At 40.2% G+C, this 500247-nt stretch overlaps 14 protein-coding genes, 5 long non-coding RNA genes and 1 other non-coding gene across 55 annotated transcripts; 8 read left to right on the top strand and 12 right to left on the bottom strand.

Annotated features, from left to right (window-relative positions):
- Positions 1-14687: 14687 nt before the first annotated feature.
- Positions 14688-15926, top strand: LOC134201348 (uncharacterized). The gene is made up of 2 exons (XR_009976596.1): positions 14688-14920; positions 15137-15926. It is a non-coding gene; the product is annotated as an uncharacterized LOC134201348 (long non-coding RNA).
- A 4169-nt stretch (positions 15927-20095) lies between these two features.
- LOC733083 (eIF2B-beta protein) lies at positions 20096-29812 on the bottom strand. Its single transcript, NM_001044187.1, is given in 10 exon segments — positions 20096-20204; positions 21271-21357; positions 22309-22409; positions 23236-23334; positions 23994-24089; positions 25615-25791; positions 27211-27336; positions 27946-28078; positions 29035-29118; positions 29707-29812. Coding segments are annotated over 10 exon segments (1062 nt in total). The 5' UTR covers positions 29793-29812; the 3' UTR covers positions 20096-20131.
- A 2647-nt stretch (positions 29813-32459) lies between these two features.
- LOC105841476 (uncharacterized) lies at positions 32460-38638 on the bottom strand. Of its 3 annotated transcripts, none has more exons than XM_021347288.3 (5): positions 38060-38638; positions 37750-37827; positions 36625-36798; positions 34421-34882; positions 32460-32954 (listed from the first exon to the last, which is right to left on the bottom strand). In XM_021347288.3, the coding sequence occupies exons 1-5, from the start codon at positions 38145-38147 to the stop codon at positions 32506-32508; spliced, it is 1251 nt and encodes a 416-aa protein (XP_021202963.1). In that variant the 5' UTR covers positions 38148-38638; the 3' UTR covers positions 32460-32505. The 3 variants fall into 3 exon arrangements, with proteins under 3 accessions (XP_021202963.1, XP_037875634.1, XP_062531935.1); XM_038019706.2 differs by having other exon boundaries at positions 36631-36798; positions 38060-38544; XM_062675951.1 differs by lacking the exon at positions 36625-36798 and having other exon boundaries at positions 38060-38544.
- Positions 36179-37621, top strand: LOC134201350 (uncharacterized). The gene is made up of 2 exons (XR_009976598.1): positions 36179-36532; positions 37109-37621. It is a non-coding gene; the product is annotated as an uncharacterized LOC134201350 (long non-coding RNA).
- Positions 38639-38718: 80 nt separating the features above from the next.
- On the top strand, positions 38719-133080 carry LOC101740132 (leucine-rich repeat serine/threonine-protein kinase 1). 7 transcript variants are annotated; one of them, XM_038019705.2, is made up of 58 exons: positions 38719-39050; positions 44344-44437; positions 47209-47400; positions 50006-50171; positions 67057-67216; positions 68074-68239; positions 68831-68946; positions 70366-70522; positions 72550-72648; positions 73062-73229; positions 74357-74462; positions 75278-75441; positions 76172-76332; positions 76706-76852; positions 77824-77977; positions 79335-79508; positions 80755-80862; positions 81705-81799; positions 82156-82338; positions 83273-83363; positions 84437-84601; positions 85517-85621; positions 86501-86642; positions 89659-89861; positions 90451-90525; positions 91631-91776; positions 92321-92428; positions 92765-92834; positions 94153-94269; positions 94589-94667; positions 95117-95241; positions 96228-96315; positions 97675-97797; positions 98457-98638; positions 99446-99575; positions 100041-100213; positions 100628-100815; positions 101189-101318; positions 101858-101957; positions 102779-102894; positions 103403-103508; positions 104755-104921; positions 106137-106340; positions 111586-111753; positions 112680-112820; positions 116106-116208; positions 116925-117034; positions 117439-117561; positions 119944-120124; positions 121682-121798; positions 121940-122030; positions 122932-123060; positions 123630-123740; positions 124599-124768; positions 126514-126647; positions 128156-128275; positions 129143-129253; positions 129941-133080. In XM_038019705.2, the coding sequence occupies exons 4-58, from the start codon at positions 50057-50059 to the stop codon at positions 130013-130015; spliced, it is 7290 nt and encodes a 2429-aa protein (XP_037875633.1). In that variant the 5' UTR covers positions 38719-39050; positions 44344-44437; positions 47209-47400; positions 50006-50056; the 3' UTR covers positions 130016-133080. The 7 variants fall into 7 exon arrangements, with proteins under 7 accessions (XP_037875633.1, XP_037875630.1, XP_037875629.1 ...); XM_038019702.2 differs by lacking the exon at positions 44344-44437 and having other exon boundaries at positions 38909-39050; positions 124617-124768; XM_038019701.2 differs by lacking the exon at positions 44344-44437 and having other exon boundaries at positions 38909-39050.
- On the bottom strand, positions 52407-53175 carry LOC134201347 (uncharacterized). Its single transcript, XR_009976595.1, has 2 exons — positions 52951-53175; positions 52407-52849 (listed from the first exon to the last, which is right to left on the bottom strand). It is a non-coding gene; the product is annotated as an uncharacterized LOC134201347 (long non-coding RNA).
- A 391-nt stretch (positions 133081-133471) lies between the features above and the next one.
- LOC101735458 (cytoplasmic dynein 2 intermediate chain 2) lies at positions 133472-139244 on the bottom strand. The gene is made up of 3 exons (XM_004925052.5): positions 137091-139244; positions 136288-136466; positions 133472-134052 (listed from the first exon to the last, which is right to left on the bottom strand). Exons 1-3 carry the CDS (start codon positions 138294-138296, stop codon positions 133956-133958), a joined length of 1482 nt encoding a protein of 493 aa, XP_004925109.1. The 5' UTR covers positions 138297-139244; the 3' UTR covers positions 133472-133955.
- An 86-nt stretch (positions 139245-139330) lies between these two features.
- Positions 139331-147582, top strand: LOC101735596 (myoneurin). The gene is made up of 10 exons (XM_004925053.5): positions 139331-139982; positions 140154-140321; positions 140762-140927; positions 141429-141700; positions 142801-142893; positions 143626-143730; positions 144586-144708; positions 145815-145937; positions 146670-146779; positions 147441-147582. The coding sequence occupies exons 1-10, from the start codon at positions 139863-139865 to the stop codon at positions 147535-147537; spliced, it is 1377 nt and encodes a 458-aa protein (XP_004925110.1). The 5' UTR covers positions 139331-139862; the 3' UTR covers positions 147538-147582.
- Positions 147583-150625: 3043 nt separating this feature from the next.
- LOC101740272 (UDP-glucose 6-dehydrogenase) lies at positions 150626-175608 on the top strand. Its single transcript, XM_004925086.5, has 3 exons — positions 150626-151795; positions 158475-158749; positions 170606-175608. Exons 1-2 carry the CDS (start codon positions 150626-150628, stop codon positions 158742-158744), a joined length of 1440 nt encoding a protein of 479 aa, XP_004925143.1. The 3' UTR covers positions 158745-158749; positions 170606-175608.
- Positions 175609-176252: 644 nt separating this feature from the next.
- LOC101740403 (WD repeat-containing protein 74) lies at positions 176253-185468 on the bottom strand. The gene is made up of 8 exons (XM_038020046.2): positions 185295-185468; positions 184817-184971; positions 183168-183387; positions 181640-181820; positions 179479-179568; positions 178212-178404; positions 177029-177177; positions 176253-176457 (listed from the first exon to the last, which is right to left on the bottom strand). Exons 1-8 carry the CDS (start codon positions 185356-185358, stop codon positions 176283-176285), a joined length of 1227 nt encoding a protein of 408 aa, XP_037875974.1. The 5' UTR covers positions 185359-185468; the 3' UTR covers positions 176253-176282.
- An 8308-nt stretch (positions 185469-193776) lies between these two features.
- LOC101735736 (uncharacterized) lies at positions 193777-196998 on the bottom strand. The gene is made up of 5 exons (XM_004925054.3): positions 196749-196998; positions 196583-196671; positions 195646-195770; positions 194530-194606; positions 193777-193926 (listed from the first exon to the last, which is right to left on the bottom strand). The coding sequence occupies exons 1-5, from the start codon at positions 196813-196815 to the stop codon at positions 193796-193798; spliced, it is 489 nt and encodes a 162-aa protein (XP_004925111.1). The 5' UTR covers positions 196816-196998; the 3' UTR covers positions 193777-193795.
- Positions 196999-197953: 955 nt separating this feature from the next.
- LOC101740539 (segment polarity protein dishevelled) lies at positions 197954-212074 on the top strand. Its single transcript, XM_004925088.5, has 8 exons — positions 197954-198926; positions 201004-201175; positions 202211-202411; positions 202966-203111; positions 205054-205199; positions 206100-206198; positions 207600-207785; positions 208327-212074. The coding sequence occupies exons 1-7, from the start codon at positions 198045-198047 to the stop codon at positions 207781-207783; spliced, it is 1830 nt and encodes a 609-aa protein (XP_004925145.3). The 5' UTR covers positions 197954-198044; the 3' UTR covers positions 207784-207785; positions 208327-212074.
- Positions 212075-215279: 3205 nt separating this feature from the next.
- On the bottom strand, positions 215280-220888 carry LOC119630492 (uncharacterized). Of its 2 annotated transcripts, XR_009976591.1 has the most exons (3): positions 220658-220863; positions 216498-218927; positions 215280-216370 (listed from the first exon to the last, which is right to left on the bottom strand). It is a non-coding gene; the product is annotated as an uncharacterized LOC119630492 (long non-coding RNA). The 2 variants fall into 2 exon arrangements; XR_009976590.1 differs by having other exon boundaries at positions 215280-218927; positions 220658-220888.
- Positions 220889-227141: 6253 nt separating this feature from the next.
- Positions 227142-249467, bottom strand: LOC101735962 (U4/U6 small nuclear ribonucleoprotein Prp3). Its single transcript, XM_004925056.4, has 14 exons — positions 248105-249467; positions 246924-247239; positions 240131-240320; positions 239029-239112; positions 237754-237875; positions 236583-236774; positions 236033-236160; positions 233736-233923; positions 233177-233324; positions 232374-232527; positions 231034-231089; positions 229632-229781; positions 228509-228641; positions 227142-227290 (listed from the first exon to the last, which is right to left on the bottom strand). The coding sequence occupies exons 1-14, from the start codon at positions 248230-248232 to the stop codon at positions 227177-227179; spliced, it is 2103 nt and encodes a 700-aa protein (XP_004925113.1). The 5' UTR covers positions 248233-249467; the 3' UTR covers positions 227142-227176.
- Positions 241024-246495, bottom strand: LOC134201345 (uncharacterized). Its single transcript, XR_009976593.1, has 2 exons — positions 246284-246495; positions 241024-241080 (listed from the first exon to the last, which is right to left on the bottom strand). It is a non-coding gene; the product is annotated as an uncharacterized LOC134201345 (long non-coding RNA).
- On the top strand, positions 249136-263290 carry LOC101736177 (U4/U6 small nuclear ribonucleoprotein Prp4). 2 transcript variants are annotated; one of them, XM_004925058.4, is made up of 14 exons: positions 249136-249632; positions 250891-251000; positions 252003-252097; positions 252766-252924; positions 254609-254714; positions 255212-255282; positions 256006-256135; positions 256714-256832; positions 257459-257589; positions 258926-259010; positions 259765-259906; positions 261257-261326; positions 261739-261860; positions 263179-263290. In XM_004925058.4, the coding sequence occupies exons 1-14, from the start codon at positions 249467-249469 to the stop codon at positions 263269-263271; spliced, it is 1599 nt and encodes a 532-aa protein (XP_004925115.2). In that variant the 5' UTR covers positions 249136-249466; the 3' UTR covers positions 263272-263290. The 2 variants fall into 2 exon arrangements, with proteins under 2 accessions (XP_004925115.2, XP_062531934.1); XM_062675950.1 differs by lacking the exons at positions 261257-261326; positions 261739-261860; positions 263179-263290 and adding an exon at positions 259995-260059 and having other exon boundaries at positions 249171-249632; positions 259765-259941.
- Positions 253980-277863, bottom strand: LOC101740675 (uncharacterized). Of its 4 annotated transcripts, XR_009976589.1 has the most exons (10): positions 277702-277862; positions 275139-275269; positions 273480-273544; positions 272184-272315; positions 271245-271330; positions 270642-270724; positions 269833-269925; positions 268581-268647; positions 254978-257603; positions 253980-254242 (listed from the first exon to the last, which is right to left on the bottom strand). XR_009976589.1 is itself a non-coding variant. In XM_021347290.3 (9 exons), the coding sequence occupies exons 1-9, from the start codon at positions 277739-277741 to the stop codon at positions 257599-257601; spliced, it is 702 nt and encodes a 233-aa protein (XP_021202965.1). In that variant the 5' UTR covers positions 277742-277862; the 3' UTR covers positions 253980-257598. The 4 variants fall into 4 exon arrangements, 3 of the variants coding, with proteins under 3 accessions (XP_021202965.1, XP_062531936.1, XP_012544977.1); XM_021347290.3 differs by having other exon boundaries at positions 253980-257603; XM_062675952.1 differs by lacking the exons at positions 253980-254242; positions 254978-257603 and adding an exon at positions 264557-267112 and having other exon boundaries at positions 270642-270721; positions 277702-277863.
- A 2413-nt stretch (positions 277864-280276) lies between these two features.
- Positions 280277-370077, bottom strand: LOC101740817 (protein hu-li tai shao). Of its 21 annotated transcripts, none has more exons than XM_038019923.2 (22): positions 369753-370041; positions 339265-339327; positions 314933-315057; positions 313411-313584; positions 311648-311780; positions 310842-311012; positions 310043-310431; positions 309318-309455; positions 307421-307515; positions 307011-307131; positions 303423-303446; positions 301274-301381; positions 300139-300270; positions 298724-298886; positions 297955-298050; positions 296983-297054; positions 296268-296321; positions 294942-295046; positions 293675-293827; positions 285710-285777; positions 285310-285452; positions 280277-284641 (listed from the first exon to the last, which is right to left on the bottom strand). In XM_038019923.2, exons 3-21 carry the CDS (start codon positions 315032-315034, stop codon positions 285312-285314), a joined length of 2439 nt encoding a protein of 812 aa, XP_037875851.1. In that variant the 5' UTR covers positions 315035-315057; positions 339265-339327; positions 369753-370041; the 3' UTR covers positions 280277-284641; positions 285310-285311. The 21 variants fall into 21 exon arrangements, with proteins under 21 accessions (XP_037875851.1, XP_062531916.1, XP_062531920.1 ...); XM_062675932.1 differs by having other exon boundaries at positions 285310-285462; positions 285711-285777; XM_062675936.1 differs by having other exon boundaries at positions 294942-294995.
- A 1618-nt stretch (positions 370078-371695) lies between these two features.
- On the top strand, positions 371696-377974 carry LOC101736315 (uncharacterized). Its single transcript, XR_009976592.1, has 2 exons — positions 371696-371802; positions 373335-377974. It is a non-coding gene; the product is annotated as an uncharacterized LOC101736315 (transcript).
- Positions 377975-385201: 7227 nt separating this feature from the next.
- On the bottom strand, positions 385202-487674 carry LOC101740963 (AT-rich interactive domain-containing protein 5B). 3 transcript variants are annotated; one of them, XM_012689535.4, is made up of 15 exons: positions 469893-469983; positions 469290-469504; positions 451129-451270; positions 449334-449443; positions 399483-399687; positions 398127-398302; positions 394013-394192; positions 392812-392974; positions 391987-392107; positions 391341-391663; positions 390293-390387; positions 389669-389753; positions 389249-389361; positions 387621-387731; positions 385202-386854 (listed from the first exon to the last, which is right to left on the bottom strand). In XM_012689535.4, the coding sequence occupies exons 2-15, from the start codon at positions 469308-469310 to the stop codon at positions 386279-386281; spliced, it is 2421 nt and encodes an 806-aa protein (XP_012544989.1). In that variant the 5' UTR covers positions 469311-469504; positions 469893-469983; the 3' UTR covers positions 385202-386278. The 3 variants fall into 3 exon arrangements, with proteins under 3 accessions (XP_012544989.1, XP_021202969.1, XP_012544988.1); XM_021347294.3 differs by lacking the exons at positions 469290-469504; positions 469893-469983 and adding an exon at positions 487532-487674; XM_012689534.4 differs by having other exon boundaries at positions 469290-469983.
- Positions 487675-500247: the final 12573 nt, after the last annotated feature.

Here is a 500247-nt window from a genome sequence, read left to right as displayed (position 1 = left end):
AGGTGGGCTGTGAGCTCTTCCACCCATCTAAGCAATAAAAAAAAACCCCCCACCAAAAGTAAATCATCACATAATTAATCCACTATACAGGATTTTTTAACTTCTTAAATGAACGATCTCACCTAGTGCTAGGAAATAGCTACCCGAATATCGCCATCCAACTTGAGTTCTAAGCCTCAATTGTATAATTAAACCGATGTAGCCTAAACGGGAACGCATCACTGTTTTGCAGCAGGGTACCGTGCCCACCTGAGGGGTAGTAGTTCCAATTTAGCCAGCAAGATTGTGGACCCGCACAAAAATCGCAAGGCCAAGCAACTTGTAGGCCTTTGAATTGCCAAAATACGCCTCAAGGTAAGGCCACTTTAGCGCTGACGACCTCAATCGGATGTCGTAAGTCGGTGAGCGATAACGCCGCGTGCACATTACGGCGATAAAGCGTGTCCACATCCCCTGCACTCGGGACTTATCGCCGCCCGTGTTCGAAATACGACAGTCTTCACCGACGCCTAAAAGTTACTCACATTCTAACCAAAAAAAAATATTATTATTAATTTGACTGTATTGTTTTATACGTGTGTTTGCTCTTTTTATTGCTTAGATGGATGGACAACGTCACGGCCCACCTGATGTTAAGTGACACCGTGCCGCCACCTACCTTGAAATACGAGTTCTAAGGTCTCAATATAGTACAACGGCTGTCCCGCCCTTCAAACCCAAACGCATTACTGCTTCACGGCATAAACGTTACTTAGGACGTTGTTTTTTGGAGCGATTTCAAGGATTCTTGAGTATTTAAAATCATCTTAAGATCTAACCGATAATTTTTCAGTTATCCTTAATATTGCATGTTTAATTAACTTGGACTACATCGATGACTTTCTTATTACATTGTGTTTTTCACCCGACGTTAAGGGTTACTATCGCTCGTGGACCCCAGCAATACCGGGGGCAGAACCAAGCTGCTGCCTGCTATTGGGTGCTCTCCGTTGACCCAGGAAAGCGATTATCTGTCGCAACATCCTGCCCTTACTCAAGTGAATCGGTGGAAACTTTCTCGACGCTCAGCTAACCATAGGGGGTGGGATTCCAGGCCGAAATCTTAGCGAAAACCGGCCCGAATAAACGTATGGATGGGATTCCAGGCCGAAATCTTAGCGAAAACCGGCCCGAATTAACGCAAAGGTACACAATCTCTATCTATACAGTGGAACAGGTTACGGGCGGCGCTGTCGGGTCAATTTTCGGCGAGCCGCGAGTCCAGCCCGACGCGTAACGCAACTTTCACCGACTTTCTTCGTTACACCGCCTACTGGCGTGCTCGGATTACTTTTCAGCGGACTTTGCGAATTCGACAGAAATGCGAACGGCCTGACGGGTAAGACGCGTGCAAGGTGGAGGAATAACCATCTATCTATATAGATAAAAATGAATTGCTGTTCGTTAGTCTCGCTAAAACTCGAGAACGGCTGGACCGATTTGGCTAATTTTGGTCTTGATTTATTTGTGGAAGTCCAGTAACTGGAGTAGTGACTGAAGACGAAATTGTTCTCTCTCAAATCTCAGCATATCTGAATCTCTGAAATCTCATTTATCCTATTCCAACACTCCTTAACCGATTTTTTATTTATTACATAGATGGTTACCGTAGCCCATCTACAACGTAAATGTCGCCACCCACCTTGAGATATAAGTTCTTAGATCTCAGTATAGTTACAACGACTGCCCCACCCTTCAAATCGAAAAGCAATTCTGCTTCACGGCAGAAACAGACAGGGCCGTGGTTCCTACCCGCGCGGACTCACAAGAGGCCCTACCACCAGTAATACGCAAATTATAATTTTGCGGCTTTCATATTTATTACACGACGTTATTCCTTCACCGTGGAAGCCAATCGTGAACATTTGTCGAGTACGTATTTCATTAGAAAAATTGGTACCCGCCTGCGGGATTCGAACACCGTTACATCGCTACATACGAATGCACCGGACGTCTTATCCTTTAGGCCACGACGAATCATTAGCAATGGACAGCCCTTTCAAAGACTGCAACCCCTCACGAATCCACTATAGGGCCCTATGTGCAGTGTTTGCATCGCTGATGAACACGGACGAATGCGTTTGAGGTCAGATAGCGTGACGCAACAGCGTGACGTCACCGCCGCTCGATCCTTTGTTCACTTTGACTGCGCCATATCACGTATCAGCTCAGCACGATGATGGGCATTGTTATCTTCCGACGCGGGTTCGGTACGTACCTACCAGTTCGACTCCGCGACTAACGAATGGGGAGTTTTCTGGTGTAATGCAGAGTCGTCCAGACCACGGGCCGTTTTTAATACGCTTTTATTAGCTTCAGACGTATGTATGTATGTATGTAACGGAATCTTTGAACATGATTTTGACCCCCTTCAAAACGTCGGATTAACTCGAAATTTGGTATACTTATTAAGTACCGATGACAATTCATTATAAATTGAAAAATGGAAAATAAATAATAGTTTTAAAAAAATCTAAAAAAATACGCTTTTATAGAAAATCCAACTAAAAGTAGAAAATAAATTTTAATAAATTTGAATTAAAAATAGTGTAAGAAAAAATGGTTTTATAATAAAAAAAAGCGTGGCGTGCATAGTATCAGTATATAGTTATAAAATATTATATGAACAGATATGAGTAGGAGGGTTATTTTGATAATATCCTGAGAGGCACCCCACGCTTTTTTTATTATTTGGCGGGTAGTCATCATACAACGCAAGATAAATGATAGATGCCTGAATCTCGCTTACGACATTTTCAAGACAAGCTTGAAGTCTGGAAGATCTTCCACCGAGCGGGTGATATTGCTCGGTAGACCGACGGTCCGAATGTTGTTGTTCGGAACTTGTATATATGAGAGCTTATCTTGAAAATGTCGTAAGCGAGATTCAGGCATCTGTCAATAAAAAATATCTTGTGTTATGTGATGGCTACAGTCACAATAATAAATTCATTTTCTCTTACAGTATTTTTAATTAAAATTTATTTTCTATTTTTTAGTTGGATTTTCTATAAAAGCGTATTTTGTTAGTTTTTTTAAACTATTATTTTTTTGGTCCAATCCCTGGTCGCCTAGACCAGTCGCCGGGGAAACCCCTCAGCTACGGCTCGACCACGAAATTGTTAAGTTCAGGCACGGAATATTTACTGGTGGTAGGACGTCTTGGGAGTCCACACGGGTAGGTACCACAGCCCTGCCTATTTCTGCCGTGAAGCAGTAATGCGCATCGGTTCGAAGGGTGGGGCAGCCGTTGTAACTATACTGAGACTTTAGAACCCATATCTCAAGGTGGGCGGCGGCATTTACCTTGTAGATATCTGTGGGCTCCGTTAACCAGTTAACACCAGGTGGGCTGTGAGCCCGTCTACCTATCTGAGCAATAAGAAGAACAATAGGTAACGTGATATATTTGATAGTTGCCATTGACCGCTAAAACTTGACGATTGGACCTTGCACCACGTCATTGCTCCGTCATTAGCCACCTTCAGATGACCGTACATGACATTGGTTTTTGTTTTGGGTCGATGCTTCAACGAAGACCTCCAAGTGTGAGGTCAATTGTTTCATAGAACGTTTCTTTAACCCTCAGCCCACTGAGTTTCTCGCCGGATCTTCTCAGTGGGTCGTGTTTCCGATACGGCGGTAGATTCAGCGAAGCACCGCTCTTGCTAGGGCTACCGAGCCCCGTGACTCGCTTGGTGAATCTAGACCCCTCGAGGTCACTAGAATACGTAGGAAAAAAAAAGTGCCGCCCTTCAAACGCGGCAGAAATCGGCAGAACTGCGGCGCTTTCCCTTTCAGGCTCCACCAGTCCCACAATTCAGTCCATTGCTATACTACCAAGGAACATTACGTAAATAACCTCATTCGCGTAGTTAACAATAAGAGCCTTATCTAAATGCAATAAGGTTGATAATCCCCACGAATTTTTTTTTTATAAAATTTTGTTCATATAACCAACTCTATACATCCGATATGGACTTGTCATTGTAGCAATCATGGAATAGAAGATATCTGACTACAAATGGTATCGCGCTAATAACATTTTTAAGAAAACCCTAGTTCAGAGGAATATAAACCCTCTGTACTAAGACATAAAGTCCATCAGAACTGAATTGTCATTGTTCATTATAGCCCAGAATAAGAGATATTTGTGTTTTTTCTATAGTATAGTTAATTGAATGTAAGATTTCCTGGTATATGTCAAATCGTAACTTTATTTGATAACATTTCAAACCTTATTGCGTTTCTCCTAAAAACTAAAATCCAATTACTATACATAAGACCTTCTATTTCTGAACAAAAAGACAACAAGTTAACTTCATTGCGAAAGGGAAATTAATGTGAACTTTATTTCTATTGTAATTAAAGTCAAATCATGACCGTTTTGTAGTTACGTCATTACGTTATGCAAATATTCAGATATCAAATTCAATTTTTCAACTCAATGAAAATAGGTAGGTACGTACGAAATAAATAAAAACTGGGCTGCATCGACTACGTTCCCATTGCCTGTCCCGATGGCCAAAGAGAACCTTAAAAAAGTGTTTACTCAAATAAAATAATCCTCACATAAAAATGCATCCAAGACCTTTCGTTCGTGAGTTCAAATTACTTTAAAAACATTATTCTTGAAGACGAATACAAAGGCATCAGGTGTCATACAAAAAACGACTTTAATGCCCTTCGAATAATGGCGAAAACCAAAATAGTTGTACATAAGACGTTTATGAATTGAAGAGAATAACGCAAAACTGGTCGGGTTTGTATCGTTCGAAATTTAATTTTTTCTTTTTTCCCAATACTGAATTCTTTTGTTTTTTTTTCATTATTTATTTTATCATAGCATGTTTACTATATAGGCTGGCGTACACTATCGGACTGTGTTGAAAAAAAAATCTGTAGTTTAAAAAGTCGCAATTTTACAAAAAAAAACTGCCAATTCATTTTGTTATTTTGACCTTCGTAAGCCCGAGTAAAAATTGCCATTTTAATGTCGGGAGTAAAAAATACTGCACAATCGTTTTGTCTTCCTTAATTGAGCCTTCAAAAGCCCAGAGATTACAATGTAAAATATATTTCCTTCTTCGAAAAAGATTTGAGTAGAGTAATCCGCGGTACGCAGCTGTTTAGTTGTGCCTTTTGGCATCGCTGATGTCCATAAGCCCAAACACAAACAAGTAAGTCGTATGCAAGTCTGCCTAGCCTACAGAAGCAATACCATTCTTCCAACTATATTATTTTTATTTATTGCTTAGGTGGGCGGACGAGCTCACAGCCCACCTGGTGTTAAGTGGTTACTGGAGCCCATAGACATTTACAACGTAAATGCGCCACCCACCTTGAGATATGTTTTAAGGGTCTTAGTATAGTTACAACGGCTGCCCCAACCTTCAAACCGAAACGCATTACTGCTTCACGGCAGAAATAGGCAGGGTGATGGTACCTATCCGCGCGGACTCACAAGAGGTCCTACCACCAGTAATTACGCTAATTATAATTTTGCGGGTTTGATTTTTATTACACGATGTTATTCCTTCACCGTGGAAGTCAATCGTGAACATTTGTTGAGTACGTATTTTATTAGAAAAATTGGTGACCCGCCTGAGATTCGAACACCGGTGCATCGCTCAACACGAATGCACCGGACGTCTTATCGCTTAGGCCACGACGACTTCAATTTCACAATGATTTTTTGGGTAAAATTCGTAGCAACAAAAAAGTCGCAAATAAAAATCGCAACACAAATCTACAGTGTGTAGTCGGCCTTAGCAGTTAGCGCAGAGCTCCGACGACCACGTGCGATCCAACACGTGTCAACAGTACAACACGAGTTTCTTGAAAACAACTAACAATAAACGGCGCTTTTCCTTTTTTGAAACTATGTATTTTAAAAAAATCACTCACGTTTTTCAGTCGTTGAGCGATTTTGAGCTTCAATTCTAGAGCATGAAAGGCGTTATTTCAATGAACTTAAGCTTCGATGAGTGATTTCAAATCAGAGTTTAAACCTCCACCCATGTCGAAGGATGGGATAGTAGTTTCCTTTGCACATACCCGATATTATAGACCGAATGGTAAACAGTCGGCGTCGCCCTAAACACGTCATTACGGATCCTCCCGATCCATTAACGATGCTTTTAGGTACCACAAGCACCGGTCACTAAATTATCCCACAGACACAGCCCACTGAGTTTCTCGTCGGATCTTCTCAGTGGGTCGCGTTTCCGATCCGGTGGTAGATTCTGCGAAGCACTGCTCTTGCTAGGACCAGTGTTAGCAACACTGACAACACTCAAGACTATCAGCATAGGTATGAAAAAAAAAACCCATGTAATGGATACAATAATATAAAAATAGCTCTTAAAACCTAACAACAGACAGGGGCGTTCCATTTATAATCCAAAAAAAATTAACTTATATCTTTACTAGATTTCTTACTGGTGGTAGGACTGTTTGTGAGCCCGCCGGATAGGTACCACCACCCCGCCTATTTCTGCCGTGAAGCAATAATGCGTTTCGGTTTGAAAGGCGGGGCAGCCGTTGTAACTTGAAACCTTAGAACTTATATCTCAAGGTGGGTGGCGCATTTACGTTGCACATGTCTATGGGCTCCAGTAACCACTTAAAACCAAGTGGGCTGTGAGCTCGTCCACCCACCTAAGCAATAAAAAAAAAGATTAGTAGGTAGCTACATAGAAATTGGCTAAAAAATTACGTCTGCCGTGGTCCGTGCACGAAACCGACCTCGCTGCATCGCGGCACACAAACCGTGACACTGTTCCGCTCAGCCGGCGGACCTTTGTTTCAATTTCGCAACGTTACTTTACTACTAGGCCCGCTAGCGATTATTGTGATCATTGCAGTTAAAAAATACAGTTACAAAATTCAACCAGGGACAATGGAAAAACCCACAAAAAGAGAAGGAAACTGTAATCTATAATAATACGAAAAATAATAAAAAATCACACATTTTCTTAATTTGAATTTGGAATTATCCTCTTTAATATTTAAACTTTTAACGATACCTAAACCAGCCAGATAAAAATAGTATATAGCCAAAGAGATTTTATTACAAGTTCATACATACTATAATATTGTATACAAGTTCCGAACAACAACATTTGGACCGTCGCTCTACCGAGCAATTTCACCTTTCAAGGCTTCCTTTTGTCGTTAAACCCCCTAAACAGGCAAAAACGAAAAAAGCATATCAAGGCGCCTCTATAACTTACTATTAAGATAATTACTGGTTTTACTGGTGATTACTGGTGGTAGGACCTCTTGTGAGTCCGCGCGGGTGGGTACCACCGCCCTGCCTATTTCTGCCATGAAACAGTAATGCGTTTCGGTTCGAAGGGTGGGGCAGCCGTTGTAACTATACTGAGATCTTAGAATTTATACTCCTCAAGGTGGGTGGCGCATTTACGTTGTAAATGTCTATGGGCTCCAGTAACCACTTAACACCGGGTGGGCTGAGAGCTCGTCCAACCATCTAAGCAATAAAATAAAAATTGAGGTACTCCTCAATGTACCTCAAATGGCATTACGTAGCCTACGGGCGATCGTTCAACGCCCGTTATAAGATTGCGTAAATGTTTTGTTACCAAGCCAAGAGACAATGGTTAGGAGAGCTCGGGTAGGCAGCCGAGGGACCTTGGAACACTGACACAGATTCTAGTGAACTGGAGGCTTTGTGGTTTCCAACGAGTTACACAAGCCACAACGGTTCGGTTTTTTTTTATTGCTTAGATGGGTGGACGAGCTCACAAACTACCTGGTGTCCCATAGACATCTACAGTGTAGATGCGCAAACCACCTTGATAAGGCCTCAAGTATAGTTACAACGGCTACCCGCCCATCAAACCGAAACGCATTGCTGCTTCACGGCCGAAATAGGCAGGGTACTTAGCCGGGCGGACTCACAAGAGGTCCTACCACCAGTAAATCAAACTTACAAAACCGGCCTAAAAATTATAAGCCCAAAGTCATTTCTTTGTAGTTTGGTCAAAAAAGCACGCAAGCGTCTGGCCTTAGACGCTTCGACTGTAACGCTGTACCCAGGTGTGCTCTAACAAAAAAATGCACCCATCCGGAAGCCGAGTGGGGTGATTCGAACAAAAAAAAACCTACATTCGGTTCGCAAGTTAACACAAAATATTTAGTGATCCCGCAGTAGTCGAAATTCGACTATAATTAATTGAAGTTTTATTTGTAACCATTATTATTGTTCTATTGTCAAACAGACTTCTTTAATATAATCACAGATTTCGCCAAAACTACATTATAGATAAATACTATTAAGGACAAACAATATTAATTTAATCTCAATTTGACCACAGACTTTCAACAATAACAAAAGTTTGACATTATATGTGTGTGTACTTATTTATATGTGTTGTGTCAAATACATGGTAGTGTGTGTAATGTTTTCTTTATTGATTTCATGAATTTTTGATGCATAATTAAAAAAAAATATTAACATACTGCACTCCTTCTCTATATTCTCTATAAGTGTGAGAAATTTCATACTCCTCCGTCCGTGCAATTTTTATAAAAAGGGGTACAAAGTTTTTGCTTCACGCATTAATATATAGATTATGATTCTATTTTCTATAATCACAAATTTCGTCAAATTAACAAAAGCAAACAATATTTTAATTTAATCTCAATTTGACCAAAGACGTCAAGAACAAAAGTTTGACAATAAATAAATAGCATACATGCGTGTGTGCGTCAAATACATGGTATGTGGTGTGTGTAATATTTTCTTTATTGATTTAAAGATTTTTTGATGCAGAATTAAAAAAAAATATTGCAGTGTGCACTTGTTGTCTATATTCTCTTTAAGTGTGGAAAATTTCATACTCCTCAGTCCGCACAATTTTCGTAAAAAGGGATACACAAAGTTTTTGCTTCACGTATTAATATATAGATAAAGGGCCAGATAACACGCACGACAAGAACGATACGATGCGGTTACCCCGCAGGTATGTGACCCGTCTCAAACTTAGGGGGGGTCGATGAACTCGCCCTAAAATAAGAGTCCGGACGTCGGATGTGTAGAGCGCCACGTGACAAAGATACGCGTGGCAGACAGAGGAACTAGAAATTGCCGACGCGTTTTCAAAGAGACTGGAGAGCCAACAATGTCCTCTTGTGAGTCCGCACGGGTAGGTACCACCGCCCCGCCTATTTCTGCCGTGAAGCAGTAAAGCCTGGTATTCCTCTTGTCTATGACCGACTGATCACTTACCGTTACTAGCACCGTATGCTAGTGTAACTTTGAAGGCTATAGAAATAAAATATTTACAAAAAGATCTACAAATGTATAGAATTGTTTATTTAAAAATAAATAATTTTTTGGACATTAATAGAATCCTGTTTATCGCCCTTTTAGGCAGTTTAGCGCACAGCCCAGCCGACGGTGAGTGGTCACAGTCGTTCATAGACATCGGCAATGCCGGGGGCAAGATCGCTGCCGTAGGTAGGCAAGATTACCGGTGGTAGGACTTCTTGTGAGTCCGCACTGGTAGGTACCACCGCCTCGCCTATTTCTCCCGTGAAGCAGTAATGCGTTTCGGCTTGAAGGGCAGGGCAGCCGTTGTAAATATACTTGAGACCTTAGAACTGATATCTCAAGGGCGCATTTACGTTGTTATTTTATTGCTTAGATGGGTGGACGAGCTCACAGCCCACCCGTTGTTAAGTGGTTACTGGAGCCCATGGACATCTACAACGTAAATACCGCCACACACCTTGAGATACAAGTTGTAAGATCTTACAACGGCTGCCCCACCCTTCAAACCGAAACGCATTACTACTTCACAGCAGAACGTGACGGGGTGGTGGTACCTACTCGTGCGTACTCACAAGAGGTCCTACCACCTCTTGTAGATCTTGTTGTAAATATTATATTTCTACAGCCTTCAAAGTTACACTAGCATACGGTGCTAGTGACGGTAAGTGATCAGTCGGTCATAGACAAGAGGAATTCCAGGAGCCGCATACCTTTCTTTTTTTTCCTACCTAAGCTGAGAGCCTTGAGAGGCTATTTCAGCGTAACCTTAACTAGCAGGTGAGCTCACGGGCTCAAACCTGACGACGTTGCTAACGCTGACCCTAGCAAGAGCCGAGCTTCGCTGAATCTACCACCGGATCGGAAACGCGATCCACTGAGAAGATCCGGCGAAAAACTCAGTGGACTGTGTCTGTGGGTTAATTTACTCGTCGAGCCCTTCGTCGCAAGCGACGGGTTCGACGAGAACGATGACCGGTGTTTGAGGTACCTAAAAGCACCGTTAGTGGATCGGGAAGATCCGAAATGACGTGTTTTGGGCGACGTCGACTGCTTTCCATTCTGTCCGCAGGAACGGGAATGGCCGCATACCTTTGAGAGTAAGCTCTTCAAATCTGAAGAACAATTCGTGGGGCTCAAGAATCATTATCTAGGCGGACTAGTTCACAACCCACCTGGCGTTAATCGGCTAACACCGCTGTCACCGACGAATTTGATACTTAATTGGGCCTGTACTTATCACATATAAATTATCCCAAGGGCAAATCTATATTGTTTAGCGGATATGTTTCTTATACGCGATCTACATCAATTTGTGAAGTCATTAAGGTATGTAATTTATACATTACCTTCAGCGGGGTAAGGGGCATACTGGGTCAAGTGGTAATTATGCTCTGTACCGTAGGGGCTCAGTGACTAGAACGATTTATCTAGTTACTAATTGTATCGATTGCTTTCAAATTAATAAGAGCGTTACTGAGATTATCTTTTTTTTTATTGCTTAGATTGGGGGACGAGCTCACAGCCCACCTGGTGTTAAGTGGTTACTGGAGCCCATATACACCTACAACGGAAATGCGCCACCCACCTTGAGGAGTATAAGTTCTAAGGTCTCAGTATAGTTAACAGCGGCTGCCCCACCCTTCAAGCCGAAACGCATTACTGCTTCACGGCAGAAATAAGCGGGGTGGTGGTACCTACCCGTGCGGACTCATAAGAGGTCCTACCACAAGTAATTACGCAAATTATCAAGTCAATCGTGATCATTTGTTGAGTACGTATTTTATTAGAAAAACTGGTACCCGCCTACGGGATTCGAACACCCGTGCATCGCTAGATACGAATGCACCGGACGTCTTATCCTTTAGGCCACGACGACTTCATTATCTGCCTTTTAAATATAACCAAATATGTTAGCCTCAACGAACAGATTATGATCGTATTAGGAATATAATCAATAAAGATACACCAGTTACTCTCATAATAATCAACATAAGAATTATAGTTGAAATTAATGACTATGGGAAGTTCACAAAGGATTAAAAATGCCTCTGTTAAGGGTCTGTGTGGAGGCAGATGAGACTGTGCATCTGCTTATCCTGAATGACTAGACTTGTAAGTGATCGCTTTGATTTCTTGAAACAGCTAGGATGGTGCTTATAAGATTCATCTCCACAGATAACAGGTGCATTCAGCAGAATCAATTCATGAGGAAATGCCTGTCCATCATTTGGTATCGAATACAAAATTATTCCTTCATTGAATCATCCATCAACATTTCATTAGTATATTTATATTATTACTAGCCATCCGAGCCTGTTTCTTTGGGCATTTAAGATTAACATTATTATTTATTGTCATTATTATTAGGGAGTCCAACACTCATATAAATATTAGCCTATCCATTAAATACATGTATTTTTTACTTTTTATTTTATTGTTTAGATGGGTGGACGAGCTCACAGCCCACATGGTTTTAAGTGGTACCGGAGCCCATAGACATCTACAACGTAAATGCGCCATGGATGGATACCAAGTTTCAAGTCAATCGGATGCATGGTTCAGTAGTTATAACAGAACATCCATAAAAACCCACTGTAGATTTATATATTAGTATAGATATATGAAAATACCAGCTTGTGATATTTGAAAACCGCATTTCTTGATACTTGAGTATGTCAATCGTCTTATCTTTTAGGCCACACGATGACTTCAAAAGCACTCATCACAATATTCATATTTTAACTTAACTTAATATTCCTTCCTACTTGCCTAGAATAGATAAGTTTAAAATGTAAACAATGATAATATATCATTGGTACAAGTGTTTCCTGTTATGTTCTATGCATACATGTATCTTTGTATTTCATTTGTCTGATTTAATTTATTACATATAATTGCATTTTAACTATGGCATAGTTTGTTAGGTGTAGGTTTTTCAACAAATGGACCAGAGTTGCCAGATGCTGCTACAAGTGGATGCAAAATCAATATAATCTCATCATATTTGTGCATATTATCTTATATTTCACTAGAAGCCTGCTCTGGTTCAGCTCGGGTCCTTAACAAAAATTTCAACAATATTTGATGTTGTTTAATTTTTTTTTAAATAAAAGAACACTTACTTATTGGGGCATAACTATAAATTAATAATGTGTTCTACAAAGTCTTAGTACATTATTTTATTTTATCATCAATACTTTTCGCAGGGCACGCGATGTAAAGAATATTTTAGGTAATTTTTTTACACCTTGGGTTACATTATTGGAGTTTTAATAAAGATCCCTATTTTTTTTTTCAAAAAAGACTCCTAGGAGCCTATGTCACTCGGAAATAGTGTAGCTTCCAAACAGTGAAAGAATTTTTCAAATCGGTTCAGTAGTTTCGGAGCCTATTCAATACAAACAAACAAAAAAAATCTTTCCTCTTTATAATATTAATATATATAATATAGATTTAAAAAGAATTTGAATCAAGACTGTCTACAATACATTACTTAAGTCTTGCAAGCCACACAAATGAAACATCGGCTACATTTTTTTTATTGTTTAGGTGGATGGACGAGCTCACGCCCACTTCATGTTAAGTGGTCACCGGAACCCATAGACGCCGTAAGACATCTATAACGTAAATGCCGCCACCTACCTTGAGATGTGAGTTCTAAGGTCTCAGTTTTTACAGTTCAACAGTTGCCCCACCCTTCAAACCGCATTACTGCTTCACAGCAGAAATAGGTAGGGTGGTGGTACCTACTAGTGCGGACTCACAATTTTAATAATATATAATTTTATTATTATACTAATATTTTGCATTCTCAATGAATTTGGGTCTTTAGAGTCGTACATTGCCCAAAACATATCTCTTCGGAGCCCCTGGATCTGCTCTTGATGCTTTTAGACTCTTCAAGCACCCATCCGTGTCCTAGTACAACAAAAAGTTCGACGAGCAACCTAACCCATAGACATAACCCATTGAGTTACTCACTAGACATTCTCAGAAGGTCCAGATTCCAATTAGATTAGATCAGATTGAGCTTGTGAGCACCTTTAATGGCCTGTGCCTAGTTGGAATAGCACTTTATGCTACCAAAAATTCAGTAAAGAAAAACAAAAAAACTTAGCAAGCCATAATTTTTTTGTCCTAATTATCTTGGAGCTATTAAGACAAAGTAATGGAATGTTAAATATGATGATAAATGATGTGTATTGGTATGATGGTATTGGTAGATGATATTGCCATTGGTTCTTAATTTTTTTTCTCTGTTATCCTAAGATATATGCTTATAGTGCTTATAGTCTAAACTATAAGCTGATAATAATATAGTCTAAACTATAAGCATATTTGATAATAATATAGTCTAAGCTATACTTAAGCATATTTTATAAAATGATGCAAAAGGCATTCAGTCAGAGCCAATCCTCAAATGCCATAGTCTCTACAGATAAAGGTACTTATTACGCATGCAACTTCAGTTAATTGGTCGTATTGAATATGGTAAAAAAATATTTATTGAAGATTTCAGTTACACCAACAGTCAAGATAGTATATTATTATGTGTTTTGAATTGTTGTGATACCAAACATTACTGTTAATTATGGCTAGAAGGTTCTCTAAATTTACCATAAGCTATTTTAGTATCTGTATAGTTTTTTTTTGTTTTTTTTATAAAGCTTCTCTGTATCTGCATTTACTCAAGTTTTGTAGGGCTTTCTAGGAAGATTTAATTTCATACACATTCATTAACTGGGTGACGTGAACTGAGCTGGCTTCACTGGCAGCCCTAAAATTGATGAATTTCATAATATTAGTCTAGTACCACCAATAAATAAAAAAATATTAACAAAAAAAATGCGCCTTCTAGAATCATGTCATGTTAATCTTAAGTGGTCATGTACATAATATTACTCAGCCCTAATACCTCAAAATGCAAACCATAGTGTATTATAAGATAATAACTGTAAAACTGCTTCAAGTTTAAAGAAATACTGGGCAATTACTAGAATTACAAATTTTTTTGAAACCACCCATAAAAACTAATGAGTAAAATTCAAATTGCAACACTACAGCTTCAAAGTCACGTGGGTTAAATTTTTTCATCTGTGCTTCACTTCAGCAGATGGAAAAAAAATTAACTTGGGACATTTTGAAATCTTATCCTATCTAATAACTCATTCATGAAAATAGGTACCTGTAACTCTGCTCGTAGTCCCAGTAGTCCTTGTAGCGCGGGTGCCAGCGTTGGCCCCCACGCGAATAAGGTCTGCGTGATCCACCTTGACTCATCTTAAACAAGGCATAGTACGCAGCACTATCGATCCAAGCTTATTCAGTGCTGCAATTTCACTTAACACCACCAACACCTTCAAAAACAAGCACTAAAGTACTTAACGAAGACACTAATGTGGTATAAACACGTTCCAAGGCTGGAGGACCCCGATGGAGCCCTACGCTGCCTGTGTTTTGGAAAGCACTGGTATGTAGTGAAGTTCGTACGAATGCACGGGCAAGCGCGACAACGTCACAATGTCAGGAGGCGCGACCTCTGTAGTGTTTGTGTGAACCAAGTTTAAATTTGGCCGCCAAGTTAGTTTTTTTTAGAACATGAATAATTTAATTATGTGTGGTACTAGGTAAAAATAGTTGATGAGTTTGCTTGCTTTATAATATCGTGTTAATTTTGCTATTATTATTTTAGTTAAAAAGGAAACCTTCACTTGTCAGAGAATAAAAATATTGATTTTTTATTTTATTATAGAAAAACTTTTTTTGCTGAAACTTTGTTTTGTTGAAAATTAACAGGTTGGTCCGTGAACAAAGAAGCAGAAAGCAACAGAGAACAACGGGAGGGCGTGTTATCGCGCACTTAAAATGGTTCGTCACCGCTCACATAATTAATGTGAATCAGACTTGGTAATCTCGTGTCGTCATGCACTATCGAACTGAGCTACGTTTAACTATTCAGCATCAAACACATTTCATTGTCCTTCCGCAACACCGAAATAGTCTTTGAAACGGGAAAAAAACGAACGAAAACTAAGTGAAAATACAAGATAACGTAACACAAAACGCTCTGTACGTGCGACCGATACGTACATAAGCCTCGCGTAAGTCATAATCATAAAAAGTTTACACAACTCGTCCCGATCGTACAATGCAGCGCTTTACTCGCTTTATCATTCTCAAGCAAATCTAATCGTTTATCAGGTCAACAATGTTGAAGCACTACAGCGCTTTAGGCGTTCAATGCCAAACCCATTGTTATTATAGTACAGCCAACATGACGGCGTAATTGCAACCTGAAGTTAGTCACAAACGTAAACATGCCTTCCCGTCCGAACACGCACGTTAGACAGAGATAACGTTAGAGTTTGTTTGGTTATTTCCGTGAAAATTGTGTTTCCTTTTTTATTTATTATAATTTTTGTCAAACTATGGCGTTTGTGCTGGTATGCGTCGACAAAATTCGTGATGACACAACCTGCTAGTCCTACTTTCACTGTTATTCGTTTAATTTTGCAACGCATGTTTCGTTTTTCGACTAAAATAAGCGAGTGTCGCAAATGCGGAAGGGAATAAATAACGCCTTATCTTTTATTGTATTACTGAGAAGTGAGAACGCGTGGGAATAACATAACGTTGCGGTAATTATATTTTCATGGTTATCGGAACCATTTAAAAATTCATTAGGCATAGTAACAGAAACAATAATTACGCAGACTTTATGATTTTAATCTGAGTGAACACAGAAAATTGTTTTTACGTGTTCACACATCCCGGAGATTTTAAATTCGTTTTTAAGTCCAACATTGGGATGAAAAACTGCGAAGCAGTGATGCAACTGGTCTTAGGTGTAAGACAGCTTCAAAGTAGTCTATGGCATTTAAATTGTGATATTTGTAGGGTCAAATAACCATTTAACACCAGTCAGGACTGTTAGGAAAACTTACTATATATTTAGACTAATATTATAAAGCTGAAGAGTTTGTTTGTTTGTTTGTTTGAACGCGCTAATCTCAGGAACTACTGGTCCGATTTGAAAAATTCTTTCAGTGTTAGCTAGCCCATTTATTGAGGAAGGCTATAATAGGCTATATAACATCACGGTGAGATCAATACAAGTGGAGCACCAATAAAGAATGTTTCAAAATAGAAGTTTACTTTAAATAGCTCCTTAGCATTCTATAATTCAAAAATATTTTCACTTTCTACGTAAAAGAAGTGGGAGGTAAAATTTAGCGTTATACCTAACAAAGTAACTATTCCACGCAGACGGAGTCGCGGGCAAAAGCTAGTTAGATATATTACAATAAATAAATAAAATCATTTATTGCTTTTGACACAGATTTAGATCATTACAAGTACATAGGTAAATGACAGAAAAAAAATGCAAAATGATTTGGCTCAGCTAAGGCTGTTCAAAGTTGAGGCATCGAACTGCGCTGATTTTCAATCATTCTCGTTTCTCTTTGGGTTATTGGGGAATTAATACGTCATGGTTAATGACAGACTCTCCGCCCCCAAGGGCGGGACTGTCATTTACTATAGGAGGGCCCTGCACGTTGTCCCTCTCGATACTCCCTCGCTCTTGCATATCGAGGCGTCAGTGTGCCGTATCGCGCTGACGGGACACCAGCCGATCGTCATCGCATCCGTCTACCTCCCCCCTGACAAACCCCTCCTGAGCAGTGACCTCGAGACACTGCTCGGTGTGGGTGACGCAGTCATTCTGGCAGGCGATCTAAATTGCCACCACACTAGGTGGAACTGCCATCGCACGAATGTGAACGGTAGGCGTCTCGACGCGTTCATAGACGACCTCACATTCGAAATATTCAGCCCCCCGACCCCCACGTGTTATCCGTACAACGCCGCGCGTCGTCCGCACAATAGATCTGGCACTGCTCAGGAACGTAACTCTACGCTTGCACTCCATCGAGGCACTGTCAGAACTCGACTCAGACCACCGACCTGTCGTCATGCAGCTCGGTCGCCCACTCAACCAGGAAACAGTTACGAGGACCATGGTGGATTGGAAGAAGCTGGGCACGTGCTTAGCTGATGCCGCTCCACCAATCCTCCCCTGCGGCCCGGATTCAACTCCATCCCCCGAGGACACAGTCGAATCCATAAATATCCTTACCGAACACGTCTCGACCGCGATCATGAGGTCTTCGAAACAAGTCGTGTGGAGGACTGCTTCCACCGCATCAGACTTTCCCTCGAGCTTAGAGATCTCTTAAGAGTCAGGCACGTGGCAATCCGGGCCTACCATCGATATTCCACGGATTCAAACCGGATTCGGATGCGTCGTCTACAGCGGGAGGTGAAATCCCGCCTAAGCGACGCCCGAAATGAGAATTGGGATAGTTACTTAGAAGAACTCGCGCCCACTCACCAAGCGTACTGGCGACTAGCTAGGACCCTCAAGTCCGAAACTATCGTCACTATGCCGCCTCTAGTACGCCCCCTCAGGCCAACCACCGGCTTACGATGACGATGACAAGGCAGGGCTGCTGGCCAATGCGTTGCAAGAGCAGTGCATCGGCCAGCACTCAATACGCGGACCCCGAACACACCGAGTTAGTCGACGGGGAGGTCGAGCGCAGAGCTTTCCTGCCGCCCTCGGACGCGTTACCCCCCATTACCACTTCCGAGGTTAAGGAGGCGATTGCTAAACTGCAACCACGGAAAGCTCCCGGCTCCGACGGCATCCGCAATCGCGCGCTAAAAATGTTACCAGCCCAACTGATAACAATGTTGGCCACCATCTTAAATGCTGCTATGACGAACTGCATCTTTCTGCAGCTTAGGTAGGAAATAAACATGTGTGCAATTCACACGTGGTAGAAGTGAAACCTTCCAAAATTAAAATACAATTATCCTAAACGTCTTAAAATTTTGTCATTAGTAAATAATTGTAAGGTAGCGCCCTCTGTGAATTGATATTTTAATTTCACGTATAATCCTAAATTAAAATTCACTACAAGAGCTTTCATACACACATTAGTATTAAAAAAATCTCACAGATGGCGCTGTATTAAATAGTATGTATATTTCTGTCTCATTCTTTTGTATTTGTGTCTCTTACCTTTCGTTTTTTCCGTTGCATCCGGTTTGAAATCACAACGATTTTTCACTTCAAAAAAAGTGGAATTAATGGCTGGATACGTGGGTGCAGGCTTAAAACGCAGCATAAACTATTAAAATACATATATAAAAACATAAACAATTAAAATAAGAAACAAGAACAAAGTATCAAAAGATGGAATCGAATACAAAACTTAAGCAGACGTAAAGCATTGGGAATTATTCATCATATTTTATTCAGATATAAGCCGCGCCAATAAAGAAACGAATCGAAAATGGCATCTGTGTACCTGCACTGACAGATGGTAGGGTCAACAGATAAAAAGAAGGTTAAAAAGAAAAAGTTGTTTATTGTAAAAAAATATAAAAAAACAAATGAGAATGTACTTTACTTTATGCCCTGGCAGAGGAGGAGATGTCTCATCTGGGATGCAACTTGCGTAGACACTTTTGCTGCCAGTCACCTAAGGCGCACAACTCGAAGGTGAAAAAACTCAAACTCAACAACAAAATCAGAACTGATATTTTTTTTGCATACAGAAGATCTATGTTCCTTACCGGTGTGCTCAGGTGGCTATCCTGCAAAATCGCGATTCAATGATTTAGACCAGTGCTTCCCAAACTTTTTGTGCCATGCCCCAAGTTTTTTTTTTTATTTTTATTCTTTTTTTATTGCCTTTGTAGGCAGACGAGCTTACGGCCCACCTGATGGTAAGTGGGTACCGTCGCCCATGGACTTCAGCAATGCCAGGAGCAGAGCCAAGCCGCTGCCTACTGCTTAATACTCTCCACAAGCCACGTGGCCCTGAGGCCTTTTCAGTTTCACAAGGACAGGTGGGCGAGCAAGGGCTCAGGTAAAAGGGGCGGGATTTGCTAACAGCTACCCGAGTGCCTCCAAGGGAGACCTAACAACTCAAGAGCAGCTGCTTCGCGAATGAATCTACTACCGGATCGAAAACGCGACCCACTGAGAAGATCCGGCGAGAAACTCAGTGGGCTGTGTATATGGGTTAGTTTACTCGCCGAGCCCTTCGTCGCAAGCGACGGGTTCGACGAGAACGGTGACCGGTGCTTGAGGTACCTAAAAGCACCGTTAGTGGATCGGACGGATCCGTAATGACGTGTATAGGGCGACGTCGACTGTTTACCATTATGTCCGCAGGATCGGGAATGTAGTTACCGGCGGCCACGATGAGAGGATTCTCATGTCGTGCCGCTTTCTCGAAGTGGGTTGAGTTAGTCAAAGCACCAATACATTGAGCGTCTTACACATTAGACCACGGACGACTTTACTCTATACCAATTCCAATCTAAAAAAATCAACCCATCTTTATTAATCTATCTATCTATCTCTATATATAAAAATGAATTGCTGTTAGTTAGTCTCGCTAAAACTCGAGAAAGGCTGGACCGATTTGACTAATTTTGGTCTTGAATTATTTGTCGAAGTCCAGAGAAGGTTTAAAAGGTAGATAAATATGAAAATGCTCGGAATTAAATAAAAATAACAATTTTGTTTTTCTTTTGACGTGTCCCCCGTCGGACGGATTCCTTTTGTTTGTTTTAAGTTTATTTCATACAAAAAGTTTAGTTTAGTTTTTTATTTATCGCTAAAGGCACTACGAAGTCTGCCGGGTCAGCTAGTCGTAAATAAAACACCTCATAATAAAATATAATTATAAATTTATTTATTTACACACCCTACAATCAAATTTGATAATCTTTAGGATCGTATATCTCTGACAGTAATCTGTAGATGTAGGACGGGCAGCTTCCTCCCCTAGAATAAAAATAATAAAACATTGTCAGTACGAGTAGCGCCATCTGTCGTTAAACAGCGAAAACTGATATCGAAAGAATTGGAACATCTCTAGAATGCTCTAGAACATTGTGGACACAGTCGAAACATTAAGACAATTTTATTTGAAGCCACGAACTGATGGCCTCGAGAAAGCGAAGAGGGGCATTATAATAGTGAAGCAGTAATGCGTTTCGGTTTGAAGGGTGGGGTAGCCGTTGTAACTATACTGCAACGGTCGAGGAACCGGGGTAAATTACCTCGAATAGGGTAAAATGAAATTTTGGGGGGTAAAAATGAAACTTTTGTGAGTAAAAAGTATATATTGAAGTGAAACTTCTTTAGAATCGTTGTGATTTCAAACTCCATGAAACGAAATGAAACGAAACGAAAAAATAAGTTTTTTTTTGCAAAATCATCACGGGGGCTATAATATGAAAGATGCTAAAAAGAAGCGATTTCGTTCTTCGCCATAGGGCAATATCAACTTACACAAAAATATTTTGGGGTAATAATTATTAAAAAAGTTCCCCGACCGCTGCTATATTGAGACCTTAGAACTTATATTTCAAGGTGGGTAGCGCATCTACATTGTAGATGTCTATGGGCTCCAGTAACCATTTAACTGTGGGCTGTGAGCTCGTCCACCCATCTTTTAAGCATTGCCTTTTTCTGGAGACGAATCCATCCGGTGGAGGGTGGAGGCGGTTGTTCACGGATATGAGCTAAACAGAGGCTCATATGAGCACCTGCTGAGTGCTGTGGACTCCTCAAGCCTCATTTGAAGAAAGACATTTGAGGAGATACTGTATAGGACAGTTCCTTACACGGCCATTTGGTGCTGTATACGGTCCTTGATGGTGATTTTGTAACCACGAAATAGGTATCTGACAGCATACGCCAGGGGACGCGCGTGGACTCCCAACTAACGTATTCAAGGGGATAGGAGCCCATGGGCATCACATGAGAAGTCTCAACTGCTACGTTGAGTCATATAGGGTTGTGGCACATCTGAACCTTGACGATGACAATAACAGCTGTCACTTACTGATTAGTTATGAATAGCGTGATGTGGTCTGGCGGAACGAAGTCGAACTTCGGAGCGAGGACCTGCAGGGAGTCTGAGCCGCAATCGCTGTTACAAAAAAAAAAAATTGCTTACGTGTGACGTCATTTGTGGTTAAACCAAAGTATGTAGCTGACGATTATTATTATTACATCGCTTAGTTCAAGCGTCAGTGGCGCTATGGGTCACCGCCCAGCCACACCGACTGGCCCGTGGTATACAATTAGCTTCAGACGTATGTATGTTAGTATGTAACGGAATCTTTGAACATGATTTTGACCCCCTTCAAAACGTCGGATTAACTCCAAATTTGGTATACTTATTAAGGATCGATGACAATTCAATATTTAAAAAAAAGATTGAAAAAATTTAAATTCAACTAAAAAATGAAAAATAAATAATAGGTTAAAAAAACTACCAAAATACGCTTTTATAGAAAATCCAACTAAAATATGGAAAATAAATTTTAATAAATTTGAATTAAAAAGAGTGTAAGAAAAAATGATTTTATTGTAAAGACCACATGTAATTTTCCTCCACGGTGTTCGATCATTGATGTCACGGACCACATTGTATGGACTACCTCCAACCGCTTCCTTGACCAGATCTGACCATCTGATCTGTCGACCCACGGCGCGACCCTAAACCAAGAGCTCCTCTAATTCACGTCTGGGCTTATATGGGTGGACGAGCTCACAGCCCACCTGGTGTTAAGTGGTTACTGGAGCCCATAGACATCTACAACGTAAACGCGTCGCCCACCTTGAGATTTAAGTTCTAAGGTCTCAGTATAGTTACAACGGCTGCCCCGCCCTTCAAACCGAAACGCATTACTGCTTCACGGCAGAAATAGACGGGGTGGTGGCACCTATCCGTGCGGACTCACAAGAGGTCCTACCACTAGTAAAACACCAGTAAACCTCTTAAAAAAAGCAAGCCTGTTCTCTTCTATGCTCTGTGGCCGCGTAGAGCACAGAAGCGTACGGACACGGCTGTTTTTTTTTTTTTTTTCGAACTTACGCGTACTCCATGGTCTGTAGCGGCGACGACAGGGAACCGAAGCTCTGGGGGTCGTAGAGATGATGGGGCAGCATCCGGTACAGAGGCGCCAATGCCACTACCTGCACAGAGACGGACCAGACTTTTTTGGTCACTGCGGCGCGAATATTAAAAGGTACACAAGTATTTACATCCATGTATGTACACAGGTTTATGTAACACTAGCGACCCGCCCTCGCTTCGCTTCGGAAACATTAAATTTTATTATTGATAGCTGCGTCTCGCGATGTTACCCACGGTTATTGTCGTACCGCGGGTGACGCCGCGGGGCGAAGCTAGTCTCAAAAATGTAGCTCAAGTTACTCCTCATATCATCAGCTACCTATCAGTGAAAGTCCCGTCAAAATCGGTCCAGCCGTTCCAGAGATTAGCCGGAACAAACAGACAGACAGACAGACAAAAATTGTAAAAAATATTATTTTGGTGTATGTACCGTATACATATTCACATGCATGTAGCAAAAAGCGGTTATTTCAATATTACAAACAGACACTCCAATTTTATTTATATGTATAGATTATTTTTTAACTACGCTTGAAAGTTTACAAAAAAATACAGGATTTTTAACTTTTTTACTTTCAAAAAGTTTTTTTAAAGATTAATTTAGATCTATGGATGGAAATTTACTTCTACACCAAAAAAAGGGCTTAACACAAATTAAAAAAAATATTTTAAAAAAAACCTACCTCTGGATTTCGGCTTGACAATATTTTTTGGGAACACCCTGTATATGAATGTATTGCGTGAAAGACGATATGTGTAAGAGGGGAGTGAGCGAAGAAATGGTATATGATAGAGGAGTGTGGAAGGAGAAGACATGTTACGCCGACTCCAGGTAACTAGGAGAAGGGTAGGAGAATGATGGTGATGATGATGATGATGATTTACCGGTATTTTGTAGTATTTAGCGGCGAGGGTGACGGAATGGAGGCCCGCGTCCCCAAGGACCGCGCCGCCCCCCATCGCAGCCTGCACCTCGACCACCACCTGATCCCCGACACACGGAGACATGATTGAGACTGGTGGACTGGTGGTAGGACCTCTTGTGAGTCCGCACGAGTAGGTACCACCGCCCCGCCTATTTCTGCCGTTTGCCGTTGCAGCAGTAATGCGTTTCGGTTTGAAGGGTGGGGCAGCCGTTGTCACTATACTGAGACCTTAGAACTTACATCTCAAGGTTGTAAATGTCTATGGGCTCAAGTAACCACTTGACACCAGGTGGGCTCTGAGTTCGTCCACCCATCTAAGCAATTAAAAAAAAAAGATATCGATTTATAAAATATTTCACAGTTTTCAGTATATTTTAATAGTTTTTATTTAAAACTATTTAATATTCACAGGTCATCGTGGTCTGTGGACAACATGAGGTCGTAGTTTCAAATGAATAACGTCGTGAAGCAGGTTTCAATAGAAATAGCAAGCGGGAAAAACATGTTTTTTCTCCTAACCAGCAAAGAAGTTGCACTTCTTCTACGTTACAAGCCATTTCATCATCGTCACTTTATATTACAGGCTGCACTAACATCACTTCTACCAGAAAACACCAGAAATTCGTCAATTCATAAGAGATTAGCTTCAGAAGTGAAACTTCTTTCGACGTATTTATTACCACGTTCATAATTTAAACAGATTTCAAAGTGACACACCTTGTTGACCCTGGACATCACCGCGAACACACACGAACTATTGATGACCGTGACCGAAACACCAGAATTACTCAGCCTCCGCGCCATGGCGTGACTCTGCAGGCAAAACTTTATTTAATTAAAATAAATATTCATTTGTTCTCGGTCCACCTGATGATAAAGTTGACGGAGCCCATAGACGTCACCCACTTTGACATATGTAGTCTAAGTCTCCGCTGTGTTACCACTCCCAGTACTACCAGCACTCCCACTCTCCAAACAGGAAAGCGTGACCGCGTTAAAAGGCGGCAAACAATTTGAGAGAGAGGGGGTAGGTAGAAACGGGAAAGTAGGTCTGCTCCCAACACCTTGCAGATCATCAAGTCCTACATACCCCGCGCGCCCCCTAGGTGCGGGGACCTCGTAGAGGGATCGGCCCCCGGCCCGAAAAAAAAAAACGTAGAAACGGGAAAGAGAGTAGAGGGAAGGGTGAGGGGGGGGGGTAGAAGGGGGGGGGGTATAAACGCTATAGAGGGTAGAGGGATGGGGAGAAGGTGAGGTAGAGGGAGGGAGGGAACCAAAACATAGTTATCATTGAAAAAGAGTCAACAAATAGGTGCGAAATCTCAAATTGATCGGTCATTTTGAATCCGTCAAAATATTCTGTTACAAACAAATATACACATTATTATTATTTTTTCTGAAGGAAGGATTACTGGTGGCTTTTCCAGTTTCACTAGGACAGGTGAGCGAGCAAGGGCTCAGCCAGGAGAGGCGGGATTTGCTAACAGCTGCCCGAGCGCCTTCAAAGAAGACCTAACAACTGAAGAGTAGCTGCTTCGCTAATGAATCTACTACCGGATCGGAATCGCTGAGAAGTTCCACCTTATCCCACTAGGTGGGGTCGGCACAGCTAATTTTTCTCTTCCATTCTCTTCTATCAGCCGTCATCTCAACACTCACTCCTCTCTCTCTCTCTCTCTCTCTCTCTCTCATATCGTCATTCACACACTCTATCCACGTCTTCTTCGGTCGACCTCTTCCCCCCTACCTTGCACTACCATTTCAATACATCTCCTAGTCACATGCATCTTCTCTCTACGCATCACATGTCCATAACTAAGTAGTTTAGGATACGGTTTCCGGACTCCCTACTGCTAGTGTTAGAGCTAAAGTCGCCTAATGCAAGAGTCTGATCTGATGGACCCGTAAGGACGTGTACATACAAACTAACACAAGCGTGTTAAGCCGTCGAATGGTAAGCCGTCAACGTCGCCCAAAGCACGTTATTACGGATCCTCCTGGTCCATTAACGGTGCTTTATGCACCACAAGCACCGGTCACCGTCCTCGTCGAATCCGTCGCTTGCGACGAAGGGCTCGACGAGCGAATTAACCCTCAGACACAGCCCACCGAGTTTCTCGCCGGATCTTCTCAGTGGGTCGCGTTTCCGATCCGGTGGTAGATTCTGCGAAGCACCGCTCTTGCTAGGGTCAGTGCTAGCAACACTCCGGTTTGAGCCCCGTGAGCTCACCTGCAAACGTTAGGGCGAAGCTGAAATAGCCTCTCAAGGCTATGAGCATAGGTAGGAAGAAGAAAAAAAGAGGTGTTAAGCCGATATATACACGAGAATCATCATCACCTCGCCGACGTCAGTCCCTTCCGCGACGACGACCTTGCAGTTCCTATTCTGGGTCGGCCTCAGGAACCGCTCGACCAGAGCGCTGGCCCCGAACGTGAGTAGCACCTCGTCCGCCCGCACGTGCTCGCGGGCCTGACTCGTTATGGACGACCTCATTGTCTCCAGCTCGGTTCGGAGCTGCCGACGGTAACACGGTTTATCTATATATTAATACGTGAAGCAAAAACTTTGTGTATCCCTTTTTACGAAAATTGCGCGGACGGAGGAGTATGAAATTTCCCACACTTATAGAGAATATAGAGAAGAAGTGCACAATGCTATTATTTTTTTAAATTATGGCTTAAAATACTTTAAATCAATAAAGAAAACATTACACACACTACCATGTATTTGACGCACACTCACACATACTCTTTATTTATTGTAAAACTTTTGTTATTGCTTAAACTCTGTAGTCAAACGGAGAAAAGGTTAGTATTGTTTATCTTTAATATTACGAGTATTTGTCTATGTATAGTGTAGTCTTGGCGAAATCTGTAACAATAGGACCATAATAATGTTGAAACTTATAATTTTAATTAATTATAGTCGAATTTCGACTACCGCGAGGACCACTAGTAATAGTAAATACATTACAACGATACACCCCTTTTTTTAAATTTTATTGCTTCGATGGTTGGACGAGCTCACGGCCCACCTGGTGTTAAGTGGTTACTGGATCCCATAGACATCTACAACGTAAATGCCATCACCTAACTTGAGTTAGAGTTCTAAGGTCTCAGTATAGTTACAACAGCTGCCTCGCCCTTCAAACCGAATTACTGCTTCACGACAGAAATAGGCAGGGTGGAGGTACCTACCCGCGTGGACTCAGAAGACGTCCTACCACCAGTAATTACGCAAATTGTAATTTTGCGGGTTTGATTTTTACTACACGATGGTCTTCCTTCACTGCGGAAGTCAATCGTGAACTTTTTTTTTTTTTTTTTATTGCTTAGATGTGTGGACGAGCTCACAGCCCACCTGGTGTTAAGTGGTTACTGGAGCCCATAGACATCTACAACGTAAATGCGCCACCCACCTTGAGATATAAGTTCTAAGGGTCTCAGTATAGTTACAACGGCTGCCCTACCCTTCAAACCGAAACGCATTACTGCTTCACGGTAGAAATAGGCAGGGTGGTGGTACCTATCCGCGCGGACTCTCAAGAGGTCCTACCACCAGTACCATTTGTCAAGTACGCATTTCATTAGAAAATTTGGTACCCGCCTGCGGGATCCGATCACCGTACCCAAAATACCGTTAGTGGATCGGGAGGATCCGAAATGACGAGTAGTCTATAGTTAGACCATTAGAGTAGGTACCACGACCCCACCAGTATCTGCTGCGAAGTCGTAATGGTTTTTGAAGGGTGAGGCCGTTGTCCTTAAAACTCATCTTAAAAATGGCGGTACAGACATGATGTCTATTAGCTAAGGTAACTATTCAACACCGGGCAATTATAAAGGAAAAGTTAGCACATAACTAACCGTAATGAGAATTAGGATCAATGCTCCTGACACAAGTCTATACCTTATATCAGTACAATCACCTCACCTCTGCGATGTGATCTCTTATAGGTTCCCTCAAGTCCTGATCCGTTGAAGGCACGATGCTGTGCCGGGCCGGAGTCGCCAGAACCAGACCTTGGAGACTCTCTCCTACACCCTCACCACTCTGGAACTATCCAATCAGGGATTGCTTACTATGACTCTTGTTGTCCACAAGATAAGATATACCGGGGAGAACTGGTGACATCCAATTTTTTTTATTTTATTTATTGCCCTTGTAGGCAGACGAGCATATGGCCCACCTGATGGTGAGTGGTTATCGTCGCCCATGGACTTCAGTAATGCCAGGGGCAGAGCCAAGCCGCTGCCTACCGCAATTGAATTGACTATTAAAGTAACAACATGAAGTTACATAAATTTGGACACAAAGTTGACGTGACAAAATGATTACCATAGTTTCCGGAAGATGTCTAAAATTTAGACAGTAAAATGTCTATAGCAGAGGTGGGCAAATATTTTGATAGTCGGGCCACATTGCAGATGAAAATTTGACCTCGGGCCAAACAGTTTTTTTTTTCTAATTTTAAGTATGGTAGTTGCTAAGGATGTCAATTAATTAATTGTAAAACCAACATTTTTGAATCAAAATACTTAGTTATCAAGTCATTTGAATAAAAAAATTGAAAAGAAAATTTAAGTTAGACAAAAACTAATATTTGTGTTTCAATAATTGTCATTTTTGTGGGCGCAACAAAGATTATGAAGCGTTTAATATGGATACCTGGTCTACGGAAGCTCTGTTTTCATCCCTGATGGCTCTTAAAACTCTCCTAATCATGTTGATCGCTACCAGCTCCAGTGGTAAACTTGAGCTGATACGACGAGCGGCCGCACGGAGGACTCCACAAAGTTCCCTTGAGGAAACACAAAATACCATGACTACTTCAAAATAAATTTGGCCACGTTAGTCGTAGCCTAAAGGATAAGACGTCTGGTGCATTCGTATCGAGCGTTGCAACGGTGTTCGAATCCCGCGGGCGGGTACCAATTTTTCTAATGAAATACGTACTTAACAAATGTTCGCGATTGACTTCCACGGTGAAGGAATAACATAGTGTAATAAAAATCAAACCCGCAAAATTATAATTTGCGTAATCACTGTTGGTAGGACCTCTTGGGGGTCCGCACGGGTAGGTACCACCACCCCGCCTATTTCCGCCGTGAAGCAGTAATGCGTTTCGGTTCGAAGGGTGGGGTAGCCGTTGTGACTATACTGAGATCTTAGAACTTATATCTCGAGGTGGGTGGCGCATTTACGTTGTAGATGTCTATGGGCTCTATGTACGTATTGCCCTGAATATTTCTGAATAGCCACTGCAAATGACACATCAAACACATTCAACTTTATATCATGAAATTAATTGTCCCGAATCAGTATTAAACAGTTCTGTCTAATCATAAGTCTAACATTGAGTGTGGATTAGATGAGGGTACCCTGGATCACATTTTCTTCAACGGCCTCAATATTGTATCCCCTCTTTGTGATATCCTTCCAAATGACATTCCCCGGCCTATTAATATTAATTGTTTATTAACTTTAGTCTATTCATAAACATGTAAATATTCTGTGTAAATTTTTTTCTGCGAATAATATTTATCTCTAAAGTAGTTAGTCTAACATATATTTGTTTGTGCTGCTCTTAAAACCACAGATTCACGTATGGAAAAACTGACCAAAATTTATTTGTATTTAGATTTAGTATTTTTTTTTCCTCTCTAAGCATTCTCTATTTTTGTAAATACTTTGACTTCGGCAAAATCAATCGCGAAGGCGTTGGAGCCAAATTCTTTATAAAAAAGTCTAACATACCGTGCTGTTGCATTAGACTCGCTGATAATCTTCTCCACTAGTGTTAGCGTCGCCTCCGCTATCTGCTCTGAGCCAGATAATTTACTGAAACGTAAAATTACTTTTAAATTTAAATTAGAACATTCTGATGGTGTCGCTGGTGCAGTGAATTTGATTTCTTGTAGACTATAGGTATTTAGAATTCTGAGTCTGTGCGGTTCTTGTTTCTTATATCGATCTGGCACTCGTAATGTTTTTTTGTTTTTGCCTTTGTAGACAGACGAGCATAGGGCCCACCTGATGGTAAGTGGTCACCGTCGCTCATGGACGTCAGCAATGCCAGGGGCAGAGCCAAGCCGCTGCTTACCGTAAGGTGAGATAAAAGATCTCTATGTCACCTAAGCCAGGCAAATGACATGCGGAACATATCATATATAACTCCTAGTTTGATAGTTTAATAACTTCTATGCATGTTTGCACAATACTTCCCATTACCATTGACTATGTCATTTTTTAAAAAGGTGCTGAATTACCCATTCATAGTATATTTTTATTGTTAACAGTAGACAGCCACAGCTTTCATGTGCTCTGTACTTATACAACCAACTGTATTTACTTAACAAGAAAGTAAATATTTGAGAAAAATTACACTTTAAAAGAATTGAGAAATGATAAACTTTCACTTATGCTCACTTGTTTCTTATGTCCGCTACGAATTTGCCGACTGTTTCGATGTGTTTCTCGCTTAATTCAATATCTAAAGATTCTAGAGGTGCCATTATGTTTTATTGTAATGTAAATAAAGGCAATGTTGTGAAAATAATAATAACATAACCTAAAAAACAATTGTATGCCAACCAAAACGTCAATTTTGATCTTCATGTTTCGTTTTTCAAACACAAGACAGGCGATGGAATTATGCTATAAAGCCGGCCACTGACATGCGCGCAAATATTCGTACATTGTACGAATGTTTGCGCACATGTGAAGGGCCGTCAAACATTCATTCGCAAACCTAGCGGCTGTGCAAATAGGTTCGCATACTCAATTTGCGAACCCGTTTGCGCTTCCTCCTACATTTGTTTACGAATCTCTCACGAATTTCTCCTCCTTTTTAATTCGTCAATAGAACATTGAAGAGAAAAAGAGTTTTGAATTCTTTCCCAGACATCATTAACAGCCATGCTGTTTTTATGGGATTTCTTTTGATGAAGATACGCTATACAGTAGACGTCACGAACTATGAAAATGGCGACACGTCCGTCACCTTCGCAATCATCGGCGCAACTGGGCAAACAAATGTGTGGGAGACTACGCGAAGGTTCGTGGTTCGCGCGCTTTGATGTCTGTTAAAAAACCGACACAGCTTGGAAAACCACGAATGCAGCGAAAACATTGCATAATCATTTGCAAATGTCGTCCCACACTTGCGGGTTTGCGTATTCGTGCGCATGTGAGTGACCGGTATAAGACATGATCTGTTTCTTAAATATGTATTCTTATACACTGTATTATTTAAAAGTCAAAAGCACGTTTGTTTAATTATGAAAATAAAAATTAAGTGGAATTAAATTTAGTTAATTTATCTGAAATTGATTTTGGGTTAATGTTGAATTATGTAAATGAAATGAAATAAAGTTTTAGTGCGCCTACATAATAGAAAGAATTGACAGAAACTTCAATGAATGTATTTTGTGCTATTTTTCATACTTAAAGTCTTTCGCAGATGTTTAATGGCGAGTAAATCCTTTATTTGAAACATAGTTTTGTTTTATTTTTCAGTAAAATCTAAAATTATAACTCAACATGATCGGGTAAATTTTAAGTTGTTTTTTCATGCTTTAGGAGTATTTAAAAATTAACGATTCAAAAAAGATTTACTGTGCAATCTCGTCATGAGCTGGTTCATTTTGGAGTACATCCAGCGGGCGGTAAAAGAGTATTAAGCCTTGACAAGAAAATGTGGAGGCAGATATAAGGAGGACCATCTCGTATAGGGGAGAAGTTGGAAAAGTGTCCTACTTGTAAACAGCAAGTTTGAACATCTTGGACTTACCGAAATAGCCCTTTTTTTCCCCTACCTATCATGATAGCCTTGAGAGGCTATTACAGCTTCACCCTAACGTGTGAGCTCATGGAGCTCAAACCGGAGTGTTGCTAACACTGACCCTAGAAAGAGCAGTGCTTCGCAGACTCTGCCACCGGATCGGAAACGCAGCCCACTGAGAAGATCCGGCGAGAAACTCAGAGGGCTGTGTCTATGGGCTAATTCGCTCGTCGAGCCTTTCGTCGGGTTCGACGAGAACGGTGACCGGTGCTTGTGGTACCTAAAAGCACCGTTAATGGATCGGGAGGATCCGTAACGACGTGCTTAAGGCGACGTCTTACGATGACTGTTTACCATTCAGTCTACAGGATCGGGTATGTAGTTTCCAGCGGCCACGACAAGAGGGTTCTCATGTCGTGCCGCCTTCTCGAAATGGCATAATGATGCCGACTGTAGATACTTACTGACAGAGTCGAGCTCCAAGTCATCGTGGAGATCCACGTTCCTCAGGATCCATGGTGCTCCGACGGCTATCCTGCAGAATCGGGATTGAATAACCTGAAGGGGCTTCAAGTTGGTGCGGGCCGCGTAAGCGAACACTACGCTTGCATACGTCATGACGGGACGTATGCAAGTTTTGTAGAGTGTCTAATAGCGCTAGTGTAGGAACTGGAAATGATATGATTACAGCAGTTTTAGACAGAATTAAGTGTGTTAGATTAAAAAAAAAATTATATATTCCTTGAGCTGTGTAGTTAAAAAATGTGCAGTATTCAAACTCAACTATTTATTTTTATGAATTTTATTACGTAGGAAGTGTTTCTTCCCTTCTTAATTTAATATCCTACTGTAATAGTTTATGGCGCTGTTTTTAAGATCTCTCCATTTGCAACTATTTCGCCACTTTAATTGGATCTCTTTCAGCAGACACTTTTTAATAAGCTTAGTGTCGTACCCCTCACTTTTTTTTCTATTGCTTAGTCGGGTGGACGAGCTCACGGCCTACCTGGTGTTATGCGGTTACCGGAGCCCATAGATACCTACAACGTAAATGCCGCCACCTACCTTGAGATATAAATTCTAAGGTCTTAGCAAAGTTACAATGGCTGCCCCATTCTTCAAGCCGAGACGCATTACTGCTTCACGGCAGAAATAGGCAGGGTGGTGGTGCCTACCCGTGCGGACTCACAAGACGTCTATCCTCCATATAAGAAAATAAATGAGAATTATGACATCAGTCTATTAATTATCACGTATTTCTCTTTGTCTTCGATTTCATCATGCCCGATCACTGAGGCGATTTTGACAAAGTCTGAAATCTTAATAGTTTGAGCCCTGAAATATAATTTACACATCTCACTGCCGAATACAATCAGGAAATAAGATAAAACGCAAAATATTTATGTAACAAATTTAATCAGATGCGATTTAGAAAAACCAATATTTTAACAATCACAAAAATGATTAACGCACGAACATAACCTAAATATTTTAGGTTTGCCTACGAAGAAACGATCGCTTAATAAACTCCAATAGTTTTCCTCGTTGACTTGTACAGCGGCGTTTTTGTGCTTCTTCACCGGAATCACGGGGTTGCTTAACTGGAAAATGAAACTTTCCCGTCGCTTCCTGTGATTAGGAGTGGATGTTTGCATGATCCTATCAAAATCAGTTATCCGGGCACCAATATCTGATATGTTTAGCTCCTCGCTGATTTCATGTTCAAATTCACGATACGGGCCGCTCTCGTCACTTGCGCTACTGTAGTCGTAAGAGTGGCTGGGTGGTTTACTTTCAAATTCATGTGCCGATATAATCTGTGCCGACCTCATAATCTCTATTCCATCATTGGAATTAATCTCCGGGCTTACTGGACTGTCGTTGTCGGGTGAATCTGAAATTAAATTAAGTTTATTTTTTGAAGTGAAAACTTCTTTAGAATCGTTGTGATTTCAAACCGGATGCAACGGAAAAAACGACAGGTAAGAGACACAAATACAAAAATGTGTAGGATGAAGCCAGCAAAGAATGAGACAGAAATATACATACTATTTAATACAGCGCCATCTGTGAGATTTTTTAATACGAACGTGTGTATGAAAGCTCTTGTAGTGAATTTTAATTTAGGATTATACGTGAAATTGAAATATCAATTCACAGAGGGCGCTACCTTACAATTATTTACTAATGACAAAATTTTACATATACTTAAGACGTTTAGGATAATTGTATTTTAATTTTGGAAGGTTTCACTTCTACCACGTGTGAATTGCACACATTGTTTTTTTTATTTTTTTTATTGCTTAGATGTGTGGACGAGCTCGCGGACCATTTGATGTTAAGTGGTTAGCAGAGCTCAAGGACATCTACAACGTAAATGCCACCACTCACCTTGAGATATGAGCTCTAAAGTCTCAGTATAGTTAGAACAGCTGCCCCACCCTTCAAACTGAAACGCATTACTGCTTCACAGCTGAAATAGGCCGGGTAAGGATTTGGAACGTTTGCCTGTGTTTGCTCCTAGGGGCGCTGTTCCAACTGCATACAAATTTGAGTTAACTTTTACGCTGTCGAGAACGTTTAAAAACACGCACCAAGCACACGGAAGATATAATTTTTAAGTGTAACATTGAATCGGGGCGAGAATCTTGACGAAAAAAAATAATGGTGCGCTTGTAACTTGGTACACGTGAAAGAAGTGAAACTTCCTTTGCGATGTGTAGTATTGTGGTTTTCTTAATTCTTCATTCTTAAATCATACTTATCTTGTAATAGGGAATGCTGTGTAAAAGAGAAATGGCTTAGCTCGCTTTGTCCTGTCCCTCTCTCCACGGTCGAGTGGTTCGCGAGACGCTCTGTATATTCTCTCACTCTCGCTCTTCCTAAATTGTATCTTTTCTCTCTAGCCGTTACGAATCTGTCGCGAGTTAGATTTTACTCTCAACGCGCCTAAAGAAGTTTGAAATAAAAAAACAAAATGTGTGCAATTCACACTTGGTAAAAGTGAAACCTTCCAAAATTAAAATACAATTATCCTAAACGTCTTAAGTATATGTAAAATTTTGTCATTAGTAAATAATTGTAAGGTAGCGCCCTCTGTGAATTGATATTTTAATTTCACGTATAATCCTAAATTAAAATTCACTACAAGAGCTTTCATACACACGTTAGTATTAAAAAAATCTCACAGATGGCGCTGTATTAAATAGTATGTATATTTCTGTCTCATTCTTTGCTGGCTTCATCCTACACATTTTTGTATTTGTGTCTCTTACCTGTCGTTTTTTCCGTTGCATCCGGTTTGAAATCACAACGATTCTAAAGAAGTTTTCACTTCAAAAACAAAAAAAAATAACATACCCATATATTCTTCCACGCTAACTTTCTCATTTCTGACGTGACTGCTTAGAGTGTTCTCAGGGCTCAATTTCACAGTCTCCGAAATGCTATCCGGTTCCCTGTGTATTTCCGCTTCTATCGTTATTCTTCTGAAACATCCCGAATTACTCTTCGAAGACTTTCCACTGTCACCGGCATCTAGATTGTCTTTTAAAATGACAACGTCACTGTCGCTCGTGATTAATCTGTCATGTCCGCTTCGACTAGTTCCATCACTTGAATTACTTCCATTAATGATTGCACAGTTGTTATTCTCTATAATTGTATCAAAATCGTCATTAGTTTGATTGTCAAGTTCAATGGTTGATTTCGTTTGGTTCTCGGTCTCTTCACCGTTATTGGAAGTACTGCCGGAGCCTTGAGTGCTCACAGCGTCGGTAGAATACTCCGATGAAGCTCTACTTGGGCTTATATTCTTAGAATCTGAAAGTATAGTTGGAAAAAATGTGATAATTTTAAATGAGATATAAAATTCGTATGGCTGTTACGTGTAAACTATGGAGGGTAGAAGGAGAACCGTCTCATATAGGAGAAGCTTGAAAAGTATCCCACTTTCAGCACTAAATAACAGCTCAAAAATCCTCCAGAATGGCGCTAGCATAGGCACAGGGTCTGATATGAATTGAGCAGTTGTTAGCTGATTGAAGTATGCTGAGTTAGGAAATTTAATATATTTAATTACTAGATTAGTTAGTGACAGTGTAATATACGAGACCTCACGTGTTTACGTAGTCCAAGCTAATTTCGTCAATATAAACTAAAATTATTGCTGTGGTAAAACGTGGAGACGTCGATTGCATTTTCTTATCAGCTTTAAATAAATTACTTTTTGTGATTTTGTAGTGCTTACAGTTCTTTCGTCCTTTTTTATTTCTCTATCTTATTCTAATAACTTTCAGTGCTTTTTTTAAAGTTTATCCGGTTGCTACGGTAGCGCCACGCTCATTTAGCAGATTTTAACGTACACTTTTTACACACAGAGGCGGTTCTCCTTACCTCTACCCTCTATAGTGTAAACCCATTTTTTACGTGTCAGATAATATGTACTTATATGTAGGGTATAATATCTCAGTCGCCATCACTATGGAAGGTAGAGGTAAGGTGAATTGTCTTTTAAGGGAGACAAGTTGAAAGCGTTGGGTCGTGAGGAGCAAATTCCAACACAAAACCCTGCTAAATCAGCGCAGCGTAGCCAGTGTTGCGATATAAATGTAGCAATTGTAAACGGAGCGAAGTATACTTATACACTTTGAAACAATAACTTTTGGCGCCATCTTTGAAAATATGACACCATTGGCTACGAAGGCGCCGCCATGATTAATCGTTTTTCGATAGACGTTTTCTTAATACGCGGAATGTGTCCCTAATTCTGTCTTCTATAGTAATTATTTCAATGGCGTATCAAGATTTTAATGAAATGTAAATAAACCCACAATGAATTTCCATACTTTTTGACGTATCGCCTCCGTAAATAGTATGTAGTATCTAGTACATTCTTATGAAGCCAACGCGGCTTCTTTAATTATCTATACTTTTAAAATCATGTAGTATGTAAGCCACAGAAAACTTCTCCTTCATAGCGACATGTTCCCATTTTGTAATTAGACTGGTAGCGTTATTTTCTTTTCTTTATTGCTTATATGGGTGGACAAGCTTACAGGCCACCTGGTGTTAAGTGGTTACTGGAGCCCATATACATCTATAATTTAAATGCGCCACCACACTTGAAATATAAGTTCTAAGGTCTCAGTATAGTTACAACGGCTGCCCCACCCTTCAAACCGAAACATATTACTGCTTCACGGCAGAAATAGGCGGGGTGGTGGTACCTACCCGTGCGGACTCACAAGAGGTCCTACCACCAGTGATTACGCAAATTATAATTTTGCGGGTTTGATTTTTATTACACGATGTTATTCCTTCACCATAGAAGTCAATCGTGATCATTTGTTAAGTACGTATTTCAACAGAAAAATTGGTACCCGCCTGCAGGATTCGAACACCGGTGCATCGCTACATACGAATGCACCAGACGTCTCATCCTTTAGGCCACGACGACTTCACAGCGTTAAGGTAAATAGCAATAACATGCATAGTAAATTTATTTAAATAATGATTGCTTCCGTGTTAATTTGAGTATTATAATATTAACGATCAAAACTTGCCATCACCGCTATCCACAGAGCTTTCGTTGCGTCCCTCAACGAACAGTTTTCTGTACAGCTTTTTCATTTTAATCTCGAGCTCCTTATAATACTCTTCAGTCTCATCGTGATAGTTGGGTACTCTCTCAATTATCAACGGAGGCAGGGGACTGTACGGGCGCGAGTCTTTTACCTCTATGGAGAAAAATATATATATTTGGAATATTTTGTTTACTTTTCCACTATGGAGGATAGATGTATAATATAATCTTGTATAGGGGACGAGCTGATAAAGTTTCCATTATAGGAAGGTAGATTCAGTGGGAAATGGTAATGACATGAAGCAATTTTAAACAGAGTGAAGAGTGCAGAGTTGAAGTAAAGTTTAGTACATAGTTTTGGCGCTGTTTTTGAAAAAAATTCCACTTGCTACCATGGCGCCATCTTAATTGGCTCACTTTCAGCGGCCATTTTTGATACAATGATATGATTTTTTTTTATTCAGGACTATTACTGTTGGCGTAGAGGCTTTTCCAGTATCAACAGGATAGGTGGGCGAGCAAAGGCTCAGCCAAGAGGTGTGGGATTTGCTAACAGCTGCCCGAGCGCCTCCGAAGGACCCCTAACAACTCAAAAGCAACTGCTTCGCTAATGAATCTACTACAGGATCGGAATCGCGACAAACTGAGAAGATCCGGCGAGGAACTTAGCGGGCTAATGCATGGGTTAGGTTGCACGTCGAACTATTTGTCGAGTTCGACGAGTACGGCTACCAGGGTCCTTAGGCTGGCTCTTAGAGTTAGAGCTGAAGGCGTCTAATGCAATAATTATTGGATCTGATGGATCTGGACGTGTCTAGGGCACGATGAGATGGTATTCCTTACTTCTACCCTCCATATTTTCCATGTAGAATTTTTCCTCATAAAAAAATAAGTTTGAAATGTCCTAAGTGTAGAAAAATGTCCTAAGCGTAGAAAAAAAGATTTATTTTTGACTTTAAATAAAATTTCTAAAAACATAAATGAGTTTTAGTCGTAAGCATATTAAGGTTTACCTTCTTATGATTCGTCACTCCGGGAGAAATATAAAAATATTATTTGACATCGTCCGAAGCGCTTCATTAATGCTAAGAGTCGTTCGACTTACCATCCACTGGATTCCACAGTCCCAAGTCTGATGAATCATCAGACACTGATTCTTCAGCTTCTTGAACTGGTGACAGAACTAAATACAAAAAAACTTTTCTAAGTCGACTGACTTAAGACAATGCAAGACAAGTACAATACAGGTCCAGCAAAGCTCAGTGATACTTTGATAAGTAAAACTTTTGATTCATGCCTGAGAATGAGTAGTGGAATTTACGCTGTTCTATAGTTGAATTAAGTATTTATTATTTGATGAGCTGTGAGTTTCTCTGGTCGTCTTAAGTAGAATAAATATATAAGTTTGAACTTACGTGGGACATCTTCAAAGAGACTCCGAATCAAATAATCCTTTTTTCTTTCCCAGCTTTCGTTAAATTGTATGCGTCTTTGAGGCCACATTTTATGAAACCCATTTAGGCAAACAATCTTCCATGCATTTATGTAACAATGTAGGTAGATTGAATAAATTTAGGAAAAAACAAAAACTAATTTAATATCAATAATATCATGCAACACTTATTTAATTATTTTTTTTAAATATGCAGGTTTAGTTAATTTTTGATAATTAAAATAATTAAATCATTTCAGTTCAGATTGACCCTTATCTCCTCATGCGCAAAACGTTAGATTATTTCATAGTAACGCCATCTATTGACAAAGTTGAAAGCTAAAGCTTACTGCGCTTTGTTGTTGAATTAATTTACTTCACGTATAACTCACTAAACTGAAAGTTTTCTCAGTTTTAAATAAAGCTTTTAAATTGTAAATTGATTAGATTGTATTCTTCTACCCACTCATTTAAAGCTTTCCTTCGTTAAGAACGGTTAGCTGGTAGAAAACTCAATTGTTGAGTTAAGCTCGCCATTTTTATATCTTATCGCAATTACTGTAGTATTAACTGTGTGTACAATAAAGAATAAAGAAATAAAAGTTTAAAGTTTTGACAATCAATGACAATGTCAGTTGACACAGCTGTTTTCAATCAGCTGTCAATATTTTCCGCACAATAAATCAATAAACGGGATTTGAAAGATCCAACTTTTAATTGCAACTCCTCATCTCATAAAATTGTTATTAATTTAGTGAACACAAAAAAACAGTAAAAATACAATACCGTGTTGGATTCCTAGTATTTCTCGCATGGTAACTTTTAACAATGGGAGTAATGTAGGTTCTAATCGTAACGCTTGACCGCCCGCTTAGGCCGGAAATGTATGTTTTACTTTAGTTTTTGCCTTGCATTTTAATATAATGGATCTCTCTCCGGACGAGGAGAACTTTCAAGGTCGTCTGCTGCACCAAGTAAGTCGGATTTGGGTTGAAAAACGCTTAGGATGGCGATTTTAGTTGATGGAATGCACTGTTTAATCATGAGTAGGTGCTGTCGCATAAGCGGTTTTGTTGTTTTGTTATTTCTTCAATACATAACTCACAGTTGACTCATGCTATAAATGAGTTAAAATGTATTAAATTTATTTTCACCTTTTTCATAATTAATTTATACTATCGCTATTGTGTTAATGTTCTTCTGCGCTATTTTGTTAATTTCAGTTATGAATTTTTTAATAAATTATTGTTTCTTTTTATTCTGATTTATTGGTATGCTTCTAGATAATATGAAATTTAATATTGATTATGTTAGTAATTCAAATTAGCTTGGAAATTGTTTTCTAATATGACACTAAAGGTAAGCATTGACCAACATCTTGGCTATGCTGTTGGACATTGGTGACCCCTCACAACTGAGGTCTCAGCTTCAACAAAATGATTTAATTACAAAACTACACTCTCTTCTCTATTACTATTTCTATATATATTTTTTTGTGAAAATTCATTTCAGTAAACATGATAAGTAAATATGATAATAAAAAATGCCAATAATAAAAGAAAAAAACAATTATTCTAAAAGCTGTGTAAAAATAAATGAATAAAAATATACAATTCAATCTGTAATTAGTCAAGCGATGACAGTTTTTTTAAATCCTACATTAATGAGAGAGGCTTAACAAACATATGGCATGAGGTATATATGACATTATGAGGTGACCAGAGCGCTAGGACCTCACTGAATTTTATAAAACCAATTCTTCAAGCTGGAACACAAAATACCTTTGAAAAATAGGCAGCGTTTCATCAAAGCTGAGACTTATTTGTACTAACAATATAAATGTTTGATTTCATAATAATGCCTTTATAAAAGTCACTGTGCGTAAATCACACCCTAGCATTGCTTTTGTCTGCATTAAATTTGAATAAGAAATCTGAAATTTTCTAAGAACATTTTAATCCAAACACGGTATCCCTGTGGTCACCATGCACCCTGTATGTAAATATTTCAGGAAACTTATATAATTTCTTCTAATATATAGTATACTAGGTGTGTGCAGCTAGTAATTAAGTTTGCATGCGTTTTTGTCTATTGTAGTGCTGCTTTTGTTTACAATTTCGATATGAACAAACACAACGAACAAAAATGACAAATTTGGGTTAGTGGAATTTTGCTTTAATAGCCACAAAATCTGTGTCGAAACAATTTTTGTGTTATAATTTAATTGTTAGGAAAATTGTTCTGCCATTGCATTAAAGGTATATATTAATAAAGGTGTATTTTATCATTTATAAATCAATCATTTATTGTAGAATATAAAAAACAGTGATGAGAGGATTGTATGACTTAAAAAAACCTAATAAAGGTTAGGTTGCATCGTCCTGTTCATTTCTGTCACAAAATCACTCAGTTGTGGTTTGAAGGATGTCATAGCCATAATACAACACAACAAAAAGGATATGTTGAATAAGGATATCAGGAAACACCGAGGGTTATGACATATTCTTCTATAAACGAGGATTGTGGAGAGTACTTTACAGTAGGCAGCAGCTTGACTCTGCCCCTGGCATTGCTGAAGTTCATGGGCGACCATCAGGTGGGCCCTATGCACTTTTTTTTCTAATGAAATACGTACTCAACAAATGTTCACGATTAACTTCCACGGTGAAGGAATAACATCGTGTAGTAAAAATCAAACCCGCAAAATTATAATTTGCGTTATCACTGGTGGTAGGACCTCTTGGGAGTCCGCACGGGTAGGTAGCACCACCCTGCCTATTTCCGTCGTGAAGCAGTAATGCGTTTCGGTTCGAAGGATGGGGTAGCCGTTGTAACTATACTGAGATCTTACGGCCTGGCCACGGGGATCGGCGGTGCGAACAGCGAAGCGGTGGGCGAGGCGACCATTCGCGCAGCACCGTTTGCAGGCCACGGGTACTCACGTTCGCCGCCGCGACTAGTAAGGAAGTCCGACAGCGAAATGTCTATATCGAAATTATCTCGATATTGCTTACAAATTAATAGTTTTTTGGTTCAGGACCTATTATTTGGAAAAGATTGTGAAGTACTTGATTTGAATAAGAATCGGAGTATACCTATAGATGGAGAATTCCACAAGAAGTACGAGAAATACTTTGGGTGGCTAGACTTCCAAATAGCTGGTCTAGCTAGTATTTCAGCTATTTTATTTTTTTATTGCTTAGATGGGTGGACGAGCTCACAGCCCACCTTGTGTTAAGTGGTTACTGGAGCCCATAGACATCCACAACGTAAATGCGCCACCCACCTTGAGATATAAGTTCTAAGGTCTCAAGTATAGTTATAATGGCTGCCTCACCCTTCAAACCGAAACGCATTACTACTTCACGGCAGAAATAGGCAGGGTGGTAGTACCCACCCGTGTAGACTCACAAGAGGTCCTACCACCAGTAATTACGCAAATTATTATTTTGAAGATTTCATTTTTATCACACGATGTTATTCCTTCACCGTTGAAATCAATCGTGAACATTTATTTTCTTGAGTACGTATTTCATTACAAAAATTGGTACCCGCCTGATATTCGAACACCGGTGCATCGCTCAACACGATTGCACCGGACGTCCGTTAGGCCACGACGACTTTAAAAATATAAAATAAAAAATAAATAAAAAATATAAAAATTTCGGCGTTAATTTTTCGCGGCGAAAACAACTAAACTCATTTAATCACTGCACTATTCGCCGCGACTACCGCTCGACTCCGTGGCTCGCGCCGTCCGTATTCATGCATTTGTTTTGCTCGCCCGCCGCATCGCGCGATTCGCTCGGTACATTTCGCCGGTCGCTTCGCCGGTCGCCGGTGCGCGTGGCTTGTTAGGTACATTTCTATGCGCTTGTTTTAGTCGCTAGACGCTTCGCCGTTCGCACCGCGCGAATATTCGCATCGGCGAATGTCCCGTGGCCAGGCTGTTAGAACTTATATCTCGAGGTGGGTGGCGCATTTACGTTGTAGATGTCTATGGGCTCCAGTAACCACTTAACACCAGGTGGGCTGTGAGCTCGTCCATCCATCTAAGCAATAAAAAAAAAAATAAAAAAATGCACGTCTGCCTCCAAAGGCAATAAAAAAAAAAATACAACACAAATTAGACTCTAATACAGTGTTTCAATGTGGATAGCAGCACTCACATTGTGTTGTCTGCAATGGTTAAAACATCTAACATGAATATTCTATAACCTTTTCCCTAAGTCAGGGCTCGCTGCAAAGCGTTTTGCAGCAAAAAAAAGCTCAGTACTCAAAGTGCGTACTTAAATCATTCTAGTGCTTTTCAGCCGTCGACTATAGTCACTGATAGTGAAATGGTTAATAATATGTAATAATACTAAATAAGTAAACAATATGGAAAAAAGTTTTTTCATATTTTATACACTAGGTAATTAAATATATTGTCGACTTCGTGTTTCTTGACCTTTTTTGTGCGTTCAGACTTTTCAAATGAGAAAAGCTTTTGCTGGTTAATTCGTTGGTCTGTGGCTATATTTTGATTATTAATATGCTAACGTTGCATTTATAAAAAATGATAATGCCACCTTTTGATACGCAACATATCGTATTAAAATTGACATCAAAATTCCTTTAAACGCGTATGATACTCATAATGACAAATTATTTTTTGTGTCGCATTTTCCCTGTTCCGTAATAAAACTTTAAAAATGTGTGAAATTTCGTCTATAGAATGACTCATTTGTGGCGGACAGAAAAAAAATACAAAAATGGTGGGAAACCGATTTAATTTTTATTATAATCTGTATTTTTTTTTGTAATTATGACAACCGACTTTTTGCTACGCCTTTGATGCCAATGTCGTATTTAACATTAAAAAATCAAATGTTAAATAAATAGTGCCTAATTATTTTATTTATTTATTACATTTACTTCAGATTCTGCATCATAATATTCACTTGTATGAAAAATTATCTTATACCTTTAAACGAGCAATTCTTGTTTAAATATATACATAATCTGAATCTCGGAAACGGCTCCAATGTTTTTCATAAAATTTAGTATACAGGGGGTTTCCGGGGCGATAAATCGATCTAACTACGATTTCTTTTCAGAAAATGTTGTTTTATTCGTGTTTTCAATAATCAACTCTTCCCGACATCTATTGGCGAATAATAATACTATTTTTCTTAATTGAGGGCAACTAACCGCTTTAAACAAGATGGCGTTATCAAAAAAAAAACCGTCATCATCTAGTGAAAATTAAATCAGACAAAGTCGTCGTTGCCTAAAAGATTAGACGCCCGGTGTATTCGCTTCGAGCGATGTAAGAGTGCCGGTGTTCGAATCCTGCAGGCGGGTACAATTTTTTCTAATTAAATATGTACATGCTCAACACATATTTACGAATATTTACCACGGTGAAAGAGTAACACTATGTACCTAACAAAAATGAAACCTGCAAAAGTTTTAATTTGCGTAAATTGAGGCATCTTTTGAGTCCGCACGGGTAGATAGGTAGATAGTTTGATTTCTATGAGTTCTGGAAACCATTTAGAACTAGACGGGCCGTGAGCTCGGCTTTCCATCTAAGGAACAAAACAAAAAATGATGAAATTTAATGAGACCAGATTAAGTCTCAAATAAAGTCTCTCTGAAATGGTGGTTAATGATTATGAGGTTTTTTCAGTCGATTTATTCGAAGGATCCAAGAAGCTATACATTTAGACCCGAAGGAACACTAAATTAACAAAATAAAACAATTCGCACAACTTAGCTCCTTTTATACTGGTGGTAGGACCTCTTGTGAGTCCGCACGAGTGGGTAACACCACCCTGACCTATTTCAGCCGTAAAGCAGTAATGCGTTTCGGTTGAAGGGCGAGGCAGCCGTTGTAACTGTACTGAGACCTTTAGAACTTACATCTCAAGGTGGGTGGCGGCATTTACGTTGTAGATGTCTATGGGCTCCGGTAACCACTTAACATTTGGTGAGCCGTGAGCTCGTTCACCAATCTAAGCAATAACAAAAAAAAAGATTAAAACTGGCTATTGCTCAAGAAGCCATCCGAGTCTCAGATCAGTAGTCTATCGAGACAAGCAGCGGGGTAAGGTCACAAGTCTCTCAGCATCTTCTCTACCCCCCGGGGACACTGAAGTGGAGACAGCTCTCTCACCCTCTGCCAGATTTGGCCTCGGCTAATAGCACCCCATAGCTTACCATGGATGGATGTTGTAAATGCTTCTTAAGATAATTATACCCTCATATTGCGATCGTCAACAGACATTGACCAGACTCGAAAAGCTCGCGCTGGTGGATACCACCATTCTACATGCTCCTGCAAGGCCGTCAGACTCGAAGATGCTGACCGCGAAACGTAAATGTCTAGAAACTTGCTTTAGAAAATATGAGGGTAGTTAGCACTGTATTCAAATGTCGACAAGTAAAACCTGAGTCTTCTGCTACCACGGAAGCTGTAAAGCAGGGGTCGGCAACGCGGCGCCAGATTTTTAATGCGCCCTCGCTGGACTAATGTAAATGTATGACAGCCAGAGCGATTTACTTACTCTTGTCAACCGGCGATATACAGCAAGTAGTCAGTTGAGTTTAGGATTGTGCATAGATTAGCAGTTTGCTAACCTTGAGCGTGTCTAATAACACGCACGTATTTTTTGTTAGTGTGTGATCGTATTTCGAATAGACCACGCGTAGACCGTGCATTTAAAACTACTACTACACATTTAGATAATTGTTTAAGGACCGGGAACTCTAAATATATCCCCAATTATAAGAAATTAGCTGGAAATATGGACACCCAAGGTTCACGCTGAATTATACGTATCATTATGTATGACATCAACAAAATAAAGTTATAAAAAATCTGTTTTTTTTTTAAAGCCTATTTATACCTGTTGATTATCTGTAAAATATGCGCCCTCGGTGATTTTCAAATTTAGTATTGCGCCCTTATGGACAAACAGGTTGCCGACCCCTGCTGTAAAGTATCAGGAATGCGAGCTTAAGCCGCAAAATTCGTTAAATTATGTCTTATTAGATGACCCATTGACACACTTTTTGTAAATAATGATGTGTTCTGCAAAGTCGTAGTATATTATTTTATTCTATTATCAATAGCATTCGCAGCGCACGCGATTTAAGGAATATTTTAAGTATTTTTTTTACCCATTGGGTTACATTATTGGAGTTTTAGTAAGGATCTCTAATTTCTTTAAAAATATAATATAAGTTATGTCATCCGGGAATAGTGTAGCTTCCAAACAGTGAAAGAATTTTTCAAATCGGTTCAGTAGTTTCGGAGCCTATTCAATACAAACAAACAAACAAATCTTTCCTCTTTATAATACAGGGTGGCCCATAAGTCCTTTGAAAAGTAAAATTTGAATAAAACGAACAGGGCGCGCGTGAGCGGTGCAGGGGAAGCGGGGGGAGTAACTTCGGTTTCTGGGAATTTAGTCGCGATGGAGCGTTTTACCGGAGCGGACCGTGCGTTTTGTGTGCGCGAGTTTTATAAAAACGACAATTCGGCAACCGTTGCGCGGCGTAAATTTCGAGAACACAAAGGTTTACACAACTTTGACGACACTCCAACTCTTCAAACGATTAAGAACTGGGTTGCTAAGTTCGAGGAGACCGGTTCGACGTTAGATAAACCGCGTTTGGGTCGCCCAAGGACGTCACGTAGGGAACAAAACATAGACACAGTGACACAGTCTATTCGCGAAAATCCGACACAGTCAACTCGTAAGCGCGCCAGAGCATTAAACGTATCCAGGACATCGTTACAACGGATTTTGAAGAAAGATTTACATATGCACCCTTACAAAATTCAGTTGGGTTCAAGAATTAAAGGAAACTGACGGTATTCAAAGACAAAATTATGCGAATGAAATGTTGAATCGGTTTACTTCCTTCAATAACATAATGTTCTCTGACGAGGCTCATTTCCATCTTAACGGGCATGTTAGGAAACAAAATTGCCGCTATTGGAGCCCCATCAATCCAAAACTTAAGCATCAGAAGCCCTTACATAGTCCGAACGTGACTGTTTGGGCCGCTATGTCAGCCCATGGTATCCTAGGGCCTTACTTCTTTGAGGATGGCAGAGGGCGCGCAGTTACTGTTACGTCGGAGCGATATGTGGCTATGATCGAAGAGTTTTTCATACCAGAATTGCAAAACTTTTCAGGCTTTAATGCCAGGACGTGGTTTCAACAGGATGGGGCCACTTCTCACACCTCTAACACTGCTATGCCCGTTATCCGTCAACTTTTTCCTGGCAAAGTTATCTCTAAGAGAGGAGACATTTCCTGGCCTCCACGTAGTCCAGATCTGACCCCGATGGATTTTTTTTTGTGGGGCTACCTTAAGGCTAAAGTATACGACACAAACCCGCGGTCAATTGAGGCCCTAAAAGAAAACATCCGCAGAGAAATGACAAGCATTTCAGCAGTGACGTGCCGCGCAGTCATCGACAATTTTAGACGTCGTTTGCAAGAGTGCCGTGATCGCAACGGATTACATTTAGGAGATGTTATTTTCAAAAAATAATTCCCGTTTTTTAAGCTTTTTATGTAAATAAAAATTTAATTCATAATGTAAATAGTTTTATTTTAATAAATTTTTTTCATATCAAAGGACTTATGGGCCACCCTGTATTAGTATTTTAGGAAATTTTTTTACACCCTAAGTTACATTATTGGATTTTTAGTAAAGATCCCTAATGTTTTTTAAAAAAGAATATAGCCTATGTCACTCAGGGATAGTGTAGCTTCCAAACAGTGAAAGAATATTTCAAATCGGTTCAGTAGTTTCGGAGCCTATTCAATACAAACAAAGGTGTGTTGACAGTACGTAGTTACTGGTAGTAGGACCTCTTGTGAGTCCGCACGGGTAGGTTCCACCACCCTGCCTATTCCTGCCGTGAAGCAGTAATGCGTTTCGGTTTGAAGGGTGGGGCAGCCGTTGTAACTATACTGAGACCTTAGAACTTATATCTCAAGGTGGATGGCGCATTTTTGTTGTAGATGTTTATGGGTGCCAGTAACCATTTAACACCAGGTGGGCTGTGAGCTCTTCCACAAATCTAAGCTATAAAAAATAATGCTATAAATGAAATCTATTTCACAGGCCGCTCTGTGGGACAACTTGGAACTGTTGCAAGAGCTGATAGTCAATGGGGCTGAAGTTGACGCACGCGACACACACGGCCGTAGCGCCTTGCACGCGGCCGCGCTCGCCGAGCGAAGCGCCTGTCTGTCCGCGCTTTGTAGTGCTGGAGCTTATGTAGACGCTAGATGGGACTCGTCAGCCGGCGGGAAGGTAGGCCATACAAATACTGAACGGTTTCAAGCATCATTCTCAGCACTCAGCCTATACCAGTCCACTGCTAGACATAGGCCTCTACAATTGCACGCCACTAAGCACGATCCTCGGCTTCTCTCATCCAGCTTATTTTATTTTATTTTTATTGCTTAGATGGTGGACGAGCTCGCAGCCCACCTGGTGTTAAGTAATTACTGGAGCCCATAGACATCTACGACGTAAATGCGCCACCCACCTTGAGATATAAAGTTCCAAGGTCTCAAGTATAGTTACAACGGCTGCCCCGCCCTTCAAACCGAAACGTATTACTGCTTTATGGCAGAAACAAGACGGGCTCCAGTAACCATTTAACACCAGGTGGGCTGTGAGCTCACCCACCCATCTAAGCAATAAATAAAAACTAAAAAAAGAAACAGGTTTATGGAGGGTACTTAACGGTAAGCAGCGACTTGGCTCTGCCCATGGTATTGCTGAAGTTCATGGGCGACAGTAACCGCTTACCATCAGGTGAGCCGTGTGCCCATCTGCCTACAAAGGCATTTAAAAAAAATTACACCCTATTAAGCACGATCCTTAGCTTCTCTCATACAGCTTCTGCCGGCCTTGCATAGAGCGCCATTCCACCGATCATGAAGACATCTTGCAATACAAATTCGCGGTTTTCGCTCTAGAACACGTTTACCACAACGGTTATCGGTTCTCCGGCTAATATGGCCAGCCCATTGCCACTTCAGTGTGCTTGAAGTCTTGTGAGTCCGCGCGGGTAGGTACCACCGCCCCGCCTATTTCTGCCGTGAAGCAGTAAAGTGTTCGGTTTGATGGATGGGGAGGTCGTACTGTAAAACCCAAGTTTAGTGACGGAATTTACGTTGTAGATGCCTATAGACTCTGTTTGCCGCTTAACAATAAGTCGACAGTCAGCTCGTACACTTGTTTTAGCAATAAAAAAGTCGTTTAATATTATTTTTAGTCTAAATTTTGATCACCGGTGAACTCTCTAATCACCAGTTTTGGTTGTTTGTAAATTTGCATGTTGCTCTAGCGATTGGAATATGACATTTTGCGTCAAAAGCTCACGTGTATACGCCAGGTATTCATTGTAAAGCTGTGTGCTTAGTGCGAATTTTTTAACGGTCTCGATAGCGTAAAAGTTAGCTCATATTTTTATGGAATGGGATCGTTTGCTTGCGTTTGCCGCCAGGGGCGCTGTTCCAACTGCATACAGAATTGGGTTAACTTTTACGCTATCGAGAACGTTAAAAAACTCGCACTAAGCACACGGATGAAAGTTAGGAGAAATATGAGCAAGTGTGTTGCTTCGCGTGTGGTCCCATTTATATTGTAACAAAATCTGCTCACTAGTTCAATCAAATCAAACCCGCAAAATTATAATTTGCGTAATTACTGGTGGTAGGACCTCTTGTGAGTCCGCACGGGTAGGTACCACCGCCCCGCCTATTTCTGCCGTGAAGCAGTAATGCGTTTCGGTTTGAAGGGTGGGGCAGCCGTTGTGACAATACTGAGACCTTAGAACTATATCTCAAGGTGTGTGGCGCATTTACGTTGTAGATGTCTATGGGCTTCAGTAACCACTTAAGACCAGGTGGGCTGTGAGCTCGTCCAAACATCTAAGCATTAAAAAAAAAGTTTTTTTAGTTATCCATAATAATGCATACTCAATTGACTCTGACCACATTGATGATATTCTATTTTTAACCGACATAAAAAAGGAGGAGGTTCTCAATTCGACTGTATGTTTTTTTTTATGTCTGTTACCTCATAACATTTGGCTGGGTGAATGATTTTGATGATTCTTTTTTTATAAAATAATTTAGTCCAGTTCTGATAATGGTATCCATCAGAAAACCTTAAAAGTCTTAAATTTGCATTAAGTACGTGCGCGACAATTAGATGAATAACTCAATAACTCAATATCACGCCAACCGATTTCGATGATTATTGTTTTTAGTGTAAATTAATTTGCTTTGGAATATCTTTTTTTTCTATTTGAAGTTCGTTTTTGTTAAAGCATGTCTATTTACAATTATAAATTTTGACGAAGTAGTTTTTTTGCTTCTTTTTTTTATTATAACTTTGTTTTGTTAAGTCCTTTTTTTTTTAAACACGAATAGTATCCGATCGTAATGTTTCGATGGGAGAGCGTTACGTTAGCTCACGATGCAGAAGTCTTCTGGAATCGATAGCTGCTCTACAACCACACCACACTATGCCACGCCACACCCTGCCACCACACACCACGCCATATCACACCACGCCACGCCACACCAGACCACGCCATGCCAAATCACGCCACGCCACACCACGCCATGCCACGCCATACCACACAACTCCACACTATATCACTACATAGTATAAACAAAGTCGCTTTCTCTGTCCCTATATCCCTATGTATGCTTAAATCTTTAAAACTACGCAACGGATTTTGACGCGGTTTTTTTTAATAGATAGAGTGATTGAAGAGGAAGGTTTATATGTATAATAACATCCATCAAATAGTGGAGAAATCAATAATAATTTACAGTTTCCGAAGCGAAGCGAGGGCGGGTCGCTAGTTATTCTATAAAACAATGTGTACTCCCAGACAGCTCTCCACATAGCGGCAGAGCGGGGGCACGTGGAGAACATCAGGGCGATGTTGAAGGCCGGCGCTTCGCTGCACATTACAGACAGTGGCGGCGACACCGCCCTCTCGCTGGCCGAGAAGAACAACCACAGGCACGCCGCCAGAGCCCTCAGGGAGGCAAGAGGTTAGTTGACCGACTTAGAGACCAAAACTACCGCGTGCATCTATACTAATATGTATATAAATCTACAGTGGTTTTTACGGATGTTCCGTTATAACTACTGAACCGTGCATCCGATTGACTTGAAACTTGGCATCCATGTAGAAAATACATGTACTTAATGGATAGGCTAATATATTATATATATGAGTGTTGGACTCCCTACACCAGTTGAGGGGGCAAAAAAAAACTGAAAAAAGTATAAATACTATTGGTGGGACCTCTTGTGAGTCCGCGCGGCTAGGTACCACCGTCCTACGCATTTCTGCCGTGAAGCAGTAATGCGTTTCGGTTCGAAGGGTGGGGCAACCGTTGTAACTATACTGAGACCTTAGAACTCATTTTTCAAGGTGGGTAGCACATTTGTGTTGCAGATGTCTATGGGCTCCATTAACCACTTAACATCCGGTGAGCCGTGAGCTCGTTCATCAATCTAAGCAATAAAAAAAAAATTAAAACTGGCTATCGCTCAAGAAGCCATCCTAGTCTCAGATAAGACGGTAGTCTATTGAGACTAGAGATCTATAAAATATGTTTCAAGGTGCTTTTTCTTTTTTTTTCTTACCTAAGCTGATGATCTAGAGAGACCATATCAGCGTCACTGCGCTAGTAGGTGAGCTCACGGGGCTCAAACCCGACGATGTTGCTAACACGAACCCTAGCAAGAGCCATGCTTCGCAGAATCTACCACCGGATCGGAAATGCGACCCACTGAGGCGCGGCGGCATTTACTTTGTAGATGTCTATGGACTTCAGTAACCATTTAACGCCAGGTGGGCTGTGAGCTCGTTCACCCTTCTAAGCAATAAAAAAAGGCTTGTGGACGAAGCCACATGTGCTGGAGTGATCAAGTGAAGATCCTTACCCCATCCCGACTTAACAAATGCGTGAGCCAAGCCTTAGTTCGCGAATGACGGAGAAGATCTGTCAAGGCTTTAATAAACAAGGGTTCCACGTGGTCACGACTGCTCCGCCAAAAGTAACCGGCTATGATGATGATACGGATGCATTAGCTCCCGGTCTGTCTAATGTTAAATGATTGTCTCAAGCAAGGCACGTTATTTATGACTAGCTGACCCGGCAGACTTCGTTGTGCCTCAATCGATAAATAAAAGACCTAAACATTTGTGTAAAATAAACTTAAAGCAAACAAAAGGAATCGCCGACGGGGGACACATCAAAGGAAAAACAAAATTGTTATTTTTATTTAATACCGAGCATTTTCATATTTATCTACCTTTTAAACCTTCTATTTACACCCACAAATAATTCAAGACCAAAATTAGCCAAATCGTTCCAGCCGTTCTCGAGTTTTAGCGAGACTAACGAACAGCAATTCATTTTTATAAATATAACACACAGACAAACTTGTTTTATATGTATTAAAAAAAATCGCATCAAAATCCGTTGCGTAGTTTTAAAGATTTAAGCATACATAGGGATATAGGGACAGAGAAAGCGACTTTGTTTTTTATTATGTAGTGAAGTATAGATACGACACTAATAAAACATAATAAAAAAAAAACGTAAACTAGATTTACTGGTTGCGATAGCTATGTCAAAGTTACAATTTTTAAAGCTTATTGCCAGAATTTTTACGCCACCAGTCTGTGGACCACATATACGCGGAGGGCTTACAATGCCCTACGTGTTCAATATAATAATGCGTTTAGGATTGTGTTGTCACTGTCGCGCTTTTGTGGTCCGATCCGGTAGTGGATTCATTCGCGAAGCAATTGCTCTTGAGTTGTTGGGTGCATTAGACGCCTTCAGCTCTAACACTAGGAGCAGGCTTAGGGACCCCGGTAACCGTACTCGTCGAACTCGACAAAGAGGTCGACGTGCAACCTAACCTAAACATCAGCCCGCTGAGTTTCTCGCCGGATCTTCTCAGCGGGTCCGATCCAGTAGTAGATTCATTCGCGAAGCAGCTACTCTTGAGTTGTTAGGTCTCCCTTAGAGGCGCTCCTGCTGCGCTGAGCCCTTGCTCGCCCACCTGGCCTGGTGAAGCCGGAAAGGCCTCTGGGCCATCAGTAATCTTTCATTCATAAAAAAATATGTGTGTTGTAGTGGGACACCGGATAGGAACGAAATTCCTTATCATAAAAATATTAATTTTAAGTTATGTTTGAGGTATAAAGAAAATAATTATTCGTGTATACATTTTTTATGATTTTTTTATTGATAAAAAAAAACTACTTTACAAAGTTATCAACTTTATTTTATTCACAATGATTTGTTCAAAAATATATAATAATAATTTACAAAGAAACAGCTATTTATATGAATAATAATAATAACCGTCATCACGTAGACTTTACAGAAAACACTGTATAGTCATCATACTAAGACTATACATAAATAATAAAAATCTTACGTTACGGACGTTTTTTCCCGGTTCGGGTACCCCTCCGCATCGTCCCATAAGGAACTTCTTTCCAAAAATTCGTTCCAAAAAAGAAGCTTTTGTAGTGCATCCACAATGTTTGCGACATCTCGCACAGATTACTTTTTTGCTATAAAGCGGAAGAGAAGTGCATCGTTATTGCGTCGAGTGTGTGACAGTGGTAACAGTCTTCTGGACATCATATCGAGCAAGATCGAGGGACGGCTAATTAATATCCTTTGCAGCAGGAAAAATCCTTTGGAAGGAAAAAATTGTAATGATAAATAATGTATGTCTGATAGTTATGTGTTAGATTTTTATGTTACTAACATAGATTTATAAGTAATTCTTACTAACAAAATGTTATGGTTTTTTTTTTTTGTAAAAAGGAACTGAAAAAAACGTATAAATAAAGAATAAATAAATATCAACAGCAAAAAATATGTTAGGATTCTTCTGTCTTCGTTTTTTTGTATTAAAAAGAAAACTAGTTTATGCTCCGATATCTAGAACCGGTGAATAAATTCTATGTATAAACGTCGGCAAAATTAAATCCTGTTTTCACGGTCACCCCGAAAAGGCAGACTTAAGTGATTATAGATCAGGAGCCAGGCACGGTTTTGTTAACGAATACGCTTGACAATATATTTTTTCCGACCTATGCTGATTGATAGCCTTGAGGGGATATTACAGCTTTTTTTTATTGCATTGATGGGTGGACGAGCTCACTACCCACCTGGTGTTGAGTGGTTACCATAGACTTTCTTTAAAGTCGAGTCCTCGCATCATTTTATTTTTAACCATTTCTTTTAGGTCTCTTTCATTGATGTGACCTAATTTCTTGTGCCATTTCATAAGTTCGCTTTTATCACTAGGCGCGAAGCTTGCTGTCTCTTCCGGTTTATCAAATTCAAGATAGTATAATCAATTTTTTCTGTTAGATTTTAATACAGTTTTCCCGATCTATAACGTAAATGCCGCCACCCACCTTGAGATATAATGACATTTTTTAATGTTCTGATGACTGCCGTCTATTTTTCTATAAGAACATTAAATCGACTTTAAAATTTCGTTTACTCAAACCGAAATATCCATTTCTATCATTGTTTTCATCATTCAGCAAGATAATTGCGTTAAGAAAGATTTGATTCCTGTATTTTATAGTTTATATTTTATTTTATAGCATCACAAAGCTGAGCCGCGCCCTTTTTATCCCCACTGTGTCAGTTTAATATATTGTAGTATTGTTTAGAATTAGAATTTTTATGTTATGTTAATTGAAAAGATATTTGTATTGTGGAGTAAATAAATGTAATTATTATTATTATTGTGGGTTATGGATATTTTTTTTTCTCAGATAATGCTGGTAAATGTGAACCTAGCACGCCAAGTGAATTGGTTCATTGTGTAGTGTTGTAGGGGTTTGAGTAGTGGATGTAAGGAATCGTCGCACTATGGAACAGGTGTCGATTATTACAGATTTTTGTAAAGCGATGTATGAATATTTATTAAGATCAAGTTCTGAGAGCGATGTGTGTAATGATTTTGGAATGAGTCCGGTTGATGAAATTATTATGGGTATAATTTTAACGGTGTGTTGGTGCCACATTTGACGTATTTCATCTGCTAGTGGTATATATTTTTGTATTTTCTCAGTGTATTTATTATTACTAGAGGTCCTGCAGTAGTCGAAATTCGACTATAATTAATTGGAATTGTAAGTTTGTACACTATTATGATTGTATTTTATACTTCTATAATCACAAATTTCGCCAAGGCTACTCTATAAAAAAATATTAATAAAGACAAACAATATTTAATCTATTCTCAACTTGACAACAGAAGTCAAGAACAAAAGTTTGACAATAAATAGTATGCATGCATGTGTGCGACAAATACATGGAATGTAGTGTGTGTAATGTTTTCTGTATTGATTTAATGTATCTTTTATGCATTATTTTAAAAAACTATTATCATTGTGCACTTCTTCTCTATATTCTCTATAATTGTGGAAAATTTCAAACTCCTCCGTCTGCGCAATTTTCGTAAAAAGGGATACAAAGTTTTTGCTTCACGTATTAATATATAGATTATTAAGAACGCTTCCCACACGCCTTCTATAATCGTACATCAATTTCAATAATTCTAAGTCAGGGACTCTTTAATTAACAATTGCTAGTTCTTAGCCTAATCTATCATGTCGTCACATGTTGCGCGCGTCCGTACATGACCGCAAACATGGTCCCGCCGAGGTTTTACTACAAGCGGGTAGCGGACGAAGTATTTATTTACTAAAAAGCACGCGGAGTGTGTGCTGGAGTCAGGTTATATGTCCGCGCCGAACCCGTCGCTTGTGACGAAGGACTCGACGAGTAAATTAACCCATAGACACAGCCCACTGAGTTTCTCGCCGGATCTTCTCAGTGGGTCGGGCTTCCGATCCGGTGGTAGGTTCTACGAAGCACGACTCTTGCTAGGGCCAGTGTTAGCAACACTCCGGTTAGAGCCCCGTGAGCTCACCTACATGTCAAGGAGAAGCTGAAATAGTCTCTCAAGGCTATCAGCATAGGTAGGAAAAAAATTATAATTTGCGAGTCGATGCTGGTACCACTATTATTTCGACATATAGATGCTTAATGTAATGATTTGGAATCTATGGCTCGAGGTGTATCACGGCATTTTTTATTTATTGCTTAGATGCGTGGACGAGCTCACGGCCACGGCTGGCATTGCTGAAGTCCATGGGCGACGGTAACCACTCACCATCATGCCCGTCTGCCTACAAGGGCAATAAAAAAAAAAAAAACTTGTGTAAAGCGGTTACCGGAGCCCATAGACAACTACAACGTAAATTCCACCACCCACCTTGCGATATGGCTCTAAGGTCTCAGTTTTTATGCATAATAAAAAACATTTTGCGCTCCTTCACTATACTCTCTATAAGTGTGGGAAATATACTCATCCGTCCGCGTTTTGGCGTAAAAAGCGGTATAAAGTTTTTGTTTCACGTAGTTCTGTCCAAGCTAAGCCCGCTACAACTAGATGGCACGCTTTCGCTTCGTCGCCCGCCCGTAGTCAAACCGAAGGTTTACCAACACGATAACCTCACAAGTCAGTTTGCATCGTGTCGCGACGTTAAGAGAACGTCTCTTATTAAAATCGAATTTAATTACACACAAAACGTAAAATCGGTGTGCGCGTTTTTACGTATTTAAATAAATCTAAATTGTAAATTACAGCAATTCGAAGTTCATTCAGTAATACTCGTAAATTTATGAAAATATTTAATAATCTATTTGATGTGTGTTAATTTAGTTACAAGTTTTATTTACTTTTTAAAAATAACATAACCCTATTCGCTCTCTTGCTGAGTCCCTCTGAGATTCTATTGTCTCCATTGTTTTAGAGGGAGGGAATTTGGAATTGTAAGTTCCTACATCTCCCGTTGTTTTGTGATTGAGTTCGTTTGCGGGATCCAAGGTAAATTATCTTGCCTTCATGCTAACTGAAGCTCATCATAAGGTATTTTCCTTTGATTATTTTGTGAATCCTGTCTCTACAGTTGCATTTGGAGTTGTGGAAATGCAGGGAGGCATATTTACCCGAAAATAATCTACATCTTCTATACTAATATATAAATCTACAGTGATTTTTACGGATGTTCCGTTATAACTACTGAAACATGCATCCGATTGACTTGAAACTTGGTATCCATGTAGAAAATACATGTACTTTATGGATAGGCTAATATTTGTATGAGTGTTGGACTCCCTACACCAGTTGCGGGGGCGTTAATGATGAGAATCTTTGTGGGGGTGAGAAATAATAATGTTAATTTTAAATGCCCAACGAAGCGGACGGGTACAGCTAGTAACAGTATAAGCCTCTCAAATTGATCTCCAGTGCGGCTGGTCCATTGCCATTTGAACCCAAGTGACTCAGTGTTTGACACTGGTGGTAGAACCTCTAGTGAGTTACTGGCGGTAGGACCTCTAATTCAAATTCAAATTCAAAATCATCTATTTCAACTTAGATGAACACATTTGTTGAATGTCAAAATATAAATAACAATGTTAACTCTACCACCGGTTCAAAAAAAGCCACAGTCCTGAGAAGAACCGGCGAAACAAACTCAGCGGCCCTGTTTTTTTGTTTTTTCTCAAGTTTTTTCTCTTGTGAGTTTGCGCGGGTGAGTACCACCGCCCTGCCTATTTCTGCCGTGAAGCAGTAATGCGTTTCGGTTTGAAGGGTGGGGTAGTCGTTGCAACTATACTGAGATCCTAGAACTTAATTCTAAAGGTGGGTGGCGCATTTACGTTGTAGACGTCTATGGGCTCCAGTAACCACTTAAAACCAGGTGGGCTGTGAGCTCGTTCACCCAAGCAATAAAAAAAATTCAAAATTTCAAGGCCCAAGTTGGTATTCGTTTAGCGATGCCCATGGACCCTTATACGTCGGTTGTCCCAACTAAACAGGTTGAGAAGAAAAAGAATTTGACAATCGTTAAAGTTGCCAATATGTTAATTGACATCTAAATAACTAGTTTTTTGGCGTGTACCAATTTTAAATTATTGCGAATTATAAATGCTAATCAATGATTGGCGTCATTGATTGAAATTAAAGATCCAGTTTGATTTTGTGCATTAAAATTATTATTTCGTTATTGACATTTTGAAAAGTAAACATGTATTTATTGAAATATATATATTAATACGTGAAGCAAAAACTTTCTATCCCTTTTTACGAATATTGCGCGGACGGAGGAGCATGAAACTTCCCACACTTATACAGAATATAGAGAAGGAGTGCAGATTATCATAATTTTTTTAAATTATGCATGAAAATACATTAAATCAATAAAATAACATTACACACACTACCATCTGTTTGACACACACACGCACACACACTCTTTTGTTTATTGCTTAAAGTCTGTGGTCAAATTGAGAATAGATTAATATTGTTTGTCTTTAATATTATTTGTCTAGAGTCAGGGGTCGGCAACCTGTTTGTCCTTAAGGGCGCAATACTAAATTTAAACATCACTGAGGCCGCATATTTTACAGATAATCAACAGTATCAATAGGCATTAAAAAAAAACCAGATTTTTTATAACTTTATTTGGTTGGTGTCATACATAATGATACATATAATTCAGTGTGAAACTTGGGTGTCCATATTTTCAGCTAATTTCTTATAATTGGGTATATATTTAGAGTTTCCGGTTCTTAAACAATAATCTAAATGTGTAGTAATCTATATATTAATACGTGAAGCAAAACCTTTGTATCCCTTTTTACGAAAATTGCGCGGACGGAGGAGTATGAAATGTCCCACGCTTATAGAGAATATAGAGAAGAAGTGCACAATGCTGATATTTTTTTTTAAATTATGCCTTAAAAACACATATAACCAATAAAGAAAACATTACACACACTACCATGTATTTGACACGCACACATAGACTCTTTGTTATTGTCAAACTTTTGTTATTGCTTAATGATTGCTTAGGTAATGCTTGTCTTCGACAATAGAACCACAGTAATGTATTCAAACTTATAATTTCAATTAATTATAGTCGAATTTCGACTACTAGGCGACGGCTAGCAAAAAAAAAATGATCATTTGCACTCGAGAGGTGAGTATCGCTTACCATAAGATTTAATTACAAAACAACAACAAAAAAAAAACGATAAGAACAGAGATATCAAAAACATAAACAAGATGACAAACATCACATGAAGCAACATAAATAGCTATTATTACACATCGCATCGAATTTCTTCGCGCCAAACAAAGCGGTAAGCAAAAATCATCTCTCGAGTGCATAGGTGTAATCTTAAGGCTTCGTCAAACAGAACGCGTACTTAGCGCCGCGTACTTAACGTCGCGCTCTTCAAATTGACTAGATGAGTCTAACGCTCCTTGACGCAACGCATTCGCCAAATCATAGTGCCTTTCCATAGCAGTGTGAGAATTTAAAAGTATTAAGAAATCGAGTGATTCAGATGTGGCATTGTATAAGCATGGGTATTTTCTAACTATTTATATAATTTTTTAGGGCATTATCTAGTATTTTAATACACATTCACTCGGACGCTAAAATAAAATTTGTAAAAAATTACAACGCCTGACGTCAAAGCGTCCTAACGCCGCGACAGAGCGCTGGTATTTTTTTTGGCGGTATGTTACCATAGTAGGCGTCATAGCGCGGCGTTAGTTTAGCGCTCTGACGCGCGCTAATTACGCGTTCTGTTTGACGAAGGCTTTAATCACATAAGGAAAAGAAAAATTGATTGACAGGAAATTTGTTTTTTAATACGCTTTTATTAGCTTCAGACGTATGTATGTTTGTAACGGAATCTTTGAACATGATTTTGACCCCCTTCAAAACGCGGATTAACTCGACATTTGGTATACTTATTGAGGACCGATGACAAATGAATATTTAATTTTTTTTATTGAAAACATTGAAATTCAACTAAAAAATGAAAAATAAATAATAGTTTAAAAAAACTAACAAAATACATAGTTAAAAATACATAGTGTAAGAAAAAATGATTTTATTGTAAAAAAAGCACGGGGTGCATGATATCAGTAGTTATAAATATTTTATGAACAGATATTAGTAGAAGGGTTATTTTTCGATAATATCCTGAAAACCACCCCACGCTTTTTACGATAAAATAATTTTTTCTTACACTATTTTTAATTCAAATTTATTAAAATTTATTTTCTATTTTTAGTTGGATTTTCTTTTTCATTTGAATTGACCCTTTGATGGGAACACGCAGAGCGAAGTTCTGTGAATTAATATCGAAGTGAAACTTCTTTAGGCGCGTTGAGAGTAAAAATTAACTCGATCAATAGATTCGTTATGGCTAGAGAGAAAAGATACAATATAGTATTTATGATGACGCTTGCAGCTAAAAGTAAGTATTGTACTTTTTGACGAAGCATTTTGCTGATAACTAACTCTGTTTCTATAATCTGACGAAGCGTGTTGCGGATAATAACATGTACTTTTAGGTTAGGAATATTGTGTTCTTTTTTTTTATAATAAACTAGCGACCCGCCCTCGCTTCGCTTCGGAAACATTAAAACACACATGAAACCAAAAAAAAAAAAAAAAAATTAAAAAAGTAGCCTAAGTTCATCAGGGACAATGTCGGCTTCTAATGGAAAAAGAATTTTGTAAATCGGTCCAGTAGTTTCGGAGCCTATTCGAAACAAACAAACAAACAAATCTTTCCTCTTTATAATATTAGTAAGTATAGATAAATTTAGTATTTCATTATGTTACACTAATGATTTAGTAGGAGCTAGAGTGAGAGAATAGACAGAGCGTCTCGCGAACCACTCGACCGTGAGAGAGAGACAGAGAGAGAGAGAGAGCGAGAGACCACTTTACTGCACACCAAAACTTTACATTCAAAAACAGTCAAAAAGCAGATACGTTAGTACTGTTACGCGCTGGGGTTCGGGATAAATAAAATTCCACCAAAGTACAACTTAAAAACTGTATTCAACACTTAGAAAACTTCACAAACACTTTAAAATTATCAATTCGCTTCTACCGCTTCGCTTCAGGTGATCCGTTCGCTGTTTCCGTTATCTGACAATAATAGACAGCGTTGTACGTCTCGGGCGTTCTAGGTGTTACTAGATTCTTCGATATTCGTTCGACTATTCGGCGATAGATGGCGTTGCTCTACCGGCGTAACAGTACAATGGGCGGTCTTTAGGCGGACCGTGGAGATAGGGAAGGGATAAAGCGAGCTAGGTCGTTATTATTTTTTCTCCTGCCGACGTCGAAAGTTCGGTTTTCCTCCCGTAGTACAGGGAAGAAAGTCTAACTTTTCCTCCCTGGGTACTGACAAGTGCGCATGCGCGTTAGTGTCTACGTCTGCTCTCACGCACCTAAAGCTCTCCGCCATTGTTGTGCTCGGGTAATTTGCAATATTATGTTTAGTGTAAAAGTGAAATAAACAAAAGGCAATAAAATTTAATAGTGAAGTATTAAACAAAGATGAGTTCATCAGACAGTTCTTATTCAATTAGTAGTAGTTTATTTAAAAATTAAAAAACAGTTAAATTGTTTTCTTTATGAGTGGGGGGGTTCCGCCCCCCACCCCAAGCCCAGCCAGGGCTTCGCCCCTGGACCTCGGCTCGTTACTCCACGGGTGCTAAGTTTTTTACAATGTCGAACTTTCGGCCTGGTAGGAGAAAAAATGGTACTGGTGGAAGGACCTCTTGTGAGTCCGCACGGGTAGGTACCACCGCCCCGCCTATTTCTGCCGTGAAGCAGTAATGCGTTTCGGTTTGAAGGGTGGGGCAGCCGTTGTAACTATACTGAGACCATAGAACTTATATCTCAAGGTGGGTGGCGCATTTACATTGTAAATGTCTATGGGCTCCAGTAACCACTTAATATCAGGTGGGCTGTGAGCTCGCCCACACATCTTAGCAATAAAATAATAAAATAAAAAAAATAGTATTAAAATAATAAAATAAAAAAAATAGTATGTGCACCGCGGAAAAAAAAGTAGGGCATCTCATCCCGCGTGTTTGCCAATTGGAAATTTTACACGCGTGAGGAAATGTCCAACTTTTCTCCCTTTGTGCACAATGTACTATTGTTAATTAAGTGCTCCTACAGGTTTGAATGTGTAATAACGGTGGCTAACTAAGACCTTCACCGCGGACGAAGAAAACTAAGTGCCACTTGCTGTGGGAGAGCGGAGTCTCCTAGTACACAAACGCTTGCACGCTTAAAAGGAGACTCCAATCATTGTATTGTTTTGACTCGCTTTTGAAAATAAAGAATTTTGGTATTTTGTATCTGTAAGAGAGAGAGAGAATACACTTTATTGCACACCAACATAATTTACATTAAAAAAAAAAAACAGTCCAAAAGCACATATGTACAATAGGCGGTCTTATCGCTAAAAGCGATCTCTTCCAGACAACCGTTTAATTTACAGAAATTCTGTAAAATATAAAAATATAGCAGGTATGTTGCGGTGTAAGCAGATAAGTAGTGGGCATTTAGGCCAAATTCTACAATTAAAAAAAAGTTACTGTGGGAATCGATCAGTGTGCTCAGTGCGAGTTTTTTAACTTTCTCGATAGCGTAAAAGTTAACTCAAATTTGTATGGGAGTTGGAACAGCGCCCCTAGCGGCAAATGACGAAACGTGAGCGACACCACGATTATACTCAGACAGTAATTAATTGGAGTATCTGTCCAGTCAAAGATCAAACTAATTGATGCCATTAAAAGTCATAATGAAAAGTCAATTAGACAAAGTAGTTGCGGTGAAATACAAGGTCTACCGTTATTTAATTGTGTGTACAAGCTCGCAGCCCGCCTGGTGTTAAGTGGTAACCGGAGCTGGACGTCTACAACGTAAATGCGCCACCCGCCTTGAGATACAAGTTCTAAGATCTCAGTATAGTTACAACGGCTGCCCCGCCCTTCAAACCGAAACGCATTACTGCTTCATGGCAGAAATAGGTAGGGTGGTGGTACCACAAGAGGTCTTACTACCAGTAATTACGAAAATTATAATTTTGCGGGTTTGATTTTTATTACACGAAGTTATTCCTTCACCGTGGAAGTCAATAGTGAACTATTGTTAAGTACGTATTTTATTAGGAAAATTTGCGGGATTCGAACACCGGTGCATCGCTACATACGTATGCACCGGACGTCTTATCCTTTAGGCCGCGACGACTTCATGAATGACTCAATTTTTACAATACAACGGCTGCCCCACCCTTCAAACCGAAACGCATTACTGCTTCACGGCAGAAATAGGCAGGGTGGTGGTACCCATCCGCGCGAACTCACAAGAGATCCTACCATCAATACTATATGTTTGTGCTTGAAATAAAAACATAATCATTTTGCATTTCTTTTTATTACATTACTGCTTTTATTTTGCACGCAATGCATGACAATTAGATATGGTTTAGGGTCAACGGCCTCGAGCGAACTACGACCGCCATGTAAGAGTTCCACAATCTCTGCTCACGCTGATTCGGGCTGCTGACCTCGGACACATAACCCAAATCGAATTACGCTCCTAATTCTATTACCCAAGAACGCAGATTGAACGCCCACTAAAATCGTATGCGACTTATAAGGCTTCTGATTTTAAGTGAGTTAACCTTCATTTCTGCGTCACTTCCTACACGCAAAGCGGGCAGATAAGCCTTTTTTTTATTCCTTTATTGATGCACAAAACAAATTACAACCATAGAAATTATAACTTTAAATATTTAATACTAGCTTTTGCCCGCGACTTCGTCCGCGTGGAATAGTTCACAAATAATGCTTTATTTTAGAACAAATCTGGTTAGCATAAAAAACGTTATAGTGAGCCAAACTTAACATATATTATAGACATATGCTGTCGCGGACTTTTTTTTAGATCTTTTAAAGGGTTTGTCATACATTATTGTCATAAATTCTATCATACATTATTTTACCGAAACATTAACCGTTTCTGCAGCGCACGCAGCGGAAGCTCTCAAAAGGAAAAAATAATCCCGATTTTGAAACATTCTTTATGGGTGCTCGTATTGGTCTTAGCGTGATATTATGCCTATAGCCTTCCTCAATAAATGGGCTATCTAACACTGAAAGAATTTTTCAAATCGGACCAGTAGTTCCTGAGATTAGCGCGTTCAAACAAATAAACTCTTCAGCTTTATAATATTACTTAGTCTGGCCATAAATACTGTTACAAAGGAGAACAAAAAAAAATCTATGGCAAATAACATTTATTACTTTTACAGTATGTTAGTTTGATACATAAATATAAAACAATTTAAAGTATAAAAAGCTTATTCGGAGTGGTCTCCATTGGCTGCAATACAGTCCTTTAAACGTTGAGGCCAGTTATCAATAGAAGCACGCACTCTTTCCATGGGAAAATTTTTCACTGCCAATCGTACGGATCGTTTTAGGGACTCCAAATTATCATGGCGTTTAGTGCAAGCCGTACTCTCTAAAACTGACCATAAATCATAATCCAGCGGATTAAGATCGGGACTAGACGACGGCCAGTCTTTTTTCTGTCACAAACAGAGGAGGTCTCATTGCACCTAATAATAGCCCGGTACACAAACATTTTACTAATACCAAGCGTATGGAGAGCTTTAAAAATTGCATTTGGCTCCATACCTACTTTGTGTAATGCAATCACAGCGATTCGGTTCTCTTTATCACCCCACTCCATTTTAATATCGCAAAATATTGTACAATGTATTGGCGCCAAAATGAGAAAACTCAATGAGCAATCATATAAAAATGACAGATTCCAAATTCAAATGTAATATTTTGTTTATTTTTAATTGTAACAGTATTTATGGCCAGACTAAGTATATAAGTAGGAGTATAGATAACAATCTGGATTACAATTCAAAACAGGTGCATACAGAAACATTCTAACAACTGAACAAATGCCTAAATACCTTGTGTGTGTGTATACATGTATATACATACACACACACAACCGCACGTACACACACTCACACACATATGTAAGTTACTATCTAATTAAATTTAATCTTATATATCATTAACTGGACAATATTAATTATTTAAGAATATGTTGAACTAATTTACTGGTTTTACTGGTGGTAGGACCTCTTGTGAGTCCGCGTGGGTAGGTACCACCACCCCGCCTATTTCTGCCGTGAAACAGTAATGCGTTTCGGTTTTAACGGTGGGGCAGCCGTTGTAACTATACTGAGACCTTAGAACTTATATCTCAAGGTGGGTGACGCATTTACGTCGTAGATGTCTATGGGCTCCTGTAACCACTTAATAACCAGGTGAGCTGTGAGCTCGTCCAACCATCTAAGCAATAAAAAAAATAAAAAACTTCTCTCGGGCCACTGAGTTGTTTACATGACGTCACTCTTACAGCTGGAGCGATAAAACAAAACGCAATTAGTACCCGATGGCTTGTTGGACGATAAAGGTTATCCGCCAAAATTGACGTCAGCAGTGAAAGTGCACTAGACTGACTTGCAAAATCACATTTCGGCTATGTTCCGATACGCACTGCGAGTAGTGTGTGCTCAGTGAGAGTTTCTTAACGTTTGCAGCGAAGGGGCGCTGTTCTAACTTTATACAAATTTGAGTTAACTTTTACGCTATCGGGAACGTTAAAAAAAACACGTGTGGCACTCGGGGACTGCCGCGGTAAAACTATTGCATAGCATTTTTTATCAACTTATGCAATTATAATTAAACAACAATAATAATTTAATATTAAAACAATAATAAAATAAGACCACGCTGTTTTTATAACCATTAACAAAAGCAAAACATTAACTGTCTCTTTCACACTCATAAGCTAAACCGCGAGAGAGAGAGATGGGCAGACTTTTCATGATGCGCATGCAGTGCTACGTCACGCCGCGCGCTTATTCACAAACACTATACAAGCGCAACGTGTGAATGTGTTGAATGCGAGTTACATATTAGGCGGAGCGGGGGTGTTAGGTTTTATTTTTGTTACGAAATTTCTTGATTCGCAAGGTGGGTGGCGGCATTATTGTTCCTTTGTCTCGTCTTGCCTGGGTCGGGTGTGTGCACCACGTGAATGCCCCATGCCACCTCATCTCGCAAGGTGGGTGGCGGAATTATTGTTCCGTTGTCTCGTCTTGCCTGAGTCGGGTGTGTGCACCACATAAATGCCCCAAGCCACCTCATCTCGCAACGTGGGTGGCGGCATTATTGTTCCGTTGTCTTGTCTTGCCTGGGTTGGGTGTCTGCACCACGTAAATGCCCCAAGCCACCTCATCTCGCAAGGCGGGTGGCGACATAATTGTCATTGTATTATTTCGAAGTCATCCGAGCTGATAGCGAGATTAAACCTTTAAAGTATTATCGATGTCATCATGACACCGGAAAACCTAATAATATATTTAATACGTTATTTTCCATTAAATTTTTTTTTGTGAAGTTAAAAAAAAACAGCTCGTCAATTGTCAATTGTTAACAAAAACAAAAGAAATTAATTTATTAAAATCAGTTAAAAGACAATTGTGAAAATTGTATTAGACTGTATTGTTTTTGAAGCATTTGCTTTTTACATAAAAGTGTCGAGTGAATAAAAACAAAACATAATATCGGAAACGGAACGAGATGCGTCGCTTCCGGTCGGCCGCCATTGAGGCACGTTCGCGGGCTCAGCAACGTCCAGTCTTACCGCAGCTGCAGGAGGAAGCGGACGCCGCTTACGACGCGACACAGTATTTTATTGACGACGTCGCGGATCCTTGGAGACAGGAGGGTGTGTGTGTTTTATGTAACCCTTCAAATTCCGTAGTGCCGTCACTACGATATGCTTATTACTGGTGGTAGGACCTCTTGTGAGTCCGCGCGGGTAGGTACCACCGCCCTGCCTATTACTACCGTGAAGCAGTAATCCGTTTCGGCTTGAAGGGTACGGCAGCCGTTGTAACTATACTTGAGATTTTAGAACTTATATCTCAAGGTGGGTGGCACTGATTTGAGCTTACAGACTCATTACGCTCTCATACAGTTTTATTGTTTCTCAAATTACGTAGTTACTTAGTTTCTTTTGAAACTTATGTTGTTAATGTTATAAGCTGCTGGTACCTATGTACATACCCTATCTAGAGGATCACACGATAAACATTCGCAGTCTCCCAAAACACGTCGCTTCATATCCTCCCGATCCACTATCGGAATACCAGCGGTCACCGTTCTCGTCAAAGGCGACGAAGGGTTCGTCGTAAAAATTAACCCACAGACACAACTTACTGTGTTTCTCGTCGAATCTTCTCAGTCGGTCTAGTTTTATTGTTGCTTAGATGTGTGGACGAGCTCACAGCCCACCTGGTGTTAAGTGGTCACTGGAGCTCATAGACATCTACAACGTAAATGCGCCACCAACCCTTGAGATATGAGTTCTAAGGTCTCAGTATAGTTACAGCGGCTGCCCTACCATTCAAACCGAAACGCATTACTGCTTCACGGCAGAAATAGGCGGTGTGGTGGTACCTACCCGCGCGGACTCACAAGAGGTTCTACCACCAGTAATTACGCAAATTATAAATTTTGCGGGTTTCATTTTTATTACACGATGCTATTCCTTCACCGTGGAAGTCAATCGTGAACATTTGTTAAGTACATATTTCATTTGAAACATTGGTACCCGCCTGCGGGATTCGAACACTGGTTCATCGCTAGATACGAATTTACCGGACGTCTTATCCTTTAGACCACGACGATTACAAAAGATTCAGTGAAGCACTACCCTTGCTAGGGTTAGTGTTGGTAAATTCACCAGGCTGAGTCCCGTGAGCTCGGCTACACGTCCGTTGAACCTAGTATAATAACCCCTCGAGATTATTAGTGTAGGTAGGCCAAAAAAGAATAATGACGGATGCAAAACTCACCTTGTACTCTTTCGCGCAGATGCTCAAGACCGTGAAAGATTGTCGCAGCACACGCAACTCCGCGACCTGGTATCCAGGGGTGAGAGTCAGCAGCTCAAGGCCAAGCTGGCGACACTTGGCAACGACGCAGGCCTCATAGTGAATCTGACTCCGGGCGGAGCCAATACTCTATTATATGTGTAAGTTTTTTTTGTTGCTTAGATGGGTTAACGAGCTCACAGTCCAACTGGTGTTAAGTCTTTACTGGAGCCCATAGACATCTACAACGTAAATGCGCCACCCACCTTGAGATATTAGTTCTAAGGTCTCAAGTATAGTTACAACGGCTCACTCTTCAAACCGAAACGCATTACTGCTTCACGGCAGAAATAGGCAGGGTGGTGGGACCTACCCGCGTGGACTCACAAGAGGTCCTACCACCAGTAATAAAGTTTGAGGGAGTTGGACTAACGCTGCTGTCAATCCGTACTAATTGTTGGTGGTAGAATATCTTGTCAACGCATAGGGGTAGGTACCGCCAACCTTTTTTTTTTCTGGGCCTAGGGCCGATCCTCCTACAAGGTCCTGTACCTAGGGGGCGCGTGGGGTATATGGGACTGGACGATCCGCAGATCTAGGGTGTGCACCGCGGGCCTCAGGATGGTATTTTGGTCCCTACCTCCTAAACGACCCCGAACCCGGGCTTGTTAAGGGGCTTACCGTGTCTCTTTTTGGGGGTGCCTCTTTTTGTTTTGCGAACCTTTTTTTGTCTACCTATCTGCCAGTAGTCTCGACGGGCTATCCTGGCCTCATGGTGTCTGGTGGGTGGAACTAGACCCTACCTACTAGTGGGATATTAGAGCGAAGTTAAAAACTATTGTATCGCCATCTGTCCTTGACGCGTCTGCAAATTGTCTAGTTAATCAGATGTCTTCAAGTCTGTAAAGATGACGTTCAAAGATTTCGTTAAATATGACCATACACACTGAGCTAATAAAAGCGTGTTGATAAATTTGAGGCCTTTCAATACCGATTGTCTCCTTGTCTACATATCCAGTGCTGCAGAAGCCGGACTGACCACAGCGGTGGCGGCACTCCTGGACGCCGGCGCTGACGGCAGAGCCCACCCCGTCACGAAATACAGTCCCCTCTACATCGCTTGCTACCACGGTCGCTTGGACATCGTCAAGTTGCTACTCTCTTATTTCCCTGAGGCTGTCCAGGTTAGTTCTGGCTTCATCGATAGTGACCAGAAGCTTGATGGTATAAGGGAGTTGAAGATTTTGCGATTTGAATAATAAAGTCATGTTTCAACGTGTCTCATATCTGTGACTTTTATATTGAACATCAGAACAGTGATCTCCATCCATCTTGCTAAGTGAAAATACTTTTAAAATGATTTTTACTCTGTGATTATTACTTCATCTTGCAATATATTTTTTTATTGCTTAAATGGGTGGACGAGCTCAAAGTCCATCTGGTGTTAAGTGGTTACCGGAGCCCATAGATATTTAAAACGTAAATGCGCCACCCACCTTGAGAAATGAGTTTTAAGGTCTCAAGTATAGTTACAACGGCTGTCCCACCCTTCAAACCGAAACGCATTACTGCTTCACGGCAGAAATAGGCGGGGTGGTGGTACCTACCCGTGCGGACTCACAAGAGGTCCTACCACCAGTAAATCCTGCACCCCTCTATATTCTCTATAAGTGTGGGAAATTTCATAATCCTCCGTCCGCTTAATTTTCGTAAAAAGGGTTACAAAGTTTTTGCTTCCCGTATTTAGTATATAGATAAACATTATTGTTGGACAGCAAGAGACAGTAGAGAAATGGTTGCCGCTCCACGCCGCGTGCATCGGCGGTCACGCGTCTATCGTCACGCTGCTGCTGGAGTATCCTTACCCGGCTTCAGTACTCAACACTTACATGTAAGTACAGCGCAGGGTTTTTAGTGAGCTCGGGCGATTTCTCTGATTTAGTACTATTGATTGACGTCCGGTGCGTTCGTATGTAGCGATGCACCGGTGTTCGAATCCCGCTGGCGGGTACCGATTTTTCTAATGAAATACACGTACTTAATAAATGTTCACGATTGACTTCCACGGTGAAGGAATAACATCATGTAATCAAAATCAAACCCGGACCCCGGTGGTAGGACCTCTTGTGAGTCCGTATCACCATGTACCATGTGTATCATCACTCCTCCTATTTCTGCCGTGAAGGAGTAATGCGTTTCGGTTTGAAGGGTGTGGGGCAGCCGTTGTAATTATACTGAGACCTTCGAACTTATATCTCAAGGTGGGTGGCGCATTTATGTTGCAAATGTCTATGGGCTCCAAAGCACCAGGTGCGCTGTGAGCTCGTCCACACATCTAAGCAATAAAAAAATAAAAAACTGGCTCCTTTTTTGATAGCCTTGAGAGGCTATATCAGCTTTGCCCTAACGTGTAGGTGAGCTCACGGGGCTCAAACCGGAGTGTTGCTAACACTGGCCCTAGCAAGAGCAGCGCTTCGCAGAATCTACCACCGGATCGGAAACGCGAACCCCTGAGAAGATCCGGCGAGAAACTCAGTGGGCTGTGTCTGTGGGTAATTCACTGGCTCCGGTAGGTGCACCAGAACCTGGTGGCAGTGGTGGGCTGTGAGCTCGTCCACAGATCTATGCAATAAAAAATTAACTATTTGTAAAGTGCCCGTCGATAAATATTGCACCTCATCCATTGGAAAGAGACAGTCGGCTAATTTCGGCTTCTTAAAGCGCTATCTCTCTCGCACACTACTCACGTGACGTTTGTCAGTCGTTCTTCAAGTATGGTAAATGAAGGTTTTGTGTTTGTAACAAGATTACGTTTTTTTTAAATATTTTTATTGAATAAATGGTGTTACCCCGTACTAATCTGATGTTAAGTGGTTACCGGAGCCTATAGGCACTAAAACGTAAATGCCGCCTCCCACCTTGAGATATAAGTTCTAAGGTCTCAGTATAGTTACAACGGCTGCCCCACCCTTCAAAACGAAACGCATTACTGTTTCACGGCAGAAATAAGCAGCGTTGTGGTACCTACACGCGTGGACTCAGAAGAGGTCCTACAACCAGTAATTACCCGCAGAATTACCAGCTTTTAGTTCTCTTCCCAAGTGGAATGACTCTAGCGATTGATACCTTAGGCGAATGATCCTTACTGACCAATCGGAATCAAGGATTGTTCCTTTTAAGATAATTTCTTGACAAGAACTGTCAATGCAGGTATTTTATTTGTTCTTAGTGTATGTCAGTGGTCTGCTCATTACAATATAGTTTTATTTATCACAAGAGGTCCTACCACCGGTAATACCGTTTCTCGCAGAGACCCGAGTGGACGTTGGGAGTATCAAGCCGCGTTCGATATTAACGCCACTGATGCACGCGGTCAGAGCGCCCTGTATGTGGCCAGTACCTTGGGCAACATGCCCGTGTTGGCTGCATTGCTGGACCACATGGTCCCCTGCCGGCCCATTGACAAGGTAACAAGATAAGTATATGTCGGCGTTACGCCAGGATTTTCACATATGAGGCCTATAAAATCAAAGGCAGCTAAATCCAAGTCTGTCAAATATTCAGGTAAACTACAAAGATCGGCCCTAAACACGTCATTACGGATCCTCCCGATCTATCGAAGTACCGCTCTTGCTAGGGCCAGTGTTAGCAACACTCCCGGTTTGAGAAGCTGAAATAACTTTGTTCGGATAGCTACGATATTCTTTATTTTAAAGTAGAATTATGAGAATATTACTAATAATCGGAATTTTAAATGATAAAACTTCGTTTATTAGTACTTAGTACAGAGTAAAAATGAAATTTTTGAACTGAATTTGTTAGAGATTTAGCTGCATTTGTTATAACATGAAAACTAAAGCGTGTCCAACTAACTAAACAAGATAGCGCCATTGTTCATCCATTTTACGACATTAAGGCGTTTAGGTGCCTTTGATTTTATAGGCCTCACATAAGGTCTTTTACAATGAAAATACAATACAATACTATAAAACTTTAACATACTTGTTTATTACGAAAAGCTACGCCTTAGCTCTTACACAATTAGCCATTTTGTGTTGGTTGTAGCAACTACAACTTCTTTTTTATACAAACAAATATTCACAAAATATGGCTTAATATTCGCAATATATGTTTTAGTGATTTTTACATGACTCTGACATTAATTTATTTTACATAAATTACTTTTAACTAATATAAACTAACATTGTTATTAACCAGCCTAATAATTAACAGATGGCGCCAACAACATCATTGCATAACAATTACAATATCTAATTCAATTATTACTGTTAATTATTATATAAATTATTATTAATATTTATGCTTTATTCATATTTAATTGTTTATACAGTCATTGGTGTTTTTAAACAATATTATAAACATTAATAATATTCTGAAAATCTTCAGATAAAAACAGTTTCTGCTAATTATTAAAAATGGTAGAATAAGTTTCATCTTGCTAACCAAGGGCGGATCCAACTTTGGTGCCAGGAGGGGGTCACATAGTCATGGTCAAGTCAAGAACTTATAATTTAATTTTGATAACAATAGATACAAGTTAAAAATAGGTATTTTATTAATGTACGTAAATACTGCACTTAAAAATATTTATTCTTTATTGTACACTTGAAAAACTTAACACATAATAACTTGTACATAAACACGTACATATTGTCATCTTCTCTTGAAGACATCCAGAGAAGCACTATCACGCCCGGAATGAGGCAGATTATTTAATTCCATAACCGTGGTCCTAAAATCATTATGTTCAATATGTGGTCCACCTAGGTCCTGGAACCAGCTCAGGGGGGGGTCATGACCCCCATGACCCACCCCCTGGATCCGCCCTTGTTGCTAACAATAAATAAACAATAACATAGAATAAACTAAACTATATAATTATTATGATGTTAATTATTGCCAATAATGGCGTTTGCGCCCATATATACCACATTCAGCGGTCCTGATTCGGGACTCCCAAGTCAGGAGGAGTCTTCTTCTTCTTCGTCTGGTCGTGAACACCTCCTCGCAACAAGAGTTCATTCTGGACCATTCCACGCCACTTGCTCCTATCTTTGGAGGGGTGAAGATTGATAAATATTCATTTAAACATAATCAAGCACTAGCATTATTCACGATGCAGTCTGGTATCTTGAGATTTTTTGGGACTAGTGTCGTGGGGTGGGGATCCCATTTGTGACTCCCTCCCTCCCCATACCATAAATCCCATATGAAAGCGCCATCTTATTTAAATGAAAACAAAAATAAAAAGAATAATCTGAAGAGATATAAGACAAAGGGAAGATCTTCCACCGAGCTGGTGATATTGCTCGGTAGACCGACGGTCCAGATGTTGTTGTTCGGAACTTGTATATATGCGCTTTATCTTGAAAATGTCGTAAGCGAGATTCGGGCATCTTTCAATTATCTTGCGTTGTATGATGGCTACCCGCCACAAATCCTTGTAATAATAATTGTGAGGCATCTTCCACAGAGCGAGGAGTCGGAACCTCCTCCTGCCTCCAGTCCACATCGAGGCGGCATTTCTCTAGGGATCCACGCCATCGTCAGCAGACTCACCGGTGGAAACCAAGTGAGTATCTGTATAGTATAACCAATAAACGCTTACTTAGTTATAAGACATATCCTTTCCGCTTTGCTAGCCGGATTTTTGATATATCTTTGATTGAAATCAAACTTCACATAATCACACGCTAAGACAATCTAAAGATTTCTTGTCAAAATCTATACGGACCATAGACACACAAACGTCCATTTTCTATTTAGAGATTTCTCTGTCTACATATGATTGACCCACGACCCCTCTGGTGAGTGGTATGACATCAACGATGTCATAGTCTAGTCGCGGTCTATCTTTCATGCAAGTGGACCCCATCAACATTCGGAGTGTGGCACGGCTCAGTGTCAATCGCTCCATGGCAGATATTCCATTTGTAGTAGTTTCTCCATGTGTGATTGACAACCCTGATGGTTCATGGTACCCAGGACACTCCATCCGAGAGCAGCAGACGCGTTAGGCCGGTGTCCCTGTCGGCAACCCCGGGCTGTGACGGCAGCGTGGTGGCGGCGGTCCGCGCTGGCCACGTGCGCGCTCTGCAGCGACTCCTCGTCGCCGGAGCATCTGCAGATGTACAGGCCTCACCGCCAGCTGACGTGAGTGATAAACATCATCATCATAGTCGGTTACTCTTGGCAGGGCAGTCGTGGTCATGTGGAATTCTGGCTTATTAAAGCCTTGACAGATGTTCTCCATAGTTTGCGAACCGAGGCCCGGCGCACACACACGCGTTAAATGAGGTTTCAGTAAGGTCTTTCACCTGATCAGTCCAGCGCATGAAGATTCGTCCACGAGATCTTACCGTTGACCCTACCCTGAACAACAAGTTTCTCGATAGACTCTGCTGGCCGTCGCGATACGTGTCCAAAATATCGAAGAATCCTGGATTGCACTGTCGACGACAACCTTTGAGAGATATTTAGTTCTTTTAGGATCGAGGCGTTGGTGCGATGCTCAGTCCAAGATATACGGAGCGTCCTTCTCCAGCACCACATTTCTAATGCATCGATCCTTCTTCTTTCTCTTTCGTGACAAACATACCCGCAAATAAAACTTGACATTTTCCCCCTACCTATCCGCCGGTAGCTTAAAAGGCTATCCCAGCTACTCAGAGACCGGTAGGTGAGCTCACAAGCTCAACCTAAGAGAATTTGCTAACACTAGCAAGAGCAGTGCTTCGCTGAATCTACCACCGCATCGGAATCGCGACCCACTGAGAAGATCCGGCGAGAAACTCAGTGGGGCTAAACTTGACAGTAAGCAGAATGGTGGTTACTATACGACTTATTGTTAGTAAATGCGACACAAATCCAGAGGCCATTGATGTCCAATCACTGAATCCTTTAGTTCCTTAATATGAACATGGTAAGGCGGGGTGGTGCTACTCTAGACCAAACCACGGCAGCTGGTTTTATTTATTTATTCCTTAGATGGGTGGACGAGCTGACAATCCTCCTGGTGTTAAGTGGTTACTGGAGCCCATAGACTTCTACAACGTAAATGTCTACCTTGAAATATAAGGTCTCAGTATAGATAGTTACAACGGCTGCCCCGTCCTTCAAACCGAAACGCATTACTGCTTCACGCAGAAATAGGCGGGTTGGTGGCACCTACCCGCGCGGACTCGCAAGAGTTCCTACCAATGAATGGAGGGTTCCACGGTGTCCCTCAAACGAGGCTTTGGATCTTTGGCGGTTGGTAAAACATAATCTGGTTGATGCAGCTGGACGCGGACGGTGTCCGGGACAGCCGCAGGTCCCGGAGCGCCTCCGCTTCTCTTGCCCGGGACGGATCCCCCTCGCCGTGCCGCAACAACTACCCAGCCGAGCGTGAGTTTGGTTACTTTTCCATACAGAGTACTTTCGTCGGTTCTCGAGAGTTTGTTCTACTATAATTAAAACTGTATTTTTATATTATATTATTTTTTTTATTTTTTATTGCTTGGATGGGTAGACGAAGCTCACAGCCCACCTGGTGTTAAGTGGTTACTGGAGCCCATGGACACCTACCATCTATCATCATAGACTCAAGGGGCCATCCATAAATTACGTCACACGAATTTTAGGACTTTTGAACCCCTCCCCCCGTCCTTGTCACAGGTTGTCACATTTTTATAACCGCACCGAGACGGTTGACGTTTCAGAGCCTTCGATTCGCCTCGAAGGCTCCGTCGGCTGGGCGTCCTTGGGATGAGCCACGGCGTCTGGTTGTAGTGTTGACCGCGATAACCTCCCTACCTTATCCGGGTTCTGGCCTCGGAGGGGATCGGACGTCAGGTGTAAGAGTACAGGGGAGTCTTTTACGGGGTGGGCCCTAAAATCCTTGGGCCCGCGGTCTGCTTACAAAACCATGCATCGTTGAGACAAAAAAAGGGTGGTGGTAATTACTGGTGGCAGGGCCTTTTGTAAGCCCGTATACGGGCAAGTAGCCCGCAGCAGGCATACCTTCAGGTCTGGATGAGAGTGATGGTCTGGAGGTCAAGGATGAAAGAACCGCTGTATAATATAATTGTTACATAGACCTCATGTCTGAAAGTCAGAGGCGAAGTTCATGCTATATTGAAGCTCATTCATAAACCGTAAGTTGTTAGGTAGCCCAGCCTTATCTTTTTAACATTTTACTTGTTTACTCACGATGGGCACAGGAGACGGTCCATGGACAGCACTAGCGCTTGCAGCTCGCGCTTCTAATATACAAATAGCGGAGATGCTGATCGCACACGGCGCTACGGACCCCCACTGCCGCGCAATCCGGGAGTGCAGCAGGAATGGTCTGGTCGATCTGCTTGCCAAACTCCTGGCCACCAAGGTCAGTTCACTTACACCTTAACTGCGTAACGAGGTAATTACAGCTACAGTCGGAGTTTTGTTTTATCTTATACCTTTAAACGAGCAATTCTTGTATATATATATATAATCTGGATCTCGGAAACGGCTCCAACGATTTTTATAAAATTTACTTTATAGGGGCTTTCGGGGGCGATAAATCGATCTAGCTACGAATTATTTTCAGAAAATTGTGTTTTATTCGTGTTTTCAATAATCAACTTTATCGATAATCAACTTTATGACTCTTCTTCGACATCTATTGGTGAATCATAATACTATTAAGCTATTTCGCAAGATGGCGTTGTTAAGCCACCCGAAGCCAATGAGTGTTTGGTTTAAGGTTAGACCAAGAAAATGAATTGTTTATTTATATTATTTGTCATAAAAAAATACCGAGCAAAGCTCGGTCATCGTCTAGTCTATACTAATATATTATAAAGAGGAAAGGTTTGTTTGTTTGTTTGTATTGAATAGGCTTCGAAACTATTGAACCGATTTGAAATTCTTTCACTGTTTGAAAGCTACACTATTCTCAAGTATAGTTAAGCAATAAATAAATAAATCCTTTATCTTAGATGTCGTTCATTGATTGATGACTTAAGTACTTATATCATTAGAACGATGTGTATCAGTAGAACGGACTATATGATCTTTAGACCATTTAGAACGTTCCAGAAAGGTCCATCCGTATAAACTGTACAAAACTCCAGGCGTACGCGGACCCGGACAACAAGCTCAACAAGTCCGTCATCGCCGAAGCGGTCTTCAAAAACAAGGGCACTGACGCAGCGCTGACGTACAGCGCGACCTGCCCCACCACGCCCGTGGCCGTCTGCTGGCGGGAGCTCAAGTGTCAGCTGGCGAGGATACGGTCCGTGGACATCACACGCACGTTCCCATTAGTTTGGCCCGTATGCCCTACAGATATCTCGAGAAGTATACCCGAAAATACTTTTGTAAAGACCGCCAAGTCGTTCGCGGTCGCGGAAACTGTAAAGTATTCTATATGCCCGTAATCATAAGCGAGATTAAACCGTAAAATCTATTTTAATTACGCATCCAACCCCGTGACGGAACTATCGGGCATAAGCTTCCAACTTGAAAACGTAAGATTAAATTCAGTTATTCATAAAACCGCGAGATAAAACCGTGAAAAGCGCGCGTCAACTTCAAAGTGATTTAGATAATATCATTTTAAGAAATTCCCGTGATTGATATGTGCCCGTGCGCCGTCTCCCCTACAGCATGAGCTGGTTGCGCAGCGCGGCCCTACGCGTGAACCCTCGCCTGGCGTCAGACCGCGCGGCACTGCTCGCCATCACCAGGGTAGAGCTCACCAATAACGAGCTAAGAACCCTGCCGCCGGAACTCTTCTCCCTGCTCAGTCTAAGGTGAGGACCGGACTGGCCACAGCTGGATTTTAGGAGCTGACAAGTCCATCCCTCTTTTCAGACCGTTAATGGGTGTGACAGCATATGCTTTTTCATTTATTTATTATATACTAGCTGATCCGGCAGACTTCGTAGTGCCTCAATCGATAAATAAAAGACCTAAACTTTTGTACAAAATAAACATAAAACAAACAAAATGAATCGGTCTGACGGACACATCAAAGGAAAAGCAAAATTGTTATTTTTATTAATTCCGAGCATCTTCATATTTATCTACCTTTTAAACCTTCTCTGGATTTCCTCAAATAATTCAAGACCAAAATTAGCCAAATCGGTCCAGCCGTTCTCGAGTTTTAGCGAGACTAACGAACAGCAATTCATTTTTTTATATATAGATAGATATATTGCCCTATGGGCAGACGAGCATACGACCCACCCGATGGTGAGTGGTTACCGTCGCCCATGGACTTCAGCAATGCCAGGGTCAGAGCCGAGCCGCTGCCTACCGCTTAATACCCTCCACAAGCCTCGTTTGAAGAAGAACATATCCTAGCGCTCGGGAATCACCGAAATACTTGAAGTTTTTCAGTCGTCTTCATGTTTCACACGCCCAAATAACGTGAGCTGAATGTGGATACCTCGGTAAGAGCCTATCAATGAACAGTGTGAGTGAAGAAGACAGTGGCGGAAGTTTAAAACAACTAATTCGACTATAATTAATTGAAATTATAGGTTTGTACACTATTATTGTTCTATTGTCCAAAGACTATTAATATACTTCTACAATCACAAATTTCGCCAAAACTAGACTATTGATAAATAATATTAAACAATATTACACAACATAGTTACAAAACACACAAACGATATTAATCTATTCTCAATTCGACCACAGACCTTAAATAATAACAAGAGGTCGTTGTCTCATAGACACTTGAGGGGGGAAATTTGCAAACAGGCATTGTCCTCAGATACCTCAACGTAGCTCAGAATAAGCTGGAGCGTCTGCCTACGTCCGAGGATCCACTAGAAGACGAAATGGACTCCAGCGGGAGACGGCTCAAACGTAAACGGCACAGACCAGAACTGTACACCGCCCCGGCACTCCAGGAGTTGTATCTGCAGGTAGGATTGTGACTAGAGAAGATCTAGGTCTTCCTTTTTTTATTGCTTAGGTGGGTGGACGAGCTCACAGCCCACCTGGTCTTAAGTGGTTACTGGAGCCATACATCTACAACGTAACTGCGACACCCACCTTGAGATATAAGTTCTAAGGTCTTAAGTATAGTTACAACGGCTGCCCCACCCTTCAAACCGAAACGCATTACTGCTTCACGGCAGAAATAGGAGGGGTGGTGGTACCTACCCGTAATAAGTAATTACGCAAATTATAATTTTGCGGGTTGGATTTTTATGACACGATGCTATTTAATCACCGTGGAAGTCAATCGTGAACATTTGTTGAGTACGTATTTCATTAGAAAAATTGGTACTCGCTTGAGATTCGAACACCGGTGCATCGCTCAACACGAATGCATCGGACATCTTATCCTTTGGTCACGACGACTTTCTATTCTCCCTCTGCTTCTGTTTAGGCGCCGGAGTCCGACATAACTTGGTCTGTTGCGATCGGGTATCGGATTACCCAACGTTAAAAATAAAGAGGTAAGAAGATTATCGCGTTGGTTAACAGATCACGACTCTAGCCGCCAAGCAGTAACGCGATCTGCTTTTCGGGGTGGGATGGTTATAGTTGAGTCCGACTTGTCTCAAGGCGGATGAGGGCATCGATGTTGTGTTGCCCATGGGCTAAAGTCAGGTGCGATAAATAGACGAGGTGTATTTCAGCCTGAACGTATCTTGATTTAAGACATTCGGTATCTGAGTCTGGATGTTTGTCGCAAGATGACTGAGCTTAATACTCTCCACAAGCCTTGTTTGAAGAAGGACATGTCATAGCGCTCGGGAAACACCGTGGAGGGGAGCTTATCCCATAACCGGATGGTACGTGGCAAAAAAGACCTCTGGAAACGCACTGTGGATGACTGCAGTGGCTCCAGGTAGTATGGATGAACTCTACTCCAGTGGCGGGCGGTGTGATGGTAAAAACTGGATGCCGGTATCATCTCGAACAATTCCTCAGAGCACTCCCCATGGAACATACGGTACAAAATACAGAGGGAACCGAAGTCCCTCCGCAGACATGGGGGACTTAGTGGCCAATGATGGTAAGGACCACGACCGAAGATGGTAATTGCCTGGCAACAAATGGATCATGTCAATCGGTGACGGGCAAGAATTGGATGAGGAGAATCGAAGACCGGACTCAGTGGTGTGGACCGGGAGAGGTCATGTCCGACAGTGGACGACTGTGGGCTGATGATGATGATGGGTCGAATGAAGGAAAAGAATCCATGATGACTGGGGTCAGTAGCAGATTAGGTAGTATTAGAGTTAACCCCTAAAGTTTTAACCCTCACAGGATAACAGACTGGAAGACCTTCCACCGGGCCTGTTCAAGCTGCCGGCTCTGATGACCCTCGACGTGTCTAACAACAAGCTGCGGGCGCTGCCCACAGAGATGTGGGACGCGCCGTCGCTTCGGGACATCAACGCCGCCTTGAACCACTTGAGGGATTTACCCACGGGACGTGAGGTCAGTCATATTATAATAAATATAAAATAAAAATAAAAAGCCTTTTATTTCTTGCATTTAAAAAAAGTTACATTACAAAAATTATAAAAAAATTGTTGATAATACATTAATAATAATAGATATTAATTATGATAGAATTCTTAATAAATTGTGTATAATATTAGTCGGATCAACATAAAATATATAAAAAAGGTTATATTAATTTAGCATGCAGGCATGCAAGAACCCCTCTTATGTGAGGGTGAAGGCCTCCTCCAGACTTTTCCATTTCTTTATTTTGTGAGACTTAACTTGTTAACTTTTGTGAGAAATCTAGTGCATCTATAACTTTAGTCTTTTCCCGTGTGACATTATGTGGGATTTTTTCTATTTTTCTCACATTCGTAATGCTTCTCTCCATACTTCGTTGACAAGACCTGATTTTGTTCTTTACGCGTAGCGTGTATTTCCACGTTTGGCAGCCGTAGGTAATAGAGGGGAGCAGGCACGTGTCCATTAGTTTCTTTTTTAAGTTAATAGGCATCGTTCCCTTTAGTATGTCTTTTCTTTTAGATATGTGAGCCTAATACTGATTGCTTAAGGTCACTCATGGACATCAGCATGGGCACAGTAGAACCCCTACCTTTTTTTATTGCTTGGTTGGGTGGACGAGCTCACAGCCCACCTGGTGTTAAGTGATTATTGGAGCCCATAGACCTCTATAACGTAAATGCGCCACCCACCTTGAGATATAAGCTCTAAGGTCTCAGTATAGTTACAACGGCTGCCCTCACCCTTCAAACCGAAACATATTACTTACTGCTTTACGGCTGAAATAGGCAGGGTGGTGGTACCTACCCGTGCGGACTCACAAGGGATCCTACCACCAGTAAAAAACCTACTTACCTACCGCTGAGTACTCTATGTGAACTATTATATATATAGGGTTGGTCCAGCATTTCCGCTACTAAAGCCAAATCTGTTCTGCCTACGTTTTAAGTGATAAATTGAAGTGGCAGTGGGTAAGCCACGTAACGCGAAGATCGGGCGGCTGTGAACAGGCTGTGATGATGATGATGATGGAAGACAATGCTTCTAGATCTGCTTATGAGAAATTGAGCGGGCAATTGCGGATCGACGTCTCCGCCTCTTCGTATTCTGAATTGGAAATCAATTAGTTGATCCCATGAGGAGCAGAGAAAGAGACGGGACTCCAAAACGGAAATTAGGTTTCATTGAGATTGGCAAGTCAATGTCCTGTCAACAGAACCAGTCAGAGTCGCCTGGTCTGCCACCGACCTCGCCCCTGGAGTCTCCGCTGACAAGCGCCTCGCCTTCCAACTCGACATCGCCATTCAACTTTACCAGCTCATCGGTGAGTTGTTAATACGCTTTTATTAGCTTCAGACGTATGTATGTATGTATGTATGTAACGGAATCTTTGAACATGATTTTGACCCCCTTCAAAACGTCGGATTAACCCGAAATTTGGTATACTTATTGAGGACCGATGACAATACAATATAAAAAAAAAAATTGAAAAAATGTAAATGAAAAATAAATAATAGTTTAAAAAAAACTAACAAAATACGCTTTTATAGAAAAACCAACTAAAAAAGAAAAAATGAGTTTTTTGTTAAAAAAAAGCGTGGGGTGCATGGTATCAGTAGTTATAAATATTTTATGAACAGATATGAGTAGAAGGGTTATTTTCATAATATCCTGAAAACACCCCACGCTTTTTTTTACAATAAAATCTATTTTTCTTACACTAATCTTTAATTCAAATTTATTAAAAATCATTTTCTTTTTTGTAATTGGTTTTTCTATAAAAGCGTATTTTGTTAGTTTTTTTAAACTATTATTAATTTTTTTCTAAGACCGGGGTTGTGTAATGGAAATTAGATCTTCTGCCTCATCCTTCAAGGTTCATCACTACATAGTACCTATATAAAACAAAGTCTCTTTCTCTGTCCCTATGTATGCTTAAATCTTTATAACCACGCAACGGATTTTTATGCGGTTTTTTTTAATAGATAGAGTGATTAAAGTGGAAGGTTTATATGTATAATAACATCCATTAAATAGTGGAGAAATCAATAATAAATTACAGTTTACGAAGCGAAGCGAGGGCGGGTAGCTAGTATAGCCTAAACGCTGTCAGCTGACCTCTTAAGACAGGTAAACTCAAGTCGTTTCCATGACTGTATCTTCCAGTACTTGTCCCGAAGTCCATCTAGTCCATCGATCGACAGGAGTGACTCTGAGGACGAAGGTATCCCGATCATTGGAAACAGGAGTGGAAATGCTGTGTAAGTATCTCAGATATTTAATTTATTATTTGTTGTAACTATACTTGAGACCTTAGAACTTATACCTCAAGGTGGGTGGCGCATTTACGTCGTAGATGTCTATGGGCTCCAGTAACCACTTAACATCTGGTGGGCTGTGAGCTCGTCCACCCATCTAAGCAATAAGCCCCCTCTCCCTGTCTTTCCCTCCCTCTCTCTCTTTCCCTCCCTCTCTCTCTTTCCCTCCCTACCTCTCTATTTCCCTCCCTCCCTCTCTCTCTTTCCCTCTCTCTCTCTTTCCCTCACTCTCCCTCTCTCTAATAGACATCATGACGACTAAGGTATGAAGCGTATGTTTACTGTAAGACTGTACTTAGTTGCACGGAGGCGCGTCGAGTGCACGCGTGGCGGGGCGCTGTGCAGGCGGGCGTGACGTCACTTGAGGGTAGCCCCCTCGCCGCTCTCAACCTGTCGCACAACCAGTTCACCTGCCTCCCCCCCGCGCTGGCCTGCAGGGCTCACAACCTTAAGCGACTGAACATGTCCTACAACTCTCTCAGGTGAGTCCGAGACTATATGTTGTGTTTGGAAATGCTCAGGTTTACTTCCGTGTTAATAATTAATTTTAAATGATAATAATTAAAAATTGCGTTTGAGAAGTTACACTTCTTATTTATGGATATTAATGAAAAGTAATAGTTAAAAAAACAAAAAATCACGCTTTATATCAAATTCAACTAAAAAATAGAAAATAAATTTTAATAAATTTAAATTGAAAATAGTGTAAATAATATATATTTTATTTAAAAAAAAAAAGCGTGTGTTGCTTTTTAACATATTATTGAAATAATAATTCTTCTACTGTCTGTCAGACAGAAATCTGTCAGAAAAATATTTATAACTAATACCACCATGCACCCCACGCTTTTTTTACAATAAAATATATATTTTTTTACACTATTTTCAATTTAAGTGTATTAAAATTTATTTTCTATTTTTTAGTTGAATCTTATATAAAGCGTGATTTTTAGTTTTTTTAACTATTATTTATATTTAATTTTTAGTTGAATTTCAATTTTTTTAATATATTTTTTCAAAATTTTTAATAATTTTTTTTAATATTGAATTTTTATCGGTCCTCGATAAATCTACAAAGTTTGAATGAAATCTGGCCGTTTAAAGTGGGTCAATATCGCGTCTAAAGGAGTCAGTTACATACATACATACAAGTGAAGCTGATATAAAGCTTGTAAAATAGCGGACAGTGTGCTTAGTGCGAGCTTTTTAACGTTCCCGTTTTTTTATTTTTTTTTATTGCTTAGTTGTGTGGACGAGCTCACGGCCCACTTGAAGGCGAGTGGTTACCGTCGCCCATGGACATCAGCAATGCCCTGGGCAGAGCCAAACCGCCGCCTACCGTTAATGACCGTTACAAAACATGATTTATAATTAAACGTGTTCCGTTTTTGGACTAAATTAAATTATCGTTTTCAGATCGATGTCCTACGTGACCTCGTACCCAACCAGTTTGAGGCAGCTCGATCTCAGTCACAACAAGATCACTTGCTGGCCCAGCTTGCCTCAGGTCAGTGTCGAGACACAGTAACTAAACCTGTCTTTTGTTTTACTTAGATGGGTGGACGAGCTCACAGCCCACCTGGTGTTAAATGGTTACTGGAGCCCATAGACATCTACAAGGTAAATGCGCCACCCACCTTGAGGTATAAGTTCTAAGGTTCTCAAGTATAGTTACAACAGCTGCCCCACCCTTCAAACCGAAACGCATTACTGCTTCACGGCAGAAATAGGAGGGGTGGTGGTACCTACCCGCGCAGACTCACAAGAGGTCCTACCAGTGCTTGCTAACACTAGCCCCAGTGCATCGCAGAATCTACCACCGGATCGGAATCACGACCCACTGAGAAGATCCGGCGAGAAACTCAGTGGGCTGTGTCTATGGGTATACCTCAAGCCCGATCTACCGCAAAATAGCAATGCAGATTTTAATAATGATAAGATAGGGCAACTGCTATACAGACAACGGTGGCTATGATTATCTAAAAATGGCGTGCACGCTATTTGTCTGTGCACTCCAGTGAACATTTAGAATAGCCACAGCCAAGCTTAGCGTAATATCCTTTTAAGAAGTCCTTAATTCTTTGTGAATAATATCTCATCCCTAGTTGCCAACTTTGGGTCTTTTCATATACCCAAGCGATTCTAATTTGTGTTCCATTGTGCAGTTGCTTTTAATACTACAAAAAGGGTGCGTGTACTTATGTAAGCGCGTAAGAAGTTATACTTTATTTTTATTAAATTTATTTCTTTTTTTTTAATATTAAATAATTAATCATAAATATTTAACGTTAATAATTTAATAATATTTAGTATGAATTATATTAAATAATAAATTTGTGATTTATATTACTAAAAAATTAATGCTAATAACACTTTTTTTTACGAGTGTACATGCGCGAAAGTTCACCTGCGGCTATATTCAGACTCGCCAAGTTACGTCGGTTATATTGTAATGAGCGATTTAGTGGGCAACTTCATTCTGTTAATTTTGTGTCACGGTGCGCGCGCATCGTAAAATTTCACTCTCATAAATTTTTCATAACGCGCCTAAAGAAGTATAACTTCAATAAATTAAAACAGGTGGAGAACTTCGGTACGTCAGATGACGATCCCCTGGCGTGTTACTGTAAGACCCCCCAGGGCGGGCGGTCCCGGCCTCGTTCCGGGGGGTCGGTCAGATCGCAGCTACTGAACGCGGCCTGCCTCGCCAGGAGGCATCTTAGGCTCGAAGGGCTGCGGACTTTGGTGAGTTTGCTTAAGAATATCGATTTGCTACGTGTTCAGCAAATAAGGTCAGTTTCAACCGATCCAACCGGTGGCCCTGAAGACTTTGGATGCGACTGAGCCGGTGCCTAAATCCTGCATTCTGGTACCGCTTTTTTCCCATTTTCCATTTTCTCCCGAGACGACGTTCTAAGGGATATTCCCGGGGGTGAAATCCCGTCCTATTATGAGGACGGGTATCGGCGAAGGCGAATTTTTGGCGCGCGCTATGCGGTAACGTGGATTTAGTGAAGTCGCAGTGGTGGAGCTCGATGGGGTTTACTCAATAATCTTTTTTGAAGGTGGGCCTTGTGTGACTGACGCTGCGCAGCGCTTTGCACCTCTTTTTCAAGGCGCAGTCTCTCGGCAAGAATAGGAAGAAGATAGGATCTCGGTCTTCTTCTTCTCCCTCTTCTTCTCTGGAGGCGCCGGAGTCCGACATAACGCAGTCTCTTATCCCTCTCGACCGGGTATCCGTAAACAGATTCTGGGGAATCTGTTTACATTACAGGATTAAAAAAAAGGCGGGTACCGATTTGCCTAATGAAATACATACTTAACAATGTTCACAGTCAAGGAATAATATCGTGTAATATAAACCAAACACGCAAAAAATATAATTCGCGTAATTATTGTCGTTAGGACGTGATGTGAGTCCGCGTGGGCAGCTACCACCGCCCTGCCTATTTCTGCCGTGAAGCACTAATGCGTTTCGGTCTGAAGGGTAGGTCAGCCGTTGTACTGTAAAATGAGACTTGGAACTCATGTTTCAATTTCTGTGACGGACTTTACGTTGTTGATATCTATGTGTTCCGGTGACCACTTAAAACCAGGAGGGCCCTGAGCCCGTCAACCGTGACCAGAACATCACAGAAGTAATGAATCCCCTCGTTCCAGATATTAGCCAACAACCAGCTGAACCGGATCCAGTTGACGACCGATGGTGACGGCTGCACAGCCAATGCTCCAGACGACTCCAACACGGACGACACCGACGACTGGGTGAGAACACTTGTTAACCCTCGCTCACCAGAGAGTGGCTTTTACTATTACTATTCTTATCTATAGTGTCATCGGCGGATCATATCATCGCAGAACACGTCACGGACCAATCCAAGCTGATGCCTGTTAGGGACTTTTCAAGCCTCGTCTGGTGGAAATGTGGTTTTTTTTTATTGCTTAGATGGGTGGACGAGGTCACGGCTCACCCGGTATTAAATAGTTAACGGAGCCCATAGACACCTATAACGTAAATGCCGCCACCTACCTTGAGACATGAGTTGTAAAGTCTCCTTTTTAACAGTACAACGGCTGCCCCGCCCTTCAAACCGAAACGCATTACTGCTTCACGGCAGAAATAGACAGGGTGGTGGTACCTACCCGCGCGGACTCACAAGAGGTCCTACCACCAATAACTTGGTTGTTCAAGTGTGGTCCTAGTAGATATCGGACTGTTAGCGTGCGGCAAAGATGATGCTCTACAAAGCTGGAATTGGCAAATTGTCTCTTAACAAAAAGGCGGTTTGCGCACTGGTTTCTGGGTAACAACAAAAAGACGATCTTTCAGCGAACTGGTAACGTTGCTCAGTATGCTGACAGTGACAATATCGTTGCCAAACTTGCCTTGAAAAGTTGTGAAAATGTCGGTAAAGCTACACAGATTTTTGTTAAAAAAAACCTTTTATCTATTCGTCACGACTATAACTTAATAATCAGTGAGGCTCCTCCAATTACACGTAATTGCTGCGCGAATTTGACCTCATGATGCCCAAACTGAGGCTTTAGCTCCTTGATAACCATATAATGTACTGTCTGGAGGCATTATGATCCACGACCCATGACTAATATGGCCAATGCATCATTCTATTATCTGTTTTCCAGAACACAACCTCAAGCCTCAAGGGTCGTCTGCTGTTCCCTCTCCTCTCAATGCTGGACGTCTCCTGTAACATGCTGAAGAGTGTTCCACCGGCCATACACGAGCTTACGAATCTCTCAGTTTTGAATATAAGCGGAAATAAAGGTACGAAAGTTTTGTTATTTCAATCAATACTTACCCTACATCACTCAAGGTCGTTGACTTTAGTTATTGTTACGCGCTGGGGTTCGGAATAAATAAAAATTCTACCGAAGTACAAATTGATACTGTATTAACTCTTAGAACACTTAACGAACACTTTAAAATTCTCAATTCACTTCTTCTGCTTCGCTTCAGGTGATCCGTTCGCTGTTTCGCTTCGAGTAGTTCCGATTACTGTCTGACTGCGTGCCATCACTTTTATAGTCGATACGACATCCCTAGAATTATCGATAACATTCCTCACAAGTCGAGTATTTTCGGTATGCGTTTCCGCCATTTTCAATAGATGGCGTTGTTCTTCTCGAGCGCTCTCGGCTGTACTAGTTGCCGTAGTCTAAATGCCGCCTCCCACCTTGAGATATGAGTTCTAAGGTTTCAGTATAGTTACAACGGCTGCTCCACCCTTCGAACCGAAACGCGTTACTGCTTCACGGCAGCAATAGGCAGCGTGGTGGTACCTACCCGTGCGGACTCACAAGAGGTCCTACCACCAGTCATTACCAGCAGAATTACCAGCTTTTAGTTCTCTTCCCAAGTGGAATGACTCTAGCGATTGATACCTTAGGCGAATTATCCTTACTGACAAATCGGAATCAAGGATTGTTTTTTCTAAGATAATTTCTTGACAAGAACTGTCAATGCAGGTATTTTATTTGTTCTTAGTGTCTGTCATTGGTCTGCTCTTTACAATATAGTTTTATTTATAAATGTAGCAGTTTACCAAGAGAAGCAGTAACTAGATATGACAGTGACTATTCAAAATATAATAAGCCAATTACACTTTTGATCACGGCCGCTATAGACGCGCTTAAATACAGGAAAGCCCCTGGTCCAGATCGTGTTACATCAAAAATAATAAAAGCCATGGGTCCTAAAGCCGTAAAGGTCCTACACAGAATTTGCGATAACATCTGGCGAACTGGAAGATGGCCTTCAGACTGGACTAAGTCGATCATATTACCTCTTCACAAAAAGGGATCCACTTCTAAGTGCGATAATTATAGAACCCTTGCACTGATATCACATGCCAGCAAAGTGATGTTACATATCATCAATAACAGGATTCGATACTATCTGAACTGGCAAATACCACAGGAGCAGGCGGGCTTTGTGAAGGGCAAAGGAACCCGTGAGCAAATTCTAAACATTCGCCAATTGATCGAAAAGGCCTACGAGTTCAACACACCCACCATCTTTTGCTTTATCGACTACAGTAAAGCCTTTGACTGTGTTGTGTGGTCGGACCTATGGAAGGTACTTAGTGAACTGGGAGTACCTCTACACCTCGTTGCCCTCATCCGCTCTCTATACCTGGACAATAAAGGAATGGTAAAGGTCGAGAACTGCACATCAGAGCTTTTTGGTCTCGGTAAAGGGGTAAGACAGGGATGTATCCTGTCCCCTATTCTCTTTAACGCCTATGGAGAGTACATAATCAGGCGGGCATGTGAGGGTTGGGAAGGCGGAGTCACAATAGGTGGCACTAAAATAACCAACCTCCGCTACGCAGATGACACTACACTTCTTGCTGCAAGTGAAACCGAGATGGTGAACCTCCTTGCTCGAATTGAGAACATCAGTTTGCTGTTGGGTCTAAAAGTCAATCACAGCAAAACCAAAGTGATGATTGTGGATCGAACCAACAGCCTTGAACTAACGGGAACGCTGAACCTTGACGTCGTGAGCGACTTCGTCTACCTAGGGTCTAACATTAATAACACGGGATCATGCGAAAAAGAGATAAGGAGACGTATAGGGATGGCCAAAAATGCAATGTCCCAGCTGCATAAGATATGGAGAGACCGTAACATCACGCGAAAAACTAAAACCAAATTGGTGAGTTCGCTAGTTTTCTCCATATTCAGTTATGGCGTGGAGACCTGGACAATGAAGAAGGCCGACAGAGACCGAATAGACGCTTTTGAAATGTGGTGCTGGAGAAAAATGCTACAGATTCCATGGACCGCCTTTCGCACCAACGTGTCTATTCTGAGAGAGCTTCATATCAAAGCCAGACTTTCCACTATATGCCTTCGTAGGGTGCTGGAATTCTTCGGACATATTGCTCGTAAAGAGGGTCATAATCTTGAACAGCTGATGGTGACAGGAAAGGTAGATGGCAAACGTCCCAGAGGACGCAGTCCTACGAGATGGTCGGACCAAATACGATCTTCTCTGGACATCAACTTCCACAATGCCTTCCACAAAGCTAAGGATCGTAGAAGATGGGGGGAAATCGTACGGAAGAAACTGATGCAGCGGGAGAGTCACGACCCTCAGTAATGAGGAAAACGACGCGAGGAGGAGGAGGAGACACTTTTGATCACAAATAGTTTTCTATATTAATATGCGGGAAATAAGTGCGTCGATACTAAATAATCTTAAATACCCCCATAGCGCGTAGTCTGCCTTCCAAGGCAATGAAATAATAGAAGCAATAGGTCTAGGAATTAGGTCTCAAACCAGAATTTTCCGGTTTACGACCAGAGTCGTTAACATCAGATGTGTGCTCAGTACGAGTTTTTTAACGTTCTCGATAGCGTAAAAGTTAACTCAATTTTTTAGTCGCAACAGCGCCCCTAACGGCAAACTACCGTCAGGTGAGCCGTGTGGCCATCTGCCTACAAAGGCATTTAAAAATAAATTGCACGCCACTAAGCACGATTCTTAGTTTCTCTCATCCAGCTTCTGTCAGTCTTGCATAGAGCGTCATTCCACCGATCATGAAGGCATCTTGCACTACTAATTCGCGGTCTTCACTCTAGAACACGTTTACCACAACGGTTATCACTTCTCCGGCTAATATGGCCAGCCCATTGCCACCTCAGTCTGCTTAGTAGGCAAACGTTCCAACTCCATACAAATTTGAGTTAACTCTTACGTTATCGAGAACGTTAAAAAACTCGCCCTAACTACACCGGTCTCTCCTGGCTTACAATCCCACATCTCGTCGGACCAGGCATAACAGAGCTGCCGCCCCAAATGGGTCTGCTGTCCCGTCTCTGGAACCTCAACACGGTGGGCTGCTCCCTCGGCGAGCCCTTGCTGTCGATGCTGAGGGGCGGCAACTACAAGAGCATGGACATCGTCGGCTACCTGAAGTCGGTGCTGCAGGAGGCCAGGCCGTACAGCTCCATGAAGCTGATGCTGGTCGGGTTACAGGTCGGTCCTTTTAAATAACTCCACTTCGATAAAGCGGCACGACATGAGAACCCTCTCATCGTGGCCGCCGGTAACTACATTCCCGATCCTACGGAAAGAATGGAAAGCAGTCGACGTCACCCCAAACACGTCATTTCGGATCCTCCCGATCCACTAACGGTGCTTTTAGGTACCTCAAGCACCGGTCATCGTTCTCGTCGAACCCGTCGCTTGCGACGAAGGGCTCGACGAGTAAAAACCCACAGACAGCCCACTGAGCTTCTCGCCGGATCTTCTCAGTGGATCGCGTTTCCGATCCGGTGGTAGATTCTGCGAAGCACGGCTCTTGCTAGGGTCCGTGTTAGCAACGTCATCAGATTTTAGCCCCGTGAGCCCACCTACTAGTTAAGGCTACGCTGATATAGCCTCTCAAGGCTCTCAGCTTAGGTAGGATAAAAAAGAAAAGAGGGATCGTTTTTATAGTTTCGCGCTGGCTCTCGGTCGGGGCTTGCCTGGACTCGGTAACAGTATTTATATTGTTGTGATTTTGAGGATTATGTAGATGTTACTTCTTCCAATAAAGAATTCTTTCACAACTCAATATTCGCAGGGAATTGGCAAAACCAGTCTATTGGAGTGCTTGAGGCAGGAGTCTGGTCTACAGCATCGGAGGAAACCAGCTGAGGTACGGTCTAGGATAACCATAAATCGGATCAGAAGCATAACTTCGGTTATCCATCTTTTTTTTATTGCTTAAAAGGGTGCACGAGCTCACAGAACACCTGGTGTTAAGTGGTTACTGGTATCCATAGACATCTAAAACGCAGATGCGCCACCCACCATGAGATATAAGTTTTAAGGTCACAAATATAGTTACAACGGCAGCCCCGCCCTTCAAACCGAAACGCATTACTGCTTCACGGCAGAAATAGGCAGGGTGGTGGTACCTACCCGTGCGGACTCACAAGAGGTCCTACCACCTGTAAGATTCCAGATTGTATTGAAATGTTTTGCTTGAAGATTTTATTTTCGTTCAAGCCGTCTCGACTTATTTATTATTGTTACGCGCTGGGGTTCAGGATAAATAAAAATTCTGCCGAAGTGCAAATTACAACTCTAATTAACTTAAAACATTTTACGAACTTCACTTCTTCCGTCTCGCTTCAGGTGATCCGTTGGCTGTTTCGCTTCGATTAGTTCCGATTACTGACTGACTGCGTGCCATCCCTGCAACGCTTTTATAGTCGATACGACATCCCTAGAATTATCGAGAACATTTCTCACAAGTCGAGTATTTTCGATATGCGTTTCCGCCATTCGACAATAGATGGCGTTGTACTTCTCGAGCGTTTTTGTCGTTACTATTTCTTTTGGTATTCGTTTCTACTATTCGACGATAGATGGTGTTGTTCTTACCGGCGTAACAATATGCTGTAATTTTTAGATCCCATAGGTTTATTTAATGGTTTAGAATAGCAGCCCCAATCTCTTCTAGTAGACGTGGTAAGCGACTAAGGGATAAACTGGAGAATTGACAGCAGCTCTCTGATTGCTTTACCAGTATACTGCTAATTTACTGATGGTAGGACACATAATGAGGCTGGGTTGGATACGTACCACCACCCTGCATAGTTCAACTGCGGAACAATCCGACATTCCTATTTGAAGGGTGGGGACTGTTGTTATATGACTTACATTTTAACCTCACGTCTCAAGGCGCTCCGGCTCTGTCACTTGAGGTCTTCCACTCATGCCATACAGAAAACTAAGAGTCCATGTCTGTCACCCAGCACTGGGCTAAGCGTATGGGGAACAAGTCGAGCCGTGGGAACGTGTCAACCGTTGGCGTGGACATCGGCACTTGGGTGTATGAAAAACATCGGTCCACCAGAGGACCCATCACATTTAGGACCTGGGACTTTGGGGGGCAGCAGGAGTGAGTACTTTTAACTGCTTTTACGTTTGAAACTTGTGTTTATTATTATTATTATCGTATAAAAAACATCGGTTTTTTTATTGCTTAGATAGGGGACGAGCTCACAGCCCACCTGGTGTTAAGTGTATACTGGAGCCAATAGAGATCTACAACGTAAATGCGCCATCCACCTTGAGATATAAGTTGTAAGGTCTCAGTATAGTTACAACGGCTGCCCCACCCTTCAAACCGAAACGCATTACTGCTTCACGGCAGAAATAGGCAGGGCGGTGGTACTTACCCGTGCGGACTCACAAGAGGTCCTACCACCAGTAATTATGCAAATTATAATTTTGCGGGTTTCATTTTTATTACACGATTGTTATTCCTTCACCGTGGAAGTGAATCGTGAACATTTGTTGAATACGTATTTCATTAGAAAAATTGGTACCCGCCTGCGGGATTCGAACACCGGTGCATCGCTACATACGAATGCACCGGACGTCTTATCCTTTAGGCCACGACGACTTAAAAGACTTATTCCAAGATCCCCCGTTTCTTGAAGGTACTACGCAACGCATCAGTATTTTCTGTCGCGTCGCTCCCTTTACCTGGTCGTGTGGAAGGTGACGGAAGGGAAAAGAGGCCTGGCTGGCGCATTGAACTGGCTGCGGTAAGTTTTCATTCACCATTCCTCTCAATTCAATGTGACTTATTGTTTTAGGGAATAAAAAATCTGGTCACCAGCTACGGAGTAAGTTGACGCGTGAGGTTAAAGTCTCAATTACATTGGACCACGATTGTCTCACGTTTTGAGCCGTAATGTGTGATTGCTAACTGACATAGATATGTGTAGTCAACATAATTGCCTCCGGTTATGACCTTACAACGCGTTTAGTGTTTAAGGGTTTATCGGAGTTCATGGACATCATAACTTAATTCCCGTCTTTTACCTTGAGATATGAGGTCGAGGTCACAATAATGTACACGAGGTCGCGTTTAATTTCAGATCTATACAAGCCCGCGCCCCTGGTTCGCCTGTTATAATGGTCGCAACGCACTACGATCAAGTTGCCAACGTAAGTCAAAGTGTTTGTTTGTCCCTATATATATGTAATATACAGGCACGTGGTTGAACACTTTACATGTTCGAGGACATGAAACGTTTATCACTACATAGTATAAAACAAAGTCGCTTTCTCTGTCCCTATATCTGTCTGTCCCTATCTATGTTTAAATCTTTAAAACTACGCAACGGATTTTGATGCGGTTTTTTTTAATAGATAGACTAATTGAAGAGCAAGGTTTATAACAACATCCATTAAATAGTGGAGAAATCAATAATAAATTAGTTTCCGAAGCGAAGCGAGGGCGGGTCGCTAGCAAAAATATAAAATGAAAAAAATAATACAAATGAACTACACATAAAAAACTTTCATTAAATTAATTTGTAGAATATAAGTTTCATCTTACTTATAGTAAATAAATAACAACATAGAATAAACTAAACTATAAATCATGTTACCTACAAGTAAAAATATCCAACTCAGTTGACGACCTTGCCATTGAGCTGCTTATCTATAACTAGTTTATGTGTATTATCTATTAGATGCAAGCAATAAGACAATACATAACCACGACCATTCCGCCAAGAGTGTACGTCTGAGAAGAATAATGTATATAATTCGGGTTCGAATCCCGCCAAGGGAAGATATTTGTATGATAAATATAAATGTCTTTTCCAGGGTTATGGATGTATATTAAATATATGTATGTGTATAATAAAAATCTTACATTTATATCCGTTATCTGGTACCTGGAACACAAGTTCTTTATCACGGGACCAGTTAACGTGGCGTAATTGTTAGTAAATATTTATTTATTTATTTAATTAAACGTATATGAATATTGTTACGCACCGGGGTTCAGGATAAATAAAAATCCGACCGAAGTATAAATTAAAATTGTATTAGCACTTAGAACACTCACAGAACACTTTAAAATTCTCAATTCGCTTCTTCCGCTTCGCTTCAGATGATCCGTTCGCTGTTTCGCTTCGAATAGAACAGCGTACTAACTGACTTCGTACCATTTCTGCAACACGACATCCTTAGATTTATCGAGTACATTCTGGGCAAGTAGAGTATGTTCGATGTGTGTTTCTGCTGTCTGACAATAGATGGCGTTGTCTCGATTATACTCGTACCTTCGACATTCGTTCGGCTATTCGGCGATAGATGGCGTTACTCTCGCCAACGTAACAATATGTTTAGCAGTATCTGGTACACGTACGTAACACAGGGAATCCTAGCGTTTTAGAGTCAGATGACCGTGCGTGATTTTATTCCCAGCTATTACTTATAAGGGGTAATAAGCAATTACGATTTTACGGTACAGAGTAACTTGCCGGAAAGCGAGAGTCCAGAGGTCTTGCAGCGTCTCATTAGATCCTCGATCATGGGGGCGCCTGATGCCGACAAACTTGGTCTGCCTCGGGTCATGGATTCTGTCGAGGTAAGCATCGAGCCAGTCTTTTCGTCTTTTTTTATTGCTTAAGTAGGTGGACGAGCTCATAGGACACCTGGTTTTGTGGTTAACGGAGCCCATAGACACCTACAAAGTAAATGCCGGCCCCACCTTGAGATATGAGTTCTTAGGTCTCATTATAGTTACAACGTGCTCCGCCCTTCATACCGCATTACTGCTTCACGGCAGAAGTAGGCAGGGCGGTGGTGTCTACCCGCGCGGACTCAAGACGTCCTACCACCAGTAACTGACAGTCTACTCTGATAGTCTTTTTAATATCCACGTCACATGCCCTGTGCTCTTACAGATATCTTGCAGCACACGACACAACATAAGGCTGCTGGCTGACATCATTTACTCCGTGGCGTTTAGCGTGAAGCCTCCTGGTGAGTAACGGATTCGAGACAAGAACAACTCTGACCTCAGAGTCCTTGAGTCAGGGTTGCTAATGTAAGGGTTTATTGGTATTTCGGTAGACACCGGCTTGGCTATGCCTCTGGCATTATTAAAGTCCATGGGCGAAGGTAGCCACCATCAGGTCGACCGTACAAGGGCATAAAAAGAGTCTTTTCTGGAAATTCATCATTGATGGTATGTCATGATATGGTAACAATCATAGAACACATTTGACAGATGTCTGAATTACGACAATTTCAACGAAGAAACTATTATCGTGGCTTGGCTCTGCCCTGGCATTGCTGAAGTCCATGGGCGACCACTTACCACCAGATGGACCATATGATCGTCAGCCTACAAGGGCAATAAATAAAAATATAGCTCCCTGCCACGCTATCTTCTAAACTAGGTAACTTGTAAGTTCTCTTCCGTCTCCTAGGCAGCAAGGAACCACTTCTAGAGCAGAAGATTCCAGCAACGTACCTGGCCTTAGAGGAGTGTGTGACGTCACTGGCTGCTGAGCTTCGGGAGCCGGTGCTGAGCCATGACGAGTACCGGAGACTGGTGAGGGCGTGGTCAGATAAGCGAGTCCAGGGTATCCGGTCTGTGAAGCTACAGCTTCAACAACAACGTGATTCGTGAAACGTGATTATTACTGGTGGTAGGACGTAGGAGTCCGCGCGGGAAGGTACCACCCCGCCTATTTCTGCCGTGAAGCAGTAATGCGTTTCGGTTTGAAGCGCGGGGCAGCCGTTGTAACTATACCTGAGACCTTAGAACTTGTATATCAAGGTGGGTGGCGCATTTACGCTGTGGATGTCTATGGGCTCCAGTAACCACTTAACACCAGGTGAGCTGTGAGCTCCTTGCGTCGATAATACTCAGTGCTGAGGGTCGTGGCCTCATGAGGCTTTCTTGGGAAAATATGCATGGTGGGTTCCCGCGTCCTTCCATGGTGATGCTCTTGGAAGAGATTTAGTTCTTCGAGACCTTTGAAGCCTTATTAGGGACACTTGAAAATGCGTACAGTACCCGACAATAATTGCTGCACATCGGATAATACCTTTTTTTTTTTACATACGACTTGTAGATTCCAGACTGTTAGCGTTTCGTGCGACAGAGATGACGCTCTATGAAGCCGAAATTAGCCGGCTGTCTCTTTCCAAAGGTCGATATGCGATATTTATCGTCGGGTACAGTAAATGCGTGCTCGACAAACTTTAAATATTTAGGTTATATTTGGTGTCACCACTCGACTTATTAATACCGCGAACCGAAATTAATACCACATTATGCTGTAGGGACTTCATCTTTATCTCTGAAAACGGCTATCTTTTGGACCCATTTACTGCAAAAAACTTTTATAGACCAGTACTAATTTAGATTATAAATTAACGTACCCTGATATCTCAGTGGGTCACCGCGCTTACTTTGTCAAACTAGTTAAATTTGAAGATCGTGACCATGAAAGCTTAGGACAATCCTGGCGGATTGACGCCTTAGAAGTCGGCTACCATCATCGTTAAGCGATACCCGGCGATCGTTCCCAGGTGACCCAATACATGCAGCAGAAGAACCACAGAATGTTCCGGGACGCGGCCGAGCTGCATCAGGCCACCATGTTCCTTCATGAAAACGGTGAGTTTGCGAGTTCGGTAGGCAGCGTTTAGGCTTGGCTCTGTCCCTGACATTGCTGACGTCCTTGGGCGACAGTAATCACTCACCACCAGGTGGACTCGTCTGCCTACAAGGGCAATAAAAAAAAAGATGTGTGGTGTCGTGGGACACCAGATAGGTTCCTTATTATAAAAATATTAATTTTAAGTTCTATTCGAGGTATAAAGAAAATAACTATTCGGGTATACATTTTTTATTATGATTTTTTTATTGATAAAAATAAAAATAAAAAAGATATTCCAAAACAAATTAATATACACTAAAAACAATAATCATCGAAATCGGTTGGCGTGATATTGAGTTATTGAATTATTTGTCTATTTGTCGCGCACGTACTTAATGCAAATTTAAGACTTATATGGTTTTCTCATGGATACCATTATCAGAACTGGACCAAATTGAAATGAGACTACACAGAAAGCGTCAGCTTTCTAATAAAAAAAAATCATCAAAATCGATTCAACTAGTCAAAAGTTTTGAGGTAACAAACATGAAACCTTACGTTACGGACGTTTTTTCCCGGTTAGGGTACCCCTCCGCATCGTCCGATAAGGAACTTCGTCCCAGAAAGAATTGGAAATGTCAGCTGATCGTCCGTGTTGGGCCTAAAAGAACACCCCCCATTCTGGGGCCCGAGCGTATTTAAAGGCGACCAAGTGATTCGCAGGATGGGTACCAGGGATCTTTGAGGATTTGGCCAAACAGACTGCGGTCACCATTCTGCATTTATTTGTGATAGCGATCGTTATGAGGCCGCAAGGATAGCTACCACCATCCTGCCTACTTATGCCGCAAACAATCACCTGCTCAAGTTTGAAGGATGCGGGACAAATGGGATCGGCACAGTGACTACAGGCCTGTACTAATTTAAAATCTCGCGGACTTAACCAGGGGAAACATTGTTTGTGTATGTGTAATGTGTCTATAATGCAATTCGAACACGTAGTTCTTGAGATTAGCTCGTTCAAACGCTGATTTTTTTTCTTATTTGCTTGGTTGGGTGGACGAGCTCACAGCCCACCTGGTGTTAAGTGGTTACTGGAACCCATAGACATCTACAACGTAAATGCCGCCACTTGTTCTTGGGTCTCAGTTTTTATAGTACGACTGCCCCGCCCTTCAAACTGAAACGTATTACTGCTCCTCACGACAGGAATAAGCAGGGTGTGTGGTGTAATCTCAAGGTGGGTGGCGTATTTACGTTGTAGATGTCTATGGGCTCCAGTAACAACTTAACACCAGGTGGGCTGTGAGCTCGTCCACATACCTAAGAAAAAAAAAAATGCACAGATATTTCAGTAACTGTTCCCCCTCAACCAGGAGTACTCCTGCATTACGACGACGCCAGCCTCAAGCAGCTGTACTTCCTCAAGCCGCAGTGGCTCTGCGACGTGCTCTCACACGTCGTCACTATAAGGGAGATTAACCCTTTTGCGAATAACGGTAAGACATATTTTCATTTGCTGCAGACTGTCCCGGTATTGATTGGTGGTATTGGTGACCACGACCTTTTTATCAAGAGCGTTACCGACTAAGAAGAGGTCCTGGTATGAAGTGGTTACCGCAACACATATTCATCACAGTGCTTATCTTAAAACATGAGGTCCAAGGCTCCATTAGATTGTAAAACCATTGCACCTCTTTTTAAGCCGCAACGCGTGTCTGCTTGGTACATGGTATGGGACATGGTATAATAAGGCACGTTCGTGATCCGGATTTACCCTTGTAGCTTCTCAAAACGCTCCACTATCAGATATTTTGTGCGTTCATCACAAAAACCCTGAAAACGTGCCAAGTATCTTCTTTAAGCTTGTAACTGTCTTGTAGGGACGACAATTATATATTACCGTGGCACCATACAAAAGCTCAGCGCACCAGCAACTAATCACCCTGCCCCAATTATAAATCCTGAAAACGTGCCAAGTATATCTCCTTTAAATATGTTACCGTTTCCGGGTTGAGGACGACAGTTCTATATTATCATGGCACCATACAAAAGCTTAGCGTACCAGCAACTAATCAGCCCTGCCTCAATAGCTGGGGAGCTTTTACCCGACTAGCTTCGACGCGACGCCCGTTAGTACAGCGTGGTTTAATTTTAGGTATAATGAAGATCGAGGACTTAGCGCATGTCTTCAAAGCTTCACCCATGTTAGCGCGCGGGGAGGAGGCCAGCTCCTTAGGCGTCTCGCTACTGAACAAGTTCGAGCTGGCCCTCTGCTGGGATTCCAGGGTCTTACTGGTCCCACCGTTGCTGCCGAATGCGGAGCCGGCGAGCCCTCAGGTAAATATCCGCACACTCCTGTTATTGCAAAGAGGATCTTCAATATTTACACAGTCTATTGATCTTGGAGTCTTTGAAATATTACCGCTGTGCAAATTTTTGGTGACCCCGAGATAAATTTTTTTATTGCTTAGATGGATGGACGAGCTCACAGCCACCCGTCTTGAGATATGAGGTCTGAGGTCTCAGTATAGTTACAACGGCTGCGCCACCCTTCAAACCGAAACACATTACTGCTTCATGACTCACAAGAGGTCCTACCCTACCAGTAAAAGATATATAAGAGGGAGTGGTACACGTTGCAAGTTGCTAAATCGTATGAAAAATTAAAAAACTGGCAACCCCCAAAAACTTTTCGGGCAGCCTCTGAGTCGCGATGCTTACTTTGAGCACCACTACGTTACTGGATATGAACAAATCCCCATATACGCATAGATGGGTGAACGAGGGCTACAACTGGAGCTCACAGGAGTCCATAGAAATCGCAACGCAAAATCCACCATAAATCATATGACATTAGGTCGAAGTCGGTTGTACATTTTTTCTTCCCTTTTTAATGCCCTAGTAGCCAGACGAGCGTTCGGCCTATCTGATGGTGAGTGGTTACCGTCGCCCATGGACTCCAGCAATGCCAGGGGCAAAGCCAAACCGCTGTCCACCCTTAAGTACTCTCCACAGTCCTCGTTTGAAGAAGATCATGGAAATACATGAATTTAAGGAGTGATTTTTGGAAGTATCGACGCCGCCACTGTAGTGACCATACATTCTGATTGCACATTCACAATATACTGTGTTCATTGCTCCCAGCTGGCTTTACGCAGCAAGACCTGGTCACATTCGAGCAGGAACACTCCGAGGCGAGCCTTCCCTGCGTCCGTGCAGCCCCACCTCACCCTTCCGGAACAGAGCAGGCCGACCGATTCCCCAGTGTTGATACGTAAGCTTTTTACTGCCTTGAACGGGCATTTAGTTTTTTGTAACACTTGTAGGCAGACGGTCATAATGGCTCACCAGATGATGGGTGTTTACCATCGTTAATTACGTTAGCAATGACAGGAGAACAACCAAATCCCTGTCCATCGGCGAGTACTCTTCACAAATCTGGTTTGAAGAAAAACATGTCATAGCGCCCGAGAACCTACCCGCGCGGACTCACAAGAAGTCCTACCAACAGTAATTACGCAAAATATAATTTTGCGGGTTTGATTTTATTACACGATGTTATTCCTTCACCGTGGAAGTCAATCGTGAACATTTGTTGAGTACGTATTTTATTTCATTAGAAAAATTTGTACCCGCCTGCGGGATTCGAACACCGGTGCATCGCTACGTATGAATGCACAGGACATCCTATTCTTTAGGTCACGACGATTTTAAGCCGCATTTTGTATGTACTCCACAGAAGATCACACGGGCTCCATCACGGTGTCTGGGAGAGGGGGGGAGATGTCACTTGTCCGACTCGTCCTGCTCTCGTACGTGCCGAGTGGCTTCTGGGCTCGTCTGACCACCAGGGTGCTGGCCGATGCTGCACTGGCAGTGGCTGCGGGCCAACTGTATCGTCTAACACCCGAGGTGAGACTTTGTGGGTTTTTTTTTATTGCTTAGATGGATGGACGAGCTCATAGCCCACCTGGTGTTAAGTGGTTACTGGAGCCCATAGACATCTACAACGTAAATGCGCCATCCACCTTGAGATATAAGTTTCAATATCTCAGTACAGTTACAACGGCTGCTCCACCCTTCAAACCGAAACGCATTACTGCTTCACGGCAGAAAAAGGCAGGGTGGTGGTACCTACCCGTGCGGACTCACAAGAGGTCCTACCATCAGTCTAAAGTGTCCGGGGATTAGAAATTTGTGCGTGTCGTGGCTTAGCGGCTTCATCTACTTCTCATTCGAGAGGTTCCAGGGTCGATAAATTGTGTAGATTGAGTCATTACAAACCTTGAAAAATTCAGGGTCTGAAATGTAATGAACTTTTTTAAGATGGAGGTGGATGAGGGTATATCCCGAGCGCTGGAGGGATGCTGGGGCTGGAAGCTGTGGAAAACGGGACTGTCGCTGTGTTGCGGGGCTCTCACCGTCGCCTCGCTGCGGGACCTGCCGGCGCGAACCGACGCCCTGCTCGGCCTCTGCGACGACGGACACACTGAACACGCTTACACGGGACTGAGGTCTGTAGTAGCGGGACTGAGTTATGGCGTAGTGGGACTGAGGTCTGTAGTAGTGGGGCTGAGGTCTGTAGTAGTGAGACTGAGGTCTGTAGTAGTGGGACTGAGGTGTGTAGTAGTGGAGCTGAGGTCTGTAGTAGTGGGACTGGGCGCGTAGTGGTGGGACACGCAAAACACGCTTATACGGGAATCAATCGTACTATGTCTCCCATTCTGTACCGAGGCTCTTTACTGTTACGCTGCAGAAATTGGTAAGATGTCTGTATCTATCCTCAGTAGCCTTCAATACCTTTTACCACCACATTTCTAAATCATAAACCCCGACCTTCTGAAGTTCCATGTTCCCTAAGATTTTCAAGTATTGGACTAAACTCAGGCTCAGGGTACGTCAAGAAGGTGCTTGGTGTGATCTGGAGGTGGACGCGACTGCCTGCGTGGAGCTCTGTCTACCCGCGCAGGTGTGTGTCGTGAAGAGAGACGACGGCCTCCCGATAGCTGGGTATCAGGTAAGGATCAAATTCCTTCCCCCGCATTCCAGAGATCTTTTTGCCACATACCATCTGGCTTTGGAATGAGCTCCCCTCTACGGTGTTTCTCGAGCGCTATGACATGACCTTCTTCAAACGAGCCTAGTACTTAACGGTAGACAGTGGCTTGGCTCTGCTCCTGGCATTGCTGAAGTCCATGGGCGATGGTAACCACTTACTAGGTGGGCTGTATGCTCGTCTGCCTACAAGGGTAATAAAATTAAATGTCTCCGACGCCGTATTTTCTTCCATTTGATGGCAGGAATACTAGTGCCTGTTCCACTGTGTTACTTTCGTTGCTTTAAGTTTGGGTTTTAGTTCAATTCCTGTTACCGTTGACCCCTGGAAATAGCTTGAATGTCACCATCCTCCCATGGTCAAATTGATTAGTCCATCCAATTGGTACAAGCCTATGCGATTTGACAGCGAAATTGAAGATTTAGAATTCAATTTGATACTTAGAATTCACGGCTTAAGCGAGGTGACATTTGTCTATGGCCACATTATGTATTTTTCAGAGCATCAGCCTGGAACCGAACCCAGAGACGTTGGCCAAACTGCTAGCGCTACTTTCTGACCACGTGGACTTGTTACTAGAAGACTGGTACCCATCCTTAGGTAAGATTTAGGGTGTGTACGAAGTTGTATTGGGCAGCCATCATAGAACACAAGATATTTGACAGATGCCTGAATCTCGCTTACGACATTTTCAAGATAAGCTTGCATATTTACTGGTGGTAGGACCTCTTGTAAGTCCGCGCGGGTAGATATCACTGCCCTGCCTATTTCTGCCGTGAAGCAGTAATGCGTTTCAGTTTGAAGGGTGGGGCAGACGTTATAACTATACTGAGACCTTGGAACTTATATTTCAAGGTGGGTGGCGCATTTCCGTTGTAGATATATATATATACAAGTTCCGAACAACAACATTCGGACTGTCGGTCTACCGAGCAAAATCACCCGCTCGGTGGAAGATCTTCCTTCCATCGTTAAACCTTCCACCAAGTGTTATCCTGCCTGTTTCAATCAGCTGTGAAACACTCGTGCCGTCTGTTCGTTTTGTAGCATATTCTCCTTCTCCTCCTCGCACCCTTTCCTCACTGTCGAGAGTCGTGACTATTATAATTCGACAGGATTTTACTCCTTGTAATGTCCCTCCAGCGCCTCCAATCATTGGCTGCATGAAGGGTTTTAGTGTACTAGATAAGTGGAATAGTTCATGTGCTTCCTGGTTTTAAGTGGACACGCATGCAACACAAACAGACATTTCGCGAGTAGCACCACCCATATAGAGACATTAGTTCTAAGTCGCAATGGTATTGCACAATTATTCCACCCTAAAAATTGGCACGATTGACTGCCTCACTGCATAACGAAGCAGGATCGACCTGGCCACACTCTTCCAGAGTTACTTAGAGTAATCAGCTATATGTCTCCAGGTACAAGGTTCGTACATACTTCGGAGGGACGATGCCTGATCACGCGGCTGGTCCCCTGCCCCGCCTGTCTGAAGGACGCGGGGCGAAGCTCCCACGACGACATGCCTTTAGCGCAAGTAAGTTAAACGCATCAATTATAATGGGCAGGTTATTGTGGACTGAATATCGCATTAAAGGCTTCGTCAAACAGAACGCGTACTTAGCGCTGCGTTTTAACGTCGCGCTCTTTTCATGTCACACAAATTGACTAGATGAGCCCAACGCTCCAAGACGCAACGTAAGTCGTCGTGGCCTAACGGATAAGACGTCCGGTGCGCTCGTGTTGAGCGATGCGCCGGTGTTCGAATCGTTGATGCTGATACCGAATAGAACGCGCTTTTAATTACAAAGATAAATGTCGTTTGTTAAGCGAATGTCTCCTTCCAACGAGACTTGTGGAGATTACTTAACGGTAGGCAGCGGCTTGGCTCTGCTCCTGGCATTGTTGAAGTCCATGGGCGACACCAAACACCATCAAGTGGGCCCTATGCTCGTCTGCCTGCAAGGGCAAGAAAAAGCATTTCGCCCCTCGATATGATAATCTTGCGTAACACTCGCCTTGACCCTGGTGCGATATCGACGCAGGCATTCAGAAGATTTGAACTTGGCGCCTTGGAGCCGAGGAGGGCGCGGCTGTCCCAGGACTCCCGCGCCTCAGACGGAGACAGTGGAGTTGGCGCTGAGTCTAATGGTAAATAGAAAAAAAAAACAGCAACGCATCAAAACAGTTTCATTCGTGCTAGTTTTAGTGATTAACCCCTTGCACTCTTCGCCCAAGCCTCCGATCCCTTCCAAGGTCAGAACCCGGATGTGGTAGGGGGGTTACCGCAGTCAACACTACAACCAGATATCGCAGCTCACCCCAAGGTCGCCCGGTCGTGTGCTCACAGCCCACCTGGTGTTAAATGGTAACTGGAGCCCATAGACATCTACAACGTAAATGCCGCCACCCATCTTGAGATATGAGTTCTAAGGCCTCAGTATGGTTACAACGGTTGCCCCATCTTTCAAACCGAAACGCATTGCTGCTTCACGACAGAACTAGGCAGGTGGTATCTACCTGTGCGGACTCACAAGAGGTCCTACCACCAGTAATTGCCATAAATGTGACCGTAAACCAGTAAACGAATAACCTCAAATGCCGTTGCTTACCCCGAGATGAGAGGTCCAAGTCGCGATCGTCTTGCATAACGGTCCCCGCCCTTTAGACTGCGGAAATAGGCAGGGCGTTGTTGCCTACTGCTATTATCAAAGTGGTATTACATATTAAGAACTGAAATTGTATTTTTTTTTAAGGATTTTTATGACCTGATATCTAAGACCTTTAGGTCAAGTCTTATTTAAATTTTTAATCTTATTTTTATGAAAAATGATAATATGGAGTGAAATGAAGTGGACTTTTTGGAGGATCCCGAGAAGTTACGTCCAGTGGCTTTGTTTCATTTTCCCACATTTGTGCACTTTCACTGATATTAAACAGTTAATAAACCACCGTTATTACACATTTAAACCAGAAGAAACACTAAATTTTAATAGACAAAATAAAACAAATCACACAACTTCACTCCTCGCGTTCCCGCCAAAAAGTCCAACTGAAATTGTATAGTGAAACCGATTTAATCAGATTTCGAAAGCACCGATTTCCAACGGGTATAAAAAGATATATCAATTAACATTTTGAGTGGTCGTCTCCGGAGATCATATTGTTTGGGTTTAGCGCAAGAAGCAATGTATTCTAATAACAGTTTATTGGAAAATATAAACGCTTTGGATAGAGCGAATCGTAAGACAGTTTCCAGACTAATAGTATGTGTGTGTGGGTGTGTGATTTATGTTGTGATATCCATTGGCTCCGGTAACCGCTCAACGTCAAATGGGCCGTGAGCTCTTTCGTCTAGATAATGACCATCGTGCATCTTCACATTCGCTGTCCCCAGCCTCGTCCCGGCTCGGGTCAGTGGAGGGGATCGTGAACGAGCCAAGACCCGCCACCTCCGTGTACGCTTGGACCGTGGAGGACTGCATATTAGCGGCTTGCACCAGTACTAAGCTCCAGTGCGCGTTGCATTCGCACGTAGAGCTGAGGCAGTTGGCTCCGGATGCGGTAAGCTGTCGTTGTTTTTGCAGGAAACTTCAAGCGATTATATTCTGGGCAAGTGAACTCATGGCTCAACTCACTTCGGTCCACCGTAGCTTAGTGGATGATCTTCGAGATGATCTCTCAATTGTTGCCTTCACTCCTCCAGCCACTGAAGTAAAGGTCATACTATCTGGAACCAAATGGGTTCATCCACAGTATAGTTTTTGCCATGCATCATCCTACTTTGGAATGGACTTGTGGAGAGCACTTGAAGACAGGCAGCGGCTTGGCCCTGCCCCTACTAGCATTGCTGAAGTCCACGACTGACAGTAACCACTCAACATCTGGTTGGCTGTATGCAAAACTGTACGTGGTCGTCTATGTACAAAGGCCAAAAAAAATCTGGTCTTCGGCAGCTAACCGGTACGAGACCTAAGACTTTCGAATACTCTGAGCAATTATCCAAGATGACTCCATCATCTCGTTTTTACTATCGCACCGCCCGCCACCGGAGTAGAGTTCATCCATACTACCTGGAACCACTGCGTTCATCCACAGTGCGTTTCCAGAGATCTTTTTTGCCACATACCTTCCCGCTTTGGAATGAGCTCCCCTCCACGGTGTTTCCCGAGCGCTATGACATGTCCTTCTTCAAACGAGGCTTGCGGGGAGTACTCAATGGTAGGCAGCGGCTTGGCTCTGCCCCTGGCATTGCTGAAGTCCATGGGAAACGGTAACCACTCACCATCAGGTGGGCCGTATGCTTGTCTACCTACAGGGACAATAAAAAAAATTCTGAAGCCAAAAATCATCAAGATACTAATTCTGGTCCATGGGACCTGATTACACGTCCCAGCAAAACCTAAAAACCGAGAAGAATTTAAAGATAATATATTTCAAAATCCCATAGGAGTCCCTCTTTCTGATATAGAGGAGATATTTGACAAAATCCAAAGTTTCCTGATGAACTAGAGCATATTGATTAATCAGTAGCTTCCACTATAGAATCACTTGCCCGTGACTTCTGAATCCACCACTTTTGAAGGGTAGGGCAGCCGTTATAACTATACTGAGATCTTAGAACTTATATCTCAAGGTGGATGGCGCATTTACGTTGTAGATGTCTATGGACTCCAGTAACCACTTAACAGAAGGTGAGCTCGTCCACCCATCTAAGCAATAAAAAAAACCAGTTGATACAGCGTAGCGATTATACAGCATATCGTGGTGATTGTACAGCTCCTGCTAGACGTGGAGGAAGAGAAGAGAGCCCGGTGGGAGCAAATCACGCGCGGGGTGGTGGCGGGGCGCGGCGCCTTCGGTACCGTGCTGACGGGCACGTGGCGCCGTTCGCCAGCTAACTTAGTGCCGGTCGCCATCAAAGCCTTACAGCCAGTCCCGCCCCCCAGTCACCATGATGTACCAGCTCAGCAGGCTTACAAGGTCAGAGAAAGTTCTGGAGAAATTTATTGCTAAATGTATTTGTCTTGTTCTTTTTTGTATAGATTTTGTACACGACCCGGTCTGTATGGCTGTTTCCGAGTCGTGTAATAATATTTTCTGCTGTCTGTTTGTGCGCTGGTCGAAGACGGCTGTTTCTTTCGATGGGTATCGGCTTCTGTAGTGAGGTTTCACAGGTAACTGTCTGGTTCACTGGTAGCTGATTCACTGGTGGTTTTCTGATAACTGTACTATTGGAGAACTGCTGGTAACTGTTTCTGTCTTGCTGATGGTTCTTTGTCGGAGATTCGCTGAGAACTGTTTCTGTCTTGATGATCTGTGTCAAAGATTCGCTGAGAACTGTTTCTATCTTGATGATCTGCTGAGAACTGTTTCTGTCTTGATGTTTCTATGTCGGAGATTCGCTGAGAACTGTTTCTATCTTGATGATCTGCTGAGAACTGTTTCTGTCTTGATGTTTCTATGTCGGAGATTCGCTGAGAACTGTTTTTGCCTATAAATGGCCATCCTTTTATATTTATTTCAGTACCCCATCTCGCGACGCGCTATCGACGCGTCACTTTCGGAGGGTCCCTTGATCTGTATGTTACCGTAGTGAAAGCGCTCCACAAATCGTTCCTATTGGTCTATTTACATTCTCCGATCTGATACACTAACATATTGCATATTAAATAATTTAAGATTATACATTTTTGTTACATAATTACTTATTAACTATTTTATTTCTATTTGTTTCTTAAACTATAAAAAACCCTATTTCGTCCTGCACATTACTCCCGCCGTGCGAGTCCGTCGCATTATTTCTCGGTGCAGGATGGTCGTCTTCTATGGGGAGGATCACTAGTTTTCGTACTGGTCTCCGTAGAACTCCCCCTTTGGTTCTGATATCTACAGTGCGCACCACGTTGTCGGGTCCTGGATACGTCGCGATCACTTTTAATTCGTGTGCGCGTGTTTTGTGGCAGGCACTTCCACTTTTCATGGCGACGCCTCGGCCATGAGGCTCCCGCCGGTGCTGCAGCTGCTATGTTTACTTCACCCATCGGTTCTGTAGTTTCTGACGCCGATTCCGTCGGCCAGGAGTCCTCTCGTTGGCGTAAGAAATCTGGCCCTCTGAACCATCTATGTTCATTCTGATACGACATTGGGACGTCTCGGGTCACGTCGTCGGCTAAGTTATGCTTCGTGGGTAACCATCGCCTCCCGTTTACTGTTGAACTGCCTTCTATAGCTGTCAGGCGTTGGGTGACGTATGGTTTGTACGAGCGTGATCCCGTTCTTGTCCATCTTAACACTATCTCACTGTCGGTCCAGAAGGTCTTCGAGGTCGACTTTCTTTCGTGTTTTCGACGAAAGTCTGTAGAATCGTTTACGTAGTGTCTGTTCCGTACTGCGACTGCCGCCTCCGGGTGCGTGGCTTCTTGTTTCTGGGCGGTCAAGTTCTTTACATATATTGCTGTGGAAGGAGAACTTGACGCACCGAAGATCAACGAGGTCATTCTGTTTTCTTCTGGGGGCTTGTCATCTCGCTGATCTTTGCACCAGAGATAACGGAGCGCGTCTCTGTCTTCAGGTCTCAATTTCACTTGTATGAACATCTCTTTGATGTCTGCTGTTACTGTTATATTATGCTGTCTGAATCTCATTATCACTCCTGGCAGTGATTGGAGTAGGTCCGGTCCCTTAAGCAGCATATCATTCAAAGCTACCCCTCTTGTTCTGGCGGCGGCGTCGTGGACGACTCGGAGTTTTTCCGGCTTCAGGGGGTTCACGACGGCGAAGTGAGGTAGATACCACGTTCTGTTGTCTGTTTTTGTTTTTGGAGCGGGCTCGGCGTAGCCTTTCGCGACGAGTGCTTCCATCTGTTCTGTGTATTTCTGTTTCAGTTCCGGATTACGATCAAGTTTGTTTTCTATATTTATCAGTCGTTTTAACGAGTTATTGTAGTTGTCTGGTAGACTGACATTATCTGTTTTCCAGAGCAGAGCAGTTTCGTATCTTCCATCTGTTGTGTGGACTGTATTGCTGTTGAGGATGCGAAGCGCCTGTTCCTCTGGGTCTGTTTTTGGTTTTCTTGGTGTGATGCATAGCGCATCCATAGCGAAATACTGTTTTACCAGATTTTCTATTTTATCATCTTCCTGGGTTTCGTTAGCATGATTTATGTAGTTTATGTGGTGGCCTAAGGTACGAGTGCGACCTCCATGCAATAACCAGCCTAGAGGTGTCAGTGACGCTATTGGCTGATTCCTGTTGCCTCGTCTAACTTTCGAAGCTAGTAACATGTGCCAGTTGTCTTGGCCAATCAGGATTCCAGGTTTCGCGTTCTCGTACGTGATGATGTCACTGATGTCTCGTAGGTGCGAATACTCATCTATCTGTTCCTTTGGTATTTTTTGTGCTGTTACTTGTAGGTCGTTAACTGTTCTCGCTTGTATTATTTCTTTTCGACTGTTGAGGCCTCTGAGCGTGAGGTTGACTCTTCTTGACCTTGTTTCCGTTGATTTTATGTTGTTAATCGCCTGTATGTGTAACGGATCGATTGATCCTGTTATTCCAGTCTTCTTGCAAATGATTTCGTCTATGAGTGTCACCGTCGATCCATCGTCAAGCAGCGCGTATGTATCAACCGTGCCTATCGGTCCTTGTACTTGGACTGGGATTATTTTCAAATAGGACTGTTTCTGTTTTTCGGTCCAAGCGGAATTAATGTTCTCTGTTGTTTCGTTGTCACTGTTGTCTGTTTTTTCAATTTTTCTGTCGAAGTGTAGCATCTTGTTGTGAGTATATTTGCAATTATTGATGCCACACGTCTTCGGTTTACAGTTGTGGGTTTTATTCTTATACTGTAGACATCGGAAACACAGGTGTTTATTCTTAGCGATGTCCCATCTTGTGTTTGAGTCTGCCTTCTTGAATATGTAGCAGTCTGTTGTGGTGTGTTCAGTGTTGCTACATACCGGACATTTAGCTCGTGATGGCTTCTCACTGACTATGTGCACGTTCTGTGTGCGTCTGTTGTGTTGTGCGGGCTGCGAGTAGTGCCCCGCCTGTTCGGTCTGTGCATAAGGGTTGCACAGTTCGGCTTCTCTTTTCATGAATTTTTCAAATTTAATCAGATCCGGATCCTCCTTCGGTTGTACCGCGGTGAAGTCGTAGTATCGGTAACGTAGTGTTGGTGTGAGTTTTTCTAACATTGTTTTGGTAGTTTCCGGATTATATAAGTAATGTGTGCAATTTAATGCACGAAGCGTAGCTACGGCGTTGGTCACCTTACTAGAGAATATACAAATGTCTCTTGGTGTTTCTGTTAATCGTGGCAGAGCTCGTAGCGTGTCTAACTCCGTTATGGCTATTGTTTCCGGTCTTCCGAATCGCGCTTCTAGACTTCTTATGACGTCGGACGGATCAGCGTTTGTTATAAGTAATCCATCAACGGCTTCCTTTGCCCTTCCTTTCAGGTTCCTTCTGAGTCTGTTTATATTTTCAGTTTTTGTAAAGGAATTCATTGTCTCTTGATAAGCTGCACGAAAGGATAGCCAGTCTTGGTGATTTCCATTAAAGATTGGCAATTCTGTGTATCTTGGTTCGCGGGCGGCTTTGACGGCGAGTGTTATTGCTGCGGTTAGATCTGAGAAGTCTTGTTTGTCGCAGGCTCCCGCCGGTGTTTCCTTATGTCGGTCGTGATTTTCCGTTTTTGTGGGTTGGGTTTCCAACCACGTGCCCACTCTTTCGTCGAGTTCTGACTTACTGTATTCTGATTCGCTGTTTTCGTCATCAGATCCAGCTTCGAGCGTGGCCAATCGGGCGGCTGCTAACTCCACCTGTAGGCGGGCGAGCTCTTCTCTAGCTTTGGCTATCTTCTGTTCTTTTCTGTTTCGCGACCGGTCAGTTTTGACTGTACCGGCGCGCTGTTTTGTTGGCACGTCATTCTGTTTGGCTATATACTGTTTGACGGCCTCTGTTTTTGAGTTCCCAGGTTTCTCTGCGACTTTCATCGTGGCTTCCATGTTGGCTGTTGCGCACGATGATTCTGTTGTGGGGGCTACCAGACTCATGACGGTATTCGCGGTTGTTTCTGTCCACATGCTCTGTGTTGTAGCTGTGGTTTCTGAGGGCGGCGACTGTTTTGTTTCGATCCGTCCTCTTCCTGTTGACCGCGTTATCGGCATTGTTCCAGTTTCCTTTTCAAAACGTATCCTCTACCCGGCTCGAGAGAATAATGAAATGTGTCCTCTATCCGGCTCGAATGGACCATGAAATGTACACGACCCGGTCTGTATGGCTGTTTCCGAGTCGTGTAATAATATTTTCTGCTGTCTGTTTGTGCGCTGGTCGAAGACGGCTGTTTCTTTCGATGGGTATCGGCTTCTGTAGTGAGGTTTCACAGGTAACTGTCTGGTTCACTGGTAGCTGATTCACTGGTGGTTTTCTGATAACTGTACTATTGGAGAACTGCTGGTAACTGTTTCTGTCTTGCTGATGGTTCTTTGTCGGAGATTCGCTGAGAACTGTTTCTGTCTTGATGATCTGTGTCAAAGATTCGCTGAGAACTGTTTCTATCTTGATGATCTGCTGAGAACTGTTTCTGTCTTGATGTTTCTATGTCGGAGATTCGCTGAGAACTGTTTCTATCTTGATGATCTGCTGAGAACTGTTTCTGTCTTGATGTTTCTATGTCGGAGATTCGCTGAGAACTGTTTTTGCCTATAAATGGCCATCCTTTTATATTTATTTCAGTACCCCATCTCGCGACGCGCTATCGACGCGTCACTTTCGGAGGGTCCCTTGATCTGTATGTTACCGTAGTGAAAGCGCTCCACAAATCGTTCCTATTGGTCTATTTACATTCTCCGATCTGATACACTAACATATTGCATATTAAATAATTTAAGATTATACATTTTTGTTACATAATTACTTATTAACTATTTTATTTCTATTTGTTTCTTAAACTATAAAAAACCCTATTTCGTCCTGCACAGATTTTCTATCGAGAATTACGCAAAATAGCTGAACCGATTTTGATAGAATTTTGTGAGCTGAATCCAAGGATTAGATTTAAAATACTGGTAGAAGAATCTAGTTGCAGTGGCAATTTGTTTGATGGTGCTCGACGCGTCGCAGGCCGTATGTTCAATCCAGTTCATGTGGTACTGCCTTTAATTTTTCATAAAGCTATCTTCCTTTGCGACAAGTCTGTTCACGTATTGTGGTTGGGGCGCAGGCGGCCCTGTCGCGCTGGGACCGCGACCCGCTGTCTGCCGCCTGCCGCGCGTACTGCGGGCTGCGGCAGGAGCTGGGCATCGTGCTGCGCCTTTCGCACCCGCACGTGGTCTCCCTGCGCGCCGTCTGCGCCGCCCCGCTCGCCCTGCTGCTGGAGCTCGCGCCGCAGGTATTTGATATCTTTCTGTTTTACTCCGTTTTTCGCTATCTTTCTCTCTCTCTCATTCTCTCTCTCCCTCTCTCCCTCCCTCCCTCTTTCTCTCTCTCCCCTCTCACTCTCCCCTCTCTGTCCTCTCCTCTCAGTTCTCTCTCTCTCTCCTCTCTCCTCTCCACTCTCAGAACCTTTATTATCATTCGGTCCGAATGTTACTATTGGGAACTTGTAAATATGTAAAGTTAGTTGCAATTCAGGCATCTTTTAAATATTTTGCTACCAGCTCCGCTGGTGTTGGGACGCTTTGTGAGCCCTGTGAGGTTCGTGCCCTGACGTGACGCGGTGTCCAAAGAAACAACAATCATGAGTCTATAGCTAATTCCAAACTGGGGACTCAATATATGAACAGCAACATTGGACCTTGTTCTTTTCTAATAAACCATGCCAGTGAAGCTACGTAGATATGGACATTTTAAGGAAAATAAAAAAAAAAAAAGGTAAAATTAAGATATATAATTGAAGTTATACTTCTTTAGGCGCGTTATGAAAAATTGATGAGATTGAAATTTGACGATGCGCGCGCACCGTGACACAAAATTAACAGAATGAAGTTGCCCACTAAATCGCTCATCACAATACGACCGACGTAACTTGGCGAGTCTGAATATAGCTGCAGGTGAACTTTCCGAAGCGTACCGAGAATTACCGAATTTATACGATGTCAAGAAAAGGGATGTCCAATATGCGTGTTTGAGGATGTTGTTTAATCGATTTTTTTCCAAATTGATTAAAATTTAAACAAAAAATAATAATAAAAATAAAGTATAACTTCTTACGCGCGTACATATGGAACGGAATGGAATGTAAACTAAAATCAAATGTGTGCTAACGTCTCGCAATTTTGTGGGACATTGGCCTCAATATCCCTCGTGTTGTCTCAGGGAGCTCTGGACGCAGCCCTACGGGAGTACCGGAGCGGGGGAGCGCGGGTGGGGGAGAGGGCGGCGCGTGCTGTCCTCCTGCAGGTAGCTCGGGCCCTCGAGTACTTGCACGCCAGGAGGATCGTGTACAGAGACCTGAAGGTATGTTAGAGTTATTCAGAAATACCAGAGGATCTGCTCGCAATGCCAACAGCCTGCTTGGAAATGAGCGGCGACGACGAGATGAAACCCTATCCATCGACAGCCAACTCTACCAAGAGTAGCAGACTAGGAGGAAGACCAGAGGATCACACATTATTCATTCATCAGTCCGGATTATTAACATTATTAGTAACGCTAAGTCAAGAGCACATGACAAGGCGGCTCTCCGCCATTTGCCAAGGTCGAACACTCAGCTATTTTCTTTTTTTTCTATTGCTCAGTGCTTGTGTGGACGAGCTCACACCCTACCTGGTGCTAAGTGGTTACTAGAGCCCATAGACATCTACAACGTAAATGCGCCACCCACCTTTAGATATGAGTTCTAAAGTATCAGTATAGTTACAACGGCTGCCCCGCCCTTCAAACCGAAACGTATTACTGCTTCACGGCAAAAATAGGCAGGGCGGTGGTACCTACCCGTGCGGACTCACAATAAGTCCTACCACCAGTAATAAAGCTTTTTCGGACATGTCATTCCCCAAGGCATAGTTTGGAAAAACTTCTCATTTTTGGTCAAGAGGAGGGAAAACGAGTAAAAGGTACAAACGAGATGGTTGGACAAGGACAGTTAGGGGCAGCATCCAACAGGCGGTGAACCTCTCCTCTCAACCGATCTTCATGTATATGTCGCAGGCAATTTGTATGATTCCGCCGTTTACAAACGGCGTCGTCATTATAAAAACGCTCGCCGTTATGTAAAATGCCGAAGGCAAAATGTAAACTGCCGTGTCACTTTATAATATGCCACAACATAGCATCGACAATTCAAACGCCGTTTTCATAATGCCGCGGCAAATTGAAATGCTTAGTTCAATTTTTTACCACGCGCGCCACTGTTGATCAAAATAATAACAACCACGTCAAAAAAGAACTGAAAACAGTGCAAATATATCGTGTGGAGAAGACATTTTAGGAAAGAATTCTGATTTTAAAGGTATATATTATAGTGAATTAAAAAAAATATACAATTCTCAAATGGAAGCTGTAAAAAAGCCTTGGACAAATAGTAAGATTTTTGAGGTTATTCGGCACCTAAAAAATGCTAAGGTGGCCACAGAATCTGATTCGCGGAGGACTCCTGCAGATTACTACTGGTCAAAACAATACGAGGTCATGAGCATCAGTGAATAGGACTACCTTATTTTAAAAAGGATAGCCCTGATCCAACCGTTCGTGTAATACCGTTGAACGAATATTCCGATGTATTGTTAGAGATTCATAGAGGTTACGGACATGGTGATCAAGACAAAATTCAGTATCAAACGAAGGATAGATTTATTAGTGTGAGAAAAGCGATTGATTTATTTGTATCGTTATGTCCTGTTTGTGAATCCAAACGTAACATACCAAATAAAGATATCGTAGTTAAGCCGATTATATCTCGAGATTTTAATGAGCAGAGTCAAGACCATGAATACTTCAAACTTCAAAATAATATAGTTTTACTTACGACCTGTTTGTTTTATTTGAAAGTGTCATATTATCCTTAGAAGTTTTATTATTGTCATGAGTATATAAAGTGTGTAATTTAAATGTTGTTTTGTTACTTAAATATTTTAACTAAGTACTTTAAGAGAACCAAAGCACATAATTTAGTCTTACTTGAAATCTTCATTAGTACCTGATTACGGAAATAAAGTCTGATTATTATAAACTGCATTTTATTATGGTCACCCTAAAACTACAACCAATGTCGAAATTATAATTATTGAACGAGTTATCATTTTGCCTTCGGCATTTTACATAACGGCGAGCGTTTTTATAATGACGACGCCGTTTGTAAACGGCGGAATCATACAAATTGCCTGCGACATATACATGTGATCGCGATCCTCAGTAATGAGGGAACGACGAAGAAGTCAGGATAGGTGGATCTGCCTTTGAGCTTGATTTGAGTGACTTGGCTACTAACCTAATACGGCCTATGTCCTTTAGTACCGTTTCTGTACCACGAGCCCACAGCAGCGTTCTGCCTATTTCTACCAGTGACTGGTGGGTCGGATTTACAATAAAATTGAGACCAATACCTCTTGTATCAAAATGGGGGTGGCGTTCACATTGTTAGCACTTGCCTATGACTGTCTCTGTCTATCAGATGCGCTAGTAGAGTCAAGTACTCTCTTGGCAGAGTGGTCGTGGTAATCATTTCGGGTGGTGGTGCGCATCAAGAGACGTCGCCATACCTCGAGTACCGCGGCCCTTCTCGTGCACTCATTGATGGGACCGTTTAGAGCTGCTTTGATTAGGTCGGTCCATCGTAACGGTGATCTTCCGCGCGGTCTTGTATCTATCATGCCCTGCACCACAAGGCGCTCAACTGAGTCGTCTCCCGTCGCGACACATGTCTGAAGAAAGTGAGAATGCGACCCTGATTGATAGAGGATATGCGCTGCTTGATGCCGAGTTCCTTTGTAACGGACTGATTATTTCCGAACTCCGTCCACGATAGTTCTCAGCATTCTCCTCCAGCACCACATTTCGAGAGCATCTATCCTCTTTTTCATGAAAGTCATCATGTAGATATATGTATACGGACTATATAATAGGGATTAAAGTATGAAATTGCCGCTTTATTGTAATAGGTACTTCGAATTGACATAGAACCTTCATGTTTTGAGATTTTTGAGTGAAACTTTTTCAAATGGTACCCATGGGGTTCTTCTTTTAAAAAATGTGCAACATTCGATTATTGACTTTCAGCTGTTTTTTTTATTCAGCTTAAACAAGAAGGATGGATACTTCGAAAATTCGAGTGATTTTTGAATAAGAGTTCCGACGCGGAACTAACGCTCCCGGAACAGCTCGCAATATCAATTTTGCGTTTGGAGGAACTGCAATTAGAAACCATTCGTCATCCTCCGTATTCGTCAGACCTTGATCAAACGGACTACCATTTTTTTCGTGATTTGGACAATTTTCTACGTGATAAAAAGTTTTCTTCCCAGGAGGCTGTACAAAATGCTTTCACATAGCTTGTAGAATCACCAGAGTTCTATTGCGAAGACATACAATATGACCTTCCTATTATTCTTTATTAGATGGCAGCAATGTATAGATCATAATGGCAGATATTTTGATTAAATAAATATGTTAAATGAAAAAAAAAAAACGAATTTCAACTTTTCAGTACAAATCGACAATTTCATACTTTAACCCCTAATATAACTCTAGTCCCTCTCAAGTTCATTGCTGCCGTCATCTGTTATAAGAATACTAATGTTTCAGTCTGAAAACGTATTGGTGTGGCATCTCCCGAAGCCGCACGAAGCCGCGGAAGCTGAGATCAACTCAGCCCCCCTACAAGTACTGGTCAAACTGGGAGATTACGGTAAATATAAGTGGGACCAGTGCGGTCCGTTCGATACGGATAATTTACTGATGGTAGGACGTCTTGTGAGTCCGCGCGGGTAGGCACCACCACCCTGCCTATTTCTGCCGTGAAGTAGTATCTAATGCGTTTCCGACGTCCAATTGCCGATGTCCATGGGCGACGGCAACCACTCACCATCAGGTGGGCCGTGTGCTCGTCTGCCTACAAGGGCAATAAAAAAAAAAACAAAAAAACTTTGTGAAAGACGAATCAGAAGATACTGAGAATGAATCTATTTCTAAAAAACCTGAAAGACTAAGCATAATATATATTAACTAACAAAAGAAGACAAAGTTAGTCAATCCATTCGCTTGAGTAACATAAATCGATATAATTGTTACTGGTGGTAGGATCCCATTAGATTCCGCGCAGGTAGGTACCACCGCCCCGCCTATTTCTGTCGTGAAGCAATAACGCGTTTCGGCTTGAAGGGTGGGGCAGCCGTTGTAACTATTTTGAGACCTTAGAACTTATATCTCAAGGTGGGTACCGCATTTGCGTTGCAAATGTCTTTGGGCTCCAGTAACCACTTAACATTAGGTGGGCTGTGAGCTGGTCCACCCATCTAAGCAATAAAAAAAAAATATTCTTGAGTACGCCGCGTATGGCGCCGGACGAATACAGTTTCCGTCGCTCTGACCGGATTATATCGTCAATGCTAGTGACGTTTACAGGTATCAGCAGGCTAGCTCCGCCCTCAGGGACGAAAGGCTTCGGGGGCACTGAAGGGTTCATGGCGCCGGAGATCATGAGATACAATGGCGAAGAAGAATACAATGAAAAGGTAAGAAGATCAAAAACTAGTTAATACTATTTTATTTTACTTTAAGTCGTCATGGCCTAAAGGATAAGACGTCCGGTGCGTTCGTATGTAGCGATGCACCGGTGTTCGAATCCCGCAGGCGGGTACCAATTTTTCTAATTTTTTTTCCCTACCTATGCTCATAGCTTTGACAGGCTATTGCAGCTTCTTCTTGATGTGTAGGTGAGCTCATGGGGCTCAAACCTCAACAATCTACCACCGGATCGGAAACGCGACCCACTGAGAAGATCCGGCGAGAAACTCAGTGGGCTGTGTCTATATGGGTTAAATTTTTACGGGCTTATTAAATTCCTTTATCTTGGAAGCAGTTGGTGAACATGAGTTGAGTACGGAAGGAAGACATGCAGAACTTGTACACATTCTAGGTGGACTGCTTCTCTTACGGCATGCTGATCTACGAGGTGGTGACCTGCCGCCAGCCGTTCGAAGGTCACGAGGCCGTCAAGGAAGCCGTGCTTGAGGGCGTGAGGCCCACACTCACTCCAAGGGTAATAGCAGAAGCGGATTATCCGTAAGGCAAACTAGGCACGTGCCTAGGGGCGTGTAGTTATAAGGGGCGCTCGAGCTCAGAATTTTTAAATAAATAAAAAAAATAACATATCGACGATTAAGAACTAAATGCTGTCGTCCCTCTTGATTTCGTCACAGTTATAACGTCATATTTCATTCGCGCATTAGCGTAAGTACAAGGGTCCTGGTCTACTAAAGTTTTTTATTATTTTTTTATTGCTTAGATGTGTGGACGAGCTCACAGCCCACCTGGTGTTAAGTGGTTACTGGAGCCCATAGACATTTACAACGTAAATGCGCCACCGACCTTGAGATATAGTTCTAAGGTCTCAGTATAGTTACAACGGCTGCCCCGCCCTTCAAACCGAAACGCATTACTGCTTCACGGCAGAAATAGGCAGGGCGGTGGTACCTACCCGTGCGGACTCACAAGAGGTCCTACCACCAGTATTTACCCAAATTATAATTTTGCGGCTTTGATTTTTATTGCACGATGTTATTCCTTCACCGTGGAAGTCAATCGTGAACATTTGTTGAGTACGTATTTCATTAGAAAAATTGGTACCCGCCTGCGGGATTCGAACACCGGTGCATCGCTACATACGAATAAACCGGACGTCTTATCCTTTAGGCCACGACGACTTCAAAAGTCTAGGGTTTGATAATACAACGTCATCGTAATTGCAAAAACAACTACTTAGTTAAAATTTATAGTATTATGATGGCCATTTATGGCCGGTACAGGGGCGCCGAAAAAGCGATTGCCTAGGGCGCTCTGGACATCCGCCGCTGGGTAATAGTTTTCATCTCTCTAAATCAATCGCCTGCATTTACGTCCCTTACGTCAGAAATAGATGCCTCAACGTACCAGCTCCAAGATCTCACGGTGGACACCAAGAAACGCCGGTTGGATCTGGTAAAAGCAGATATGGTCCTCCATTCTCCTGAATAACCTCACCTAGAAGGAAGAGACCGGGCAAAGCGGAGGAGTTTTAGTAGGAAAACGAACCCTGGGACAGACCGAGGAAATGCTAGGAACAACAATCCTGTGCGTTTATAAGTGAAGAATTCCAAGGCTCGTGTAGTTACCGAGTGGTTATCAAGGCTCATGACTATCAACAACTTAAAGCCAATCATCTTGAGATCTTCTTCTTTGTCTCCACCTTTTCCCACTAGGGGTGGTCGGCACAGCTAATTTTTCTCTTCCATTCTCTTCTATCAGCCTTCATCTCAACACTCACTCCTCTCTCTCTCATATCGTCATTCACACACTCCATCCATGTGTTATTCGGTCGACCTCTTCCCCCTCTACCTTGCACTACCATTTCCATACATCTCCTAGTCACATGCATCTCCTCTCCACGCATCACATGTCCACACCACGCTAACGGCAAATAGGCAGGGTGTTGGTGCCTATCCTTGACGGATTCGCAATAATAAACAATTAAGCCTTTGTTACTGTTAGATTTTAACTAAAATATACTCTCGGCATTCGGCTTATCTCACCTTGTAACAGCTTGTCTTTCGACAAAGGCCTCCTCTAAGGATTTCCATTTGTTTCTGTCCTTTGCTGGACATAACCACTCTGGCCCAGCTACTTGCCTCAAGTCGTCTTCACAATCTTCTTTTTCAGCACCTTATCCCACTAGGTGGGGTGGGCACAGCTAATTTTTCTCTTCCATTCTCTTCTATCAGCCGTCATCTCAACACTCACTCCTCTCTCTCTCATATCGTCATTCACATACTCCATCCGTGTATTCTTCGGTCCACCTCCTCCCCATCTACCTTGTACTACCATTTCCAGACATCTCCTAGTCACATTGAGCCTTGAGATATGAGATCTAACTCGGAGCACTCATTACGCCCACAAAGTAGAAATGGACAGAATCGTGGCGTCCTTTTTTATTGCTTAGATGAATGGACGAGCTCACAGATGTTAAGTGGTTACTGGAGCCCATGGACATCTACAAAGTAAATACGCCACCCACCTTGAGATATAAGTTTTAAGGTCTCAGTATAGTTAAGACGGCTGCCCCACCCTTCAAACCGAAACGCATTACTGCTTTACGACTGAAATAGGCGGGCCGGTGGTACCTACCCGCGCTGACTCACAAGACGTCCTACCGCCAGTAAAAACCGGCTGACTAGGCGGACTTGCAATACTTCACTCTTCGAAGCACTGCACTACATGGATTGTTTTTATTGGATTACTGCTGAGTTAACTGGATTAAAGAGATGAATACACGTACGGACAATGGCACTACCTTTTTAATTCTAACAGCAAATCCTTGGTCGCCGATTAGAATCTACTGCAGCGTCTCGGCAACAAAGCCTCTAGCAGACCAATCCATATGTCCCAGGAGTTGGAGTATCCGTGCTGCGTTCTCGAGATGATGCGTCGGTGTTGGAGCGGATCTCCGGAGGCGCGTCCGTCGGGGGCCGCGCTGGTGTCCCTTAGCGCAGCCCCCGAGTACGGCACGCTCCGGGACGCGGCCGCCTGCCGCCCCGCCGCCACCGCCGCGGCGCTGCCTCTACACACACGTGAGTACCCGCGCGCCACATGTAGCTGTGACGTCACGGAGCCACGTGTGGCTGTGACGTCACGGAGCCACGTGTGGCTGTGACGTCACCAAGCCACGTATGGCTGTGACGTTACCAAGCCATGCGTAGCTGTGACGACACCGAGCCACGCGTAGCTGTGACGACACCGAGCCACGCGTAGCTGTGACATCACCAAGCCACGTGTGGCTGTGATGTCACCGAGCCGCATGTAGCTGTGACGTTACCAAGCCGCGTGTAGCTGTGACGCCACGGAGCCACGTGTGGCTGTGACGTCACTCGAGCCACAGATCTGCGCGATCGTGCGCTGCATAGTACTAACACTTTACTGGTTCACAACTTGAATTGTGTTCTAGAGGGAGACTAATTTTAATACAAAACAATTGTCATTGCCATTGACATTGGAACTCCTGTTCGCCTAAAATGAAATTCCTGGTGGTTCTTTTAAAACTTCGTCTGCAAATATTGAGAATTGGAACTGAATTTTCTCCAAAATCACACGACTGAGTCGGTGGTGCAGTGGTTAGTGGTTCAGACTCTGGCGCCGAGGGTTGTGGGTTCGCTTGCCGCATCAGGACAAACATTGTGTGATGAACAGGTCTGTGTGCTCTTCATCTGCGTGTTTATTATCTATATACGTATATATTTAAAAGTATAGTACCCATAACACAAGAAATCCTAAATTGGAGCCGGATTTTCGCAGGTCGAATTCGAATTGAATTAAAGTAGCTCCGGTAATTTACAAATGAAAGAGCGGACGGTTAGCGTGGTGTGGACATGTGATGCGTGGAGAGGAGACGCATGTGACTAGGAGATGTATGGAAACGGTAGTGTTAGGTAGAGGGGGAAGAGGTCGACCGAAGAAGACGTGGATGGAGTGTGTTAATGACGATATGAGAGTTGAGATGACGGCTGATAGAAGAGAACGGTATAGTAAAATAAAGTGGAGACAAAGAAAGAAGAAGAGATCTAGAGATTGAGAGATCATCTCGAACAATTCCTCTAAGCTACGGTGGACTAAAGTGAGGTGAACCGTGAGTTCATTAGCCCAAAATATAATCGCTTGAAGTTTCTTGCAAAAACAACAACAGCTTACCGCATTCAGAGTCGAAGAGAAAAATTAGCTGTGCCAATCCCACCAATTTTTTTTTAATTGCTTCGATGCGTAGACGATCTTACAGCCCACCTGGTATTAAGTGGTTACTGGAGCCCAAAGACATCTTTTTTTATTTTTATTGCTTAGATGAATGGACGAGCTCACAGCGCACTTGGTATAAAGTAGTTACTGGAGCCCATAGACATCTACAACGTAAATGCGCCACCCACCCTGAGACATAAGTTCTTAGGTCTCAGTATAGTTACATCGGCTGCCCCACCCTTCAAACCGAAACGCATTACTGCTTCACGGCAGAAATAGGCGGGGTGGTGGTATCTACCCGTGCGGACTCACAAGAGGTGCTACCATCAGTAAAAACCTAGTGGGATAAGGTGGAGAAAAAGAAGAATAAGAAATCGAATTGAATCAAGTATAAATTTCAGAGGAGGGCGCATTGCAGTGGGAGCTGTGGTACGGAGGAGGGGAGCCAGAACGGGTCCACACACTCCTGGCCTCGCCACACGCCTTCACGCATCATCACACCGTCAGGCTGCTTGCAGGTCAGTCAGTGACATGTTTATCTCTCTTCTGGCGTGACGTCAGAGCTAGCAGCTTGAATAATTTTGCTGCAGAGGTTATCACGTAAAACTATCGCCCGTAAACCGACTCTACAGACAACAAATGTACATTTTTTCCCGTAGACAAAGCTGAACCAGTCGTCGCGACGGCCGTTTGCGTGGTCGGAGCCACGGTCTGGGTCGGAGATTCCTCCGGCAGACTCACAGTCTACTCGTAAGTACAAACTCCTCATACTGTAAACCCTTTAAATCGGTGTTTCCCAAATCGGGGCCCACGCCCCACAAGGGGACAACTTGATAATTAAGGGGGACAATCGTACTAAATTAATATAGAAAATCTGTATTAAAACTATTTTGAATATATTATGTTTTAAAGTATTACTTTCTGTGTTTTTTGAAAACAATTTCATAGTGATTTCTTCCTAAAACCGATCATTTATGTCTCTTAAGTGAACAAATCAATTTTTTTATGTTAAATATTATGTATAGGGGACATAAAAATTTTAGAAATGTTACAGTGGGGCATGGCATAAAAAAAGGTTGAGAAACACTGATCTAAATCGTTGACGCGGATCTCATATTTCGCAAGGGCTACTCCTCCCCAATCTGGTTATCCTACTAAATAGGCAAGATGTTACCTTCCCAGTGAAACAGTTGATCACCAATTCATCATCATCATTCTCCTGCCCTTCTTCTCCCAGTCACCTGGGGTCGGCGCAACATGTTTTCTCCTTCCATACTCCTCTATCATATACCATTTCTTTGCTCACTCCCCTCTTACAGATGTTGTATCTTTCATGCAATAGTAAATCACCAGTCCGTTGTGAGATTTTTTACTGGCGGTAGGACCTCTTGTGAGTCCGCACGGCTACCACCGCCTTACCTATTTCTGCCGTGAAGCAGTAATGCGTTTCGGTCTGAAGGGCGGGGCAGCCGTTGTAACTATACTTGAGATCTTAGAACTTATATCTCAAGGTAGGTGGCGCATTTAAGTTGTAGATTTCTATGGACTCCAGTAACCACTTAACACCAGGTGGGCTGTGAGCTCATCCAGCCATCTAAGCAATAAAAAAGATAATCAGATAAACAGATCAGTGAATTTTTATCTTCAACAGTGCTTCGACTTGCGCGTTGAAATGGTGTGCCAAAGTTCAGGATTCTGTGGGCGGCGCGAGTAGCGGCATAGTGGCCATGCTGTCACTCGCTGACCTGGGCCGGGTCGCGCTCGCCCTCGCCTGCGGGAGGTGAGGCTCAAAACATTTTATAGTGAATACTGATTTAGCACGATTGTAATTTGTACAATTTTCTGATGGTAGGACGTCTCGTGAGTCCGCACGGGTAGGTACCACCACCCTGCCTATTGCAGCCGTGAAGCAGTAATGCGTTACGGTTTGAAGGGTGGAGCAGCCGTTGTAACTATACTGAGACCTTAGAACTCGTGTCTCAATGTGGGTGGAGGTATTTACGTTGTAGATGTCTATGGGCTCCGGTAACAATTTGGCATCAGGCTGGTTTTATGAAACCACGGTAAAAGTGAAACTTTTTTCACATTATAGACATTTAACTCTGACAAACAATATTTACATTAAACACTGACAAAAACAAACAAAATAGCGTGGAGCACTGGCACAAATGAGTAATAGCCTATACACTACACGGTCAGCTGCTGCGAACTATAGGCGCCGCCATATTGGCCTTGGCTGCTCTGACGAGCGCCTTTCACTTTATCCCTACTCCGCGGCCGACCGTCACGCGACATGCAACACACAGACGAAAAAGTTTGAGACGAAGTTTCACTTTAAAAATTACGCAGGTTGTTCTTGGTGACTGGCCAGGAGCCGGTAGCTGAAGGCTGCTTCGTGCTTTCCGAGCTGGGGGCGGCGCGTGAGCTGTGCTGTCTGGCCGCCGTGCCGACGCCGCATGGGTACGCTGTACTTAGGACTACATTACTCAGACCTATGAACCTCATAGCTTTGTGCATACCCGATCCTGTAGACCGAATGGTGAACCATTTCGTGAATTCGGTGAAAAACACAATTCGGTGAATCACGTGTTTACGTCATTACGGATCCTCCCGATCCATTGACGGTGTTTTAGGTACCTCAAGCACTGGTCACCGTCCTTGTTGCTTGCGACGAAGGGCTCGACGAGTAAATTAACCCTCAGACACAGCCCACTGAGTTTCTCGCCGGATCTTCTCAGTGAGTCGCGTTTCCGATCCGGTGGTAGATTCTGCGAAGCACGGCTCTTGCTAGGGTTCGTGTTAGCAACGTCGTCAGGTTTGAGCCCTGTGAGCTCACTTACTAGTTAAGGTTACGCTGAAATAGCCTCTCAAGGCTCTCAGCTTAGGTAGGAAAAAAAATATAGCTTTGTTGAGGTTTACGACGAAAGGAAGATCTTCCACCAAGCGGGTCCTAATGTTGCTGTTCGTAACTTGTATTTATGCAAGCTTGTCTTGAAAATCCGTCAAATATCTTGTGTTCTATTATGGTCACCCGCCACAGCTTTATATGAGTGAATTAATTAACGACCCTCCGTGATTTTATTGTAAAAAAAGCGTGGGGTGCATGGTGTCAGTAGTTATAAATATTTTATGAACAGAGTTATTTTATTGCATTGTCATAGGTCCTTAATAAGTATTCTAAATTTTGAGTTAATCCGACGTTTCGAAGGGGGTCAAAATCATGTTCAAAGATTCCGTTACAAGCATACATACGTCTGAAGCTAATAAAAGCGTATAAAAGTGTGATGATGTATAAGATTGGGTGTCTGCGTAAAGCAGTAGTGTCGGTCAGGGCAGGTTCGAAGTGTGGGCTGGCGGCGACTCGCTGTCGGCGTACCGCGTGTCGGCCGAGGGGGTGTGCGGGGCGGAGGCGGTGGCGGCGGGGGGCAGGGTCGCTCTACTGGCGGCCGCCGCGGCGCTGCCCTGCGTCTACGCGTACACGCAGCCAGGTCAGTCCCCAGAACACCGGTGATATGTCGACCATTCAGAGTAATCGTACTCTCGCACTGGTGGTAGGACCTCTTGTGAGTCCGCGCGGGTAGGTACCACCGCCCTGCCTATTTCTGCCGTGAAGCAGTAATGCGTTTGAAGGGCGGGGCAGCCGTTGTAACTATACTGAGATCTTAGAACTTATATCTCAAGGTGGGTGGCGCATTTACGTTGTAGGCAACGGCTTGAATCTGCCCCTAGCATTGCTGAAGTCCATGGGCGACGGTAACCACTCACCATCAAGTGGGTCGTATGCTCGTCTGCCTACAAGGGCCAATATACCTAGTCAGGTCATAAGTATTGTCACACAGTAAAAACTTTTCTTTTAGAATGCTGGCCACAAAAAAGTTTATTGAATTCGAATTTCGAATTGTTCATGAAAATAAAAATGTATACTTTTAGAATTTTACTCATTTTTAAATATGGAGTGGACGCTTAAAGAAGACCGTGTTGCAGTTATTGCGTTGCATCGTTGCGGTTACGCGCCAATTCAAATTTTTAACATACTGAAAAATTTGAATATAACCAAAAGATTCGTTTATCGTACCATCAAACGATACAATGAAGACTCTAGTGTAGATGACAGGTCAAGAAGTGGTCGCCCTCGGTCTGTTAGGACTCCAGCAGTGATAAAAGCTGTGAAGGCGCGAATTCAAAGAAATCCCAAACGTAAGCAGAAACTGTTGGCCCTTCAGATGGGGTTAAGCGGAACCACGGTGAAAAGGGTGTTAAATGAAGACTTAGGGCTTCGGGCATATCGAAGAAAAACAGGACATCGTTTGAATGCTCGTCTAATGGACCTGAGACTGAAGAGATGCCGCTCTTTGTTGAAGCGGTACGCGGGAAAAAAATATCGGGAAATTCTTTTTTCGGATGAAAAAATTTTTACCGTAGAAGAGAGCTACAACAAACAAAATGATAAGGTGTACGCACACAGTAGTGAAGAAGCGAGCAACCGTATTCCGCGTGTCCAACGAGGTCATTTTCCATCCTCGCTCATGGTATGGTTGGGAGTTTCTTATTGGGGCTTAACAGAGGTACATTTTTGTGAGAAAGGTGTAAAAACGAATGCAGTTGTGTATCAAAATACAGTCCTGACGAACCTTGTGGAACCTGTTTCTCATACCATGTTCAATAACAGGCACTGGGTATTCCAACAAGATTCGGCGCCAGCTCATAGAGCGAAGAGCACACAAGACTGGCTGGCGGCGCGTGAAATCGACTTCATCCGGCACGAAGACTGGCCCCCCTCCAGTCCAGATTTGAATCCGTTACATTACAAGATATGGCAACACTTGGAGGAAAAGGCGTGCTCAGAGCCTCATCCCAATTTGGAGTCACTCAAGACATCCTTGATTAAGGCAGCCGCCGATATTGACATGGACTTCGTTCGTGCTGCGATAGACGACTGGCCGCGCAGATTGAAGGCCTGTATTCAAAATCACGGAGGTCATTTTGAATAAACTTTAGTGTCATAAGAATCTATGTTTTGTTAAGTTCATTTTGGTATATGAATGGTTACATAATGAATAAACGTTAAATTGTTTCAATTATTTTACATTAAACATGTGACAGAATTTATGACCTGACTAGGTAAAAAAAAGATGTCTATGGGCTCCGGTAACTACTCAACACCAGGTGAGTCGTGAGCTCGTCCACCTGTCTAAGCAATAAACGAACTGAATCGATGCTCTCGTGTACCCAGGCGTGTCAGTGTACCAGTACAGCGTGGTCACCAAGAAGGTCGGCTGCCGTCTGGACTGCAGCAAGCTGGTGCCCTGCTCCGAGAGCCTGCAGTCCATATCCTTGGACGAGCACTTCGATCAGTGCCTGTGTAGGGTGAGTGCATCGGGAATGTTCTTTGGTTGAACGACTTTGAGAACTGGTTACATAAGACTAATGATGTTTGACTTTTGTTTGTCCTCAATGACGTCACCTATTATCGGTTCTCTCTCTCTCTCTCTCTTCGACCTTAATAGGTAATTTGAAAGGGTTGGAAGTCGTGCTGTGAACGAACACGACGAGGTAGATGTATAAGCTCCATGTAAGCTTTCAATTCGTGCATCCATCAATACAACAAATAAAAATCAGGGTCAACTTTTTTTGGGTGCAAATCATAAGGCTCCAGATTCTAAAACTGTGATAAACTACTCTTACTTTTATTGGATAAACAATATTAGGCATCTGAACAAAGCGTCGCGTGAACGCGCATTGTAACGTGAAGGTAATTAATCTCCTGATTGGGTTACATTGCGTGTCAAAAAAAATGAATTATAGTGTATAGACTACTATAAATTAGTACTCCGGACACATCGCTCGTAGAGACCCCGATAAAACTTAGAGAAGCTGATGGTAGTGGGTTAGGTTGACGGCAGAAGATCACGCGGACGCTCACCTACCCGCTGATCTGATCTGGTAAAGACCAGTAACCTAGGCTATAAGCTGAGGACAGGAAGACGTGGAGAAGCATAGTCCTTTTTTCCCTACCAGATTCAGAGAAGTAGTAGGTGAGCGTACGGGGCTCTAACTTGTGAATTCGTCGTGGCCTAAAGAATAAGACTCCCGGTCCATTCGTATGTAGCGATGCACCGATGTTCGAATCCCGCAGGCGGGTACCAATTTTTCTAATGAAATACATACTCAACAAATGTTCACGATTGACTTCCACGGTGAAGGAATAACATCGTGTAATAAAAACCAAACCCGCAAAATTATAATTTGCGTAATCACTGGTGGTAGGACCTCTTAGGAGTCCGCACGGGTAGGTACCACCACCCCGCCTATTTCCGCCGTGAAGCAGTAATGAGTTTCGGTTCGAAGGGTGGGGTAGCCGTTGTAACTATACTGAGACCTTAGAACTTATATCTCGAGGTGGGTGGCGCATTTACGTTGTAGATGTCTATGGGCTCCAGTAACCACTTAACACTAGGTGGGCTGTGAGCTCGTCCACCCACCTAAGCAATAAAAAATAAAAAACTTGCTAAGACTAACCCTAGCGAGAGCAGTGCTTCACAGAATCTACCACCGGATCGGAAACACGACCCACTGAGAGAATCCGGCGAGAAACTCAGTGGGCTGTGTCTGTGGGTTAATTTACTCGCACGCGACGGGTTTGACGAGAACGATGATCGGTGCTTGTAGTACCTAAAAGCACCGTTAGTGGAACATGGACTCTTTACCATTCGGTCCGTAGGAACGGCAATGTCAGCATAGCGCATCGAGCGACCAAAGCTTCAAGCTAAACATTACCTTCGCCAACGCAGTTTGACTCAGAAGAAGAATAGTTTTTTATACGAATTCCATTTGTACGTATGATAGTTATTAATTATCGGTTATTCCATTTGCAGGTGACTGCATTGAGCGCGGTCGGAGACGAAGTTTATGTTGGGACAGCGTGGGGCTGCGTCATAGTCGCTGATGCGGCGACGTTGCGTCCCATTACCGTCTGTCGGCCCTACGAGCAGGACGTGAGTAATTGTGTCCCTCAACTTGTGCACTCTCCCTCCCCTCTCACAGACGCTAAAGGGTTAATAAACCTTCATTTATAGACCTAAAGTTCAAACCCTTTAGTATTGTTACGCGCTAGGGTTCGGGATAAATAAATGTTCCACCGAAGTACAACTTAAAATTGTATTTATCACTTAGAACACTTTAAAACTCTCAATTCGCTTCTTCCGCTTCGCTTTAGGTGATCCGTTCGCTGTTTCGCTTCGAGTAATTCCGATTACTGACTGACTACGTGCCATCCCTGCAACGCTTTTATAGTCGATACGAAATCCCTAGAATTATCGAGAATATTCCTCACAAGTCGAGTATTGTGCTTCCGCTATCTGACAATAGATGGCGTTGTACTTCTCGAGCGTTCTAGGTGCTACTAGATCCTTCGATATTCATTCCACCATTCGGCGATAGATGGCATTACTCTACCGGCGTAACAGTACCATCTATCATAGAACTAAAGATATTTTATGCCCGATTCGCGCTATCAAGATAACTTTGTAACTGTATATACACAAGTTCCGAGCATTCTGACTGTCATTCGGATCTTTCCAATGTCTTCTTCAGGAAAAAACCGGAGGAAAATGATAAATTTACATAGCCTGAAATGGCTAGTTTCTCACCGGAACTTCTCAGTGGGTCGCGATTCCGATCCGGTGGTAGATTCAGCGAAACCTTACCCTTGCTAGGGCTAATTTAAGCTAATTCTCTCAGGTTGAGCCCGTGAGCTCACCTACCGATCTGGGCGTGGCTGAAATAACCCTTTAGGCTACCAGGGAATAGGTATAAAAAAAATCAAGTTCCCGCCAAAACGACCATAAATATTTATGTTCCAGGTGACCGCCATAATACCATTGCCGCAACCGAAAAAATCGAAAAGGTCTCCGATGCTGGCAACATTCGGCAACGGATACAGACCTCTGGTCCAAAGATACGCCCCGACTCAGGTCAGTTCTTACAAGCGATATATGAGTCGTCTATTACCTATCAAAGGTGGCAATCTGTGCATTTGGACAAAAAAAATTTATTGATATGTTAATTCAGATTGATTTGAATATAATCGTCTCCTTCAAAGAATACGGTTCAAAACCTGCATTAAATAAAGGTTAATAGTTAACCTGTTATTTATCTAACATGTCGTTCCGAAGAGTTTTGTGACTGCCAATGGAATACAAAGTCAATAATTCGTTTTTCTGATTTACCAATCATTGTCCAAAAGTCAGATTGCCGGCTTTGATAATAGTCGACTCATATATAGTTGGATTTTTACTGGTGGCAGGACCTCTTGTGAGTCCGCGCGGGTAGGTACCACCGCCCTGTCTATTTCTGCCGTGAAGCAGTAATGCGTTTCGGTTTGAAGGGTAGGGCAGCCGTTGTAACTGTACTGAGACCTTCTAGTCATTATATATATTAAAATTCTTAACTCAGCATACTTCAATCAGTTAACAACTGCTCAATTCATATCACACCCTGTGCCTATGCTAGCGCCATTCTGGAGGATTTTTGAACTGTTATTTAGTGCTGAAAGTGGGACACTTTTTCAAGCTTCTACCATATGAGACTTCTCCTTACCTCTGCCCTCCATAGAAATTAGCTATAGGTCATTGATCCTTGCTTATTATTATTTTTCACAGACTAACAACGCACAGCAACAGTACAATGGCTACTACTGCCTGCTCTGGAATTCGAGGCATTGGCTCCCCGATTAATAAAAACATCTTCAAACAATACGCTTCGACGACAAACTTCAAACATCTAGGGCTGGAATTGACGCTGCTAATGACAGCGCCCGACAACAAAGACTTTTGGGAAGAGGCAATTAGCTAAATAATTCCGGCTTCATAGTTTATCTCTGTCTGACAAACGTCAGATTGGTAGCGTGCGACAGAGATAATGCACGTGCTATATTTATCGCCCGGTACAGCAGAAATTATGATATGATAATTGATTTTAAATTCTAGCTTACATCTATATTGAAAGTCGAATTTGTGAAAGAAAATGTTCGCTTCGTCGTTACGCGATGTATATTAATTGCGTTTGGCTGTATGGACTATGTCCGCTTTGCTCGTTGATGTAAATAAAAAAAGTCATGCTTTTAAAAGGGCTTATTCGAACATAGTTTTGGCGGGAAAGAGAAAATATGTCAATATGTCCGAATTGTTTTAATAATTTAGCGTACAGAGGGTAGATGTAAGGAGCGCTATCTTATATAGGGATCACCGAAATATCGCCATTGTGGTAAGTTTTTATATTTATTGCATAGATGAGTGGACGAGCTCACAGCCCACCTGGTTTTAAGTGGATACTAGAGCCCATAGACATCTACAATGTAAATGCCGCCACCCGCCTTGAGATATGAGTTCTAAGATCTCAGTATAGTTACAACGGCTGCCCCGCCCTTCAAACCGAAACGCATTACTGCTTCACGGCAGAAATAGGTAAGGCGGTGGTACCTACCCGTTCGGTCTCACAAGAGTTCCTACCACCAGTGGACGTGGAAACGATATGAATATAGCAGCTTTAAACAGAGCGAAGTGTGCTGGATTGAAATGTAGTGTTGGTAGTTGTTTTTAAAATCCTTCCACTTGCTACAGTTGCGCCATCTTACATGGCTTTGTTTCAGCAAACACTTTTTAACACACTGATTTTTTTTCAAAACATTTTATGACCTGGTAACTAAGACCTTTAAGTCATGTCTTATTTTAATTTATGTTCTTATTTTTATGAAAAATGATAATGTGGAGTGAAATGAAATGAAACGAAGACAATTAATTTGTGACATTAATCAACTGGGATGAAATTAAATGAGATGCCATGTGATGATATGGGATGAAATATAATCTCAGTAAAATGGTGGTCATTTACTGAGATTTTTTCAGTGGACTTTTTGGAGGATCCCGAGAAGTTACGTACAGCGGCTTTGTTTTATTTTTCCCCATTTGTACACTTTCACAGATATTAAACGGTTAATAAACCACCGTTATCACACATTTAAACCTGAAGAAACACTAAATAGACAAAATAAAATAAATCACACAACTTCACTCCTCGCGTTCCCACCAAAAAGTTCTTAATATACTGAGATGATTCTACTCATTTCTACCCTCTTTCGATATATGAGTCGACTATTATCAAAGCCGGCAATGTGACTTTTGGACAATTATTGGTAAATCAGAAAAACGAATTATTGACTTTGTATTCCATTGGCAGTCACAAAACTCTTCTGAACGACATCTTAGATAAATAACAGGTTAACTATTAACCTTTATTTAATGCAGGTTTTGAACCGTATTCTTTGAAGGAGACGATTATATTCAAATCAATCTGTATTGACATATCAATAACATTTTTTTGTCCAAATGCACAGATTGCCACCTTTGATAATAGACGACTCATATATATGATTGATTTTAATGTAGTATCCCAACCCACACGGTCGAGCTGAGTGTTGCGTTTATTTCATAAGAATCTATAAAGGTATCTTGAAGTGGCCAAGAAAATGAATAAATGCGTTTAACTTCTTCATTATATTATATATAAATACTCATTATATTAATTTTAATTATTTTACAAAATCGAACTGACATGCGCGTCCATCTTTTTTCTTCGTGTAATATATTTGTTTTAAATTTTGACAATTGGTTTCCACTATTGCGTTTCCTGATTTGTGATTGGTTCGCGCGATATGACGTCATCGTTGGCCAATCACAGCCATGAATGTATGACGCGACGTTGGTTCGTTAGCACGGAGTTATTTAAAAAGGCATTTCAAATAAATTATATGTATACAGAAAAATAAAATTATGTTTAAAGTATATATTTTCATCACAGTCGGCATCTCTTGGTAGAGCAGATATATATTTTAGTCCACCTTAAAAAAGGAGGAAGATCTCGATTCGATTTTTTTTTAATATGTTTCAGAACTTTTTTCTAGGTGAACCTTTTTTGTTTGTTTTTTTATTGAGACTGATGCTACCAAGATCCAGCCAATAGTTTTTGAGTTACCTTTACACATTCACATTCAATTATCTCCGACTTCGCCATTAATAAATATTCTTTCTCATTTTGTTTCAGTAAGATTTGCTGATTTTTTTGTTAAGTTACAGATATCAATTAAATTTCCACTTTGAATAAGAATAATTGTAACAGATACGTGTATTTATAAATACATATAATAATAAACTTTAAAATTGATTCATGTTCATATCGAGGGGTGAAAAGTCATTTGATTTAAGCGACATTTTTACAAATTTACAGGACAGCCATTTAAAGTTTGAACATTTTGAAAAAATATCATAACAAAATAACTTCTACATCTACTTATTTGAATACGGTAAATATATTATGTAATTGAAGTTCAATTAAAAACATCGAACTGTTGATCCTATTACCAAAAAAAAACGGACTATTAATTACAATAGTGTTTCAGTCCTCTAAATATATGTTAAATATCTTTTCTTTTTTTTTTATTGCCCATATAAGCACGCACGGGCATACGGCCCGCCTGATGGTGGATGGTTACCGTCGCCCATGGACTTCAGCAATGCCAGGGGCAGAGTCAAGCCGCTGCCTACCGCTTAATACTCTCCACAAGCCTCGTTTGAAGAAGGACATGTCATAGCGCTCGCGAAACACTGCAAATGTCGCGTATTAAGCGGAATGTCGCTTATTGTCATTCACCCCTCGATAAGTAGATAATTTTATGTGTTGACAGTAATCCATCGTAGCTATAAAGAAAGCCAAAGATGAAAAATAAATGATTTAAAAACCAAAATTGTTTTATTTAATTAAAAAATTATAATGGATTTACTTTTATTGCTTGTATGAATAGCTGAGGTCACGGCCCATTTCTGATGCTAAGTGATCACCGAAGCCCATAGTCATCAACTGGTGGTAGGACCTCTTGTAAGTCCGCGCGGGTAGGTATCACCACCTTGCCTATTTCTGCCGTGAAGCAGTAATGCCTTTCGGTTTGAAGGGTGAGGCAGCCCTTGAGGCCTTAGAACTTATATCTCAACGTGGGCGGCGCATTTACGTTGTAGATGTCTATGGGCTTCAGTACACCTTGTCCATTAGATGTTTAGAAAGATGATTTGGGTGGACTTCCAATCTCTCAGAGCAGGCTTTAGCTATCTCTATAAGCTTAAACAAGTAATGAAAAGAACTTATACCTTAAAAATAACTTTATTTCTCAACTGTCAACAGCCATCCATAGACAAAGTTTATACGTATAATAAAACAGAAAACAATCATTTATTTAAATTACATAAACAAAAAAACCATCAAACTATATTCTAAATAAACATATGTACCCTATTCGAATAAAAAACTCCTTAAAAACTCCTATTTCCTACACAGATTATCTATGTCCATCCATAGATAGGCGTTTATTAGGAAAAACAAACCGAAAATCAAAACTAGGTACCTATTTAAAAAAAAAAACAATCAGCCTTCGATTCTAAAATCAATTTAACCAGTGCGCTTAGTGAGAGCTGTTAATGAGAGTGAAAGTTAACTCAAATTTGTATAGAGTTACACCAGCGCCCCTAGCGGCAAACGTAGGCAAAAACGTAGTAGTTAACTTTTACGCTATCGAGAACGTTAAATAACTCGCACTAAGCGCACTAAGTTCTAGTATTATCCTAATAATTAAATGTCTAAATCGTCCCCGGGAGTGTGTGAGCAACGCGGTAGATCCCAGATCTTCACGCAGCCTTCCGAGTCACCCGCCGCCACCCTGCAACCCCTTCAACAAAAACAAACTCCCAATGTACATTCGGAATATGATTTACGGTCGTAATCTATGGTCGTCACCGACAGATAAGATTAGTTCGTTAAAAAAAAAAAAACTAAATTCGCTAAACAAAAACATCACAGACATGTTTTAGCCCTTTGGGTGCGCACCGTCGATAGATCGACTATTAATGCGACCCTATTAATGCGTATAAAATCCGGACGATTGGAATACCGACACTATTGCGCAGTTTGGTTATAAGTATTAGGTATCGACTTATACGGACGTGTCTTAGCGCGCGGACGTATAACGTTTTTTAATACGTTAATAACATTTATACCTAAACAAACATTTATTTTTTTAAATTAATTTTTTTTATAAGGTACTTCAAAACTAAAAGAATCAACGTACTAATTAATATACTTGCATTGTTTTCGATAATGTGATAATTTCGAGTTATCGACCATAGATTAGACATTACTATACATAAATCATTATCATTATAGATAATCTGACGTGTGAAGTTATTAAGCTTTTAATTACGGTTTTGATTGAATCTCAGATAGCAAACAAGTCTCTTTGTTCTCAAGTCCCTCTGTTTGTTAACAAAAAATATATTTTGCGGCAGAATCTTTTTTTACTAGTGGTAGGACCTCCAGGAGTCCGCGCGGGTAGGTACCACCGCCCCGCCTATTTCTGCCGTGAAGCAGTAATGCGCTTCGGTTTGAAGGATGGGGCAGCCGTTGTAACTATACTGAGATCTTAGAACTTATATCTCATGGTGGGTGGCGCGTTTACGTTGTAGATGTCCATGGGCTCCAGTAACCAATTAACACCAGGTGGGCTGTGAGCTCATCGACCCATCTAAGCAATAAAATATATATAAAAAATATATAGGGGAGAAGGAACGCGTGCGATCTTACAATACATACACAAGGCACTCATGACGTGAACCCTTGACTCAATATGGGAAACACAGCCTTTATTTTGCTCTTACTTTTTAGTATGGCAATTGACTTCACGCGACTTTTTGGCGGGAACGCGAGGAATGAAGTTGTGTGATTTGTTTTATTTTATCTCTATTTAGTGTTTCTTCAGGTTTAAATGTGTAATAGCGGTGGTTTATTAACTGTTTAGTATCAGCTGTGAAAGTGCACAAATGTGGGAAAATGAAACAAAGCCGCTGGACGCAACTTCTCGGGATCCTACAAAAAGTCCACTGAAAAAAATCAAGATTATATTTCATCCCATAGCATCTCATTTCATTTCATTTAATTTCATCCCAGTTGATTAATGTCTCAAATTAATCATCTTGCATTTCATTTCTACTCATTTCATTTCACTCCATGTTATCATTTTTCATAAAAATAAGAATATAAATGAAAGTAAGACATGACCTATTGGTCTTAATTACCATAAAATTCATAAAAAAAATGGACTTCGTGCGATTCTATTGTTGCCAGTTTATAAAAAACTTCAATTATTAAATGGCCGCTCTATTGTATGAAAAATGGCAGCGAAATGAAATGAGGTTGATTTATTCGAGGATTTAATCGATTGGAATAGAATAACGTGTTAATAAAATTGTGATTATTTACAGAGAATTCAGTGGACTTTTTTTGGGAACCCGAGTGCTTAGTGCTTACGTTCATCTACCCCAACATTTATTTTTATATTTTTTTATTGCCCTTGTGTGTGACGGTGTGTGGCTTCCGTCGCCCATGGACTCCAGAAATGCCAGGGTCAGACCCAAGCCGCTGCCTATCGTTAAGTACTCTCGGCAAACCTCGTTTGAAGAAGGACATGTCACAGCGCTCGGGAAACACCGTGGAGGGGAGCTCATTCCAAAGCCGGACGGTACGTGGCAAAAAAGATTGAGCACTTTCAAAGACACTAATAATCCACTATTGAGGCTTGAACCTACACTAAAATAGCAAAGACAACAACACCCAAAAGTCCTAAGCACCGTTACTGTTTTTTTTATTGCTTTTATTGGGCGGACGAGCTCACAGCCCACCTGGTGTGGTTACTGGAACCCATAGACATCTACAACGTAAATGCGCCACCCACCTTGAGTTATAAGTTCTAAGGTCTCAAGTATAGTTACAACAACTGCCCAACCCTTCAAACCGAAACGCATTACTGTTTCAGAAATAGGCGGGGTGGTGGTACCTACCCGTGCGGACTCACAAGAGGTCCTACCGCCAGTAATAAAACCTTACGTCTTTTGAGCCAATAAAAACTCACCCGATTTGATTCACGGCCAGCTTACAAACGCCGCCCGTTCCTTTGAGCCCATCGACGTGCACTTCCCTCCCGCAAGCAACGTCACACAGGCGCATCTCTGCTTCCGTGCCGACCACGGCCAGCCAGGGATTGTACGGGAGCCAGCCGACACACGACACATGATAATCCAGAGATATAATCTGCGCATGGAGGGTATAAGTAAGGAATACCGTCTCAGTGTTTTTTTTTTATTGCTTAGATGGGTGGACGAGCTCACAGCCCACATGGTGTTAAGTAGTTACTGGAGCCCATAGACATCTACGACGTAAATGCTCCACCCACCTTGAGATATAAGTTCTAAGGTCTCAAGTATAGTTACAACGGCTGCAAACCGAAACGCATTACTGCTTCACGGCAAAAATAGGCAGGGCGGCGGTACCTACCCGCGCGGATTCACAAGAGGTCCTACCACCAGTAATTACGAAAATTATAATTTTGCGGGTTTGATTTTTATAACACGATAATCGGGCCGTACCAGCGAGTGGGTCATAACTTTCTTTATCCGCTCTAGTTAAAAGTACCATGGCGACCCCATATAGGCCTATTCCGCAGTAAAGGTGTTAAATTTGTCACAAATACTCCTTTAACGATGTGTCCCCTGAGAATTCTACGTAAGCCATCTTTAGAATGAATTTTTCTAACCACCCTCACAAACATAATCGCCACGCATACAACACACCGACCAAGAATCATCAAACGAGGAACCGTTTTATTGAATTCCAATATTGAGAACGCGTCTCAAAAAGAAATTACTGCAAAATCACCTTCAAGGGACTGGCCTGTTTAACATTATATATCCTCAATTCGGAATCAATGGACAGTGTTATAAAAACGCCAGGCTTATCTTGGTGAAACGTAACAGCCAAAATGCAGGTCGCGTGGCTTTCTAGAACATCGCTGACCGGATCAACGTGGCCGCTATGCGCTGCGCTCTGAGCGTTCTTTATATTACACAAAAATAAATTACCGACATTCGTGCCGACCACGAAAATGTCGTTCGAAATTTTATCGCCCGTCGGACGTAGCGGAAACGTGTTGATGAAATCAAAACAGCTGATATCCGGGGCGGCCATCTTGCGGGCTCCGTTCACGGAGTAGGTTACAATGGCTTCAAACGTTTTGTTGTCAGCGTTGACGTGCCATGCGACGATTGTTCCGTCGCTACCGGATGAAACTAGTATGCGATCGGTCGAGGCCCTTCGCTTGCCTGTATTGTTGATGTGGATCGCAAAAAACGTTTCAGCGGTTGTGGACTCCAGCCAAGAAAGCGCCGTGACCCTTTTCGAACCGTGCGTACCAGACGGCGACGTCATTTGAAGTTCATCGTTATTTCTAAGGTCGCAGATCACAATCTCGCCCGTAACCGTCCCGTAGACGAACAGAGCCGCGACCGACGGATGATATTTCAATACTGAAACACAGTTTTTCTCGTTGATATCCATGCTGTGCACTAATTTGTCGCCGGCACTGACTTTGACCGTATAGAACCTTATTAAACCGTTATCTGTGCACCAATTCTCGTGCTGCTTCTGTCCTAGAGACACGGCTAACGAGTTGCCGGTATTACTCCAAGATAGGTCTAGTACAGACAGTGCCTGATCACCGCTGCCTTGCACTTCTCGTACCTTTAGCTCTTGTACCAATTTAGCTGTCAAAATTTCATTATCCTCGTCAGATTCCGAAGACTCGTATGCGTTTTCTTTGTTCTCGTCTAGCTGCTCAAGCATACCCGGCATTACTCTTTGGAGGAACGCATTTAAATTGGCTGCCGAATATTTTACGTCTTTTGTCGTCAAATCCTCTGTAGGAGAGGTCATCGATGAACCGTCTTTGTAAGCAACAGTTTGAGTTGCGACGGCCGCTTCAAAGAATTCTGTAGTTTGAGTGCCGGTGCTCGCGTCTTCGGTTTTTTTAACAGCCACAGAATCGAATCCGACCGCTTCGCTATCATATCCACTCAAATTCCACATTTTTAAGACGAATGCGCCACAAAAAACTTTATTATTGTCTTAGAAACTAGTGAAAAATTCTCAATTGTTTTGAACTGTTTAACTTGTTGTCATAGCAACATAAAGATAGTTTAAAATTCACAAAAAAATACAAACTCAATACAGAAGCTAGTAGCTCTAGTTTAAAAAAAGTTTCAGTCAATAAAAAATTCTATTATGTTAAATTTTCATCCACTTCTTGCACACTACAAGCTCTAAAGAAGTATGTAAAAAAAATTCAAAGAAAACCAGAAAGGGAAGTTATATGCTTAAAAAGCTATTCCCTGAAAAAGAGATAAGTTAACTTCACATAATAAGATGACGCTGTTAACGAAATAAATAATAACTAAATAAGTTATTATAACTTATTATTATCTAATTAAGCCAACAGCCCTAGTAGTTTTTGGCATAAAAGGCCTCATAAATGTTACGGTTACGTCATATAAAATCATCCATCAAATTGAAGTTAGGGACATACGAACCGCTAAAAAGAATCGATAGTATTGGGTTTCGACTACTAATCAATGTAATTTTCAATAAAAAGTTCCCTACTGTTGCTATATACATTTTTTTGGGTTGTTCTTTATTAAAAGTACTTTAGTATAACTATATGGAACAATCTGGAACACCATTAGATTTTAAATTGTTTTTCTTAATACTTATGAAATTTCATTTTTAAAGCAGCATACCATTTCCTTAATTCACTTTAAATGTTATGTCTTATAAATTTAATTACAATTATATAAAGAGAAGAGAACAAGAACGAATAATTTCAATTAGTTTTCCAAATACGTGCATTCATGAAAACTAGCATTCTTGTACTTATTTTTTTATTTACGTATTTTTTTAAAGCACAAATTTTTTGGTCTTGATGATGTCTTATATTAATTATGAACACCGGCTGAACACACGAAAAAGTGTCACGTTCCGCCTGAACCTGAGCGTGCAAGACAGAGCATAGATTATACACTTAAGAACAAGCGACAGAGAGGCACGATCGGTCTAACTATTGATTTGTCGGAAAAATTTTAATTTTAGATAAACTCCTTCATTGTACTAAACAAAATAATGATAATTCAGTGATAATAGTTCAATACAATTCATAAAAGTATGCAATTTTTCACCAATGTTAAATAATTGTTTCTCTATGACGTGTCACGTAAATTTATCGTCGGTAAACCGACTTTACAGACAACCAGTTTATTTTTTGTTATTGATAATTAATAATTATATTAATCCTATATTAACAGGGTCAAATGTATAATTATGTCTATACATCGAAAATTTGAAATATTAATTATTATGCCATCGCCCAAAAGTATCGATAGATCGACCTACAAATATCGATACTTCCTTCGAAACTAATCAAGTCTAATTCGAGCCCGATTCCAATAAGAATAGTAAATATTATGAATGAAAAGTTTTATTATTTTTACGCAATTTAATAGAATTTCAGTAAACAGTAACTTCAGAGAAGAAACATTTAGATATTCCCAAATATTTTCCAAAAATTTCATATAAATCTTTCATTGAAAAAAATACGAACTAATGGATTTTTCTACTGTATGTCGCATGTGTCTTAGTACAGAGAATTTGACACCTATCTTTGAAAATTCTTTTAATGAAATTGATTATTCTACAACAGTTTATATAATTACAGGGATTAAGGTATGTTTAAAAGGCAATAGAAATAAAATATTTTATTTTTAACATGTTTTATGTATTAAAAAAAAATATCGTAAATTATCGATTTTTATATTGCAAATTTTAACAAATTTTAGATAAGGCAGTGTTCTATATACGTATATAAAAAATAATTAAACTGCGTATATTCAACAGGTAGAAAGAAATGATGGGCTACCCCAGAACATATGTGAGGAATGTTTCACAAAAATTAATGGTATACTTAAATTTAGGGAAGCGTGCAAAATCGTCGAATATCAACTCATACAATTAAAAAATAAACTTCAAAAGTCTGAGTTACACTTTGCGAATGATTCTGAACAGGTATGGAACTTAATTTGGTATTAAAATAGAAAAAAAAAACACAAATTGATCAATCACTCATTTTTATTATGTGATAATAAACAAACCCAGCCCTCTTTGCTGGCTGTTTCTTTACTTCTATCTGACCACTACCAAATTTCACAGATGAAGGTCTAACGTGTTATCTTACACCCAACAAATATCCATATAAAGTTTAAAATTAAAGATATACAATAATAATGGAGTTAAACTATATTTATAAGACTACAGAAGCTTCCTCTTTGCTGGCTGTTTCTTTACTTCTATCTGACCACTACCAAATTTCACAGATGAAGGTCTAACGTGTTATCTTACACCCAACAAATATCCATATAAAGTTTAAAATTAAAGATATACAATAATAATGGAGTTAAACTATATTTATAAGACTACAGAAGCTTTCTTTTTGTATTGTCTTATAGGCGAAACTGAATGATGCATCAGAGAACACACATGGTTATAAAACTATTATACAAACAGACAATGATTGTGTTACAAAAAAAGAAGAAAAGATTCTAGAATGTTTGATGGAGAATGATGAAATAAACAATAGCTTAGACTCTGAAAATTCCATAACAAATACGTTTGGTAAGATCAACAATGAACATGCTCACTGCTCAACTTGCATTAAGTGGTGACATTACAACCTCCTTTTTGTAATTAAGAATTATACTTCAAGTTTCGGGGTGATACTCTTTTTTTTTATTGCTTAGATGAGTGGACGAGCTCACAGCCCACCTGGTATTAAGTGGTTACTGGAGCCCATAGACATCTACAACGTAAATGCGCCACCCACCTTTAGATATAAGTTCTAAGGTCTCAATTATAGTTACAACGGCTGCCCCACCCTTCAAACCAAAAGGCATTACTGCTTCACGGCAGAAATAGGCAGGGTGGTGGTACCTACCCATGCGGACTCACAAGAGGTCGATAACCGCTTAACATCACGGGGGCCATGAGCTTGTCCACCCATCTAAGCAATCATGATTGTGTGTTCACAAGATGTGAACTTAAACATTCATATTCAGCTTCTGAATATTATTATACAACTGCCTGCCCCTTTGAATTCTGAATAGTAAAAATTTTCAGAAACCGCAGTACACATCTTAGGAACAAATAAACCAAATGCAAGTTTTGAGAGCTCCGATGAACTATTCAAAGCGAATGATGTTAATAACCGTGTCACCTGCAAGCTGTGTCAGAAGGACCTGTCCATTCGCAGTGTGGATGCCCATATGGCTAGGAGACACCCCGGCGCGGACCGGAGGAAGATAAAATGCGATCTCTGTGATGCGTATATCTTGAAGGCTAAAATGAACAGACACAGGAAACTGGTGCACGGAGAATGCTTTAAATGCGGGGTGAGTTTTGTGAATTGAAAACCATTTTTTTTTTATTGCTTTGATGGGTGGAAAACTCATACCTCACCTGATGTTAAGTGGTTACTGGAGCCCATAGACATCTACAACGTAAATACGCCACCCACCTTGAACTTACAGAAATCAGCATGAAATGAAGACAAAGTAAGTAGGTAGGGTAAGGCTCACACAAGGTGGACCGATAACCTATTGAGGTTCACTGAGATCCGCTGGATGCAAGCAGTGCAGGACCGATATTGTTGGCGAGGCTTGGCAGAGATCTATGTCCAGTTGTGGACATCTGTGGGCTGATAGAATAGAAAAAAAAACAAGTTACTATCTACATTTATTCTTCATCAAAATTTGATACCTTAAAAAAATTTAATTATGTGTAGTATAATAAATGCTGAACTGGTTATTATTATCAATTAAATAACGGCCGCCTGGTGTAGTGGTAAGTGACATGGTCACTACACAAGGGGGTCGCGGGTTCGAATCCCGCCAAGGGAAGATATTTGTGTGATAAATATAAAAATGTCTTTTCCAGGGTTATGGATGTATACTAAATATGTGTATAATAAAAATCTTACATTAATTTCCGTTATCTGGTACCTGTAACACAAGTTCTTTACGAACGGATAGGTACCACCACCCTGCCTATTTCTGCCTTGAAGCAGTAATGCGTTTCGGTTTGAAGGATGGGGCAGCCGTTGTAACTATACCTTACAACTTATATCTTAAGGTGGGTGACGCATTTACGTTGTAGATGTCTATGGGCTTCAGTAACCACTTAACATCAGGTAAGCTGTGAGCTCGTCCACCCGTCTAAGCAATAAGAAAAAATTATTTTAGCACGTGACCAGTTAACGTGGTGTGATTGTTAGTAAATATTTATTCACAGAAAACAAAAACAAAAAAACTTTTTTTTAAATTGTTCTTGTAGGCAGACGAGCATACGGCCCACCTGATGGTGAGTGGTTACCGTCGCCCATGGACTTCAGCAATGCCAGGGGCAGAGTCAAGCCGCTGCCTACCGCACCCCGGTACTTATACCTAAAATCACTGTTTTAAAATATTGTATAGAACATACATTTTATTTTCAGTATTGTAAATCAGATTTCGTCGATAAAAATACACTAGTTGAGCACGCAATCACGTGTATGGCCAAGAAGAAAAAACGAAAAGTATCTGATTCTGTGAGTATTCATGTCATTTTGAAAAGATTTTGAATATAATTTCTAAACTTATTAATACGCGGTGGAGTTCGGGATAAATAAATGTTCCACCAAAGTACAACTTAAAAATTGTATTTAACACTTAAACACTTTAAAATTATCAATTCGCTGTTCCGCATCGCTTCAGGTGATCCGTTCGCTGTTTCGCTTCGAGTAGTTCCGATCGCTGACTGACTGCGTGCCATCTCTGCAACGCTTTTATAGTCCATACCACATCCCTAGAATTATCGAGAATATTCCACACATTTCGAGTATTGTGTTTCCGCTGTCTGACAATAGATGGCGTTGTACTTCTCGAGCGTTCTAGATGCTACTACATGCTTAACTAGCAAACAGAACCAACAAGTGATTTCAACTAACCCTTGCATTAGACGCCTTCAGCTCTAACACTAGGAGCAGGCTTAGGGACCCCGGTAACCGTACTCGTCGAACTCGACAAAGAGGTCGACGTGCAACCTAACCTAAACATCAGCCCGCTGAGTTTCTCGCCGGATCTTCTCAACCTAACCTGTCCTGGTGAAACTGGAAAGGCCTCCAGTAATACATAAATCATAAAAAAAATTTTTAAACTATTGCATAACTTTTATGCTTGTTCACACATCTAAGCAAAAAAAAAAAAAGCAAACATGACTAAGTAATAATCAATTTATTGCTTGATGTTGATATTAGATTTTGTTGATCACATTATTTCAGAGTCGCGAATTGATTGATTGCGATGTGTGCAAGAAAAGAATGCAAAAGGCTAGTCTGAAACTCCACGTGGCCGTGAAGCACGCCGGGCTGGGACCGGTGTGTGAGGTGAGTCAACCACCCGGACATAGACAATGTCATAGCGAACCCACTTACCACTGACCACTCTTCAGAAATATGGTGCTAAACCATTACCTTGGATGTTTATTGACACAGTGGATGGTGAGTGGTTACAGTCGCCCATAGACATCAGCAATGCCAGGGGCAGAGCTAATCCGCTGCTCTCTGTTAAGTACTCTCCACAAGCCTCGTTTGAAGAAGGACATGTCATAGCGCTCGGGAAACACCGTGGAGGGGAGCTCATTCCAAAGCCGGATGGTATGTGGTAGAAAAATCTCTGGAAACGCACTGTGGATGACCGCAGTGGCTCCCAGTAGTATGGATGAACTCTTAAACCAGCCATTATAAGTTATAAGTGAAGTCTGAAATGAATAACTATATCACAAATGTTATTATCACTCAAAGACATGGAAGTCTTAACTTTATAGTGAGACGCGTGACTCCCTCCCTCCCAACTTCGTTTTTTTTTTATTGCTTAGATGGGTGGACGAGCTCACAGCCCACCTGGTGTTAAGTGGTTACCGGAGCCCATAGACATCTACAACGTAAATGCCGCTACCCACCTTGAGATATAAGTTCTAAGTCTCGGTAAAGTTACCACCGCCCTGCCTATTTCTGCCGTGAAGCAGTAATGCGTATCGGTTTGAAGAGCGAGACAGCCGTTGTAACCATACTGAGACCTTAGAACGCCTATCTCAAGGATCCCACCCATCTCGGCAATAGAAAAAAAAACTGACCCTCGTTGGATGTCGACGGATCCTCGGCGGGCCGGATTTCCTTTGCCCATCACCGGTCGTAAGGTATATGAATTAGATGAAACAGCATTGAGCGTTGTGTGAACAGCACTGCGGCAAACGTTTCGGCAACAAGACGCGTCTGGGCGAGCACTGCCGCGCCAAGCACGGCCACGAGAAGTTCCGGTGCGGGTACTGCGAGTTCCAGAGCGCCTCCGTGCTGGCGCTTCAGGTAAGGACACTAGGAGGGACCTGCTATGCTTGGTCTCTGCACACGGGTCTCTAGAGCATCAATGGCACTAGGGACGGCCAAGGACCAGCTATGCTTCGTCTCTGTACACGGGTCTAGGAACGGTCAGGATCCAGCTAAGTAAGCTTGGTCCATGCACACGGCTCTAGGAATGGTTAGGAGCCAGTTAAATAAGCTTGGTGTCTGTACACGGGTCTCTAAAGCATCAAAGGCACTAGGAACGGTCAGGAGTCAGCTAAGTAAGCTTGGTCTCTGCACAGGGTCTGAATGCCACCGCAGTCATCAGATACCAAAATCAGCTGTCGTGATAGTGGTCATTATCCTCAAAGATCGTTTGGGCCATCGTTGATGGCTTAAACAGCTTACGAGAACCCATGGGCATCGCCTTCAGATATAAGCTCGTAGTTTCAATTGTATCTTACAACCTCGATCTTACCCTTTAAACAGAAATAGGCAGGGTGTTGGTGCCTATCCTTGACGGATTCACAATAATAAACAAATAAGCCTTTATTGCTGTTATTGCTTTAGTTTATCTAAAATATATTCTCGGTATTCGGCTTATCTCACCTCGGAACAGCTTATCTCTCGGCAAAGACCTCCTAAGGATTTCCATTTGCTTCTGTCCTTTGCTGTACATAACCACTCTGGCCCAGCTACTTGCCTCAAATCGTCTTCACAATCTTCTTTTTCACCACCTTATCCCACTAGATGGGGTCGGCACAGCTAATTTTCCTCTTCCATTCTCTTCTATCAGCCGTCATCTCAACACTCACTCCTCTCTCTTTCATATCGTCATTCACACACTCCATCCATGTGTTCTTCGGTTGACCTACCCCCCCGACCGACCGACCCCCTCTACCTTGCACTACCATTTCCATACGTCTCCTAGTCACATGCATCTCCTCTCTACGCATCACATGTCCATACCACGCTAACCGTCCGCTGTCCATTCTTGTCACTCCACACATCCATCTCAACATTCGCATCTCTGTCGCATGCAATCCTCTGTCATGCTTTACTTTCGTCGCCCAACACTCAGATCCAAGTCGTCTTTGCAATACGGCCCAGTATAAAGGATACCCTCGCAGAATCACGAGAGGCGCCATCGCGGGGAGAAGCCGTTCGTGTGTGAAGCGTGCGGGGCGAAGTTCCACGCGGCCTACCTCCTGGCCCAGCACCGGCACTCGCACAGGACCCAGAAGCTGGTCAGGGTATGTCGATGCACCAACTCGACGCCCCCGGACATTCGTAGCTAAGTTAAACGTGAACCAGTGTGCTTAGTGCGAGTTCTATACATTTCCGATCCTTCGGAAAGAATGGAAAGCAGTCGACGTCGCCCCAAACACGTCATTTCGGATCCTCCCGATCCACAAGGGTTCGACGAGTAAATTAACGCTCAGACACGGCCCACTGAGTTTCTCGCCGGATCTTCTCAGTGGGTCGCGTTTCCGATCCGACGGTAGATTCTGCGACGCACTGCTCTTGCTAGGGTTCGAGCGACGACGGGGCCCACTGAGGGGCGTTCGGATGAACTCACAGCCCACCTGGTGTTAAGTGGTTACTGGAGCCCAAAGAAACCTACAACGTAAATGCGCCACCCACTTTGAGATATAAGTTCTAAGTTCTCAGTATAGTTCCAACGGCTGCCCCACCCTTCAAACCGACACGCATTACTGCTTCACGGCAGAAATAGGCAGGGTTACCTACCCGCACGGATTCACAAGAGGTCCTACCACCAGTAATTACGCAAATTATAATTTTGCGGTAAAAACATATTAACATTCTGCACTCCTTCTTTATATTCTCTATAAGTGTGGGAAATTTCATACTCCTCCGTCCGAGCAATATTCGTAAAAAGGGATACTACGTTTTTCCTTCACGTATTAATATATAGATTATCTGTGAAATATAATGTTCCTAACACATAACACCTCCTCGTCCAGTGCGAACTGTGTCCGGCCTCATTCAAATCAAACAACAGTTTGCACGTGCACAAACAGACCTGCCACAGCAACGCCATATACAAATGCAGCATGTGCTCCAGATCCTACAGGTATACGTTTTGGCTGTTTGGGTATTAATTCTTTTAAAAGGAGACTTTAAAAAAAAAGTGAGGTTATATATTTTACTTTTTTTTGTTTTAAATGCTTTTAATTTCGATTATTAGTTTTTTAAAATTTGAAAGCAATGTATGTGATCCTGTTTTTATCGAAATCACACAAATTATTTTAGTGGTTGTCCTCAATAATGGATATTTAATTGTATCAATTATTACCTTGCGAAAATCATTTTTCTTAGCTGCTAAATTTTTGTGCAATATCATTACGTGTTTGTACTGTGTTTTTATTTACTTATAATCCTTAGATTAATACATTGTAGAGTTGGTTGCATTTACCACAATTTATCGGCTGCCATTTTTAGGTATATTAATATATATTTTCTTATTTTGTTTGATATAATTAACTTTTTTAATAGGCAGGGTGGTGGTTACCTACCCGCGCCGACTTACAAGACGTCCTATCACCACTAATAATCCAAATTATAATTTTGCGGGTTTGATTTTTATTACACGATGCTACTCCTTCACCGTGGAAGTCAATCTTCAACATTTGTTAAGTATGTACGCCGGTGCATCGCAAAATACGAATGCACCGGACGTCTTAACCTTTAAGCCACGACAACTTAAGAATTAAATGACGTGTCAAATCTGACAGCTGTCGTCACTACGCTGTCAAACATCTCCGGCACGTGCATCAGTACAGCGGGCCGGCGCCTCCTCTCACGGCAATAGACGCTCAGAATATTATATGAGAAGAAATAAAAACAAATAAGAATAAATGATTTATTTATTTTAAACTCAAACGTTTCATTTTTAAAGACCCAAAGTTTCTTCGATCTTATGTTAGCGAAAGCAGCGAAGTCAGCGGTGGGCAGCGCCACTTCGATAAAGCGGCACGACACGAGAACCCTCCATCGTGGCCGCCGGTAACTACATTCCCGATCCTGCGGACAGAATGGAAAGCAGTCGACGTCGCCCCAAACACGTCATCTCGGATCCTCCCGATCCACTAACGGTGCTTTTAGGTACCTCAAGCATCGGTCATCGTTGTCGTCGAACCTGTCGCTTGCGACGAAGGGCTCACGAGTAAATTAACACTCAGACACAGCCCACTGAGTTTCTCGCCGGATCTTCTCAGTGGGTCGCGTTTCCGATTCGGTGGTAGATTCTACGAAGCACGGCTCTTGCTAGGGCTAGTGTTAGCAACGTCGTCAGGTTTGAGCCCCGTGAGCTCAACTACTAGTTAAGGTTACGCTGAAATAGCCTCTCAAGGCTCTCAGCTTAGGAAAAAAAAATTGGTAGGCAGCGGCTTGGCTCTGCCCCTTACATTGCTGAAGTCCATGGGCGACGATAACCACTCACCATCAGGTGGGCCGTATGCTCGTCTGCCTACAAGGACAATAAAAAAACCATGCAAGATACGAACAAATACACTTACCCTCTGAATTTTCAGTTAATAATATGGCGACTAGCGCCATTTTGGTTTTCGTTGAACTTTTAAAAAGACCGGGAAGTAGTTTGTGCATGGATTCCTTCAAATACAGTCTTAAATAACGGCGTACCTGCAGTATACTTGTAATTGTAATTAACCAATAATTTTAACATTCAGTAAACAGTTAACTTTAACTAATTTTAGTTAAGTAAGTTGTAGTGTTGCCCTGATATGTTAAGGCACGGGGTGATTTCACTAACTCCCGTTGAAATTAACGATTCAACCACGTTATATTACAAAAGAGCATTACGAGTCTGGAACAGCATAGATCACCAGAATATTTCTACTGGGAAGCAGTTGAACTTTCCGTTTATACCCACAGCTTTTATACAATTAAAAGTTCAACCCGAAATTCGAGAGCTTTGGTGCTTAAATGCTCTATATGTATGTAGAGAGGTTGGTAGTGAATTTTTGTACAACGTGTATCTCGTTCTTTATTTTGAACATGAAGATTAATGAACCAATGAAAATCGATTCGTGTTTATACATTATTAATTGATTCGGTTTTGATGTTAGGATGCGAGTTACTGACAATGCACAGCGTCATATTTTCAAGGCAAAAAAAAAACTGTATTGTCCTTAAACACGTCACTATTTCCAGGAATCATACTTCGCAAATGCGTCGTAATTGTCAAGGTGACATGTAGTGCTGATACACACGTAGATAATATTTATGAGATATATATTTAAAAAAATCACTTACTTTGATTAAGCTGAAAATTAATTTATAAATGACATGTCATATTTACGCTTAATAAGTATATTGTACCACATTACCGACAATGGGATGCTATTGCTCTTACGCTGCAACTGTTCACTCCCTAATCATAAGCAAACGATTTCTTTCTTTCAAGGCGAAATAGCTTATCATCGTTGTCAAGTTTGTCATGTGCACTTTTTGGAGAATTCGGCATTTTACGATTCGCTTACTAAAAACCATGTGGACTCAATAAAAAATATTTACACTTTTTTACCGCAGCAAATTGTGGTTTCCATGCGGGCTTTCAATATCCCTACTAGCTGGTAAAATAATTTTTAAACCGTAATAAAATCACTTAAAATAAAGTACCGATAGCTTTCTCAGGTGATACACATTTCTAACTATAGCTTGAACAAGCTACTATTTTTTTAATCAACAATATTGTATTTAACTAAGAAATGTCATTTTATCGGGAAATTTGCGTACATTGCAAAGCTAGGAAAAAATTCAACAATTTTATTGTGGACCGAAACAGATACAGAGAGATATTTCTATTTTAATTCTTATTGCTTTTTCTTCCTGGTGAACTATGTTGAATTGAAGAGAAAAAGAACATTTTCCCTTTGTGCCCCTTCTTTAGTTCACACTTACATACATTAACTTCGCAATTTAGTACTAAACGCTGTTTTGCGCGTATAGATACGATCAGTTATCAATGTAGCCAAATATTTCCTACACGAATTCCAATGTTTACAATTAAAATACCATTACGATTAAAATCTACATGAAAAAATCTAATTAGATTTCGCACTACATTTGCACGTCACTATTGGCGCTAATAACAATAGTGAGGTGTATAAATCAAGGTTTTACAGAATTAAAAAAGCTGTCACATCGGATAGCGCATCGCATGTTTACTGGCAAAGCTTACTGCTTAGCTTGCTCACTCTAACCGGCGCCATCTAGGCAGGCTCCGGATAGCCTGCCGACCGAGAGGGCTGGTGGTCGTGGCGCCGACGACCGCCAGTCCGGCGTCCCGAGGGGGAGGGTGATGGGAGAGATGTGCTCCGCACTAAACACTTCACTTTCCCTCCTTTGCCTTTTCATGAGTTCTGTCTCATGTGAGGTTTGGACGTTGGTTGTTGAGCGACAGGAGGTTTTAGTCGGTTCGACTCCGACATGCTCCGACATGCAGATATTTACTTCTGGACGAAATAGCAGTAATATATGTCGTTGCTATGATATTAATCGTTCATTGTACCATACTAGAAAATTTACATAGCGTAATAAGCTTCTCGCTATAAATTTTCAACTAAAATTCCTTAGTGCGCTATTTACATTCACAGCACTACATCCAAATGTCATTGACACCGCTCGCGACGATCCAAGAATCTCTACTTCGCTAAATATACATCTAAAAAAATTCAAATCCCGTTAATAAAAGCCCGCGGCCACTCACGGCACAACGATATGTCCCGTCTAATCGGCCGACATCTACAATCAATTTAAAAGTAACACTGATTATCATTCCGATTAGTAATTAATTATTACGACCACTAAAAAGTTATTTTCGATTAAAATACCGAGTTTAAAACATCGTTTATTGTTGTGCTTTGAGCGTGGCGGTTGTGTCTGAAGGTTTCCTGAAATGGTGATACAAAAAATCTGCTGTTTAGGAGCTGGTTATGTCGGCGGTCCAACCTGCAGTGTTATAGCACTGAAATGCCCCAATATTAAGGTAACGGTTTGCGACAAAAGCGAAGAGAGGATAAAGCAATGGAACTCTGATAAGCTACCGATTTACGAGCCTGGCCTAGACGATGTAGTCCGCGAATGTAGAGGTAAAAATTTATTTTTCTCAACGAACATCGCCGAAAGCATTCGGGAAGCCGATTTAATATTTATATCCGTTAACACGCCCACGAAGACAATAGGTAATGGGAAAGGGCGAGCTGCAGACTTGAAGTACATAGAGAGCGCAGCCCGCATGATAGCGGATCTGGCCACCAGCAATAAGATTGTCGTCGAGAAATCGACTGTTCCAGTCAAAGCTGCTGAAATTATTATGAAAATCCTTCGTGCCAATACCAAACCTGGCGTTGAGTACCAGATCCTGTCGAACCCTGAGTTTTTAGCAGAGGGAACCGCTATAGTTGATCTTGTTGAGGCTGAAAGAGTTCTGATCGGCGGGGAAGACACCCCAGAAGGCCAGAAAGCTGTTCAGGAACTATGCTGGGTGTACGAACACTGGATCCCGGCGAAGAACATCCTGACAACCAATACTTGGAGTTCAGAGCTGTCTAAACTTGCAGCAAATGCCTTCCTTGCCCAACGAATATCGAGCATCAACTCGTTATCAGCTGTCTGTGAAGCAACAGGTGCTGATGTGTCAGAAGTGGCCAGAGCTGTTGGTAGGGACTCTCGTATTGGCCCCAAGTTCCTTGAGGCTTCCATCGGCTTTGGGGGCAGTTGTTTCCAGAAAGATATATTAAATTTGATTTATTTGTGTGAATGCTTGAATCTGCCAGAAGTGGCAGCCTACTGGCAGCAAGTGGTGAGCTTAAACGACTACCAGAAGACCAGGTTCACTCGGAAAGTAATTGAGGCACTCTTCAATACAGTATCAGATAAGAAAATAGCTATACTCGGATTCTCATTCAAGAAGAACACAGGGGACACAAGAGAGTCTCCTGCCATATATGTCTGCAGTACGTTATTAGACGAAGGTGCAAAGCTGCACATTTATGATCCGAAGGTGGAGCACGACCAGATATACTATGAGCTGACCAATCCCTATGTTACCTCAGAGCCTGAGAAAGTGAGTTTTTTTCTCTTTTTTGAAGTACTTATTATTTTAGATTATTTTTTTATAAAGAATTTGGCTCCAATGCCTTAGGCATTGATTTTGCCAATGTCAAAGTATATACAAAATAACAGGTGCTTAGAGAAGAAAAATTACTAAATCTAAATACAAATAAATTTGAGCCAAATGTAATACAAATAAGAGCAGCACAAACAACTATATGTTAGAATAACTACTTTAAAGATAAATATAATTAGCAGATAAAAATTGACACAGAATATTTACATGTTTAGAATAGACTAAAGTTAATAAAGAATTAATATTAATAGGCTGGGCAATGTTATTTGGAAGGATATCATAAAGAGGGGATACAATTTTAGATAAAATGCGGTAGGCAGCGGCTTGGCTCTGCCCCTGGCATTGCTGAAGTCCATGGACGACGGTAACAACTCACCATCAGGTGGGCCGTATGCTCGTTTGCCTACAAGGGCAATAAAAAAAAAATAAAAAAGATATTTAACATATATTTAGAGGACTGAAACACTATTTGGATTAAGCAATGTTTTGCTTAACATAGAACATTTCTCTTAATAATTAAAGGTGCATTTTATTTGGTGTTATCATCAATAGCTATCAATGTTTTTAATTGAACTTCAATTGAGTTTACTCCATTAAAATAGCTGAAGAAGTGTTTTTTGTTATGAATTTTTTTCTAAATTTTATACTTTAAATTACTCTCATGTAAAGTTGCAAAAATGTTACTTAATACAAATGCTGGTTAAACTTTCCTGGTCCGTCGATTTGGAAGTTCACAATTTTTATGTAGATACTACTCATAAACAGGAAGCTGCAAAATTTAAAGTTGCGGAAACTCACGGTTTATGAGATATAATTTTTTAAAGTTTTCATACAAATTGAAAAAATCGTCAAGGTAGACGTCAAAGTTGACGTTTCACATTACATTCACGGTAAACATGTATTTTATTAAATTTTATGTCATGTTTTTTACCGAAATTTATTCAAATTTTTTTTATTGCTTACATGGGTGGACGAGCTCACAGCCCACCTGGTGTTAAGTGGTTACTGGAACCTATAGACATCTACGACGTAAATGCGCCACTCACCTTGAGATATAAGTTCTAAGATCTCAAGTATAGTTACAACGGCTGTCCCACCCTTCAAACCGAAGCGCATTACTGCGTCACGGCAGAAATAAGCAGGGTGGTGGTACCTACCCGTGCGGACTTACAAGAGGTCCTACCACCAGTAATTATAATAATAATAATAAAGCCCTTTATTTCCGAACTACAACCATGAAATTTAACATTTTTGTGTTATTTTTTTTTTTTTTTTTTTACATTTTATTTCTTATAGTATATCTCGGAGTTCGGCGTGCCTCGTGGCATAGGCCTCCTCCAGCTCTCTCCATTGGGCTCGGTCCTCTGCAACTCTGGTCCAGTATGGTCCTAGGGTTAGGCGTATATCATCGCTCCATCTCGTTTTTGGTCGCCCCTGTCTTCTGGTGTCCCCTCTTGGATACCATAAAGTAACTTGTTTGCTCCACTTGTTTTTTTTGCAACGTAGCATATGTCCTGTCCAACTCCATTTAAGATTTTCTATACGAGTTATTATATCCGTTACTTTTGTCTTCCTTCTTATTTCCCAATTTCGAATCCTGTCACTAAGTCTGATACTCAACATGCTTCTTTCCATTGCTCTCTCTGTTTTAGCAAGTTTTTCTCTATGTTTGTCAGTTAGTGTCCATGTCTCACATCCGTAAGTCATGCAAGGGAGAATACAAGTGTTGAAAGTCTTTCTCTTGATATGTATACCTAGATCTTTATTCTTCATTATCTCTTTCAAGGACCAGTATTTTTTCCAACCGCATGCTATTCTTTTGTTTATTTCCTTGGACATGGAGTCTTCAGAAGATATAATTTGTCCTAGGTAAACGAATTCCTTCACATATTCGAACTTGGTTCCGTTTACCTCTATGTTCCTTTCTGTTGAGTTCGTCATTAGTTTCGTTTTATCTGCATTAATTTCTAGCCCTACTTCTCTGCTTTTTTCTACTATTTCTTTAATCATGTGTTCAAGTTTCTTAGGATCTTCTTCTAGCAAGATAATATCATCTGCAAATCTCAAATGATTGAGGCGACTTCCATTGATTATAATACCATAGTTATCCCAGTTTAATCTTCTAAATGTGCATTCCAGTACTGCATTAAACAGCTTGGGAGATAATGGGTCACCTTGTCTTACGCCTCTGTTTATTGGAAAGGGGTCTCCTTTTGACTCTAATTTAATACTGCTTTTACTTTTTTTGTAGATGGATTTGATTAGTTCTATATATATATCGTCCACTCCTTGTTGTTTTAGACTCAGCCAAATAAATTTGTGTTTTATACTGTCAAATGCTTTGGAGTAGTCTATAAAGCAGATATACAAAGTCTTCTGGTATTCATTGTATTTTTCCAAAACTTGTTTGATTGTGTGGATGTGGTCTATAGTGCTGTAGTTCTTTCTAAATCCTGCCTGCTCGATCGGTTGGTTTTCGTCTAAAGCCCTTGTTATTCTTTCTAGAATTACTTTTGCGAAGACTTTGTACACATTTGATATTAGACTGATTGGTCTGTAGTTGCCAATATCATCTTTATCTCCTTTCTTATGGAGGAGGATGATATGTGACTCATTCCATTGTTTTGGGATGACACCTGTTGTTACAATATCATTGAATAGCTTGGTTAGGATTGGGCTTATTTCTTCTTCGTTACCTCTAATCAGCTCATTTGATATACTGTCGGGTCCTGGAGATTTTTCTGGCTTCTGAGACATGATGGCTTTCTGTACTTCTTGCAAGAGTACTGGTGGTACTTTTTTATTATTCGTACTAGGATCGTTAACGGCGGTCTTTTCTCGGTCGGTGTCATTGTCCGAGTAAAGAGTTCGATAGTAATCTGTAGCAAGACTCTGAATTTTTCTGCGATTTGTTGCTTGTTTGGAGCTGTTGCTTTTTAGTTTTGGTATCCATTCCACTCCATGTTCTCTTAATTCCTTAAAAGCTTTTCTTGTTCCCCCTGTTCTTAGAATTTCATCTTCTAATTTTTTCGTTCTTCTTAATTTCCTATCCTTTCTTATGCTTTCCCGAATCTCTTTGCTCAGTTTAGATATTAACTTACGGTTTTCTTCAGTTTTTGATTTGTCTGTTATAAGTACTTTTCGTTCTTCTAGGAGCTCCATTGTCTTCGCACCAAACTTCACATCTTTTGTTGCATTTACTTTCCTCAATTTTGACAGTTGTGTGACCATGAGATCATATTTTTCTGTGACACTTCTGTTCGAGTTTACTATTTCTTTCAGTGTGTTGATGGACGATGAATCTATTTTTTCTTTGTGTTGTTCTAATGTCAATTTATTTTTAATATTATTTCTACTTCTTTTTGGTTGATGCTTTTCTAAACGGCAACGTACCATACGGTGGTTCGTATTAAAATTTAAGTTTTGAATAATGTGTGTATCTTGGAAAAACTTTGGTTTGTTAGTTATTATGAAATCGATTTCATTCTTATATTTTCCATCAGGTGATATCCAAGTCCACTTGGTTTTGGGTTTTTTTTTGTAGAGCGAATTTAGTATTGTTAAGTTGTTTTGTAGTAAAAATTCAATTAGTCGATGTCCGTTTGCACTCCTCTTTCCAAATCCATGTTTGCCCATTATCAGTTCTTCTCCGGGTTCTCTACAGCCAACTTGTGCATTAAAGTCACCCATGACTATGAGAAAGTTCTTATAATATTTTTTTATAATATCAGATAGTGTGCAGTAAAATCCCTCTCTTTCACTTTCCAATGCTAATTCTGTGGGTGCGTATGCTTGTATAATTGTCCAGGGTTTTTTGTATCTTGGTAAGTTAATGTTGAGTATTGCTATTCTGTCTGAAATGCCTATCAGTTCTTGTATAAAGTTCTTCAATGATTTTTTAATTAAGAAGCCCACACCTCTTTGGCCTGCTGTTTCACCTTTCTGATATAATATGTAGTTGTTTCGTTCAGTTATTTTTTCATCAAGCCTTCTCATTTCACATATTCCCAGGATATCCAGTTTTATATTTTGTAACGCCTTGTCCAGTTCAAGTAGGCTTTCCTGTGTTCGCAGAGTTCTTGTGTTGAGTGTTGCAATGTGGAATGTTTCGTTTCTTTTTGCTGGAGGGTTTTGGTCTAGTGCTCCCGCGGAGACCAGCCGTTGTGGGAGACAATTTGTTCGTTGTTTTTGCTTAAGTCTAATTGTTTTAGCCGTTTCTATTTGTTTCCGGTTTTCTAGGGCCTTAATTAATTTTTTGGGGTATTGGGGCAGGTATCGGATCTTGTTTTCTCTATATAACTCAGTATGTTTGGTCTTATAATTTCATTTTTCTGTATTTTAGTACTTGGTTTGGTTGTATTTCTGGCTAAATTACTTGTACTGATTTTTTTCTGTGTTGCTTGATTGGGAGAATCTGAGGGTTCTCGCCTTCTTTTTTCTCTGCTATTGTCGTCCGGTTTTATTACTATGAGCTTGTCATGTTTTAGATATGCAATGTTACCTTTCTTTTTTTCTTCTTCCACTTGGGATTGTAGTTTTTTGCGCCTTTCCAGAGTTTCCTTGGAGTAATCCTCTTTAACATATATATTTGACGGGAGATTAGACTTGTTCTTGAGTACAAGATGCTTCTTCCACAGGGTTGTTAAAGAAATTACGACTGGTCGGTTTTTGTTTTCCGTCTTTCTTCCGATTCTATATATGTTACTAATCTCTTGGCTGTTCATTTGCACTCCTAGATCTTCTATGGTATCTTTTATATAATCTACTAATTCTCGCTCGGATTTTCCTATTTCGTCTACTCCGAAGAAGACGAGGTTGTTTTTTCGTTTCTCTCTTTCTAAGGATTTAATTTTCAACTCTAGTTCGGATACTTTGTTTGTGAGGAGTTTATTTTCTTCAATTATCGCATTTATTTTCTCGTCTATAGCTTCTGTGACGTTCTTAGTTACCGCCTTTGTTATCTGGTCGGCTTGTTTATCTAATTTCTCTTCGAGTTTACGTAGAAGTAATTCCATATTTTTATCCATATTGGTTTACTACTCTGGTAACTTTCTAGTTTTGTGGTGTTTTCACTGTTTTTTGTAGAGATTTTTAATTATTTTACTGGCAGCCCCGATGTTGATATCGACTACCGTCACTGACACTCGAATATATTAAGTGTATAATCTATGACTGACACTGTATGAAATGTTGTAAGGTTGGCACTATGTAAGTGACGAGTCTATTCTATTTATTATCACTTTTTAGGTTATAATGACAGTGAATGAATTTATTTATTTTCGTAGTAAGTAATCGCCTGCACTGATTTTTATTTCTAAGTAACTTAATAGTCTTCGTTTTATTAGATTGTCACTGGAATAGTGTTGTATTCACTATTTTTGCACTGTTTATAAGTTATTTCACGCGGAGGTCTTTAGCGTACGTGTTGACACTTTCAATACCGGAAACGGAGCTCCACCACCAGTAATTACGCAAACTAAAATTTGCAGGTTTGATTTTTATTACACGATATATTATATTATTTTAATATATTCACATATTTTGTTGTTATTAATGTGCACAGTGATTGTTGCTATATTAAGCAATTATATTGACTTTTTTACCTCCATCTGATGGGCTTGAACACCGATCTACTCTATAATAAAGAACAAAGCAAATTTACTACTTTATTTGCATTAAGACATATTTGTACTACTATTATGTATTATTATTAAAATTTCATGATGAACTTAAGCACATGTGTTCGGTAACAAATCAATTCATTGTGTGTCTGTTTTTATGCAACCCGCACTTAGCAATCCTTTTATTAAAAAGAGAACAAGTACCCTCACTAACACACTACAACTACCATCTTAACATTTATTTATAACATATTCAATAATCATAATGTTTGGAATACTCCTCTCTCTGGTCTGCTGAAGCATATATCTTTCAATTATACGCATTGCCTTCTTTCTTTAATATATTAATAATATATTTATAATTCATAATAAATGTAAAGAAAAAACTTTATTATGAAAACCTTATTAAAAACCCTTAAAACTCTTTGGTTTTAAAAATATTTAGTTTTTCTTTGATAAATTTACTGACCCGTCTTTGGTTGAGAAAAAAGTTAATTTTTACATAATTCAATAATATTGTTTATAATAATAATTAAAAAAAAAAAAAGAGAATAAAGATTTTAAATGTTGTTTTCTTAGTGTTTTACAGATAACGCAATTAAGTATTTTATTTTAGTAGAATCATTCTAGAATGTGAATGCAGGAATGCAGAATGTTTTTTTTTTCATTTTTGCATTAAAAAAAACATTACACACACTACCATGTATTTACACAAATTACACACATATACAAATTCTTTGTTTAACGTAAACCTTTAGTTATTGTTTTAAGTCTTTGGTCAAATTGAAAATAGATTAATATTGTTTGTCTATAGTATAGTCTTGACGAAATCTGTCATTATAGAAGTTTAATAGTCTCTGAAAAAAGACCCAATATTAAAGTTCAAACTTATAATATCAATTAATTATAGTCGAATTTCGACTACTGGGAGACCACTAGTTTAAATTAATTAACATGAAAGCTAATGGCTTGATTTGGTCTGTGGTTTTCACCAGGTACGGAAAAACATTACGATCCACGACTCAGCCTATTCAGCGATATCAGGGGCTCACGCCATCATCCTATGCACGGAGTGGGACGAATTCAGGAGCCTGGACTTCAAGAAAATCTACAACAACATGATGAAGCCGGCATACCTGTTTGACGGGAGGAAGATTCTGGACCACGATATGCTGATCAACATTGGCTTCCACGTTCAGACAATAGGGAAGAGGCTCTCCAGGACTAACAGCATTAGAGCCCAAGGCAGTCAGACCATGCCCTGAGAGATGTAAGTAGCTTTTGAAGTTTGTCAAATCCTGTCGCTTAAGAACTAAGTTTAAGTTTCTTTTATTGCTTAGATGGTGTTAAGTGGTTACTGGAGCCCATAGACATTTACAACGTAAATGCGCCACCCACCTTGAGATATAAATTCTAAGATCTCAGTATAGTTACGACTGCCTTACCTTTCAAACCGAAACGCATTACTGCTTCATGGCAGAAATAGGCAGGGCAGTGGTGCCTACCCGCGCGGACTCAAAAGGGCTCCTACCTCCTAGAAGTAAAAGGTCACGTACCAATTGAGTTTTAGCGGTGACCTTACAGATCGGAAATCATTTTCATGCCCAATACAACTGTGTTTCTTTATCTGTACTGGATCACTGCACACAATATCATAGTAGTGAGTCGGTTTTGATTACAAATTACTCATAAATGACTATTCCTTATTACTAGATCTAGGATCTTCAGTTCGTATATTCTAAGTCGGAACTTTAAGCGACTTAATCGAGAATTTTCCAGTGAACGAATGATCCTTTCGAGAATTTTCCAGTGAACGTTTTTTTTTTATATCTTTTACTAGCTGACCCGGCAGACTTCGTAGTGCCTCAATTGATAAATAAAAGCCCTAAACATTTGTCTATACTAATATTATAAAGAGGAAAGATTTGTTTGTTTGTTTGTTTCGAATAGGCTCCGAAACTACTGGATCGATTTGAAAAATTCTTTTTCCATTAGAAGCCGACATTGTCCCTGATGAACATAGGCTACTTTTTTTTTTTTTTTGTTTCATGTGTGTTTTAATGTTTCCGAAGCGAAGCGAGGGCGGGTCGCTAGTATAAAATAAACTTAAAATAAACCAAAAGAATCCGTCCGACGGGGGACACATCAAAGAAAAAACAAAATTGTTATTTTTATTTATTATATTAATTCCGAGCTTTTTCATTTTTTTCTACCTTTTAAACCTTCTCTGGACTTCCACGAATAATTCAAGATCAAAATTAGCCAAATCGGTCTAGCCGTTCTCGAGTTTTAGCGAGACTAACGAACAGAAATTCATTTTTTTATATATAGATTGCTTCGTTGGGTGGACGAGCTCACGGCCCACCTGGTGTTAAGTGGTTACTGAAGCCCATAGACATGTACATCATAAATGCGTCACCCACCTTGAGATATAAGTTCTAAGGTCTCAGTATAGTTACAACGGCTGCCCCACCCTTCAAACCGAAACGCATTACTGCTTCACGGCAGAAATAGGCAGGGCGGTGGTATCTACCCGCGCGGACTCACAAGACGCCGTACCATCAGTAAAAAATTAAATTAGTGCCATTAAAATGTTAATCTTTTAAATGTATTTGCCGCTATGCTGATTGTTATCTTATTGCAAACAGTAATGTGACATCAAAGGAAAAACCCGATGTTAATAGATATTTATTTGGTATGAATAATAAGCGGAACGTTTATATTAAAATGGTATTTAATCTAAATTAACCCTTTGACCGGATCCTCCCGATCCATTAACGGTGCTTTTAGGTACCTCAAGCACCGGTCATCGTTCTCGTTGAACCTGTCGCTTGCGACGAAGGGCTCGACGAGTCAATTAACCCACAGACACAGCCCACTGAGTTTCTCGCCGGATCTTCTCAGTGGATCGCGTTTCCGATCCGGTGGTAGATTCTGCGAAGCACGGCTCTTGTTAGGGCCAGTGTTAGCAACGTCGTCAGGTTTGAGCCCCGTGAGCTCACCTACTAGTTAAGGTTCCGCTGATATAGCCTCTCAAGGCTATCAGCACAGGTAGGAAAAAAAGCTGTTTTGTTTAAATCGACATTTCTCTTAACACGCGACATTTATCTTTGTAATTAAAGGTCCGTTTTATTTGATATCAGCATAAACGGTTCGATGTGTTTCATTGAACTTCAATTATGTTTACCATGTTGAAATAGTATATAGCTCTCCTGTAAAGTCGCAAGAATGTACTTACTGGTGGTAGGACCTCTTGTGAGTCCGCACGGGTAGGTACCACCACCCCGCCTATTTCTGCCGCGAAGCAGTAATGCGTTTCGGTTTGAAGAGCGGGGCAGCCGTTGTAACTATACTTGAGACCTTAGAACTTATATCTCAAGGTGGGTGGCGCATTTACGTTGTAGACGTCTATGGGCTCCAGTAACCACTTAACAGCAGGTTGGCTGTGAGCTCGTCCACCTATCTAAGCAATAAATAAAAAATGTAGCTTAAACGAATTATCCTTTCACTCGTCGATCAAAGAATATATTAGAAATTTTAGCATCAGTAATTGTATGTTGTAGACGAGAGGATAGACTAATATATAGGTATAAATATACAGTGGTCTTTACGGATGTTCCGTTATAACTACTGAACCATGGATCCAATTGACTTGAAACTTGGTATCCATGTAGAAAATACATGAACTTAATGAATAGGCTAATATTTATATGAGTATTGGACTCCCTACACCAGTTGCGGGGGCGTTAATGATGAGAATCTTTGTGGGGATGAGAAATAATCTTATATATTAATACGTGAAACAAAAACTTTGTACCCCTTTTTACGAAAATTCCGCGGACGGAGGAGTATGAAAATGCATTATTTAAAAAAAATATTAGCATTGTGCACTCCTCTATATTCTCTATAAGTGTGGAAAATTTCATACTCCACCGTCCGCGCAATTTTAGTAAAAAGGGATACAAAGTTTTTGTTTCCCGTATTATTAATACCTACTTGTCTTTGATATCGTCTTGGCGAAATATGTGATAATAGAAGTATAATAGTCTGACAATAGTATCATAATAGTGTACAAACCTATAATGTTCAATTAATTATAGTCGAATTTCGACTACCAGGGGACCACTAGTAATGTTAATTTTAAATGCCCAGCGAAGCGGATGGGTACAGCTAGTTGGCTTGTAAATGTTCGCTGTGTTAACAGATGTCTTTCAACATCATTGTGTGTGGAGAATAATTAAAACAATATTTTACGTAATATAAGCGTTTTCTTGGTCGGCTTAAAAGGTCAGTCAGCGGCTTTGAAAATGTCGCGAGAAATTTGAATGTCGCAAGCCTCTATCTGAGTATATAGAAAAAATATCGTAACTAAAAAATAATAATCTTAAGCTTCATATGAATGGTGTAAGCTTAATAGAAATTCGATCAGAAACATCGAACTATGGAGGGTAGGGGTAAGGAGAACCGTCTCTGTGTGTAAAAAAGTGTCCGTTAAAATCTGCTAAATAAGGGTGGCGCTACAGTAGCAACCGGGTAAATTTGAAAAAAGGCGCTGAATAAGATAAAGAAATAGAAAAGGACGAAAGAACTATAAGCAGTACAAAATCACAAAAAGTATTATATTTAAAGCTGATAAGAAAATGCAATCGATGTCTCCACGTTTTACCACAGCAATAATTTTAGGTTATATTGACGAAATTAGTTTGGACTACGTAAACGTGTGAGGTCTTGTACATTACACTGTCACTAACTACTCTAGTCATTAAATATATTAAATTTCCTAACACAGCATACTTCAATCAGTTAACAACTGCTCAATTCATATCCATACCCTGTGCCTATGCTAGCGCCATTCTGTAGGATTTTTGAACTGTTATTTAGTGCTGAAAGTGGGACACTTCTTCAAGCTTCTACCATATGCGACTTCTCCTTACCTTTGCCCTCCAAACATCGAACTGTTGATGCTGATACCAACTAAAACGGGCCTTTAATTACAAAGATAAATGTCGCGTGTTAAGAGAACTATCGCTTCAATCAAACAGCATTTCGTTATTACCATATTTCTGCCGTGAAGCAGTAATGCGTTTCGGTTTGAAGGGTGGGGCAGCCGTTGTAACTATAATTGAGACCTTAGAACTTATATCTCAAGGTGGGTGGCGCATTTACGTTGTAGATGTCTATGGGCTCCAGTAACCACTTAACACCAGGTGGGCTGTGAGCTCGTCCACTCATATAAGCTATAAAAAAAAAAAATTTGATATGTATGTGGTTTTGAAGCTAAGGAAATGCGCTTAACCCTCCAACCCTTCAACCCTACCTATGCTGATAGCCTTGAGAGGCTGTTTCAGTTTCTCCTTGACGTATAGGTGAGCTCCCGGGGCGCAAACCGGGTGCGTTGCTAACACTGGCCCTAGCAAGAGCAGTGCTTCGCAGAATCTACCACCGGATCGGAAACGCGATCCACTGAGAAGATCCGACGAGAAGCTGAGTGGCCTGACGACACATTAATTCTGCAATTTTGCTCTGATATCCTGATCCGATAACGATAGGGTAAACAGAAACATGAAATTAATTGTGCGGTTTATGGTTTAACTTTTTGCGGCTAACTTTTTTTCTCAGGACTATCAGCATAGGTAGGGAAAAAAACGATCCTCGACGCGCGGTCGAATTGTCTAGTTGATGTTGTTATTGTTGATGTTCAAATATATGTAGGTAGGTATATCGTTAATAATTTTATTTTACGGCAACACAAACATCTGTTTGTACAAAATTAAATGTTGCAAGGTTTTTTTTTGTTCCGGCGCACCGACCTTTCAGTCTAAACCTTTCATTACTCGACACATGCGCGACACATGTTCGCCAGTCGTGTCGGCTTTTTATGAGCCTTTAGAAAAAAAATCCCTATGTGAGCTTTAAAGCTCGATTTAATTACTTTTTTTTGTTACTAATCGTCGATCGTGGCTATTAGTTCAGTCGATCGTGGCAAGACAATTTTTGTTATTGCTTATATAGATGGACAAGCTCACAGCCCACCTGGTGTTAAGTGGTTACTGGAGCCCATAGACATCTACAACGTAAATGCGCTACTCACCTTGAGACATAAGTTCTAAGGTCTCGAGTATAGTTACAACGGCTGCCCCGCCCTTCAAACCGAAACGCATTACTGCTTCACGGCAGAAATAGGCAGGATGGTGGTGGTACCTACCCGCGCGGACTCACAATAGGTCCTACCACCAATAAAGTTTTAAATGTGCTTTGGTGGAATTTTGTTTATCCCGAACCCCAGCGCGTAACATTGCGATGAGACTCGGAAAGAGTCCTCAGTGTAAGCCCCGCAATTCTGGTCTTTGGTCACGTCCATTAGCTTCATTGACCTTTCAAAGTAGGACCTAATCTTTAAAAAGCAACTAGGAAAAAGCCTTTGGTTCGATTTTGACCTCGTTAGCCAATTCGTGAACTTTATAGTTGCGTGAATGCGGAAATAATTTTGCGCAATAATTAATCGTCTGTTGAGTGCGTCTTTACAGCAGCCGGCCTCTCTCGCTGGGTTAAAACATTGCACAGACACGACCTCTATTTATTTGAAGACAACCGACTGCTTATGTAATGACCGTTTGTGTAAGCTTTATGTATGTAAACTTGTGGTAGGACGTCTTGTGAGTCCGCGCGGGTAGGTACCACCACAAACCTGCCTATTTCTGCCGTGAAGCAGTATGCGTTTCGGTTTGAAAGGTGGAGCAGCCGTTGTAACTATACTGAGATCCTAGAACTTATATCTCAAGGTGGGTGGCGCATTTACGTTGTATATGTCTATGGGCTCCAGTAACCACTTAACACCAGGTGGGCTGTGAGCTCGTCCACTCATCTAAGCAATAAAAAAAAAGCTAGGAAAGGTTGACAAAGCGAATAAGCTAACTAAAACGAAGGACTTCAACAGAAGCATCTAAATACTTGGCGGTGTAGTAGTTATCGGCCCTAATTTTGCGCCGAGGGTCATGGATTCGATTCCCGCATCGAGCAAACATTCGTATGACTATGACAAGCAGAATTCGTTGTTGATATTTTTTTTCCTACCTAAGCTGATACCTTTGAGAGGCTATGTCAGCGTAACCGGGCGTGTGGGTGAGCTCACGGAGCTCAAACCGGGAGTGTTTCTGACACTGGCCCTAGCAAGAGCAGTGCTTCGCAGAATCTACCACCGGATCGGAAACGCGACCCACTGAGAAGATCCGGCGCGAAACTCAGTGGGCTGTGTCTATGGGTTAATTCGCTCGTCGAGCCCTTCGTAGCAAGCTACGGGTTTGACGAGGACGGCGACCGGTGCTTGAGGTACCTAAAAGCACCGTTAATGGATCGGGAAGATCCGTAATGACGTGTTTAGGGCGACGTCGACTGTTTATCATTCGGTCCACCGGATCCGGTATGGGTGTTGACCGATGCGTCGATTGCACATCACATCGCATTCTCATGAAGATAACGTCAGAGATTCAAGGTCGATGTAGCTTGAAGTTCATTTGCAGTCATCACGCATTCGGCTGAGGTCGATCGACATCATCAAACAGTTCAGGGTCGGATTCAGTGCTAAATAATATTAAAACAAACATATTAATACGCTTTTATTAGCTTCAGACGTATGTATGTATGTAACGGAATCTTTAAACACGATTTTGACCCCCTTCAAAACGTTGGATTAACTCGAAATTTGGTATGCTTATTAAGGACCAATGAGAACTCAATATTTAAAAACAATCAAAAAAATTGAAATTCAACTGAAAAATAAATAATAGTTTAAAAAAACTAATAAAATACCTTTTTATAGAAAATCCAAGTAAAAAATAGAAAATAAATTTTAATAAATTTGAATTAACAATAGTGTAAGAAAAAATGATTTTATTGTAAAAAAAAGCTTAGGGTGCATGTTATCAGTAGTTATAAATATTTTATGAACAGATATGAGTAGAAGGGTTATTTTGATAATATCCCGAAAAGCACCCCACGCTTTTTTTACAATAAAATCAATTTTTCTTACACTATTTTTAATTAAAATTTATTTTCTATTTTTTAGATGGTTTTTTTATAAAATCGTACCTTGTTAGTTTTTTTCAAACTATTTTTTTTTTGTAATGATTCAAAGAGCTCATCGGCCTTATGTTGAACTTGAGGCCGTAGACACTATAAATGCCACCGCTCAGCTTGAGACGTGAGGTCCGGGTCTGACTTGTATGATGGCTATATGTTTCTTTACAAGCGCGACAGGCATAGTTACCCTTTCGTTACACGATCTTATTGCTTCATAATGGAACTTATTTGTGATCTGAATCAAACGCGAACTTCATTGGAGAAATGGTACCGGTTTTTTTTTATTGCTTAGATGGGGGGACGAGCTCAGAGCCCACCTGGTGTTAAGTGGTTACTGGAGCCCATAGATATCTACGACGTAAATGCGCCAACCCACATTGAGATATAAGAAGGTCTCAGTATAGTTACAACGGCTGCCCCGCCCTTCAAACAGAAACGCATTACTGCTTCACGGCAGAAATAGGCGGGGTGCTGGTACCTACCCGTGCGGACTCACAAGAGGTCCTACCACCAGCAATTACGCAAATTATAATTTTGCGGGTTTGATTTTTATTGCACGATGTTATTACTTCACCGTGGAAGTCAATCGTGAACATTTGTTGAGTACGTATTTCATTAGAAAAATTGGTACCCGCCAGCGAGATTCGAACACCGGTGCATCGCTCGATACGAATGCACCGGACGTCTTATCTGTTAGGCCACGACGACTTCAAATTGTGTGCACATACATATACACATACACACATATATACGTAGATATACATATGTATGTATGTTTGTGTACATATATGCATAATATGTATTTCTCTGGATTGGTACACCGCGCGTAGTTCGTTTCCAAATGATTCTTGTCCACCTGGTGGTTGTCTGGAAGAGATCGCTCTTAGCGATAAGACCGCCAATTGTACTTTTTTGTGTTTAATGTATCGCACTGTTTATTTGGTTTTTGGTGTACAATAAAGAAAACTCTCTCTCTCTCTCTCTATTCTCTCACTCTCACTCCTACTAAATCGTATCTTCTCTCTCTAGCCGTAACGAATCTGTCGCGAGTTAAATTTCACTCTCAATGCCCCTAAAGAATGCGCCTATTATATGTATGTATATATGTATATGTGATTTTGTATATATGTATTTATATTATATACCTTTTTGTGTATGTATTTGTAACTTAACATAAATTTCATTGCACCTACCACTATTCACTCTGCACTACCTTTGGTTGACTGGTAGAGAAAGCCTTAGGCATTAAGTCCGCCAATGTAAATTTTACATGAAGTGTAATAGTGAATAAATAAATAAATAAAGAAGTTTCACTTCAAAAAAAAAAAGCAATGAAATTCAAATAATTTTCAACTAGCCATTTAATTCTTTCAATGTTCCTTACAAATTAATTACAGAGCGCTTTTGTGAATTCGCAATTAAATTTTTGTACACCTGTTCATACGTGAATATTATCAGTCATTTATATTATTAGCATGTTAATGTCATTAGCGACTCACACACACACACACCCACACACACACGTGCTGCTCACACACACACACGTGCATGGACACACACACATGCGCACCTACAAGTGATAATGCTACGATAAAACAAAACGGAAATCGGTCAAGGTTATTGTAATTTGTTGAACAGTTTTCGCTTCATCGAATAGCGAATTTGAACCGTATCTATATAAGCAATTGAGACGTTTTTTGTTTGGACCTGTGAGGGTCGGTTTTCAGAGCTCATTCGCCGAAAAAACAATTGAATATGCAACTTCGAAAAGGGCACATGTCGCATATCTTGTCAAATACGTTTTTTTCATATACATGTAGTTTTGAGGCTTACCTACCTACACCAATTTTATAATAATTCCAGTAATTTTCAATTGCTAATTAACACTAAAATATATCTCAAAAGTTAATATCGTGTCGTTAATGAAGTCGTCGTGGCCTAAAGGATAAGACGTCCGGTGCATTCGTGTTGAGCGATGCACCGGTGTTCGAATCCCGCAGGCGGGTACCAATTTTTGTAATGAAATACGTACTCAACAAATGTTCACGATTGACTTCCACGGTGAAGGAATAACATCGTGTAATAAAAATCAAACCCGCAAAATTATAATTTGTGTAATTACTGGTGGGTAGGATCTCTTGTGAGTCCATAAGGGTAGGTAGCACCGCCTATTTCTGCCGTGAAGCAGTAATGCGTTTCGGTTTGAAGGGTTGGGCAGCCGTTGTAACTATACTGAGACCTTAGAACTTATATCTCAAGGTGTGTGGCGCATTTACGCTGTAGATGTCTATGGGCTCCAGTAATTACTTAACACCAGGTGGGCTGTTAGCTCGTCCACACATCTAAGCAAAAAAAAAAAAAAAAATTTACACTTTGCTTTAGAAAATAATCTTTTTTTTTTCATTTCCTGAACATTTTACGTTTTCAGAGATGTGCCCTTTTCGAAATTGCATATTCCATTGTAAAGTATCGAGCAAATAGAACAAAATATAATTAAAGAATTCGAATTAACATTAAATTATTCAATTAAATTAAATTATTCATTTACTAGATTATGACCGAGCATTGCTCGGGTTTTTTTTTTTGATAACGCCATCTTGTTTTGTCTTTAAAGCGGTTAGTTGCCCTCAATTAAGAAAAATAGTTATAATTTTCGCCAATAGATGTCGGGAAGAGTTGATTATTGAAAACACGAACAAAACAACATTTTCTGAAAATAAATCGTAGCTAGATCGATTTATCGCCCCCGAAATATCCCTGTATACTAAATTTTATGAAAATCGTTGGAGCCGTTTCCGAGATTCAGATTATATATACCTATTAATATACAAGAATTGCTCGTTTAAAGATATAAGATAAGATAAGATATTGAGACGTGAAAAATCGGGTACCATTTTTCCAATGAAGTATGCACTTGATTCAGATCACAAATGAGTTCCATCGTGTAGCAATAACATCGTGTAATGAAAGCACAGTGGTGGTAGGACCTCTTGTGAGTCCGCGCGGGTAGGTACCACAACCCTTCCTATTTCTGCCGTGAAGCAGTAATGCGTTTCGGTTTGAAGGGTGGGGCAGACGTTGTAACTATACTTGAGACCTTAGAACTAATATCTCAAGGTGGGTGAAGTATTAACGTCGTAGATATCTATGAGCACCAGTAACCACAAACACCAGGTGGGCTGTGAGCTCGTCCACCCATCTAAAAAGAATATATTGGTTTGCTCTTCGTGTGGGTGTTAATTATTATTATCTATATAATTAAACGTATATAAGTATGTTTATCAGTCTCTGATACTCATAATACAGGGAATCCTAAATTGCGGCCGAATGACCATGCATGATTTGTTCCCAGCTATTATCTATTAATACGTGAAGCAAAAACTTTGTATCCCTTTTTACGAGAATTGCGCCGGACGGAGGAGTATGAAATTTTCCACACTTATAGAGAATATAGAGAAGAAGTGCACAATGCTAATTTTTTTTTAAAATAATGCATAAAACATACATTAAATCAATAAAGAAAACATTACACACACTACCATGTATTTGACGCACACACGCATGCATACTATTTATTGTCAAACTTTTGTTCTTGACGTCTGTTGTCAAATTGAGAATAGATTAAATATTGTTTGTCTTTATTAATATTTTTCTATAGTGTAGTCTTGGAATTGAAAATACAATCATAATAGTGTACAAACTTACAATCCCAATTAATTATATTCGAATTTCGACTACTGCGGGACCTCTAGTTATTATAAGCCGTTTTCCAATTACAGCACAAGAGCGCATTATGCGGCATAATGCTCAACTAAGCTTCAGCATAATTCGGCATTGTGCGTCACTGAGTCGCATTATGCTCTGTAATTTTAATTAATTAATTATGAATAATTTTTAATTTTAATAATTTTAATTAATTAATTAATTAATTATTAATAATTTTACCGCCGCCATGTCTTAATTTTGATAACCGTGCGTGATTTGTTCCCAGTTATTAATATTATTGTTTTTGTTGTTATAAATACAGTCAAAATCTGTTATAACGACATCGAAGGGACTGCTCATATTCAGTCGTAAAAACCGATAGTCGTAACAACCGGTGATGCTTAATGTGTATCGTGCAAGTACAAACAAATCGATAGGGAATTATTGGAAAAATATATTTACATAATACGCGATTTTTCTTCAATATTAATTTGTTTTCTTTTTCTTTGCGACATTTTGAAAGTTTCACGAATAACTCCACAAAGTTTTGGTGCGTCTTGTGTATAGATAAGTAATAAACTAATTGAAGAGATATGAAGAAGCGGGCTTTCTAAGAATTAGAAAAGACCCTAGACTAAACAATCCTATTGTTTTCTTTCCTGATTTTAATAGCCATTGAAGACAAATGTGGATACCTATTGAAATTGTTTACAATACAGCTTAGCCGGTCGTTCTAACAGATCTAATTCTCCGAAATATTAGTTAAATGTGGTCGTTTTATGAGGTATGTCGTTATTAGCAATGTCGTATAAAGCAATGTTTTTAATAAGGCGGTCATATAGCATTCAGCCGGGACCTTTGTTCTAGGTTACTATAACCGGCATGTTGTTCTAAGCGATGTCGCAATAAACGGTTTTGACTGTATTACTGTTTTGGTGTTGTGTGTCAGTGTTGGGTGGGTGTCACCATTCCGTCTATTCCCGCTACGGAGTAGCTATGCGTTCCGGTCTGAAAGATAGCCAAATGTCAAAAATACTTTTATTTTTATTGCCCTTGTAGGCAGACGAGCATACGGCCCACCGGATGGTGAGTGGTTACCGTCGCACATCAGCAATGCCAAGGACAGAGCCAAGCCGCTGCCTACCGCTAAGTACTCTCCGCAAGCCTCGTTTGAAGAAGGACATGTCATAGCGCTCGGGAAACACCGTGGAGGGGAGCTCATTCCATAGCCGGAACTGTCGATGTCCATGGACTACGACGACAATCAGGGAGATAGTAGCTCGATTGCACTTAAATTCTAAAGAAAATTGTTTTATCACAGTAATTTTTATTTTTGTTTCAGATTGCGAATACTATTTAATAAGGATACTTATACATATATATATAAAATGAGGAGTGATAGGCTGTTTGGTTCAAGCAACATTCCGCTTAACACGCGACATTTATCTTTGTAATTAAAGGTCCGTTTTATTTGATATTAACATCGACGGTTCAATGTTTTTAATTGAACTTCAATTAAGATTATTCCATAGAAATAGCTGAAGTAATTTTTTTTTTTTTTTTTTTCTCTCTACGATATTTCTTACAAATATCAAACTTTAAATTGTGGACACTGGACGATTCACTCAAACAGTCTTCTTATCAAAAAGGGGTTTCAAAGAAAGCCAAATAAAACGAACCTCCAAGTGATTTAATTATTATTATTAATATAACATTTGAGATCATTGAACATTTGCAAAAGTCTGTGGCGCGGGGCAACATTACTAGTATTGTTATCTATTGGCGACAATCATCAATCAACATATTATGTGAATTATTTTTTAAACCTAAGCTGATAACCTTGAGAGGCTATTTCAGCGTAACCTTAACTAGTAGGTGAGCTCACGGGGCTCAAATCTGACGACGTTGCTAACACTGGCCCTAGCAATAGCAGTGCTTCGCAGAATCTACCACCGGATCGGAAACGCGACCCACTGAGAAGATCCGCCGAGAAACTCAGTGGGCTGTGTCTGTGGGTTAATTTACTCGTCGAGCCCTTTGTCGCGAGCGACGGGTTCGACGAGAACGTTGACCGGGGGGAGTTCTAATTAATAAGATTTCTAACAATACTAAAGAAATGGCTCCCTCCTGTAATGTTGTAAAAAATTGCTGAAACCAAATAGTCTTTCACCATTCGATACATAAATAATTAAAGTTAGAACGTAATCTGTATAAGTAAAAGCTTTTTCAATGCAAAGCATATTTTAAAATGCGGTATAGAAGTGATTTTGTGAGTAGCAAATGAAAAATGGCTGATTTTATTATACACGAAAACAAATCATCTCGGAACAGAAACAGTTGAATGGTACGTATATTAGGTGCTCGAACAATTACTAACTACACCGGGATTTTGTAGCTACCCCGGGATTTTCTAACTATCCCGGAATTTTCTAACTATCCCGGAATTTTCTAACTACCCCAGAATTTTCTGACTACCCCGAGATTTTCTAACTTCCCCGAGATTTGAATGCCGGCAAGGCCGCATCACTCACGAAGTGTGAACGAAGAAGGCGTCTAAAACACATCAGATAAAGCACGATTTTCAAACCCTTTGCGGTCTTAAAACGAATGTAAGACCATACGTCCAATGCTTTTGAACTCTAGACTTCAAAGGGTTAAAGATTTGCAAAAACAACAGCCTGTATATAATACAGCGTGAGCTTACATGCTCGATACTTAGAGATACTCAAATGTTCCTCATAATACAGGGTATAAGATTACTGTTTCCAGAAAGAACTTCGATAATCATGCCCAATGTGAGTGGTGGCATAAATAATCACTTTTCACTTTGAATTTGAGCCCGCCTAGATGGCGCCAGTTAGAATGGGTAAGCCGATAAGCCTGGGCTTATTCGTCTCAATTAGCCGTCGGAGCCCGTGGACAACAACACGTACGCGCTCGGACAAGATTGAACTCTCAGTTCCGTTGTAACAGTATTCGTAAATTTAGTACGTCATCGTGATAGGTATGTAGCTTCGCAAGCTTTTCCAATTGTAATTTTAAGTTGCATCAATTATCGCAACTCCAGAGACATATGGCCGGATGTCCGTTGTTTGAACTTTAATTGTATCACACTTGATTATCTCGTATATTAAATTCTCGTGTTGCTGTGTTTGTTGCCAAACTCTAAATCGGAAATGGCTCGACTGATTCTCACAAAATTTCCGGCATAGACGTAGCCCACTGAGTTTCTCGCCGGATCTTCTCAGTGGGTCGCGTTTCCGATCCGGTGGTAGATTCTGCGAAGCACGGCTCTTGCTAGGGCCAGTGTTAGCAACGCACCCAGTTTGAGCGCCGTGAGCTCACCTGCACGTCAAGGCGAAGCTGAAATAGCCTGAAATTTTGTGTGCACATCGGGTAGGGTTGAGATTCGGTAGCTGGAAGGGGATTTGGGCCACCAGTGATCAATCTATTAAAAAAAAAGTTGTATGTGGTCACTTATGACCCCTGATCAAATCGTTCTCAATGCTATCTTCTCGAGAACCCGTGAAAAAAACCACGTATTTTTGGCTAAAAACCGGATCACCCGACCATACGTCTCTGATGTCGAGATTTCGCTTTTTTTTAATTATCTTAGTATTTTAATTTAAAAACGAAAAAAAACCTTGACCGGATTTTGGCTTCGAAAATGAAGGAGCTTAGCGCGATTTTTCAAAAGCAATAAAATCTCTCTATAGCCTCTATGAAGATGATATTGATAAACATTACCATACTCATCTTGTACACAAAACTAATCCATAGGCACAGCCATAGACTTTCTAGCCAGATCTTCTCAGTGGAACATGATTCTGATCCGATGGTCATCATGCATTGTGAGAATTCAAAAATATGGAGACAGGTTTGACTTAATCGATGTAAATTCTCAATTGCTTATGATTGTATTGATTAAGGAACTATATCGAGGGGTGTTTGGTTCAAGCAACAGTTCGCTTAACACGTGACATTTATCTTTGTAATTAATACGCTTTTATTAGCTTCAGACGTATGTGTTAGTATGTAACGGAATCTTTGAACATGATTTTGACCCCCTTCAAAACGTCGGATTAACTCGAAATTTGGTATACTTATTAAGGACCGATGAGAATTCAATATTAAAAAAATATTTGTAAAAATATAAATTCAACTAAAAAATGAAAAATAAATAATAGTTTAAAAAAATAGTGTAAATGCGTGGGGTGCATGGTATCAGTAGTTATAAATATTTTATGAACAGATATGAGTAGAGGGGTTATTTTGATAATATCCTGAAAAGCACCACACACTTTTTTTACAATAAAATCATTTTTTCTTATACTATTTTTAATTCAAATGTATTAAAATGTATTTTCTATTTTTTAGTTGGATTTTTTATAAAAACGTATTTTGTTAGTTTTCTTGAAACTATTATTTATTTTCTGTTGGTCCGTTCTATTTGGTATCAGTATCAATAGTTCGATGTTTTTAATTGAACTTCAATTAAGTTTACTCCATTCAAACAGCCGAAGAAGTTTGTTTTGTTATGATTGTTTTTTTGGCAAATTTTAAATTGCTCTCCCGTCAAGTTGCAAGAATGTCGCCTAAACGAAATAGCCCCTTCGATGTGTGTTTTTGATACAATAAAATCGTCGTCGGATAGAGATAGAGATACTTTTTTACCTTTGAGAGATTACTGGTGGCCCGGAGGCCTTTCCAGTTTCACCAGGACAGGTGGGCGAGCAAAGGCTCAGCCAGGAGGGGTTGGATTTGCTAACAGCTACCCGAGCGCCTCCGAAGGAGACCTAACAACTCAAGAGCAGCTGCTTCGCGAATGAATCTACTACCGGATCGGAATCGCGACCCACTGCGAAGATCCGGCGAGAAACTTAGCAGGCTGAAGCTTAGGTTAGGTTTCACGTCGAACTCTTTATCGAGTTCGACGAGTACGGTTACCGGGGTCCCTACTCCTAGTGTTAGAGCTAAAAGATAGATGCTTGGTTATCGTTAGATAAGCTTGTCCGCTGTTTTTAGAACGCCAAAATCTGGTCGACTTAATTATAATTAATCTATCGTATTTTTAAGTTAAAATAAAAATGTATTGCAATTATATCATAACTATTAAACTGGGTTATGTTGTTGAAACAATGTTCGTTCGATCGTAAGTTTTATTGCAATTGAGGATATCAGCGCAAAACTGGTCTAACCCACGATTCATATTCGTGCTTACCTATGTATTGCAATTTATTTAAAACATAATCAATTTTGATGCAAAATCGGTTCAATCCCTAGTTTCATCCATAGATAATAGATGCCTTTGTAAACATCGTTTTAGCGCGTATTTTTTTGCCTACGAGGTATTTATTGTAATGATAAATTCGAACCTCATTATCTCCATACTATGGTAAGTTTAGGCCACTTTTGCGCTGACCGCCTCAATCATGGAGGGTAGAAATAGGGAACACCATTTGAGTACCATCTGATGTATAAGTCTATGTTGAAAGAAAGCCAATTAAGATGGCGCCACTGTAGCAAGTGGAAGGATTTTAAAAACAGCGCTATAAACTATTAGAGCAGGATAAATTAAGAAGGAGAGAAACACTGCCTAAGTTTAATTGGTTATAGTGTATTATTTTATTCACATCAAAATAATGTTCAGTCCAGTAAAACTATAGCACAAACTGAGTTTTATTTGGCATCAGCATCGACAGTTCGATATTTCTAATTCAATCAAGTTAACTCCATTCAAGTATTTAAAGGTGTTTTTTTTTTTTCGAATTTTAAACAATAAATGGCTCTCCTGTAAATTTGCAAAAGATGTCACTTAAACCAAATATCCTTTCATCAGTCGATATAAAAGTGAAGGTACCTTTGACTGTTATTGGGGGAATTCCCGGAAAGTATTTTGTTTTTGAATATTTATTTTTCTGTGGCCCTCCGGCTTTTGTAGTAAATTTAATTAGCCCGCAAAGGTATGTAGCTTGGACGGTTTTGTCTAGTTGATCAGACGCTTTCGAAGTCGAAGAAAATGATGTTCAAAGATTCCTTTACATACAAACATGCAAATTTTGCATTGCATGCATTCAAATTTAACAAAAAAAAAATCTTATTTTCAAACTCTGTGACCCTATTTCTATAGGACTAAACAAATAAAAAATCATTGATTGAAGAAAAATCAGAATTGTCTATATATTTTTACGTAAAAGAACCGAGAACTTTGGCAGATTGACTGCGGGTGTTCCTGCAATATAATTCTTTGTAATTTATTACGATCGATTTAGTAATTAAGTATAATGTTTTACCGAATTAAGTAAATAATAATAATAATCGAAATATATAAATATATTTTAGTAATTGTTTTGTTTTATTTCTCGCACAGAAGGAGAGATTCCGTCCATACCATTTTTTCTAATGAAATACGTACTTAACAAATGTTCACGATTGACTTCCACGGTGAAGGAATAACATCGTTTAATAAAAATCAAACCCTCAAAATTGTAATTTGCGTAATCACTGGTGGTAGGACCTCTTGGGAGTCCGCGCGGATAGATACCACCGCCCTGCCTATTTCTGCCGTGATGCAGAAATGCGTTTCGGTCTGAAGGACAGCCGTTGAAACTATATTGGGACTTTAGAACTCGTATCTCAAGGTGGGTGGCAGCATTTACATTTGTAGATGTCTATGGGCTCCGGTAACCACTTAATCAAGTGAGCCGGGAGCTCGTCCACCCAGTTAAGCAACAACGCAGTCTTTTTTTTCCTACCTAGCTGAGAGCCTTGAGAGGCTATATCAGCGTAACCTTAACTAGCAGGTGAGCTCACGGGGCTCAAATCGGGAGTGTTGCTAACACTGACCCTAGCAAGAGCCGTGCTTCGCAGAATCTACCACCGGATCGGAAACGCGACCCACTGAGAAGATCCGGCGAGAAACTCAGTAGGCTGTGTCTGAGAGTTCGTCGAGCCCTGTGCACTATTTAAGTTAGAAAAAAATTAACACGTTTTATTTTTTTGCGAAAATGTTTATTTTATCAGGCATTATGAAAGACGCTCTTCTTTTTCTTCTCCCGCTTCCGCTGCTCCCTCCTCTTCCTGGTCTTCTCCGTGCTGCGGAGGAGCTTCGCTATGGCCGCTTCCGTGTCTTCCACCACTTCGGTGCTGCCCTCCAGCGAGGGTTTGGGTCTCTTGCTGACCGGTCCGGGGTCCCTGTAAACGCAGAACTTCTATATTTATATGATTGCTTAATTTCATCTATAGCGACACTGAAATTTCATGTTAAGAGTAACGCCATCTATTGCCAAATATAGAAGGATCTAGTATCGTCTGAAACGTTCGAGAAGTACAACGCTATCTATTGTCATATAGCGGAAACACACAATACTCGACCTTTGTGGAATATTCTCGACAATTCTAGGGATGTCGTATCGACTATAAAAGCGTTGCAGAGATGACACGCAGTCAGTCAGTGATCGGATCTTTTTTATTTTTTTATTGCTTAGAACGAGCTCACAGCCCACCTGGTGTTAAGTGGTTACCGGAGCCCATAGATATCTACAACGTAAATGCGCCAACCACATTGAGACATGAGTTCTAAGGTCTCAGTATAGTTACAACGGCTGCCCCGCCCTTCACACCGAAACGCATCACTGCTTCACGGCAGAAATAGGCAGGGTGGTGGTACCTACCCGCGCGGACTCACAAGAGTTCCTACCACCAGACTCCAGGTGAGCTTCGACCTTGAGAAAGCTACAAAAGCGACGGGAGTGACATTCCTCACCCAACAGTCTCCATTGTTTCAAAGATGGCGTCCATGTCGTCGGCGGGTTCAGTCACGTCATCGACTTCCCTCTCGCTCTTCGCCTTCCTCAGAGGAGTTTCCGTCTCTGTCTGTACCAGGATGCAAGACGGCTTCGAAGTTAAATATTGCTGCGGGCGAGATGTGACGGAGATATCATTAGAAAATCTACTAGGGCTGAAGCTAATTGTAGCTAAATTTTTATTTATTGCCTAGCCGGGTGGACGAGCTCACGGCCCATCTGATGCTAAGCTGCCGAAGCCCATAGATATCTACAACGTAAATGCCGCCACTCAACCCAGTTTTTACAGTACAACGACTGTCCCACCCTTTAAATCGAAACGCATTACTGCTTCACGGCAGAAATAGGCAATGCAGTGGTACCTACCCGCATACTGGACGTACCCGTTTGGCTAATAGACCATTAGGCAGGGCGGCGTATAGGTCCATTTTGGCGGAACCGTGAGGGTAGCTACTTAGGACACAGCCGTTCTATGACCCGGAATTTTATTTTGAGCTCCTTAAAAATTTTAATTTATTTATTTATGACATGTCCTTCTTCAAACGAGGTTTGCGGCGAGTACTTAACGGTAGGCGGCGGCTTGGCTTTGACACTGGCATTGCTGATGTCCATGGGCGAAAACTATAATAATAATTGACCAACCACCCAACTGAGTCGTTACAAGTAGGTATATGACGAATGTCTCTTGGACATGGAGCACCCGGCACCGTGACGCAAATCGTGGTTTGTGACGTCACCGCGACCCAGGTGCGGGTGCGGGCGCGTGCGAAAGAGACAGCGATAGATTTGCAAGCACCTTCTTAAATCATTCTTAAATTTTATGTTTAAGACATTCCCGATTGCTATGAGGAAACACACACATATGAAAAATGAACACTGTACAGTAGTAGGGTACAGTCTTTTGGTTTTTATTGCCCACCCGGTTATAAGTGGTTACCGGAGTCCATAGACATCTACAACGTAAATTCCGGCATCCACCTCAAGAGATGACTTGTAACATCTCAGTTTTTACAGTTACAACGGCTGCTCCGCCCTTCAAACCGAAACGCGTTATTGCTTCTGCACAAGACGTCCTACCACCAGTAAAAAGTGATCTAATGGTAGGGGACCGTGAGCAGCCGTGAGCATTATCCTCGGAGGTACCTTATGAACGAGTTCCTTGTCGCTGTATCGGTGCACGTATAGATGTCTGTCCAGGGAGGTACTGAGCACGCGGCCGCCCCCCGCCCCCGCGCCCGTCACCGCCCCCGCACCCCCCTTGTACCCCTTGTCGGGGCGCCCCAGCCGCAGTTCCACCTGCCGGAGCTGTCCCCGGGCGAACCCCACCAACGCCAGACTGAAATGTGCCAGTCAGGAATATGTGGCATTATTTTGGCATTGCTGAAGCCCACTGAGTTTCTTTCTTCTCAGTGGGTCGCGTTTCCGATCCGGTGGTAGATTCTGCGAAGCACGGCTCTTGCTAGGGTTCGTGTTAGCAACGCACCCGGTTTGAGCCCCGTGAGCTCACCTACTAGTTAAGGTACCGCTGAAATAGCCTCTCAAGGCTATCAGCTTAGGTAGAAAAAAAAAACGCATTGCTGAAGTCCATGGGCGACGGTAACCTCTCACCATCAGGTGGGCCGTATGCTCGTCTGCCTACAAGGGCAAAAAAAAAAATTTAAAAAAAATGTGGTGGTAGGACCTCTTGTGAGTCGGCGCAGGTAGGCACCACCAAATAAAGAAGTTAGCGTGGTATGGACATGTCGTCTTCTCGCATCAAAACCGTGTATAATCTAAAAACTTACAAAATTTTACAGGAGAGTGTTTTAAAGGTTTAACATGTGATGATATTTTTAATATTTAATTTCGAATATTTTTGTAAATTGTACACTTTTAATGTGAAAAAGCGATGTGATGCGTAGAGAGAAGATGCGTGAGACTAGGAGATGTATGGAAATGGTAGTGCAAGGTAGAGGGGGAAGAGGTCGACCGAAGAAGACATGGATGGAGTGTGTGAATGACGATATGAGAGAGAGAGATGAGTGAGTGTTGAGATGACGACTGATAGAAGAGAATGGAATAGAAAAATTATCTGTGCCGACCCCACCTAGTGGGATAAGGTGGAGAAAAAGAAGAAGAAGATGAATTAGTAAATAATTAATACTGGTAATAATTATTGTCTTGTGAGCCCGCAGGGGTAGGTATCACCACCCCGCCTATTTCTGCCCTGAAGCAGTAATGCGTTTGCGGTTTGAAGGGCAGGGCAGCCGTTGTAACTATACTGAGACCTTAAAACTTATATCTCAAGGTGGGTGGTGCATTTACGTTGTAAATGTCTATGGGCTCCAGTAACCATTTAACACCAGGCGAGGCTGCGAGCTCGTCCACACATCTAAGCAAAAAAAAAAGGAAAAAAAGGTGTCTCCATTACCGCGTGCTGATGCTGGGCGCGATGCAAGTGGCCGCCAGATCGAAGGTCACGTTCTGGACCGGCCTTCTTTGCGAGCGAGTGTCGTACAATCTGCGGACAACGGACGCGACTTATCGGACTGCGATAACGCGGACTCTGGCTTAATTGAGGCCATCAACGCAAAAGTGGAGAAGCACCCAGAATGTTTTATATTCAAGCTTATATCTTAATTTATTTAAAACTAGCTGACCCGGCAGACTTCGTAACGCCTCAATCGATAGATAAAATACCTAAGCTTTTGTCTATACTAATATTATAAAGAGGAAAGATTTGTTTGTTTGTTTGTATTGAATAAGCTCCGAAACTACTGAACCGATTTGAAAAAATCTTTCACTGCTTGGAAGCTACACTATCCCTGAGTGACATAGGCTATATTCTTTGTTTTTTAATTAGGGATCCTTAATCAAACTTCAATAATGTAACGCAAGGTGTAAAAAAATTACCTGAAATATTCTTTACATCGCGTGCACTGCGAAAACTATTGATGATATAATAAAATAATATACTATAACTTTGTAGAACACATTATTATTTACAAAAAGTGTGGCGACAGCATATGTCTGACTATTATAGTTATGCCACAATAAGTGTTCATTTATTTAAAAAAAATAAAAAATAACGTCAAATATCGTTTACAGGGTAGCTTTTTTATAATTGTGGATTTACTGGTATAAAATAAACTTAAAACAAACAAAAGGAATCCGTCCGACGGGGGACACATCAAAGGAAAAACAAAATTGTTATTTTTATTTAATTCCGAGTCTATCTTTTAAACCTTCTCTGGACTTTCACAAATAATTCAAGACCAAAATTAGCCAAATCGGTTCAGCCGTTTTCGAGTTTTAGTGAGACTAACGGACAGCAATTCATTTTTATTTATATAATAAATTTTGATGCAAAACTGGCCTATCCATAGTTTCACCCATAGATAACAGATAGCTTTGTAAAGATTATTTTTGGGCGTATTGTTTTGTTTTTTTTTTGCCTACTCAAATTCAAATTCATGAAAATTCAAACCTAATTGCCTCCATACTAACTATGGTAAGCTTAGGCCTCTTTTGCGCTGACGGCCTCAATTATACCTACCCTTAAATACTATTTTATCATCGGTGAAAGTGGTTTTTTTTTTGTTTTTTCAAACTTCAATCGGAAGCTTATTTTAGCCAAAGTCGAGTCAGTAAGTGGAAATCTTCTTCATCCTCGTTATTTTTTGACTCCGGCACGGTTTGTGCATTAGCCAACGTCAAGTACTTAATAAGATTTTTATAATTCGCCTTTTTAATTATTTACAGTTTATGAATATTAAAAAAACGAAGGAAACTTCATCAATTGGCATGAAATTAAATGAAATGAGATGATATGATATGGGATGAAATATAATCTCAGTAAAATGGTGGTCATTTACTGAAATTTATTCAATGGACTTTTTGGAGGATCCCGAGAAGTTACGTTCAGCGGCTTTGTTTGATTTTCCCACATTTGTGCACTTTCACAGATACTAAACAGTTAATAAACCACCGTTATTACACATTTAATCCTCAAGAAACACTAAATAGACAAAATAAAACAAATCACACAACTTCACTCCTCGCGTTCCCGCCAAAAAGTCCAACTTCATCACATTTCACCTCATATCATTCATCATAATATCGAGGGTTGAAAGACTATCTGGTTTAAGCCACATTTTTGCAACTTTACAGGAAAGGCGTTTAAAGCTTAAACATTTGGAAAATATATCATAAAAAAACTTCTTCATCTATTTGAATGATTAAAAACATCGAACTGTTGATGCTGATAGCAATTAAAGCGGTCCTTTAATTACGAATATAAATGTCGCGTGTTAAGCCAAAAATGTCTATTAAACCAAATAAACTTCACTTCTGAATATAATAGAATAACTATGTGTTTATTAATTGAAGATTTTTATAAGCCCGACACTGACAACAATAGCGTCGCAAGAAGACAAATGGCCATATTTAAAAAAATAAGCCCGACACTAGCAGCAATGGCGCTGCAAGAAGACGATATCCGCCATATTTAAAAAATAAGCCTGACACAGGCAAAAATGGCGTCACAGAAAAAAATGGCCATATTAAAAAAAAAGGAGTAGAAAGGCGCGTACCTCACGTAGCCGTGTCGGGAGCAGACGGCTACCACCCTGCCCCCCTCGCCGGGGACAAACACCAGGTCGGTCACCCAGACCGGCTGGCGTAGTTGGAGCCAATCGTGGGCCAAGTTCTTGGCAGAGAACGTTGGCTGGGACTCGCCGACGCGCCAAACTTTCAAATCGTTTTCTTCGCCGCCTGGAACACGCGCGAATGTACGACAAAACTTTTTTTAAGGGATTTTATGACCAGGTAACTAAGACCTTTGAGTCATTTATTATTTTAATTTACATTCTTATTTTTATGAAAAGTGATAATATGGAGTGGAATGAAACGAAATGAAGATGATTAATTTGAGACATTAATCAACTGGGATGAAACTAAATGAAGTGAGATGAGATGATATGGGATGAAATATAATCTCAGTAAAATGGTGGTCATTTACTGAAAAATTTTCAGTGGAGTTTTTGAAGGATCCCGAGAAGTTACGTACAGCGGTTTTGTTTAATTTTTCCACATTTGTGCACTTTCACAGATATTAAATAGTTAATAAAACAAAGGCGCTGGACATAACTTCTCGGAATCCTAGTAGTCGTCGTGGTCTAAAGGATAAGACGTTCGGTGCATACGTGTGCGTATGCGTGTGCATGTGTATGCATGTAGCGATGCACCGGTGTTCGAATCCCGCAGGCGGGTACAAATTTTTCTAATGAAATACGTACTTAACAAATGTTCACGATTGACTTCCACGATGAAGGATAGCATCGTGTGATAAAAATCAAACCCGTAAAATTGTAATTTGCGTAATTACTGGTGGTAGGATCTCTTGTGAGTCCGCGCGGGTAGGTACCACAGCCCTTCCTATTTCTGCCGTGAAGCAGTAATGCGTTTCGGTTTGAAGGGCGGGGCAGCCGTTGTAACCATACTGAGACCTTAGAACTTATATCTCAAGGTGGGTGCATTAACGTTGGAGATGTCTATGAGCTCCGGTAAATGTTTAACACCAGGTGGGCTGTGAGCACGGCTACACATATAAGCAATAAAAAAAAATATGCCCTATCTTACTTGCTTTTTAGACTGGCCATTTTAATTTCGATTCGTATACACCATTTTTTGTTTTTACTCATAAGATCAAACCTAGATCTGCCATTGCTTAATATAAATTAACACAACAATGCTGTACATCTAATCTATACATATAAATAAAATTGGAGTATCTGTTTGTAATATTGAAATAACCGCTTTTTACTACATGCATATGAATATATATACGGTATATACACCAAAATAACCTTTTTTTTTACAATTTTTGTCTGTCTTGACTGTGAGTCTGTTTGTTCCGGCTAATCTCTGGAACGGCTGAACCAATTTTGACGGGACTGATAGGTAGCTGATGATATAAGGAGTGACTTAGATAACTTTTTTGAGACTAGCTTCGCCCCGCGGCGTCACTCGCGGTACGACAATAACCGCGGGTAACAATGCTCATGGACTCAGATAGTATATAATACAATCCCTCCCATTGAAACTAAATACAAGACATACCTGTAGCAAATAATGTATCATCGCTGCAGACCCTCATCCTATCCAGCTTCCCGCCAGTGAAAATATCTTCATTCGCATCATCGCCCCATACTCTGACGGTGCCACTTGACACGGCTGATACCAATGTATTGTTCACTTTCCCCAGACCTACGACATGTCCTTCTGCATAGTCGGCTGTATAAATACACTTGTTTCCTTGTAAAGTGTGGTAAACTTGTATCTGGAAAGGAAATGTAACAACTATATAGAAAATACAGCAGCAATTATTATTCATTAATTATTATTTATTTATTAAGTTGCACCAGCAAAGTGATCATTATATACAAAACATTGACAAACTGACAAAAGTACATGGCAAATGTCACCTCAATTATTATAGGTGCAATCGACAGTGCATTAACAACACAAAATTGATTGGTTGATTGCTTAAGATTAATTTATATTGAATTGGGAAATGATCCATGACAGATTTTTCGTGTAAGTTGTGAGACAATTAGAAAAAACATCTATTTCACTTAAAGTTCAGCGCAATCGGATAATTATAATCTAAATAACACTATTAACACAAATTTTAGACAAGTAAATACTGGGATGGCATGACAAGCTGTCCCTGGGCATCTCAGGTTGATCAATGATCCAGGATTTGCAGTGGCCACAATGTTTTATACAATGCATAGTTATATTAACACTGACTGCCATGTAGTTGTGTATGCTCTGATGTAATTATGTCGATTTCTGTTACCTGGATTTGCTAATTTTGCAGTCTTTTGTTAGTTAAAATATATTTTTGTCTGTTAGGTCTCTTAGAAATTAATTCATTCTCAGTATCGTTCGGATTTGTCTTTCCCAGTGTCTACTAAATATTCCGGCTCTTAAGTAATAAGTCCAAAGAGAAAAATCGACATAATTACTTCAGTGCCCCGAGTAGGGGACGGCTGACCAACATGACAGTCAAAGTGTTAACTACCTCACAATGCACTCTTATTGTTTTTTGAATGACCTACCTCAATACATGACAGATGAGTCAACTGTCGATCAGCAAATATAATTGCAGAATTTCAGTACCAGTTTACTGGAGGTAGGACCTCTTGTGAGTCTGCCCGGGTAGGTACCATCACCCTGCCTATTTCTGCTGTGAAGCAGTAATGTGTTTCGGTTTGAAGGGTGGGGCACCCATTGTAATTATACTTGAGACCTTAGAACTTATATCTCAAGGTGGGTGACGCACTTACATTATAGATGTCTATGGGCTCCAATAACCACTTAACAAAAGGTGGGCTGTAAACTCATCCACCCATTTATACCACCACCCATTATAATGATAAAATTTTGAACACTAAAAAGTTTTATGTCTCACTACATCACTATACTCTCAGTAGAGGGACCATGACCATTCTTTTCAGTGATGAGTTTCATAATCCAGTCTCTCCTATTTTCCAGCTGTGCAACTTCTGTTTATGTTTTTTTATTTTTTTTTATTGCCTTTGTAGGCAGACGAGCATACGGCCCACCTGATGGTGAGTGGTTACCGTCGCCCATGGACTTCAGCAATGCCAAGGACAGAGCCAAGCCGCTGCCTACCGCAAAGTAGTTTATGTTATCTAAGACTCACAGAAACCAGAGAAAATACTACACCAAGTGTTTATTACCTGTTGGTTTTTCTTTCCAATCAAAATTTCAGTTTGTTCTTTGTTACCCCATTCCATGCAAGTTATACCTTCGCCTTTCTGTAAAGATTTAACGTCGACCAAGTTTTCTATGCATTTCTTGTTGTTTTTCGTGTTGTCCGTGTAATATTTTACATCTATCAAACGAAATAGACACACAGTTAATTCATTTTAGTGGTAGATTCTGCGAAGCACTGCTCTTTCTAGCGTCAGTGTTAGGTGGGCTAACAGCGAATAATTAAAGGGAAAAAATCCATTGACGAAAGATTTGCATTTATTTTACGAATTATGTTTTATGTATGAATTCATGTAACAGAATAATTAAAAACACGAAATAACTGCTCGAAATTAACGTTGCTTTTGCTTTATTTGTTTAATATAATAGTTTTATGAAGAATAATTTGAAATAATCTTTTCGAACGAATTATCTACACGAAGATGTTATTATTAAACTACTTACGCTTGAACGATCCAATCGTACTACCCACGAATATGTCTAACTGAGAATCTTCATTAACCACCATGCTTTCTATTAATTAACACCTAAATAAGTCTTGAATTCGATAAAAAATTATATTAAACAACATCACATGTGAGCGAAAATGTCAAACTGAATTTATGACGTTGACATTTACTTGATGAATTAGTTTCGTTTCACGCAAATGTTGGATCCTGAATGTAGTGTTAATAAATCCTTTTAATATTTTTAGGTAGAAGTAATTTATTCAAAACACTGCACAATAAAATTGTTTAATAATTGTTAGAAATCAGATTATTAGAGAATGAGAATTAATTAGAGCCATACTAACATTTAAATGATAAATTTGGTATAGTCCCCGGCACGTAACTTGGCAAGAGTCGCTAGATGCGCAGAAGTCGTTTTTTAGGTCTCTTTGGTTGTCAAGCGGGACCTTGGGAAAGACGTAGCACCGTTCCGAGCGCGCGATTGGTGAGTTAGTCGACCCTCCCCTCCCGCACCGCTCCCGGTTACACATGAGCCTACAAAGCTGTAGGAACCCTGTGTTTATATTTAGTTTTTGTTACGAATTGTTATTATTGTTTTAAATGTCTATCTATCTATCTCTTAGGTTTATGGCGTTTCCTTTTAGATTTCGCCAATGTCAAGTGTATATAATACTCTGCTTTCTATAACGGGCTTCGTGAACGAGCAAGGTCACAGATATTCACTAAGAATTATGTGAGTAGCTAAGAATGTTTGATGACAGGATCTCTGTTGATTTACCTAAAACAAATAAGACGCACACAATATATATACAGGGGTTAGTTCGATAAAAGACAGACAAACTACAGCTTAATGTTATTTTGGTTAATGAATGAACTAAGAATATAAACGAAAGGAGAGTTGACAAGGGAAAGAAGAGATTTGAGATCAATGGGGCGAGGAATATCAGGAGGAAGGAGATCATAGAGGGAGGAAGATAGACGAGGACAACTGAAAAACATGTGATTTGGAGAGCCTTCGTCAAGACCACATTCGCAAATAGAACTATCCCTGATATGAAGTTTAGCCAGGTGGACGGGGGTACACGTATGGCCTAGCCTTAATCTACAGATCGTACTTGTAACGCGTTTATGTAAATCTTTGAAGTTGCAGAACCAAGGTCGGGGAGGAATAAAGCCTTGAATATCAGCGTAGTGTTTACCTTTACAAAAACTAGTCTTTTGCCAACAAGAATTCCAAGAAGAAAGCAATCGTTGTTTAGCTATTGGGAGTAAATCATTAGAATAAATTCTGTAATGATCCATACAGCCAGTTGTTGTGGCATCTTTGGCACAAAGATCTGCAGTTTCATTACCTAAAATGCCACTGTGGCCAGGCAACCAAGCAAGGACAACTTCAATGTTTTTAGAATGGCAGCTGAAAAGTAAATTTTTAATTTTTAGTATGTAAGGAAATTTAGATTTAGATTTAAATTGGTTAGCAACGATAGCCTGTAAACAACTCTTAGAATCAGTAAGAATAACAGATTTATTTAGTTTATGGGACTCAATGAATGATAGTGCTTCCAGAATAGCTATGGACTCACCAGAGAAGACTGAAGCTTGAGGGGGGCATTTAAAATTGAGAATCATATTGTATTTGGGAATCCAGACAGCGGAGCCAACACAACCCTGGTCTGACAACTTAGAAGCATCAGTGTAAATGATGAGCCAATCGGGCCAATGCTTGGCAATGTATCTATTTAACTGGGAATTTGCAGAATTACATTTTTTTTCTATGCCGAGATCTAAAAGAACTTGAGGCTGAAAGATAAGAGCCTTAAAAGAGATGTCGAAAAGAGGAAATTTTTGATACTGAAATACAGGACAAGGAAGGCGGAGATAGCTGACAAAACTATTGAAAAGGCAGGGATAATCCTTGTGGTACCAATATTTATTAGAAGAGATAAAATCAGAAAGGATATGAAGTTTAGAGATAAGAGGATGATAAGGGGATTGAATGACTTTAGAAAGGAACCGGTCAGATAAGTATTGTCTTCTAAGGAATAAGGGAGCATCGCCGCATTCTACCTGAAGAGCATTAATAGGTGACGATTTCATAGCTCCACAGATTAATCTCAGACATTTAGATTGAAGTTTGTCAAGGGAACTCATAGCAGATTTGTTACAAGGTTCAAGAAGGAAAGTGCCATAGTCTAAGTGACTACGTACTAAGGCGTTATACATAAGTTTTTGAGTATAGGGGTGACAGCCCCACCAGACACCAGATAAGGAACGCAGAATGTTAATATTTTTTTCACATTTTTTAACAATATGATTAATATGATGGACACCAGTTAATCTAGAATCTAATACAACACCAAGAAATTTCACATTGTCTACAACCGAAAAATTATGTTGATCGTAAGATATTGAAACGTTAGGACAAGATCTAGACCGAGAGAAAACAACCACTTTGCTTTTAGGAATAGATAGGGACAGACCGTGGTCTGAGAGCCAGTCTTGGAGATAGCCTATACCTGAATTTAGGCGAGAAGAGGCCTCATCAATATTCTTAGAAGAAACATAGAGTGCGAGATCATCAGCATATTGTAGAACTTGACAAAAGGAATTAACCGAAAGCTCTAAATCGTACGTATAAATACTGTAAAGTAACGGGCTGAGGACTGACCCTTGGGGGAGGCCCTTCCACAGCTGTCTGGGAGAGGAAGAATAATTTGGAGCACGAATATATACGAATCTAGGAGACAGGAGATTAAAAATTATGTTTACAATCTTCACAGGAATACTCAGCTGGAGCATTTTCTGCCTGAGCACTGGAAGAAGAACATTGTCATACGCAGATGATATGTCCAGAAAAACACCTACTAAAGACTCATTTTTAGAGAAGGAAATACGAACGTCTGTTAGAAATATGCTTAAACTATCCATAGTACTAAAACCTTTTCGGAATCCAAACTGAGATTTAGCTAATATGTTTCTGTTTTCCACAATCCATTCCAAACGATTCTTGATTAAATGTTCCAATATCTTAGCCATTGTACAGGACAAAGCGATTGGCCGATAGCTAGAAGGGTCAGAGCTGGGCTTTCCAGGTTTTAAAATAGGGATGATAATCTGAGTCCTCCATTCGTCAGGTGGAGTTCCAGATAAAAAGATATTATTAAGAATGGAAAGGAATACCCGTTTTACAGAGTTACTGCTTTTGGAAATAAAAGAGTATGGAATCCCGTCAATTCCTGGGGATGAATCACTTAAACCCTCCAAGACAGCTGAAAGTTCCTCCCAGGAAAAAGGAGACTCAAAATCATCAGTAGAATTAGAGGAAAAAGCGGAGGGAAAGGTTTCTTCCAAGCAAGGTACAGAAGGAGGAGCTAACCTACAAGAAAAATGTTCAATCCAGTCAGAAGGATCGTTAGATGAGATGACAAGAGCAGGAACAGAGCAGCGATATCGTCTCATATTCTTCCAGACTTTAGAAGGGGGAGTAATAGGAGAAAGCTCCTCGCAAAAACGCAACCAACCAAATCTTTTCTTTTCTGATAAAAGCCTTACAGTCTTGGCAGCAATTCTCTGGTAAGAGATGAAATTTTCCGAGGTCATCGCAACCGAATAAGCATTCTCTGCCTCTGATCTGCTCTGGCAAGCTTGAGTGCACTCCGAATCCCACCACGGAGGAGAAGGGATTTTACATCTAACAGTGTTTTTGAGAGGTATAGAATTAGCAGCAGAAGAAAGAAGAGCGTTTCTGAAAATTAGGTAAGAAGAAAGGACATTGACAGGGTTAATCAAAGGAATATTCATTATCTCTTGATCTAAATGAGATCTGAATTGAGACCAATCAGCTCTGTGGATATTAAATTTTAAGAGAGGTGGAAGGGAAGCAGTAGGAATAGAGTGAAGAGAATCAGGAATTGACAGAATGATAGTAAAGTGATCACTACCGTGAGTGGAAGAAAGGACAGACCAGGAGAGGCTAGAAGCCAAGGAAGGAGAAGTTAAGGAAAGGTCCACAGCAGTCTTTGGATTCTGAGATGGAGGGACTCTGCGAGTAGGGGACCCGTCATTCAGTAAACACAAATCTAGTTCATCACAGAGATCAAGAAAAGGAAAAGAAATAGAATCACAGTAATAACAACCCCAAGATGTATGGTGAATATTAAAATCACCAAGAATAAGGATAGGTGGAGGAAGACTTGTAATAATAGTTTTTAATTCAGAGAGAATAGCTAAGTTAGGTTCAGGGATGTAGATGGAGAGGAAAGAAATATTATTAGCTCTAACAGCAACAGCAAAAATGCTATTACTGTGGGAAGGAAGGGAGAGTTGTTTAAATATCACATTTCTGGATACTAAAATAGCAGAGCCAGCATAACCATCTGATCTATCGTCCCGGAGACATGAGAAACCCGGGATCCTAAAGTTGGATCCAGGCTTAAGCCATGTCTCCTGGACAGCAAAGATAGAAGGTTTGTATTTGTTAATAAGAGTGATGATATCATTCTTCTTGTGACGAATGCTGTGACAATTCCATTGTAGGAATTTGGGCATTTTTAATAATTTTATTAAGCTCAGTAAGTTTAGTCATGACATTGTTCGGTAGTTCAAAGTCCCCAAAACGGGAAAATATATTCAAAATTGTAGACAGTAATAGTTCCAGGAGATTGTCATTGGGAGATACATCATCTGAAGGATAGGCACTCCCATTAGGGAGACTAGAAGGGGGAGTAATAACGATTGCTTGATGAGCTTGCCTATCATAACCTGGACTGGATGCCGGAGCTGGAGGGGATTTTTGTGTACAGTAAGTGCGACGGTACGAATTGGATATGGCTTGGGTGTGTGGAGAAGATTGGGTTAGGGTTTGGGAAGATTGAGTGGGAAAAAGGGGGGGAGGCGTACGAGAAATGTCTGCAAAAGATCTTCTAACTTGTGGGAACCTGACTGCTGCTTCGTTGTATGAAATGTTCTCTTGTGACATCACCAGTTTGATAGATTTCTGTCTAGAATATTCAGGGCAAGATGTATCTATGGCTTTATGGTTACCAGAGCAAAACAAACAGGTAGGTATCGGAGATAAACTATTACATTCAATGCCAGAGTGAGATTTCGCACAGATAAAACAACGCGCATTTGACCGGCATTGCGTAGCAACATGTCCAAATCTGCAGCAATTATTACATTGAATAGTTGGTAAAATATATGTCTGAACTGGGAGGGAATTGAAAAAGCAGTAAACCCTATCAGGAAGCTTTTGGCCAATAAATGTAAGGACAACTGTCGGAGTAGGAGTCCAAATAGGAGTGTTGTTTTCAATTGATTTTTTATTGAGTCGACGGGCTCTGATGACACGTCCAAAACCATCAGGAACTTCAATGGAAGAAACTAATTCTTCTAAGGTCCACTCTACGGGAACGCCTCTTACAATACCCATGCGAGTCACATTATAAGAAGGTATAACGGCATTGTATTTGGCTGCGGCAAGACCTGGGTGATCTAGGAAGGAATTTGCGGCAACAGCAGTTTTAAATTGGACTGAGACTCGGTTTCGACCGATACGTTTAACACCGTCTTTAGCAACGTCCTTGATATTGTTGTGATGTAAAAAGTGACCGAACTTAATTGGGCGAAGCGAAGAACTAGACGAAATCTCACAATCTTTGCTTACGTGGATTAAAAAAGGAGCAACATCCTGATCCAAATACCGTTTTCTGTTGCCCTCAAACTCTGGTAGAGTGTATACAGACTGAACAGATCCGATAACTTGCGCGACTGTATTTTTTTTTTGAGGTAAAGAATAATCAGAATTTGGGGTAGTTTGTCTTTTTCTTGAAGGATGTACTGACTCCGTGTCCATTGGGATTGGAGAGTTAGATGGGTCAAGGATATAACCTCCCCCGGGATCGGGGGGGTCGACGCCGTTCATAATTACACTATTTACACTAAACTACTATATTATAATACTTACAAATAAGACAACACACTTATATAAACACAAAACTAATAATTAGTTAATCAACAAGGAATGGAACCCAATAAAACACCCGAGAATTATATAAATAACCAAAACACTTGCTTCGATCACTCAACCACAAACCGAAAAAAAAACTCTTGTTTTAAATGTAGTTTTTGTTACGAGTGTTATTGTTGTAAGTTTGTTTGCAATGCCATGACCATATAGTCGATTCAGTCACTGAGCGTTTTATTATTTACGCCAGTGACGACAGCGACTCTTCGTTATGTCGACGATGAGGAGCCAATTCCTTCCACCAGCTCAGGTGCTACCATAAATTTAATCCAAGGGGTAGCACTATTAGAAAATGATAGTGACGACGGCGACACATAATTTTTAATATTAAGTATATTATTTAAAATAAACTTCTTAACTTTTAATTGTATTTTATTTATAACACCTAATTTATAAAACACTTCACGAATTCCTCTCTTTTCTTTAACTTTCTTCAAAACACACAGGCTTAAAAATAAGTTATGACAAATAAAAAAAAAAAATTTAATAAAATAAAATTAAATTATATACGGACATAAAAGTGACAATTTTTTTGTTGCAATGTGCACTATGCGCAACATTACCCCCACTACACCAAAACCTTGCCAACTTACATGCCGCTTACTATACCTACTGATCTTGGTAGACAAACGAGATGACTGCCCGAGTGTAGAATATCCGTAAGCAGAGCTTAAGGAGTTCAAGGAACTCAAATATAATATAATATAGCAATAGCAACATGACGGCTTACAATAAAAAAAAACATATTTAAAGAAAAGTACTACCTATATTATTTTATTATTTCCAGAACACGTGGTAATTTTCTAGAAATAATATCGTTTAATACAAATCAAACTAGCATAAATAGTTTGAGTAATCCCTGGTGCCCGACTGGACGTCTTGAAGCCCGGACAGATAGGTCCTACCGCCCTATCTATTTCGGTCGTGAAGCTGTGATGCGCGCTGATTTAAAAAAAATTGCTTTTCATATTATAAAATTAGGCAATAGATCTCATTGGAGCAGTAGCGTAACAATCTAAGCTCGCGCCCGGGCCCATTACTTTTTTAGGACCAATTGTTCTTTTTCATTTATGAAATAACATTTATTATATCACACTGGCACTAAGTTTAAATTATATTTTTCAGAAATCAATTAAATAAATAAAAACTACAATTATTTAGCATTTTTTTGTTTTGCGGACCATTGCGCCTCTTTGTGAGTAGCGCCCAGGGCATGATGCTCCTCCTCGCTGCATTGGAGATCGGCATTCACACACTGGTAACTGGTAAATTTATCGTAAAACTTAAATCTGGTCAACTTATACCTCGAAATAGGTCGTGAGCTAGTAAGTTCACCTTTCTTCTTCTCGCTTCGGTTTCCTCAATACTGAGGGTCGTGACCACCTCCTCGCAACAAGAGCTTATCGCAACGTGTCAGCCCTCTACCTCGTGGTCTTGTTTTGTTCACGTTGCTAGCCACCATTAGCTTAAGTTCACATATGCCATAAAAAAATACTTTCTTCCATCTTCCATATTCCTCCCCTACCAGAGTGGTTATACATACCTACATATTCGCTCTATTTCGTTGTCTCAGTCTTACACCTATCATCATTCTCCTGCCATTCACCTGGTGTCGGCGCAACATATTTTCTCCTTCCATACTCCTCTATCATATACCATTACTTCACTCACTCCCCTCTTACACATATCGTCTTTCACGCAATCCACCAATTTTTTCTTAGGTCTACCTCTTCCTCTAAAGCCTTCCAGATTCATATTTAAAACTCTCTAACCAACCTCATTTTCATTTCGTCTCAACACATGTACATACCATCATTACCATCCCAGTCTTAGACCTATATCCAGGGATGGGGCCCTTGGGCACACAAGCATTTGAGGCCCTTTTGGAAAGTAAAAAAAAGCGAATTATAATAACATTTTTTTACTGAGATTGAGACCATTTATTATAGGTAATCAAATACAGTATGATATAATGATTAATGATATTAGAATGCTGCTGGTTTTTTGGTTACGATTTCGATAATGGTTTCTTTCGGGATTTCTGTTGAGCAAAATCTTTTATTATAGGCATAGTATATGCCTTGTAAATACATTCTGATTACTGATTTGTGAAAAAAGTGTAATGTGCCCGACAAAAATGGTTTTGAGAATAAACGTTCGAGAGAAATTGTCGGTCTTTCGGGGCCCCCTGAGAATGGGGGCCCTTGGCACGGGCCCCGTGTGCCCTTATGGTAAAGACGGTATTGCCTATATCAATAGCCAAAATAGTTACACTGAAATCATTAGCTCATGTTCTTGTTAATGATCTGGTCGTCAATAAATTTTTCAAATATTTCTTATCTAAGTTCCCAGTGTCCCCGTGTATTAGGTAACAAGAGCATTAGCTCCAACATACACATATGAAGAAAACTAGCTTTACTCTTATGTTTGGAATGGTTGAAATGATACACAATTTTTAATATAAGCTTTATTCAGTTCCTCGGTTTGTTCTCCTTGTCACTCCAGTCTCCGGAGACGCTTTGTATGAGGTTCCACAGGGCATTGCTGTCGGCAGAGTCCACTTCGAAAGGTTGCAAAACCTTACGAGACTCATTTTTTATATCTGAACATCGCTAAAGAATTTTTTTATAACTATCCGTCAATTACTCTAATTAGGCCAGTGGTCGACAAATCGCAACTCGTGGGCCGCTTTTTTTAATACGCTTTTATTAGCTTCAGACGTATGTATGTATGTATGTAACGGAATCTTTGAACATGATCTTGACCCCCTTCAAAACGTCGGATTAACTCGAAATTTGGTATACTTATTAATGACCAATGACAAAACAATATTTAAAAAAATAATGAAATTCAACTAAAAAATGAAAAATAAATATGTAATAGTTTAAAAAAACTAAGAAAATACGCTTTTATAGAAAATCCGTAAGCGTATTCTTAGTTTTTTTTTAACTATCATTTATTTGTTAAGAACAAATAAGCAAAGGATTCATTTAGCTGTAAGTACATACAAGCAAACTATTTACACATGAAAATGTTTAATTTTATTTTAGTGCTCAGTGCTCACTGGAGCTCATCACATGACATGTAGTTGGTGTTTCAACAATATTTGTGTCTGCTTTGTGTAGACTGGATCTCATTAACAGGATAACTTTGGAGCAGAAACCGTCAAGATGATATTAGTCAAATAATTATATGAAAAGGATACATCCTTTGGAAATATTTGGGGGTGCACTAAAATCCAGTCTGACACCTGTCAACTCTTTCACTAGTTGATATGTTTCTCTGAAAATGAGAAGGATGTTAAGAAGTCACAGTGACCTAAATGACAAGACTCCAGTGCATTGTTATTAAGCAACACCACTGTGCCGGTCTTTACTTAACCCAGTATCACAGTATTTTTAACCCAGTATTTTTACTGGTGGTAGGACCTCTTGTGAGTCTGCACAGGTAGGTACCACCACCCTGCCTATTTCTGCCGTGAAGCAGTAATGCGTTTCGGTTTGAAGGGTGGGGCAGCCGTTGTAACCATAATTGAGACCTTAGAACTTATATCTCAAGGTGGGTGGCGCATTTACGTTGTAGATGTCTATGGGTTCCAGTAACCACATAACACCAGGTGGGCTGTGAGCTCGTCCACCCATCTAAGCAAAAAAAAAATTTATTACTTCCACAACAATTTTGTAAGTATAAAATCAAATTAAAAAGAAATTTGCAATTACTGGTGGTATTGCATCTTCTGAATCATACAAGGGAGAACCATCAACCTGCCTATTTCTACTACGGTGCAGTAATGTGTTCTCATTTCAAGGGTATAGCTGTTGTACTAAAAAAAAACACACACTTCAAACTCATGTCACAAAGTGGGTGGTGGCATTAACATGGTTAATGAGCTATCGGTCCGAGAAACCACTTGACATCAGCTAGGCTGTTCTTCTAGCTTGTTATTCTATTATTGTTATTCTAGCTTGTTCACCTGTCTATGGATATTTGTTTTGTGCAATATTTTTTCAGAGGCAAGTAAGTATGCCACTTGGTGGTGAGTTATTACAATTGCTTGGACCTCAACCAATCTTATTCTGCAGATATGCATATACCACAGTGTGATGTACTTTTAAGGGGGCCAATACGAACCCTATCTTTACAGTAGTTGTTGAGAATTTTGAAACAATTATTTTTTTAGTGCCCTTCTCGGAAAATTGGCATACAGCGCACCTGATGGTGAGTGATTACCGTCGCTCACGGACATCAGCAATGGTAGAGGCAGAGCCAACCTGCTGCCTACAGTACTCTCATAATGAAGTTAATAATTTAAAATATTTACTTGGCATTTTCCAGTCTGTTCTTATCGCTATCAGCTATGGTGAGACAAGATTGAAGGCTGGCACAAACATTATCAAGCTCTCCTGAACGCCGGGACAGCTCTGCCAGACGTTCACTCAATTCATTCTGAAATATACCATAACATATTATCATAACATATAGTATATTTATATATGCCGCCTGGCTAGGTGGTGTGATGACCTCTGAACGGTGGCTGGCAAGAAGTGGATGAAGAGAGCCATAAACCAGGCTCAGTGGTGTGAATTGGAAGAGGCCTATGCCCAGCAGTGGACGACTGTGGGCTGTTGATGATGATGATGATGATGATAGTAATTAGTAACAAAACTAAATCACAACCGAGTTTGTCGCTGAATCTTCTCAGTGGGTTCTCATTTCGATCTAGTGGTAGATTTAGTAACGCACTGCTCACACTAGCTAATGTTAACAATTCTCTAAGATTGAACCTGTGAACTCAATCTACCAGTCTGCGCATAGTCAGAATAATCCTTAGGCTATCAACGATTACGTAAGAAAAAGGCAAAACAATTATAGATATGGATTCAATGAGATAGAACCAATATTAACAAATCATGTACGTTTTTATTCTTTTGTAATTTTTCAAATTGTTTATATTATGTAAGTGCTATTTACTAGTGGTAGACCTCATGTGAGTCCGCGCGGGTACGTACCACCACCCTACCTATTTCTGCCGTGAAGCAGTAATGCGTTTCGGTCTGAGGGTGGGGCAGCCGCTGTAACTATACTTGAGACCTTAGAACTTATATCTCAAGGTGGATGGTGCATTTACATCGTAGATGTCTATGGGCTCCCGTAAGGTGGGCTGTGAGCTCGTCCACCCATCTAAGTAATAATAATAAAATATCATAATGTCACAGCTGAAAAAAAAACAACACAAAAAGCAATAAAACTGTACTTACGTGTACTTTCGTTTCTTGGGCTAATTTCGTCTCTAGTTCAGTTTTCATTCGGCTAGCCTTTAATTGTTGCTGTTCTTTTTCAATTTTATCTACAAACATTTGGTAGAATTAAAAAAGCACTTTATAATATATTCCTTGTTTATCTGAAAACATTTGTTTCAATTACCATCAAGTGTCTTGAAGAAATTGTCGATATTATCAATTAGCACGGCACACCAATCTTCTGATTCCATTGTGTATTATTATTTGGAAATTCGTACTTTAAGATAACGACAAAACTTTTGAAATATTTTGAAATTTGTTTTTTTTTTAAGAATTAGGTTTATGAAAGCAAAGGGAATATAGCCAATACGATTATAGAATTTGTAACAAAGATTAAAGTCATACCAGTCATGTGTCAAAAGTGAAAAGAAACAAAAAACAATAGTAAATATTCGAGGTTGCTTTATGGCGTATCCGAATAAAGCGACCCTAGCGCTCAGTATCGGCAAGTAGCGGAATTACACCAGCGTTGCCAAATGTACGGCAATTGCCGTTTCGTACGGCAATCACGCTTCTAAAAGACAAATTGTACGGCATACGGCAGAGTGGTCATTGCCGTATTCTAAAATACGGCAACAAGAGCATTTCTTTTATTATTTTTTAGTGCCATATACCTATTAGGTTAAGTCGGCTAACAAGAGCATAAAGTTAAAAAACAATTAATGTATCCAAAGAAATTACAGGACGTGGATACTTTTTGCGTAAACATGAACACATCCAGCTCTTATAATAGACAATGTTTCATGTTTGGTACGAGGAATTCCCTATAATCTACAACGCCTGCTCTTTAAGTCCTCTCCTCAAGTCGCCTCGCCGCCTCGCTCTTGTTTCATTGTTAGTACTAGCAAGCGTAGCTAGCTAGCAATTTTATCTTTTGAAAAAGTGCATGGTAGCGATACGTGAGATAGTGTATAAAATGTGTATAAAAAAGAATCTTCAATGCGTAAACCTAATCAAAACAAAACAAAGAAACCGCCTCTTAACATATACCATAAATGGAACATTATTACCAAAAGAGTGCATTGTCAGAAATCAACCAAACTGTGCGAACTATAAGCCAACCCCCGAAATGATCAATAAAATGAAAAAACCATCAAATTACGAAAAAAATGAAATTATTGAAACTGAACTTACTTTAGGCAATAATACAGATTTGATGGGAAGAGAGGAGTGAAAAATATATACTGTTTTAATTTCTAGTCTAAAATAAATAATAAAATACTTTTAATTGAAATTTGAAATTTTGAATTACTTTGTACGGCAATTTTTGTTTAAATACGGTAGATTTTTTTCTCCAGTACGGCAACCCAATGTTTGCCCAGCGGCAACACTGAATTACACTTAGTAGCCATTTTTGTGATGGCGGCTGATATTTATAGATCGTAGGGAGTGTTGTTTTTCAATAAATAAATGTGTTAAAATGGAGGAAACGAAAGTAATTTATTACATAGACGATGAAGAAACTCCGTATTTGGTTAAAATACCTATTTCACCCGAGAAAGTTACGTTATTAGACTTCAAAAATCAGTTAAACAGACCGAACTATAAATTTTTCTTTAAATCGATGGACGATGATTTTGGTGTTGTTAAAGAAGAAATAGTCGATGATAACGCTCATTTGCCGTGTTTTAATGGTCGTGTTGTGTCGTGGCTCGTATCCGCCGAGGGCTCGAACCCCTCAGACGGCGGCTCCCAGTGTACGGACAGTAACGCAGGCAAGACAAAACCAGCTCATGGAGCTCCAGCGGCGCCTCTCACGAGGGACACCTGTACGGATACGGACAGTACGATAAGCTCCCGACCGGGGCACAGAGCTTCCTGCGACAAATACAAATATAGGGGCCTCCGAATCAATGGACACTCGAAATTTGGCAATCATGGCCTAGAGTATGAGACTGCTTCGGTATTAAGCTCGGATTTAGACTCGACTAGCTTGTTTGACAGTCAATCTGAAATAACCAATACAACAGGTCGCCACACAAACGCTTCAGTAGACAGAGCACTAACAGAGTGTAGCAGTGTATCGCATCTTCAAGTGAGTTCGCGAAAACGACCTCAAAGACGGCGGAAAAGACCTCAAGTTATGTCCCGAACGTCATCGTACTCCTCGATCACGGACTCTACAATGTCTATGCACATTATCACTGTTACTTTAAATATGGACACAGTCAATTTTCTGGGGATCTCGATAGTGGGGCAGTCCAACAAGGGTGGGGATGGTGGAATTTACGTCGGAAGTATCATGAAGGGCGGTGCTGTGGCCCTAGACGGAAGAATAGAGCCCGGTGACATGATTCTGCAGGTAAGACTCATAATATTTACCTATCAACCATGACTATTAAAGTTGGCAAGATAAAGCTATCTAGAACTATGTAACAGAACTAGAACTCTGCTGGTAACAGGGAAACCTTTGTCAATGTTTGAAATTGTGATTATCATGGTGCTTATTCTTAATATTCTTGATTGTGCAAACACCTAAATGATAAAAGCTGGATAAAAACAAAACCTTAATGACCTTGTCATGGAGTGTAAGCTGGCTAAATTTCAACTGGGAGTTGCTATGGATTGATCAGATTTTAATTTAAATTTAAAATTAAGCTTGGTTAATCTAAAAGATAACAGGATTGATAAGAAACATTCACTAATAATCACTGAACAAAAGATTAAGATAAAAATAATGAACCTCTAAAAGGATAAATCTTATAATTTTGATGGAGTTATGTACTATTTAAGTAACAGGATGATATCTTAGCAAAGCCATCTTACAATGGCTATGTTATTCTCATTTTCTGTCAGCATTGTCCATGTTTTAGCTTACTTGCTTATAATGAATACTCTGAACCATAGAATTTGTCTTCATTTTACTTTAGCTTAACTTTTTTTCTTATTGCCATTAGCCCACATTATCTGAAATGTGCAACATGTCCTCTTGTCGTGAGGTGGGTCGCCTGTCCAACATTAACCTTCTATGTTTGTATCTTCATATATTTGCTGTAACTTGCCATTGGAAGGTGCCCTTAACAATTTCTTTTGTTGGTGTTTTTTACCGCATCCATTTTGGGTTCTTCTTTGTCTTGTGTCACTGATAGTGTGGTTGTGCTTATCATTTGATTGGTGTTGGTGGCAAGCTTCTCAACCTGTCACCACATTTCTCTGATGGCTGTCTCCTCGTTTAACTGCAGAAAATATCCACAAATATCATACCATACCATAATAAAGTAATTAGTAACGGTTAAGGTACAGACACTAATACCATTGTGATATAAAGATGTAGATGATGAGATCTTGAGATGCAGAAGTATATTGTATGATACAATACCAACTCTATAATAATATGAAATCTTAGTATTTTAAATACCTAAAAAGCAGATTGGAGTTTTTTGTATTGCTTAGATGCGTGGAGGAGCTCACAGCCCACCAATGTTTATTTGTGTTTTTTTATTAGGCACACAATACACATTACAAACTAAAAAGATCGCCCCTTCTGGCTGAGCCCTTGCTTGCTAACCTGTCCTTGTGAAACTAAAAAGGCCTCCTGGCCACCAGTAAACCCTAAATCATAAAAAAAAAAACTAAAATATATAATAAATACCATGTAAAAATCTGGTTTGTAACATAAGCCATGTGCGCACAACTAAACAAGACAAATGTGCAGAGTTTGTACACAATGTTCCTTGCAACTATTGCACAAATCAACACGATAACGAAAACTAATCTAACTTATAATGTCCCTGGCCCTCTAAGTGTTTCGGGTCCCCCCTCACATGTCGGTCTGGGGACCGGCGAGGGGGGCCTAATAAGACGACGTGCAAGCTGCTCTGCACGCGTTTTACGCAAGAGCATCCGGGTGATGGAAGGCCGGCTATCCTCGACCCACGCTGGTTCTGACCCAGCGGGGTATTCCGTAGGATAGCTCACTCTAACCGGCGCCATCTAGGCGGGCTCCGGATAGCCTGCCGATCGAGAGGGCTGGTGGGAGGGTGATGGGAGAGATGTGCTCCGCACTAAACGCTTCACTTTCCCCCCTTTGCCTCTTCATGAGTTCTGTCTCATGCGAGGTTTGGACGTTGGTTGTTGAGCGACAAGAGGTTTTAGTCAGTTCGACTCTGACATGCTCCGCCCTTTATCCCCAGTGGAGGGCGGAAGTCCGGCGATTTCCTCCTGACCAAAAAAAAAATTAAAATGAAATAGTTCCACTCACAATAAACATTAAACAGTACACTAAATAATCTATTATTTAACATAATCTTTTTCATACAACAATCAAGTGGATAAGAATCATCTGTGGATAAGAATCATCATCATCATTGCATAGTATTTGAATGTTGGAAAAAGAAGATATATAAAGAACTACAGATACTACTATTTTTCTATTTCAGGTCAATGATGTCAATTTCGAAGATATGACCAATGATGAAGCTGTCCGTGTGCTCAGGGAGGTCGTTCAGAAGCCTGGACCCATCAAACTGGTGGTAGCTAAGTGCTGGGATCCCAACCCTAAAGGATACTTTACCATACCCAGAACAGAACCTGTCAGACCAATAGACCCAGGTGAGCCGGCGACGTTAAAATCTATATATATATAAAAATGAATTGCTGTTCGTTAGTCTCGCTAAAACTTGAGAATGGCTGGACCGATTTGACTAATTTTGGTCTTGAATTATTCGTGGAAGTCCAGAGAAGGTTTAAAAGGTGAAAAAATTTGAAAATGCTCGGAATTATATAAAAATAACAATTTTATTTTTCCTTTGATGTGTCCCCCGTCAGACGGATTCCTTTTGTTTGTTTTAAGATTATTTTATACAAAAGTTTAGGTCTTTTATTTATCGATGGAGGCACTACAAAGTCTGTCGGGTCAGCTAGTATATCACTAAATACTACAACAAGATGAAGTTTTTATAGAACCATCCGATCCACTTAGACTGCTATTAGTATAGACGCCTGCAGCTCTATTGCTAGAAGCAGGCTTAGGATATCTGATATTCACTGAAACTCTTTAAACTCGTTAAAGAGTATTAGTAGGCATAACAGCAGCTCACAACTTACAGGAAAAATATGTCTCTGTTCATTTCCCAGCTAAATATAAATTAAAATCAAATGTAATCAATTTTAGTTATTTATTTATTTATTTTTGTTGTCAATGCACTGTCGATTGCACCTATAATTGAGGTGACATCTGCCATGTACTTTTATCAGTTTGTCAATGAATTGATGATCACTTTGTTGCTGCAACTAGATAAATAAATAAATCAGTCCTCGTGAGTTTCTTGTAGGCAGTCTGCGATTCTGATCTGGTAGTAGATGCATTTGCAAACATTAAACACATTCTGAACACTCCCGCACCAAAACAGTGTCGGCTAAATATTTAAACATGGCAGAATAACAGTTTCAACAAGTAAATAATAATGTAGAATAAACTAAACTATATATTAGCATGCCAATTATTGCCAATAATGGCGTTTGCGCCCATATACACATGGTTCGGCGGCTCTGTATTGATCTGGAGCTCTACTCATACACGAATATATCTCTGTCCTATATCTAGCCACCACCAGCCTCTACATGTCTACATGTCTATATTTGCAGGGGCATGGGTGGCTCACACGCAGGCCCTTCGCGAGGCGTATCCGCCGCCGCCTCCCTCGTTGTCCGCGCTGCCGGTGTCGTCGGTGTCGGAGCGCGGCGCTTCGGACGCGAGCACGGTCCCGGCCGGAGCCCTAGAGCCCCAGCTCTCTGTCAACATGGACATGGCTGTCGTCGTGAGGGCCATGCTGAGGCCGGATTCTGGTCAGTGTTAACATTTGACAATGCACTTTTTTGATTTATCCATTAATATTTAAATTAAGATATAGATATCATCTCACCCACCTATTAGGAGGTGTGATACTACTAGTCGAAATTCGGTTATAATTAATTGAACATTATTATAGTTATATTGTCAAAGACTATTTATTATACTTTTATAATCACAGATTTCGCCAAGACTACACTTTAAACAAATAATATTAAAGACAAAAAATATTAATCTATTCTCAATTTGACCACAGAATCTAAGCAATAACAAAAGTTTGATTATAAACACAGAGTATATATATATATTTATGTTTTGTGTCAAACACATGTTAGTGTAATTCTTTTTTTTATTGATCTAAGTATTTTTATGTACAATTGAAAAAAAATATAACATTCTGCACTCCTTCTCTAAATTCTCTATAAGTGTGGGAAATTTCATACTCCTCCGTTCATGCAAATTTCGTAAAAAGGGATACAAGGTTTTTGCTTCACATACATAAAATATCATTTAAGTTCCAAAAATAATATGATTCGTATACATGTTTCAGGACTGGAGATCCGTGATCGGATGTGGTTGAAGATAACTATACCTAATGCATTCATCGGTGCTGACATAGTGGACTGGATACTACAGCACGTAGCCGGGATAGCTGACCGGAGAGACGCAAGGAAATATGCCTCACATATGCTCAAGGTCAGTGTGTACCTCACACCCATGACCGTGTAGGGAGCCTGAGCCCTTCATGATATGTACTTAGTATTGAAACATGTTGCTCGCACTTAGTATTTCAAGGTCTGTCAATACTGCGACATGTCAAATAAAAATGGACTATTTTAATACACTTTTATTAGCTTCATACGTATGTTATTTAGTTTGTATGTGACGGAATCTTTGGACATAATTTTGACCACGTCAAAACGTCGGATTAACTCGAAATTTGGTATACTGATCAAGGACTGATGACAATTCAATATTTTAAATAATAGAGAGACCTGTTATTTATTTACTTTGGGCAGACAAAACAAATTCATATGAGCGCCTTCTTTTTTTCATTTAGTAAATTGGAAACCGTTGTATTTGCCTGAATGTATTATACATTAATGTATTTATGTAATTTATTAATTATTTTATTTTATATTAATTAAACTAAAAAACACGGGTTTATAGAAAATCCTACTAAAAAATTGAAAATCAGTTTATTGTAAAAAAAAGTGTGGGGTGCTTTTCACAATACAGTCAAAATCATAATCCTTCTACTCATATTTGTCAATAAAATATTTATAATTGTTGACACCACTCCATTGTGTACTCCACTATCCTCGAATAAGGAGTATTGTGCTATCTACCGTCTATTTTTCTATAGAAATTAATAAATACACAATTGTGTGCAAAAAATCTTAGGTTTAACCATACAACATTTGTACTGACATTTGACTTGCGCAAATCAAATATTTTTGGTAGAGTAATCTAGTAAATAATATCTATATTTATCTATCTATCTTCTATCTATATATATATATATATAAATGAAGTGCTGTTCGTTAGATGGACCGATTTGGCTTATTTTGGTCTTGAATTATTTGTGGAAGTCCAGAGTATGTTTAAAAGGTGAATAAATATGAAAATGCTCGGAATTAAATAAAAATAACAATTTGGTTTTTCATAAGATGTGTCCCCCCCCCCGTCGGACGGATTCCTTTTGTTTGTTTTAAGTTTATTTTATACAAAAGCTTAGGTCTTTATTTATCGATTGAGGCACTACGAAGTCTGCCGGGTCAGCTAGTACTAATATATAAATCTACACTGGTTTTTTCGGATGTTCCGTTATAACTACTGAACTGTGCATCCGATTGACTTGAAACTTGGTAGCCATGTAGAAAATACATGTACTTAATGGATAGGCTAATATTTATATGAGTGCTGGACTCCCTACATCAGTTGCGGGGGCGTTAATGATGAGAATCTTTGTGGGGGTGAGAAATGATGATGTTAATTTAAAATTCCCAGCGAAGCGGACGGGTGGGTACAGCTAGTTTTTCTATAAAAATAAATAAATGACATTTGTGCAACAAAAAAAACTGGTTAAACCGTACAACATTTGTAGTGACATTTGACTTGAACAAATCAAATATTTTTTGTAGAGTAATAATATACTCGAATATAGTAATATTATATAATATACTATACATAATAAACTAGAGTAATATGTATGTATGTATATGTGATTGTGTATTTATGTATATGTATATATCGACGCTTGAAAGGCAAATATGACTAAGCGACAATAACTGCTTTGTACATAAATGATAGGCAATAACCATATTCGATGCGCAAAAAATATATATTTCTAGGTCTATTAAAATCATTTCAATCCTACAGCTACTAGCTAGATTCTACTATAGCTAGATTCGTTAAAATAAATTTTGTTTCAGGTATTTCAACTTTAAATTAGTCTACTGTACAGTTCACGCATTGTCGCATATACTTTTTTTTTGTGTATGCATTTGTAACTTAATATAAATTTCATTGCACCTACCGCTGTTCACTCTGCACTACCTTTGGTTGACTGGTAGAGAATGCCTTAGGTATTAAGTCTGCCAATGAAAATAAATAAATATACATGTATTATTTCCAGGCCGGCTTCATAAGGCACACAGTTAACAAGATAACGTTCAGCGAGCAGTGTTACTACGTGGCGGGCGCGGGCTGGCTGGGCGGCGAGCTGTCCTCGCTCAGGATACGTGCTGACGACGCTGACGTCAAGCCCCTCCCGGACCCGGGGTCGGTGCATGGACCTCATTGTGTACATTGCCGTTGGAGACCGCAGCTATAGTGATACTTGGGGCTCGTGTCTCAAGGCGGGTGGCCGCTTTTGTGTTGCTGATGTCCATCACCTAAGCAATAAAAATGATAGTCGGTAGTTGTCGTCGTCCATGGACAGCAACAAAGCAGCTGGCTACTGGTGAAGTTTTCTAGAAATTGATTTGAATAAGGATAGGTTTTTTTTTATTGCTTTGATGGGTAGACGAGCTCACAGCCCACCTAGTGTTAAGTGGTTATTGGAGCCCATAGACATCTACAACGCAAATGCGCCACCCACCTTGAGATATAAGCTGTAAGGTCTCAGTATAGTTACAACGACTGCCTCACTCTTCAAAGCGAAACGCATTACTGCTTCACGGCAGAAATAGGCAGGGTGGTGGTACTTACCCGTGCGGACTCACAACAGGTCCTACCGCCAGTAATTACGCAAATTATAATTTTGCGGGTTTCACTTTTATTACACGATGTTATTCCTTCACCGTAGAAGTCAATCGTGAACATTTGTTACGTACGTATTTTATTAGAAAAATTGGTACCCGCCTGCGGGATTCGAACACCGGTGCATCGCTTCAACACGAATGCACCGGACGTCTTATCTTTTAGGCCACGACGACTTCACTCGCACTCTTGATTTATCACCAATTGGCACCGTCATGAGACTTACTAAGAATCCGTCATAATGTTCAGGGAACATTAGAAAGTTAGAACATTAGTTAGAAACATCAGAAAGAGTTCAGATCCAGGGTCTTAGGGTGTGTTGGAATGACAATTTAAGTAGAATTAGACCGTACTCCAGTGATAACAACAATGAACCCACACATGTCACATGTTTTAATTGTAATTTTCCTTGTTGCGCAGCCTCATGGGCCCAGGATACGTACCATATGCGGGCTCGTATGGCTACCAGCCCATACCCTTCAAGTATTCCTGTGCCAACAGCGAACACACCATATACGGGTGAGTTAAGTGTTGAGAGGAATGAGTGGAGGCAAAATGTTGCCATACGTATAAACACCATGCCGGTTCAGCTAAGCTGTGTTTGTTTTGTATTGATATCAGTATGAAGGGTAGAATTAAGAGGACTTTTTGGCCGGAACGCGAGGAGTGAAGTTGTGTGATTTGTTTTATTTTGTCTATTTAGGTTTCTTCGGGTTTAAAAGTGTAATAACGGTGGTTTATTAACTGTTTACTGTATCTGTGGAAGTGCACAAATGTGGGAAAATGAAACAAAGCCGCTGAACATGTCATCTATGCTAATATATAAATCTACAGCGGTTTTCACGGATGTTCCGTTATAACTACTGAACCATGCATCCGATTGACTTGAAACTTGGTATCCATGTAGAAAATACACGTACTTAATGGATAGGCTAATATTTATATGAGTGTTGGACTCCCTACACCAGTTGCGGGGACGTTAATGATGAGAATCTTTGTGGGGTTGAGAAATAATAAAGCTAAATTTAAATGCCCAGCGAAGCAGATGGGTACAGCTAGTTTTTCATAAAAAAAAATCATTGAAATTATAATCAGACTTGACCTAAAAGTCTTAGTTACCAGGTCATAAAATCCTATAAAAAAATAGAATTAAGAACGCCATCTAATAGTAGGAAGTGGAAATGATATGGATATAGCAGTTTTAAACAGAGTGAAAGGTGATAACTTATGGCGCGTTTCTAAAATATCTCCACTTTCTACTGTGGCGCCATCTTTCAGCAGACACTTTTTAATACACTGAGATGGTTCTTAGTAGTTCGTAGAGGTAAGGAGAACCGTCTCATATGGGAGATGCTTGAAAAAGTGTCCCACTTTCAGCACTTAATAACAGTTCAAAAATCCTCCAGAATGGCGCTACCATAGGCACAGGGTGTGATATGAATTGAGCAGTTGTTAACTGATTGAAGTATGCTGAAGGAAATTTAATATATTTAATGACTAGAGTAGTTAGTGACAGTGTAATATACAAGACCTCGCATGTTTACGTAGTCCAAACTAATTTCGTCAATATAACCTAAAATTATTGCTGTGGTAAATCGCGGAGACATCGATTGCATTTTCTTATCAGCTTTAAATAATATACTTTTTGTGATTTTGTACTGCTTATAGTTCTTTCGTCCTTTTTTTATTTCTCTATCTTATTCTAATAGTTTTTAGCCTTTTTTTAAATTTACCCAGTTGCTACTCCTTACCTCTACCCTTCATAGCTCCATGGATATTAGGAATGAATCAATATCACGGACGTTAGTGTGTGGCACGCTGAGAGAGAGAGAGAGAAAGAGCCTACAGGAATGAGCAGGATAGACGACAGTAACATAGTCAAGGCCTACCTCAATGGTCATGTTGACGTTCTGTCGTCAGGTACAACCGAGAAGAGTCCGCGGTGTCGGGCAGCGGGGGCTCGAGTGGGGGCTCGGAGCGCGGCGCGGGGGGCGGCGGGGGTCCGGGTGGCACCGGGGGGCCCACGCTCGACGAGAGGAAGTCCTCCTCGTCCGGCTCGCGCTCCTCGCCGCGGCCCGCCGACAGGCCTGTGCTCTTCCTATAACGGTCAGTGTACTGCGCGCTGATTAGCGATCAGCTGATCACCCACACACACACACGCACACACACGCACGCACGCACACACTTAAAAATTCTAACACGCAATGTAACAATTAAAAATAGACCAAGACGTGGGGTCGAAGACCTCTAGAGTCTCTATATGAACTCACTTGAACTAGTAGTAATAGTTTTTTTATTTTTTTATTTAGGCACACGAAAAATGTGGTCATTCCAGTTATCTTTTTTGAAATATTCATTATAGCCATTATTATTATTATTATTATTCAATAGACCTCTGAGGAATATAGCGGCTCGGGTGATAAGATGTTAATACTCCATGTGGCAACATGATTGGATGAGGTCAACATTTTCAATGGTATAACGGCATGCCCCGCCCTTTGAACCTGAACGCATGGCTGATGGATCGATCCAGAAATAAGCACTAATAGCGTGAGCGATAATTCTCATGAAAGCTCACAAATACTCACGAATGCTCACAAGTGCTCACAGTATAGTAAAAGCTAATATCAGTGTATTATTGTTACAGGACCCAGTTGTGATCCCGGGCGCGCCGGCTGGGAGCGTTTCTATGAACACTGCAGATGCGGTGGTAGCGTTGTGAACATATTTGTATACATGTCACCTAATGTTATATGAGTATATCCGGGGAAGTTTATCGGTACGATACAGGTCGTGTAAATAAATTTTAAGAGATAATTATTAGCGTTTGACTCGGACCTCGTGTCTCAAAGGTTGTGGTCCACGGGCCCCGGTGCAGTTGGTAATGTCTTTGATGATCACACTCCGGGCTGTGCTTAGGATGGGAATGTACAAGTTTGTACAACCCTTGATTTTTAATTACCAGATAAATTTTGGGAGTGACGTGGAGGGGGAAGCTTAGTGACGACGTGTTGATGTCCACGGGCGACAGTGAGATAATCTAATAACTCTTTAATACTTTTGAAATCAATCACAACGCGGCTAGTAGTAAACTGCAGATAGCTCGCCCGCTTTGGCCCCAAATGACGTCATATATTAGGAAGTCGAGTCCAGGTGCGATTGATTAAGGTCTTAAACAAATTCTCTAGTCTTAATATCAATGATTGGATTGCTCGGTGCTTTTGTCCGGGATGTAAAGAGTCAAGGTCGGTGTGCCGACGTTCCCCGATGCGATGTAAACATTACGACAGTCTTCGAAGTTGAACTTCTGTTCGCGATGAACTCGCTCGCGTGATGGAACACAAACATAACCAGATGGTCACGTACAATTAATTGTATACGCGTTGGATAAATACATTGTGTGGAAGTTGATCACTGAAATATTGAAATATTTGCGTTAAATGACCACCATTTTACTGAAATTATACTTCATCCCATATCATCTCATCTCATTTCGTTTCATCATATAATTTTTCATATAGAAGTTATAATTAAAAATAAAATAAGACTTGACCTAAAGGTCTTAGTTACCAGGTCATAAAATCCCTTAAATTTTTTTTTACGATAAGACTTCTTTAAACAATTGCATCTATCCGTACTCATTGTTCATAAACATAATTCAGTTACACTCCAGAAGTGCAACTTCTCACGTGCGCTACGCAGTTTTTTTCTCTTGTTTATGATAAGACTTCTTTAAACAATCTCATCTGCTCGTCCTCATGGTTCATAATCATAATTCAGTTACACTCCAGAAGTGCAACTTCTCACGTACGCACATCGCAGATAAGACTTCTCTAAGCAATCGCATCTGTCCATACTCATGGTTGGATCTCTAGAAGAGTTCTGGAATATTCTTCCACTGTTTCCCTCGTCAGCCACGTTGGCTTCTGTATAATTATGGCAATTAAAAATTTATTTTCCATTGGGACACCGAGTTGTCCTTGTAGTTTGAGCTATTGATTGACATGTCAGAACGGTACTGACATGCGACAAGTCTGAATTGACGATTTCGAACGTTAGTTACAATTGGCAGCGATGATTATTGTTAATATTTAAGAATACGTGCCATTTTATTGTATTATTATATTTTTTATCGGTTTGTTTATATTTTATTTGTTGAAAAATTCTTTGAGTTCGGACCGCGCCCATTGCGTCTGTCCATGGACGCAAGGCTTAGTCTTTTAATAAGAGATGAATAAGGGCTTTTTTTATTGCTTACATGGGTGGACGAGCTCACAGCCCACCTGGTGTTAAGTGGTTACTGGAGCCCATAGACATCTACAACGTGCCACCCACCTTGAGATATAAGTTCTAAGGTCTCAGTATAGTTACAACGGCTGCCCCACCCTTCAAACCGAAACGCATTACTGCTTCACGGCAGAAATAGGCAGGGCGGTGGTACCTACCCGCGCGGACTCACAAGAGGTCCTACCACCAGTAAAAATCAGCTAAAAAATCAACTATCTTATACAGTTCTGTTGGGGCGATTGGTGAGCTCACCCGACCAGCTACCACCGTCCTGCCTGTTTCTACCACTAAGCAGTAATACATTGCGCGCTTGACAGCTCAGCTGTAACACAGAATTGAGACGTAGACCTCATTGTCTCAAGACAGATGGCTCGTTTGCCGACAAATATTTATTCATTAGGGGTGACGCATTTACGTTGGAGATGTCTATGGGCTCCAGTAACCACTTAACACCAGGTGGGCTGTGAGCTCGTCCCACCCACCTAAGCAATAAATAAATAAATTGTCCGTCTATAATTACTGCTGTAAAAATCCTCTGTAAGATTTTCCTAGTTTTTTTCTATAAGTCGATTAAAATCATTATTATTTGCATCAAGAATACAATTACAATTGTTTTATAGAATATGGAAAATTTTGTCTTACCATTTCTGTGAGGGTATTAAAACAAATTTTTATCGTTTTCAATGCTCCCAATAAATTGATTCAGAACAATTCCTTCGGAGAAGCTTTACAAGCGTAAGCTCAGTTAAAGCTGGCTTACAATGAGAGCGCGGCCTCAACTTTATATATATTTATCTTTATATAATATTTCCTGACCCCTTGTGCGCCATATATTGTACGTATTAAAGATTAAATAATTAATTGTAGATAATTTATTTTTTTTAAATTTTAATTTCATTGTCGGTATTAATTATTCGTGACTATGAATTCGGTCACAAACTTTTGAGCATTATCGATTTTTAACGATATTTCGATTAGTAGGGATGTCCACGTAGTCGATGACCTAAAGAGTTGAAGACCTAAAGAGTCGAGTATTTTATCGATATCTTTTTTTATAGCGTTTAATCGAGAATCAGCAAGTGTTGGTACATTTTATTTATCGTTTTTTGTATTTTTTTTGGTAAATGCCTAAAAATGGCGTCATATAGACTTGCCGATGACATTTGTTAATAGCAGTGTCGGCACACGAAGCGAGACCTACGTAATATTGTTTGTAATTACAATTTTAATATTTCCGAAGTTACGACAATAGTTTTTTTTTTACTTTTTTTTATGGCGGGTAGAAGTAAGGGGCACGATCCAATGAAATGGAGTCAATGAAGGTGGCGCCACAGTAGCAAGTGGAGAGATTTTAGAAACACACTAAACTACCACACCTCGCTCTGCTTAAAACTGCTATATTCATATCGTTTCCACTTGCCACACTAGCGCTAGGTCGATTTTTTTTTACCCTACCTATGCCGATAGCCTTGAGAGGATATTTCAGCTTCTTGATGTAGGCGAGCTTACGGGACTCAAACCGGGAGTGTTGCTAACACGAACCCTAGCAAGAGCCGTGCTTCGCAGAATCTATCACCGGATCGGAAACGCGACCCACTGAGATGATCCGGCGAGAAAATCAGTGGACCGTGTCTATGGGTCTATGTCGAGGAGTCTCAACAACAGCTCGCTGTGTACAGACGGACATTTTTCCAAATTATCCCCTATACAAGATGGCGCTCCTTACATCTACCCTCAATATTTTTTTTTCGTTAATTTTAATGTGCCAACATGTAAAGTATTTTATTTTATTTTATTTGAGGTCTATCGGCGTTTGACTCGTGGTGATTAAAAATGTTCTCACATCAAAGAATTTTATTATTAAAAAGAAAACCCCAAGATGTGGTTTAATGGTTTTTAATCATTTACGCCTTAAGAAAGGAAACTTGTTCGAAGTTAATCGATATATAAATAAATATTACTGTATATTGAATGTAGCGTGTAAGAAGAATGGTAACCCATCTTTTAGTGGTCCGTAGCGACCGTCGCTTGACCTTTTAAGCTTATAACGTAATCTATGAATGTAATTATGTGTATCGATAATGTTAAATAAACAAATTTCAATTGTGTGTGGTTTTTTTTATTGTTTTTGAAATGATAACCTTTACTGGTGGTAGGACCTCTTGTGAGTCCACGCGGGCAGGTACCACCACCCTGCCTATTTCTGCCGTGAAGCAGTAATGCGTTTCGGTTTGAAGGGTGGGGCAGCCGTTGTAAGTATACTTGAGACCTTAGAACTTATGTCTCAAGGTTGGTGGTGCATTTATGTTGTAGATGTCTATGGGCTCCAGTAACCACTTAACAGCAGGTGGGCTGTGAGATCGTCCACCCATCTAAGTAATAAAAAAAAAGTTATGGGAGGGTAAACCGCTACTACGATGCTCGGCAGCGACGCGTCCTGGAAGGCGATGCTCGCCTTCTGCGAGTCTACCATCTCGCAGAAGGGGGCGGCGGACCGAGAGAGGGAGAGCTCTTCCCTTTCCACACCGATCCGTTGTCGTCGAGCCGGGGGCCGGAGGCGGGAATACGCCCGTACGTCCCGGCCCCTGTAGGTTTTTACTGGTGGTAGGACCTCTTGTGAGTCCGCGCGGGTGGGTACCACCACCCCACCTATTTTTGCCGTGAAGCAGTAATGCGTTTCGGTTTGAAGGGTGGGGCAGCCGTTGTAACTATACTTGAGACCTTAGAACTTATATCTCAAGGTGGGTGGCGCATTTATGTCGTGGATGTCTATGGGTTCCAGTAACCACTTAACATCAGGTGGGCTGTGAGCTCGTCCACCTACCTAAGGAATAAAAAATAAAAATAAAAAAGGTAGCGGCCTCCCCCGGTGAAGATCAAGGGGTGACCTGAGGGGGTGAGGCCGCGCGGCGCGCTACCAACACTCTAGCGCGCTGCCGTGGAGTGAATAGAGCGACCGATCGACGGTGTATCGCGTCCCGACCCGGCAGGCTGGTTCTGGTCCAGCGGGGTATTCCGTGACACCAGCGGCACCGTCTGGGCGGCCCGACAGGCTGCCGTACCGAGACGGCCGACGTTTCAGAGCCTTCGATTCGCCTCGAAGGCTCCGTCGGCTGGGCGTCCTTGGGGTGAGCCGCGCCGTCTGGTTGTAGTGTTGAACGCGGTAGCCCCCCTACCTCATCCGGGTTCTGACCTCGGAGGGGTTCGGACGTCAGGTGTAAGAGTGCAGGGGAGTCGTTTAGTGGGTGGGCCCTAAAATCCTTGGGCCCGCGGTCTGCTCACAACACCATGTAGATCGTTGAGTCTCACATACCCCGCGCGCCCCTTTTGCGCGGGGACCTCGTAGGAGGTTCGGCCCTCTACCCGAAAAAAAAAAAAAAACGTGTAAACCGCTACGTTACGTGACGCGTTACGGCGCCGGTCCGTCTGGCGTCTCTTTCTCTCACGCATACGGCAGCGGTACTGGGAACGTATGTAGCTCCTAACTATTTATATATATTTCTCAATTTACGTTATAGTTTTCCTGACGTTATCACATTAATATATATAAAATTTAAGTAATAACTTAAGTTTTACTCAAGTTCAACAATTTCATTAATAAATAGTTCAATTTAGATTAGTTTAAGTTATCATTCCTGTTGGAAGTTCTGAGACGCACATTTTTTTTCGTTATTCGACATTCAGAATGAATGATAAATTGAGTCGTCTATTATCAAAGGTGGCAATCTGTGCATTTGGACAAAAAAATGTTATTGACATGTCAATACAGATTGATTTGAATATAATCGTCTCCTTCAAAGAATACGGTTCAAAACATGCATTAAATAAAGGTTAATAGTTAACCTGTTATTTATCTAAGATGTCGTTCCGAAGAGTTTTGTGACTGCCAATGGAATACAAAGTCAATAAATCGTTTTTCTGATTTACCAATATTGTTCAAAAGTCAGATTGCCGGCTTTGATAATAGACGACTCAATTGCTCTATAGTAGAATTATTTTGTCCGTGCAGTTTGGGTCATAAAACATAGCCCGGCTAGGGCCGTGAGCATGTTGCGCGGGCGCAACGCCATTATCGATAAAAACAAATGAGTCCTCGAAGGCAGGTACACGGCGGCGGGGTGGTATACGAAGGCTGGTGAGACATTGTTATGTTATGAGTCATTTGTTATACTTATCTGCAAACTATAGTACATATGTCGAAGAGAAATGTGTTCTTATGCATTCGCTCTCTGAAATTCTTTAGTGACACAATGGCTACTCCTTTGTTTTGTACCAAAACGGCAGAATTTATTCAAAATAATATTTGCACGCGTTGTTATCAACAATGTGTTAAATTTTTCACTGAAATGAAAATATATCCCGAAAAGTTACAAAGTGTTAATTTCTGCCGTTCTCGTTAACTTGCTGCGGCGATATGTGGTGTAAGTGTTCGATTAATGATTTTTACTTTCATTTTTATCACTAACCCACAAAATGACAAAACTAAATACACTATCGATAACGCTTATCCGAAAAAATAATGCGCATCACTATACCCGTCCATAAGGCTCGTGAGTGGAACAGAGAGCGAAATACTCGCTTCACCGCGCCGATTATTTATGACCAAAAGTGCACGGACAAAATAATTCTACTATAGTTGTCATAGAATGCAGGAACGTAATTAGTGAGAGTGGAGTCTATGGGTATCTAGATGTAAGTGCTTACGTTCAGCCGACAAGTTTATATTCCAATTCTATTGTTATATTAAAGTTAGTAGCTTATAAACGAAATAACGCGTGCTTATTGTAACGCCGGTAAGATTAACGGCATCTATCGTCGAATAGCAAAAACAAATATCAAAAGAACTAGTAACGTCGAGAACGCTCGGGAAGTGCAACGCCATCTATTATCAAACAGCGGAAACACATCGAAACAACTGGTCTTGCCGATAATCTTCTCGATAATTGTAGAGATGTCGTATCGACTATAAAAACGTTGCAGAGATGACACGAAGGCAGCTAGTAAGTGGTCCTACTCGAAGCGAAACAGCCAACGGATCACCTGAAGCGAAGCGGAACAAGTTAATTAGTAAGGTGTTATAAGCGCTTAATAGAGTTTTAATTTGTAATTTGGTGCTAGTTTTATTTATTCTGAACCCCAGCGCGTAATATTATAAAGCCAACAGAACTAATACCTAATTCGTTTTTTATACTCTTTTTTTTTTCTGGTCTGGGTCTTAGTGAAGTTATAGACTTATTATGTCGTCATCACAAAAACAGTAACGTTTACCAATGGCTCGTAAAATGTCTGTTCATACATAAATTAAACAAAATGTATCGTTAGGGAAGTTATTTATTGAAAATACAAGTTAGATCTATACATTTTATAATTTTAAGACTGAATGAAAATTAAAAATTTTTAAAGGATTTTATGACCTGGTAACTGTCTTAGTTACCAGGTCATTTAAGTCATATCTTATTTTAATTTATATTCTTATTTATATGAAAAATGGTAATATGGGGTGAAATGAAATGAAGATGATTCATTTGAGACATTAATCAACTGGGATGAAATTAGATGAGATGATATGGGATGAAATATAATCTTAGTAAAATGGTGGTCATTTACTGAGATTTTTTCAGTGGACTTTTTGGAGGATACCGCGTAGTTACGTCCAGCGGCTTTGTTTCATTTTCCCACAATCGTGCACTTTCACAGATATTAAATGGTTAAAAAACCACCGTTATTACACATTTAAACTTGAAGAAACACTAAATAGACAAAAAAAAACACACAACTTCACTACTCGCGTTCCCGCCAAAAAGTCCAATGAAAATTACATTCGTACTGGGAGCAATAGTATCACACAGAGTCCCATAAATTAATTTAATTATTTAAAATCCGAACATGGAATTACATTCTTAAATAAAAACTTCAGAGGTGTCAAGAGACACTCGGATGGAACGAAGTTCCTTTCGATTAATTAGTGAAGGAATTGTATTTTTTTTTTAAAGTTATAATAATAAATAACGGCATTATGAAGAAGAAAAAAACAATACTATGAACTAAATTACTATTGTTGAAACGCTATCTCGAGAAACTGTACTCATTACGCGGACCAATCGGATACGAGCAATGTCACGCGATAAGCGCCTACACGTTGATTGGTCAGAATGACGGATCTAAAAAGTGTCGTGACAACTTTTCGTAAGAATTTTTTCCGTCTAGCCCCCTTTCACAACGCGCGATAAGGAACTTCGTTCCAAAACTCGCAGAGAAATGCGAGACAAAGGGCACAGAAGCCACAAGGCTGTAATATTATTCACACAACTAGCTATTTTAATGAGTTAAATAAAATTAAAAACATCGTCAGAGTTATTTTATTTGAAGGCAACATTAACATTATCTATTACTAAGAATTACATCTATTTTTTTTTTTTTTTTTTTTATTGCCTTTGTAGGCAGACGGGCATACGGCCCACCTGATGGTGAGTGGTTACCGTCGCCCATGGACTTCAGCAATGCCAGGGGCAGAGCCAAGCCGCTGCCTACCAAATATTATTTATCTAATTTCATTTCATTTGTTAATAAATAAAACGACAGCAGACATATTTGGTCGATAGGCTTACTTAAAAATTATTGTGATGTCATGGATATTATAAACAATATAGTGGTTTAAAATTTAAAAAAAATTCGTCACGGGACGCCTGGCAGGTGTGAAACATCGACATTATTTTTTTAAAGTAATATGCAGAAAAGAACAGATTGTGATAGGAACTAAATATGTCATAATGATAAAATAAAATATTACGAAAAAATAATTTGTTATCAAGTAAAACACAGGTTATGTGTACTGTATGTGTAAACAACACTGTATACACTACGGAGTATACACTAGAGGTATCGGAGCTCAGTGTAGCGAGAGAGATGGCTTAACGCCGGATCGAGTGGGAGAATCGCACAGTCGATTGCGCATGGCGACGCGTCGCCACGGCATGCGTTGCCACGCCAGAAATCGGTTTTACGTGCGGCTATAGATGTTTCACATCAAAAATTGCTTGATTATCAAACAATAAGGTAATAATTTTTTTTTGTATTATAGCGTAGTAGGTAACCAAGCTATTATCATCATCATCAATCATTGGTTTTTGACGCGTGCGCGAATTGTTAAGTCAATCGGACGTCTTCAAGTCAGTGAAAACGACATTCAAAGATATATAGCAGTTATATAAAGCGTGTTAAAATGTAGAGGGCAAAAATAACGAGCACCATCTCAGTGTATTAAAGTATCCGCTCAAAGGAAGCCAATATTAATATAATTTACGCTATAATATGCAATATGATATATGAGTCGACTATTATCAAAGGCGGCAATCTGACTTTTGGACAATGATTGGTAAATCAGAAAAACGAATTATTGACTTTGTATTCCATTGGCAGTCACAAAACTCTTCGGAACGACATCTTAGATAAATAACAGGTTAACTATTAACCTTTATTTAATGCAGGTTTTGAACCGTATTCTTTGAAGGAGACGATTATATTAAAATAAATCTGTATTGACATATCAATAAAAATGTTTTGTCCAAATGCACAGATTGCCACCTTTGATAATAGACGACTCATATATATCATTTCCACTACATACACTGGCGCTATTTCGATGAGTCTTCCAACAACAACTAGCTGTTTACAGACGGACACATTTTCAACTTGTCTCCTATACAAGATGGCGGCGCTCCTTACCTCTGCCTTCCATAAATACGAAAAATATTAGTTATCGCATCAATAATCAAGACTGTCAACGTCAAGGCATAAATTGCCGATTTTTTTCAAAAATTGCGGACACCAGGCACTACTGAAAATATGAGCGCTTACTACTTTCGGCTTTAGCGTAGTCGTTTCAATCTTATTATTAAGCAAAACGTTATAGCTTGTAGCGCTTTCAGCGTTATCAAAATTGGCAGATCTAGTTGTGGCATCATCGGAATATCGAACTGTGTTTGTCCTGTTTAAATTATTCAAACCAGATGCCAGGGTATATTTATTGTTGTATAGCCCGCCATAAGGCGTTTTATTGATGTATTGATTGTTGTATATTGGATTCTTGTTGTCGTAATAAGGAATATTCGCATTACGGACGTTATAATAATTGATAGTGGGCGTTTTGTAGGCTGTATTATAATTGTAGTAACTGTAAGGCACTTGGGTGTTAGCTTGGCTGTATGAATTACCATCCCGTTTTCTTCTTTTTATAATGGAGTATTTATTGAATACATCACGAATGTTCTTTAATGTGTTTCCTTGGGTATATTCATAATTATTTGAGTGTAGCACATCAATGTTCCTTCTAACTCTTATGTTTCTTAATTCGGGTGTATGTGGTATGTTGTAATTCTCCATCTTCATTAAAATATTTGATATTGTTAATATCGCGTACAATGGCAGTAGCATCGTAACCATCATGACAAAATTAAGCTTTTTAGATTTAAAATAGTGTTTGAAATTATTTTAATCTGAATTTAATTATGAAGATTTATTAACAAATAGTTTTAATCGTTTTAATCGATAATCAAATACGTAAATCGATATTTTTAAACATACATATAAATAAATAAACCACTCGCTTTTTTTAAATAGTGATCAATTAAAAAAAAAACTATTGTAATCTGGTTATACGAAATTAATCTGTGTAACGTTTTCTTCCAAATCCAGTGCGAAAAATATTTTGACAAATTTGTTTTTGGCGCGTAGATGAATTTTCAGGTTTCTGTCGCATAGAAGATGGAAAACAGCTTCTTAGATCTTCTCCACCGTCAAATTAGCTTGATTCTTTCACTTGTATCAGGTTGCATTATAATTTATTTGTGCAAATTGTTATCTCCAAGCGAATAAATCTCAGATGTTGACAGCTATGTAACTATTGTCTTTGACCAATGACGTCCCGTCTATTATTGTTGAACCTCCTTGAAAACTGTCCACCTGAATATATAAAACATGTTTATTTAAGACACGGTTGATTGTAGTACAAATATATGTAATAAACCCGCTTGCAAGATTTTTGGCGGGAACGCGAATAGTGTAGGTAGCTGAAGTAAAAACTATTGCCATAAAGAAAAAAAAATTGTTAACCCTTTCAGTGCTGAACTTATTTTCACATATTTTGCAGAAATTTCTAAGCAGTTTTCGAAAAAAAGTACCTAATAAAACTTTCACTAAAAAAAAACAGAAATCGTGGCCTAAAGGATAAAGACGTTCGGTGCACTTGTGTTGAGCGATGCACCGATGTTTGAATCCTTGAACTTCTTCCTTGAAGTGGTAGCACTTGTCTTCAACTGTGATCATGATGGGTAAGTGTTGATTTTCTTGTAGAATAAACAGTTCTTGTTAATGTATTATGTCTATCACTTATTACTTTTTTATAATAGTTTTGATAGTCAATAGTATTACAATCATAATATAATGTGGTCAATTATAGTTTCTTGGACTTTTTGACGATGTAAGTTTGATAGCGTGCGGACTTCGTCGTGGCCTAAAAGGATAAGAGTCCGGTGCATTCGTATCTAGCGATGCAATGGTGTACCAATTTTTCTAATGAAATACGTACTTAACAAATGTTCACGATTGACTTCCACGGTGAAGGAATAACGTCGTGTAATAAAAGTCAAACCCGCAAAATTATAATTTGCGTTTATACTGGTGGTAGGACCTCTTCTGAGTCCGCGCGGGTAGGTACCACCACCCTGCCTATTTCTGTCGTGAAGCAGTAATGCGTTTCGGTTTGAAGGGCGGGGCAGCCGTTGTAACTATACTGAGACCTTAGAACTTATATCTCAAGGTGGGTGGCGCATTTACGTCATAGATGTCTATGGGCTCCAGTAACCACTTAACACCAGGTGGGCTGTGAGCTCATCCAACCATCTAAGCAATAAAAAATAAAAAGTACTCTTTGTTATAATCTTTTTTTTGGAGTTCGACGAGTATAGTTACCGGGGTCCCTAAGCCTGTTCCTAGTGTTAGAGCTGACGGCGTCTAGTGCTGAGGTTAATGGTTCTGACAGATCCGTAACGACGTGTCTAGGGCATACGCGGTGGCTGACTGGCTCCTGACACTCTCAATGACTAGCTCCTGTGTAGGAAGGAGCCAGTCATTGGGAGAATAGTCAGTGGCGGTAACGATGAGGCGATTATCATGACGCACGAACTTATCGAAGTACCGTTTCGACGCTGACTTCAGGTGTTTCGGGATTGATTCAATGCCCAGATCGTCGTGTAGGTCGACATTCCTCAAAAACCATAGTGTGCTGTTTGACTATTTAAGGAATTAATATTTGTACTTTATTAGCCCGGTTGACATAGCCCATTAATTAAGCACAGCGCCACCTATTAAGTATGGCCGTAAATCTAGAAATCAAAGAATGCATTCTTAATCGTGTTGAAGTCGTCGTGGCCTAAAGGATAAGACGCCCGGTGCATTCGTATCGCAACTGTACCGAGGTTCGAATCTCACAGACATTTATCAATTTTTCTTATGTAACACGTACCTATTTAAAACATGTTCACGATTGACTATCACGATAAAGAAATAGCTTTGTGTAATAAATTAATTAAAAAAACAAATAATCCTAATTATTATACAATTAAACGTCATAAGCCTAAAGTTTCTAGGTGGAAGACGTATTCGTCTAGTATCTTGAACATAGATGTACTCACAGACGCTCATCGGCACTGGAACTCACAAAGAACACTTCGGAAATTAATATCCTCTGAGCTCGCCACAGTTTTCACGGTTTTAAGGTTCTTGTGTTTAATTCAAATGTAATTTAGTTTGCCAACAGCGCGCGCTCGAGCTAATTAATATAATAACCAATTATTCGCGTTATCGCATCGACTGATGACCTCAGAATTCGTCTCAAGTACATATATATAATGTATATATTAACGTAGTTCTACTCCCGTTTTTCCTCCACGGAAACATCGCTGCCTCTAGCAAAGGTTGATTTAAAACTAGCTGGTATTTGCGGCTCGGCCCGTGGTCAAGGGAAACTGTCGAATGAAATTACTAAAGATAATGATAAATACTAAATCCCATTTTGCCATGCGAATGAGAAGTTTTCTCGGGATAAAAGATAAGCTATGTTTTTACCATATCACCGCCTGCCACCGGTATAGACTTTATCCATGCCTTAGACACGTCCTTACGTATCCATCAGATCTAATAACCTTTACATTAGACGCCTTCAGCTCTAACACTAGGAGCAGGCTTAGGGACCCCGGTAACCGTACTCGTCGAACTCGACAAAAAGTTTGATGTGCAACTTATCCCATGCATCAGTTCGCTGAGTTTCCCGCCAGATCTTCTAGCTATATAGATTTACTCGCGAAGCAGCTGCTCTTGAGTTGTTAGGTCTCCTTCGGTGGCGCTCGGACAGCTGTTAGCAAATCGCACCCTAACTGGCTGAGCCTTTGCTCGCCCACCTGTCCTTGTGAAACTGGAAAGGCCTCCGGGCCATCAGTAATCCTTCAAACATTAAAAAAAAACTTCATCCATACTAGCTAGAATCACTTCGTTCATCTACGGTGCGTTTCCAGAGATCTTTTTTGCCGCGTACCACCCGGTTTTAGAATGAGCTTCCTTCCACGGTGTTTCCCGAGCGCTATGACATGTCCTTCTTCAAACGAGACCTGTGGAGAGTATTAAGCGGTAGGCAGCGGCTTGGCTCTGCCCCTGGTATTGCTGACGTCCATTGGGGGATAGTAACCATTCACCATCAGGTACGCCGTATGTTCCGCGGCCTATAAGGGCAATAAATATATACACATATATATTTTACGGGGTGGCAGTACAATTGAGAAAAAATAATTATGTGGTGTCGAGGGACACCAGGTAGGAACGAAGTTCCTTTGGCTAATGTAGAAACGACACAATTTGCAAAAAAAAAATCGTGCTCAATTTTATGTTGGTTTTCTTGATTTTTCTCTTAAATTTTGCTGATTAGTTTTTATTTAAGTACAGGAAAGTATTTAGGAAATTCAGTATTTTAGGAAATAATAAATTACGTAAAATAAAAATAAAATCGTAATTCAAATTATCAATTAAAATAACAAAATATGTCTCTTTATTTTTGTTTGACAACATAAAATTACATAGAAATAGAAATAATTACAAAATAGAGAAGGGATGAGAGAACTAAAAGAAAGAGGGAGAAAGTGAAAGGTATTATACACTACTCGCTTGTGTATGCGACTGTCGCGCCTGCGCACGTCTCATTTAACGGTTTTATTCCACGCACTTTTTTCCACGGATTTTTTCTTACGGTTTTACTATCACATTTTTTTCAGTTCGGTCGCGCAGCAAAATCCGTATCCCCTCCAAGCCTGCCGTAAGGAACTTCGTTCCAAAAAAATATTGAAAACATACATACATATATACAAGCTTACATTATATTGTATACTGAATACATATAGTTTAATTGGAGCGTTTAATTAATGTTTTAGCTAAAGTGATTCTTCTATTTTTGTCCTCAAAATATCTATAATCACCGATTGTGGTCAGTCAAAATAGCATTATTTTGGTATTAAAACATTTGTATTATAAATTGATTTTACCTCCGAACCGATGCGTATTAATAACTTATATAGCTGACTTTAGAAAAAGAAGAATGGCATTTATTGCACTATATTTATTTATGTGTCACCTGGGAACTTTGCTTAGGAGAGCCGATATTGATTTTTCAAGTGATAACTTCATATGGGAGGGTAAGACGCTTCGTTACGTAACGCGTTACGGCGCCAGTCCGTCTGGCGTCTCTTTCTCTCACGCACACGGCAGCGGTACTGGGAACGTATATGTAACTCCTATTTATATATTTTTTTCAATTTATGTTACAAATTTCCCTTACATTATCGTATTAATATAAATAAAATTTAAAGTAATAACCTCAACTTTTCTCAAGTTAAACATTTCGATAATAGTACAACTTGATTAGTTTAAATCATAATTATTTTTTTTTTGAATGGGTGTTTACTGGTTGCCCAGAGGCCTTTCCAGTTTCACCAGGACAGGTGGGTGAGCAAGGGCTCAGTCAGGAGAGGCGGGATTTGCTAACAGCTGCCCGAGCGCCCCCAAAAGAGACCTAACAACTTAAGAGTAGCTGCAAATGAATCTACTACCGGATCGGAATCGCGACCCGCTGAGAATATCCGGCGAGAAACTCAACGGGCTGATGCATGGGTTAGGTTGCACGTCAAACTCTTTGCCGAATAGGGTTATTGGGGTCCGTAAGCCTACTCCTAGCGTCTGAGAGCTGAAGGCGTCTAATGCAAGGGTTATTGGATCTGATGGATCCGTAAGAACGTGACATCACTTCTATCGGGCGTCCCAAGACGCACAATTTTTATTACTAGAGGTCCCGCAGTAGTCGAAATTCGACTATAATTAATTAGAATTGTATAATAAGTTTGTACACTATTATGATTGTATTTTATACTTCTATAATCACAAATTTCGCCAAATATAAAAAAATATTGATAGAGACAAACAATATTTAATCTATTCTCAATTTGACCACAGATGTCAATAACAAAAGATCGACAATAAATAGTATGCATGCGTTCGTGCGTCAAATACATGGTATGTAGTGTGTGTAATTTTTTCTTTATTGATTTTAATGTATCTTTTATGCATTATTTTAAAAAAATATTAGCATTGTGCACTAAATCTCTATATTCTCTATAAGTGTGCAAAATTTCATACTCCTCCGTCCGCGCAATTTTCGTAAAAAGGGGTACAACGTTTTTGCTTCACGTATTAATATATAGAAGATCATTCAAAAGCTTCTCGTGTCCAATTGAATTTGTATCAAAATCCGACCTGTGGTTTTTGAGCTATAAGGATAGCTAGATAGATAGAAGGCATAATGCGTCGCTCGAGTCGGTTTTCCTTTCTATTTAAAATTTTGTATAAGTTTATACATTGTTTGACAAGTGACAACCCTGACATCACGCCAACAATTATAACGCGAATCAAAATAATTATGTTTTATTTATATATAACTAGCTGACCCGGCAGAATTCGTAGTGCCTCAATCGATAAATAAAAGACCTAAACTTTTATATAAAATAAATTTAAAACAAACAAAAGGAATCCGTCCGACGCGACACCTCAAAGGAAAAACAAAATTGTTATTTTTATGTAATTCCGTGTATTTTCGTATTTATTCACCTTTTAAACCTACTCTGGACTTCCACGAATAATTCAAGACCAAAATTAGCCAAATCGGTCCAGCCGTTCTCGAGTTTAACGAGACTAACGAACAGCAATCCATTTTTATATATATAGATAGATAGATAGATGACGCGAACTTGTTTGTTTACGCTTACGGCTTTATAAATAGTGCGATTTTACGACTTATCTTTTTACTGTAAGATACATTATTGTACTAAAAGTAATGAATTAATAAACATTTGGTAGACATAGTTACAGCCGATAGAAGTGAAAACTTTATAACTCAAAAATTTTAGTATTAAAATATGAAATTTTATTATGTTTAAATTAAAATTATTAACATTAATAAACTGTTTTTCGCATCTGTTGACACCCCGAGCAACAATTATATACATGTTTATATGGTTTATTTATTATTCAAATATATTACCGGCTGCACAAGGTCATGATTTAACGGCCGTCCTGGTGTAGTGGTAAGTGACATGGTCACTACACAAGGGGATCGCGGGTTCGAATCCCGCCAAGGGAAGATATTTGTATGATAAATATAAATGTCTTTTCCAGGGTTATGGATGTATATTAAATATGCGTATGTGTATAATAAAAATCTTATGTATATTTCCGTTATCTGGTAGTTGTAACACAAGTTCTTTACGAACTTACCACGGGACCAGTTAACGTGGCGTGACTGTTAGTAAATATTTATTTATTTATTTATATTTATGATAAAATAGAAATGCAATTTAATTGAAATAACAATTAATAAACAATCACTTTTAACTGAATCCCTTCAGTTTGACTTGTAAAGATATACACAGCACTGATTTTGCACAATACGTCACCTGTATAACAGGACTTTTTGACGGGAACGCGAGGAGTGAAGTTGTGTGATTTGTTTTATTTTGTAAATATAGTTTTTTTTTCCTACCTAAGCTGAGAGCCTTGAGAGGCTATATCAGCGTAACCTTAACTAGTAGGCGAGCTCACGGGGCTCAAACCTGACGACGTTGCTAACACGAACCCTAGAAAGAGCAATGCTTCGCAGAATCTACCACCGGATCGGAAACGCGACCCGCTGAGAAAATCCGGCGAGAAACTCAGTGGGCTGTGTCTGAGGGTTAATTTACTCGTCGAGCCCGTCGCTTGCGACGAAGGTCTTGAAGGGCTTGAAAGAACGATGACCGGTGCTTGAGGTACCTAAAAGCACCTTTAGTGGATCGGGAGGATCCGAAATGACGTGTTTGGGGCGACGTCGACTGCTTTCCATTCTTTTCGCAGGATCGGGAATGATGTTACCGGCGGCCACGATGATAGGGTTCTCGTGTCGTGCCGCTTTATCGAAGTGGGTATATAGTGTTTGTTCAGGTTTAAATGTGTAATAATGGTGGTTTATTAACTGTTTAATATCTGTGAAAGTGCACAAATGTGAGAAAATAAAATAAAGCCGCTGGACGTAACTTCCGGGATCCTACAAAAAGTCCACTGAACAAGTTTCGGTAAATGACCACCATTTTACTGTGATTATATTTCATCCCTTAACATCTCATTTCATTTCACTCCATAATATCATTTTTCATAAAAATAAGAATATGAATTAAAATAAAACTTGACCTAAAGGTCTTAGTTACCGGGTCATAAAATCCCTTTAAAACAAAAAACAGACTATTGAGGGTAGATGTAAAGAGCGCCATCTTGTATAGGGGACAAGTTGAAGAAGTGTCCGCTTGTAACCAGCGAGCTATTGTTGGAAGACTCACCGACATAGCGCTAGTGTAGTAAGTGGAAACGATATGAATATAGCAGTTTTAAGCAGAGCGAAGTGTGTTAGTTTATGGCACAGTATTTAAAAGCTCTCCATTTGCTACTGTGACGCCACCTTCATTGACTCCATTTTTTTTTTTTTGCTTAGATGGGTGGACGAGCTCACAGCCCACTTGGTGTTAAGTGGTTACTGGAGCCCATAGACATCTACAACGTAAATGCGCCACCCATCTTGAGATATAAGTTCTAAGGTCTCAGTATAGTTACAACGGCTGCCCCACCCTTCAAACCGAAACGCATTACTGCTTCACGGCAGAAATAGGCAGAGCGGTGGTACCTACCCGCGCGGACTCACAAGAGATCCTACCACCAGTAAATTTCCGCGGACATTAATGCAGTTAGCACGTGCCAAGTGTCTTCTTAGAACGTATATATATGGGCGCAAACACCACTACCACTATTGGCAATAATTAACATCATAACATAGAGTTTATTATCTATGTTATTATTTATTTATTATTAGCAAGATGAAACTGTTATTCCGCCATATTTAATATTTAGCAGACATTGTTTTGATGTGAAAATGTTCAGAATATGTTTAATCTTTATGTTATTGTTTAGAAACACAAATGACTGTATAAATGATTAAATATTAATAAAGCATAAATATTGATAATAATTTATATTATAATTAACAGTAATAATTTGATTAAGTATTGTAATTGTTATGCAAATGATGATGTTGGCTCCATCTATTAATAGGCTGGATAATAACAATGTTAGTTTATATAAGTTAAAAGTAATTTATGTAAAATAAATTAATGTCAGTCATGTAAAAATCACTAAAATATGTATTGTGAATATTAAGCTATATTTTGTGAATTGTTTCGCAGTAATTACATTTATTTGTATAAAATAAGTTGTATTTGCTACAACCAATACAAAATGGCTAATTGTCTAAAAACTAAGACGTGGCTTTTTGTAATAAACAAATAATGTTAAAGTTTTATAGTATTGTATTGTATTTTCATTGTAAAAGACCTTATGTGTGACAACCCTGGCGTAACGCCGACATATACCAGTCTACAGAGTGGGGGGGTCGACATGACCACATCACCCCCACCAGTACAACAGACTTCTTATCCTTTGGCTATGACTCCAATTCGCTCAATTCATGGTACCGTCATCACAAAAACAATAAAAAAACAATTTCTTTATTAAACTTATTTATTATTCATCAATTTTCACGGCTCCTCTATAGTGGGTCCGAGGACCGCACTGCTGTACGCCAGGTCCCAGTAATGTTCGACGCCGTGTTTTTGGAAATGCTCGCGCGCTTGTTTCTCTGTCGGTACCACCTGAACCAAATAGTGTATTATTGTATTTTTTCTTGCTCAGATGGGTGGACGAGCTCACAGCCCATCGGGTGTTAAGTGGTTTCTGAAGCCCATAGATATCTACAACGTAAATAGGACACCCACCTTTATATATAAGTTCTAAGGTCTCATTATAGCTACAACGGCCACCCCGCCCTTCAAACTGAAACGCATTACTGCTTCACGGCATAAATAGGCAGGGCGGTGATACCTACCCGTGCGGACTCACAAGAGGTTCTACCACCAGTAAAATCCACACCCTGTATATGGGGTTCGTCATATGTCTGATGCAATGACCGGCTGCTCGATGGGTTAAGAGAGAGTATGGACATTCAAGAGTCTAATTTTGGGTGGATGTTCTCTCCAATATTTTATCAAGTCACCAGGGCGTGTGGGTGCCCGAGTTTTCGTGAAACCACTACCGCATGGGTGGTGGAAACATTCGCTGGGACGCAACAGTTCTGCTACTAGCAGGTTGACCAGCCAAACTACTCGGAGGGACCACGTTACGGTATTATCCGGGAGAGCGCATGACCCCTGCCATTAATTGGTCACTGGTCCCTCACCGCCCTCTCAGGACACCAGCTCCAATAACAATAAAATAGCACAACGGCTGCCCCACCCTTCGAAACGCTTACTGCTTCGCGGCCGAAATAGGCAGGGTTGTGGTAACTATCCGCCTGGACATACAAACTTGTTAGTGCATAGTAACTATACTGAGACCTTGGAACTCATATCTCAAGGTGGGTGGCGGCATTTATGTTGTAGATATCTATGTGGGCTGTGAGCTCGTCCACCCTCATAGCTCAAACACTGTCCCCCCACCTGGGAACGCGTAGGGAATTGTTTTAGTTGTACTGTGAGTGACCCTCAAATTGCGAACAATTCGACTCAGATGGAGAATTTAGAAAGTAAATCTTCTTTGTCCCCACCTTATCCCACTAGGTGGGGTCGGCACAGCTAATTTTTCTCTTCCATTCTCTTCTATCAGCCGTCACCTCAACACTCACTCCTCTCTATCTCATATCGTCATTCACACACTCCATCCACGTCTTCTTCGGTCGACCTCCTCCATACCACCATTTCCATACATCTCCTAGTCACATGCGTCTCCTCTCCACGCATCACATGTCCACACCACGCTAAACGTCCGCTCTTTAATTTGTTGATTACCGGGGCTACTTTCACACTTCCTCTTACCTTAAACTTGATCTCCCCGAAGGCCCTTTGTTTGGTGGTGCCCTCCCAGACCAGGTGACAGGAGTTGGGCACGTCGCAGCCTTCGGCGTCCTTAACGGTGTCCTCCTCCCACTTAATGCGGTGCAGCATCAACCTGATACGCCGGTTTATTTCTCATAAGCCCTCAGTCAGGGTTATCGATGCAAACAAAAAAAACATCACCCTGTATCTAGGAGTGGTCAACGACACAGATATTGCGAGTAGCATAGAGAGCCTACTTTAGTAACCTCGAGGATTTATTCTAGATTCGCCGAATTAGTAGGTGAGCTCACGGGGCTCAAACCGGGAGTGTTGCTAACACTGGTCCTAGCAAGAGCAGTGCTTCGCAGAATATTCCACCGGATCGGAAACGCGACCCACTGAGAAGATCCGGCGAGAAACTCAGTGGGCTGTGTCTATGGGTTAATTCACTCGTCGAGCCCTTCGTCGCAAGCGACGGGTTCGACGAGGACGGTGACCGGTGCTTGAGGTACCTAAAAGCACCGTTAATGGATCGGGGAAACCCCGTGAGCTCACCTACTACTAATTCGGCGAATCTAGAATAACCCCTCGAGATTACTAAATTTATTTTTTATTTTTTATTGCTTAAATGGGTGGACGAGCTCACAGCCCACCTGGTGTTAAGTGGTTACTGGCGCCCAACGAAAATGCCGCCACCCACCTTGAAATATAAGTTCCAAGGTCTCGTATAGTTGCAACGGCTGCCCCACTCTTCCAACGCATTACTGCTTCACGGCAGAAATAGGCGGGGAAGTTTTACCTACTCGTGAGGACTCACAACAGGTCCTACCATAGGTATAATAGAAGAGATTAGAATAGGGAAAGAAAAAGCAACATTATCCGCTAATGACACTTTTTATATTATTTTATTTTTTCCTACGTAAGCTGAGAGCCTTGAGAGGCTATTTCAGCGTAACTTTAACTAGTAGATGAGCTCACGGGGCTCAAACCTGACGACGTTGCTAACACGAACCCTAGCAAAAGCCGTGCTTCGCAGAATCTACCACCGGATCGGAAACGCGACCCAATGAGAAGATCCGGCGAGAAACTCAGTGGGCTAGTGACCCCCCCGAGTGGTACTTGCCGCTTGTACTTGGCGTGCTGGCGGGGGCCCCCCTCGGCCACGACCACGCAGCAGCCCCGGTGCAGCAGCACGCAGCCGCTCATGTGCAGCTGCTGGGCGTTCACCTCGACCTTGAACTTGGCCGACGCGCACTCGAACAGATCACGGATCCTATCAACAAGGTACCGCTTCAGCAACGACGCTGTGACTCTTCTTCTTCTTCTTCTTATCAGCCCACAGACGTCCGCTGTTGGACATAAGCCTCCCTCAATGCTGGACATAGGCCTCCCCCAATGCTGGATATAGGCCTCCCCCAATGCTGGACATAGGCCTCCCCCACTGCTGGATATAGGCCTCCCCCAAGCCTCGCCACAAAGACCGGTCCTGCGCTGTCTGCATCCAGCGGATCCCCGCGAACCTCCAAAGATCGTCGGTACATCTTGTGGGAGGCCTAACCACGCTGCGTCTTCCGGTAAGCGGTCGCCACTCAACAACTTTTTGGCCCCAACGGCCATCTGTTCTACGAGCAATGTGTCCTGCCCACTGCCACTTCAACGTCGCAATCCTTTGGGCTATGTCGGTTACCATGGTTTTCCTGCGAATCTCCTTATTTCTGATTTGACTGTGACTCTATGCGTTTTTTTTTATTTCTTCGATGGGTGGACGACCTCACGGCCCGCCTGGCGTTATGTGGTTACTGGAGCCCATAGACAACGTAAATGCCGCCACCCACCTTGAGATATGAGTTCTAAGGTCTCAGTATAGTTACAACGGCTGCCCCGCCCTTCAAACCGAAACGCATTACGGCTTTACGGCAGAAATAGGCGGGGTGGTGGTGCCTACCCGCGCGGACCCACAAGACGTCCTACCGCCGGTAATGGTCTGGAGAGGCGTTACCAATGCTCTCCAAATGCGACCAACCAGCTCGGGACATTGAGGAAGAAGCCTCAATTGTACCATACAAGTGTCTGAAGGTTCTGACTCCAACACGCGTGACGGAGTTGCGACAGAAATACGCAGAATGACGGTACCTGCCGTGTGGGCGCGCGATACTTTAACTTTAACCTTTATCCGTGATTCACAAACTACAAATTTATATCGAGGGGTGAAAAAGACAATTTTTTGGTTTAAGCAACATTTTTACAAATTTACAGCAGAACCATTTAAAGTTTCAATACCATCGCCCCGCCTATTTCTGCCGTGAAGCCGTAATGCGTTTCGGTTTGAAGGCCGGGGCAGCCGTTGTAACTATACTGAGACCTAAGAGCTTATATCTCAAGGTGGGCGGCGGCATTTACGTTATAGATGTCCATGGGCTCCGGTAACCACTTAACACCAGGTGGGCTGGGAGCTCGTCCACTCATCCAAGCAATAAAAAAAAAAACAAAGTTCAATTAAAAACACCGGGGCGCTAAGCACTCACCTGTACACGGCCACGTGGACGCCGGCCGACGTGTCTTCCTGCAGCTTGCGGTCAACCTGAGGAGTTCCACGAGATCAGACCGACCACCCTGGGGCCCGGGGACAGCGACATAAAGACGCTGCCCGACGGCACTGAACGATCTGTATCTCTTTTAAATCACACGAACAAGTGATGTGAAGTGATATCTTGGACATTGCGGGAAATTATCTTTTAAGCAATGTATTAATATATATATCTCTGAAGTGTTATCTGTTTTCCCTACCTTTTTTTTATTGCCATTGTAGGCAGACGAGTACACGGCCCACCTGATGGTGAGTGGTTACCGTCGCCCATGGACTTCAGCAATGCCAGGGGCAGAGCCAAGCCGCTGCCTACCTATTCGCTAATATCTTAAGGGGCCATGCCGTGACTGGTAGGTGAGCTCATGGACTCAACCTAAGACAATTTGCTAGCACTGGCCCTGGTAAGAGCAGTGCTTCTCTGAATCTACCACTGGATCGGAAACGCGACCCACTGAAAAGATCCGGCGCGAAACTCAGTCGCTGTGTCTATGGGTTAGTTCGCCTAAAAGCCTAGTTAGCCTTAAAGCACCGAAAGGGAATCCTGGGGGATCCGGCAAGACATGTTGTTCGGTGATATATTACCGAACACCTTTGTCAGCATAATTCGCGTGACACGTTAACTTTAATTCCACAAATCGTTAGTGCACGATCAACAGCCGCGTCACCCGGGTGCATTCATAACATTATAGTTAACATTTCTTTGATTTACTTAATATTTGAACAATAAAAATTTTTAAGCAACATATTCTTTCAATAACAAACTCACACCGCTCCCTATATTTTGGTCCTTCGAGCCGGATGAACCAGCGACCTAATAATATGGATTCGGCGGCGATTCGGGCGACGGAGGCTTTACGTTACCCTGTCGCGGTCTGATAAGTAATTAGCTGCAGCCACGATAAGAGGGTTTTCGTGTCGCGCCGCTTTGTCGAAGTAACGTTCTGACGCTACCTTAAGATCTATTCTAAATTTAGACAATCGTGAAGGTTGACATTCCTCACGCACCACGGTGAACATATAAAGTAAATACAATATATAAAGTTATCTCTGATGTCTAAAATGAGCTCGCGGGCAACGTGTGAGGGTTGCCACCTTTAGACAACATTATATATTGTGTGAGGTCTGTGCTTGGCACCCAAACTACTCCTGTGCTCTTCCATGAAGCTATTACCGAAGAGCCTTACCGTTTTTCTTATTGTTTTTTATTGCTTAGTTGGGTACAGTTGCTGCCCCGCCCTTCAAACGGAAACGCAACCTGACCCTCCCCTCCCAACCTACCTTCTCCCTCTTCTGTTCCTTGGTGAGAGCTCTCGCCTTGTTCGCTTCCAGATGCGTCTTCTGTCTCTTCGCAATCTGCTCCCTGACCTTGGCCTCGATCGCCGTGGGGTCCTGCACCGCTTCGGTGCCTAAAGCTCGCATCAGATTCGAGATCCTGAAACATTTCATCTTACGATGCTTTCAGAGCCTTTTTTTCCTGCAGACTAGAGATGAAACGGATAGTGGTTTAGCCGGATACCGGGTACCGAATATTCGGCAAACTGCGAGGCCGGATATTCGGCCCTTTCGGAAATATTCGTGCGCGTTCGGGTGTTGTCGCACATAACGGAGATCACGACGACGATTTGGCATTCGTTCACCACAATTTGCCACTTGTCAGTTTTGAGTATTAAACAAACTAATTAATCACAATCACTTTTGACGTGCGATTATAAAAATAAAAGTTGTCCATAACCTATTGTGGTATTATTTGCCTTTTGTATAACCATGAGATTTTCTTAAATTTTACATTTTTTTTTATTGCCCTTGTAGGCAGACGAGCTTACGGCCCACCTGATGGTGAGTGGTTACCGTCGCCCATGGACTTCAGCAATGCCAGGGGCAGAGCCAAGCCGCTGCCTACCGCTTAATACGACCGAATATCCGAATATCCGAAATTCGGCCGGATACTGATTTACTATCCGGTATTAGGCCGGACAGTGAAAACATGGCCGGATAGGCCGGATACCGTATAGTTACGGATATCCGTTTCATCTCTACTGCAGACCCTACCTCTGTTAATGGTTCTACGAAGTGTCACGCACCTGAGCTTTGGTTCTGGTGGCGCTTCCAGTCCGAGTCTGACCTTCTCCTGCTCCTCCTTCCAAGCCTCCCGTCTGCTCTGGCGTCGCAGTTTCTTCCTCTCCTTCTTCGTCAGGAAGACCGGCATGAACGTCGGCTTGAGAGGTTCCGCTGCGAGGAAAAAGTCTTCTGTTGACTACCCTCCCGATCCACTAACGGTGCTTTTAGGTACCTCAAGCACCGGTCACCGTCCTCGTCGAAGCCGTCCTTGTGAGTCCGCGCGGGTAGGTACCACCTGCCTATTTCTGCCATGAAGCAGTAATGCGTTTCGGTTTGAAGGGCGGGGCAGCCGTTGTAACTATACTGAGACCTCATTTCTCAAGGTGGCGCATTTACATTATAGATGTCTATGGGCTCCGGTAACCACTCCACGTTGCTTCCCGAGCGCTATAACATGTCCTTCTTCAAACGAGGCTTGTGGCATTGCTGAAGTCCATGGGCAGCGGTAACCACTTATCATCAGGCGGGCTGTGTTCTCGTCCCCCTTTAGGCATCTAAAAACAAAAAAAAATATCGACTGACTGGGCGGCCTGAGCTGCTGCGGGTGCTCCACGAGGTTGGTGATGGCCTCCTCGTTGATGTTGTCCACTATGTCGTCCTCGCCCGTGTTGCAGGCGTCCACGCGCTGCTCGTCCGTGCGCCCATCAGCGCCGGCCCCGCGCCGCTTCGTCTCCCGCTCGTCCGCCGTCATCAGGATCACGCTGTCCCACCTGCCCCCGGGACGACGGTACCAATAGGGCCAGATCTCAAAAATGACAAGTGTCAAAATTGACAGGTGTCAAAAGTGACGAGTCTTCTTTTCGCATTAAAAGTGTACAATTTTGAAAACTATTCGAAATTGAGTTAATATGCGAAATCATTTGGTATCACCAGTATTTTTCTCATAAATACTGTCAAAAGAGCGTAGTTTAGTTTTATGAATTTTTTTATTATTATTTTATCTATGTTTTGACTATTAACAAAATTAGTACATCATTTTATCTTACTTTAAAAGACAGATAATGTAACTGGTAAAAAATAAAAAATAAATGTTGCTAAGATGATTATTATGATGAAAGTAGGGCTGCGTATTAATTTCTCAAAAACAAAAGAAATGCGCATAAATACCACCGATTCGGCTCCTATGTCGATCAAAGGGAGGCACATCGAGCAGGTGGGAAGCTTCTGTTACCTGGGCAGCATTGTGGACGATAGGGGAGGCACCGAGGCAGACATTGCGGCTCGTATAAATAAAGCCAGAGCCGCGTTTAGTCAACTTAGGCCAGTGTGGAGTTCCTCAACCTTAACAAGACGAACAAAGGTGAGGATCTTCAACTCAAATGTAAAGTCTGTATTGCTGTACGGGAGCGAAACTTGGTTTGTTCGCAAGGACTTGATCAAAAAACTTCAAGTGTTTGTGAATAAGTGCCTGCGTCAGATTTTGAAAATCTTTTGGCCTGAGAAGATCACTAACAAAGAGCTGTGGAGGATCACTAGGCAGACACCAGTGGAGAAGGAGATCCTTACGCGGAAGTGGCATTGGATTGGTCACACTCTGAGAAAGCCCGATACACACCTATCAAAGAGAGCACTGACCTGGAAAGTGTCTGGTAAAAGGAAGAGAGGCCGCCCCAGAACAACTTGGCGTCGCTCGGTGGAGCAGGAGCTAGGGGTCTTGGGCATGACGTGGGAGGAGCTAGAACAGACTGCCCAAGACCGATACAAATGGAAAAATTTGATTCGAGCCCTACACCCCAGCAGAGGGTAATAGGAAAGCATGATGATGATGAAGATGATTATTAATATTAAAAATACCACATGTTGAACCTTTAAAACACTCTCCTGTAAAATTAGTAAGTTTTGAGATTATACAGTTTTAATGCGAGAAGACGACGTGTCAAAAGTGACAGCTGTCACTGTAGCCGCCGCATATTGTACGCGCTCGTACCGCTCGCGATCGAAGCCAAGTAGCAGAACGTGCGCGCGAACTTAATGAAAAGCTCGGCGCTTGATTTGATTTTGGTTTTATTTTATTCAAAAGTCGTAAATTGATAATATTTATTTATATACATTTTTATATGTAAATATATATTTATGTATATGTATTTATTTAAGTACGGGTGTTTGTATCTATAAATATGATGTATGTTATATATACACATATGTTTAAGTAATATCACTATCACACCACACTCACCAAGGTTCATCTCAAGAATGGCATTAAGTCCGCCTTTATACTGTCTAGTATATAAAGTTATAAATAAATAAAATAAATAAAATAAATAATCGCATACACAAACAAACACACAAAGCGCAGTACCCACTCGTCTATGTATATTAATGTGGAGTTCGCTCAGAGTAGAATTGCGCAGTGTTTTTGGAAAAGTATCAAAATATATTCAGTAGATTGGGGGGAATCGGGCCGCTTTCCTATTCCAACACAAATTTTCAGCGGTTTCTCTCAAGGTAATACCAATAAAATTGAGATTAAAATGGTTCCGGATACTTAAATTTTCATATACGCCGCATTATTATATATAGTTCATTGAAAAATCTATACAAAACTTTAAAAACCAGCTTCACCTGATTCACTTTGGCTTTTGTGGTGAATCGGGTCACCTATGGAGACAATAGAGTTTTTCGATAGGGCTGGCACTGTTTAGTTGTTAGATAGGTACTACCCACCTTTAGGTAATTAATTTTTCAAATTCAATTACAAAACTTTGATAACGATATACCAGTGTGAACGTGTTATCTAAGCTCCTCCCTAGAATTATGACTATGTTATTTAGGGGTACCGAAAGGGGTCAGGTCCCCCGGGGGGTTGGGAGGGGGCTCACCATTCCACGTCGGGGGGTCCGTCGGCGTCGGGCGCGTCGGCCGCCAGCAGCGCTAACCTGGTGGCGGACGAGATGCCGGTCTTCCGCGCTATCTGGGATATCTCGTTCTGCAGCTTCTCCAGTTGCGCCTGGGGAGGGGGGGATCTTCATTGACACATCTGGCTTTAAACGACATGACCATAGACAACTACAACGTAAATGCGCCACCCACCTTGAGATATAAGTTCTAAGGTCTCAGTATAGTTACAACAGCTGCCCCACCCTTCAAACCGAAACGCATTACTGCTTCACGGCTGAAATAAGCAGGTTGGTGGTACCTACACGCGCGGACTCACAAGAGGTCCTACCACGAGTAAGGTTCTGAACATCTTGTGGGATTTTGTTGTACAGGCGCACAGACAAACACCCGAATGAATTTCGTATCTTATGTAACCTACTCATCGGCACAACAAGCTTGTGTTTGTTCATCAATCATGAAGGGATCCTGTAATTGAGGTACTGATCATGAAGGGATCCTGTGGTGAGTCGAGGAGTTGTCAAGACGGAGTACCTTCATCCTTAGCCGTTCAGCCATCTGGCGGAACTTGCCGGGCTCGTGGAAGCGCAGGGGCCGCTTGGCGCGCGCGTGGGGGCGCGAGGACACGCGCGGGTCCACCCAGCGGGACGACTCCGGACCCACCTCCTCAGTGGGACCGGACAACTGAGCTTTGAACTCCTCACGTCTCTTCGCTCTTATGTTCGCCTGAAAATCGAATTATTGGGGGGGGACCAGCTCACGGCCCAGCTGGTGTTAAGTTACTGGAGCCCATAGACATGTTGGGTCTCTATAATAAGACACGTGTCCAGTTAAGTGACTAACGTATATTGGGATTACAACCTAACGTGCTATCGACAGCCCGACAATCCCGAGACTGACCTAGCATCATTGCAATATCATTACCACTAACACATACATATAATTGTTGCAATGCAATGCATTGCAATGGGGACATTTGTGGTCCCTACAGACATCTACAACATAAATACCGCCCTTGAGATGTAAATTCTAAGGTCTCAGTATAGTTACAACGGCTGCCCCAACCTTCAAACCGAAACGCATTACTGCTTCACGGCAGAAACAGGCAGGGCGGTGGTACCTACCCGCGCGGACTCACAACACATTCTTCCACCAGTAACCGCCGCTCGAAGAAATTGTTTGAGATGATCCCATCATCTCGTTTTTACCATCACACCGCCCGCCACCGGAGTAGAGTTTATCCATACTACCTGGAGCCACTGCGGTCATCCACAGTGCGCTTCCAGAGGTCTTTTCTGCCACGTACCGTCCGGCTATGGAATGAGATCCCCTCCACGGTGTTTCCCGAGCGCTATGATATGTCCTTCTTCAAACGAGGCTTGTGGAGAGTATTTAACGGTTGGCAGCAGCTTGGCTCTGCCCTTGGCATTGCTAAAGTCCATGGGCGACGGTGACCACTCACCATCAGGTGGGCCGTATGCTCCTCTGCCTACAAGGGCAATATTTTTTTTAATTTTTTTTTTATTGCTTAGATGGGTGGACGAGCTAACAGCCCACCTGGTGTTAAGTGGTTACTGGAGCCCATAGACATCCATAACGTAAATGCGCCGCGCACCTTGAAATACAAGTTCTAAGGTCTCAGGTATGGTTACAACGGCTGCCCCACCCTTCAAACCGAAACGCATTAAAAAAATCGTTGGCTAACCTGAAGCGTGGGCGCCACGTGGGTGAGTTGAACTATCCTGCCCGTGGTGTCCACGGTGCGACCCTCACGGTCCAAGATCAGGGGGGCAGGTCCCGACCCCGGCGTCGATGATAAGGCACCCCCTGACAACGAAACGTCTTTTATTGCATAACCAAGCAGAGAAAATTAAACATAAATAAAGCGTCTCGTAACTAGTATGGAGAGAAGCATGTTAAATGCTAAAACAAAAGAATAAAATAAAATTAAAAGATATCCATCCGTATGAAAACAAAAATAACGGATGTATCATACACAGTTAAAAAATTAATGTGGAAATGGATAAGTCATTTAATAAGGAGCTGAACAGAAAAATGGGCTAAATTAGTAACTGAATGGTACCCTCGAGATGGGAAAAGATTAAAAGGACGACCGTTCCAAAGGTGGGTAGACGACATGAAAGTCATTGCAGGCTCTAGTTGGAAGAGGAAATGCCACGACCGGAACTTAGGGCAGGATTTGGGGGAGGCCTATGCGAAAGCAAAACAATCTTAGTCGATGTCAAATGCAAAGAGAAAAAAGCGGTTAAGACGATGGTTCGAGAACTGTTTCTCAGAGAGTGAGCAGTCATCTAATTGATAATATTTGTTTATATATGTTTTCATATGTATATATTTATGATATCTATATATTTATGTATATCTATATGTTTAAATTCAAATTCAAATTCAAATCTATGTATATGTATTTATTTAAGTACGAGTATTTGTATCTATAATATGTATGTTATATATACACATTATGTTTAATATCACTATCACACTACACCTACCAAGCTTCATCTCTGCACTCCCCTAAGGTAGACTGTTAGAGAATGCCTGCGGCATTAAGTCCGCCTTTATACTTTATAGTATATGAAGTTATAAATAAAGTATAGTATGCATAGTACCTAAATATGAATTAAGGTTGTTAATAAAGGCTTCTTTATCATTATCTCGTACAAAACCAAATCCGGGGTTGCGAAGAATAATTTCGACAGTAATTAATTTACAAAATCCTTCATTAAAAATGAAATATAGGATAGGTAATATGTTACTGCCATCTACAGGAGCAATGAGAAAATAATCGAAGCGAAGCCATCCAGTGGCCGACGCCCGTAAACATTTTTGTTGAGTGCTTGAGTTGCTTATCTATAACTAATTTGTGTGTGTTATCTATGAGGAAGGTAACAAGGTACAGATGACTATATGATAGTTCACAACACCCTGACAGTATTAATGATCGGTGAGGTGCAAATACCTGCAAGTTTCCGCTGTATCCTCGCTTGCAGCTCAGCTATCTTCCTTTGCTTCTCCAATTCTTCGCGTGATAACGGCAAAGTTTCTGTAAAAAAAACGATTGTCTGTAAAGTCGGTTTACTGACGATAGTTGAACGTGACAACGTCATAAGAAAATACTGATGGAATGGTTTCATTTTTCAATAATTATCGTTGCTATAAACAATTGACACCACATTCACTTTTCACTGAACTTCATACTTGACGAAAACATGTAAATGTATTATTGTATAGCAGCTGTCCACGCGGATGCATCGCTCACTCAAGTAGGAGAGAGACAGATGTCGAACGCTGCCGAACGCGGAGGCCGATTGTGCCTCTTTGTCGCTCGTTGCGCGCTCTCGCTTGCACTTCAAGCCTTAAATGGAACGCCTCAGAGCGAGGTAACGCCGCATGAGTCATGTTTTTTCGTGCGTGCATCCATCGAAATATAAGACGTTGTCACGTCAAAATTATATGTATAATATATTATAGTCTTATAGTGTAAGTTGATGTACAAAATAATATGTGGGTATTGTGTTCCTTTTGTTTTTTTGTAACTCTGAAATTTCTATATTTCTCTTCTCTGTTCACTTTCTACATTTATATGTGATTTTGATTGTGGAAACATATTTGATTATTGTTTTAGCTATTTTTTTTTAAATATTATATGTTTGTATTGTACAGTTTGTTTCCCAAATAAATAAATAAATACGTGTAATACAGAACTTTTTACTGGTGGTAGGACCTCTTGTGTGTCCGCGCGGGTAGGTACCACCACCCTGCCTATTTCTGCCGTGAAGCAGTAATGCGTTTCGGTTTGAAGGGCGGGGCAGCCGTTGTAACTATACTGAGAACTTAGAACTTATATCTCAAGGTGGGTGGCGCATTTACGTTGTAGATGTATATGGGCTCCAGTAACCACTTAACACCAGGTGGGCTGTGAGCTCGTCCACCCATTTAAGCAAAAAAAAAAGCTTTTTTTTGGTCAGGAGGACATCGCCGGACTTCCGCTCTCCACTGGTGATGGAGGGCGGGGCATGTCGGAGTCCGGACCGGTGCTTGAGGTGTAAACTGAGACTTACCAGGTTTTGAATACAGTACAGGTTTGATTACACTCGGTGGGGGTATTGCATTGTTCTGCTGCATCTGCACTTTCAGGTGTTGGGCCGCAGCCACCGCAGCATTAACACTCGGTTTGGTCTCAACCCCCTTCAGCACTTGAAGAGCTCTCTTGCGTTCCTCTATCTCTTTCTGAGCGTTGGCCATCATTAACTGGAACGGATAAAATCTAATTTACATAGACTGTCATTTGGTCTTGACACAAAATTTCTGTGTTTTTGTTTTCATTGCCCGAGCAGGCAGATGAGCATACGGCCCACCTGATGGTGTTAAGTGGTTACCGGAGCCCATAGACATCTAAAACGTAAATACCGCCACCCACTTTCAGATATGAGTTCTAAGGTCTCAGTATAGTTACAACGGCTGCCCCATCTTTCAAACCGAAACGCATTACTGCTTTACGGCTGAAGTAAGCAGGGTGGTGGTACCTACGAGTGTGGACTCAATAGAGGTCCTACCACCAGTAATTACGCAAATTAAAATTTTACTGGTTCGATTTTTATTACACAATGTTATTCCTTCACTGTGGAAGTAAATCGTGAACATTTGTTGAGTACGTATTTCATTAGGTAAATTAATTAGTATACGGGATTCGAACGCCGTTGCATCGCAAGAGACGAATGCGCCGGACGTCTTATCCTCTAGGCCACGACGACTTCTTTCTTGTTCGCACAGTAGATTACGAACATAGCTGCAGACTTCTGGCATTACATTTACATTTTCTTTTGTAATGGCGGTCCTTTTTGATTTCGCCAAAGTCAAGTTTTATAGTCTGTGGTTTTGATTATGCTCAGCTGATGTCTTTTGGTGAAGTTTGGATTCTTTTTTGTTGGGTGGGCTTCGTGATTGCACAAGGTCACATCAATTTTAATTATTATTATTTTACAAAGTAATCAACTGTTGAATTACTAACCTAAAACAGGACAAACAATATATGTATATATACATATACATACATATATATATATATGTTACAGAAAAGATTGTCAGAAGATTAGTAAGGACAAACAACTTATAGTCTAATGTTATTCTGGTGAACATATTCACATAAAATATTTACAAAAGTTGTATGTACAAGGCTCAACAAAGATTTGAAATTCGTCGGTCTGGGGATAATGTCCGGTAGAACTTCGTAAAGGGAAGGTCTTCTAGGGCAGTTAAAGAAAATGTGTTCTGCTGATCCCTCGTCGAGCCCACACTCACATAGGGAGCTATCCTTGACCCTTATTTTAGCTAGGTGAACCGGGGTACAAGCATGACCTAATCTTAACCTACATATTGTGGACGTGACTCTCTTGTTGGCTTTCCTGTATTTAAAAAACCAAGGCCGAACGAGCAACGAGTCTTGAACATCCGCGTAATGTTTGCCTTTAATGCGCTTCGAAAGGTTCCACGCTTCATTCCAGCGCGATATGAGATCGGCCTTGGCTAGAGACGTTAGATCTTGTGCATAGGTTGTGTAATGAATATCACTACCTATTGTCGTGGCATCCTTAGAACACTGATCAGCACCCTCATTACCCACTATACCGCTATGTCCCGGGATCCAAGCTAGGGTGATTTTTATGCCAGACACGTGACACCGAAAAAGAATTTCTTTAATTTTCAGAACAAAAGGGAGTTTTGACTTGGATCTGAGTTGGTTTGCAAGGATTGCCTGTAGACAGCTTCTAGAGTCGGTGAATATCACCGTGTTGTGTAGCTTATGTGATTCTATATACATCAGGGCTTCAAGGATAGCTAGCGCCTCTCCTGTAAAAACCGAGGCTTGAGGGGGACACTTAAAGTTTAAAATGATTTTGTACTCCGGTATCCAGACAGCGAAGCCTACACAGCCGTCAGCTTTTATTTTTGATGCGTCAGTGAACATAGTATGCCAACCGTTCCATTTACTATTGACGACAGAGTTAAATTTGGCGTTTGCACCGGGGTCATCTTTATTTATTCCGATATTTAGAACAATGTCCGGACGGTATAGAATTGCATTATAAGGTGTGAGGAATAATGGATTTAACCTACATTGATAGACGGGACAGGGGAGGCTGATAAACTTAACAAAACTGGTGAAGAGGCATGGGTGGGACTTATGATTCCAGTAACTGTTGAAATAGATGTGTTCCGAAAGAGTATGTAACTTTGAAATAAGGGGGTGGTTAGAAAGCTGAAAATTTTTGTAAATGAATCTGTCCGATAAGTATTGTCTCCTCAAGTGCAAGGGGGGTTCTGCACATTCAACCTGAAGGGCGTTAATGGGGGAAGACTTCATTGCTCCGATTATGATACGTAGGCACTTTGATTGGATCCTGTCCAAGGAGGTTAAGGCAGACTTATTGCAAGGTTCTAGAATGTGAGTGCCATAATCAAAATGGCTGCGAATCAAGGCGTTATATAACAGTTTTTGAGTGTAGGGGTGTGATCCCCACCATACGCCTGACAGGGAGCGAAGAATATGGATGTTCTTTTCGCACTTTTTGATGATGTGGTTAATGTGTTGGACACCAGTCATACGCGAGTCAAGAACGACTCCGAGAAATTTTACTGAGTTTCGCACTGGGAATATTTTGCCATCAAACGAGACAATGACGTCGGGAATAGATCGCATGCGAGAAAATGTCACTACACTGCTCTTCTCAACTGAAAGGGATAGACCATGATTACCTAACCAGTCATGGAGATAGTTAATAGCGGAGTTGAGGCGAGCAGAGGCATCCCCTAAGTCCCTGACTGAGACGTATAGAGCCAAATCATCCGCATATTGTAGTACGTTGCAGAATGAATTTACCGAAAGTTCTAGGTCGTAGGTATACAAGTTGTATAATAGAGGGCTTAAAACTGATCCCTGAGGGAGGCCCTTCCATAGAAGTCTAGGAGGAAGTAAAGAATTTTGGCAAGAAATTAAAATGGCTCTAGATGAAAATAGATTAGATATGAAGTTAACCATCTTCTCTGGGATACTCAGCTGGAGCATTTTTTGCCTGAGTACAGGAAGAAGGACATTATCGTATGCGGATGCAATGTCAAGAAAAACCCCGACCAAGGACTCTCTTTTAGAGAGAGCAATGCGTATATCCGTTGCAAGGCAACCTACGCTATCCATAGTGCTCAATCCCTTCCTAAAGCCAAATTGACTTGCAGGGAGGATGCCTCTACTCTCCACAAACCACTCCAATCTATTTTTAACAAGATGTTCTAAAATTTTGCTCATGGTACATGATAGGGCGATGGGACGGTAGCTACTTGACTCGTTATTAGGTTTTGCTGGCTTGAGGATAGGGACGATTATTTGGGTTTTCCATTCATCTGGAGGGATTCCTAAAGAATAAATATTATTTAATATGTTTAGAAATATTAATTTGGACGTAAAGCTACATTTGACAATGAATGAATAAGGTATTCCATCGATTCCCGGGGACGAGTCCTTAAGAGACTCCAAAACTGCAGTTAGTTCGTCCAGAGAAAAAGGGGCCACAAGAGTATCAGGAGTAGGTGAATGCGGAGGGGGAAGGGAAGAGGACTCAGCTAAGGTGGGAACGTAAGGGGGAGCAAGTCGACATGAGAATGAATCGATCCAAACCGATGGGTCGTTCGAAGAAGAATTGTGGTCTACAGATACGGATCCGCGAAATCTCCTGACATTATTCCAGACCAAAGAAGGGCGGGAACTGGGAGAAAGAGACTCACAAAACATGTTCCAGCCCAGTCTCTTTCGTTCAGATAGTGTTCTGACTGTCCTTGCAGCTACTTCTTTATAACTTATGTATTTAGCTGGAGACATGTGTAACGCGTACTCCATCTCGGCTTCTTTACGTTGTTTACATAGATCAGAGCAGTCAGAGTCCCACCAGGGAAGTGATGGGATTTTACCCCTAGAAGCGTTTTTAGTAGGAATCGCTGTCTCTGCTGCTGAAAGTAAAGCATTCCTAAAGATGGAGTAAGCAGCATGGGTGTTCTCATGGGGGACTGGGGAAAGATGAACCAAAAGAGCGTCAACAGACTGAGAGAACAGGGTCCAGTCCGCCTTCGACAAATTAAATTTAAGTCGAGGGTTGCGAGGAGGGAGTATATAATTAGAGGAGTCAGGAAAGGACATAAGGATGGGGAAATGATCACTACCATGCGTATTGCACAGCGTAAGCCATGTGAGGCGCGAAGAGGTGGCTGGAGTGCATAGAGAAAGGTCTACAGCGGATTTTGGGTTCTGGCCAGGAAGAACTCTACGTGTGGGGGAGCCGTCATTGAGGATGCAGAGGTTGTGGTCATCAACTAGGTCAAGGAAGGCGGAGGATAGGGAATCATTCTGATAACAACCCCATGAACTGTGGTGGATGTTAAAGTCACCCAATACAGCAACAGGAGGGGGGAGGGCACCAATGATTGAGAATAGATTTGTTAGGATGGACATGTTAGGATCAGGTATATAAACGGATAAAAAAGATATATCTAAGGCTCTAACAGCCACTACATTGAAGCAGTTACTGTCATGTGGAGGGAGGGTGATCTGGGAATATGGGATGGATCTCGAAACTAAAATGCAGCTACCGCATTTTCCGTTGTTCTTATCATCCCGGAGGCACGCAAAACCGGGAACCCTGAAGCGGGAGCCCGGGAGTAGGCGTGACTCCTGGACAGCAAAAATCAAGGGGTTATGCTTATTTATGAGAAAAATCAGTTCAGCTTTTTTTAATCTAATGCTGCGACAATTCCACTGTAGGATTGTTGGGAACATTGTTGAAAATCGAAATCAGCTGAGTCAGTTTTTGATAGACGTTGTTCGGTAGGGCTACATCATTCATTTTCGAAATGATGTTGATGAGGGTGGACAAGAGAAGTTCTAGTAGATTTTCTTGTTGAGGGGGGTTGGGAGATAACAGAGCGCATCCATTGGGGGTGGTGGAGGCTGGAGTATCTACAATACGACAGTGGGCTTCTCTATCGTAGCCTGGGCTTAGAGCAGCAGAATATGGGCGTCGGGCTATATTAACAGTCTTCTTATAAGAAGAGGACTGAGAATTGGGATGGAGTGGCTGAGAGAGATCAGTGTGGATTGTCGGAGGATACGTGGACGGAAATGATTGAGTCATTCGGGCAGTATCTGCAAATGATCTTCTCACCTGTGGGAACCTAGCCGATGCTTCTAAATATGAGATGCTTTCCTGTGACATAACTAATTTGATCGATTTTTGTCGACTGTGCTCTGGGCAGGATGTGTCAGTGGCAGAGTGGGGGCCGGAACAGAACAGGCATAGAGGGGATGACTTCGAGCAGGTAATTCCTTCGTGGGGTTGGGAGCAAATAAAGCAACGAGGGGCTGATCGGCACTGCGTTGAAATATGGCCGAATCGGCAGCACTTGTTGCACTGGATAATGGGAAGGACATAAACTTCAACTGGGAGAGAAGTAAAAAAGCAGAAAATCCGATTTGGAAGTTTTTGACCAGAGAAAGTTAAAACTACAGATTGGGTAGGTATCCAGGTAGGGACATTATTTTCTATTTTCTTCCTATTCAAGCGGCGTGCTTTAATGACTGCACCGCAGCCAGCAGGAACTTCTACCGATTGGACCAGCTCCTCTAAAGTCCATTCTACTGGAACATCACGCACAATTCCCATTCGTGTAACATTATAAGATGGGATGTTCGCTTCAAATTTAGCCGGCTGAAGTGCTGGGTGTTCTAGAAAAGCGTTAGCCGCAGCAGCAGATTTAAATTCCACTGAAACCCTGTTGCGGCCAATGCGTTTCACACCATCCTGTATTACATTTTTTATGCTGTTTCTGAATAGAAAGTGTCCGAATTTGATGGGTTTCAAGGTGGGACCAGCAGACACATCTGTTACCGTCTTATTAACGTGGACTAAAAAAGGGGCAATGTCATCTTCACAGTATCGGGTCTTACGTTCAACAAAATCGGGATGTGTGTACGTGGACTGAATCGACGGCGAAGTTTGTGAAAGATTAGTAATCGTTTTTTTAGGGGGAATGTTTTCCTCAGACTGTGGTGGTCGTTTTCTGGAATTGGGTGGATCTATATCCATCTGAGAAGAAAAGTTTTGTGAGTGGGGCGCACGTGGTCCTTTATAACCTCCCCCGGGATCGTGCGGGTCATCCATGATTCTTACCTTTTAATAATATAACAAACACAATATATTTACACTCACGGCACAACAGATATATACCAACACCAACACGAATCAGTAGCGCAAGTCAACAGCAATTTAAACAAATAATATTAATTAAAACACCGGGAAACTTCGAAGACACTTGTGTTCACACTCGACGTCACCCGAAGAAAAAAAAACCAGACTTCTGGCCATAACATGGATTTAGTGTTTAGAACCACTTCCAAATCTGTAATCCCATCTAAATTTTTTATTTATTTATTGCTTAGATGCGTGGACGAGCTCACAGCCCACCTGATATTAAGTGGTTACTGGAGCCCATAGACATCTACAACGAAAATGCGCCACCCACCTTGAGATATAAGTTCTAAGGTCTCAGTATAGTTACAACGGCTGCCCCACCCTTCAAGCCGAAACGCATTACTGCTTCACGGCAGAAATAGGCGGGGCGGTGGTACCTACCCGTGCGGACTCACAAGAGGTCCTACCACCAGTAATATGTGTAATAATAAATGTGTTAGAAAATGGAATCTTCAAACATATCCAATCAGGTGGTATATTTTAAAACTGTTATGTGCATATGACTGGTGGCTAGCAGGTTTGATCATCCAACCAGAATGAGGAAGTCAATAACACATACCTTAATCCTGTCTGCACTCAGGATAGCCATCTTCGATCCTGGAGTCTCTCCTTCGGGAATAGCGGGAAGATCATCAGTTCCATTCTTTTCCTCCACATCTTTTTTCTCCACATAAACTTTCTCATCTTGCTTTGAACCTTCGTACCGAGATCTCTTACCATCTCTATCTCTGTCACTCTCATGTTTCCTTTTCGATGAAGTTTTTGATGACGTTATCAGTTCCTGGGCCAATGCTATGACCTTATCGGTTAGTTTGCTTGCCTTTTTGGAGTCTATGTGCGATGAAAGTCGGTCAATAATTTTTCTACGTTCATATCTGAAATATGAAGAACAATTTTCTTAGTTACTAGTGGTAAGGTATGCCAAGGAATACAAAGCTGTAGCTTTTTTAATTTTCAGCAATGCGTAGTGTAGTAATATTAGAATATTAATATCATTTATCATTTGAAACATAAAATCAAAGTTACCATCTCATTTGTACAAATATTCAAAATTATAAGTTTGCAATAACGAGGTATATTATAAGTCAGCACAGGTAGGCATCGCAATGCTGACTGTTTTTGCCCCAAATTAATAATACATTCCGGTCTGGAAGATGGAATAGCTGTACAACCTTCAACCTTTTTTTAATGCCCTTGGAGGCAGACACAACGAGCATGCAGCCCACTTGATGGTCAGCGGGTACCGTTGCCCATGGATGATGTAATGCCAATAATAGAGCCAAGCCGCTGCCTATCATAAGTAATCTCGACAAGTCTTGTTTAAAGAAGGACATCTCATAGTACATGGGAAACACCAGAGAGGGGATTCCAAAGCCGGAAAATCTCATACCATACGAGTTTTAGGTCAATGAGGCACAGTGAACATTAATGTCTGTTCTTTAATAACTTAGAAATTGAGTAACTAGCTGTTTTCATAAGTCAATATTTTTATATATCTATGCTTGAAAGGCAAACGTGACTTTCGGTTTGAAGGGTGAGGCAGCCGTTTAACCATACTTGAGACCTCAGAAATTATATCTCAAGGTGGGTGGCGGATTTACGTCGTAGATGTCTATGGGCTCCAGTAACCACTTAACACCAGGCGGGCTGTGAGCTCGTCCATCTAGCAATAAAAATAAAAAATAAAGATATTTGATTATTTAAAATTCTGTTTGTTTACTATTCAACTAGCAAGCTCACCCGTTCGTCAAACACGACGAAACAGTCGATAGAATTGAGTTATCCGATTTTCCTATAGTCCTGTATATGGCACGGTCTATTGATGACCGGAGTTCCTCTACCTCGCGACGGGACAGCTGAAGTGCCATATCGTCACAACAACTCAACAGAACGAAGTCAAACAAAAATATATCTTTAGCTGTTTTTTAGGTTAAGTTTGACAATTTATATTCTAGCTTTTTATTCAATAACACGTAATATATTTCGGTTTAACTTAGATTAACACTTTTTTGGATTACATTTTATAGGTAATTAATTAATAATAATACATTTTTATTTAAGTCTATTTCTGTTACTATGTATTCCGTCAAAATTTCGCTTTGACGCTTTTGCGTTCATATGACGTTGACGTAAATTTACCAACCAAAAAATTAAAAATTTAGTTAACTAAGCTTTGCGATGTTAGTTAAAATTAATAGTGTAAATATTTATGATGAACAGCAATTTTCGTAACCGACACTTATATAGCAAAACCGCATCATTCCCGGTTGAGTATGTGGTGGCCGGTTCTAGTAATACTAGAAAGGTTTCCGGGGCATCACCAAACCCTTTGTCCAAGATGTGTAAGAGCATTTCGCCAGTGATCAATATACACAGACCTCTATTGTACTCATAGTCACCAGCTTGAAGCTGTCATTGATAACTATCGTTGCAGTTGGCTTAACTGCTCGAGCAGTTGGCAATTTGGATTACATAGTTTATAATTCCATTTATGTTCTTACATTTTCAGCACTTATGACGTAGCTGGTAACTATATACCCAATCCTACGGATCAAACGGTAAACAGTCGCCTTCGCCCTAAGCCCTAATCTCAGATTCTGCTCTTGCTAGGGACAATGTTAGAAATTTTGCCAGGTGTGAGCTCACCTACTCGTTTGGTGAATCTAGTACGAACCTTCGAGGAAAAGAAAAAGAAGAGGATAGTGTAGACGATTATGCTTCTATAAATAAAAAGTTAGACCGCATGATGCGATTTCTTCGTCATTTCGATTAGAAAAATAAAACAAAATACCAAGTTTGACTTCTGACATTAGTGACTTTAAGCTATAGATCGACTTGTTGTATTTACGACAATTTGCGTTAAAAACAGGAAATTTTAAACGGAAATCTTAAACAACATAATATATAATTATTATTAGTGTATATTTGCATTTCAATACAGTAAAAACAAAGTTTTTAAGCTCCTGACTGAGACAAAAATAAGGTTTTTAAAGCCTTTGATCAGAACCAAAACATAACCTATTAATATAATCGGCATTTATTTTAGCTTATTTATGTTAATTATTAATGAAAGTCGAAGTTTAATCAAAACAAAAAACCACAATGTCTGATGACGAAGATATCGCGTATCTAAAGAAACAGAAGCAGGTACATTATGGGTCGCTGGAAGAACAGGAAAAGGCGAGACTAGCAGCCTTAGCTGCAGCCGCCAAAGAGGGAGCAGAGGACCCCGGCGGCAAAGAACTAGGAGACATACAAATATCTAACGGTAGAGCCTTATTAATACGCTTTTATTAGCTTCAGACGTGTGTTAGTATGTAACGGAATCTTAGAACATGATTTTGACCCACTTCAAAACGTCGGATTAACTCGAAATTTGGTATACTTATTAAGAACCGATGACAATTCAATATTAATAAAAAATTGGAAAAAAAATATTGAAGAAATTGAAATTCAACTAAAAAATGAAATTAAATAATTATTTAAAATAAAACTAACAAAATACGCTTTTATAGAAAATCCAACTAAAAAATAATAAATAAATTTGAATTAAAAATAGCGTAAGAAAAAAATTTCTTATTGTAAAAAAAAGCGTGGGGTGCACTATATCAGTAGTTATAAATATTTTATGAACAGATAAAGTACAAGGGTTATTCTAATAATATCCTGAAAAGCAACCCATGCTTTTTTTTACAATAAAATATTTTTTTCTTACCCTACTATTAATTCAAATTTACTAAAATTTATTTTCTATTTTTTAGTTGGATTTTCTATAAAAGCGAATTTTGTTATTTTTTTAAACTATAATTTTTTTCGGTTTGTTGTCAAAGACTATTAATGACTTAACTGATGTTAGAACGTCTTGTGAGTCCGCACGGGTAGGTATTACCACCTGTCAATTTCTGCCATGAAGCAATGCGTTTCAGTTTGATGAGTGAAGCGGCCATTGTATTATAAAACTGGGATTTGGAACTCATTTCACAAACTAGGGGGCTGCATGGTTGTCTATGGGCTCCGGTAACCACTTTACACCAAGTAGGCCATGAGCTCATCTACCCATATTTTTTTTCGCTTCGGTTTCCTCGATACTGAGCATTGTGACCACCCATCTAAACAATAATAAAAAAATACTTGGAGTGCTTGTGTGTAGTAAGTGTTTATTGCTAGTTGTGTTGACAGTTGTCACTTCGATTGCTCAAGTTACGTCAAATAGCAGCATTCTGGTTGTGAACTCCAGTCTCCACTTAACGCTAGGTGACCGTGAGTTTTATCCGTTGATTGCAATAATAATCCAATTCTGTCGTAAATTTCATTATTGTTAATCGCCAAATAAGCTCAGTTAGCCTTAGATGAACCGCTGAGTGTTTAATATTTACTGTCTGACAGAGGATACAATTTTTTAAATCAGAATGTTTTTTTTTTTTTCCGAATGCAGTTTCTAAATCACGAAGAATCAGCAAGATACCCAATGCTTGTTATCTTATGACTGTGCAACAAGTTGCAATAATTGTTATTTATTCTGACAGAGTATATGGAGTTAGAAGAAGAAATATCCAGAGATAAGAAGGCACTACTTGAAGAGTTTGAGAGGAGACGCAAAGCAAGGCAACTGAATGTGTCCACTGATGATGATGAGGTACTGTTATGGGGTGGATCCAGGAGCTCTTTTTAAAAAAGGAAACTGTGACTGGCACTGAGTTAATTTTATAAAATATATTATAATATAATTTTATATATAATATTATATAATATAATTGTATAATAGAATTTTTACTGGTGGTAGGACCTCTTGTGAGTCTGCACGGGTAGGTACCACCACCCTGCCTATTTCTGCCGTGAAGCAGTAATGCGTTTTGGTTTGAAGGGTGGGGCAGCCGTTGTAACTATACTGAGATCTTAGAACTTATATGTCAAGATGTGTGGCGCATTTACGCTGTAGATATCTATGGGCTCCAGTAACCACTTAACACCAGGTGGGCTGTGAGCTCGTCCACACATCTAAGCAATAAAAAAAAAAAAGAAAAAAAAGAAATAGTAGTACAAACAATGTGTGTTTCGGCTACTCAAGCCAAATCTCTTCTGCCGCACTTTAGCAATAAATCGTCTTTATATAGAGACGATGCATTCAAGAATGCCTTAGTCTGCATTATTATTTATATTGCACTAGCTGACCCGGCAGACATTGTAGTGCCTCAATCGATATATAAAAGACTTAAACTTTTGTATAAAATAAACTTAAACAAACCAAAGGAATCCGTCCGACGGGGGACACATCAAAAGAAAAACAAAATTGTTATTTTTATTTATTTCCGAGCATTTTAATATTTATCTACCTTTTAAACCTTCTCTGGACCTCCACAAGTAATTCAAGACCAAAATTAGCCAAATCGGTACAGCCGTTCTCGAGTTTTAGCAAGACTAACGAACAGCAATTCATTTTTATATATAGAGATTATTGAGGGGCATATGTAACAGTACACCAACTTTAGAGATGTGATTTTGCCTTTTTATTTTTAGGTCCGTGATGGGAGGTCGCGTTGCTTTCCCCATGAAAAATAGCAAAAATGCATTTTTTTAAATCCAATCAAGGTATGCTGATGATTATATTGTATTGTGTACCCGTGTCTTTTGTACCCAGGTAAGGAGAAGCTTACGGCAGTTGGGTGAGCCTGTATGCCTGTTCGGAGAGGGACCGGCCGAGAGGAGAGTCAGATTAAGGGATCTGTTAAGCTAGTAAGTCAAGTGTGATATATATATGTGAGCCCTTTTATAATTTGTTTATCTCGATTTGCTAATGGAGTTTCTGGACTGTAATGGTATAATGGGGGTGTCATGGGTAATCTGAAGCAACTGACTGGTTTTCTGGGGCAGCTGGGTTAGTGCTCAGGAGGTCTCTGCTGATCGCAAGCAAAAAAGACGCAATTTCCTGATGTTGAATTGTGAATAAATTCCTATTCACCATATCATGGTGATCAGCATTTGGTAATAAAGTGTAATACTAAAACAAATTGATAAATATAAAAATGAATTAATTGTTGAATTTTAAAGATTTAACAAAGCTTTTCTAGTCTTCATTTGGCTTTATATTTTTTTATTGCTTAGATGGGTGGACGAGCTCACAGCCCACCTGGTGTTAAGTGTTTACTGGAGCCCATAGACATCCACAACGTAAATGTCGCCACCCACCTTGAGATATAAGTTCTAAGGTCTCAGTATAGTTACAACGGCTGCCCCGCCCTTCAAACCGAAACGCTTTACTGCTTCACGACAGAAATAGGCAGGGCGGTGGTACCTACCCGCGCGGACTCACAAGAGGTCCTACCACCAGTAATTACGCAAATTATAATTTTGCGGGTTTTATTTTTATTACACGAATTTAATTATTTCATTTTTATTTTCAGTCTCGGCGAAGATGCTATCAATAAGAAGCTAGAAGAGGAAGAAGCACGCCTGGAAAGAGACAGAGGTAGAGAAGGTACCTGGTACCACGAAGGTCCCCCGACCTTGAGGCAAGCGAGGATTTGGATAGCCAGGTACTCCCTGCCTAACGCCAAAAAAAGGTCAGTTTCAATTAATTCGACTCTACCCGACTGTGATATCTTGGCTGTGTCATCATTTTCATTACTTCCGGAACCTCCTTGCTGTCCCCTCTAAGGTTAGGTAACGAAGGGTAAAAGGCTGTTTGGTTCAGGCGACATTTTTGCAATATTACAGGAGATCTATTTAAAGTTTTAAAAATTTGCCAAAATAATATTTTAACAAAACAAACTTCTTCAGCTATTCGAATGGAGTAAACTTAATCTATATATTAATACGTGAAGCAAAAACTTTGTATCCCTTTTTACGAAAAATTTGGGGATGGAGGAGCATGAAATTTCTCACACTTATAGAGAATTTAGAGAAGGAGTGCACAATGCTAATATTTTTTTTAAATACTGCATAAAAGAAAACATTACATACCCTACATACCATGTATTTGACGCACACACGCATGCATACTATTTATTGTCAAACTTTTGTTCTTGACGTCTGTTGTCAAATTGAGATTAAATATTGTTTGTCTTTATTAATATTTTTTATAGTGTAGTCTTGGCGAAATTTGTGATTATAGAAGTATAAAATACAATCATAATAGTATACAAACTTATAAATTCAATTAATTATAGTCGAATTTCGACTACTGGGTGACCGCTAGTTCAATTAAAAATATCGAAATGTTGATGCTGATTCGAAATATAAAACGGACCTTTGATTACAAAGATAAATGTCTCTTAAACTAAAGAGCCTTACACCACTCGATATATATAGAAATATTGTGGATTCATTCTGGTGTCTTAAATTATGATGGGGGGTGCGCAGGGCCGGATTTAAACTTAATGCCGCGCTCCTGGTTATCGGAAAAAAAATCCGCCCTAATACTGGAATTTTACTTAAACTTATAGTTAATATATTTTATTTAAAAAAATTAAAATATCTAATTTATTGCAGAAACTTTATCATATTTTATGTCATATATTCCAAAAATGTAAATAAATATTTTTGTTTTTTTTTCTAACAATCTTAAATTTTGCACTAAAGGGTGACTAATAATAATAATATAATTAGAAATCACGACTCAAAATATTAAAAAAATATAATTAGAACGATACAAAATACAATTTTCAACAATTATTGATTTTAAATACTAATGACAAAATGTGGGTAACTAAGTTGACACGCGAATGTACAACGTCCGTCTATCCCTGGTGCTGAGATCAGAAAGAGGCCGTGAACGAGGCAATATGTTAGTGGTGTCCTCAACTCCCCTCTTCAACTCCGACCAGTCTGAAGTCGCTGCTGTATTACGTCAGCAGGCCACGCCCACTTCCGTCTTCTTTCCTTAGAATATATTACATAAAAAAAAAACTAATTAAATTTCTTTAATTACAGAAAATAGAAGATCGATTATTATTAAAAAATCTCAAGGAAATAAATTGATTAAATCAATTTTGATTATTAATTTTTACCAAAAGTGCCAAAGTTATAATTCTATTCATGAGTGAATTGAATTTCTTGAATTATCAATAAAAAAGAAAATTATTAATTAATTATATTGAGCAATCTCGACAAGAAAAAAAAATTTTTTTCACTTTCAAAAATTACCACCCTGGGCACTTTCCCCGATCGCCCCTAGTGTAAATCCACCACCACTGGGGGGCGCGACATGTCTATGGACTCGTGTAAGTTACTCGATTATTGTTACAGGCTAAACAAAGCCCGCGAGGAACTCAAGTTGGCTGGCAGTGTGCGCGCCGCCGCTAAGCAGGAGTCGCAACGGAAGGCGTCTGCCTTTAGCATTTACTGCAGCCAGGTGAGGCCCAGGTCGTGGGGGATAGAGGGTACCTAAGTTCCTGCTACACCCCCCCCCACTGTCTCCCTCCCAAGTGAACGCACTTCGTTGGACGGTCGTCGCTGTGGACCCTCAGAAGTTGCAGTGGTGGGGGCCAGTGGGGTGGGTAATATAGAACTAGGATCAAAATGGCCGACTATGACCCTGTGATGTTACGTATCCTAGTAAATTAGCGAAACGCATTACTGCTTCACGGCAGAAATAGGCAAGGTGGTGGTACCTACCCGCGCGGACTCACAAGAGGTCCTACCGCCATTCCTTAGGAACCATGGTGCTGCAACGGATATCCTGCAAAAACGGAACGTCTTAGTTTTTACCGGCTAGGCCCACGTGATGTCGCAGTCACAAGGTTCTCGTGTCAGGGCTGTCTCGTTCCAAACCTGAGCACGTGGCCACCTCGTGGCGGCCCTAAGCGTGCGGGGCAGCTCAGCACATAAATCTGTGGTGCTCTTCATCAGATCGGGGACACGAGGCCGCTGAGCTTCTGCAGGTTCAGCCAGGACAGCAAGATGCTGATCACTTCGAGCTGGTGAGGGTCTTTGCCGATATTTTTCTTCTTTTTTTTTACCTAAGCTGATAGATAGCCTTGAGAGGCTATTTCAGCGTAACTTTAATCAAATCAAATCTACCGCCAATTCATAAAAAGTAGTCCCCGTCTTGAGAAGAACTGGCAAGAAACTCAGCGGGCATGCATTTTTTTTTTTTTTTTAAACTAGTAGGTGAGCTCACGGAGCTCAAACCTGACGACGTTGCTAACACGAACCCCAGCAAGAGCCGTGCTTCGCAGAATCTACCACCGGATCGGAAACGCATCAATGCAAACGCAAAATGTATTAATTGTTAACTAATTCTTCTTCTTTGTCTCCATCTTATCCCCCTAGGTGGGGTTGGCACAGCGAATTTTCCTATTCCATTCTCTTCTATCAGCCGTCATCTCAACACTGTTTCCTCTCTCTCTCATATCGTCATTCACACACTCCATCCATGTCTTCTTCGGTCGACCTCTTCCCCCTCTACGTTGCACTACCATTTCCATACATCTCCTAGTCACATGCATCTTCTCTCCATGCCTCACATGTCCACACCACGCTAGCCTATTTATTTGGTAGTACCTACCCGCGCGGGACTTACAAGAGGTCCTACCACCAGTAAAGGGCTCCCCTGTAAAGTTGCTAAAATGTCACTTAAACCAAACATCCTTTCATGTGCAACAAACTTTCATCCTTCCTCGACATGTATTTTGCCCTTGCAGGTCAGGGCTGGTTAAGGTCTGGTCGGTGCCGGACTGCGCCCCCCTGCAGGTGCTCAAGGGCCACACTTGCAACGTGAGCAGCGCGACCTTCCACCCGAAGGCGGAACTGCCCTCGCATTTCCGGCAAAAGGTGAGTGGGAAGTTTAACTTCTCTTGGATTGGATAAGGTAAACGTCATTGGAGTTATCCTTAGTACGAGTGTAGTATACGTGACAGAAGTTTAACTTCTGTGACGATAAAAATGAAAGCAGAGCGCTATGAATGAACTTTGGTCATAACATTGTTAATGACGATGCAAGTGAAATTTTTGATGCCTGTTATAGAGTGTTGCTAATTTAGCTGTGAAACTGAAGAATTAATAACGACTATATTATGTCGAATCTAAGTCATGTGAATTTTATTGCTTATTTTGGTAACTTAGGGTTTCCGTACGCGGTGCGATAGTGGCTGTCTGTGAAGAGGCAGCATTAGTTTAGGATCTGTGCAAAGTTCACAAGAGTGGAGAGACATGATGTGAACTGGTCTGACTTGACTGACGGGGTTCCTCCGAAGAGTATTAAAGTCTCAATAAATTCTCACCATTTTAATAATAGGTGGCATCCAACTTTATCGCGCTTGACATGAAACAGATACGGCTGTACGGGCCTCGTTCCCTTTGCCGGGTAAAAGTGAATAGAAAAAAAAATCCAGCAAACGTTAACTTCGCAGGTGAACGTAACTAATGGGGACGCGATGGAGGCGGACGGCTCGGACGACGACAAGTCTGCCGTTTGCACGATGGCTTCGTGCGCGTACGACGGTACCGTCCACCTGTGGAACTTTGCGAGGTACGTGCGGCTGCGGACCCCCCGACAAACCTCTGATACCAAATATCTAGGATTACCAAGCTATCGGACTGAAACATCGCTCATTAAAAACATCGATATTAGGAAAAAAAAAACAATTTAAATGCTTTTAATTTTTAAATAAACTACTACTAATTGAATAAGAACTGTCTGATGAACTTATCTTTTTTTAATAATTCACTATTAAATTTTATTGCCTTTTGTTTATATCACTTTTACACTAAACACAATATTGCAAATTACCCGAGCCCAACAATGGCGGAGAGCTTTAGGTGCGTGAGAGCAGACGTAGACACTAACGCGCATGCGCACTTGTCAGTACCCAGGGGCGAAAAATTTACACTTTCTTTCCTGTTCAGCGGGAGGAAAACCGAACTTTGGGCGTCGGTAGGAGAAAAATAATATTTGCCAATGATTTTTCTGTCCGAAATCGGAATTTGGGTAGCACCTCGATTGGTGATAAGGTGTCTTGTGGGGAATCACCGTCATGCCTCACTCCGTCAAGGTTCCATCAAACGTCCCGGTGTGACAGGACGACCGTATCAGTGTCCCCGAAGCTCCCTCCACTGGGGGACAGGATTGAGTGATAATGAGTGCTTGTTCGCCAGCGAATCCCCCATGGCGTCGTTGCCGGGACACAGTCCGCACCGCGTGTCCCGGGCAGAGTTCCACCCCTCGGGGCGGTTCCTCGCGACGACGGTCTTCGATCACTCCTGGAGGCTGTGGGACTTGGAGACAGGTAGGCATCCTATCCTGTAATTTTTACAGCTGGTTTAACGAGAGGATCCCACTCTTACGTAACTCTAATTTGGTCTCGAAGGTTCCCAGGGTGTGGCCAATTTCGTCCACTGGCGTCCCATGAACCTCCATAGCCATATAAGCCAGCGGTCGGGGAACCGGGGTAAATTACCCCGAATGGGGTAAAATGAAATTTGGGGGGTTAAAAATTAAACTTTTGTGAGTAAAAAGTATATATTGAAGTGAAACTTCTTTAGAATCGTTGCGATTTCAAATTATCATGGGGGCTATAATATAAAAGATGCTAAAAAGAAGGCATTTCGTTATTTTTTGTTCCTCGCCATGGGGTAATATCAACTTACACAAAAATATTTTGGGGTAATAATTAAAAAAGTTCCCCGACCGCTGATCTAAGCTGATACACACAAATATAGTCTTAATACATTTTAATAAACTTGCCAGACAATTTAACTATGATTTGAATGGGAGTTAAAATTGTATACTGCGTTACTTGGCTGTGTTCCCAGCATTGCTGCTGTCCATGGAAAACAATGACCACTCACCACCAAGTGGGTCGTGTGCTGCTTGCTATGGCAATCAAAAAAATATGAGGTTTTTTTTTGTATGGAAACTAACGACATCTTGTAGCGGATGCCCCTAAACTTGTATGTTGTTAAAGATATGGCATTTAATTATTGTAGAACTAAACATTGAAAATAAAAAATTATAGTAAATCATACAAGTCTTTATTTGTTATAGATTTATTTACAAAATACTTCATAAAAAATAAAATATAGGATAGGTAGTATGTTACTGCCATCTACAGGAGCAATGAGAAACTAATGGAGCCGAAGCCATCTAGTGGCCGACGCCCGTAAACATTTTTGTCGAGTGCTTGAGTTGCTTATCTATAACTAATTAAGTGTTTTTATTATCTATGGGTTTTTGGCGGGAACGCGAGGAGTGAAGTTGTGTGATTTGTTTTATTTTGTCTATTTAGTGTTTGTTCAGATTTAAATGTGTGATAACGGTGGTTTATTAACTGTTTAGTATCAGCTGTGAAAGTGCACAAATGTGGGAAAATGAAACAAAGCCTGTTGGACGTAACTTCTCGGGATCCTCCAAAAAGTCCACTGAATTTTTTTTAGTAAATGACCACCATTTTGCTGTGCTTATATTTCATCCCATATCATCTCATTTCATTTCACTCCATTTAAAAATGTTCATAAAAATAAGAATATCAATTAAAATAAGACATGACCTAAAGGTCTTAGTTACCAGATCATAAAATCCCTTAAACAAAGGAGCTAATTATAAAATGCTTTTGTTTTTTATAGCGACCGAAGTATTGCACCAGGAGGGTCACGCTAAGCCGGTCTATAGTATAGCTTTCCAGTGCGACGGGTCCCTGGCCGTCACCGGGTGAGTGCGGGGGGCCGGGGGGATCGACCGGGTTCTGTTTGTGGTGGGGGGAGGGGGGTCTGACCTCCTGCGACAACCAGACATAAGCTCGTTCTTTCTTGTACATCTGATAATTGAAGTAGATCTTTGGTACACTGTAGCTTCAATTGACAGATTGACAGTTTTTATTTATTTAGTTGCAACAACAAAAGTGATCATCAATACAAAACATTGACAAACTGACAAAAGTACATAGCAGATGTCACCTCAATTATAGATAGGTGCAATTGACAGTGCATTGACAACAAAAATATGCATAGATGGGTGGACGAGCTCACAGCCCGCCTGTTGTTAAGTGGTTACTGGAGCCCATAGACATCTACAACGCAAATGCGCCACCCACCTTGAGATATAAGTTCTAAGGGCCCAGTACAGTTACAACGGCTGCACCACCCTTCAAACCGAAACGCATTACTGCTTCACGGCAGAAATAGGCAGGGCGGTGGTACCCACCCACGCGGACTCACAAGAGGTCCTACCACCAGTAATTACGCAAATTATAATATTGCGGGTTTGATTATTATTACACGATATTATTCCTTCACCGTGGAAGTCAATCGTGAACGTTTGTTGAGTACGTATTTCATTAGAAAAATTGGTACCCGCCTGCGGGATTCGAACACCGGTGCATCGCTCAACACGAACGCACCGGACGTCTTATCCGTTAGGACACGACGACTTCATTAGTTTGTAAGTGGGGGTTGTGGTTCCACAGCGGCATGGACGCTTTCGGTCGAGTGTGGGACCTCCGCACGGGTCGCTGCGTGATGTTCCTGGAGGGTCACCTGGGTCCCGTGCTGGGGACGGACTGGTCCCCGGCTGGACACTGCCTCGCCACCGCCGCCGGAGACCACCAGGTGACTTGACAACTGTCCCAAGTCGTTAGGGCTTCGTCCCCCCCCATTTATACTTTATACTACCAATGGAAGATGGTATGGTAAATAGGTTTTCCAGGGTTATGGATGTATATTAAATATATTATGTATGTGTATAATAAAAATCTTACATTTATTTCCGTTATCTGGTGTCTGCAATACAAGTTCTTGACGAACTTATCACGGGACAAGTTAACGTTATCCAAACCTAGTGGATCAATGTGGTATACAAACAGAACTTTTCACAATATTCAAAGGCACTATTTAATCATGTTAATATGTCCTACCTATGCTGATAGCCTTGAGAGGCTAGGCTTCGTATCCCATTTATACTTTATCTAAGCCTAGTGGATCAATGTGGTATACAAACAGGACTCTTGACAATATCACGAGTCAAACGCCTTGAGAGGTTATTTCAGCTTAACCTTAACTAGTAGGTGAGCTCATGGGCTCAAACCGGAGTGTTGCTAAAACTGGCCCTATCAAGAGCAGTGCTTCGCTAAATCTACCATCAGATGGTCTGATCAGATCAGAATCGCGAGCCACTGAGAAGATCCGGTAAGAGAAACTCAGTGGGCTGTGTCTGTGGGTTAGTTTACGATGACCGGTGCTTGAGGTACCTAAAAGCACCGTTAATGGACCGGGAGGATCTGTAATGATGTGAAGTTGTTTACTACATTAATCTACTTTAAGATTGGACAATAATTCGTCTTCTCGCATTAAAACCGTGTATAATCTCAAAACTAACTAAATTTTACAGGAGAGTGTTTTAAAGGTTCAACATGTGATATTTTTAATATTAATCAATCATCTTTGCAGCGTTTATTTTTTTTGTTTTTACCAGTTACATTATCTGTCTTTTGAAGTAAGATAAAATTATGTATTGATTTTGTTAATAGTACTCAAAATATAGGTAAACTAAAACTAAACTACGTACTTTTGAGAGTATATATGAGAAAATATACTGGTGATACCAAATGGTTTCGCATTTTTTTTTATTGCTTAGATGGGTGGACGAGCTCACAGCCCACCTGGTGTTAAGCGGTTACTGGAGCCCATAGATATCCACAACGTAAATGCGCCACACACCTTGAGATAAGTTCTAAGGTCTCAGTATAGTTACAACGGCTGCCCCACCCTTCAAACCGAAACGCATTACTGTTTCACGGCAGAAATAGGCAGGGTGGTGGTACCTACCCGTGCGCACTCACATGAGGTCCTACCACCAGTAAATGAATATTTATGGAAATTGTACACTTTTAATGTGTGGTGACGTTATGAAGAGATACCGCGGGTTGGCCGGACGTAGCTGATGTCTCGTGTTTGTTGCAGACCAAGATCTGGGACCTCCGGAGGCGCTCGTGTCTCTACACGGTCCCGGCTCACGCGCATCTGGTCAGCGGTGAGTATAGCGCTCGCTGTGGTCCCCTGACCGCAGTCAAATGTCCGCGATTGACTTCCGCGGTGAAGGATTTTAAATTGTGTAATTATTTTACACATTGAGTTACATTATTGGAGTTTTAGTAAGGATCCCTATTTTTTTCAAAACAGATTATAGCCTATGTCACTCAGGAATAGTGTAGCTTCCGAACAGTGAAAGAATTTTTTAAATCGGTTCAGTAGTTTCGGAGCCTATTCAAGACAAACAAACAAACAAACCTTTCCTCTTTATAATATTAGTTTAGATTCAAATTGTTCAAAGTCGTCGGTCCTTAATATGTAGACAGTTAACTATTAAGAACTTAATTGTGGGCATGGCAATGTCAGGGTGACAGCCAAGCCTCATTGAACACGGAGTAATGTTCCTCCATCAGACGTCCGATACCAACGAAGCCACGGGCACTTCCTACTAACGGCTTCGTACGACCGGAGCGCGAAGCTGTGGTCCAACCCGGCCTGGCACCCACTGCGGACCCTCAGCGGACACGACAACAAGGTATGACCGCTTCGTATGTTCGTTGTAGGTGGGGAACCACCCGGGGAAAAGGGGGACCGAGTTATGGATTGGGGGATAAAACACCACCTCTAGAGCGACGTGCATGGAAAGTTTTTTTTGCCCAAAAAATGTATCGTTACGCGCTGGGGTTCGGGATAAATCAAAAATTCTACCGAAATATAAATTTGTAACTTAAAACACTTAAGGAGCAAATTCTCAATTCGCTTCAGATGATCCCTTCGCTACAATTCTGCAAGGACTATACGAAGGATTATGCAGGAAATCTTATGAGTAGCTTAGTGTATTTTTTTATAAAAATTAATCTGAACTTAAATTTTAACCATGAAGAAACTTAAGAAATATTTTTTTATTTTTTATTTTGTGTCCCCAATAGCTGTACTATGAGGTGTTTCAGTATTATCCATTCTTTCTGGGACACCCTGTATATATAAGACATCGTCCAAAAATCTTTGAGGTTGTTTTTTTTTTCGCAAATATTAAGAAATTGGTGTGGTCGTTGATTATTTGTCTAGAGTTTTATTCGCGGTCAAGGGGTCCACCGTGGTCCACTGGTTTAAACATGAGCCCTGTGTGCTTAGTGCAAGAGTTTTTTAACGTTCTCCTTAGCGTAAAAGTTAGCTCATATTTGTATGGAGTGGGATCGTTTGCCTGTTTGCCGTTAGGGGGCGCTGTTCATACTGCATACAAAATTGAGTTAACTTTTACGCTATCGAGAACGTTAGAAAACTCGCACTAAGCTCACAGGTCTGGCGTTCGACGTGTTAAAATTTACCTAATGTTATTATCACTACATAGTATAAAACAAAGTCGCTTTCTCTGTCCCTATATCCCTAAGTATGCTTAGATCTTTAAAACTACGCAACTGATTTTGGTGCGGTTTTTTTTAATAGATAGTGATTGATGAGGAAGGTTTATATCGACGCTAACGTGACTAAGCGACAATGCGTGAACTTTACAGTAGACTAATTTAAAGTTGAAAAACCTGAAAAAAATTCTATTTTAACGAATCTAGCTGTAGGATTGAAATGATTTTAATAGACATAGTAATATATATTTTTTACCTAACGAATACGGTTATTGCATATCATTTATGTACAAAGCAGTTTTCTCGCTTAGTCACGTTTGCCTTTCAAGCGTCGATATGTATAATAACATCCATTGAATAGTGGAGAAATCGATAATAAATGACATGTTTCCGAAGCGAAGCTAGGGCGGGTCGCTAGTTTATTTATATATTTATCAGACTGATGTCCATTCAGTCTGGTTGTAACGTGGTGAGCGCGTTGTCGTGTTGCAGGTGATGAGCGCGGACATATCTGGGGACAGCAAACACGTGGCCACGTGCTCCTACGACCGGACCTTCAAGTTGTGGGCTCCGGAGTTGATATAAATAAAGATGTACTCTTGGATCTGGATGTTTTTGTTAAATACCAAAACGGAGTGCGGGGAACGTTTTGCCACATACCATCCGGCTATAGAATGAGCTCCCCTCCTCGGTGTTTCCCGAGCGCTATGACATGTCCTTCTTCAAACGAGGCTTGCGGAGAGTACTTAACGGTAGGCAGCGGCTTGGTTCAGCCCCTGGTATTGTTGAAGTCCATGGGCGACGGTAACCACTCACCATCAGGTGGGCCGTATGCTTGTCTGCTTATACGGAAAAAAAACAAAAATCTCGGAGCTCTCGATCCACCACTTTAGGGGGGGGGGGGGGCTTGAGGCAAATTAGGATTTGTGGAGTGGTAATGGTGGAGTTTAGGGTAGTATATCGCTTCGTGTAGTTCTGAAGCAGTAATAAGTTTGTTTGGAGGGTAGATCTACCTTTATATAGTACTAGCTGTACCCGCCCGCACCTCTAGGCGTTTAAAATTAACATTATTATTTCTCACTCCCACAAAGATTCTCATCATTGACGTCCCCGCAACCGGTGTAAGGAGTCCAACACTCATATAAATATTAGCCTATCCATTAAGTACTTGTATTTTCTACATGGATACCAAGTTTCAAGTCAATCGGATGCACGGTTCAGTAGTTATAACGGAACATCCGTAAAAACCACTGTAGATTTATATATTAGTATAGACAATTGATACTTCGAACTCGTGTCAAGGTCGCGATAGTCACGTTCTGTGGTCTATGGGCGACGGACGACATATCAAATGGACGGTGAGCTAATTGACCCAATTACTTAATTTAGAAAAAAAAACATTTTTGTTGTTGTTTATTTTTTTTAAAGAGATTTTCTGACCTGGTAACTAAGACCTTTAAGTCATGTCTTATTTTAATTTATGTTCTTATTTTTATGAAAAATGATAATATGCAGTGAAATGAAATGAGATGAAATGAAGATGATTTGTGACATTAATCAACTGGGATGAAATTAACTGAAATGAAATGAGATGAAATGGGATGATATATAATCTCAATAAAATGGTGGTCATTTACTGAGATTTTTTCAGTGGACTTTTTGGAGGATCCCGAGAAGTTACGTCCAGCGGCTTTGTTTGATTTTCCCAACTTCACTCGTCGCGTTCCCACCAAAAAGTTTTGTTGTTATTTATTTTTTCAAAATCACTTGTACCCTAATTTTTTTTTTTTGAAAAGCAAATTCGACTTCATATTCTTTATAGAACTATAGTCATAGAGGACCTAGACAAATACACAAATAAAACTCCGTATTATTTTTTATTTAACAGTTTTTTATTGTATTTTATCAACTCTTACAATCAATATCAATAATATATAATTTCATGTGACTATTAACGTGTGAACTGTGTTACGCTTTTTCTTATAACGATTTCCGAAGAAAAATCTGACTAAAGTTTCCTTTTAATGTGAATGCGTGAACTAAACATGTAACTCGATTATAATAGAGGGTATCACAAAATCAACTATATTCATGGGTATCATAGTTCATATATGGTAAGGCATATTGGATATATGAATCGCATGTGAGCCGGTCTGAAGGGTGGCATAGCCTTAATACCTTTTTTTTATTGCCTTTATAGGCAGACGAGCATACGGCCCACCTGATGGTGAGTGGTTACTGTCGCCCATGGACTTCAGCAATACCAGGGGCAGAGTGAAGCCGCTGCCTACCGCTAAGCACTCAAAATTGAGACTTCGATTCAATTTCTCATGGAGGGGGTAATGGTTTTTCTTGCGTATTGCTAGTAACCTCTCAGGTTATGTTCGCTGGACGTGTAGCTGAGCTCACGGGGCTCAACCTGAAGAGTGCTAGTACTAGCCCTGGCAAGCGTAAAAGTTAACTCTTTACTTTAGTTACTTGTTATTGGCGGTAGGACCTAATGTGAGTCCGCACGGGTAGGTACCACCATCCTGCCTATATCTGCCGTGAAGCAGTAATGCGTTTCGGTTTAAAGGGTGGGGCAGCCGTTGTAACTATACTGAGATCTTAGAACTTATATCTCAAGGTGGCTGGCGTATTTACGTTGTAGTTGTCTATGGGCTCCAGTAAACACTTAACACCAGGTGGGCTGTGACCTCGTCCATCCATCTAAGCAATAAAAAAAATCCTTCAGAACCACCACCGAAATCTTAAGTAGACCATTTCTACGACCACACGTATATAACAAGAGGAACAGTAATAATCTTTGAATTCTCAACAGTATTTGATATGAGGTAAATATGTACAATCATGGAACGATATATAAGGAATGTATATAAGAATGTCACGACGAAATTTAGACTAAACGCTGTCCGGTGGAATTACATTCATGAGACTTCGCCATTTTTAACCGACTTCAAAGAAAAAAGCAACTACCGGTAACCTTCCTTATAACACGGTAGATACGTTTCTACAAAGTCCCGTGTTATATGAGACTAGGAGCCAGTAGGTACACAGAGGAGAGTAATTTTTTCTGAATAAAACATCTCTACTATGCCTGTGTGTATGTTTTTACCTATTTGTTATATGTAAAAAATAAGCAGTAACATTTCAGTTATTCCCAAATATTGTGTGTGTCATAGTGTCTAATGTAATTTTCTAAATAATTATTACAACAAAAATCCCGTTATCGTGTTGTAGAAATATCGCGTTATACGAAGTTTTGGGGAATTTTTCTTTTCGTCTCAGATTGGAACCGCGTTGTAAAATACCGCGTTTTAAAAGGATTACCTGTACTCAATTCGATATTGATGGTTTTTTTTTTATTTGAGAGCCAATGCCTCTTTAGTGGACCCATTTAAGTTGTACCAACATCCGACCATATAGTCTTCGAGTATTTTATTATCCATGTTAATGCGTATTTAATTGACTTGGCCTACACTGATGATGCCTCATTACAATTCTTTAAAGTCGGTTGTACTTTTAGTCGAAATATCTCTAATAACCCAAATCGAGAGAAACAAACTCCTAAGATCCGTCGGCAATGAAGATCCCGGATCTATGCAAGTCCTGAAAACCGATTCTCAGTCTGCTGTCGACACGGCTAAGTGGCTCGCTAATTGCTTCACTGCTCCGCGTTCTTAAAGAGCCGGTATCAAAACAACTGGCCAAATAAGGCCCTTACTATATCGCCCAATAGCTGATCTTAGATTTGACCCAAAACCACGTGATTCCAACAAAGTTAAATCAAAATTTAGACACAAAATTCTGGAACCGACAATACCCAGTGTCTATTGATGTGGCATATTGAGTCTAATGAAACATCGAACAATAAGAATCAGTTTGGGCATTCGAGGGTTGAAATGGTAGCTTCGTTAGGGGTAAAAATTGGAATCGGTTTAAAAGCGGGTAATGTTTTTGTGTCGATTTCTCTATGAGTTTAGGGGTCGGGTTTAGGTTCTGCTGAACTGTACAAAACCAAACGAGGTGTTTCAGTTAAATCTTAACTCGCAATCTTTCGAACAATTCTATTGTTATTGGTAACAGCAAAAAAAAACATATTGTTTCTATAGCTTCCACGAATTGCCAAAAAATTTAGGATTTTTATGTTTTTAAATAGAATTCACTTTGTTGTCGTTTGGTTTAAATTAGTTTGGACTTTCAAACGCCAGGATCGGGAGTCGAAATTTCCACGTCCCCAACTCCCGAATCGCGAAAAGGTCTTTTAAAGACCTCCTTGTGTGTGTGTATGCAGACCTCCCCTACAGGTCTGGCTCATCAAGGGTGTGCAGCCAATTGAATATGATCATGTTCCTCTCGTATTTCGAGAGGGGCCTTCGCCTGTCCCTCTCCAGGTCGGCCGCAGTCAGCGCTGTCTCCACCGCTTCTGTCCCCCCGAAGTTTACACACACATTATTCATCGTGGTGTATGCAACTCCAACAAATAGTACATTGTGCACCAAGGGAGAAAAGTAGGACATTTCCTCCCGCGTGTAATTGTGTGTGTGTGGCAAACACGCGGGATGAGATGTCCTACTTTTTTCCCGCGGTGCACATACTATTTTTTCTCCTACCAGGCCGAAAGTTCGTGGAGTAGTGTCATATGGAATAAGAACTGTCTGATGAACTCATCTTTGTTTAATACTTCACTATTAAATTTTATTGCCTTTTGTTTATTTCACTTTTACACTAAACGCAATATTGCAAATTACCCGAGCACAACGATGGCGGAGAATTTTAGGTGCGTGAGAGCAGACGTAGACACTAACGCGCATGCGCACTTGTCAGTACCCAGGGAGAAAAAATTTACACTTTCTTTCCTGTACAGCGGGAGGAAAACCGAACTTTCGGCGTAGGTAGGAGCAAAATAAAATTATATGACTGGCAACATTGTTGATGTCAGTCTCTTCCTTTTTTAATCTTCACCGCAAGCGGACGTGTTTATTATACTCATAAAATATCAAGTGTATGAACATACAAATAAACCGTATTACAACCCATACAACCCGCAACCAAACAAGTGGCTTGCAAACGGGGTCAGCGGTGTCACTTAATCGTGCTAATGTTTTGATGTTTTAAGGGTTTTTTCGCTTCGTTAGTGACCCGTCACCGACATAGACATTGGCAATGCCAAGGGCACGGGGCCAGGTAGCTTCGATTTTTTCCAAATATTATTACCACATTGAAATTGGACTGCATGAGTTGTGTCCGTTTGCTCCGATTGCTCATATTACTCCTTCCGCTAATTCTTCATCAGTGACGTTTTCACTGTTTACTACCGTATCGGCAGCGAAGAAGACCAACCTCCCTGCCTATTTCTTTAGCAATCATCTCTTCCGATTTGAAGGGTGGGGCAAACAAGACTTAGACCAAATATCTCCAGGCCAGCTGTGTTCAAGAAGGAACCACGCCACTCAAGGATTTGAAGACCTTAGCTACCGTCCGACAGACAGCGATGAAGTTCCACCGCCCTGCCTATTTCTGTCGTGAAGCAGTCATCTCTTCCGATTCGAAGGGTGGGGCAAACAAGACTTAGACCAGGAACAACTGTGTTCAAGAAGGAACAACGCTACTGGAGGATTTTTTTACTGGTGGTAGGACCTCTTGTGAGTCCGCACGGGTAGGTGCCACCGCCTTGCCTATTTCTGCCGTGAAGCAGTAATGCGTTTCGGTGTGGCGGAGCAGCCGTTGTAACTATACTTGAGACCTTAGAACTTATATCTCAAGGTGGGTGGCGCATTTACGTTGTAGATGTCTATGGGCTCCAGTAACCACTTAAGACCAGGTGGGCTGTGAGCTCGTCCACCCACTTAAGCAATAAAAAAAATTTGAAGGCCTTAGTCTAGAGCACTGACCGTGGTGCGGGTGTCGCGGGCGCGGCACGGCGAGCGTGCTGGGCCCGGCGTGCGCCGCCGCCGCGGCCTGTGAGGGGCGCGGGGATACAGTTCATACAAACACAACGCTACATTTAAACACAAATATATGTACCGGGTGTCCTACAAAATCAAGCCGAGAACTGTGTGCTTAGTGCGTGTTCTTTAAAGTTTTCGATAGCGTAAAAGTTAATTCAAATTTGAAGCGCGCGCCCCTTGCGGCAAACGTACGCAAACGTTCCAACTCCATACAATATGAGTTAACTTTTACGCTATCGAGAACGTTAAATAACTCGCACTAAGCACACTGTACACAAGTGTGCGATTAAAATAGTCGATATGACGATAAAATTAAAATAGTTTCGGAATAAAGTAGTTAGTTAGTAGTTGAACATAAACAAACAAAGGACTAACTAACTAAAAACTGAGAACTTGAGTTCGTAGCTCAGGCTGGACAACAACATCTATGCTCTAGTTGTCTGTGGGTTTCTATAACCACTTAACATGACACACAATATAATAATAATAATTCGACGCTTGAAAAGCAAACGTGACCAAGCGACAATAACTGCTTTGTACATAAATGAAAGGCAATAACCGTATTCGACGCGCAAAAAAATTTTTTTTGTCTAGGTCTATTAAAATCATTTCAATCCTACAGCTAGATTCGTTAAAATAGATTTTTATTTCAGGTATTTCAACTTTAAATTAGTCTACTGTAAAGTTCACGCATTGTCGCGTAGTCATTTTTGCCTTTCAAGCGTCCATATGTTCTAGTTCCGCTACACAAATGTCGCCAAGTCTCGGACCATTGAGGCACTCTGCCGGCGCCGCTAGTCCGCTCCCGCTGTGTACGCACATCAAACTACTTCTTCTCTTTGCAATAAGGTCAAATTTATTAACATTGGTCGTAGTAAGATTAAAATTTGCAAAGCTTTTTGATCTCTAGTTATACGGTTGCAATTTTTTTTTGTATCAATTGTTGGAAATGAGTTAGAACGAATCTGTCATTGTCTATCTCGTTCTGACGCGTTTAACTTTAACTCAGAACTGTCATCGAACATTTGAAACTATTAATAAATATGGACCTGCAAGGCGTTTCCGTGGATCGCTAGGATATCCATCAAATTTTATCATTTATTATGACTCAATTGTAAACATTTTACGATGTTTGCGAGAATTACAAAACCGGGTCGCAAAGTCTGAGGTTATATTTTTATATCCGGTCGCTCACCTCAAGTTTGTCCAGGTTGAAATCGGACTGGGACATCCTCTCCAGAGCTCGGTACGTGGTCAACAGCCTCCGCTTAATGTAGTTCTGCCTTACCTGCCAACGTGACCAGACTTTTTGAAATGTTCCCGCTAAGGCACCAAAAGTTGATATGCGAATTTTCTAGAAACTTCCGTGTATGTATCTCGGTGGCGCCGGGATAACGGTGTCGAAGTTTTAACAGCACGATGGCCTCGCAGTAGAAACACGTGGTACTGCGGTGCCAGTCCGTGCGAGCTCACAGATTAGTCGTGTGTAAATATTAATAGATATGTTTTTATTTCTTTTTTATTGCTTAAATGGGTGGACGAGATCACTGTCCCCTGGCGTTAAGATGTTACCGGAGCCCATAGACATCTACAACGTAAATGCCGCCACCCACCTTGAGATATAAGTTATAAGGTCTCAGTATAGTTTCAGCGGCTGCCCCACCCTTCAAACCGAAACACATTACTGCTTCACGGCAGAAATAGGCAGGGTGGTGGTACCCTCCCGCGCGGACTCACAAGAGGTCCTACCATCAGTAATACTTATATACATTTAAATATATGTATACAGCAAACAAATCTGTCCATCACACGAACGTTTGCCCGACGCGGAAATCGAATCCGTGACCCTCGGCGCCGCTAACCACTGCACCACCGAGTCCGTCGTATGATTAAGAAAAATCAATTATATTTGGAAGCTTAGAACTCGATCATCATCCACACGTCTCAAAATCACACAGTGTAACAAGAATACAGCAATTTCAATCAAAGTTTAGTGTGGCTTACTTTTTTATTGTCGCTGGGTAGCGGTCTAGGTGACGGGTGAGATGGCTGACTCCGCTGCGGCGACGGCAGCTGGGACCCCCCTGCTACGAAGCCGGAGATGTTAGGACTATGAGCCTAATTAAAGTGGCTTCGCAAGCAAAAATGACCCTTAATGGTAATGAATTTGGAACTAGACAAATGCAGTTGTTTTAACGCTCGCGTCACTTAACGTGTTTTAAGTTTTGGCCACATTTTTGTAGCCACCTGCCTGAGGGCAACCCTCCTTGGGAATGCTTTTGTTGACCTGGGGCCTAGGTTGTATTGGCTTTGGTGAGGCTTTGGCTCTTAGTCGCCTTTTACGACACCCGTGAGTTAAGTTTGGTTTGGGAGTATTCTTAGGCACCCACCACACACACGCGAAAGACGATATGTATAAGAGAAGAGTGAACAAGGAAATGGTGTATGATAGAGGAGTATGGAAGGAAAAGACATGTTGCGCCGACCCCAGGTAACTGGGAGAAGGGCAGGAGAATGATGACGATGACGTCACTGGAAATGCTCACGGGTGCTCACGAGTGCTCACAGTGGAAGATGGTATTTGTTTAACGTATTTTTCATACTTACTCGCAACCCACGTGCTGCAGGAGCGCGAGACTGCGTTCAGTGTCATCGCTTCCAAGGCGGCTGAGAGGCCGACCTCAGAGGTCGCACTGAAAATTATATTTCATCAAAATTTCAATATTTAATTTATTAAAAAAATAATATTATTTTAATAATTAGTAAATAAATATACCGCCCGCGGGCGCCATGTCGCCCCCGATCGATTTTTAGGGCCCCCTCGCTGGACTAATGTAATGTATGATAGCCAGAGCGATTTACTTACTCTTGTCAACCGGCGATATACAGCAAGTAGCCAGTTGAGTTTAGGATTGTGCATAGATTAGCAGTTTGCTAACCTCGAGCGTATCTAATAACCCGCACGTATTTTTTGTTAGCGTGTGATCGTATTTCGAATAGACCACGCGTAGACCGTGCATTTAAAACTACTACTACACATTTAGATAATTGTTTAAGGACCGGGAACTCTAAATATATCCCCAATTATAAGAAATTAGCTGAAAATATATTACACCAACCAAATAAAGTTATAAAAAATCTGTTTTTTTTTTTTTTTTCTCCAAATTAATTGACTGATTGACATAATGATAGCTAATATTGACATAGAGTGGTTACTACTGTATTGATATAATTATGTGTTTCTAATTCATTTCCTTTGTATATTTAATTAATTGAATTAGTATATTGTTCATTTTCTATTTGTATTGTTGAACTGTTTGTGTGCTGACTATTGTATTATTATTATTTTATGGATTTTTTCTGAAATAAATGTTTTATTATTATTATTTAATGCCTATTGATACCTGTTGATTATCTGTAAAATATGCGCCCTCGGTGACTTTCAAATTTAGTATTGCGCCCTTGACAGGACAAACAGGTTGCCGACCCCTGCTCTAAACTAAGGCCTTCGAATCCTCGAGTAGTGTTGTACTGTGGAGTTGGTACCTGCGGACTGGCGTGGCGGAGGGCGGGGCGGCGACGTCGGCGGCGCTAAAGGACCGCCTGAGGCCGAGCTGTGCACACAGCGCCGCGCACCCCGCCAGCACGTCGCGGCAGCTTTCCGCGCGCCCCCCCGACCTGACGGCACAGTTCCCAGCGTCCTAGAGTACCGCCCCCACTTGCCCCCCTTGGGCGACATAAGCTGGTGGTAGGACCTCTTGGGAGTCCGCACGGATAGGTACCACCGCCCTGCCTATTTCTGCCGTGAAGCAGTATGCGTTTCGGTTTGAAGGGCAGGGCAGCCGTTGTAACTATACCGAGACCTTAGAACTTACATCTCAAGGTGGGTGGCGCCTTTACGTTGCAGATGTCTATGGGCTCCAGTAACTTAACACCTGAGCTCGTCCACCCATATAAGCAGTAAAAAAATAAAAAAAGGGACCAAGGGATTCCCCCAAGTATCGACAGCAGCGTTCTCTTAGCATCATTATAATCACGATCGGCAACCATCATTGAGGCCGTCAGCGCAAAACTGGCCTAACCCACAATTTTTCATATTAGCACTTTTATATTGCAATTTATTTAAAACAATAAATTTTAATGGAGAACCGGCCTATCCCCAGTTTTACCCATAGACAACAGATTGTAAACATTATTTTTGCCAGTATTATTAGTGCTTACAAAGCAATGTAAAAGTAAATTGAAACTTCATTATCTCCATGATGATATGCTTAGACCACATTTGCGTTGACAGCCTCAATTGTACTCTTAGTAGGACTACCTAGGTCTAGGACCTAATTGAAGTCGTCGTGGCCTAAAGGATAAGACGTCCGGTGCATTCGTATGTAGCGATGCACCGGTGTTCGAATCCCGCAGGCGGGTACTAATTTTTTTAAATGAAATACTCAACGAATGTTCACGATTGACTGCCACGGTGAAGGAATAACATCGTGTAATAAAAATCAAACCCGCAAAATTATAATTTGCTTAATTACTGGTGGTAGGACGTCTTGTGAGTCCGCGTGGGTAGGTACCACCAGCCAACTTATTCCCGTCACGAAGCGTTAATGCGTTTCGGTTTGATTGAGGGTCTCAACTCACGTCTTAAGGTCCGTTGGGGCACATTACCATGTCTACGGGCTCCGACAACCACTCTAAGTCAAGGGGGTCGTGATTACGCTCACACTATTCACACAAAAAATTAAAACACTCAGCTTTTTTGCTGCAAAAGATGGTTCACACTATATCTGATGTTAAATGGTTACCAAAACTATAATTTCGTCTCATTGCTACAGTACTTACTTGGCATATTTACTGTCAGGGTTAGGGCTGGCGACCCTTAGAGTCGGATCAGGTCCTTGGCCGGCCTAAAAGTACAATACTAAGTTATTGCGGAAGCGGATCCCTCAAACCCCCAATCATGCGCTAAAGGCAGCCCTCACCACTTCACCAATCCACCATAACACGGACGATACAAGCACTTAACCAAACAATTGTTGACCAATAACATGTTCATTTGATATTGACCGGTACCCAAAAAATATATAGAGAATATTTATTGGAACATTTATATCATCATCATTCTCCTGCCCTTCTCCCAGTCACCTGGGGTCGGCGCAACAAGTTTTCTCCTTCCATACTCCTCTATCATATACCATTTCTTCGCTCACTCCCCTCTTACCCATATCGTCTTTCACGCAATCCATCCATTTCTTCTTAGGTCTACCTTTTCCTCTATATCCTCCCACGTTCATAGTCAACACTCTCTTACCAACCTCATTTTCATTTCGTCTCATCACATGTCCATACCATCCCAAACACGCACTTCTCAGCTTCTCGGTCACAGGTGTCACTTTCAGACTTCCTCTAACATATTCATTCCGTATTCTCATTCTCGTTATTTAGGGGTCGTCCATAAATTACGTGAGGTGTTTTTTTTAATTTTCTGCCCTTCCCTCCCCCCCTGGTGAGATGTCGTGAGATTTTATTCAACCCCCTCCCCATCTCCCAATCTCATGTGAGTTTCTTACGTAAACGCATTAAATTGTTATTGTAAGAAGAAAAAAACAAATTTGCTTCGTGCTTTTATTTACGACTAGTTATGACTAGCAATCAATGTTGCTGAGAGTTTAATTATAAGTGTAATAAAAATTTAACAATAGAAAAAAAAATTGCGAGATATTTGCCGAGACCCCCCCTCTCTCCAACGTAAGATTAGATGAGATTTGACTCGACCGCCCCCCCCCCCACCTTAAAAACCTCACGTAATTTATGGACGCCCCCTTATGGGAACATAATTGGAGTCAAATACGGAGTTTAATTATGAATATACATCCACCATGGAACAGTTAACGTCAAACTTAGAAGAGAAACTTCTTTTTCTTCCCATATCTAGTAACCTAAGGGTATTCCAATTACGTCTGGTTGGATGGGTCACCCCACAGGACTCAACATGGAAGCATCTGTTCTTGCAAGAGGGGGGCTTTGCTGAATCATCGGTCAGAATCGTGACCCACTGACAAAGTCCATATACCACAGAAAAACATTAACAACTTATTAAGTTGAGAACTTGTAAAACTATTAGCTTAATTATACTCTTGACATTGTCAATGACCAACAGTTACAATCATATCGGGTAGATAGCCTTCAAGGCAATAAAGAAAAGAGACTAGAAATCATAATATTTACTGGTGGTAGGACCTCTTGGGAGTCCGCACGGGTAGGTACCACCACCCCGCCTATTTCCGGCGTGAAGCAGTAATGCGTTTCGGTTTGAAGGGCGGGGCAGCCGTTGTAACTATACTGAGACCTTAGAACTTATATCTCGAGGTGGGTGGCGCATTTACGTTGAAGATGTCTATGGGCTCCAGTAACCACTTAACACCAGATGGGCTGTGAGCTCGTCCATCCATCTCAGCAATAAAAAAATTAAATATTAAGTGCAAAATTTTAAGTTTATACCTTACAAGCAAGCAGTCGGAGCACTCTTGCATCACTGGCTGCTGAAGACACACTGAACAGTGACAGATCGGTCGTGACCGACTCGTGAGACGGAGACCGTGCCACGCGGCAGGACTCGCCGCACATTTCCACTGTGAAAATAAAATTAATTCTAAAGATTAACTCTAATTAAACCACTTCACCATTGATTCCTCCTCCCCCTCGCGTCATTTTCCTCATTACTGAGGGTCGTGACTCCCGCGCTGCATTTCTCCCGTACGATTTCCCTCCATCTGCTGCGATTCTTAGCTTCATGAAGGGCATTGTGAAAGTTGATGCTTAAAGAAGATCGTATTTGGTCCGACCATCTCGTGGGAATGCGTCCTCTGGGACGTTTGCCATCTACCTTTCCTGTCACCATCAGCTGTTCTAGATTGTGACCCTCTTTACGAGCAATAAACCATCACCATTGATTCAGTACCTAATAAAGTCATAAAATCACACATCCTGGTTTGAACATCATCAATATCTTAGGCCTTTCATGGTGCGTGTTCCGACCCGCCAGGCTGGTTCTGCCCAGTGGGGTATCCCGAAACACCAGCGACATCGCCCGGACCGCGGAGACCGACGTCGTTGGTCGTCGACTATCACCTCGACGACCCGTCGGTCGGGCGTCCTCGGAGTGGCGCCGCGTGTTTGGTTGTAGTGTCGACTGCGGGAACCCCCCTACTCTGACCAGGTTCTGCCCCGGACGGAAATCGGACGTCGGGTGTAAGAGAGCAGAGGAGTCGTTTGGTAAGGTAGGGCCCTAAAATTTTCCTTGGGCCCGAGGTCTGCTCCCAACACCTTGCAGGTCGTCAAGTCCCACATACCCCCGCGCCTAGGACGCGCGCGAGGACCTCGTAGGAGGTTTGGCCCCGGCCCGGAAAAAAGAAAAGAAAAAAAGAGCATTCTACCTTAGGTGTCCAATTTTAATAGTTTTAATATGGGATCTTCACTCAGATACAAGCAGTCGATTATCGCCCTATTTGCTGGGTACTGAAGTCTCTGAGCCGCCATAAATTAGTATGGGTCTCAGTAGGGTTTTATAATGGGGAATATTCATCACTGAATTTTGGAACAGAATTATTCAACAGTTTCAAGAGCTTCAAACTCATAATTTTGTCTATGTTTACTTAGAGACCAGCTCCTAAAGACAAAAGAGCAATGTATGCACTTAATAGTGCAGACGTTCTACCAAGCACATCAAAATTATCCTAATATCCGAGCACCTGACCGCATTTATAAAACACATTGCCCCTGTCGCTATTGCATAGTCAAAGATACACTTGTAGAGTGTAGCATGTGAATGAAAATGAAGGTAGGAGAGAGCTTCTAAGCCCATTGGGGTTCCAAAAAGATCCGATAAGTCTGTTCAAATCCTTTGGGATGCAATAAGTGTCATTCTCATCAAATATAGTTTAGATAATATGACAACGCTTGCAGCTGAAAGTAAGTATTGTACTTTTTGACAAAGCATGTTGTATTATAAATAATAATATTGTTTAGATAATATAACATTCTAGCTGTAAGCCTGGTCTAATATAATGTCAGTCTCGTCAAATATGTAAGTTTTAATAATATACTATTCTAGCTGAAAGCCTGGTCTAAGATATCACAATGCATGTTGTCCAGGCAGCTTTAAGTTCAATAAATAGGTGATACATGTGTAATTAAATATCAAGGATTTTCATTAGAATCTGAAGAAGTTAGAAGTCACAGTTGTATTATCTTAGTTCAGGATCCAAAGGTTTCAATTTGTTCGAAAGAATGTTGGCAAATATGTTATAAACAGTATTAAGGAGAGAAATGCCCCAATGGTTATTACAATTGAGAATATCCCCTTTGTTATGGAGTAGACAGATAGATAACAGCAGTTATACATTCTCGGGTATAACTTCAGTATTCCAGATCTGCAAAACGAATTTATGGAATTCTTCTTCAAACTGACTCCTAGCGTTTTTCGATAATTAATTTAATTAATAGTAACAGAGTATATTAGTGATTAACAATCACTAAACAATAATCACGTTCCAATTATAACCAGTGATGTAGACATGGATGTTACACTACACAATTTTATTTTAAAACTCCGCTTATCCTTTCTATTCAGTTCCCGAAATATAATTTTCGAAGTAAAAAAGGCGTAATTAAATTTACAAAATTTTTGTCGAAAAACCATTTTAAAAAAGTGGTAAAGTTAATTTTATCACTATTATAAAGAATGGAATTGATTAAGATGCAAATTTATATAAAGCGAGACAAAAATTCAGTTTTTAAACCGTAAAATAATTTAATTAAAGGGTGCGTATTCTAATTGGTGTTAAAAAAATATATTTGCGTGTATTGTTATTAAAACTGTACTTTTTATTTCAATAATGTGCTTATAATTTACTATGTATAGTTGTATTAAATTCAAATGAAAGCTAATTAGAATAGAATCTAACATTCATAATTCTAATTTTAATTTAATGCCTACAAAAAGCCGAAAGAAAACAAACGCGCATCTTGAAGGCGTATTAATAATTCGTATAAATCTACGTACCGTTTATATTTGGGTCCACGGTTATTAAATTGGGTAACATTAATGATATTTTTATTTAATTATTCTAAAGCAAAACTTTGAATTTATTTAACGCAAATCTAATTGTTTTGTTAATTTTTCCTTTTTCCATTGACGGCTAATAGTGTAGCGGCCTAGTAGCATCTCTGGAGACATGAAATCGATTGCGGAAAAATCGATGTTTTTTAATAATTGGTAATAAACTGTACCTACTAAAAGACATACATCTATTGAAGATGTCATGTTACTAAATAAATTCGCCCATATATACCTAAATTTATTTTATGATATATGTATATCTATGTTTTTTTTTTTTTATTGCTTAGATGGGTGGACGAGCCCACAGCCCACCCGGTGCTAAGTGGTTACTGGAGCCCATAGACATCTACAATGTAAATGCGCCACCCACCTTGAGATATAAGTTCTAGTCTCAGTATAGTTACAGCGGCTACCCCACCCTTCAAACCGAAACGCATTACTGCTTCACGGCAGAAATAGGCGGGGTGGTGGTACCTACCCGTGCGGACTCACAAGAGATCCTACCACCAGTGTGTACGCAAATTATAATTTTGCGGGTTTGATTTTTTTAAAAACACGATGTATTCCTTCACCGTGGAAGTCGATCGTGAACGTTTGTTGAGTACGTATTTCATTAGAAAAATTGGTACCCACCTGCGGGATTCGAACACCGGTGCATCGATACATACGAATGCACCGAACGTCTTATCCTTTAGGCCACGACAACTTCAAAATAAAAATAAATGTAAAAGGAATAAACTGAAAGTATCCACGATTGAGCGAAATTCGATTATGATCAAGGCACAATTTTCTTCAGAACGAATCGACATGTCAATATAATGCTACCAGAGTATGTATGTATGGTTGTATCAGTTGTATGTAACTATTATTAAGACAAATGAATACCCGAGTAATCGATTTGAACGATCGTATTAATTCTGTATTTTTTTCATTCATGGGGACTTACCCGATTCTACCAATAAAACATTTTAACCTCTTGCCACTGCAGCGCAATTTATCGCTGATAATTAATTACACACGCAGCGTTCCTATTTAATGCACTTTAAGAAATCATCTTTTCCTCGTATTGTCTGTCCGATTTTGAGATTATGAGACATTTCAGTATAAGATGAGTAATCATATTGGAATTTGTATGAGCTTTTTTTTCTTTTTTTCTGGGCCGGGGGCCGAACCCCTATGAGGTTCCCGCGCGTAGAGGGCGCGCGTGGTATTTGGGACTGGACCGTCTGCAAATGTTGAGAGCGGACCCAAGGATGGTTTTTAGGGACCCAGCCATTAAACCACTCCCCTGCACTCTTGCCCAAGCGTCCGATCCCCCAATGACATAATCCGGACGGACTAGATGGTTACCACAGTCAACAAATACCTATGAAATCCTCTGAACGAATTGTTTGCATTGCGGTCAGAAGATCGTATAATGATCATACTCCGCCCGGCTTGATTCCTGATTCCTTATTTCTTAGATTAAAAACCTTTGCTTTCTCTGACTTAACTCCCGCCGCCGAAGGGGATAGAAGGGCAGTGGCGTAGCTACCTAGGGGCGGCCGGGCGTCTTTGGGGTGAGCTGCACCGTTTGGTTGTAGTGTTGACCGCGGTAACCCCCTTATCTCATCCGGGTTTTGACCTCGGAGGGGATCGGATGCTTGGGCGAAGAGTGCAGCGGAGTCGTTTAGTGGGTAGGGCCCGGAAAACATCCTTGGGCCCACGGTCTCGCAGTCGTGGACCAGTCCCACATAGCCCGCGCGCCCCCTAGGCGCAGGGACCTCGAAGGAGGTTCGGCCCCCAGCCCGAAAAAAAAGGCCCAACCTTTATATAATAAGCCCTTGAATTTTTTCTATTCCGTTTTATTAGCCAAACCACACATACACCAACTATAAATTGTAATTTATGCTGTTACTGTTTAATAATTTTATTACCTGCCCTGCATTACAGAAAAAAGAGCTTAAGTAGCTTAGCATTTTTAAAGTATTTGTATACTTCGTATTTTTATTTGATAAAACCTAATCAGTTTACATAGCAGTGGGGCCCCATTTTTTAATTTGCCCCAGTGCCCTTGGTTACCTAGCTACGCCACTGTAGAAGGGGTTAATGTCCTATACCCAACTCCCCTCTTTACCGACTTGATGACTAATGAAAGAGAAACAAAAAGAGCATGTCTCTACTTGCGTGATGAAACACACCAAACGTTGTCTATACTGCCTATGCTACTTTTGACCTAGCGACGTATCTCGAGGACATGATTTTAAGGCCCCTTCTAGGCTTCCAAGAGCTCGTCTACTGGGAGAGGGCAGACGTGGTAAAGTGTGTTCTCAGCACACGGGCCCCCGCATACTTAACATCACCTCCGGCTTTGACTGGATTTTATTTCTAGTAAATATCAGGTAGCCTTGACATGCCCGAATGGCTCATTACCCCCAACACATGGATATGAACAGTTAGTAAACCTTGGGAGAGGCTGATGTCTCTACGTTCAAATTGCGATTCGGAACTTTTAGGAAAAATCGAAATAAAACAACAATTTCTAATAAATCTTCGAAATAGCATATAATTTTAGGAAATAAAAAAATACACAATAGATATTCTTACGTAATTAAAACATAACTTCTTTTTTCCATTTGAAAACTTAAAACTATATATTTCAATATAGGCGAGAGCGGCCATTTTACTTTGTGACCAAAAAATAATAATTCAATACTAAACTTGGAATTCATAATGAACATTAACTTTCTGAATACAGTATGATGAGACTTTCTGAAAATATGCATTTGCCATATTAACGTTTTGTATGTAGAGTTATAGCTGACAGCTGTCAATTTTGACGTCTGTCATCAATTAGTATTTGTTCTCTCCGATCACTAATGTGTTTTGCGCACTCTTATATGATTTTCCACTAATAACCATTGCACTTTACGAATGTGCACTGTATATTTGCATACTGTAAACATTACTGTTAGGGAAAGTTATTGTTTGTTAATTTTCATTACAAACTCTTGCACTTAGATCTAATATGAGGACAAACGCGCTTCAGCCATTACGACGGGGACATATCTTCAAACGGTGGGGATGTTACGCTTTTTTTTTGGACAGAAATACCGATTATAATAGCCCTACCTTAAGATTGATTCGCTGAAGCGTCTTTGCCTTATAAATCTCATATCATTCTTTATTATTTTCGAAATAAATAAAACCACTCTACGACTATCGTATCGTTAACAATTTTAAATGTTTTCCGTCATCAACTTGTCATTTTACAAACTCTAGACCGACTCTAGGTAATGTCAAATTGAATGCCTGGTCTGGCAACACTGATGTCTGTTTTGACGGCAGTCAAAACGTAAACTATGGAGGGTAAAAGTAAGGACTATCTTCTTACACTAGCGCTATTTCGGTGAGTCTTCCAACACTAGCTCGCTGTTTACAGACGGACACTTTTTCAACTTGTCCCCTATACAAGATGGCGCTTCTTACATCTACCCTCCATAACGCAAACCATCGTGTTATCTATTTAAAATTTCCGAAACGAACATTTAAAGTAGTTTGTGTAAAAATTAATAAAAAATAAAACTATTTAAAAGGACCAAAAGTCAACAATGTACTGTAATATTTGTACGTGGTGCTTTATTCGCAATGGCAACACCCGTGAACTTGAAAATACTTAAAAAGAAAAATAATATTTTGTAGCAGTTGAAATTTAAAAATTACCAAAAGTCGTCCATTGAATGAATGTGTTGCTTAAAAAAAGCAAGAAATTGAAAAAAAAAAAAACAAAAAAAATACAGTACAGCTATGTATGTGTATGCGTTACATATGGCTACAATACTTAACTTACGGATAGATATATTAATAGATTTGTATATTTTAAAAACAATAAAAAAACTTATCATGTCCTTTACGTGAGAAACACGAAAACATTTCACGGTTAGCTGGAAGTTAAAAGAACTAGCCAAATCCTACAATCTACATTCCGTAAATAAAAAATAAAAAAAAAAAACAAAAGACAAAACTAAGAAGCCAATATAGACATGATTTCCAAACTTCATATTTCTACATCAACGAAAAGTAATACTTATGAAAGTTTAATTTTTTTTTTATATATATAAATATAATTATTTTAAAAGCACGAATGGCGCCGAACCCCCTCCCCTCTTCGGTTCTCGAAACACGTCAGCATCACATGCCCGTTATGTATATAATATAAAAACGATTTTAAGACGCACCAGAATCGCGAGACGTCATTCCGAATTCAACGCTGACAGCATTCGATGTTCGAGAAAAGCCCGACACTCATCACTAGAGCGGACTGCAGATTACTATTCACGAAACCGATATAAACAAAAGTGTCATAGACAAATAAAGCAATCTGTGACTGTCGTTTTTTTTACCAGTATCGAATTACTTTTTGTTTCAATCAAGATTTATAGCACCGTGATAATTTAATAGTATCGGCGGGAATCTTTCCTGATGTCAAAGTTATCATATTTTGACATTCAAAAAGTATGAAATTGTTTATTTTTATTTAATTAATACAGTGATCGTTTGTGAACTGGTTTCGATTCAAACAGCCACAAATCAACAATTGAATCTGTGTGGGGCATAAAAGTAAATTCTGTAAAAAAACACACACAACAAATAGCTGCCACAAACGTTGCCAGCATTAAAAACGAAACGAGAACGCGTTAAGACTAAAAAGATACATGTAAATAAAACTAAAAAAAAAAATTCACAATATTTCATTCCACATAAGAAATCGTTTGGCAAGTCAAATTTAGAAAAAAAAAACATAAGATTTTGAAGAAGAAAAAAATATATATACTCTTTTTTTTGTCAATAAATTAAATTGAAATCTCTTAACTATGTCATAGCATCTACTATTTGTTGAATATAATAGAAAAGAACAGCTCATTTTTGAGCAAGGAGTGAACTATTTCCCTTCTGAGCATTACCAGAGTGCAAACTACACTTATTTACTGACAACACTGCGATTGTTTTTTTTTTAATTCGATTTACCCAAAATAGCTCAAAGTACACACTACTGCTTTTTGAATATTAACAAAAAACTTCACACCAAACGAAACGCGCGTCACACAACCGGGGCAGACTGTAATAATTATATAGTTTTCCGTCATCTGAAGCTATATAACCCACTAGAAATTTATAACGCAGCCGCAGTCAAAACGCTAGGTGTCCGCTATACCTTATTACGAGAAATCGGAAGCGTCAAGTCGATGAATCTATTTACCGTATAAAATATTGTTTTATTGACCTCGAAGACTGACCACAATGTTGATTAGTCACACCCATTGGATCATCAATGCACCATAAACAATAACATCATCAATACATATAATAAGAAATAAATATGATTTTATCAAAATCAACAACAGTCTCTTAGGATCCTTTTCGACAGAATCCATTAGAGCCTCCAGCGACCAATAGTGGTCATCGTCAGAGATTTGTTAAAATACCGATTCCTATTATCTGCCCCATTAGTGTGCGACACGTGTGCAACAACAACGCTCAGAGTAATGCTCATTGAGTGACCGCCAGGCGTGGTCACTCGATACTCGCGCCATCTACAGTAGAACAGCAGATTAAGCTAAAAGATCGGCGTAGACAGAGACGCCGATAGTCAAAAAGCACAGCGCGTGAGTACATAGCAGAAATGCCCTTAATTTAGCCGAATAGGTGGGTCTTGGGGGTAGCACCCCTCGCTCGATTGGTATACAGCTTGCGTCGATAAATTACGCGAATCGATAACCTATTGCTAGTAATTCCTCGTTTGCTTTATAACATCTTCACTTGCGATAATGATGTCGTCAATGTAAACTTCTTTTTGGAGTTTTTAAACTCAATAAAGAAACTAAAACTGTTATTGTGACCTCAAAACGTGAAATATTTATTAGAATAATGAAATCGCAAAGCTTTAACTGTATTTTATTCGTTTTATTTTAGAAGGGATTGAGAGAACGAGGTCCAAGTTCATGGGATTAAAGAAACTTAAGCTAAATTTAACCATAGATATACTGTCTAATATTGGAAGAAAACAATGCTTATGCGACTATAGGTTTTAGTGTGGGATGATCGCCACATGAGAGAGACGAAGGACCACTACTTCGACGCACGAATTCAAGACGCGAACTGTACACCTGGCGATTTAAATATATTAAAAACAGAGCATTATTTCACTTTTAAAATCTGACATTTCGCAATTAGTCAAACTTAACATTTACAGTAATTTTAATTGAAAAACAAATATAAATGTTTATATCGATACATCAGAACCAAACTGATTACAAGTCAAAATCTTATTATATCAATGTCTGCAATATCTTATTGGAATTCAGTTTGCATAAAAATATTTAATCAAAACATTTTGGGTTGTGATTTTGGAACAGTAAAATGCAGTTTTCTAAAGTGACCAAAAAATTGCATTGATAACCTCAACCTCATTTATTATCCGCGTTACAGTTCTGATGTGTCGTTATATACCAAAAAGTCCGACATTTTTAATTATTTTATTTTGAATTCAAACGATAGCAACGCTAATTCCATTTTAATCAAGAGGTCCATTCTAGTATTGCATATTTCTAAATACCTTTTCTTCGATCAACATGTCAGACTTAACAAATAAATATATATAGTTCAATTTATTTTCTGTTTAAAATTATGTACATCCCACCGCACTTAATAAGACATGAAAATCAATAATAAAAATATAATATAATAAAGCTGTTATATTGTAGATTACACGTGTAATTTCTGTATTTCGGTTTTTTCCTTCTTTTTTTTTAAATATATTTTTAAATTTTATAATTAGTATATTCATAATAAAATTACAAGTAATTTCTGAAGCGAAATGGCAGTACAGCTTTGTGGGATTTATCTGAAAAAAAAAAAGAAATGTTTCAAATTTCTTTATTTTTTGGCTTAGACTAATGAATGAGCTCTTGGCCCACCTAGTGTTAATATCCACCTTGAGACATGGGTTCTAAATCTCTGTCCTATAGTACAACGGCTGCCCCACCCTCCAAACTACGGCAGAAATAGGCTAAATACTGCTTCACGGCAGAAATAAGCACCATGATTGTACCTACCCGTGCGGACTCACAAGACGTCCTACTAACACCAGCAATTAAGCAAATTATAATTTTGCGGATTTGATTTTTATTACACGATGTTATTCCTTCACCGTGGAAGTCAATCGTGAACATTTGTTAAGTACGTATTTCATTAGAAAAATTGGTACCCGCCTGCGGGATTCGAACACCGGTGCATCGCTACATACAAATACACCGGACGTCTTATCCTATAGGCCAAGACAACTTAGGCTTAGGCTTCTTCATCTTTGTCTATTTGTGGCGATATATGTACATCCAATAAGGGAACACTTCGTTGATGATTTAGTAAAGTCTGTCCATCTTGTGGGTGATCAAACGCGAGAACATTGGCTGTCCCCTCTTCCTTGAACTGTTAATCATTTCAACGAGCTTTCCGTGATACCACCTACCCCTGTATGGAAAGATCTACCTTCTACGTATGTCTAACTCTTACCTCTAGGCAGGCTGCGGCGTGCTGGACTTCTCCTTCTTTTTTTCTTTCTTCTTCTTCAAGAACGACGGCGTCCTGAGTCCCTTCTTCTTCTTCTTGTCCTTCTTGGGCGAATCCTCGGTGGAAGCCTCCTTCGACGGAGAGCCCTGGGAGACCAATAAACGTGATGGAAACAGTCAGTAAGATTAGATTAACGTAGCATTGGAATAGCTTATGCTTAGAGCTAGATGAATCGGCGGTAACAGCAGCATATTGTAAGAAATTACAGTTCCGAGTTTTTTTTTATATTTTAATAACCTTTTAAATTTGGGATAGAATTGAGAATCGAACCTCACATCTCAAGCCATGAGGTTCGTCTAATCATTTATAGAACAAAAAAAATCTTTAGTACATAGAATCTTACCTCTTTACTGCTGTGAGAGAATGTACTCTGATGGGCGTCCGAATGGTCACCGTTAACAGTGTGGTCACCTATATGACGAAATTTCAATTAGTATATACTCATTTTCAATTTAAAGCTAGAACATACAACAATAAGACAGCTATAAAACCATCACCTCTTGTCTGTAAGCGGTCGCATCATTTGACAAGATCGAATGGCGAATTTGTTTTTTTTATTTTTATTAATTAGATGAGTGGACGAGCTCACAGCCCACCTGGTTTTAATTGGTTACTGGAGCCCATAGACATCTACAACGTAAATGCGCCACGCACCTTGAGACATAAGTTTTAAGGTCTCAGTATAGTTACAACGGCTGCTCCGCCCTTCAAACCGAAACGCATTACTGCTTCACGGCAGAAATAGGCAGGGTGGTGGTACCTAACCGCGCGGGTTCACAAGAGGTCCTACCACCAGTAAAAACAAAAACGCCATAAGAAAGACCACGTAAACGGTACTTAATAGCTTGACGATATAATTATTTACGCATTCGTTCGATACAACAACACACTACATACATCTTCGAGTTGGATTTGTAATGACGACATTACGTCATCATCATCAGCCAACGGCCCACTGCTGGATATAGACCTTTCTCATTTAATTCCACAAGCTATGCCTTCACTTGTAGGTTCATTCGGGAACGCGAATTAGCTACTTCTTCACTTAGAATTACAGCGACAGGAGAACAAAGTATCTTCGCCTGCGGAATTTTTATTCCACTTCAAAATCCTCCATACAAGTTGACAATCATTTAAGTCATTATATATGTTTGATTGGACCTAAGAAAATACAGTTCAGTAACACATAAGCGGTCTCGCAGTTAAGACTGGCAATATTAGAAAATAAAGAGTTAGGATGACTTTTTGGCGGGAACGCGAGGAGTGAAGTTGTGTGATTTCTTTTATTTTGTCTATTTAGTGTTACTTCAGGTTTAAATGTGTAATAACGGTGGTTTATTAACTGTTTAGTATCTGTGAAAGTGCACAAATGTGGGAAAATGAAACAAAGCCGCCGGACGTCACTTCTCGGGATCCTCCAAAAAGTCCAATGAAAAAGTCTCAGTAGATGACCACCATTTTACTGAGATTATATTTAATCCAATATGATCTCATCTCATTTCATTTGATTTCATCCCAGTTGATCAATGTCTCAAATTAATCATTTGCATTTCATTTCATCATTTTTCATAAAATAAGAAAATAAATTAAAATAAGACATGACTTAAAGGTCTTAGATACCAGGTCATAAAATCACTTAAAAAAAAAGAGTTAAGAGAGAGTAAGGATGCAGCAAGCTACTTACCGGATATATTGTGAGCCACGCCCCGAAGCCAATCGTAAGCTGTCATGCACATTTGTGAAAGCGAAACATGAAAAGCTTGTTAGAGTATATTTTAGTAATCCCCTATATAACGCGGTACTCTTATAACGCGATTTCATGTACATCATTTCATTCTTACCCATATAAAGCGGGGATTTCCCGGGTATAACATTTCTATATTTCCAGAAAACTATAATAATTTGTACATTTTTGTAATTGTTAATTAATTTCACGTACCTCTCGTAGACACCGTGTACCAATTTTGTTATAAAATTAAAATTATTTATAGTTAGTAACAAATTCATATTGTTCATTATCAAATGTTCTAAATTCGGTTTTAATCAAACGCACATGATTCGATATCAGCATACTTTAATATCCAATTTTTGTATATAACGCGTTATACGGGCGCGTTATAAGATAAGACGCCTACAACGCGGAAAAATTCAAAGTGTTATAAAGGAGACTACTGTAATTATTGCAACTGTGACAATATTCGTGCCGAAAGCAACCCAAACTATACGAAATGAGCGTTTGGTACAGAATAGATAGATGCAGGGTGTAAGGTAATGCTTAAAGTGATCCTTCGCTATGTCGCATCGCCCCTGAATAGCACACCGCCCTCTGTCGGCGGGTAAAAGGCAACTACGGAATTCACTGTTTTTTTTCCTGCCTATGCTGATAGCTTTGAGAGGCTATATCAGCTTCTCCTTGACGTGTAGGTGAGCTTACGGGGTTCAAACCGGGTATGTTGCTAACACTGGCCCTAGCAAGAACAGTGCTCCGCAGAATCTACCACCGGATCGGAAACGCGACCCACTGAGAAGATGCGGCGAGAAACTCAGGGGACTGTGTTAATTCACTCGCCGAGCCCTTCGTCGCAAGCAACGGGTTCGACGAGGACGGTTACCGGTGCTTGTGGTACCTATAAGCACCGTTAATGGATCAGGAGGATCCGTAATGACGTGTGGAATTCACCGGAGAATGGAAAGCAGCATCGGATTGTTATGCCAACGTATTGCGATGTTGTTAGCTCAAGTGGGTACCATTAATGGCTTTAACTGTCCCGAAGCGGTTAAGCTCTGTATGGATGGCGAGTCAGCCATTATGCAGTTCAAGACTTCGACTCTGTATTTCTAGGTGGGTAGAGGCATTCAATGCCTAGTATGCGAGCTCTATAACTAACGTACGCACTAAAAACATCAAGACAATCCCAACTAGTTAAATTTCAATCTGCACATAAAGGATCAGATTATTGAAAACTACCGCCAGAAGTTAATTAACATATCGAAGGGTTAAAGGTTATTTGTTTAAGCGACATTTCGCTCAACACGCGACATTTATCTATGTAATTAAAGATCCGTTTTATTTGGTATCAGCATCGACATTTCTATACTTTTAATTGTACTTCGACCTCTTGTGAGTCCGCGCGGGTAGGTACCACCGCCCTGCCTATTTCTGCCGTGAAGCAGTGATGCGTTTCGGTTTGATGGGCGAGGCAGCCGTTGTAACTATACTGAAACTTTAGAACTTATATCTCAAGGTGTGTGGCGCATTTACGTTGTAGATGTCTATGGGCTCCAGTAACCACTTATGGTGGCCTGTGAGCTCGTCCACAGTTCACTCCATTCAAATAGCTGATCAAGTTTATTTAGTTATGGTGATATTTTCCAAATTTTTACCATTAAATGGCTCTCGTGTAGAGTTGCAAAAACGTCGATTAAACCAAATAACCTTTTACCCCTCGATATGTTCTCTGGCCGTGTTTGATAGCCGGCACGAGATCGCTTTAGTCGAAAAAAAACCAGTTAACGTTACAAATATATAGATTTTGCATCGTTGTCTGGAATTTTGATCTAACTGATTTGCGAAACTTTTCAAATTCATTCTGTCTTAAATAAGCACAAAGGATCCAGGCATAATAACTTGACGTTTGAGGCGATTCATTTTTTTTAAGGACCAGCTTTTTAAGGACAGTCAAACGACAGTCGACGCCTGCTTGATTCACGCGAGACAACTGATACCTAAACGATTTACATTGCGTGGTCAAAAAAAATTTTTTTTTTCTTTAATTTAAATTTCTTAATACAGCTTTCCGTACTTTACACCCTGCGTCATTTAAAACAAATAACAAACACACAATTTATTAAATCAACAAATTTATTCCAAACTACATTAAAGATATCAACACTCCATTAAGCCTACAGGAATGAAAGCTCCAAAAATTCACGATAAAGCTGTTGTACGCTAACATAAAATCCAAGCCTTAATAAATAAATAAAATGCGTTTTTATTTCAAAGTACTTAAAAGACATAAGATCGTGAATTCTCAAACATCCAAACGTGCCATACGGTCAAATTGAGAATCCTTATTGTTATTTGACGGTAGACCCAAATTTTGACTGCGTAGCGTTACGCTTTTGAACCTTAAAACACGTCAAAAAAGGTTAGGTTTAGGTTAGGTTTCGCTATAGACAAATACAACGCGCAAGGATATTAATAGTTCTACACAAAAGTTTAAGGGTAATGCGAATTTTACCAAAACTAAAGATTCGATCGACTGAACTTGAACGGTATTACAATTTCAATCTAAAAGAAATAAAAACGCATTTTACAAACACAATGAGGCAAAAAGATCAGGAATTACATGCATTAAAAACAAAAGCATATCAAAATCCCTATATTCGCAATGTTCCATAGACCTCATAACAAATAGACACTCAAAAGCATTGTGGTACGCCAAAGGCGGAAGGCTGTGACGATGATGTTCTCAAGAATATTGCGAATATAATAGTTAATGGGTTTAAAAAATACAAGACCATTCCCGTAGACAAATTAAAAGACAACAAACTTAAAAAAAAAGAACGTATATATGCGCATGCTAAAAAGAACTCAAACAAATATAATAATAAAAAGCTAAATCGACTGTACGTACACGGAACGTTACAAACAAACACTTTGTATGAATACATCTTTTAAAATCGAATTTCAACTTTATCCTAAATAAATACGTATTATATTCCATTGGGTTTTAAACGCCACATATTACCGCTCGTAATTATGTATTAATTATATTATATAATATATCCTAGCGATATTTCAAAACACAATGCATTAGATTAGAGCATTGCGTTTAGACAAGTTTCAACAAATCAAAATGAACACGTGTCGCTATTGTTTTGACAAAAAAAAAACACGACCTCTGAATTAATTTCATCAGTGGACTGATACTCTTCTTGGAACCAATAGAGGTTATGTTGACTTCGATAATGACATGGATTTATTGCTCCAATCCAATGCCCAAGTAGCTTCAAAAATTGGAGTTATATCCTATTAATTGAAGATAAATATATCTGGCAAAATTGATGCTTATTTCTGAGCTGCGTAAAGGCATCAGCCTAAGCTATTGTCGATCCTGACCCTATCTAATTCGCTGGCGTCAAAGCTATCCGACATTCGGAAGTTCGAAATGATCTTATAAAACAACGTATCTTCAAACGGAGGCCAGCTACTATACTCCCTTTTGCGCAGTTCATAAATACATTTCTTCTTCGGCACATCGATATCATTCCCAATCGCATTCAAATCGAAAGGAATATCATTCGATTCGCCTTCATTGTCACTCGAATGATTTTTCGTCACGCGTTTCTCGATCTTACTATCGATAACAATAAAACTGGGCATCTCGGTGCTCCTGCGTCTGAAACCGAATTGAATATCCTCTGTTGTATCGCAATCGTCAAAAGATATCCAATATTTTATACCTCCACTATTCTCGGTCAGTGACATCGAAAGAATTTTAGATGTACCGCCAAAACTATTCAATACAGCATCGTGATCATCTCTCGTATTAACAAAAGCTACATTCAAATCTTTAGATTCGCCTGTAGATGTATCAACTAACTCAGAGACCAATTCCTCTGCTATTGTATAGCTATGATTGGCTATATCTGAATTTGAATAATTATCCTCATTATAATCTTGATCCCTCTCTTCATTAACTATAGAATTGTCGTTATCACATTCACAATCTATATCCTGACTATTAAATATATTAATCGCTGTGTACATTATATCTTCGCTATCCGCGACAGTGAAGACGGTTTTTGTTTGTCTAGATTTCCCATTTTTCTGTTCGAGTTCGTAAAAGACATTATTGTATATATAATATATTACGCCTTCTACAATTATTTGAGATTCTTTGGTGTGATCTTCAAACGAATCAGTTATATTAGTGTTATCAAATTGAATTGCGTATTCTTCAACCATTTCGGTTATAGAGAAACTTACACCATCCTTGCTATCATCAAAACTACTAATGGACTTTTCTCTGTTCTTTGTGATCAAATCAAAATCTATAGAATTGAATAGTGAAATGAGAATTTCCGTTATCATTTCGTATTTTTCAAACTCGTATGTCGAATTGAAGCTGGTGATTTCTGTTGGCATTTTACTACTCTGTTCTGAATTGTCTTTGTCAACTCCAGAAGCTGTCACAGTATTGTTTACGTTCACAACAATCGTAGGGTTATTTTCATTATTACTATTACCAACATTATTATTATTATTAGTTATGAATGCGGTATCGAAGACATCATTTATACTAATCTCTGTGAACTTATCAATTTCTGAATCACTCTTACTACGATCCGTTGATTTATTAGATTCCTCACCATACGAACTCTTCGATTCTTCCAGTATAGGTTCTAGAATGTTATTCTGAGTTTTTAAGGGAGATTTCCTGGGACTTTGCTTTGCGAAATCAGGAAAATAGCAGTTAATGGGTACCGCGTAGTCGCGAATGTCTTTATTAACTAAATTTTTAACTGGACTTTCATAGGCTTCCTCAAAGTCGTCTGTAAAACTGTGGTATTCGCCTTCTGAACTCAAAGACACATCTCTTATATCAGCCGACATTTTATTCTCATTCTTATCTATATCTTTGGCGGTAACTACGTTATTGTGAACTGCGAAGCCCTCTCCAACATCAGTAATGTAATTATCTTCACTAAACTCTTGACTATCAACGAATTCTGTTTCCGAATTTGCTATTCTGTAAATCGGGATAACATTCTCTTTGACTCTAACTATGTCTATTTTCTTTTCAACACTCTGATTTATGTTTTCTGTCGAATAGTATACGGAATTGTCTTTTGACAGTTTCTTATTGTTGAATTTCATGTTCCAAGAATACGGGACGCTAATCGCACCGCATGAGTAACACTTAGGAATGTGATAATGAAATGGCATTGGATTCTCAATGTAAGAGTTGACCAGACCACTGTGAGAGCGACTCCGGTAGACGCTCGAATTAAGTCTCCTGGGTAACGACCTAGATTTTAACGAGTCTAAATCTAATGAAGTGACCGAACGCAAAGTGGACACACTACTGTCGTGGGCGTTTCGGAAGTTTTCGCTAAGATTACGTTTGCGTTTCGATCGATTCTCTGAATCTTCATAGACCCTAATTATGTTATCGAAATTAGCGCTACGGGAATAATCGTGGAGGTTTCTATTATTAGAGGCGAGAGCTTCAATTAGCGTGTTAGTATCTTGATTACCTGAAATTAATGTGAAGGTTTGAAGAAGCACGAATTACAGGTGAAATATTATGAAGTGACAAAAAGACGAGTCAGATGTGTAGCTTAAAGGAATATTTTCTTTATAGATTCCTCCTGATTCAAATAATCCTTATGCTTAGCCTCGACAAAGACAGTACAATGTTGGGGTAGAACCCTCGCAGGATAAACAGCTTAGGGGTTATTCTTACGTTTTAATTAGTTTCTGTGTGAGTAGTGCGTGTGTTTTAACGTTCTCGATGGCGTTATAGTTAAACTCAAAGTTGTATGGAGTTGCAACGTTTGCCTACGTTTGCCGCTAGGGGCGCTATTCCGACTCTAAAACCGCTGAAAACCCAATAGGAGAACTGTATCTCGATTTTGTGTCCCATTATTTCATATCAACAACGTTGAGCTATATACATATATTTCTATTACCTATATCGAAAGATCGATCGTAAGATCGAAAATGCCGTAATCGTGTCATCTACAAAATGAAAGATGATGATAATGCATTTATATATAGTACACATTCCTTTAACGGATATTACGAATCGATTGACAATGGACAATAACATTGATATATATTTTCACAAATATAATGCCAACGCTTAATGAACTCGTGCGATAAACGAACAAGCAACACTCAGTTTTAAACTACCCTCATTTACAACATTCAACGCCTTCACAATTCGCGTTAACATTACGTCAATTTTGGAACACGTCCAGACAGCAGTTGCGCTAGTGTCAATCCCAACAAAACCCCGCAACATTAGGCAATCTATTTAACGCCCCCCATAGTTCCACTATTAACAATCCCCCGGTCGTCTGTATAAAAATCAAGCCACAAGCAAAACCTTCAAACCAACAATCATGATCGTAGTCCTTACAACCCTTCACTTGGTGCATTTGTACAAATAACCAGACTATGGAGCCACAGGAAAGTCAACCTTAGATTTTAAAGGCTTACGATGAAAATAAGGTTGATTTCAAATAGCAAACGCACGGATACGACAAACGAGGACCATATCACAGTTCACCGACTCACCCCTGCCGGCCACCCGCTGCACGACAGCGTGCTGCGTCCCCCGGACCACGACCTGTCGGGGGACCGGTGACGTCATCGACGACGTCACAGTCGACGCGCTCGAGTCCAGAAATACTTCGTCGTCGGACAGGAGATTCGGATCGCGGGTCCGGTCTATAGGTTTACACGCCGATGCACATGATAATAATCTACCACACTTAAGATATATGGGTTTATGGGCCTTGGTCTTATGTTGTGAGTCATCACAGCTCTTAGGCGGCCAATCGTAAAACTGTAAGGCATACTTTTTTCTAGTTAGACATGTCACATTCATACCATAAGTATCAAACTTTATGTGCCATTCCAAAGAAAGCTATCGAAAGAAAAAAAATATCACCGGCTGCGTCTCATCTGAGAAGTACAAAGGGCCAAAAGCATCCATGAAAATACTCTCTCAATCAAGTAATGTTGCAGAAATATAGCCTTTATTTATTGTCATCTTTTTATGGGGAGGAGGCCGAACCTCATCCGAGCTGTCCACGTCTTGGGGGTGCGCGGGATGTGTGGGGTTTGACGGTCTGCAGAAGTTCGGAGCAGAATGCGGACCCAAGGCTGTTTTTTGGGTTCTACCCACTAAACACCAAGAGTCTCAATCTTTGAAAAAGACAGGATATCTTTAGGGACACGGACTTTTAGGACAGAATTGAGCCAGTGCTTGATTTCCGATCACATTTGAAGAAGGACAGAGCGCTGGTGGAAGAATAACACTCAAACCGACAGGTACTTGAACAAAAACGCAAAGGTCCATGGAACATATCGACGCTTGAAAGGCAAACGTGACTAAGCGACAATGCGTGAACTTTACAGTAGACTAATTTAAAGTTGAAATACCTGAAAAAAATTATATTTTAACGAATCTAGCTGTAGGATTGAAATGATTTTAATAGACCTAGAATTATTATTTTTTTGCGCGTCGAATATGGTTATTGCCTATCATTTATATACAAAGCAGTTATTGTCGCTTAGTCACGTTTGCCTTTCAAGCGTCGATATACATTTAGTTCTCGTAATAACATTGACCAGATAATCTCAAGACGTTCCTAATAGTATTTTTAGGTTCTAAGGTCTCACTTTTAACAGTACAACGGCTGCCACATCCTTCAAACCGAAACGCGTAACTGCTTCACGGCAGAAATAGGCACGATAATGGTACCTGCCCGTACGGACTCACAAGACCTCCTACCACCAGTAAAATTTCCTCTCACTCTCGCTCTTCTATCACACTCACCTTCAGCCGGATGCGCGTACGACCTCACCACGACCTGACGCTGCGGCGGTCCTACTGGAACACGCGACCCACTGTCGTACGGTACGTTCGACTCCCGTGTCGGGACTTAAAATACCATTAACATATCGAACGGTGAAAGGCTGTTTGGTGTAACCGACATTTCGCTTTGTAATTTTAAAAGTCCGTTTTATTTGGTATCAGCATCGACAGTTCGATGTTTCTAATTGAACTTCAATTAAGTTTACTCCATTCACATAGCTGAAGAAGTTTTGTTTTGTCATGATTGTTTTTTTTTCAAAATTTAATCTTTTTTTTTTTATTGCCTCTGTAGGCAGACGAGCGTACGGCCCACCTGATGGTGAGTGGTTACCGTCGCCCATGGATCTCAGCAATCAGCTGCCTACCAAATCTTTAAGTGGTTCTCCTGTAAAGTTGCAACAAATGTCGCTTACACCGCCTTTCTACCTTCGATATAATATGCCACTACGCTTAAAATCAATTAGCGCTTCGTAAAGCCGATACCAGCTTCAGATATTATACGCTTTGAATGAAGACGTATTTAGAACAAACTAGTTATAAAAGGATTCAATGTATAACAAATTTTTCCGAAAAGGTCATTGACCTGACAGGGACTTGTTCCGTTGAAATTAAAAAAAAATATTAAAATCCAAAAATCACATTCTAATTATTATACTTTCAAATCGTAAGAATAACCACCCCTTTCATCGGATTCACCGTCAAAATTTTCTAATCTACCCTCCCTCAATACCTTAAGTAATCCTTCAACCAGATAATTAGTTTTTGAAATAATATGAGAAAAAGTTAAAAGAAATTAGTACATGCTTCAGGCCAAATAAAGCTTAAAATCAAACGAAAGTCTTAGACGAAGCAGTTAGTGGATCACGTGCCAGTGACGTAGTGGTAGTTCCACGGATCGATCACATCCAAAGCAAAATCGACTCTAAGCTTTTTAAAATTAGATTGAGAATTCTATAAACACGATATGCCACTATGTATTATATATATTCTTCTTAATAGCAAAGGCTATGAGACTTCAATAGAAAAATGATAATGTTAAATTTTATTTCATAACATCTTAAATATTGCTTTTATCAAGTGAACTAATCTCGACTGAACCACCACTAAGCTACTATAATTTAATTTTATTTTATTCAATAATGACACAAGTACAATTGGAAAAACCATCATACTACACTTAGGTTGATATTTTGCTGATCACGTTTGACAGCTGTCAATTTTGACATGTGTCATTTTTGAAGGATAAACAATAATAGGGTTACGTGTAAGAATTCGTCGAATACTGACCTCTAGTACTGTCGACATGGGCTCTCTCGGCGTTCAAGAAATCAGTTGTATCAACTATAATAGAATACAGGGAGACATAATGAAAACATGCAAGAGAAATAGCTATCTCGCTCTCTCGGATATCTTGCGAGCGAGAGGCGAACAAAGGCTACGTCATTTCGTCTTTTCGCATTAAAAGTGTACAATTTCCAAAAAAATATTCGAAATTGAGTTAATATGCGGAATCATTTGGTATCACCAGTATTTTTCTAATAAATACTGTTAAAAGAGCGTAGTTTAGTTTTAGTTATTTTTTTTTGTTTACCTATGTTTTGACTACTATTAACAAAATTAATACATAATTTTATCTTACTTTAAAAGACAGATAATGTAACTGGTACAAAATAAAAAATTAATGTTGCAAAGATGATTATTAATATTAAAACTATCCAATGCTAAACCTTCAAAACACTCTCCTGTAAAATTAGTAAGTTTTGAGATTATACAGTTTTAATGCGAGAAGACGATTTGTGACTTCATTCATTACATTCATAATATTAAAAAGGTATAATAATAAATTTAAGCGTGAACAAAAAAGTGTGTAGAAAAATATATCTAATATCAGTGAACAATCAATCTAAATCAAACAATTCTTTGAAAAAAAAAAAACCTAAAACAATTCATAGTCTATACTTTTTACAATTAAATAAAAAAAAAAATTAAAAGTATCACTTACCATCGCTCAGGACCACTTCTGGTTGGCTTCGGACCGGCGCTTGCTTGGTCTCTATTCTCAAAACTCGGTGTTCTTAATTACATTTGAAAACAAAAAAAAAAACCATTAACCTCTTTACGAACATTAAAAAAAAAAACAAGTGTCACATTTCACAGTTGTCAAATATGAAAATATTAAACTTAAAAAATGGCTGTATATGGCTTAGTTCCATTGCCTTTCTCTTCGAGAAAAACCCTACTACTACTTTCAAGTTTCCCCCAAAAAGTCCACTGAAAAAGTCTCAGTAAATAACCACAATTTTACTGAGATCATATTTCATCCCATATCATTTCATTTAACTTCATGTCAATCGATTAATGTTCCAAATTAGTCAATTTCATTTCATTTCACTTCATATTATCATTTTTCATGGAAAATATATATACTGGGTGTTAGGAGACCACTTCCAAAAACGAAGACAGACGATAGTACTGATGACACCTTTGATGATGGGACGGAAAAAAATCGATCCTGATTTTAAAAAAAATATATTTCTATTTTATAAAAAAAAAATTTTTTTAAAGACGTTTTATTAGCATTATTTACGCTCCATCCATGTTAGTACAGCTAAATGAAACGATAGTTTCATAAAAAATACATTACCTTACTAAATAAATAAAAAACCAGCAATGAAACACAAAATCAAAAACAGCTGATGCCGCGCTCCCCAAAATTTACAACTTTGTAGGTACAAAATTTTCGCTTTCGGAAGTGGTCTCCTAACATCCAATATATAAAAGATTAGGCTGTATGGTATGATTGACCTTTGCCTTTTCAGTTGGAAAAATACTACTACTACTACGCGAGGATCAAACTTTATCTGTCAGGGGGACGGCGGTATGTACCCGCGCGGGCCTGTCGCTAGGTGGGGGGGCGCGACGCTGAGTAAGAGGTGGGGGGCGCGGTGTTGATGAGGGAGGTTGGGGGACCTACCGTCGCGCGACTCCTCTTCTGTCTCGGACGGGGCGCTGGCCGGTGACGTCATCTGCGCCGCGCTTATCGCCTCCGATTCGGACAGGTCAGTGTCGTCTGTCGAATTGGATACGAGTGTAGGCGTTAGCCGTTAGATTTCAGCGCTGTTGTCCGTGGACATAAAGTAATTAGATACTATTTTACATTTCAGCTCATGTTGTAACCAGATCGCAGACCACAATGAGAAAATTTACAAGCTAGTGGAATAATTTTTTTTGCATATGAGGATGAGCTCACGTCTCACCTGATATTAAGTGTTTACCGGAGATCGTAAGACATCTACAACGTAAAAGCCACCACCCACCTTGAGATATAAGTTCTAAGTTCTCAGTATAGTTACAACGGCTGCCCCACCCTTCGAACCGAAACGCATTACTGCTTCACGGCAGAAATAGGCGGGGCGGTGGTACCTACCCGTGCGGACTCACAAGACGTCCAACCACTAGTAAAATTTTATTGTTGTTGTCCGTGGACATAAAGTAATTAGATACAATTTTACATTGCAGCTACTGTTGTCACTCACTAGATCGTGGACCACAATTAGAAAATTTTACGAGCACTTTGAGATCACTTTAACTGGTGGACGAGCTCCCATATAGTGCCAAGTGATTGGCAGAGCCCATGGACATCAACAACGCCACCTTGGGACATAAGTTCCACCTCTCAGTAGTACAGTACAAGCCGTACGTCCCCGCGGGGTCCCGGCGGGGGGTTGGGGGGGCGGGCTCACATTCGTTCCCGCGCCGCTTGCGCTCGACGTCGCGCCGGTACTCGTCGATCTCGTTGTCGGTGATATGGTCGAAGGGGTTCCGGGCGTAGGGCGCGCTGTACACGGCCGCGTTGTGCTGGTAGCCGCGCTGGATGATGCCCTTCGAGGCCGCTCCCATCAGCACCTGACGGACGCGGCGGTTTTATCGGCCCTTTTTGCATGTAACGGAATCTTTGAACGTAATTGTTTCCGACTTCGAGAAGTCCGTTCAATTAAGACTATCCACGAACGCATAGAGGATCGATGATAAATAAATAAATAAAAATACAAAAAAAAAGCCTTTTCTATACTTATACTTAATATTATAAAGAGGAAAGGAATAGGCTCCGAAACTTCTGAACCGATTTGAAAAATTGTTTCACTGTTTGGAAGCTACACTATTCCCGAGTGACATAGGCTATAATCTTTTTTTTTTTTAAATTAGGGATCCTTACTAAGACTTCAATAATGTAATTCAAGGTGTAAAAGAATTACATAAAATATTCTTTACATGCGTGCCCTGAGAAAACTATTGATGATAGAATAAAATATGTAATGTACTACGACTTTGTAGAACACATTATTATTTACAAAAGGTGTCGCGACAGCAAATGTTTAACTATTATAGTTATGCCGCAATAAGTGATCTTTCATTTTAAAAAATAAAACAACGTCAAATATCGTTGAATTTTTTGTTAATAACCCGAGCGGAGCCGGAGCAGGCCGCTAGTATTTAATAAAAGTGACTTATAAAAACAAATTAAATCAATCTATGCTATTAATTAACTAATAAATATGTTGGTTGAATAATATTAGGTGCTATTTCCCACTTGCAAGAACCCCTCCTCGAGTTAAGGCCTCATCCCATGATAGCTAATCTTCTTTAGATTGGGCAATTTTAACCCAATCTTTAGTTTGTAGTTGCTATTTTTTACGAGGATCGATGACAATACAATAATGCTGTAGCTTGTCAGTGTCCGTGGACCTTTTTTTTTTCTGGCTGTGGGCCTAACCTCATGCTAGGCTTCCACGCCTAGGGGGCACGCGCGATATATGTAGGACTTGACGGTGCAGACCGCGGGCTCAAGGATATGTCATATATTCAGTGTCCATGGACCCGACACACCAGTAGCAGAGATTGTATTTTTTTAAATTGACTTATGGGTTTTAGGGTCTCAGCATAGTTACAACGGCTGCCCCACCCTTCAAACCGAAACGCATCACTGCTTTACGGCAGAAATAGGCAGGGGGTGGTACCTACCCGTGCGGGCTCACAAGAGGTCCTACCACCAATAATGTATTGCAGTAAGAGTAACCATTGAACAAGATGACGACATCACATCATCCAAGTAAAATCATCCGGTGGCTCAGCCCTAAGGATAGCGAGAGCGTCTCACCACATGGTCCCCCGTGTGGGTGTTCACGGCGTCCTCGCCGACCATCTTGCTGGCTTCGTCCCAGGTCACCCCCTCGAGGATGTGGGACTGAGGACCGGCGCTTATCTTGTCCGCGCGGCGATTCTCTTTGATCTGAACACGCAAATTAAAAGTTAAAAATCGGTAAATAGCATTTAAGTAGACTTACAGGCGAATCTCGCTCTATCATTTTGTTTGGTGCGACGAAATTCAATGCGCTTTGTTAACTATTTATCTTATACCTTTAAACGAGCAATTCTTGTCAATCTGAAACTCGGAAACGGCTCCAACGATTTTCATAAAATTTAGTATACAGGGGATTTCAGGGGCAATAAATCGATCTAGCTACGATTTATTTTCAGAAAACGTTGTTTTATTCGTGTTTTCAATAATCAACTCTTCCCGACATCTATTGACGAATAATAATACTATTTTTCTTAATCGAGGGCAACTAGCCGCTTTAAAGACACAACAAGATGGCGTTATCAAAAAATAAAAAAACCGGTCATCATCTAGTGTTAATTTCTTTGATGATCGACTTCCATGTTTTTGATATCTCTGTTCGTATTGTTCTTTTTGTTGTTTGTAATTGAATCATGTGGCGAGCGAAATTCGCCTCCCGGGTGAAAAAAGGTTAAAAAGTTCACAGAGGACATTCGAAGCGACAGAGATGTCAATGGACCCCGCTTAGTTGGAATAGATCCTTAAGCCACCAACGATTAGGTAGGGATAATAATTGAGAGAAATGCCTAGGTCTGTCTTAGCCGTACCGCTGGGGGGGTACGTACGAGGCGTATCAGACCTCGTTTCACAATTGACCATGAGAACCATGACACACCAGCTACGATCAGAACTCCCTTATTGACTCCTCTCTCAGTAAAGACATAAGACATGAAGTGAAGATAATATACTAAATTTTCTATTGCTCTTTAAGAGACACAAATCATTAGGATCTTTGAAATCTTTTACTAAGGGCGTTGGAATGTCCATGGGCTTAAAGCTTAACTCTAAAAAAAAAATCAAGTGAAACGCACTATTTCATTAAAGTTTCCGACAGTGATATTAGACACCGACATTGTCAGTGTCGAATTAAAAAAAAAGAAGGAAATTCGCTCACCTGTTGTTGAAGCTTCTTAAATTCCTTTGGGTTCGTATTTTTCGGTACGAATTGCAATGTATCGATTTTAACGGGCGTACTCGATTGAGCCGAGCCATCTTGGATCCACTACACGGAGTAAGGTGACGACGCGTCACACGGCGGGACGGGAGGGGACAGAAAAAACATAGATTAGTTAAAAATGTTGCCAGCCCAGTGAAGCTAAGGTGAGTGCGTTCGATTTTTAGAAGCGTGAATTAGTAGGTTTTTTTTAGTGGTTTTTTTTTTCGCTCTGGCCTCATCGAGGGTGTACAGTGGGGACGCGTTAACGAAATTGAAAACAAAAATAACAAAAAAAATCGCGTTCAATACTAGTTATAATTCTGAAGCATTTTAAAGGCATGCAACATTTTTTTTTTTAATGATAATAAGGGTGATGTGGCAACATTTTTAAATAATCTATTTTTTTTTCTCGTTCCTACACTGTACATTCTCGATGTTCATATATTTATTTATATATATGTAGACCAGGGTATGAGTGAAATGCTTTTGACGTTAGAGCACCATGAAATTTCCCAGACTAATATTTCGCCTTCCGAAAATACATTCTCCAGTACTGTATTGCTACAATACAAAATCATAGTTAATCAGCTTCTGAATCACTCGCAACATTGTTTTTTCAGAATCATACTATTTAATGTGAAATTTTGTTGATTATATTATTTTTCAACTTTGTATTATTATTACGTATTAAGTGCGGAGCGTCGGAAAATCGACTATTTGCACGGCCTGATTGTGTGTATTGGGTATCGAGCTGTACGCAGGTGACTTAGTGCGCGCACGTATAAAGTTTTTAATTTTACTTTTACTGCAAAACTGAGACCTTAGAATTCGGATCTCGAAGTGTGTGGCTGCATTCACGTTGTAGATGTCTATGAGCTCCGATAGTCACTTAACACCAAATAGGCCGTGAGCTCGTCCACCCATCTAACCAATAACGAAAAAAAAAACGGAATACTTCAACATGCAATGGCAGCTTTGAACTGAAATATCTTATTTAAAATCAGTTTGGAAAGGAAGTATTTGTAAAAACGCCCGACCCGAATCAAAACACTACTGAACATTTCATTTGGGATTTTAAGCATTGCGGTAAATGGAACTATTAATTAGCTGGGTGCGGAATGTCTTTGGATTCCGCACGGATAAGTACTACCACCCTGCCTATTACTGCCGTGACGCAGCAATGCGGCCCGGTTCGAAGGGTGGGACAGCCGTTGTATCACCAAACTGATACTTGGATGTCCGCATTTACATTCTTGATGTCTATCGTCTCCGGCTACCACCCAACACCAGCTCGTCCAGTAAAAAAAAAACTAGGGACTTTTTGGGACTGGTTGCACTGTGATTCTGAAGCGTCGATTTATTGGGTTTCTCCCCATTAACGTGTTTGACAATTTTGGAAGACGAACGCATATGCTGCGTCTCAACAAATAACCTCATCGAATGTGAGTTCGACGCGTTAATTTCAACGAGAACTATGCACAGGGTGTGTTTTTTTCAGTTAATGATTATTATTATTTTGTTTATCATTATAGAAATACAGTACATTTCAATGTTAGAATTATTACGAAGAAGTATTAGAGCTCGGATGCGATCTTGTAATATGTGCTTTTAAGCGGAAAGCTGTCGTGATTGACAGCTTTAAGCTTCAAATTCGTTTCTTACTATCATTACTTACTATTTCTGTTAAGTTTTATAAATTAGTTAGCAGTTAAAAAATTAAATCGTGATGTCTACGTTCTTTAGTAACCGCTTCCCATCGGATGTGACGCGGGCATGCCTAAAGAGCCACGTCACAGCGCTCGGAGATAGCGCGAAAGACAGACACTAAAATTTGCTTTGGCACTAGTAAACAATTGTGACGTCATAAGAAGATAAGATAAGATAAGATAAGATAAGCACCGATATTCGTTTCTCGATATACTACACTCCCCCTTTAAACGCAATTTGCTTTGACCACTTCGAAACGACACAAAAAAAACAATAACCACGAATAAAAAAAAAATCTGACACTAAATCGAAATAGAAAAATTACAAGACCGCATCTTCGAAAAAAAAAAAAAAAAAATACATGTTATAGATAAAAAAAAACTACTCATTATAATATTACCTCTTCGTTGTTAACGTCCACCCACTGAAAAACATTATTGTATTAGTTACACGCGCACACACACACACACACACAAACGGACAAAAAAATTTTTTATATATATAAACAAAAAAAAAACGTCAATAGCATTTCACCCGGCGGCGAGTGAAAGAGTTAAAACATTTTTCGTCATTACATTTTATTTATAATCTCACAAACAAACAAGCCGTATTATTACATATCGATAATAAATATTATATTTGGAGAAAGAGAAAAAAAGCACGAATTTATTACAATAACATTACGTTCGTAGTGAGCGAGTACAGTGGGCTGCAAAAGTGCATGGATGGTACAGTCGTAACAAAAACACGTTTGAATCTACATACAATCAGCGCCATCTGTTATTAGCAGAGCATTACTACAATGTGTTAGCCCTTCGAGCAAGAGCCGTTTCATAGTCACAACTCAATGAGTTTCTCGCCGGATTCTCTCAGGAGTCGCGATTCCGATCCTGATTCAGCGAAGCACTGCTCTTGCTAGGACTAGTGTTAGCAAACTCTCTCAGGTTGAGCCCGTGAGCTCACCTACCCATTCAAAGCTAACTGGAATAGCCTCTTAGGCTATCAGCGAATAGGTAGGAAAAAAGCGAACCGTCGATAGATCGACTCTCTTTTACTGCGTATAAAGTGCAGAGCGTCGGAATACCGACTATTGCCCAGTTCCATTACAAGTTATAGGTTACACTTTTTAATAAGTTAATAACATTTACAAATAATCATTTAAAATTATTTTGCCGTTTATTTAGCCTTGATTTTTGTACATATTTTTTTTTAAAGTTTTTATGACGTACTTTTTTTTTCTCAAAGCAATCCTTTAGCAATTTCTGAAAGATATTTGAAAATAAGCTCAGCACTGAAAGGATTAATGTAAACGGTACATACCCATATTGCATTATTTATATGAGATATAAACCATCCATTTGGAGGGTACTATTCGATCATACTTCATTTAAGCTGAAGTTGTTTTCTTACAAAATTCGTGCTTTTTTTGTTTTTTTCTTATTTATTTAAACCGCTAATTAGACAAAACAGCGTAAGCCAATAATAAAATCGTTAACTAGATTAATAATTAATAATAACCTTTTTGTAATAACATAATATAATAAAATTTTAATGCGATTCCAATATTTAAATATTCCTTATTCAATATAATATTAGTTTCGTTGATATATAAAAACGAATTTAAAAAAAACCAAGCCTTCTTATCTAATATTCATAGTAATAATAATTTGTGTTTCTTTAGTCACCCCGAGGACGGGACCAACATAAATATATCTGTCTCTTTCGTTCAAACGAAATTTACACCAAATTGCATTATTGATAATTGATAAATTATATTGCAAAATTATCATGACAAAACAAATGTGTATTTCTTTTTTGTATTCATTACCTCTATCAATCAAAATGTTATGCACACATTAATATAGATTTTTTTTATTTTTTTTTTATTATTTTTTATTTGCGGGTAGTTCGTCAACGCCTGTAAAATGCGGTACACTGCGTATCGCGGTCGCGTGCGGTGGTCATGTCAATTTTGCTCGGTGCGATTTGTAAACTCTTCACCATTTTACTGTTTTACTTCATCTTTTGTTTTGTAACTATCAAATCTATCTGAACGTGAATAAATCTCATTGCTAAAGATCAGTTCACTTAATAACATCCCTTTTTGGGGGGTCGGTTTTTTTCACTTAACAATAATTCACGTCTGTGACTTTAAGATACATATGGAGGGTTGAAAAGTTTAAGCGATATTATTGCAACATTACAGGAGTGCCATTTAAAGTTTAAACATTTGGAAAAAAATATCATGCCAAAAGAAACTTCTTCAGCTATTTTTATGAAGTAAACTTAATTGAAGTTCAATTAGAAACATCGAACTGTCGATGCTGATACCAAACACAACGGATCTTTAATTGCAAAGGTAAATGATTAATTTAAAATTGGTATTTTTAAAGCACATAAGTGTTAGAGGGAAAATAACAATGTTAACTTTGAGGGCAAAAAAAATTTATATTAACCTCATTGTTATTTGAGACACACATTATATAAGCGCGCATACCCAAGCCCTAATTTGAGGTCACTTTATGAATAATAACCCAATCAAAATATTTATGCCAATTAACACAAGATTTATCAATTTGTTATACTTATTTATACCAACATCAGTCATTTTGGCTGGTGCGGTAAATCTGGTGTTAATAAATCCGTAAATAAATGTATTATTGATCTTATAATTAAAAAAAAGGTTAATAAAAAAAACATGGAATGTCCTAAAATACAGTTCTTTTTGTTGCCACACTAACATTAGGGTTGTCGATTCGATGAAAAATAAACTTTAGAGGATCGATTTTATTTGATGTCTGTAATTAAGGTACGCCGTTGGCGGATTTATCAAGCACATTACAATCGATGCGCTGTATTAAAACTATATATTTAAAAAAGGCAAAAAATTGTCATTTAAATCACAAACGTAAAATTGTACAAAATAATAATAATAAAAAAAATTACATTAAAAATATCGAAAGCGACAACCCTACAATTAAAAAGTACTGCATCCATAAAACTCTGTTACACTTAATTCTCAACGTATAAAATAAACTATATATTTGTGTTCTTAATTTAAACAAAGACAATAATTTGCTGGTATACAGTCGAGTGAAACATACAGACAACAAATTTGCCCGTGAAATTTTAAACTATTTTTCAAAGTATCATTAACATTACCATTAATATAAAGTGAAATACTACGCATTGATTAATAGGTTATCAAGAATCAAAAGACTGATCCGGGAACTTTTTGGCGGAAACGCGATGGGTGATGTTGTATGATATATTTTATTTCGCCTATTTAGTGTTTGTTCAGTATTAAATGTGTGATAGCGGTGGTTTATTAACTGTTTAGTGTCAGCTGTGAAAGTGCACAAATGTGGGAAAATGATACAAAGTCGCTGGGACTGTCGCTGTAACTTCTCGGGATCCTCCAAAAAGTTCACTGCAAAAATCTCAGTAAATGACCGGCAGTTTACTAGATTATATTTCACTCCATATTATCATTTTTCATAAAATCTCTATATAAAAATGAATTGCTGTTCGTTAGTCTCGCTAAAACTCGAGAACGGCTGGACCGATTTGGCTAATTTTGGTCTTGAATTATTTGTGAAAGTCCAGAGAATGTTTAAATGGTAGATAAATATGAAAATGCTCGGAATTAAATAAAAATAACAATTTTGTTTTTCCTTTGATGTGTCCCCGTCGGACCGATTCCTTTTGTTTTAAGTTTATTTTATACAAAAGTTAATGTATTTTATTTATCGGCTGAGGCACTACGAAGTCTGCCGGGTCAGCTAGTTAAGAATATAAATTAAAATAAGACATGACCTACAGGTCTTAGTAACCAGGTCATAAAATTTCTTAAAAAAAAAAAAACCTGATCCACATTTTGACACCCAAAGTTTGCAAGCGGACAAAGTTGTTGTCTAACTCAACGGTATTACCAACGAAGCATTTTAACAGGAGCTTATTATTCGGCTTCAACCCTCAGATATTCTACCTTAGTGATCTTCTTGGGGTCGCTGGTGCCAGTCTCCAGAACCTCGACCTTCTGGTAGACGTTCGGAGAGTTCAGCCAGCGGGTTCGCTCACCGGTCTTCCCCTGACCTTTCTTCCACAACCTGAGGAAGGGCGCGGGTTTAGTGTGGTGCTGCAGAGGACCGAGCCTTTTTTTTATTGCTACGATGGGTGGACGAGCTCACAGCCCACCTGGTGTTAAGTGGTTACTGGAGCCCATTGGGATACGAGTTCTAAGGTCTCAGTATAGTTACAACGGCTGCCCCGCCCTTCAAACCGAAACGCATTACTGCTTCGCAGCAGAAATAGGCGGAGTGGTGGTACCTACCCGCGCGCACTCACAAGAGGTCCTACCACCAGTAAGATGCTTGCATCAGGGCAGCGCTCACTCACCCTTGTTTGTACAGCTCCTCCTCTTCAAGCAGATAGCCGAGGGACGACACGGCTGGTGGAACTTCCACGTCATTCTTGGGTCTCGGCACGTCGTTCTGTGGAGCACAGAGTTAGCATGATATTAGATCTGACAAATTATATATCTATATATGTATATAAAAAATTGAAATTCAACTAAAAAAATTAAAAATAAATAATAGTTTAAAAAAAACTAAAAAACACACTTAATATAAAATTCAACAAAAAAATAAATAAAAAAATATTGATAAATTTAAATTGAAAATAGTGTAAAAATATATATGTATATTTTATAGTAAAAAAAAATGTGTGCGTGTACTAGTGTACACACGTAAGAAGTGAAACTTGTTTATGGCCTTATTTTTCGAAAAATGATCTACATGCAACTTTCTAGAAATTGGTTAAATAAAGTTAAATTAGATAAAGTTTAAACAAAAGGATTTTATTATCATAGACATGAATACAAAAAAGTTAAATTAGATAAAGTTTAAACAAAAGGATTTTATTATCATAGACATGAATACAAAACAGATGGCGCGTAACGGAAAAAAGTGACGCGTAACCGAAAAATGTGACGGTAAATTTTTTTCCAACGCCGATAAGGAAGTTTCACTTCAAAAAGCGTGGGTGTTTTTTTTTAAAGATATTATTGAAATAATAATTCTTCTGCTCATATCTGTCAGAAAAATATAAGTAATAACACCACGCTTTTTTTACAATAAAATATATATATTTTTACAGTATTTTCAATTTAAATTTATAAATTTTTTTTTTCAATTTTTTAGTTGAATTTCAATTTATTAATTTTTTCTTAAATATTTAATTGTCATGAGTCCTCGATAAATCTACAAGGTTTGAATGAAATCCGGGCGTTTAGAGTGGGTCAAAGTCACGTCTAAAGGAGTCAGTTACAAACAAACAAAAATACATACAAGTGAAGCTAAAATAAAGCGTGTAAAAATGAATTGCTGTTCGTTAGTCTCGCTAAAACTCGAGAACGACTGGACCGATTTGGCTAATTTTGGTCTTGAATTATTCGTGGAAGTCCAGAGAAGGTTTAAAAGGTAGATAAATATGAAAATGCTCGGAATTCAATAAAAATAACAATTTTGTTTTTCCTTTGATGTGTCCCACGTCGGACGGATTCCTTTTGTTTGTTTTAAGTTTATTTTATACAAAAGTTTAGGTCTTTTATTTGTCGATTGAGGCACTGCGAAGTCTGTCGGGTCAGTTAGTTGTGAATAAAAATTTTGAAGTGAAACTTCGTTGCGTTCTCTTGAGGGTAGTTTTTTGAGGGATGAAACGCAATAATAATAACTAGTGGTGGCCCGGTTTGACTATAATAATAATTATTGATTTAAATTATAAGTTTCAACATTATTATGGATCTATTGTCAAAGACTTTACTTCTATAATCACAGATTTCGCCAAGACTACACTATAAACAAATAATATTAAAACAATTTTGCAGACTAGCTTCGCCCCGCGGCGTCACCCGCGGCACGACAATAACCGCGGGTAACATCGCGGGACTTAGCTATCTTAGGACTTAGCAATTGTAAAATATCATGATTCCGAAGCGAAGCGAGGGCGGGTCGCTAGTACATAATAATAATCGACTGACTCAATGTTATAGTAATTAGCGGCCCGACTATAGGGTCGAGGGTCGTGGGTTCGATTCTCGCGTCGGGCAAACATTCGTGAGATGAACGTTTTGTTTGCTCTTTATCTGGACGTTTATCATCTATATATGTATATATTTAAACGTATATAAGTATGTATTAGTCAGTCTCTGGTAGCCACATAACACAGGGACCGAATGACCGTGCGTCAGTATTAAGTATAGATGAGGGAGGCAGCGGCCGCGTGGTGCGCTCACCTTGATGAGGGGATGCCTGTAGATGTAGCCGGTGCGGAAGCCGGCGTTGTCCAGCATCCGCATCAGAGCCTCGAACTCTTCGCCGCCCACGCGCCACTTGCTCGCGTCGGCGGGCGGCTTGCGGGACGCCTCGTACATCTGACGCATACGAACCGGCAAGATACAGATACATGGCCAAGAGCAGCACGGGTTAAATGTTTAGGGGCGTCATCAGAGTCATAGGGGATGATATCGCCGCTGGCCTAACCTTCAGACTGGAAGGTGCTATTGCTTTAGACAGGACATAGGACTTATGGTAGGCAGCGGCTTGGCTCTGCCCCTGGCATTGCTGACGTCCATGAGCGACGGTGACTACTTACCATCAGGTGGGCCGCATGCTCGACTGCCTACAAAGGCAATAAAAAAAATAAAAAAAACATATCTCGATTTTGGGGCTGATGATTTTTCTCCCACGATATCATTTATTCAGTGAGTAAGTCAACCAGGTTTTTTTTTATTGCTTATATGGGTGGACGAGCTCAAAGCCCATCTTGAGATATAAGTTCTAAGGTCTCAAATATAGTTACAACAATTGCTCCGCCTTTTAAACCGAAACGCAGTACTGCTTCACGGCACAAATAGAGAGGGCGGTGGTACCTACACGACTCACAAGAAGTCCCACCACTAGGCGGACGCGCTAATACTTAGAAAAATAGGGGTGAGGGGTGTTGGGGGGCTGTACGTACCTGTCTCTGCGTTTCATCGTCAAGCAGGATGAGGTCATCGAGCGGCGTGGCTGCTAACTTCAGTTGCGCGTCGGTGGCGGCGGTGAGCAGACGCGCGTGCAGGAAGGCCTCCTCCAGCGTGGCACCGCAGCACAGCGCTCCGGCCCCGCTCAGCACCACGACCTTGGCGTGCGGGCCCAGCGCGCGGACCAGCTTGTCGCGCTCGGCGTTGTCCAGCACGCCGTAGGGTAGAGTGTGGTACGCGACCTCGCCGAGAAGGGCCGCCTCCTGGCATAGGGGCAGGACGCCGCGCCGCGTGGCGGACACGGCGAGAGCGGAGGGCGCGCGCACGTGCACCACGCAGCGCAGGTCCGGACGGGCCGCGTGCACGGACGCGTGCACCGAGAAACCTGACGGACCAGGGTTGCTTTTTTTTTTCTTTTTTTCCTACCTAAGCTGATAGCCTTGAGAGACTATTTCAGCGTAACCTTAACTAGTAGGTGAGCTCACGGGGCTCAAACCTGACGACGTTGCTAACACGAACCCTAACAAGAGCAGTGCTTCGCAGAATCTACCACCGGATCGGAAACGCGACCCACTGATAAGATCCGGCGAGAAGCTCAGTGGGCTGTGTCTGTGGGTTAATTTACTCGCCAAGCCCTTCGTTCGATGAGGACGGTGACCGAATCAACCCTATCTTCATCTTCAAGTACTAGTCATGGATCACGACTTTGTCACACAACAATCGACCCTCAAACTTGCATCCCATCAGGTTCACTGCGAACACGGAGTCACACGTTGCCTAGTTACCGGTCATTACCTTCGACGTTGACCGGAAAGTTGGTGGTGCCCTGGTCCTGGACGACGCCCTGCATGTCCACCTTAACCAGAGACGAGGCGGTCACCTCGTGGGGCAGCAGACCGCGCGGCGACGTCAGCACCTGCTCCTCGGCCGTGTTCAGACGGGCCGTTATCTGCCCCGTCACTCCGGCTATGGACAAATCGGTCTACGTCACCACACTGGTTTTACTGGTGGTAGGACTTCTTGTGAGTCCGCACGGGTAGGTACTACCACCGCCCCGCCTATTTCTGCCGTGAAGCAGTAATGCATTTCGGTTTGAAGGGTGGGCAGCCGCTGTAACTGTACCGAGACCTTAGAACTTATATCTCAAGGTGGGTGGCGTATTTACGTTGTAGATGTCTATGGGCTCCAGTAACCACTTAACACCAGGTGGGCTGTGAGCTCGTCCATCCATCTAATCAATAAAAAATAAATAAATAAAAGATGTCGAGTGATTCAGATTTGGCATGGTATAAGCACGGGTATTTTCTAATTAATTCTATAAATTTTTCGGGCATTGTCCGGTATTTTAATACACATTCACTCGGACGCTAAAATAAAATTTGTTAATAATTACAACGCCTGACGTCGAAGCGTCCTAACGCCGCGACAGAACGTTGCGTACTTACAGCGCTGGGGCTCGGTTTGACAGTACATTACCACAGTAGTACAACACATCTCGGCGTCATAACGCGCCGTCGCGGCAGTTTACCGTTCTGACGCGCGCTAACTACGAGTTCTGTTTGACGAAGCCTCTAACCAACACCTATGATAAACAAACTCACTTGTCGTCCAACCAAACAAATCCACCAGCCGGTACACGGCGGCCAGCTTGCAGCGGAGTATCTTCTCCCCCTTCTCATACCCTATGCCTTCGATACCTCGGATGTCGTTGATCGGCAAAACGCAGCTAGGACCCTGACAATGAAATTATATCAGTACACAGACTACGCCCAAATCTATATATTACTTTTTTTTCCCCTACCTATGCTGATAGCATTGAGAGGCTATTTCAGCTTCGCCCTAACGTTTGTAGGTGAGCTCACGGGGCTCAAACCGGAGAGCTGCTAACACTGACCCTAGCAAGAGCAGTGCTTCGCAGAATCTACCATCGGATATATTACTAGCGACCCGCCTTCGCTTCGCTTCGGAAACTAATTTATTATTGATTTCTCAACTATTTAATGGATGTTATTATACATATAAACCTTCCTCTTCAATCACTATATCTATTAAAAAAACCGCATCAAAATCCGTTGCGTAGTTTTAAAGATTTAAGCATACAAAGGGACAGACAGATATAGGGACAGAGAAAGCAACTTTGTTTTATACTATGTAGTGATTAATACGTGAAGCAAAAACTTTGTACCCCTTTTTAAGAAAATTGCGCGGACGGAGAAGTATGGTATTTCCCACACTTATACCGAATATAGAGGAGGAGTGCATTATAATAAAATAAATTTAAATTAAGCAAAAAAAATACATTAAATCATTTAAAAAAAAACTATAACACACTACCGTGTATTTGACACACACGCACACGCATGCATACTATTTATTTATTGTCAAACTTTTCTTATTGTAACGAACGGCGTCAACGAACCGCGCTTTTACAAGGCGCTGTCTTCATCTACGGGACATGTCGGGATTGAACCAACCAAAAGCTCATTCTAGCTCATCGGATCGATAATTTGAAGAGTGAAAAGACCATTGCACCATACAATTAAGACCTCATATCTCAAGGTCTACAGGTCATGAGCTTGTTTGTTCACGCATCTTCTTCTTTTTCTCCAGCTTATCCCACTAGGTGGAGTCAGCACAGCTAATTTTTCTCTTCCATTCTCTTCTATCAGCCCTCATCTCAACACTCCTCTCTCTCTCATATCGTCATTCACACACTCCATCCATGTCTTCTTCGGTCGACCTCTTCCCCATGTACCTTGCACTACGCATCACATGTCCAAGCTTGTTCACGCATCCAATGCTATAAAGAATTTCTATAAGACCTCGCACGGTAGCTCATTACTATCGCGAACCAGCGATATATTCGGCTGTGAGCAGATCTGCTAATCTACCTAACCCGTGCATCAGCCCGCTGAGTTTCTCGCCGGATCTTCTCAGCGGGTCGCGATTCCGATCCGGCAGTAGATTCATTCACGAAGCAGCTGCCCTTGAATTGTTAGGTCTCCTTCGGAAGCGCTCGGGCAGCTGTTAGCAAATCTCACCCCTCCTGGCTTAGCCCTTGCTCGTCCACCTGTCCTGGTGAAACTGGAAAGGCCTCCGGGCCACCAATAATCTTTCAATCATAAAAAAAACTGCTAATTCATTTCCAAATGATTCTTGTCCACCTGATGGTTGTCTGGAAGAGATCGCTCTCACCGATAAGACCGCCAATTGTACTTTTTTGTATTTAATGTATGGCACTGTTTATTTGTTTTTTGGTGTACAATAAAGAATTCTCTCTCTCTCTCTCTGCCTCTCTATCTCTCTCTATATGTCTCTCTCTCTAATCTACAGCAGCGTAAATATATGAATAACGCAACCTTACCCTGAGGCTTCCGGTGTGCAGTCTCCCGCCGACCATCTCCTTGATCCTCTGCAGGAGCGGAGCGTCGCCGCCCTCGTGCATCTGCTGGTCGAGGACCCGTTCCAATTCTTCGCGGAACAGCTTCGAGGACATGAGAGCTTCGACGCGCTTCCGGCGTTCCATTTCGCGGACATCCTGTAATGAAAATATAAATAATAATTACAGGATGCCGTTTTCTAACCTTATCCACATATTACAACCCCTCAGACGCAGCTCACTGAGTTTCTCGCCGTCTTTATTTTATTTTATTTTTTATTGCATAGATGGGTGGACGAGCTCACAGCCCACCCGGTGGTGCTAAATGATTACTGGAGCCCATAGACATCTACAACGTAAATGCGTCACCCACCTTGAGATATAAGTTCTAAGGTCTCAGTATAGTTACAACGGCTGCCCCACCCTTCAAACCGAAACGCATTACTGCTTCACGGCAGGAATAGGCAGAGTGGTGGTACTTACTCACGCGGACTCACAAGAGGTCCTACCACCATCTTCTTAGTGGGTCGCGTTTCCGATCCGGTGGTAGATTCTGCGAAACAATGCTCTTGCTAGGGCCAGTATTAGCATCATCCTGAAGTTAGGAGCCCAGTTTTTTTCCCTATCTAATCTGGTAGCCTTGAGAGGCTATTATGTCAGCATTGTCGAGCGCGTAGGTGAGCTCACGTCGCTTTAACCAGAGGACGTTGCTAACACTAGCCCTAGTAAGAACAGTGCTTCGCTGAATCTACCATCGGATCGGAGCCGCGACCCATTGAAAAGATACGGCGAGAAGCACAGTAGATTGTGTCTATGGGTTAATTTACCCGTCGAGCCCTTCGTCGCAAGCGAGGACGGTGATCGGTGCTTGAGATACCTAAAAACAGCGTTAATGGATCGGAAGGATCCGTAATGACGTGAACATAACACCACCTCGTATTTGTACCACCCACCATACAACCGCATACACTGATGGTACTAATGCGATACCTCACGATGATACATCATCATAGCATCTACATGTGCCACGAACCAATCATATTTTCCGGTTTTTGAGGGTAATAAGACGGTTATTCCATTTCATTTTGACCTTGAGACTTCAATCACCTGGTGATGAACAGAGACTGTTGATGTAAATGTGAATGCTGGTGGCGTGGATGCCTTTTTAGATCTATTTTTTTTATTGCTTATTTGGGTGGACGAACTCACAGCCCACCTGGTGTTAAGTGGCTACTGGAGCCCATAGACATCTATGACGTAAATGCGTAAGGTCTCAAGTATAGTTACAACGGCTGCCCCGTCCTTCAAACCGAAACGCATTACTGCTTCACGACAGAAATAGGCGGGGCGGTGGTACCTACCCGCGCGGACTCCCAAGAGGTCCTACCGCCAGTATTAAGTATCCTGATGGATCTAACCATAAGGCTCGTGATGTCTATAGCTGAGGGGAATGCAGCCTCAGTTTCCATGCTCCGTCGACCCTGTGCTCACGAAAGCTAATACTCACGGCGTCGATGTCGGCCGGACGCTGCTTCAAGCGCTCGTCTTCCTCCTCGGTGGACAGGGGCCCGGTGCCGTTCGGGATCGTCTCTGAGTCCGTCTCAGCCATTCCGACAGCTCGAGTCTATTGATCTGAAATTAATACGACGGTACTTTAATATAACTATATTCCATTGCATATCCCCCCACCCCTTCCCACATGACCGTCACTTAAACAAAACTTTGGGAGCCTCTGTACCCGACCATCGGGCACAATCCGGCTACGCTTACATCACAAGAAATACACTTCACACAAGAGCTATTACCGTGCAACAAAAGTTGTCGTGACCTACAGGATAAGACGTCCGGTGCATTCGTATGTAGCGATGCACCGGTGTTCGAATCCCGCAGGCGGGTACCAATTTTGCTAATGAAATACGTACTTAACAAATGTTCACCACGATTGAGTTCCACGGTGAAGGAATAACGTCGTGTAATAAAAATCAAATCCGCAAAAAATATAAGTTGTGTAATTACTGGTGGTAGGACCTCTTGTGAGTCCGCGCGTATAGGTACCACCGCCCTCCCTATTTCTGCCGTGAAGCAGTAATGCGTTTCGGTTTGAAGGGCAGGGCAGCCGTTGTAACTATACTTGAGACCTTACGCATTTACGTCATAGATGTCTATGGGCAGTAACCACTTCAGACCAGGTGAACCGTAGAACGCCCACCCATCTAAGCAATAAGCGAAGGCCAAGTTAGGCAATTCAGACGCTTTAGTAACAGAATACGACATGATTACTTCAAGGCGCCGCGTAGGGCACCGGTGACCTAATAGTCTGTCAACGTGTTAAAATCGAATCAGTCTCACTGCAATCTGGTAGGCAGCGGTTTGGCTCTGCCCCTGGCATTGCTGACGTCCGTGAGCGACGGTGACCACTTACCATCAGGCGGACCGTAAGCTCGTCTGCCTACAAAGGCAACAAAAAATAAAATAAAAAACAATCGCATCCCGATCGCCTTAATCTGTCCACCCTACATCTCTACATTGAAAACGCCTTCAATACACCACCGCCAGACTCCGAAACATATCGGGCGTTGTTCTGGTCGCGAAACAGGTCGATAACCTTTATCGGCTCAATCGAAAGCTTGACCGATTAACTTTTCAAACAACGAAATGAACTTTAGCTTAGTGCTTTAGCAAGCTCGTGTGTATTGTCTAGCGAACGAGAGGATTGCACGTGACGACGGCTTGCTCGAGTATAAGTGAGCCAGCACAACTTTTTTTTATTGGTTGGATGGGTGGATGAGCTCACAGCCCACCTGGTGTTAAGTGATTACTGGAGCCCGTAGACATCTACAACGTAAATGCCGCCACTCACCTTCAGATATAAGTTCTAAGGTCTCAAGTATAGTTACAGCGGCTGCCCTACCCTTCAAACCGAAACGCATTACTGCTTCACGGCAGAAACAAGCAGGGCGGTGGTACCTACCCGCGCGGACTCACAAGAGGTCCTACCACCAGTTATTTTGTAAATTTAGTGTTTCTTCGGGTTTAAATGTGTAATAACGGCGGTTTATTAACTGTTTAATATCTGTGAAAGTGTACAAACGTGGTAAAATGAAACAAAGCCGCTGGACGTAGCTTCTCGGATTCCTCCAAAAAGTTCACTGAAAAAAATCTTAGTAAATGACCACCATTTTACTGAGATTATATTTCATGCCATATCATATCATTTCATTTCATTTAATTTCATCCCAGTTGATTAACGTCTCAAATTAATCATCTTCATTTCATTTCACTCCAAAATATCTTTTTCATAAAAATATAAATTAAAATAAGACATGACTTAAAGGTCTCAATTACCAGGTCATAAAATCCCTTAAAAAAAACCCTTGAACAATGACGTCATCTCACCAATAACAGAACATTGACACACCTAATAGTAGCCTCTGAGTCAGCCACAAGACGCTACGTAATGACGTTGATACGAATTCTTATGGCGACCGTTAGAGGTCATCGACATCGGTCAGCCATCTTAGTGAATTTACGTATTGAGAGAGAGTGAGAGAGAGAGAGTATTCTTTATTGTACACCAAAAAAAAAAAACAATCCGAAACATTAAATACAAAAAAAATTAAGTACAATTGGCGATCTCTTCCAAGCAACCATCAGGTGAACAAGAATCATTTGGAACCGAATTACACAAAAACAAATACATAGTTACCTATAAAAAAAAAATTATTGGTTAGAATGGTGAACGAACTCACAGCCCACCTGGTGTTAAGTGGTTACTGGAGCCCATAGACATCTACAACGTAACTGCGCCAACCACCTTGAGATATAAGTTCTAAGGTCTCAAGTATAGTTAGTTACACTAGAGGTCCCGCAGTAGTCGAAATTCGACTATAATTAATTGGAATTGTAAGTTTGTACACTATTAAATATGATTGTATTTTATACTTCTATAATCACAAATTTCGCCAAGACTACACTATAAAAAATATTAACAAAGACAAACCATATTCTATTCTCAATTTGGCAACAGACGTCAAGAACAAAAGTTTGACAATAAATAGTATGCATGCGTGTGTGCGTCAAATACATGGTATGTAGTGTGTGTAATGTTTTCTTTATTGATTTAATGTATCTTTTATGCATTATTTTGAAAAAATATTAGCATTGTGCACTTATCTATATTCTCTATAAGTATGGAAAATTTCATACTCCTCCGTCCGCGCAATTTTCGTAAAAAGGGATACAAAATTTTTGCTTCACGTATTAATATATAGATTTAATTGAATCAATTAGTCCGGGTGTGATCGACTCGATTGATTATAGTCGAATGTTCGCATTTCAAAACTGAACGAATGAAGGAACGAATCGTTTGCTCTCGTGACCTAGTTCGTTTTGAATCGTTGAATCGCGAAAGCATCATCAGATGATACCTTTACTGGTGGTAGGACCTTTACTGGCGGTAGGACCTCTTGTGAGTCCGCGCAGGTGGGTACCACCACCCCGCCTATTTATGCCGTGAAGCAGTAATGCCTTTCGGTTTGAAGGGTGGGGCAGCCGTTGTAACTATACTTGAGACCTTAGAACTTGTATCTCAAGGTGGGTGGCGCATTTACGTTGTGGATGTCTATGGGCTCCAGTAACCACTTAACACCAGGTGGGCTGTGAGCTCGTCCACCCATCTAAGCAATAAAAAAAAAGACGAGCGGTTTTTTTTTTGCGTTTGATGAAGACAACAAACGTAAGATATAAAAGCGTTGTTTCTATCGATTTGAAACTTTGCTTAGTTATTTTACACACATTTACATATTTCACACATACATACATTGCTACATGCTTATTTTTACAATAAAATCATTTTTTCTTACACTATTTTTAATTCAAATTTATTGAAATTTATTTTCTATTTCTTTAGTTGGATTTTGTATAAAAGGGTATTTGTTTAGTTTTACTATTATTTATTGTTAATTTTTTAGTTGAATTTCAATTTTTTCAATTTTTTCTTCTAATTTTCAAAAGTTTCATCTGAATCAGTCTGTAACTTATCCGAGAAATAGGTTATCGGCGCGTCTGGTAGTTTCCCTTCTTGGTCTTGACGCAGACACTCGGAGTCTCAGGAAAACCAAGGATCCTGATTATCCTAGTAAGGATAACGGATCAAACTGTTTAAAATATTGAATTGTCATCGGTCCTTGATAAGTATGCCAAATTTCGATAAAAAAAATAGCTAACGTTATCCTAAGAGACAAGTCAACTTGACAAAGGTAGGTTTTCACCGTCCTCGTCGAACCCGTCGCTTGCGACGAAGGGCTCGACGAGCGAACTAACCCATAGACACAGCCCACTGAGTTTCTCGCCGGATCTTCTCAGTGGGTCGCGTTTCCGATCCGGTGGTAGATTCTGCGAAGTACTGCTCTTGCTAGGGTCAGTGTTAGCAACTCTCCGGTTGAGCCCCGCGAGCTCACCTACAAACGTTAGGGCGAAGCTGAAATAGCCTCTCAAGGCTATCAGCATAGGTAGGGGAAAAAAAAACAAAGGTGCCTTACGCGGCGCAATCCTCATGTCTGAGGGTCGTGACCATCTCCTCTTATTATCCTTCTTTGGATGATATTTCGCCATCTTCTGTTACAAAGGGACCGGAGTATCAATTCGACGCTAGGTCAGACGAATCCGAACGATACTGAGAATCAATCTATTTCTAAGAGATTTAAAAGATTAAAAACATACATTAACAAAGAATAGGAGGCAATCCAGGCGCCTTGGTAACAGAAATCGACATGATTAGTTCAGTGCGCCGCGTAGGGCACCGGTGACCTACATATCAGAGGGTTAAAACGTGTTCCGAAACAAGGGAAGACTCTTTGGCGGGAACGCGAGAAGTGATGTTGTGTGATTTGTTTTATTTTGTCTATTTAGTATGTCTTCAGAATTAAAAGTGTAATAGCGGTGGTTTATTAGCTGTTTAGTAACTGTGAAAATGCACAAATGTGGGAAAATGAAACAGTCGGTGGACGTAACTTCTCGAGATCCTCCAAAAAGTCCACTGAAAAATTTTCAGCAAATGAGCACCATTTTACTGACATTATATTTCATCCCATATCATTTCATTTCATTTCATCCCAGTTGATTAATGTCTCAAATTAATCATCTTCATTTCATTTCAATTCACTCTATACTATCATTTTTCATAAAAATAAGAATATAAATAAAAATAAGACATGACTTAAAGCTCTTAGTTACCAGGTCATAAAATCCCAAAAAAAAGAAACAAGGAAACTATGAGCATTTTGAATACACGTTGGCCAGTACATACTACGGTCAGTGATGACGTAAGAACCGCATAAATAAGTACCCACAATGTGAAAAAAAAACCATTCTGTGAAAATAAAACCACAAACTAGCGAAAAAAAATATAAAAGAACAGAAAAACAATATTCATTAACCGACTTAAGCATAAAACACTTGTGGCTTTAATAATGTCGTTGGTAATAATTACTGAGCCCGCAATGGTTGTTATTTTTTGTGTATCTTTTTAGCTCGTGATGTGTATTGTGTGCCTAATAAATAAATAAAGGGCAGCGCTTCGCCAAACCTACTATCAACCGGACCACCAACCATCCGAGGGTCATACATGGCGCGTCACCTCTGCATTACACGAACTATTTACTGGTGGTAGGACCTCTAGTGAGTCCGCACGGGTAGGTACCACCACCCCGCCTATTACTGCCGTGAAGCAGCAATAAGTTTCGATTTGAAGGGTAGGGCAGCCGTTGTAACTATACTGAGACCTTAGAACTTATATCTCAAGATGGGTGGCGCATTCATGTTGTAGATGTCTATGGGCTCCAGTAACACCACTTAACACCAGGTGGGCTGTGAGCTCGTCCACCCATCTAAGCAATAAAAACAAAATAAAAAAAGACCACTCACGGGACCGACGCAGCATTGTATACAATACAACGAGGATCGATCGCATTGGAATCGCCAGTAGCGTATGGTAGAAAAACATAGGGAATTTCCGGAAGCGGATTCCTTACGCGCACACGCCCGCGGTCTATTCACGCGCCGTTCTATTTTCTATTTAAGCGCACAATATTATTTTCGGCATCGGAGTAAATAAAAACTAAAATGAAACAGTCAGTACCTACGTCGGTCGGTCTCTAGTGTTAGTTCACCGACGGACCGGACCGGCTCAGTAGGTCCACGACGTGAGGAGAGTTTGTTTGTTTAACTGTTTTTTCTTTTAATTGACTCAGTAAGTAGACAAGCGTCCGGCGCACCGGGTGGTGGGTGATTACCATTGCCATTATTTAAGACGGTATTCAGGAAAATTAAGAAACAAACTATCCCACTGTTCTACTATGAAAACGAGTTACTTTTGTCGCAACAAAACATTCCGACTCGAGCAGCCGAACAAGGCGGAGCTTACAATAATAATCGCTGTACACTTGGAATGGAATTCATTGGAAAATTGAGTCTTTATTACTGTCACTATAGAAGGCAATAATAATGATGAGTTATTTTAAAAAAAACGACATAGAACCAACTTATCCATCATGTATAAAATCTTAAAAATAATACTATTTACAAGCTAAGTATGCGCTATACTGTCAGTCTCTCCTTCGTAAGCGCTCGGGCAGCCGTTAGCGAATCCCACCCCTCCTAGTGGAGCCCTTACTCGCCCACCTATTCTGGAAACTGGAAAGGCCTCCAGGCCACCCGTAATACTAACAAAAAAAAAAAATGTCGGAGAAGCTACAATTATTAACACCATCGTCAGACATCGTAGGGGCGAATACGGTGATCGAGCTAAGAGAAATATTGAGTACACCAATCACGTTTGTCTGACAACAATTTAGAATTCTCTTGACGTTAGCAAACGAAAACGAATGACAGTCCTTAGGACGGAGGCACCGCTCTTCGAGAAAGCTGGTTGGTAAGTGTGATGGCGTCTGCGCGCCTCCATCGGCTAGGCTCTATTGTAGCACGAAGTTAGCCGAGGTTTTTTATTGCCTAGATGGGTGGACGAGCTCACGGCCCATCTGGTGTTAAGTGGTTTCCTGAGCCCATAGGCATCTACAATGTAAATGCAGCCACCCACTTTCAGATGCAAATAATGATACATATAATGAATTTTTAGGTCTCAGTATAGTTACAACGGCTGCCCCGCCCTTCAAACCGAAACGAATTACTACTTCACGGCAGAAATAGGCAGGGTGGTCGTACCTACCCGTGCGGACTCACAAGATGTCCTACCACCAGTAATCCGACGATACCGCAATCGTGCTGCCATCTCCCGGGAATCGTGCTGCCATCTCCCGGGAATCGTGCTGCGTTTCGTTTAGTTTTTATTTATTTTTTATTGCATAGATGAAAGAACGAGCTCACAGCCCACCTGATGTTAAGTGGTTACTGGAGCCCATAGACATCTACAACGTAAATGCGCCACCCACCTCGAGATATAAGTTCTAAGGTCTCAGTATAGTTACGACGACTACCCCCCCACCCTTCGAACCGAAACGCTACCAAACTAATGACATTGACCGTCACCGACAAATATATATCAGGCCACTCAAAACTCAACCTTGTCAGCTCAACACGTTCAATCCGATATTTTCGTAGAACCGTGGACACGGTACGCGATTACAACGCGCCTATGACTCGTCCACGCCAGGCAAATGGAACTCAGCCAAATATCTAAGTTGATTACGCTAATTAACATAACGATAGAACGACTCATTGTTTGAGGTCATCGCCATTGTAACTCCATAGCCTAGTGGAGTTCCAATCGACCGCGTAGTGACGACGACCGAACTCAAGCTAATATTTTCGTGTTCAATAATATTCAATAAATTCACCACCCTGCCTATTTCTGCCGTGAAGCAGTAATGCGTTTCGGTTAGATGGGCGGGGCAGCCGTTGTAACTATACTGAGAGGCATTAGAACTCATATCTCGAGGCGTGTGGCAGCATTTACGTTGGAGGTGTCTATGGGCTCCGGTAACCACTTAACACTAACAGGTGGGCGGTGAGCTCGTCCACCCACTTAAGCGATAAGTAAAATAAATAAAAAAACGTTAGTATTTAAGAATGATAGGACAGAGATTGGGTTAGAGATTAGAGAGAAGTATGATATAATAGGATGGAGATTCCACACTAGGGATCCCATTTCACGAAGCTCTTCATGCGGCCAATGATCGGAGGCGCTGGAGAGACATTGCATAAGCATAGTTGAAGTTCAATTAAAAATATCGAACTGTTGATGCTGACAAAACTACAGTTTTAAACACGGAATAGATAAATAAGGTAATTTATCGATAAAGAATATCGGTTTTACCAAGCACTAGCGTGTATGAACCTTTTTATTGCCTTTTTGCGTGTTTGAGTGTGTATGCCTACGGGAGTTTTGTGCTAGTTTGCGAACGAATATCTGTCCTGAGATTTATGTGTGGGTGTTTTTGTTGTGTGCGAAATACTTGTAATCACAGTGTGTATGTGTAGAAATTAAAATAGTGGGGATGAAGCGGCGACACTGGTCCTAATACAAAATTAGAGCAAAGGCCTTTCCACCTTATTTATCTATTCCGTGGTTTTAAACATATAAAGGAAATTACTACAAACCACCAAATACATACAGTAAAATAGCACGCGCTATATACATAATAATATATATCGACGCTTGAAAGGCAAACTTGACTAAGCGACAATAAGTGCTTTGTACATAAATGATAGGCAATAACGATATATTCGATGAGCAAAAAAAAAAAATATTTCTAGGTCTATTAAAATCATTTCAATCCTACAGCTAGATACGTTAAAATAGTTTTTTTTTTTCAGGTATTTCTCAGGTATATTTTTAAAGTTCACGCATTGTCGCTTAGTCACGTTTGCCTTTCAAGCGTCGATATAATTATAGTCTAGTTTTTGATTCGCAGCATTGAACCCAAATAAAATTCGTTACGTATATCTATAGCAGACCGTTATAACAAAACGCTAAATTCTCTTATTCACGGCACTCGACTGAGAATCTCTATAGTAATTGAATTAGCGGATCAACTATTGAGGATAGGGAGATACAGTAAATCTTTTGTTCTTTATTAACCGACTTCAAAAAAGGATGTTCTCAATTCGACTGTTTTTTTTTATGTTTGTCACCTCATAACTTTTGACTGGGTGAATCGATTTTGATGATTCTTTTTTCTTTTATTAGAAAGCTGACGCTTCCCGTGTGGTCCCATTACAATTTAGTCCAGTTCTGATAATGGTAGGTATCCATAAGAAAACCATATAAGTCTTAAATTTGCATTAAGTACGTGCGCGACAAATAGATGAATAACTCAATAACTCAATATAACGCCAACCGATTTCGATGATTATTGTTTTTAGTGTATATTAATTAGTTTTGGGATATCTTTTTTTTTTAAGTGAAACTTCTTTAGGCGCATGTGGGTAAAATTTTTACAGAACGTCACGCAGGTATGCAACGGAAGTGACATCAAACTACTATTGAAATTAAATACTTGTCAAATGTCAGTAGTAGTAGTTGTTGTATTTTTCCAAATGGAAAGGCAAATGTATCATACCATACAGCCTAATATTTTATAATTTTTTTGTGAAAAATGTTAATAGGAATTGAAATGAAATGAAAAGAATTTGGAACATTAATCAAATAGCATGACATTAAATTAGTCAATTCAAAACTTAATGTGACTGTCAACACTGAGGTTTGAGACTGACATTTGACAGACTTTTGGCGGGAACATATCTTCCTTTTTCCCTTCCTCAAGTCTCGGAAATCTAAAGTTTTAGATTTGTTTAAGCAAGACTTTCGCCAATTTTTTGGCAATTAGTTCGCCAAAAAAGTTTCACTTCTGACATGTGAGTCGTCTATTATCAAAGGTGGCAATCTGTGCATTTGGACAAAAAAATGTTATTGATATGTCAATACAGATTGATTTGAATATAATCGTCTCCTTCAAAGAATACAGTTCAAAACCTGCATTAAATAAAGGTTAATACTTAACCTGTTATTTATCTAAGATGTCGTTCAGAAGAGTTTTGTGACTGCCAAGGGAATACAAAGTCAATAATTCGTTTTTCTGATTTACCAATAATTGTCCAAAAGTCACATTGCCGGCTTTTATAATAGTCGACTCATGTGTACTTTGTACGCACGCACTTTTTTTTTCTATTTGAAGTCGGTTTTTTGTTAGAGCATGTCTATTTACATTTATATTCGTTTACTTTTATATAATAAGCATTTAATAAGCATAGTTAGTATATTATACGATTTACTAGTACAACACATATTCAATATAGACAACTCTTCCTTGTTGTCTAACATACATAACTACAGTATTGGTGTTTTTTATATTTTATTGCTTAAATGAGTGAACGAGCTCACGGTCCACCTGATGTTAAGTGGTTACCGGAGCCTATAGACAGTTACAGCTTTAACGCGGCATGGGACCTCAAGGCGTTTGGCAGCGTTAACGTTGTAGATGTCTATGGGCTCTAGTAACCACTTAAAACCGGGTACGCTGTGAGCTTGTCGAGCCATCTAAGTAATAAATAAATAAAAAATGCCAAGAGTACAGCCAACCTGCTGGGAAGATCGCTTCGACAGAAAGCCATGACATTACTAATGAAACATTTTAAATGAGATTTGATGCTGATTCCGGATGATATATGGGACCTACAATGTCAACTGGTGTCAACGGTCGGTTGGAGACATCATCGAAATTAAATGTATGACGTAATGCGCCACCCACCTTGAGATATAAGCTCTAAAGTCTCAGTATAGTTACAACTGCTGCCCCACCCTTCAAACCGAAACGCTTCACGGCAGAAATAGGCAGAACGGTGATACCTATCCGTGCGGACTCACAAGACGTCCTACCACCAGTAATTACGCAAATTATAGTTTTGCGGGTTTGATTTTTATTACACGATGTTATTCCTCAACCGTAAAAGCAATCGTGAACATTTGTTGAGTACGTATTTCATTAGAAAAATTGGTACCCGCCTGCGGGATTTGAACACGGGTGCATCGCTCGATACGAATGCACCGGACGTCTTAGGCCACGACAACTTCGAATACACGGCAATACAAAAACGAACGTTTCTCATTAATATTATTGACGCAGTTACATATAAAATAATTAGCTATGTCGTGTTCAAGAATAAGAATCGTCTCTATTATTATTCGCAATTCTGTTTTTTGATTTGGTTGCTTCGCAGGCCTTAATGGTGAATTTCCTGTATAAATTTAAAGTTATATAAAAAGTTTTACGGCCCATTGTTTAGATTTACCCGTGAGCGCTCGCGGAATCTATATCTGGGTTGCTTTTCGATCACGAGCCCATCATTTTGAGACGAACCCTCAAAATCGTTGTTCCGATAAGGGCCTTTTGCCAATTTTATTCCTTGCACGGACTTAATGAAACCTTGAAGTGTTATGGCTTTTGTGGGAAACTTGGGTATATTCTTCATGACTTCAAGATATTTGTGTCTAAATTACAGGGCGTTTTGAATGCTGAAAACTGTGAGGAACCTAACCTTACAACAAATGCTAACAATAACAACTATACATTTTTTTAAACTATTGGCATTGCTGAAGTCCATGGGCGACGGTAACCACTCACCATCAGGTGGGCCGTATGCAGACGAGCATATGGCCCACCAATGGCAGGGGCAGAGCCAAGCCGCTGCCTACGATCCTGCCACTGTCTCCACAAGACCAATTCACGCGCGTTCCCTCAAATTACTCTTCACGCGAACGGTTCAAGTTCAACGCGTTACCGTGGAAACAGTCGCGCGGTATGATCTATACCGGGCAACGCCGAGCGCTAGGCACACTGGGTACGACGACCTGGTATCGATCGGGCGACCCCCGGACGCGTGGGCGGGCATTACGCGACGCTCCAACTAGGAAACTAGTTCATTTTTACGTACGAAGCCATTGTAATGCCATCGTGATTTATAAACATCGTGGCCGTCTTTTTTTTAATATTCTTTTTTTATTGCTTAGGTAGTTGGACGAGCTCACAGCCCACCTGGTGTTGAGTGGTTACTGGAGCCCATAGACATCTACACCTTGAGATATGAGTTCTAAGGTCTCAGTATAGTTACAACGGCTGCCCCACCCTTCAAACCGAAAAGCATTACTGCTTCACGGCAGAAATAGACAAGGTGGTTTTACCGACCCGTACGTATTCACAACATGTCCTAACACCAGTATACAAGTAACCATCCTAATCCTAAATGAGAATTATAGCACAAATATAAAAAAAAGACTATAATGGATTTGTTGGAATCTGAAGGTTGCGTGTTCAAATCACGTCGAGGTCACCAGTGTGGACGACATACGACAAAGGGAAGATCTTCCACCGAGCGGGTGATATTGCTCGGTAGACTAGTAGACGGTCCGTATGTTGTTGTTCGGAACTTGTATATATGCGAGCTTATCTTGATAATGTCGTAAGCGAGATTCGGGCATTTGTCAAATATTTTGCGTTGTCTGATGGCTACCCGCCACAGATTCTTGTGTCCTCCCGTTTTTTTCGGGCCGGGGGTCGAACCTCCGACGAGGTCCCCGCGCCTAAGGGGGCGCGCGGGGTATATGGCACTTGACGATCTGCAGATATTGGGAGCAGACCGCGGGCCCAAGGATATTTTTAGGGCCCTACCGCACTAAACGACTCCCTTGCACCTTTACACTGGACGTACGATCTCCGCCCGGGGTCAGAACCCGGTCAGAGTAAGGGGGTTACCGCGATCAACCAGACTCGCGGCGCCACCCCGAGGACACCCGACCGACGGGCCATCGAGGCGATAGTCAACGACCAACGACACCGGCTTCCGCGACTTCTTGTGTTTATCCTAGCCTGACATACGCTGCCCAGACTTGGGTCTTTACTGAAAAAGTAAAGAACAAAACTGCATCATACCAACACGATGCAATGGAACGAAATATACTTAAACTACGAACAACACACAAACGATTTTTTTTTTTTTTTTTTTCCTACCTAAGCTGATAGCCTTGAGAGGCTATTTCAGCGTAACCTTAACTAGTAAGTGAGCTCACCGGGCTCAAACCTGACGACGATGCTAACACGAACCCTAGCAAGAGCCGTGCTTCGCAGAATCTACCACCGGATCGGAAACGCGACTCACTGAGAATATCCGGCGAGAAACTCAGTGGGCTGTGTCTGAGAGTTAATTTATTCGTCGAGCCCTTCGTCGCAAGTGACGGGTTCGACGAGAACGGTGACCGGTGCTTGAAGTACCTAAAAACACCGTTAGTGGATCGGGAGGACACACAAACGAAGAAACACAGCTGTCAACAAGAAAACTAAATTAACTGATGCCCTTCGTTTTAGTTTGAAACACTTCCACTTGGGAACTGCGCAGGATATTTATCCAGATATAAGGACGAAAGATGGACTTAGCGAACTACTGAATGGTTGGACCCAAAAGGCAATCGAAGTGTGGGGAGACAGAAAAGAAAAGATGACTCGATGATATAATAAAGACGGCCGGAATAAGTTGGATGCAATTGGCTAAAGATAGGGAAAAGTGGAAAAGGATGGAAGAGGCTTTTACCCAAGAAGGGACCATATAACAAAGGATAAGAAGAAATACCTTATTTATAATTTGATATTTGTTTGCATTGTTAAGTGGAAATAAAACTATAATCATAAATCCCTCCTATAACACGGTAGATACGTTCCTACCAAGTCCCGTGTTGTACAAAACTGTGTTATATGAGACTAGGAGCCACTACAAAAAAGAGTAATTTTTCTAAAAGAAACATCTCTACTATGCCTGTGTGTATTTTTGTTTACCTATTTATTATACGCAAAAAATAAGCAGTACATTTTCTGTTATTCCCATATATAGTGTGCTCATAATGCTTAATGTGATTTTTTAAATTATTTTTAAAACAAAAATCTCGTTATCGTGTTGTAAAAGTACCGCGTTATATAAGAGGGTTTTGGGGAATTTTTCTTTTCTTTTTTTTTATTGCTTAGATGGGCGGACGAGCTCACAGCCTACCTGCTGCTGGAGCCCATAGACACCTACGACGTAAACGCCGCCTCCTGCCTCCAGATATAAGTTTTAAGATCTCAGTATAATTACAACGGCTGCCCTACCCTTCAAACCGAAACGCATTACTGCTTCACGGCAGAAATAGGCAGGGCGGTGGTACCTATCCGCGCGGACTCACAAGAGGTTCCTACCACCAGTTAGAGTGGAATCGTGTTGTAAAATACTGCGTGATAGGAGGATATATTACCTACCTGTATTTCCGCAGCAATGCAATCGTGCGATTCGGTTTGGAGAATGGACCAATAGCCCAGTGGTCGGCAACCTTGTCAACCAAATGAGCCTAATATAGCACCAAACATACTGTGAGGTTTATTGGGAGATGAAGTGAGGAGGAGGCGTGTGCGTTGGTTGTTTGTTGCGTGTTGTCCTCCATAAACCTCATCGGAGCGGTCAATAAAACATTACTTATAATTACATGTTTATTCGCGTCAGCGACCGCGGTGGATCGCTGCACGTTGACCACTGACTGACTAACGTATGCTGCTCATTACTATATGCACAATAAATGCATAGTAAGCTAAGCGGGGCGGTGTATCATTCCCCTACAATACCATAGCGGGTCAAATGACCCATTTTGAAGTTTTGCATTGAAAATGCACGATCATCTTTTTGTTTTGGCACATTTGATTTCATGACTTTTTTATACCAATTAATCTACAGTTATACTTTTTTTGGTTGTTATGTTTGGTTTATTTTGAGTAATACTTGTCGTATACCCGCTTCTTCTTTTTCTCCACCTTATCCCACTAGGTGGGGTCGGCACAACAATTTTTTTTCTTCCATTCTCTTCTATCAGCCGTCATCTCAACGCTCACTCTTCTCTCTCTCATATCGTAATTCGCACACTCCATCCATGTCGTCTTCGGTCGACCTCTTCCCCCTCTACCTTGGACTACTATGGTAGAATGGCGCTGTTGTAAAAATAGGTACCAGTGTTGGTATGATTAGTGTTAAACATCATCATCATCACAGTTTCCCACAACACGGGATTTGGTAGGAACGCATCTACCGTGCTATAGAAGGGTTACCGGTATATTTCTGTCCGAAATCCAGGATGCTAACGTGTTTGCCGATCGTTGGGGAATACTTTTGTCTAAAATTATATTATTTTTAGCATAATAATAATCTATCTATATATATCAAACTGAATTGCTGTTCATTAGTCTCGCTAAAACTCGAGAACGGCTGGACCGATTTGTGCTAATTTTGGTCTTGAAATATTTGTGGAAGTCCAGAGAAGGTTTAAAAGGTAGATAAATATTAAAATGCTCGGAATTAAATAAAAATAACAATTTTGTTTTTCCTTTGATGTGTCCCCCGTCGGACGGATTCATTTTCTTTATTTTATACAACAGTTTAGGTCTTTAATTTATCGATTGAGGCACTACGAAGTCTGCCAGGTCTCAGCTAGTACTTAATAATTTTAATAATGTTTTTTTTTTGTTAACGAGTTAGGCCTAGGCCGCACTACGGTGAAACCGCAGCGGTTAATAACCGTGTGAGCTTATGAAACACGAAAACGAATACAAGCGGCCGCACTTGCGGTTTTTTCCCGCGACTGATTTTAAAACCGCGAAATGTTACAAAATTGTCGCGGAAAAAAACCGCAAGAAAATTTGTAATCCATAGAACTAGGTAGCCGTGCACGCACTATGCGTAACCGCGGGCGGTTTTTTTGAAATGACAAATACATTTGCGAATCTTTGTTTCCATGAAACTGGCTGCTGACATCCGATAGTAATTGAAAAAAATCTCTAGGGGCTTTCTTAAATTTCGATATTTCTTATAAAAGAAACCTTTCTCAAATCTACGGCTAGAAAGTGGATAGACCCAATATTTGTAAAATTTTCGTTGTCTTTTTATCTATTTCTTAGTACCAGAGCCACACTGCTACTGCTCTTTTGAAATTTATTCATCTTCCAACTGTGAAAATCGCGGGCGAATTCGCAGTTAATAATTGTAGTGTGTGCGTATTAAGCGGTTTCGCGGTTACAGCGGTTAACCGCTCCCGGGAAAAAACCGTAGTGCGGCCTAGGCCTTAGGCGTTTTGGTGCAAACTGTAAGCCTGACTTTGTATTGAATTGAATAAATAAATAAATAAAATAAATAGTCAAGAAGGAGGTGCCTACCTACAGAGCAATACTAACACGAGACTAGCGCCAAATATAAAAAAAAATCGTCAAATCCCGAAACTCATTTAATATACTAATCAAAAAAAAAGCCAGACCTGTTTTATTAACACGAACCAAATATCGACCCAGTCTAGATTTAGACGATCGCTCCATCTACATTAAAATAAACAAATACGAACCCTAATTCGTACGCGTTAAGGTTGAAACATGGCGCACAATGATGGCGTTTTGTGTCGGGCTCTAGGGCCGCCGCGAGTTCTCGGTAACGTCGGCCGACGTATTTCCGGGAATCACGTCATCGGACCGCCATTTTGATTGCGTAACGTCCGCTCGTTAATTTCAAGGGTTGAGTTTTGTTGTGAGTGTTGTGACAAGCTATTTTTTTTTTTTCAATTATTTCAAACGTAATAGCTAAGGCTAGCAAGAGCAGTGCTTCGCAGAATCTAACACCGGATCGTAAACGCGACCCACTGAGAAGATCCAGCGAGAAACTCAGTGGGCTGTGTCTATGGGTTAATTCACTCGTTGAGTCGATGCTTGAGGTACCTAAAAGCACGGTTAATGGATCGGAAGGATCCGTAATGACGTGTTTAGGGCGACGTCGACTGTTTACCATTCGATCTACAGGATCGGGTATCACGCAATAAGTTTGAGCGTGACCAGTTTGATCAATGTCCTCGCCATTTTATATACTCATTTTTAATTTAAATGTAGTTCGGCTAACGCGTCCTAAAGTACATACTTGGAGATTGCGGGAGTCCATTGACCAAATCGCAGTATCGATCTGTTATACGGGACTTTGAAAGACCCTTTTTAAAAAAGATTTTATTGACTTAGCGGTAGGCACTAGGCAGCGGCTTCGCTCTGCCTCTGGCGTTGCTGAAGTCCATGGGCGACGGTAACCACTCACAATCAGGTGGGCTGTATGCTCGTCTGTCTACTAGGGCTATGAAAAAAAAAAGAAGCAAAGACTTAGAGGATATAAAAGATTTTACTTAGAAAGAGTGTGGCTCATAGTAACGACGCAGAGTGACTGATTGCGAGCCAAGGGAGCTCCAGTATATATTAGGCCGGAAAGCGCTGATAGAGGCACTTTCGGTCTTAGGTAAATTAATTAATATACCAGACAATATTATAACAGATTGTCTGCTTTGCGCCAGATATAGTAGACGCCCCTAACCTACCTACCTACCTACCCTACCTAGTCAAAATTACTCAAAATACCGCCTACAACCCAATCCAAAAAAAGAACTGTTTTATACCCGTGTTCTCAGAGAGACATTTTCCCGGTATAAATAAAGAATGAGCCACTGATCTATTTATAGAAACACGAACAAACAAACAGCCTGTCGTATTTGTTGTAGCAGATAAACCTGACATTGTCCGAGTCATGTCAACTACCATGATAAAATGAGTGATGGCGCGGAGTTAGTGGCGCCATCTATCGAACGGGGGTGCAAAGGCAGCCTGGCGGAACTCCTGACAATCACCACGAGAGGCGCCCGTGTCTAGATGGCAATCATCTTCGATTTCCCAGCATGGAAGCTTCCCGAACTAGTTTTAGAGCTCGAAGGTGTCGAAGGGTTCGTTGAAAAAACTAGCCCATACATCACCATAGCTCACTGAGTGTTTCGCCGGTGGTAGATTCAACGGAGCACTGCTCTTGCTAGGGCCAGTGTTAGCAAGCTCTCTCAGGTTGAGCCCGTGAGATCCTATGAACCTACTTATTCGCCCGGCGAATCTAGTATGAAAAAAAACAAAGAATGAAGAATGAGTCACGTCATTTTCTAATACAATGCTAAGCAATAACAAGATTCTCTTGAAGTTTTTCACTATTAGACTGACATATTTAAACTCAACTTTGACGAGTGAATCAAAATACCACATTTCAATAGTATCGGGGCCAGTTTTTTTTATTTATTTTTTACGTTAGTTACCTCATAAGTTTTGACTGGGTGAAGCGAAGTATGGAGGGTAGAAGTAAAGAACGCCATCTTGTGTATAGGGGACAAGTTGAAAAAGTTTCCGTCTGTAAGCAGCTAGTTGTTGTTGGAAGACTCACCGAAAGAGCGCTAGTGTAGGAAGTGGAAATTTTATGAATATAGCAGTTTTAAACAGAGCGAAGTGTGCTAGATTGAAAAATTTAATAATTTCCACCTGCTACTGTGGCGCCGCCATCTTAATTGGTTCCCATTCTGAGATGGTGCTCCTTACTTTTACGCTCCATAATGCGAAGATGCTCGAGATATTCCGATCATGAACATCAGCTGAAAATTATTGGTGGTACGACGTATTGTGCGACCGCGCGGGTAGGTACCCCAATCCTGTTTTATTTTTGGCTTGACGCAGTTCCGGTTCGAAGGGTGGGACACGCTTTACAATCGCGGAATCGACCTCACGTCTCAAGGCCTTCACGTAGTGATGTTCGCTTAGTATTGGATCGACTATATTTTTATTTTATTTAAGTCGGATAGAGCTCCTGCCGATCATCACCTGGGTCCTCGTGATCAGTCATTTGTAGGTTAAACTCGAAATAAGAACACAAATAATTGCTGACTAGAAAGGCGGTGATCTCAGAGATGCGTTCGACGCAATGGTGGCTTCAAAGAGAATACCTTCTTACTCAAATGACTGTCTAGTGTCTAGTCATCCCACCGTCGTAGACTAACTCTCAAAATGTCACACGTCATCCACATATTAACTGACACTTGCCATACGTCATTGTCTATTGGACGAGTCAACAACAAGTCTACCCATAAACAATTACGATCGCAGCGCCATCTCCGATTCCATCCAGAGAATTAACCTGTCTTTTCCAGTCTAATAAATCAAAGCTATTTCCACTGATGCTCCGACATATAAATATAGCTTAGGCAGAGCTGGGTCTATAATGCTTATTCTTCGTACAGTGGGCGTCGTTGGAAACGAAACACAGTATTAATTCACTCAGTTATATTGTAGTGTCTAATGATTCACAACCTTTAGGTACAACAGGTAGGTACGTGTACAGGAACAAGCAATGGTTCAAATTCGACCGCTCTAGCCGACTGCCCCGCGCTAAGTGTTGGTCGTGTGCTCCGCTCGGCCGGTGAATAGTTGACCCACCGAACGCCGACAGACGGCGCTTGCGTCCCGTATCTCGTATTGGCTGCAGCGGTCACGTGTTGATTGCGAAAAATAAATGTAATATCTCGAGGCAGTGCTGCCAACTCTACCCAATTTTCGGTAGATCTACCAACTTTTAGTGTCGTAATCAAACCTACCCCTTTGTAGCAAAAATCTACCAACTTTTGAAGTTTTCAAAAAGTTCAAATCAAACCTCCATGAAGATAATATTGAAACTATTTTTTTTTTTTTTTCGTAATCTTTTCAATTAACTCTATATTTCTATTGATATTTTGAATATTAGCGGCCTGTAATTCTGATTTATCATTGGATTTCTAATAAAAATAGTTCAAATTAACGGTAGGCAGCGGCTTGGCTCTGCCCCTGGCATTGCTGACGTCCATGAGCGACGGTAACCACTCACCATCAGGTGGGCCGTATGCTCGTCTGCCTACACAGCAATAAAAAAAAAATTAAAAAAATATGTCTTATCCAATCGATAAGTAAATTAAGGATGCCAGATTCTTAATGGAGGGTCTCTAAAAGACTTGAAAAGTATGGGTGGTAGATCTACCAACTTTTCATAATAGGGTTTGTTGGAAACTACCAACTTGTAGAACCCTATCTCCCACCTTGACGAATTTCGAGTTGGCAACGCTGTCTCGAGGTCTTCTCATCATCATTGTACAAGTGCGCATCGTTCATTAGGCTTGTCCGTTAGTCCAACAATTTTGTTTTTATTGGCGTAAATGATGTAATAAGTAATGTTCGTCCAAGGTCGAATGAAGTCACATCGCACTCAGACCGGTCTAGATTAAAGACGAGGTGATATTGTGTTGAATTGAATGAAAGAATAATTGTAAATAGACATGCTCTAAAAAAACCGACTTCAAATATAAAAAAATTTTATTCCAAAACAAATTAATATACACTAAAAAACATTGATCATCGAAATCGGTCGGCGTGATATTGAGTTATTGAGTTATTCATCTATTTGTCGCGCACGTACTTAATGCAAAATAAAATTATATGTTTTTCTCATTGATACCATTATCAGAACTGGACTAAATTGAAGTGAGACCACACGGGAATCCTCAGCTTTCTAATAAAAAAAAAAGAATCATCAAGATCGATCAAACAGTTCTCATTGTAATTTGACATTGACATTAATCAAGCGATGACATAACTCTCGCGCCACGACAATTGCGACAAATACGTAAAACCACAGACTCTATAAAACTTGACTTTGGCGAAATCAAAAAGGACCGCCATTATAAAAGAAAATAAAATGCAACTTAAAGACTCCCGCGTTTTAGCCGATCCTGCTGTATTTTTTAGTAGCCAATCACATAATTACATAAATGGGTTTCGTTGACCACAATTAACAATTATTAATGAGCAATAAATGTAATAAAACATTAAAGATAAATTATCTATCTATGTATTAAATGTCGAAAAACTAATGATTCGTGCTCATTTTAATAGTATCAAATCTATACATATAAATAAAATTGGAGTGTCTGTTTGTAATGTTGAAATAACCGCTTTTTACTACATGCATATGAATATATATATACACTGTTTTTTTTTTTACCATTTTTGTCTCTCTGTCTTTCTGTCTGTCTGTTTGTTCCGGCTAATCTCTGGAACGGCTGGACCGATTTTGATGAGACTTTCACTGATAGGTAGCTGACGATATAAGGAGTAACTTAGGCTTTTTTTAGACTAGCTTCGCCTCGCGGCTTCACCCGTGGTACGTCAATAACCGCGGGTAACATCGCGGGACTCAGCTATCAATAATAAATTTTAAAGTTTCCGAAGCGAAGCGAGGGCGAGTCGGTAGTTAGAAAAAAAAAAAATTAAGTAACAATCCAAAGGTTCAAATGTGTTTTCGGGCAGCCATTCGTCGAACATGTCAGACCGTGAATAGGCCGGCTTTAAATGATCGCGCTTTTCCGGTACGAACCCCAATTGGACTCGTCCTGCGTAACGTTACTTCCGGAATCTTCGCAACGGCGGCAGCGCAACGTAAATATTGCACATCGACCTTTAGAAAGAGACAATCGCTTAATGTCACATTCGTAGAGCGCCATCTCTCTCGCACACTACCTACGTGACCATTGCCAGTCGTTGTTGAAATGCGGTAGTCTTCTTTGTCTCCATCTTATCACACTAAGTGGGGTCGGCACAGCTAATCTTTCTCTTCCATTCTCTTCTATCAGCCGTCATCTCAACACTCACTCATCTCTCTCTCTCTCTCATATCGTCATTCACACACTCCATCAATGTCTTCTTCGGTCGACCTCTTCTGTGCTGGGTTTTGTTTAGAACTAATGACCGTTATTTTTATTGTGTATACTTTTCTATACTAATATTATAAAGAGGAAAGATTTCTTTGTTTGTTTGTATTGAATACGAGGGCTGCACTAAAAGTATCTGGAATGGAATATTTCCACTGTTCCTGTCATATTCAAATGTTTTAAATTGAAAACTCCTTGGTTTTAAAAATCGAATACCATTTATTTATTTAAAAAAAGATTCGCGGTCTTGTCACGAGGTTTTGTCAAACTTGTTTAGTCGTTGAGAAAATGGAATTGACTCGAGAAAATTCAAGAGCAATGATTTATTATGACTTTCGAAGTGGTTTAACACAAAAACAGTGTGTTGACCGGATCATTTCTGCATTTGGTGATGAAGCCCCATCCAAAACCACAATTTATCGCTGGTTTGCTGAGTTTCAACGTGGACGCGTCAAGCTCAGTCACCCAAGAAAACGTTGATGCTGTGCGTAAGCTGATTGAGGAAGATCGACATGTGACATACCGCGAAATTCAGGCCACTTTAGACATTGGCATGAGTCAAATACAAATAATCTTGCATGAACAATTAGGTGTAAAAAAGTTGTTTTCCCGATGGATACCGCATTCGCTCTGTGAAGAGCAAAAAGCGGCTCGCGTTACTTGGTGCGTCAGAACTCTCGAAAGATTCCTCGCAGGATCCTCAAATGCTGTATACAACATTGTATCAGGTGACGAATCCTGGATATACGCGTACGAACCCGAAACAAAAAACCAGTCACGAGTTTGGGTGTTCGAAAATTAGTTAAAGCCAACAAAAATTGTTCGTTCACGGAGTGTTGCAAAAAAAATGGTGGCCACTTTGTCTCCAAAACCGGCCATGTTACGACTATTCCTCTTGAGGGACAAAGAACGGTTAATGCAGAATGGTATGCTAGCATTTGTTTGCCACAGGTCGTTTCTGAACTCCGTAAAAAGAACTGCAACCGCCGCATCATCCTCCATCACGACAATGAGTTCTCACACCGCGCACAGAACAAAAGAGTTTTTAGAGCAAGAAAACATAGAATTATTATACCATCCGCCGTACAGCCCCGACCTAAGCCCTAATGATTTCTATACTTTCCCTAAAATAAAGAATAAATTGCGTGGACAAAGATTTTCATCACCTGAAGAAGCAGTGGACGCCTACAAAACGGCCATTTTGGAGACCCCAACTTCCGAATGGAATGGTTGCTTCAATGATTGGTTCCATCGTATGGAAAAATGTGTCAAATTTCGCGGAGAATACTTCGAAAAGCAATAAATACATTTTTAAATAGTAATGTTGTGTCACTTCGTTAATTCCCGAAATTTTCAGTGCCGCCTATGTAGGCTCCGAAACTACTGAACCGATTTGAAAAATTCTTTCACTGTTTGGAAGCTACACTATTCCTGAGTGACACAGGCCATAATCATTTTTGAAAAAAAAAATTGGATCCTTACTAAAACTCTAATAACACCCAAGGTGTAAAAAAAATACCTAAAATATTCTTTACATCGCGTGCCCTGCGAAAACTATTGATGATAGAATAAAATAATGTGCTACGACTTTGTAGAACACATTATTATTTACAAAAAGTGTCGCAACAGCTTATGTCTAACTATTATAGTATTGTATATACTAGTACTGTAATTTACTGGTGGTAGGACCTTTTCTGAGTCCGCGCGGGTAGGTACCACCGCCCTGCTTATTTCTCCCGTGAAGCAGTAATGCGTTTCGGTTTAAAGGGCGGGGCAGCCGTTGTAACTATACTTGAGACCTTAGAACTTATATCTCAAGGTGCGTGGCGCATTTACGTTGTAGATGTCTATGGGCTCCAATAACCACTTGACACCAGGAGGACCGTGAGCATGTCCACCGATCTATGCAATGAAAATAATCTAGCGCTTATTACTGCAGATGTTTCGAAGACTCCATGTCGTCAACGACTGAAGTATCATTGTCATTTGTTTTTTATTGTTCTTAACTATTCACTGGAAGCCCATTGGGTTATTCTAGCTACTGGCCCGGACTGGTAGGCGAGCTCACGGGCTCAACCTGAGAGAGTTTGCTAACACTGGCCCTAGCAAGAGCAGTGCTTCGCTGAATCTACCACCGGAATCGTGACCCAACGAGAAGATCCAGCGAGAAACTCATTAGGCTAATTTGATTTGTAACTATACTGAGACCTTAGAACTTATATCTCAAGGTGGGTGGCGCATTTACGTTGTAGATGTCTATGCGCTCCACTAACCATCTAAGCAATAAAAAAAAACCGTCTCCGAGAAGCATAACTAATACTGTTTTAAACAGTATACATATTTGGCAACCCTACCCCCAAGCCCCAATCGAAAACGCCCATAAATCCACAATTTATGCCTCTACCCTCATATCAAAACAACGCTATAAAATCAAATAAAAAGTACTCAGACGGTCTCCGACCCCCCTGGCGGCGCGACGTCGACGCGTCGGGCGGAAAATGGGTGGTCACCCCCCCCCAACGCCCCTCCATGCTTCATGCAATTAATATACGAATATACGAAGGTGGTAGATTGAGTCGAATCAAAATTACAATTGACTTCGAAGGGTAACTAACAATTTAAAGTTACAAATAACAGGGAACATCGCTTAAGGCAATCTCATTTTGAGCACGCACGAATGAGGACCACTTTTTTCCTACCTAAGCTGATAGCCTTGACTTGGCTTTTTCAGCGTAACCGTAACTAGTAGGTGAGCTTACGGGGCTCAAAACCGAGTGATGCTAACACGGACCCTAGCAAGAGCAGTGCTTCGCAGAATCTACCACCGGATCCGAAACGCGACCCACTGAGAAGATCCGGCGAGAAACTCAGTGGGCTGTGTCTATGAGTCTTTTCTACTGACCCGGAGACGACTTCCATGAACTTCTAGATTAGTAAAATAAGGGTCTAGATTAATAAAATAAGGCTCCCAGTCGAAATCTTGGTAGAAGTTAGCGTCCTTTTTCTCTCGAAGCCCTTTTCTTCAGATTGCTACAATTTCCGTTCCAATGAACACTTCTTTTCTTATCATTATAAAATATTAATAAAATAATATTCGATTAAAAAAAAACCTCAAACAGCTGATCATTTCGTGGTACGTCAAAAAAAAAGCTTGAAAAGTCAGTTGGACGCACATTGGACAAAAAATTTAAACTTACTTGTCAAGCAAGACCTGGGTTAGTAATCCGGTAGCACGAGTCCTTCAGGAGTCATGCACGGTCCTGTAACAAAACGCACAAAACGTCAGAAGGTCTAAAGCAGCGTTCGGGGAACCGGGGTAAATTACCCCAAATGGGGTAAAATGAAATTTTGGGGGAGGGGTAAAAATGAAACTTTTGTGAGTAAAAAGTATATATTGAAGTGAAACTCTTTAGAATCGTTGCGATTTCAAATTATCATGGAGGCTATAATATGAAAGATGCTAAAAAGAAGCGATTTCGTTATTTTTTGTTCCTCGCCATAGGTTAATATCAACTTACACAAAAATATTTTGGGGTAATAATAATAATAATAAACATTTATTCCAAACACAAATTAAGTACAAAAAATTAATAAAAAAGATAACAAAAATAACGAGGCTTGGAAACGGTTACCGGCTCAGCAATGCCTAACAGTAACGAAGCAATCGGTACTGCGGCTCTGATCTTCCGCCGGCACCTGCGGAGTGACGCGCACACCAGCATCAGACCGACCAATACACAACATTGTAAAATATATTAAAAAATAAAAAGAACATGAATAATAAAATTAAAAAAAACAGTTATGAAAAGGACAACAAAATGACATTATTAAATTAAATAAATAAAAATTGCAGTTGCTTTTCGCATTAAAAATGTACAAATTCCAAAAATATTCGATATTGAGTTATAATATGCGGAATCATTTATTGGTATGACCAGTATTTTTCTCATAAATACTGTCAAAAAGCGTAGTTTAGCTTTAGTTATTTAGTAGTTTAGTTTTATTATTTACTGGTGGTAGGACCTCTCGTAAGTCCGCGCGGGTAGGTACCACCGCCCCGCCTTAATGCGTTTCGGTTTGAAGGGTGGGGCAGCCGTTGTAACTATACTGAGACCTTAGAACTTATATCTCAAGGTGGGTGGCGCATTTACGTTGTAGATGTCTATGGGCTCCGGTAATTTTTTTTTTATTGCCCTTGTAGGCAGACGAGCATACGGCCCACCTGATGGAGAGTGGTTACCGTCGCCCATGGACTTCAGCAATTCCAGGGGCAGAACCAAGCCGCTGCCTACCGCTTAATACTCTCCACAAGCCTCGTTTGAAGAAGGACATGTCATAGCGCTCGGAAAACACCGTGGAGTACTTAACATCCGTAACCGTAAACTACTTAACTTCAGGTGGGCTGTGAGCTCGTCCATACACATAAGCAATAAAAAGTTTGTTTTTTTAAAAGGCCCCCTTCCCACGCCTGCCACTGAATCGCGAGCACGTGTCCCCCATTCAATTTTCCGCGACGCTACTTAAGCACACAACCACGGTCGAACCCTGATGCATTCATTCGATCGCTACGCATCACTAAGCAGCCACAAAGCTGGGTCAGTGACGTCACCCATCCCGATCTCATCTAGAGCGCGACCGATGAGGTGCACGCGTAAAAATAGCAAATGAGACGCAGCCTCAATTGAGGTTTTTGTCGCCGCTACCTATTATTGTGTTTAAAAACAAAATCAATTTTGTTGTCCATTAAAATGATTCAAAGGTTTTTACGTGGGCCGGGCGTTCGAACGTAAATTGATTTTTTTAATATCACTCACTCACTATTGCAGCAAAAATAAAGCCTACGGAGAATTAAAAAACAAAACCTAATTTATGAATCACGAAAAAAAGGCCACACCAATGTACATATTTAAAAATGTCTGGAAGGACACATTTACTGGTGGTAGGACCTCTTGTGAGTCCGCACGGGTAGGTACCACCGCCCCGCCTATTTCTGCCGTAAAGCAGTAATGCGTGTCGGTTTGAAGGGTGGGGTAGCCGTTGTAGCTATACTGAGACCTTAGAACATATATCTCAAGGTGGGTGGCGCATTTACGTTGTAGATGTCTATGGACTCCAGTAACCATTTAGCACCAGGTGGGCTGTGAGCTCGTCCACCCATCTAAGCAATAAAAAAACATGAATGTACATATTTAAAAATGTCTTGACCGTAATGTGGATATCTTGCTATATGCATATTTTCGCTAATAATGTCTACGGCGTGTTGTATTTTTCTTTCCTATCTATTCTCTGTTGGCCTAAGAGGCTATTACAGCTTAGTAGTAGTAGGCGAGCTCAGGGGCTCAACCTGAGAGAATTTGCTAACTTTGACCCTAGCAAAAGTAGTGCTTCGTAGAATCTACCACCGGATCGGAATCGCGACCAATTGAGAAGATCCGGCGCGAAACTCAGTGGGCTGATTCGCTAACAATGACTATGGAGTGTTGTGTTTTTTTCTTCCTATCTATTCGCTGTTGATCTAAGAGGCCGTTCCAGCCACGCGCGGAAGGGTTAGGTGAGCTCACGGGCTCAACCTGAGAATTTGCTAACATTGTCCCTAGCAAAAGTAGTGCTTCGCAGAATCTACCACCGGATCGGAATCGCGACCCATTGAAAAGATCCGGCGAGAAACACAGTGGGCTGTGTCTGCGGGTTGATTCACTCGTCGAGCCCGTCGTTTGCAAAAACACAAAGCGCTAATATATAATATAGTACTACAAACCACAAAAGAAGTTTCACTTCTTTCACGTGGACCAAGTTGCAGGCGCACCATTTTTTTTAAATCACTCGCGCGTCACCTGTGAGTTAGTTGTATACATCGACTTGACTGTGACCCTATCATTGCTCATGCACAGGAGCACCGGTGAGCACTCATTATGGGTGTCTGTCTACAAAGCAAATGAGAAATACATATATCGAGGCGTCGTAAGGTCAGTCTGTCGCATGTCATTGTGGATTCGTGTACACGTCAGCACAGAGAACCTTGGTGGGCGTTTTACTTTATTATTATTGCTTAGATGTGTGGACGAGCTCACAGCCTACCTGGTGTTAAGTGGTTGCCGGAGCCCATAGATATCTACAACGTAAATGCCGCCACCCAGCTTGAGCTATAAGTTCTACTACTTAAACAACGAGAGCTCAGTCGGTATCTAAGAGTTCTCCTAGATGAAATTACAAATCGCCTCCCAAGCCTCTACCCAACGCCCCCGTTTTTTTTCTGGGTCTCTTACCGCCTGTAGCGCCCACAAGGGGCGTTATCGCCCACTTTGAAAAAGGCTGGTTTAGAATCTTATTCAATCATACAATAATAGTTTATTGTGTGTGTGAAATACGTCCATATAAACGTGATTGAATCATTTCCTAACATTCGTATGTATTGAAAATTCGTGATATCGGATAGTCGCTGACAATGTCCGTTGTGGCCTGTGATTTTGCGATGTGACAACGCTTGTGCGAACGCTTCCACGCCGCCGCCCACCGGCAGATAATCGAAGTTCCAATTATATTGGATATCGGTTAATTAGTCTCACAAATCGGACGATTAGTGTTACCAGTCCTTGGCTTATAATAACTACCGCCATTTGTGTGATTGTCGTGTGAATATGAATTATAGCAAGTGCTTGGCCTCAAGATACCACTCTGAGAAGGCGGCACGACATGAGAACCCTCTTGTCGCGGCCGCTGGAAACTACATAGCCGATTCTGTAGACCGAATGGTAAACAGTCGACGTCGCCCAAAACACATCAATACGGACCTTCCCGACCCATTAACGGTGCTTTTAGGTACTTCAAGCACCGGTCACCGTCCTCGCTTGCGACGAAGGGCTCGGCGAGTGAATTAACCCACAGACACAGCCCACTGAGTTTCTCGCCGGATCTTCTCAGTGGGTCGCGTTTCCGACCCGGTGGTAATTCTGCGAAGTACTGCTCTTGCTAGGTTTAGTGTTAGCATCACTCCGGTTTGAGCTCCGTGAACTCACCTACTCGTTGTGTGAATCTAATATAGCCCCTCGAAGTTAATAGAATAAGTAGGAAAAAAAAGGTTTGTCCTTTCCCCCTCTACGGTCGAGTGGTTCGCGAGACGCACTATCTATTCTCTCACTCTCGCTCTTCCTAAATTGTATCTTTTCTCTCTAGCCGCAACGAATCTGTCGCGAGATAAATTTTACTCTCAACGCGCCTAAAGAAGTTTCAAAATGATCTATATATTCCATGCATCCTTCCGCCTCTCGCCGGATCTTCTCAGTGGGTCGCAATTCCGAGCCGGTGGTAGATTTAGGAAAGCACTGTTTTTGCTGGGACAGATGTTAGCAAATTCTCTCAGGTTGAGTCCTGTGAGCTCGTCCACCATTCAAACTGAAGCCAGAAGCGAAGCTACTGTCAAACAAATAAGACTATACACACACCAAACATAAAAATGTTACACATTCAAACTGCAAAAGATAAATGCTATGAACATTACAATTACCCGTGAGACTATTTCGACATATTATGGTCAAGGTTGTCAGAACAAACGTAGCATCAATTGGTACAACGATTTGTAACAACAATGAGGTAATTCGCGCGATGAATTAAATCTCCAACAGCGGAGTTGGAGCGCTTATGCGAACCCCAACCGGTATTTATCGAAAGCAAGGGTATTTTCATAAGCGAGATTAACTTTTTAATCGTGTACCGTCGATAGATCGACTCTCTTATAAAGCGCAGAGCGTCGGTATACGAACTATTGCGCAGTTCGATTATAGATTTTAAGTATCGTGTACAGGAGTGTCTCAACGCGCACACGTATAAAATTTTTAATAAGTTAATATTTTTTATAAGGGATTTTATGACCTGGTACCCTAAGACCTTTAAGTCGTGTTTTAGTTTAAGTTATGTCCGGCGGCTTTGTTTTATTTTCGCACATTCGTGCACTTTCACAGATATTAAACAGTTAAGCCGAATTTACATTACGAAATTAGTGGCGTGAAATTAATTTCGTGACATTAGTTTTACCAACAGTTTCACGTGTAATTTAATACTTTCGTAATGCATGCATTAATTTCATGCATGTAAATTAGTTTCGTGCGCTGCGCGATTTTTTGGTGAAATTAGTGTCATGCAACTAATTTCATAGTGTAGACGCGACGTGAAACTAATGTCGCGAAAGGGCCTGCGCTGTGCGGACGTGTGTATTGTTAGTTCGGACGCGCTTCAAGCGTTCAAAATGGCAAACCAACGATGGAATACAGAAAAAAATATAGATCTTATTAATGAATATTAATGACAAGGGTCCCGAAACACCTATAGTAAAAAATCAAAATTATCTTCACTCATTCGAACATAGTTTTTGTAACTCTCAGGATCTTCATCTGCTAATTCAGAGACTAACTTCATTGCACCTAAATGCCTTCTTGTTTCTTCTTTTGCAGAAGGCAACAGGAAACCACTGCACTTATTACCCACGAGAGTCATGAGCAGGTCGCATCCGACTGATGCATGACCACGATCACTCTGTCAAGAGTGTACGAATAGGAAGAAGGAGCCTTCTTGTTGACCATCCTCGAATCTACCAACTTTTTTTTTCTTGATAGTCTTTTTTTAAGTTTATAGGTATATAAGCATTTCTTTAGCTACATTGAATATAGCAAATTATAGCTTTGATGCTGAAGGCGCTATGGTTACTGCGATACTGTGGATTTCGCGACACAAATTTTTTAACGAAATTACTTTCGCATATATCGAAACTACTTTCGTGAAACTGAGCTCATCATGCATGACACTAATTTCGTAATGTAAATCCGGCATTAATAAACCACCATTATTACACATTTAAACCTGAAGAAACACTAAATAGACAAAATAAAACAAATCACACAACTTCACTCCTCGCGTTCTCGCCCAAAAAGTCTATATGTTAATAGCATTTATAAATAACCGTTTAAAATTGTTTTGTTTTTAAGTTAATGTCCTTTATAAGGAACTTCTTTTTTCTTCTCAATAATCCTTTAGCAATTTCTGCAAAATCTTGTAAATAACTCAAATATTACTAAACGTTTAACTTTAATAAGTGTCCATCTCAAGGTGGGTGGCGCATTTACGTTGCAGATGTCTATGGGCTCCAGTAACCACTTAACAACAGGTGGGCTGTGAAAAACAAAAACGAATCCAACGTCTCAGCTGATCGTTGGTCTTATTCATTCTTCCGCTGTACAATTGAGACGACCTTTGAGGCGTGACATAATCGCAGCGTCGAATCTCGTGTGGGTCACGAGGTCGGGAAACGCGTCCACTCGTGGGCGTCTGACATTATATATTCTCCTAATTCAAGGACGCATGGAGGAGGATGAAAAAACATGAAGTTGTTTCTTTTCTTTAAATTTCTTAAGCATTTCCTTTGTTTCGCCGAGCGTTAACTATAATATAATATTACGTCATACGTGGGTGAATAAATATTACTACGAAATCGTCGTGGCCTAAAAGATAAGACGTCCGGTGCATTCGTATTTAGCGATGCAACGGTGAAGCAGTAATGCGTTTCGGTCTGAAGGGTGGGGCAGCCGTTGTAACTATAACCTTAGAACTTATATCTCAAGGTGGGTGGCGCATTTACGTCATAAATGTCTCTGGGCTCCAGTAACCACTTAACACCAGGTGGGCTGTGAGCTCGTCCACCCATCTAAGCAATAAAAAAACCTGATGGTAAGTGGTTACAATTTCTCGCGACCGTCAGAAATATCAGGGGCATAGCGAAGCCGCTGTCTACTGTTACATACATCCAGAATACACCAAAGAAATGTTTACAAGCAAAAAAGAATACAATTTAGATTTTTTTTTTTATTGCCTTTGTAGGCAGTCGAGCATACGGTACACCTGATGGTGAGTGGTTACCGTCGCCCATGGACTTCAGCAATGCCAGGGGCAGAGCCAAGCCGCTGCCTAACACTTAATACTCTCCACAAGCCTCGTTTGAAGAAGGACATGTCATAGCGCTCGGGAAACACCGTGGAGGGGGCTCATTCCATAGCCGGATGGTACGTGGCAAAAAAGACCTCTGGAAACGCACTGTGGATGACCGCAGTGGCTCCAGGTAGTATGGATGAACTCTACTCCGGTGGCGGGCGGTGCGATGGTAAAAACGAGATGCCGGTATCATCTCAAACAATTCCTCAGAGCACTCCCCATGGAACATACGGTACAAAATACAGAGGGAACCGAAGTCCCTCCGCAGATCTTCCTTAGCTCCTTCAAGCTGCTTCCAACTTTCATTCAGAATCAGTTATTCTAATCCAAGACAATTCACACGATTCACGAACACAAACTACTTAGGAATGCTGCGCAATCGAAAAAAATAACACAAAAAATACAAAAGATAACAAACCGATAACGGAGATTTACAAAAAAATATAAAAATAACATTACATAAGTTTTCCTTTGAGGGAATCTTATCGTAAAATTTGTTAAGTATTTACTCTGACCGACAGATAAAACATTGAAATTTTTATTGAGAAGCTAACGTAACTGTCACGTACCGCAGTGATAGAGAGAGAGAGAGCAAGAGAGAGATAGAGATAGAGATAGATAGATAGTGATACATATCAATTATGGAGGGTAGAGGTAAGGAGAACCGTCTCTGTGTGTGAAAAAGTGTCCGTTAAAATGAGTCGACTATTATCAAAGCCGGCAATGTGACTTTTGGACAATTATTGGTAAATCAGAAAAACGAATTATTGACTTTGTATTCCATTGGCAGTCACAAAACTCTTCTGAACGACATCTTAGATAAATAACAGGCTAAGTATTAACCTTTATTTAATGCTAATGCAGGTTTTGAACCGTATTCTTTGAAGGAGACGATTATATTCAAATCAATCTGTATTGACATATCAATAACATTTTTTTGTCCAAATGCACAGATTGCCACCTTTGATAATAGACGACTCAAATCTGCTAAATAAAGATGGCGCTACAGTAGCAACCGGGTAAATTAAAAAAAACGCGCTGATAGTTATTAGAATAAGTTAGAGAAATAAAAAAGGACGAAAGAACTGTAAGCGCTACAAAATTACAAAAAGTATTCTATTTAAAGCTGATAAGAAAATGCAATTGATGTCTCCGCGTTTTACCACAGCAATAATTTTAGGTTATATTGACGAAATTAGTTTGGACTACGTAAACATGTGAGATCTTGTCACTAACTACTCCAGTCATTAAATATATTAAATTTCCTAACTCAGAGTACTTCAATCAGTTAACAGCTGCTCAATTCATATCATACCCTGTGCCAATGCTAGCGCCATTCTGGAGGTGATGCTGTGTGTGTGGTGGAATTGGAAGGGCATTATTCATTATGAGCTATTACCACCAGGCAGGACAACTCTACTGCGATCAACTAATGAGATTAAAGCAAGAAGTAGTAGGCAGCGGCCTGGCTCTGCCCCTGGCATTACTGAAGTCCATGGGCGACGGTAACCACTCACTATCAGGAGGGCCGTATGGTCGTCTGTCTACAAGGGCAATAAAAAAAGAGGTTGAGAGAAAGCTGCCGGAATTAATCAACAGAAGGGGTGTGGTTTAAACATCATGATAACGCTAGACCTCACACAGCTTTAGCCACTCCGCAAAAATTAAGAGAGCTGGGAGGTGTTAATGCATCCGCCGTATAGTTCTGACCTTGCACCTTCAGACTTCCACCTGTTTCGGTCTCTTCAGAATTCTTTAGGCAGTGTCAGGTTAACATCACGAGAGGACTGCCAAAACCAATTGTCGCGGCATTTTGATCAGAAGCCCCAAAATTTCTATAGCAATGGGATTATGTCCCTACCTACAAGATGGCAAAAAGTTTTCGAACAAAATGGTACCTACATACTCTATATTAAAAAATGTTGTGAATTTTCTTAAAAAATGCGAAGAATCTTTTTCTCCAACCTATTATTTATTATTAGTAAGATGAAACTGTTATTCTACCATATTTAATATTTAGTAGTTTATTTAGTTTTGATGTGAAAATGTACAGAATAATTAGGTTTAATGTTTATTTTATTGTTTAAAAACACAAATGATTGTTCAAATAATCAAATATTAATAATAAATTAAGTTATAATTAACATTAATAATTTGATTAAGTATTGTAATTGTTATGCAAATCACGTTGTTGGCGCCATCTATTATTAGGCTGGATAGTAATAATGTTAGTATAAATTAGTTAAAAGTAATTTATATAGAATGGCTTCATGTTAGAGTCACGTAATAATCACTAAAATATTTATTGTGAACATTATGTAACCTACATCTACATATTAATACGTGAAGAAAACTTTGTATACCTTTTTACGAAAATTGCGCGGATGGAGGAGTATGAAATTTTCCACACTTATAGAGAATACAAAGAAGAAGTGCACAATGCCAATAATTTTTTTTAAATAATGCATAAAAGATACATTAACTCAATAAAGAAAACATTACACACACTACATACCATGTATTTGACGCACACACACATGCATACTATTTATTGTCAAACTTTTGTTCTTGACGTCGTTGTCAAATTGAGATTAAATATTGTTTATCTTTGTTAATATTTTTTATAGTGTAGTCTTGGCGAAATTTGTGATTATAGAAGTATAAAATACAATCATAATAGTGTACAAACTTACAATTCCAATTAATAATAGTCGAATTTCGACTACTGCGGGACCTCTAGTCTAATGAATTGTTTCACAGTAATTACATTTGTTTTGTTTAAAAGGAGTTGTATTTGCTGTAACCAACACAAAATGGCTAATTGTGTAAGAACTAAGCAGTGACTTTTTTTCCTACCTAAGCTGAGAGCCTTGAGAGGCTATATCTGGGTGTGGAACGGGAAACCTCGGAAAGGAACTGTGTATAGGGATATGGTGGAATCGAGAAAAATATTCAAAAAAACAGCTTAAATTTTGTCAAAACCATCAGGAACAAATAAAAATGAATATTCTTGCCACAAAACATGAACAAAAAGACTTCCGAGGTTTCTGGAAACAAACAAGGAAATTGAGTCCAAAAGCTGGTATCCCGGTGAGCATTGATGGCGAGTGTGAGCCTGTGAGGATTGCTAATCTGTTTAAGAACCATTTCAGGGTACAATCACCCGGTCAGTTAAGTAGAGGTGCTGATGCTGGGGTGGTGGACCCGAGTCGACCCTCGCTAGTACCACCTCGGATAACAACGAAGGAAATAACTAAAATTATAATGAATATGACTAAGGGTAAGTCTCCCGGTCATGACCACCTCAGCATTGAGCACTTTCAACACGCTGGTCCGCATTTACCTAGATTGCTAGCGCTCTTATATACCTTCTGTATCAGACATTCGTATCTGCCCGGGGCGTTCATGAGAACGGTCGTTGTCCCGATTTTAAAAAATAAAACAGGCGACGTATCGGATCGTAACAACTATCGGCCGATCTCCCTGGCAACCATAACTGCTAAGGTACTCGATGCAGTGCTCGAGCGGCAGGTGAGTGATCATCTTAAATTAAGTGATGCTCAGTTCGGTTTTAGACCGATGTTATCTACCGAGTGTGCAATCCTGTCGCTAAAGCATGTGGTGGGATACTACACGGAGAGGAATACGCCTGTTTATGCAGTGTTTCTCGATCTTTCGAAGGCTTTCGACCTAGTCAGGTACGACTTGTTGTGGGGTAAGTTGAGGCAGACGGGCGTACCCGGACCTTACGTGGACTTGTTCTCCCATTGGTACGAGTATCAGACCAATCAGGTAAGATGGTCAAACACACTTTCGGAGGAGTACAGGTTGGAATGCGGGGTGAGGCAGGGGGGCTTAACCTCACCGGCGCTTTTCAACCTGTATATTAATGAGTTGATCGAGGCACTCGGTGAGGCACGTGTCGGCTGCTCGATTGATGGTCACTGTGTGAACAGCATCAGTTACGCTGACGACATGGTGCTGTTGAGCCCATCGATCGGTGTTCTCCGGCGGTTGTTGTCCATCTGTGAGAGGTACGCGGAATCTCACGGGCTCCGCTATAATGTTAAAAAAAGTGAACTGCTCGTCTTTAAGGCAGCAAAGACAAAACCGAGTTATGTGCCACCAGTGACGCTCGGAGGTGCTCCACTGAAGAGGGTTACTGAGTTCAAATACCTTGGCCATATTGTAACTGAGCACCTTAAAGACGATGCAGATATTGAAAGGGAACGGAGAGCGTTGGCTGTCCGCTGCGGTATGCTGGCCCGCAGGTTGGCCCGTTGTACCGCACAGGTTAAGGTAACCTTGTTCAAGGCGTTTTGCCAGTCCTTATATACCTGTACCCTGTGGGTTCGATATGCGCGGCGGCCATACAATGCTCTCCGAGTGCAATATAATAATGCTTTCAGGATGTTGTTGGGGCTCCCGCGGTACTGTAGCGCATCGGGTATGTTTGCGGATGCTCACGTGGATGACTTTTCATCAATCATCCGCAAACGAACGGCCTCACTGATGCGTGGGGTTCGTGCGAGTACTAATAATATCCTGATGGTTATAGGTAATAAACCCGAATGTGCTGTTTTGAGACACTGGGTTCATATACATACCCATATACCAGGTGCCTCAAAGCAGCGCAGATTTATGAATTAATTAATGATTTAATTGCTAATTTTAATTTTAATTTTAATTTTGATTTTAATTTTACTAACATAGTTCTAAGTATTATTCAACTTACAACATATGGACTTAATAGTGTCTGAATTAAATGAATTTTATTTGTTTTATATCAGCGTCGCCTTAATTAGTAGGTGAGCTCACGGGGCTCAAACCTGACGACGTTGCTAACACGAACCCTAGCAAGAGCCGTGCTTCGCAGAATCTACCATCGGATTGGAAACGCGACCCACTGAGAAGATCCGGCGAGAAACTCAGTGGGCTGTGTCTGTGGGTTAATTCACTCGTCGAGCCCTTCGTCGCAAGCGACGGGTTCGACGAGGACGGTGACCGGTATAGCATAAATGGTTAGCTCATATTTGTATGGAATTGGATCGTTTGTCTACGTTTGCCGCTAGGGGCGCTGTTCCAACTGCATACAATTATGAGTTAACTTTTACGCTATCGAGAACGTTAAAAAACTCGCACTAAGCACACAGATCCATGTCCTGTCTCGGGAGATGTCTGGATGTTGGGTGGTGGCATTAACATAGTTAATGTATATGAGCCAGGTGTGAGACGTGACCTCGTCTATCCATTTAAGCAATAAAAAAACGCCAACCCGAACTTTTGCTGGTGGTAGGACCTCTTGTGAGTCCGCGCGGGTAGGTACCACCACCGCGCCTATTTCTGCCGTGAAGCAGTAATTCGTTTCGGCTTGAAGGGTGCGGCAGCCGTTGTAACTATACTTGAGACCTTAGAACTTATATCTCAAGACGCATTTACGTTGCAGATGTCTATGGGCTCTAGTAACCACTTAACACACACTTAAACAATAAAAAAAGGAAATTCTAACCAAAACCGATAGAGACAATGCCGTTACATTTTAAATTAAACTAGAGTTCCCGCAGTAGTCTAAATTCGACTATAATTAATTGGAATTGTAAGTTTGTACACTATTATGATTGTATTTTATACTTCTGTAATCACAAATTTCGCCAAAACTACACTATAAAAAATATTAACAAAGACAAACCATATTCTATTCTCAATTTGGCAACAGACGTCAAGAACAAAAGTTTGACATTAAATAGTATGCATGCGTGTGTGCGTCAAATACATGGTATGTAGTATGTGTAATGGTTTCTTTATTGATTTAATGTATCTTTTATGCTTTATTTTAAAAAAATATTAGCATTGTGCACTTCTTCTCTATATTCTCTATAAGTGTGGAAAATTTCATACTCCTCCGACGGCGCAATTTTCGTAAAAAGGGATACAAAGTTTTTGCTTCACTTATTAATATATAGATTCCAACAGAACTAAAACCATTACAAACACTAGATGCGTCATTCCAACGAACAAACACACAACTTTCAAGTTGCGTGGTCGATTTTAAGAAACTGGTTTGAGATGATTTTTTTCATTTTTCGTTTCGTTTCGCCCAAAACCCGAAGAGCTCTCCTCATCAACGACCGGTTATTCGTTTTTATTTAACGAGTGTGCGAGTCGTCCCCACGCGGCGACGGCTTACGATAAATGAGTCGACTATGATCAAAGCCGGCAATGTGACTTTTGGACAATTATTGGTAAATCAGAAAAACGAATTATTGACTTTGTATTCCATTGGCAGTCACAAAACTCTTCGGAACGACATCTTAGATAAATAACAGGTTAACTATTAACCTTTATTTAATGCTGGTTTTGAACCGTATTCTTTGAAGGAGACGATTATATTCAAATCAATCACAGATTGCCACCTTTGATAATAGACAACTCAAATACAACCAGTGGTGCCCTGATAGTCGAAATTCAACTATAATTAATTGAAATTATAGGTTTGAACATTATTACGGTTATATTGTCAAAGACTATTATAATACTTCTATAATCACAGATTTCGCCAAGACTGCACTATAGACAAATAATATTAAAGATAAACAATATTATCCTATATAAATTTGACCACAGACTTTAAGCATTAACTAAAGTTTGACAATCAACAAAGAGTATATACAGTCAAAATCTGTTATAACGACATCGAAGGGACTGCGCATATTCAGTCGTAAAAACCGATAGTCGTAACAACCGGTGATGTTTAATGTGTATCGTGCAAGTACAAACAAATCGATAGGGAATTATTGGAAAAATATATTTATATAATACGCGATTTTTCTTCAATATTAATTTGTTTTATTTTTCTTTGCGACATTTTGAAAGTTTCACGAATAACTCCACAAAGTTTTGGTGCGTCTTGTGTATAGATAAGTAACAAACTAACTGAAGAGATATGAAGAAGCGGGCTTTGACTACCGCATGCACGTGTTTTGTTTCTAAGAATTAGAAAAGACCCTACACTAAACTAAATCCTATTGTTTTCTTTCCTGATTTTAAAAGCCATTGAAGACAAATGTGGATACCTATTCAAATTGTTTACAATACAGCTTAGCTGGTCGTTCTAACAGATCTAATTCTCCGAAATATTAGTTAAATGTGGTCGTTTTATGAGGTATGTCGTTATTACCAATGTCGTAGAAAGCAATATTTTTAATAAGGCGGTCATATGGCATTCAGCCGGGACCTTTGTTCTTAGTTATTATAACCGGCATGTTGTATTAAACGATGTCGCAGTAAACGGTTTTGACTGTATATGCATATATGTGTGTGTGTGTCAAAACCATGGCAGTGTGTGTAATCTTTTCTTTATTGATTTAATATATCTTTTATGCATAATTAAAAAAAATATTAACATTCTGCACTCCTTCTCTATATTCTCTACTAGCGGCCCGCTCCGGCTTCGCGCGGATCTTTAACAAAAAAAATTGGCAATTTTTTTACACCTTGGGTTATTGGAGTATTAGTAAGGATCCCTAATTTTTTTCAAAAAAGATTATCGCCTATGTCACTCTGGTATAGTGTAGCTTCCAAACAGTGAAAGAATTTTTCAAATCGGTTCAGTAGTTTCGGAGCCTATTCAATACAAACAAACAAACAAATCTTTCCTCTTTATAATATTATTATTATTATAGTATAGATAAGTGTGGGGAGTTTCATACTCCTCCGACCGCGCAATTTTCGTTAAAAAGGGTCCAAAGTCGATTCTACGAAGCATTGCTCTTGCTAACAAGAACCCTAGCAAGAGCAGTGCTTCTAGAATCTATCACCGGATCAGAAACGCGACCCACTGAGAAGATCCGGCGAGAAACTCAGTGGGCTGTGTCTGTGGGTTAATTTACTCGCCGAGACCTTCGTCGCAAGCGACGGGTTCGACGAGAACGATGACCGGTGCTTGAGGTACCTAAAAGCACCGTTAGTGAATCGGGAGGATCCGAAATGACGTGTTTGGGGCGACGTCGACTACTTTCCATAATTTCCGCAGGACGGGAATGTTTTTTTAGTACAGCTCGCAATGTGACACAATTAAAAATCAGCTGACGCGCCGCATCGACGGCGGTCTCTTGCGACAAACCTATCTATCGGGTTAAAGCGATAGAATCGTTTCTTAGAGTACGTTCAACTTCTGTCTGGAGTTCACTCTTGTCTACCATGTTACACAACCAGCCTTCGCTATCCGACTTGTGCGGGGTTAAGCTTGCCGCACACTGCGAGACACGCTCAGAATACTACGCGACCAAACCAAATTGTTTTTTTTTTATTGCCGAACATACAACCCACCTGATGGTGTAACCGTCGCTCATAGACTTCAGCAATGCCAGGGGCAGATAAAAACCGCTGCATACCGTTTAATACTCTCCATGAGCCTAGTTTGAAGAAGAACATGTCGGTAGGCAGCGGCTTGGCTCTGCCCCTGGCATTGCTGAAGTCCATGGGCGACGGTAACCACTCACCATCAGGTGGGCCGTATGCTCGTCTGCCTACAAGGGCAATAAAAAAAAAAAAAAAAAAAAATAGCGCTCGGGAAACACCGTGGAGGGGGGCTCATTCCAAAGCCGGATGGTACGTGGCAAAAAAGTATCTGGAAACGCACTGTGAATGAACACAGTGGCTCCAGGTAGTATGGATGAACTTTACTCCGGTGGCGGGCGGTGTGATGGTAAAAACGAGATGATGGAATCATCTCAAGCAATTCCTCAGAGCACACCCCAACGCGTGAATTCAAGAATATTTTTTTTTCTATTTAAGTTAAATGTTAATGTGTGTTATCCAGTTGTGTGAACCTAATAAAAAAAAAACAAAAAATGTTTTAACATTCGCTACATGAGTTGTTAAAACCTAAGCATATCACAAGAGGTCCTACCACCAGTAGGTACACCAGTACACACACGCAAATTATAATTTTGCGGGTTTGATTTTTATTACACGATGTTATTCCTTCACCGTCGAAGTCAAACAACTACTTTGTACAACCGTAATAATGAGTCCGTCACTACATAGAATAAAACAAAGTCGCTTTCTCTGTCCCTATGTCCCTATGTATGCTTAAATCTTTAAAACTACGCAACGGATTTTGATGCGGTTTTTTTTATAGATAGAGTGATTGAAGAGGAAGGTTTATATGTATAATAACATCCATTAAATAGTGGAGAAATACTGTTATTTTTGAGGTTTCTAATGTGATGTCGTAAATAATCCCTACTAATATATAAATGTGAATGTAAGTTTGTTTGTAACGCTTTCACGCGAAAACTACTCGACCGATCATCATGAAACTTTGTACACATATTCTTGGAGGTATTAGAAGTAGCATAGGATACTTTTTATTAAGAAGAAAAAAAATTTTTTTACAAAAAATTAAAAAGTTGTTTGTCAAAAAATCTCAAAAATCTAGCTTCTTCAACGCCATCTACCGGTTCAGCAATGAAGTTCCAATCCTGAGTACTGTAAATTAAGTGGGGGGGGGGTAAAATGTAGCGTTATGCCAAAGTAACTATTCCACGCGGACGAAGTCGCGGGCAAAAGCTAGTCAATAATAAAATTTCATGTTTCCGAAGCGAAGCGAGGGCGGGTCGCTAGTTTGTGATATAAAAAAACATAGTATAGCATAGCATGACTCACGCGTAGCTTCCAGTGGTTGTGCTGGTTTAAAACCAGTATTGCCGGTTCCTTGCAGTCTGCCAAACGGTATAAAGTTTTGAACTTTTATATTTACGCAACGAGCTTTCAAAAGCCCCTCGTGTTATAAATTGAAAAGCTTTAAGACCGTACCGGTCGTTAGTTCGTTTTTAAAACAGTTTTAATGGTCTGACACAAACTATTTTGAAGCATATCTATTCAGGTTCTGAAGGTGAGAATCACCCTTAAGAATTCCCAGTGGCTAGCTCCCATACCAAAGATTTGAAATCGTCGTGGCTTACTAGATAAGATGCCTGACGTATCCGAAATAAGTTCCTTGCTCACAGTCCATCTGGTGTTAAGTGGTTACTGGAGCCCATAGACATCGACAACGTAAATGCGCCACCCACCTTGAGATGTAAGCTATAAGGTCTCAATATAGTTACAACGGCTGCCTCCCCACCAAAAGCGAAACGCATTACAGCTTCACGGCAGGAATAGCCGAAGTAGTGGTACCTACCCGCACGGACTCACAAGAGGTCCTACCACCAGTAATTACGCAAATTATAATTTTGCAGGTTTGATTTTTATTACACGATGTTATTTCTTCACCGTGGAAGTCAACCGTGAGCATTTGTTGAGTACGCATTTCATTAGAAAGATTCGTACCCGCCTGCGGGATTCGAACTCCGGTGCATCGCTACATACGAATGCACCGGACGTCTTATCCTTTAGGCCACGACGACTTACCCTTGCCTTATGCGATTACGCCTTGCCCCGTCGTCTGGGTCGGTTATGTTATCTGAAGCGGTCGCGATAAGAGCGTTATCGTGTTGCGCCGCATATTTTCGTAAAAAACGCTCACAAAAGACTTCTTCGGAGGAATCATAAATAGATTCAAGGAGTTAGTGAAAAGCACCAACCACACGATCTTACAAATCGTATCTATGTTAATTTTTAAGCCGATGGAGACCATATCAGCGTCACCGAGCTAGTAGGTGAGCTTACGGGGCTCAAACCTGATGACGTTGCTAACACGAACCCTAGATTCGCAGAATCTATCACCGGATCGGAAACGCGACCCACTGAGAAGATCCCGCGAGAATCTCAGTACAGAGATTCTTCGTCGCAAGCGACGGGTTCGACGAGAGCGATGATCGATGCTTGTGATACCTAAAAGCACCGTTAGTGGATCGGGAGGATCCGAAAGACGTGTTTTGGGCGACGTCGACTGTTTACCATTTGGTCTGCAGGATCGGCTGTGTAGTTCCCGGCGGCCACGATGAGAGGATTCTCGTGTCGTGCCACTTTATCGAAGTGACCGGCTTTGGAATGGGCTTCCCCTCCACAGTTTTTTCCGAGCGCTATGACATGTTATTTTACAAACGAGGCTTGTGGAAAGTATTAAACGGTAGGCAGCGGCTTTGCTCTGCCCCTGGCATTGCTGAAGTCCATGGGCGATGGTAAACACTCAGCATCACGTGGGCTCGTCTTAAAAAAATTAAATTTAAATTTTATTGACAGATATGAATGAGCAGAAAGATCATTTTGTTAATATCTTAACAAGTACTCCACGCTTTTTTTTTTTACAATAAATTTATTTTCTATTTTTTAGTCGGATTTTCTATAAAAGCGTGTTTTTAGTTGCTTTTTTTTAACACTATTATTTATATTTCAATTGTTTTAGTTTAAGTTGCATTATGTATCATAAATTATTCATTCATGTACATTCAGACAAATACAATAGTTTCCAATTTGCTAAGTGAAAAAAGAAGTAGTGATGCTTAAACGAGTTTGTTTGGACTGCCAAAACTCGAAGAATAACGGGTCTAACTGTTTAAAATATTGAATTGTCATCATCAGTTCTTGATGAGTACGTCAAATTTCGAGTCAATCCGACGTTTTGAAGGGGGTCAAAATCACGGTATGAAGCTAATAAAGGCGCATTAAAAACTAGACTACCAGTTTGGCAATTGATTAAGGGATTTTATGACCTGGTAACTAAGACTTTTAGGTCAAGTCTTATTTTAATTTTTATGAAAACTTTTTTTATTACAAAAAATTATATACTATGAAACGAAATGAAGTTGATTAATATGAAACATGGCATGAAATGAAATGATATGGGATGAAATATAATCTCAGTAAAATGGTGGTCATTTACCGAGATTTTTTCAGTTGACTTTTTGGAGGATCCCGAGAAGCTACGTACGTCCAGCGACTTTGTTTCATTTTCCCACATTTGTACACTTTCACAGTTATACTAAACAGTTAATAAATCACCGTTATTACACATTTAAACCTCGAAAACACTAAATAGATAAAATAAAACAAATCACACACAAATTCACTCCTCGCGTTCCCGCCAAAATGTCCTTTAGCAATTTAAAAATAGTAACGTCATTTTATTTATGCCATATTTCGAATGAATACTCAGACATCCTTAAAGGAGCGATATTTATAAGGAATCCCTTGAGTCTGGCGGTGTGCCAGCGACTCGAACCGCGTCAGCTATTGTCAGAATTTATTCCTAATGGGTGGAGCATTAATGGACTGGTGGGTTAACGAAACAGAACAAGGAGTATCCAAATTCGTAGATGCGGTAGTTTCTTCATTAAAAAATAAATAAATATAAATATTTACTAACGATCACGCCACGTTAACTGTTCCCGTGTTAAGTTCGTAAAGGACTTGTGTTACAGGTACCAGATAACGGAAATAAATGTAAGTTTTTTTATTATATACACACACATATATTTAATATACATCCATAACCCTGGAAAAAACATTTATATTTATAATACAAATATCTTCTCTTGGCGGGATTCGAGCCCGCGACCCCCTTATGTAGTGACCATGTCACTTACCACTACACCAGACGGCCGTTCATTATTATTGCCACTGAGTTTCACGCCGGGTCTTCTCAGTGGGTCACGATCTCGATCCAGCGGTAGATTCAGCGAAGCACTGCTCTTGCTGGGGTTGGTGTTAACAATTTCTCCCAGGTTGAGTCCGTGAGCTCATCTACCCGTCCGCGCGTAGCCGGAACAGCCTTATAGGCTACCAGCGAAGAAGTGGGGGAGAAAAAAATCCCACTAGACTTCTATTAAATCTTTACCAAGGACATGACCATGTCTATACCGCCATCGTCCACCGAATACGAGATGGGGTTCCGCTAATATTACGCCACCATTATCCTATTTCGGTTTGAAGGGAGCGGGACATGCCTTATACATGCGTTTCGGGCAGCGACTTGGTCGTGCCACTTACCATTATGTGGGCCGTATGATCTTTTTTTATTTTTTTTATTGCTTAGATGGGTGGACGAGCTTACAGCCCACCTGGTGTGGTTACTGGAGCCCATAGACATCTACGACGTAAATGCGCCACCCGCCTTGAGACTTCAGTTCTAAGGTCTCAGTATAGTTACAACGGCTGTCCCACCCTTCAAACCGAAACGCATTACTGCTTTACGGCAGAAATAGGCAGGGTGGTGGTGGTACCTACCCGCGCGGACTCACAAGTGGTCCTACCACCAGAAGATCGTCTGCCTACTATGTCTAAAAATTTAGATTAATTGTGATTGAAACTTGTCGAAGCCATCCAAGGCGATGAAGTATACTGAGCGACCGGATATCAAACCCGGATCGTGTGGCACTAACCCCACGAGATGTTAGATTACACACGAAGCTAATTACAATGCTTTGCTTGATTGTCTGCAAAATCGGTTTACGGGCGATAGTTTTAAGTGATGATAAACTCAGTAGCGGAACTATTCAAACTGCTAGTTCTGACGTCACGCCAGAAGAGAGATAAACGTGTCACAAGCCAACGCTTGGGCCGATATTGCCTCTCTATCGCTTGTTCCGGGCTCTCGCTTGCACGATCACGCTCAGGCGGAACGTGACACTTTTTCGTGCGTGCAGTTGCCGTTCATCTATACTAATATACAAATCTACAGTGGTTTTTACGGATGTTCCGTTATAACTACTAAACCATGCATCCGATTGACTTGAAACTTCGTATCCATGCAGAAAATACATGTACTTAATGAATAGGCTAATGTTTATAAGAGTGTTGGACTCCCTACACCAGTTGCGGGGACGTTAATGATGAGAATCTTTGTGGGGGTGAAAAATAATAAAGTTAATTTTAAATGCCCATCGAAGCGGACGGGTACAGCTAATCGATTTGAAAGAACGTTATCACGTCAAAAAAACACCTAATTGCGACAACGACCCCATATCATGCATCGTTCACTTAAGAGCACTCGAATCATGACCCATACCCGCCTATAGGATTGAAACATGTTCAATACACATTCCCATGTTTGGCTTGGTTTTAGTTTTATTAATACATATCAACTTTTCCTGCATTGCTTATTGCCTCAGCGTTATTATCTAGGCCAGGGCGCTGATAAGGCGCGCGGCGTTTGATTAAATCAAATAATGCACATATACTAGAACGTACGGGTCACGTGTCTTTTTATTAACCGACTTCAAAAAAGGAGGAGGTTCTCAATTCGACTTTTTTTTATTTTTTTTTATTTCCCTTGTAGGCAGACGAGCATACGGCCCACCTGATGGTGAGTGGTTACCGTCGCCCATGGACTTCAGCAATGCCAGGGGCAGAGCCTAGCCGTTGCCTACCTACGCGCTTATGTTGGTCACCTCATAACTTTTGATTGGGTAAATCGATTTTGATGATTCTTTATCAATTAGAAAGCTGACGCTTCCCGTGTGACAATTTAGTCCAGTTATGATAATGGTATCCATGAGAAAACCATATACATAATTTGCATTAAGTACGTGCGCGACAAATAGATGAATAATTCAATAACTCAATATCACGCTAACCGATTTCGATGATTATTGTTTTTAGTGTATATTAAATTTGTTTTGGAATATCTTTTTTTTTCTATTTGAAGTCGGTTTTTGTTAAACCATGTCTATTTACATTTATTTTTATCTTCACGACTAACGTACCGTGTTCCGGTGGAGACGTTTGGTTCTCAACCATAGCGCAATACCGCCCGTCACCCAACTCAAGGCTTCAGCTCAAAACATACAAATTATGACTGGTCTCTGCTTCAAAATGAGTACATAGTATTTATTGCCTTTTGTAGACAAGTATACATTTCTTAACTGCAGATTTAATTTGGTGGACCGACCAAATTAAAACTGCAGTGGGAGGTCCCCTAAATGAGTGCAGTAGAATGGCCTCGAGCAGGGAGAGATGGCGCGACATCGTGAGACGCATCAAGTCTGCCCCTTCCAACACTACATGACGATCACGACCACTCTGTCAAGAGTGACACGACTGAGAAGAAGAAGATACATTTCTTTGTTTTTTTTTTTTCGTACGATCTAGAGAGACCGGCGTACATATTAGCGTAACCTTAACTAGTAGATGAGCTCACGGGACTCAAGCTAGACGACGTTGCTAACACTAGCCCTAGCAAGAGCCGTGCTTCGCAGAATCTACCACCGGATCGGAAACGTGACCCACTGAGAAGATCCGGCGAGAAACTCAGTGGGCTGTGTCTGTGGGTTAATTTACTCCTCGAGCCCTTCGTCGCAAGCGACTAGTTCGACAATGACCGGTGCTTGGGGTACCTAAAAGCACCGTTAGTGGATCGGGAGGATCCGAGATAACGTGTTTTGGGCGACGTCGACTGTTTACCATTTGGTCAGCAGGATCGGGGATGTAGTTACCGGCGGACACGATGAGAGGATTCACGTGTCGTGCCGCTTTATCGAAGTGGAGACAAGCATACAGCCCACCTGATACCGCTGATAAAGCTGAGGATCAACATCATCTTTATCAACGTATAGCAGCCCACTGCTGGACGTAGGCCCCTCCAATAGCACGCCACTGAGCACGATCCTCGGCTTCTCTTATCCAGTCTCTACACCAGCCAGAGGGCATCCTGCACTACATTTACCAATTCGCAGTCTCAATTCAAAGAACATGTGAAAGCTGTGGATCCCTACCCACTGAGTTTCTCGCCGGATCTTTTCAGTGGGTCGCGTTTCCAACACTCCCGTTTGAGCCCCGTGAGCTCACATACTAGTTAAGGTTACGCTGAATTAGCCTCTCCAGGCTATCAGCTTAGGTAGGGAAAAAAAAAGAGGATCCCTATTTCCAATTCTAATACGGAACCCTAAACAAACAAAAAAACTCTCTTCTGTCAATAGCTGAATAAACTAATCACATTCAACATTAATAATATCAATATCAGAATGAATTAAATAACTGTTATTATTTCAATGCGATAAAGTACAATTACAAGTAATCACTCAACTGCTAATTATCAATTAGTACACATGTGAGTCAGCGGTGGGACGCTTGAAGGAAGTAGGTTACAAGTGTGGCGTCTGTGTAAATATGTTATAAGACTAAGACGACCGGTACACTGATATCAGACAAGGTTCATAGCTGGGTTATAATAGATCTGATATAGCAGCCAACCGGTCAATCATGGCCATTAGTTTAGTCGATCGTGGCAAGACAAAAAATATAAATACATAGAACAGATTGCACAATGTAATCTCCAATTGCTGCACGCATTATCTTCATCTTGTATAATTTGTGAATGACTATTACGTCACATTATTCATCCTCTCTTTTACACAATAGTTCTCTTTTATTATATAACTAGCGGCCCGCTCCGGCTCCGCTCGGGTATTTAACAAAAATTTCAACGATATTTGACGTTGCTCTATTTTTTTTCATATAAAAAAACACTTATTGGGCATAGCTATAATAGATATATGCTGCCGCGACACCTTTTGTAAATAATAATGTGTTCTACAAAGTCGTAGTACATTATTTTATTCTATCATCAATAGTTTTCGCAGGGCACGCGATGTAAAGAATATTTTAGGTAATTTTCTTACACCTTGGGTTACATTATTGGAGTTTTAGTAAGAATCCCTAATTATTATTAAAAAAGATATAGCCTATGTCACTCGGAGATAGTGTCGCTTCCAAACAGTGACATAATTTTTCAAATCAGTTCATTAGTTTCGGAGCCTATTCAATACAACCAAACAAACAAATCTTTCCTCTTTATAATATTAGTAGTAAGTAGTATAGATGTATAGAAGTATAGATTTCAGCTTTATTTTAATCTTTTTCATAAAAGTATATATGCTACTTATTTGTATACTGAACTACATTATTTAATTAAATTTCATGAAAGGTCATTGGTAGGTCGCAGAGTGTTTCGTCAGTAGACAATAGGTCTTGGTTCTAATCAAGTCGACCACCCCTGTGATATAAGGATCGACTACAAAAAGGAGAAATCTTAAATAGACCGACGTGTAAATTATTGTTGTTTTAAATGCCTTTTTATTTGAGCTGCTCTTGCAAACGTCGTAGACACGATTGGGGTTTTTGCTTAGCTTCTGATAGACAGATAATTTTTTATAAATAATAATTTACTATATGCTATATACATTAACATTGAGTATTTTAAAATAAATTTAAATAATGTTTTAAATTTTATAATTAACAGAGGCAAAACCAATGTATCGGTGAGTACTATTGTTTCATTTATTTCTGACATGAAACAAACATATCTTCGCATCAGAGTGCTTTATATTGTCTCATATAAAGTGAGTCACATTGTCGATAGCTATGGATTTTGGTATCTACTACCAACATCATCTAAGCTTTTAGGATAAAGGCAATAAGAAAAAGAAAAATTCTACTTACACATAATGAATCAAGAAAGCTTGAAAAGAGTTTTAGTCAAGTTAACACTAAATTCCAATGACATTGAAAAACAAGGTCTAACTTCGAGTTATCACATTTGAAAGCACACAGTGGTCATGGATTTGCTATAAGCTTTAATTTTCTTCTAATACGCTACATATACTGTGAATTGCTAATATTTTTTATGATATAATAACAATGTTCCTTTCCTATGAGTGTACTACTCACAATAAACAGATACAGTCAAAACCGTTTACTGCGACATCGTTTAGAACAACATACCGGTTATAATAACCTAGAACAAAGGTCCCGGCTGAATGCCATATGACCGCCTTATTAAAAACATTGCTTTATACGACATTGCTTATAACGACATACCTCATAAAACGACCACATTTAACTAATATTTCGGAGTATTAGATCTGTTAGAACGACCGACTAAGCTGTATTGTAAACAATTTGAATAGGTATCCACATCTGTCTTCAATGGCTATTAAAATCAGGAAAGAAAACAATAGGATTTAGTTTAGTGTAGGGTATTTTCTAATTCTTAGAAACAAAACACGTGCATGCAGTAGAGTCAAAGTCCGCTTCTTCATATCTCTTCAGTTAGTTTGTTACTTATATTATATATACACAAGACGCACCAAAACTTTGTGGAGTTATTCGTGAAACTTTCAAAATGTCGCAAAGAAAAAGAAAACAAATTAATATTGAAGAAAAATCGCGTATTATGTAAATATATTTTTCCAATAATTCCCTATCGATTTGTTTGTACTTGCACGACATACACATTAAACATCACCGGTTGTTACGACTATCGGTTTTTACGACTGAATATGAGCAGTCCCTTCGATGTCGTTATAACAGATTTTGACTGTAGTTCAAAAATTTTAATATTCAGTCATAAAAAAAATTCTAAATATAAATAATACATACTAATATCAATATTATAAATATATAATATCAATATTCCTTTCCTATGAGTGTACTACTCACAATGAACAGATAGTTAAAAAAATTTAATATTCAGTAATAAAAAAAATGTAAATAATAATACATATAGTAATCGGCAAACTTCTTGAGCAAATGACCTTGACTGCGCAGAACCGAATTTTAGATCACTTTGGTGGTGAGGGTGAGGCGCGACGGCAGGGGAAATCGTATCGAGCGCGTTATTGGTAGATCAGTCGAATCTTGCGTCCCGCACCGCGCCCTCATTCCGCTTGCTCCCAAAAGTACGCTTGCGTATAGTGGAAAGTCTATCGTTATTAATCGTTAAGTTATTTGTTATAATTGCTTGTGGACTTTGTTGCCATTGCTATTTGTTGAGTGTTTGTTGATTTTTTATAAAACATACACTATGCCGTGACAAACTGGTGTAGTACTTAAAAGAAAGGGTAGAAAATTTTTGTACGACGTATATTGCTTCATTATAAAACAGGGGAAGAATGATATGGAAAAATTAAAACAGACTTCGGAAGCAACAAAAACATCAGTGAGTACTGTTAGGTGCATTATTAACGAAGCTAAAGGCTCTGGCTTGCTCGCCGTGTTTCGGACTCCGGGTAAGAAAATATCAGGGAAGAAGAAAGTTACCGGAATAGATAGTTTCGTTCAATCTGTAATAAAAAGATGTATTCATAATAACTACATAACAAGCAGCCAAACTCCGTACCGTAGAAAGGCTTCGAAAAATTTAAAGAAGATATAAATTTTAACGGCTCGGAATGAAGCTTACGACGAATTATGAAAGAGCTAGGCTTCAGATGGAAAAAAAGAACAGAAAATAATCGGAAGCTGGTAAATGAAAAAAGTAACATTCGATTACTACGAATCGAATATCTTCAAAAAATAATTAACTATAGACAAAAAAGAAGACCGAATCGACCGAGTTGTAAACTACGCCGATGAGCCCTATGTCGACTCATCACGATGATAGCGACTCGGGTGATGAAAACAGTGATGACAATGATGGTCAAGATTATGATAACGAAAAAAAAATTACAAATACCAGCTTCGCTTCAACTAAACCAAGACCTGGCAACAGCTCTAGTTTTGACTTAATAGAAGGAATATCTATTTTACCCCAAGATTAAATTATTACAATTATTAACCTATATGTTTTGTTGATGTTCTAATAAATATATAAATAAATACATATGTTGATTTTAATAATTTTATTGCATTATGACGCAGAGTAAGTAATGTTTTTGCACGTGAGTGTACCATGCGCAAACTTACCCCCACTACGTCAACAAATGCTCAAGAAGTTTGCCGGTTATTATACTTAATATTATAAATGTCAAAGTATGTTTGTTGGTCCTTTTTTAACATTGATACAAAGCTATGGACTGATATAAAAAAAAATTAAAGCTATAGTATTAAGTCAGGAGAGTGACATAGATTATTTATTTATTTATTACACTTAATGTAAAATTTACATTGGCGGACTTAATGCCTAAGGCATTCTCTACCAGTCAACCAGATTACCTTTAATAAAAATAAAACCTCTCATTCATACAGGAAAATTACACTGACACATTTCCTTAACCACACAAATAAATTAATTGTGGTAACAGCTAGTCGAGTAATAAATCACAGGGTTGAGGTTTAGGTTCTGGTCAATGTTTTTTTTATGCATAGCTGCGTGGACTAGCTTACATCCCACCTGGTGTTCAAGTGGTTACCGGAACCCACACACTTCTATATCGTAAATGCCACCACTCATCTTGAGATATGAGTTAAGGTTTCAGTATAGTTACAACGAACGTCCCACCCTTCAAACCAAAACACATTATTGCTTCACGACTGAAACAGGCAGGGTGGTGGTACCACTGGTACCTACCCGTGCAGACTCAAAAGAGATCCTACCACCAGCAATTACGCAAATTATAATTTTGCGGGTTTGATTTTCATTAGATCATGTTATTCCTTCACTGTGGAAGTCAACTGTGAACATTTGTAAGTGCGTATTTCATTAGATTTTTTTATAAAAGTTAATAAACTTCTTACTTCTATGTGGAAGAATTAAGGCATAACACTGAAAGACCTAACTGTTGAGACACAAAGGAACCTCATACCATCTCATATATTATAATAATATATTTACATTACACATATAAATTATAATAATAATACATAATATAACAATGGGCACATTAATGTCTAATGTGTTAACCTCCTGAACACAAAGAAAGATAGGTGTATTAAAAAGCACACAAGTGTCTTGCTTACTTTAAGCTTTAACCTTTACCATGCGCACTACTTCAACGAGCAAGACTGGCATTTTGCTATTCAACGGATGCTTCGGTGTCAAGTCTCAAGGTGGGCAGCAATATTTTAAGAGCAGTTAGTTTTTCTCCAATGATTGGATGAAGGAACTTAAACTTATTTCGTGAAACTCCACAGATGCATTAATGCAACTAAAAGCATTTTAACATGTCATCTTGCATAGGAGACTTAAGGCAATTATCAAACAAGGAGACTTCTTCTATTTTGCTAATTTCAATATTAATCTAAACACAGCTTTGACCCCTGAACCGATCCCTGTCCGATCTCCGTCCCATATCAGAACCTGGTCAGAGTAGAGGGGTTCCCGCAAACACAGCTTTGACCACTTCAACAAGTTCAATTTACATTAGATTACAGAGCAGTGATAAATAAAATGACGAATACAATGAGTAACATGATGCAATGAGTGCAGATAAAACTATTTCATTTTTGGAATGGTTAAGGTGTGTAGGAAACCATTTAAAATAGAAATCCTAGCATTCAAATTAACTGCCTATTGTGTCAGTGCTAATATAATATGATATGATCTTGTCTTCCGAACCTCATTAATTCCATTTTTTTTTTTTTTTTTTTTTTTTTTTATTGCCTTTGTAGGCAGACGGGCATACGGCCCACCTGATGGTGAGTGGTTACCGTCGCCCATGGACTTCAGCAATGCCAGGGGCAGAGCCAAGCCGCTGCCTACCGCTTAATACTCTCCATAAGCCTCGTTTGAAGAAGGACATGTCATAGCGCTCGGGAAACACCGTGGAGGGGAGCTCATTCCATAGCCGGATGACCGCAGTGGCTCCAGGTAGTATGGATGAACTCTACTCCGGTGGCGGGCGGTGCGATGGTAAAAACGAGATGCTGGTATCATCTCGAACAATTCCTCAGAGCACTCCCCATGGAACATACGGTACAAAATACAGAGGGAACCGAAGTCCCTCCGCAGACCCAGAGGCTCCAAACGATCCGAGAGAATGGGATTATCGACAATCCGAACGGCCCTCCTCTGTATGGAGTCAAATGGAAGAAGCTGGTATTTGGGAGCCCCGGCCCAGAGATGGGAGCAGTACTCCACGCGAGGCCGGACTTGTGCTTTATAAAGCAAAAGTCTTTGTCCAGGCGTGAAGTACCGCTTCGCTCTGTTGAGGACTCCCAGCATTTTGGACGCCAACTTGGCTTTGCCTTCCAGATGACTCCGAAACTGGACATCGCTCGAAATGTCGACCCCAAGTATCCCGATACTCTCGGAAGGTTGCAGGGATACTCCTTGGAATTGCGGCGCCATGACAAAGGGGTCCTTCTTCGCAGTGAACGCGCAAACCTGTGTCTTCAACGGGTTGAATTGAACTAAGTTCGATTCACCCCATTTGGAGACTCGCCCCAGAGAGTTCTCCACTTCAGACACAAGTTTTGATCGTCTCTCTTGCACCACGCTCCGAGAGAGACTCTGATGGCCGATATATCGCGCATCCCCCGTGCTATCATCTGCATAGCAATGCATGCCATCAATAGACAGCATGTCATTGATATACAGGATGAAAAGCGTGGGGGAGAGCACCGAACCTTGTGGAACGCCAGCGTTAATGGCCAGCGTCCATATCTGATGACCGAAATTAAGAAAACATATTGCTCTAGTTCATATATTTGAAGTCATTTTTCAAAGGTGGTGTTTAAGGGGAGTTCTGTGTGGTAGGCAGCAGCTTGTTTGTATCCCCAGAATTCCTGATGTTCACGACCAACAGGAACTTGCCATGGGTACTTTTACAGTGCATTTTCAGAGATTTTTTTTGCCACATACCATCTAGCTTCAGAATGAGCTCCCCTCCACAGTGTTTTCCGAGCGCTATGACATGTCCTTCCTCAAATGAGGCTTGTGGAGAGTACTTAACGGTAGGCAGTGGTTCGGCTCTGCTTAACAGTAGGCAGTGGTTTGGCTCTGCCCCTGGCATTGTCCATGGGCAACGGTAACCACTCGCAATCAGGAAGGCCATATGTTTGTCTGCCTACAAGGACAATAAAAAAGAGGTACTCTTTCTATCAAGGCGACAAAAATAATCTTTTGTGTAATAAGGGGATGTTTCAAAGTTGAAGACTTGATTTAGTGTAAACCAGGAAAGTATTACAATTTTGTCACTACTATTACTTTGTAAAAATACTAATAAAAAGATGTGAGTGCTGTTTTAATTCAGTGATTTTTCTAGACAAAAGAGACTATTTAGAAAAAGTAGTTTTAGATTTACTGTAACATTAAATGGGCTTTTTATATAATACATTAGATTAGAATGAGATTAGATTAGGAATAGAATTAGATTTAAAAAAACCAATATAGGTATATTTCGCTTTCTTTATGTACTATTTTTTTTTGTTCATAATACATACTACTTTTGTTCAAAGTAGTCCAATCAAAATGTACATACAACTTAAAGTACATTTCTGTTTAACAATATCTATTTCCTTAGAAATAGCATAGTTCTGACTGTAATATTTTACCTACTGTACCTACGCTAGTATGTATCTGAAACTAAATATAGTTCGACCGTATTGAAATAATAAGCGAACACGATTATTTTATGTCAGTATTAGTTACAGTTGAAAACGGCAGGGTTATACACGGCTCTCGCCCGATGTATGACATCATCTTTCACTTATCGATTAGATTATGTCGAAATTCGAAATGTCACACCCAAAAACTTGTATAAATACAAGAATATAATAGTTTTAAATCCATTTAATTAGGCAGTTAAAACATGAAATTGAGTTGAAACATGCAAATTTAAAAAAAAAAACTTTTTTTTTTGAGAATTTCGAGTTATCGTGACAGATAACCGCACGTATTTCGATAAGTGTGTGTGATAAAATCATGTGAGATACTAATTACTTGAGGCGGTCACAAAAAAAATCATCATTTCAGAAGCGGTCTTTCACGACACACCCAAATAGGAAGGTCACAAAAAATGCGACTAAAACAACAACTACCGCTTTCTTAGAGGAAATGCAAATAGGATGAACCATTAGAAAGGCAAATGCGTGCAATACATACCAGCAGATGGCCCGGCGTAGCGACAAATTAGATGATCACTACACACAAAATTCACACACAAATTTGAACGGCGATCGTAACAGGCACTAAGCACGAAACATTATATTTGTAAAAACACGCACTTATTGTTCTCTTTATATTTTTTACAGCACTAGCTTAACAGACACCGCATGTACAGGCGTTATTTCATTAATTTCGTTCGTTCAAAGAAATTCAGCACGCTACCAAGTCAATCGATGTAGGCGCGAGTTTTGGCTTTTTTCCGTTTTACTGTGACGGCGCCACAGTCGAGCTAAAGCGCCCACACCGTAATTGATTCAACTTTGCTATTTTTTTAGTATGGCAATTTGTCCTACTAGGGAATTCAAATTTACGTTAAATATGTATTTAAATTGTTTATGAGGCCAAACATTGGCTAAATCAGTTGTAATGTTTCATCGCTTTATAAGTTATACTTACTCTCTGTTTTATTATTTTAAAAAGGCTGATCTACCACCTCGTTAAAAGCCAGCTAGCATTTCTACGTCCCCCTTTGAATGCCTTTGTATTATATTTTCCCCTAAATTCTTAAGGGCTGGTGATGAGTAAAGCTCTGAGCCTGTAAATATGGATTGGTTCCATTGTCCTGTATAATAATTAACCTATGAATCAGTTGTGTGTCTCGGCGTCAAAGCAGTATGGCGGCTTGTTAAAAAAATTAATTCTGCATTTGATGTTTGCGCTATTCGAAAGAATCTGAATCAAACAGATTAGGGTGAATTAAGGCAAAGTTGCATCGTATATAGGTACGCTTGAATCAGCACTCATTGAGCAAGGGGGCCAGAAATAGAGGCAAATAAACCCCGGCAATAAGGGGATTCGAAAACATATGTAGTTATCACCGCCTTATCTATTTCAGCCACGAAGCAATCAGGCGTTCCTCTTTTCCCTTTGAGCTGACGTTTCAAGTGGGGTGTGGTTTACATTGTGATGGATGCGGACTATGGTAACTAGAGAACCAGAGGGGCCCTGAAGTACTATGCAATGAAAACCCAGATCTTCACTCACCGATGACGTTTAGATGCAAAATCGAACTAAATACCACTAAAACATTTACGTTGGTTAATCTTTGCCAAGTGATCTGCAATAACGAAACCATAGGAATTTTCTTCGGTCCAGACTTAATTAGAGATTCGCATTCAGCTTCAGAAGTGTCATGGAGTCGATTGTAATATGAATAAGGCCATATCTATTCTGTATGGCACGAACTTGTATTCATCATTTGCAGAGAGCGTCCATAGTTTGTTATTGTTTTAATTCAAGATATGGGACGACTACACCTTGGCAGTAATATTGTCTTTGTATATTGCTTTCACTATTTTACTGATTCGTTATGTTTCAAGTAGAGTGTTTGCGCTTAAATTAAAAACAAAGATTGTCATCATGTAGGTCATAAATCATAATCATTCAAATCACGATAGTAAGAAGTATTTTGTTAATATTCTCAACTTTGTGAAAAATATTTATTTGGTTTTCCCGTTTGTTTCTAAAATGATTTATTGTTGATAACATTACAAAAAAAACTTTCGTTTTACTTTAAAACGTAAAAAAATTAATCTGTTGTAAAGATTTCAATATTTGTTAAATGTTTCAATTAAACTTAAACTCCTAATTGACACGTAAACATATATTCTTAAGTTAAAATATCACTCTGAACTTTTATTTTACATTTTGTTGCGTTTATGCGTTTTGTTTTTATTCTTTAAAATTTCAAATAATAAACTAAATTTTTTATTAAAGTTACAAGCATTTTTGTTTTAATTCTTACAGGGGAGTTAGGATATATAAATATGCGTTTTGTAACTTAAGGCTACAATATTTAAACTTTTACTATTAATATAAAAAGTAGAAAATTTAAAAACCTTTTTGACTATCTAAACGCAGTATGCCGTTAAAAAGTTGCCAGTATAATATCATTACTTCAAAAATGGCGTTCGTATAGGAAGTGTGCGTTGTTAATTTTTTGTTTGTTTTAAATGTAAATTTTAAATACTGTTGACTTAAAAATAAGGTAAATATTCACATTTCTTTATTGTACTACAATACTACTCATATTTGATTTATTTTGTCTATTTCGAGTCATTAATTCGAAACGCCTTGTAAGCAGAAAGAACCTATCGAAAATGCATTGCAAATAAGATTTAAATTAGCCCAAGTTAATTGATGATGAAATTAATATAAGTTAAATTAATCAAGACCAACAAGAAGTATGTTTTCGTGCTCATTTCTAAATTGTACAATTTCATAGAAGGCCATATTTTTAAAACAATCAATTATCATCTTAATTTAGGATATCGTACACTTCTATTATATTTTAGTCCCCTGTAGAATTGCACATGGCAGATTGGCTAGAGAACTATCCAGAAGCATCCCAGGCCCACGCCTTTGACTAACTGCAATTAGATGCACTTGGGGAATTTGTATAAGTTTTACGTTTTACAAAATCGATATCAACTTCATGACTCAAATTCTGCAAACTCTATTAAATACAGGGCTGGTCGTGAAAGTTTCTCTTCATCAACATAAAAGAGCGTATTAGGAATTATTCACACAATTAAATATTTCTAGCAACGTTTTTTAATCACGTGCTATTACGAATGACGGTATCAGAAAAACTAAAAAGCTCGTTGAAGTAGGTTCTACTGTATGTTACGACTATGACGCCGCCTGGTACCCCACACGCTGTAGACGTCACAACACGAACGCCAATTGATCGATACTCATGTTTCGTTGTAAATTCATCACTTCGACTCGCCACGTCGCCATGGATAATGGTACATATCCGTACAGGCTTGTGGTGCGACCTACTGTCAGTAGACACGGTAATTGACCCATGACTGGTCCACAAAATAACCAACATTGTAATTGAAGACATGAGTGGATGAAGGGCTTAAAGAATTTTTAAGATTTTTTAGTTTTTACATTGAATGAATGTGTTATGTGCCTATAAACCATATTAGACCTTAAAACTCCAGCTTTAAATGCTATTTTTAGAAATTGCCTGTGAAGAAGGAGTTAAGTATGAAGAAAAAGTACAAGTAACAAATGATTTGTTCCCAGTTTTGTTGAAAATTAACAAATTGTATCATATCCCTTTCATCCACCCATGTCTTCAATTAAATCATACTTCTCATTTGCCAATGTAACAGTTGTTGAATGCTCATTGAACCCATCAATATATTTAAGACGTAAGTTTATTACCGGATAGGAAATATAATCTTCTTCTTTTTCTCCACCTTATCCAACTAGGTAGGGTTGACACAACTAATTTTTCTCTTCCATTCCCTTCTATCTGCCATCTTCTCAACACTCACTCCTGTCTCTCTCATATCGTCATTCACACACTCCATCTATGTTTTCTGCGGTCTACCTATTCCCCCTCTTACCTTGCACTACCATTTCCATACATCTCCTAGTCACATGCATCTTCTTTCTCTTACTTCACGAACTCGCTTCTTACTATATATATAAATAATAAATAAAATATAATATAAATATAATAAATAGATAGGAAATATAATAAAAAAACTAATATTTCCATAGACGACAATGGGTAGGTCGCCTAGCCCTCGGCGGCGCGACGACAGACGCCGCGAAGACAGGCGAGAGAGGGAGAGACGGCGCCCTCGGACCAGATCTCGGTCCCGCTCCCTGGACCGGCGGAGACGCAGCCCCGACAGACGCAGGTCTCCGTCACCGCGCCGCCGCCGATCGAATTCGCCCTCGCCGATACCGAGCACCTCATTCGTGAGACAAAAGAAACCGATCGGAGAACGCCCCATTATAACACCGGCAGACTTAGAAGGAAAAACTCCGGAGGAACAGGAAATGTTAAAGGTTATGGGCTTTTGCGGTTTCGACACAACGAAAGGTAAGAAAGTCGATGGTAATGTTGAAGGGGACGTACATGTGGTATTGAAACGGAAATACAGACAGTACATGAACCGGAAGGGCGGATTCAACAGGCCACTAGACTTCGTAGCTTAAATACCCGATGACTGTCCAATTGTTTCGAGTATGGGCTGCTGCGGCAGATGAGTTGACTCCTGAGGACTGCAGTAATAGAATTTATTAGGAGCTCGTATTTGGATAGATTGACACGCCACTGCTGTCATATCACTTGGTGTATTAATAGATTTGTTTTTACCATTTCCCGAGAAGACTATTTCCAATCTCTCTAAGGTCAAGATTGGCTTATATATAAATCAATTGTTAGGTATGTTTCGTGAAAAACTTTAATTGACTTTACATTTTACTAATGGTTTTTCTGTAAGTGAAAATAACATTTAAACTATAAATATGTTGAGAATGACCAACAGTGATTAGACGAGGTACCCCAAAATGATTATTACCCTCATGTTGTCATCTATCATTGTGCATGCAAACAGATAAAGTATTGCTCCGACCGCATAGTAAGATTACTGGCACAAATACACCAAGTGACATGTTAGTAAAAATATATTTAACAGTACAAGTGCTTCCCAGGCAAAATGCCACAAATTTAATGGCACGCAGTCATGTTTCTGAGCATCAGTACGTAAATAATTTTTTTTATATGTACTGTGAGTCATTTATTAATTTTGGTGACATCAGAGTCTTACGTGAAAACAATGAAATACCCATACTCTTACAATTAGACCGTCATCTCACACTGTCGTCTTTTTTTTTTCGGGATCAACGCACACACGACCTGCAGGGTCTTGGGTTTTTTTATATATTACATATTGTGATACAAAATTGACCTTATTGTATGAATGTATGTATAATTTGTTCATAAATACAGGGATAATAAGCATTTAATGGAAACTAAAAACTTTTGAACTCATTCAAGAGGTTAAAGTATCATTAAGGTATATTTGACAAGATGTAGAATAGCTGTCATACAGTTTTGCTACAATAATATCGGTTATACTAAGCGACATGACATTGGCAAGGATTGTAGCTGACAGAAACCGCTTCCCATAACATGGCCTGAATTTACTTCAAATTTCTGAATGACGCATCATGTGAGCTGGGAAGGAAGGGTACATCATATCAGTCCACCGATTTCTGTATTACATTTCATTTTGACAAGTGAGACAGTTATATCATACAATTGAGCTTAACCTCTCAAGATGGGGGCGGTATTCACGTGGAGATGTTTAATAGCTACGATGAATTTGTAATAAGTGATGGTGACATTTTTGCCCATTAATGGACTGTAAACCGTTAATAATTGAGTACACATTTTGAGCTTTGGTGCTATTTCTCCAAGCTCAGTTTAATTTGACCTAAATGATTATTATTCATACATTCATACAATAATGAATCAATACACTGCTATTTTTAGTATGTAAGTGTTGTCTGTTTTCTTTTATACGAACAGAAAAGCATTTATGTGTGTATATAGCCATTAAAATATTTTATGAATCATTTGAGTATTAAATTTTCAAAGAAGCCATTTTTGTTTCTTATCAAATCAATATATTCAAATATTCTTTTGGCTATGTACACATTCCCAATTGTTTTTATGCCTTGTCACTATTAAAAAGAATATCAGAATAGAACTATCGAATTCCCATAAAGTTCTGCTTGATACTGAACATTATTTGGAAATGCCTCGATACAATTAATTTTCATTATCAATATTATAAGATGAGCCATATTGAGTTTCGGGGAAAATCTTAATTCGTTGCGGTAACACTGATCAGTTTTCTCAGATAAACTACCTAGACTGATATATGTATTTAATGGGTTTGGGAACACCATCGGACCATGAAATCTGGAACTGATCTAGAAGTTTATTTAAAACAGAACTGTAGTATTTCATGTCGGTTTGGCTGTATGTACACAGTATTAAAAATTTGGAGTGTGTTTGAGGGTTGTAATTTTACTGAAAATAATTAGAAATTTTGTTTGTTTTCAATCAAGTGACAAGGCATTGCTAGTTGTATATGTGATAGTTTAATGTCCGTTACATTCAGTACCCGCGCGCTGCTAACGCCCGCGCGGGCCCGGCTCCCCACACCATGAAGCCGACTTGAATCGTTCTCACGACAACACGTAATGGTTCCCCTGATGCGTTTTGGAACGTGTTGACAGGAATTTTGAACGTAAAATGCGAAGGTTTTTTTGACGTGACAACGTCTTATAATTCGATGGAGCCGGCTGCACGCACGAAAAAACATGACTCGTGCGGCGTTACCTCGCTCCGAGGTGTTCCGCGATCACGTGGCTAAACTAAAAAAAAAGTTTTTTCTTATGACGCTGTCACGTTCAACTATTGTCAGTAAACCGACTTTACAGACAATAGTTTACATATAAACGCGGTCCTAGGAATGGCTTTTTGTTTGTGTCATCGAAAGAGACAAAACAAGGCTAACTTAAGGTCGGTGTATACGTAACGAGATGTGAATGGGACGGGTACTCGGATCTAACGTGCTAGTGTTGTGAACAAGGATAGATAGAATTGGCTTTAATTGCTACTGCTCTAGATGAGGAAGTAGCTCCTATCTTACGTGGTAGAATAGAGAACAATAAGGAGAATACCACATTATAAAGAACTTTTGAATGATGAGACTCAATTTTATCAGTTTTTTTGCCAAATGCCAAAATAATGTTTTGCTTTACTGGAAAATATCATCGTCAAGACGTCACTAATTCTATCTCCGGAACGAATAGAGTGACTGTGCATACGAAATATCCTCTTTCATATTAATTTAGTATGAACCCATCCCGTCCGTATAGAACTTGTGACGTATGCAGCGATCTTTAACCTAGAAGATTTTATTACGTGTCAACAACAAAGGCGCGCTAACACGAAAAAAACGCGCGGGAACTTTCTATAAGACTGATAGTTCGTTGTATTTTTTTTTTCGACCTCGTCCGCCGACCGAACCAAATAGGATATAATATAGATATATTTATATACACAATACATACACACACACATTCCCCCCGGTTTTACCCGTGTCCTCCATAGACTACAATAGCGCGGCCCGCCAATACAGATTGTTGTGTTCGAAAACGGAGAACTTTCGCGGTGAACTCATCGGAACTATCGGCTGTAGCAACGTTAACGTAAGACTAAAATTTCTTGATAACTCTGTTGAATACTGGCTAAAATTCGAAAATAAACATCACATAAGCAAAGTAAAAAAAAAAAAAACAATATGGCCGCCGATTCACAAAAGTGACATTTGTAATGTCACTTGAAATTTTTAGTTCCGTCTGTGGTTTGTCACGTTTTTTTTTTTTTCGTCTTTCGAGAACACAGCAGTCTGCGTTGTTGGTGCCTTCAATAGTTTACCGATATATACAATTGTTATTTTTTTACAATAATATATAAGCACGTACGCGGTCGGCGGACGGGCGATTGACGAAGGTTGCAGCGAAAACGATTCAAATCGGCTTGTCACGACATCCGCATTGATACGAATGAATCCAGCACAATATATGTTTTGTACGAATTTTTTACAGTCGAAAGCTCAAAATTACGAGCTTTACTTTAATAATACAAATAAATCTTGAAATTTTTTCTAATGAGCAATAACTTCATGAGGGTATTTGAATAAAAGCTTTCTTATATCCATCTGTGATTGTGGTTTGGAAATGCGTAATAATTTTTCACGCCTATAAATGTATTATCTTGAGGCTGTATGTGCAAAAAAACTGCACCTAAAAAAAAAGTTGATTGACATTGACTTGTTTATCAAATTTGAAAATTTTAAACCTATTTTTTCAATCGAGTTTTCTTCATGGCTAGTTTTTTTGTACAATCAAAAACTATCGTTAAGTACATAGTTGATTTGGCAGTTAATGTCGAGAATATTTTTTATTTTTACTGTCATTATGTTTAAAAAAGAACCTTAGCTTTTTGGTTGGTTTGAAAATTGTAAAAACCAATTTCAGCAAAAGTCAAACAAAACAAAAAGAACAATGTAATCTTTGAAATGTTTGGTAAAAACGATTCATTCCCACGTGTAAATACCACGTTTTATTGTACGAAATTAGGGTTTGTTTTTTAAGAATAAAATTAATTTTAAACTCTAAATTGATGTAATTTTTTGATTGATGTAAAAACTGTTTCCTTGGCTTTTAGTTTAAGATAGTTGAAATTTATGATCTGTATGTATGTATTTTTATTTACACAATATTTCTGTTTCGCCAAGGAAGTTATGTGAAAATAAATGGTTTGAAAATTATGTGTTTATTTTTCATTTTTACTATTTCATTACTGATTTTGAATATTTATGGGATCCAGACAGACATTAATAATATGTGTTACATTGTAGCACAGCTGCTGTGTAAAATACACATAACAGTATGTACAAGATTATTAAATGGATTTGTTTAAATATCGTCTCATACACGTCTTGACATGGTTGAGGTCACATAGACTCATGAGGTCATATAGACAGTGATATAATGACGTCAGCCCCTGACAGTCGTCTCTGTAATAATAATTGTCTGTTGTCTTTGTAAAATAATACCAAGTACTTTAACAAACACCCTTGTTTTTTGGTCGGTAGGTTCGGTTGTGTTCGGTTCGATTTCTCTGCTCCCGTAAATAAATTAATTAAAAATAAACTAACACTTCATAATATCATTAAAACATATCAAAGTAGTGTTAAAGGTGTATAAATAAGTAAAATTATAAATAGTGCTTTAAAACGTTATTTAATTGTAATTTTGCTTGGTGAGTGTGTAATATTTTGTAATTTGAGGGTAATCTGACCGGCAACTTCGTAAATTTTCTTTACATATTTTATTGTAATTTATTTTAAAATGATGACTCGCAGCATCAAATCTCGTCAGGTTGATGAACAGCTTCGTATTGCTTTAGAACAATTAAAAAATACTCGCGAAAAATATGATATACTTTTACAAGAAAGTGAACAAAATGAAGAGGAGATGCTGTCAGTCATCTCTAAGAATACTGACCTTAAAAAACAATTGTCTCAGCTCTTCATTGAACACAGTGAAGCTCTTGAGATCAATCAGAAGTTGCAGGATACGATTAACACCTTTTCTCAATGCAGTGATGAATTTTGTGATTCATTGAAAATCACTGCTGAGTTGAGACATAAATTGGCTGAGGCTGATGATTGTATTTCTGGCTTGCGGTCAGAGTTATATAAACTTAAGGAACAGCAGCCTCAGAGCTTATATTCGGAACTGGTTCAGAGCAAACCCTCTTTGGTTGCTGTAGATACTGCCTTGAATTTTGACATAACTACTATTGATCTGACTGGTAGTGATGCAGAGACCTCAGAGCGCTCCCAGTTAGTTTTAAGTAAAAATAAACTTAGGAAATATGTTAAAATTAATAAATTAATATATAAGACTCAACGGAAATTGAGGAATTACAAGTCTCAGGAATACATCAAGTTCATTTGCAAGCAGAGAACTTCACTTTCACACCAGGTAGCTGTATTGACTGAACAGAGTCAACAAATTCATCACAAACACATGGAAGAAATAGAATGTTTATCTACAGAAATAAACAATTTAAAGTCAAGTTTAGAGAACATTACATTAAACTATGAACTAGCACAGAGGGACATTAGTGAGCATGTGTTGGCAATGGACAATTTAATTGATACTTGTAATTATAATCAACAGCGTTTTGACTCTTTGACAATGCAGTACGCTGAATGTAAATGCTCTGCATCGGGTTGTCAGGAGCTACCACATGTTGAAATTCAAAAACATAATGTGTCTATTCTTTCAGTGCTAGAGTCTCAAAGCAATGATATTATGAGGGCAGCACCTATCTGTCTACCTACTACTGCATCTTCACAAGTTTCTAGAGAAGACAAAATTAAAATAAAAATTTTTAGTGATGAGCTGGGGAAACAAATGGGTGTGGCATTACATGACCTTTGTTTTGGACAACATGTGATTAATTACTGTATGCCAGGTGCAAATCCAGCACAAATATTTGATAAGATTTTAAATACCACACATTGTCTAAACACAGTCATAATAATTATGTTAGGGAGGAGAGAAAACGTTAACCAAAAACAAATTTTGCATTATGTTGAACAAGTTAATATGTTAAATATTAAAAAAATTATTATGTTCACCTTTCCTTACTTGCAGGACTTGCCGACAGAAAATAAAATTAGATTTAATATTAATAATGCAATTTATAATGCTTTTGACAATAATAACTGCATCTTGACATCCAAAAAATATGCATTTAAATTAATAGACTTAAATAATATAATAAAATTTAGATATTTAAGGACATCAAAAAATGAAATATTTAAATTAACGAATAAAAATTTTAGACAAGTAGCAACATCGCTACACTATTTTATACACAATTTCCTAGCTATAAATTTAGCTAAAAAAATACCTGCTTCTATTGAGCAGGAAAAAGATATGACATGTTATAAGACTTTGGAATCTGCTTCCAATTTAAATTAATTAGTAAGACAAAGGAGTCACACTCTTGCAATTACAAATCAATTAATACACCAACTAGATTATACCCATCAAAAGACGTTAACGTTTCAATTATTAACATATTCAATTTGGTGCATCAAAATTTACAAGGGATGATGGGTAAAGAGCTAGAAATTGAAATGTTTTTAAATATGCATAATATTAATGTATTCTGTGTCACTGAGCACTGGTTTAGAAACTATGAATTATTGTTTAATTTTAATGATCACCAGTTGTCAAGTTCCTTCTGCAGAGAGAACGCTATTCGCGGTGGCTCACTGATTCTCGTTAGTAAATGTTTGAAATGTAAGGAACGAAAGGATGTAGTGGCCCTCTCTGTTGAGAGAATTATTGAAATTTCCTGTGTTGAGCTTGAGCACCTCATCGTTGTCTGCGTCTACAGACCTCCTGATGCGTTATATGATTCTTTTGAAAATATTTTGGAAAATGTATTGCTAAAGCTTTCTGTCTCTAATAAACAAATTTTGGTATGTGGTGATTTTAATATTAATCTTTTAGAAAACACAAATACCACTATTAGATTCAGAACACTGTTAAAGTCATATAACCTCCCAAACTTATTTTTAGAGCCTACTAGGACAACGACCACATCGGCAACATGTTTAGATAACATATTTACAAATGTAACACCGACTAACAAAAAAATTATTAATCAGTTAACATCAGACCATAGTGGACAATTTCTGTCTTTTGAATCTAATATGAATCCTAAAGATAAAAATACTCTTGTGATTGTTCCTATTAATAAAAAACGAATTGAGAAGTTTAGAAATAATATTAAGCAAGAACATTCAGAAATTATTTATAACAAAAACCCAAATTTGTCATACCAGAATATGTTTCAGAGAATTAATTTGGTCTTTACTGATATATTTATTCCTAAAACTGTAACATTAAAAAACAAAACCGTGTTCAGCGAGTGGGCCACCACCGGAGTGTACAAGAGTAGAAAAAAGTTATATGATCTGTACTCTGAAAAAGCTTATAATAATGATGAAACATTTCATCAATATGTCAGGAACTATTCAAAACTATTTAGAAAAGTTTGTTTAGCGGCAAAATCTTTACATTTAAGTGATTTAATAAAAAATGCCCCTGACAAGATAAAGATGACTTGGAACATCATTGGTAGAGAAAGTGGAAAAGTCAGAAATAGCCACCAAGAATTCTCATTAAAAATAGATGATAAATTGGTAACTAGTCATGAAGATGTGGCTAATGCTTTTGAAAAGTTTTTCTCTGACATTCCAGTTTCAACTACCACTTCTCTAAATTCATCCCCCACAGCAGCTGAAATATTATTGCATAAACATGTCAACAAATGTAATGAAATTTTTAAATTTAAGGAAATTAATTCAAGCAGTATAATAAAAAATTTTAATAGCCTTAATGTAAAAAATACAGCTGACTTGTGGGGAATATCAGTAAAGATTTTGAAGTCTGTAATAGACATTATTGCTCCTCATCTTGTTAGTATTTTTAATGACTGTATTAGGTGTGGTGTATTTCCTGACTTAATGAAACATAGTAAAGTGATTCCTCTTTTTAAATCTGGTAGTACTGATGACCCCTCTAACTATAGACCTATTTCAGTACTCCCTACGTTGAGTAAAATTTTTGAAAAAATTATTTTGACCCAACTTTTAGAACATTTTAATTCAAATAACCTGCTTCATAATAAACAATTCGGGTTTACCAGGGGTCGCTCTACAACTGATGCAGGTGCTTATCTAGTCAAAAATATTTTTAAATCTTGGGAGGAATCGCATGATTGTCTTGGAATTTTCTGTGACTTATCCAAAGCATTTGACTGTGTTGAACATGAAACATTGGTGAGGAAACTACATCACTATGGTATTAGGGATGGTGCATTGGAACTTATTACTTCCTATTTATCAGGACGGATACAAACAGTAGATGTGAAAGGTAATAGATCTTCAGGCACCTTGTTGAAAATGGGTGTACCTCAGGGTTCCATTTTGGGTCCTTTTTTATTTCTAATATATATAAACGATTTACCTAGTTTTATTGAGTCCCGACACGAGGTCGTATTATTCGCAGATGATACATCTTTATTATTTAAAATTAAACGACAACTACAAGTCTATGACGAAGTGAATGATGCGATTTCGTGTGTGGTTCATTGGTTCCGTATCAATAACCTATTATTGAATAGTAAGAAAACTAAATGTATTAAATTTACTTTAAAATGTATTAAACCATCTTTAAATGTGAGACAAGTGGATAGTGATGTAATTGTTTCTGAGGAATCATTGGAGCTTGTTGAGTCAACCGTATTTCTTGGTATAACAGTGGACTCCAAACTGCAGTGGGGACCTCATATTCATAAATTGGCGAGTAAGCTCAGCTCTGCAGCATACGCAGTAAAAAAAATTAGAATGTTAACAAACGCGGACACGGCTCGTTTAGTTTACTTTAGTTACTTCCACAGTGTCATGTCCTATGGCATTTTGCTATGGGGCAATGCGGCCGATGTAGAAATGATATTTATTCTGCAGAAAAGAGCTATACGTGCTATTTATAACATGCACTCAAGGGAATCCCTGAGGGAGAAATTTAAAGAAATTAAAGTTCTCACTATGCCATCCCAGTACATTTTTGAAAATTTGATGTATGTTCGTAAACATATTGAGGAGTTTCCTAAACAGTCGGACATACATAATAGAAATACTAGGAACAAACACAAGCTTGTTGTGCCGATGAGTAGGTTACATAAGATACGAAATTCATTCGGGTGTTTGTCTGTGCGCCTGTACAACAAAATCCCACATGATGTTCAGAACCTACATATACATAGGTTTAAGAAAACTATTAAAGAACATCTGTGCAATAAAGCTTACTATAAAGTCAATGATTATCTAGAAGATTGCACAAAGTGGGAATGAGTTGCTCGCTCCAGGCATTTCAATATTGTAGTAATTGTTACGTTATAATACTCAGTGTAAAAAATTCATATTTAAAAAAAATAATAATATTAAAAAATAAATAAATAATAATTTTATATGTAAAAAAAAAGACATGCACGCTGAGTTTCTTGCCAATTCTTCTCAGGACGGAGGCTAGTTCTTGTGAATTGGCGGTAGTTCTTTTGACGTTCAACAAGTATGTACTTTCATTTATGTTGAATAAAATTTTTTTTGATTTTGATTTTGATTTTGATACAAATATAGTTATAACCCGGATTAATATAGAAATATTAATCCGGGTTATAACTATATTTGTATATATTTGTATACCTAAATAAGGGTTAGAAAACCCTTATTTAGGTAATGTCCAAGAATGATCCAAGAATATTTTGAAGTGAAATTTCTTTAAGCGCATGGGGGTAAAATTTTTACAGAACGTCACGCAGGTATGCAACGGAAGGGACATCAAACTACTATTGAAATTAAGTACTTGTCAAATGTCAGTAGTAGTAGTTGTTGTATTTTTCCAACTGGAAAGGCAAATGTATCATACCATACCATCAGCCTAATATTTTATAATTTTTTTGTGAGAAATGTTAATAGGAATTGAAATGAAAAGAATTTGGAACATTAATCAAATAGCATGAAATTAAATTAGTCAATTAATTGGCAAAATATTAGTCATTTACAATTTAGAAATCTAAATATAATGTGACTGTCAACACTGAGGTTTGAGATTGACATTTGACAGACTTTTGGCGGGAACATATCTTCCTTTTCCCTTCCTCTAAGTCTCGGAAATCTAAAGTTTTAGATTTGTATAAATATAAGCAAGACTTATAAATTAGTTCGCCAAAAAAGTTTCACTGCTGACACGTGTACTTTGTACGCACGCACTTTTTTTTTATTTAGAAAAGTGTGTGGATTGAATATACAAATGAACAATCTACAAATTGACTATATACATATAAATAGAACTGACAGTCACTGAACGCGTTCTTGAGTGGAGACAGCGCAGCGGAAAACTTTACTTGAGACGTCTCCTGGCCGATGACCTCAACAGAGGATGAGATGGGATTGTTAATAATTGAAAAAATGCTGTGTGTTCTTAAATGTTTCCTAACAACAAATACACTAGATATTTATGGCAAATATTTTCACATTTAGAAACTTTTAAAGAGCTTGCATGGGTCGTTTTCAGTATTGCGGCCAAAAAAGTAACGATTTCATGAATTCAAACTTTCTCTATTTTTCCATTTTTTTGTATTTAGGCATGATCAGAATAAAAAATGCTTCATCTCAATCAACCCAATCAATCATTTATTGATAATATTATATAATATTCATTTATATTTTTCATTTTACGCACTCGGATGAAAATTTAAATAGGAACTTTTTTAAAAAGCTTAGGATTCGTAGGTACTTCTTTTGTTTTTAATAATGTTCTAATATCCAGTTAGTTTTCCTTTATTATTGTATTATATACTGATTAAAATAAAATTGCCGAATTTCAACACGCATTACTGGAAAAATGGCAAACAATTTAGAATTGGAATTTCGGACCAGTGATACGAATGAGATTTGGGGTAGTTTTTAATGTATCTATATATTAATACGTGAAGCAAAAAACTTTGTACCCCTTTTTACGAAAATTGCGCGGACTGGTGGTAGTTTTTATTGCTTAGATGGATGGACGAGCTCACAGCCCACCTGGTGTTAAGTGGTTACTGGAGCCCATAGACATCCGCAACGTAAATGCGCCACCCACCTTGAGATATAAGTTCTAAGATCTCAGTATAGTTACAACGGCTGCCCCACCCTTCAGACCGAAACGCATTACTGCTTCACGGCAGAAATAGGCAGGACGGTGGTACCCGCGCGGACTCACAAGAGGTCCTACCACCAGTAATTAAATCAAATAACTCGTTTTTGATCCCAAATTTGAAAACGACCCGCATTAGGTATGCGAGTCACGCGGTGACTGACTTCTCAGTCACTATTGACCGCGTCCCAAAGACAAATAAAACACAATTCAAATTAATTCATCGTATATTTAAGATTTGACTGCGACATCCGTCACAGTATTTTTTTTTTATTTTTTTTTTTTCATTTATCTCACAACAAATTATTTATTTACAAATTGTGAATTCTAAAACAATCTTACTAGTAGTAGTCTTCTTAAAAGTCTGTTGGTTTGTTTGTGTTGTGCCGCTTTAACTTCAGAGCGACGAGCTCGCGGCCCGGCTGTTGTTAAGTGGTCACAGTCGAGAACGCGCGGACCGGCACCACTATCCTATCTCTTACCGCCACTAAACATACTCGCGTTTTGGTTTCACGGGCGGAACACGCTGTGGTGTCTACAAGCTCTGTCCACTTACCACCAGGCGGGCCGCGAGCCTGTCCGCCCGTCGTCGTGTAACAAAACATAAATTTAAATAAAGAAAAACGAATATTCACTTATATCCACCACATCGACAACTCCCAACGGAATTTCCAAAAAACAAAAATAAAAACACAACACGAATTATTAATTACAATTTCCCTACAAATCATTAGCTAGTCGCGGCGGCTGGCGGGCGGCCCGCTGCACCGTAAGCGTCATGGCACACCGCGCGGGCACGGCCGCGGCACCGCTGCAACGCGGCGATTAGCTTGTCATTCGAATTTGACCCTTAAATCGTATGTCGTATGTTTCATAACGACGTCAGTATAAAAAGCTAACAGCGGGTCTGCGCGCTTGCTGCTACCTAACAACCGTTCGTGGTTTAATACAGAGTCATGCCGCAGCCGTGTTGCAGTCATGTCGCAGCTGTATCGCAGTCGTGTCGCAACCGTACCGCAGCCGTGTCGCAATCGTACCGCAGCCGTGTCGCAACCGTACCGCAGCCGTGTCGTAACCGTGTCGCAGTCACGTCGCAACCGTATTGCAGTCATGTCGCAGCTGTATCGCAGTCATGTCGCAACCGTGTCGCAGTCGTATCGCAACCGTGTCGCAGCCGTGCCGCAGCCGTGTGCCATGCCGTGCGCGCCCGCCCCGACCGCGGCGCTTGTTCCCAAAAACAATTCCGATGACCTCCGCGCGGCCGGCGGCTGCACGCGACGAGGAGTTCACTTGCTGGTGGGCACGTGTCCGGGCGCGAGGCCCGCCAGCCCGTAGCCGCGGAACTGCGTGGAGACCAGCTCTCGGTACATGGCCAGCTGCCTTTGGTCCACGGACCCCGCCAGGCTGTTGTAGAAGGCGGCGTACGGGTCCTTGTAGCTGTAGCCGACCGCCCCGTCCGCGCCGCACGGGGGGCGGAGCGCCGGCCTCTTCTGCGAGGCGTTCGTGTCCTCAAGCAGCGTGATCTCCAGATCAGAGTCGACGCGGACGGCGCTGCCCGCGGGCGACCCCAGCTTGCACGTGAGGTCGAGCACGTGCGGCGGCTCGTGGGGGGCGGGGGGGGCTCGCTGCGGCCTCACGGGCGCGCCCTGCAGCACGTGCGGCGGCGGCATGAACGGGTCCTTAGGGTTCCCGTAGACCGTCTTCTGGGGCCCGTCGCAGCCGAAGGGCGAGGTGGACTGGATGACCTTGGGCGGGCCCGCGCCGAACACCTGGTACAGCTGCGCGGGCCGCGGGTAGCCGAGGTGCTGCACGGCCGCGACGGGCGCCAGCACCGGCCAGGGGCCCGCGGGCAGCACCGTCACCTGCGCCGAGACACAAACTACTCTTAATATAATTATGGAAAATTTATGTCATCAACGAAACCTATTTTTTGTGGGTATTATAATAGCAATCAGAGACCACAACTGCGCCACTTGAGGCGGGGGTCACGTCGTGACGTCACGAGCTCCGGAAACCACTTCGCACCAATTAAGTGGTGAGCTCAATCGTTTGTCCAACCACATTAAAAAAAAACGCGTAATGTAGATCAAAGTAACAATCACGCAGTGCACGCCGTGCAGGCGCGGGGTCAGCGACCCCGCACGTGTCGCGACGACAGTTCCTTTTTTATTTTATTTTAAGGGAGTTTATGACCTGGTAACTAAGACCTTTAAGTCATGTCTTATTTTAATTTATATTCTTATTTTTATGAAAAATGATAACATGGAGTGAAATAAAATGAAATGAAGATGATTAATTTGAGACATTAATCAACTGGGATGAAATGAAATGAAATGAGATGAGATGATATGGGATGAAATATAATCTCAGTAAAACGGTGGTTTACTGAGACTTTTTCTGTGGACTTTTTGGAAGATCTTGAGAAGTTACAGCGGCTTTGTTTCATTTTCCCACATTTGTGCACTTTCACAGTTATATTAAACAGTTAATAAACCACCGTTATTACACATTTAAACCTGAAGAAACACTAAATAGACAAAATAAAACAGATCACACACAACTTCACTCCTCGCGTTCCCGCCAAAAAAAGTCCGACTCTATACTAGCTGCACAAACGAACAGACTCACCTCCAGTCCTCGCTCCTTGAGTATCTCCAGCTTCTTCTTCTTGAAGGTCTGAGGACTCTCCGGGTACTCGTCCAGGTCTATGATCTCGGGACTCTTGGGCTTGTACGGGACCTGGCGGGGGGGGATCGCTCGGTGAGTACGGGGGCGGGGCGGGGATGCTATGCGGGTAGGTACCGCCGCCCTACCCTGTTATGTCGTGATGCAGCGTGGGCGCAGTTGTAACTTTGACGGCGATCGTAATGAGATGTCTACGAGTTCAAGTGATCGCTCATCATCAGTCGGGCCGTGAGCTCGTTCACTGATCTCGCGAGATCGACATTCACAAAATTTATTTATTTATTTACTGACATACAAAATTAACTATTTAATTATTACTGAGATAAGTCTACCCTGTAATGAATTTTTTATTATGGTTAAAAAGAAATCAAGTGATCGCTCATTATCAGTCGAGCCGTGAACTCGTTCACTGATCTCGCGAGATCGACATTCACAAAATTTATTTATTTATTTACTGACATACAAAATTTACTATTTAATTAATACTGAGATAAGTCTGCCCTCAAATATATTTGTAGGGACACAGTTTGAGTACCGCATGCGGTTGTACATAGTTTGTTATATTCAGTCGTACATAGACCGCCCGACGCGGCCGACACTTGACAATATGTGGAATAAAATCGGAACTAGCTCGTTTTATTTATAAAGGACAGTTATCACCTTTACTACGTCTTATAAACCTTACAGTGTTCCCTATGAACCGTGCAGTGTTCGCTATAAACTGTACAGTGTTCCCTATAAACCGTACAGTGTTCCCTATGAGCCGTACAGTGTTCCTATGAACCGTACAGTGTTCCCTATGAACCGTACAGTGTTCCCTATGAACCGTGCAGTGTTCGCTATAAACCGTACCGTGTTCCCTATAAACCGTACAGTGTTCCCTATGAGCCGTACAGTGTTCCCTATGAACCGTACAGTGTTCCTATGAACCGTACAGTGTTCCCTATGAACCGTACAGTGTTCCTTAGAACCGTGTAGTGTTACCTATGAGCCGTACAGTGTTCCCTTTAAACTGTACAGTGTTCTTTATAAATCGTACAGTGTTCCCTATACACCGTACAGTGTTCCCTATGAACCGTACAGTGTTCCTTAGAACCGTACAGTGTTCCCTATGAACCGTACAGTGTTCCCTATGAACCGTACAGTGTTCCTTAGAACCGTGTAGTGTTCCCTATGAACCGTACAGTGTTCCCTTTAAACTGTACAGTGTTCTTTATAAATCGTACAGTGTTCCCTATGAACCGTACAGTGTTCCCTATGAACCGTACAGTGTTCCCTATGAACCGTACAGTGTTCCCTATGAAACGTAGTGTTCCCTATAAACCGTAATGTGTTCCCTATGAACCGTACAGTGTTCCTTAGAACCGTGTAGTGTTACCTATGAACCGTACAGTGTTCCCTATGAACCGTACAGTGTTCCCTATGAACCGTAGTGTTCCCTATAAACCGTACAGTGTTTCCTATAAACTGTACAGTGTTCTTTATAAATAGTATAGTGTTCAATATAAGCCGCACAGTATTTTTTTTTATTTTCTACAAAGAAATCAATTTCATCCCGGGGGTCCCCTCACCTCCACGATCTCGTCGTCGCTGCGAGGGGCGCGGCGCGGGGCGGGCGGGGGCCGGTGGATGCCGAAGTTGTTGAGTCCGGCGGCGGGCGGGGATCCCCTCAGGAGCGACGGAGCTGTGGGGGGACACACGCTGTAGTGGGGGGGGGGTCGACACGGGAAGCCGGGGGCTCCGGCACTCTTTCCATTAATATACAGCAAGATATAAACAAATTATTACTATCATCAGCGGTGTCGATACAAGTTCACGCTTGTCTCAAAGTTTGAGATCGATTAAACGAATTCTATAATATTACTGTAAGCCTCAAACTAACGAAAAACAGGTTTCTCGGTCTATGTGGCTCAAACGTTGAGGTCGATTTCACAATTACATATAGAACAAACTAAAGTGAGTATCCAGTGGCGTGGTGGGGCGGTACGTACGTGCACTGGCGGGCTGCGCGTGAGGTCGCGTCGCCTTCACTCGGACGGCGCGGAGGGAACTCTTACCGAGGGGACGGACCGTCTTCTAGTCAGGGGACAGAAATACACAGCATTAACATTGTACACACATGCAGACAGACAGGATCTCTTCCAGCCGGCAGATCGACATCAACACAAGTGCGGCCCTGGGCTCGGCCGTATGTCCGACACTGTTGATGTCCACGGGCGACAGTGGTCACTGCCCGACACATAGGTCGTAGAATCGTCTAGACAAATATTATGTATAGATAATTACGGCAGGGGGACCCGTTGTCCAAGTACCTCAAGACTTTGAAAAGATTTCGACCTCATGTCTCAAATTAGGTCACGTTATACAAGTAGTACATCTCTATGAGCAGCGGTAACTACTTAAAAGCACATGAGTCCTGAGGGCGTTGACCTGTTAACTGTATTGCCGATGTCCACGGACATCAATACATTTATTATATACTAAGAACACCTAACATGTAAGCAGGTTCATCTATAGCCGACCGTGCCGCAATGCAAAACAAAGTCTATTCAACGAGGTCATTGACCGCGTAATCAATTACTTCAAAACTATTCTATTATTCTGGTACGATTTACCTGCGGTCCATTGTCCGCATGCCCGTTGACAACCGGCTCGGTGGTCACAGGGTTCGTCCTCACTATCGTCTGTTCAGCGTTCGATGATGTGTTCGCTGATAATACATACATATATCGTAAATAAACACACATATGACAAGGGACAAAACACCAAATACAACAAAACATGAATCCTGCATTGCAATAGTCATTATGAACATAACCACTGGAGCGCCTGTGATTTTAGGTCTGAACAAAAGACTTCCATACAACTGTTCTTCCAAAATACCGCTTAACACCAGAGGGACCATGAGCTCGACTACTTCTCTATATAAAATAAGTTATTTAGTAAAGCCGATACAGTTGTTTTGAGGCGAATTTTATTAACATTTTTATTTAATTTTATTTTACCGAATTTAAATTTCCAAAACGATTAAAAAAACTCACCTCGTGAACTCATTAATTTAATTAACCTAGTGAACTCTCTAACTAAACTCACCTAGTGACCTCATTAACAAATATCGCCTAGTGATCTCACTAAATAAACTAACCTAGTAAAATCATTAACTAAACTCACCTAGTGACCTTATTAACATATCTCACCTAGTAAATTCACTAACTAAACTCACCTAGTGAACTCATTAATTAACAAATCTCACCTAGTGAATTAACTAACTAAACTCACCTAGTGAACAAATTAACAAATCTCACCTCGCAAACTCACTAAATAAACTCACCTAGTGAACAAATTAACAAATCTCACCTCGCAAACTCACTAAATAAACTTACCTAGTGAACAAATTAACAAATCTCACCTCGCAAACTCACTAAATAAACTCACCTAGTGAACAAATTAACAAATCTCACCTCGCAAACTGACTAAATAAACTCGACTAGTGACCTCATTAACAAAAATCGCCAAGTGATCTCACTAACTAAACTAACCTAGTAAACTCATTAACTAAACTCACTTAGTGACCTCATTAACAAATATCACCTAGTGAACTCACTAACTAAATTCATCTAGTGACCTCAGTCTCAGTTAGATGAGCACACACAGTATACTCACGCAGGTGCACGTTGTTGTTGATGACGGCGCATTTCTCGTCCTTCAGCTTCTCGACGGGCACGACGTTGATCTTGGCGGCGCGCCTGTCCGCGTCCAGCGAGTCCAGGAACTCCCGGTTGAGCACCTCGGCGGGCTGGCTGGTGGCGGGGCAGTCGGGCACGTCCTTGACCTCGCCCGTTTCGTCGTCCACATCGATGACCCTCGTCCTGTCCAGCGGCTTCTTGCTGGGCGAGTGCTGTGGGGAGTCGGCTACCTCGATGGTCGGGATGTTTTCGGTGCTGCCGTTCAGTTTCCGCTCGTAGGTCTCGAAGGGGAGGAGGTACCTGAGGAAGGGGGGTGAGCGCGCTGTGGTAGGACCTCTTATGACTCCGCACGGGTAGGTACCACCACCCTGCCTATTGCTGCCGTGAAGCAGTAACGCGTTTCGGTTTGAAGGGCGGGGCAGCCGTTGTAACTATACTGAGATCTTAGAAGTTATATCTCAAGGTTGGTGGCGCATTTACGTTGTAAATGTCTACGGGCTCCAGTAACCACTCAACACCAGGTAGGCTGCGAGCTCGTCTACCCATCTAAGTAATAAAAAAAATAAAAAATGAACATTGACAATATGATGCGTTCCAAATCTCCCCCTTGGCACAGTGCTCACCTCTCATAGTACCGTCGGGCGAGCGCCGGGCGCGGCAGGAGGCGCGGCCACAGCTCGCGGCGGCACACGGCCCGGTAGCCGCCCCGCGAGCACACCCCGCGGTACAGGGCCAAAGGCGTCACTGCGAACACGACGACCAACTCAATGGCAGCTTTTGAGCAAGTCTCCCTTCCCCCTCACTTAATTCCCGCCCAAAAACTTTTGAATACCGGTGGCGAATATCACCTACCAAACTTTTTATATGATACCCTCAAAATATATAAAACTTCCTTTTTTTTTAAAGGGATTTTATGACCCGGTAGGGTAAGGCTTTAAATGAGATGAGATGATATGGGATGAAATATAATCTCAGTAAAATGGTGGTCATTAACTGAGACTTTTTCAGTTGACTTTTTGGAAGAAGAAGTTACGGCTTTGTTTTATTTTCCCACATTTGTAAACTTTTACAGATACTAAACATAATAAACCACCGTTATTACACATTTAATCCTCAAGAAACACTAAATAGACAAAATACAACAAATCACACAACTTCACTCCTCGCGTTCCCGCCAAAAAGTCAATATAACTTGCTCGTCATTTAAAAACATACTACCCTCAAACGATTAATAGTCACAATTGAGCGATCTACCCTCAAAGTACTGATATAGCTGTCTCCTGACGAGTCGAGCGCCCCTACCGCTAACCCCCGCCTCCCTGTTTTTGCCACGAAGCAGCTTTGCCTTCCAGGGTTCCTTGGGACGACGGGTTCACAGCATCAATAATGCCATGTGTTCTATAGCAGTACAACGGGAGACTGATCCCGGACCACGCGACGAGACTCACCATCTTTGAGGGCGTGCTCCTTGAAGGTCTCGTTCCTGTCCCTGTAGAACTGCCTGAGCTGGTTGACGAAGGCCCGGTCCTCGGGCGTCTCCTGCCGCCGGTACTCGTTCTCGTCGTCGCTGTTCCGATCGGCGCCGTTCCGCAGAGAGAGGCGCCGCGGCGTCTGCGGACAGACGTCGTTTGGCTAGCACACCGGGCCGGAGAGGGCTTTTGTTTTGGCCCTCCGGCCGAAGTCACGTCGCATTTGACGATAAAATGGAGCATTTTAGGGCGAAGAGGAGGGGAATTGTAGTGGGGGGTATGGGGAGTGCTAGGGGAAGAGTAGGTGGTAGTCTATACCGTGCGGTCCGTGTCACCCATAACCGAGCACTATGGAGGAAAGTCACATGTGGTCGCAATCCTCAGCAGTCAGGGAACGATGGAGAAGAAGAAGCCCCCAGCTTCTCCAATCCCAATTCCCAACAGGGTGTGCGAGGGGAGGAGTGGAAGTGAAGGTGCGGGCGAGTGTGTCGTGTACTTCAATGTATTGTTTACGAAAATCAAACGTATTGTGTAATTAAAGGGAGAGTGGGGTTGTTATTGTCGTCCATAAATGGCGAAACGTTAGTACCCTAGTCCCGGGGGACGTTGGCGACTGAAGAATTTGAATGAGCAGCAGCGTCATCTGTGTTAGTACTGCGACTTCATGACGGAAAGTCGGCACGGGTAGACATAAGCATCCTGCATGTTGCTGAGCTGCAATGCGTTCAGGTTTGTGGGCGCAGAGGAGGGACGGGGGAATCGCTAAAGTCATTCCACACAAGCTGTTGATTTGTCTATGGGCTTCAGCAATCACCAGGTTGGCTTATTCATAAGCAAGCATTGGCAAGACCTCTTCTGATTCCGCACGAGTAGGTACCGCTACCCTGCTTATTTCTTCCGTGCAGCAGCAATGCGTTTCGGTTTGAAGGGTGGGGCAGCCGTTGTAACTATACTGAGACCTCAGAACTTATATCTCCAGGTGGGTGGCGCATTTACGTTGTAGATGGGCTCCAGTAACCACTTAAAACCAGGTGGGCTGTGAGCTCGTCTACCCATCTAAGCCATAAAAAAAAATTACAACGCAAGGAGCACTTGTATGTCGGTTACTACGTCACGATTCAAATAACGCGTTGTTGTTACTGTTGATGGTCCTTCGAGCGAAACTCCTCCCAATACTCACATCGGGCTCAGGGTTGCCGCTCTGCTGGTCCGAGTCGCTGGACCGGGAGGAGGGCGAGGGCGAGTGCGACCTGGACCTGGCTGCGCGCCGTCGCCGTCCCCTCGGCCTGCCTTTCAGCCGCGGAGCGAGGTGGTTGCAGACGAACTCGTGACCCTCGAGCTCCGGGTATTCGAACGTGTCCTGGAACATGCCTAGACAGGTTAAGCAATACAGTCAAAATCTGTTATAACGACATCGAAGGGACTGCTCATATTCAGTCGTAAAAACCGATAGTCGTAACAACCGGTGATGTTTAATGTGTATCGTGCAAGTACAAACAAATCGATAGGGAATTATTGGAACAATATATTTATTCAACTATGTACATTTTGTTTATTACACATAAGTACAATTCATGCGGCTTGGCTCTGTCCCTGGCATTGCTGAAGTCCATGGGCGACGGTAACCACTCACCATCAGGTGGGCCGTATGATCGTATGCCTACAAGGGCAATAAAAAAAAATGCATATTATTTTTCTGTGAGCATAAAATCTGTAATTTTGGTCTGTTTGGAACACTTCTGTTGTGCATAGATATTTTGTAATTCACGTTGGATTTGAATTAACGTATCGTCATAATTGCTGTGGATGTGGAAGTGTTCATTAAAAAGAACAATCTTTCTTAATATACGAACCGCATTGATACCATCATTCAAAGTTGGTACAGTAAATTTTTCTTCAGAATCTTCCTGTTCGTCATCCTCCTCTTGAACATCTCGTACAATATCATCTTCCGTAGCTCGTGCGCAAATTGCAATAGAGTTATCTACATCAATAAACTCTGCTGCTTCAGTAGTAGATAAAGCAGGTCGTAAATTTTGGGATAATTGAGCAAGAGAAATATTGTCCTCTCCATCATCATCAGTCACATCATCTGAGGCTGTTGTTAAGAGGTCTTTAAAACCAGCATGTTTAAAGCAGTTAGCTATAGTGTTTTGTGAAACATTTTTCCATGCTTCTGATATCATCAAGATGGCATCAAGAATCGTAAAGCTTTTTTGGTCGCCACTGTAAAGGTTTTGTATTAACTTTAACACTTGCAGTCTTCTATAGTGAGATTTTAAACACCTTATTACACCTTGCTCCATTGGTTGCAATACAGATGTAACATTTGGCGGTAAGAACACAAGTTTAATGCATTTTAGATTAGTAACAGCCGGATGAGCAGGACAGTTATCAACCAAAAGTAGAACTTTCTGTTTGTTTCCTTTCAATTCAGCGTCCCAGTTTCTTAACCATCTCTCAAAAATGTCCGATGTCATCCATGACTGCACATTGTTTTCATACGTTACCGGTAGTGAGTGTGTGTTTTTAAAGCATTTTGGTTTCTTAGATTCGCCAATAACTAAAAGCTTCCTTTTACATGATCCTGTCATATTTGCTGCGACCATGATCGTTAATCTTGTCTTAGACATTTTTCCTCCCGAACAATTCTCTCCTTTGAACTTTAACGTCTTGTCTGGTGTCATATTGTAAAAAAGTCCAGTCTCGGCTGCGTTAAAAACTTCATCTGGTCCGTAGCCTTCAAATAATGTAGGCCGCTTTTGCGTTTTCCATTCTTCTACAGTATCCTTATCAACACTAGCAGCTTCACGACTCATTTTCCCGCCGACAATACCGTGCCGAGCCCGAAAACGTTGGATCCAACTAGACGAGCAAACAAAATCTTCGCCAAAACATTTAGCAAAATGGTTAGCTTTTTCTTGTAGAATCGGTCCGTTTATTGGCACATTATTAGACCTCTGATATTTGAACCACTTCAGCAAAGCTTCCTCAATATTCGTGTGCTTCGTCGTTCGGGCCCGTTTCATTTTCAAAAAATTATTGTCATAAAGCGTTTGAATTTTTTCTCGCTTTTTCCAAATGGTTGAAATTGTCGAGTGTGAGACACCATATTCCTTTGCTAAGTCTTTGTTTGAAATTCCGCTCTCTAGCTTGGATATAATACACGATTTTTCTTCAATATTAATTTGTTTTCTTTTTCTTTGAGACATTTTGAAAGTTTCACGAATAACTCCACAAAGTTTTGGTACGTCTTGTGTATAGATAAGTAACAAACTAACTGAAGAGATATGAAGAAGCGGGCTTTGACTCTACTGCTTGCACGTGTTTTGTTTCTAAGAATTAGAAAAGACCCTACACTAAAACTAAATGCTATTGTTTTCTTTCCTGATTTTAATAGCCATTGAACACAAATGTGGATGCCTATTCAAATTGTTTACAATACAGCTGAGCCGGTCGTTCTAACAGATCTAATTCTCCGAAATATTAGTTAAATGTGGTCGTTTTTTTTTTTTTGTATCGTAGACTCCTTGCCATGTTTTACCGTGTTAGGTAGACTTACCCTACTTACCTGATATTGATTTCCTGTAAATTTCTAACTGTAGTAAAGTTTAGTGTTAAAAACTTAAATTATTAAATTGTTATTAAAAATTTAATTGTTAATTTATACATTTATTAATTGAACATAAATTAAAACTACTCAAAATAAAATGTTGTAGCTGCTATGTAAAATATATGTAACATAAAATAAACTATAAATAAAATAACATAAGCAATAAGTCAATATTTTTAGTGAGAAGGATGAACCTGAAGCTTTAATAATAAACTAGAGGTCCCGCAGTAGTCGAAATTCGACTATAATTAATTGGAATTGTAGGTTTGTACACTATTATGATTGTATTTTATACTTCTATAATCACAAATTTCACCAAGACTACACTATAAACAAATATTAACAAAGACAAACAATATTTAATCTCAGTTTGACAAAAGACGTCAAGAACAAAAGTTTGACTATAAATAGTATGCATGCGTGTGTGCGTCAAATACATGGTATGTAGTGTGTGTAATGTTTTCTTTATTGATTTAATGTATCTTTTATGCATTATTTTAAAAAAAATATAGCATTGTGCACTTCTTCTCTATATTCTCTATAAGTGTGGAAAATTTCATACTCCTCCGTCCGCGCAATTTTCGTAAAAAGGGATACAAAGTTTTTGCTTCACGTATTAATATATAGATTATCAACATTTGGCATCAATTTTGTAAGGGTTAATCTTAAATCTCCTCGGCTAATGATATCTTGATATTATAAGATAGTATGATGTAAGTAAATAGGTACTATCAGTGTATGTGTTGAGATCCACTATCGTGGAGCCCCAAATTTTTTTTCGCTGACATAGACCCCTTGCAGGTTGTCATAGACCCCTAGGAGTCGACATAGACCACTTTGGAAATCACTGGCTTAGATGAATGAACGAACTCACAGCCCACCTGATGTTAAGTGGTTACTGGAGCCCATAGACATCTACAACGTAAATGCGCCACCTATCTTGAGATATAAGTTCTAAAGTCTCAGTATAGTTACAACGGCTACCCCGCCCTTCGAACCGAAACGCATTACTGCTTCACGGCAGAAATAGGCAGGGTGGTGGTACCTACCCGCGCGGACTCACAAGAGGTCCTACCACCAGTAATATTTATGCATTTGGAAAATATATCATAACAAAAACACTTCTTCAACTATTTGAACCGAATAAACTTAATTGAAGTTCAATTAGAAACATCCAACCGTTGATGCTGACACCAAATAAAATGGACCTTTAATTACAAGTGTAAATGTCGCTTGTTAAGCGCAATGTCACTTAAACCAAATAGCCTTTCACTCCTCGATATATCGACCGTGATATGACTGTTAGACAATGTTAATGCCACCATCCACCATAAGTAGCCATCGGTAGGCAGCGGCTTGGCTTTGCCCCTGGCATTGCTGAAGTCCATGGGCGACGGTAACCACTCACCATCAGGTTCACTCACCTCTGCATCAGTCAGGACTCGTCTGCCCACAAGGGCAATAAAAAAAAAGACATGAGACAAGCACTCACAAAACTAAGCCATTACTGTTATCCGGATCTTTGTATCAACTGCAAGAGAACTCAGACCGAATTAAAAATGCATTACATTAATCTAGATCCTAGTAACAAAGCAAAGGTCATCGACCCACCGAGGTTTTGTATTAAATCGCTGGGTACGTAATAGGTAAAGTGGGACAAGGCAATGAATTTTCGACCTACCTTACAATACAGTATCCTGGTATTGTTCGTGGGGGCAGCGTAGCCGCCAAGCGCCGCGACCAGGGAGTCCCGCAGCCAGTCGGCCTGGATCCCCTCAAGCCTGGACAGCAGCGCTCTATATCTGCAGTAGCGAGGATACGAGAACACCACCACACCAGGACTGTCCGCGTCCGTAGCTGGAATCCAAGAGTTTCCTTGTAAGCTTATCAAATTAGTACCTTTATTTTTAACTTTATTGTTTTACTAGCTCTTGCCTGCGACTTCGTCCGCGTGGAATAGTTCATAAATAATGCTTTATTTTAGAACAAATTTGGTTAGCAATAAAAACGTTATAGTGAGCCAACATTAACATATATACATATGCTGTCGCGGACTTTTTTTTAGATCTTTTAAAGGGAAACAATTCTGTCATACATTATTTTAGCGAAACTTAAACCGTTTCTGCAGCGCACGCAGCGGAAGCTCTCAAAAGGAAAAAATAACCCGATTTTTAAACATTCTTTATTGGTGCTGCGCTTGTATTGGTCTTAGCGTGATGTTATATAGCCTATAGCCTTCCTCAACAAATGGGTTATCTAACACTGAAAGAAATTTTCAAATCGGACGAGTAGTTCCTGAGATTAGAACTTTCAAACAAATAAACACCTTCAGCTTCATCACATTAATAAGTATAGATTTACTGGGTGTCGGAAACCGCTTCCGAACACGAAGACAGACGATAGTACTAATAACACCTTTGAAGATGGGACGGAAAAAAAACTTTTTTTTAAAACATTATATTAGCATTATTTATGCTCCATCTTGTTAATACAGTTAAATGAAACGATAGCTTCATAAAAAATACATAACTTTATTTTAAAAAAAAACCAGCAATGAAACACAAAATTAAAAACAGCTGATGCTCGGGTCAACGAAAGCCCGTACTCGCGCGATCTCACGAATACTTATCTACAATATTTGTCTAAATAACTCCATCATCAAAGGTTTTTATTTATTTTTTATTGCTTAGATGGATGGACGAGCTTACAACCCACCTGGTGTTAAGTGGTTACCGGAGCCCATAGACATCTATAACGTAAATACCGCCACCCACCTTGGAACATAAGTTCTAAGGTCTCAATGTAGTTACAACGGCTGCCTCACCCTTCAAACCGAAACGCATTACTGCTTCACGACTGAAATAGGCATAGGTGGTGGTACCTACCCGCGCGGACTCAGAAGAGGTCCTATCACCAGTAAAAAAGTCGTAGCTATGGTTACGTTTGCGACTAACGAAACTGGAGACAGTACTTAGGGAGCCGATCCAAATGCGGCTCCCCAGAGAACCTGTGGAGGGGTACGGGAATCTCTCCTCACCGATGCTATTTTTTTCGCGTTCCACGTCGCTGAAATCCAATTTCGTGTGGTGTAGGGGCTGCGTGTGGCGGAGGTCCGCTGGGGGGGCGCACGCTCCGCGCCACACCGCCCTCAGACCCCACCGCCACCCCTCGCCGTCGCAAATCCAGCTGAGGAGGTCCTCCGCCCGTAGGACCACTTTGTCATTTATCGCTAACACTTCGTCCTGAAAAAGAAAGTTTTGATTATGAATGTGGAAGGCTTTAGAGGAAGAGTTAGACCTAAGAACAAAAAGGTGGATTACGTGAAAGACGATATGTGTAAGAGGGGAGTGAGCGAAGAAATGGTATATGATAGAGGAGTAGGGAAGGAGAGGACATGTTACGCCGACCCCAGGTGACCGGGAGATGGGCAGGAGAATGACGATGATGACTTCGTCCTGGAAAAGGATATTTTTTTTAATTAGTCATCAATAATTTAAAGGAACTAGAGGTCCCGCAGTAGTCGAAATTCGACTATGATTAATTGGAATTGTAAGTTTGTACACTATTATGATTGTATTTTATACTTCTATAATCACAAATTTCGCCAAGACTACACTATAAAAAATATTAACAAAGACAAACAATGTTTAATCTATTCTCAATTTGACAACAGACGTCAAGAACAAAAGTTTGACAATAAATAGTATGCATGCGTGTGTGCGTCAAATACATGGTATGTGGTGTGTGTAATGTTTTCTTTATTGATTTAATGTATCTTTTACGCATTATTTTAAAAAAATATTAGCATTGTGCACTTCTCCTCTATAAATGCGGAAAATTTCATACTCCTCCGTCCACGCAATTTTCGTAAAAAGGGTTTTTTTTTTTTTTTTTTGTTCAGGAGGAAATCGCCGGACTTCCGCCCTCCACTGGGGACGGCGGGCGGAGCATGTCGGAGTCGAACCGACTAAAACCTCCTGTCGCTCAACAACCAACGTCCAAACCTCACATGAGACAGAACTCATGAAAAGGCAAAGGGGGGAAAGTGAAGTGTTTAGTGCGGAGCACATCTCTCCCATCACCGTCCCCCTCGGGACGCCGGACTGGCGGTCGTCGGCGCCACGACCACCAGCCCTCTCGGTCGGCAGGCTATCCGGAGCCCGCGTAGATGGCGCCGGTTAGAGTGAGCTATCCTACGGAATACCCCGCTGGGTCAGAACCAGCGTGGGTCGAGGATAGCCGGCCTTCCATCACCCGGATGCTCTTGCGTAAAACGCGTGCAGAGCAGCTTGCACGACGTCTTCTTAGGTCCCCCTCGCCGGTCCCCAGACCGACATATGAGGGGGACCCGAAACACTTAGAGGGCCAGGGCTTGGGCGAAATCCGCCTCCCTGGCCCCCGCTCGACGGCGGCGGTCTTGCGCGTCTCTAACGCGCCCCGCCGCCTCCTTCTGCGAGATGGTGCACTCGCAGAAGTCGAGCATCGCCTTCCACGACTCGTCGTCGCCGAGCATCGATGCCACAACACTCGGCAACGACAAGTCGTTTCCTATTTTTGCGACGAGGACACGGCGCCACCCCTCCCATGCGGGGCAGGCGACGAGCGTATGCTCTGCCGTGTCCAAGTCGCAATCACAATGGTGGCACTCTGCCGTCGGCTCGGCTCTGATCCGGTGCAGGAACTCACCGAAGCAACCATGCCCAGTGAGAACCTGCGTGAGCCGGAAAGTGAGGCGTCCTCTGTCACGATTCACCCAATCCACAAGGACTGGGCGAATCGCCTCGACGGTCCTACGACCAGCCGAAGGATCGGCCAGCCGCCTGGACCATGATTCCAGCACGGACCGCCGAGATTGGGCCCTCCGTGCTCTGACCACACTGGGGCTGGGACGCGCCACGCCCCGGGCACGAAGGTCAGCCCGCCACTGATAGTCAGCGGCGAGCGCCTCCGCTTCCAGAACCCAAGGCGGCGTCCCAGCCAGTACACACGCCGCCTCGAAGGAGATGGTGCGATAACCACGAATGACCCTGACCGCGATGGTGCGTTGCGGCTTTTGCAGCAGCCTCGCCACCCCCACGGCCAGGGACTGGCCCCACACGGCGCCCCGTATAGGGCCATTGATCGCACCACTCCTGTATAGAGACGGCGCGTCACCTGGTCAGGCCCCCCGATGTTGGGCAGAAGCCGGCTTAACGCGCCGGCCGCCCCCAACAAACGAGGGACCAGGTCGTAAAAAGGGATACAAAGTTTTTGCTTCACGTATTAATATATAGATAGAAAGAGGGTAGACAGATTTATCTGCTCCGGCCCTCTTTAGTATACCCGTGATCATTGAACTTGCGACAGACTTTTTACTGGTGGTAGGACCTCTTGTGAGTCCGCACGGGTAGGTACCACCACCCCGCCTATTTCTGCCGTGAAGCAGTAATGCGTTTCGGTTGGAAGGGTGGGGCAGCCGTTGTAACTATACTGAGACCTTATATCTCAAGGTGGTTGACGCATTTACGTTGTAGATGTCTATGGGCTCCAGTAAACACTTAACATCAGGTGGGCTGTGAGCTCGTCCCCCATCTAAGCAATAAAAAAAGCATCGAATTACCGTGAACCCGTTAAGACGGTTCTTTAGTAGTAAAACTTAGAACAGCAACAGAACCGGATTCTATTCGTATAGCCGGTGATTCCGACCGGGAAAAGAACCCGGGCATTGGGTTAAACAAACGACAACTCTAAGTACCTACCCTAAAGAAATTATTAATGACTTCACTGAAGCCAGTTTATATAATTAAAGTGTAGTCGAAATAAATCGGTGGGTCGTTCCGCGACCCGACCGGGGGAAATTACTCGATACGAGGAGATTAGGGGGGTGGGGGTTGGTAGGGGGAGCACGGGGCGGACTCAGGATTTTGAGAGTGTATTTTTAAGGCATCAGACCCCACCTTGACACGCCGAGTCTAAACGAATTTAATTTTTTTAGGGCCATCTCCCCCTTTTTAAAGTGAAACTTATTTAGGCGCACGGAGAATAAAATTTAACTCGCGACAGATTCGTTACGGCTAGAGAGAAAAGATGCAATTTAGGAAGAGCGAGAGTGAGAGAACAGATGTAGCGTCTCGCGAACCACTCGACCGTGGAGAGTGGGAAAGGACAAAGAGAGCTATATCGTTTCTCTTATACACAGCCAGATTAGAAGCCAGCCCTATTAGAAGTTACTGGTGGTAGGACCTCTTGTGAGTCCGCGCGGGTGGGCAACTTTACGTTGTGGATGTCTATGGGCTCCAGTAACGACTTAACACCAGATGGGCTGTGAGCTCGTCCACCAATCTAAGCAATAAAATAAACTTGATTGAAGGATAACCACAATAGCGCACCGCAAAAGAAGTTTCACTTCTTTCACGTGTACCAAGTTGCACGCGCTCCATTTCTTTTATTTCAAGATAGGATCGTATGCCGTGATTCTAATCACGTAAGCATTTACCGACTTTTTAAATGAAATACGTGTTTAACTCGAGTTCATGATTGACTTCCATCATGAATGAATAACATCGTTTAATCAAAATCAAACCCGTAAAAAAAGCGTGGAGTGCTTTTCAGGATATTATCAAAATAACCCTTCTATATTCCCTTCATATCTGTTCATAAAATATTTATAACTACTTATAGCAAGCACCCCACGCTTTTTTTTTTACAATAAAATCATTGTTTCTTACACTATATTTAATTCAAATTTATTTTCTATTTTTTAGTTGGATTTTCTATAAAAGCGTATTTTCTTAGTTTTTTTTAAAATATTATTTTTAAACACCAAATTTAATCCTCCACTAAATGGTACCCGCTTGCACGCACTGAGTCCGGCCCCTTGCGTTTCCAAAACCTGACTACAGACGGGGGTGTTTACTTTAAAAATTGGTTTCCTATTAACCGAAAAACCGTTTAGACCTTACGACACCGATGCGATATTTCAACGACATTGTCTTTTTTTTAATTATTATATTTTTATCCTACCTATGTTGATAGCCTTGACAGGCTATATCAACTTCTCATTGACGTGTAGGTGAGCTCACGGGGCTCAAACCTAACGACGTTGCTAACACTGGTGGTAGGACCTATTGTGAGTCCGCGCGGGTAGGTACCACCGCCCTTGCCTATTTCTGCCGTGAAGCAGTAATGCGTTTCGGTTTGAAGGGTGGGGGGCAGCCGTTGTAACTATACTGAGATCTTAGAACTTATATCTCAAGGAGGGTGGCGCATTTACGTTGTAGATGTCTATGGGCTCCAGTAACCACTTAAAACCAGGTGGGCTGTGAGCTCGTCCACCCATCTAAGCAATAAAAAAAACAAATATTCTTTTCTTTGGCAATTTGGAACGCCTTGTGGTGAACGATTAGATCGAGGGGAAAAGGCCTAGGGCAAGCCTTTCCCAAAGTGGGCGATAACGCCACCTTATGGGCGCTGCAGGCCTAAAGGGGGGCGGTAAGACACCCAGAAAAAAAAGGGCGTTGTATAAAGGCTTGGGAGGCGATTTGTGATTTCATCTAGACACCGAATGAGCTCTTGCTATAGTGATTTTTAAGTAGGTCAAAAGAGGGAGGCGCTAAAAAATTATTTATTTTCAAAGTGGGCAGTAGACAAAATAAGTTTGGGAACCCCTGGCCTAGGGGTAGATGTCCCAAGCGATGGTCGGACCTAATAGCGGAGGAACTAAAAAATACTTGTCAGGACGCACTCCACTAAGCTACAGATTGGGATCGATGGAGACAGTTGGTTGATAGAATCGGTCGGAGTCACGATCCTCAACACTGAGGGACCGATTGAAGAGAGAGAGAGAGAGGAAGATTCCAGAAATCTATCTTCTATCTATCTATATATATAAAAATGAATTGCTGTTCGTTAATCTCGCTAAAACTCGAGAACGGCTGGACCGATTTCGCTAATTTTGGTCTTAAATGATTTGTGGAAGTCCAGAGAAGGTTTAAAAGGTTGATAAATATGAAAATGCTCGGAATTAAATAAAAATAACAATTTTGATTTGATTCCTTTGATGTGTCTCCAGTCGAACGGATTCCTTTTGTTTGTTTTAAGTTTATTTTATACAAAAGCTTAGGTATTTTATTTATAGATTGAGGCACTACGAAGTCTGCCGGGTCAGCTACTAATATCTATTTATGCCGCGAAGTTGGAATGTGTTTATTTGGCGCACAATATTTACGAACCCGTAAATTTCTTGGGTTGGCATAGCATGGAGTCGCTTCCTTGTTATATATATATATGTATATTTTTATTTTTTTATGTTTGAATATTTACTGGTGGCCCGGAGGCCTTTCCAGTTTCACCAGGACAGGTGGGCGAGCAAAGGCTCAGCCAGGAGGGGTGGGATTTGCTAACAGCTACCTGAGCGCCTCCGAAGGAGACCTAACAGCTCAAGAGCAGCTGCTTCGCGAGTGAATCTACTAGCGGATCGGAATCGCGACCCGCTGAGAAGATCCGGCGAGAAACTCAGCGAGCTGATTCATGGGTTAGGTTGCACGGCGAACTCTTTGTCGAGTTCGACGAGTACGGTTACCGGGGTCCCTAAGCCTGCTCCTTGTTTTAGAGCTGAAGGCGTCTAATGCAAAGGTTATTGGATCTGATGGATCCGTAAGGACGTGTGTATATATATGTACATATGTACATCATATGTACACATACATATTCTCCTATTTTATCGAGTGTTTTAACAATTAAAACTTTATGTTAAGCTGGTCATTTCAACACAGACACACACACATCGACACGCGTGAAGCATATGTTTGTTTGACTCCGACAAGGTGAACTCGTATATAGGGTGTTATTTTTTATTACTTTTTTTTTTGTATTAATTAAAACAAAAATCACATTTGGTATGCATGTATTAATAATTACGAAACGCAAGAGAAACGCGTTAATATTATTTGGATTAACAATTGGGAAAATAGTTTAAAAGACTTTTGTGTTAGTGGAATATTTAAACAGATGGTCATATATATTATATTGATTTTGAAGTCGTCGTGTATTATATTTTATTATCTAAAGAATAAGACGTCCAGTGCATTCGTGTGTAGCGATGCACCGGTGTTCGAATCCCGCAGGCGGGTATCAATTTTTCTAATGAAATACGTACTTAACAAATGTTCACGATTGACTTCCACGGTGAAGGAATAACATCGTGTAATAAAAATCAAACCCGCAAAATTATAATTTGCGTAATCACTGGTGGTAGGACCTCTTGGGAGTCCGCACGGGTAGGTCCTGTGTTTAGGGTATTTTGTTTACTACGAAATAAATTTCACTTATACTTTAGCCTCAGCAACACGTGGTGTTTATGGCACTAAATTGTAGCTTACGTGAAACGTTAGTATTTTTATGGTTGGTATTAGTAATCCTTCAATCACAATTTTTTTTTTTATTGCTTAGATGAGTGGACGAGCTCACAGCCCACCTGGTGTTATGGGGTTACTGGAGCCCATAGACATCTACAATGTAAATACGCCACCCACCTTGAGATATAAGTCCTAAGGCCTCAGTATAGTTACAACGGCTACCCCACCCTTCAAACCGAAACGCATTACTGCTTCACGCCAGAAATAGGCAGGGCGGCGGTACCTACCCGTGCGGACTCACAAAAACCTTAGCCACAGCAACGTGTGGCCGGGTCTGCTAGTATAAGTATATATTTAAACATCTATATACTCCTCCAGTTCAAGCTGGCCAGTAGGAGTGGTGCCTGGTTCATAGTATTTATTACTCCAAGGTCGGATGATGTGGTAATGCAGTAATGCAGTTCTGATGAGGGGCGAGGCGATGGCGAAAACAAAAATATCCTCATTGCACGTAGTTCTGTTTAACTTAGACCTCATATCTCAAAGCCGATCACGCGGTGTCGTAGTGATGTCCACGGGCAGCAGCAACAAAGCAACAGAACATTATTGCGATTGCTAAAACAAAAATATCCTTATTGCACTTAGTTCTGTTTAACTTAAGCCTCATATCTGATAGCGGGTTACGCTATGACGCAGTGATGTCCACGGGCAGCATTAACAAAGAAACAGAACATCGACGCGATGGCCAGAACAAAAATATCCTCATTGCACTTAGTTCTGTTTAACTTACACCTCATATGTGATAGCGGGTCAGGCTATGACGTAGTGATGTCCATGGGCAACAAAGCAACAAAACATCGAACGCGATGGCCCAAAACAAAAATATCCTCATTGCTCTTAGCTCTGTTTAACTTAAACCTCATATCTGATAGCGGGTCAGGCTATGACCTAGTGATGTCCATGGGCACCAAAGCAATAGAACATCGACCGCGATGGCCCAAAACAAAAATATCCTCATTGCATTTAGTTTGTTTAACTTAGAGCCCATATTCAAAGAGAGTGACGCTATGACGTAGTGATGTCCATGGGCAACAAAGCAACAGAACATCGACCGCTAGCTCCCCGGCCCGTAAGCGGCGACGAAAACCCAAAAGTGCTATCAGCAAGTCGGATGACACGAGAATTACTTAAATAAAAAAAAAGGCATTTATAAATATAAAATAACCTTTAACGAACAATGTGTGCGTGCAGCGGCGGCTGTGTTTGTTTGTCATGGACGAACATTAATTATACAGGGTGTTGCATTTTATTTCATTTTTTTTTTTATATTTCGTAATTCAGATTCAAGGATGATAACCTGGAAAAGCTCTTTTTTTTATTGCTTAGATGGATGGACGAACTCACAGGCCACCTTTAAGTGGTTACTGGAGCCCATAGACATCTATAACGTAAATGCGCCACCCACCTTGAGATATAAGTTCTAAGGACTCGAGTATAGTTACGTTATATATCAGAACGTTTATTATCTATTTATTTATATATTTAAACTTACATAACCCGCCCCGCCCTTCAAACCGAAACGCATTACTGCTTCACGGCATTTGCTTTACGTTATTGATGTCTATGGGCTCCAGGATCAATACCAGATGGACACGTCTACTGATTTAACCAACAAAAGAGTAAAGAAAAAGGAAATATTGCTAAACGCACACAGAATGGTCCGGTGAATTATTGAACAGTAATAATTTACAAACATAACATAAATCCTTTGAAATCTCTTGGGCATCTCTGGCTCTGACTCACAAGAGGTCCTAGCACCAGTAAACCATTGCTACCGACCGCAAGGTAAAATACCTAGAGGCCAAAGACAAGAGCGGTGGTCTCGCCGGGTAGCTGGAAATGCCAGTCAAGGATGCTCTCCATCGCGCAATAGATAGGAATAGAGGGAGAGAAACAATGAGAAACTACAGAACAGTTACGTTCCTCAACAATAAAGAAGCAACCAAACAACCGGCGACGAAACAAAATTACAATTCACACATCTATCTATCTATATATACAAAAATGAATTGCTGTTCGTTAGTCTCACTAAAACTCGAGAACGGCTGGACCGATTTGGCTAAGTTTGGTCTTGAATTATTTGTGGAAGTCCAGAGAAGGTTTAAAAGGTAGATAAATATGAAAATGCTCGGAATTAAATAAAAATAACAATTTTGTTTTTCCTTTGATGTGTCCCCCTTCGGACGGATTCCTTTTGTTTGTTTTAAGTTTATTTTATACAAAAGTTTAGATCTTTTATTTATCGATTGAGGCACTACGAAGTCTGCCGGGTCAACTAGTTTTTAATATTTTTGAAGTGAAACTTCTTTAGAATCGTTGTGATTTCAAACTCGATGAAACGAAAATACAAGTCCGTTGTGGTTTTTTTTTTTAATACAGCGCCATCTATGAGATTTTTTAATAATAACGTGTATATGAAACCTCTTATAGTGAATTTTAATTTAAGATTATAGGTGAAGTTAAAATATCAATTCACAGAGGGCGCTACCTCATACTATAAAAGATGATTTACAAATATTTACTAATGACAAAATTTTAGATATACTTAGACATTTAGGATAATTGTATTTTAATTTTTGAAGGTTTCACTTCTACCACGTGTGAATTGCACATATGTATTTTTTTTTCAATTCCTCATTTAAATGTAACGCACAAAGTGATATACGAAAAAAAAAAAGCAAAGAAATGCTTTTTAACAAAAATTGTTTGAATTGAAATTTAAAAAATAACACACCCTGTATCTCACGTATGCACGCACACACTTGTGACACGCACGCACACACGCGAGCGCACGAGGCTCCGCGCACAGAATTGATAACGTTCGCGTTCGCCGGATCTATTCGGTCAGTGCAACGTCCCTAGCGCTTAGGGCGTGTTCACATTGTATATCTTATATTTATTAATAATAAAAAATAAAATATACAAAACATTATGTGCAATTCACGCGTGTTAGAAGTGAAAACTTAAAAAGATTTAGACTTCGAGATAATGAGTCGAATGTAAAATTTCGGGAAGAGGTTGTAAGTTTTAGTAAGGATCTCACAGTGATACAAAGTTGGATAATTGTTTTACATTTTATTCAGAATGTATGAAGTACGAATATTAGATACGAAGCAGAGCACAAAGAGAACCACGAGTATAAGAAACACCGTTCCTTTATTCCTAGTCCTATTCATATTCCTATCTCATTTTCTCTCACGTTAAATCTTATGAATTTATGTGTCTGTCTCTTTTTACTGTCGCTTTTTCGTTTCATCGACTTTCGAATCACAACGATGCTAAAGAATTTTCAATGAATTTTCAACTTTAAATGTCTCTCTATCTCTGCCTATTTCCGCCGTGAAGCAGTAATGCATTTCGGTTCGAAGGGTGGGGCAGCCGTTGTAACTATACTGAGACCTTAGAACTTACATCTCGAGGTGGGTGGCGCAATTACGTTGTAAATGTCTATGGGCTCCAGTAACCATTTAACACCAAGTGGGCTGTGAGCTCGTCCACCCAACTAAGCAATAAAAAAAAATAAAAAAAATCTCCTGTAAAGTTGCAAACATGTCGCTTAGAACAAATAACTTATCACCCGTCGATGTATAAACAAAAAATATCGCACACACATAAGAAAAAAATCCATATTCACTGCATACGTAGCTGAAAATTCTATTTTTAATATTATTAATAAGCAACTGAATTCGTTTTGGAGCCTTCGAATTCGTGTAATGAACTTATTAGCCAATTAAAAGAAAGAAAAAAAAAGAAAACCTTAAAATTGTTTTTAGTAACAAAATCTTTTATTATACGTTAATATTATTTCCGTGGAACGCCCTGTGTGTACTATACCTAATCGTCATAAATTCTCAATAACATGAAATGGCGGCGAGGGACGCGCGGGGAGGGGAACGTACAGGTGCGCACTCAGGAAACATAGAATTTATAATTATTCGATTTTATTCAAATTTTAAAGTCGCCTTCAGATGACAGAGCAGTGATTAATATGGACTGTTCAGATAATTGGTTATAATAAAAAAAGAAAATTGTATATTTTCTGTTTACACGGGCAAAAGAATTGGACCAGGACCAAAATGTGGGAAAAAATCAAGAAAACCTATTGACCTAACTTCTTGGGTTCTTTGAAAAAGTCCACTAAAGAAGTTTCCGTATGTAAACACGATTTTCCTGAGACTTTCAGTTTATTGATTACTATCACAAATTTATTAACTTCGTCTCATTTTAATAGATTTTAATTATTTTTTCTAAAATATTACGGATTTGATCGAGATAAGTTTCTTCAAATAAAATACTAATACAATATTTAGTTATTGTAGTAACCAGGACTCATTATGTTTGTATAGCTCGTAAAACTATGTTAGTATCAAAATAACAATTGAAGACATGGGTGGATGAAGGAGATACGATACTATTAGTTAATTTTGACAAAACAGGCAACAAACTTTTGTTACTTGTACTTTTTCTTCGTACATAAATCCTTCATCAGAGGCAATTAGAGAATAGCCTTTAAACCCGGAATTTTAAGGTCTAATATGGTATATAGGCACATTACTTCATTCAATGTAAAAGCTCAAAAATCTTAAATATTGTACTTAACCCCTTCATCCACTCACGTCTTCAATAGTGTAGGTAAATAATTAAAGTAAATTAATTAAAGTAATAATTAAAGTAAATATATATGCAAACGACTGCTGCACTATCCCATGAGAAATAGCGCAGTTTGGGAGGCTTGACGACAAAGGGAAGATCTTCCACCGAGCGGATGATATTGCTCGGTAGACCGACGGTCCGAATGTTGTTGTTCGGAACTTGTATATATGAGCTTTATCTTGAAAATGTCGTAAGCGAGATTCAGGCATCTGTCAATTATCTTGCGTTGTATGATGGCTACCCGCCACATCACTCCCCTCCGAGACTGAAGGTCGTGTCATTTTTAATTAGCGTTGTCCGTGCTGAGATTAGCTTGCAAGGGCCAGTGCTGCTCGAAGCCTGCGGTGAGTCGAGGCTGAGCTTGAATGCTGCGTGCGTGTCGCCAGTGCTGCTCGAAGTCTGCGGTGAGTCGAGACTGAGCTTGAATGCTGCGTGCGTGTCGCCAGTAGTCCATGTGTGCAGAGCTGCCACGCCGGAGATGTGTGACCCCAAGCGTTGATGATCCGGTCGTGGGCTGCGATGAACTGTTGCGGCGTGATGAGGCAGTGAAGTTGCGTGCCGTAGGACCAGGAAGCGCGGTGAGTCGGCTGCGATGGTCCTGTTGAGGCTGCGATGCTGGCTTGCTGTGGGACGACTGTCAATGACGTGCTTTTATCTGCGAGAATGCGGGGATTGTGGTTGCCGGAGTTCTTGATGCGCTGATGATGAATCAGAAGGTTGCGTGTTAACATCACGTCGGGGTCACCAGTTTGGGAGGCTTGACGACAAAGGGAAGATCTTCCACCGAGCGGATGATATTGCTCGGTAGACCGACGGTCCGAATGTTGTTGTTCGGAACTTGTATATATGCGCTTTATCTTGAAAATGTCGTAAGCGAGATTCAGGCATCTGTCAATTATCTTGCGTTGTATGATGGCTACCCGCCACACGCAGCTACTACACTATACAACCTGCAACCTACTATATACACTAACCAAACTACTATAACAAGTGGATAAAAATATTATATTTTGAGATCACGGTTTCGATAAAATTGTAGAGAACGAGTAAAGTAATCATCATTATCCTGCCCTTCTCTCAGTCACCTGGGGTCGGCGCAACATGTTTTCTCCTTCCATACTCTTCTATCATATACCATTTCTTCGCTCACTCCCCTCTTACCCATATCGTCTTTCACACAATCCATCCATTTCTTCTTAGGTCTACCTCTTCCTCTAGAACGAGTAAAGTAATCTGGAGATATAAACCCGATTTTAAATTAATTAACATAAAAACATAGAGAAATACGTGTAAATATGGTTTAAGCGATATTTCACTTGAGACGCGACATTTATCTTTGTAATTAAAAATCCGTTTTATTTGATAATAGTATCAACAATTCGATGTTTCTAATTGAACTTCAATTAAGTTTACTCCGTTCGAATAGCTGAATAATTTGATTTGTTTTGATATTTTTTTCAAATTTTAAACTTTAAACGGTTCCTCTGTAAAGTTGCAAAAATAGTCTTTCACCCCTGGATGTTCTTTTATATATGAGTCGATTATTATCAAAGCCGGCAATCTGACTTTTGGATAATTATTGGTAAATCAGAAAAACTAATTATTGACTTTGTATTCCATTGGCAGTCACAAAACTCTTCGGAACGACATCTTAGATAAATAACAGGTTAACTATTAACCTTTATTTAATGTAGGTTTTGAACCGTATTCTTTGAAGGAGACGATTATATTCAAATCAATCTGTATTGACATATCAATAACATTTTTTTGTCCAAATGCACAGATTGCCACTTTTGATAATAGACAACTCATATGTATGTATATATTTTTTTAATTTCTTCCATTTTTATTTCGATTCACTTATTCCAACAAAAGCGAGATGAAGAAAAAAAAACATTAAATGTCTTTATTGAATTGAAATTTTTTCGAGCATTTAAATAAAATAAAATCCTTTGTCTTGAAAACAAATAAAATTATTCCTACTGAGTACGTCCCTGCAACAGAGCAGTGAAAGATGAGGAGAGCCGGGTCGGATAGTACAATCGAAACATTTTGATACTTTCGACTAATTGTTACGTAATGATGCACGCCTGGATTTTTTTTATTTGTATTTTTATTGATTAATTGAAAATATCAAAACTATTATGCGAGACATACATATTTACGTCATGTAATTAGCACCTAACATAATTTCTATACTCATAACAAGATATTTATTTATCAATCATCAGTTTTCTATATTTCTTTATTTATATGTGTGCATTATTTATAACAGCTACAACCGACTTTGTTGACGATTACAGAAATACGATATAATTCTAAAAGGCAATGGGAAGTTTTCATTTTTATTTTATTTACTGCGATAACTTTATATGACGTGGAAGAATGTAGCTTTCTTATTTGAAGTCAAAATAGGCGATGACTTTTAAATATGGAGTTGCCAAAACACAATCGTTACTAACATAATATATTTCAAGATATTAATAATAATATTAACATGTCAGTATGTATGTTGGTATTATCATATGATATGTATTTTCTATAATAATGTGTTGCCAGTAGTACACCGCAAAATACCTGCTATATTTTTATATTTACCAGAATTTCCGTATATTAAACGGTTGTCTGGAAAAGATCGCTTTCAGCGATAAGAGTGCCTATTGCACAAATGTATCTTCTTGTTGACTGGTTTTTATTGTAAATTGAGTTTTTGGTGTGCAATAAAATATATTCTCTCTCTCTTTCTCCAAATATCCATTTGTTTTGTTAACATGCTATTTACTAGCAAGGTCTGCGTATCTATCTATCTAAGTAATCTTGGTCGAACTCATTCAATACGACGATGAGTTCGACGTGCAAACTAGGCCTTGGACAGAACCTATAGAGATTCCCGTCGGATCTCCACAGTGAGTCGCGAATCCGATCTGATTGTAGATTCAACGAAGCACTGCCTGCACTAGAGCCAGTGTTAGCAAGCTCTCTCAGGTTGAACCCGTGAGCTTACCTGCTCGTTCGGCGAATCTAGCATGATTGAGGTCACTAGAATAGGCGGGAAAACAAAAAGGAACTGAACTGCTAATTCTATTTAAGATGCCGTGAACAACGGAAAATGCTGACTGTGTGCATATCATTAAGGTTAACGACCATATTAGCCACGCAGCTAGGATATAACGCATCGCGGCAGTTCTATAGGTTCAGCCTTTTTTTTCCTACCTATGCTGATAGCCTTGAGAGGCTAGCGGTCCGTGAATGCTTATAATAGTTCTTCAGGCTAACAGCGATTGGATATGGAAAAAAAAAACAATACTTATTTAAAACCGTTTACGATAATTTTTAAATATTTTTAAAATTAATCGCTCGGATGTAACAAAAATAGTATATGTGAAGCCTGTAAGAGCAGTCTGACTATAAGTTATCTTTACGTATGTTTCTTCTTGGTCGATTAAAAAGGACGAACGTGTTTGTTAGGGAAAAAAACACGTTTTGCTGATTGACGATTCGTTAAAGTCGTCCACATCATCAGGTCATTACTAGCTGTGTAATAATTGTTCAACATGTTCCAATCGTTTGAATGTCACAGAGCATATAGGCACTCAGAATTGGCTTCTAGTTTTTCGACCTACCAATTACAATAACAACTGGCGATATATCTACTAAAACTATTCAGAGAACAATAGACAACAAAATTACGATTTTTTTTTAATTTTCACACACCGCATGTATGTTAAAGATAATAAATAAAATTTAGGAACACAAAAAAAGCGTAATTAATATTCATATCGTAACTGGAACACGTGAGTTGACGATGTCAAACTTAAACGTCCGACATGACATTGCACTGGCAATGTCATAATCACAAAAACCCTTACGATTGAGTTTAATTATTTGATGCTTTCAAACATGAGTGCGTTTGACTCTGGTTTCATTCGGACGCTACACACACATACACAAATAAATCCCAAATTAATAAACTACAAATTCTATACAAAACAACGGTAGGCAGCGGCTTGGCTCTGGCCCTGACATTGATGAAGTCCATGGGCGACAGTAACCACTCACCATCAGGTGGGCCGTATGTCTATAAGGGCAATAAAAAAAAACAAAAAATGTAAGGACAAAGCCTATGCCGCGCTTGTAAATGCACTTACATTTGAATTTTGACACCAACCAATGTTTTATAAGTTTACGGGGTATCCGAGAAACTTCTAGAACTTTTTATTCTGCCGCGACTTTGTTGTGTGTTTAAGTTATTATCACAAAAACAAACAAGCTAAGAGTGAGCTGTAAAAAAAAAAAAAAACATTAAACGAATATTTATTTTCTGGTAAGTATCAAAACCAATCGCGCCGTCTAGACAAACGTTCACGAAGTTTTCGAAAACAACTCGCACACAAAAGGGTGTAAGTACCGAAATAGTACATTTGAAAAACGAACGAATGCGATCTTTAAAATGCAGACATTAAAGTCTCAAATCAGGTCAATGTTTGTTTAACTTATTAATACGACTAGCTTATATAGAATTTGGAGATTAGGAAACCGTGTTTATTTTTTTCGTTTTTTTTTTGTTCATTTTAGTATTCGATTTTTTGCTCAACTATTTTGCGCGTTGCACTTCGTTCGACTAACTTCAACAAAATAATGCATATTTTCAGCCTTTTTCTTTTTTTACATATGGACGACGCTTGAGAGGCAAAAGTGACTAAGCGACAATAACTGCTTTGTACACAAATAATAGGCAAAAACCATATTAGACGCGCAAAAAAAAAAAATTTCTAGGTCTATTAAAACCTAATGGTGGTAATTAAAACTGGTGGTAGGACATCTTGTGAGTCCGCGCGGGTAGGTACCACCACCCTGCCTATTTCTGCCGTGAAGCAGTAATGCGTTTCGGCTTGAAGGGTGGGGCAGCCGTTGTAACTATACTGAGATCTTAGAACTTATATCTCAAGGTGGGTGGCGCATTTACGTCGTAGATGTCTATGGGCTCCAGTAACCACTTAACACCAGGTGGGCTGTGAGCTCGTCCACACATCTAAGCAATAAAAATAAAAAAAACATTTCAATCCTACAGCTAGATTCGTAAAATAGAATTTTTTTCAGATATTTCAACTTTAAATTAGTCTACTGTAAAGTTCACGCATTGTCGCTAAGTCACGTTTGCCTTTCAAGCGTCGATATGCTGACAGCATCGGCTCACGGGGCTCAAACCGGAGTGTTGCCAACACTGGCCCTAGCAAGGGCAGTGCTTCGCTAAGTCTACCATCAGATCAGAATCGCGACCCACTGAGAAGATCCGGCGAGAAACTGTGTCTGTGAGTTTAAAGAAAAATACCTTCTTTTTATTGCCTTTGTAGGCAGACGGCCCACATGATGGTGAGTGGTTACCGTCGCCCATGCACCTCAGCGATGACAGGGGCAGAGCTAAGCTGCTGCCTAACATAAAATCAACCTTCGGATAAATTCTTAAAAAAGATCGAATGAATTTTTAATTAAATTGAGAATTACAGGAGATATTTGAGACGACGAGCGCACGGCCCAGCCGCTGTTAAGTCGTTACCGTTATAGATGAAAACAAAATTCTGTTATTTAACATAGTATTGTATATTACTTTCAGACCCTCACGAAAGCATACGAACACTGCAGACCGCCTTGAATTCGACCTCATGTCTCAAGATTCCCGTTGTGAGGTCTATGGGTTAGCCGCGAAATCGTTTACCATACTAAAACAATAAAAATAAATACATACTAAATTTACGAACAACACCCTGAGATACGACTCACAATACATATTAATAATAATATGATACTCAATAAATAAATTTAATACTTTATAGCGCATTTAATATATTAATTCAGACACAAATTTTTTTTTTACATTCTATCTCCAGTCGTCGCTGATGCCCATGGACATCAATAACGCGAGGCTTATGGTTCGGTCGATACCTCGATTTTTTAAGTGACATATTAACCCTTTTGGTGCTAAGTTTATTTTCACATATTTTGCTTAAATTAAAAAGGATTTTTAATAAAAAATACCTTAGGAAAAAACTAAAAAAAATAAAAAAATCTAAGCAAAAAAATGGCTATATGAATATATTTCGACATAATGTATGGAGGAGCTCACGGCCTACCTGGCGTTTTTTTTTTTTTTTTTTTTTTTTATTAATATATTGCGCGTTCCCCTGACGAGTAATTGTCAGGGACATTTTTTAGGCTATTTTGCTATTTTTCCAATGTTTCGTTTTCCATAATTATATAATATTCGTTTCTGTTCCCTTCTTATACTTATACTTTAATTCCCTTATATTTTACTTATATGCCTATTATTATATTTTATTTCTTCACTTTTTTCCGATATAATTTTCATTTTCACTTCTTGTACGCATTCCATTGTCTATCTGTCACATTTTTCGTTGTACATTTTATATAATTATGTTTACATTTTCTTTACATTGTCTAATGAATACATTACCAATATAAAAATTTACATTAATAAATTACAATGTATAATATCTTAAAATTACATTTTGAATATTTCCATTTTTCTTACAACATTTCTTTTTCTATTTTAAAACTAGAGGTCGCTACGAGGAATACGAGGAATTTGCTTTGGCATTGTAGTGATTCGATGATTTTGTGTATGTATTTATTAATTTTAGTATTGTATATATCCGCATATTTCAAAATATCCTTTTATATACAATTTATTTGTTTCTAAAGTTTACTTTTTGTACTATTTTGGTGCAATATTTTATGAAGTCTTGTTTAGTTTCTTTTTCACAGATTAATTGACTTAGTTTTGTAATTTCTATTTTGATTCCAATTCTTTGTTCAATTTCAAGTCGATCACTACAATGCACCGGACACTCTACAATTAAGTGGACGACTGTTTCCGCCACGTCCGGGTCGCAAATACACGACGGGCTCTCTTTGCACCGGAAGCGATTCAAGTACTCCGAGAACCCGCCGTGCCCAGTGAGTACTTGCGTGAGGTGCATGTTTATGCTCTCTGACTTTATAAATTTCTGGGCTATATAGACGTCGGGCAGAAATATTTTTGTACCGGATGCGGTGGGTCCCTCCGTGTACCTCCGATTCCATTCATGGAGAGTGTCCTCTCGGATTTGTCTCTTCATGAATGAGACCGGGCATTGATCGTACACTGGTTTAGTTTTCAAGTGTAGCGCGGCGTATTTCGCGAGCTCATCCGCCCTCTCGTTTCCTGCTATCCCCACATGGGCCTTCACCCAGTATAGCGAGATTGTTTTCCCTGCTTGTGTTGCCTGGCTTATGTTATTTTGTGCGGGTACTGCTAGAGGGTGCCTTGTCTCACTATTGCATAAGGTGTCAAGGGCAGCCCTGGAATCACTAAATATTCCAAATGAATATCCAGCCCTTTTCAGGGCCACCACCGTTGCATTTCGGAGAGCCAGGAGTTCAGCTTGGTATACGGTGCAGTGAGACGACAGCTTAAACTTTTTGGACTCAATTTCGAGGTCGTTTTTCCATAAGGAAAAAGCGGCCCCGACCTTGCCCTCAAACTTGCTGCCGTCCGTGTAAATTTTAAATTGCAAATTTTCCAGGGTGTTAATCTGCTCCTGGTTCTCCAGATGTTTATATTGTAGGTGTGGCTTACATGCAGGGTGTGCGATTTTGGTGTACATTACTTCCTTCTCGACCTCCCTATCTCCGTAGGCGTGCTCCTTTTTTCGTTTCTTAATCTCAAATAGTGTGGCAGCCTCTTTGATACGGAGGTCGAGAGGCAGTATCCCGGACAGTGCGAGTGCGGAGTTGAGCGAAACCGTTCTGTATGCTCTGCATATTTTTTGGGCGAAGCCTCTTTGCACGACATTGAGTTGCTTTCTAGATACCAACTTTGCAGCGGACTTCGCCCAGGCCCCAGCCGCATACATGATGACCGGTTCCACTGCTGCCGTGTATATTGTTTTTATTATTTCCGCGTCCAGTCCCCACGTTATTTTTGCCGCTCTGGTTAAATGCTTATGTATTTCCAATGCTTTCCTACATGAGAGGGTGATATGTTTATTAAAAGTTAACTTATTGTCGATAGTTAGGCCCAGCAATTTTATTTCGCTGTCCATGTCAATTGGAATCCCTCCCATGCTCAGGCGTGGGGTGTCATACTTTAGCCTGTTGGTTATAACCATCGCTTTTGTCTTCTGTGGCGCGAACTTGAGTTTATTTTTGGTACCCCACTCCAGAACATAATCAAGTGCCTCCCTAGCGCTGGCGTTAATGCTCGACGTCTCTCCACTAAACACGAGCACTACGTCATCGGCAAATGCCTGTACGTGGTGCCCCCTCTGCTCCAGATTTTTTAGTAAGGGGTCGATCAGGAGGTTCCATAAAATGGGTCCCCCTATCGAACCCTGTACGCACCCCTTACTGGTGCTTTTTTGCGTCTCCTCTCCAGCATACCTCACCTTAACCTTTCTTTCTGTCAGATAGCTGTCAAGTATTCTTCGGATGTTGATGGGACACTTCTCCTCCGCCAACCTCAGTCTGATGGCGGGCCACCATGCGCTGTCAAAGGCCCCCTCTATGTCTAATGAAACCATAGCTATAATTAGTTTTCGTTTTAGCTTATCACGTACGTGTTCCATCAGATCATAAAGGGAGTCCTCCGTGCTCTTCTGCGGTACGAAGCCATACTGTCTTGAGCTCAGTCTGGGGACCAGATGCCACCTGAGACGGCCAACGATCATCCTCTCGAGCAGTTTCCCCATCACCGGGAGGAGGCCGATGGGTCTATAAGACTTTGGTGCAGTATAAGTTTCCTTGCCCGGCTTTCTTAATACCACTACCGTGGCCTCCTTCCAGATGGTGGGGAAAAGGCCCAATTCTAGACATCTGTTGGCCATCGTCAAGTGGAAGTCCGTGTCACCTTCGACCAGCATCCGGACAATATCCGCGGTCACTCCATCCCCCCCAGGTGCCTTTTTCGGGTTTGAGGCTCTCGCGGCGCTTAACAGCTCCTCCTTACTAAAAGGTGGATCCTGTTCCTCTTTCCTGTCTTGGCCGTTTATATGCTCCACGGCTCTCCTTATTTCCCGATGATGCTCTGAGTCGGTTTGGCTGTTGTCGTCTGGGAAGAATGTATCCGCGAGCTCTTCTACTGACTCTTTTGGAGTCAGCACCTTGTCGCCTTTCACCATCATTTCATCCTCCTGTCTCCTGGTAGCCCTCCTTAAGATCCTATATATCCCATCCCACATACCTTCCTTCTTTTGCCTTCCACAGAACTCCTTCCAACTTCTTGTCTTGGCTTTCTTTACCTCATTTTCATAGTCTTCTTTTTGTTTTAGGTACCTGGCTACGACAGTGCTCCTCCTGCAGGGTGCTGCGCAGCGGATTCGTCGCTTTAGGGTAAGTGTTTTCTTTTTCTCAACCTCCAACTCCTTGGTCCACCAAGGAATCTTCGGTTTGATTTTACTTTTTATTTTCGGAAGGACCTCTTCACAAGCCTCGATCACAACTGCATCATACTCGTTTATAGTATTCTCTAACTCTTCCTTTGTGTTTGACGCTTCCAATCTTTGGGTGCCAAGATTTTTGTCCTCCTTGAGTTGGGTTATCTTTTCAATAAAAGATTGCCAATTCACGTCCCTGGTATTGTATTTCCTTGTAGTACTCGCCTTTGGCTTTTCTCTTGACACTTCCTTTGTCAGAGTAAACATGATACAGTTGTGATCAGAGCTGACGGCGTCTTCGATCACTCTCCACTCCCCCACCCTACTTAGCAGGTCGGGGGAGCAGAAGGTGACGTCGATCACACTGCTAATCACCCGGCCTCGCCTCACAATCTGGAATGTCGGTGCACCGCCGCAGTTCAGTATCTCCAACCGATGTTGATTTGCGAAGCCCAATATGGCTTCTCCTCGACTGTCTGTGGTTTTACTACCCCACCAGATACTCTTGGCGTTTATGTCGCCTCCAACAATAATGGACTTCGGTCCAAGCTCTCCGATTGCGCGACTTAGGTGGAAGAGGTAGTCGTCAACCTGTTGGTCTGGTTCAAAATATACGGATATGAGTGTAGTCTTCCAGTCTTCAGCTCCGACTTCCACCACGGCGATGTTGTTTGTTGTATACTTTGGGTGAGCTCTGGCGTATATATCTGGATTTAATATCATTATCGCCGCTTTCACTACTTTGTCTTTGCCATCGGCCTGGAAGACCCTCACTCCCCGGTAATTCTTAACCACTCTCCTACCACCCACGTACGGTTCTTGTACTAGCACGAAGTCGAACTTCGTTTTGTTGGCTTCTATTATGACCTCATTTGTTGCAAGTTCCTTGCGTTGGAGGTTAACCTGGGCCAATTTGTAGATTTTGGTCTCCGTCTCTGGGGTTTTACTGTGGGATGGTGAGCCATGCTGTCCACTGTGGTCGCCCTTAGCAGTACGCCGTTGTAGCCCTGGCTAGCGCGTCCCATTTTCGCCGCACTGGGCACTCAGCACTAAATGCGTTGTGCTCGGTGTCTCCGAGTTTGGCTGATGCGCAGTTCCTGCATACTGGGGCCGCCTACCTGGCGTTAAGTGGTTACTGGAGCCCATAGACATCAACAACGTAAATGCACCACCCACCTTGAGATGAGTTCTAAGGTCTCAGTATAGTTACAACGGCTGCCCCACCCTTCAAACCGAAACGCATTACTGCTTCACGGCAGAAATAGGCAGGGTGGTGGTACCTATCCGCATTGACTCACAAGAGGTCCTACCACAGTAATTACGCAAATTATAATTTTGCGAGTTTGATTTTTATTACACGATGTTATTACTTCACCGTGGAAGTCAATCGTGAACATTTGTTAAGTACGTATTTCATTAGAAAAATTGGTACCCGCCTGCGGGATTCGAACACCGGTGCATCGCTTCAACACGAATGCACCGGACGTCTTATCATTTAGGCCACAACGACTTCGAATATAATTAATTGAAATCATAAGTTTGTACATTATTATGGTGCTATTGTCAAAGACTATTATACTTCTATAATCACAGATTTCGCCAAGACTACATTATAGACAAATAATATTAAGGACAAACAATATTAATCTATTCTCAATTTGACCACAGACTTTAAACAATAAGAAAAGTTTGACAATAAACAAATAGTATGCATGCGTGTGTGTGTCAAATACACGTTAGTGTATGTAATGTTTTTTTTATATTGATTTAATTTTTTTTTATATTGATTTATTATGGTAGGCAGCGGCTTGGCTCTGCCCCTGGCATTGCTGACGTCCATGAGCGACGGTAACCTCTGGGTCTGCGGAGGGACTTCGGTTCCCTCTGTATTTTGTACCGTATGTTCCATGGGGAGTGCTCTGAGGAATTGTTCGAGATGATGCCGGCATCTCGTTTTTACCATCGCACCGCCCGCCACCGGAGTAGAGTTCATCCATACTACCTGGAGCCACTGCGGTCATCCACAGTGCGTTTCCAGAGGTTTTTTTTGCCACGTGCCATCCGGCTATGGAATGAGCTCCCCTTCACGGTGTTTCCCGAGCGCTATGACATGTCCTTCTTCAAACGAAGCTTGTGGAGAGTATTAAGCGGTAGGCAGCGGCTTGGCTCTGCTCCTGGCATTGCTGAAGTCCATGGGCGACGGTAACCACTCACCATCAGGTGGTCCATATGCTCGACTGCCTACAATGGCAATAAAAAAAAAAATTTTTTTTGATGCATAATTTAAAAAAATATTAACATTCTGCACTACTTCTCTATATTGTCGTTGCAAATTTGAAATCTCCTATGAGTTTAAAATGTAGTTTTCGAGAAAATCTAAAATAAAACTATCTCCTGAAGAACAAAAATGCAAATATTTTTTTTAACACATAGCATACTTTGATCTACAATAAAATGCAAACCGACACTTAGCATTTTTTTGAGATTGACGCGTAATATAGTGAAATATTAAGATATGTATGCACACGGGAGTTTTTGCTGAGTTATAGGTACCAACTTCAAAATAACTTTCATAATATATGAAAACATTATTTTGGCCCGAAATGTCACATAGGAGATTTTAAATTGGCAACGACGATATTCTCTATAAGTGTCCTAAATTTCATGCTCCTCCATCCGCGCAATTTTCCTAAAAATGGGTACAAAGTTTTTGTTTCACGTGTTAAATTAATATAATAATAAATTAATAGTATCAAAACCGTTCGGGCGTAGTAATATGACAATGCGATGACGTCACGCGACAACAAAATGGCCGACTTCTCATTGAACGCAAAACGCTGCTTGGTACTCATTTAGATTATACTTGAGAATTAAAAGTAAAATCTGTTTGACGTTTCTTATGATTGGCGGGCGGGTCACTTTCGCCGGTGAAATAAATACAAGAGACCTACGACATCTCAGGGAGGACACGTCATTTCGGATCCTCCCGATCCACTAACGGTGCTTTTAGGTAGCTCAAGCACCGTTCTCGTCGGACCCGTCGCTTGCGACGAAGGGCTCGACGAGTGAATTAACCTACAGACACAGCCCACTGAGTTTCTCGTCGGATCTTCTCAGTGGGTCGCGTTTCCGATCCGGTGGTAGATTCTGCGAAGCACTGCTCTTGCTAGGGCCAGTGTTGGCATCACTCCGGTTAGAGCCCCGTGAGCTCACCTATTAGCTAAGGTTACGCTGAAATAGCCTTTTAAGGCTATCCTATCAGCTTAGGTAAGAAAAAAAAAGATAGCCACGAGTGAAACTCACGCAGTTCAGTGTGCTTTGTGCGAGTTTTTTAACTTTCTCGATAGCGTAAAAGTTAACCCAATTTTGTATGGAGTCGGAACAGCGCCCCTAGCGGCAAACGTAGGCAAACGAACCCATTCAATATGAGTTAACTTTTACGCTATCGAGAACGTTAAAAAAAACTCGCACTAAGCACACTCTGAGTACCTACGTATTCGTGTCATATTTAAGTTCGCTTATCGATTGAATGCTAATAATAGAATGATGTCGGGACTTGGCCCGAGGCACGAGCGGAGCGGACAGCGTGTTTGGTGTGGTACAAACAAATTATTAAAAACACGCACACATAAAACTTTTTTTATTGCCTAGTTGGGTAGACGAGCTCTCAGCCCACCTGGTGTTGAGTGGTTATCGGAGCCCATAGACATCTACAACGTAAATGCGCCACCCACCTTGAGAAATACTTTCTAAGGTCTCAGTATAGTTACAACGGCTGTCCCACCTTTCAAACCGAAACGCATTACTGCCTTACGGCAGAATTGGGCAGGATGGTGGTACCTACCCGCGCGGACTCACAAGTCCTTCTGTGTGTCAATCAGATGTCAATTCGTCCAGCTTTGTGTGGTTGGGACTTAAGCTGACAATTTCCCCCTTTAGATGGAATCAGCTAACCGAAGCCAGACTTCTTCTGTCGGTCCTCGTCTGACGACGTGTGGGTTTAGGATCGCACGATCGTACCGCGCCCCCGCGCGGATTATTGACCGGCCATAACCGGAACTTGTAACCGGTTTTGGGAGGCTTAAACCGGTTAATGTTTTTGATAATCGAGAAGTTTTATTTTTTTATTTGATTCGTTTTTTTCGTGAACAGATTAAAGTTTAATCTTTTTAGAAATTTATTTATTTATTCACAAATCAGACGGTAGTTATCAAGTCATCGGTAGTTCGAGAGTACGGAACCCGAAATTCGGAGCGAATATATAATAATATGTATTATAAATCACAAATATTATATTATTATTATATAATAGAGTAAAAAAATACTAGATGATGACCGAGTTTTGCTCGTTTTTTTTTTATTGATAACGCCATCTTGTGTGTCCTTAAAGCGGCTAGTTGCCCTCAATTAAGAAAAATAGTTTTATTATTCGCTAATAGATGTCGGGAAGAGTTGATTATTGAAAACACGAATAAAATAACATTTTCTGAAAATAAATCGTAGCTAGATCGATTTATCGCCCCCGAAATCCCCTGTATACTAAATTTTATGAAAATCGTTGGGAGCCGTTTCCGAGATCAGATTATATATATAGATTTATATACAAGAATTTCTCGTTTAAAAATATGAGATGCATGCATGTAGTAAAAAGTGGTTATTTCAATATTACAAACAGACACTCCAATTTTATTTATATGTATAGATTATTAATTTATTTAGATGTTTATTTCGAAGCTTATTATCATTATTGGCACCATGACCGCTCATGAGTTTTAGTGAGCGATCGAGAACTGATTACGTGTGTGACGATAAGTTCGCGACGTAACGCGCATGACCCACCTTGAGACATGAGGTCTTGAGGTCTCGATCAGTATAGCGGCTGCCCCGTTGGAAACTGCTTCACGACACAAATGACGCATCGTGCATGACACACTTTGAGACATTCAGGTCATGAGGTCTCGATCTGTATAACAACTGCCCCGTTGGAAACTGCTTCATAGCACATATAACGCATCGTGTATGACCTACTTTAATACATGAGGTCATGAGGTCTCGATATGCTTAGCGGTTGCCCCGCTTCGCGACACAGATACATCATTATCCGTCGTCCAATTGAGAGTATTTTAACCGACTTCAAAAAAGGAGGAGGTTCTCAATTCGACGGTATGTTTTTTTTATTGTTTTTTATTTTTACTTCATAACTTTTGACTGGGTGAATCGATTTTTATGATTCTTTTTTTATTAGAAAGCTGACGCTTCCCGTGTGGTCGTTATATATAAGTTCTAAGATCTCAGTATAGTTACAACGGCTGCCCCACCCTTCAAACCGAAATGCATTACTGCTTCACGGCAGAAATAGGCAGGGTGGTGGTGGGGGTACCTTTTTTTTTTTTACCTACCCGCGCGGTCTCACAAGAGGTCCTACCACCAGTATAAAATAATAAATCACTTCTATAATGTTTACTCCATTCAAGTATCTGAAGAAGTTTATGTTTTGTTATGATATTTTTTCCAAATTTTCAAATTTAATTGGCTCTCCTGTAGAATTGCAAAAATGTCGCTTAAGCCAAATAAGTACCTCCTGATATAGTACCTATTTGTTTTTTTTATTGTGTCATCATCATTATCATTCCTTCCTATTACCCTCTGCTGGGATGTAGGGCTCGAATCAAATTTTTCCATTTACATCGGTCTTGGGCAGTCTGTTCTAGCTCCTCCCACGTCATGCCCAAGACCCCTAGCTCCGAGCCACCGAGCGACGCCAAGTTTTTTTTTTTTTTTTTTTTTTTTTTTTTTATTGCCTTTGTAGGCAGACGGGCATACGGCCCACCTGATGGTGAGTGGTTACCGTCGCTCATGGACTTCAGCAATGCCAGGGGCAGAGCCAAGCCGCTGCCTACCGCTTAATACTCTCCATAAGCCTCGTTTGAAGAAGGACATGTCATAGCGCTCGGGAAACACCGTGGAGGGGAGCTCATTCCATAGCCGGGTTGTTCTGGGGCGGCCTCTCTTCCTCTTGCCAGACACTCTCCAGGTCAGCGCTCTCTTTGAGAGATGGGTATCGGGCTTTCTCAAAATGTGACCAATCCAATGCCACTTCCGCCGTAAGGATTTTTTATTGTGTGATCAATATAAATATATTTTTGTTTGTCACCGTACATTATATTCTTCTATTATTAGTATATGTGTAGAGCGTGGACTGTATTTTGTACTGGTCGCTTCAATAATTCGTTATATTCACAGAGAGAAGGTTATTTTTATTTTATTTTAATGTATTTACAACACGTGCACGTACGACCAGAATTTTTGATTGACTTACAATGACTGATGATGAAAATTCAAAAAATAGTTATACAAACTTCATGTTTAGAATTGCTCTAAACACTATATACTACACTATATATTTTTAAATTATTATTAAGTATTAGTAAAAATATCGAAAAAATAATTATAAAGTATCAAACATTATAAGTCGTTGTATAGAGGAAGGAATCCGGCGTCGCGCGTCGCTTACGAAACGTTACAACGATCCACATACAAAAGGATGTACAAGCAAATTGTAAAATTTATAAAATTTTAAATTGAGTCTTCAAATCGATCGACTCGGTGGGGCAGTAGTTAGCGGCTCTGATTTTTGCATAGAGGATCGTGGATTCGATTCCCAAATCGAGGAAAAATTCGTGTGATGAACAGATTTGTTTGCTCTTCGTCTGAAGGCTTATTATGTATACACGTATATATTTCATCGTATATAAGTATGTTTGTCAGTCTCTGATACTTAAAACACAGGGGAATCCTAGCGTGATTTGTTCTTAATTGTTTAGATTTTTTTAAACTTATAGAATGATGACAATGTTTTTATTGGTGGATTATTAATTTTAGATTGCACCGGGGCACGTTAATTAGTAATTTGACGTAAGAAGATCTAAGCAAACATTACAATCTCTTCGAGCTAAAGCTTCTACTTTTTTACAATACGATATTAATAAATAAATAATTGAAAGTTCCACGATGATTGGCTCCAAAATTAGAATTTCCTTCTGTATCATGTTTACCCCAAAAACAAATAGGACCTAAAGATCAGACATCAGACCAATAGAAACCTTTCATACAATTACTGAATCCAACCAGGAATAGAACTTGAACTCTTAGTACAATGATTACCATCACCAATCATTTGACCAACGGTAGCAATCAATAGAGCAATAGCCACGTAGCGGCAAATGAGCTGTCATCTTGTTTGATAACGAAGACTAAAACTGCTCATCATCCTACTAACAGCTACTGACCATAATCTACTATTAGTGATTGGTTTGAACAATTAGAAAAAATAATAATATCTCTTAAATGTTAAAAAGAGTTATTACCGCATTATTCGTATCGGCCGTGTTAAGTAAAGCAAGCAAACGAACCAAACTCGAGGGCACAGGGCTGTGTGAACCACATTTTATGGTTTTAAATATTTTATATTTATTTTTAACATAAATTTTATTTTAAACTGTGTATTTTCTTAAATTAATACCGACTAATGCTGAGTTGTTATCACAGACGTGTATGTCGCTGTATTTCGCGTAGTCGCTGTCAATTTAAATATTTTTTTATTTTATTTTTTATAGAGTCTTACAATTAACATTACTTTTACGATTCAATCTTGCGTGTATTATTGTCATTGCATTGTTTCGGATGGGTTTTTTTTAATTTCTTACACGGCTGTAGGAGTTCACGGCCCACGTGTTGTTAAGTGGTTAACGGTACTCACAACGTGAGTACGGCTTTGAGACATGAGTTCTAAATTTCAGTTTTTACAGTACAACGGCTGCCGCAACATTCGATACGTAACGCATTACTGCTTCACGGCAGAAATAGGCAGGGTAGTGGTACCTACACCATGCAGACTCACACGACGCCCTACCACCAGTATACCTTTCGAATACTCAAAATTTCCTCTACTCTTGTTCCGGACTTGAACACGTGGTTCGACTTGTGGTGCTGACATAGAACTTGTGTACCACAATTCAGATTTTTCTGTTTCTAATTCCGGAGGCCAAGTTCGGCTTCAATCAAAAATGTTACTTACTTGAATTAATACAAAGTTAATTTAAAAAAAAAAACATCGGTTCCTTATGACGGTTATTGACCTAACTGTGCAATTTTAAGTTTCTTATTTATACTATTCGAAATCACAGTAAAACTTCAGCTTATGAAAGAACTTTTAAGTTCCAATTACACACACACGCACGGATAACCACCGAAGCTCAAAATTAATTACAGTTTTTGTCTCAATTAACGACATTAAATTAACGAAAAATCTTATCTTATACCTTTAAACGAGCAATTCTTGTATATACATATATAATCTGAATCTCGGAAACGGCTCCAACGATTTTCATAAAACTTAGTATACAGAGGATTTCGGGAGCGAGAAATCGATCTAGATACGATTTATTTTCAGAAAATGTTGTTTTATTCGTGTTTTCAATAATCAACTTTATCGATATCAACTTTGTGACTCTTCCCGACATCTATTGGCGAATAATAATACTATTTTTCTTAATTGAGAGCAACAAACTGCTTTAAAGACACAAAAAGATGGCGTTATAAAAAAAAACCTCATCTAGTTAATATTTAAGTTGATAAGTTACTAATCCTTGCTTGTCCGTAAATTATGTATTTTTAATGAGCAATTAAATATTTTATTTTGAAATATAATAATAATAATAATAATAACTAGCCTACTGCCAGCCCTGTAACACTGAGCAAGTATGCGCCGCCCGATATTTTTTCACTCAAGAACAGAGAACTACTTCAAGTGGACTTTGTATTATAATTGTTATATTTTATATATAATTCTTTTTGTATTTTTTTTAATAACCATTTATTATTTTCTCAATTGTCGAGTACTTTATGTACCTATTCAAACATTTTAATGTGGTGAGAAATACTTTATTATACATTCCTATTATTAAAACTTCTTTTTTGTATTTTTTCTTTCGTATGGATTTTTAATAAGATCATAATATATCTATCGTCTTCTCGCATTAAAACTGTATAATCTCAAAACTTACTAATTTTACAGGAGAGTGTTTTAAAGGTTTAACATGTGATATTTTTAATATCTTTGCAACATTTATTTTTTATCTTTTACCAGTTACATTATCTGCCTTTTAAAGTAAGATAAAATTATGTATTAACTTTTTTAACAGTAGTCAAAACATAGGTAAACTAAAGAACAAAAAATAACAAAAACTAAACTACGCTCTTTTGACAGTATTTATGAGAAAAATACTGTTGATACCAAATGATTCCGCATATTAACTCAATTTCGAATATTTTTGTAAATTGTACAGTTTTAATGCGAAAAGACGATATGTCCTTACAAACTCGCCTGTTTCCTGGTGGAAGTCTCAGCATTTAATATTTAATTTAATATAAGCCTTTATTAACAATCTAATTTAAGTTACATTTTTAATACACTTATTATCTAGTTTTATTATTCGACACCGGTTTCTTGATCGTCTTGCTGTACAGCATAGGCCTCCCCAAGGGTTCTCCATAATAATCTATCCTGCGTTTTTCTCATCCAAGTCGTTCCTGCCACTTTTTTGATGTCATCTTCCCATCTACGTTGCTGTCTTCCTCTATTTCGCTTTTTATATCTTGGACACGATTCTGTCACTCCTTTGGCCCATTTTTCTGTTTTATCTCGAATTAAATGTCCAACCCATTTCCATTTCAGTTGTTGTATTCGGTATTTTACATCTATGATCTTTGTTGGTCTCAGCATTGCTAATTACTTAATTTTTATAACTACAACTAAGTTTCTCTGGTTACATCATTTCAACGTCACACGTTTATGGGAGATCTTGAACAAATTGAAGAAGCTTATTCCTATGATGTATTAAGGGAATGTATGAAATCTGTGTATACCGCGGGCGCTGTTGCGTTTTTTTTTCTCCTACCTATGCTGATAGCCTTGAGAGGCTATTTCAGCTTCTCCTTGGCGTGTAGGTGAGCTCACGCGGCTCAAACCGGAAGCGTTGCTAACACTGGCCCTAGCAAGAGCCGTGCTTCGCAGAATCTATCACCGGATCGGAATCGCGACCCACTGAGAAGATCCGGCGAGTAACTCAGTGGGCTGTGTCTATGTATATTTGAAAAAGAGACTCCGAATTTGTTACTGAGTGATCTCGGTGACGAAGACAGCCGTGACGACTAAAAAGCGTCTATAAAAGCTCACTCGTGTAAAGATTTTAGATTTATCGACGCTTACCGCTATACTTTAAGCGGTAGGCAGCGGCTTGGCTCTGTCCCTGCCATTGCCGACGTCCATGAGCGATGGTAACCAATTACCATTAGGTGGGCCGTATGCTCGTCTGCATTTTTTTCTATTGCTTAAATGGGTGGACGAGCTCACAGCCCGCCCGGTGCTAAGCGGTTACTGGAACCCATAGACATCCAAAACGCAAATGCATCACCCACCTTGAGGTATAAGTTCTAAGGTCCCAAGTATAGTTACAACGGCTGCCCCACCCTTCAAACCGAAACGCAACACTGCTTCACGGCAGAAATAGGCAAGGTAGTGGTACCCACCGCGCGGACTCACAAGAGGTCCTACCACCAGTATGCATTGCTCGGGCAATAAAAAAACAAATACTATTTAAGTTGAAGTAATAGCGCTGATTACAAAAATCTCTCACGAAATTCGACTCCATCGGACTCTGTTCTATTGCTGTCTCGCTCGCACGCGGCCCCCTCCTCTAACCCCTCACCTCACGAAGGGTACACAGAAAACCGAAGTAAGTTTGTAAATCAGTTTTTTTTTTTTTTTAAACATATTTAATGATTTTTTTTTCCATTTTCGATTTACATGATTAAACTAATGTAAATTATATTTGACTTCAACTCAGCATACATATATGCGGAACATACAAACCATAACACATCGGATCTCAGTTATTTTGTACATTCAAAAGAAATTTTTAGTCCTGAGCAAGCGAAGGATCCCATGATTGATTCACGAGCGTAACGAGTGATTCAATATTAAAATCAGAAGGTAATAAAAGCGAGTTAAAAAAAAAAATCTCTTGTCAAACAAGTGTCTTATCTATTTGCTAATCACTACATAGTGTAAAACAAAGTCGCTTTCTCTGTCCCTATATCTGTCTGTCCCTATGTATGCTTAAATCTTTAAAACTACGCAACGGATTTTGATGCGGTTTTTTTTAGTAGCTAGAGTGATTGAAGAGGAAGGTTTATATGCATAATAGCATCCATTAAATAGTTGAGAAATCAATAATAAATTACAGTTTCCGAAGCGAAGCGAAGAATTAGGAGATGTATGGAAATGGTAGTGCAAGGTAGAGGGGGAAGAGGTCGACCGAAGAAGACATGGATGGAGTGTGCGAATTACGATATGAGAGAGAGAGGAGTGAGTGTTGAGATGAAGGCTGACAGAAGAGAATGGAAGAGAAAAAATAGCCGTGCCGACCCCACCTAGTGGAATAAGGTGGAGAAAAAGAAGAAGAGTTTCCGAAGCGAAGCGAGGGCGGGTCGCTAGTAGAAGAAAAGTCGATTGACCAATACAAATCGACCTCATGTCTGAAGGTGCATGGCGGCATTCACGTGACCCAGTAGCCATGTCCGGAATAAAAAAAAAAGAACAAAAAAATATCAAAAAAGCTTGTGGTCAACACGTTGAGTGCAAAGGGCATGAGCCACACAAAGGTCGAATATTCGACGGGTGACGTGAATTTAGAAAAAAAACCGACAAGGGTGTCTGGTCGCGAATTTTCAAGGGTTCCGTCGACGGGCGTCCCGTCCATGGGCGACAGTAACCACGACTGTAGCTACGATGCTTGCCCCACCCTTCAAACCGAAACGCATTACTGCTTCACGGCAGAAATAAGCCTAGGTGGTGGTATCTACCCCCGTGCGAACTTACAAGATGTCCTACCACCAGTGATTACGCAAATTATATTTTTGCGGGTTTGATTTTTATTACACGATGTTATTCCTTCACCGTGAAAGTCAATCGTGAACATTTGTTAAGTACGTATCTCATTAGATAAATCGGTACTCGCCTGCGGGATTCGAACCCCGGCTACGAATGTACCGGACGTCTCATCCATTACACCACAGACGCTTCGAATACTCAATCGCGCGTTTCACTCGTGGGCGACGGAACCCTAAAAATGTTTACCTAGCTAACCTTGAAGATTATATTGATTAGCAATTTAAAAAAAATAAAACATACAGCATTACTAACTGTGATGTTTTCGATATATGTATTTAAAATACAAAATGAAATCGTTAATATATTTTTAAATAAATAAATAATTAAATAACCGGGAACAAATCACGCACGGCCATTTGGCTCTTAATGAGGATTCCTTGTGCTGTGGCTACCTTTTTTTTTATTACCTCCCAATGCTTAAATGTTTAATTAATCTTATTAATCTTAATATGTGACCAATCCAATGTCACAATCACCTTTTTTTTTCTAAGTAAGCTGATAGCCTTGAGAGGCTATTTCAGCGTAACCTTAACTAGTAGGTGAGCTCACGGGGCTCAAACCTGACGACGTAGCTAACACGAACCCTAGCAAGAGCCGTGCTTCACGGAATCTACCATCAGATCTGAATCGCGACCCAGTGAAAAGATCCGGCGAGAAACTCAGTGGGCTGTGTCTGTGGGTTAATTTATTCGTCGAGCCCTACGTCGCAAGCGATGGGTTCGACGAGAACGCTGACCGGTGTGGCTACCAGAGACTGACTAATACATATGTTAAAATTTATACATATATAGATAACTAGCGGTCCGCTCCGGCTTCGCTCGGGTGTTTAACAAACTCTTTAACAACAAAACAAAAGCCATTGAGTATATTGAGTCAGGGCTTCCCTGTAAACGATATTTGACGTTATTTTATCTATATATTAATACGTGAAGCAAAAACTTTGTACCCCTTTTTATGAAAATTGCGCGGACGGAGGAGTATGAAATTACCCCACTTATAGAATTTTTTTTATTGCTTAGATGTGTGGACGAGCCCACCTGGTGTTAAGTGGTTACTGGAGCCCATAGACAACGTAAATGCGCCACCCACCTTGAGATATAAGGTCTAAGGTCTCAGTATAGTTACAACGGCTGCCCCCCCCTTCAAACCGAAACGCATTACTGCTTCACGGCGGAAATAGGCGGGGTGGTGGTACCTACCGGTGCGGACTCACAAGAGGTTCTACCACCAGCCTGGTCTGCAGAAGTGGGGGTCATACAATTCGGGCACACACTATTTCATAAGGAGTTTGTACGTGGCAAAAGAGATCTCTTGAAATAATCTCAGCACAATTTGACAGTCAATCTCATCAGCACCACATGGCATGGTCTGAGCCGGGCCATAGCGCAGCGCAAGGTACGTCCATCAGGGCGGCCTAATAACAAGCCATACCAATAAAACGTACGTACAATAATCTTGCCATACTGATAAAGCATTTATGAGTTTTTGATAAGAACACAAGAGATTGCGTTCGATTCGCAATCGAATTGTAATCGTGACCGACTTACCATATGCTGTTTGAGCTATGGTTCTGTGTCCATTCCCGATCCTGCGGACAGAACGGAAAGCAGTCGACGTCGCCCCAAACACGTCATTTCGGATCCTCCCGATCCACTAACGGTGCTTTTAGGTACCTCAAGCACCGGTCACCGTTCAACTCTTATGCAAACAACCGTGAATGAAGTGTACCACAATAAGTTCGCACGTTACCGAATGACCGTGGGTCGTTGCGAAACCTCCAGTTTTATTTTATTTTTACCTCAAATAGAACTTAAAATTAATATTTTTATAATAAGGAACTTCGTTCCTATCCGGTGTCCCACGACACCATACATCTTTTTTGTATGGAAACTATCGACATCTTGTAGCGGATGCCCCTAAACTTATATATTGTTAAAGTTAAGAAAGCATTTAATTATTGTATAGCAAAACACAGAAAAAAAATCATACAAGTCTTTATTTGTTATAGACAAATTGATTAAATTTTATCAATTTGTGGTTTCTGAAAATTTACAAAATCCTTCATTCAAAATAAAATATAGGATAGGTAAGATGTTACTGCCATCTACAGGAGCAATGAGAAACTAATCGAAGCGAAGCCATCTAGTGGCCGACGCCCGTGAACATTTTTGTTGAGAGCTTCAGTTGCTTATCTATAACTAATTTATGTGTATTATCTATGGTAATATGGCAATATTACACGAAAACTGTGGAACGTTCGAGAAAAATTAAAATAAAAACCAACTGAAGACTCCTATGAAACAACACCCTGAAAATTACCAAGCTCAATGATTTTGCAGAACAACGGGCAATCTGTTAACAATCACAAAACAATCACGATCATTAAAATATACAACTCAAAACGGATATTCAGTGTAATATGTTTTTGACGAATCCGTGGGAATTAATTTAAAATATTAACCCATGTCATACGTTATTGTATAGCTCGCATTCCCGATCCTGCGGACAGAATGGAAAGCAGTCGACGTCGCCCAAAACACGTCATCTCGGATCCTTCCGATCCATTAACGGTGCTTTTAGGTACCTCAAGCACCAGTCATCATTCTCGTCGAACCCGTCACTTGCGACGAAGGGCTCGACGAGCGAATTAACCCATAGACACAGTCCACTGAGTTTCTCGCCGGATCTTCTCAGTGGGTCGCGTTTCCGATCCGGTGGTAGATTCAGCGAAGCACGGCTCTTGCTAGGGTTCGTGTTAGCAACGTCGTCAGGTTTGAGCCCCGTGAGCTCACCTACTATAGTACAATTATTTTGTCCGTGCAGTTTGGGTCATAAAACATAACCTGGCTAGGGCGGTGAGCATGTTGCGCGGGTGCAACACCATTATCGATAAAAACAAATGAGTCCTCGAAGGCAGGTACACGGCGGCGCCGCGGCGGGGTGGTATACGAAGGGTGTTGAGACATTGTTATGTTATCAGTCATTTGTACTTACCTGCAAATTATATTACATTAAGTCGAAGAGGAATGTGTTTTTATGCATTGGTTCTCTAAATTTCTTTAGGGTCGATTCGACCAAACAAGAGTAAATCTTATTCTTAGAATAACTCGTCAGTTAATCGAGAGTAAATCAATTTTACGTTTTACCAACTACAATTCTAAGAATAGTGGGCCTATTCGGGAATTGTTACTATACCGCCCTTTCGCACGGAATAACGGAGCTATTCCTAGAATAAAGTAATGGCGTCAGTCACTCCAATCATCTGATTTCTGTCATTTCATAAATATTTATTCTGTTTTAATTTCAAGTCAACGCAATGCACTAAATTATTATTAATAGTCTGGCATTGTATAATGCAACGTTTAAACGAAAAAAGATAAAACCACACAACAAAACTTGACAATTCCCTCAAACAAACAACAAATAAAAATATTACGTTTGACAGCTGGATATCTTACACAACAGCTACTTTTTCACACTAAAATACGGCAAAATCGAGTTGACGATTTGTATGCTCTTACACTATGCCGTTGAACAACAACATTTATTTGCCGGATTTTATTTTTGTTCACCATTCACTCTGCTATTCGCGTATTGTTATAAGTATACGTGGAAAAACGACTATGAATTTACTCGAGATTAAAATCATGGAATAGGTTATTCCTCGTATAGTTACTCGAGTATAAATTTAAGTTTGGTCGAATCCACCCTTAGTGACACAAGCCATACTCCTTTGTTTTGTATCAAAACGGCAGAATTTATTCAAAATAATATTTGCACGTGTGGTTATCAACAATGTGTTAAAAAATTTCACTGAAATAAGAATAGATCCTGAAAAATTACAAAGTGTAAATTTCTGCCGTTCTCGTTAACTTTCTGCGGCGATATGTGGTGTAGAAGATTGCACAAAGTGGGAATGAGTTGCTCGCTCCGGGCATTTCAATATTGTAATAATTGTTACGTTATAATATGTACTCATTGTAAAAATGAATAATTAAAAAAAAGAAATGCCCGCTGAGTTTCTTGCCAGTTCTTCTAAGGACGGAAGCTAGTTCTTGTGAATTGGCGGTAGTTCTTTTGACGTTCAACAAGTATGTACTTTCATTTATGTTGAATAAATTTTTTTTGATTTGATTTGATTTGTAAGTGTTCGATTAATGATTTTTTCTTTCATTTTTATCACTAACCCACAAAATGACAAAACTAAATACACTATCGATAACGCTTATCGACAACAATAATGCGCATCACTATGCCTGTCCATAAGGCTCGCGAGTGGAAGAGAGAGCGAAATACTCGCGTCACCGCTCCGATTTTTTATGACCCAAACTGCACGGACAAAATAATTCTACTATAGTTAAGGTTACGCTGAAATAGCCTCTCAAGGCTATCTTAGCTTAGGTAAGAAAAAAAAAATAGCTCGTCAAAATATCCAAAGCAAAAAAAAAACCAGAAAGTTACCGCCAGTCGAGACAATTATAAATGCCACATCAGAAGTGATAAGCCAAAACGTTATCAAGTGGATCGAAATGACGAATCATCTGCTGATAAGCGTATGATGTATATCCAACAATGACTTTCGTCAGTAATGTTGCTTTTAGGCAAACTAAACGAGCCATCGCGGTTCAGGCTGGCAGATATGAAGCAATGATATTCTTTTGTACAAGTATCGATGCATTAAATTAGTTGCGGGAACCCATAGACACCTACAACGTAAATGCGCCACCCACCTTGAGATATAAGTTCTAAGTTCTCAAGTACAACGGCTGCCCCATCCTTCAAACCGAAACGCATTACTGCTTCACGGCAGAAATAGGCGGGGCGGTGATAACTACCCGCGCAGACTCACAAGACGTCCTACCACCAGTAGGTCTCAGTTTTAATAGTACAACGGCGGCCCCACCCTTCAAACCGAAACGCTGTTATTCCTTCACCGTGGAAGTCAATCGTGAACATTTGCTGAGTACGTATTTCATTAGAAAAATCGGTACCCGCCTGCGGGATTCGAACACCGGTGCATCGCTACATACGAATGCACCAGACGTCTTATCCTTCAGGCCGCGACGACTTCAATATATAGAACTATATAGAATATTATAAAGCTGAAGAGTTTGTTTGTTTAAACGCGCTAATCTCAGGAACTACTGGTCTATATGTTATGGTTGGCTCACTATAACGTTTTTCATGCTAACCAAATTTGTGCTAAAGCATTATTTGTGAAGGTGTATTTATAAAGATGATATTAATCCCTTATCCAAATAAACACGTTATTCATTACAACATTGAAACACCCAAATCACTTCAAGATAGGTTTTGACTATTATAGATTATTCTGGATTTCTCCAGGATCCCATCATCAGATCTTGATGATTACAGGATCATTCGGGAAGTCTACCCTTTCGAACAAAAAAAAAAGAAAAAAGAATTATCAAAATCGGTTCAAGCATTCTCGAGAAATCGGTGAACATACATAGATAAAAAATTATAGTCGAATTGATAACTTCCTCTTTTGAAGTCGGTTAAAAAGCGTGATTCTGGTACCTTAAATAGCTCCTTAACATTCTATTATTAAAAAATATTTTCAATTTCTACTTCAATGAAGTTGCGGGTAAAATTTAGCGTTATGCCAATGTAACTATTCCACGCGGACGGAGTCGCGGGCAAAAGATTTACGTTGCCTATGAACTCCGATAACCGTTTAACTTCAAGTGAGATGTAAGCTCGTCGAACGACCTAAGAAAAAAAAAATACATATATCTCGATATATAACTATCTTGAAAGGGTGTAACTTTTTGAAAGTTTATACAGGAGAGCCACTTAAAGTTTGTAATTTGAAAAAAAAAACCTTCTTCAACTATTTTCGAATGGAGTAAACTTAATTGAGGTTCAATTAGAAACATCGAACTGTCGATGCTGATACCAAATAAAACGGACCGTTAAATTACAAAGACAAATGTCGCAGCCTTTCAGTCCTCGATATATTTTTTACAAGTCACAATACCGTCTCGCAAAGCACTTGACGACGAATTTTAAAACAATTAAAAATGTAATAATAACAATGAAACTGTGTATACATAACGCAATCCTATTCCGACACGTCCGCAGTGCGTTGATAAGATAACAATTATGTAATAATACACCTAATACATTAATCCCCCTTATAACGCGGCACTATTATAACGCGGTACTCTTATAACGCTATACTCTTATAACGCGGTACTCTTATAACGCGGTACTCCTAAATATATTTATTTCCTACCTAAGCTGGTAGCCTTGAGAGGCTATTTCAGCGTAACCTTAACTAGTAGGTGAGCTCACGGGGCTCAAACTGAACTGATGCTAACACTAGCCCTAGCAAGAGCCGTGCTTCGCAGAATCTACCACCGGATCGGAAACGCGACCCACTGAGAAGATCCGGCAAGAAACTCAGTGGGCTGTGTCTGTGGGTTAATTTACTTGTCGAGCCCTTCGTCGCAAGCGATGGGTTCGACGAGAACGATGACCGGCTCCTACAACGCGGTAATCTTATAACGCGGCACCCTTATAACGCGGTATTGTTATAACACGGTACTCTTATAACGCATTTTTATATTACGCGATTTCGGTCCCTCGTATAACACGGGTATTCACCCATATAACGCGGGAATTTCGCACATTCTACATGGACTATACTAAAGAATATGCCAGAAATCGTATGAGTAGCTAGTGTAATTTTTTATAAAAGTTAATCTGAGCTTATATTTTAATTATGAAATTTGATATTTTTTCTTTATTTTTAATTTGGGTACATACCTAAGAATTTTTATTTTTTATTTTGAGTCCCCAATAGCTCTACTATGAGGCGTTTCAGGATTATCCGTTATTTCTGGGACACCCTGTATATATATCGCTTCTAAGTTTTAAAAATTCAAACAATATGTATATACAGAACAACAAACATAAAAAAAAAACAAATTTAATTATCAAAATCCAGTTACAATCAGAATCATTCGTATTTTACACACACACACACAAAGACAGACGCGCAATCAATTTTAAGGTCCCACGCACACTAAGAACTCCTGTTATCAACAAATCGTAACCGACCTTATTCCTTCGTGTTAACATTTAAAATCCTTAATCTAAATAACTTACGTCATTATTCAATTGAATTGAAAATTAAAATTAAGAGTCGTTTGAAAAGCGTTATACAATTGTAGATTTTGTATTTTTCCGAAAAAAAATAACTTATTCGTTTGAAAGCGCCTTAATGCAAGGCAATAAGAGCTAATTTCATTTAAAGTTTAATCATTGTAAACTGAACGCGCTTACAGCGTTCTGTCGAATAAAAAAAAAACTTATGCAGAAAAGATCCAAGAAACCTTGTATCATTTTTGCTTCAATTGTTTACATTACAAATTCGATAGATTTTCATGCTTGACGTACAGTACCCACTTAACACAATGTGGGACGCTCGCGGTGTCCTCCTAGAGCCCAAATGGCGGCCAAGTGTTTTCTAGTTTCCAAAAGCTTACAAAATCTTATTTAGCAATAATTATATAGGCTTCGCTTGCGACGAAGGGCTCGGCGAGTAAATTAGCCCATAGACACAGCCCATAGAATTTCTCGCCGGATCCTCTCAGTGAGTCGCATTTCCGATCCGGTGGTAGATTCTGCGAAGCACGGCTTTTGCTAGGGTAAGTGTTAGCAACGTCGTCAGGTTTGCGCCCCGCGAGCTCGCCTACTTGTTAGGTTACGCTGACATAGCTTTTCAAGGTTATCAGCATAGGTAGGAAAAAAAATGACATTTTGGCAAGCAGGTAATAAATAGAAAGAAATAAATCGCCACAAACTTAATTATATTTTTTGTACAATTGCTTAGCTCTTTCACGCATAAGCCGATCGGATTTCTTATTACTCGACTCTCACACGTATTTTCTAGAAATATCGACTTTATTCCTAGAACGCGAAAGGTCGTAATCTTTTGTAGAGCAATACCGATATAACAAAACATGCCTTACGCGCCGAGATTTATGAACCATTCTTGTTTGTAGAACACAACATTGTACGCGTCAACGTAAAATGAGCTTCATTTTGACGGGCGTTAAGAACCATTTTGGCTTGAATTAATTAATCAGTGACGTAAGTAGCAATTATTGGTTTATTTTATCTGTTTATTTAATTTCTGTGATTGGGAAGCATTATGTGCGCGCCACGTTTTTTGTACTATGGTAGACTGGGACTATACGATTTGCAGTTGCGACCTCAAGACTTGAGACACGTCAAGGTTCGTGTTGCTTAACGTTTGAGGCAGATTGTAATTCAGTCTGTTTCATGACGCACTGCGTAGAAAAACCTTTTTTTTTTTATTGCTTAGATGGGTGGACGAGCTCACAGCCCACCCGGTGTTAAGTGGCTACTGGAGCCCATAGACATCTACAACGTAAATGCGCCACCCACCTTGAGATATAAAGTTCTCAGTATAGTTACAACGGCTGCCCCACCCTTCAAACCGAAACGCATTACTGCTTCACGGCAGAAATAGGCAGGGTGGTGGTACCTACCCGCGCGGACTCACAAGAGGTCCTACCACCAGTAAACCTTCATTAATGACTTGACGAGTTTTTACTGATCCTAATCTATATATTAATACGTGAAGCAAAAACTTTGTATCCCTTTTTACGGAAATAAAAAAACATCAAATTTCAATTAATCATAGTCGAATTTCGACTACTGCGGGACCACTAGTATTAGTAAAAAATCCTTACACCACTATCAAATCTCGTTTGATAGCAGCTGAGAATTGGTACATACAACAACTCGAGAAAAAAGTATCAAAATCGGGTGGTAAAAGTCTAGAGTAGCAAAGTTCAATGACCCCAATCGGGAATTGCATATTAAATTGCATCGAATATACAGTCTCCGACCAGGAATCGAATGCCGGACCCCGCAGGACACACTGTGTGTGACGAACCCACAACAATAAAACTCAAGATAAATATACAATTGACCTACATAGTGCGAACAAACAAAAGATCGTTTTAAACGTTTATAAGGACGGGACAACAGTTCGACTATTGAGGTTTCGGCCTCACGCCTCAAGGCCAACGATGGTCAGTTAACATCAGATGGACCGTCGACTCATCAACTAATCGATTTAAATAAAGCACATTCATATAATAATAAAAAGTACCGCATCCAAAAATCAGGGCGACTTCGAAGATTCGTCAATCGATATAATTTTCAAGTAAAGGAAAAATTGAAAAAAAAAAAAAAACAACGATGTTTTATCCACATACAAAACTACATGTATTATTCAAATGTTGCCATCATTAAAAAATATAATCCGGAGCCACGGAGCTGGCAACCCTGCGACACTGGAGCGCCTCGTCACTGGTAAATAATTGCTGAACTCGACTACTGTGGAGAGGGTGTTGCATTTACAAAAAAATAAATTTTATTAAAACATTTTTTACTGTAGATTGATTTAGAGCTTCAAGCGTATGGATCTACCGTAGAAGTGTAAGCCGTGCCAATTTTTATTAAAATATAATTTGTTAATCATATCGCGTTGAATTGTCATAGCCTGATTTTTTTTCCTAACTATGCTGATAGCCTTAAGAGGCTATTTCAGCTTGCCTTGACGTGTAGGTGAGGTCACGGGGTTCAAGCCCGAAGTGTCCAATAGCAAGAGCCGTGCTTCGCAGAATCTACCGCCGAATCGGAGACGCGACCCATAGAGGAGAACCAGCGAGAAACTCAGTGGGCTGTGTCTATGGATTACTTTACTTCGTCGGAACTCGCAAGCGACGGATTCGCCGAGTACGGTGACCGGTGCTTGTGGTACCTAAAAGCACCGTTAATGGATCGGGAGGATCCGTAATGACGCGTTAGCCTGACGCTGTTTCTATATCCTAGAAATTGTTCGTACAAAAGAATTTCGACCACAGCACAGTATAACCAATTTGGAAACGGTCGCTTCAAATAATTACATATACAGTCAAACCTGGATAAGCGAGAATTCAAGAGAGCACAATCTCATTCTCGCTTAAAGAGGTTTCTCACTAACCCGAGTTTCTCGCTAATGCTCCCTCTGAATATCATTTCGCGATATTGCGGATTCAAACGCATTCACTATTTTAAGTTTCGTCGTCGTGGCCTAAAGGATAAGACGTCCGGTGCATTCGTGTTGAAGCGATGCATCGGTGTTCGAATCCCGCAGGCGGGTACCAATTTTTCTAATGAAATACGTACTCAACAAATGTTCACGATTGACTTCCACGGTGAAGGAATAACATCGTGTAATAAAAACCAAACCCGCAAAATTATAATTTGCGTAATCACTGGTGGTAGGACCTCTTGTGAGTCCGCACGGGTAGGTACCACCACCCCGCCTATTTCCGCCGTGAAGCAGTAATGCGTTTCGGTTCGAAGGGTGGGGTAGCCGTTGTAACTAAACTGAGACCTTAGAACTTATATCTCGAGGTGGGTGGCGCATTTACGTTGTAGATGTCTATGGGCTCCAGTAACCACTTAACACCAGGTGGGCTGTGAGCTCGTCCGTCCATCTAAGCAATAAAAAAAAAAAAAAAATAACTTAATGATAGTACTTTAATTTTCCGTTTTGACATGATGCAGAACAGAACTTTCTTTGGCGATTGATTAACGATAAACTGAGTAAGTCCGACAAACAGGACGGTTCATAGGCACACGTGTCCATTCGAAAAGAATGTGATAAAATAACAACGTTATTTAGTTCCACGAAATAGAACAGGTTCAATATTGACGAGAAAACAATACAAAAACAATGATAGGAAGTTCCACGAAAGTTAAGTATGAGTCATAAAATAGCAGATGTTAAATTTGTAATTTGTTTTTTCATTTGTTCCTCCTAAATAATATAAATAAATAAAGCTCGACTGTCGCTTATAGGTCTATGAGGAGGTCTATGAGGGAAAAACGACTCTCTTTTACAGAGGTTTCTGTTTCTCGCTAATAGAGGTTTTGGGAGTTTAAAATGACGGTTCCTGGCTATTACTCTCACTTATAGGGTTTTCTCACTTATCCAGGTTTGATTATATACCTATGAAATTTTTATGTCTGCTATGCGGTGGTCCGATCATATCAAGGGCTTAAGCGACATTTCGATTAATATGCGACATTTATCTTTGTAATTAAAGGTCCGTTTTATTTGGTATTAGTACGAACAGTTCCATGTTTTTAATTGAACTTCAATTAAGTTTACCGCATTCGAATACCTAAAGAAGTGTTTTTGTTATGATTTTTTATCCAAATTTTAAACTTTGAGTGGCTCTCTTGTAGTTGCAAAAATGTCGATGTGAAAACCCGATTTAATAATGTTAACAGTGACGCTCAGGGTGACGCTGTCGATAAGACGTTGCACATTACTGCGTTACTACCGATAGAGAACGAGGATAATGTTGAATTCTTTCCGTCAAACGATCATTCTTGAATTTCCCGATTCGCTATTACGAATAAACTACAATGCTTTTTGAAGTGAAACTTCTTTAGAAACGTTGTGATTTCAAATTCGATGAAACGAAAAAATAAGTCCATAGAGACACAAACACATAAATGTATAGGATTCAGCCGGCGAGAGAATGAGATAGAACACATTAGACGTTCTCTGTCTCCTCTTTGTGCGACTCTTCGTAGCATCCCCACTGTCGTCTACTAAACATTGTCCATATGTATGCTCCTGTGCAGTGGGATACTCAGTATATATATATATATATATCTTATTTATAAGTTTCACTTCTACCGTGTGTGACTTGCACACACACACACACACACACACACACATACACACACACACACACACACACACACACACACTCACACACACACACACACACACACACACACACACACACACACACACACACTTTTTTTTAATAATTCGAAGTCTTTCCCTCGATGTTTAATATCTTTACTCTTCTGTAATCGTCTCTCAAGTTTCTCTCCACCCATTCCTATCTCTTGTCTGATGGAGAAGCTTCCATTTTAATACATTTTCGTCATTCGCATCGGTCTCACAGATGAGATCTGAGCTTTGAGCCCGCACAAATTCTAACGCGTTCTTCGTTAAAAAAAAAGCGCATATGACGTCATTTATTTTGAAGGTCGAGAATGGAGTGCAACGTTTTAATGGTTCTGAACATTATCTCTAGTTGGATTGAATTGACAACATTGTTTAAAAAAAAGAGTGCCTTTGTTGGCCAATGGAATGTGCGGATTTAGACTTTAACCCGTGTATTTAAGTACCAATTTGTGCTACGCAGTACTTATTTATGCGTAAAAGGCAAAAAAGAAGAAAAACAGAGCTGCGATCTCTATTCTAGTCCGCCTGAAAGGGCTTTAGCGAATACGAGACTAGAAAAGTTTAGATTTGTGATGTTCCATCTATGGTACACTCCATAAATGCCATTCTATGTAATAATTGGTATCAAAAAAATAGAATTGTCACGTACAAAATCTCAGACCGCACTATTTGCCTCAGAATAGACTAGATAATAGATACATTTACAGTCTTTATTCAACTTTATTTTTATTGCTTAGATGGGTAGACGAGCTCACAGCCCACCTGGTGTTAAGTGCTTACTGGAGCCCACGGACATCTACAACGTAAATGCGCCACCCACCTTGAGATATAAGTTCTAAGATCTCAGTATAGTTACAACGGCTGCCCCGCCCTTCAAACCGAAACGCATTACTGCTTCACGACAGAAATAGGCAGGGCGGTGGTACCTACCCGCGCGGACTCACAACTGGTCCTACCACCAGTAATTACGCAAATTATAATTTTGCGGGTTTCACTTTTATTAGACGATGTTATTCCTTCACCGTGGAAGTCAATCGTGAACAGAACCATCATAACGACATTAGTAAAAGTGGCGTAACATTAGAACGCTAAAATATGACGAAAATCATACGACTCAAAAATAATAATTATTTTAAAGCTGATAGTGAACTATTTTCCTGTACATTCTCAAAACTATCTCAAACAACAAAATATCGTAGCGATTAACTTGCAGACGGTACAGGTGCGCGCAAATCAGACATCCTCAGCGGACCAGAACAATGTAGATAACGATTTTAGAGGTCGAATATACATAGTTGCATTCATCTATTTCCTCTTAGTGCATCTTTTTAATTGCTTAGATGGGTGGACGAGCTCACAGCCCACCTGGTGTTAAGTGGTTACTGCAGCCCATAGACATCTACAACGTAAGTGCGCCACACACCTTGAAATATAGGTTTTAAGGTCTCAGTATAGTTACAACGGCTGCCTCACCCTTCAAACCGAAACGCATACTATTTCACGGTAGAAATAGGCCGGGCGGTGGTGCCTACCCGTGCGGACTCACAAGATGTACCACCACCCTGCCTGTTTCTGCCGTGAAGCAGTAATGCGTTTCGGTTTGATGGGTGGGGCAGCCGTTGTAATTATACGTTGTAACTATAGAACTTATATCTCAAGGTGAATGGCGCATTTACGTTGTAGATGTCTATGGGCTCCAGTAAGCACTTAAAACCAGGTGGGCTGTGAGCTCGTCCACCCATATAAGCAATAAAAAAAATACGTAAATAACTCTTTAAATAATATTTTCATGTCATTTTCCCATTAAAAACGTTCTCACTTTCGCTCGCGACCGTACTGCAGCACGACCGATCACCTTATCAGTTATTTACACAAGGAATGAACCCGAGATAAGATAATCGACGTTCCTACACTAACAGGACAGTGCACTCGATGAGAATATTAATATTTAAAAACAAAATAATCAGAAACGAAAATCTTACTATTATTAATAAAAACAGTTAATTAACTAAATATTTGTAAAAAAAAAACATTTTTTTTCCTACCTATGCTGATAGCCTTGAGAGGCTATGTCAGCTTCACACTAACATGTAGATGAGCTCACGGGGCTCAAACCGGAGTGTTGCCAACACCGGCCCTAGCAAGAGCAGTGCTTCGCAGAATCAGAAATAGGCGCAGTGGATACCTACCCGTGCAGACTCACAAGAGGTCCTACTACCAGTGAACGTAATAATTTAATATATGAATTTGAAATCACTAATAAGATACATTTGAGATTAAACGCGCAGCTGTTTAGAACAACTTTTTTACTAGAAAAGTCTTCGTAGGTTGAATTCTCGAATGCCTTTGTGTAACGGCTGGCAGACATAGCGAAAGGTCAAAGATGCGAACTTAAAAAAAAAAAACTACTAAAATTTCTCTTTGTTCAAAATATTTTAGAATAATGTAGTCTCATTTAGAATTACTGTTCAGAAGTCGTCACATGCCGCGTCGCACGGCCAACCGTATTGTGTCTTCGTTTGAATAGTTTTGATACTTTACACATCACCTAATTAATAATTGTACTTTTTTTTTTTAACAAAAAATTTAACCGATTCTTGACATTACAGACATGAGTTCATGTGGAAATTTCAGAACAAATTTGGACGAAATTTCACACAAGCAACCCGAAAAAATGCAATGGAAAATGGTGCGTGTTTAATTCTTTCAATTATGATTGAAATCTAAATAACAACATTAACGCAGGTGCAACCGCGGGGCCCATTTAGTATTTCCTTAAAAATTATAATTCAGACAACACAATAATAACACATATAAATCCGTGTAAAACTAAAAAAGTATATTCGAACAGTTACGCTATGAAATCAAAACACTAATCAAATTGAATTTTTAATTCGATAAAAATTAAATTTAATTAAAAATCTTCGGATCGTTTTTCACGATCTAAATTTTTGAGTCCAGTTTTCAAATATGATGAACGTAGCTTATGTTCGCGGGATGCCATTTTAAGCAGCCTAACCTTAATCTAAAGATTAAGATACTGAGTTGATGATAAAGCGGTATTTTTTTTTAAACTAAAGAAGTCATAATGGAGATTTGTTGCACTTCACAATTAGTCATGTAGTGTAAGCCCGTTTGAATTTTATTTCTTCTGATTCTAAGCAATTAATGAAAAGAAGAAAAAAAATATACAAATCTTTAAAAAGTATCAATATTACGAGAATGTCGTATAAAAATCCCATAACGTTCAACAAAATTACTCTAGAGGGTGAGCACAGGAATCTCACGGTTAACTCAAAAGAATAAAGACTGAAATCGCTTGCGAGTTATAAGCAATACCGAATCTACGTATGGTCCAAGATATCGACAAATATATGCTAATTTATAATTATTATGTTTTCTGATGTGAGCTTTATTTGTTGATTCTTTTATTTTGTTTACTTGTTTAGGATTGCGTAAGAAATTAATAATAATATGATTATACTTAATATTAAACTATACTTTGTGGAAATTTAATAAAACTTACACAGCCATATTCTGATTTAAATATTCCGCAAATAATTATAGTAAAATCTTGTAAAACTTAATTACTAATTAAATTAAATGAAAATCACAATTCATGCGCTTCAGTTTTCAAATCGCCAACGCTACCGGTTGTGACTTTCAAACGACACAGTCAGTAATTTCATCCATGAAATAGTTGGCGTTACCAAATAGGGATTAGAGTGAGACAGAGTATAAATCCATGAGCGCGAGCGAGACATACTTACATTGGCTGTATTCGTAAATTTATATGCAGACTTGCGTTTTTGACGCTTCTATTAGTTAATTTTTAATTAAATGCTCTCAATGATTAATATGAACACCAAAATTGTATTGACTTTCATTGTGACTTGCACGGTAAATGAATAACACCATGTAATAAAAATCAAACCCGCAAAATTATAATTTGCGTAATTATTGGTGGTAGGACCTCTTGCGAGTCCGCGCAGGTAGGTACCACCACCCTTGGTGGATGGTGGCATTTACGTTATAGATGTCTATGGGCTCCGGTAACCACTTAACACCAAGTAGGCTGTGAGCTCGTCCATTCATCAATGCAATGAATAAATAAAAAATATTGAGGTCATTTATCTCGCGTTTCGACTAAGGCAACTGGCTCACTTTTTGTATATATAATACAGTATCTCTTAAGGCACGAGAATGTAGATAGCGATCCCATGTGAGTAAAGAAATCTAGTAATATAGAAACCGTGTCCTTTAATGGTCAAAGCCAGTCAACTATGACGTTTACAATGTCAGCACGTGTAGTTTATTGTAGTGATTTACTAGAACTATGAACTTGCATTCGTTCGACATCGTTTTCCATATAGACGCTTGAAAGGCAAACGTGACTAAGCGACAATAACTGCTTTTTACATAAATTATAGGCAATAACCAGATACAATGCGCAAAAAAAATTTTTTCTAGGTCTATTAAAATCATTACAATCCTAAAGCTAGATTCGTTAAAATAGAATTTTTTCAAGGTATTTCAACCTTAAATTAGTCTACTGTAAAGTTCACGCATTAGTCACGTTGGCCTTTCAAGCATCGATATATAATTTAACTTCTATCAAACAGAACCAGCTTTTCGGACGCGCGTTCGACACGCTCAACTGCATCGTACGCTGTTTTAGAAGTCGGTCGATTTTGTTTGTTTTTTTTTTAATTTTTATTCCTACAAGTACCAACTTTACGTGTGTAGTGCGTCCGTGTGCGATAGATAACAGATAAGTTGATAAATGACTTTAGTGGCGCGAATTGGATTCGCCGGTTTCTAGAAACATCTTTGGGTTTGTTTCTGTAGCTTTCTTTGGGGCAACGGTTTGGCTGTGAACACTGATCATCGCTCGGGCTGTAAGCCGTGTATACCAAAGACTATTTCTGGCATATTTCGAATTTTTTTGTTTTTACCCAATCTTTTTTTGATTGCTTAGGTGGGTGGTCGAGCTCACAGCCCAACTGGTGTTAAGTGGTTACTGGAGCCCGTAGACATCTACAACGTAAATGCCCCCACCCACTGTGAGATATAAGTTCTAAGGTCCAGAATAGTTACAACGGCTGTTCCGCCCTTTAAACCGAAACGCATTACTGCTTCACGGCAGAAATAGGCAGGGCGGTGGTACCTACCCGCGCGGACTATAAGACGTCCTACCACCAGTAATTACACAAATTATAATTTTGCGGGTTTGGTTTTTATTACACGATGCTATTCCTTCACCGTGGAAGTCAATCGTATACATTTGTTAAGTACGTATTTCATTGGAAAAATTAGTACCCGCCTGCGGGATTCGAACACCGGGCCATCGCTACATACGAATGCACCGGACATCCTTTAGGCCATGACGACTTCATCTACACTATTTCAATAAGATCATCACGAACCCGCAATGGATTGCAAATACCGCTACCCGCGTCACAACAGAACGTTGACCCCGCGTCTTGTCACCTATCACTTCGTTCTCCATTGCGGGCCGTTTTTATTTTCATATCACATATCACTCAATACGAGGTTATGATGAGGTAGAACTTACCTCTCCGTGGAGACTCCTTCCGTCTGGCGTGTTCTCGGGCAGGAAGTACAGGCGGAGGCTGACCAGGGTCTGATCAGAGACCCGGTCGGTCCAAAGCAATTGGAGTTCACCTGCCAACGATACAAACCCTTCAGTTAACATTTAATACGCTTTTATTAGCTTCAGACGTATGTGTGTATGTAACGGAATCTTTGAACATGATATTGACACCCTTCAAAACGTCGGATTAACTCGAAATTTGGTATACTTATTGAGGACCGATGACAATTCAATATATTTTAATTGAAGAAATTGAAAAAAATTAAGTATTATTAAATAGTCTATGACAATAAAATCATAATAGTGAATGAACTTATCTATATATTAATACGCGAAGCAAAAACTTTGTATCCCTTTTTACGAAAATTGCGCGGACGGAGGAGTATGAAATTTTGCACACTTATAGAGAATATAGAGAAGAAGTGCACAATGCTAATATTTTTTTAAAATAATGCATAAAAGATACATTAAATCAATAAAGAAAACATTACACACACTACATAACATGTATTTGACGCACACACGCATGCATTCTATTTATTGTCAAACTTTTGTTCTTGACGTCTGTTGTCAAATTGAGAATAAATTAAATATTGTTTGTCTTTGTTAATATTTTTTATGGTGTAGTCTTGGCGAAATTTGTGATTATAGAAGTATAAAATAGAATCATAATAGTGTACAAACTTACAATTTCAATTAATTATAGTCGAATTTGGACTACCGGGAGACAACTAGTTGCTTTAAATTCTATGTAAAAGTTATATATCTGTTTATTGTATGTTTAAATTTTCTGAAATATGTACCATAAGCAATAATGTATTACTGTCTATGGTACACCGCAACATACCTGCTATATTTTTATATTTTCCAGAATTTCTGTAAATTAAACCGTTATCTGGAAGAGATCGCTTTTAGCGATAAGACCGCCTACTGTACAAATGTATCTGCTTTTTGACTGTTTTATGAATGTAAATTGTGTTTTGGTGTGCAATAAAGTGTACTAGTGGTCAAATCCCATCGCGCAAGACATTGCTCATCGAAAATGGCGGTGGATAGGAGACACTCTACGGCGCAGCGGAGTCAACGCAGCATCAATCGCGTTTGAGTGGCAACCGCTTGGCAGGAGAAGACCTGGTCGCCCTGTACACACTTGGCGACGCACCGTAGAGAGTGAGATGAGGACTGCCAACGTGACCTGGAGTGATGTCAAGGAGCGAGCGCAAGACAGGGTAAAGTGGAGACAACTTGTGAGGGCCCTATGTACCAGCGGGGTACCCTAGGACTACATCAACAACAACAGTGGTCACACGGTAGTCGAAATTCGACTATAATTAATTGAAACTATAAGTTTGTATGCTATTATGATTCTATTGTCAAAGAATACTTCTATAATCACAGATTTCGCCAAAACTACACTATAAAAAATATTAACAAAGACAAACAATATTTAATCTATTCTCAATTTGACCACAAACGTCAAGAACAAAAGTTTGACAATAAATAGTATGCATGCGTGTGTGCGTCAAATACATGGTATGTAGTGTGTGTAATGTTTTTTTTATTGATTTAATGTATTTTTTAGCCATAATTTAAAAAAAAATAACATTCTGCACTTCTTCTCTATATTCTCTATAAGTGTGGAAAATTTCATACTCCTCCGTCCGCGCAATTTTCATAAAAAGGGATACAAAGTTTTTCCTTCATGTATTAATACATAGTTTCTCTCTCTCTCTCTCTCTCTCTTGTCTGTACTCACCTATGGAGACCAGTTCGCAGTCCTGCCATATTCGAACGAAGAAGAAATCTCCTATAGCTATTATCTTCTCCTTGGAGCCGGTCAGACGTAGGGCCTTGTAGAAGGTGTACTGCCCGTGTTGACCGCAGGGCGATCCTACCAACTGAAAAGACAATCTGCTGTTAGAGATTCAATTTTTTTTGTTCATAGATAGATAGATAAATAGATTAACTATTCTATATAGATAGGATATCTAGGCTGATGGTCTAGATGCACGTCCTTACGGATCCATCAGATCCAATAACTCTTGCATTAGATACCTTCAGCTCTAACACTAGGAGCAGGCTGAGGAACCCCGGTAACCGTACTCGTCGAACTCGACAAAGAGGTCGACGTGCAACCTAACCCATGCATCAGCTCGCTGAGTTTCTCGCCGGATCTTCTCAGCGGGTCGCGATTCCGATCCGGTAGTAGATTCATTCGCGAAGCAGTTGCTCTTGAGTTTTTAGATCTCCTTCGGAGGCGCTCGGGCAACTGCTAGCAAATCCCACCCCTCCTGGCTGAGCATTTGCTCGCCCACTTGTCCTGGTGAAACTGGAAAGGCCTACGGGCCACCAGTAAGTCTTCAATCATAAAGGAAAAGCAGTGATGGCCAAAGTGCGGCCCGCGGAAGCATTTATTTAATCCGGCCCGCCGAGAGTCAATCCATCCAAAATATTCTAGTCAGCATTTTGGCGCGTAAAATAAAATCTGATGTTTACAATAATTGAAAATCTTCGAATTTTTAATGAAAGCTCCAATACGTCAGGGGTGTTTTGAGCTTTCATTATCTTATAATTAATTTGCCATCGTTATAATTATCTCGGCAGTCTGTCACAGGTATTAGTTTATTTATTGAAAAAAATACATTCTTTTCACCTATCTATCACACGCCTCACGTCACACACGCGTAACAAGGCGTAAAAGTAAAAGGTATTTTGTTTATTAAAAAGCTTCAATACAAAATGCATTTTTCTATAATTCTGGCCCTCCAGTTGATTTTCCTAAACTTTGTGGCCCGCCATTAAAAATGATTGGTCCACCACTGGTCTAGAGATACCATATCAGCGTAACCTTAACTAGTAGGTGAGCTCACGGGGCTTAAACCTGATGACGTTGCTAACACGAACCCTAGCAAGAGCCGTGCTTCGCAGAATCTACCACCGGATCGGAAACGCGACCCACTGAGAAGATCCGGCGAGAAACTCGGTGCCCTCGGACCACAAGCGTCTGTCGTGCGCGTCGGCTACTTTTGTAGCCGCTTCTAGCTTCAATTGGCGGCGATTGTGGATGTGGCTAGTGGCCCGTGTACCGCGACCCTTACATGCGCGCTCCCCGGTAAGTAAGACGAAGGGCTCGACGAGCGAAATAACCATAGCCCATAGCATTCCCGATCCTGCGGACAGAATGGAAAGCAGTCGACGTCGCCCAAAACACGTCATTTCGGATCCTGCCGATCCACTAACGGTGCTTTTAGGTACCTCGAGCACCGGTCATCGATCTCGTCGAAAGGGGCTCGACGAGTAGATTAACCCACAGACACAGCCCACTGAGTTTCTCTCCGGATCTTCTCAGCGGGTTACGTTTCCGATCCGGTGGTAGATTCTGCGAAGCACTGCTTTAGCTAGGGCCAGTGTTAGCACCACTCCGGTTTGAGCCCCGTGAGCTCACCTACATGTTAGGGCGAAGCTGATTAGCCTCTCAAGACTATCTGCATAGGTAGGAAAAAAAAAACGTTCCCGAGGACAACACTCGGAAGACCATCAGAACGTTCACCCACTACACAATAAAATCAATTTTTCACACGTAACATTTTTTTTTTCTGTATATTGAATTAATTTTAAATCAATTTAATCTAACCCCTGCCGGGTGACGTGGCGTGCGAGCGAAACAGCATCATCAGGCTTGTTCGCTCGCACGACACGTCTGTATATTATACATACAATTTGGCCCTGAACCAATGTTACTACTCGGAAGGGATGTCACTCCATAGTTTTTTTTTTTTTATTAAAATTTATTTGTGTGTATTAGAACTTCATTTTTTATTCCCAAACGTAAAGATGCTGAAATCGCGTGTTAAAATTAATAAAGTATGTGCTCTTGGATTTACGCGAATCGTAAGCAGAATTAAAATATAATAGGGGTTTTAATTATATTTACGATTAGCAAAACCCGCTCACGCTTCGCTTCGGGAATTGTAATTAATATTGATCTTATTTTATTTTTACACATTTTTTTTTATTTTTTATTCCTTAAATGGGTGGACGAGCTCACGGCCCACCCGGTGTTAAGTGGTTACTGGAGTCCATAGACATCTACAAAGTAAATGCCACCACCCAACTTGAGATACGAGTTCTAAGGTCTCAGTATAGTTACAACGGCTGCCCCACCATTCAAACCGAAATGCATTATTTCATATGCTATATTCACGGCAGAAATAGGCGGGGTGGTGGTAGCTGATCCTGACAAACACAACAAAAATGAACGTAAGAAACAAAAAAACTAATCTTTCCTCTTCTTATATTCATGGTTCACTATTTTGGGGATAATTGCTTACACATAAAAGATAGATATATGCTGTCGTGGACTTTTTTGTAGGTCTATTTAAGATAAACATTTCCATTTTACATTATGTACGTGTAACTACAACGGTTTTTGCGGCGCACGTCAGAATTACTCGCAAATGGCATATCTTTTTCCTACTTACTTAACATTTATCGTTCTATTTTGGGTAATTCACACTGTATCTTTATAAATTACAGCCTATGTGTTATCACATCCCTAGAATCGTCGAGAACATTCTTCACAAGTCGAGTACCTTCGATGTGTGTTTCCGCTATCTGACAATAGACGGAGATGTACTTCTCGAGCGTTCTAGATGCTACTAGATCCTTCGAAATTCGTTCGGCTATTCGGCGATAGATGGCGTCACTCTTACCGGCGTAACATTGTTATTGATTATGAAAATATGTTTTTAATGTTTACTTGACACTTATCGTTATATTTCGAGTAATTCAGACTGCATCTTTATAAATTATAGCCTATGTGTTATTCTGATGTGTCAGCTATATTAATGTAAAGTTTCATTAAAATCTATTCAGTAGTTTTTGCGTGAAAGCGTAACAAATATACATCCATACGTTCTTACAAACTTTCGCGTTTATAACATTAGTAGAATTAGTGAACTGAAGTGGCAATGGGCCGGCCACATAGCACGAAGAGAGGAGGGTCGATGGGGCAGAAAGATCCTGGAGTGGCGACCATGTACTGGCAAGCGCAGTGTGGGACGGCCACCTACTAGATTGACCGACGACCTAGTAAAAAGCGCTGGGTCTCGTTGGATGCAGGTGGCAATGGACCGGTCGCACTGGAAATCTATTGGAGAGGCCTATGTTCAGCAGTGGACGGCGATAGGCTGAAATGATGATGATGACTAAAACCTAAGACCATGCTTCATTAACATTAAGACGCGATTTTAGCATCTTTATATTTGGTAATAAAGAAATGAAAAGGGTCGAATTATCCCGTGATTAAGAGTCGCCTGTGTCACTCTCCGATACAGTCCGATGTACAAGTTGGTACGTAAAGTACGTACCGACAGGCGAACATAATATTTATTATAGTGGACACACCCAGGGTTGTCCGGTAAATCACCTTAAGTCATTAGATTAATGCCGGCCACTGACATGCGCGCAAATATTCGTACATTGTACGAATGTTTGCGCGCATGTGAAGGGCCGTCAAACATTCATTCGCAAACCTAGCGGCTGTGCAAATGGGTTCGCATACTCAATTTGCGAACCCGTTTGCGCTTCATCCTACACTTGTTTACAAATGTCTCACGAATTTCTCCTCCTTTTTAATTCGTCAATAGAACATTGAAGAGAAAAAGAGTTTTTAATTCTTTCCCAGACATCATTAACAGCCATGCTGTTTTTATGGGATTTCTTTTGATGAAGATAAGCTACACAGTAGACGTCACGAACTATGAAAATGGCGTATAGTATACGTCCGTTACCTTCGCAATCGTCGGCGCAACTGGGCAAGCGAATGTGTGGGAGACTACACGAAGGTTCGCGGTTCGCGCGCTTTGATGTCTGTTAAAAAACCGACACAGCTTGGAAAACCACGAATGCAGCGAAAACTTTGCATAATCATTTGCAAATGTCGACCCACACTTGCGGGTTTGCGTATTCGTGCGCACGTGAGTGACCGGTGTAACAAACGAACAAACTTTTAATTTTACGAAATTTGTATACGGTATGGATGATGATGACAGATTTTGAGCATGACTGAGTAAGAGAGATAGGAGATGTCGTGTTAGAAAGTGAGAAAGACGGCGAACGAATGCGGAACACCTAGTTTTATTTTTTATGCTAGAGGAGGGTAGTTACCGGACACGACGGCGGATAGACGCGGTGCAACTCTGAAGAAGCAAGAAGCTATTTTGAAGTCATCGTGGCCTAAAGGGTAAGACGTCCGGTGCATTCGTATGTAACGATGCAAAGGTGTTCGAATCCCAGGCGGGTACCGATTTTTCTAATGAAATACGTACTCAACAAATGTTCACGATTGACTGCTACGGTGAAGGAACACTTTGAGAGCGGCACGACATGAGAACCCTCTTGTCGTGGCCGCTGGAAATGACATACCCGATCCTGTAGATCAAATGATAAACAGTCAACGTCGCCCTAAGCACCTCATTACGGATCCTCCCGATCCATTTAGCGATGCTTTTAGGTGCCACAAGCACCAGTCACCGTCCTCGTCGAACCCGTCGCTTGCGACGAAGGGCTCGGCGCGTAAATTAATCCACAGATACAGCCTACTGAGTTTCTCGCCGTATCTTCTCAGTGGGTCGCGATTCCGATCCGGTGGTAGATCCTGAGAAGCACTGCTCTTGCTAGAGCCAGTGTTAGCAACGACGTCAGGTTCGAGCCCCGTGGGCTTACCTACTCGTTCTGAGTATAACCCCTCGAGGTTACCAGAATAAGTAGGAAAAAAATACATTAGTAGACTCAGCGAAGCACTGTTCCTTTTAGGGCTGGTTCTAGCCATTTCTCTCAGGTTGAGCCTGTGAGCTTACCTACCGTCCGCACGTAGCTGGAATAGCCCCTTCACTACCAGCGAAGAGTCAGGAAAAAAAATACTATCAACAAATATATAGGTATACTTACATTAAATATTCCCATATTGTCACAAACGCGATCGAGTTCAAAACTCGCGCAATACCAAAAATTATCTCGACCGAGACAACCCTAGCCCGGAAACCCTATTCTCCAAAGTAACGCTCGTATATTGGTTTAGGGATCAGTGAGGCGCTGTTTCTCAAACTTTAACGAGTAATGTTTTGTTTCATTAGTTTAAGATTATTTTTTTGTGATTAGTAGTTTCTTTCCCCTCTATTATCGGTGAAATTTAGACTATTGGAGACACCACACTGGGGAAAGCCCTCCGATCAGGTGGGGCGATGGCTTGCGAGGGACCGGCAAGAAATTGACGAGACTAAACGAAGGCCACATCATCAGGTTAATGATGATGACACACGTATATAAGTCTAATGACTAAATAATCGTTCACCTTCTAATAGCTCGGCTGTAAGCATACGCTGTTAGAGATACGGAGGCGTTCGACAGGTTCGAGAAAACCACCCCCTCCCCACATTAAAGGGTTTAAAGCTTTTATGCAAGATGTGTTCACACCCATAAAGATGTATTATTTTTATCTAAATAAGCTCAATGTTTATGTGTGTAGATTTAATCCAGTTGTGTGGGCCTAACAAAATAAAAGATACAGCAACACAGACTCTTACAGAAAATCGAACAAAGACGATGCAAACACCCAAAAGACATAATATGTTTAAAAGTCATAAATATTTCACCTAAAGTTTGACATGCGCTTATTATATTACCATGGACACAGCGAAGGAATCTACTCGTACGAACAAAAATATACATATATATATACAAATTAAATAAAATACATTAACACACTAAAATCGTACAAGAATTACGATCCAAAAATTGCGATACCATTTAGTTCCTAATTCTTCCTTCCTTCCTTCATCATCACGGTTCCCGAGTAGCATGAGCACTCATGATCCTTTATCAGCAATCAACTCCTACCGTTGCTGTCATATTTGTTGTCGTAATTCTTTGTACTAGTGGTAGTCGTAATTCGAGTATAATTAATTGAACATTATAAATTTGAATATTATTATGGTTCTATTATCAAAGAGTATTATACTTCTAAAATCGCAGATGTCGCCAAGACTACACTATAGACAAATACCTAATATTACAGACGAACAACATTAATCTATTCTCAATTTGACCACAGACTTTAAAAAATAACAAAAGTTTGACCATAAACAAAGAGTATACTAGTGTGTGTGTCAAATACATGCATGGTACATAGTATGTGTAATGTTTTTTTTTATTGATTTAATGTATTAATATTGCATAATTTAAAAAAAAAATTAGTATTGTGCACTCCTTCTCTATATTCTCTATAAGTCTGGGAAATTTCATACTCCTCCGTCCATGCAATTTTCATAAAAAGGGATACAAAGTTTTTGCTTCAAGTATTAATATATAACTTTTTATTTTATTATTCAAACCTTTTTTAAGAAGATCCTCTCTAGATTCCGTATAAAAAAACGAATGTTTGACCCGTCCTTATAATCTTTGAGACGATGAGCTCGAAATCTCAAGGACTCTCAGTGTCAAGGATCCTGAATTTTTCAAAACCTAACCCACGGTTCGCGGCAGAAATAGGCGGGGCGGTGGTACTCACTCATGCGGACTCACAAGACGTCCTACCACCAGTAATAATAATTACGCAAGGACTCTCAGTGTCAAGGATCCTGAATTTTTCAAAATCTAATCCATGGTTCGCGGCAGAAATAGGCAGGGCGGTGGTACACACTCGCGCGGACTCACAAGACGTTCTACGGAAGCACGCAAATTCTAAATGTTTTTTTTTGTATTTAACATTTTTATTACATGACTACCTGACCCGGCAGATATCATAGTGCCTCAATCGATAAATAAAAGACCTAAACTTTTGTCTATATCTATACTTCTATACTAGCATTATAAAGAGGAAAGATTTGTTTGTTTGTATTGAATAGGCTCCGAAACTACTGAACCGATTTTAAAAATTTTGTTCACTGTTTGGAAACTACACTATTCCCGAGTGACATAGGCTATAATCTTTTTTGAAAAAAATTTGGGATCCTTACTAAAACCAACCCAAAGTGTAAAAAAATACCTAAAATATTCTTTACATCGCGTGCCCTGCGAAAATTATTGATGAAATATTATGAAAATATTGATGATTCATATTTATCTGCCTTTTAAACATTCTCTGGACTTCTACAAATAATTCAAGACCAAAATTAGCCAAATCGGTCCAGCCGTTCTCGAGTATTAGCGAGACTAACGAACAGCAATTCATTTTTATATATGTATACTAGCGACCCGCCCTCGCTTCGCTTCGGAAACATTAAAACACACATGAAACCAAAAAAAAAATAAAAAAATGTAGCCTATGTTCATCAGGGACAATGTCGGCTTCTAATGGAAAAATAATTTTTCAAATCGGTCCAGTAGTTTCGGAGCCTATTCGAAACAAACAAACAAACAAATCTTTCCTCTTTATAATATTAGTATAGATATAGATAGATAGATAGATGTTTATTAAGTGTTAATAAAGTATTTCTTATTACAGATAACCGAATAGAGCGAGATGTGATCGCGGTTTGGGCTAGTAATGTAATATATTTGCGCTTTCGGGTAAAAAGATTTAGGCGCACAAGTAAAATCGTAAAAGGCAAGTGAAGAGGCGAATGACCGACGCGCTAGGGATGGGACACGTTCGGCGTTTCATCGATAATTTTAATCTTTTGGAACGAAGTTCCTTATGGGACGATGCGGAGGGGTAGCCTTACCGGGAAAAAACGTCCGTAACGTAAGATTTTTATTAGTAATGTACACAGTAAGTACAGTAATGTACACTTAACTTTGTAATAACGTACAGAAATAACATATTTTTTTATCATTCATTGGCCACGATCTCGGAGCGTTCGTTTACTAACTACCTAACTCTTATGCAAACAACCGTGAATGAAGTGTACCACGATAAGTTCGCACGTTACCGCATGACCGTGGGTTGTTGCGAAACCTCCAGTTTTATTTTAACAAATTATAATTATGAGGGTTTGATTTGTATTAAACGCTGTTATTCCTTCACCGTGGAAGTCAATCGTGAACATTTGTTGAGTACGTATTTCATTAGAAAAATGATTTTATTGTAACAAAAGCGTGGGGCGCATGGTATCAGTAGTTATAAATATTTTATGAACAGATATGAGTAGAAGGGTTACTTTGATAACATCCTGAAAAGCACCCCACGCTTTTTTGCAATAAAATCATTTTTTCTTACACTATTTTAAATTCAATTTATTAAAATTTATTTTCTATTTGATAGTTCTATTTTATATACAAGCGTATTATATTTATTAATATATATAAGCGTATATATTTTAGTTTTTTTAAATTATTTTTTATTTTGAGTTTTTAGTTGAATTAAATATATGTAATTGAATTAAAATATTGAAATTTTTTTCAATATTTTTTTAAATATTGAATTGTCATCGGTCCCTAATAAGTATGCCAAATTTCGAGTTAATCCCACGTTTTGAAGGGGGTCAAACCATGTTCAAAGATTCCGTTACAAACTAACATACGTCTGAAGCTAATAGTCGTCGAAGCCTAAAGGATAAAACGTCCTGTGCATTCGTATGTAGCCATGCACCGGTGTTCGAATCCCGCAGGCGGGTACCAATTTTTCTAATGAAATACGTACTCAACAAATGTTCGCGATTGACTTCCACGGTGAAGGAATAACATCGTGTAATAAAGTAATAGAAATCGACACGATTACTTCGGGGCGCCGCGTAGGACACCGGGGATCTACACGGCAGACAGCGTGGTAACAGTTTTGGCAATAACGAAAATACATGACAGTTTTTTGTTTTATTGCTTATATGTGTGGACGAGTTCACAGCCCACCTGGTGTTAAGTCATTACTGGAGACCATATACATCTACAACGTAAATGCGCCACCCACCTTGAGGTATGAGTTCATAGGTCTCAAGTATAGTTACAACGGCTGCCCCACCTTTCAAACCGAAACGCATTACTGCTTCACGGTAGAAATAGGCACGGACTCAACCTGAGAGAGTTTGCTAAAACTGGCCCAAGCAAGAACAATGCTTCGTTGAATCTACCACCGGATCGGAAACGCGACTCACTGAGAAGATCCGGCGAGAAACTCAGCGGCCTGTGTCTATGGGTGATAAAACCGAGCCACTGCCCACACACCCCCTAACACTCTTCTTCTTCTTTCTTTCCTATTACCCTCTGCTGAGGTGTAGGGCTCGAATCAAATCCTTCCATTTATACCTGTTTTGGGCTCTGTTCTAGCTCCTCCCATACCAAAGACGCCCAGTTCCTTCTCCACCGAGCGACGCCAAGTTGTTCTGGGACGGTCTTTCTTCCTTTTGCCAGATACTTTCCAGGTCAGCGCTCGCTTGGAAGGTGAAACCCTAGGTGGGTATTCGGGCTTTCTCAATATATGACCAATAAAAATACCACAATCACCTTTTTTTTGTTCTACCTAAGCTGATAGCCCTGAGAGGCTATTTCAGCGTAACCTTAACTAGTATGTGAGCTCACGGGGCTTAAACCTGACGACGTTGCTAACAGGAACCTTAGCAAGAGCCGTGCGTCGCATAATCTACCACCGGAGAAACTAAGTAGGCTGTGTCTCTGGGTTAATTTACTCGTCGAGCCCTTCGTCGCGAGCGATGAGTTCGACGAGAACGATGAGCGGTGCTTGAGGTACCTAAAAGCACCGTTAGTGGATCGGGAGGATCCGAAATGACGTATTTTGGGCGACGTCGACTGCTTTCCATTCTGTCCGCAGGATCAATCGCTAGGACAAATATCAAAGCGTTACTCCTTGCCTCCACACTGTTACATCGCTAGCGGCCTTTCTCTTAAGACTTCCACCATCACCTAACAAAGATGGCGGCGCGACGAATACCACCATTCAATTACAATTATTTACATTCGTTAAAGCTGAACAAACACGAAACAATCGCAAAGTAAAAGATACACTTTTAACTATGTCTGTGTCGGTATAGAATACAAGTACCATGTCTTATCTCTTTACTGGTGGTGGGACCTCTTGAGAGTCCACGCGGGTAGGTACCACCACCCTGCCTATTTCTGCCGTGAAGCAGTAATGCGTTTCGGTTTGAAGGGTGGGGCAGCCGTTGTAACTATACTGAGACCTTAGAACTGATATCTCAAGGTGGGTGACGCATTTACGTTGTAGATATCTATGGGCTCCAGTAACCACTCAACACCAGGTGGGCTGTGAGCTCGTCCACGCATCTAAGCAATAAAAAACAAAAAAAAATCTGGAGACAAGAATAGATGGAGAAAGATCGTGCGTGCGAAGGTGATACAAAAGAATGGTCGCAACTCTCAGCAGTGAGGAATACGACGCAAGAAGGAGGTATCTGTTCTAAGGAAAGAAAACCTGGGAAGCGGGCGTGGTTTGCTGACGTCACGCCGCAGCGTCTGCTCAGACTAGTCGAAGTCGAAGAGGGGTTTAACGGTAGGGGGCGGCTTGGCTCTGCTCCTGGCCTTGCTGATGTCCATGGGCAACGGTAACCACTCACCATCAGGTAGGCCCTATGCTCATCTCAAGGGCGGTAAAAAAAAACCACATGTATTTTCTGATCTCAGCGCCTCAACCCCGGCCATCGTCTCTCCGGATTCTAAATTCCTGTGCACGAGTCTCTCATAAGGGGCCATCCATAAATTACGTCACACGAATTTTAGGACTTTTGAACCCCTCCCCCCCCGTCCTTGTCACGGGTTGTCACATTTTTATACCCCCCCCCCCAATGTGACGTCACACATTTTTTCAATTTATGCTTGTAAGTTAAAGTATAAGTTAAATGACGTTGCATGAGAGATAATCTCATAGCGAGAATGCTAAATTATTAATAGCTATAGTTCAAGTTCGTAGATTTTTAAGACCTTTAGGTCAAGTCTTATTTTAATTTGAATGAAAACATTTTTTATATGAAAAATTATATTAAGAAATGAAATGAAGTTGATTAACATGAAACATGGCATGACGTGAAATGAGATGATATCGGTTGAAATATAATCTCAGTAAAATGGTCATTTATTGAGACTTTATCAGTGGACTTTTTGGAGGATCCCGAGAAGTTACGTCCAGCGGCTTTGTATCATTTTCCCACATTTGTGCACTTTCACAGCTGATACTAAACAGTTAATAAACCACCGTTATCACACATTTAAACCTGAAGAAACACTAAATAGACGAAATAAAACAACAAATCACACAACTTCACTCCTCACGTTCCCGCCAAAAATTCACGCTACGAAGAGAACAGTGGATGACAGAAAAATTTTTTTTGAAGTGAAACGTCTTTATAATCTCGATGAAACGAAAAAATAAGTCCATAGAGACAAAAACACATAAATGTATATGATTCAGCCGGCGAGAGAATGAGATAGAACACATTAGACGTTCTCGGTCTCTTCTTTGTGCGACTCTTCGTAGCATCCCCACTATCGTCTACTAAACATTGTCCATATGTATGCTCCTGTGTAGTGGGATAGTCAGTATACCTATATCTTATTTATAAGTTTCACTTCTACCGTGTGTGACTTGCACACACACACACACACACACACACACACTTTTTTTTGAAGTTATACTTCTTTAGCCGCGTTATGAAAAATTGATGAAAGTGAAATTTTACGATGCGCGCGCACCGTGACACAAAATTAACAGAAATGAAGTTGCCCACAAGTGCTCCAATACAATTGAGGTTAACTATCCGTATGTATTATTTAGTAATATAAATGACAAAACAACATACTAAATATTATCAAATTACTTATTAACCTTAAATATTTATTATTAATTATTTAATATTAAAAAAAAAAATAAAGAAATAAAATTAATAAAAAAAAATATAACTTCTCACGCGCGTACATAAGTACACGCACCCTTTTTTAATATTCATTTAACACTTAACACCCGTGTACCCACATTTCTGGAGGTCGGCTAAGTCTAAAATAAAACACATGGCCGGCGCGAACCCGCAACCTATCGTTTTCGAACCGTTACAGTTAATTTAACTAAACAATTGAGCTGTATAACATTTGGGCGAATGAAGAGTTTTATAACCGCGCCACTTATCGTCGGAGGAGATCGGAATAGCGATCGAGCGAACCAGACTATTGTCTTGATACTTTGACCGCGAACCGTCGATATATCGACTCTCTACTGACGCGTATGAAGTGCGGAGCGTCGGTGTTGCGTCTATTTCGTAGAGGTATCTTGAGGTGGCCAGGAAAATGAATAAAAGCGTTTCCTTCTTCCAATACTAATTATAATATTGTTTTTAATTCTCTCGTAAGTCTGCCGTGAAGCAGTAATGCGTTTCGGTTTGAAGGGTGCGGCAGCCGTTGTAACTATACTGAGACCTTAGAACTTATATCTCAAGTTGGAGGGCGAATTGGAGGGCGGGAAGGCAAGTTGGAGGGCGAAAAAAAAAGGATGACTCCAAGCGACTCGATCGTCATCGCTATGACCGCGATCGCGATGGCGTTCGCTAATCACTCCCCGACTCTGTACGGGACAGGGTGGATATATTTTATAAATAGCGTATCGCGTATTCTAAATCTAATAGACGTTCTGTGGATCGCGAATTTAGTCTTATTCGATGCGCTGCGTTGGCATTGTCTTATACTAGCTTTTGCTGGCGACTTCGTCTACGTGGAATAGTTCACAAATAATGATCTATTTTAGAACAAATTTGGTTAGCATAAAAAACGTTATAGTGAGCCAACCTTAGCATATAGAGATATGGTGTCGCAGACTTTTTTAGATCTTTTAAAGAGGAACAATTCTGTCATACATTATTTTAGCGTAACTTTAACCATGTCTGCAGCGCACGCAGTGGAAGCTCTCAATAGAGAAAATACCCCGATTTTGAAACATTCTTTATTGGTGCTCCGCCTGCATTGGCCTTAGCGTGATGTTATATAGCCTATAGGCTTCCTCAATAAATGGGCTACCTGACACTGAAATAATTTTTCAAATCGGACCAGTAGTTCCTGAGATTAGCGCTTTCAAACAAACAAAATCTTCAGCTTTATAATATTATTAGTTTTTTTATTTTTTTTTTATTGCTTAGATGGTTGGACGAGCTCACAGCCCACCTGGTGTTCAGTGGTAACTGGAGCCCATAGACATCTACAACGTAAATGCGCCACCCACCTTGAGATATAAGTTGTAAGGTCTCAGTATAGTTACAACGGTTGCCCCACCCTTCAAACCGAAACGCATTACTGCTTCACGGCAGAAATAGGCAGGGCGGTGGTACCTACCCGCGCGGACTCACAACAGGTCCTACCACCAGTAATTACGCAAATTATAATTTTGCGGGTTTCACTTTTATTACACGATGTTATTCCTTCACCGTGGAAGTCAATCGTGAACATTTGTTGAGTACGTATTTCATTAGAAAAATTGGTACCCGCCTGCGGGATTCGAACACCGGTGCATCGCTACATACGAATGCACCGGACGTCTTATCTTTTAGGCCACGACGACTTCAAAATAGATTAATTAACACGTCGAGCGCCGTGTAGGTCACCGGTGGCCTACGCCGTGCTTTCAAGTAATCATGTCGATTTCTCTTTTCAATGATCTCATTAAAACGCCGGTATATCTAGTAGACTCTGGAAAAGACGAATCCGAATGATACTGGGAATGAATCTTTTTAATACGCTTTTATTAGCTTCAGACGTATGTATGTTAGTATGTAACGGAATCTTTGACCATGATTTTGACCCCCTGCAAAACGTCGGATTAACTCGATTAATTCGGTATACTTATAAAAGATCGATGACAATTCAGTATTTATAAAAAATATTGAAAAAATTAAAATTCAACTAAAAAAATAGAAAATAAATTTTAATAAATTTGAATTAAAAATAGTGTAAGAAAAAATGTTTTTATTGAAAAAAAGCGTGGGGTGCTTTTCAGGATATTATCAAAATAACCCTTCTACTCCTATCTGTTCATAAAATATTTATAACTACTGATACCATGCACCCCACGCTTTTGTTACAATAAAATCGTTTATTCTTACATTATTTTTAATTCAAATGTATTAAAATTTATTTTTGTTGATTTTCTATAAAAGCGTATTTTGTTAGTTTTTTTAAACTATTATTTATTACGTCAAAGAGACCTTAAAGCGACATTTCACTGGTGATAGGACCTCTTGTGAGTCCGCGCGGGTAGGTACCACCGCCCCGCCTATTTCTGCCGTGAAGCAGTAATGCGTTTCGGTTTGAAGGGCGGGGCAGCCGTTGTAACTATACTGAGACCTTAGAACTATATCTCAAGGTGGGTGACGCATTTACGTTGTACATGTCTATGGGCTCCAGTGACCACTTAACACCAGGTGGGCTGTGAGCTCGTCCAAACATCTAAGCATTAAAAAAAAAAAACATACATTAAGAAACAAAAGAAGGCAAAGCGATAATGTAAAAGTATAATATTTCTGTGCCCATAGTAGATTATATATACATAGGCAGCGGCTTGGCTCTGCCCTTGGCATTGCTGAAGTCCATGGGCGACGGTAACCACTCACCATCAGGTGGGCCGTATGCTCGTCTGCCTACAAAGGCAATAAAAAAAAAAAACATATTTGTAATAAGTAAAAAAAAAAGTATTGATAAATTATGTCACTTAGATTTTCCATTGGCGTGCTAACTAATAATGACAGTAATTTTTTTTAAAACAGTTCGAAATTCAAAATTTACACACTGACAACCTTCGATCAATAATAGTACTAGATAAAGGATCAGGCACAAAAATAAGACGCTCGAGTGGCCACGTTTGCAGACACGAAAACATCTTCATTTCTTAGAAAAAAAGATTCATAATGTTAACAACGACTTCAGTTTATTATAAACCTTAATGCTTAAAACATAAAGTTTAATTACCATTGCAAAATATATTTATTTAGATCCTTTCGTCAGAGAAGGGATTTTATGAAATAAATTTAAAATGTCACTTGAAAATAAAAAAGTCATCAGTACAAAAATATTTATTCTAAAATGATACATAAGGACTTATTGATAAGGTTAAAATCATTTTGATTAAAATTTCGTGCTTATTGTATTGCGGGACTAGATGTAGTTCTTGGTATTACATTTCAATGCTCAATGCAATATTATTGATCGAAGCTGACAACTAAATTGAATTTTTAGTGACAGTTCGAAATTCAAAATTTAAAATTTTGTACATTTTTTTAATAATAATATTTTATCGATCACCTACTAAGTCTCAAACAGCCTCATACAATTAAGCATACAAACAGCTTTATCGCGTTGTCTCATTCACTGACATTCGGCTGTAAGCGCGATCGAAAGAGACAAAAACACTTTGAAAGGACTCGGCACTTATCAGTAAGTAGATAAATGTTAGTGACTTTTGGACTTAAGAGGAGCTCCAGGTAAAGTTTAGCCTATACTAAACGCATTCCCGCTTAGAAAATGACTATCACAATAAAATCATGTTTCGTTAGATTTTTTTTAAATAATTATATATTACTAGTGGTCGCACAGTAGTCGAAATTCAAACTAATTGAAATTTAAGTTTGAACATTATTATGGTTCTATTGTCAAAGACTATTTATTATACTTCTATAAATCACAGATTACGCCAAGACTAACTACACTATAGACAAATAATATTATAGATAAACATTATTAATATTTTTTTTAAAGGGATTTTATGACCTGGTAACTGAGACCTTTAAGTCATGTCTTATTTTAATTTTTATTCATATTTTTATGAAAAATATTATGGAGTGAAATGAAATGAAGATGATTAATTTGAGACATTAATCAACTGGGATGAAATTAAATGAAATGAAATGGGATGAAATATAATCACAGTAAAATGGTGGTCATTTACTAAGATTTTTTCAGAGGACTTTTTGGAGGATCCCTAGAAGTTACGTCCAGCGGCTTTGTTTCATTTTCCAACATTTGTGCACTTTCACAGATATTAAACAGTTAATAAACCACCGTTATTACATATTTAAACCCGAAGAAACACTAGATAGACAAAATAAAACAAATCACACAACACACATCGCATTCGCGCCAAAAAAAAAAACAATATTAATCTATTCTCAATTTGACCACCGACTTTCAACAATAACAAAAATTTTACAATAAACAAAGAGTAAGTATATTATATGTGTTCTGTCAAATACATGGTAGTCTGTGTATATTTTTTATTGATTTGTATTTTTAGGAATAATAAAAAAAAAATTAACATTGTGCACTCCTTCTCTATATTATCTATAAGTGTGGGAAATTTCATACTTCCCCGTCCGCGCAATTATCGTAAAAATGTGTACAAAGTTTTTGCTTCACGTATTAATATTTAATCTGTCTTTTGATAGAACTTAAATAAATTGGTCCAGTTTTCGAGTAGCAAACGGTAGGAACGAGCAGCATCTGTCTGTCTCTTTCGTTTCCTCTCCGAGAAGACACGTGGAAGAAAGACAGAAATAGCAATATAATTTTTGGAACGCTTTTGAATACGTCGTCAATCGCATTTCCTCTTGAGCGGCTGCTCTGTACAATCGCGGCCAGCCCACTAAGTTTCTCGCCGGATCTTCTCAGTGAGTCGCGTTTACGATCCGGTGGTAGATTCTGCGAAGCACGGCTCTTGCTAGGGCCAGTGTTAGCAACACGCCCGGTTTGAGCGCCACGAGCTAACAAACTAGCCCCACGCGGTTACTAAGTCTCACGTAGAAGTCGAACTTCGGCCCCGGAATATTGACGTTCGATAAAAAAAATCGTACAATCGCAACAAGTTTCACGTAGAAGTCGGACTTCGGCCCCGAAATGTTGACGTTCGATAAAAAAAAAAGTACAATTGCAACAATTTTCACGTAGAAGTCGAACTTCGGTCCCGGAATATTGGCGTTTGATAAAAAAACCGTACAATCGCAACAAGTCCCAATTAGAAGTCGAACTTCGGCCCCGGAATATTGACGTTTGATGTTTAAGTACGAAACAAAAAAACACGTTTACAATTTTTTTTTCTATGCCTAAGTACGTTCTGAAATCGAATACGTCATGGCGAGATAGCCTTTTTGGAATTATAAAAAAAATAACAATAATTACTTATATGCATAAAGTTATTATTTAACAAAACATTTATTCATACGTTCCAATGAATATAATATAGCTCGTATCACAAGCCAAGGTTATTACTCATCAGAGCTTTGTGTTAGCGACGAGACACGAGGAAACAAAAATCAAATAACTATGAATGCATAAATTACATAGTATAAATAATAAAAAAAAAAACCAACTGACGGTTTGTATGATTATTGTAAATGATCCAGAATACGAATGGGGTAATTAAAAACAAAACATTCATCGATGATCTTTCTACTTTTGAAGTCGGTTAAAATCAATATCGTTTACCTACCTACTGCAAAGTTACAGCTGAATGTATTGTAGAAATCGATAATAATTATTTATTTACTTTTACATCGTTATAAATTCAAGATGAATAAAAAATTCATCATTAACTATATTTATTTTTATTGAAGTATGTACATTTTTTTTAAATAAAATTGTTCATTACTTGTAATAATTACCTACTAATTGGATTTTTTACTAAAACGTAAAAATGGCCGCGTCATTCTACTAAGAAATCAATTGAATTACTTTTAAAGTTACATATTATTATTAAATATATTTGATGACAATCAATTATTCAGTACTACATAGACGAGTTTATCTATGAAGATTTTATTACGGTAATTAATTATGCGCTAATTATGTATGCTTTAAATGAATAACCAGAATTTAAATTACATAATTAAAACGCGGCAACAGCTTCCCATGGCGAAAAAAAAACAAAACACGAACGGAATATGGCCAAAACAGAGCGGAGATAATTAAGAACTCGAAACTCACCCGAAAAAAAGGTTTGTCCATTTTTATTTCCCGGTCAACTAATATTCCAAACAATAACGTTCGTGAAAACAAAACATTTATCTCTCTATTTTTACGACAATTGCATTTGCATTCTCATTTTAACTTTCAACGTAGACATTTTCACTAAATATAAACATTTAACACACAACACTGAATCTTCTTCGGTTATTTTTGGTAGCACGATTCACGGTGTTCTAAAATTATTTTTGTGTTTTATTTTTATGAACAATTATATTACGATCATTGGATGTAAAGTGTTTAAAATGGATTTAAAAATAATAAAATAATACAAAAACGAACGACCGATAACGGTTTTCTAATCGAGATGATTGCTCAATAGGCACACACTCAATCGACGTTTGATAAATAATTATTTCACACAAAATCGAAAACCGTCACTACTACAGCCATATTACAAAATGTCACACACACGTACACGTATATATATATGCACGTTTTATTAAACACACGCAAACACAAAGGTGTCGCACAGAAAACGATTATCACTAGACAAATTATTTTGTTACGAAATAATTAAAATTTTTGTCAAAAAATTTACACAATAAAAACAACATGGCGTACGTTTTATTAGAATAAGTCAAAATACGCGCGCGTTAGACGTCCGCGTTGACAGAAACACAGCCATTTCGTTTCGCGTTCGCTACGTGTCTGTGTGTTGGACTATAGTTCTCACCCGCTCACACGCTGAGCGACTCAGGGTTGTACGAACCTAAACATATTAATTTTAATTGTTATTTATTTTTATATTAATTATTAAAATTAAAACAAAAATTTCGTAATTAATCTACGATGATATTAATGTATCCTCGATGACACAACTATTTTTCTACAATGGATTTATTTGATCTAGATATTTATCTAATGATTACCTAAAAGTAAAATGGCGGAAAATTTTGCTATAAATTAAAAGAAAACCTTAGAAGTAGACAACTAGCTATATATACGTCCCCGAAATCGTACCGAACTTGATAAATTTAGTCTGGTGAATCCGCACGGATAAGTACTACTACCTTGTCTATTTCTGCTGTGAAGCAGTAAGGTAGGTCGTTTGAAGGTTGCGGCAGCCGTTGTTTTATGAAACGGTCATTACGTTGCATTTAAGCTGTGGATTTTTATGGGCTCCGGTAACCACTTAACTTAACCAGGTCTACCCATCCTAGTAATAAAAAGCCCACTGAGTTTCTCGCCGGCTCTTCTCAGTGGGTCGCGTTACTGATCCGCTAGTAGATTCAGCGAAGCACTGCTCTTGTTAGGACTAGTGTTAGCAACATCCACAAGATAGAGCCCCGTGAGCTCACCTACTAGTTCGGTGAATCTAGTATGAATCCTAGAGGTCACTAGAATAGGTAGGAAAAAACAAGTAATAAAAAAAACAAGCTATTCGAGCTTAGAGGATAGTTCCTTCATGACGGTTTACCCATTGCTTTTCAGTGAATATATTTCGATTGTCATTTTCTTATTTATGTAACAACGCTACTTTACGTGTGCTACCAAAGAAGTAGTGAGTCGTGGCTAACTTAAAATACCGACTCGGTGGTGTAGTATTTAGCGGGTATTGCGCCGAGGGTCGTGGGTTCGATTTCTACATCGGACAAACATTCGTAAGATAAACAAGTTTGTTTGCTCTCTGGCTGGGCGTTTATTATCTATATACGCATATAATTAAACGTAATTGTATGTATGTCAGTCTCTGGTAACACAGGAAATAGGGAATCCTACAGACGGATGACTGTGCATTTCTAAGTAAGCCCAGAACCGATTCTTTACATTAAAGTTCTGGTTTTGGATCATAGATAGCGCTACACGTCGAATATCTGAGACAGTCATCATTATAAGGAAGTACATAGAAGAAGCAATATCTAATCAGAACGCTTATCTTTTCAATTAAGTAAATAAATGTTTTTTTTTCAAATCATCGTTATTGAACTGATAACGAAGCAAGTATCTTTTAGAATGTAATTGTCACTTTTTAAACTATCGGTACAAATGGATTTCGATGAGTTGTTATTGTTTTAACGATCGCCCGGTTTTAATTCTGTACGTAAGCCCGACAAGAATTCAAAGAAAGGATTAATTTTTTTATTGTCGTATCACTCTTGTCAGAGCGATCGTGGTTGTCATTCAGTATCATTGCTGTGGGCAGATGTTATGCCCCTCACGAGCAATCGTAGCTTCTCTGGGTTTGTGGTGAGTTTGATACACTCATGCAAACAACCGCCAACTGCCCACTTCATTTGGTCGGTTCATCGCAGGGACAACCTTCCAAGCGGTCTGGTACCTTCCACTCTTAAAAAAAATAAGAGAGAAAGATTTAGTACACAATTAATTGTATTAGTAGCTAGTAGTATTTTCTTTTTCGTAGCCAAAACTAATTTTACTTAAATAGAAGGTAATTATCACGATATTCAAATGTCGAAAATGAACATCTAAACGAACTAAAGTATTGGATAAGCCGGAAATAATGTATGGATCGTAAAAGTACTTTAAATTATGTAATGGGAATAGTGAAATTTTGATCAAAGCAGTCCTTATAACAGCCGAGTATGACTTTTTAGGACGATAATATAATTAAAAAAATGTGTGGTAGCACTGAAACGGTAGGCAGTGGCTTGGATCTGCCCCTGGCATTGCTGAAGTCCATGGGCGACAGTAACCACTCACCATCAGGTGGGCGTTACGTTTGCCTACAACGATACTTAAAAAAAATTGAGAATGGGTATGAAAAAAAAATTATTGACAAACAGACGAAAAAAGGGTTTTTCTTTGACTATTTAGATATAAATACAATCAGATATTCAATTGAACGCGGTAACTAGACAATTAAACCTATTTCACTAGAAATTTTCAATAGAAATTAAAAAATATAATATTGACTGTTAAAATTGCCAACCCTAGGTCGCTTTCGGTTATGTTTTGCCGCAAATGCGCATTTTCTCGTTTTATAACTATTTAACAAAAAAAATATATATATCAAACGCAAGTCTTACAAAATGGCGGACAATTCATTACGATTTTTAATTTGTTGTTTTTATTTATTTACTTCTTTTCAAATCGTTTGAATATCGAAGTCAACGGATTCGAATTTGAAGGGATGTATGTGTTTAACTCGCAATGCTGCTGAACAGAGATATAGAGTTATTAAGAAAAAAAAAGAGTCATTTAAAAAAAGCACATATTTTGATAATGCAGTTTTGATTTGAATAAGCTTCCATTGAATAGATCGTCCATTTGGGCATGGCAACTTCGGATTTTGAGCGCACTAATGCGTCTACAGATCCTAATTTAGCAACTGAATCAAGCGACACGTGTAAAAGTCACACGCGACCGCTTGCCAATCAATTTTGAAAGTGTATTTTCTCTAATTCACTTCAGACATCCACCTCGCTGCTCGACGTACGCTCCGTACTCACGCTTACCCTCAAACGAGCCGTATATCGAGATTCGAGAGAAAACCTTAAAAAAAATATTCATAATAAAAGTCGTGTAGTGTATACAGACGCCGTTTCGTATCCATTTGAACGAAATTGCTGTTTAGGGTGACAATGGTTCGACTTAATAAATAATTTTTGAATTATTATTATTATTACTACATAAATTTTTTGAAGTTATACTTCTTTAGGCGCGTTATGAAAAATTGATGAGAGTGAAATTTTACGATGCGCGCGCACCGTGACACAAAATTAACAGAATGAAGTTGCCCACTAAATCGCTCATTACAATACGACCGACGTAACTTGGCGAGTCTGAATATAGCCGCAGGTGAACTTTCCGAACCGTACCGAGAGTTACCGAATTTATACGATGTCAAGAAAAGGGATGTCCGATATGCGTGTTTGAGGATGTTGTTTGATCGACTTTTTTCAAATTGATTAAAATTTAAATAAATAAAAAGAAATAAATTTCATAAAAATAAAGTATAACTTCTTACGCGCGTACATAAGTACACGCACCCATTTGTTTTTTTGTAAATGCTTGTTTGTTTAAAAAAAAAGGATTATAATTTCAAAAAGTCACTATATAAAAAATTGATTTCCACTGGTGACGGTGTCTACGATGCGAGTTTCCCTTGGAGTAGATGTCCAGGGTAACTTCCTCACAATACGGACCGTATTAGGAATTTTATCATTAATGATTGTTACATACTTTGTAGAGTTCAAAGGTCAGGATAGATCATGAATAGCAATTAAAGAGTATTTACAGACAATAAATAAATCAACATTATACTTTGTTGATGTCCATGGGCCCTATTCAGCAATTAGCGTCAGGAGGGCAATGACCTTGTTTGTCGATCTATAGAAAAGAAACAACATTAAAATGTAATGTATATGATTTCTGTAAAAATGTCTGTAATTAATTTAATTAAACATCATTATCTTTTAAACGCTAAATTAATTGAACTAATATTAGGTACATCAAAAAAATAATTGCGAACAGTTAAAATAGATAATTTAATTTTGTATAAAAAATTAAAAAACAAAAATTTTCTTGCCCTTGTAGGCGGAAGCATACGGCCCACCTGATAGTGAGTGGTTACCGTCGCCCATGGACTTCAGCAATGCCAGGGGCAGAGCCAAGCCACTGCCCACCGTGTAGGCAGACAATTATGAAATTCATTATAAATGCAATATTCATTAAATTCAGATATATTTAAAAACATATCAGAATTTAATAAATACTCATGGTCACCCCTTATTTCGTGTACAGCTATTATTATTCCTTTGTGTTGACTTGTGGGGGCTCACTCAGTGGGGGGTCACGTTGGGCATGACCCCTTAACATGACATTTCCAGACACGAGTGTGCTGTTACGAGTCTCTGGAATGGATTATTTTGAAGTGATAACTTCTTGTGGGAGGGTAATCCGCTTCGTTACGAGACGCGTTACGGTGCCGGTCTATCTGGCGTCCCTTTCTCTCACGCATACAGCAGCGGTACTGAGAGCGTATGTAACTCCTACCAATTTTGTCTTTTTCTATTTATGTTACAATTTTCCTTGCGTTATCATATTAATAATACATAAAAATTAAGTAATATCCTAAGCTTTTCTCAATTTAAACAATTTCAACATTATATAGTTCACCTTTTTTTTATTTATTGCTTAGATGGGTGGACGAGTTCACAATCCACCTGGTGTTAAGTGGTTACTGGAACCCATAAATATCTACAACGTAAATGCGTCACCCACCTTGAGATATAAGTTCTAAGGTCTCAAGTATAGTTACAACGGCTGCCCCAACCTTCAAACCGAAACGCATTACTGCTTCACGGCAGAAATAGGTAGGGCGGTGGTACCTACCCACGCGGACTCATAACAGGTCTCACCACCAGTAAAAAATTCGAATTTAAAATATTTATTATCCAATTTGTTTCGTACTGATTACGTTCGCCTACTCAGTATTACTTACAAGTATGATAATAAAATGACCTGATAAGCTAATTTAGCTTTAGTTTCGGAGTGCGCAAGATCGAAAATCCCCTGGACTGGAGCAAGGATTATATGAAAAACACAAACCCACTCCGCTTGTGTGCGTGAGTCAATGTACACGGATTGACTTTAACATTTGGATGTTTCATGAGTTGAATTAAAAAAAAAAACAAAAAAAAACACAATTATGCACAACCATTTACGGTAGGCCACGAGCATTGCTGATGTCCATGGGCGACGGTAACCACTCACCATCAGATGGGCTGTGTGCTCGTCTGCCTACAGGGGCAAAAAAAAAAGATCAAGAGATTAGAGACAGGTCCAAACATTCGTTCTGTTGTACGGAATTGAGTGAGGATATTTAAAAAAAAGGATATTAATAATAAAATAGAATTACAAATTAATAATAAATATGAATTGTAATTAACGTATCTAAATTAAATTATATTATCGCTACATACATGAAGTTGCCTTGTTAAGTGATAATCCAAAAATCTCTGTAATTAATTCTGGCCTTCGAGAGGTCAGCTGAAAACGATGCAAAATGTAGACACAGACACAGCCCACTGAGTTTCTCGCCGGATCTTCTCAGTGGGTCGCGTTTCCGATCCGGTGGTAGATTCTGCGAAGCACGGCTCCTGCTAAGGGCCAGTGTTAGCAACGTCGTCAGGTTTGAGCCCCGTGAGCTCACCTACCCGTCACAACGTAGCTGGAATTACCCCTTGAGACCATTGACAGAGGCAAAAAACCTAACATAAAAATAGTTAAAGACAGGTCGAAGTATGCATTTACTTACGAAGGAAACGGAAAACTGGATTATGACAGCGAAGTCTACTTTAATAACCCAATAACTAAATTGAGTTTTAATTAATAATTATATGACTTAATTTTTATTTATTGTCGATTTCCACGGTCAAGGAATAACATCGTGTAATAAAAACCAAACCCGCAACATTATAATTTGCGTATTTACTGGCGGTAGGACCTGTAGTGAGTCCGCGCGGTTGGGTGCCACCACCCTACCCATTTCTGCCGTGAAGCAGTAATGCGTTTCGGTTTGAAGGGCGGGGCAGCCGTTGTAACTATACTTGAGAACTTAAAACTTGTATCCAAGGTGGGTGGCGCAATTACGTTGTAGATGTCTATGGGCTCAAGTAACCACTTAACACCAGGTGGACTGTGAGCTCGTCCACCTTTCTAAGCAAAAGAAAAAACAACACGCTTTTTGATTACGGACATACAACATTATGCATTTATATTAGTATCAGAAACACAATATACCTACGCGTTCAAATTATTGAATATCAAAATATTTTTATACCTCTAGAAGGATTTAATACAAAACCGAATGTATGCATTTTTCGGTAAATAACTGAATAGCTGTATCCGGGCGTTAATCGCAGCCGGTTATCCGGCCCCAGGCTATGCTCTAGTAGCATTTGAACCGGAGATCAATATACCAATACTTGTGTACGTGTAAATATATACATATACTAGCTGACCCGGCAGACTTCGTAGTGCCTCAATCGATAAATAAAAGACTTAAACTTTTGTATAAGATAAACTTAAAACAAACAAAAGGAAACCGACCGACGGGGGACACAATGACATCAAAGGAAAAACAAAATGGTTATTTTTATTTAATTCCGAGCATTTTCATATTTATCTACCTTTTAAACCTTCTCTGGACTTCAACAAATAATTCAAGACCAAAATTAGCCAAATCGGTCCAGCCGTTCTCGAGTTTTAGCGAGACTAACGAACAGCAATTCATTTTTATATATATAGAAGAAGAAGATAGAAGATTAGTGGGCCCGACAGACGTCGTCCTGTGAATGCATACAATAAAATTCATGCGAGTCTATCCAGCCGTTTATCACGTACAGTAAAATTATACAGGGTGTTCCAGAAAGAATGGATAATCCTGAAACACCTCATAGTACAGCTATTGGGGACTCAAAATAAAATAAAAAATTAAAAAAATCTCAGGTAGTAACCAAATTACGTATTTATAAAAAAACCTTGATATTTTCTATACTGCTATGTGTTTCTGGAATACACAACAGCTACAAATAAATGAAATCCATACGCTTTTTGGTGTTATAATATTCTACATGGACTATACTAAGGAATATGCAGGAAATATGCGTTCATCGACAGTACGTTTCCAAAGATCTTTTTTGCCACGTACCATCCGGCTTTGGAATGAGCTTCCCCTCCACGGTGCTTCCCGAGCGCTATACCATGCCCTTCTTCAAACGAGGCTTGCGGAGAGTACTTTATGGTAGGCAGCGGCTTGGCTCTGCCCCTGGCATTGCTGAAGTCCATGAGCGACGGTGACCACTTACCATCAGGTGGGCCGTATGCTCGTCTGCCTACAATGGCAATAAAAAAACAAATCTTATGAGTAGCTAGTGTAATTTTTTACAAAAGTTAATCTGAACTTAAATTTTAATCATGAAATTTGGTATTTTTTTCATTTTTAATTTGGGTACTAATTAAGATTTTTTTTTTTTTTGAGCACCCAATAGCTCTACTATGAGGTGTTTCAGGATTATCCATTCTTTCTGGGATACCCTGTGTATATAAAGATATATATAGCACACACGGTGTTTTAATGTCACTTATGCAATTTTTGTCAAAACTGATATTTTTTTAATAGATAATAGTGAAATGTTTGCTTTTTCCTTCCTATCCATTAACGGTGCTTTTAGGTACCACAAGCACCGGTCATCGTCCTCGTCGAACCCGTCGCTTGCGACGAAGGGCTCAACGAGTAAATTAACCCACAGACACAGCCCACTGAGTTTCTCGCCGGATCTTCTCAGTGGGTCGCGTTTCCGATCCGGTGGTAGATTCTGCGAAGCACTGCTCTTGCTAGGGCCAGTTTTAGCAACACTCCGGTTTGAGCCCCGTGAGCTCACCTACACGTCAAGGAGAAGCTGAAATAGCCTCTCAAGATTATCAGCATAGATATAAAAAAAATGCTTTTACTCATGAAGTTTAAATTTGTAGTTTAATTAATATCATTTTATTTCTTTTGTCGAGAAGTGGGTGCTTAGGATGGTATGGAGATGTGATGAGACGAAATGACAATGAGTTTGGTAAGAGAGTTTTAACTATGAATATGGAAGGCTTTAAAGGAAGAGGTAGACTTAAGAAGAAATAGATGGATTGCGTGAAAGACGATATTTGTAAGAGGGGAGTGAGCGAAGAAATGGTATATGATAGAGGAGCATGGAAGCAGAAAACATGTTACGTCGGCCTAAGGTGACGGGGAGATGGGCAGGAGAATGATGATGATATTTCTTTAGTCGAGAAGAACTTATATAATTGTAATAAGATCTTGGATTTCCAAATGCTTCTTCTGAACGTTTTTTTTACAATAAAATCACTTTTTCCTACACATTTTTAATTCAAATTTATTAAATTTATTTTCTAATTTTTAGTTGGATTTTCTATAAAAGCGTATTTTGTTAGTTTTTTTTAAACTTTTATTATCTAAAGTGAACAGCTTAAATAATGCTTAAGTGTTTACGGGTAGCCCGTGACGTCACAACAAGGTCGTACAAAGGAGTCGATCAGCTTGAGGCATCAAACAGACCTCAAATTCAAAATATCAATTCTAATGTAAAGCCCAAATAGACATAGCAAATCTACCACCTACCACCAACAGACCATGACCAGGTAAATTTAACGTAAAATAGACTACCACATTCTAACAAGTCGGGTAAAAGGGTATAAAGGGAATCCATTGAAATATATCCTTACGAAAACAGAACATAGAAATACGTGGAGCTATTTTATTTCTATAATTCAAGTAAAGTTTTTTTTATTATATTAAGAACCAAAAGTACAGGTTTTTTGTATTGCCCGTGTAGGCAGACGAGCGTACGGTCCACCTGATGGTGAGTGATTATCATCGCCCATGGACTTCAGCAATGCCAGGGGCAGAGCCAAGCCGCTGCTTACAAAGGATGAAGGCGTAGCACAGCTGCCATAGAATAAAAATTGAGACCTCAAATTCGTGTCTCAAGAGTACTATAATTCGTTCAGTCCTCTATGGTCTACGTAAGCGCTCAGCACTAGATCAGTCAGACATAGTTCATCTACATACTGAAACAAAAGCTTTTATGGTACTAGATGAGCTATCAAATACCTACACGTGTGTGATGATGAACTTCATAGCCTCTACGGTGGTGAGGAAGGCGACGCCACTGACGTAGTCGACTAGAGGTAAATAATAGCCTAGTTTTGTGATTACACCGAGCAGTTTACCGACGGAGAATCCAGCGTTCTGTGTCGCCAGTTAAAATACACTTTTCGGGAACTTTGTCCGGACTGTATTTTTTCGTTAACTCTTTGAGCGCGAACCGTCGATAAATCGACTCTCTATTATTGCGTATAAAGTGTGGAGCGTCGGAATATCGACTCTTTGCGCCGTTTGCCTATTACAGGTATTAGGTATCGACTTGTATGGACGTGTCTTAGCCCGTCTTTTAATAAGTTAACAGCCTTTATAAATAAAATCATTTAAAATTATTTTGTTGAATATTTTTCTTGTTATAATTATTTTCTCTAAATATGCGAAAATAATCTCAGTAGTAAAACGGTTTGGGCTGGTATCATTGTCTTCATCATCATCATCAGCCCACTGTCTTCCATTGATGGACTTAGGCATGTTCCAATCCACATCGCTGAACGCAGTCTTTGGCTCTCTCCTCAACCACCTCTTACCAGCCACCCTTAGCAGGTTATCACACAATCCAGCCGCGCGGCATAGTCACCAAGATAATGATTTTGGAGCTGAGACCATCGTTTCCAGATATCTATTTTTCCACGTACCATGCCAGTCTGGAAGGAACTACCCTCCACGTTGTATTCCTAACTCTATGACACGTTTTTCAAATGAGGTTTGAGAAGATTTTCAGCAGTAGACAACGGATTGGCTGCGAATCTGGCATTACTGATGTCCATTTGCAACCTTAACCAATCACCACCAGACGGGACGTATGTGCTTACCATCATTATAAGGAAAGATAAGGGTCTTTCAAGTCCCTAATGCTGCTACCATGTAAGGAAGCATCGTGGCTTTAGTCAGGAGATTAGTTTGTCTTTGCCTCAGCTAATAAATATCCTATAAATGTCTTTGTCTCAGCTAATAATAGTGGAATCGATCGTGGAGGATAATGAGCGGAAACTAAAGTCTTTCGAACTGTCATGATACTTAATGCAGTCATGAACCTCGTAGCAATACAGATGAAAGGAATATAGGAGAAGAAGAAAACCGGTAGGTCTTTTTAATAAGTGGCATTTATTACTGGTGGTAGGGCCTCGTGTGTCCGCACGGGTAGGTACCACCACCCCGCCTATTTCTGCCGTGAAGCAGTAATGCGTTTCGGTTTGAAGGGTAGGGCAGCCGCTGTAACTATACTGAGACCTTAGAACTTATATCTCAAGGTGGGTAGCGCATTTACGTTGTAGATGTCTATGGGCTCCAGTAATCACTTAAAACCAGGTGGGCTTTGAGCTCGTCCATCCATGTACGCAATAAAAAAATTATTAAGAAAAACGGTGCGCGTGCAACTTGGTGCACGTGAATGAAGTGAAACTTCTTTTTCGATGTGTAGTGTTGTGGTTTTCTTCATTTTTCATCCTTAAATCAGATTGCTCTTGTAATAGGAAATGCTGTGTATAAGAGATGCAACATTTTCAACATTTATATCACATATATTTTAAATTAAAAATAGAAAAATAAATATTTTTAAATACTTCATTAAAACAGTGGACGATACTCGTTGCTAACGCTCGCGCTGGCCTGTAACAAGTATACTACGCGCGTGCGTTCGAGTGCCACGCATTCACTCTCGCTCTGTCTCTTTCCATTCCATTGTAGCATTAAACGTTTAACGCAACCTTGTTGGAAGTCGCATTAGAAGTTTCACTTCAAAAGTTCACGAATAGAAACAATTTATCCGTAAATTAATCTAAATTAATGAAAAATAAAAAAATTAAGGACGCAACTACTCTATGTATTTCTTTGTTCGTTCCAGCATTGCCCTCAGAACGCTTCAGCGACAAAACTTTTAATTATATCGACGTCTCGCTCTCTCCCTACACTTTTGTGAGTACACTTGTCCCGCTCCCACTGTTTCTGTTTCACACAATACGCTCGCCAGGAAAACTTGAGATTATATAATTTTGCGGTAAAAAAATTATCATCACGACTCAAAACACGTTTCGGGGGTGGACTGAGATGCTATATATAAAACTATTTTACGATTTTAACGAATTTTAAAGTACTTATTTTTTATATAAATAAGCAACGGTACATTTCTACGGAAATTTAGACATTTGGGGAATTCACTTTAGACTTCGACCTCATGCGAGGAAGCGGCTGTTCGATTTTGGGGTTTGAATTTTGAAATGTCTCTGCGAAGAATCTACCACCGGAGCGGAATCGCGACCCGCTGAGAAGATCCGGTGAGAAACTCATATAGAAAATGTTTGTCCGTATGTTCGCATTATGGCGTCGCTAATAAGATTGAGTTGGAACCTGGTACGTCTGTTCGCATTCCGGGGAAGCTTCAGCAAACGCGTCTATTTAATTTAAAATGTTTTGATAATTACAAAGAAACCTGACTGACCGGTCACCGATAATTGTGACTTATCACGCTTTTAATAAACAAAATCCATGCCATTGATAAATACACATAAATTAGTTATAGATAAGCAACTCCAGCACTCAATAAAAATGTTTACGGGCATCGGCCACTAGATGGTTTCGCTTCGATTAGTTTCTCATTGCTCCTGTAGATGGCAGTAACATATTACTTATCCTATATTTTATTTTCAATAAAGGATTTTGTATATTTTGTACAACAAATAAAGACTTGTTTGATTTATATTTTATTTTATTTTCTGTGTTTAGTTATACAATAATTAAATGCATTAACTTTAACAGCATATACGTTTAGGGGCATCTGCTACAAGATGTCGCTAGTTTCCATACAACAAAATATTTGTCTTAGAGTATCGCAGTTTCAGGGGCCTGATCCACACTAATATTAGTCTTTTGTCAACTGTCAAAGTGACACTTGTCAAAATAATAGTAGTTCTATTTCTCCAACTGGAAAGGCAAAGGTATCATACCATACGGCCTAATCTTGTATTTTTTATTTATGATAAAAAATGAAAATATGCATTGAAATAAAATTAAGTTGATTAATTGGGAACAATAATCAATTGAAATTAAATTAAATGAGATGAGATTTTATGGGATGAAATATAGTCTCAGTAAAATTGTGGTCATTTACTGAGATTTTTTCAATGGACTTTTATGAGGGTCCCGAGAAGCTATGTCCGGCAGCTTTGTTTTATTTTGACCACATTATTCCACTTTCACTGATTCTAAACAGTTAACAAACCACCGTTATTACACATTTAAACCTGAAGAAACACTAAATAGACAAAATAAAACAATTCGCTCCCCGCGCTCCCGCCAAAAAGTCCTCACATTTGTCAAATGTAAATTTTGGATTCATTGTTGTTGTTTTAATGATATGGTGTTTTTTACTGTCATCTTATTTTATCTGTTTTATCATCTCAGAAGACAATGAGATATGCGCGAGTGGAAACAGTGTTGAGCAATAAATAGATAATTTTTATCAAAAACGTTCGTTTGATATGGTTTAATCCCATGTGATTTTTCTTCTGTATTATTTAGACGTTTTTTTTATTGCTTAAATGGGTGGACGAGTTTACAGCCCACCTGGTGTTAAGCGGTTACTGGAGCCTATAGACATCTACAACGTAAATGCGCCACCCATCTTGAGATATAAGTTCTAAGGTGTCAGTATAGTTACAACGGCTACCCCGCCCTTCAAACCGAAACGCATTACTGCTTCACGGCAGAAATGGACAGGGTGTTGGTACCTACCCGTGCGGACTCACAAGAGGTCCTACCACCAGTAATTGCATATTTCTGGCGTGAAGCAGTAATGCGGTTCGGTTTCAAGCGTGGGGCAGCCGTTGTAACTATACTGAGACCTCATAACTCATATCTCAAGTTGGGTGGTGGCATTTACGTTGTAGATGTATCTGGGCTCCGGTAATCACTTAAAACCAGGTGGGTTGTGAGCTCGTCCACTCATATATGCAATAAAAAAAGGACTTGTTAAAAGAAACATCACAACACCTAATCAATAAAAATGCCACATCTATATTTTTGTTTGACTTTCGTAAGTGCAAGGCATTCCGGTTTCAATACACACACACGAACACAGAACTAATTGTACAAATTTACTATAAGTTCCATTTTCGAAGATTACGTCCTTATCCGCTTAAGTTAAGGCTCACAAAATATTATTGAACGGCAAATATAAAATTTGCTGTCGCGTTCCACGAGTGCATCGTTTTCCAGCTACGTTGAAGTTTCATAGTAAAAGCGGACACAGTGTCAGATAACGCCAAATTCAAATGACACAGTGTCACATGATTTCGTAATGGAAACGCTTTTATGTGGACATGCGATGTACTGTTTAATCTTTCTATAATTGAATTTAATACTTTTGGTTTTTCTTTTAATTATACTATACACATAAATTGACAATTATCAAACGGTTTATTATAGAAAATGTTTTCTTTAAAAAACAAATCAATGGGGCGTGAAAACATTCGTAAATTATATGTATATGTAAGTAAGTTGCTTTACTTCTACGGCATTTAAACTGTATGTAAGATCTTTAAAGATATTAATTTTAAATTCCACTTACGAAATATATATTACAATAATTCAGAAGAAGTTTAGGATAATTCACATTTTATAAGTTTAATTTTTCAAAGAAAATTTATTATGAAATATTTCAAGTATCAAAACCATTTGGTCCGAGTAAAAGTCGATTTCCGATTTTAGCCTCATGTGTAGGTTACGTTGAAGATATTTTAATGTTTCATGTATTTATATAGACTGGGAGCTAGGTGATTCCCGCGACCTCACCCGCCTCTAGGAGAACTAGGGATCAGTACAGAGCTGTAAAGGACTGTGTCTACAGTAATGTAGACATGCTGTTAGTAGTACTCTCGCCTAGATGTAGGTCGGATACGTGTCTGTTTCTGTACGAGAAGAGCTCGGAATCAGTACAGAGCTGCAGGGAACTGTGTCTACAGTAGGGTAGTATAGGACTCTCAATTAGATGTAGGTCGGATCTGTGTCTGTTTGTGTACGAGAAGAGCTCAGGATCAGTACAGAGCTGCAGGGGACTGTGTCTACAGTAGGGTGGTATAGGACTCTCAATTAGATGTAGGTCGGATCTGTGTCTGTTTGTGTACGAGAAGAGCTCAGGATCAGTACAGAGCTGCAGGGGACTGTGTCTACAGTAGGGTGGTATAGGACTCTCAATTAGATGTAGGTCGGATCTGTGTCTGTTTGTGTACGAGAAGAGCTCAGGATCAGTACAGAGCTGCAGGGGACTGTGTCTACAGTAGGGTGGTATAGGACTCTCAATTAGATGTAGGTCGGATCTGTGTCTGTTTGTGTACGAGAAGAGCTCAGGATCAGTACAGAGCTGCAGAGGACTGTGTCTACAGTAGGGTAGTATAGGACTCTCAATTAGATGTAGGTCGGATCTGTGTCTGTTTGTGTACGAGAAGAGCTCAGGATCAGTACAGAGCTGCAGAGGACTGTGTCTACAGTAGGGTAGTATAGGACTCTCAATTAGATGTAGGTCGGATCTGTGTCTGTTTGTGTACGAGAAGAGCTCGGAATCAGTACAGAGCTGCAGGGGACTGTGTCTACAGTAGTGTAGTATAGGACTAGAGGCTAGATGTAGGTCGGATCTGTGTCTGTTTGTGTACGAGAAGAGCTAGGGATCAGTACAGAGCTGCAGGGTATTGTGAGTTTAATTATTATTATTTTTTTGGCGCCGGTGTGCAACGGCCTTTATCTCTGCTAATAATAATACGAACATACCTCTCCGTGCTAACGCGTAGTGACGGGACTAATTCAATGTCGATGAAGTGTTTATTATAACTTTAGCATCACTACAAAACTTTTGTTAAATTACGAAATATAACTTTACTTTTTCATTTTCGCAGTAGATGGGAACGAGCTCACGACTCACCTGGTGCTAAGCGGTTACTGGATAGACATCTACAGCGTAAATGCCGCCACTTACCTCGAGACATAAGTTCTAAGTATCAGTTCTATAGTACAAGGGCTTGCATACCACGCATTATAGCTTCGTGGCAGAAGTAGGCGAGACGGTGGTACCTATCCATGCGGGCTCACGTGATGACGTACGTACAGCTATTACGAAAACACAATGCGATCATCGACATCGACAGTCGATAATCCGTTGTTTCGGACAACCCTAATCGCGTATCCATTTAGTTTGACAAGCATTCGGTTTCATATATCCGTTGTTTTGAGTGTGTGCGTGAGGTCAGGGTTGGCGATGCGCTACATAAATAAGCACGCGGTTTTGGTGCTATTTTTTTAATAATAATAATAAATTAACACTTTATTTAACGTCATATGTACAGAGTAAGTATATAAAACAAATAATAGACGGTGACATAAATTGGCGTCCTTATCGCTGAAAGCGATCTCTTCCAGGCAACCTTGCAGGGAGAGGAATAAGCGAACGGGGCGGTGCTATATCTTAATAAACTTACATAAAAATATATACTTATATACATATGTTAAAAATAAATACAATATAAGATAGACTTACATACGATTAAATAGAAATAAATACTAAAAATATCCAAGTAAATACAAAATAAGTAGCAACTTGTACAGTTATATCGTAGGAGCCATATTATTGTGCAAGGTAGTGCGAGTTTAATTTGAACTTGAAAATTTCCGGCGAGGACGATCGTTTGATGCTTAAGGGTAGTAGTGCATTTTTTATTTTTTTTATTTCTTTGATTGATTGGCGAGCTCACAGCCCACCTGGTGTTAAGTGGTTACTGGAGCCCATAGACATCTACAACGCAAATGCGCCACCCACCACCCACTAAGTTGTAAGGTCTCAGTATAGTTACAACGGCTGCCCCACCCTTCGAGCCGAAACGCATTACTGATTAACGGCGGAAATAGGCAGGGTGGTGGTACCTACCCGTGCGGACTCACAAGAGGTCCTGCCACCAGTGAATAAGTATATGTATAGATATACACTTTAAGTTAATTGGTCTTAGTTCCTTTGTTTTTTTTTTCTTAGATGGGTGGACGAGCTCGCAGCCCACCCGGTCTTAGATGATTACTGGAGCTCATAGACATCTACGACGTAAAAGCGCCACACTCCTTGAGAAGTTCTAAAGATCTCGAGTATAGTTACAACGGCTGCTCCACCCTTCAAACAGAAACGCATTACTGCTTCACGGCAGAAACAGGCAGGGCGGTGGTACCTACCCGTGCGGACTCACAAGAGGTCCTACCACCAGTACACAAGAGGTCCTACCACCAGTTAACGTTAAAAAAAACTCGCACTTAGCAAGCACGCTCTCCAAGCTTCCGAAGCCCGGCCCTCAATTACGGAGCTTCCGACAGCCCTGCCTCGTTGAAGTTCGACAAGCACCACTATCGCGCGTCTGTGTGTGTGTGCGCATCGCGAGCACTGAACACACACAATACCGATATTTTCGAAGACACAATTTAAATCAATAATCGCCTTCAGAGTTCGGAGACGACTACGAAGCGGTCCTTGGACAGCAACGCAGTGACGTCACGCATTGGACTTCGAAACGATTGTGACGTCATAATGACTTTAAGTAACCAACACAGCAATACTCTTTTTTTATTGCTTAGATGGGCGGACGAGCTCACAGCCCACCTAGCGTTGCAGTAATGCGTTTCGGTTTGAACGGTGGGGCAGCCATTTAACTATACTGAGACCTTAGAACTCATGTCTCGAGGCTGGTAGCGCATTTACTTTGTAGATGTCTATGGGCTCCGGTAGCCGCTTAACACAAGGTGGGCCGTGAGCTCATTAACCGGTCGAAGCGATCGAAGAAAAACAAAACTTAACACGTACACATCTGTGTGCTTAGTGAGAGTTCTTTAACGTTCTGGATAGCGTAAAAGTTAACTCAAATTTGTATGGAGTTGGATCGTTTGCCTATGTTTGCCGCTAGGGGCGCTGTTCCAATTGCATACAAATCGAGTTAACTTTTACGTTATCGAGAACGTTAAAAAACTCGCACTAAGCACACTGGCGCTAACACGAAATTAAAGTTCCACATGTGTTTTTTGTTGCAAACCAAATTCGACCTTAATAAAACTTGGAGTTTAATGAACAAAATGTAATGTAAATATTCATTTTCTTATCCGAATTTACTTTGGCTGCTCAATTTTGATGTAATCAACACGTTTTTGCCGCGAAACCTTCGTAATAGTTAAAAATGGCGTAACCTCTGCACAATCGTGTAAGCAAACATTGAATATTTGATAACATCGATCAGTTTTAATTAACATATTACCGGGAATACCTTAGTTTCAGAGTACGAAGTATAATTTTATGTGTCAAGTAATCAAATGTGTGTTATTGTAAACCTGTGTGATGTGTCAAAGTAATGTTTCCTTAGCGACGAATCAGTCAAGACAATAATAGTGCATGGTCTTTAGATTCATACACTAAGAATGTCCAAACGAATTGTTTTCCTTCGGTTATCCACGTTTTAAAACGGATTTAACTAGTAATCTGCTAGAGTACGTGTTAAGTTTAATAAAAAATGCAAAAAATATTATAAGTAACCAAATTTAAAATAATACATACGGAAATTTTTAAGATGGCGTCTCTCACGCAAGCGCGCCCTCCAACACAAACAACTTCATGACACATTATTTGAATCCTCTTGTAATTCGACAATGAAATCTCCGCCATAATTAACAGTTTTCTTATTTAAATAATGATACTCTAGCTATTTTCGGCATAACGGACTTTTTTTAATGATGATTTTTTTTTAAATCTAATGGCAGAAGGTATCGGACGTCGGCCATGTTTGTTTTTGTCGAACATTGATTCTATCAACTGATTATGTTTTACACTATTCGATTTATTGATAGGATAACACTATTATATTATGTTGAATTTTTTTTTTGCATTAAATTCGTAAACTTTAAAATCAGTAGACAATATGTCGGAGCGTACCAGGACACCTACCTAGCGGTCGGGAAGCGAAAAAAAAACGACGCCTCCATGGAACGAGGAGTACAACTCTAGAATGTACAAAATTTAGATGACGTCTTTTTTATTTATTGCTTAAATGGGTGGACGAGCTCACAGCTGGAGTTAAGTGGTTACTGGAGCTCATAGACATCAACGTAAATACGCCACCCACCTTGATATATAAGTTCTAAGGTATCAGTATAGTTACAACGGCTGCCCCGCCCTTCAAACGGAATCGCATTACTGCTTCACGGCAGAAATAGGCAGGGCAGTGGTACCTACCCGTGCGGACCCACAAGAGGTCCAACCACCAGTAATTACGCAAATTATAATTTTTCCGGTTTGATTTTTATTACACGATGCTATTCCTTCACCGTGGAAGTCAATCGTGAACATTTGTTGAGACGTATTTCATTAGAAAAATTGGTACCCGCCTGCGGGATTCGAACACCGGTGCATCGCTACATACGAATACACTGGACGTCTTATTCTTTAGGCCACGACGACTTCAAGCAAATTTCATGAGCAAATCGAAACAATCTATTTGTCGTTGATGTCTCATCGAATATACGGCTTACCAGGCTTAAAGTGGTTCTCGGAGTCTATGGATATCACAGGAATGGCGCCAATCAGCCATGAGGTCGAAATCTAAATTTTACTGTACAAAGTGTTGTTTTGCCTTGTGTATTGTATTATTTTGCAGCTGAACTAGGTAGAACATTAGTATTATGAAAAGCTATGGAGTTTTCGTAACTTCGGAAATTATGTAGTGAAAATATAAAACGAGTTATGAAATACCGTTAGCTTTAGCAAAATAAACTTTAGTCGTATCTTTAACGGACTAACTCGAATATGGGAATCGGGAGTGCTCTGAGGAATTGTTTGAGATGATTCCATTATCTCGTTTTTACCATCGCACCGCCCGCTATCGGAGTAGAGCTCATCCATACTACTTAGAGCCACTGCGGTCATCCACAATGCGTTACCAGAGATCTTTTTGCCACGTACCATCCGGCTTTGGAATGAGCTACCCTCCACGGTGTCTCTCCTTCTTCAAACGAAGCTTGTGGAGAGTGCTATACGGTAGGTCGCGGCTTGGCTCTGCCTCTGGCATTACTGACGTCCATGGGCGACGGCAACCACTTACCATCAGGTGGGCCGGTATACTCGTCTGCGTATACGGCAATAAAAAAAAGAACATGTAAAAAAGCAATGCGATCTGTTAATAACGATTGCAGTTTGTAATTTCGGTTATTCGACAGTGAATTTGTATTTTATTTTAGTGTCAAATGTATTTTCGTTAATGATTAAAATTCAAATATAAGAATACTAATTTGAATAAATTAATGATATACAGTTCCATTTGAATTTGAAAATAATGTGTTTAGTTTAAAAATTGAATAAAAACATGCTCTAACATTAAATTGAACTAACAATGAATCTTAATACCACGTACTTATCGGTCAGGATATTAGAGCGAAGTTGTAGAATTATTGTGTCAAATTGTATACGGATGTATACTAGTATATTGGACGGCGCGAAGTCTGTGAGAATTGCGTTCAAAGATTCCGTTAAATAAACGCATACATACCAAGCTAATCGAGGCATGTTTAAAAACTAGTATTTAAGATACATTTAAATTAGCAAACAGTTTTAAATGCATTTTCCTGGTACTGATCAGCTAAATGTTATGTCTTTGATATAATATACATTAATGAAAACCAATTACATCTGGCCCCAAAAACTTTTACAAAACAATTACTGGTGGTAGGACATTTTGTGAATCCGCGCGGGTAGGTACCACCGCCCTGCCCATTTCGGCCGCGAAGCAGTAATGCGTTTCGGTTTGAAGGGTGGGGCAGCCGTTTTAACTATACTCGAGACCTTAGAACTTATATCTTAAGGTGGGTGGTGCATTTACGTTGTAGATGTCCATGGGCTCCAGTAACCACTTAACATCAGGTGGGCTGTGAGCTCATCCATCCATCTAAGCTATAAAAAAAACTATTTTGTTGTATAGAAACTAGCGATATCTTGTAGCGGATGCCCCTAAACTTATATGTTAATAAATATATGGCATTTAATTATTGTACAATGAAACACAGAAAATCAAAACATAATAATTCATGCAAGTCTTTATTTGTTATAGACTAATTAATTAAATTTTATCATTTTATGGGTTATGAAAATTTAAAATTTTCTTTATTAAAAATAAATTAAAGGATAGGTATTTATGTTACTGCCATCTACAGGAGCAATGAGAAACTCACCGAAGCGAAGCCATCTAGTGGCCGACGCCCTTAAACATTTTTGTTGAGTGCTTGAGTTGCTTATCTATAGCTAATTTATGTGTATTATCTATGAACGTAATGAATGTAACGAAAGAAGTTTAATTACGTCTACAATTTGTAAATACTGAACGGAATCCGCTGTTCAAATACGTTTTATTTTCAGTTTATTGACAAAATAATAAATTATTATTTTTATCGGTTATAATTTTATTTATGCATTTGTTTTATATTGAAAACATTATAGCTCTGCGTCAATAAGATTAACGGTGTCGGTGACACTGTCAACGCGGCCTCGCCCAACTTACGGATGTACTGACACTTCGAACTCATGTCTCAAGCTGGGTGGTGGCATTTACGTTGTAGATGTCTATAGGCTGCAGTAAGCACTTGACATTACGTGGACCGTGAGCTCGTCCAACCATAGCATATAAAAAAACTGTAGTTTTATGAAGATAATTCCATTAGTGACATTATTTATCTTGAATAAATAATTACTTGAATAGTCTAATTTCTTGTCTTTTGGATGACGTTATACACGACGATTCGAATCATTATTGAATTAAAAAAACCGGTCCTGAGTAACTAACTTCTCAGTAATAATCAATCTATACTAATATTTTAAATGTGAAAGTGTTTTTGTTTGTCGTCTTCGTACATATTTATACAATTTTTACCCCCTTTAGTGCAGAAGAATGAAATAGATTGTTTTATCCTGAAACATCTAATTTCCACGGGGATTCACTCTGACACTCTCTTGACCATTCGAGCGAAGCCGCGGGTAATGAACATTTGTATGCTTACACAGTTTAACTTTTAAATTCATATTCAATTGCTTAACGTGATTTTTTTTAAAGTTGCTACATAATATTTAAAAGCATATTAATATATAAATCTACAGTAGTTTTTACGGATGTTCCGTTATAACTACTGAACCATGCATCCGATTGACTTGAAACTTGGTATCTATGTAGAAAATACACGTACTTAATGGATAGGCTAATATTTACATGAGTGTTGGATTCCCTACACCAGTTTCGGGGGCCTTAATGATGAGAATCTTTATGTGGGTGAGAAATAATAATGTTAATTTTAAATGGCTAGCGAAGCGGACGGGTACAGCTAGTGAGCTCATAAAATGAGAATGAACGTGTCTGCGTGTCAGCCATATTTAAAAATCTAACACCTGCAATACAAACATTATTACTATTAAATTGCACAGAATTTTCAGTATAACTAACTATATTAATCGCTATAAATATTTGAGTTTCTAACCAGCGCCATCTAGGCGGACTTCGGATATCCTGTCGACTGAGAGGGCTGGAAGGGAGAGGGTGGTAGGAGAGATGTGCTCCGCACTAAGCGTTTCACTTTCCCCCCTTTCGCCATTTCATGAGTTCTATCTTATGCAAGGTTCGGAGGTTAGTTGTTGAGCGACAGGAGGTTTTAGTCGGTTCGACTCCGACATGCCCCGCCCGTCATCTCCAGTGGAGGTCGGAAGTCCGACGATTTCCTCCTGACCAAAAAAAAGCACATTTGAGTTCTGGCCGCTTAATGCCAAGTGGGTCGTGTGCAATACAAAAGATGAAAGATAAAAAACGGTGCGTATGCAACTTGGTGCACGTGAATGAAGGGAAACTTCTTTTTCGATGTGTAGTGTTGTAGTTTTCTTCATTATTCATCCTTAAATCAGATTGCTCTTGTAATAGGGAATGCTGTGTTTAAGAAAAGCGACATCTCAATATTTATATTATATATATGTCGTGGTTAACGACTTTTAGTAATATTAAGAAATTGTTTTGACTATTATTTTAAAATGATGAAATGTTGTTTTGATAATTATCACAAAATGTAAGGTAGACTCCGTAGCGCCACAGTATAAAATGGCGGTACGTGGGCAGAGTCGTGGCATTCCGTGTCAGACAGTCATTCGGTCCGTATCGGACGGTCCGTCCGTCTCAGTCGGTGAGTCTCTGGCAGTCAGTCGGTTTGTCGGTTTTATTGACTTTTTATAAACTGAGTTCAACCAAATACGAGTGATGACGGAAACTACGGCTCAGGCATCCCCGCGCGTGCGCCGACATATATTTTTAATTATTTTAAATATTTCATTTAAATATTGGACGCTACTGGTTGCTAACGCTCGCGCTGGCCTGTAACAGTACATTACGCGCATGCGTTCTAGTGTCACGCATTCACTGTCGCTCTGTCTCTTTCTATTCCCCCTCCCCAGGAGCGTTAAACGTTTAACGCAACCTTGTTGGAAGTCGCATTAGAAGTTTCACTTCAATAATCTTTGCAGCAGGCACTAATGAAAGACTCAATAAAATAGCTATAAATAGAATCTATATATTAATACGTGAAGCAAAAACTTTGTATCCCTTTTTGCGAAAATTGCGCGGACTGAAGAATATGAAATTTTCCACACTTATAGAGAATATACAGAAGAAGTGCACAATGCTAATATTTTTTTAAATTATGCATAAAAGATATATTAAATCAATAAAGAAAATATTACATACACTACCATGTATTTGACGCACACACGCATGCATGCTGTTTATTGTCAAACTTTTGTTCTTGACGTCTGTGGTCAAATTGAGAATAGATTAAATATTGTTGTGTAGTCTTGGCGAAATTTGTGATTATAGAAGTATAAAATACAATCATAATAGTGTACAAACTTACAATTCCAATTAATTATAGTCGAATTTCGACTACTGCGGGACTTCTAATCAGATATTAATGTATAATGTTTTTAATTTACTGACATAAATTAAATAAGTAATACTAATAAAAAATATCCTTTTAATTGAATTAAAGATTAAAAAATAATCATAATAATAAAATCTTAATTTTGATAACCCATATTTTGTAAGTTACTCTCCTTCAAGGCTACAAACAAATAGATCCGACCCTAATTCGTTACACAAGTATGTGTGCGGGTAAGCGTCTTTGTGTGCATACACAGTTAGGGGTGTCATTCACAGTTCGTATATTTTTACGAAAATTATTTTTATTCTTTTAGTATTTTCAGACAGTTTTGTCAAACTCATAAAGCAGAAGTAGCTAGTCAGATCTTTGCGTCGTATTGAAGACCGCTTGAAAACAGAGTTTTTATTATATACTCCAAATGTGTGTGAACTCCGCACATACATATAACCCTGGATAATTTGTGTCTTTTTTAATCAAATTATTTAAACGTTATACGCCAATGCATCGGAGGCATTAGAAAGATTGACAGCTTAAACCCAGGGCGCCGGTATGATTCGCTTGCTTACATGAGTACCTACGTAAATAAAATCTTGGAATTTTTTTACGTTAAAAAAACATTAAAGAAATGAATAACATTAGTTAACGATATTTTTATCTTAAGCACAAACGCTGTTAAGCAAGATGTGTTCACACACAAAAGGGTGAATTCTATAATGTATTATTTTATGTAAATTAGTTCAATGTTTATGTGTGCAGATGTTATCCAGTTGTGTAAACCAAATAAATAAATAAACAATGAATGGTCGCCGTAATCATTGTAACTGAAGGCAGATTACTAAGCAATAGAATCCGGCAAAAGACAGGCAGGACCGGCGCTCAAGCGACAGACTTCGAATCCCGCGTTTTTCCCGCGCTTCACAAAAATCAATATATACTGGAACTGCTGACAGGCCGTTTACAACGAAGAACTTGTTTCGACGAAAAACCCGCGGATCTTACTTATGTAGGTAATAAAATTAATATTTTTATTTTGGCTTGCACGTGTTCCAAATTTGAAAATCAATAATAATAATAACGTTTTCGGCGCGGCCCTAGCCGCTTAGTTTGCATTCCGCTCGCGGACACGCGCGCCACAATCAAGTACAACACCCGAACGATGGACTCGCATAGTGTGGATAGTCCTAGTGCTATTTTTTAATTTCATTTTTGAAGTGCCAATATTTTAATTATGAAAATGCTAGGAATTAAAAATAAAAGAATCTTTCATGTTTTGCTTCAGTGAATTATAAGTATTTTGATAATTTTAAATTAAATTGTAATTAAATCATTTTAGTGGGAATAAATAATTTCATTTCATTTAGTATTTTCTTTTCATTTTAGTGATGTTTAATAGCATATTTACGCTTTGATCGAAACGAAGACAATGGTGGATTTTTGTTCATTTAACGAAATAACAATGTAAATTAATAATGTCATTGTTAATCATAACAGTAACAACCTAACGACCTAACCTCGAACCTTGCCTAAAGGGACTCCTTTGAATAATATATTTTAGTTATTAAATTATTATTATTATTTATTATTAAATATTATTAATACCATTTTAATATTATTAATTTAGTATTTATTTGTAATTTAATATAAATTTCAATATACTCATTATTGTTTATATAACATAATAACGCTCACTGAATTTGAATGGATATCGTATAATCATGGTTGAAATGAGGTAATGTAAAGAGGTTAATTATAATCATTAATATTTTAAATTATTTTTTCCATTTATTATAAAAATTAAGAGAAAGAGTCTTCGAAACATAAATGTTTCGTCTTCCCTTCCAACTCTGAGTATTGTTCTTCTGAAATAATAAATGGTTTTATGTACTCTAATTTATACTAATTTATTAATTGGAAATCAACATTAATAAAACTGGCATATCCACGTATATATCGACGCATGCACACACAGAAAGTAAGACAACACTACTACAAATATAAATATAAAATACGTTATATGTAACGCACACGTAAACACACGCAAAGCACAAAACAGAAGTTCTTTTTTTCTTCTAATTTTTTCAATACTTCTTCATGGCAGTGGGTAATTTTGACGTGAAATAATTTTGAATAAAACTATTTTTCGTATTTATGTTGTTTTTTTTCCATGAATATAAGCAGGTATTTATTTAGATTCAAAAGTACCTACGAATTAATTAATGGAATATAAAGAAGCGCTGTGTGACAATAGAGATTGAGAGAGAGACATTTTCAGTTGGCTTTATGGCAAAGGGATCTGTGGCTATGTCGACAGCACGCTGTGATTTTGAAACAAATGTTTTCGTAATAAAAAAAAAATCAAATTATTTTAATGCTGAAATCGAATATAAAAATCATAGGCATAAGGTCTATATAGGCATTATATGTGTGTAAGCGAATAATCTAGAAGGTTTTTATTTTTATTTTTAAATAAGTTCGAATAAAAATAGTTCCTAAATAGCATTTATGTTAATTGCAATGTCTTCGATACGGTATTCAAATCACTCGCGTTAGTTCCGACGGCGCGTGGTAATCGCATTACCTTTAATTAAGTAAAGTAATTTTAGCTGATTTCTCTCATTTTGTTCATTGTAAATATTAAGCCTCCGATGGTGGGTTTCGATCATCAACGTCAGCAATGCTAACAACACAACTGAAGATTTAATTTATTTTGTTACCTAGTTTAATAAAGAAAATATATTTTGACATTAGCGCGCCATTTGCACGCGTATTGCACGTGACGTCACGATAGCGTTCGCTTTGCTTGAGTACCCCGCGCACCTCCCGCACCCCCGCCCGCTCCTGCACCGCGCGGCTTGCAGTAATTATTGTGAAATCGCAAAAGATACGACTCTAGAAGTTTCGAATTTCCAAAAACATTGGGAGTCTAGAAAAAAACAAATCGAATGTTCGAATTTCGAATTGAGATTAATGCTATTATAAACAATGTGAAACGAAGAGGTTAATAAAACATTTGTGAATTGTATTGTTTTAATATTTAATGTTTGTTAAATTAATTTAAATAAATTATAGTTATGGGCGTTGTTATTATTGTGAAAAACGCTGTAGAGAAGCTGTTTGGTAGTTATGGCTTATCTGGTAATTAGATTCGGCGGCAATTCTTGAGTTCACATGTGTTCCGAATTGCTATTCAAGTATGTATGCTATTATTTTAAGAAGAGGTCGACCGAAGAAGACGTGGATGGAGTGTGTGAATGACGATATGAGAGACAGAGAAGAGTGAGTGTTGAGGTGACGGCTGATAGAAGAGAATGGAAGGGAAAAATTAGCTGTGCCGACCCCACCTAGTGGGATAAGGTGGAGAAATAGACATTTTTATTTTAAAATATTCTGCGCGTTACTAAGCTGCGCAGTGTGATGCTGTGAACTGAATCTTTAGCTTTTTGCATTCAAAATTATTGTTAAAACTATTTCTTTCATAGATATATAGATATTTTAACACATGGTGACCTACGCGGCGCAGTGAAGTAATTATATCACTCCTCGGTCTACTTAATAAAGCGCCGGAATATTTAGTAGATTTTTTTATTGCTTAGATAGGTGGACGAGCTTACAGCCCACCTGGTGTTAAGTGGTTACTGGAGCACATAGACAGATACAGCATAAATGCGCCACCCATCTTGAGATATGAGTTGTGAGGTCTCAGTATAGTTACAACGGCTGCCCCGCCCTTCAAACCGAAACGCATTACTGCTTCACGGCAGAAATAGACAGGGCGGTGGTACCTACCCGTGCGGACTCACATGAGGTCCTACCACGAGTAATTACGCAAATTATAATTTTGCGGGTTTGATTTTTATTACACGATGTTATTCCTTCACCGTGGAAGCCAATCGTGAACATTTAATTTAGTGCGATTGCCTCCATTAATTATCAAATTGCCTCCTGGCGGGGCGTGGGCCCCACATTGGGAAACACCGCCTTAAGCCCTTCTCTTTGGAAAATCTTTGGTGACGTCATTGATATCGCGTGTGCGAACGAGATAGACATAGTTTTATGTTTCAGCAAGCGATTGAAGCGTATATTGCCGGCCTGTTAGTATCGCTAGTTTTCATATCGGTGAGCAAGCTGACTGCCCATCTGGTGTTAAGTTTCAACGTTCCTCAAATAAGAACTCAACGCGGCAGAAATAGGGGCAGCATAGTATTTAAAACACGCTCTAACCTAATTTACGAACATAAATATGTACCTTAAAATACTATACATATATTCCAACACATAAATGACAGCATATATGTATGTATGTATGGTTACCTATATCTCAAAGTTTGTATATGAATGTTACGAACAGTAATACGAAATGCGACGATATTGAAAACGCCTAAAAATAATATTTGTGCTATTAACGCGGATACTTACAAGGCTATTATATATATCGAAAGGAGAAAGGATTTTTTTGTTTAAGAGACATTTATCTTTGTAATTAATGGTCCGTTTTATTTGCTATCAGCATCAACAGTTCGATGTTTCTAATTGAACTTCAATTAAGTTTACTCCATCGAAATAGCCGAAGAAGTTTTTTGTTATAATATTTTTTCCAAATGCATAAACTAAATGGCTCTCTTGTAAAGTAGCAAAAATGTTCAAATAAAATATTATTGTATATTAGACAACAACAGATAACAGTATTATTGAAACTTGGCAATTAAATAAAAAAATTGGTTGCGCGCGGGAGTAGTAATAGGATGCGTTGTGAATTATTACTCTCAGACACAGCCCACTGAGTTTCTCGCCGGATCTTCTCAGTGGGTCGCGTTTCCGATCCGGTGGTAGATTCTGCGAAGCACGGCTCTTGCTAGGGTTCGTGTTAGCAACGTCATCAGGTTTGAGCCCCGTGAGCTCACCTACAAAAGTTAGGGTTACGCTGATATAGCCTCTCAAGGCTCAAGCTTAGGTAGAAAAAAAAAAGAAAAAAAAAAGAAGGGAATTATTGGGATGACGCTACCTATGGAGTTTGTCAGTTACTAATTACCGCGACTATCCAAAGCGTGGTTCTACCCGATCGATCACGCTTTACCGCTAGCTGCCTAGATGGCGGCACATGTATATTATGTAGTGCTTGAAAGAAGTGAAACTTCTTTTGCGGTGTGTAGTATTGAGGTTTTCTTCATTTTTCATCCTACAATCAAATTCTCATGTAATAGGGAATGCTGTGTATAAGAAAAACGACCTAGCTCGATTTGTCCTTTCCCTCTCTCCACGGTCGAGTGGTTCGCGAGACGATATCTATTCTTTCACTCTCGCTCGTCCTAAATTGTATCTTTACTCTCAAGCCGTAACGAATTTGTCGCGTGTAAAATTTTACTATCAATGCGCTAAAAGAAGTTGAACTTAAAAAAGTCCTGCAATTATCGACCTTATCGCTTCGGGTCTTACTTAATACTAGCGACCCGCCCTCGCTTCGCTTCGGAAACATTAAATTTTATTATTGATAGCCGACTCTCGCGATGTTATCCGCGGTTTTTGTCGGGTGACCCCGTTTGATGAAGCTAGTTTAAAAAAAGCCTAAGTTACTCCTTATATCATCAGCTAACTGTCAGTGAAAGTCCTGTCTTGCTTGGTATTAATAAAATGTTTGTGTACCGGGCTATTAATTGGTGCAATAAGACCTCCTCTATTTGTGACAGAAAAGGATCTGGCCGTCCACGTATGTTTGTACGAAAAAGGTGGTCAAAGCAGTAAGGGAAAGAATTCGAAGAAATCCTGTCCGAAAGCAAAAGATTTTATCTCGGGAGATGAAGATAGCATCTAGAACCATGTCGCATTTTTTAAAAGATGACTTAGGACTTGCAGCATATAAGAGACGTACTGGTCATTTCTTAACTGATAATTTAAAAGAGAATAGGGTGGTAAAATCGAAACAACTACTGAAGCGGTACGCAAAGGGAGGTCATAGAAAATTTTTGTTTACAGATGAGAATTTTTTTACAATTGAGCAACATTTTAACAAACAAAATGACCGTATTTATGCTTAAAGCTCTAAGGAAGCTTCCCAATTATTCGATAGAGTGCAACGTGAGCACTATCCGACTTCAGTGATGGTTTGGTGGGGTATTAGCTATGAAGGAGTGACTGGGCCATACTTTTGTGAAAAAGGTATCAAAACATCGGCACAAGTGTATCAAGACACCATTCTTGAGAAGGTAGTGAAGCCCCTTAACAACACTATGTTCAATAATCAAGAATGGTCCTTCCAGCAAGACTCGGCGCCAGGTCATAAAGCTCGGTCTACGCAATCTTGGTTGGAAACGAACGTTTCGGACTTCATCAGAGCTGAAGACTGGCCGTCGTCTAGTCCCGATCTTAATCCGCTGGATTATGATTTATAGTCAGTTTTAGAGAGTACGGCTTGCACTAAACGCCATGATAATTTGGAGTCCCTAAAACAATCCGTACGATTGGCAGTGAAAAATTTTCCCATGGAAAGAGTGCGTGCTTCTATTGATAACTGGCCTCAACGTTTAAAGGACTGTATTGCAGCCAATGGAGACCACTTCGAATAAGCTATACTTTAATTTTTTTTTATATTTATGTATTAAACTAACACACTGTAAAAGTAATAAATGTTATTTGCCATAGATTTTTTTTGTTTTCCTTTGTAACAGTATTTACGGCCAGACTCAGTATATGTATAGATGTATGGTCATTTTAAAATGTGTTCACGGACGTTTCGTCATATGTCCTATTACGCGAAACAGTCCGCTACATAACCAAACATTGTACGCGATCAAGTATTCACGTGTACACTTCTTATCTGCTAGGTTTACATGTTAGATTTTAAATTTGATAAAAACAAATTTTAATTACGAAACTTATAATATTATGGTTTTGAACGAAACCGATGATCGTGTGTTTTTAGCAGTCCGTGGAGTAGTGCCAATTTTTTGGAAAATCGAAATGTCGAACCCGTCGCTTGCGACGAAGGGCTCGACCCACACACACAGCCCACTGAGTTTCTCGCCGGATCTTCTCAGCGGGTCGCATTTCCAATCCGGTAGTAGATTCATTCGCGAAGCAGCTGCTCTTGAGTTGTTAGGTCTCCTTCGGAGGCGCTCGGGCAGCTGTTAGCAAATCCTACCCTTCCTGGCCGGCCCTTTGCTCGCCTGTCCTGGTGAAACTGGAAAGCCCTCCTACCAGTAATTACCAGTAATTACCCTACCAGTAATTACGCAAATCATAATTTTGCGGGTTTGATTTTTATTACACGTGTTAGTGACGTGTTATTCCTTCTCCGTGGAAATCAATCGTGAACATTTGTTAAGT

Source organism: Bombyx mori, chromosome 24 (genome assembly GCF_030269925.1).
Source record: "Bombyx mori chromosome 24, ASM3026992v2".
NCBI classification, from domain to species: domain Eukaryota; kingdom Metazoa; phylum Arthropoda; class Insecta; order Lepidoptera; family Bombycidae; genus Bombyx; species Bombyx mori.
Note: the sequence above shows the minus strand (reverse complement) of the source record. Positions and strands in the feature narration are given on the sequence as shown.

Coding starts and splice junctions, on each gene's coding strand:
- LOC105841476 (XM_021347288.3), bottom strand. CDS start 38,147: ATGTGGCCTCAAAGACGCATACAATTTAACGAAAGCTGGGAAAGAAAA. Junction 37,828..38,059: donor TCTCTTTGAAGATGTCCCAC/GTAAGTTCAAAC, acceptor TTTTGTATTTAG/TTCTGTCACCAGTTCAAGAA. Junction 34,883..36,624: donor CTCTGTGGATAGCGGTGATG/GCAAGTTTTGAT, acceptor CTATACTTTCAG/ATTCTAAGAATATAAGCCCA.
- LOC101740132 (XM_038019701.2), top strand. CDS start 39,000: ATGGATCTCTCTCCGGACGAGGAGAACTTTCAAGGTCGTCTGCTGCAC. Junction 104,922..106,136: donor GGCAGTTGGCTCCGGATGCG/GTAAGCTGTCGT, acceptor GTGATTGTACAG/CTCCTGCTAGACGTGGAGGA. Junction 120,125..121,681: donor GGCGCTGCCTCTACACACAC/GTGAGTACCCGC, acceptor TATAAATTTCAG/AGGAGGGCGCATTGCAGTGG.
- LOC101735458 (XM_004925052.5), bottom strand. CDS start 138,296: ATGTGGAATTTGAGTGGATATGATAGCGAAGCGGTCGGATTCGATTCT. Junction 136,467..137,090: donor AACAGGCCAGTCCCTTGAAG/GTGATTTTGCAG, acceptor CTCCATGCGCAG/ATTATATCTCTGGATTATCA. Junction 134,053..136,287: donor CTGGCCGTGAATCAAATCGG/GTGAGTTTTTAT, acceptor TTTTTGTTGAAG/GGGTTGCAGGGTGGCGGCGG.
- LOC101735596 (XM_004925053.5), top strand. CDS start 139,863: ATGGATTTTTCTACTGTATGTCGCATGTGTCTTAGTACAGAGAATTTG. Junction 139,983..140,153: donor ATATAATTACAGGGATTAAG/GTATGTTTAAAA, acceptor TATATTCAACAG/GTAGAAAGAAATGATGGGCT. Junction 140,322..140,761: donor TTGCGAATGATTCTGAACAG/GTATGGAACTTA, acceptor ATTGTCTTATAG/GCGAAACTGAATGATGCATC.
- LOC101740272 (XM_004925086.5), top strand. CDS start 150,626: ATGGTGATACAAAAAATCTGCTGTTTAGGAGCTGGTTATGTCGGCGGT. Junction 151,796..158,474: donor TTACCTCAGAGCCTGAGAAA/GTGAGTTTTTTT, acceptor GGTTTTCACCAG/GTACGGAAAAACATTACGAT.
- LOC101740403 (XM_038020046.2), bottom strand. CDS start 185,358: ATGGTGGTTAATGAAGATTCTCAGTTAGACATATTCGTGGGTAGTACG. Junction 179,569..181,639: donor TCCCGACACGGCTACGTGAG/GTACGCGCCTTT, acceptor CGTTGTCCGCAG/ATTGTACGACACTCGCTCGC. Junction 176,458..177,028: donor GAAACAATGGAGACTGTTGG/GTGAGGAATGTC, acceptor CTGCGTTTACAG/GGACCCCGGACCGGTCAGCA.
- LOC101735736 (XM_004925054.3), bottom strand. CDS start 196,815: ATGGAATCAGAAGATTGGTGTGCCGTGCTAATTGATAATATCGACAAT. Junction 196,672..196,748: donor TTTCTTCAAGACACTTGATG/GTAATTGAAACA, acceptor AAATGTTTGTAG/ATAAAATTGAAAAAGAACAG. Junction 194,607..195,645: donor AACAGACTGGAAAATGCCAA/GTAAATATTTTA, acceptor TCTCATTTTCAG/AGAAACATATCAACTAGTGA.
- LOC101740539 (XM_004925088.5), top strand. CDS start 198,045: ATGGAGGAAACGAAAGTAATTTATTACATAGACGATGAAGAAACTCCG. Junction 198,927..201,003: donor CCGGTGACATGATTCTGCAG/GTAAGACTCATA, acceptor TTTCTATTTCAG/GTCAATGATGTCAATTTCGA. Junction 202,412..202,965: donor CATGCTGAGGCCGGATTCTG/GTCAGTGTTAAC, acceptor TACATGTTTCAG/GACTGGAGATCCGTGATCGG.
- LOC101735962 (XM_004925056.4), bottom strand. CDS start 248,232: ATGGCACTTCAGCTGTCCCGTCGCGAGGTAGAGGAACTCCGGTCATCA. Junction 236,775..237,753: donor ACGTGGCGCCCACGCTTCAG/GTTAGCCAACGA, acceptor TTCGATTTTCAG/GCGAACATAAGAGCGAAGAG. Junction 227,291..228,508: donor TCGGGGAGATCAAGTTTAAG/GTAAGAGGAAGT, acceptor TATTTGGTTCAG/GTGGTACCGACAGAGAAACA.
- LOC101736177 (XM_004925058.4), top strand. CDS start 249,467: ATGTCTGATGACGAAGATATCGCGTATCTAAAGAAACAGAAGCAGGTA. Junction 252,098..252,765: donor TTAAGGGATCTGTTAAGCTA/GTAAGTCAAGTG, acceptor TTTTATTTTCAG/TCTCGGCGAAGATGCTATCA. Junction 256,136..256,713: donor CCTCGCATTTCCGGCAAAAG/GTGAGTGGGAAG, acceptor TTAACTTCGCAG/GTGAACGTAACTAATGGGGA.
- LOC101740675 (XM_012689523.4), bottom strand. CDS start 277,741: ATGTTACCCAATTTAATAACCGTGGACCCAAATATAAACG. Junction 272,316..273,479: donor CCTGACAGTAAATATGCCAA/GTAAGTACTGTA, acceptor CTGTGCCGTCAG/GTCGGGGGGGCGCGCGGAAA. Junction 270,725..271,244: donor CTGCAGCACGTGGGTTGCGA/GTAAGTATGAAA, acceptor CCGGCTTCGTAG/CAGGGGGGTCCCAGCTGCCG.
- LOC101740817 (XM_038019919.2), bottom strand. CDS start 315,034: ATGGCTGAGACGGACTCAGAGACGATCCCGAACGGCACCGGGCCCCTG. Junction 297,055..297,954: donor AGAAGAGGAGTCGCGCGACG/GTAGGTCCCCCA, acceptor AATGTAATTAAG/AACACCGAGTTTTGAGAATA. Junction 292,630..296,267: donor CCATGTCGACAGTACTAGAG/GTCAGTATTCGA, acceptor CATTAATTTCAG/GTAATCAAGATACTAACACG.
- LOC101740963 (XM_021347294.3), bottom strand. CDS start 487,639: ATGGCGGAGATTTCATTGTCGAATTACAAGAGGATTCAAATAATGTGT. Junction 392,975..394,012: donor GCGGCAACCCTGAGCCCGAT/GTGAGTATTGGG, acceptor GTCTGTCCGCAG/ACGCCGCGGCGCCTCTCTCT. Junction 387,732..389,248: donor GCGACGACGAGATCGTGGAG/GTGAGGGGACCC, acceptor CCCCCCCGCCAG/GTCCCGTACAAGCCCAAGAG.